This window comes from Pipistrellus hanaki (assembly GCF_964339955.1).
Source record: "Pipistrellus hanaki genome assembly, chromosome: 5".
In the NCBI taxonomy this organism is placed as follows: domain Eukaryota; kingdom Metazoa; phylum Chordata; class Mammalia; order Chiroptera; family Vespertilionidae; genus Pipistrellus; species Pipistrellus hanaki.
Window position 1 is genome coordinate 76,170,013 of NC_140507.1, and position 453,516 is coordinate 76,623,528.

Consider the following 453,516-nt stretch of genomic DNA (forward strand, 5'->3'; position numbering starts at 1 on the left):
ACACACGTTTCTGTGAAAGACTGCCTGGCGATAGGAACCAGACAGCTTCCATAGCCTGCCTCTCAGGCTTTTTAAAAATACATATATTTTCATTGATTTCAGAGAGGAAGGGGAAGGGAGAGAGAGATAGAGAAACATCAATGATGAGAGAGAATCATTTACCGGCTGCCTCCTGCATGCCTCCTCCCCACCTCCCCACCCCTGACCAGGGATGGAGCCCACAACCAGGGCATGTGCCCCTGACTAGAATCAAACCCAGGACCCTTCAGTCCACAGGCCAATGCTCTATCCACTGAGCCTAACTGGCTGGGGCTTCAGGCTTTTATTGTAACAGCAGTTTGAGATAAAGTTTAGATACAATCGGCCAAAACCGGTTTGGCTCAGTGGTAGAGCATCGGTCTGCAGATTGAAAGGTCCCAGGTTCAATTCTGGTCAGAGGCATGTATGTTGGTTGCGGGCACATCCCCGGTGGGGGGTGTGCAAGAGGCAGCTGGTCGATGTTTCTCTCTCATCGACGTTTCTAGCTCTCTAGCTCTCTCCCTTCCTCTCTGTAAAAAATCAATAAAATATATTTTTTAAAAAAAGTTTAGATACAATCGTAAGGTAAGCATTCTTGGGACGATACATGCGTCTGCAGTGTCCTTTCAGCAAAGATGTCTAAAGATTAAGCATCAAGATTCCAGTGAAGCCGAAACCGGTTTGGCTCAGTGGATAGAGCGTCGGCCTGAGGACTGAAGGGTCCCAGGTTCGATTTTAGCCAGGGGCATGTACCTTGGTTGTGGGCACATCCCCAGTAGGGGGTGTGCAAGAGGCAGCTGATCAATGATTCTCTCTCGTCGATGTTTCTAACTCTCTATCCCTCTCTCTTCCGCTCTGTAAAAAAATCAATAAAATATATTTTAAAAAAAAAAGGATTCCAGTGAACATCCAAGGGTCCTGGTCCGCATGTACACAGACTTGTTTGGAAAGGCCAAGGGACAATGAGGGGTGACCACCTCCAGCCAACTCCCCTAGGTCAGAATTTCCTCCTTACAAACTTTCCAACCAAGTCTCTGTGCTCCCCAACACTCAGGAGGAAACAGGCATCACACACACACACAGGCTGGGGCCATAGGTGTGATCCTGGACAGGCCTTCAATCTTGCTGTGTCTCAGTTTACTCCTCTGCAAAATGGGGCGAATCAGAATCCAAAGCTCAGAGGTGATCAGAGTCCCAAACCATGTAAAGAGTTTAGAACAGAGCCTGGAGTGAGCTGAGTGCTATTGCCTTTCTCTTTTTTTGATAAAAAAATATATATATTTTTATTGATTTCAGAGAAGAAGGGAGAGGGAGAATCATTGATCGGCTGCTTCCTGCATGCCCCCACTGCTACCCAGGCATGTGCCCTGACCAAGAATCAAACCGTGACCTCTGGCCAGGCTTGATTTTTTTTTTTTTTTTTTGAGAGGTAAGGTGGGAGAGGGTTGGAGGGAGGAGAGAGAGAGAAAGACAGAGAGAGAGAGAGAGAGAGAGAGAGAGAGAGGGAGGGAGGGAATTTGTTGTTCCACTTATTTTTTTAAATATATTTTTTTTATTTCAGAGAGAAAAGGAGAGGGAGAGAGAGAAACAGCAATGATAGAGAATCATTGATTGGTGCCTCTATGTTTCTAACTCTCTATCCCTCTCCCTCCCTCTCTGTAAAAACTCAATAAAATATATTTAAAAAACAAGACAAAACAAAACAGACTTATTCAATTTCTACTGTGTGCTGTGTCCTACACCCTGGAGATCCGGCCATGAATAAAACAGGAATTCCTGCCTTGGAGGAGCTGACATAAACCACATAAATACTAAGAAGTGGGATGTAGGAAGACTGTAAGTGCTAGGAATGAAAGAAGTTGGGCACATAAGGGGTATTGGGGGCGGAGTGTAACCTGATCTATGCACCCGGGACCATCCAGGCACCCAGCAGGAGTCCCTAATAGTTGTTGCCTAAGAGTAGCTATGGATTGAGGGCTCCCTCTGGTGGCCACAAAATAAGCAAGTTGTGTCCTGATTTCTGTTGGGTCTGCGGGTGGGGAAGCCTGGCCCACCATAGGTGGGAGACAAAGCAACAAGGGGTGTCTGTCATCCCGCCCTCCAACCCCCCAGCCACCTCTTGACTCAGTCACAGTCCAGGCAATGGCTGTGTCTCTCCGTGGCCACACATCCTGCAGGGAGCTCCCCTCCCCAGACTCCTTAGTCCTGGATTTATTTATTTATTTATTTATTTATTTAAATATATTTTATTGATTTTTCACAGAAAGGAGAGGGATAGGGAGCTAGAAACATCAATGAGAGAGAAACATCGATCAGCTGCCTCCTGCACAACCCCCACTGGGGATGTGCCTGCAACCAAGGCACATGCTGTTGACCGGAATCAAACCTGGGACCTCTCAGTCCGCAGGCCAACGCTCTATCCACTGAGCCAAACTGGTTACGGCAGTCTTGGATTTATTAATAGCTCTCTTATGCTGCTAGTTCTGGGGTGCCTCTCTTGGCAGAATAACATACCCCATCCCCAAAGAGCCTGTGAATATGTTATGCTACAGAGCAAGGGAGAATTAAGGTTGCAGATGGCATCAAGGGTGCTAATCAATCAATCAATCAATCAATCAATAAAAGGTAAGAAGGATGCTAATTAGCTGATCTTAAAATAGGGAGATGAGTCTGGGGGGCTCATTGTTGTCACAGGGGTGCTTAAGAGTGGAAGGGAGCCCGGGTGGCGTGGCTGAGTGGTTGAGCATTGACCTATGACCCAAGAGGTCATAGTTCGATTCCTGGTCAGGGCACATGCCCGGTTGTGGACTCCATCCCCAGTGTGGGAGGCATGCAGGAGACAGCTGATAAATGATTCTCTCATTATTGACGTTTCCATCTCTCGCTCCTCACTTCCTCTCTGAAATCAATAAAAATATTTTTAAAATTTATTTTAAAAAGTGGAAGTGAGAGGAAGAAAAAGAGATAGGAGTGATGTGATTTAAGGACTCATGTTTGCCATCTTGGAAGATGGAGGAAGGGGCCATGAGCCCAGGCAAGCAAGCCTTCCCGAGAAGCTGGAAAAGGAAAGGAAGTGATCCCACCCAGAGCAGCCTCCAGAAGGATCAGCCTGGCAATGCCTTCATTTCAGTAAGACTTCTGACCTGCAGAACGAGAAGATAATGCATTTGTAGCTACTGAGTTTGTGGCACTTTGTTACAGCGGCCGTGGAGAACTAATACACTCAACATACGTGTTTGTTTTCCAACCCCCCTCACATCAGTGATACCAGTTCCTCCACTCTTCTGAGTGGAATTCTTAGTGTTTCCCACTAAGCAGTCCTGCTCCTGGGAATTTTTCCCACTGGTGGGCAGCCTGTACTCATGGCAAATGGTATGTATACAAGGGTATTTCTTGAGGCATTGCTTGAAAAAGTGGAGATTAGAAAACACACACACACACACACACACACACACACACGTGTTTGTCAAAAAAGGACTGGTGAACTGAATGCTGAGATGTGCACATATTAATGTTTTCCAGGCTGGGGAGACAGAATGAGGAAGTGCTAATGGATTTTTAAAGAAAGATCTGCAGGTCATATTGTTCATTGAAAAAAGTAAGACGTTTCAGTTGTAGAGTAGGCTACATTTTGTGTAAAAAGAAGGGGAAGTGGCCCGGCCAGCATGGTTCAGTGGTTGAGCATCAACCTATGAACCAGGAGCTCAGGGTTTGATTCCCGGTCAGGGCACATGCCGGGGTCACAGGCTTGATTCCCAGTGTGGGGTGAGCAGGAGGCAGCTGATCAATGATTCTCTCTCATCATTGATGTTTCTATCCCTCTTTCCCTCTCCCTTCCTCTTTGAAACCAATAAAAACAAAAACAACATATATTAAACAAACAAAATCCTCTGTAACTGCCCTAGCCGGCTTGGCTCACATTGGCTTAGAGCAGTGGTCAGCAAACTCATCAGTCAACAGAGCCAAATATCAACAGTACAACGATTGAAATTTCTTTTGAAAGCCAAATTTTTTAAACTTAAACTATATAGGTAGGTACATTGTTATTAACTTAATTAGGGTACTCCTAAGCTGGCCTTTACTAAAAACTCAAGAAGCTAAAGAGCTGACCACTGGCTTAGCACATTGGCCCATGGACTGAAGGTACATGGGTTCGATTCCAGTGAAGGGCACATATCTCAGTTGCAGGCTTGACCCCTGGCCTGGAAGGGTGCATGCAGGAGGCAACCAATCAATGTGTCTCTCTTATACAAATGTTTCTCTCTCTGTTTCTCCCCCTCCTTTTCACTAGCTCTCTTAAAAAAATTTTTTTCAATGGAAAAATATATACTTGAGTGAAGATTAGCAAGAAACAAAACAAAAACTCTGTAACTAATGTAACTAAGACAAATACTTAATACTTTAGTGCAATATTTTCAAACAGTACAATGAATATAAAAAATGTCAATAATAAACAAAATATCAAAATTTTAGGAATTAGAGTGCCTGAGGCCAACGGAAAAATCGAGAATATGGATTGTCTTTGAAAGGTTTCACAGTAAAGAATTAAGTTGCCCTAGCAGGTGTGACTCAGTGGATGGAACCTTGGCCAATGGAGAGCCCCCTTCACTGCCATTCAAGGGCACATGCCTGGCTTTCGGGCTTTTCTCCAGTACGGGGCGTGCAGGAGACAGCCAATCAAAGGTTCTCTCTCATCATGTATGTTTCTCTCTCTCTCCCTCTCCTTCCCTCTTGGAAATTAATTTAAAAATATTTTTAAGAAGGAATTAAGCAAGTGGCAATCCTGGATGAGTGAACTTTATCCAGGACCTTAGGACGCCTTCCCCCACCCTGCCCTCCAGATCCACCTGCCTTTCTCATCTATAGGAAAAGCATTAGGAGATGCAGCTCACTACTGCCCCCTGGTGGTGATCAGCTTGTGCACAACAGCATTCTGGGGCCCTTAGCTTTGGCAGATGTTTGTTTGCTCAGAGCCCCCTGTATGGCAGAACCCCTTGTGGCGCAGTGAATACGGGACCAGGAAAGGCTCCCTTGGTCCCCTGGCGGAGCTCACAGCATAACAGACAATACACAGGCCGGCAAAGCCAGGCACTTGGGCAGCTGAGGCAAGCTGCCTGGGGTCAGGAGGGGCAACTCAGAAGGCTGGTGGAGGGCCTCTGGGCAGTGGCATCTGTGGAGGGGGGTGGTATCCCTCAAGAGGGGCGGGCAGAGGGCTTCACTGGTTTGATATCTCATCTTAGTACCAGGGGTCCTCAAACTTTTTAAAGTGGGGGCCAGATCATGGTCCCTCAGAGAGCCTGAGGGCCGGACTATATGAACTACTAATTCCTACTGTAACACCTCGGCTGCGCTCACTGCCCGAAAAACCTGGTGGGCCGGATCAGACTCCTCTACGGGCCGCATGTGGCCCGCGGGCCGTAGTTTGAAGACCCCTGTGACTTAGGCTAATGTGTCCATGCTCATTGTACTGTTCTTTAAAGCCCTTTCTGGGCCCAAATATTTCACTACTTTTTAAAAAGAGCCCCACTTGAGGACACTATAGGGGTGTTCAGGCAAAGGGACAGGCATGCACCAAAGCCCACATCTTGAGCTTTGCCAGGCACCTGCTTGCCAGCGGCATTATCTCCTTTCACACAGCTGTGGGAGGAAGGCACCACCGTTCTTCTCATTGTTCAGAGGGACCCCGAGACCGAGTTATCCAAACTCACACGATATAAGATTTCAAGTGCTCTCACACCAGCAAGGCACAGAGGGCGTGGACAAAGGGACACAGGCGAGGGCAGGGAGGGCAGGGAGGTGACCGGGCAGTGCTCTGGGCCGGGTGAGCCTAGGGAGGGCTTTGGCCTCTGCTCTGAGGGAGAAGCGTGTGCATGTGCACCCTCTGGCCACTGCCCGCTGGGGTCTGGTGTGGAGCCGGTGTCCAGGCCAGAGGGGGTGGGGACCCGGACCAGGGTGGAGGCCATGTGAATACAAAGATGTTTTGGAGGCAGAGCTGCCCACATGGGAGGTGAGACGTGGTGCAGGCAACTTCGAGGAACAAGACAGGTCCAAGACCGAGAGGTGAGAGGCAGGTGAGAACTTCGACGGAAGAGAATGTAACAGTGGGTCTGGAGTGAGCACAAGAGTTGCCCAGGTAGATGGAGGGCAGAGCGTGGGACTCACAGGCCTAGTCACCAGCACTCACCAGGTCCCCCATTCCCGTTCCCCCACCCCCGAAGAGCTGTGCCGACAGCCCGCGCAATGCTGTACAGAGCATCTGAAATCCTTTATTGGAAGATCACTGCTGTTTACCATATAGGAGACTCAACAGCTGACAGTGGAAACAGAGCCCAGTGACTGGAGCAGGCCCCTCGGCTGGGGACCCTCCCCATCTCCTGTGGATCGGCCTAACCACCTGCTCCTCCCTGGACCCCAGGGCCTTTGGCATAACGCTGCTGGGGGAGCTCAGGCAGTGAAGGCCCTTGACTCAAAGCAAGACTTGGATGAGTGCGGAGGGGGGGGGGGGGGGGGGGGGGGCACGGGGCAGGTCTTCCAGGCTGGAGGGGGGAAGTGAAGGAAGCCAGGAGCTAGGGCAATGGCATCTATTTTCATTTCTGAAAAGGGGGCACGGACGCCTGCAGGCAGGCGGGCAGCAGCTGGGGCGGGTCACGCGCTGACATCCTTCTCGTCTGGCTTGACAGTTTCCAGTAACGGGTCCCCGGGACCTGCCTCCTCTCCCTCCTTGGCCTCACTGGACTTGGAGTTGGGGACCCAGAGGCCTGAGTCGATGCAGCGCTGCATGTGGTACTTTGCATCCTGTGGGGAGAGAGACAGACAGGTGAGGCCAAGCTGCCACCTCCCCGAGGTCCACCTGTCTCCTGCACGTCCTAAAGCTTGCTTACTGCTCATTCAGTGCAGAGCTACCCAAAAGGACTGCCTGCAGTGATGGAAAGGATCCATAATCTGTGCTGTCCATCAGCCACATGTGGCTATCACGTAAGTCAGATGTGGCTAGTGCAGCCAGGCTGGTGTGGCTCAGTGGTTGAGCGTTGACCTATGAAACAGGAGGTGATGATTCGATTCCCAGTCAGGGCACATGCCCAGGTTGTGGGCTTCATCGCCAATACAGGGCATGCAGGAGGCAGCCGATCAATAATTCTCATCATTGATGTTTCTATCCCTCCCTTCCTCTCTGAAGTCAATAAAATAAAAAATAAATAAGAAAGCATGATCTCTGTGTACCAAAGACAGGCAGTGAACCTCAAGCTGGAGTTTGAAGACCTAGAAACCCCAGCACAGATCCTCTGAAGGGACCCAATTTACATATGAGGAAACCAGTATGCCCAACCATAAGCCACTGTCAGGAATGGGGTCAAACCAAGCTCTATTAAGACTCATCTCTCAGCACTGCTACTGCTCCTAACAATAATGACAGCTGAGATTTACCAGCATGTACCATGTGCCCAGCCCTTCCCATGCACTTGGCCAGTTAATATCAAAAGAGAATTTGTGTTCCTAGCTGGTTTGGCTCAGTGGATAGAGCGTTAGCCTAAGGTAGGGGTGTCGAACTCAATCAGAGAAGGGGCCAAAATCTAAAATCCAGCCTAAATCGCGGGCCGAATGGTTTACTGAACAGTCATAAACTGACAATGTCATAAACTGACAGCGGAGTGCAGTGATGACAGCGCGGTGCGGGCCACATTGCAAGGCCTGGTGGGCTGGATTTGGCCCGCGGGCCTTGTGTTTGACACATGTGGCCTAAGGACTGAAGAGTTCCGGGTTCGATTCCGATCATGCCAGGGTTGTGGGCTCAAACTCCAGTGAGGGGTGTGCAGGAGGCAGCCGATCAGTGATTCTCTCTCTTCATTGATGTTTCCGTCTTTCTCTCCCTGACCCTTCCTCTCTGAAATATATTTTAAAAATATTTTTTTTAAAAAAGAGAGAATCTGTGGTTTGATAGGATAACTGGACGCTGGGGAGGAACCTTCTCCTTGGACCACCTTGAATCACTGGTAAGATGGGTCAGTAGGCTGTGCTGGCTGTGCTCACAAACAGCCCACAGTGACAGTGAGACCCGGGCTGGATGCCGGGGACATAGTCTGGATGCCTCATGTGCTGGCCACACAGTGACCCAGCCTCCCTCACTCCTCCCAGAAGCCCAGGAGACCTTCCTTCTATCAGCAACACGGAGAGCTGGGGGCAGGGGAGCTGAGGGACACGCTGCTGGCCTGCCGCTCAGCCTGGCTAGAGGGTGGGCCTGGGGTGCAGTGACTTACATTGGGGTCCATCTTGCTAATGGCGTCTTGGAGCATCTGCACGTCCTTCACGTCAAAGCATTTCTGGAGTTCCTGCGGGGGCAGAGGGGCTGAGGTCAGGGCTTGGTCCCTGGGACTCCCGAGTCCTGCTGGCTACCTGCCTGCTGCCCGCCCGCCTGCCCGCCCGGGGCTGGGGCTGCGGCTGCGCACCTCAGGGAGAGACTCGTAGACTTCCACGGGGTCCAGGCCGCCAGGGCCCAGCCGCTTCTTGCGCTCCTCCTCCTCGTACTCCTTCATGGCCTTCTCGATGCGCAGCTTGGCGCGGCCCCGCACGCGCTCCTTGAACGCCTCCAGCTCGTCGTTGAAGCCCTCCATGTACTGCTGGTCGGCCGTCTGCGGGGAGCAGGAGGCAAGAGGGGTTGCCAGGCCGCACCGAGGGACCCAAGACCCTCCTGCCGCCAGTCCTCAGGGACACCCTGGGGCTTAAGCCTCTTCTCTGTTCCATCTAGCCTCCGCCTCTACGCTCAGACGTTACCACCTACACAGGCATACCTCGAAGGTACTGCGGACCGTTCCAGACCACCGCGATGAAGCAAGCATCGCGATAAAGCAAGTCACACGAATATCTGGTTCCTCGGTGCATATAAAAGTTATGTTTACAATATACCGTAGTCTAAGTATGCAATAGCATTATGTCTAAAAAAATGTACATACCTTAATTAAAAGATACTTTATTGCTAAAAAATGCTAACCATCATCTGAGCCTTCAGCGAGTCGTAATCTTTTTGCTGGTCTTGCCCTAGTAACATCAAAGATCACTTGATCACAGATCACCATAATGAATATAGTAATAACGAAAAAGTCTGAAAAACTGGGGATATTACCAAAACGTGACCCAGAGACATGACAAATGGTGCCGGTAGACTTTAGCGCAGGGTTGTCAAAAGCCTTCAGTTTGTAAAAACACACAACACCTGCGAAGTTCACTAAGGTGACGTGCAATGAAACAAAGTGTGCCTGTATGCTGGTGACCGCCTGCCTGCTGCCCCCTGCACCACTGACCCCCACAGCCATTCCTGGGTGTCCTCCTGTGGGGGTTTTCGCCGACACCCCAAACTCAGCACAGCCACTGGGTCACGCGGCCCCGCCCCCAAACCTGCCTGGCCCTCAGTCTCCCCAGCTCAGCGCACGGAGCTCTGCTCTTCCAGGTGCTCAGGGTAAGAAACCTGGAGGTGTCCTTGACTCTGTCCCTCATCCTCTTTCAAAATCTGTCTGGAAGCCAACAAATTCTCACCTCCTGCGTGGCTCCGCCCTCTCCTGATGTGTAAGGTTCTCATCATCGAGGCCGGGCCCCAGTGGACATGGGTCTGCCTCCCACCAACGACCGCAGGCTGGTTCCCTGAGGACCACCCCCACTCGGCCCAGCTGCTCGGGGGCCCCCACCTTGATCTTCGTGAAGAACTGCCGGAAGCAGGCCCGGGGGTCCACCTTCAGGCTCTTGGCCAGCTCCAGGATGAACTGCATGACGATGGTCTGGTGCGCCACCTGCTCCATGAGGGCACATTTCTGCCAAGGAGGACAGCAGTGTCACCGGGTGGCAGCCTCAGGGGAGAGCCTTCCCCAGCCCAGGGCAGGCTCCACTCACCTCCTCCACCTCCAGGTCAATGCACCAGATGACCAGGTAGTTGGCCGTCTCCTCGCACACCAGGTGGGCGTTGTCTGACAGGTACTTCTGACTGTCATCCCAGCGGTGGAGCATGCCTACGGCAAGGTGTTGACAGGGTGCTGGAAGGACCCAGAGGCAGAGCCAGCCCCCGTCACCCACCACCCCCTCAGGCCCCTGGTGGAGCTCCGCACCCAACTCACCAAAGTGCTTTATCTGTTTCTCATACTTCTCCACAAAGGTCTTGTGTTTCTGTTCTCTCACTTCTTCTGACTCCTCCTCCACCTGCTCGGGCTTGGTATTGACCATGCTCTGTGGTGGGGAGAGAGGGAGCGGGCTGGGGGGAGGCCTCGGAGTGCCTCGAACATGGCCGAGTGGGCCGTGGCCTCAGTTCCCATCCCATCCACAGTGATGGGACCATGAACATCAATGTGGCCTCCGACTAGGCCCTTCGGGCAGATCAGAAGGGGACCAGTGGGGTGCTTCATCCTCTTGGCATCCCTGTTCCCCCCATTGTCCCCATACATCTCTCCCTTAACCTGTGCAGCCCTTACCACCCCCACAACCTTCCAATGGCCACGGAACCCAACCAGGGTGCGAGTACCCCTCAGGCCCCGCACACCTTGCTGAAGCCGTCTTTGCTGAGCGTGTCCACGTTCCAGGGCATGCTCTTCTCCTTCTTGCGCATCTCCTCCAGCTTCTGCTCCCAGCTCCGCTCCTCCTTGCGCAGCTGCTGAGCCTCGGCCTGCAGCCGCTCCAGCTCCGCCTTGCTGCTCTCGTCCTCAGCCACCTCCAGCTCCTTCAGCTTCCGCTGACACTCGAGCACCTTGCGCTTGCACTCGCGGCAGCTCCTGTCCAGCTCCTCCTTCTCCTTCTGGAACTGTTCCATGCGCTCCACCCGGGCCTGTGGGCAGGGATGGCCCATCACTCTGGGGAATAGCCTGCCCCTTGATCCTGACCCCTTAACCCTGGCCCCATCCCGGCCAAGGGCTTCCAGGATGTAGCTGGGATGGTCACAAGGAATGTCTGCACCGACACATGTCCTGGGCGCCCAGCTTCCACCCTCACCCCCAGAGAGACCTACACACACAGAGGTCCCCCCTCTGCTCAGAACTCCTCATGGCTCCCAGCTCACTCACAGCAGAAGCCCAAGTCCTCCCCACAGTCCACAAGGCCCTCACACTGTATTACCTCCGTGCCTTCCCCTCCTCAACTCCCCTGCCCCACAGCCACACTGGCTGCCTCAGCCTTTCCTGAGTGCACTCCAAACCTCAGAGCCTTCGCACTGGCTGTTCCCTCCGCCTGGAGGGCTCTGTGCCCGGAGCCCCTCCCCTCGGGTTACTCTCTCGCATCCTCAGCATCTTGGCTCATGTGTTGCCTTACAGGTGAAGCCTTCCCCGAGCACCTTACTGAAGATCAGACCTCCCCTCACTCGTCCTGCATCATCTTCCTCCTCAGCACACGTCACCTGCTAACACCCAGTGGCAACTATTTGTCATGTTTCGGGCAGAGTCCCTCTCCAAGGACACTGGTTCCCCCGAAGGGGAAATACATCTGTTTACTGGGTCACACACGCACTGGCACACGGCAGAGGCTCAGGAATTGCTCGCTGGATGAATCAAGACACCCCCTACCCTGGCTTGTGTGGCCCAGTGGATAGAGTGCCTGCCCAAAGAACAAAGGGTCTCAGGTTTGATTCCCAGTCAAAGCCATGTACCTGGGTTGCAGGTTCAATCCCTAGCCCTGATCCAGGTGCGTGTAGGAGACAACCAATTGATGTGTCTCTCTCACCTCTCTCTCTCTCCCCCCCTCCTTCTCCCTTCCACTCTCTCTAAAAAAATCAATGGAAAAAATATCCTTGGGTGAGGATTAACAATAAAATGAAATAAAATAAAGACATCCCTCACCAAGGTCATAGGCTCCCCTTCTTCCTCAGAGTCTTGCAACCCATCCTCTGTCCCGCAACCCTCTCAATCCACCTCTGCCTGGTGTCCCGTAGGCATCTCCAACTCCATGTCCAAAACCAAACCCACCATTTTACCCCCCAAAACCCAGACTCCTGCCCTGTCCCCCTCAATGAAGCCACCCCTACCCCACCTCCTGCCGCCTGTTGAGGCCTGCTCACTGATCCTGCCCTGCCTCCTGCTCTGGCACCAAGTCCTGACGGTTTTCACTATTAAATGACTCTCTAATTCACTCCACTGCGAGTCTTTGCGCCTGGATCACTGCCAAGGCCCCCTCAGCTGTCTCCGGACAGCATGCCCTCCTGAGCCCCAGCTTCATGCCCAGTAGCTTCCTGGGTGTTTCACCCCAAATGTCCACTTCCACTGTGCCCTAAGCCTAGTGATGGTGCCCATGTCACCGCCCCCCTCGCTCAGTCCCCCCATTCAGACCCCTATCCGATCACTTGGTCCTGTCTGCTCTCCAGCCCGCTGGGCTCCACCATCATCTTCCCTGGCTCCTGGCTGAGCCCATTCAATCCAGAGCCATTGGCAAAATCCTTCAACTGCTGCTCTCTCAAATTCAGGCTCAGAAGCTGACAGAGGAGTCTCTGGGCCATATACAGCTTTCCCCACTACTCCATCCTAGTGTGTGGGTTTAGATGGAACATTCTGACCCTGCCCCAAGCTGCCAAGGTCCTGCCCTCCTCTCCCGACTCTGGGTCCAGGCAGATGTTGGCCTCGTGGTTCCCCGAATGCACCAGTCTCTCCTGCTGTCAGCTCTGCACACACTGTTCCTTCCACCTGGATTCTCTGGCTTGGGTGGCAGCAGGCACTTACCACCCTCCTGGTCTCTGCTGGGCAGCCACCAAGCTCTGCCCGGTGTCCTTTGGGTGACCGCCAGGGAGGCCACAGCTAAATAAAGGCCTCCCAGAACTGGCAGGGTGGCTGCCTGCCAGGCCCGGCTTCCACCTCCATGAGGGGCTGGGCAGGGCAGAAGCCACGGAGGTGGGCGGGGCTGCCCTCCCGCCTTCCTGAGAGGGAAACCAAGGCTCATGGAACCTCAATGTGGCACAACTCCCTGGAAGGAGCCGCAGGAAACCAGTGGTGACGAGGGAGCCTCACCTGTCCCCTTCTGGAATCATTGGAAGTTTTTTTCTGTTTTTGTTTTTTTATCATGAGAGCGAATTACCTAAATAATAATGATGAAAGTAGTGGCTAAAGTTTAAAAAGAGCTATTACATGCCAGGGGATGTCCCAAAAGCATTACATACATTACAGTAAGTAAATAAAGCAACCCTCATTACAACCCTATGGGGTGGATACTATTAATATTCCCAACTGGGGAAACTGAGGCACCGAGAGATCAAGCACTTTGCTGGAGGCCATGCAGCAAATTAGTGACTCAGGAGCCAAGGTGTGAGCCCAGGCAGGAAGTCTGTGTTCAGAAGCTCACAAGGCCACCATTCTACCAATCCCACCTCTCCTCCAGGGCCTGAGCCGAGTTCTTTTCAGATCTGATCGCATTTCAGCGGACGGGGTAGAACCCAGGCTTGCCTAGTGCAGGGGACGCTGAGGCCCTCTGTCTCCACTGCAGCTCAGGGCTCTTGTGGCAGGACAGGAAAAGGTTCTGTGGGAGGAGGGAGGAGGGAGGGGGGAGGAAGGAGGAGGGAAGGGGGCGGAGGGCGTGGCAGGAGGAAGCCGCTACAGGATAGAGGGTCCTGCCCCCCAACGGGACCAAAGCGGTCTCCATGAAGCAGCATAAATTAACCTCTTTAATTTAATAAACTTGTGTTCCCAAGTTAATTGTCTTCAGAGCTCTGTGGAGGTCTGAAATATTTCAAAACAGTAAGTGTTACACACAACAGGAAATGGACGTGCTGGAACTTTCTTACACTCTAGGACAGGGGTGGGGAACCTTTTTTCTGCCAAGGGCCATTTGGATATTTATAACAACGGTTGAGGGACATTCAAAATTATCAACTCAAAACTTAGCCGGCTATATTTGGTCAAACATTTAATTAACTCACCCTAATGCCTTGGCAGGGCCAGACCAAACGATTCCACAGACCTTACGTGGCCCGCGGGCCCGCGGTTCCCCACCCCTGCTCTCCAGTGGCTGGCCCAGCAGACACACCATAAGAGACAGCCGCTTTAAGGAATGGGCTGAAAATGGGACTTGGGACCAGATGTAGGAACGAATAATGCCTTGGCAAGATGGAAAAGGGCCCTTCTAAGAGTTTCTGAATAAATGATTGGGAGTTGCCATAAGGGAGGGTGGGGTGAGGCATCCCTAACTGGAAGGTTCTGCGAGGTACACACCCTCAGTGTAAGAGTATGACAGGTACAGGCATGTGGATACAGCAGCTCTGATATGGGGGAGCAGGAGGTTAGAACATTAGGTTGTTTGTTTGTTTTTTATATGTTTTCATTGATTTCAGAGAGGAAGGGAGAGGGAGAGAGAGAAACATCAATGATGAGAGAGAATATGTCAGAGAGGAAGGAAGAGGGAGAGAGAGAAGCATCAATGATGAGAGAGAATATGGATCGGCTGCCTAGTGCAAGCTCCCCACTGGGGATCAACCAGGCATGTGCCCTTAACCAGAATCAAATCTGGGACCCTTCAGTCCCAAGGTCTATGCACTGAGCCAAACCAGCTAGAACTAGAACAGTAGGTCTTATGAGAGCCATTCTATTGGTCTGTGAGCACGGTTGGACAGGGAGAGAAGCAGGGGTACTCTCAGACTTTGGATTCTGGGATCTGGGTTTAGAGGAAAACAGATAAAAGGGGCAGTGAATTTGGAATCAGGCTGGGAGAGGGTTCCTGATGAGAGAAGAGACAATCTGGGTGTCTGAGAGCAGCAGGCCAGGCTGGCGCTAGGAGGAAGGCAGAGTAGGTTTGGATGAGATGTTCCAAGGATGGTAGAGGTTCTTCTACAGGAAGCTGGTCTTGGGGTGTGGGTGGTGCCTGGGTCTCCAATACCACGTAAGGAGCAGGGGCTCTGGCTGGGAGGGAAGCTGCTAAGGTAGGGTTTCCTGATGTCATGGGATATGGGGTCTACAGTAGGTGAGACTAAAGGAGAGCAGACAGAATTGGAGTCTCCACCAGGATAGAGATGGTAATTCAGTCTGGAGGGGAACCGGGTTCCAAACCTCCAGTCTTAGATGGGACTGAGGACCCCAGTAGGGCAAAGGACTTAATGATAGGGAAAGGGTTTGGAGTGTGGGTTGGCATCCAGGCCAGGAACAGAAATCCCAGGGGAAGCAGAGTTCCTTGTTCTATTTGGAGGAGAGGGGTCTGTGGATCTGAATGGGAATCATCCTCAAACCCAGGAAATCATATTGCAGAATAGATTCATTCAAGTATTAGGGACTCTAGGAACTGGGGAGGGAAGAGGAGGGGCGAATGGGATATCCAAGCTCAGAAGTGGGTACCCGACTAGGATCAGGGTCCAGTCTCTGTGGCAGAGTTCTGGGTACAAGTCGAAGGTCCCAAACAGGACTAGGGGGCACCCCCAAAGCTTGTCTTGGGAGTCTAGACTCTGAGGAAGATGCCCTAGGGGTCCCAGCAGTTCTGGGGTCACGGAGTTGAGCCCCGGAAGACATTAAAAGCCCAGTCTGTGCGGTGGGATCCCAGGTGTCAATGGCGGGTCCCTGGAGGTAGAAGGGATCAGAACTCTGGAGCGTAGTCCCGGGAGGGGGGAAGGGGCTGGGCACGCGAGCTCTACCTGGTGCCGCCAGCGGAAGAGACTGGCCGTGTCGATGTTGGGGTGCGTCTCATCTTCATCGTCAGACACCTCGATGTGGTCCCACACGCTGTAGTCCACCATCTTGCGCCGTGGCCCAGCCCGCTCCGGTTCCGAAGGGGTACTGGCGGTGGCGGCAGCGACAGCACTGGAACTTGGGCCCGCGGAGCCCCGCCCCTTCCGGTTCCGGTCGGGCGCGTAAGCCCCACCCGCGGGTGACGTCATATCCCTAGTAACTGCGGCGGCGGCGCTAGCGACGGAGCTGGTCTTAAAGGGATTTGAGCGCGTGTTCCGGCCTCTGGAGCCGACGCGGGGTTCCCGCTGGGCACGTCCGGGGGATATACCTGCAGGCGCCCCAACTTCGCGCCCTTCTCTTCTCCCGCTGCCTCACAGTGGGAATTTTACGGCAGCCAAAGGTGGGGGGCAGTTGGTGAGACTGAGCGAGGGAATGATTCTCCCAGCCACGCCACAGTGACAGCCAGAACCCACTGCAGGGGCGGGGCCTCGGCGAGGAGACCTGGCCCCTACCCATTGTGAATCGGGGTGGGGTGTGATCTGAGGGAATTTCCCAAAATGAGGAATGCAGGACCTTGCCCTGGGAGGGTCTAAGTAGAGAGGAGGGATATGACCCTGCCCTGGGCTGGCCACAATGTGGCCCTGCTTTGGGGGCTGGTATTTTCCCGGTTCGGATCAGGGCCCCCTTGTCCCACTCCTGTCTCCTGCCACATAGGAGTGGGGACTCGCGAACACACCCGCTCTAGAATCCCCCGGACCCCTCCCGCCCCCCACCCCACCGCGTGTCTGCCCATCGGGTACGCGGCGGCCTATCCCTGTGCGGCCGCTGGGTGTCGCTAATGTCTGTCCAGCGGCCAGTGCCCCAGGCCCCACGCAGGGTGGTGATGGGGCGGGGGGATTGTGGAGGTGTGGATGGGGCGGTACCCAAGGGCTGCTGCTCTTAGCCTCTCCGCTTTCGCCTGGGGGCCCTCTTCCTCTGCCGAGCTCCGAGGACTCCGTTACTCTGCGCTCGGGCGACCTCGGCCGCACACTCGTAAATCCCAGCCCAAGCTTTGAAACCGGGATGGAAGGTCCTGTTGCAGCCCAAGGCCAGGATTATCTCAGATAAAAGGGCCCTTCGTGGGCACCGGTGGGATGGGAGGAGCGCCAGCCCCCGGATGCAACAGGACCTTCCCCCAGAGCTTTTGGAGCGTGGACGCTGGAGGAAGTGAAGTAAAGGGCTCCAGATTGGGGGATTCCCCCGGCCCGGGCGGGGGTGGGGCCATCCAGACCAAAGCTACCGCCCCTCCACCTCGCGCTCCATTCAGACTCGCGAGTGGGAGGGCGGGCGCGGGAGTCCCCTCTCCTCCCCCTCCCCCCTCTGCTGGGGCGTCCAGCCTCTCAGCGGCCGCCACCGTCTCCTAAATCTCTCTCTCTCTCTCTCTCTCTCTCTCTCTCTCTCTCTCTCTCTCTCTCTCTCTCACACACACACACACACACCAGCAAACAAAGGGTCTGGATATCCCCGTTTTCCTCCCTCCACCCCACCTCCGGGCCGGAGAGGGCGGGCATCCCTACCCCAGACCCCTCTACAAGGTAAGCTTCCTGCTGCGCGCTGCGGCGGAGACGGCTGCTAGGCGCCCATTGGGGCTTCCTTCCCCCGTTCCACGGGAAAGTCAGGGCCGCAGTATGCTGCCCTCTAGGGCTTCAGGCCTGCCTTGGAGCTGGAGGTGTGCGGGGAGGTCCCCTGACGCAGGGGATTCCCTGGTAGATGCGGGGATCTCTCCCTGGCTTCAGAGGCTGACTGAAGGGTCCCAGGAGCCCCTGCTCATAGAATTGGGGAGCCTGCGCTGGAAGCTTCCCCATCAGCGCCAAGCTGTTTCTGCCAACACAACATCCCCAGCTCTGGAGATAGTGTTTTGCACAGTCCTGTCCCCCTTTACCCTTCCTTCCCACCCACCCCCGCCCCCCCCTCCGTCAGCGCTTCCCTGGGGTCTGTGTCTTGTACCTGTGAGGGAAGATGTGGGGGTGGGGGGTGGGGGGTATTGGGAATGTCCCTCCAGGCTATCCAAGTTTCCTTTGCTGCTTCCCACAGCCACACACGCTTAGCTGCATTGAATTCCACCAAATGGCTTGCCTTCCTGAGCCTCATTTTTCCCATCTACACAATGGGTAATGACACATCGAGGCATCCTCACTAGGACATGAATGCAAGCCTGCTCCTGCCCATCACTATCTGCTCATTTCACAGCTATTTTCCAAGTGCTTGCTATGTGCCAGGGCGCTGCAATCAGGCTGCGGGGCCGTAGCCATGAGGCCAGCTGGGTGCCTGCTCTACTGATTCTCAAGACTGGTAAAGGGAGCGAGACCCTGTGTAAACAGGAAAACCCACCGTGGTTTCAGACTGTGAAGCCTAACATTCCATCAGGCAGAGAGAGAGGTTGAGGTGGGGCGGTGCTGGAGACACATGAGATTTCCGGTTTGTATCTTCTTTCCTTTTTCACTTCAGCTCCCCGAATGAGGGCAGGGCCAGCTCCAGATCAGTGCTCAATAAATGTTGAATGAATTAAAGAGGAAATTAGATTAAGACTATTTCCATAGCAATTCAGGTCAGGAAGGAGGGTTATCATGGACCAGTCCTTCCATCCTCCCATTTTACAAAATGAGGTGAATAAAGTCCCAAAGACCCAGAGAAGGAAAAGATATTGTCAAAGGTGATCTAGGGATGTGATGAAGCATCATCGTTCCCATAAAAGCGAGGGTGGCTGAAGGAATGGTTGTCAATAGCTGAGAGTGGAAGAGAGAGATCAGACTTGGGCACAGGGCCCTCTAGGAACCCACGATGCCCGCCAGCATCCATCCCTCTCTCCATACGACACAGACCCAGCCCTGCATCCATCCATTCCACAATTATTCAGCGCCTATTGTATGTCCGGTGCTGGGACACAGTAGTGAGCAGAACAAAACCTCTTGCCTCTAGGGAGCTCAGGTTTAGTGGAAGAAACAGAAATAAATGAGCATGTAACAACACATTGTGATTAGGACAGAACAAAAGAGTCCCCTTTAGGTTGGATACCCATGAAGACCTCCTAGAGTAGAATTACTCTATACAACACACACACACACAGACAAACATGGTTGTACTAAGACCCTCTACTGAGAACCTAAATAATGTGCCTGAGACCGCATAGCTAGTGAGTGGCTGAGCGAAGATTTGAACCCTAATTCTATATTTCAAACCACTGTGAAAAGCTTCCTGTTGTATCCACACACACGTACTCCACACCTCCCCCCCGCCTACATACACACACGCACTCATCACAATCACACAGATATATATCCAACCTCATGCCCACATAGACTGATGTGGTATCACCCTGTCACATACACTCCTGCAGGTATGGTCTGGTCTCAACTACACAAACTCAAACTCATAAAAAACAAAACAAAAAAAACAACCCACCCATCTAGTTGCTCATGTACAAAGTCTCATGCACACTCGTAGGCTTTAAGTTTTTCCCAGCCCCGCTTCAACACCAAGCACAGAGCTTGTCAGGCCTCGATGCTCAGGGCTGAGGTTCGGACAAGGCCTTTATCCTCACCGCCTTCCCTCTTATTGACCACCCAACCCCATATCCTTCTGGGGGAGGGAGGTGGGGGGGCGGGATGTCAGGCTGGGTGAAGCCAGCTCTCCTCCTCCAGGCCCAGCCAGGGGCTCCCGGGCTGGCCTGCTGCTGATTGGCGCTGACCCGTCAGGAAAGGCCTCCCAGCCTGAGCCTGGCGCCAGCTGCCCGGAGCCGCCTGCTCAGCCATCTGGACGCCCCCTCCCACCCCACCCCCCTCTGCCTGCGGCCCAGGGGAGGGGAAAACAGGCTTACGAGGCTGATGCCCTGCCTCCCATGTCCAGCTTTCTGCCAAGACTGATTTCTTCAAATGTGCACTCGATCCCGACAATGGTGGCCGGAGTGTCTTCACCTCTCTTCCCTGGCCTTGGGGGCTCCTCTGGCTGTCCACTCCTCCTTTCCTTCCTTCCTTCCTTCCTTCCTTCCTTCCTTCCTTCCTTCCACAAGTCCTTGAGCACTTCCCATGGGCTGTTCCTTGCGCTGGGGATACTTCCAGGACTGGCTACAAAATGTGCAGAGCCCAGGGAAAAATGAAAATGCAGGGTCCCTGTTCAAATTTATGAAGAATTTCAAGGTGATAGCAGAGCCTTAAACATTCTAACAGTAAAGCCTTGTGGGACTGCACAGTTTACATGTCCATGCATTGGTATTCAGTAAAGCTATAACAAGACAGCCCTAACTGGTTTGGCTCAGTGGATGGAGTATCAGCCTGTAGACTGAAGGGTCCCAGGTTTAATTCCAGCCAAGGGTATGTAACCTTGGTTGAGGCCACATCCCCAATAGGAGGTGTGCAGCTGATCGATGTTTCTAACTCTCTATTTCTTCCCCTTCCTCTGTAAAAAAAGCAATAAAATATATTTTTTAAAATATATATTTTTAATAGATTTTTACAGAGAGGAAGGGAGAGGGAGAGAGAGCTAGAAACATAGATGAGAGAGAAACATCTATCAACTGCCTCCTGCACACCTACTGGAGATGTGCCCACAATCAAAGCACATGCCCCTGACCAGAATCAAACCTGGGACCTTTTAGTCTACAGGCCGATGCTCTAACCATTGAGCCAGACTGGTTAGGGTTAAAAATATATCTATATATTTTTTTAAAAGCTATAACAAGACAGAAAAATTCCCTACCCTCATGAAACTCAGGGGTTGAGGAAAGCAGGAACATAAAGATATGTCAGGGATGATGAGAGCCAAGAAGAAAAGGCTGAGTGAGAAGCAAAGAGCAGTGGTTTTGAGGGAGGCATCTATGTTTTCAGGGAAGGATCTGGAAGAGATGACTTGGAGCAGAGACCCAAAGAAGATGGAGTCAACTGGATTCATTCATTCAAGAGTCATTTTTTGTTAATCCTCATGTGATGGTATTTTTCCATTGATTTTGAGAGAGCGTAGGAGGGAGGGAGGGGGGTGAGAGAGAGAAAAAAATCAATGTCTGTTGGAGAGAGACAATGATTGGTTGTCTCCTGCATGTACGCCGGCTGTGGCCAGGAAGGAAACCTGCAAGGGAGGTACTTGCCCTTGACAGGGTATGGAGCCTGTGATGCTTCGGTGTGTGGGCCTATGCTCTAACCACTTAGAAACACCATCTAGGGCTCAAGAGTTATTTGTTGAGTACCTACTCTATGCTAGTATTGTCCCAGCAGCATCTGACCAACATCTGACCTCATGTACTAATCAAAGGACAGGCAAAAGCTAATAAAAATAGAAGGTAAATTTCAAAATGCATAGGAGGTAAATCCAATGTCTTGTTAGAATGGTATAAGTCTAAAACAAGCAAAATCAGCCCAGCCGGTGTGGCTCCGTGGTTGGGTGGCTACCTATGAACCAGGATGTCACAGTTTGATTCCTTCAGGGCACTTGCTTGTTTTGTGAGTTCAATCCCTGCAGTAGAGGGCGTGCCGGAGACAGCCAATCAATGCTTCTCCTCATTGATAGGTATTTGTTTTTCTCTTTCCTTTTCTCTCTGGAACCAAAATACTTATTTAAAACAAGAGTCAGGGAGACCAAGGGAGGGTAGGAGGAGCACAGGATATCTGAGGCTGGTTTTCCAGATGGAGGCAACAGCAAGCAAAACAGCCCTCAAGTCTGAATATGCTTGGAGTGTTCAAGAAACAGCAAAGAGACTGGTGTGGTGAGGGGAGGAGGGGGTGGAGTGAGGTCTCTGTGAATGTGTTGTTGTCTCCCATGTCTGTCTATAGCTTCATGGGATTCAACCACAGTGCTAGTTGTTATTGTTACTATGTGACACAGTGGCTACTGTTTTCTGAGAACCTACTGTTTACCAGGCACTGTGTTCAGAGCCTCATAAGCCGTTGTTTCACTTCAACCCCCTCAAGTAGGTAAGTGAGACTCAGGTTGGGCAACTTGCCCAAGGGTGTACAGCTAATAATTAGCAGTGCTGGAATTTGAACGCAGGTCTGTCAGTGCAAATCTGGAACCCAAGCACGGCCCTTGCTGCATAGCCCTTTCTCTTCCTGTGTCTCTTATTCATGAAGACTTATGTGTGGGGACCTAGATGATGAAATGGGTAGTATTTCTTGCTCTCACATAGTTTTAAGAGGGAATATAGATAATGACCCCAAAATGATGAGTGCTTTATTAGGGGCAGAATAGGCAGCTATAGGAACCCAGAATGTGGACTGGTTCAGTCTGGCTGAGAAGTGGGGGTGACCTTTAAGTTATCTTTTTTTTTCTTTTTAAATTGATTTTTTACAGAGAGGAAGGGAAAGGGATAGAGATTGATGAGAAACATCAATCAGCTGCCTCCTGCTCACCTCCTACTGGGGATGTGCCCACAACCGAGGTACATGCCCTTGACCAGAATCAAACCTGGGACCTTTCAGTCCACAGGCCAACCCTCTATCCCCTAAGCCAAACCAGTTTCAGCTTAAGTTATCTTTATACATTCGTTTATTTGTTCAACAACTGTCTGTTGCAGGCTTTCCTCGTGCTAAATATTGGGCCGGTGAGATGATGTTTACATTCACTTCTATTAGTTGACATTGAACTGAAATGCTAGCTAATGCAATAAAGTAAGAAAAAAGAAATGAGAGCCAAAATAGGGAGTAAGTAGCTAGTCCTGATAGTCTACTAGGAACTTTATAATTATGCTACTGAGATCTCAAATAACAACCAGACATTGAACAAATACTTACCAAGAGGCTACCATGTTCCAGACTCAATTCTAGGCACTGGGGATACAATAATGAGTAAAATAAAATATAATTTTAAAAAAACACCAACGATTGTTGTTGTTGTTTTTTTTAAATATATATTTTATTGATTTTGTACAGAGAGGAAGGGAGAGAGATAGAGTTAGAAACATCAACGAGAAAGTCATCGATCAGCTGCCTCTTGCACACCCCCTACTGGGGATATGCCCGCAACCAAGGTACATGCCCTTGACCGGAATCGAACCCGGGACCCTTCAGTCCCCAAGCCGACGCTCTATCCATTGAGCCAAACTGGTCTCGGCCAAGGATTGTTTTTATTTTATTATTTTAAAGTATATTTTATTGATTTTTTACAGGGAGGAAGAGAGAGAGATAGAGTTAGAAACATCGATGAGAGAGAAACATCGATCAGCTGCCTCTTGCACACCCCCTACTGGGGATGTGCCTGCAACCAAGGTACATGCCCTTGACCTGAATTGAACCTGGGACCTTTCAGTCCGCAGGCATACGCTCTATCCACTGAGCCAAACCGGTTTTGGCATAAAATATTCTTTAAAAAAACATATCTTTATTGATTTCAGAGAGGAAAGGAGAGGGAGAGATAGAAACATCTATGATGAGAATCATTGGTTGACTGCCTCCTGCAGCCCACCCCCACACTGGGAGTGGAGCTTATAACCCAGGCGTGTGCCCTGACCCGGCATCAACCACGACCTCCTGGTTCACAGGTCGTTGCCTAACCACCGAACCCCACCAGCCAGGCAAAAAAAATATTCTTGCCCTGTTGCAGCTGATATCCTATTTTGGGAAGAGACAGACAATAGATGTAATAAATAAGTTACATAGTATGTTGTGAGGTGACAGTGCAGCAAGATAAGGGGTTAGGAATCCTGAGGGCATAGCAACTTCAAACAGAGGTGCAGTAGAGAAACGCCTGAAAGGATGTGAGGGCCTGTGATTATTCAAGGGCTGAGAGTTCCAGGCAGAGGAAACAGCAAGTGTAAAGGCCCTGAAGCTGGATAGTGTCTGGCGTGTCTAGAAATAGCCAAGATGCCACAGTGTGGACGGATGAGAATGAGCCAGAGGGGGAATGGGAGAAATGTGAGGGCAGGAAGGTGACTGGGTGCATCCTACAGGATTGCGGGGGCCTCCTGTTGAGTGAAGACTTTGACATTTTCCCCTAAGTGAGGTGAAAGCCCTGGGGAGCTCTGAGCAGAGGGACATGATCTGATTTGGGTTCTAACATGCTCCCACAAGTTCAGATGTTACCAGCATTTATTACTGGGTGCAGGCACTGTTTTCTGAGAATTCAATATGGTCTGATCTCATTTCATTCTCACATGGACCCCGTAGAAACGATCATTTCACTTCACGGAGACAGCGAGGCTCCGAGTGTTGAAGTCACTGAGCACAGCCACACACCCAGCAGTAATTTGCAGCCATCGGTTCAGAAGGTGAAGCGAGCCAGCCTTTCCCTCCCCCCAAACTTTTAGACAAGGATCGCTTGCAGCAGAGCTCACTCAGCATCCGGAGCTGCGTCTGTGTCCCTGTCTGTTTCTATTTCCACGCGTCCCTGTCTGTCTCCGAGCGCCTCTGCCCGCGCGTCCCCCATCTGTGCTCAAGCCGACGTCTCTCTGCGCCCGGCCCCCGCACATCGCAGCTATTTCGGGTTTAGGTTTAAAGGCCCAACAGCTCGGAAGAGACGCTTCCGCCTGCCTTCCTCCCCTCCTCCCCCCCTCCCGCCCCCCTGCGGCCGACTCTGGGAACTCCGGATCTTCGCTGCGGGATCCATAAATCGATCCCCTGGCCGGGGTTAGACCCAGCGGGAGGAAGGGGGCGGGGTGCGTGTGCTTAGGCTACACCCGCATTGACGCAGTCGGGAACCTAGAAGTGCGTCAGCTGTCGCTCTGGCAATGGGCAGAACGTCACAGACGGGCAGTGCGTCAGCAGCCTCCTGACGTCACGCCCCGAGAGGCAATTGACGTAGGGCGGGGCGGATTCCCGGGCCCGCCGGCAGGGGGAGCCCCAGGTTGCTGCTAATGGTGGATGCCTTCGTCTTGGTCCTGCAGGAGGCGCTGGCTAGGGCCGACATGGTCCCTGCAGCGGAGCACTAGGCTGGCGGGATGAAGAGGAGTCGCAGTGTCCTATCCGTGGATGAGGTGTGAGGGGCGGGGCGGGGCGAGGCTGGGGGCGGGGTTTGGCCCGCGTGAGTGGGGGGGAACGGGCGCCCTCTAGTGACCACAGCTGTTCACTAAGTGGTCGCGAGGAGACTTGGTGGAGATTCCTCGTGCCTCAGTTTCTTCCTTGTTTCCATTACTCTCCTGCCGCCAGGATTGAGTCCCTCCGCCCAAGGGCAGAAGGCAGGGACTTCCCAGGGGCTCCTGAAATCAAATCAGGGAAGGATTGTGGGTGGAGTTGTGGGTGAGGTCTTGTGGGTCTCAGATGTGAGAAGGGTCACAGACATTAAGACCAAGAGGGGGCTGGGAAGAGATCCTAAAAAGGCGATGTGTGCGAGGCAGCTCATGTGAGGGACAGTGTATAGCCATGAGGGCCCAGAGCCACAGAGCGGAAACATTCAGAGGGACCTCCACAACAATTGTGGCTGAGAAGGGGAACCCCTCAGAAGGCAGGAGTGGGAAAGCATCTTCTGTGGGAGGGATCAGCAAGTGGCTCCGACTGAGTGGAGGACACAAGCAGCCTGTACTCCCCTAACGCTCTCCCATATGGCTAGGGAGGGGCAATATTTTGGGAAGGGGCTCACAGCTAGCTGCCTGGCCAGGCTATGCACCCATCCCCCTTTTGTCCCTCCTCAGAGGCCGGCGGAGACCCCTGAACCCAGCCATAGGAACATGCTGGGGGCCGACCTCCTACGACGCCCTCGCCGTCGCCTCTCCACTGGTCCTGGCCTGGGCTGGGAGGACCCTGAGCTCTGGGACGCTGGGGTCCCTGTGCTCCCACGGCCCACCACGCTGCCACTTCTCATCCCTCCGCGGATTTCCATCACCAGAGCGGACAGGGGACAGGTAGGCAGGAGGGGGGGCAGGCTGGAAGGTAGGGTGGAGGAACAGGGCGAGCTGGGCTAGGTCCAGCCACCAGCCCTCTCTGTGCTCCAGACTCCCCCCCCCCCCCCCCCCCCCCCCCCCCCCCGCCTTTTGCAAAATCAGCTGAACCGTCTCCTGGAGTCTGGTGGGTCAGGCTGTGACTCCCCACCCCCAGGGTGCCTCATTACAGCCTCCAGAAAACCCTTCTTCCATTTTGCAGCTGCCTGAGTCAGCAAGGGTTTCGGGAAAGGGCTTTCAGCCCCTCAGTTCCCAAGGGCGCCCCCGCATTCAGAGCTGGGCCAGGCCGCGGAGCGGCCTGCTGTGCACCTCCATTTACCCTTCTAGGAAGCTTCTGTTTCTTCCAGGACGTCAAAGGAAAGGTGGGACCTGCAGGAGGTCTGGCTTGGCATTTTTGTTTCACTTGGGGAGATGTGAGAGATATCTTGGAACCTTTACATTGCACTCTCTCGCTGTTTCTCATCGGGGGGTATTCCCCCCCCGCCCCCCCACCGTACTCCAACCCCCATTTTCGTCCAAGGATGAGTTCAAAAGCCAAACAGCTGAGCTGGTCCCGGCTGCTTTCCGGGGCCCTGTCCCCACTGCCCTCCCCAGGCCACAGTGTTCTGCAGCCTGGATCGCCCCCCACCCCTTTCATCTGCTCAATTGGAAGGTTTTAGAGACTCTGCTTGGAGAATGGTTCATTGACAAGTGGGAGGAAGAAGTGACTGTCATTCCCACCTCGGGTGGTCTGTTGCACAGCCGCCCCCCACCCCCACCCCCACCCCTCTCACCTCTTCACCTTAGGAGGCTGGTCCACCTCAGCCTCAGGCTACAACTCCAGCTACAGCCTGGCCTATGGGCCTGTGCTCTCCTTTTGCACCCCCCTCCGCCCCCCTATGTCCTGACGCGTCCCCCACTCCCCACTCCCCCACCTCCATTCTACATTGCCTCCAGAGCTCTGGCCCCACTCCCCAAGACCTTGGCCCAGCCCAGGAGCCTCAATGGATCTGGAAAGGGCCTGCAGCCCTTGCAAGCCCCCCAGGGGCCGTCTGAGTGCATACTTGCGGGAGGGTCCCCGAGGAAAGCGGGAGACACACTTCTGACCTTGGTGACACCCCACTGCTGCTGAGGGGGAGCCGGTTCTGGCTCCACCTTCGCCCACGCCTGGAGCCCCCTCTGGTGGGGAGAAAAACGGCTGTGGAGGTTGGAGACGGGCATTTAAAAAAAAAAATTTTTTTTTAATATAAGAACAGTGCGGGGGTCGGGGCGGTGAAACACCGCACAGCCAGCCTGGAGGAGCCCGTGACGGGGGTCACAGGGGTCTGGGATCTGCTTTCGCGGACTCGCACCTATGTCGGTTAATGAGCGAGCGCCTCCGCCAGGCGCCAGGCGGGCGGGGTCCCCCACCCCTACCCCCCCCCCCCCGCCCCAGGGCTGCCACCGGGGCTCAGCAGGCCTGCCAGGGCGGGGTGAGGGAGGGAGCCTGGATCCCGCTGGCTCTCTGCTCCAGCTTGCTCGCTCCGCGCGGCGCCGGGGGAGGCGGGAGCGTGAGTCACGGAGGCTCCGGATTTAGGTGCCGGAAGGGGGGCCCTGCCGGCGGGGGGCCGCGGGGAGGAGCTCGGCTGTTTACTCGCCTGAGAAGAGCACAGGGGTGCGTTCCGCGGGCTTCTGGAGGTCTGCCTCAGTTTACCTCCTGCAGATGCGCTTTAAGAAAAAAAAAAAAAAAAGCAGCGAAACATAGAACAGTGGTGGGCGGGGAGCCGGGGTATTGGCCACGGGATGTCTGTCCTCCTGGAGCCACATGGGGACCAAAGAGGCACATTAGAAACAGCCCAAAGCGGCCCCAAGCCAACCACACACACACACACACACACACACACACACACACGCGGACTCTCTCAGACACGACAGCCAAACAGCGGAGGCTGAATCCCGTGCACAACTCCGCAAGCACAACACACACCCGGGGCGTGGGAACGCAGGCAGAGCCCCAGGCCACGGGAAAGGACCGCTAACAGGCAGCACATGTGTGCGCACAGACACACACACACCACACACACACAGAAATCCAGAGGAGCAGGCAGACCGCGGCAGCCAACCACGTGCGCGCACACACTTCCGAGACACCGAAAACATAAACAACCCTCGGAAGGGGCCACACTGCCTGCCCATCCCGCTCCGGGCACACACAGTCACCGTCTCCGACCCGCCGTCATGAGGTCCCCCGCACCGCGCCGCCGCCCGCCCGCCGCGGGGACCGCGTCTGTGGCACCGGCGCCCCTTCCCGCTCGTTCGGGCCCCCGGCCAGGGGTAGCGGCGAGGACACGCCGGCGCCGGGCTCCGCCCCGCCAAGATGGACGGACGGACTGACGCACCCGCTCCGGCTCGGCCGTCCTCGTCCTCCCGATCGGATTAACCGTTTAACTCCTTCCTGCCGGGGCGCGCCGCTGCGAGGCCGGGCGCTCCGGAGAGAACCGCGCTCCCGCGCCCCCTCCCAGCCCGGAGCTGGGCTCCGCGTGGGCGGGAAGGGCCCCCCTCCTCGGGGGACCGCCCCCCACTGGTCGGGACCGAGGAGGAGGGGGGCGGCGCTGACAACCACGGCGGGCGGGGAGCGGGGAGGGGCGGGACGGGGCGGGGAACCGGAGCTGGCGCCGAACCCGGCGCCCAGCGCGGAGAGCGCTGCCCGGCACGGAACGGAGCGCCGAGCACAGGCTGGCAGCTTTGGCGCCCGGCCCGGGGGCATCGGCCCTTCGCGCCCCCGGGTCTATCCCCGGGGCGCCATGGCCCGGCCGAGGCCGGGCGCACCCTCGGGGCCCTGGGGGCTCCGGCGCTCACGCGGCTGAGTAGGGTGCAGCGTGGAGAAGAGGCCGGGGCCCCCCGGAGTGCAGGTGGGGGGCCGGCGACATGGAGCCCCCGGCCGCCTCCTCGGAGAGGAGCCTGTCTCTGTCTCTGCCCGGGCCCCGGGAGGGTCAGGCCACCCTGAAGCCGCCTCCCCAGCACCTGTGGCGGCAGCCGCGAACCCCGATCCGTATCCAGCAGCGCGGCTACTCGGACAGCGCCGAGCGCGCGGAGCCGGAGCGGCCGCCACACCGACCCATGGAGCGCGCCGACGCCGTGGACACCGGCGACCGGCCCGGCTTGCGCACGTCCCGCATGTCCTGGCCCTCGTCCTTCCACGGCACGGGCGGCGGCGGCGGGGGCGGAGGCGGCTGCCGGCGGTAAGACTCTCCGCGATGGACGCGCGCGGAGCGGATAGGCGCGCGGGAACGCTGCAACGCGCCCCGCTGGCCGCAGGGGGCGCTGTGGTGCGGCCGGGGGTCCGTGTGACTGGCGGGGGTAGGGATAGGAGAGTTCTGCAGCGGGAGTAGCTGGGATCCGGCCCCTGGTGGTGCCCTCTATCCATCCGAGGGTTACTGAAGCCCATCCTCGGGTTGACTCAGGGGGGCCATGCTGCGTGGGGTGATAATCACAGGGTCTGGGTTGAGGGCTGCAGCTTTAGGGGTCTGTATCCCTAACTGGTGGCGGTGCAGGACAGTGGTTAGGCTGGGCACCACTTCAAGGGACTTTCCTGGAAGCGCTGTACTGAAAGCTAGATTAACTGTGTTTGGGGATGTCCTAAGGGCGCTCTTTGGTGGGGGTAGGGGGTACCTGCTAGGACCAATGTTTCTTCCAGGCCAAGGGGCTCTCAGGGTTCTTGGAGGGGGTGGAGGACAATGTGGAAAGGGGGTGTTTGTGGACTCACTCTGCAGCAGATGGAGGAAGAAACCCAGAGAGGGCCTCTTTGGGGAGCACTGTGTTGGGGGCTGTGTGCTAGAGGGAGCCCCCTTCTCAGGGCGGGAGAGAGTCAGGTTCAGCGGCTGTGCAGAGGAGGAAGATGGGCGTAGGGGGTGCTCAGTCTCAGCACAGGGTGAAGGAACCCTTGCCTCCCCCAGTGACAGTGTAGTGAGGGGGGGTGCTGGGCTGTCTCGGCTGTATCCTCTCCCTGGCCTGACGTTGCTCCAGCTGTTGGGGTGTGCCCAGCTGTGGCTGCCTGGGCTGGGTAGGGCTTCTGAGGTCCTATGATTGTAACATGGGGCTGCGTGTCCTCCCAGGACAGTGACTTTGCGACTGTGTGCTTCTGGGGCAGTGATTGTGCTGCCGGAACAGCGTGACCGTGTGGCTGTCTGTGCTCCCAGGGTGTGGCGGTGATTGTGTCACTGACCGTGCTGTTGGGAGGCTGTGAGTGTGCCTGCCCCCCTCGCAGTGGCCATGATGGTGAGTGTGTGTGCTCCTGGGACAGGGATTGTGGCCGTGCATGTTCCTGGGATGCAGTGACGGTGGACGATGTGATTGTGTCAGCAGGACTGTCTGTTCTCCCTGAGACGCCGAGATTGAGATGTCACGACCTGCCCTCTGCTGCCCATGTGCCCTGTGTGGGAGTCAGTGCTCTGCCTCTCGGAGTGCTCCTGAATGCCCGGTGTGCTGTCCTCTCACCGGCCAGTGTTCTGGTGGCGCTTGAGGTCTGACGGTGCGTGCTCTGGTGACATGCGTGACTGACAGCTGGCACCGTGGTTTGCTTGCCCCACCCCCATGAGTACCCCTTTGTTTGGAACATCGCTAAGACATTTTAGCCTCTCTCCAGGAATTCCCGAAGGAGGTCCGTGTAGGCTCTTGCCCTACTGTTCTAGCTCTGGGGACCTCTAGCAGGCACCGCAGCCCCCAGGGCCTCCTCCGCCCACCTCCGTTTGGGACACATCCAGCCATAGAACCTTTTCCCAGGAAGCGATCGTCACAGGCTCCTCACACACAGCCTGCTGCTTCCCAAAGGGAATTGGAGAGGAGCTGGAGGAAAACAAAACTGGAATCAACAGGAAATGCCAAGACCAAAGGCAGCACGCCAGCGGTCACTGTCCTGAGAGATCAGGGAGGGGGTGGGGTGCAGAAGGAGGAACTGGACCCTAACCCCTTTTAAGTCCCCCCAGCCCCCGCTAGGACTCCCGCTAGCCTGGTCACTGGGGTATTGACTCTCGGGGCACGAGGGACCATGGCTAAGTGCTAATCATCATCATCTTAGTGGCATCTGTCTCGGGCGGGCTCCATGGGAGGGAATTTTTCACAAGTCCTCATCCCCGGTGCCTTTTGAGGCATTCCTGTCGGACAGATGGGGAAACTGAGGCGTAGAGTGGCAAAGACCCTGCTTTTTGCCCAAGCTCACACAACCAGGAAATGGTAAAGCTGAGATGCCAATACAGGGCCTGTCTGACGGCCTGTGTGTCCTGGCACAAGGCCTCGCCCTCTCTGCGCCTCCATTTCCCCGTTTGTAAAGTGGGACTGTTGTCATCACTGCCCTTTGGGGGTCGCTTTGAGAGTGCTGTGAGATCGGAGATGCGTGTGAAGGACTTAAGGTAGTGAGTGCTCAGGAGCTAATTACTCAGGGACCTGGATTCTGGAATGGAGGTGGGGCCTGCATAGAACCTGCTTCTCCAGGCTGGGAAGAAAAAACAGGAACCCCAACCACATCCCTCAGAGCCTGGGGTTTCTGTTTCACTGTGGCCTGTGCAGCCTCCAGGGGCTGTGGCAGGAGGGAGGGCACTGGTGCCAGGCAGAGGGAGGAAGGGGGAACTGAGCGGCCTCCAGTGGGAACCTCGCTCTTTTAGAAAGCGCCTCTGCCAGTCCAGTTCTCCAGACGGGGGATTTACCGGTGCACACACGGGGTTCCACCACTTCCCACCTTTTTGGAGTTCATGCAGCCACCAAAAAGGAGGTCCAAAGAGCCTTCCAGACTTCAGTCCTAGGAACCCCCAGAGAGAGGGCCCTGCCCCCGTCCGAGATGGCATCCACACCCCACAGCCCCCTCCGGACCTGGGGATGTAGGAGACTGTGCTCCTGGCGCCCTGCGGGGCTGAGTCACGGCACCGCCACGATCTGTCAAGAGGCGGATGGAGCTGGAGGAAGAGAAGGACTCTGGTGGTTGGGGGCGGGGGGAGGGGGTAGCTTGCCTTCATTGAGAGTGGAGCCGACGGTATCGACTGCCCCATTTTGGGACATTCCCCTCCGAGGGGGTCGCTGCCTGGCCCCAGGAGGGGGTGGAGGCAGCCCGACCGGGGTCTCTCTCTGGCGGGTGGTCTCTGTACCCATCGGGGTCCTCGCCGCCCCTTGCTTCTGGCGCTCCCAGGTCCCTGGATGTGCGCAGGGCGCACATGTCTCCGCGCGCCCCCTGCTGGACGACGGAAGAGGCACAGGCATTGCTAAGAGTGCTCTCAAGAGTCCGGACCTGCCTCTCGGGCTTGTCCCTGAAGGAACAAAGTCGCCACTGCCGCGGCGCCCCCGTATTATTATTTCATGATTATTGAGCTCCTCGGAATGCGGGCGCCATGCCGGCCGACCGCAGGCTACCCATGAGGTCTGCTCCTTCCCGGGGTGGGTTGGGACCGGGCCGCCATCCCCATCCTCTACCCAGCACGCTGGACAGCGCCGCCTGGCGGGGAGAGAGGAACTTGGCGGAAAAGTTGAGAACGCGGAGCTCCGGCCTGGCCTCCGCCTGCTGGTCCACATCCACGTCAGGGCCTCCTAACACCATCTTGGGTTTTAACTCCCAGCATCTTCGTCTTTCCATTCCTGCCGAGGAAACAGAGACGAAGTGGCTCGCCCTAGGTCACACAGCCAGGAGGGGCGGGATTGGGATTAAGAACCAGGTCTCCTGGGCTCCAGACCAGTGGGTGAGATTCAGATTGTGCCCCTGCCCTTTTGCTCTGTGTGACCAGGGGCCAGAGATCAGGCCTCTCTGGGCCTCCGTTTTCTCATCAGCAAACCGGCCGAGTTAGATCTGCTGTGTTAAGGCTGAGATGGCTGACCTCAGGTCTGGGCTACCCAGAGCTGGTGTTTTGAGAACTGCACTTCCTTAAAATGACTTCAGCAAAGAGAAAGGGGGAGTCCCCCACACCACAAGCCCAGGCCCTGTCACAGGGTGACTGCAAGCCCCTCTGAGTTGCAGAAACCAGGGCTTTGGGTCTGCAGGAGCCACAGACTGGCGGGGTGAGGACAGAGTTTGGGGGGCATCTGGACCCACTGTTTTCATTCTCCAGTAAACGTTCCAACCCAGCCTTTGCCCTTGACTTGTTGTGTGACCTTGGGAAAGGACTCAACCATCGAAGCCTCCGTATCCTCATCTGTCACGGGGCTGTTATTGATTGAGGATCTTCAGGCTGTGACATAAGATGTACGAGACAGGTGCAGTCTGTGGCTGCAGTTCTCAGACTAGTGGGTGAGGAAGACACAGCAAACAAAGGGATAATGATCATTCCAGATGGTGACACAGGGGACATGAAGAAAAGAGGGGCCCTGGGGACAGGGAAGGCCTTTCTGAGAAGGTGACATTTGAGCAGAGACCTAAATGAAGTGAGAGGGGGGTGGCATGTGGGTGTCTGAAGGGTGAGGGTGATAAGCAGAGGGAACAGCCAGTACAGAATGAGGTAGGAATGTGTCTGATATGTTGGAAGCAAAACAGGGAGGCAAGTGAGGCCAGGGCAGAGTGAGGCAGGGGTGAGTGAAGGGATATGGGGCAGAGAGGTGATGGGGCAGCTTGTGTCAGGGCCTTGTGAGCCCGGTCAAGGTTGGCTGTTTACATCTGACTTCCTAGGAAGGGACAAAGCTCCCGGGCTGGAAGGGAAGTGAACTGTGAAGGACCTAGTAGCTAAAATTCCAGTTCCTGGAGCCAGACAACTGAATTTACAACCCAGGTCTGTTCCTTCCGAGCCGGGTGACCCTGGCCAAGTCACTTCCCCTCTCTGGGCCTTGGTTTTCCCATCTCTAAAATGGGCCTGTAAGGAATCTATCCCATAAGTCTGATGTGCGGGTTCAGCAAAAACAACTCAGGGGAGTCTAAGGGCAGGTCAACGTGAATGTCTTTCCTAGTTTTGTCTGTATTTGGACCAAGAGCGAGAAGCAGTCTGTCCCCGCAGAGGGCCTGTGGCAATGGCTGGAGACATTTTATTTATTTGATCGGGTGCTTTTGTTATCTAGTAGGTAGAGACCAAGGATTCTGCTTCTACTACCGTATAAGCACACAGGACTGCCCCTCCTCCCCCAGGACAAAAGATTAACAGGCACCAAATGTCAATAGGGCCCATGGGAAACCATGCATTCCCAGTTAGAAACATCGATGAGAGAGAGCACCTCCTACTGGGGATGTGCCCGCAGCCAAGGTACATGCCCTTGACTGGAATCGAACCTGGGACCCTTCAGACCACAGGCGAAGCTCTAACCACTGAACCAAACCAGCTAGGGCCATAAATGTTTTGTCAAATAATAATAATAATTGTAACTAACATTTAGTGAGTATTTACTATGCCTAGAACCTTTTACTTGTCCACCCATGAGATGTGTAGTATTATTCCCATTTTACATCTGGGAAAACTGAGGCTTAGTGAAATGAAGTGACTGTCCCAAGGTCAAATGACTAAGTGCCAGGGGCCAGACTTCAGCCTGGGCCATCCGACTCTAGGCCCCATGACAGTGGGATCAACAGGTAGAAAGGAATTTGCAGAGGTGGTAGCCTAAGATAGAGATTTGCACACTTTTTTTTTTTTTTTTTAATTTAAAACAAGCTTTCCCAACCCCTAAAAGCCACAAACACATTGGAGTAAGCGCCAGGATTGTAACCAGTTGCCTGACCAAGGGTGTTGCCTCTCTGACCCTCAGTTCCCTCGTCTGTGTAAGAGGGTACCGAGCCCCGCAGAGTCGAGTGGCTGGGCATGCAGAGCCACCTGGGGTGGTGGTGGGAGAAAGTCCCTCTGCCTGTGTACTACTGGGCCTGCGCGGGAGTCAGCACTGAGGGGAGGCTGGGTTCTGGGGCCACCTAATGAGCTGTGGGGGCCCCAATCCTAAGGGGTGCCTAGAAATTCTAAGGAGTGTCTTGGGGCTGTGAGCACACTCCGATCTCCTAAGGATGCCATGAATGAAGGGAGGTATTCTGGTGGGTTACCCAGGGTTATGGTGCTGCTTGATGCTGGGAGTATAGCTAGGGTTGTAGAACTGTCTCAGGAGTTGTGGAGGAATCTAGCTGTACCTCTGGGTTTTGGGGGCACCCCAGGATTATTGTGGCATCCATGTTATAGGAGCACCACCCCCTGAATCTAAAGGCGACTCCTGAGATTATGGGGGGGGCAGGGTCTCTGCATTTGGAGCCACTCAGGGGCTGGGGGACCTCTGAGAGACTGTGGAGGCATCCCTGGGGCCTGGAGGGACCTGGGCTTCCAAGGCCCGCATGCCCTGTCTGTGGGGATGGCTAGTGACTAGAGACCCCCAGTGGTATTCTGGGGGTCTCTGCATGATTCAAAGATGGCGGGAGTGTTTAGAGGGTGCGGGGGACATCAGGGGACTGCAGCAGTGGTCCTAGGATCTAGGTGAAGGGGTTTCTCGGGTTCTCAAAGCACCACTGTCATTTGTAGGTGCATCCTGGATTCGTGGGGTGCCCCTGAGGTTTGTGAGGATGTCTCATTAACAATGAGGACACTCCTAGGGGGCCTCTGGGTGGCTTTGGAAGTGTCCTCTGGGGTCTGTGGGGGCCCTCTCGGAACCCAGGGGTTGGGAGGTATTTTTGAGTTGTGTGGGGGCATCTCAGGGATATTGGGGGCACTCTCTGGAATTGTGGAGGTGGCTGAGGAACGCTGGGGACGCCCCTGAAGCCTGTGGGGTCTCTCAATGCCACAGGAGATTGTGAGAGCACCCCAGAGACGTCGGGGGCGTGCCAGGTGTCTGTAGAGATGCTTCGAGATGGTGAGGACAACTGAGAGCCCGCGGGCGCCGGCGGGGGCCCTGAGGTCTGTGGGGTGTCCCCGCTGCAGCCCTGCGGGCGGCCCAGGCCCGCCCCGCCCCGGGGGCGGCCCCAGCGGGAAGCCGGAAGGGCCAAGGCGGCCGGGCGGGGTGGGCCCCGGGGCTGGGCGGCCGGCCTGCGTGGGCCACCCGGCGGGACGGGCGGCGCCGCTCCCCAGCGCCCACCGAGGCCCGGCCGCCCGCGTCCCCGCGGCCATGGCCCGGCCGCGCCGCCTGGGCCGCATCCCGGAGCTGCGGCTGGCGGCCTTCCCGGCGGCGGCGGCCGAGGACGAGGCGTTCCTGCCGGAGCCCCGGGCCCGGCGCGCGCCCCGCTGGCCGCGCTCGCCGCCCTCCTCGCCCGTCTTCTTCGCCGGCGCCTCCCCGACGTCCCGCCGGCGCCTCCGGCTGCTCCGCGGCTCCCAGGACGGCGGCCGCCCGGCGGGGCCCGGGTAAGTGCGCCCGGGCGGGCTCGCGTCCCCGGTCGGTGTCTGAGTTCGCGGCTGCCTCTGCTCAGCCTCATTCTTCCTCTTCCGTCGTCAGAGGCAGCGATCGAAATCGGCTGATAGGAGACGGCTGATAGGGCATGCAGTAGGCGCTCAATAAACGCTACCGTCCTTCCCAGTTCCTGTGCAGACTTGAGTCTGCGGCGGCCAGGCTTTGGGGGGACCGACCTGCCGCCCCGGGTGATCGATCCGGGGACGCTCGGTCCGCTCCGTGGCCTCAGTCTACCGGCCTGTGCAATGGGCCAGCGCGCGCACCGGGCGCGGAGGGCGAACTGAATTCCCGCCCAGGCTGGACCCCGGGGGGGGGGGGGGCTGTAGGGGCGGGCACACTGGCGGCCCCATTCCGTCCGGCTTCCCCGGTGCCCCTGTATCCTGGCAGCCCGAAGGTGGGCACCGGCCGGAGCTGGGCTTTTCCTCTATCCTCACTCGCCTCAGGCGCTTGTTGAGAACCAGAGTCCGGAGACACAGACCGGGAGAGGGCATGGCGGGGGCCGGAGCGGACCCAGCGGGGGAGATGGGGCAGCGCGGGAAGGGGAGGAGGAGGGGGGCCGGGGCCTTTGGGGGCCCCTTGTGGGGCCGGGGCGGGAGTAGGGGCAGGGGATCAGTTCCTCTCTCTGGTTTCTCTCAGCGTCTCTGTCTCCCCTTCTCTCTCTCTCTCTCTCTCTCTCTCTCTCTCTCTCTCTCTCTAATATATTTTATTGATTTTTTACAGAGAGGAAGAGAGAGGGATAGAGAGTTAGAAACACCGATGAGAGAGAATCATCGATCAGCTGCCTCCTGCACACCCCCCACTGGGGACGTGCCTGCAACCAAGGTACATGCCCCTGGCCGGAATCGAACCTGGGACCTTTAGTCCGCAGGCGACGCTCTATCCACTGAGCTAAGCCGGTTTCGGCTCTCTGTCTCTCTGTCTCAGTTCTGACCCCCCAGCTCCAGCTCCCCGGCCTCCGCCACCCCCCACCCCCACCCCCGCTTTGGTCGCCGGCGGGAGGGCGTCTTGTCCCTCCGGGAGCGCCGGGCGCCCGGAGGGAGCCTTCCAGAGGCGCAGCTCGACGTCAGGATGGGGAGGGGGTGAGGGCGGGGCCGGGGGCCGGAGGCCGGGGCGGGGTGGGGGGCGGTGGGCCCGGAGCCTGGTAAACCCGAGCTCCGGGCAACCCGCCCCCTCCCGCCCAGGCCCGGGGGGAGGAGGCCGCGGGAAGGGTGCGCAGAGCTGCGCCGGGCTCAGCGGAGGAGGCAGGCGCCGAGCCCAGCCCCGGGCGCTGCGGACGGAGGACACCCGGACGCCCATGGCCTGGGAGGGCACCCGGAGGGCGGGTGTGAAGGCGGTGCCAGCGGCCCCGGGCCCCGCGGGCCTGGAGAGCAGCATTCGCTGCCCCGCGGCGCGCGCCCCCGGCCCCATGCGCGCCCGGAGCCGGAGGGCGCTGGGCTCCCCGGCGCTGCTCGGCAGCCCGCCGCCCGGCAGGCCCCGGCGCCCTGCCCTGGCGCTGCCCTTGGTGAGCCCCGAGTCCCCGCTCCACTTCTCCTTCAGTGACGAGGACACCTGCTGGCGCTCTCCAGGCAGATCCCTCAGGTGGGTGGCCCGAGGCCGTGCCCTCCTGTCCCACCAGAGGGCTCTGGATGCGAAGGTGGGGTGCCCCGTCTGCCTGGGGGAGTCTCCAGGGCGGTTTTCAGCGTCTGCCTGGAGCTCCCCCCCTTCCTTCCCCCGTTTCTAAACGTCTGGGTGCTTCTGAGGGCTCCCTGCAAGCGGTGGCTCTGAAAATAGGTGCTGGGTCCTGCCCCCTTTCTGCCCACTCCGGATGGGATCCCTCACCCTCTTTGTGCCCCTAACCCTGGACTTTTGGCACTCGCCTGGCAGCAAGTAAAAGTGTCCAGCGTCACCTGGGCTCCACTCCCAGGCCGCCGGCCTCCAGCCAGGTCCCTCAGGCCTTACCCTTCCTCCCTCCTTGCTGGGGCTGCCAGGCGGAAAGCCAGGCTGGGGTGGGTGTGGGCGGGGCTTCCTGCTGGAACTCCCGGAGGGGAGTGAGAATCCAGCGGACAGGGGCAGAGGAGCAGCTTTTAAATCCTCAGAATTCTTGGGGTACTCCAGCAAGGTTCCTGCTCCCCTCCAGCTACCCCTTCAGATAGCTGGACACACTCATGCTCCCCAACAAGGACACATACACTCCACATACACAGCCATACATGACATAAACAGCATGCCCACACACAGGGCAGTCGGGGTTGACCCACGGCCACGGTGACACGCAGACCACAGAAACCCTGGCCTGCGGAGCCATGTATAAGACCACACTGCTTGCAGGAACACACTCTCACTGTAACACATACCCAGGCCCGCTTCCCACCTGCCCGTGGCCACACACAGGAGCACACCGCACACCCCTCAGGAGGCAGGGACAGTCTCTGCACAGGTGCACCCTCCCAAACCCTCAGGTCTCGGAGACACACAGACCCACACAGGCGCCGTCAACACCCAGACCCCACTCACACAGATGTGTAAATCCACACGGACAACCGCATGCACACGGATGCCTCTGACACCCCCTCTGACTCACACACGCACAGACCCTCCTCCTACACTTAACCCCACTAGCAGCTGTGTCTCTAGCACCACGCGCCTGCCTGGCAGATACACACCGGCACCCGCCCTTAACCTCCACGTGACCTTCACAAAGCAAATGCCAGGCCTTTCCATAAAGGCTGCCTGGCACCTCCTGCGACGGAGTCCGTTGGAGTGGGGCAGAGCCTGGGGAGCTGCCAGGCTGCCTGGAGGAGGGGCGGGGGGAGACAGACACCCAGTGATTTAGCGTGCTTTCTAGCTTTGAGCCTGGCTCCCCGGGTGCGCATCCTTGCTCTGTCACTAGCCACATTATTCATCCTCTCTGTGTCTCAGTTTCTCTCTCTCTCTCTCCAGAAAATGGGGATGAGTGCGTGTCCAGGCAAAGCACAATGCTGGAGCATATGGCATTCCAGAGCAGCTGGCTACTTTCATTGTTGTTATGATTTTCACCAACTGGGATATCTCCCCCTCTCATTGCCACATCCGTCCCCTCACCCCAGCGTGTTTATTTCCCAGTGGCTCCTGCAGAACTTTCTGAAGCTTGGATCTGCCCCCCCGGGGCCGGCACAGCCCTCCAGAGGCCCAATTTAATGTTCAAAAGCCCCGGGGGACGGGACTAGAGGCCCCGGAGGGGTGGAAGCAGGTAGCAACTTCGCCCGAGAATGCCGCCACGCGGTCAGCCTGTCCCCGGGGGAGCCTTGGGCAGCTCATTTCCCTTCTGATGGAGCGCCTGGGCATGTGGCTGTGACGTCAGGGCCTGTTGGCTGTCCTTGACAAGAGTGTGGCTTTGGGTCCCATTGGGACATTCCCAGTGCAGCCTCTAGCCTGATTCTTGGGTCATCCTGACTCCCCACAGCCTGGGGGTCCAAGGCTGGGGGGTAGCTGAGACCCCCTCATTCTCAGGCTGCAGTGGAACAGGCCTAATGTTCTCCTGCGTGCCCTTCTGCCGCCTCGGGGACATCGCTCCTGGAAGCACAAACAGTGGGGCCCCCGGGAGCATCTTCCCATCCTGCCTCTGGGCTCCTGCTTGCAGTGAGCTGAGTCCCCTGGGGCCGCGGTATCTACCGGAGATGCTGGTCGGTTGCCCTCTGGGGCTGGGGTCTCACCTTCCCTAAAGAGCGCTTCAGTTCCCGGGGTTAGCGCAGGGGTCCTCTGCATAGATATGCTCCGCCCCTTTCTCAGTGGCGCTCAGCAGAGCCAGAAAATCCAGGCTGGGCCTTGGGAGACAGGACGTGATTCTCAGGTAATGAGGCTACCAATCCCTCGCCCGTCTTTTCATCGAACCAGGATGTACACAGACTCCACATCACGGAGTTGGTAGGAGACATACTGGGTTCATGTCTATAAGGCACTCGATGCCACAGCAAGCACTCAGGGTCTTATTATTTTTACTCTACACCTCAGAGGATTTAACCTGGGACCCAGCACACAGCAGGCGCTCAATAAGTGGGCATTATCCCCAGAGGCTCCAGCTCAAGATTAGGTAATTCCATCTTAAGAAAGAATGTGTGTGTGTGTGTGTGTATTTTTTTAAAGATGAACATATACTAAATTAACCCTTTTTATACACATCTGCATTATGTTGTTTTGCAAATTTTGGGTTTTTTTTATTTATTTACTGGAGGCCCAGTGCACAAATTAGTGCAAGGGTGAGGTCCCTCGGCCTGGCCTATGTGGGGAGGGGCTGGCAGGCAGAGGAGGGAGGGGAGAAGACTGTAGGAGTTTGGCTGTGGGAGCACACTGACCACCAGGGGGCAGCTCCTGCATGGAGTGTCACCCCCTGTTGGTCAGTGAGCATCATAGCACTGGTCAACCGGTTGTTTGGTTGTTTGGTGGTAACAGTTGCTTAGGCTTTTATATATTAGATTTATATTAAAATTTTTTAATGTTAGCATTATCGCGGGTGTCCCCCTTTTTCTCCTCTTTGCCCACCTCCATCACCCCCCTTAGCCTTCACCAACCTATTGTCCATGTCCGTGGGATATGTATATACGTTCTTTAGCTAATCCCTTCACCTTCTTTATCCAGTCAGTCACCCCACACTGCTTCCCGCGGGCACCAGCCAGTCTGCCCCAGGTATCCATGCTTCTGGTTCCTTTTTGTTTGTCAGTTATTTTTGTTCATTAGATTCCACACATAAGTGAGATCATATGGTATTTGTCTTTCTCTGACTGGTTTATTCGCTTAGCAGAATATTCTTCAGGCCCATCCATGCTGTCACAAAGGGTAAGAGATCCTTCTTTTTTTATAGCCGCGTAGTATTCCATTGTGTAAATGTTCCACAGCTTTTGTATTCACTTATCAGCTGATGGGACCTGGGCTGTTTCTGGGTCTTGGCTATTGTAAATAATGCTGCTATAAACATAGGGGTACATATATTCTTTCAGGTTGGTGTGTTGTTGCTGTTTTAAAATATATTTTATTGATTTTTTACAGAGAGGAAGGGAGAGGGATAGAGAGCTAGAAACATCAATGAGAGAGAAACATCAATCAGCTGCCACCTGCACACCCCCTACTGGGGAAGTGCCCACAACCAAGGTACATGCCCTTGACCGGAATCGAACCTGGGACCTTTCAGTCCGCAGGCTGACACACTATCCACTGAGCCAAACCGGTTTCAGCCAGATTGGTGTTTTGGGATTGAAAATTTTTAAATTGTGATAAAATATAAATAACAAAATTTCACATTTTAACCATTTAAAATATATGTTTTTATTGATTTTTAGAGAGTGGAAGGGAGAGTGATAGAGAGATCAAAACATTGATGAGAGAGAAACATCATCGATCAGCTACCTCCTGCACACCCCCCACTAGGGATTGGGCCCACAATCCAGGTGGGAGATTGATCCAGTTACTTTGGTTCCTGGGTCAATGCTCAACCACTGAGCCAACCGTCTGGGCCCATTTTAACAATTTTTGAGTGTGCAATGCAGTATCATTAAGTTCCCTCACATTGTTATGCAGCCATCACCACCATCCAACCCCAGAACTTTTTCATCCCAAACTGAAACCCTGTCCCTATGCAACACTAACTCCCCTTTCCCTCCTCCAGGCCTGGCACTCACTATTCTAACTGCTGTCTCTGTAAATCTGACTCCTTCAGGGCCCTCATCTGGGTAGAATTGCACAATTACACAACAAATTACATCATTTGTTGACTTGTCTTGGCACACTTGTCAAAAATCATTTGACCATATATGTGAGGGTTTATTTCTGGGCTCTCTAAGCAAGTCTATTGGTCTGTTTGTCTTTTTGTATTTGGCTTATTTCATTTAGCATAATGTTTTTAAGGTTCATCCAATTGATGTACTTTATCCATTCACCCATTGATGTACATGAGTTGCTTCCATTTTTTTAGCTCTTGTGAACAATGCTGCTATGAACATTGTTATACAAAAAACTGTTTGAGTCCTTGCTTTCAATTCTTTGGGGTGTACATACTTAGAAGTAGAATTGCTGGATTACATAGTAATTCTATGCTTACATTTTTGAGGAGCGGCCAAACCATTTTCCACCGTGGCTATACCATTTTACATTCCCAGCAGCAATGCACAAGGACTCCAATCTCTCCACGTCATCACCAACACTTACTATTTTTCCTTTCTTAATAATAGCCATCCCAATGAGTGTGCAGTTGTATCTCACTGTGCTTGATTTGCATTTCCCTAATGACGAATGGTGTTGAGTATCTTCTCATGTGCGTATTTGTCCATCTGTATATTTTCTTTGGAGAATTGTTTAGTTAAGTCCTTTATCCACTTTTTAATGGCTTGTTTGTTTTTTATTGTTGTTGAGTTTTAGTTCTTTTATATTCTAGGTATTAACCGCTGATTAGATATGTGATTTGCAAAACTTTTCTCACATTCTGTGGATTCCCTTTTCACTCTCTGAATTGTGTTCTTTGAGGCATAAAAATTTTTAATGTTGATAAAGTTCAATTTATTTTTATTTTGTTGCCTTTGCTTTTAGTGTCATATCCAAGAAATTACTGCCAAATCCAATGTCATGGAGCTTCTAAGAGTTTTATAATTTTAGATCTTATGTTTAAGCCTTTGATATATTTCAAGTTCATTTTTGTATATGGTGTGAGGTAAGGATCCAACTTCGTTCTTTTGTATGGGATAACTAGTTTCCCCAGCATTGTTTCTTAAAAAGACGATCTTTTTCCCAATAAATGGTCTTGGCATGTTTGTCAAAAATAATTTGATTATTGCCAAAACCATTTTGGCTCAGAGGATAGAGCATTGGTCTTCGGACTGAAAGGTCCCAAGTTCGATTCCTGTCAAGGGCATGTGCCTTGGTTGCGAGCACATCCCCAGTAGGGGGTGTGCAGGAGGCAGCTGGTCGATGTTTCTCTCTCGTCGACGTTTCTGGCTCTCTATCCCTTTCCCTTCCTCTCTGTAAAAAATCAATAAAATAATTTTAAAATAAATAAATAAATAAAAAATACATTTTTTAAAATAATAATAATTTGACTATATATGTGAGGGTTTATTTCTGGGCTCTCTAATCCATTCCATTGGTCTATAGGTCACTGGGTTTTTTAAAATGCTTTTATTGATTTTTAGAGAGAGGGAGAGGGAGAGAGAAACATTGACAGGCTGCCTCCTGCACACCCCTGCTGGGAATCAAGCTCAAAGCTTCGTCAGAGGCAGCTGATGTGCCTGACTGGGAATTGAACGGTGACCTCTTAGTTCATGGGTTAACACTCAACCATTGAACTACACTGACCGGGCAGGTTACTGGTTTATTATAAACAGTACAACTCAGGAGCAGCCAGAGAGAAGAGATGTACAGGTATGGGTAGAGGCACATGGAGCTTCCACGCTCTCTCCAGGCATGTTACTCCATTGTGTATTCTTGCCTCCTTTGTCACAGATTAACTCACCGTATAGACAGTTTACTTCTTGGCTATCTGTTCTGTTCCATTGACCTGTGTGTCTGTTTTTATGCCAGTACCATGCTGTTTTAATTACTATAGCCTTGTAGTATAGTTTGATATTAGGTAGAATAATACCTCCAACTTGATTCTTCTTTATTAAGATTGCTGTGGCTATTAAGGGTCTTTTGTATTTCCATATAAATTTTAAGATTATTTGTTCTAGTTCTGTGAAAAATGTTATTGGTATTTTGATAGAAATTGCTTTGAATCTATAGATTGTTTTGGGTAATATGGACATTTTAACTATATTAATTCTTCCTCTCCTAGAGTACACTATATGCTTCCATTTATTTGTATCTTCTTCAATTTCTTTCTTCAGTGTCATAATTTTCTGAGCACAGGTCTTTTACCTCCTTGGTTTAATTTATTCCTAGGTGGCCGGGACCGGTTTGGCTCAATGGATAGAGCATCGGCTTGGGGATTGAAGGGTCCCGGGTTCGATTCCGGTCAAGGGCATGTACCTTGGTTGCGGGCAGATCCCCAGTAGGGGGTGTGCAAGAGGAAGCTGATCGATGACTCTCTCTCATCGATGTTTCTAACACTCTATCTCTCTCCCTTCCTTTCTGTACAAAATCAGTAAAATTAAGAAATTTTTTAAAAAATTTATTCCTAGGTGTTTTTTATATAATTGAAAATAGGATATTTCCCCTTAGTATATCTTTCTGATAGTTTGTTATTGATGCACAAAAATGCAACTGACTTTCAATATTAATTTTTGTGACCTGCTACTTTATTGAATTCATTTATTAGCACTAATAGTTTTCTTCAGTGTAATCTTTTTTTTTTTAAATATATTTTTATTGATTTTATACAGAGAGGAAGGGAGAGAGATAGAGAGTTAGAAACATCAATGAGAGAGAGTCATCGATCAGCTGCCTCTTGCACACCCCCTACTGGGGATATGCCCGCAACCAAGGTACATGCCCTTGACCGGAATCGAACCCGGGACCCCTCAGTCCCCAAGCCGACGCTCTATCCATTGAGCCAAACCGGTCTTGGCTTCAGTGTAATCTTTAGGGTTCTCTCTATCCAGTATTATGTCATTTGCAAATAATGACAGATATACTTCTTCCTTTTCAATTTTTTTTATTTCTTTTTCTTGTCTGATTGCTTTGACTAGGACTTCCAACATTATGTTGAATAAAAGTGGTGATAATGGACATCTGCTCTTGTTCTTGATCTTTTTTTTTTTTAATAAATCTTTATTGTTCATATTATTACAAATGTTCCTCATTCCCCCCCCCCCTATTGTTCCCCTCCACCAGGTTCCCACCCCACCCTCTGTCCTTTCCCCACCCCCATTGTCCTCATCCATAGATGTACAGTTTATGTTCAGTCTCTTCCCACACCCCCCACTCCTCTTTTCCCCAAGAATCATTAGTTCACTCCCCTTCCATAGCTCTGATTCTATTATATTCACCAGTTAATATTGTTCATCAGATTTTTTTTTAAATTTCCTTGGTTTTTAGATTCACTTGTTGATAGTTACGTACTTGTTGTTCATAATTTTTACCTTTATTTTCTTTCTCTTCTGAAAGAACCCCATTCAGCAATTCATATAATTCTGATTTGGTGGTGGTGAACTCCTTTAGCTTTTTTTTTATTAGTGAAGCTCTTTATCTGGCCTTCGATTCTGAGTGATAGCTTTGCTGGGTAGAGTATTTTTGGCTGTAGGTTCTTGTTATTCATCACCTTGAATATTTCTTGCCATTCCCGTCTGGCCTGCATGGTTTCTATTGAGAAGTCAGCTGACAATCGTATAGGTGCTCCTTTATAGGTAACTACCTGCTTTTCTCTTGCTGCTTTAATATTTTCTCTTTGTCTTTTGCTCTTGGGATTTTAATTATGATTTGTCTTGATGTGGTCCTCTTTGGATTCCTTTTGTTTGGGTTTCTGTGCGCTTCCTGGACTTGTAAGTCTAATTCTTTCACCAGGTGGGGGAAGTTTTCTGTCACTATTTCTTTCAGTATGTTTTCGGTATCTTGCTCTCTGTCTTCCACAGACCCACGCTCTATCCACTGAGCCAAACTGGTTAGGGCAATCATATGATTTTTTATCCTTAATTTTGTTTATGTGGTTGTATCATATTAATTTGCATATATTGAATTATCCTTGTATCGAAGAATAAATCCCACTTGATCATGGTGTATGATCTTTTTTTTTTTTTAACATATTTTTATTGATTTTTTACAGAGAGGAAGGGAGAGAGATAGAGAGCTAGAAATGCCTATGAGAGAGAAACATCGACCAGCTGCCTCTTGTACACCCCCTACTGGGGATGTGCCCGCAACCAAGGTACATGCCCTTGACCGGAATCGAACCTGGGACCTTTCAGTCCGCAGACCGACGCTCTACCACTGAGCCAAACCGGTTTCGGGGGTCTTTTTAATGTATTGCTAAATTCGGTTTGCAAATATTTTGTTGAGACTATTTGCATCTATGTTCATCAGGGATATTGGCCTATCCTTTTTCTTTGTTGTAATTCCTCATTTTGGATTCCAGGTAATGCTGACCTTGTACTAGTATAATGAACTTGGGAGCCTTCCTTCCTCTTGAATTTTTTGGGAATAGTTTGAGAAGGATGTTTGAATGTTGGGTAAAATTTACCTGTGAAGCCGTTACTCTTAGGACTTTTATTTGTTGTGATTTTTTTTTTTATTGCTGATCTGATTTTGTTAGTAGTTAGTCTGTTCAGATTTTTTATTTTCTCTTGACTCAGTCTTAGAAGATTGTAAGTTTCTTTTTAAATATATATATATATATATATATATATATATATATATATATATATATTTTTTTTTTAATTGATTTCAGAGGTAGAGAGCCATAGAAACACCAATGATGAGAGAGAATATTGATCAGCTGCCTGCTGCATGGCCCCCACTGGGCACCGAACCCACAAACTGGGCATGTGCCCCGACCAGGAACCCAGCCAGTAACCTCCTAGTTCATAGGTTGATGCTCAACCACTGAGCCACACCTGCCAGGCTGCAGAAATGCCCCCCCCCCATATATTTTATTCATTTTTTTACAGAGAGGAAAGGAGAGGGATAGAGAGTTAGAAACATTGATCAGCTGCTGGAATCGAACCTGGAACCCTTCAGTCCGCAGGCCTACGCTCTATCAACTAAGCCAAACCAGTCAGGGCTAGCCTTTGTTTTAAAGTGTATTTTGTCTGATATACATATTGCTGTCACAGCATCATTTTTGTTTCCATTTTCCTATAGTATCTTTTTCCATCCCTTTACTTTCAGTCTGTGTGTGTCTTTTGATCTGAAGTAGGTCTCTTGTAGACAGTGGGTGTTGTTTTCTTATCCATTCAGTTACTCTATGTCTTTAGACTGGAGCATTTAATCCATTTACATTTAAGTGATTATTGATAGGTATATGGTTATTGCTATTTTATTATTCATAGTTATAATCTTTCCCCCCTTTAAAAATATACATTTTATTGATTTTTTTACAGAAAGGAAGGGAGAGTTAGAAACATTGATGAGAGAGAAACATCGATCAACTGCCTCCTATGCACGCCCTACTGGGGATGTGCCCACAACCAAGGTACATGCCCTTGACTGGAATTGAACCTGGGACCCTTGAGTCCGCAGGCCAACGCTCTATCCACTGAGCCAAACCGGTTAGGACTCTTTCCCCGCTTCTTCTTAAAGAAGTACCTTTAACATTTCTTGTAATACTGATGTGGCAGTGATAACTCCTTTACCTTTATCTTGTATGGGAAGCTCTTTATCTCCTACTTCAATTCTAAAGTACAGCCTTTATGGAGAGAGTAGTCTTGGTTGTAGGTCCTTGCTTTTCATCACTTTGAATATTGTGTGGTCATCCCTTCTTGCCTGCAATGATTCTGTTGAGAAATCAGCTGACAGTCTTTTCTTTTTTTTTTTTTTTACTTTAAAATTTTATTTACTTTAGTGAGAGAGAGAGGCAAAGAAACAGCGATTCATTGTTCCACCTATTTATGCATTCATTTGTTGATTCTTATGTGTGCCCTGACCAGGGATTGAACCTGCAACCTTGGCGTATTTAAGAGAATGTTCTAACCAACTGAGCTACTCAGCCAGGGCTCAGCTGACAGTCTTATGAGAGCTCCCCTGTAGGTAACTAACTGTCGTTCTCTTGCTGCTTTTAAGATTCTCTTTGTCTTTAACCTTTGGCACTTTAATCTTTATGTATCTTGTTGTGGGCCTCTTTGGTTTATCTTATTTAAAACTCTCTGAGCTTCCTATACTTGTTTGTCCATTTGCTTCACAAGGAAAGTTTTAAGCTATTATTTCTTCAAACAGATTTTCAATTCCTTGCTCTCTCTTTTCTCCTTCTGCTACCCCTGTGATGTGAATGTTGAAATGGTTGATGTTGTCCCAGAGGTCTCTTAAACTGTCCTCATTTTTTAAAATTCTCTTTTCTTTTTGCTGTTTCAATTGGGCGTTTTTCTCTACTTTATCTTCCAAATCACTGATCCGATCCTCTTCTTCATGTAATCTGCTATTTGATTCCTAATTAGTCTACTTTTCATTTTTGACTAATTCTTTTTTATGGTGTCTATGACCTTACTTATGCTATTTATACTATCTCTCTCTTTTTTTTTAATATATTTTATTGATTTTGTACAGAGAGGAAGGGAGAGAGATAGAGAGTTAGAAACATCGATGAGAGAAGAGCCATCGATCAGCTGCCTCTTGCACACTCCCTACTGGGAATATGCCCGCAACCAAGGTACATGCCCTTGACCGGAATCGAACCCGGGACCCTTCAGTCCCCAAGCCGACGCTCTATCCATTGAGCCAAACCGGTCTCGGCATTTATACTATCTCTTTGTTGAAGTTCTCACTTAGTCCATCTATTCTTCCTCTAAGTTCACTGAGCATCCTTATAACCAGTGTTTTGAACTCTGCATCTGGTAGCTTGGTGGCCTCCAATTCATTTAGTCCTTTTTCTGGAATTTTCTCCTGTTCTTTCCTTTGAGGCATGGTGCTTTGTCTCCTCATTTTGGCTGTGCTTGTTTCTATGTAGTAGGTAGCTTTTCTTTGTCTCCCAGTCTTGGCAAGGTGGCCTTATGTAATAGGTGTCTCTCTGGTCACCTGAGCTGGGTACTCCAGGAGTGTCCACTGTGTGGGGTGAGAGTGCCCTCCTGTTAGAGGTGAGTAGGCACGTCTGAGTAGGGTTGTCTGAGTAGGGTGGGCCCTCAGGCTGACTGGCCACGACCACAGAGCACAATTCACCCCAAAGGGCTCTGGTGCTTGCTGAGACTACCCTTTGGGTGCGCCTTCTGTGGCGATAATCAAGTGGTGCTCTGTTGTGGTCTGAGTGGTTTGGTTCTGGGGCCTCTTTGAGGGTTTCCAGTGCAACCCCAGGTCAGCTGCTGCCTATGCCTCGCCCCGGGCCGCCTGGTAGAAGCTACAGAGATATCCGAGGTTGGTAGCTGCCTATGTTGGTCTGGGAGGTGCCTGGGAGGGGTCACACTCCAAACTGATGCCAGCGACCAGCAGTGCCCGCCCGGGTGCTCAGCAGGAGGTGCAGGGCAAGCTGAGGCCAGCTGCCACCTCTGAGGCCTCTGGACCTTTGTGTTTTGGGGAAAGTCTGTAGCACAGGCCAAAGCGGGCTGCCTGGAAAAACAGCCCAAGAAAGTGGCTCGGGTCATGTGCTGAAATGTGTTTTCCTCAAAGTTTGAATTTTGTACTTTAATATTTCAGGTTTCTTTCCTAAAAATTGGAATATCTGATTACTCAGAGCTCCATCCCCACTCTGCCTCTTGTGTGGATTGTCTGGCCCTTTTGAACATTTTATTTATTATTATTATTATTTTAAAATATATTTTTATTGATTTCAGAGAGGAAAGGAGAAGGAGAGAGAAAGAGAAACATCAGTGATGAGAGAGAATCATTGATCAGCTGCCTCCTGCACGCCCCCTATTGGGGATCGAGTCTGCAACCGGGCATGTGCCCTTGACCGGAATCAAACCGGGGACCCTTCAGTCCACAGGCCGACACTGTCCACTGAGCCAAACCGGCTAGGGTTGAACATCCTATTTAATGAGAATAATATGCTCTGATAGGGTCAGGTAGGCAGAGGGCAGCAGCTAACATTTTGATCTAAGGAGTCACAAGACTTCTGGTTTCGAATTCTGACCCCATCATGGCCTTGCTGCGTGACTCAGAGCTAACCACTCTCCTCTCTGGACCTTGCTTTCCATCTGTAAGAGGGATTCGGTGAATCCCCTCGCCACTCCCCGCACGGCAGAAGCAGCCTAGAAAAAAGGCTCACCATACGGGTGCTGTTGTCCTGTTCTAAGAGCTTTCAGACTTGTTTCTTAGCAGAGGGACTATGCAAATAATAACCTTACGCTGGCTTGTATAGTAATCTGCCCACTGGCCGGAGCCCCTCGCTTTCACGGAGTAAGTGACAGAGGCCGGGGCCTTCCCAAAGCCACAGCGCACGTCGCAGGCACACAGCTCCCATTCTCATACTCAGTTCTCCATGCCGCCTGCCTCGCTGACGCCACTCCCCAAGTGGTATATGTGGGGCTGATGGGCACATGGATGATCCGAGGGGCGTGGTGGTTGTGTTCCTTGTGGGACAAGGAAACTGACATTCAGTCATTTTCCTCAAGTCAGACAGCTGGGGGGTGGCATGGCCAGCGTCTCGCTGCCCCATCCTGAGCGTCTCCCTCTTGCCAGTGCCCCCAGGCTGGAGTCCCCTTCCCTGCAGCCGTGTCTCTGTCCTGGTCTGCATCTCCATTCCAGCCACACCAGCTTCCTCGCTGGCCTTCCAACAAACACTGGGTCCTGCCCCAGGTCTTTGCGCTTGCTGTTCCCTCACTCTGGAGTGTTTGTTCCTCCTGACCCATGGTCTCCCTTCCTTCCTTCTTGTCTTTCTGGCCCAGCTCAGATGTCCCCTCGTTGGACTGGCCTGCTCCCACCACCACAGCTAAAACCAGCTCTCCAGTAACCTGCAGTCATCCACCTAATGTTCACTCTCTGTGGGCACCGTCCAGGCCATGTACTCACGTGTTCATTCATTAATTTATACATTTTATTATCCATTTAGTCTAAGGTGACCGCTTTTGGCGGGACAGTCCAGATTTTTAACAATTTGTCCCGCGTCCCTTGGTATTTTAAAAAAGTGCCGATTGGCTGAAACTGGTTTGGCTCAGTGGATAAAGCATCAGCCTGTGGACTGAAGGGTCCCAGGTTCGATTCCGGTCAAGGGCATGTACCTTGGTTGCGGGCACATCCCCGGTAGGGGGTGTGCAAGAGGCAACTGGTCGATGTTTCTCTCTCATCAACCTTTCTAGCTCTCTATCTCTCTCCCTTCCTCTCTGTAAAAAATCAATAAAATATATTTTGTTTAAAAAAAATCGGGACTGTCCCATCAAAAGCGGGAAATCTGGTTACCTTAATTTTAGTCAACATTCACTGGGCGTCCATCATGTGCCAGGCCATGTTCTTGGCCCAAGGGGTACAGCAGCAAACAGCGCAGACAAAAACTGCAGTACTTACTTCTAGAAGACAAAGCAAACAGTAAAGAAGCGAAATATAGATTATGTTCAGTAAGTAGTATTTTTAAATTACATTTTTATTGGTTTCAAAGAGGAAAGGTTAGGGAGAGAGAGAGAGAGAGAGAGAGAGAGAGAGAGAGAGAGAGAGAAACATCAATGATGAGAGAGAACCATTGATCGGCTACGGCTGCCTTCTGCACGCCCCACACTGGGGATTGAGCCTGAAACCTGGGCATGTGCCCTGACCCGGAAGTGGACTGTGACCTCTTAGTTCACTAACTTAGTTCGTCACTAACTTAGTTCACAGGTTGACACTCAACCACTGAGCCATGCCAGCCGGGCAGTAGTATGCTTTTCAGAAAGGGAGGTATGAAATCTTATGACAGCGGTTGGTATGGGGAAGCCTTCTTAAGGAGCCTACTTTTGAGCTGAGGCCTGAAGGAGGTGAAGGGGAGCCGTGCAAAGGCTCTGAGGCCGGAATGTGCAGGGAATGCTGAGGGAGCAGCGAGGAGGCCTCTGTGGCTGGAGGGAGGACAGAGAGGGAAACAGACCGAGGGGCAAAGCCAGGAGCCGGGGACCAGGGCAGAGGTGAATGCACTGGTCCAGGCAAATGATAAGTGGGGCTGGCCAAAGACAGGCTGAGAAGTGGGCCAATTTTTTTTTTAAATACATTTTATTAATTTTTATTTTTTTTTTACAGAGAGGAAGGATGAGGGATAGAGAGCTAGAAACATCAATGAGAGAGAGAAACATCAATCAGGTGCCTCCTACACACCCCCAACAGGCGATGTGCCCGCAACCAAGGTACATGACCGGAATCGAACCTGGGACCCTTGAGTCCGCAGGCCGACGCTCTATCCACTGAGCCAAACCGGTTAGGGCCAATTCTGAATAGATCTGAGCAGGGAGGCTGATTTGAGGGGCCGTGGGAAAAGCAGAGTCAATGAGAACCCCACAACTTGGCGTGTGCATCGTTGCTAGGCTAACCTATTGGAAGCCCAGCCCTCCCGTGTCATCTCCATGAAGCACAGGTCATGGACCGTCGCGGTCACTAACGTGTCCCCAGCACCTGCCAGCCCACGGAGCCTGGCTCACGGAGGCTCTCCGTACTGCAGATCCCTACAGTTCTTCGTCTCCCATCTCTTTTGGGGTGTCTCTCTCTTCAGAGTCCTCTATCTGTCCCTCATTTCTGCCAGGAGGTCCCTTGGGCCCCTTGTCCCTCTTCACCTTCCCAATGCCACCCCAGCCCCCCTGACCCGGCTCCTGCCGCCCCTGCAGCTTCGAGGCGGAGAATGGGCCGGCCCCGTCGCCCGGCCGCAGCCCCCTGGACTCGCAGGCGAGCCCGGGCCTCGTGCTGCACGCGGGGGCGGCCGCCAGCCAGCGCCGCGAATCCTTCCTCTACCGCTCCGACAGCGACTACGACATGTCGCCCAAGACCATGTCCCGGAACTCGTCCGTCACCAGCGAGGCGTGAGCACCCCCCAGCCCCACCCGCCAGCTCTGCCAGGCCTGGCCCTTTCACCAGCTGCCCTTCCCAGCAAGGAGGGGGAGCACTGCCCGCCCCCAGAGGAGGGTAAACAGCCCCCTCCCCCATCAGGAGCTCAGTCCCTTTCTAGATGTCCATCCAGTGAGTGCCCACCCTGCCTCTGCCCCCCACCCAGCCACCCCTAGACCCTCCCTCAGCTCAAGCCTCTACCCTTGTTCATATAGTCCCACCTCCCCAACGCACCCATTGGCTGCTGGGGCCAGGCCTCACCTCAGCCTGTGTCTCTAGCAAGGAGGGGAGACCCCCCCCACAGTGGAGCCCCTCCCGGCCACTGCTGCCTCCCAGTGTCCACTTCTGCTGACCATCCTCCCCTCCCCTCCGCCAGCCTTTCCTAAGCCGATTCCCTCATCACTGCCACCTCCAGAGGTGTGAGCACCCCCAGACCTGCTTAGCCCCCTCCCCTCTCATTGGATCCTCCCGCCCTGCCTTACTCAACAAGGTACCCATCTCGAACGCCCCCTCAGGCCCCTTTCTGCCCTACTCCCCTCCCCACCCACTGCTCTCACCTACCCCCACCACCGGAGCCCTTCTCCCCGACCACCATTTCCTTCAGGACCGGCCCCTGCAGCATGCTCACTCTTGGGAGGTGTAAGTGCCCTCGAGCCCCCTCCCTGCCCACCAGGCTCTCTGGGCCCGGCCCCCACAGAGTGTCTGTCCAGGAGAGTTGCTTCTCTGGCTGCCCACCCCCTCTCCTCCCAGGGGCCCCCGCGCGGACCCCTGACGCAGCCCTGTCCTTGGTTGTAGGTATGCAGAGGACCTCATTGTGACGCCGTTCGCCCAGGTGAGGCCTCGCCCCTAAGGAGGGAAGGGACGCCAAGCCTCCCCCACACTTGGGGACGGGCCCGTCCCCTCTCCTCACTGCCGTCCCCGCTCCCAGGTGCTGGCCAGTCTCCGGAGTGTTCGCAGCAACTTCTCCCTCCTGACCAACGTGCCCGTTCCCAGCAACAAGTAAGTTGAGCCGGGCCCCAGCAGCCACGATCGATCGCAAAGCTACGCACACCTGGGTTCCACCCTGGGTCCTGCCTTGTGACCTCAGGCAGGCGCTCGATCTTCCTGCTCAGGTGACAGCTCCCTCTGAGCCAGTAACCTGGGGCCATGCAAATGCCCGAGACACAGAAACTTTTATAAAGAAAGAGCGGGGGTTCCAGATGCCGGCTGGTGAGACCATAGGCGGCCAGCCGCCCCAGCCTCAGGGCCACTCCCGCCCTGACGCTAACTTGCTGGACAGCTAGGATCCTGCGGAGTATCTGTTCCCCTTCATAAAATAAGAACTTAATAGCTCCTCCATTAGACGGCTGCTGGGAGGAGTCCAGAAGATGATACGGGGAAAGTCCTAAAACATTGCCCAGCACATAGTACGTGCTCACTAAATAGAAGTACTTCTTATTTGGGTCAGGGTGTGGCTGAGAGCTGCTGGTCCCTCTGGGAGTGGGGGGTGGGGTGGGGGGGAAGGGACTTGGGGCGAGAGGGGGAATGGAAGGAAGCAGGAACTTTGGAGACACAAGAGCTGACCCTACTGCTGACTGGCCATGTAGTCCAGGAAGCTGGTTCACCTCCTTGAACCTCAGTTCCCGTCTGTAAAATGGGTTCTGTGAGAGGCTGCAGAGGACATGGCAGCGTGCCTGGGACACACTGAGCGCTCAGCAAAAGGAATATTGGCACCACGCACGGAGAGGGGTAGCCGGGACCTGGAGGGGCCCATGCTGGCACTGGAGCCCCATCTCTTTGCAGGCGATCCCCACTGAGTGGCCCAACCCCGGTCTGCAAGGCCACACTGTCAGGTAAGCCCAGGGATAGTGGAAAAGGGCCCCTCTTACTGGTAGTTGATTCACCATCCCCTTTCCCAGTACTCCACTCACCTGGCAGACCCCCATGGCCACGGGCGGGGCCTCCGAGGGCCTCCCTGTGGGTCCTGTCAGTCATCGCCCCCGCCGCCCCTCCTCCAGAGGAGACCTGTCAGCAGCTGGCCCGGGAGACGCTGGAGGAGCTGGACTGGTGTCTGGAGCAGCTGGAGACCATGCAGACATACCGCTCAGTCAGCGAGATGGCGTCCCACAAGGTGTGTGGACCTCCGCCAGTGGGGGAAGGGAGGGGCAGTCCCTGGGTGGGGCTGTGGGTGGGGCTGTTCCTAGGCAGAGCCTGTGGGGTGGGCCCTGGGGCGGGGCTAGCCACAGGGCGGTGCCAGTGGGCAGGGCCAATCTGTGGTTAGGGCTATAGGGTGGGGGCACAGCTTCTATAGATTGTTACTTCTCCCAGGACCTAGGAGGCCTGGTGTGTGTGTGTGTGTGTGTGTGTGTGTGTGTGTGTGTGTGTACATCTGTCCATAGACAATCATGTTTCTTGGGGAGGGGTCGCGTGCTTGTATGGTCTACAGGTATGTACCTGTGGCTGTGAGTCTTTGTGGCTGTCCATTTGTTGGCTACACACTTGCGGGGGGGCGGGGAGGGAGGGGGGAGTTTCCAAGAGACTGTCAGGAACGGAGTACACATGTGTACCTGTGGATGGTGTGTGGGTGTGCACAGGCGATTGTGCAGGGTAGTGTGTGGGTCTGTGCCAGAGGGCTGTGTATGCCTGCATTTGCCCAGGTGAGACCTGGCCCCTAAGATGGTGCCAAATGAGTTGATCCACATTTGTGGTGTGTCTCTCCATGTGTTTGTGGCTCTCTGCGTGTGCTTGCACATGTACGCGTGTGCTTGCACATGTACGCGTGTGCTTGCAGGGCTGCAGGGGCGGGTGCAGGGCCTCCATGGATCCCCATTCAGAAAGTAGGCAGAGTGAACGCTGCTCCCTGGAGTTGTGCGGCGTAGTGGCAGGCCCCGTGGGAGGAGGCATCTCGGGAAATGAATGTACAGGTGGGGGTGTCTGTATTGGGGCGGTGCCTATGCCTGTGGGGGAGATTTGTCTGGGAACAAATAAATCTGAGGGTAATTGTGCCTCCGAGGGTGTGTTGAGTATCTGAGCATGTGACTGCATCTCTGAATGTGAATCTGTGAGTGTGTCTGTGTGTGTGTGTGTGTCTGTGTGTGTGTCTGTGTGTGTACTCCCTTATGGATTTGTCAGGGTATGTTTGTGTCTAAGGGCATATAGGTATTCATGTTTGTTTGAGTGTGTGTGTGTGTGTGTGTGTGTGTGTGTGTGTACTCCCTTATGGATTTGTCACGGTATGTTTGTGTCTAAGGGCATATAGGTATTTATGTTTGTTTGAGTGTGTGTGTGTGTGTGTACTCCCTTATGGATTTGTCAGGGTATGTGTTTATAAGTGTGCCCCCTATCTGAGTGTGTGTCCCTCGGTGTGTGTCTCCATGTCTGGGTGTGGGTCTGTGTTCTTGGAAGGGGTGTGTCTGGAGGCATTTGTATCTCTGTGTATTCAGCTATATACCTACTAAGCTGTGACCCATCAGAGTTGTGACTGTGTGTGTGTGTGCATGTGGTCAGTGTAGTGCCAAAAGCATCCGGATATCTGTGTGTGCTCAGTGTGTCAAGTGCCTGGCTGTGTTCGTGTGGAGGGTATGTCTCAGAGTGTGCGTATGTCTGTGCGTGTGGGGAGCATCTGGGTGTGTGTCTGTGTCTCTGGGTGTGTCCATGGAGGAGGCATGTCCTCGAGGGGGTGTGCACTGCCCTGCCTATCCCTGCAGCCCCACCAGGGCCTGGCCGAGGTCTGTGGGCTCTGATGCCCCTTTAACGCCCCCCCCCACCCCCGGCGCCAGCTGACATCACATGCCGCCTGCCAGTGCTGCAGTGAGCACGCACACACAGGCGCACAAACGGAGCCCTGAGCCTCTGAAGCCGCCTCCCGGGACCCTCGCCCTGCCCCTCCATGGGCAGCGGTCCCTGGCCACCTCCGGCCACTGCTGTGCAGGGGCCCAACGAGGCCGGGGGCCGGCAGACCATGTAACCAGGGCTGCCCCGGGAGCGCGGAGGGGAAGGGAGCCCCCAGCCCTGCTGGGCCGGCCCAGGCCCCTCCGCGGCTCCCCCTTCCGCTGCCCACCTGCCCGGCACCCCACCCCCGCCCCAGACGGTGGCCGTTCACCCCGGGACTCCCCAAGCTCTGCCTCTGTGTGCGGCAGCCCTGAGCAGGGCGAGACTCCAAGATGCCCTTGGTGGATTTCTTCTGCGAGACCTGCTCCAAGCCATGGCTGGTGGGCTGGTGGGACCAGGTAGGGGACCTCCGGGGGGTGGATGGGCAGGAGACCCTCCGACCTCTGACCCCTCAACCTCTGGTCTGAGCCGGTGTGTTCAGCTGTGCACGTGTGTGGCCTGGAAATGAATGCTTACGCCTGTGTCTCTGTGTGCGGCCCGGGGCCGGGGGTAGAGGGTGGGTGGCTGGGGGTGTGGATCTCTCCAGGTGTGGCTGTCAGTACACACGTGTGTGTCTGCGGTGGTAAGGGGCCACCTAACCATATACTTGTTTGCCCGGGTCATGGGGTAGCCCTGTCTGAGATCCTGTGGCTCCGGTTGTTTTGTGTGTTGGACATGTTTGTGAGTCCAGAGCTACATGGCTTTTCGGGGGCATGTGACCTCGAGTGTCAGTGACCACCTTAGCGCACATGCCCCTCGAGGTATGTGTCTGAGGCTGTGTGAACTGGGTAACACAGAAATCTGTGTGCGGTTTGTGACTTTGTGGGTCCATCTTGCTTGCGCGGGTGCGTGTGTCTGAGCGTGTGCCTGTGAGTGCGTGTGCGTGTGTGTGTGTGTGTGTGTGTGTCTTTATGTGTGCCCGGGGTCTCTAGGCAGCACTGGGTGGAGTAAGTGCCCGTCCAGTGTGGGTACTCAGGCTTACCCTTCCTGCCCAGTGTCCTAGCGTCGGCTTCTGCTTTTGGGGTGCTTTGGCAGCTCAGGGGCGGGGTGCGGATGCCCTTTCTCCTCCTTGCACAATGTCACAGCAGATGCTGTGTGAAGTAGCGTGGGGGCACCAGGAGAGGCCCCCAAGCCCAGCGCTGGGCATATTACATTCATGTGTGACCTGTCGCCCCCGGAGGCTAGGGAAGAGGGGGCGATGATGGGGAAACCCCTCTGCCCGGTGACCAAACTAGGGCTTCCGAAGCCCACTATTGTCCCCTGCTCCCGACAAACCTTTTCTCCCCCCAGAACTTGGGAACTGTGGCCCCTCCTTCCCAACTGGGCTGAGTGCGGAGGCCAGGACTCCCAGGGAGTGGGGTCCATGCCAGGGGCCAGGAGTAGCTCTGGGAAGCCAAGGGTTAAAGGGCCTGCAGCCTACCCCGCCTTTCCCCCAAGCTCAGAAGCTGGTTGGAAGGGGAGTTGCTAAGGAGACTCCCATCTCCATGGCAATGGGATTCTCCTGGTACCTCATTGGCTTCCTGTTAGGAGCCCCTCCCTTCCACAGTGCCCCTCTGGCTCCTCCTGGGGGAGGCGGGGAGGGGGGAGTATGGGCAGGGGAGCCCCACTCCTCAGGCACGGAGAGTATGCCCAGTCCTGACTCCCAACCCTGGGGGCTCCCTCCGGGAGCTGGAGGAGAGGAAGGGCCGGCCCCGCCCCTGGGCAGCGTGCTGGGGGCTCTGTTGTCTGAACAGAGAAGTAGGAGGGACTCATGGAGTCCTCAGAAGTTTCTTGGGCGAGGCTGACTTCCCCCCCTTTCCCTCGACTCCCTCTTTCCTCCCTTCTTGCCTCCTTCACCTTAGTTCAAGAGGATGCTAAACCGGGAACTCACACACCTGTCAGAGATGAGCAGGTCAGGAAACCAGGTCTCTGAATACATCTCCACCACATTCCTGGGTGAGTGAGGGGCAGCCCGCGCAGGGGCGCACACCTGCTGGAGGGGTCCCCAGACCTTGGGTCCCCATTGCCCACCTTTGCCCGAGGGACTCTGACTCAACTCTCCAAAGGTCAAAGTCACCGTGTTCAAGAGTTCCCGGACTCACAATGCCCCCAAATCCACTTCTGTAGAACACCACGTTTAAACATCTCTCCCAACCGAAAAGCTCTCCCAAACCCACTGGGACCCCAATGGAACTCTGAAGCTCATGACCCCAAGAAACCCCCAAACTCAAGTAGAAATCCTAAACGTGATGATGCCTCCAGGCTGAGCCCTGGCCGCGTGGCTCAGTTGGTTGCAGGTTGTCCTGTTGCGCCACCCGGGCTGTGAGCTCGATCCCTCCTTGGGCACCTGCTGGAGCCAACTAATGAACGCATGAATGGGGGCTTGGCAAGTCTGTTTCTCTCTCTCTCTCTCTCTCTCTCTCTCTCTCTCTCTCTCTCTCTCTCTCTCTCTTCTCTCTCTTAAACCAATACTTTTAAAAAAGAAAAGAAAATGCCTCCAGGCTGCAAAGCCCCACAAAAGTCAATAGCATCTGCAAGCTTGGAGTCCCCCAAATTAAGAAGAACCCCCCCAAATTCAAGAGTGATGTCTAAACTCAGGAGGGTTCTCAAACATAAGGAAATTTCTGCCCTGAAGAATCCATAAAAGACCTGCAAACTAAATAAAAAACCTTCAAGCTGAAAAGTCTCCCAAATTCAGTAATATCCCCGAACGTTAGCTGTCCAAACTCAACAGCCTTCCAAAGAGATTCCCCAAACTGAGGATCAGTTCCTCTCCGTGGCACCCTAATACAGAATACCCCGCATTCATTGGAACCCTCAAGCTCACCCTACCCTCTGAACTCAAGAGCCCACGCTGAGAATATCCCTCACAAACTCAGGATTTCACCCTCACAGTTCATCACCAAAGATTCCCAAAGTCAGGGCATGTGTACACCCCACCCCAAGTTTAAGAGAAGGTTCTGATTTTCAAATGCTCCCACCAGTGGGGATGTGGCTGTGCCGGGTTCTGAGATCCAGCCAATGGGAGTGTGGCAGGCAAATGACCCAGCAGGGCCCTGTCATTGGCTGGGGAGGCCCAGGTCACAATGGGTGGCCCTGACTGGGTTCTGGAAGCCCTTGAAAGCTGGAAAAAGGCTCCAGGGCCTACTGCCAGGCAGACGGATGTTACGCAGTAGGGGGGTGGGGGGGTCCACCGAGCCAGAGACCCCCCTTTCCTCCCTCCTCCCAGCACTGGCTACCCCCACCAGTACTCTCTGTCACCATGGAGGTGTCTTCCCAGCCACCTCCAATCAGGGCAGGCAGCTTCTCTCTCTAACATCCCCACCCCACTTCCTTCCCATGCTGCTCTCTCCCCCCCGCCCCCCCCCAAACCTTGCGATTGGACTGGGGCCACCCCCCAGGTCCTGGCAGGCTCCAAAGCCCCCACTCCAGCCCTCCAACTTCCCCGAAGACTTCCTCCCTCCCTCTGGTTTCCAGCTCTGGGTAACCAGCAGCAGGACACCCAGAGGGGTCTTCTGTCCTGGGCAGAACTCCCCCCAGCTAATGGGGTGGGGGCTGAGGGCCAGCGGAGGGAATCTCTGAGGGGGACCCATGCTGACGCTCCTCCGTCTTCTACAGACAAGCAGAATGAAGTGGAGATCCCATCACCCACAACGAGGGATGGAGAAAGGGTGCCTCGGCCGCGACTCTCCCACCGGCCCCCGCCCCCAGAGCCACAGTTCCAGCCCATGTCTCACATCACGGGGGTGAGGAAGATGACGCACAGCAGCAGCCTGACGGACGCCAGCATACCCCGCTTCGGGGTGAAGACAGACCAAGAGGAGCTCCTGGCCCAAGTGGGTGGGGGCCCCGCAGGGGCTGGGCTGGCGAGGGGCAGGGGCTCCTGGAGAAGGACTGGGTGGTGGGTCAGCCCAGTGGTCGGCAAACTCATCAGTCAGCAGAGCCAAATATCAACAGCACGACGATGGAAATTTCTTTGGAGAGCCAAATTTTTTAAACTTATATTTCTTCTAACGCCACTTCTTCAAAATAGACTCGCCCAGGCCGTGGTATTTTGTGGAAGAGCCACACTCAAGGGGCCTAAGAGCCGCGGGTGGCTCGCGAGCCGCTGTTTGCCGACCACAGGGTTAGCCTGAAATGAGGGCTGGGGTGGACGAATCCCCAGAGCGTTCCTATGAAGCCTTTCGTAAACCCACTCGGTGTAAAACGAAGCGGTTGCCCTTAACTGACGCGTCTTTATTTGGTTTAGGATCAAAACACTTAATCACATCCAGTTTTACACGAAGTGTAACACCCTTGCAAGCTCTCGTAGGCTTTTCTGATACTTGGGCCACATCTCGCCAATGGTTGCACAAAGTAAACTGAGATAAAGCACAGGTGCCCACAGACACAGTTCACGGCTCCGGGGCCTGGGTGCCCGGGAGCCGGGTGCGGTCCCGGGAAGGAGTTTGGCCGGGCTGCTCTCGCGGCTCGCGGCTCAGCGCTGCCGCCTGTGTAACCGCTGCTGCAAAGCAAACGCTAACCGCGGTTTTCTGTTGTGGCTTTCCACCTCTTTTTGTAAAGGCAAACGTCCTCTTTGGGTTTCCTTCGGTTAGCAGAAACAGGTACTAACGGAGGTCTGCCATAAAAGCGAGGGGCGCCCTAGCTGGTTTGGCTCAGTGGGTAGAGCGTCAGCCTACAGAGTGAGGGGTCCCGGGTTTGATTCCTGCCAAGGGCACATGCCCGGGTTGCAGGCTCGATCCCCAGTAGGGGGCGTGCAGGAGACAGCCAATCAATGATTCTCTCTCATCATTGATGTTGCTATCTCTCTCTCCCCCTCTCCTTTCCTCTCTAAAATCAATAATATATATAAGCAAGTTGCATAACATGAACTTCCTGAGATTCTTGGGAGTAGGAGGGAAAGGAGCTAAGCAAGGAGGTGGTCTCCCTCAGCCTGGCCTCAGCTGGACCTCACGGGAGTTGTGAACAGCACTCAAGTCCACCTTGAGTTGGGGGAGCGCTGGCCTCCGTAGCCCTGTGTCCTCACTGGCTGCCCCAGGGTGGACGGCACACCCCCTCCATGTAGCTCCTGTGGGGACAGAAGCAGTTTTCTGGAGCATGGGGCAGCTGTGAGCCTGAGAAGCAATAGTCCCCGCCGCTAGGAGGTGGGCCAGTGGTCAGTGACGGGGATCTGGGCAGGACCCCAGCAGTGTGCGCGGCAGGCCAGACCCGGGTTTGGCGTCTGACCCTCCCGAGAGACCCCGAGCCAAGGGGCCCTCACACTGGTTTGTACAATAGACGTGCTGCTCTCCCAGTGGCTCACTCAGCTGCCACGTATTGTCGCCGTCTGTGAGCTGACCCTGGCCAGAACTGCCCTTCGGTCCCCCAGTGTTCAGCTGGCTCTGTTCTGGGTCCTGGAGAGACATGGGAAACGAGCCCATGTTTCTTCCCTCCTGGCACCCAGGAGCGGTTTAGCTCGAGGCTCCAGGGTCTGGGGTAAGTCACATCCCTTCCCCGCCCCTGTCAAACCAGACCCAGGGCCTAGTGCAGTACCCGGCAGGTCATAAGCGCTCCACAAACAGTCGCTGTGGTTGCTTTGCTGTTTCTCAGCCCAGTAGGATCTGGGCTGTAAATTCTGTACCACTGAGCATGCCACCCTCCGGGCCAGCAATGATGGCGCTGCCCTCAGACCTAAGCCCTCACAGGCTCCTGACGTCTGGCTGCCTCCTCCTCCAGGAACTGGAGGACCTGAACAAGTGGGGCCTGAACATCTTCCACGTGTCAGATTATGCCCGGGGCCGCTCCCTCAGCTGCGTCATGTACACCATATTCCAGGTAGGGGCAGGGTGCGGGAGGGGGCCAGGGTGGGGAGCTGAGGGCTAGTGGGGTCACCGCCCCTCCCCCACACCTGACCTCAGGAACGGGACCTCCTGAAGAAGTTCCACATCCCGGTGGACACGATGGTGACATACATGCTGACTCTGGAGGACCACTACCACCAGGACGTGGCCTACCACAACAGCCTGCACGCCGCCGATGTGCTGCAGTCCACCCACGTGCTGCTGGCCACGCCTGCGCTGGACGTGAGCACCCCCTCACCCCGTCCCCCTCACCCCAACCCAACCCCGCCCCTCTCTGACTGCCCAGACTGCCCATCTCTGGTCTGTTCATCCCTCTGACTCTGGGTCTCTGACCTCCGCCTCTCTCTGACCCCGGTTCCTCTCTCTGACCCTTCTCTTTTTCTCTCTGACCCCCCATCTTTCTAACCCCGTGTCTCTCTGCCTCCCTCCCTCTGCCCCCAGGCTGTATTCACGGACCTGGAGATCCTCGCAGCCCTGTTCGCGGCTGCCATCCATGACGTGGACCACCCTGGCGTCTCCAACCAGTTCCTCATCAACACCAGTGAGTGGCCCTCCACGGGGGCGCGGCCTGTTGGGCTGGAGGGGGGTGGGCACCCGTGGGCGCTCGCTCCCCCTGACCGTCCGCCCCGCCCGCCCGGGCAGATTCGGAGCTGGCGCTCATGTACAATGACGAGTCGGTGCTGGAGAACCACCACCTGGCCGTGGGCTTCAAGCTGCTGCAGCAGGACAACTGTGACATCTTCCAGAACCTCAGCAAGCGCCAGCGGCAGAGCCTGCGCAAGATGGTCATCGACATGGTGGGCGGGGCGGGGGCAGAGCGGGGAAGGTTGCTCTGAGGGGTGGCGCCTCCGGAAGGTCTGAGTTTGAGACCCTGGGGGGAAAGAGTCTTTTGGCGGGACCTGTGGGGACCGGTTGTTCCCAGTGAACACTTGAGAAGCTCCGGAGTCCCTGGCCCCTGTGACAGCCCCCTTGTCCACAGGTGCTGGCCACCGACATGTCCAAGCATATGACCCTCCTGGCTGACCTGAAGACCATGGTGGAAACCAAGAAAGTGACCAGCTCAGGGGTCCTCCTGCTGGACAACTACTCCGACCGCATCCAGGTGCCCCCTTCACACATCCTATAGGAAGACTGACCCCCTCCCCCCTCCCCCCTGCAGACCTGGGTTGTTGCCCCTGGCTTAGCCTCCAGCTCTCTTCTTGCCCAGCTTCCTGTCTGTTTTTCTCTCTCCCCTCCCATCTCCCCCTTCCAATCCCCACCTCCTTTCCCATCTCCCCCCACTTCCTACCATCTCTCCCAATTCTTCCCTTCCTCAGTCCCTCCCTGGCCCCCCCTGCCCCTCTTCCCCACCATCTTCTCTCCCTCCCCTTCCCCTCCCCTCTCCCCCACTTCCCCTACCTCTCTCCATCTCCCCACACCTCCCTCCCTCCTTTTTCCTCCTTCCCCCTGCCCTTTCCTCCAGTAACCCCTTCTTACCTCCTCCCTCCTCTCCCCCACTCCTCTGCCCCTGTGTTCCTCTGTCTCTCTTCATCCTCCCCTTGCCCACTCTCCCCGCAAGGGGGGAAGGTAAGGCAGCCTGAAGCCTCAGCCTGGGGCGGGAGGAGCATGGCCGCTGAGGGTCCCGTGCCCCGTGCAGGTCCTGAGGAACATGGTGCACTGTGCGGACCTCAGCAACCCCACCAAGCCACTGGACCTGTACCGCCAGTGGACAGACCGCATCATGGCAGAGTTCTTCCAGCAGGGCGACCGCGAGCGGGAGCGTGGCATGGAGATCAGCCCCATGTGCGACAAGCACACGGCCTCGGTGGAGAAGTCGCAGGTACCGCGCAGGGCCCCAGCCTCCCCCCTCCCCCGGCCGCCATCCACGCCCGGAGCGTCTAGCCTCCAGAAGGTCCTGACCTGCTTCAGGTCTTTGCTTTTTCTTTCGATGTTTGTTTATATTTTTAAAATATATATTTGTACTGATTTCAGAGAGGGGGAGAGAGATAGAAACATGGAGGATGAGAGAGAATCACTGATTGACTGCCTCCTGCAAACCTCTCCCTAAGGATCCAGCCAGCAACCTGAGCATGTGCCCTGACGGAGGATTGAACCATGACCTCCTGATTCATAGGTCAACGCTCATCCACGGAGCCATGCTGGCAGGGCATTCTTTTCTTTTTAAATATATTTTATTGATTTTTTTTTTTTTTTTACAGAGAGGGATAGAGAGTTAGAAACATCAATCAGCTGCCTCCTGCATACTCCCTACTGGGGATGTGCCGGCAACCAAGGTACATGCCCTTGACCGGGATCGAACCTGGGACCCTTCAGTCTGCAGGCCGACGCTCTATCCACTGAGCCAAACCTGTTAGGACGAGGGCATTTTCTATCTTGATGGGAAATACACAGCATTTTCTCCTCCACAGAACAACCAAACTGAGCCTCTGGCACACGCATCCTCAGACAGTTCTAACTCGTTTGCAGCAACTGCCATAGTATCCCTTACGCGTAGCTGGCCCTTCGTTACAGGCCTTATGCTGATTCAGCCTGTTTCTGATATCCTAACTTGGCCAGTGAATTGGTCCCTGGTTTTTAGAAGTTTTTGAAATGAGATGCATTGACTTGTCTGCTAGTGCATGTGCTGATTAATTTAACAAGAGCGACAGGAATGCCCTTTCATAACAAACTCAGCCCTTAAGTGTGAATGTAAGAGCTTCTCACCCTCCCCACTTCTAGTCTCCTCCCAGTGAGACCCACCTTTCCCAGTTTGGTGCGTATGCCCTTCTAGACTGGGATTGCCCAGCCTTGGCTGTGTTGGCATTTGGGGCCAGATCCTTCTCAGATGCATCTCATGGTGTTGAGCGGCATCCTTGGCCTTCACCCACTAGATGCCAGGAACACCCTCCCCTTTCTGGGCATAACAATCAAAAATGTCTCCAGACATTTTCAAGTGTCTCCTGGGCCTTGCAAATCATCCCCACCCTTGATGAAAGCCAGTTTCATCCTTTTATTATATAGTCACTAGAGACCCAGTGCACAGATTCGTGCACTGGTGGGGTCCCTCGGCCTGGCCTGCGCCCTCTCGCAATCCAGGACCCCTCGGGGGATGTCAGAGAGCTGGTTTTGTCCTGATCCCACAGGCCAGCTGAAAACTACATTTCCCAGTCTCCCTTTTATTTTATTTTTTTGTTATTTTTTTTAATACATTTTATTGATTTTTCACAAAGAGGAAAGGAAAGGGATAGATAGCTAGAAACATCGATGAGAGAGAATCATCAATCAGCTGCCTCCTGCAATCAATGTACATGCCCTTGACCGGAATCGAACCCGGGACCTTTCAGTCTGCAGACCGACACTCTATCCACTGAGCCAAACCGGTTTCGGCTCCCAGTCTCCCTTTTAAATGTTGTTAGATCCCTCAGCATGGTGGTGCCATCTTCACCACTGCGGCCACAGGGTCATTATCCTCCTTCTCCCTCCCCCAGGTGGGTTTCATCGACTACATTGTGCACCCGCTGTGGGAGACATGGGCTGACTTGGTCCACCCAGATGCCCAGGAGATCCTGGACACGTTGGAAGATAACCGGGACTGGTACTACAGCGCCATTCGGCAGAGCCCGTCGCCACCGCCCGAGGAGGAGCCGGAGGGGCCAGACCACCCCACCCCGCCCGACAAGTTCCAGTTTGAGCTCACGCTGGATGAAGAGGAGGAGGAGGTGGCGGCGTCCTCGGCCCGGGGGGCAGTTGCGGTGCAGGAATTATTCTCGGCTCTGGATGCATCCCCAGCGGAGGAACTGTTGGAAGTCGGTGGCCAAGATGCATCCGCGGAGGTGGAGGCGGAGGAAATGGCCTTGACACAGCGAGCAGACAGTGTGGCCGCGGGCCGGGATGGGTCCACGTCCCCAGATGTATGGGCAGATGCCCTGGGCTGCAGCGGCCCCCACGCCCTGTCTGCGGAGAGCCCCGCTCTGCCTGCCTTGAGGACCCCACCCACCCCGGAGGCTGCCCCGGGCCTCCTGGGCCTCCCCTCCAAGGCAGCCGAGGTGGGGGCCCAGAAAGAGCATCATCAGGCTGCCAAGAGGGCGTGCTGCGCCTGCACGGGGACACTGGGCGAGGACCCGCGCACACTCCCGGCCCCTGGCGGGTGGGGGTCTGCCGGAAGCCCTACCTGAGCCTCGGCCCCTACACCCTCTTACCTTTCCTGCCTCCTCTCACCGCCATCGTCCCCCGACTGCCTCCTTCACTGCCTCAAAGACTCTTCGGCCTCCTGAGAAAAAAGAAAACAGAAAAGTGGGGTTTTTTTCTCTTTTCTTTTTTTCCCCTTTCCCCCCACCCCCCAACCCAACCCCCGGGGCCACGTTTTGGAGGTGGGGCCTGGGGAAGGAGGGGCTGAGGTTCTGGAAGGGGTTTTATTTTTGGAATTTTCATTGTTACATTTTTAGAAAAAAAGAAGAAAAAAACAAACAAACAAACAAACAAACAAAAAACAGGATGAAACACAGCAACTGTAGATGCTCCTGTTCCCGGCTCTCCTGGTCCGTCTCCGACCGCTCCCCGCTCCCAGGCCCCAGGCCCAGTCTTCCAGCCTCAGTGGGCTCTCCACCTGAGCCCAAGCGGGCGTAAGGTCTCCTTCCAGGCTCGTCCTACATGTGGAGGGTTTCTAGACTCCAGCCAGGAAAAGCCATTCTGGGCAGGGGCCCAGCGGGGGGGCAGGTCACTGTGAGCGGCCCCAGCTCCAGCCCCTCTCAGGCTCACTGCCTCCCCGCCAAGTCTTCCACCTCATTTTGCACAAACCTGGCAATATTGACTCGGGGGCAGGCGTGAGGGATGCCGTACAACTTAGGAAGCTGGGCGGGGAAGGTGCGAGGGGGACACTTGCACCACCAGCCTGGGGTCTGAGCTCCGAGGAGGGCCTGGTCCTCCCTCCACTTGCCCCGCACCCCCCACCTTCCCCTTCCACTTTGGGTTCCGTTTGACTTTTCTCCATTTGGGGGGCACAGCTCCAAGCTGCACCCCCTGCTTCCAGCTGCTTCTCCTCTCGTTTCTGCCTTAATGATTCTCATGGCCATAGGAGAGGGTTGCAGTGGCTCCCACCTGCACCTTGGGGGGGGCGGGGCCAGACCCAGAGCCCCATCCCAGGCACCCCCCCAGCATCCTCCTGCCCCCCACTCCCTGGCCCTTCGCCCCAGGAGGAAGCAATAATGGCGTACGCCCACATTCCCTTCTGGGCCTCCCTCCCTGCCCTGCCACCAAAGCCATCTCTCCTCTGTCCCACCTTGCCAAGCCTCCCCCTCCTCCCCTAACCATTCCCCAAGCAATATGACAGACAGATGCAAGGCCGTTTCTCTCCAAGCCACGGGGGACTGTTCAGAGGAAGGACCCCCTCCTCCCCCTCCCCGGGGCCTGGGCCTGCGGTTGGGCGGGGCGGGGCCTCTCTCGTGGCCCCCCTCCCCCCATTCTGAGCTCACGGTACTGTAGCCTCCCCCTCCCTCCAGCCTTCCATCTGTCTGTCTGTCCCCCTGGGGAGTCCCACCCTCTCCCACCCTCATGATGCTGTACAGGGTTCACTTTTTGTAGCGCAAGTAGTTTCTGTCCTGGACCGGCAACCGGAGCGGGCCTTTTTTTGTTTTCTTGTTTTCCTTTCTTTTTGTTTGTACATACTGTAAGGTTGGTTTGTAAATTTATTCTACAGAGGCAAAAAGGGAAAATACAGCTGCCCTTCCCCCGCTGACCCAGTCGGGGAAGGCAGGGTGGGGGTCTCCCAGGCGGGAGAATCCCTATTCCTGTTGTATTATACCAACTGTACCATAGACCCCAAAAGGGTGGGCTCGGCGCTGTTGGACGGGGAGTCGGTTCATCCAGGGGGCGAGGGCTGGGCAGAGCCTGTCCCTCCCCCTGCCCAGGGCTGGGTTCAACTGGCAACAGTTGAGATGGACCATCCCACCCCCGTTCAGGGCTCCTCTCTCCATGGGAGGGAGGGGTGCACAAGACCCTCTCGGGAGGTACTCCAGTTTATCCACTTGGAGGGTCAATGAGTCCATTGATCGATAATCTTTCGATCTTGTCTCCAATTAAACCGAGGCTTTCACTGACCTTCCTGGCTCATGTGGCTTTCTTTCCCCGCTGCTCCTTGAGGTGCGCCTCTCCAGCACTGCCTGCCTGGGCGGGAGGTGAGGGAAGCGGGTTCTGACCCTGTCCCTCCCCAAGAACATGGAGCCTGAGGGGGGTGCAGGGAGCTTGGCGGAAAGCAGCTTCCGGGCGCGGGCTAGGTCCTGGCACAGGGAACTCCGGGTTGTAAAACGGAGGTGGAGACCATGCAGCCTTTGGAGGCCAGCAGGCCCCAGTAACCTCGCTTCTCCCGAACAGAACATGTCTGACACAACTCGGGTTCTTCTGGAATCTCAAAATCACCCCTGGAAGCCTCCGGCAGGCCTGTTGACACTTCTGGCTGCCAGGTCATGATAAAAGGTTTGGGGCAAATTCTGCCGCATAGACGTTAAACTTGATTACCAGGCACAAGAGCATCTACACCTGTACATCCCATGAATTCCCAGCATTCTGTCCATGTTGGTGTTGCAACTTTCATGTTGCATGAAAACAAAACCAAGGAGCAAACCTGAATAATTTAAAGGCAGGATTCTGTGTGGCTTTGGGCCTGGTAGTCTTATGGGTATCAGGCAAGCTGAATCCTCCAAATTAGTGACTGGACAAAGAACAGGCTTGGCTTATAAACTGTTTTCTAGTTTGTTCATATAAGGATAGGGAGTGAGTGAGTTTCATATTTTAACCAATCCACATATTTTAAAACTAATAATTCCACCCGTGGGAGTCCTCCCCCCACTTTTTTAAGACTTCTTTTTAAATATATATATATATATATATATATATATATATATTATTGATTTTACACAGAGAGGAATTAAGAGAGATAGAGAGTTAGAAACATCGATGGATCAGCTGCCTCTTGCACACACCCCCACTGGGGATGTGCCCGCAACCAAGGTACGTGCCCTTGACCGGAATCGAACCCAGGACCTTTCAGTCCGCAGGCCAACGCTCTATCCACTGAGCCAAACCGGTTTTGGCGGGAGCCCCCCTTTTTTTAACCTTTATCAGGCCAATGAGCCCCCAATTACACCTAATCAACGGTGCCGCCCTGGCCAGTGTGGCTCAGTTGGTTGGGCATTGTCTCATGTGCCTAAAGGTTCCCAGTTAGGGTATATGCCCAGGTTGGTTGATGTTTCACTCTCACATCCATATTTCTCTTTCTCTCCCTCCCCCTTCCTCTCTCTCTAAAAAATCTTAAATAATAAGAACACAAATGATGCTGGCATTCATAATGCTGAAGAGCAAAACTTCCCAGGTAGATAGAGGTATGGATAGGGGAAGTGTGTGTGATGTGGGCTTTTGGATTAGAATACTGGCTGCCTCTGGGATATAATAAGCAAACACACACACACACACATAGTATTTGAGTGGTTAAGCACCGTGTATATGTTACAGCTTGTGTGTTTTGAAACAAAATGAGGAGAGCTTCCTTGAATCTAAGGAAAAGTTGACACACCTACTCTGCCATCCATCACTAGCACCAGAGACCAGTTTGGATGTGATCTCTCTGACCTCAGTTGTCTCATCTGTAAAATGGGATAAAAAATCTCAGACTTATGGAGTCAGTGTTTTTTTTTTTAATATTTTTTAAAATATATTTTATTGATTTTTTACAGAGAGGAAGAGAGAGTTGGAAACATCGACCAGCTGCCTCCTGCACACCTTCCACTGGGGATGTGCCCACAACTGAGGTACATGCCCTTGACCGGAATCGAACCTGGGACCTTTCAGTTCGCAGGCCGACGCTCTATCCACTGAGCCAAACTGATTTTGGCTGGAGTCAGTCTTGAGCAATGCTGTCCAGTTGAAACTTTCTGTAATGGGAATGTCCTATGTCTGTGCCACTAGCCCCAGGTGGCTATTAAGCATTGAAATATCGCTAGTGCAACTGAGAAACTGGAGTTTTCATTTTCCTTTACATTAAGTAGCCACATGTGGCCGATGGCTACTGTATCAGACTGCACAGTTCTGGGACTTAAGTCTGAGAGGGATGGAGAGGATTTAGTGCATCTAGGTTTGTGTATGCTTGACTGTGGTTTAAAGATTCACAGTAGAGCCGAAACTGGTTTGGCTCAGTGGATGAACTAAAAGGTCCCAGCTTCGATTCTGGTCAAGGGCATGTACCCTGGTTGCGGGCACATCCCCAGTAGGCGGTGTGCAAGAGGCAGCTGATCGATGTTTCTCTCGCATCTATGTTCCTTTTTATTTTTTTTTTAAAGTATATTTTATTGATTTTGTACAGAGAGGAAGGGAGAGAGATAGAGAGCCAGAAACATCAATGAGAGAGAGTCATCGATCAGCTGCCTCCTGCACACCCCCCACCGGGGATATGCCCGCAACCAAGGTACATGCCCTTGACCAGAATCGAACCCGGGCCCCTTCAGTCCCCAAGCTGATGCTCTATCCACTGAGCCAAACCGGTCTTGGCACATCTATGTTTCTAAGTATCCCTCTCTCTTCCTCTCTTTAAAAAATCAATAAAATATATTATTTAAAAAAAAAAAAAAAGATTCACAGTAGATATCCTGGCCCAGAGGAGTGGAGGCAGCCTGGACCCAGAGAAGAGAAGCAACCCTGGAAAACTATCTAGAAGTTTCCAGAGAGTCTGAACTTTGTGCAAGAGGCAGAGAGGAGAACCAGCTCTTTCCCCAAGGGTGTTTCAAAGGGAGGCAGAGTCGGGGAAAGGGTATCAGGGTGGGGGTCAGGAGGCAACCATACTCCTCCCAGATTGCAGGCGATGGCCAGGTGGGCCCGGGTTAGCCTTCTTACTCCAGGCCTCAGTTTCCCCCAGTGTAAAAGGTCAGGTGTGATGTCCCCAATGTCTTCGGCGTTGGGACAAAGTTGACAGGCTGAGAATGTTGGTCAAAGGGCAGAGGTGGCATGTGACCATCACTGGCTCTGTAAAATCCTCGGGCAAAGATGACCAAGGGCAGGGAGGCCTTGTAATCTGAATAGGGCTGGGTAACCTGGAGAAGGGGTGGGGCCAGTTTATTCTCTGAAGTTGACATCAGCCCCTTGCAGGCTACAGAGTCTTAGGCAAACAGCTCCGCCTCTCCCAGCCTTTCCAGGCTCTGGTCTCATTATCTTGTTCACTCTCCATCGATCCTTGAGGTATGTACTATCATAGGCTCTATTTTGCAGGAGAGGAAACAGAGGCCAAGAAAGGATTTCACCATGTTGGGGAAATTCCGGGAAATAAGGCCAGGATCTCACTTTACCTGGTGCCTCTTCCATAATGATAGCTGCCTGATACTTTTATATTATTACCGCTATTTTATTTCACACACACAAAATCCTGAGATGTGGGTAATATTTTTCCCTCTTTCACAGCATAAAACCACAGGGAAGTAGAAATGAGAAGCACTGTTTTCCTTTTGTATCTATTGGCAAATAATGAATGTATAAACCATTCTGGGGTGGGCAAAGCATTTTTATAGCTCGTTAGTGCTCATGAAAGTTGACACACAGAACTTCCCAGGAGTGATCTGTTGATATTTATCAAAAACGTAATAACTGTGCATGCATTTTGGCCTGGCCATTGCAGTTTTAAAAGTACTTATCCTAAAGAAACAGCTGGATGAAAACTATAAGAAGCAGGTACAAAAGGCCCACTCTGGTGTAGGTCAGAAGATTAAAGAATTATTAAAGACCCAGATGTCCAACCTAGGGAGTCATTAAATTATGCTTTGCTGGCACAATGGAATAATATGCAACCATTAAGAACAATAAAGTGAGTGCTGGCCTGTGTTTCTCAGTAGTTAGCGTGTCGTCAGCCTGTCCCGGAAGGGTCATGGTTAGATTCCCAGTCAAGAGCACATACCTGGGTTGCAGGTTCCATCCCCAATCAGGAGGCAACCAATTGATATGTCTCTCACATCAATGTTTCTTCTCTCTCTCTCTCTCTCTCTCTCTCTCTTCTTCCCTCCCTTCATTCCACTCCCTCTAAAAAGCAATGGAAAAAACAGCCTCGGGTGAGGATTAAACAATAAGGTGAGTCTACAATGAAATGACAAGATGTTTAAGGTAAGAAGGGCAGGTTTCAAAACATTCTGCATTATATATGATCCTATTAAAAAATATGTGCAGCTTGCCCATCAAAATAAACAGTTGGCCAAAACCGGTTTGGCTCAGTGGATAGAGCATTGGCCTGCAGGCTGAAAGGTCCCAGGTTTGATTCCGGTCAAGGGCATGTACCTTGGTTGCAGGCACATCCTCCTCGATGTTTCTAACTCTCTATCCCTCTCTCTTCCTCTCTGTAAAAAAATCAATAAAATATATATATTTAAAAATATTAACAGTTGGACAATGGGAGGATTAAAAGAGATCTGTTTTCTGTTCTGTAATCTTAGCAGTGAGCATATTTTAAGTACTTTTATAATCAAGGGGAAAGTTATTCCATAATCAGAAGAAATAAAAGCTGGTCGTTGATATCTGGGAACCACAAAGGCATGGTAGATAAGCGCACGCAGGCTCTGGATTCAGCTTGCTGGGGTTCTAGTTCCCGCTCTGCCAGTTAATGATTGGGTTAGTCTGAGCAGGTTACTTACCGGCTCTGTACTTCAGTTTCCCTCATTGTAAAATGCGAATAATAACAGCCCAGGTTTTCTAGGCGATTACTACGTGCCGCCGAGCACTGTTTGTTTTATGTATTGCGCTTAATTCTCACAAGAGCCTATAAAGTAGAGGACAGTGTTATAAAATGGGTCAGAGACAGAGCACCCGATCTGCGGGAGCGCGAGCCCCCGAGCGCCCCTAGAGGAGCGCTGAGGGGACTACAGCGGGACGGAAAGTCACGCACGCGCAGACCGGGAAGGAGGCGTGGCGAGGGCAGGCGGGAGATTTTCCCGCGACGCGATTGGCTGGCCCGCGAGGGGCGGGCGCTTCGCCTTCAGAGCCCGAGGGCTCGGCGGGAGGAGGGACGCGGCCCGAAGCAGGTGAGACGGCCCCTGAGGCGGGTGAGGGGACCTGTGTCAGGGGTCACTCCCTCCCGGAAAGTGGCCACACCGTCGGCTCCACTTTCTTAGAGGAACCCCAGCGTCACCCCCTGTCCTGAGAGTATCCTGGCGTCATTCCCCTCCCCTTTCTTGAGGGTGACACCGGACGCCGCCCCTTTTTCCTGAGAGTGATCCCTGAGACGCCCACCTTTCCCAGGAAGGACCCCGGCGTCCTCTCTCCCTGCCGGGGTGAACCCGAGCGTCAGCTCTTTCTCCTGGGAGTGACGTCAGAGTCGTCCCCACTTCCTTCGGTGTGGACAGGACCTGGTCTCAGTCCCCTTCCTGGTGGGGCCCCAGAATCCTTCCTGAGGGAGACTGGGCCCACCCCCTCTTCCTGAGGGGTCCCCTCCCGTGACTTTATCCCTTCCTGCGGGGACCCCAGGTCATACCCGCTTCCTCCAAGGTCCCCGGTATGGCTCCTGCTTCCTGGAAAGTGGCCTGACTCTGTCGCCCTCCCCCTTTCCTGATGGTTTCCTGTCATTGCCATCCTCACTCCCTGAAAGGACCCATTATCCCCCTTTGCTCTGAGGTGTCCCCTTCCTCCCTTCCAATTTGAGGTGCACCCGTGCAAAAAGGCTCAGTGGTTCCCATACATATGAAAAGCCCCTCCTGCGCCCCCCTTCCCCAGTTGGGGAGAAGGGAAGGCGAGACTCAGACCACCCTCTGGCCCGCGGGGGCCTGGGGCGGGAGTGAAACCAGCTTATGAAGGAACTCACTATGTTACAGGAGAAATCATTTAAGGAACTGGGGCTGTTTGTCCTAAAAATGGAAGCTGCAGGAAGGATCTAAAGCTGCCCTAAACTATTTATCAAGTACTTCTCAGTTTTTGACATCAGGTAACTTATTCAACAATTGAAAATGTGTGGAACTGTCACCTGGAACAGGGATTACTTTGTTTCATGAAGTTTCAAGAGATGGTAACAGAAGGAAGTCAAAGGGCTTTCTTGTGTTGAACTGAAATCCAAATGGCTCAGTGTCTTACTCCTGCACAGAACGGGGAATCCACAGCCTCGGAAAAACATCCAGAAGATTTGGCCAATTCCATTCAGGCACGAAAATGTTTCTTGTAAATCATTAACATTCAAATACACGTGAAGCTCTTATCGTGTGCCCATAAATAAAATGGTGAACAAGGCAGAAAAACAGAAGGGTAATGATGAATACAAAGCGGACAAATACATCATGACTTCTCAGGCTTTCTGGCTGCATGTTAATGAACAATCAAGCAAATATCTGTCTCTCTCCCTCGTTGGCTGTAGGCTGCAGGAGGGCAGAAGCCATGTCTTCGCCACCAATTGTCTCTACACTGTGCCTGGAACATGGTAGGCACTGAAGTATCTGTTGTACCTGCCCTACTCTTCACTTGGTGAATCCCTTGAGGAGCTGGGACAGGGAGGGTGAACTATGATAGTAAGTAAGAGGAAAGCACAGCTCAGAGTTGACAGGGACCCCATGTGCAAGAACTGAGATTCACAATGGATTTACCATCTCCTTGGCTAATGCACTTAATATTTCTTGACCCTGAAGCTGAGAGCAAGTGAAGGCAAAGAGGCAGCCGAAGTCAGCATCAGACTGCTGCGTTTCCAATTTACCACCAAAGTTGTTTAGATCAACTTATTAAACCCCAGGGGGTTCTGAGATATGTAGTCTGGGAAGTATTCCTGGATGCCATGCTTAAACTGTGGCACAATAAAATCAAAGTTACAAAGCTGAGGTGTGGATGTTGGTGCTGAAGCTCTCTCAGGAGAAGTCCTTTAAATAGGGAGCTTCTGGGATACATTTGCAGCAGTTGTATTTGATTTATTTAAAAATATATAGTTTTCGCTGAAACCGGTTTGGCTAGTGGTAGAGCATCGGTCTGTGGACTGAAAGGTCCCGGGTTCAATTCCGGTCAAGGGTATGTACCTTGGTTGCCGGCACATCCCCGGTGGGGATTGTGCAAGAGGCAGTTGGTCGATGTTTCTCTCTCATCGATGTTTCTAGCTCTCTATCCCTCTCCCTTCCTCTCTGTAAAAAAATCAATAAAATATATTTTAAAAATATATATATATATAGTTTTCCCAGAAGTTTTGAAGAATGATAATTTAAAAAATAACAAGTCAAGGTCAAGGGCATTCTACACCCTGAGGATCCATTCAATCTTGTTCCTTTTCTAAACTCTCTGGAAATAGTTCCTCTTTTCATACAGAGGCCCACAGAGGGTGCTACACTCCTTTTAAACCTACCTTCTTGTATTAGCCCGAAGGCCACAGGGAGCTACAAAACCATCATAAAAATAAGACAGGAAGTACTAATTTCCCACCAGTGATGACAGGTAAAGGACTCTGAGGACATTAATGTTATCATTTATCATTCTCACTTTAACAATCTTGATAAATCAGATTAATCTCATGTTCTCAGTTCTTACCTCATTCCTAGTCAATAACACTACATTTATTGTGTTTTTACTGTATTTGCCAGGTACTAGCTACTATTATCACCATTTTACAGATGAGGAAAGTGAGGTACAGAGATTTGCACTAAGTGCTAGATATGGATCTCAACCTTTGTCGGTAGACTCTACTGTATTTTTTTTTTCTTAAATTCTATCTTCTGTAATATATATGTCCACTAACATTTATAATTTAAAAACAGAATACACTCTCAAGGGAGAAGATATTCACTGATACAAAGGTTCAATGTATCGTATAAGCAAGGGATTCTATACATCCAGAACTACAGTGCCTTTCACAGAATTGAAAGCTACCTTAGACAACATCCAGTTAATTGAATGTGGGGAGTTACTTGATCAGTGTCACCATGAGTCCATCCTGTCTTTCATCTTCACCTTTATTATCTCTGTATACTGGAACTTCCCCTCAGCTTATAAATATGGTGTCTTCTGTATTCCAACCCCCCCATGAACCCTTTGTTTCGCTCCAGCTATCATCTGATCTTTCTCTGCCTCACACAAATGTCTCAAATGACATGTTCCCTTCCTCAGCTTCTTTCACTGACTTAGTGTTGTCTCCTTGGCAACGCTGCCTTTTTTAAGGAGGCACTCAATATTTATTGAAGGAATCTATTACTTTACTTTCACTATTTTTCCAAAATGATTCTCAGTAAGGTTACTTCCCAATCACCAAATCTATTGGGCATTTGAATATGTCTATTTTTCTGAACCTTTTTTTCACTTAATAATGTTGTTCCTTAAAACATTTTGTGCTCAACATTTTCTCTACTTGGCTTCTCTGACACTACCTTTTTTTAGTTCTCATAATTTTCTGCTGCTGTTATTTTTCTATTGGGGTTTTTCTTACTCCCATCTGCTCTTTAAATGTTTCTCGGAATTTCCTTTTAACCTGTTGTTCTTGTTCTACACTCATATGTCTCGAAGTGTGTTCCCTGAACAAGTGGCATCAGCATCAACTGGAAACTTGTTAGAAATTCAGTTCTTTGGCACTTACCTACTGAATAATAGACCTCTGAAAAATTCAACACCCATTTAAGATTTTTAAAAATTAGGTATAATAAATAAATAAATAAATAAATAAATAAATAAATAAATAAAAATAAATTAGGTATAGAAGGGAGCTTCCTGAACTTGATAAAGTTTTCAGCAAAACTTAAGGCATAGATTACAGAAAATCTTTTTGCAACCATCAGTTTTATTGTTGCCTTATAGTTAGGAATAAAACAACTATAGCCTGGCTGGTGTGGCTCAGTGGTTGAGCATTGACCTATGAACCAGGAGGTCATGGTTCAATTTCTGGTCAGTGTTGTCAGCTATTTCCCCAGTAGGGTACATGCAGGAGGCAGCCAATCAATGATTCTCTCTCATCATTGATGTTTCTATTCCTCTCTCCCTCTCTCCCTCTCCTTTCCTCTCTAAAATCAAAAATATTTTTAAAAGGAATAAGACAACTATACCCACTATTTCCACCATTAATCAACATTACAGTGGGTTTTAGCTACTAGTAAGAAAAGAAAAAAACAGTAAGTGTGTAACTATTGGAAAATGACATTACACTATCATTATTTGCTTGTGATTTTATTATCTACTGAAAAGAATCCAAACTAGAATTAATAAGGGAATTCAGCAATGAGGTCTGTAGAAGAGCAACATATCTATATCAATAACTTTCATATACATGAGAAATACCAATTTAAAAGGATCCAGGAATAAAGAGCCCATGATAATAGCAGCAAAACCTTATAAAATTTCCATGAGCAAACACATTGCAAGCTCTTTGTGGAGATCTTACAAAAGTTTCTTGAGAAGAGCAAAGAAGACTTCACTAGCCGAAGCCTGTTTGGCTCAGTGGTAGAGCGTCAGTCTGCGGTCTGAAAGGTCACAGGTTCGATTCTGGTCAAGGGCATGTACATTGGTTGCGGGCACATCCCCGGTAGGGGGAGTGCAAGAGGCAGCTGGTTGATGTTTCTCTCTCATCGACGTTTCTAGCTCTCTATCTCTCTCTCTTCCTCTCTGTAAAAAATCAATAAAAATATATTAAAAAAAAAAAAAAGACTTCACTAAACAGACAAGTATACTAAATTCATAAATGGAGAGATCTAATATTCTAAAAATATTCTGTCTTCCCAACTCAATCACTTTAATGCAATCCAATATAAACTTTGTTTTCCATGGAACTTCATACTTCATAGAGAGGAATAAATATGCAATAATAGCCCACACTGTTATTTTTTTTTAAAGAAAGAAAAATGGAAGGGAAATACTTGTTCTATCTGATATTAAGACAGGTTATAAAACTAATAACTAAAACAATTAAATTGGTGTTAAAAATGGGTATTTAAGTCAACAAAACAGAATAAAAAGTCAAAGAAACAGAATAAAGAGTCCCATACATATATGGAAATTTAGGAAAAAAAGGAATAGCATCTGAAAACTATAGGTAGAAAATGAATTAGTCAAGAAAGGATTTGAAAATATATGGTTTGGCAGCAATCAGCTATCCTTATAAAATTATCTTCCTACTTCTTTTTTAAATATATTTTTATTGATTTCAGAGAAGAAAGGGGAAGGATAGAGAGATAGAAACATCAGTGATGAGAGAGAATCATTGATTGGCTGCCTCCTGCATGCCCCACACGGGATGGAGCCCACAACCCAGGCATGTGCCTTGACCAGGAATCAAACATGATCTCCTGACTCATAGGTCACCACTCTGGTGAGCCACTCCGGCCAGGTTATCTTCCTACTTCTTATCATACATATCAATAAATTCCAGATGGATTTTTATTTTTATTTTTTAATATATATTTTATTGATTTCTTACAGGGAGAAAGGGAGAGAGAGAGAGAGAAACACCAATGAGAGAGAAGCATAGATCAGCTGCCTCTTGCACACCCCCTACTGGGGATGTGCCTGCAACCAAGGTACATGCCCTTGACCGGAATCGAACCCGGGACCCTTCAGTCCGCAAGCCCACGCTCTATCCACTGAGCCAAACCGGTTTCAGCTCCAGATGGATTTTTAAATAATGCAAAAACAAAACAAACATATTTGAAGAAAAAAATATTTTTTAAAATTTCCTGATGTCTTTATTAGTTGGGATTCTTGGTTCTAACAGAACCAATAAAAACCAATCCTGATTAACTTATGCAGAACAATTAATTTATGAGCAGGATACAGTAACTTAACAAATGGAAATGTCAAGAACCACAAGTCTTTCTTAAAATGGAAGACCCATCAAAGAAAAGTCATAAATTTGTGTACAAATGTGTAAGGAACGTCTAGAATGTATCGGGAATATGATTTGTTACAGCCACTTTGGAGGGCAATCTAGCAGTATCTAGTAAAGTTGTGCCCTCATCTGTTTGTCATTCAGCATGTTTGTAATATTGCTTCAGCATCTGGCTTTCCTTGGGGCTTGTTCACTGTCTGGGAGGGTAAGGATTTTTATTTTAAAGTTGTTTGGTGATTTGGGAAATGGTCCCAGTTTACCTGAGACAGAGAGACAGAGAGATCTCTAGGATGCCAGACTTTCAGTGTCCAAACTGGGAAAATGCAGGCAAGCGGAGATGAATTGGTTACCCTATTCCCCTGCTAAGCTGTTATTACCATGAGGGCTGGGGTCATTTGGGGCTTGTTCACTGTCTGGGAGGGTAAGGATTTTTATTTTAAAGTTGTTTGGTGATTTGGGAAATGAATGTAAATACCTTTGTTGGTCCAGTTGTTCTCATAAATTAGTACACAGTAGGTGTCAAAGTACCATTTTTTGCAGATAAGAAACTTCACCTAACTGCTGATACAAAAATTGCTTTACAAAATCATCTAAACCTGACCTCAAGACCCGGGATCTAATCTCTCTGAAAGGAAACTCAACCCTGGGGTAAGTGGCATGGCTTCTAGCAACTGCATTATATGTAAATCTCTAGATTAGATCACTGTTTTTTGGAACTTTCACTACTATGCACATTGACCCAATGGGAACTCTTTAGTATCCATTCTCACAAGCACAGTGGTAGGGTGTGTTGTGGCTGAGAATGGCTGCTTTGGTGTACTCACAGGTCCAATCTGAACTCCACCACTTAGTGGTCATGTGACCTTGGGCAAGTCACTTCTCTAAACCTGTTTCTCATCTGTAAAGTATATAGGCTATGCTTCCTAGTTCAAAGCATGTACCTGGGTTGCTGGCACATCCCCAGTGAGGAATCAAATCTGGGACCCTTCAATCCACAGGCTGAAGCTCTATCCACGATTCAAACCAGTTAGGGCACAAAGCACTATTTGACAAATGAGTCTAAACACTTTAAAAATACTAAAAGGCTATCCAGGTATTAAGTTTATAATTCCTGGTCCTCCTCTATTCATTCAGTGCAGCCAGCATAGATGTATTTCCTTGTTCCATAAAAACCTTGGACCAGGACTAGAGAACTGAGCACAACTAATGTAGCCTTCAGGTGAATGAAGTGAGTGATGCCACAGATGGGAGGTGTGAGGTTTTCCTTGGAATCAATGTTTCCTCTCTAAGCTTCTTGGAAGAACCCGAGTTCCCCAAAATAGGCAGACCTTGTTTTAATATGCTTCCTTCATTGTGCTTCCCTGGCATTGCATTTTTTTTTTACAAATTGAAGGCAGGGTGCTCCACCAGCACAGCAGTGACTCCCTTTGTGCGGTGGTCTGGAACCAAACCCACGATATCTCAGGCATGCCTATAGTAGAGACCTTACTTCATTTTATTTTCTCCACCCCCACAAAATGAATAGAGTTGATTGACAGAAGATCCAGAACACATACTGCCTTCACACTTATTGTTCAAGAGACCAGGATATTGAGTCCTTTGTCTAAGAAAATTCCCCCAAACCCCTTTTTTTTATTACAGGCACTTCAATAAAATAAAAATTTAAAAAATGGTTGTCTGTGTTAAGTGCACTAAAATGACCAGATAGGTTTTCACCATATTTGGAAAGCATGTTGGGGATGGTTTTCCTTAAAGCAGAAACTGTGTGCACATATGAAATTAACCTCTCAGGGCCCTGGGAGATGTGTCAGGAATTAGGTCATTGTCTTTAAAGCTGCCCAAAGTGATAAGGTGAGCCCTGTGTGTCTTGCCTACGGGAGAAAGATGCCCTACATATCAAAGGCAATGGGCAGAGATAACAAACTGGTTTCAAATCTAGGAACTAAATCAAAGACTCGAGTGAATTTCAGGAAAAGAGTCTTTTCTGTCCTCAGGTTCAGGATCTTGAGCCGAGAGTTCAGGTAGAAGACACTAGTTAGTTTGTTCTTTATTTTCATTGGAAAGTTACAGGGTTATTTATCAACAAAATGACTGTCCAGGACAAAAATATCCAGTGGTTTCTATGTACAGGAGCATCTTGGGGTCCCCACCTCCTGCAGGGACTCATCCCAAAGGCCTTAGGTGGCTCCTTCCCAAAGTCCTCTAGGAGCCAATCACAGAGACACAGGGGACAAAAACCAGCCTGACCTCAGGACTTGCTTTCACCCCAAAGGGAGGTGGCGTCTGCTGGTGTAGGACCCAGGCCTCGTCTTGGGAGAGTGGATGGCAGGTTCTTTCCCAGGAGCCCAGCCTTCTGGGCACCCCATCCCACCACCTGCCCCAGGCACTCTCTTGGACATTCCTGGGACTCTTCTGACAGGCTCATGGGTTCCCACTCTGGTCTTTTCTCTTTCAAGTAGTCATTCTAACACTAGGGCATCCGAGCCTCGCATCCTGGTGGGCAAGCATTTGCTCTGTTGCTTTTTTGTTCCTGTTTTTGTACAAAAATTACAATATTCTTGATGGGACCATTTTTTGCCCAAGAAAACCAAAGTGGTTCAACAGGTACAGTTCTGCTGGTCGATCTGCTTCCGGCAGGGCTCCATGGTGACAGCGACGCCCACACCGCTCCGGCCGGATGTCATGCAGGTAACCTCGCTCCAGGTGTCCGTGTCGGGGTCATAACACTCCACGCTGTCCAGGAATGTGTGGCCGTCGTAGCCCCCTGAGGAAGAGCAGAGGAGACGGTCATTGCTTCCAAGGGCGAGGGGAAAAAAGGAGAAACCACAAGAAGCCTTCCTATGTGACCGGAGCCAGCCCCCCAAAGACGAGGCTCATTCATTTGTCTTCTCTACCCAGATCCCACTCCCTGGGCCTCACCGAGAACATAGATTCTCCCCTGGTGCACAGTGATCCCCAGGGCACTTCGCCGATGCTTCATGGGAGCCACGAAAGTCCACGTTTCTGTCTCCACGTTGTAGCACTCCACACTGTTCAGCTGGTCCTGACCATCGTAGCCCCCAGCAGCATAAATACAGTTGTGCAGGACACAGACTCCTAAACCACAACACGAAGAGAGGGTGACTCCAGGGCCTGGCCTGGGGGGCCCCAGCCACCACCACCTTGGGAGGTCCTTCCCTCCTCCCTCTCCCAAAGGACCCTTCCGAAACTAAGCCAGGAAAGAGGAACTTGGATTCTGTCAGAATCTAGCTCTCCTGTGTGTGCCACAGAGTTATTCAAATGGAAACAACGGGCTTCACTCAGGCCTGGCCAAGTTTCACTCCGGCGGCTGGGAAGGTGATCCTCCATGGTCCCCTCCCCTCAGCTCCCACCCACCTGCCCCACTTCGGATGGTATTCATGGGTGTGATCATTCGCCACTCATCTCTTTCTGGATAGTAACATTCGGCTGAGTTGAGGCGGTTCGTCCCGTCAAAGCCCCCAACGGCATAGAGCAGCCGGTTGAGAACAGCCACTCCCACCCCGATTCTTCGAGACAGCATTGGGGCCACCAAATGCCACTCATCACGCTCCGGCTCATACCTGCAAGGGCACAATAACAAAGACAGCAGCGGTCACAGCTTTCCTCCAAGGAACACTTCCTAAAGCCCAATGTTCTGCTAGGTCTAGCTCTTTAATCCTCACGATTGTTCTCCAAGGTGCAAGTCACCAGTAGCTCCATTTTCCAGATAAGGAAACTGAGATTCATAGCTGTCATGTGCTCATTTACACACACACACACCTACTGGACCCTGGTGGCTTCATCATACCACTTCCAAGCCCTGTGCTGAGTCTTACGTGTGCTGTCTCACCAATGCCCCAGTCTAGTGGGCAAGGGGTCCTCATTATTGTCTCCTCTCTTCAAAGATAAGATGGAGGCACTAAGGGGGTAAGTGGTACCTCAGGGACATAAAAAAAAAAAAAGTGAAGCTGGGGTCTGACTCAGCCCTCTCGGACACCAGAACCCCAATTCTAACAACTAGGCTACCTCTCAGGATGTTTCTTCTTAAAGTGTGATCTCAGAGAGGGGCCTAGGCAACTCCAGTTCATGCCTGTGCTCCTGGAATAACTAATAGTGTCCGGTTTTCCCCCCTCCAAAGAAATAGCCTATTAAGGGTGATGCATCATCCCATCATTCTAGTTGCACACCATAGGCATTAGAAACCTCTGAGGTATTTGTTTAAAATTTCCACTTCCCAGCCTTGCTCCAAACCCACCACTAATGTCAGACCTCCACAGCTCCAACAGCAGGCTGGGAAGTTCAACAAGTTCTCCAGGTGAGAACTATATCCTGGATCACATTTCAGGAAGAAGAGAAGGTGGAGGACTAAACTATGCAAAAGTCAAAAGTCCAGTATGTTTGGCCTCGAAACATAGAGTCACTATGCACAGCAGTGCAGGCTGTGCACTGCACAAGGGCACCACATCTAAGAGGGCACTTCCCACATACCAGACCGCAGACATCTATTACAACAGTTTTGGGCTGACAACAGTGAGGGGTTACATTTTAACAAAATTAGCATATTACATCAATTTCAAACTGATGGAACTTTTCCACATCTGCACAAAGGAGCTGTATGGTTTTTGTGATGGTCCAGACACACCATCCAAGGTCACCACTGTCAAGCTCCCACGAGTTTAGCTTTCATTTGAGGTTTCTACTACCTGAAAGCAGGCTGTAGAGATAAGCACTCAACAATAGGAGGAATCCCCAAATGCCAATGGCTTGGGACCTGTGAGCTGGAGAACCCTCTGAGCCCACCCCTTCTGGCCCTGCTACTCACCTCTCCACGCTGTTGTGGTGGATGCATCCATGGGAGCCACCAACGGCATAGATGTGCCCATCGATGACCCCTACCCCAATTCGGTTGCGTGGGACACTCATGGGGGCACAAGGTGACCACTGGTTGGTCATGGGGTTGTAGCAGTCCAGGGCGTTGGAGTCAGTGTTGCCATCAGGCGAGTTGTTCCGGCCGCCCACGGCATACAGCAGCCCTCCCACCACGCAGCCTGCCAGGCCACTCCGAGGCACCTGCAGGTCTGCCAACCGGAGCCATGTGCCATCGGTGGGGTTGTAGGCCTCCAGGTAGCTGAGTGACTGGCGGAAGTAGCCACCAGCAGTGTAGATGAGCCGGCCCACCTTGGGCGCCCGGCAGGGCATCACCTGTGTGGGCTTGTGCAGGGTGAGCTCCTGGAAGATCTTGACCAGGTAATCCTTGCAGCTGGAGTCTGACTTCAAGATCTCACACTTCTGCAGCTGCATCTGCAGGAAGTGGGGCGTCAGCGAGTGGCAGCGCACGGCCCGCAGCAGCGCCTGCACATAGAAGCGTCGGTGCTCACAGTCGTACTTGACCCAGTTGATACAGGCATGGAAGACCTCCGACTCGCAGCGCACATTCAGATCATCCCGGCTGATGAGGGTCACCAGTTGGCAGTGGGACAGGTTGAAGAACTCCTCTTGCTTGGCCACCTGCAAGGGTGTTAGTGTGACAGGCTGACTCCTGTGTCTCCCCTCAATGCCCAAACTGGAGTGTGACCTCAGACAAGTCACTCAACCTGCCTCTGACAATCTCAGAGTCCTCATCTGTAAAGTGGGAATTTGAATAGTATGAACTCATTGGTTGTGAGGATTAAATGAGTTAATGAGGCATGTAGTACATAAGTACTCAGGTAAACGGGCAAAGACACAATGTACCGTGTATCTTTTTGTATCATTTTTTTGTTTGAACTATAAGAATATTACCTTTTAAAAAAAATTTTTATTGATTGATTTTTAGAGAGAGAGGAAGACATTGATTTGTTGCTTGGCTTATTTATGCATTCATTCACTGATTGATTCTTGTATGTGCCCTGACAGGGATCAAACCCACAATCTTGGCATATGGGGACAATGCTCTAACCAACTGAGCTACCTGGCCAGGGCTACCTTTTATTTTTTTTATTTTTATTTTTTTAAATGATATTACTTTTTCAAAAAGGCATATTTACTAAAAAGGAAAAAATAGCCCTAGCCAGTTTGGCTCAGTGGATAAAGCGGTGGCCTGCAGACTGAAAGGTCCCAGGTTCAATTCCAGTTAAGGACACATGCCCATGTTTGGGGCTCAATCCTCAGTAGGGGGCATGCAGGAAGCAGCCGATCAATGATTCTCTCATCATTGATGTTTCCAGCTCTCTCTCCTCTCCCTTTCGCTTTGAAATCAATAAAAATATTTTTAAAGGAAAAAATAATAGCAATAGGCCGAGACCGGTTTGGCTCAATGGATAGAGCATCGACTTGGGGACTGAAGGGTCCCGGGTTCGATTCCGGTCAAGGGCATGTGCCTTGGTTGCGGGCATATCCCCAGTAGGGGGTGTGCAAGAGGCAGCTGATCGATGACTCTCTCTCATCGATGTTTCTAGCTCTCCATCTCTCTCCCTTCCTCTCTGTACAAAATCAATAAAATATATTAAAAATAATAATAATAATAATAATAATAATAGCAATAGAATATTCTAGAAAAAAAAAAAGTGCAGGCTCTGAAGAAAGCAACCTGAATTGTAATTCTGGCTTCCTACGTTCTAACTGGATGACTTTGGGCAGATATCTGAAACATTCCATGCCTACGTTATCCTCCTCTATAAAGGGGATTATATCAGTAGCTCATAATGGGGCTGCTCCTAGGACATACAGGGCCCTGGGCAAATCCTTCCTGTCAGGCACTGGTCAATAAAAATAGACCCCACATCAGCAGGTTACCACTGTTCAGGTGCTCCTTCAACAAACACTGTGCAGAGCAGGGGAAAGCCTCTCCACAGACTGCCTTTCTGGAAGCTGTGAGTCCTCGGCCTAATGCCAGATCCTTGGGACAACTGGTCAACCCCACAGTGTAGAGGAAAGAAGAGAAATGGTGACCAGAGTAGTGTCTACCCCAGCTGGTCCCAGCCACTGAAGGAGGATTTTGAACACTTTTTAGAAAAGCCCTCCAAAGCATACTTCCTCTTGGGATAGTTAAGAAGAAGATTCAGTGATTCAAAGGATGGAAATCACTTAGAACAGAGGCTGGCCCACAGCAAAGACTCAAGCATTTACTATTTCTGCTTTCACAACTTCCTCCACTTAAAAATGAAAACGAAACCAAGAACATGGGATGACACTACGTGGACCAAAGAAAACACGTCTAAGGGTCACATTTGCAGTCAGCAGCATGTCATGGGTCTTCAATAAATATTTGCTGACTGCCTGAAATGTCACGCCCTGCTCTGCACACACCAGGGTTGAGCTGCTGTCACGTTTGCTGCACCCTATCCCCACTCTGGACCCAAGAAACCAGGGAGCCCAGCTACCCATGAAGGTCTCACTGGCCTCAGCTGTTTCCCAGAGTGGCCCTAGATGTGTAGACTAGAAGCTCAGAGCTCCGCTCTTCTCCAGCTGCTTGCCTTCACCCTTCATATCTCAAGGCAGAGAGTGATTGACCACCCCTGGTCCCTGGTCCCTCTGATACCACCCCAAGCCTTGCTCCATGTCCCGTCCCCTCACTCACCTCCCCGAAGTGCATGTAGATGTACTCTCGGGCACGCTGGTGAAGCTCAGCACAGCCGATCTGCTCAGCGAAGTTGGCGATGCCGATGGCATTGCTGGGGTCCAGCTGCTGCACCAGAAAGTCACTGCAGGCACGGACGACACTGTCGATCTGGTACATGACGGCACCGTTCATGACATGGAGCACACACTTCTCACCCATGGAGATGGAGGCTGTATAGGCAAACTCGATGAGGCGCTCCATGACCTTGGGATGGATGCCCTCGATGGACACCACCTCCATACCCTGCTCCCGCAGCCCGTTGGTGAACATGGCCTTGAAGACAGGGCTGGAGGAGGCCAGAACCACCTTGTGGGCCATGAACTGTGCAGCCGGTGCATCCTGGTACTTGACCTGAAGTGTGACATCGCACAGCTGCTGGCTGAGCCGCAGCTCGTTCATGATTCCGAAGGCCTGCTTGGTGTGGTCCTCCAGTGTGTAGCTGAAAGTGCGGTTGCCATGCTGGGAGGGTGTCACCTCAGCCTTGCACTCGGTGGAGGCGTACATCACTGTGTCCCCTGGACCCTCAGGGCGCTGCGACCTCAGGGGCAGAAATCGGGTGTGGACCCCAGCCCCGCTAGGCCTGGGTTCCGGCTGCATGGGGTTCCAGGTGACAAGGGACAACACCACCACTGACACTCAGGGGCCTGGAGGAGGGAGAGCACAGGGCTGGGGGCAGGGCCTGGGGCCAGGCCTCCTTTTTAAAAACAAAGTGACTCCTAGACCAGTTTTCCTTGACAAGCCCAGGTGTAGCAGCATCCATTTGTTCTTGCTAAATGTCCCATAGCCTCAGCAGCCCACAGGTCCGTCTTAAAACATGTCAGATGATGTCCCTCCCCTGCTCAGAACCCCCCCACAGCTCCCTAGAGCATGAGTAAAACCAAATGGCCTGCAAAGCCCTCCACAGTCAGCCCCTGTCCTCTTCCCTTTGCTCACTCTGTTCCAGCGGGTTACTGGCCCTTCCCTTCCTAGATCATGTCCAGCTCACTGTTTCATTCATTGCACCAACATTTATTGAGCAGCTACTGTGTGTCAGGCACTGTTCTAGGCACCGAGGACATAGCAGTGACAAAGACAGACATAAACTGTGCTGGAGTTGACACACCTGGGGAGGTAATGGCCATAAATACAATAAACAAGACTTGAGTAGAAACTGGAGTCGTGAAGGAAATGAAAACAGCATTGACAGTGTGACCTGGGGGCAGTTACTTTAGATTGGTGGTCCAGGCCTCTGTTAGAGCTGAGACAAAAAGAGTGAATATATGAAAGCGGGTGGGGAAAAAGGGGAGTTAGTTTCTCAGGTGAGGGAACAGCAATGCAAAGGCTCAAAGGCAGAATGAGAGAGACAACCTGGAGAATCAGGGAAGAATGTCATGACAGATAATGACAGATAAAGGAGTGTTTTCTGGACTCTGGAAAGCCAGGGCATGAGTTGTGCTTTGAAAGGTCCTGCTTGGGAGACCTGCAAGAGGCTCCCCGGGGTTCTCCATCTTATCTTTCTGGGGCTCAGCTCAGATTCACCTCCTGTTTTTATTTCCATTACCGCCTTGTCAAGAGCTGAAACGAGCTGCTTGGCTTGCAGAAGGTGGCCCATCGCTCTGACCCTCAGCCCCAGCGCTTCAGAAGGCAGGGAGCCCTGTGTAGGTCAGGGTTACACCACCTTCTCCTGTGCCTCCCCCGCGTCCAGCTGGAACGTGACAATGCGCAGGGGTCAGCAAGCTGAGGCTGGCCGGCTGCCCACTCCACTGTGACTGCGGGGCCACCTCCTCCATGCTTCCGTTCCCACTGGGCCCAGGGCGCCGCCGGGCACTGCTCCCCGGCCAAGCCCCTGGCCTGTCTCTCGGTCCGTGGCCCATCGGTCCACGGCGCCCCCGGGCCCCGGGCCCTCACAAACGCGGGGGGGCCAGGGGGCCGGGACGGAACTGCGCATGCCCCGCAGGAGCCGCCACCGGAGCCCAGAGAAGGGAGGAAGTGACCCCATCGCGGCCTCGCGACTGCCTACCCCCGGGCGCAGATCAAGCCCCCCAACGCCCCGGGGCCCCCGCGCCTCGGTCGGAGCGTCTCTCCCGGGCAACCCCGCGAGCGGCGCCGTCCAACCAAAGGAGAGGACTCGAGCCGCGCCCTCCTGGCCCGCCGCCGGGCCGCGGGGACCCCGAGCGCCCGGGCCAGCGGGGCCGCGCCTCCCGGCCCCCCGCACGGCTGCAGAGGCGCTCCCGGCCCGCCGCGCCCGCCGCCCCGGCGCAGGCCGCTCACTCACCCCGCCATGGCCGCGCTCGGGCTCCGCCTCCGTCGCCCAGGCCCGGGCGCCTCCATCGCAGCGCGGGGGGAGGCGGCGCGCGGTCACCGTGACTAAGCAGAGCGGGCGGCGGCCGTGTCAGAATAAAAGTCCCCGCGGCCGGGCCGGCCCCGGGCCGCCTCCTCCCCTCCCCTCCCCTCCCCTCCCCTCCCCTTTCCTCCCCATCCCACCCCTGCCCGCCGCCGCCGCTGCCGAGCTGCACGTCCCCAGGCGGCGGCCCCGGCGCATGGCCATCCCCGCGGCCGGCGGCGGGCGAGGGGCCGCAGCCCTCGGCGCTCCCCGCCGCGTGGTCAGCGCCGCGGGGACGGTAGTTGCCGGCTCGAGGCCGGGCGAGCCCCGCCGACACCCGGACACCCTCCCCGAGGCCGCTGCGGGCGCCTCACCTCGGCCCCCGCGTGGCCTCTAGCGCTCGCCGCGGGCGGGGATGCCCGGCACGTGGCGGCGGCTCCGGGCGCGGCGATGGCACCCGAGCTCCGAGGGGTGGCGGCTCCCACCCAACCTTCACCGTCGGGGGCCCAGGAACCCGTCCGCTGTCGGGGGACCTCGGCTCCGGGTCTGCCGGGCCGCGGCCGTCGGGTTGGGGCAGGACTGAGGACGCCCGGGAGGGAGGCGGGGAGAGGGCGCGGCAGGGAAGGAGCGGAGATCCCCCGCCCTCCCCTCAGGTGCCTGGGGCGCCGGGACAGGCGCGGGCATCGGCCTGGCGCCGGGACAGGCGTGGGCATCAGCCCGGCGCGGGTCCCCGTTACCCCTTCACACCTCTCCGTCCTCGCCCCGCTTCGTCGTCTGAGCGCGGAGCTGCTTTCCAACACCGGCCCTTCTCCCTGTAACTAGGCCCTGCGGCTGCAGGATCCAGCTACAAACAGCTAGCCAGCGGGGGTTTCCTTGTCTTTGTGTTTTAGTTACCTCCAATCTGGAGGCGCGCGGTCAGCGGCCGCGGGGGTTCGGGGCCTCCCCCGCTCCCCCCACCCCCACCCCGCTCTGCTGCCCCCTGGCTCCGTGCAGCGAGACGGTAACTGACTCCCCATGCTTCCATTTCCTCCCTGTGAAATGATAGGCCCACCTGATGTTAACTACCCTGTTTCCCCGAAAATAAGACAGTGTCTTATATTAATTTTTTCTCCCAAAGTTGCGCTAGGTCTTATTTTCGGAGGATGTCTTATTTTCTGGGAAACACGGTATTGCTATTTTTTCATGCCGTTTATATAAAGTTAAATTTTAAGTAAGTGGATTTAAGGTTTTTAAATTTTTATTTACTTTTTAAAAATATATATATTTTACTGATTTTGTACAGATAGGAAGGGAGAGAGGTAGAGAGTTAGAAACATCGATGAGAGAAAGTCATCGATCAGCTGCCTCTTGCACACCCCCTACTGGGGATATGCCCGCAACCAAGGTACATGCCCCTGACCGGAATCGAACCCGGGACCCTTCAGTCCCCAAGCCGACGCTCTATCCATTGAGCCAAACCGGTTTCGGCTTTGTTTACTTTTTAAAATATTTTTATTGAGTTCAAATAGGACGGGAGAAAGAGAGAGAAATGTCAATGATGAGAATCATTGATGGGCTGGCTGCCTCTAGCACATCGCCCACTGGGGACTGAGCCCGCAACCCGGGCATGTGGCCTGACCGGGAATCTAATGGGTGACGTCCTGGTTCATAGATCGATGATCAACTACTGAGCCACTCCAGCTGAGCGATTTAAGTTTTTTGAAACATAAAACTAAGTGGCTGGTTTGGCTCAGTGGATAGAGCATTGGCCTGACTGCGGACTGAGGGGTCCCAGGTTCAATTCCTGGTCAGGGCACATGCCTAGGTTGTGGGCTAGGTCCCCAGTAGCGGGCATGCAGAAGGCAGCTGATCGCCAAGACCTGTTTGGCTCAGTGGATAGAGCGTCGGCCTACGAATTGAAAGGTCCCGGGTTCAATTCTGGTCAAGGGCATGTACATTGGTTGTGGGCACATCCCCGGTGGGGGTTGTGCAGGAAGCAGCTGGTTGATGATTCTCTCATCAATGTTTCTAACTCTCTGTCCTTCTCTCTTCCTCTCTGTAAAAAAAGTCAATAAAATATATTTTTAAAAAAAGAAGGCAGCTGATCAATGATTCTCTCTCATCACTTTCTATCTCTCTCCCTCTCCCTTCCTTTCTAAAATCAATAAAAATAAAAATATATTTTAAAAAAACCTAAGTGAATAATGAGAACACTAGGCTGAACATCCGTTAGTTAAGAAAGGATTCCTCCAGCCTCTGGAGTGGATTTGGAGGATTTGACGTCCTTGTTTGGGGTCTGGGATTTTAAACCCGCTAGGAGTTTGGGGTGGGTGCCCCCCCGCCCACAATCTCCCAATTGCATGAGTCTCCTAGGATCTCTAGGGTCCTAGTGCAGTAAATAGTGGCACATCTGTGCTGGAAAATACTATTCTCAGCGGAAAGGAGCAAGACATTTGCTGTGTGAATATTTACCTCAATATTTCAAAATGGTGTGTGTGTGTTTAAGGACAAGTGCTGCCCTGACTGGTTTGGCTCAGTGGATAGAGCGTTGGCCTGCAGACTCAAGGGTCCCAGGTTCGATTCCAGTCAAGAGCATGTACCTTGGTTGCAGGCACATCCCCAGTGCAGGAGGCAGCTGGTCAATGTTTCTCTCTCATCGATGTTTCTAACTCTATCCCACTCCCTCTCTCTCTGTAAAAAAATCAATAATATACATATATATATATATATATATATATATATATTTTTTTTTTTTTTTTTTTTTTTTTTTTTAAAGAACAAGTGCTATGAATGGAATTGATTAGGCTTAAATTAGGTCATGGGGAGGGGGCTCCCATGAGGGATTAGTGTAAGGTGACCAGACGTACCACTTTTGGCGGGACAGTCCCGATTTTTAACAATTTGTCCCACGTCCCTCTGTGTTTTAAAAAAAAGTCCCGATTCTTTCCAAACATTTTTAAAACGCCGTGGGACGCAGGACAAATTGTTAAAAATCGGGACGTCTGGTCACCTTAGATTAGTGCCTTATAAGAAGGGACACCGGAAAGCTGGAATTCTCTACACCATGAGAGCACACAGCCAGAGGCAGCTCTCTGCTGGCCCGGAAGAGAGACCTCACCAGCACCCAGCCACACGGGCACCCACCCTTCTCTTGGACTTCCAGCCTCCAACTGTGAGACATAAATGTCTATTGTCTCAAGCCACCCTGGCTGCGGTGTTCGTTACGGCAGCCTGAGTGCACTAAGGCAGCCAGACAGAACAAAATCTGTAGATGGGCGACAATTTCCAAGATCTACTATTAAGTGAACAAAACTAAGACGAGAGCAGTGCTAAAACTGTGTAAAAAGAGAGAAGCTGTATTTACATTTCAGCTCCTTTATTCACAGATAGCTCCGGAAGTTTCCCAGGAACCCCCGCAGCGATCATGGCCAACGAGGTAACTAGTACTTTTTGAATTTTGTAAAATGTGAACAAGCAAATAAGTCTGCATTCACATCATTAAACAACTGGACAATGGGGTGAGCTCCAGGCTCCCCTGGAAAACTGAAGGAGCCTGGAGTGAGGGGTGTTAGGTTGGGTTGGGAATTGGGTCCAGTCCTGAGACCGTGACCCCAGGCTTGAGTGTGTTTGTGTTCCAAGAAATAAGTTCGTTTCCTGTGTCTGTGACCTGTTGGGAGGGCCTGAGCATGGCCGGCAGAGACGCAGGCCCCCTAGGCTGGGTCAGTGCCCCCAAAACACTTTGCAGCTGCCTGCAGTTCCGCTGTCTCCCGACAGGAGGCGTGTGGCAGTCTGAGCCCCAAGTTCCCCCGCCCGTTAGGCCCCACCATACCGGAGTCAGGAATGCGCCTGGGGACAGCCAGGGACCTTGGCCCCAGTCTGGAGCCTTTTATGGGCACAAAAGGGGCTCTGGAATTGCCCTCCATTCCAGAGGAGCCAGAAACTCAGCCTGCACCTCTGCAGGCCTCGGTGCCGGGCAGCTTGGGCGAGTGCAAGGCACTCACTGCGGTGGGGAAAATCACCTTGCAAGGTTGCAGAAAGTGTGTGTGACTAAAAGGTGTGTCCTGGGCCTCCCACTGAGGGGTGACCAGCCAGGCACAATAAGTTGTAACTGGTCTTCTCACTTTATTACGTTTTTATGAAGAGCCTGACACACGCTCACACCTTGTTTCAGTTAAGAATTGGCTGAGTCTCTCAGAGTCAAATGGTAGGGTGCCCTCTTTGGTGCTCTCGCCTCTAAACTGGAGCGCTGTCCTTGACTCCCGTCTCACTCCCACACTCACTTCCTCAGCAATCCCGTCCGCTGTTTCCAAAATCTACCCAGAACCCACACGGCCTGAGTCTCCGTCGTCACCCTCCTTGGCCAGCGCAGCCACCACCTTGTTCTTCCAGCTCCCACCTGTGCCTCGCCCAGAGATCTGTGAACACCGGGACCAAGTCTAGGCCTTCCCTTATCTAGAACCCTCCATGGCTCCCACCTCACTCAGAGCAGAAGGACCGTCCGCCCCTGAGCCCACAGACTCTGAGTGATCTGGCCAGTGGTCTCCCTGCCTTTGTCTTCTCCCCTCTCCCCTCTACCACAGCCCCAGCCACACCTGGGTCCCTGCTTGTCCCAGAACCCAGACACACCGCAGCCTTGGGGCCTCGGCACCTGCTGTTCCCTCGCAGGAAATGCTCTTGCTCCGTGTGTTTCAGGACAGTCATGTCTCGGTTCACATCACGTGTCACCGCCTCTGCAGAGAGGCCCCCTCTGACACCATCACACCACTGTATTGTCACTGGAACCATCTCCATGATTTCTTCACTCCATTGTCTCCTGTGTCCCACCAGAACGGCAATCCCACCAAGACAGTGATTTTTGTCAGTCTTGTTCACTGTTGTGGGGTTTAACACCAGCCAGTAAAATACCTTTCCCTGCGTCTTCTTTCTGCACCATCTTCGGCTGGTTTTCCTATAGAGTCCGTTATTTAAAAAAGAAAAAAATCTGCAGACAGCTCTTGGGAAAGGCAATGGCGGATGAGAGGGGGTCATTCTGCGGCTGGTGCAGGTACCAGGGTCCCCGGGGCTGTGAGTGCGCCGGTGGAGAGGCTTATGTCCAGCCCGTCCCGCTGGGGCAACGAGCGCTCCGAGCGGCTGGAGCTGCCGTCCAGGCTGGGGGGCAGCCAGTGGTGCAGGCCGTCCGAAGCCCCAGCGGCGCTCGCGGAGCGCTGGGAGGCTCCCGAGCTCCGGCCCCGGGGGCGCCGGCCGCAGCAGACGAGGCGCAGGAGCCCGTGGCGCAGGTCGCGGTTGGTGAGCGTGTAGATGATGGGGTTCAGAAGGGAGTTGGCCATGGCCAGGCCCAGGAAGGGGTCGGCCTGCAGGAGCACGGGGCAGGCGCGCGCCGGGCACGCCACGTCCAGCAGGAGCAGCAGGAAGAGGGGGCCCCAGCACGCCACGAAGGCCAGGAGCACGATGCTGAGGGTGCGCAGCAGCGCCAAGGAGCGCGGCGCGCGGCGCGCCCGCCTGGAGGAGCCGCCGGCAGCTCGCAGGCGCCGCGCATTGGCGCTCACTTGGCAGTAGATGCGCGCGTAGAGCGCACAGATGGCAGCCAGGATGCCCAGGAAGGCGAGCACGCAGAAGAGCACGTAGGCTTTGGCGTAGAGTGGCAGGACGGTGGAGCAGGCGTCCAGGCGGCCCAGGCAGTTCCAGCCCATCGCCGGCAGCAGCCCGAGGATCAGCGACAGGCCCCAGGCGGCGGCCGCCAGCGCCAGCGTGCGCCCCCTCCGGGCCGCGGGCGCGGGCCCCCGGCGCGCCATGGTGAGGCTGCGCTCCAGCGCGATGGCCAGGAGGCTGAGCACCGAGGCGGCGAGCGCCACGAAGACGCCGCCCTCCCTGGCGAACCAGAGCGCGGGCGACAGGCGCAGCGTGAGCGGCCCGGACAGCAGGATGTTGGCAGCATAGGCAGCGCCCGACAGCAGGTCAGACAACGTGAGGCTGCCCAGGAGCAGGAACATGGGCGCGTGGAAGCGCGGGTGGCGCCCCAGCACGAACAGCACCGCCAGGTTCTCCAGCACGATGAGTGCGCACACGGCCAGGCACACGGCGGCGTCGGCGCGCAGCCCTGCGCCGGGCTGGTAGCGCGCGCCGCGGAGCTTGCCGGTGTAGTTGTAGTGCAGGACGATGAGCTCGCTCACCGGCGCGGGCCGCAGCAGCCCCGGCTCCATGGGCCACCGCCCGGAGGCTGCGGAGGGAGAGGCGGCGCAGGATCAGGCTGGGCGCGAACCGTCCTCGCTGCCTGTGCCGCCGGGCACGGGCCTCGCAGGACTGGGAAAGGAGCCCTAACTCCCTCCCCTCCACCTCCCAGGTACACTGGGGAGCAGGGGGAGTTCCGGATGGAAGGGGGATGGCCGACACAGAAATAATAATAGGGAACAGGGTGACACAGCCCCACCGTTCCTGAGGATTACAGTCATAACTCACACATCATCGGAGGTAACCAGAGGCACAATCATACACAGAATGGCCCTAACCGGTTTGGCTCAGTGGATAGAGCGGTTTGGCTCAATGGATAGAGCGTAGGTAGGCCTGCGGACTGAGGGGTCCCAAGTTCGATTCCCATCAAGGGCACGTGCCTTGGTTGTGGGCACATCCCCAGTAGGGGGCGTGCAGGAGGCAGCTGATCCATGTTTCTCTCTCATCGGTGTTTCTAACTCTCTATCCCTCTCCCTTTCTCTCTGTAAAAAATCAATACAATATATATTTAAAAAAAAAAAACACAGACAGAATGCACACAAATACAGCCACACATAGAAAGGGACACACAAGCACAGTGACACGCTGACAAGAATATATACACAGGCACAAACTAGGGCAAAAATGGTCAGAGCCCATCAGAAAGACACAAAAATGCCTTCACCCAGCGATAAAGCAGCACAGGCAGAGCACACAGCAACACCGACAGCTGCGTGCAGACAGGGTCTCACGCCCAGTTACACAGGCCACAATTTCACAACTTCCACCCATGCTCAGCCTGGAGCCCTGAGCTCTGCCATGTACACGTCTCGCTGCACCCAGGGCTTTTTCCTGCCCTTCCACCCGCCGCAGGCACCCGTGAGGACGCTGGCCCTATGGGCCCCTTCCCCAGGGACAGACCGGAGGGCAGCCGGCAGGCTCCCGCAGACAGGCCCACGTGTCATTGAAGCACACTAATGATCCCCTGGCCACGGTGCCCTCCCGTCCCCTGGACAGCCCTCACCATCGCCCCGTTTATAGACGAGACACCGAGGCTGAAAGGAAGTGCCTCGCAGAGAAACAGACACACTGGTGTTCATGCTCCCCCCCCCCCCACACACACACACAGCCACGCGGACACAGCGACCCAAGCGCGCAACTCCCATTTAACAGATGAGAAAACTAAGGCCTGGGGAGGGGAACCGACTTATTTGGACCTGGCTGGATCGAATGCCTGTCAGACGGCTTCAGTCAGTCGTGCCCTGGAAGCAGGCACAGACACAGACCCCACGGGGAGTCTGGGGCTCAGTCACGCCGCGGCGCAGGGGCATCCAATACACGCAGACAGGGGATGCCCTCTCTCTGATGGGGACCCTGCAAACAGGCTCCCAGCCCCCGCCCCTCCCGCCTGGCCTCGGTAGGGAAACTTGCAGAGGAGTGGCCAGAGAGGGCAAGGCCTGAGGATTGCAGGCGCCCCCCTCCTCCCCGTCCCGTCCCCCCAGCCCGCGCCAGCATCCACACAACCACACCGGCAACGTCGCTGGCTTTCTCGCCTCCGGGAGAGGCCCGGGAACTCCCAGGAAGGGGGCCCGGGGAGCGGCCAGGGCAGCCTCTCGGGGCCAGACCAACCCCGCGCGCCTCAAGGACCCAGCACCGCGCACTCACCCCGCGCCTGGTCCGCGCGCCCCCCGCAGACGCGCAGCCCGGAGCCCAGAGATGGGTGCCGCTCGTGGGGGCGGGACTGAAGATGGCTGGCGGAAAGGGGTGGGGGTGGGGGTGGGGGGTGGGGGGAGACTGGCCCTCGACGCCGAGCTAGGGCGGTCGCCAGCAATGGCCCCGCCCCTTGGGCTGCCAGCCTGTGCCATCCGCTGCAGCATCAGAGCGCGCCCCGGCGGGCGGCGACTGGCACCGGCGAGCCCTCGGCTGCCCTTTCCGGACCCGGGACGCTCGGGACGCTCCGTCGCGGTGGGAGGACCTGGAGACCCTGGAAGGGGAGGGTTCCCAGCGGGACGGCTGCAGCCTGAGCCTCTTCTCACACACACACACCCTCGTCCCCAGTCACCGCAGCAGAGGGGTCCCGTCTGTGGTTGGGCTCCTGGGCACCGGTCCCGCCCCGTTTCCCGCTTACCTTCCCACTGACCCTCCAGCACTGCACCCAAGAACGCCGGGTTGGGAGAGGGACTCCTGCGGGGCGGCAGTAGCCGGAGTCCCCTTCCCGGCAGACGGGGCCGCAGCTCCCAGTGTCCTCGCCCCACCGCGGGCTTGGGCGACAGAGGGAGGGCGGCGCGGGAAGGATTCTTGTGGGAACATCCGGGCCCTCACCCCTACAGGGAGGATGTGGATCGCGCGCCCCCCTGGCTAGTCCATTGCCTCGCCCTTACTGTTCCTAAGTGTGGGACTTACTCATCTGGGGTTCATCCGGGCTGAGTTCCCACCGAGCTGCCAGCCCCTCGCGGGCAGGGATTTGAGTCTGTGGTGGGCACTGCGGGGATAAAGCCGGTGTCCAATAAGGACCCCGCTTCCCCCCCAGTGAGAGAGAAAATGAATGAATATCTTGCACACTTTCTCTGTGTGTCTTTCTCGCTGCTTCTCTCCCCGTTTCCAACCCTGTGTGTGTGTGTCTGTGTGTGTCTGTGTGTGTGTGTGTGAGTGTGTGTGTCTGTGTGTGTGTGTGTGAGTGTGTGTGTGTGTGTGTGTGTATGTATGTGCGCGCGCGCCGCTTTCCCACGCCTCTTCCAGGCTTCCGCTCCTCCAGCGGCCAGTCCCAGCTGGCCCCGCACCCCCCAACCCCCAGTTCCAAGGAGCTCCCTCACCCTCAGACCAGAGGCCATAGCCCGGAAGGGGGGCTGGGCCTGGCGGCCCCAGGACCCTGCCCTTTGCCTCGGCTGCTGCAGCCTCTGCCGGCCTCAGGGTCGGTGAACAGGAGGCTGAGAATGGGGTGGATCTTAGACACCCCGGGGAAGGGAGGGAGAGGGACACCCAGGCCATGTCGCGACCCCAGGTAGCCACTGGCAGAATCCCCCGGCTCCTGCCTGCGCCGATAGGGGGTGGGGGTAACTCTGTGCACAGCAGTGCCTAGCCCGCCGACCACGCCGGCTCCAAGGGGCCTGGGAGAACCCCAAACGCAGCAGAACCAGCCCCGCAGCGGGCGCTCCGTGCACCCTCTCTGCTGGGCGAAGCGGCAGCCCGGTGGGAGGTGGCTGCTTCACACCTCCCATGGCGCGCCCGCAGGGCAGGGAGGCTCTTCCTGCTGAGGCAGGTCTGTCTGTGGGGGCCCAGCACCTCCCGCCGCCTCCAGGCGCCCCTTTCCCGGGGACCCCAGGGAATCGGGCTCTGAAGTCTGGGCCAGACGTCAGGAACCTCCAGGAGGATTCTGCTTCCATCCCTGCACCCTGTTCCCTACCGGCAGCCAACAGTGCTTAAGACTCCGATCACACCCCTTCCCTGCTCCCCAGCTCCCCAGCTCCCCGTGTCGCTTTGAGGACACACCCAATCCCCCACCAGGGCCCACAAGTCTCTCCTCCTTCCTCCTCCCCCTCCCTCTGCCTTCCTCCCAGCCCCCCTGGCCTCCCCCTGCTCCTCACATTCCCCCAGACCTTGGCACTTGGGAAGAAGTCTGCCCCACGCACCCTCCTCCAGCCCTTCCAGGCTGGTCACCCCCCTCCCAAAGGCCTTCTTTGGTCGGCCCCCTCCTCCCCAATCTCACATGACAGCACCATCTGCAATGACATTGGTTATTTTTTAAATATATATTTATTTTTTTATTGATTTCAGAGAGGAAGGGAGAGGGAGAAAGAGATACAAACATCAACGGTGAGAGAGAATCATTGATCGGCTGCCTCCTGCACGCCCCCTACTATCAAGCCCGCAACCCGGGCCTGTGTCCTTGACCGGAATCAAACCCGGGACCTTTCAGTCTGCAAGCCAAAGCTCTATCCACTGAGCCAAACCGTCGAGGGCTACATTGGTTATTTGCTTATTCTTCTGGCCTCCGGTGGCCCCCAGCTCCAGGGAGGCCCAGCTCTCATGTAGATGTTAAGGGCTGGGGATCTGGAGCCAGACTCAGCTGAATGGATGCCTCCCCCACCCCCCAGCCTCATAGTCTCATCTGTAAAATGGAGAAAACAGCACCTGCTCTGCGGCATGTTGCTGAGGACGAAAGCAGCGACGGGAACAGAACCGGGATGTGCAGGAAGAGCCCACCGTGAGCTTTGGTGTTATTGCCCACCACTGCATCCTCAGAAGCATCAGGAGGGGACTCAACCCAGGTCCTATCAAGGGCCCCGGGCAACACCAGCCACCCAAACCACACCTACCCTGCCAAGCCTGGTCCCTTCTCCGGAAAAGGCAGTGCCTGGCCTCTGAAATCCTGCCGCAACCATTTCGCCTAATGCATGCCTGGGCTGGCACACCCGCCTGGCAGGTTCTGCTGCCAGGGCTCTTGTCTGGAGAGGCCGCCTCACCAGTCTTCGCCCGTTCTCCCTGAGCCGTGTCTGCACCTCTGAAAGGGCACATGCCGCTCAGGGTCCGCTCCCACCCCACCCATCAGGAGGATCGGGGGCTGCAGCTGAGGTCCCCACCCCCTTCTCCACCCTCCACCAACCAGGCCTGAGGCCGGTGAACACGGCTGCACCAGGGTGCGAGCCCACAAGCTGGGCATGGCCAGTGACCAGAGCAGTTGCCCCGGTCTGAGTGGAGGCCAGAGGGCCGACTCCAGCTCACAACCACAGGTTGGTTTGCTCAGCTCAGAGGTGGTCTCCGCATTGTACAGAAACACCGTACTGTCCGACAGTCAGTAAACTTGTTTCTCAGGGGTTAACCGTTCTGGATCTACTTATAGGCTAGCCTTGGACAAATAGTACACATGCTGTAGACACTGATAGCCAGATTTCATGCTATTGGGTAATCAAATTACAAATAAGCGATGTGGTACTAGTCTGGGGTTATCAGCATGACATGTTTATTTCTAATAGACACAAAAATAAATATAGATATGTGTGCGTGCGTGGGTTGGGACACACACACACATACACACACGTATTTCCTAGCTCCGCCTGCCCCCAAAAGCAGGGACATCCTAGTAGCCATGAGTAAACTCAGCACCCAGATCTGGGTTTCTGGAACCAGGGCTCCTTAGAGAAATGGCTGATTCTAGGGTTGGGTCAGAGAAAGTGCAAAATGATCTTGGAGCATCTTCCTAAGCCAGAAAGTGCTTTAAAAAGGAAAAAAATCCAAAGGACATAGGAGCCAGCCTAAAAGAACTCCCACTGGCCACAGCTGGGACAATCTGAACAACAAAATAAATACCAGCAGTCTTGAATTATAACCCAAATAATAAAATAAATGAGCACAGTTCATACTGATTTAAAGACATTATTGAATCAATTTAAAAAAGAGGAAGAAGAGATAAATTATCCTGAGAGAAGAATTACAATTAATAAGTGTAAAATGAATGATGAAAATAGAAAATTAACATTAGGCCCTGCTGGGGTGTCTCAATGATTGAGCATTGACCCATAAACCAGGAAGTCACTGGTTTGACTCCTGGTCAGGGCACATACATGAGTTTTGGGCTCAGTCCCCAGAAGGGGGCCTGCATGAGGCAGCCAATTGATGATTCTCTCTCATGGATGTTTCTATCTACCTCTACCTACCCTCTCTCTAAAATCACTAAAAACATTCGTTTCACAGATTACGTTGGGAGGGGAAAGAACAGCCGGCACAGGTATTGGATCAGCACATGCGAAAGCCCGGAGGCTGGAAAGAACGTGTGTTTAAAAGAAACAGAAATCACACTGTGGAGAACAGTATGGAGCTTCCTCAAAAAACTGAAAATGGAACTCCCATTTGACCCAGTAATCCCGCTCCTAGGATTATATCCCAAGAAACTAGAAACACCAATCAGAAAAGATATATGCACCCCTATGTTCATAGCAGCACAATCTACAATAGCTAGGATTTGGAAACAGCCTACGTGCCCATCAGCAGATGAATGGATCAAAAAACAATGGTACATCTACACAATGGAATACTACGCTGCCATAAAAAAGAAGGAATTCTCATCATTTGCAGCAACCTGGATGGAATTGGAGAACATCATGCTGAGTGAAATAAGCCAGTCAATGAAAGAGAAACACCACATGACCTCACTCATTTATGGATAATAAAGAACATTATAAACTGATGAACCAAAAGATAGATATAGAGACAGAAAAGCAACAAGCAGACTGTCAAATTACAGCGGGGAGGGGAGGGAGATCTGGGGGAGATAATAGATCAACTGAAGGACTTGTATACATGCATATAAGTACAACCAATGGACACAAAATTCTGGGGACGGTGGGTATGAATGGGAGGGGGGGCAATGGTAAAATATGTACACAGATAATAATTTAATTTAAAAAAAAAAAGAAAGAAACAGAAATCAGGTCAATAGGGCAGGAACTGGGCTGAGTGGAAGGAAAGTGTCGGAGGGTGAAACTGGGGGGTGGGGTGTGGGTTAGGTCTGGTGGGGCCCTAAATGTCACACCATGAGCTCACTGTGTTGCTTAACTTCTCTGACCTTGGTATTTCACAGTGATCTTGACAGTGTTAATGCAATCACTGGCCCAGGGCTAACCACTCACTAAAAGTCAGGTTTTATGTGTTAACAGTGTTATTGGGGTATAATTCACATATGATACAATTCTTCCAATTAAAGTACACAATTCTTCCAATTAAAGTACACAGTTCTGCCTGTAGTTCTGTGGTTTAGTGTCCACCCATGAAGCAGGAGGTCACAGGTTCGATTCCCAGTCAGGGCACTATGAGGAGGTACTACCCCTGGCCTCTCCTGTTTGGATGTGTTTTCTGAGTATATTGTTATAAGTTGTTTTCCATGACTTGAAGCAAACAGCCTGCACCTGCGGAAAATAAGATACACTCCCCAGCCAACTCGGGCGCTCCTCTCTGCCTGAGCTGTGCACCCACCAGACCCCCTGCTCTCTTCCAAGGTCACCCGGCTGGCTGGTGCAACCCTGACCCTATAGAAGCAAACATAAGCACTCCCTTGGTGCTGACACCGACACACTGGTCTCCGCCAGCTGTGGGAGAATGTCTTAAGAATTCTTACTCTCGCCGAAACCGGTTTGGCTCAGTGGTAGAGCGTCTGTCTGCGGACTGAAAGGTCCCAGGTTCGATTCCGGTCACCGGCATGTACATTGGTTGCGGGCACATCCCCGGTAGGGGGTGTGTAAGAGGCAGCTGGTCGATGTTTTTCTCTCATCGACATTTCTAGCTCTCTATCCCTCTCTCCTCCTCTCTGTAAAAAATCAATAAAATATATTTAAAAAAACAAACAAAAAAACACAGAATTCTTACTCTCACAACCTCTCTTTGCCTGGCTCCTGTTAGCTTGGACCTAACAGGCACATGCCTGGGTTCCAAGCTCTCTCCCCAGTAGGTGGCATGTAGGAGGCAGTTGATCAATGATTCTCTCTCATCATTGATGTGTTGTTTTATATATATATATATATATATATATATATATATATATATATATCTCCAAAGGAAGGGAGATGGAGAGAGAGAGAGAAACATCAAGGATGAGAGAAAATCATTGATGGGCTGTCTCCTGCACGCCTCCTACTGGTGATTGAGCCCACAACCCCGGCATAAGCCCTTGACCGGAGTCGAACCCAGGACCTTTCAGTCCGTAGGTCGACACTCTATCCGCTGAGCCAAACCAGCTAGGGCTCATCCTTGTTGTTTCTATCTCTCCCTCTCTCTGAAATCAATAAAAACACCTTTAAAGATGGTACAGGTTTTTCTGTGTGGCCATATGTCTTCATACCTATTGGGCAGATACCTAGGAGTGAGACTGCGGGTCCTATGGGCACCGTATGTTTAATCTCGTGCGGAGTTGCCAGGCTGTTTTCCGCAGGATTGCACTCTTGTGCATTTCCTCCAGCAGTGGACAGCGGTTGGGATTTCCCCACATCACTTGTTCGCATTGTTTTCTATTACAATGCAATAGAGTGTGAAGTAGCTTCTCATTGTGGTTTGGAGAGTTTCTACTTTCTGTTACTATTTTTATTGATTCCATCATCCCCACTGCAGGACGCCCTTCCTCTTGTCTTTCCCGTCACTCCTTGGTGCCCTTTGAAGAAAGCTCGAGGAGCTGTGCCATTGGCCTCTGGCTCTTGTGCTCCCTCCCCTTCCCCTCTCCCCACACCATACCTCCTGCTTCGGAATCTCCAAATCTGACAATTACTACTCACAGTCAAAAGGGGCGGATTTTGGGGTCAGAAAGATGTGGGTTGGGCCGAAACCGGTTTGGCTCAATGGATAGAGTGTCGGCTTGGGGACTGAAGGTACCCGGGTTTCGATTCCGGTCAAGGGCATGTACCTTGGTTGCAGGCATATCCCCAGTGGGGGGTGTGCAAGAGGCAGCTGATCGATGACTCTCTCTCATCGATGTTTCTAGCTCTCTATCTCTCTCCCTTCCTCTCTGTACAAAAACAATAAAATATATTTTAAAAAAGAAAAAAAAAAGATGTGGGTTGGGATCCTGGCTCTGATGATCTTGGGCAGATAGATTTACCCCTGTGAGCTCCAGTTGCCTCGTCAGCCAAATAGGAATCTTAACTACTCTCTCTCCCCTAGGGCTCACTGGGACAGTTGTGTCGAGTCTTTAGTGCTATGCCTGGCCTTGAGTGGGGGCTGTCTTTCTCAGGATTTGTTTAGCTGGAAGTTCCAGAAGAAAACAACAACAACTAAGCTCAACTAAAAAACAACTGGCCAGCCAGAACCAGTTTGGCTCAGTGGATAGAGCATCAGCCTGAGGACTGGAAGGTCCCGGGTTCGATTCCAGTCAAGGGCATGTACCTTGGTTGCGGGCACACCCCTGGTGGGGGCTGTGCAGGAGGCAGCTGATAGATGTTTCTCTCTCATCGATGTTTCTAGCTCTCTATCCCTCTCCCTTCCTCACTGTAAAAATTCAATAAAATATATTTTAAAAATAAAAATAAAAAATAAAAAACAACTGGCCATAGCCGGTTTTGCTCAATGGCTAGAGTGTGGGCCCTTGGACTGAAGGGTCAAGGGTTCAATTCTAGTCAAGTGCATATACCTTCGTTGCAGGCTTGATCCTTGGCTGTGGGGTGCGTGTGGGAGGCAACTAATTCTTGTGTCTCTCTCACATCCATGTTTCTCCCCCTCCCTTCCATTCTCTCTAAAAATCAATGGGGGGAGAAGTGCCGGGCTAGCTCAGTCGGTAGAGGATGAGACTCTTAAAAATCCATGGGGGGGAAATACCCTTGGGTGAGGATTAACAAAATAACTCAAACTGGTATGAAAGGAGGAAAAAAGGAATGAATTGGTTCATGTAACTGAAAATCTAGGTTGTCTGGAAGCTGGGTTGACTTCAGGCATAGCTGGACCAAGAAATTCCAATGTCACCAGGAATCTAACTCTCTGTCTCTCTTTTTTTATATAAGTTTTTTTTGTTGTTGATTTCAGAGAGAAAGGGAGAGGGAGAGAGAGAGAAACACCAATGATGAGAATCATTGATCGGCTGCCTTCTGCATGCCCCCTACTGGGGATTGATCCTGAAACCCGGGCATGTGCCCTTGGCTAGAATCAAACACTAAGCCAAACCAGCTAGGGCTAACTCTCCGCCTCTTAACTTGACTAGGCTTTCATCTCATCAAGATGAGATTTGCTTTGCCCTGTGGATGCTTTATCCCCACCCAGCAGCCACTTGGAGAATGACATCCAGCTACTCCAGTGTTTCAACCGGAAGTCCCAGTACTGAATTTCATTGGTCCAGCTCAGATCGAATGTCATAACTGAACCAATCACCTGCCCTAGGGGATGGACTGCGTTGACTGGCCAGGTTGGAGAATGTGGGAGGGAGATTATCCTAAGTTTAGTCAGAGCACCTTCATGGGGCCATCGAGAGTCCCCCAGCCATGACAGGTTGTGTTTCCAGCAACTGGAACTGGAAGGCGCCAGAGCTGCAGGGAGGCAGCTCAGTGCGGGAAGTTCACGTTGGGTTTCAGATGCAGCTCAGCATCACGTGGTGCCCCTGAGTCGTCAACTGGATGAGACACGCGTGCACCTGATGTCTCGGTGGCTCACATTCTTTTCATTGTTTTTATTGAAATGTAAATTTTTTTTTTTGCTTTGAAGGACACAATGGAGAAGTGTAATTATGATGTGTCATTTCTCCAGCTGGAGTTAATGGCCTTTTTTTCTTTTTTTCTTTACTTGTCTTTCTTAGAAGTGCTGACAGTGTATCTCAATTCAACTTTTTGAAAGGTCAAATCTGCCAGGTAATCGATAGGTAGAATTATGTGTTTCTCTTAGCTTCTTTCTGCGGGGATGCCTCCTCTCACCCCCCTTGGAATTCTCTTTGTATCTTACATTGGGACCCATTTCCTCAAGGTTGCGCCTTTGTCTTTTTTTTTTTTTTTAATATATTTTATTAAGTTTTTAAAAATATATATTTTATTGATTTTTTACAGAGAGGAAGGGAGAGAGATAGAGAGTTAGAAACGTCGATGAGAGAGAAACATTGACCAGCTGCCTCTTGCACACCCCCTACCGGGGATGTGCCCACAACCAAGGTACATGCCCTTGACCGGAATCGAACCCGGGACCCTTCAGTCCGCAGATCGACGCTCTACCACGGAGCCAAACCGGTTTCGGCTGTTTTTTTGATTTTTTTACAGAGAGGAAGGAACAGGAATAGAGAGCTAGAAGCATTGATCAGCTGCCTCCTGCACACACCCCCACTGGGATGTGCCTGCAACCAAGGTACATACCCTTGACCAGAATCGAACCTGGGACCCTTGAGTCCGCAGGCTGACGCTCTATCCACTGAGCCAGACCAGTTTCGGCTGCGCCTTTGTCTTTACTTCTTGCTATACCTTGCTACCCCTTGGTGGGGTCCACCCTTTAGTAACTTTCTGAAAATGTAAGAGCATGGGACGTACTATTTTTGAAACCTCCCATGTTTTAAAATGTCTTTATTTGCTCCTTACATTTGATCAGTGTTTTTGGCTGGAAATAGTGGCATGGGTTGGAAGTCCTCTATTGTCTAAATTTTCAGTCCAAAGACCCATTGTCTCTTTGCTTCCACTGTTTTTTAATGTGTTGTTCGTTCTGCCAGGAATGCAATTCCCTCCTCTCTTTTTTTCTGGCTAATTCCTACTCATCCTTTAGGTCCCATGATAGACATTTGTAGGGTAGAACAATACCTAATAAGTGGAAAACTACATGGAAGTAAGTGGCTCTGTTGACTAATTTCAGCCATTTGAATGTGAGTAGAGATGAATATGTCACTCACTTCTCAGCGGAGGCACCAAAAATCACACACATACTTCTCCAATTTCCCTTTTGTCCCTCATTGGCAATGGCGGTGATGATCCCAAATGGTACAGCTACAAGATGATGGGTGCCTCGTCAGCACAGACCACGGCATGACCGTGTGGAGTTGAGTCCCTGTCAACCCATGTAGATGAGTATAATGAGGGGGAAATAAACTTTGGTTATGTTAAACCACTGCTCTTTGGACTTGGTTGTTAGTGCAGCACAACTTAACCTATCCTGACTAATACAGAGCCCATCTTTAATGTAGCTTCCTCAGAGAAGTCCCCCTAGAAAAAAGCCCCCCCCCCTCCCTGGCCGAAACCAGTTTGGCTCAGTGGATAGAGCGTCAGCCTGCGGACTGAAAGGTCCCGGGTTCGATTCCAGTCAAGGGCACGTACCTGGGTTGCGGGCACATCCCCAGTATGGGGTGTGCAAGAGGTAGCTGATCAATGATTCTCTCTCATCAATGTTTCTAACTCTCTATCCCTCTCCTTTCCTCTCTGTAAAAAGTTAATAAAATATATTTTAAAAAGAAAGAAAAGAAAAAAGCCCCCAAACTAGATTACGTCCCCCTATTGTAAGCTTGTATTTTCCTACATGGCCCTTATTAAACCGGTCACTACATAATTATTTTTGTAATGAGTTCTTCACCTATCTCCCACATTCTATCTCCAAGATCCCAAGAAGAAACAATAGTATGATATTTATGCCATCCATTGCTGCAGCCCCAAATCTAGCACAGAACCTGGCACATAGTAGATGCCCAAGATACATTTGTTGAATGAAAAAATTAGCTTTGCAAACTTTCAGCCAAAAAAAAAAAAAAAAAAAAAAAAAAAGGCAGCAATGAGCACAGCTCATTTCTAGAACAGTCTCTCACACAATCTCAGTACAACAGAGGCATGAGAGGCAGAGGACAAGTGGTTCCAAGCAAGCAAGGAAGTTGAGCAAGGAAAGTCTCATTTATCGTGAGAAAGCATCTATCCACATATTTATGTTTTCTTCAAGAGGATGTAATTTATTCTAGCAACTGCTTAGTCTGGGAGGAATTTCTAGGGCTTGATTTATTTCACTAAGGGGCATGGGAATTGGGTAGAGACGCATGGAAACATTCTTAGAATTTCTGAGAGACCCATGATAAAATTCAGGCAATGGTGCCAAAATACAATCACCGGAAGGCAATCCCACCTTATTGAGTTTCACTTCAGGACAATTTTTCTTTGGTGCCCACTACACTGATTTGTTGCTGTTGTTTTTCAATTTTATCGTGGAAAGCGGCTGCAGTATTTGGACAGGTTCAAGCCTCGGAGTGATGAGAGAGCACGGTCCTCTCATGGCCACGCACAAGTCCCAGCCTGGAGGGCAGAGCCCTCCCAGCACAATTATAGCCAACAGCTGTAGTTGTAAGCTTGAACCTATGGTCTGAGCACATGGCCCCACCTGCCTGAGTGATGCGGGCTTGGTAGAGTTCAGGTGCATGTAGTTGAGTAGGTTTGAAACCCACGAGAATGGTGTAAACATCTTGACTACGCCCTTGCTTTGGCTCGTGGAATCTGGCTATAAAATAAAGACACGGCTTTTAGTCCGTGGCGCTTTCTCTCCATCTGGGAGCAGCGTCCACCCAGACCCAGCTTTTATTCTCTTGTCTGTCTTTTCTCAATCCTTCACCACCCCCTCGCAGGGTCACTGAACCTGGCTGAGCTGGCGCGGCACATAAGGCGCCCTGGGGCTGCGTATGCCATGGCCGTGCCGGCTCCCCACATTTTATCACAACATGCGACAAACTGCATGGACTCCAAATGTCCTGGTCCCTCTGTACCCTTGGGAAGGTCAGTCTCCATTCTGGCTGCTCCAGTGGGCTTGGAGATCACTGTACTGTTTTGCATTTCCCTTATGGCTAATGATGTTGAGAATATTTTCATGCGCCGCTTGGCATCCAGTTATCTTCTTTTGTGAAGAGTCTGTTCAAGTCTTTGGCCCGTGTTTTTATTGAGCTGCTTTTCTGAGTTGTAAATGCATGGTGACGATGGAGATTACCACAAGGGAAAAGCAGTAACTCCCCTACTGAATGCGCTCTATATCTGAGCCTCTATTTTCTCGCCTGTAAAATGGGATCTTATTTGTACCTACCCCTTGGGGTTGGGCTGAGGGTTAAATGACTTAAGACAGAGCCACTGAGGCAAGCATCAAGGAAGTTAATCTGGAGCCCTAGAGAAGTCAGTGAAGAGACTCAGAAACAGCTGGGAGGAGGCTCCAAGGACAGCTGTTGTATAATCATTCATTTAGTCATTCAACAAACAGTTATTGTGCGTCTTGTGTGTTTCCACACAAGAGGCACTGGAGAGCAGGTGCAGCTCGTTTTCTCTCAGTGGCATTGCTGAACCTTGCTGTGGGCACGCTGCAAGGGATGATGGGTGTTCTTGAAAGAATACTGGCCATAGGACAGTTGTCATTCATCTTTGTGCGGCTTTCACTCCCACAGGGGACACAGGGTTAGCAAGCAATGGCACAGGTGGTTGGGTGTTATTACGCTTATGGTCAAGAAAAGTCTCAGAACACATAAAGGCCTGGGCCGAGCTGGAGGTCAGGATGGGCGCCCCCAGCAGGTGACGGGCCAGCTGTGGCACAGACGAGAGGAGGGCTCAACAGGCTGCATTGCTTTCTGGGGCTGCTGTAATAAATCACCACCAACCGAGTGGTTAAAACAGAAGTGGATTCCCTCAGTTTGGAAGCTGGGTTCCAAAGTCAGGGTGTCAGTGGGGCCATGCGCTTCCTGAAGGCTCCGGAGGAGCGGGGAGAACCCCTCCCTGCCTCTTCCTGGCTTCTGGTGGTTACTGGATCTCTGGTTTACCCGCAGCTACATAACCCCCGTCTCTGCCTCCATGGCCACACACCTTCTTCCTGTGAGCATATCTCTGTCTTCCCTTCTTACTTGTTGTTGTTGTTGACTTCAGAGAGGAAGGAGAGGGAAAGAGTTAGAAACATCAATGAAAGAGAATCACTGATTGGTTGCCTCCCACATGCCCTCCACTGGGGATAGAGCTGGAAAACCCAGGCATGTGCCCTTGAGTGGAATCAAACCCAGGACCCTTCAATCTGCAGGATGACACTCTATCCACTGCGCCAAAGGGCTGCTGTCTTCCCTTCTTCTTCTTCTTCTTCTTAAAAAAAAAAAAAAATATATATATATATATATATATATATATATATATATATATATATATATATTATTGATTCAGAGAGGAAGGGAGAGGGATAGAGAATTAGAAACATCAATGAGAGAGAAACATTGATCAGCTGCCTCCTGCACAGCCCCTACTGGGGATGTGCCGGCAACCAATGTACATGCCCTTGACAGGAATTGAACCTGGGACCTTTCAGTCCATAGGCCAATGATCTACCCACTAAGCCAAACCGATTTCAGCTGTCTTCCCTTCTTATAAGGGCACCCAGTCATCTTGGATTCAGGGCCAACTCTAACCCAATATGCCCTCATCCCAACTAATTACAGTGACAAAGACCCTATTTCCAAATAAGGTCACAGCCACAGGTACCTGGGGTTAGGACTTCAATATGTCTTTTTGGAGGATCTGAATAGACATTTTTCCAAACAAGACATACAGAAAGCCAACAGGGACATTAAAAAAAAGGGTTGAACATCACTAATTATCAGGGAAATGCAAGTCAAAATCACAATGAGATATCAGCTCACACCTGTCAGAATGGCTGTTGTCAAAAGAGCAGGAAACAATGAGGGTTGGAGAGGATGCAGACAAAAGGGAACTCTTGTGCACTGTTGGTGGGAATGTAAATTGGTGCAGCCACTATGGAAAACAGTGTGGAGCTTCCTCAAAAAAATAAAAATAGAACTACCATATGATCCAGCAGTTCCACTTCTGGAAATATATTTAAAGAAAATAAAAACACTACCTCCATAATCACAGCAGCATTATTTACAATTGCCAATATACGGAAACAACCTAAGTGTTCATGGATGGAAGAATGAGTAAAAAAATATAAACTCCAGCCCTGGCCGGCTTGGCTCAGTGGATGGAGCGTCAGCCTGCGGACTGGACTGAAGGGGTCTCCGGTTCGATTCTGGTCTAGGGCACATGCCTGTATTTCAGGCTTGATCCCCAGTGTGGGGCGTGTAGGAGGCAGCCAGTCAATGATTCGATGTTTCTATTTCTCCTTCTCCCTTCCTCTCTGAAATCAATAAAGAAATATATTTAAAAAAAGAAAAAAAAGAAAAAGAAATATAAATTCCGGCCCAGGCTGGTGGTTCAATTAGTTGGAGTGTCATCCCGTACACCAAAAGATTGAGAGTTCAATACCTGACTGGTATTGAAATTTCTTTTGAGAGCCAAATTTTTTAAACTTAAACTTCTTCTAACACCACTTCTTCAAAATAGACTCGCCCAGGCTGTGGTATTTTGTGGAAGAGCCACACTCAAGGGGCCAAAGAGCCGCGTGTGGCTCTCGAGCCGCAGTTTGCCGACCAAGGTACATAATGGAATATTATCCAGCCATAAAAAAGAAGGAAGTCTTGCCATTTGTGACAGCATAGATGGAACTTCGGGGCTTTATACTAAGTGATAACACTTGTTACTTCTTGTCTTTTTGATGCTAGCCATTCTGACAGGTGTGAGTTGCTAGCTCACTGTGGTTTTGATTTGTATTTCCCTGATGATCAGGATGGTGAGCACATTTTCATGCAGCTATTGGCTATGTTCTTTGTCTTCTTTGGAGAAATGACTTCAGATCTTCTGCCCATTTTTTAATTGGGTTGTTTGTACTTTTTTTAACATAGATACTAGAATATTGAAAATTCTATCTCACACTTTGTTTCTAGTGGACAGAGCTGCTCTAGATGTGTGTGTGTGTGTGTGTGTGTGTGTGGTAAAAATTGTTTATAAAATAATTTTATTTTTTTTTCTTTTCTTAATTTCTGTATTTAAAAAAATATATTTTATTGCCGGGACCGGTTTGGCTCAGTGGACAGAGCGTCGGTCTGCGGACTGAAGGGTCCCGGGTTCGATTCCGGTCAAGGGCATGTACCTTGGTTGCGGGCACATCCCCAGTGGGGGGTGTGCAGGAGGCAGCTGGTCGATGTTTCTCTCTCATCGACATTTCTAGCTCTCTGTCCCTCTCAATTCCTCTCTGTGTAACATCAATAAAAAATATTAAAAAAAAAATATATATATATATATATATATATATATATATATATATATATATTTTATTGATTTTTCACAGAGAGGAAGAGAGAGGGATAGAGAGTTAGAAACATCGATCAGCTGCCTCCTGCACACCTTCTACTGGGGATGTGCCCTCAACCAAGTGTATGCCCTTGACCAGAATTGAACCTGGGACCTTTCAGTCTGCAAGCTGATGCTCTATCTACTGATCGGTTTCGGCTGATTTCAGTATTTTTAAATAATTTTATATTTAGGACAAATATTTTGTTTTTTGTTAACAGATGTCAACCAGACTTATTGAGATGGTCACTTTGCAATATATACAAATACCGAGTTATTATGTTGTACACATAAAACTAACCTTATTTATCAACTAGAGGCCCGGTGCACGAAATATGTGCACTTGGGGAGTCTCTCAGCCCGGCCTGCACCCTCTCACAGTCTGGGATCCCTCGGGATATGTCTGACTGACGGCTTAGGCCAGCTCCCACTGGCCTAAAGTAAATAAAATGAAGTTTATCATTTGAAAAAGAAAACAATAATTTTATAAATAGATGTGTCCTTCCTGCTGTTGAATGGATTTGAGGGGTCAGAGGTGGCAGTCAGGAGACCAGGAACCAGGGAACACTGGTGCTGGGGGCTTGGCCTGGGAGGACAGCGGTGGGAATAAGAGTGAAAACAAGAGCAGCCCAGCCAGGGTGACTCCTGGTTGAGTGTCGACCTATGAACCAGGAGGTCAGGGTTCGATTCCTGGTCTATCAGGTTGTGAGCTGATCCCCAGTAGGGGCATGCAGGAGGTAGCAATCAATGATTCTTTCCCATCATTGATGTTTCTATCTCTCCCTCTCTGAAATCAATAGATAGATAGATAGATAGATAGATAGATATACAATAGCAATGAATGAAGCGATGGCTGCGTGCCAGGCAGTGTTCTAAGTGTTTCTGCATATTCATTTCCTCCCCCCAAACCCTGGGAAGTAGGCACTAGTTGTCCTCAGACCCCATTTGGCAGATGAGGAAATCGAAGCGTAGAGACGGGAGGTCACGTGTCTGAGATAGCTGGCTGCAACATCTCTGCAGATGGCCAGGACTGTTATGTTGCTTTGGGGAACAGGAGGACACCTGGGACACAGGTTAGGAGGTGGTAAGACAGACCCTGGTAAGAAAGGCAATGGAGGCTGGGGGTGGGCAAGGGCTGGGGAGGAAAAGCCAGTGGTGGGGAAATACAGGACCAATTCAGGACCTAGAGGACATTCCAGGGGCAACGCAGGCTGGACCGTGGGCTGGGGACGGAGACCCAGGTGGAGAGCTGATGTGGCTCATGGAGGAGGGGAAGGTTGAGGAATCCCGGCCCTGCAGTAAAACACCCCCTTCCCCAGGGGGTACGGCTGTGGCCACAGTGCAGGTCAGACGCCAGATCACACAGAAGAGGGTTTGTGGCCCCCACCACCCATCGGTCCCCTGCGAGGCAACAAGTTCTCTGTCAATTTCACAGGTTTCCGTGGCACCTACCGTGTGGTTTGTTGAGCACCTGCTGTGGGCCAGGCCACCGGCTATGTGTTGAGGGCCCAGCAGTGACCAGGATGGACAGACACCCCCACCCTCAAGCTGTGGTGGAAACAGAAGTAATAAACATAGAAATGATATGTGCAAAACACATATATATGGTGGGGGAAAGTAAGTTTACAGTTGTGAGTATGAGAAACGGTTTCTTCTTGTATTACTGCTTATGGTATTCATTATTGTATTATTTTCCATATGAACTGAACAGCTGCAAACCTACTTTAAAAAAAAAAAATTTTATTGCCGAAACCAGTTTGGCTCAGTGGTAGAGCGTCGGTCTGCGGACTGAAGGGTCCTGGGTTCGATTTGAGTCAGGGGCATGTACATTGGTTGCAGGCACATCCCCGGTGGGGGGTGTGCAAGAGGCAGCTGGTCGATGTTTCTCTCTCATTGATGTTTCTAGCTCTCTCTCTCCCTTCCTCTCTGTAAAAAATCAATAAAATATATATATTAAAAAATCAATAAAATATATATATTAAAAAATCAATAAAATATATATATATATATATATATATATTTTTTATTGATTTTTTACAGAGAGAAGGAGAGAGAAACATCGACCAGCTGCCTCCTGCCCACCCCCCACCGGGGATGTGCCGGCAACCAATGTACATGCCCCTGACCGGAATCGAACCCAGGGACCTTTCAGTCCGCAAACGGATGCTCTACCACTGAGCCAAACCGGTTTCGGCTGTAAACCTACTTTTGCTCCACCCTCTATATCAGGGGTCTTCAAACTTTTTAAAGTGGGGGCCAGATCACGGTCCCTCAGAGAGCTGGAGGGCCGGACTATATGAACTACTAATTCCTACTGTAACACCTCGGCTGCGCTCACTGCCCGAAAAACCTGGCGGGCAGGATCAGACTCCTCTGCGGGCCGCATGTGGCCCACGGGCCATAGTTTGAAGACCCCTGCATATAGAATCGGTGCTATGGCCCTGGCAAGTGTGGCATAGTTGGTTGAGCATCTTCCTGTGCACCAAAGGGTTGCCAGTTCAATTCCCAGATTTCAGGCTCATCCTCAGTGTGGGGAGGTATGGGGGGGGGCAGTCGATCAATAATATGTTCTCACATCCTCTCTCAATAAAGAAACAAACAAACAAACAAATAAATAAATAAATAAAATCAGTGCTATGGTGTGAATGTTTGTGCCCCAAATTCATATGTTAAAGCCCTAAACCCCAATGCGATAGTGTTTGGAGGTGGTTAGCGTAGGTGAGGCCATGAGGGTGGAGTCCCCATGGTGGGAATGATGCCCTTATAAAAACGGGAAGAGATTCCGGTCTCAGCCTCACTCTCTCTCCCGGGAGAGGCCCTGTGAGGACATGCCAGGAAGAGGCCTCACCAACATCGCAGCTCTACTGGCACCCTGATCTTGAACTTCTACCTTCCAGAATTGTGAGAAATAAATGTCTGTTTTTAAGGCCACCCAGTCTGTGGTATTTGTGACAGCAGCCTGAGCTGAACAAATATAGCAGGGAAGGGAGAAAGGAGCCCAGGGGTGGGCATTTGGAGGAATTCTGAGGGAGGTCACCCTTCAGGGATGACATTAGAATGAAGTCCCCAAGGAGGTTCAGGAGGACTCACACAGATACCTCAGGGAAGAGAGAAAACAGCGTGTGCAAAGGTCCTGTGGTGGGTGGGACCTGTTGAGTCTGAGAAAAAGGCCGGGTGTGCCTGAAGGGGGAGCAGAGGGAAAGTCAGGGGCGGGCCTTTCCTTTTGTGTCTTCTCCTTTGCACTCCACACCCTCGCCCTAATCCTCCCTGACTTTCTTAACCGGCTGAGGGCTGAGCGCGGTGCCGCTGGGCGGGCCGCCCCCTCTGAGGGTCACAGGTCCTCACACTGTCATCTCGCCCTTCAGGTTGAGGCTGGCCTGCGCTGAGCCCTGCCTGCACCTTCGATGCCGCATGAAGAGCTTAACACGGATGAACTCAGCCCCTCCTTCTGACATTCCTCCGAGTGAGAGGCACTGAAAACTTTTGACAGCTTTAGGAAGGTATAATTGGCATACGACACACCGCACCAATGCAAAGTGCACACGCGGACGGGTTTTCCCATCCGGGAAACCGTCACCACAACCCAGATAGCAAACACTTCCCGGCCCTAAAAGTACCCTCTCGCCCTTTACAGATCCCTCCCTCTCCCCATCCTCCCCTCCCCCCCAGGCAACCAGTAATGGTATTAGCAGGCTGCACTTTCTAGGGTTTGATATAAACGGGACCAGAGAGTATTCTCTTCTTTTTTGTCTTGCTTCTTTCCCTTAGCAAAATTATCAAAATATTCGTTTTTGTGGTGACGTGTCTTTGAGCGCCCTTTTGCTTATGGGGAAACTGAGGCACGCAGAGGGGGAAGTGAGCGGTGGGATGGGGTGAGGTGGGGAGGGGAAGGACTTCACACACAGGTCTGCCCCCTGCCCAGGCCCGGAGGGGCACCCGGGTCCCGGGAGCTCCGGCGGGTGGGACCCGCGCCCGGGCCCCCGGCGGGAGGAGGGTCCCCGGCGCCACGGGGGGCGGGCGGGGCGGGGCAGCGCTTCCAGCTCCTGGGCCACCGATAAGGGCCGGCGGGGCTCTGCGCGCCTGGGCGCTGCGATAAGGCGAGGGGTGGGGGCGGGGCCGGCGGGACGGGACCGGAGCTGATTGGGGCGGGGCGGGGCGGGGCGTCGTAGGGGCACGCCCACCTCCTCGTCCTCGGGCAGCGCCGCTAAGATGGCGGCGGCGGCGGGGACAGCGCCCCGCTCCGGGCCCGGGGGCCTGGCCGCCGCGTCGGGGGCGGACTAGAGCCTCCCGGGCGCTCGCGTCCCAGCCGCGGCCCGGACCCGGGGCCCTGGCGCGGCCCCTCGGCGGGCGGCCGACCCCGCGCCCATGCATCCCGTGTCGCCGGCCGCCGCGCAGTACCGCCGCGGGAGCCCGGAGGACGCGCGCCGCCCCGAGGCCCGCCGGGCGCGGGCGCCCCGAGGCCCGGACCCCAACGGCCTGGCGCCCCTCGGAGCCGGCGGCGCCGCGCTGGGCCCGCCCGGAGCCGCCCCTGGGGAGCCGGGCGAAGTGGACAAGTTTAAGGCGAAGTTCCTGACCGCCTGGAACAACGTCAAGTACGGTGAGGAGGGCGGGCCCGGGGGGGGGCCGGGGGGCGGCCGGGTTGGGGGCGTGGAGACGGGGGGGGGGGCGGAGGGGGGCGTCCAGGCCCCAGACCTTGCCCTGCGTCCACCTTTCCACCGTTCGCTCCCCCGAGAGGCACCTGTGGGCCCCGCCCTGCCCCGCCCCGGGCGGATCTGGCAGGTCCTACAGGGAAAGTGTTCTCAAGTCCTGCCCTTCCCCGTGTGACCTTGAGCAAGCTGCTTTACTTCCTTGTGTCCACCTTTCCCTTCTGTGAAATGGGAACGATCCTCAGAACTGCCTTCCTTCGTTCGCCCTGAATGGATGGCCAACACTGGTGCAGCCCCGCTTCCATCTGGGGGAACAGGGCATGGGTTTCCCAGGGCCACCCCTGCGATGGGCAGCAGGATGGTCCCCATCTCACCGATGGGAGCGCGGTTGCTGCCATAACTACTGTGTTAGAATCCGTCATCTGGCTGCTCCACGTCTCCACAGGTTGGACAGTCAAAAGCCGGACCAGCTTCAGCAAGATCTCCAGTGTCCACCTCTGTGGCCGCCGCTACTGCTTTGAGAGCGAGGGTGAGCTGGTGGCCCCAGGCCGGAGCTGGGGGAGCCCCCCGCCCCATGTCTGTGCTGCCGCTGACACACCTGCTCTTACAGGCGACATCCAGCGTTTCCAGCGGGACTTCGGGTCCCGCCTGTGGCTCACCTACCGCCGGGACTTCCCGCCCATCGCCGGGGGCTGCCTGACTTCGGACTGCGGCTGGGGCTGCATGCTGCGAAGTGGGCAGATGATGCTGGCGCAGGGCCTGCTGCTGCATTTCCTGCCCAGAGGTGAGAGGCGCAGTGGGGAGGGCACACCGGGAGTATGAGCCAACCACATAAGTCATCAGTGTTAGAACTGTTTGTAAATAAAGCTTAATCAAGCCAGAATTACGTAGAAAAGCCAAAACCAGTTTGGCTCAATGGATAGAGCATTGGCCTAGGGACTGAAAGGTCCCAGGTTCGATTCCGGTCAAAGGCATGTACCTTGGTTGCAGGCACATCCCCAGTAGGGGGTGTGCAAGAGGCAGCTGATCAATGATTCTCTCTCGTCGATGTTTCTAACTCTCTATCCCTCTCTCTTCCTCTCTGTAAAAAATCAATAAAATATATTAATTTTTTAAAAAAAAAGAATTACGTAGAAAGTAAGTTTTGCCGGTATAAAGTAAGTTTTTGCGGGGGGAGTTAGAGTTGTGTGTGTTTCAGGAATGTGAGAATTGCTAAAGGTGGGTCTCAGGAGCGGTAGAACTGGGTGTGAAGCATGAGTAAATGAGAACTGTGCCCCCCCCCCACTGGCATTGGTTGACTATTGACTCCATCCCACCAGACTGGACATGGACGCAGGGTGCAGGCCTGAGCCCCCCTGAGCCCTCAGGGTTGGCCTCTCCCAACCGGCACCACTGGAAGCCCCCACGCTGGGCCCAGGGCGCCCCTGAGCTGGAGCAGGAACGCCGGCATCGGCAGATTGTGTCCTGGTTCGCCGACAACCCTCAGGCCCCCTTTGGCCTGCACCAGCTGGTGGAGCTCGGACAGAGCTGGGGCAAGAAGGCAGGTGACTGGTACGGGCCATCTCTTGTGGCACATATACTCAGGTGAGGACCACGGTGAGGACCACGGCGGGGACATGGGAGCCACTGGGTATGCCAAGGAACTCAGGCCTTCCTTCTGGCCCCCAGGAAAGCTGTGGAGAGCTGCTCAGAGGTCACCCGCCTGGTGGTGTACGTGTCTCAGGATTGCACGGGTAAGGGGCTGCTAACCAAGGTCATGGGGTTCTCATCCTGGGCCAGTCACTACTTCAGCTGCTCTTAGGACCCTTTCTCAGAGGCTGGGACCCTTGGAAAGGATTCAAGGCCTACTCAGGGAGAGAAGCTCAGGCCCCTCCACTGCCTCCAGGTCCGGGAGAGCAAGCTTCAGGGCTTCTCCCCGAGGATGGAATAAAGCACAATAGGACTTATTTATCTGAGATCCAGTTAACTCTTACTCTGTGAACAGCTCCAACATGTACAAAAGTCTGGTCTTCTATGCCTTGTAGTGTTGTTAAAAGAATTAAGTGAGCCCTGGCCTGTTTGGCTCAGTGGATAGAGCGTCAGCCTTTGGACTGAGGGGTCCCAGGTTCTATTCCTGTCAAGGGCATGTACCTTGGTTGTGGGCACATCCCCAGTGGCTGGTGTGCAGGAGGCAGCTGATCAATGTTTCTAACTCTCTATTCCTCTCTATAAGAAAAAAAAAAAAAAAAAAAAAAAATTAAATGAGCCCTGACCTGTTTGGCTCAGTGGATAGAGCATCAGCCTACAGACTGAAAGATCCTGGGTCCAATTCTGGTTAGGGGCACAATCCCCAGTAGGGGGAGTGCATGAGGCAGCCCATCAATGATTCCCTTTCATCATTGATGTTTCTATCTCTCTCCCTTCCTCTCTGATGTCAATAAAAATATATTAAAAAATAAAAGGATTGGTATCAGGGAATCTACAAAAACTAAATTTTTATGCAAAATTGTAGGGGTTTGGGACAAGGTTCGATTTTCACAGAGAGCTATTGTCTTAGTCTGTTTAGGCTGCTATAACAAAAATAGCACAGACCAGGTAGCTTATAAACGACAGGAATTTATTTTTCATAATTCTCAGGCTGGAAAGTCCAAGATGAAGATGTAGGCAGATTTGGTGTCTGGTGGGAGCCCCTTCCCTGGCTTGCTTTGCTGTGTCCTCACATGTCAGACTGGGCAAGCAAGCTCTCTGGGGTCTCATTTTTGTTGTGTTTTTCCATTCAGGTATAACTGACCTATAACAATATATTAGTTTCAGGTATATAATATCATGATTTGGTATTTGTATACAGGGTGGGGCAAAAGTTTACAGTTGTTTGTATGGAAAATAATACAATTAATAATAGTATAAGAATAAACTCTGTTTCATATACTCATTACTGTATACCTACTTTTGTCGAACCCAGAACATTGTGAAATGATTGCCATACTAAATCTAGTTAACATCTGTCAATATGCATAGTTTTTAAAAATTGGGGGTGGTACCTCTTTTATAAGAGCATTTATCCCATTCTTGAGGAGTCCAGCCTCAATGACCTAATCACCTCTCAAAGGCCCCACTCCCTTATGCTATCACCTTGGGGTTAGGATTTCTACAAACAAATTTTGGGGGGCTCAAGCATTCGGATCATAGCAGCTGTGTCTCCAGAAAGAGTTGAATCCACTTCTGGTACCAGAGGAAGGAGGGGGAATGGACAGCTGCAGAGACTTGAGGAGGGAACACAGGGACTTTGGTTGAGGACTGCTCTGTGCTCCCATTTCCGTATTGGCAAACCCAGACACCGAGTCAGAGGACCAGCGGGCTGGGCCTGGGGATAGGCTCCAGGCTTCAGGGAAGGCTCCACCTCCTCCTGGCAGTTCGTTCTCCATCCATCTCTTAGGTCTTGGTTGCTCTGTAAAATGGGGACCCTGAGATTGTCTGAGGGTGTTTGGGATTCTGGAAATACTTCCTTCTCCACTGACAGTGGGAGTGTCACCCCCCAAGGGGTTGCTTGGATGAGATTGGACCCCTGGGGTTGGAGGGTCACGCTCTGAAGCTGGAAGTTAGCAAGATGACCTTCTGCCCTGTCCTTTCAGTGTACAAAGCAGATGTGGCCCGCCTGGTGGCTAGGCCGGACTGCACAGCTGAGTGGAAGTCTGTGGTCATTCTGGTGCCTGTGCGGCTGGGTGGCGAGACTCTCAATCCCGTGTACGTGCCCTGCGTGAAGGTAGGTTCCGCCAGATTCTCCACGTCTCCCCCAGAAGCCCTCTGGGCTCTTCCTGTTTGGTTAGGTATATGTGCTTTCTTCATCTGTTTACCCAGTAGTCACAGGGCACCTATATTGTGCCAAGCACTCTCCCAGCTGCTGAGGATTCAGAAGTAAATGGGCAAAAATGTATGCCTTTTGGCGGTGAACATTCCAATGACAGGCAGTGAATCTGGAACCAAGTTAACAGACAGCCTGGGAGTTACCATTCGGACTGTGAAGGAAGGAGAACTAGTGAGGAAGGGCAGATGGGGGCGGCTGCACAACCGAGGAAAGCCCCTCTCCTGCCAGGGCACATGAGCAGCCAGAGGAGTGTTCCAGGCGAAGGGACAGCAAGGCTAGAAAGACTCAGAGTAAAGGCCAGAGATCTCCCCACAGCCCACGGGACCCTGTCCCTTCCTTCACCTCATCCGCTCCCACTGTCCGCGCTCACTCTGCAGCATCCACATGGGTCTCCTGCTTCAGGGCCTTTGCACTTGCTGTTTCCCAAGATGCTAAAACATCGCCTCCCATGAGGCCTTCCGATTCCTCTATTTGTAATTTCAAGGCTCCCTTACTTCCTTTATTCTTCCCAGTGCAATCACTTCCCAGCACACAACCCACTCATCTTCTTGTTTGTCTAACATATGTCAGTTCCAGATAGTGCTCCCCAGGGCCCAGCACACGCCTAGGTTTGCACACATTGGGTGTTTGCTAAGTATCTGTTGAAGGACTGTGTGATAGCACCTGCCCCGTTCTCACCTTTGCCCACTCTCCTCCCTGTAGGAGCTCCTGCGTTCAGAGCTGTGCCTGGGCATTATGGGGGGCAAGCCGCGGCACTCGCTGTATTTCATCGGCTACCAGGGTAGGCCTGCTCCATCACATGCCATCCTGCCTCACCTTCCCCTTCCCCACCCCCACTCACACCTCCTCCCCTGCAGATGACTCCCTGCTCTACCTGGACCCCCACTACTGCCAGCCCTCTGTGGATGTCAGCCAGGCTGACTTCCCCCTGGAGGTGAGCTGGTGTCCCGTGGGGCGGGATTAGGGGTATGTGGAGGAAATGGGGGGCCCCCTAAGCTCCCCTTCTTTGTCTGCTTCAGTCCTTCCATTGCACCTCACCCCGCAAGATGGCCTTCTCCAAGATGGACCCCAGCTGTACTGTGGGGTTCTATGCTGGAAACAGGAAGGAGTTTGAGACACTGTGCTCAGAGCTGACCAGGGTGAGCAAGAGGAGTGGTGGAGGGTGTGGGAAGTCAGGGCTGGAGGGGAGAGCGGACAGAGGAGCCAGCAGACCTGGGGAGGCTGCTTCTAGGCCGTTGTCAGGATTGTCATCCTGCCCACACATTACAAAAGCCCAGCTTTGAAAAGACCCAAAAAGGGGAATATGAAAAGTCGGGGGCTTTCTTGGCTCTACTGTCCCATCAGGGTTTACCCTTACTGTGGCAAGGGTTGGCTGTCAGCCACTCTGGGCACCAGGATCCCTCCTCCCAGCACGGAGGGAGATCCCGGGCTGCCTTTCCTTGTCTGCCCTGGGGCACACGCTCATCACCGAGGCCCTCGCTGTCCTGGGGAGAGGTGCTGATTGACTGGCCTGGGTCAGCCTGCAGGGATGGGAGTTCGGGAAGCACCTTTTAAATATACTTGTTAGAATTACCACGCCTTAAAAGAAAACAATGCCTAAGGGGTAACTGGCTACTGCTTTTGGTACTGAGCTTCTTTCTCCCTCCTCCCACCAGGTCCTCAGCTCCTCCTCGGCCACACAGCGGTACCCCATGTTCACCCTGGCCGAGGGCCATGCTCAGGACCACAGCCTAGACCACCCCTGCTCCCAGCCAACTCTGCAGCTCCCTCGCCCTGAGCGGCTCCTCAAGGCCAAGCGCCCCAGCTCGGAGGACTTCGTGTTTTTATAAAGGGATGGGATGGGGGAGAAGATAGGACAAACACTATTTATTTTTTTATTTATGTCACACTGGATGTGGGAGCTTGACCTCTGGTGGTGATGGTACTTCCCACTGCTCACCCCCTGAAGCGCAGCTGAGACCAGCCAGGAAACCTCCAGGCTGGGCCATTAAGCCAGGGACAGAGCCCAAGGCCTGCCTCCTGCCATTCGGGCCCTCACTAGGCAAGGAGGGAGGATGGCAGGTGGACTCCCAGGCACCCACTCAGGGCCTGACTCAAGTACTGTAGTTTGCACTGGACTGCTCGTGCCCTCACTGGCCTCAAAGCTCCCACCCTAAGGGCTGGTGGCGGTGTGGGAACTGGCTGTGGGGGCCAATAAAGCCATCTGACTTGACCTCAGCTATGGCCAGAACATCTGAGAGATGGAACCAGGGTGTACATCAAGATGAGGTGTCCACGTCTCCTGGGGGGCTTGTTAAGCAGACTCAGTTTCCACATCTGTAAGACGGGACTTCTCACCTGCTCACAGGAGACAAGTGGGTCTGTACAGTCGTTAAGAGAGGATGCATTTAGAGGCCTGATTGAAAGGAGAAGAACCTGAGGGCCTTGCCTTCTCCATCAAGCTCAGGGGCAGCTCTTGGGCCCCTGCTGCTTCCTCCTCTTCCGGGCCAGCATGCGGAAGTGCAGCCTCTTTGGGTTGAGGCCAAAGGCTTGTAGCCTCTGGCGGCTGAACTCCTGTCCTCCAAGTGTCACTGTGGGGCCCAGGAGCCGAGCCCTCTTGGCCCTCCTCCGCCCCTGGAGGGGTGGCTTCTCAGTGGGTGACACAGGGGGGGCCTCTTTCTGTGTTAGGGGGCTCTCAGGCTGGGGCCGCTTCCTGCAGGCCCCATCAGATGCCAGCAGCTGCCCCTGTGGCTTCCCTGTGGCTTCCGTGGGCGTCTCTTTCCTGAGGAAGAAAGTCGGCTCAGCCCGGGCCAGCACAATTGGACCCCTTCCCAGTGCACATCCCCCGTTTTACAGACGAGGAAAGGAGAGGCTCAGATAGAGGGCACCGCAGCAATGCGGGTGCCTGCCTGGAATTCACACCGGGGTCTGACACCAAAACTTTTTCTACTGAATCCTGAAGCTGGACTGTGTTGCTGATAATTCTTGTATTTGAGCCTTGTCTTACACTAAGCTATTCACATAAATTAACTCATTTCATCTTTAAGTCAACTCGGAATTCCTGTCACCCCTGCTTCCTGCCTTATAGAACAAGAAATAACATGATAACAATAGCTAAAACTTATCAGCACTCATGTTTTAAGCACTTCACATGAATTCACTTAATCCTCAAAAAGAAAATAAGAAATGAGCCATCATTATTATCCCCATTTTATAAATGAAGAAAATAGGTTCTGAGGGGAAATGACTTACCCAAGGTCATATCGCTGTAGCCCAGTCAGGATTTGAACCCAGGTCTCAGAGAGGGAGAGGGCCCAGTCCCAAAATCATGCAACAAATGGCTGACAGAACGAGACTCAAACCCTGGCCTGGCACCCCACCCTCCCCAGGCAAGCAACACTCACTCCTCTGGGCAGAGCGACTTGAAGATCTGCCTCTTTTTCCATGAGTTCTGGGCCTTCTGGCTGTACGCCTTCTTGTCCTGCAGCTCCTCCTGCTCCGACCTTTGGGTGCCCAGCAGACACGCCTGTCACTGGGTGCTCAGGGAGATGTCCCTGCCTGCCTGCCTGCCCCTCCTCCCGAACACGGGGCCCAGCCCCACCAGTCACCTGTACATGCAGGTCTTCTTCAGGGAGCACCACCGGTTCAGCTCCTTGTCGTCGGCAGCGAGGATCTGCATGGGAAGGGGGAGGGGTCCTGCGTGAGCCTGGGCGGCTCTGACTCGGCCTTAGTCACCTCAGCAAAGCCGGGTAATGCCAGCACCACCCAGCGAGGATGGCACGGTGGGAGAGAACGGACGTCTGCGGAGGCTAATCATGTTTTTGCAGAGGACAACAGATAGGAAAACAGATTCAGAAAGGGGTTCCTTGAAAAGCCATACAGCCAGGGAAGTGGCTGATTTCAGATTCCAGGGCCCTCACCTGGTAGCCCTCACCCATGCACCATGTTCCCAGCAGCCTCAGGGCAAGGGTCTCTATGCCAATCACCAGATTTGCTAATTATAAATAAGGCCCAGGTTCTCAACCTCAAGGCTCCTGCCTCCAGGCTTCAGATTCCTCATTTAGGAGTTAGGCATCCCCTCAGAACCTAGTAGAAGGCTGTTGAGAAGACTGAGTAAATGCAGATGGTATAAGCTCAATAAACATCAGCTTTATTTCAGAGAGGAATGAGGCAGAGAGAAACATCAATGATGAGAGATAATTATTGATTGGCTGCCTCCTGCATGCCCCCTACTGGGGATCCAGCCTGAAACCAGGGCCTGTGCCCTGACCTGGAATTGAACCGGGACCTCCTGATTCATAAGGTCCATACTCAATCACTGAGCCATTCCAGCTGGGCGACATCAGCCATTATAGATAGCTAAGGAAGTGCCATCTAAAGAGCCACACATGGGCCCATATATGCATTAAAGATAAAGAGCCACACATCATTTCAGCCTCAGGGACATGTCATTAGGCCTGCTTTATAGACGGGAAACTGAGGTACAGAGCCCAAATCCAAGGTCACACAGCTGATGAGTGGCTAAGGCAAGATTTGAATCCAGGGCATCTGGTTCCAGAGCCCATCTAGTCTTCAGGGCCACCCTGCTGCACATATAATAGTAACAGAATTAAAGGTATAGTTGACCCCTGAACAACGCGGGTTTGAACTGGATGGGTCCATTTATATGCAGGTTTTTTGTCAATATTTTTTTTTTTACGTTTCCCCCCCAATTTACTTTGTTGTAAGAATATAGTACATAATGTGTATAATATACAAATATGTCAAAAATTTGCATATTTTTGACTGCAGAGGGGCCAGCAGTTGTTTAAGGGTCAACTATAATGTGTATAAGGGGCTGTTTGAAGCCCCTCCCCATCTCATGGGAACCCTGTGAGGTAGGAAATTTCAGTCCTGTCATTAGCACTAGTATTCCTGCCTTTTTTTAACTTATGGAACTGAGAGAGAGAGAGAGAGAGAGAGAGAGAGAGACATCGATTTGTTCTTCCATTTATTCATGCAGTCATTGGTTGGTTCTTGTATGTGCCCTGACCAGGGATTGAACCCGCAACCCTGGCGTATCGACAATGCTCTAACCCAGTGGTCGGCAAACGCATTAGTCAACAGAGCCAAATATCAACAGTACAACGATTGAAATTTCTTTTGAGAGCCAAATTTTTAAACTTAAACTGTATAGGTAGGTACATTGTTATTAATTTAATTAGGATACCCCTAAGCTGGCCTTTGCTAAAAATGTCCTCAACCTAATTGAGGCATGTGGCTCTCAAGCCGGTTTGCCAACCACTGCTCTAACCAACTGAGCCTGGCCAGGGTAGTCCTATCATTTTTGACAGGAGGAAACAGGTCCTGTGGCAGCAACCACTGGCTTCGTGCTCCCTCTTGCCTCCTGGGTGCCTCCCAGTGTCCCGCCCCCGCCTGGGGCCCTACCTCCTCGGTGCTGAGCCCGAAGTCACAGGGCACCACGGTGCGGTACTTGAAGCGACAGGGCAGGTCGTCGATGATGTCCTCATAGTCCAGCCGGTAGTACTCGTCCAGGTACTCCTCAAACGTCTTGTCCCCTGTGTGCGGAGAGAACTGGGCTGCTGTGGTTGTGCGGCCCTGCGGCGCCCCTGCTCGCCCACGGAATGCCCACCGGAGCCTCACTGGGGTTGAACACAGGTTTTTCCTGCCCCACAGCTGCAGCAAAGTGTGACTTGCGCTTCTTCTTGCCCGTTAAGGGGGCCTCACGCTGCTTCTTCTGCGGCTGGCTGGGGTCGTAGTCAGCATCCATCTGCCAAGACATGCAGGTCAGGCCAGCCCTCGCAGCCCTTGGGACTTTCCAAGGCGGCCCACACCCCCTCCCCATGGCACCTACATTGAAGTCCGGGTCCTCGCAGTGCAGCTCCTGCTGGCTCCAATCTCCACCCTGCTCCGGCCCAGTCCATGTGTCCCAGTTCCAGTGATCTGGCTCCAGAGGACGGACAGACAGGGATGAGCCCAGAGGGACCTCAGGCTTTAGACCCCGCACCCCCACCGCCACCCAGTGACCTCACCTTCGAACCCTTCCTCCTCCTCAAAGTGTGGCTTCTCCTCCTCCATTGTGCCGTAGTACTCGTCCCCGAAGCATTTCTGAGAGCCAGGGACCGGAGGATCAGCAGGGCCCACCCTTCCCACAGCTTTATCCCTGCACCTTCCACGGCTCCTCGCACCCTTCAGGACCCAGGTCCTGAGTGGGCCTCACAAAGCTGGTCAGACCCCACCTGCCCCCGCAGGTCCCCATCGCCACTCAGACCCCACAGGTGTGACCACACAGTTCAATGCCTGCCATCAGATGGAGGGCTCTGAGGGGGCAGGACCTCTACGCTGCCCAGGGCTTGGCACACAGGGAATGTGAGGCTGGTTCTCACCACTCCGTCAGCTCTGAGAAGGCTGACCCCGGCTCCAAGAGGGCTGAAACCTGTGCCCAATGCAGGGCCTGGCAAAGGCAGATATTGTTAAGCATGTCCTTTACTGAGTGTCTATTATATCCCCACTATCGGCTACACCTCACATTTTGCACAAACACCAGCAGACAGACAGTATCCCCATTCTGTGGAGAAACTGAAGCTTAGGACTGAAAAGCTTCCTGGAAGTGAAGGTTAAACTCCAACTATATGGCACCACATTCTGGTTTCCACCTGGCCTACCTACATATCCTCAGTCCCCTCCCCTCACTGCCCAGGGGCTTCCTGAGGCTCCTGTGGTCCCCACGGCTCCTCACTTAGCCTTCATCACCTGCTCCTATGCCTGATGTTGTTCCCACAAATACAACAATAAACAGTAAAGGCACAATAAATGAGTTTAAAAGAAACAGAGCAGCCCACTGTTCCTAGAGCACTTACCTACTAAACGTTTACCTCAAGCTCTCCTTCAACAGCTCCGAGGTAGATGCTATGGTTACACCCGCTTTACAGACGAGGACAAAGGCTCAGTGAGCTCAAATCACTCCTCTGAGGCCACACAGCCAAGAAACACGGACCCCAGAGCCGTGCTGCTGAGTGTGTCCTGCACGGCCGGCCGGGGGCCATACCTGCATGAGCTGGTCATGCCGGGTGGGGTCGAAGTCGTCCTCGAGGTCCTGTTCCTCAAAGCCCACCGTCTCATTGCCCGTGACCTGCCGTAGCTTCTCCAGCTTGGCCAGAATCTCCCTCCTCTTCAGGTTCTTCAGCTGCTTGAGTTCCTCCTGCTTTTTCGCTTTCTCCTGTGGGTGGCAGACAAGAGGGCGAGGGAGGGTATGGCTCTCCTCACAGCTAAGGGCTCCCCTGAACCCACCGCCCCTCACACTCACCCTCCTCTTCCGCTCCCTGATCTCCTCCCTTTTCTCCTTCCTTCGCTCGTCCTTGCGGCGCACAGAGGACGCGATGCTCCGAGGGTAGGTCTTGACCTGTGGGCCGGGGAGAATTCTGGGCTCTCCAGGCCTGAGCCCGAGAGCCAGCTCCTCCCAAGCCCTAGCTCTAGCTACCCACCAAGGCCGAGTCGGGCTCCTCAAAGCGGAAATTGTACTTGTGCTCGAAGTCCTCCTGCTTCTTCAGAAACAGCTCCCCCTCGTCAGAGGAGTCATCTATGGAGAGCTGGACCGGGGGCCCTGGCACCCTGGGGGACAAGACAGAGGGAGGCCGGGGTCAGCCAAGCCCCTGCGAACTAGCCCTATTAACACATTCAATCGTCCCAAGGATGTGTTTCCCCAACTGTACAGATGGGGAAACCAAGGCACAGAAGTCTAGCAGGGTCAGGATTTGAACACTTGGCTCCAGAGCCCACACTCCATGGCTCTTCCTCGGATGACTAACTCTGCTGAGATGTGTGTGTAAAAGTGCACACCAGTGCTCTCTGCTTTTCAGCCAGCATTGGCTCTACGCCTCTGATGAGAACATGGCTGCTCACCCTTCCTCCTCTTCCTCCTCATCCTCATCTCCCTCTTCCTCATAACGCTTGTTGAGGATATAATCCCGTAGGAACTGCTCCCCTTCGTCCAGCTCTGGGTTATTCCAATATTCCTTGAGGTGAGTCTAGGAGTGAAGGGGTGACAGGATGCAGTTAGACACTCAGAGGCAGGGAAGGAGGGCAGACATGGGCATCAAGTGGATTCAAGTAACTGAAACTTCACAGCCAGCCTATGAAATAGGTGTGTGGGGGAGTTTTATTCCCATTTCATAGATACAGAAACTGAGGCCCAGAGGGACACACCCACTTTCAGAGTATGTGCTCTTAGCTACCCCTTCCAGGGTAACTTTCTAGAAAAAGGCTGGATGAAGGCGGGACAAGCAGTGCAGTCCTTCAGCGACTGCGTGGACACTCACCAGTTCTCTCAGGGCCTCCGGGTTCTGAATCTCCCTCTGCCCCTTCAGCCATTCAATGTAGTCAGCATCCTCCTGGGCCTGGGGGAAGGCTGGCACTGAGCTTCTGCTGGAGCCCAGCACCTCCTCCCTGCCACCAGCCTTGGCCCAGCGCGGGCCCAGCACCCACCTTCTCCTCCTTGGTTTTAGCGCGTTTCTGCAGCAACCCGGAGCCACCTTCGCCGGCGCTATCCTCATCTTCACTGTCCTCCACGAATGCCCGGAAGCTGCCCCCCAGAGAGCACGTCTCAGAACAGCCAGGCTTGCCCCGAACCCTGCCCCGAGGCGAACCCTGTTCACTAAATCCCGGTTCTTCCTAACAGCTCAGCGAGGTGCTGGGACAGAGTATTACCAACCCCATTTACTGTAGGAAACGGAGGCACGGAGAGAGCAGCACGTGCCTAAGGGCACACAGCCCTCAGTGACAGAGCTGGACTGGGGCCCAGAGCGCCCGCCCAGAGCCTCAACTCCTGTCCATCTGGCCACTCGCTCGCCAGCTCACCTTTCCTTGAGCTGTTTCTGTTCTTCCACGTAACTTTTCGACGAGATCTGCTAAAGAAAGGGAGCGATGGGCCCCAGGCCCAGCCCCGGACCCCTCAGCCCCAACCGGGTCTCCACCCCACCCACCTGGAGTCTCTGATTGGCGGTCTCCCCGTCTGAATTCTCCTCGTCGACATATTTGCTGTGCAAGGAAGAACTGGGGCTTCAAAATGGACTCCCCACGGTCTGCCTGTCCCAGTGGTGGGGGGCAGTCAGGAGAAGCAGGTGGGGGAGCTGACAGGGGTGCAGGCCATCCCAAAGGAGCACGCTCTCTGGCATTCCTGCAATTCTGGTGAGTCCCTGGCTCCTTCCCACCCCTGCCCCTGAGGCCCCAGGCATCCACCTGCTCCGGAAGGCAGGGCAGAGGACGGTATGTGTCCAGCCTTGTCCTCACCCTTCTTTCTCCAAGATAACCTTCCGCTCATAGTCCTTCAGGTACATGGGCCGCGTCTTCTTTTGCTTCTCAGCTGCCAGCTCCTCCTCGCTTTCCGAGGACGTTGCTGAGGAGTCACGGGAAGACACCTGCCATTTTCCACAACCACAACTCCCTTCCTTCCCCAGACAGAGAATGCCACTGGGCTGGGCCAGGGCCAGGGTCAGATGAAGGCCTCAAATCCCCAGGCCACCACTTCCCAGCTGTACAACAGTGACCATACTGGCTACCACCCGGCAGTACCTGGCGGTGACCACTCAGTAACTCCCGCTCTCAATAGAACAAAGCACACGGCTGTTATTAACCTCAACAGGTAATAATCTCAGATACTCTGCTAAGCACTTTTGACCTAAAATGATTCATTAAACAGTCACAACAGACGATAAGGCCAAGAGGAACCTCGGAGAGGAGCAGCCCCAGACCTGTTCTCTGGTAGAAGGTGGCATCTTCCTGGTAAATCCGGGGATCCTTCTTCTTCAACAAGGAGAGAGTCCTGTAAAAGTCTCTCTCCTGCTGGGGGTCAAATTCCTAGGGCAGGAAAAGGATTGGGGACAGACTTCAGAAGGAAGGTGGTGAGAGCGATGGGAGGGTAGTAAGCAAGGAGGGCAGGTGGGCTGAGAGGGTTGTGGGGATTAGGGTGGAGGAGTGAGCATACATTAGGTGGAATGGGCCTACATGACATGGAAGGAAAGGGGATCCCGCTGGGGAAAGGCAGGTGTGTGTGTGGGGGGGTGTCAAATACGGAGAGAAGGGAGGAAGGAAGAGAGCGAGGGAGGTCCATACAGAAGTACAGGATCTGAGACAGAGGAGGGTATCAGGGAAAGGAACCGTGCTTCCTCGGGGACATGGATTGGCCTGGGGCAGGAAGCAGAGAGGACACATGGCCAGCAGTGGGGACTGGCTGCACAGTGAGGTGAGATATGGCTGATGTGGGGAGAAGCTGGTGGCCCATGTGGCGGAGTGGTCACACCAAACACATCAGGATGGGCAGGTGGGCCCATAGCAGGGAGGGGAACGGGGGGGGGGATGGAGGGGAATGGGAGGGATGTGGCCCCGCCCTGGGGACGGGGCGGCCGCTGTCTGCCCCTCGTGGAACCCGGGGTGGGGGTGGACCCGGTGGGGCGCTGTGGAGTTTCGGGACCAGGATGTGGTGGGGGCTTGAATGCCGCCCGCACGCCCGGGCCGGGCTGAGGAAGCTCACCACGCGCTCGTCGCTCGAGTCGGACTCGGAGCTGGAGTCATCGCCGTCTCGGTCCCGGTAGCGATCTTTCACTGCGGGACAGACGGGAGCCCCCGATCAGCCCGGGGGGACCAGCTCAACCACCACTTCCCGACGGCCCGGCAGCGCCGGCGCCCGCGGGCACGCGCCCAGCACTCACGCCGCTGCAGCTCCTCACGTTCCCGGTAGCGGCTGTACCGCGCGGCGAACGCCGCGTTCACCCGCAGAGGAGACGTCCCGCGCGGCTCCGGCATGGCGGCGGCGCGTCCCACTGCGCACGCGCACGCCGGCGCCGGGGAGGCGGGGCTGCTGCCGTTGGCCCCGCCCAACGCGACCTTTAAAGGAGGCGGGGCTTCGAGGGCCGCGCCCTGGCCCCGCCCCCGGCGTTTCCGGAATCTCTTACGCCGCGTGACCTCAGTCCCCACCCACGGCCGCGCCTCTGCAGGGAAGGGTGCAGCCGCCGCCCACCCCACCCCGGGGGCTGCCCGCACCCAGCTGACATCTGGGGGCCCTTTCTCCACTCGCGGTTTCCTGCTTCGCTTCCGTTCCGACAGCGCAAACCGCCGCCCCACCCAGCTCTCTCACCCCTGGTGCCCTGGGAATTACTACTCTCTCCGCTCCCCCGAAGCCTCCATGACCCGCGACCCCCGTGCCCACCCCCACCGACATCCGGGACGCGGGACTATCCATCGCAGATTTAAGAAAGCAGAAGCCACCACCACTGTGATCATACACAAGAATTAATTTAATGGGTAAAAACATTAAATTATCACACAACTTTAATCCATAAAGCTTAATAAATAGAATCTTTTTTTAAAGCTGTACAAGAGACAGGAAAACAAGTTTCCAACAAAATATGAACTCATCTCACCCTTGTATTCATTTGGAACTCCCCCCTCCCCCCCATGCTCAAAAGCAGAGTGCACACTGAGATCTCTCTCTGGGTGCAGTCAGCCGAAGTCGCCAGGTTCCAGGAGCCCTGGAAGCCATGACCTCACGCAGGGCTGAGGCTTTGAACGCTCTGCCCTCGGGACTCTCTGTAGCCCCAGCAGTCTGGGGAGTGGAGAGAACTGAACCGTTTAGGTGGCTGTTGCCTACAGGAGCCCTTCTCACCAAACACACAAAAGGGAAAAACAAATGAGAAATGTCCCTTAAGCACACACACTCCAGAAATCAATACCAACAAGCCACAAACTGGTGCTCCCCCACCTTTGGCAGTGGGACTGGAGGAGCAAAAAGAGAAAGTGTTTCTTTTCTGAGAGAGAACCCAGCTGGGTCCTGTGGCTGCAGTGGGGGGTCCTGGGTCACAGGGGTGCCACCATGTGACCCTGCAGTATGTCCATGAGATCCTGAGCCCCTCTCCCTCGCGCCAGCTCCAGGGGCGTGAGCCCCCTGGTATCCCTGTGATGGAGGTCAGACTCGGCAGCCAGGAAGCTGACCACAGCTGCGTGGCCCTCGCGCACAGCCAGGTGGATGGGGAGCGCCCCTGTGTTATCGGGCGCGTTGACGTCGGCGCCGTGCTCTACCAAAACCTTCAGCGTGTCCAGGAATCCCGTGCGGGCTGCGTCGTGGGCCGGCGTGGTGCCAGAGGCATCCTGGACATTGGGGCTGGCGCCTTGTTTCAACAGCTCCAGGGCGATGGTGGGGCTGCCAAACATCATGACCTGTGCGGGGGCAGAGTTGGGGGGGGGTCTCAAAAGAGGGGTTCCGGGAAAAGGCATCCCTTGGAGAGCGGGGTCATTCAGGAATAGGGAGCACCAGAGAAGAAGTCCTCTGGAGGATGGAAAAAGCCCAGGGAACACAGGCCTCCAGGCAGCTAGCTGTTTGAGACCTCAGAGAACAAGGTCTCCTAGGAACAGGGACCCCCAAGAAACTAAGGAAAACACCACCCCAGGAATAGTCTCATGCAAACTTTCAAAGAACCTAAGACCCTCCACAAGGAGGCAGAGGACCACCGCCCCCTCAGACGTGGGAAATCACCAGGAAATGTAAACCTCCCTCCAGGAAATTGGGTCTCATAAAATGAAAACTGCCCTTCCTCCCTCCCGGCCTTGACAGCCCCCTCAAACGAAAGGAGGTACCCAGGGAATCTGAAACCCATCCTCCAACGAATAGCCCCTCCCATATAATCAGACTGCTCCCCGAGGACACCTGAATCACTCAAGAAATGAGGTTCCTCCCAGGATATAGGGACTACTGTGCAATCTGTAACTGTTCCCCCCGTAGGACTCCCCACGATATACCAAGAATCTAAGAGGAAAAAGAAAAAAAAAAAGAAAAAAAAGGACGAAGATCACCCCCACACACAGGAACTGGAATATCTCCGAGAACCCCACAGACAATGAGAACGCAGTGGAGACCTGAATCCCTTCTTCCAATGATCGGGTCTCCCCATGGAAACCCACAGAAGCAAGGGCCGATCCCGTGAAGCCGGTATCCAAAGAAGCTGAATCCTCACTCATGGAAAAAATCGCCTCCCCAGGAAAACTGAATCCCCAGCACCCAGAGGACAAGGCATCCTCCGGAGATGGAAAGCCTTCCTTCCCTTCCCCCATCCACCAGGGAGTAACGCCAGCCCACACACGGAGGCCCGGACCCCGGCCGGCCACCCCCAGGGCCAGGAGACCTTAGGAGCGGGGGCTGGGTCCCCGCTGTCTCCCGGCTCGGCTAGGAGAGACCGGCCTCACCTGCAGCGCCGTCTTGCCGAAGCGGTTCAGGGCGTCGGGGTGCACCAGCTCGCGGTGCAGAAGGCGGCGCACCTCCCGCACGTCGCCGCGGGCCGCGGCCCCGCTGAGCCGGTCGCCGGCGCGGACCTCCTCCAGCAGCATGTCGGCCCTGGCCTGAGAAGCCCCCCGCCCCACCCCGGCTCGGTCAGGGCGGGGAAGCCTCCGGTGCGGCCCCCAACAGCGGCCCTCCGGCGGAGCTCCCGGCCTGCGCGAGGCTCGCGGCCCAGCTCGCCAGCAGGGGGCTCCGAGCGACCCCCGCCGCCCCCACCCCGGCGGCTCCTCCCCGCTGTCAGCCCACAGGTCGCCAGGGGCTGGGAAGCTGGCCCAACCCTCCGCGGCCCATAGGGGGCCCGGTCTCCGCCCCACTCACCCTCCCTCCTCCTCTGCGGGCGGAGTCTCCTCTGAGCGGACGCCGCCGCCGCGGCTGCGGAACGCCGGGTCCGGACGCAGGCGGCGCGCTCCAGCTCCGCCCCCGAGCGCGGCGGATTGTTTTCTTACGAACTCGCTACTAAGTAGCCCCGCCGCGCCGCCCGGCGCCCGACCCGGCGGCGCCCCGCCCACACGCCCCGTGCAGCCAATGACTGCGCGTTGCGGGGGAGGTTTGAGCGCTGGCGTGGGCGGCGCGGCCCCTGATTGGCCGAGCCGCGGCGATTAGCGGACCGTCGGCCATGGCGGGGTTTTCGGTTTTTCAAATGCGCCTGGCGCGCGGGAGCCGGAGCCGGTTTAACTGCCCAGGGAGAGCAAGGTCAGGGGCAGGGTAACGCGGGCTGCCCCAGGAGTTCAGCGCCGCCGTTGGGGCCGCCTAGTCCAGGGTTCCACCATAAATGCTCTGCGATAAGCATTTATTCGTCCTTAACGGGGAGCGGGACGTTTTGTTTCACTCACCCACCCACCTTGTTGCAGGAACCTTTCCCTTCGCATAGGCAAGCACCTAAATAATTTAAGGTGGGGTTAAGCACCGTGAAAAAAAGAAAACGGGCCAAAACCGGTTTGGCCCGGTGGATAGAGCGTCGGCCTGCGGACTGAAAGGTCCCACGTTCGATTCCGGTCAAGGGCGTGTACCTTGGTTGCGGGCACATCCCCAGTGGGGGGGTGGGGGGTGCAGGAGGCAGCTGATGAATGATTCTCTCATCGATGTTTCTAACTCTCTATCCCTCTCTCTTCCTCTCTGTAAAAAAAAAATCAATAAAATATATTTATTTAAAAAGAAAAAGAAAAAAGACGGGGAAATAAGGGTGAATGAGAAAATCTCATTCTGGCTCAGATTGAGCCACCCCGAGCACAGCAAGTGCAAGGGACAATTAGGAAGGTTCACGCCGCAGCTGCCACGTGGTTGAACCTGGCAGAGACCTTCAATCAAACATTGGGGGGTGAGGGGGCTTTTTACTGAACACCTACTGTGTAGTAGGCGCCCAACTGGAGAGCGAGATACAATTCAGGGCAGGAGGGAACAATAATTAAATATTTTCAGAGTGGTAAACGCCAAGGGAGCTGACAAAAAGGGGTTAAGTAATAGTCTATTGGGAAAGGAAGGCTGTTGAAACAGGTCACCCTGAATTAGTGACATTGATTTGAGATCTGAAGTTATGGTAAGGAGCCGTGTGTGGATAGCAAGGAAAAGCATGCCAGGTCAAGGGCACTACAAATGCAAAAACCCTGAGGTGGGAGGGCGCCTCGTGTGTCCAGGAAGAGCCAGGTATAGAGGGCGAGAAGGTGAGGGAATGGAGGTGGCGGGTTGGGTAGCACAGATGGAGAAGGAAGCATTCGAGGGTTCCGAGCAGAGGAGCCAGGATCTGACTTAGAAGTTAACAGCGCCCTCTGGCGGCTGTGAGGGGAACTGACTGTGGAGGGGGCGGGGAGGAAAGTCCCCAGTCAGGGGATGGAGGTAGAGGCAGCTGGACTGACCCCGAGGAGCTGTGACCAGGGCTGAAGAATGGATATGTGCTACCCACTCCCACCCCAGCAATTCAAAGATGTCCCTGGCACCCCCAGTCCCCAGCAAGAAGCACATACACAGCAGCTAAGTTGACTTTTTAATGTCATCTTCAAAGGAGCAGCTGTGAAGGAGGGGCACCAGCAGCCCCTAAGGCAGGTCACTGCATGAAGGCACTCCGGAACGGGCTTTGAAGCTCCTCCTCTCTTTCTTCATATAAAAGTGGAAGTGGAAGTGGAAGAGGGAAGCTGGGAGGCCACCCCTCCCAGGCTCTGGGTAGAGGACAAGACTCGGAGGGGGCCAGGTGCTGGGAGCAGGAAGTAAGAAACTGCTAGGCCAACAGAGGCCTGCTCACACCTTCCCCACCTATCCTCCCTCCCTCTAAAGTCCGAAACCAGGACTGAGGGAGAGGCAGGCCCGTGGTCGGGCCCTACCTCATCTCCTTTCTAGCTGGTACGAAGCTGGTAATCTGTAAGAAAACAATGAGCAGGGACGTCTCAGGAGGGGACAAATGGCACAGAGGGACAGTCTCCCCAACCCTTCCCCAGCCCCCGTGTTCATGACCAACCCTGCCAGGAAGTTACAAGGCTAAGGACAAACGAACCCACAGTAACCAGCCTGATTCCCGGCAGCAGATGGAACTGACAACTGCCCCCATTTTAAAGGTGGGTCAACCAAGGCCCCAGCTGGCAATGGTGACAAAGACAGGGTAGGCCTGTTGAGTTCTGGAGCCCTCAAAGTGAGAGTGAGAATGTATCAAAACTCTAAGACCATCCCCATCATCTCTCTGACCCCATGGTCCCAGGGCGCCCGGCTGCCTTACCCCCGCTCTGGGTGATGTAGCGGACCCAGGGCAGGGCCTGGTAACCGCTTTTCTCGATGATCTTCATGTATCGGACCTGAAAGGAAAGGAAAGGAAAGGAGGTGGCCCAGATTGAGGGGGGACAGCTTGCTGGGACCACGGGAATGTGTGTGACACAACTTGGGGAAATGAGGGCACAGGCTGGGAGGAATTAAGTGACATGGCTGGGGGAAAGGCAGGTGGTCCAGGAGAGAGGTCCAGACAGAGATGACACAGTGTAAGGAAGGAGGCACCACACAGTTTGGGGGAGCTGAGGTGCCACCGGCCAGGGGAATGGTGACCAGCTTGTGAGTAGGAGAGGGATGGAAGTTACACATCAGTAGGGAACCCTCCTGAAGCCAAAGAGCAGAGCCACCCTGCCGCTTCCCTTACCTGAATCCCGGAGACGGTGAAATAGGGGATCTCAAACTTGACCCCAATGGGGGGCCGGCCCTCCTCCTCCTCCTTCTCCACACTGGGGAGGCCAAAGTGGGCACGCATCAGGTACTCCTTGCCCCCCTACAGGCACATGGGGGCATCAGATACACCGCAGACCATCCTCACAACAGGCCCCGGAGCAGTCTCAGCTCTTGGCCCATTTCACAGACGAGAAAGGCTCCTGACTAAGACTCGCAGCCCAAGCTTCTGATTGCACAGCCTGGCTGGACGGTGGGCTGGGGCCATCTCCCCCTTTTCAGGCCCTGATGAACCCCCCGATTCCAGCGACAGACCAAATCCTCCATGGGACAAGGATGTGGGCAGCACCATCCTGCCTGTTTCCGATGGGCAAACTGAGGCTCCATGTGGGGGACAGGGCTTCCCATGGCCACGCAGCTCAGAGAGGCAAGAGTGGGATGGGAGCCCCATCTGCGTGGCTCAGGATTTGAGCGTCGACCTATGAATCAGGAGGTCACGGTTTGATTCCAGTCAAGGCACATGTCTGGGTTTTAGGCTCAGTTCCCAGTAGGGGGCATGCAGGAGGCAGCCAATCAATGATTCTCTCATCACGGATGTTTCTATTTCTCTCTCTTCCTCTTCTTTCCTCTCTGAAATCAATAAAAATATATATATATATATATATTTAAAAAAAAAAAGTAGATGGGAATCTGAACCCAAGGCTGGTTGCCCCCAGACCTGGTAGGGAAGCTTTACCACCGTGCCAGCCTGATGTCCAGCTTTATTACCCCATCCCCCACCCCCCACCCCCGCAATGACAACCACGTGCAGGCAGATGTGGGCCTCTGACTGGTTATGCACCTGACCCTCAGGCAGTTGGCGTGGGTCCTTGCAGAGCCCCGCCCTCCAGTGCTCACCGGGAAAGACTTAATGCTCCAAATCACGATGTTCTTCTCGGGCACATACTTGGCGCTGCCCACGCTGGTCTTGAAGCGCGGGGAGTCGGCGTCACTCGGCACCGGCACAGATATCTCCACACCGTTGGCCACCGACTGCTTCTTAAACTGTCCCTTGGCCTGTTGGCGGGGAGAGAGAGTGCAGCAGGAAGAATTTGCTCATGGATTCTGCAACTACTCACCAAGCCCTTCCCATGTGCCGTCTCATCGAGAGCCTCCACAACCCTGAAGTGAAAACCGCTGTCCCGCCCACTTTGCGGATGAGGAAAACCGAGGCACAGAGGCATTTGCCTGGAGACACACAGCTAACAAGTGGCAGAGCCAGGGTCCACACCCATGATGAGAGACTTCCATGTGGAAAACGTCGGACACCTTTGCCAGGTCCAAAATGACTGCCGAGAGCCCATCAGATAGAGGCTTTCATTTGGAGATGGCATTTACTGAGCCCCTGCCATGTGCCAGGCCCTGTGCCGAGCACTTAAACCTCTCCCTGACTCTGTAAAGTAGGATCCATTCCTAGTGTCCATTTGTCAGAGACTGAGGTCCTGCTTGAGCACCCACTCGAACTGCTCGAGGGCCTCTGTGGTTTGGCTGAGTGGCTAGAGTGCTGGCCTGCAGACTGAAGGGCCCGGGTTCGATTCAGGTCAAAGGCACATGTCCGGGTTGTGGGCTTGATCCCTACTAGAGGGGCAAGCAGGAGGCAGCCAATCAATGATTCTCTCTCATCGTTGATGTTTCTCTCTCTCTTCTTCTTCCTTCCTCTCTGAAATCAATAAAAATATATTTCTTAAAAATCTATGCTAGCCGAAACCGGTTTGGCTCAGTGGTCTGCGAACTGAAAGGTCCCAGGTTCAATTCCGGTCAAGGGCATGTACCTGGGTTGCGGGCACATCCCCAGTGGGGGGGGGTGCAAGAGGCAGCTGGTCGATGTTTCTCTCTCATCGACGTTTCTCTCTCTCTCTTTTCCTCTCTGTAAAAAAATCAATAAAATATATATTTTAAAAAATCTATGTTACATGGACAAAGTAAGTTATACATAAAATCATACAGCCTGAGTCCATTAATATGAGGGTCAGAAGCTGGCAGGAATGAAATATTTGTGGCTACACATGTGGGGGGCAAAATTATGAAGAAAAGCAAATAAATAATTTACATAAAATTCGAAGATTGTAATTACCTCTGGGCAAAGGGAGAGCAGGAATTGGGGGACGGAAATGTGGATTCAGAGGCTCTGGTCAAATACCTTTTTTTGTTGTTGAATTATATTCTTATTGATTTCAGAGGAGAAGGGAGAGGGAGAGAGAGATAGAAACATCAACGATGAGCGAGCACCATCGATAGGCTGCTTCCCGCACACCCCACACCGGTATCAAGTCCCAACCGGGAGTCAAACCATGACCTCCTGGTTCATAGGTCGAAACTCAACCATGCCGGCAAGGTCAAGTACATTTAAATAAGCTGGATAGTTCATTATTCTTTAAATTACATAAATATACTATCTATCTATCTATATATACATATATATGTTTAAAAAAGTAAATATTGCCGAAACCGGTTTGGCTCAGTGGATAGAGTGTTGGTCTGCAGACTGAAAGGTCCCAGGTTCGATTCCGGTCAAGGGCATGTACATTGGCTGTGGGCACATCCCCAGTAGGGGGTGTGCAAGAGGCAGCTGGTCGATGTTCCTCTCTCATCGATGTTTCTGGCTCTCTATCCCTCTCCCTTCCTCTGTGTAAAAAATAAATAAAAATATATATTTTTTTAAAAAGTAAATATGTAAGTAAAACAGATCCTAGATGGTGACAGGTAATAGAAGAAAAAAAATAGAGCAAAGAAGGGAGGTGGGAAATGCTGGGGGAGGGGTATAATTCTCAATCGGTACTTCAGGGAAGGCCTGTTTGAGATGACATTTTTTTTTTTTTAATATATTTTATTGATTTTGTACAGAGAGGAAGGGAGAGAGATAGAGAGTTAGAAACATCGATGAGAGAGAGTCATCAATCAGCTGCCTCTTGCATACCCCCTACTGGGGATATGCCCGCAACCAAGGTACATGCCCTTGACCGGAATCGAACCCGGGACCCTTCAGTCCCCAAGCCGACGCTCTATCCATTTAGCCAAACCGGTTTCGGCTGAGATGACATTTAAGCATCTAGACCAGTGTTTCCCAACCTTTTCTCATGATGAGAATCACCTGGTGGAGTTGTTAAAACACAGATTCCTGAATCCCAACTAAGAAGTGCTAAACTAGAATTTTGGGGAACATATAGGTAAAATTGTATACTTAACTAGTGCTCTAAGACAGATTTTATATACAGAGCACTAAGTTAGGTATGCAATTTTACCTATATGTTCTCCAAAATTCTAGTTTAGCACTTCTTAGTTGGGATTCAGGAATCTGTGTTTTAACAACTCCACCAGGTGATTCTCATCATGAGAGAAGGTTGGGAAACACTGATCTAGACTATCTCCAATTTAAGAGATTAAGGAGATGAGATAAGGAGTCCCGGGTATTCCTGGTGAGCCAGGGCAGAGTGATCCAGAGAAAGGGAACAGCCAATGCAAAGGCCCTGCAGGGGTAGGGGACCTGAGCCTGGGGGGTTTGGGAACCTGCCAGGGAAGCAGTGTGGCTGGAAGGAAATGAACCAGGAGGGAGGTGGGGAAGGAAGTTGGATTGGTGAGGAGGTGGGAGGGGCAGATCAAGCACTGTAACTGTTCCTCCAACCCACCTTGACCATGATCTCGACCCGGCTGTGGGAGAACTTCTCAATGACAGACTCGATCCAGATCAGCGGCTTGACCTGCACACAAAGGAAGGGGAGCTCTGGGAGGTTCTGGGGTCCCTCTCCTCCCCTGCCATGGCTTGACCCCGCCTCACCTGGGTGCTGAGGCGGTAGGACATGAGCTCGAAGTCACCGTCAGGTGGGATAAAGGAAATGGTGCGGTCATTGTCAAAACGGGAGAGTCGCACACACTGGTGAAATTTCACATCCTCCAGTTCCACAGACTTGTTCTTGTTTCCTGAAACTCAGAGCCAAGCATGCGGGGTGACCCTGGGGGCTGGGGCAGAATCCCTACCCCTAACTTAATAGCCCACTGTTATTATCACCCCCATTTTACAGATGAGGAAACTGAAGCCCAGGAGTGGATGAGTAACTTGCCCAGCCACCCAGCTGCCCAGGGGCAGAGCTAGGATCTGAACCCAGGGAATCTGATTCTCACTGTCAGGCTTTTAACTACAATTCTAGTCTGTCTCCTTGTATAGTCTAGAATGTCAGCTCTGTGAGGGCCAGGATTTGTCGTTTTCTTCACTGCCCTGTCCTTGCACCTACTAGCACTTTATAAAGCAGCGTTTGCTCAAAGAACCAGCAGCTGTAGTGTTTGTCATGACCAGCAGATGGCGCTCGAGTGCTTATTTCAAAACTGCAATTCTCTGGGGCCCGAGGCAGAGGGGTCTCCATCTCCTCCATGAACCCCCTGCTCCAGACACCTACGGCCAGTGAGCTCAAAGAGCACGCGATCGTTGAGGCCGAGTCGCAGCTCTGGCATTCCCGACAGAAACACCTTGAGCTTGATGGTGCCCACGATCTCACTCAGCAGGACACTGCCGTTGGCATTGACCTGGGGATGCACACATGGGCGTGAGGGTCAGCAGGCGGGGGGCCCCCTCTCCTGTCCCCAGATCGTGGCAGGCGAGGGGTGGGGCTGTGGGGGCTCACCAACAGGTTGACAGACTCTATGACGTCGATGAAGACCTCGTTCTTCTTGTACTTGATGCCCTCGGAGCGCCAGGACACGGCATTGGTGACAGTGGGCGGCACCCGGGACTTGCCTGTCTCCAGCTTGTTGCCCTGCTGTGTGATGTACCTGGCAGGACGGCGGGGAGCATGAACAGGGGGACCCAGGGGCACTTCCTGGCCCTCCGCAGTCGTTCCAGCGTGACCTGCCCCGCGGCCGCTCCCGCGGCACACTCACTCCTGCAGAATCTTGCTGTCGGTGGTCTGGGGGAAGCCAAAGTCCATGAGCTCATCCAGCAGCTCGTAGACAATGACAAAGTTGTCCCTGATGCTCTCCTCCTCCAGCTCCTTGAAGTATTCGGAGAATACCTGGGGGTGCAGGAACAGACACCCACAGAGGGGGAGCTGGGGGAGCCATGGTCTCCATTGACCCAGCCAGCCATCCAACAAGCAATTATTGAGTGCCTACTTTATGCCAGTGCTGGGACATTAATGACGGACAAAGCCCACAGGGAAAAGTCCAGTGGGGGAAATGGACTGGTAACAGAACCAATATCACCCACCGTGTTGGGCACAATAATGTGGAAAATTCAAGGAAAGTAGGAACCCAGAGGTAGGAAAGTCCAGGAAGAATTAGAACTGGTTTTGTTTCTTTGTTTTTTCTTGGACCATGGATCCCTGCATATCTGATGTTCATGGGCCCATCTCAGAATGTTTGTAAATACATAAATACACAGAATGGCAAAGGAAACCTGTCACACAGAAACATGGCTAAGGTCATGGACTTGCTGTATTCTGTTCATAGGCCTTGGAAGGCTGGGGTCCCCAAGTTAAAAGCCTCTGGGAATGAGTAGGCATAACCACAGAAGAGAACCCGTTAGCCATCAACATTAGAACTATCCTCCACTCCTCATTCTGCTCCAACCTCCCCGGCCTTCCTATTCCTACCCCAGGGCCTTTGCATACGCTATTCCCTCTGCTTGAAACACTCTTCCTTCAGCTCATCTCACAGAGGGCTGCTTATCATTCAGACCTCAGCCCAAATGTCACCTCCTCAATGAAGCCACTCCCAGTCCCCCCCCTGAGTATCAGGATGCTATGGTGAGATTAGCATCTCAACCAGATTTCATCTCCTTTATGCCCTTTAACCCCTCAGGACAGAGACCTGTCTAATGCATAGGTGTTTTCCCTTTGCCTGGCAGAGAGGAGACAAATCCATGAATATTTCTTGTGTGTTGAATAGTAACGACAGATCACTTTCTCGGTCACTGAGAATGGCAAACAGTAAGAGCTCAACAAATTATCTGATTTTATAACATTTGTGATAATGCGAACAATAATACCAAGCCTTTTTTGAGCACTTAGTGTATAGTGAGCACCACTTTAAGCACTTTAGAGGTAGGAATTTTATTAGTTTGTACCACCTCAAGAAAGGACTTGCTGTAACCCTGTTTAGAGGCACAGAGGGAAGAGACTTGCTCAGGGTCATACAGCCAGGAAGCAGGGAAAGCTAGGATTGGAAACCAGTTCGCTCTGGCTCAGACTTGAGCAGTCATATTCTCTCGAAGACCCCTGGGTCCCCGCCTGTAGCGAGAGGTGATCCCAGAGCAGCCAGTGAGAACAGAGTGATGGGACTTTGTTAAGGGCGCCCCCGGGGAGGTCAGGCAGAGCTTCTTAGGAAAATGGATCACGAGAGAGATGGGCAAGACACACAGGCCAGCTGGCAATGGGAGGCCACCACCTACCTCCACCGTCTTGTAGAGGAAGGAGTACACGAGCGAGGCATTGGCGTTCTTCAGCGTGGTGGCCACCACTGCGGGCAGCGAGGTTAAGGAAAAGGTGCCACTTTGGAAGGGCTCAGATGGGGCCCAGACCCTGAACCCACACCCTGTTCCCCACTAGCACCCCATTTCTGCCCACCCACACAACCCCAAGCCCAAGCCCCACTGATGTGCTGTGCAACTCCTACCCTCAGCCTACCCTCTCTGGGCCTGAGCTGCCACCACCCCAGCCCCCAGGGCCCCCCCCTGTGGCTGGATACAGTAGAGGTTGCTGTATTTGATCCACAGGAAGTGGACCCGGCCGTGGCTCAGCAGCGGGGCCAGAGCGCCCTCTTCCTCCCGCTGCATGAGCAGAGGCATAAAGTGCTCTATCTCGCTCATGGCCACATCGCCCTTGTAGTTTCGGCTGATCAGGGGCTAAGGGCGGGCAGAGAAGGCCCAGTTATCACTGGGCTCCAGAGACCCTCCACCCACAGGCGCTCTCCCCAGAGTGCCTGGTTTGGGCCCTACTTCCTGGCCCAGGGGCCTGAGCACCTGAGCACCTCAGTTTCCTCCTCCGTAAAATGGGCACATGATAATAACAGCTAACATGTCTAGACCCTTTGCTAAGGTCCAGGTCAGAGTTCTACTAGAGACCCCTCTCCCTCCAGGACCTGTCACCAAGGCCCTCTTTTCTCTGACTTTTCAGAGAGCCAATAGCAGTCCTGCCCAGGCTCATTCTTTCCTATGAAGTGCCAAAGTAGGCTCTCTCCTGTTTCTTCTTCTATCCTGAATCCTTCCTTCTTTCATTGTCCCCAACTTTAACAGATACACTCTCAGAAAAAAAGAAAAAGAAAAAGAAAAAAAAAGAGTGGATGTTTACTTGATTTAGTTCGCACCACAACTCTGTGAGGCAGTGACATTGTCATCTCCATTTTACAGATGGGGAAACTGAGGTAGAAACTGTGCTCATAATAAGTGGGAAATCAGGAATTGGACCAAGCACCCTGGTTCCAGAAATCCTGCTCTTGCCCGGGGCTTCCTATGTACCGAATCGGCAAAGTAGGGATGACGAAAGGCAAGAAGGGGAGGATGGGAGGAAGGATAGATTATAGAAAGAAGAGAAAAGAAAGATTTTTGAAGGAGGGAAGAAAAAAAAGATCATGCCAAAAAGTAAAAGCAAAAAAAAGAGAAGGATTATATGTAAAAGAGAAAAAAATAAAAATGGTTATGCCCCTATATCTCTCCTAGCTCTGACTGGCAGGTAGGAAGCAATCAATAATAACAGTACCTAGTTGGTCAGGTTGTTTCGTCCAGTGTTCAGAACTGGAAGCAGGTCCTCAGACACCTTAGCTCTCACTATTATTATCAGAAGTACTATTTCCCCATCACTCTTCATTTTGCCATTGAATGACAAGCCAATAAGAGGGGGGCTCCAGAGAGGGACAGCCCAGCCCCAAAGGGGAAGTAGGGCCCCCAAATACCCATACTGTGGATGAGGATGGTGACAGAAATCACAATTTCAATGGATCGATCGCTAATGGCTGCAGCAGGGCCGCTGTGCTAAGTGGTTTACCTCCGGCTTCGGATTGTGTTCATGGTTTTGGGGGCTGGAGACCCCTGTTATCCCCATGTTTACGGAGAGAGAGACCGAGGCTCTGAGAGGCGAAGCCCCAGCTCCCGGCCCGCGGCTGGCAGGCAGGGGGCCCGGCCCGGGGCTGGGGGACACCGGGGCCCTCGCTGCCCGCGCGGAGCGCCGCCGCACCTGTCCGTCCCCCCACACACACCACGCCCCGCTCACCTTGCCCTTGACGTCGAGGATGAAGACAGCCGAGGCGGACATGGTGGCGCCGGCGGACCGGGAGCCGGAGCCGGGGCCGGGAGTCGGGAGCCGGGAGGGCGGACCGGGAGCCGGGAGCCGGGAGGAGGACAGGGAGGACGCCGGCGCCGCTTCCTCCTTCCTGCGGAAGCGCCGCGCAGGTGAGCGCTCAGGTGCGCGCGTCTTAAAGGGGAGGCGCCAGGTGAGCGGCGCTGTCTGCCGACGAGAAGTCATTGCCGGGAGCGAAAGGGGCCGGACCGCTCCCCCGCCTCACTTTCCCACCGCACCCGGGCGGGCGTGTGGACGGGAGGAGACCCAGGACAGCCGTCCGTCCGTCCGTCCGCCCATCCGTCCGTCTCGTCTCTCCCACACGTTGTCAGACCCAATACAGCAGGGACTTGGTCCTGTTCATGTTTGTATTTCCAGGGCCCAGCTCTGGGTGCTCAGTAATATTTGTCCAAGTCATTAATTCTTTTTTCAAAAATATTTTTATTGATTTTTTTTTTACAGAGAGGAAGGGAGAGGGATAGAGAGCTAGAAACATCGATGAGAGAGAAACATCAACCAGCCGCCTCTTGCACACCCCACACCGGGGATGTGCCAGCAACCAATATACATGCCCTTGACTGGAATCGAACCTGGGACCCTTCAGTCCGCAAACTGATGCTCTATCCCACTGAGCCAAACCGGTTTTGGCTAAGTCATTAATTCTTTTCCTCATTTATGCAATGCATATTTATGTATTATTCTCTCTCTCTCTCTCTCTCTCTCTCTCTCTCTCTCTCTCTCTCTCTTTCATCTTTACACTAACTGAATTAACAGCAGTGGGTTCAGACTGTCTAGGTCCAGGGTTCTGTGGGCCTTGGGCGCAGGCCCAGCTTACAACAAACACAGGGAAATGGGCGAGAGGCAGGGGAAGGAGGGAGGTAACAGACTTGGTCTTAAACTTGGGGGTTGGGCGGAAAAGCGATGATGGGGACCAGCAGAAAGAAAGCTGTTTCGTGGGGGCCTGGGCAGGCCCGATGGATGGGCTGGCACCCTTGGGGCTGAGCTGAGAGGGAAGAATAAGGAGGCCCCTCCCCTGAGGACAAGACACTTGGCTCTGTCTCCTCCTGCCCCGCACCATCCAAGGAAGAGATGGGGCCTTCATCCCCTCGCTCCTCTCACTGGCTCAGAGGCTGTTTCTGGTTGAGCCTCTGAAAGAAGTTTTTGCCCTACTCATGTGCTGATCATGATGGCACAGGAGGGGGCGGCCTCAATGATCAGCCTGCAAAGAGGCTCCTGGTGTCAACTCAGCCCAGATCCCTCCCCGCTTCCACCCCCCTCCTCCTCCTTCTCCTCCCCCTCTTCCTCCTCCTCCTCCTCCTCCTCCTCCTCCTCATCCTTCTCCTCCTCCTCTTCCTCCTCCTCCTCCTTCTCCTCCTCCTCCTCCTCCTCCTCCTCCTCCTCCTCCTCCTCCTCTTCCTCCTCTTCCTCCTCCTCCTCCTTTTCCTCCGCCTCCATAGCAGCAGCCACGTGGAGTCAGCATGCACGTGCACGGGTGACACTCTCACAGCCTCCACCGCTCACAGTGCAACCTGGCATTGAACCTTCACCACATCAAAGGGTAGAGTCAGGATGGCAGCCACCGACCCTGAGATGCCCACCGAAGTCTGGTCCTGTGGCCTGCGCCCACTCAGCCGGCACTTTACCAGCTCATAGTGAACCAGTACAGGGCTGAAGAGGACACATCCAGTGAGGCCGGTGCCCTGAGCTATGGAGGTTCAGACACAGGCACCCAACTCCCAGAATGCCTCAGGCTGAGCCTGCAGCTTAGTCAGTACCAGCTTTAGCAGGCTTATCACATTCAGGGTGCCCACGCGGACCAGTGCACCAGCCACCATGGGTGCAGAGAAGTCAGAGGCCAGGGCTCGACCACATGGGAAGGCCTTGAGTTGGTCATAGGCCGTGAAGTAGACGGCAGTTGCTGGCACAGTCACCAGGTGAAGTGAGTAGGGTCCTGAAACCAGGTGGCGCAGTGGGCACCATTTGGGCACAGGTACAGGGGTTCCAGGACACCACTGCGGTACAGGAGGCACTTCCCTGTGGGGTGGAGGGAGGAGGGCAATTTGGCGTAAGAGGCTGCCGAGTCGAGGGAGGCATCAGCTCACTGGTCACTGAGGGGCATTGAGATTGCAGACAGACCTTCACCACATCCAGGGTAGTCATGGAAACAGAGGTGACCACAGCCCCGGCACCTGTGGCCACCATTTGTTGGAGGGGACTGCTGCCCCCAATGTACTGACCAGCCATCAATTCTAGCTTTAGCAGAAACCGGTTTGGCTCTGGATAGAGTGTCAGTCTGCGGACTGAAAGGTCCCGGGTTCGATTCCGGTCAAGGGCATGTACCTTGGTTGTGGGCACATCCCCAGTAGGGGGTATGCAAGAGGCGGCTGATCGATGATTCTCTCTCATCAATGTTTCTAACTCTCTATCTCTCTCTCTTCCTCTCTGTAAAAATTCAATAAAATATATTTTTTTTTAAATTCTGGCTTTAGGATGGGGTCCGTGTGCATTTGCCTCACCAATGAATTATTCTTTCACTCAAATATTTACTCACTAGTAATTGTTTTTCCCACTCAGTAACAGAAACTGTGGGTTGCACTCTGAGTAAGGCAAATGTAGCTGCTTTTATTATTATACATTTAAAAATATGTTTACTATTTTTTTAAATATATTTTATTAATTTTTTACATAGAGGAAGGGAGAGGGACAGAGAGCCAGAAACGTCGATGAGAGCAAAACATCGACCAGCCACCTCCTGCACACCCTCCACCAGGGATGTGCCCGCAACTAAGGCACATGCCCTTGACCGGAACCTAACTTGGAACCCTTGAGTCCACACGCTGATGTTCTATCCACTGAGCCAAACCGGCCAGGCTGTTTACTATTTTTTATTAATTTCAGAGAAGAAGGGAGAGGGAGAGAGAGATAGAAACATCAGTGATGAGAGAGAACCATAGATCGGCTGCCTTTCAGAGCGGAAGCTCAACCATTGAGCACACAGCTTGATCCATTCAGAAAATATTTATAGTCCTAGCTGGTTTGACTCAGTAAATAGAGCATTGGCCTGCCTATTGAAGAGTCCATGGTTCTATTCTGGTCAAGGGCACATGCTTGAGTTGTGGGCTCGATCCCCAGTATGGGGTGTGCAAGAGGCAGCTAATCAATGATTCTCATTGATGTTTCTCTCTCCCTCTCCCTTCCTCTCTGAAATCAATAAAAATATTTTTAAAGTCCTTACCAGTTTGGCTCAGTAGATAGAGCCTCGACCTTCAGACTGAAGGGTCCCAGGTTCGATTCCAATCAAGGGCATGTACCTTGATTGCAAGCATATCCCCAGTAGGGAGTGTGCAAGAGGCAGCTGATCAATGTTTCTAACTCTCTATCCCTCTCCCTTCCTCTCTGTAAAAAAAAATCAATAAAAATTTATATATATATTTTTTAATTTTTTTAAGCCCTAGCCTGTTTGGCTCAGTGGATAGAACATCAGGCTATGGACTGAAGGATCCCAGGTTCAATAATTCCGATTAGGGCACATGCCCAAGGATATTTTTCCATTGATTTTCAGAGAGAGTAGAAGGGAGAGGGAGAGACAGAGAGAGAGAAAAATTGATGGGAGAGAAACACATTGATTGGTTGCCTTCTGCCCGCACCCTGACCAAGGTTGGGGATCAAACCTGCAACCAAGGTATATGTCCTTGACTGGAATCGAACCTGGGGCACTTCAGTCTGTGGTCCGACACTATCCATTGAGCCAAATGGGGTAGGGCCCAATAACTCCTCCCCCCCTCCTCCTCCTCCTCCTTCTCCTCCTCCTCCTCGTCCTCTTCCTCGTCCTCCTCCTCCTTCTTTCTTCTTCTTTTTTTTCTTCTTCCTGTGTTTGATTCCAGTCTTCCCAATGATGTTTTTTTCTGATAATTCAGGGGAAGACCTTCTTGTCTTCTTACGTTGGAAGAAGCAGAGGTCAAGAGAGAAGCCACTGGTTCAAGGCCACACAGCCTGGAGGCAGTTGAGTCAAAATTAGAATCTGAGTCTCAACAAGCCTGGTCCTGGCTTTCACCCAACTGTTCTGTTGCATTGTGGGATACGAGAATTACTATTACTAACAATGGCTCCTGCCTATATGCCGCTCCCTACACTCAGGTGCTGCCCTAACCGTCTCCCATGCAGGAACCTTCCATGAAACAATGTTTTGAACTAGGGAAGCCTATTATCTCCATTTGACTGATAGGAAAACTGAAGCTCAGAGAATTAGTGACTCTACAAAGTCACCTGCCAGCCTGGCTGGTGTGGCTCAGTGGTTGAGCCTCGACCTATGACCCAAGAGGTCACAGTTCAATTAATGGTCAGGGCACATGCTGGAGTTGTGGGCTCATCCCCAGTGTGGGGCTTGCCAGAGGCAGCTGATCAATGATTCTCTCTCATCATTGATGTTTCTCTCTCTCTCTCTCTCTCTCTCTCTCTCTCTCTCTCCCCCTCTTCCTTCCTCTCTGAAATCAATAAAAATGTATAGGTAAAAAGTCACCTGCCAGGCGTGGCCGAGCTGGAATTCTAGTCCTGCAAACACCAAGGTTTTATGCTGTTGCCTTCTCAAATAAGGGTAATCTCCAGGATCTTACCAGCCCTCTGCTCAGAAGGTGATTGGGGGGGGGGGGGGCCTTGGGAGCTGCCAGCCCCTCACCCCAGCCCAGGCATCACTGAACCTCATCACGGGCCCCAGGGGAAGGGATGTTTGCAGGCAGTAGAACCCAAAAGCCTGGGCCAGCCATCCTGGAATCTGAAACGCAAGTCCTGTTTGGCTGAAAAATTCATGAGCTCCGAAGCTGCAGCGGGTCAGAGAACAGAGCATCTCTGTGTGAACAGCCGCCGCCTCCACTGCAACTTCCCGTCCCCACGACCTGCTGCCGCCTCGCCCCAGTTCCTCCTGGGTGCCTGCGGCCTGCCAGCTTCCCCCGAGGGACCCTGCCCCTGGCACCCCATCCACCCTCTTCTCCACGCACTAACGGGGTCTCTCTAACACTCCCAGCTCCTGCTGCCCTCCCCCATGCTCACGTCCCCCCTGGCTCCCCATCGCCCTGAGCTGCCCTGCCTGGCATCGCAGATCCCGGCTGACCTCTCCCTCCATGCACCTCTTGAACCCATGGCCCCAGACACACCGACTTCCCTAATTTCGGTTCCTCTCTCTCTTTCTCTCTTTCCTCTCTACTCAGTGCATGCCTGTGCCTTTTGCTTTCTCCACCCCGTTCTCATCCAGCTTTCTCTTTCTCCTCTTCAGGAAGCCCTCTCTGACCTGCCAGCCCAGGTCCAGCTCCTATGCGTCCTATGGGCTTTCCCATCACAGCCGTGTGGTACCATATTTTTAAATCTATTTTTAAAAATGTTATTATGGTAAAACATACATAACCTAAAATTCTCCGTTTTATTTATTTTAAGTGTACGCTTCAGGGGCATTAAGTACGTTTACATTGTTGCGTAGCCATCACCACCATCCGTCCCCAAACTTCTCTATTTTCCCCAACTAAAACTCTGTCCCCATTAAACTCCCCAACTCTCCGCCCCCCAGCCCCTGGCACCCACCATTCTTCTTTCCGTCCCTGTGAAGGTGACTCCTCTAGGGACCTCCTATAAGTGAGATCATATAGTGTCTGTCCTTTTGTGACTAGTTTGTTTAAATCTATTTTTTGAAATAGAGTCCTAATTACCTAAGAAACATAAATACTTTCTCCTATTGAGAGAGAGAGAGAGAGAACATATAATAGATCAGGAAAACTTGTCCCCTTTGCCAGCTTCACTCCATCCTGGTCCTATACCTGGTCCTATAATAACCATGGAAGTGTTCAGATCTTTTTCTGTTTAGTTTCATGCTGACATACATATGTATGTATACCTTTGTGTTTAATGTTTTCTCTTTCTCTCTCTCTCTCCCCCTCCCTCCTTCTCTCCCTCCCTCATACCATAAATGACTGAACACTGAACACAACTTGCTATTTTTACTCACCAGTAGGACCTAAAAACTGAGTTGGGCTACACTGTCAGGGTTGTGGCTAACGGGTGTGGAACATGTGTGGGTTTTGAAGTCAGGCTTATGAGTTCAGATTCTTGTACAGCCCCAGGCTCACTCACTGACTGGGAGTAAATTAGCCCCTTTGTGTTAATCTTCTAAACAGACCTTTTTTCCACATGGCTGCATCACTTTCCCCAACTGACAAGTGGTGGCAAGGATTTAATGCAAAGCACTTAGTAAGTTACCGAACCTCTCTGTGTCACTCTCCCCAACCAGAAAACGGTTATAAAGATTTAATATAAAGCACTTACTTCCTCACCTGACGCTGAGTAAGCGCCTATAAACCCTCACTCTTGTTACAACCTGCAGGGCCACCTCTTTCTCTCTTAAACTACATTTGAAAATTCCATTTTAAAAAAACGTAATGTGTATCAAGTAACTGTTGCAAACTGAATCCACCTGTGTAGCCACAGTCCTGTTTTCAGTCCCCCGAAAGTCACACTATGGCCCCACCAGGCACCACCGCCTGTAAAGGCAACCCCTGATCCAAGTTCTTCTATCATCGGTTGATTAGCTATGCCTGTTCTAGAACTTCATACAAAAGTATCTGGCATTTTTCATTTTTTTTTTTTTTTTTTTTAAATCAATCTTTATTGTTCATATTATTACAAAGGTTCCTCATTTCTTCCCCCCTCCACCAGGTTCCCACCCCACCCTCTGCCCCCTCCCCATCCCCCATTGTCCTCATCCATAGGTGCACAGTTTATGTTCAGTCTCTTCCTCCCTCCCTTTCCCCGATAGTAAATCCCTTTTCAGATAGTAAATCTGTTACTTAGCATTTTCTCATATCAATAATACCTCCACATGCCCAATAATACACTTCACACAAAAGACATTTTCAAATAGGTCAACCAGCCTCATCCAGGCCCCACCCAAGGCACTCACAGGTCAACACCCCAGCGCTATACTAACTCAACACATCCAGATCTAAGCCTTCATCACTTGATTCAGCAGACCCTCAAGTTCCCGCAAAAGTTTCCAGCCATGTCTGAGAGGCAGCCGTGGGCAGGTACAGGCGAGGAGCGAGCTGTTTCGGGCCTGGCTGCTCCGGGCCTGGCCTCTGTTGCTCTGGTTCGTTCCACAACCAGCTGCTCCGGGTCTGGTCACTGCCGCTCCCGACCTAGTTGCTCTGGACTTGGCTGTTGCTGCTACAGGCCTGGCCGCACCAGACCCGGCTGCTCTGGGCCCGGTTGCTCCGGTCCCGGCCGCTCCGGGCTTGGCCGCTCCCAGCCTGTCAGCCGCTGCTCTGGGCCTGGCCGCACCTGACCCGGCTGCTCCGGGCATGGCCGCTCCCAGCCCGGCAGCTGCTGCTCCGGGCCTGGCCGCACCCAACCCGGCTGCTCCGGGCCTGGCCGCTCCCAGCCCGGCAGCTGCTGCTCCGGGCCTGGCCGCTCCCAGCCTGGCAGCCACTGCTCCGGGCCTGGCCTCACCAGACCCGGCTGCTCCGGGCCTGGCCGCTCCCAGCCTGGCAGCTGCTGCTCCGGGCCTAGCCGCTCCCAGCCTGGCAGCCGCTGCTCCTGGCCTGGCCGCACCAGACCCGGCTGCTCCGGGCCTGGCCGCTCCCAGCCTGGCAGCCGCTGCTCCGGGCCTGGCCGCACCAGACCCGGCTGCTCCGGGCCTGGCCGCTCCCAGCCTGGCAGCCGCTGCTCCGGGCCTGGCCGCACCAGACCCGGCTGCTCCGGGCCTGGCCGCTCCCAGCCTGGCAGCCGCTGCTCCGGGCCTGGCCGCACAAGACCCGGCTGCTCCGGGCCTGGCCGCTCCCAGCCTGGCAGCTGTTGCTCTGGGCCTGGCCGCTCCCAGCCTGGCAGCCGCTGCTCCGGGCCTGGCCGCACCAGACCCGGCTGCTCCGGGCCTGGCTGCTCCCAGCCTGGCAGCTGCTGCTCCGGGCCTGGCCGCTCCTAGCCTGGCAGCCGCTGCTCCAGGCCTGGCCACACCAGACCCGGCTGCTCCGGGCCTGGCCGCTCCCAGCCTGGCAGCCGCTGCTCCGGGCCTGGCCGCACCTGACCCGGCTGCTCCGAGCCTGGCCGCTCCCAACCTGGATGCTCCGTGCTTGGCTACTGCTGTTCTGGGCCTGGCTGTTCCCAACCCGGCTGCTCTGGGCCCGGCTTCTCCGGGCCCAGCCACTCCGTGTCTGGGTGTTCCTGGACTGGCCACCCTGGGCTTGGCCGCCTCTGCCTCAGGCCTGGCTGCCACTGCCCCAGGTCTGGCTGCTCCAGTGCTGGCCGTTGATGCTCTTGTTGTGGCTGCTGCTGCTCTGGGGCCTGGCCACTGCTGCTCCGGGCCCAGCTGCCACTGCCTTGTGCCTGGCCACTCTAGGCTTGGTCGCCGCTGTTCCAACATTCTGTCCCTTTTTTCTCTTTTTTTTTTCTTTTTTAAAAAAAAACAAAAACACATTTATGTTGTAATGTTGGCTGGTGCGTTGAGTTCTGACTTAGTCTTTGATTTTTCAAGATCTTCTTTGTATTCTTTCTTAAGTAATTTTACTATCATTTGCTCTCACTTGATTTCTTCACATTGAGAACTTCTTTGGTTTCTTCCTCCTTGTCCTGGGAGCTCAGCAGGTTGGCCTGTGGCACCCCTTTGTTCTCCGCGGGCTCCCGCGCTGCTCCAGCCTGTTGCCGGGGTCGGCGCCGCCCAGGAAGCAGCCCCCGTCCTTGGCTCCGTTGCCCGCACTCAGCAGTCGAAGGCTCAGGGGCACCCCCCCCCCCCGGGGGCCCCGTCGCCCGGCTCCTTGCTGGCGCCCGGCTGGCCGGTTTCCGGCAGGGGCTCCTGCTCCACGTCGCGTTCCTCCAGTCTGGAGCTTTCTTTCTCCCTCCCACTAGGGGAGTCCAGGATCAGAGTCAACAGACTGTCCTCTGCGCACAGTGTGCGCGACTCCGGGGGCTCGGCCTTTCGCCGCGCTCCCAGGACTCCACCTCACAGCTCCGTCTCCCCCTGCCCGAGCCTGGGTCCCCAGGGACTGGCCCAGACCTGGAGTTCGGGGCGGTCTGGACTGAGGCTCAGAGCTGCCGCCGGAGGCTTTGTTTCTTCCGGCTAGGGTAATCCAGCATCAGAGTCAACATTCAGTCCTCTGCGCGCCATGTGCCGCGACTCCGGGGGCCCCGCCTTTCGCCGTCCCCCGGGATTGTCTCCCCCTGCCGGAGCCTGGGTCCCCAGGGTCTGGCCCATAACTTGGGGCTCAGCGCTGCCGGTTCGGGGGTTCAGCCCAGGCTGGGGGTTCTATTTCCTTCCTCCTAGGGAACGCCAGGCAGCACCCAGCCCTCTCCTCCTCTCCGGCTGCGACCTCTCCGCGCGCGCGTGCGTGCGAGCGCGCCGCATGTCTCCGTACCTTAGGCTTTTTTTCAGCTCTTCTGATTTTCCTTCTGGTTTTCTCCCTCCTTCCTATTGTAGAGTTTTCAATCAGTCGACTACCTGTAGCTCTGGGCAATGTCCACTCTACATTTCAGTTGTATTCCCTTGAAATTGTTGTGAGCTGCTGCGGCTAGGTGTATACCCGAGCAGCCATCTTGGATCCTCCCTCGCATTTTTCATTTTTTTAAAAAAATATTTTATTGATTTTTTACAGAGAAGAAAGGAATGAGATAGAAACATCGATGAGAGAGAAACATTGACCAGCTGCCTCTTGCACACCTCCTACTGGGGATGTGCCCGCAACCAAGGTACATGCCCTTGACCAGAATCAAACCTGCGACATTTTATTTTATTTTTAAATTTTTATTTATTTATTTTTTTAATATATATTTTATTGATTCTTTACAGAGGGGAAGAGAGAGGGATAGAGAGCCAAAAACATTGATGAGAGAGGAACATCGACCAGCTGCCTCTTGCACACCCCCTACTGGGGATGTGCCTGCAAGCAAAGTACATGCCCTTGACGGGAATCGAACCCGGGACCCTTCAGTCCATAGACCAACGCTCTATCCACTGAGCCAAACCGGTTAGGGCAAGTGTCTAGCATTTTTCACTTGGTATAATGCTTTTTTTTTTTTTTGTATAATGCTTTTTTTTTAATATATTTTTTTATTGATTTTTTACAGAGAGAAAGAGAGAGAGACAGAGAGCTAGAAACATTGATCAGCTGCCTCCTGCACAACCCCCACTGGTGATATGCCCACAACCAAGGTACGGAATTGAACCTGGGACCCTTCAGTCCGCAGGCTGACGCTCTATCCACTGAGCCAAACCGGTTTCGGCGGTATAATGCTTTTTTTAAAAAAATTACTATCAGCCAAAACCGGTTTGGCTCAGTGGATAGAGCGTCGGCCTGTGGACTGAAAGGTCCCAGGTTCGATTCTGGTCAAGGGCATGTACCTTGGTTGCGGGCACATCCCCAGTGGGGGGTGTGCAGGAGGCAGCTGATTGATGTTTCTCTCTCATCCATGTTTCTAACTTTCTGTCTTTCTCTCTTCCTCTCTGTGAAAAATCAATAAAATATATATATAAAAAAAATTGTAGCTTAATTTTTACATTGTAGTTCCTATTATACATAACGAACTACAATGTTCGCTAATGACTGATCACTATAATCGTGTTGCATTCATTTCCCTTACAAGCCTTACACACAGGTGCACCATTTCTCTCCACTAATACTAGCAGTGAATATTTTAGCAGCCGATTGCCACATCATTAATTTTGTACTGACTTGTTTGGTGTGCGCAACAGGAAATATTTCGCTTTCGAAGAACAAGAAAAATAGGTTTATTTGCGTTATGTTTATTAATTTGTGCAGTTATTGAGTGTCTGATAAGTTAATGTTCAAGTAAAAATATTAATTTTTATTAAAATGTTCTATTATTTTATGTTAACGATTACTCATTTATTTCAGCCCATTGTATTCAGCATGTCTCTATTGAAATACACCTACGTTTCTATGAAAATTGAAGCTTTTGTTTCTTTGTGGTCCACATAAACCTTGTTTATTTGGCCCATGTTAGCCTTTGAGTTTGACATACTTGACCTAGATGGTTTGTCTCAGTGGATAGAGCCAGCCTGCAGACTGAAGGGTTCTGGGTTCGATTCCAGTCAAGGATACATGCCAGGTTGCAGGCTCAATCCCTAGTAGAGTACGTGCCATAGGCAGCTGATCAATGATTCCCTCTCATCATTGATGTTTCTCTCCCTCTCCTTTCTTTTCTGAAATTATATATATATATTTAAATTACTATTATTGGATTTTAGAGAGAGGAAGGAAGAGAGAGAAAGAGAAACATCAATTGTTCTTACATCTATTATGCATTCATTGGTTGACACTCCATCCACTGAGCCAAACTGGTCAGGGCTGTGTTATTTATTTTATTTATTTTTTATAATGTTACATGCAATAATCATTAATATTTCAAGAAAAACGATTTTAAATATAATAATATTCCATACAATAAACATTGCTATTTCAAGAAAAACAATTTAAATATATTACCAAAACTGTACTAACATATCACAAAAGTTGTAGAAAATATTAAAAATCTGAAAATAACAGGATTACTTCTATTATATTCCAAAATATTTTTTTCTCAAACAACATAGACTAATGAATAAGAACAGACTCAGGGACAAGGAGGCATGGATCAGACTATCGGACCTCAGGGGGAGGGTGGGGATAAAAAAGGGAGATCAACCCAAGGATTTGTGTGCGTACCTAGAGCCTAACCAGTGGTCAAGGACAACAGGGGGGTGTGAGCATGCGTGGGAAGGGTAAGGGATGGGAATGGGGGGATGAGGACAAATATGTGACACCTTAATCAATAAAGAAATTTAAACACACAAAATATTTTTTTCCTCATTTCCCTGCTGTCTTTCATTCCTTTTATCTGCTCAGGCTGTTCCCTCCTGGGAGCCTGCCATCCTGTGTAGGCAGTCCTCCTTGGTGGACATGTATCTCCCGTTTTTTAACCACTATCAAAGCTGCAGGTAACGGAAAGGATTAAAGATAATAAAACGGGGCAGAGAAGACTTATTGTGCTTAGCAGATATCTTGTAGGAGGCTTGCAGCCTTGAACGCGGCACAGCCTAGATAACTAGACATCAGGCATGGGAGGCACCAAGGACGGACCGATCCTTACGTCAGCAGCCATGTTTACAGCCCACAGAGCCCTGGATCCTGCAGCTGCCCGTGCTGTGCACCCCTGGGGTGCGGCCAGCTATCTCTGATCATCTAAAAGTCTGCCTCCCCGCCTCCGTCACCGCAGAGTCCTTTTTGGGGCTCAGCCCACCTGCACCCAGGTGCTTGGAATAAACATTCTTGTGATACATTATGGCCTCGTGTCACAGTGCGTGAGCCCGGCCCACTCCGGACCTCTCAGCAGCACCCCTCGTTTGGCAGGGACTCCCCAGGCACACACGCCTGCCACGGCAGAGAGGAAATCGTCCGGGGTGAACGCGGTTTGGGTTTATCTGTCTACACAGCATCCGTTCACTCGGCTTGATGTTACCAAACTCAAATTCTTGCCCATCTGAATAATGAAAAATGGCATCATTTTGTCTGAACACTGGCAAGCGCTCAGTATCTGTTTGACGGATGGATGGCTGACTGGCTGGGTGGGTGGGTGGATGGATGGATGGATGGATGGATGGATGGATGGATGGATGGGTGGATGGATGGATGGAGGGATGACGACTGCTCCTTTTGCAGGAAACACCCCAAGACGGTCTCACGGGAGACCAGAAAAGAAACAAAGGTGGAGGTACCACCCCTTCCCGGGCCGGCCCGCCCCGGCCCTGCCCGCCTCCGCCCGCGCAGCGCTCCCATTGGCGGAGGCTCTGGGAGCCGGGCTGGGCGGGGCGCACCGGGGCGGGCGCTGCCGCCGCAGAGCCTCCCGCCCGCTCGGGCTGGGGTCGCGCTGGCTCGGACTCCCCTCCCTGCCCGCCGTGGCCATGGAGGACGAGAAGAAGGACGGAGCCTACGGTAGGAGCCGCCTCTGACCCGTGGCCGCCTTGGCCGAGTCGGGAGGCCCTTGGAGGAGCGGGACGTCTGAGATCCCAGACACCCGCGCTGCGGCGGCGGCCTCGTCCTGCTGCAGGGCCTGCAGCCCTCCCGGCGCCGTGCCCGCGCCCCCTCTCCCCGCCCCGGCGCCCTGCGCGCCCTCCGGGGACCCCCGCTCTCCCTCCGGCGGCCGATGGGCCGGACGCGCGCGCACGCTCCGCGCGGGGAGGTCCCGTTATCTCGGTGGCTCAGATGCCGGGCGGGGGAGGGGAGGCGCGCGCGGCGACCCGGGCTTCGAAGAGGGACAGGGCCCTAACCTTCCCAGACCCCCCTCCTCTCCCAGTCCCCTTTGTCCACTTCTTACTCCTGCCCACATCTCTCCGGAAGTCGCCGGTACTGGCTTTTAGGTCGGTGGGGAAACTGAGGCACGACTGGGCAGACCGAACGCAAGGGTGGGGGCCCGGCGTCTCTCGCCCGCCGCCTGGGAAGGGCGGAAACCAGGGTGCCTCCGGGGAGGGGGCAGGTAGGAAGCCGGAAACCATTGGCCAACGTTCCCCAGCCTGTGCCAAGGGTTGGGGGTGCCCCCCTCCCCGGAACCTCTGAAGTCGGCCTGCGCCTCGGGGCCCAGGGAATGGAGCCAAGATGAGGCCCCTCCCCATCCACGCCCTGCTGTGGCTTCTCTTCCCACGGTGGGGGCTGGGGGGAACGGTCCTCAGTTTCTCTTTTCTCTTCTCCATTCTGGGTCCCTGGGGTGTGTATCTGGTCGCACGCCCCACAAGGCACTGCCTTGGGGCACAGAGGCCCTGCCACCCCTCCTCTTGTGACAAGAACTTCCTGGAAACTGTAAGACTGAATGGCCTTGGGGAAGGGGCCGGAAACCACTCAAAAAATGAAAAACAAATCTACTAGAGCTGTGCCTCTCTCCCACTCCCCCGCCGCGAGTCTCACCCCCACCCCTTAGGGTCTATGGCCTCAGGAGGCTGCAGAGACACATTTGGGGGGGGGGCTGGGGGCCTGGCTACCACCCACCCACTCCTTGCTTGAACTTGTCAGTCTCTTAAGGGTCTCCCTTGTTCTTGGTTTTGGCTCAAGCCCGGGATCCTGCAGCTGCCCGTGTGCTGTGCATCCCTGGGGTGTGGCCAGCGCTCTCTGATCGTCAAATTTTAGCCTGGGCTCCGGGCCTGGCCCTTGCCCGCGCCCGCCTGTGGGCAGCACTTGAGAACTCGCTGGGCTCTGAGGCCAGGCTGGAGTAGGGCTGGGGGACAGAGTGGACAAGGGTGTTATTTACCCGGCCTTGAATCTGCCCAGAGGGAGCTGGCCATGGACGCAAACTCTCCCGGCCCTGCCAGCCTCACAGCTGAGACAAGAGACCTCTGTGCCCAAGCAGACCTTATGCTGGGCACTGGGAGCCCATTCTATGGACACAGATTTATTGAGCATCTTCTAAGGCGGGATCTGGGCATCGAGTACATTAACAACAGTGCACAAAGCAGAGTCCTCCCCCGCAGGGAGCGGACAGGGAATGGAGATGTAATTCTAGGTTGTTGTAAGTGCCGGGAAGCGAAGAACAGGATGTTGGGTGTGTATAAGGAACATCATCTGGGTTTATCTTAGGTGACCAAGGGCTGGAGCTGGAGCCGGTGGCTGTGGGAGAAATGGGAAGAAGTGTGTTTCGGGCAGAGTGAACAGTGAACAAGCCTCACAGTTGCTTCGTTATTTCTCTCTGTGAGGCTCAGAGGTGGAGGCGACAGCTGGCTCTTGCAGCCAGGCCCTCACCTCCTCCAGGGGGGCCACATGGCTTGAGTCCTGCAAGCGGGGAAGGGTCTCACTTAGCTTGTGAAAAGTCTTTTCCCATCAGAACCAGACCCCATCCCCACCCATCTCCTTTCCATGGAAATAGAGAAGCAAAATAAAGGAGAGGAAAAGCCATGCGATTTACTTTTGGTGTTCTGTTAGGTATCATAATTATGCTAGAGGCCCAGTGCAGGAATTCATGCACCAGTGGGTCCCTCTGCAGCGGGACCCCACTGGGGCCCTCTGGCTGCCCTGGGAAGACCTGGCCAGACAAGGGGACCCTGCCTTTGGGAACAGAGAACTAGAGCGGCTCACATACTAGTATCCTGCCCTTGTGCCCCAGGGCTTTCTGTGAATTTATATCCTGCCCTTGTGCCCCAGGGCTTTCTGTGAATTTAGAGAGTGATGTCAGACAGACAAAGGCTCAAATCCGGACTCTTAACACAACCTGAGCAAGTTGGTGACCTCTCTGAAACTGTCCTCCTCTGTAGGGCTGGGCGTATGGGAACTATTCTGCCCAGTTCCCAGCAAGCTCCATGTTCTCAGGATACCTCTGGGGCTGGTGATGGGCCATGGATTTTCCGTCAGCTGAGAGAGAAGCAGCCCACTCTGTCAGGACATGAACTTGGGCTGCCCTGACAGGGCAGGAAGCTCCCTTCTCAGCAGACATGTCTAGAGGAAGGCAGTGGCTCCAAGAAGGAAATGACTCCCGGCCTCCACAGATGTCGGCAATGGGCACAGCCATCCTTACCGGCCACCCTTGGCATGAGCAGCGTGGAATAAGACTCTAGAACCTGATGGGGCGGGGGTGGAAAAAGGAATGGTGCTTGTTAAAAACAAAACAAAACAAAAACAAGAACAAACAGATTCCATGTCCAACTCAACCAGCAGTAGGGTCCTAGTACCGGATCTGGAAACAAAACGAAACACTGTTAAGAGAGGGTATTTGCTTCTTAATGGCAACTTTTTACAAAAGAGACCGTATAGCCGAAAGCGGTTTGGCTCAGTGGATAGAGCGTTGGCCTGCGGACTGAAGGATCCCGGGTTCGATTCCGGTCAAGGGCATGTACCTTAGTTGCGGGCACATCCCCAGTGGGGGGCGTGCAGGAGACAGCTGGTCGATGATTCTCTCTCATCGATGTTTCTGACTCTATCTCTCTCCCTCTCTGCAAAAAATCAATAATGTATATATATATATATATATATATATAGAGAGAGAGAGAGAGAGAGAGAATGTATAGAGTCGTGGGCTTCAAAATACAGATGATACTAAAGATTTTATAGCTTTATGATGAAACATCTCCACATCTCCTTTTTCCTCTCCCAGCCCCATACCGCCGGCTCGGAGGGCATTGGTGTTATAGCAGCTTGTGTTGTCTTCCAAATGGAGTCTAGACCTTAGAACATGGAAAAATGTGCATGTTCTTTATTTCATGGTTTGAGTTCTAGTCGTATGAGGCGGGAATGCGTGTCTGTTTGGTTTGAAGGGGTATGGACAGTGCCTGGCCCTTACTACATGCTGAACAAATATGTGTTGAATGAGAAGTGTTTGTTTTACATGTTGCTTTTTGTTCTTTCCTTGTTTTTTTGTTTGTTTGTGTGTTTTTTTTTCTTAATATTTGTTGGAGATGATCTCTCATGTCAGTGCCTGGAAAGCTTCCTTAATCATTTTTTTTTTAATATGTTTTTATTGATTTCAGAGAGAGGAAGGGGAGAGAGAAAGAGAGAGAGAAATATCAATGGGAGAGAATCATTGATTGGCTGCCTCCTGCCAATCCCCTTACTGGGGATCCAGCCTGCAACTTGGGCATTTCAGGACACAGGAAGACAGCCAACTAACTGAGCCACACCAGACAGGGCTGACTCTCTCTCTCTCTCTCTCTCTCTCTCTCTCTCTCTCTCTCTCTCTATATATATATATATATATATATATATATATATATATATATATATTTTTTTTTTTTTTTTTTTTTTTTTTTTTTTTTACAGAGAGGAAGGGAGAGGGATAGAGAGTTAGAAACATCAATCAGCTGCCTCCTGCACACCCCCCACTGGGGATGTGCCTGCAACCAAGGTGCATGCCCTTGACTGGAATCAAACTATCCTCTGAGCCAAACCGGTCAGGGCTGAACTTTGTATTGAAACAGAAAATTCATACATAAATACATTCAGATCCTATATTTATGAGGCTCCGTGAGCTTTTGCACCCAAGTAACCGGCACCCAGTTCGGGAGAAATATCACCAGCACCCAGCAGCCTCTCTGCCCACGGAGGGCTTATCAGTATTATTATTATATGTTATTTCTTGTGGTTAAAAAGAAAACACCCTTAGCACAAAATTTACTATCGTAACTGTTTTTAAGTGTATGAAAAATAAAAATATTGTACAACAGAGGTGATGTGTGAACCACAAAAGTTAAAACCTTGAGTATCTGGCCCTCAGCAGAAAAAATTGGCAGCCCTCTAGTAAAGCCTTTCTGTCACCCCAGAAAGTTCTCTGACGCTCTTGCCCCATCCATCCTCAAAGGGAGGATTATTTTTAAACAGATGTAAACACTCTTAAACAACATTAACAGATTCTCTGTGGGGGCAGGAAATTAAAATTTAGCCCTCAGCCGCACGCACGGCAGGTTTTAGCCTTCCGCCTGAAAGAGCCCTTCAGAAACGCTCAGCCAGCCGTCCTCATCCGCAGGTAACTCAGCCTAGAAGTCTCCAGAGTTTAGTCTACTAATCCGCCCCACACACACACACTCTGCGGCATTTGTATCTTTTTATAGTTCCTCAGGCTGTTTAATGAAAAATTGTGCTGTTCCCAGAGTAGGATACTGTGTTGCCTTGTAAAAAGATGAAGTAGGTTTAACTTCTCTGATGGGGAACAATGTCTGGTTATGTTAGTGCTAGAGGCTCGATGCACGAAATTCATGCAAGAGGCCTTCCTTCCCCCGGCTGCTGGCACTGGCCTCCCTCTGGCACCCGACCGGGCTTCCCTCACAGCCCCAGAAGGTCCTCCGGAAGGACTTCCGGTCTAATTAGCATATTATGCTTTTATTATTATTGACTAAAGGTCTGGCACAGGAATTCATGCACCAGTGGGGTCCCTCAGCCTGGCCTGTGGGATCGGCTAAAAGCTGCTCTCGGATATCCCCTGAGGGGTCCCGGATTGCGAGAGGGCACAGGCCAGGTCAAGGGGCCCCATGGGTGCACCATCAGGGCTGGGGAGGGATGCAGGAGGTTGGCCAGCCAGGGAGGGACCAGCCTGTCTTGCTCAGTCCCAGATGGGCTGGACCTCAGCAGCAAGCTAACCTACCAGAGTGTCTGCCCCCTGGTGGTTAGTGCATGTCATAGCAAGCTGTCAAGTGGCTTTAGCATATCGTTAGCATATTATGCTTTGATTGGTTGAATGGACGACTGGACACTTAGCATATTAGGCTTTTATTATCTAGGATGGGTGACAAAACTCAGAGCTAAATAACCAGAAACCTGCTTGTGTATGTGAACGGCAGTCCGTGTCTGGAAGGAGGAAAGGGAAATCAGTGAGGGAAATCACTGCTCCCAGGGAGAGGAAGTGAGAGCTCTTGACCTGGGGTGGCAGGGAGAGTGATTTCCCTTGGTCTGAAGTCTTGTTCTGGTATAAGTTTTTATCTTGATGAGCATGCAGGTTGCATAAGCTAAAGTTCATTCACAACTTCCCTCAGCAAACATTTATCGAGCAGGTACCGTGCGCCAGGTTCGGTTCCAGAGGCTTGAGGTGCAGCAAGGGCTGCACTTCTGGAGCTGACATTCTAGAAAGGAAGCCAGACTAGAAATTAGATGAGTGAGGGAAATTCTTAGAATGCCAGAGAAGGGCCTTGGAGAAAAATTAAGCAGGAAATGGGGTGGGAGTGATCTACAGGGCCTGGAGGCAAAGTTTAAACATTTAAATGGAAGGATCAGTGGAAGCCAGCCTGAAGCCAGCCTGAGGTGACCGGTGACCGGTGACCCGAGAGGAACGAGGGAGGGAGCAGTGTTTCAGGCGGAGGGCACTCACTGCCTGTGCAAAGGCCCTGTGGTGGGATTGTCTGCTGTGTCTGAGGATCAGTGAGGGGGCCTGGGTGGCTGCAGTACAGGGGCTAAGGGCTGGAATGGGAGGAGGGGAGGGCCGGAAGGGGATGGGCGCAGGGTTTGGAGTTTTGTTCTGGGAGATGGGAGCCGTTGAGGGTTCTAAGCCGAGGAGGAGCCTGGTCTGACTCGGAGACTGGAACAGAGGCAATAAGACTGGTGGAATACAGTCTGGGCTCTGTTCCAGTCCCGGTTCCATTCTTCCTAGTTCTGTACCATCTCTACCTTTCGTATCATTGGACCTTTCTTATCTATACCTTTCATAGACCTGAGCCTCAGTTTCTCTGTCCATGAAATGGGGTTAACAGCACTGTCAGCTCCCTCTGTCTCCAGGGTTCCGTGAACTGATGGGAGTATACAGCCTGTAGCCCAGAGGTTGGTCCATGGCAAATGCTGAGTTATTCATTTATCATAGAGTTTAAGAATAGGGTGTCAGGAGCGGAGTTCAAGTCCCAGCTGCTGCTGGCTGTGTAATTCCGGGCAAGTAATTGAACATTCCTGTGACTCAGTTTCTATATCGTACCATCTGCCCTCAGAGTCCTGTGAGGCTGACCTGAGTTTCTATAAGTAAATGCCTGGCACACCGCAGGCACTCTGCATTTGTTCTCAGCTTTATGACGAATAGAATCCCTTCCAGCTTTCCCTCCCACACGCTGTCCCCAAACCTCTTGTCAAAGGATATCTCATCAGGCACAGGCTTCTGGGAAGGCGGGGTGAGCCAGACTGGCTGCACGGGCGAGGCCTTGGGCCTCTGTCGGCTTGGGGACTTGGCCAGTGGACGGCAGCCAGCCTAGGGGGCTGGGTGGCACTGGATGTCCTGGCACCGGCACCATAACCAGGCAGCCTGTGTTGGTTCTCTTATCTCCCACGCCCACTGCTCGGGGCGGGCTGGCCATGGTGCCCAGCAAAGCCAGGACTCAAGGGCCGTCTCCACACCCCACTCCCTCCCCTAGCCTGGCCTACTGGCTCAGCTTTCCCACGCCTCCCCCCCTGCCATTGTCACGTATTTAGCTCCGTTGCTCCCAGGGTCTGGGTGGGAGCCAGAGGGGCCTGGGCTTGTTGACAGCTCCATCCCCCGCCGGCTGTGCGGTCTGAGCCAGTGGCCCCGGCTGGGCCGCTCTGCCCAAGGGGCCCCCGTCCCGGGTCGGTGTTTGTGCAGCTTTGTGCCCCGGACCTGGGCTAAGTGCTTGTTGAGTATCAAGCCCGGCAACACCTGGGAAGCAAATGCGGGTGTTAGTCTCCTCCTCCAGCCGGGAGCACAGCAGGCCGGAGAGGAAAAGAACTTGGTTTCCTGGCCTGTGTCGCCGGGGAGCACATGGCATGCCTCACCGCACATGAGACACGCTGGCACAGACCCCCGCTCACTATGTTGCTTCATGGCCCAGAGACCAGGAAGTGGCAAATTCTAGTAAAAGTGGAGAGAAGAGCCCAAACCGGTTTGGCTCAGTGGATAGAGCGTCGGTCTGCGGACTGAAAGGGTCCCAGGTTCCATTCCGGTCAAGGGCATGTACCTTGGTTGCGGGCACATCCCCGGTAGGGAGTGTGCAAGAGGCAGCTGGTCGATGTTTCTCTCTCATCGACGTTTCTAGCTCTCTATCCCTCTCCCTTCCTCTCCGTAAAAAAATCAATAAAATATATTATTAAAAAAAAAAGTGGAGAGAAGAAAGGTTCCCAGCTTCGCAGGCCACATACACAGCCTGTCGCTGCCGCTCCGGACTGCCACCGTGGCGCGAAAGCGGCCAGACTGGAAATGAGTGTGGCTGTGCGCCCCGGGAACTGGACTGATGGCCACTGACATTGGAATGGGCAAGCAGTCTTCCTCTTTTGGTGTTTTCAGCCATTTAAAAACGTAAAGACCCTTTGCGGCTCTGATTTATGTGCAAACAAGCAGTGGGTGGATCTGTCCCACTGCTGACACTTTATCAACTCCTGGCTTCCAGGTACGGCCCCTGTGATAGGCAGGATAATGGTCCCCCCCAAAGACGTCCCCATCCTAATTCCGGGAACCTGTGTCTATATCACTGTAAATGGCAGAAGGGAATTTGCAGAGGGATTAAATTAAGGATTTTGAGCCCCGGCCGGCGTGACTCAGTGGATAGAGTGCCGGCCTGTGGACTGAAGGGTCCCGGGTTCCATTCTGGTCGAGGGCACATACCTCTGTTGCAGGCTTCTCAGGGCCCGGGCCCTGGTTGGACTCGAGTAGGAGGCAACCAATGGCTGTGTCTTTCTCATATCGATGGTTCTCTCTCTCTCCACTGTCCCTCCTTTGCTCTTTCTAAAAAGCAATGGGGCCAAAACCGGTTTGGCTCAGTGGATAGAGCGTCAGCCTGTGGACTGAAAGGTCCCAGGTTCGATTCCGGTCCCAGGTTGCAGGCACATCCCCAGTAGGGGGTGTGCAAGAGGCAACTGATCGATGATTCTCTCTCATTTCTAACTACCCTGTTTCCCGAAAATAAGACAGTATCTTATTTTAATTTTTGCTCCCAAAGATGCGCTAGGTCTTATTTTCAGGAGATGTCTTGTTTTTCCATGAAGAATACGGTACACATTTATTGTTAAATGAAAATAAAGGAAATTTATTACCTGTATATGTACGATAGTATGGTAGTTGTCAACACAAACCAGACAAACTGTGAATCCTACAGTATCAAGAATTGACTCATTTATTCAATGACAATCATGTCATCATCTTCTGGAACATCATCATAACGATCCAATTCCTAAATTTTTTGTGACTCCATTTCTTTCAGAATCAGTGGGCCAAACCTCTCATGTTTAGCAATAGCTTTCTGAGACAGAGGCTAGGGGGGCCTTATTTTCAGGGGGATGCCTTATATTTCACTCAGAAGGAAACCTGTAAGTAGGTCTTATTTCCAAAGGATGTCTTATTTTCGGGAAAACACGGTATCTCTCTCTCTCTTCCTCTCTGTAAAAAATCAATAAAATATATTTTTAAAAACTTAATTAATTAAAACAATTTTTTTTTAATAAATAAAAAGCAATGGGAAACATATCCTCAGGTGGGGACTAATGGAAATAATTAAATAAAACAAATTAAGGATTTTGAGATAGGACATGTATCCCGAATTATCCAGGCAGGCCAGGGACAATGGTTCTAAAGAGGTTGGGAGGAGTCAGAGGAGACAGTGACACTGGAAACAGGTATGTCCTTAATGGGAGTGCTGGCTTTGAAGATGGGAACTTACCGAATCTTTGCAACAATGTTTTGTTTTGTTTTGTGTGTGTGTTTTTTAAATATATTTTATTGATTTTTCACAGAGAGGAAGAGAGAAAGAGAGAGTCAGAAACATCGATGAGAGAGAAACATTAATCAGCTGCCTCCTGCACACCCGCCACTGGGAATATGCCTGCAACCAAGGTACATGCCCTTGACCGGAATCGAACCCGGGACCTTTCAGTCCGCAGGCTGACGCTCTATCCGCTGAGCCAAACCGGTTTCGGCAGTACTTTTCTTATTGTTGCAAAGATTCAGCCAGTTCCCATCCTGTAGGGTTTGGATCAGCTCATTATCAGAAGCCATCAGTATTTGCCTCGCCTTTCCTTCCTTCCTTCCTTCCCCATCCACTAATATTAGTAAGCGCTGGCGGAATCCATGAGGTGACAGAACCGATGCTCCCTCTGTGTTTCCTGAGTGCCCGTCAGGCCAGGCGCCCCTCTCTGCATCTCCAGTTCCCTCTCTCTGCGGTCACTCGGTGGACGGTAGGACCTCCAGAGCGGTGAAGGGCAGAGCCAGGGTCTGAAAGGTCCTCCTTCGTTAGCTCCAGCTGTTGAGTGGCTGCTCCCACTCTGCCCGTCTGGCTGCCGTGTAACGGACACAAGGAACTTGTGGAGTTTCTTTCTCTCTCCTCCACCGTGCTTCCCAGTCTCACCTCCTCTCAGTAAAAATATGCTCCGGTGTTTTCCCTTCATGCTTGTAATCGTTTTGAGTTTTCATGTATGTGCGTGACTAATCCATGTGGAATTGTTTTGCTATGTATAGCGGTGGAGTGAACTTTATTTTTTTCCAAATGCCTTCAAGCCAGTCACTGATTTATCTTTTCTCTGCCAACTGGAAATTCCACATTCGTCATGTATTGAATTCTTTTATGTATAAAATTCACAAATTAGTTTTTAAAACATTTTTAATTGATTCCAGAGAGAGGAAGGAAGAGAGAGAGAGAGCTGAGAAACATCGGATCAGTTGTCTCCCACACTCACCCCGACCAGGGATCAACTGGGAACCAAACCCACCACCCTTTGGTGTAGAGACGATGCTCCAACCAACTGAGCCACACTGGCCAGTGCTCAAATTAAATTATTTTTATTTTTTAAAATATATTTTATTGACTTTTTTATAGAGAGGAAGGGAGAGGGATAGAGAATTAGAAACACTGATGAAAGGAAACATCGATCAGCTGCCTCCTGCACACACCCCACATTGGGGATGTGCCCGCAACCAAGGTACATACCTTTTTCACCGGAATCGAACCTGGGACGCTTCAGTCCAGATTCGGGTATGGTCAAGGGCACATACCTCTATCCACTGAGTCAATCCGGTTGGGACTCAGATTAATTTGTTAAATATGTACACCTGGAAAACTCTAAGCTACATTTTCAGTCTTAAGTATACATTTGACCCTTAAACAGCATGGGTGTTAGGGGTACTGACACCCCACACAGTGGAAAATCCATAACTTCTGACTCCCCCAAAACTTAACTATTAATAGCCTGCTATTGACCAGAAGCTTTACCGATAACAAGCAGTTGATTAACACATATTTTGTATATGTATAATATTATATAGTGTGTTCTTACAATAAAGTAAGGTAGAGAAAAGAAACATTTTTAGGGAAAAAGAGCCTGGGCCTGTGTGGCTCAGTGGGTTGGGCATCATCCCATGCACTAAAAGGTTGCAGGCTTGATCCCCGGTACGGGGTGTGCAGGAGGCAATAGATTGATGTTTCTCACATTTATGTTTCTCTTTCTCTCTCTCCCTTTCCTTTCTCTCTAAAAATCAATTTAGCCAAAACCGGTTTGGCTCAGTGGATAGAGGGTCAGCCTATGGACTGAAGGGTCCCAAGTTCGATTCCAGTCAAGGGCATGTACCTTGGTTGCAGGCACATCCCCAGTGGGGGGTGTGCAAGAGGCAGCTGATCGATGTTTCTAACTTTTTGTCCCTCTCCCTTCCTCTTTGTAAAAAAATCAATAAAATATATTTAATAAATAAAAAATAAAAATCAATTAAAAAAATTTTTAAAAAAGAAAATCATGAGAAGAGAAAATACATTTACATATTTACTTTAAAATATCCACATATAAGTAGATCTGCACAGTTCAAACCCAGTGTCCAGGGGTCCACTGTGTATACACGGATTATAGATTGCCGTTATTCATTCAGTGAACACTTCTTCAGCGTCTGTTCTATGCCAGGTACCATGCTGGGCACCGGGGACACCACCACAGACAAATACAAACCCTAGAGGCATGGGGGCAGACAACAAACAACCAGTGCACAAACGTGTGACATGCCAGGTGGTGGAAAGAAACAAAATAAAATGGGTGATTTTCATGGAGGGGAAAGGGTGCTGTTTTAGAGAAAGCTTCTCAGAGGAGGTGCTGTTTGAGCAGAGGCCTGAAGGAGGTGGAGCCACAGGGACTCAGGGGAGAGCTCGCCAGGTGGCGCGGTCAAGTGCAAAGAGTTGAGACCAGGCCTGGTGAGTTTTCGGTGTAACCGGAAGGCCAGTGAGTCTAGAATGGAATGAGCAAAAGGGAGAGGGAGGAGGTGAGGGCAGTGGGGGGGTAGGGGGGGCAGGGCTTTGTGGGCTATAGATGGGCTTCTCTTCGGAATGAGGTGGGAGCCATGGAGGGTTCTGGACAGAGAAAGGATGTGCTCTGACTCAGATGTTTACAGACCCCGCTGGCTGCGTTGGGAGGAGCACAGTGGGGGTAAGTGGGAGCTGGGAGACCTGGGTGGAGACACCTACTCTGGTCCGGGCAAAAGATGACCACCCTAGCCGAAACCGGTTTGGCTCAGTGGATAGAGCGTCGGCCTGCGAACTGAAAGGTCCCAGGTTCGATTCTGGTCAAGGGCATGTACCTTGGTTGCGGGCACATCCCCGGTAGGGGGTGTGCAAGAGGCAGCTGATCGATGATTTTCTCTCATTGATGTTTCTAACTCTATCTCTCTCCCTCTCTGTAAAAAAATCAATAAAATATATTTAAAATAAAGATGGCCACCCTGTGACTAGGGTTCAGGCCAAGGAGAGGGTGAGACATGTTTGGATACTGGGTAGATTCTGAAGATTGAGCTGATATTAAGCCGAGAGACATCCCCGGTTTCTGGACTGAGAGCTGCCATTTCTGAGTCCAGCGGGTTGGGGGCCGGTCGGGAGGGATCGGCTGTGGCGGTGCTGAGTGTGGGGAGCCCATGAGAACCCCATGTGGGAGATAGGAGTCTCAGGGGCGTGCGGCTTAGGGGCCAGGCCTTCACAGGGACAGACATTTGGGAATCATCAGGACGGAGTTGGTTGAAGTCCTGCGTTGACAGGAGTGACCCCGAGAGGCCGGTGTATCTGGGAGGAGAAGAGGCTGCGGCCGGCCTGGGCACCACTCGGACTGCGTGGGGGTGGGACAGCTGGCAGGGACCGCAGGAACCACAGGGTTTCTTTAGGAGACCTGGCCATCCAAGGGTATGGCTGGTAGCCGTGAGCCTCGCCTGTTTGCTGAAGGCTGTGGGCCAGGGGTCAGGTGGGGCCTCCACGGCTGTGGGCCACTAGGAGGAGACGGCCTTTCCCTGGGAATGCTGGGTTAGTGATCAGAGGGGGGCCGGCGGGGTGGGGCTCTGAAGCAGCAGCTGTAATTAATGAGCACCAACTGTATGCGACCACACTGTCTAACCCCATGTTAGCTGTACACCCCACACTGAATGTATATTCTGCCGGCTGCACCCACATGCCAGCTGTATGTAGGTAACGATGCTGTAAAGCAGTGTTTCCCAAACTCTTGACATATGTGTACCCCTTCTATAATTTCCGTAACGCCGAGTACCCCTGTATTCATGAGAATGTAGAATTAGGCGCAGCTAAGCCCGGTGCGGTGCATATCCCCACCAAACTCCGGGGCAACGCGTACCCCCACCAAACTCTCCCCGGACCCCTGGGGGTGCGCGTGCCACACTTTGGGAAACACTGCACCGTGTTTACTGAATACTTTAGTAACGTATGCAACTGGCCCCAATGACTGTTGGGAGATGCAGTGACTTTGAGGGAGAATACAGTTCACATGGGGGTGGGTGGATGGTGTGGGGAGGACAGCCGGCTGACTGCACCCTCTGCCGATTGTATACCTCCCGCTAGCTGAATGCCTCCACCCTTACTGTGCACCCCACGCTGACTAAACACCCCTGTGGCAGCTGTCTCCCTCCGTGCCACACCGACTGTCAGTGCCTCTGCCTGTGCCCCGTGCAGTATCCCCGTGTCCAGACTGGTCATACGCCCCTCCCCTGACAGCCCAGGACCTCCATTTCTACTGTCAACTAGGCCAGCTGTATACCGCTGGCAGCCCACGCCTGGTCTTTGACTAGTTTTGTTTTCTTGCTTTAGTCCCATTTCACGGTTGAGGAAACTGAGGCTCAGGGAAGGCAAGGCGCTGGCCTAAGTGTTCTCTGGCTCGTGTGTGTGTGTGTGTGTGTGTGTGTGTGTGTGTGGCAGGGGATGGGGGGATATTTGAATCCAGGGCCACCCAGTAGATACTGGCTCCACAAGACACAGGGAAACGTGTCCAGCCCAGAGCCTGCTCCCGCAGGAACTCAAACAAACCCTGTTCCCCAAATCCGTGGCTCCTGGATTCACGATTGTGAGAGTGTGCAGGGGTGATGGCTCAAGGGTGGAGCTTTGGGAGCCATACAGGGGCCCCTGGGGGCTGCGGGGGGGCCCCCAACGCGCGTTTTTAAGAAACTGGCCGTGCGGGTTTTTGTATGGACTCTCCCAATGTTTTTAACTGTTGCCATTTAATTTTTTTTTTTAAGTGCGGCTGAAAATAAAATACGCCCACGTGGTTGGAGAATTTTCAGCTCAAATACTTAACATTCGTAACAGTTGGGTATTTGGGGCCAGCCACCGGCCGGCTTTGTGCCTCAGTTTCCATACCTAGAGAATGGGGGGCTATGGGGGTCCTTTTGGGGCTGAGAAGTTGGTCCTGCGGCGTGGCCCGGAGAAGGGGGGGGGAGAGGGAGGGGAAGGGCGGGGGGCCCGGGGCCAGGGTGAAGCGGGTGCCCGCTGGGGCGGGGCGGGCGGGCTAAATCGGGCGGCGGGTGAGTGGCGGGAGCAGCTGCCCCGCCCCGCCCTCGGCCGGCGCCGGGCGCTCCGCGGGCCGGTCCGACTGGTTCGGGCCCCGCCCGGCTCCGGGCGGGGAGGAGCCGCCAGGCGGCCGGGCCGGCCCTCCCTCGGGACACCCAGCGCCGGACCCAGAGCCGGGGCGGCGGCGCGGGGATGGGGGGCGAGCGGCAGCATTACTACGGCAAGCACGGTAGGCGGCCGGGGGGGTGGATCTCTGCCGGTAGCGCCCCCGCCCCCCGCAATCACCGCCAGCACCCACACCCCAACCTTCCCCCGCCCCCGCAGTCACTGCCAGCACCCGCACCCCAACCTTCCCCCGCACCCCGAAATCACCGCCAGCGCCCGCACCCCAACCTTCCCCGAGAGCCTCTCCAAGTTCCCCCCGAATCCCTTCACCCAAAGGGCCCGTCCTTGCAGCCCTCTCCCCAGTACTCCTGTGGGGTTCCCCTGGGGACCCCCATTCCAGCCCCCTCCCCAGTGGGTGGCCGCCGGCTGGGACACCCAATGGCCGGTCCGCCCCCGCTGGCCGCCCTGCGCGGTGTGTCCTCTCCCCGAGGCTGGGGGCGGGCCCTGCGGGGTCTCTGAGATGTTCCTGCGACCGAGATCCCCCCGGGTGGGCTCCCGGCGCCTTCCTGCGCACCCAGCGCTGCCTTCTGACTTTCAGGAACGCCGCAGAAGTATGACCCCACCTTCAAAGGACCCATTTACAACCGGTAAGGGCTCTGGGCTGCTGGGGGCGGGGGGCGGGGGCCGGGGGCCTGGGGCAAGGGGGTGTCTGCTCAGACTGTCCCCCTCTGCTTCTAAACTCTTCACACTCACGGCTCTGTTCTCCAACAAACTGGTGATAAATGTTTTCCGACTTGACGACGAAAGGATTCATTTCCTTAGTATAAAGAGTCCTTACAAATGAACTAAAAAAAAAAAGAAATTCAGGCAAAAGACTGGAACAAGAAATACTGTAGACGATGAAGTTATGGAAAAATGTCCCAAACTCAGTGGAAAGTAAAGGGTTATAATTTAAAACAATAACCAAATAGAATTTCCTATCACGGATTAGCAAAGATTAAGTAGATTAACACACGTGTTCCGCACGGAAAGTAATTGTTGCAGGTTTTTTTCTTCAAGGGAATACGGAAATGCGAACATTTTAAGTGTGTATGTTTTTGTTCCAAAGATTAAAATTCCAGGGGGGAAAAAGTTTTAATAAACCTTGCACACATGGGCCAAATTGTACGAAATAGCTGTCTTTTTAAAAATGGCAAAATCAGCCGAAACCGGTTTGGCTCAGTGGATAGTGTTGGCCTATGGACTGAAAGGTCCCAGGTTCGATTCCGGTCAAGAGCATGTACATTGGTTGCGGGCATATCCCCAGTAGGGGGTGTGCAAGAGACAGCTGATCGTTGTTTCTCTCTCATCGATGCTTCTAACTCTCTATCCCTCTCTCTTCCTCTCTGTAAAAAAAATCAATAAAATATATTTTAAAAAACATAAAATAAAAATGGCGAAATCTAACCATCTGAATGTCCATCCTTTGCAACTAGTTAGCTAAGTTACAGTGGATTCTTAGGTTAATATTACACAGCTGTTAAAATGTATGAGTCCCGCCTGGGTTAGTGTGCTCTATGGTTAGAGCATCGGCCCTTGCACCATAGGTTCAATTTCACAACAATATTTCCCTCTCCCTCTTCCTCTCCCTCTCCCTCTCCCTCTCCCTCTCCGACTCTATCTCCCCCCTCTCTCCCTTCCACTCTCTATAAAAGATCAGTGGACACGAACACACCCTCCTATGCAGGGACCCACACCTCTACCACTTCTCACCTGGTAATTCCTTTAGGTTTCCATCTGAAAATCACTTTTTCTGAGGTCTCCGGAACTGTCGTGGAAAACCTGAGCATACACAATCACCAAGCACACTGTAGTTATTTATTACTTTCCCCTTCATCCACCTGGTCTGAATAGCTGGGGTTTTTAGTATTTGTCTGACGGTGTTTTAGACACCAGAGTGCCTTCTAATTATGACATCGTCGCTGTTTTTCCATGTCTCCACTTACGTGTTTATATTCCAGCAACCGCCCTGTTCCAGCAAACAGGAACCTATTCACAAGAGTGGATACAAGAAGACTGTTCACTGTCTTGTTAATAGAGGAGCTGAGGCCTACCCTGTTTCCCCGAAAATAAGACAGTGTCTTATATTAATTTTTTCTCCCAAAGTTGCGCTAGGTCTTATTTTCAGGGGATGTCTTATTTTCGGGGAAACACCGTATTAAACATTTTAAGAGTTTATTTTAGCAAAAACAAATTCAAACCCGGCTGCGCCAAATCGGAAGTGGTTAGACATGTTCTACTGAGGGAGCTCAGGAAGGTAGTTTTATAGAGAAGGTGGACACCAACTAAGAAAATTATTGATGGGCTGTGGCTTACAACCTTTGCGTTTTGATTTTGTAAACGTGAGACACACATAGGCTTTGATTTTTTTGGATTGCTGCCTAAATTGCTAAGGTATTAGAGCCAGCTTGGTCTCATGGTTTCCTGGTTTAATTAATGTAATGGTCTTCATAATGCTTTATTCATTCATTCATATATTTCATTCATAAATTCAATTTGAAATTCATATCGATTCTGCCAGGCAAGGTACTAACCGCAATAATTGACGTTGTGGAGTGATGGACATTCATGCCTGAGGTGGTAAAGCTGACTGGCCTTGGTTTTGAAGATATAGTGGGCGTTTCCCAGTGAGTCAAAGTGAGGAATAGTAAAAAATAAAAAATAAATAAATAAATAAATAAATCCTTGATGAGGATTAATATAGCAACAACAACAAAATGTACAAGAGTCCTAAGTGATGATATGGATCCCTCAATATAGTAAGCAAAAATTGCAAGACACAGAACAGGAGGTGTGTCATCACACTTAAGAAGAAAAAATTTAACATGAATACCTAATAAATAACTCAAAGGACTGACTAACAGGTTACTTATGGGCAGGCAGGGGTATGTGTGTGTGGAGGGGCAGACTTATCTCTTCATTGTATACATCCCTATTTTGCGGTTTTGATTTTTACCATGTTCATATATTTTTTTAAATTTTTATTTGTTGGCCGAAACCAGTTTGGCTCAGTGGATAGAGTGTCGGCCTGCGGACTCAAGGGTCCCAGGTTCAATTCCGGTCGGGGGCATGTACCTTGGTTGAGGGCACATCCCCAGTAGGGGGGTGTGCAGGAGGCAGCTAATCGATGTTTCTCTCTCATCGATGTTTCTGACTCTCTAACCCTCTCCCTTCCTCTCTGTAAAAAAATCAATAAAATATATTTAAAGATTTATTTGTTGATTTTTGAGAGAGAGAGAGGGAAAAAAAACATCAGTTTATTGTTCCACCTATTTATACATTCATTGCTTGATTTCATATTTGCCCTGACCCAGGGTCGAACCCGCGCCCTTGGCATATAGGGACGACATCCTAACGAACTGAACTTCCTGGCCAAGGCTCATCTATTTATTTATTTATTTATTTACTGTAACATTGAACCTTATAAAAATAATTTAAAATTAGAAAAAAGTCATCAATATGTAATGCTGGTAAGGATGTGAGGAAATGGGCGCCCTCCATCGAAGGAGAGCTGCACATTGCTGCAACCCGCTCTGAGGACAGGGTACCGTTACGGAGTGAAATTTGAAGCGTCCGTGCCCTTTGGTACAGCATCCGCATAGGTCAGGAGCGTGTGTCCGAATCACACGTGGGCGTGAGTGTGTGTACGGGGTACCGTGGGCCTGCGATCCTCGGGGCTCCGAGGCCCCACCCTGACGCGGCCTCTCGCTCCCAGGGGCTGCACAGACATCATCTGCTGTGTGTTCCTCCTCCTGGCCATCGTGGGCTACGTGGCGGTGGGGATCATCGGTGAGTGGAGGGAACGGGGCGGAGGGTTCGCGGTGAGGGGAAGCCGCCGCCGCCGGGTCAGGAGGGGGCTGATGCTGAGGAGCGGCGGGCAGTGCCTCAGTGTCTCTGCATTCCTCCACAGCGTGGACCCATGGAGACCCCCGAAAGGTGATCTACCCCACTGATAGCCGCGGCCAGTTCTGCGGGCAAAAGGGCACAAAAAATGCGTAAGTCTAGCTCCCTATTGCCTGGTGGGTCCGGGGCGGCGTGGGCCGGAGGCCTCAGGAGCTCTGGGGAGAGGGTTCTAGGCTTCTCCTACCCTGTTTCCCCGGAAATAAGACAGTGTCTTATATTAATTTTTGCTCCCAAAGATGCGCTAGGTCTTATTTTCAGGGGATGTCTTATTTTTCCATGAAGAAGAATACGGTACACATTTATTGTTAAATGAAAATAAAGGGAATTTATTACCTGTATATGGTGCGGTAATACGGTAGTTGTCAACACAAACCAGACAAACTGTGAATCCTACAGTATCAAGAATTGACTCATTTATTCAGTGACAATCATGTCATCATCTTCTGGAACATCATCATAACAATCCAATTCCTGAATTTCCTGGTGAATTTCTTGTGACTCCTAGGGGGAGGCCTTATTTTCCGGGGGAGGCCTTATATTTCACTCAGAAGGAAACCTGTCAGTAGGTCTTATTTTCGGAGGATATCTTATTTTCAGGGAAACACGGTACTTGCAGCCATCCATTAGTCCAGTCAACAAACATTTATAAAACTCCCACCATCCCCAGCCACTGTATTAGGCCTTGGGGACATGGCATTAAATGGGACATTAAGCCGAAACCAGTTTGGCTCAGTGGATAGAGCGTGGGCCTGCGGACTGAAAAGTCCCGGGTTCGATTCCAGTCAAGGGCATGTACATTGGTTGCGGGCACATCCCCAGTAGGGGGTGTGCAAGAGGCAGCTGATCGATGTTTCTTTCTCATCAATGTTTCTAACTCTATCCCTCTCTGTAAAAAAAAAGATCAATAAAATAAAATAAAAAAGAATAAGTGGGACATTAAGAGTCTTGTTTTAGGAGAGAGACGGAGAGGAGATGCTATGGGATCTGAGGTTGGTCATGACAGCTGAGGTAACAGAGGGAGTTCTTTTACTTCACCTGTAACAGTGAGGGTCCCGGCACTCCCGGCTGTGTGACCTAGGGCACGTGTCTCAACCTCTCTGAACCTTATTTTCCTCCTCTCCAAACTGGGGATTCTAACAGTCCCACTCTAATGAAGCTGTGGCGATGGCTGGATGAGCCTATATGTGTTCGGGGCTTAGAAAGTACTTGACATGAAGCTGCTGCCGCCGCAGTTATTGTTGTTGCTGTCATGAAGACATTTTGCCAGTATATAGGGTGGTTGAGAAGTCTTGACAATTTCCATCTCCCTTTCCCAACCCCAGGAACAAACCCTTCCTGTTTTATTTCAACATTGTGAAGTGTGCCAGCCCCCTCGTCCTGCTGGAATTCCAGTGTCCCACCCCCCAGGTAAGGTGTCCGCTCCCCACCCCTCCTCTGTCCCCCATTTCCAGCGCCAGGCCCTTGTTCTCCTGTAGTGGTGACTTCTCGCCCAGCTTTTTCCTTTGCCCCCGTGAATGGGGGGTGGAGCCTCTATTCTGAGTGGGGATCAGGTGTCTGACCCCACCCAACCCTGCCTCCTGCTCCCCCAAGATCTGCGTGGAGAAGTGCCCCAACCGATACCTCACCTATCTGAGTGCTCGCAGCTCCCCGGACTTTGAGTACTACAAGCAGTTCTGCGTGCCCGGCTTCCAGAACAACAAGGTGAGCAGAGCCCGGGCGGGGCCGGGGGAGGGCGCCGGTCTGGGGGATTAACTGTCCCCTCTCTCCACAGGCTGCGGCTGAGGTGCTTCGGGATGGTGACTGCCCGCCTGTCCTCATTCCTAGCACCCCGTGTGAGTCCGGGGTCCTGGGAGCTCTGGTGGGGCGGGGGCAGGTGTCAGGGGCTCGGCTTGACACTGCTGTCCCATCCCCTGCTCCGTGTAGTGGCCCAACGGTGCTTCCCCGCCATCCACGCCCACAAGGGGGTCCTCATGGTGGGCAACGCGACGACCTATGAGGATGGAGACGGCTTCCGGAAAAACATCACTGAGCTGGTCGAGGGCGCCAAGTGAGGACTGCCGGCCTGTCGCGCCGGCGTGGCGCCTTCCTGGGTGGGACAGGGCCTCCCCCGGGGCTGGGCCAGTCAGGGAGGGGTCTGACGCCACCCTCGTATGCCTTACCCCAGGCAGGCCAACGGGGTCCTGGAGGCTCGGCAGCTGGCCATGCGGATCTTTGAGGATTACACCGTCTCCTGGTACTGGATCGTCATGTAAGACGGGAGGGGCGGTGGCCTCTCTGGGGCTGGGCAGTCTGAAGCTGATGAGAGGGTGTGGACCACTCATGCCGCCCATTTCATCCCTCAGAGGCCTGGTCATCGCCATGGTGATGAGCCTCCTGTTCATCGTGCTGCTCCGCTTCCTGGCCGGCATTATGGTCTGGGTGATGATCGTCATGGTGATTCTGGTGCTGGGCTACGGTGTGTCTCCCCCTCCCTGCCTGCTCCCCTCCTCAGAGCCCGCAAAATGCTCGGGCCCTTTGACCTTGGCACTGGCCCATTAAGCATCTTCTAAGCCATCAGATGTCCTCTACCTTGTCCTACACCCGGAGGCTAGATCATAGTCTTCCAGACTGGGCCTGGATCTGTATCTCAGGGCACCAAAAGGCTACAAGCCGACCACTTAGGACAGTGGCTCATGACACATGCTCTGGCACCAGGAAGCTGGGGGTTCAAATGCCGGTTTTGCCAACTTCTCACTCTGTGGCCTCGGGCAAGTGACTCAACCGCCCTGTGCCTCAATTTCTTCTTCTATAAAATGGGGATAATTAATATTTACTAGTTAGGAAGCTTAATGAGAAGAAGGCAGTATGTGGAGGAGATGGAGCTGAGACTTAAGGAACCAGCAGGCCAAACTCAAAACCCAGTGCTTTAGAGCCCGATTATTCTTTTTTATAGAGGCTTTAAGAAACGAAGTTTTTATTGACTTTAGAGAGAGAGAGAGAAACACTGATGTGAGAGAGAAACATGGATTGGTTGCCTCCCTTACATTCTGGGACTGACCCCACAAACTGGGCGTGTGCCCTGACCAGGAACCAACTGGTAACTCTTTGGCATATGGGATGATGCTCAGCCAACTGAGCCACACTGTGCAAGGCCTGATTATTCATTTACACGCTCCATTTGGAGTGATGGCCTTATATGCAACCCAATCTGAGGGCACAGATATTAAAATATTCATGTTAATAGTAGTTTCTATCTGGATACTGGAATTTTAGGCAACTAGACCTTTTTTTTTTTTTTAATATATATATTTTATTGATTTTTTACAGAGAGGAGGGGAGAGATATAGAGAGCTAGAAATGTCGATGAGAGAGAAACATCGACCAGCTGCCTCTTGCACACCCCATACTGGGGATGTGCCCGCAACTCAGGTACATGCCCTTGACCGGAATCGAACCCGGGGCCCTTCAGTCTGCAGACTGATGCTCTACCACTGAGCCAAACTGGTTTCGGCTAGACCTTTTTTTTTTTTTTTTTTTTTTTTTTTTTTTTTTTTTTTTACTTTATCTGTATTTTATAATTTTCTTCTACAAAGAGCTAAGAGGAATGCTAAAAATTCCTAATGCTACCCCATTGGACGTTAACACCCATGTCCTCCCTTACTACCCATGAGTCATTGTTACAGAGTTGCAAGGGGTCAGGAAAGCCTCAGGCATACAGCATCCTGACATCTATTCATTCATTCATTCATTCATTCAACATGTCCTGAGTGTCTTTTGTAGCCTAGGCAGTTTTCTACGTGGTGGGATTATAGCATTGAATAAAACAGGACAAATCTTTGCTCCTGAGGAGCTTATATTCCTGGAGGTATGGAGTAGATGGACGAGAAAAAAACAAAACAAAACAGAAAATCCTCTAGGATATCAAAGCAGAGAAGGGGGATAAGAAGTTGGGAGTGCGAGAGGGTAAGATTCTAAAAAGGGGAAAGGTTTCTGGAAGGTCTCGCGAGAAGGTGACGTGTCGGTACAGGAGGCTGTGAAAGGTCTGTTGGGCAGAGAATGTATCAGAAGCGGGAAGAGCTAGTGCAAGGGCTCTGAGACAGGAGCAAGCGCTGGCAGCCCCCCTCGGCCTCCATTTCTGCTTCTGTGAAACGGGTGCTGGTCCCTGCTTCGCCCCATTGGCGGAGCACTTGATGTGCCTAGCATGGCGCTTCCTCTGCGCAGGGATATTTCACTGCTACATGGAGTACGCCCGCCTGCGTGGTGAGGCCGGCTCGGACATCTCCCTGGTGGACCTCGGCTTCCAGACGGATCTCCGCGTGTACCTGCACTTGAGGCAGACCTGGATGGCTTTCAGTGAGTCCCAACCCCCCATTCCTGCCCCCAGTTAGGCACGGGAGGGAGTGGGAGCCTGGGCAGCTGGCAGACGTGGCCACCCTCTGCCCCCTGCAGTGATAATTCTGAGCATACTTGAGGTTATTATCATCTTGCTGCTCATCTTTCTACGGAAGAGAATTCTCATCGCCATTGCACTCATCAAAGAAGCCAGCAGGTGGGTGTGGCGGTGTCAGGCATGGGGGGTCCGAGGGCTGCTCGGACCCTCATGCCCGTGTCTCTGCTCCCCTCCAGGGCTGTGGGATACGTGATGTGCTCCCTGCTGTACCCGCTGGTCACCTTCTTCCTGCTGTGCCTTTGCATTGCCTACTGGGCCAGCACTGCCGTGTATCCACCGTCAGACCCGATTCCTGATCCTGGCGACGGCTAGAGACCAAACTTGCCTGGAAGTGACCTGCAGCTCGGGGGCAGGCCCAAAGCTTGGTTGGGGGAGGGACCCTTTCTCACAAGCCCCCTGGGGTTCCTAACCTCAGACCTGAGGTTCCTTAACGAGCCTCCCAGCTTCCTGTCCACTTCCAACGAAGCTGTTTATAAAATCTTCGGTGATGCCAACACCTGCCCATTGAATGGGAAAACCTGCAACCCTGAGGTGGGTATCTGGAGGTGGGGGGGGGGGGGGGCTGTTTCCCCAGCAGCCCATGGGGGATCTGAAACCTCTCACCCCAACTTTGGGACCAGTGCTGGGTATGGGGGGAAGGAGGGGAAGAGATCCCCTCCATACCCCCTCTCTTAACCCAGTGATGGCCAGTTCTTGCCTTCCACAAGCCCCTATCCTGACCCCAGCGATCCTTATGCTGGCCTCTGCCACTCTGCCTTATCTTGTCCATGGGGCCACTCCACTGACACATGACCCACCCTGATCCCCCAAATAGCCTATGCTTCCTCCCTGACACCCATTGAGTTTGTTACATGATCCCCCTAGTCTTGCTTCTGGAACCCCTTTTATAAGTCCCAGTCCAGGTCCCCCAACCCCTTAACTCTGACCCCCATGACTCCTGTCCACGCCCTGTGGTATAGCTGACCCAGACCTGATGCCCAGGCCCACCCTCCACCCTGGGTCCCTGGGTTGTGACCGGGCTCTGCGTCTCTCCCACAGAACTTCCCCTCTGCCAACGAGTCCCGCCTGTGCCCCGGAGCCCACTGCCAGTTCGCCTTCTACGGTGGTGAGTCAGCTTACCACCAGGCCCTGCTGGGCCTGCAGATCTTTAATGCCTTCATGTTCTTCTGGCTGGCCAACTTCGTGCTGGCGCTGGGCCAGGTCACGCTTGCCGGGGCCTTCGCCTCCTACTACTGGGCCCTGCACAAGCCAGATGACCTGCCCGCCTTCCCGCTCTTCTCCTCCTTCAGCCGTGCACTCAGGTGGGACCTCCGATGGGCGGGCTGGGGTGGGGGTGAGGTGGGGCGGAGGAGGCCAGGCCCAGCCACTGACCGTGCCCTTGGCCTGCAGGTACCACACAGGCTCCCTGGCCTTCGGTGCCCTCATTCTGGCCATCGTGCAGATCATCCGAGTGATGCTGGAGTACTTGGATCAGCGCCTGAAAGGTGAGGCCGCCTGAAAGGTGAGGCCCAAATGCTGTGGGCTTTGGCCTTAAACTGGGGAGGCAGAACTGGGGGGAATCGGAATGGGTTCTTGCTTGAGGGCCAGGCTTGTGTGGGATAGTGATTGATTTTGGCTATGGGCAGGTAGAGCTGGAAGACTTGGGTGATTGGTTCCTGCCATGGAGCGGGTGTGTGGTACCAAGGATTGGTGTATGGGAGGCGGGGCCAGAGCAGTGGTATGGGCTGCGATTGGCTCCTGTCTTGGAGTCGGGGCTGAAAAGCTTCAGGATGGGGTCCCTCATTGGGGTTTGCCCTCCAAGGATCCTAGATGGGGGTATCTGCTCTCCCTTGTCTCTTTGAGAAGGTGGGCTCGGGAGTTCTGCCCTGTGCTGAGGTGTGTGATGAGGAGGTGTGTGTAGGGGGCACGGGGATGCACGGGGGTGATGGTGGTGGTGTTCCCTCACCTCCACATCCCTCCGTTTCCTCCCAGCTGCCGACAACAAGTTTGCCAAGTTCCTCATGACCTGTCTCAAGTGCTGCTTCTGGTGCCTGGAGAAGTTCATCAGATTCCTCAATAGGAACGCCTACATCATGGTCAGTGGCCTGGGACCCATCACCAGCCCACCAGCTTCTCCTGGGAGGGAGGAGCCGGCCTTCCCTCCAGGGAGCCCTGACCCCTCCCTCCTGCCTCCCTCCAGATCGCCATCTATGGCACCAACTTCTGCACCTCGGCCAAGAACGCCTTCTTCCTGCTGATGAGGAACATCATCAGGTCAGAGGGAACGCCATCTTCTCACCCCCTCCCTCCAGCCCCGGCCCCCGAGCCCGCGTTCACGCCTGCTCCGCACCTCTCCCTTGCAGAGTGGCTGTCCTGGACAAAGTTACTGACTTCCTCTTCCTGTTGGGCAAACTTCTGATTGTGGGTAGTGTGGGTGAGTGCTGCTCGCCCGGCCTGTCTGGCTGTGGGAGCCTCTTGGGCTGTGGGATCCCCGTGTCTTCTTCTGTGGGGGGTTGGGTCTTCTCTGGGCAGCGGGCTACTTCCCGTAGCCAAAACCCTCAACCGTCTCGGTTTTCTCCCCCCATCCAGGGATCCTGGCTTTCTTCTTCTTCACCCACCGTATCAGGATCATACAAGACACAGCACCGCCCCTCAATTATTACTGGGTCCCTATACTGGTACGGAACTCTGGGGGTGGGGGGTGTCGGGGGAGAAGGAGGAGTTGACTGGACAGTAGGGTGGGGGTCAGAAGTAGGGGATTGTTTATGTATTCCCACAAACATGAAGCACCTGCTTTGGACCAGCCACAGAGGGAGGAAGGGCGTCCCTCTAGAGAACTGCAGTTTAGAGGCAAATAGACATTAATCAGTAAGTCAGTCGTGATATGGGTGGATATGAGATTGCAGACTGGTATGTGCCCCAGGGCAGAATTCCAGGGAACTTTTGGAGCCTGTGGTGGAAGCTTTTTTCAGGTCTGGGAGTCCAGGCAGTTTCACTGCTGTGGAAGTGATGTCAGATCTAAAATCTGAAGGACAGCCGAAACTGGCTCAGTGAATAGAGCATTGGCCTGTGGACTGAAAGGTCCCAGGTTCGATTCTAGTCAAGGGCATGTACCTTGGTTGCGGGCACATCCCCAGTAGGGGGTGTGCAAGAGGCAGCTGATCTATGATTCTCTCTCATCGATGTTTCTAACTCTCTATCCCTCTCTCTTCCTCTCTGTAAAAAATCAGTAAAATACAATATATTTAAAAATAAAATAATAAAATAAAATCTGAAGGACAGGCCTAGCTGGTTCTGCCCAGTGGATAGAGCATCAGCTTGCTGACTGAAGGGTCCCAGGTTCGATTCTCTTCAAGGGCACATGCCTGGGTTGCAAGCTCAGTCCCCAGTAGGGGGCGTGTAGGAGGCAGGCCAATTAATGATTCTCATCATTGATGTTTCTATCTCTCCCTTCCTCTCAGAAATCAATAAAAATATATTAAAATAAATAAAATCTGAAGAACACGCAGGCACAGCCAGGCATAGGGAACAAGGACAGAGCCTCTAAGGTGGGACCCTCCCAGAGCAGTGAGGAAACCAGTGTGACTGATGTGGAGGAAGTGAAGAGGGGAGGAGGTGGAGGGAGATAAGGGCAGGGAGGTAACAGGTGCTGGAGGGGTTAGGTCATCAGGAAATCTAAGTGCAGGAGCCCGATGACCTAGATTTTTATTTTAGTCCTCTTTGCTAGTTCTAGGATGTGTTACTTTGGGCAAGTTATTTAATCTCTCTGTAGTCCCCTCATGTCAGTCAATTAATGTGTATCAGGTACCTACCAGGTGACCTGTGAGTCACCAAATTGCCGGGGGTGTGGCAGTAATCGGGTCCGGCACAGTCTAGCTGAGATGTGGCATTAACCCTGGACTGCCCTGCACATGCATAAAATTGCAGCTAGAGGAAGATCTCGGAGGAGGGGTGCCCAGTACCAGGAGAGCATAAGGCAGGGTCTAGATGTCAGCGGCGACTCCTTGGAGGAGGTGTTACCCGAGACTTTGACGTTTGAGCTTCAAGCAGAACAATGAGGAAGGATCATAAACTAGACTAAGTCAGGGCAGTAGCATGTGCCAAGGCCCTGGGGTCAAAGAGAGCAGCCAATAATGTCCTGTGGATGGCAGGGCTCTGCCCACAGGGTTGAGGGGTTAGGTTATTTTTATTCTAAGGCGGGCAGGCTTACAGCGTAGGAATGACCTGATCCCTGCCTGGGAGGGACAGGGGGGGTGGGAGTTGCCCTGGGCAGGAGCTGGGATGGAAACAGCTCCTGTCCCCTCACCCAGACTGTGATCATCGGCTCCTACCTGATCGCCCACGGCTTCTTCAGCGTCTACGGCATGTGTGTGGACACCTTGTTCCTCTGCTTCTGTGAGTGACCCCTCAGCCCGACTCTCACTGGGCCCCGACTCCCTTCTCCCTCTGGGCAAGCACACCTTCCCGTGGGGCCACACACGCACCTGCCACATGCCCCCGGCTTCCCAGGGACTAGCTGCCCCGCACTGGGGCTGGCACGCCCTCTCCGCTTCCTCCCTGCGCACAGAGCCCTGGGCCCTCGGCTTCCGAGTTTTCAGCTTCGTTTGGGGGGGAGCGGGGATCTGTGGCTGCCACTAACTCTGGTCTCTCCATCTGTCTGTTTTTTGTTTTTCTCTTTTCTCTTCCTCTCTTCCATGCCTGCTGGCTTCCCTGTTCTTCCCTGCCTCCCTTTCCCCCTCCCCTTCCTGACCACCCCCTTTTCCCCTGCCGGTTCCTGGGGGGAGCCCAGGTGAGGACCTGGAAAGGAATGACGGCTCTCAGGAGCGACCCTACTTCATGTCGCCTGAGCTGAGAGGCATCCTGTTGAAGGGGAGTGCGGAGGAGGGGAAGCAGGCAGAAGTGGAGGAGTAGAGGAGGCGTAGAGGAGGAGGGGCGGCCAGCCTCCTTGTTCCCGCCCTGTAGACCGGGGGTGCATGCGGGGCTCCCTTGCCTGGGCGTGGGGGACGTGTGAGCCCACCGTAGCTGCCCCTCCTCTCCGGTCCCCGCGTGTCTTGCTTCCTAACCCTCTGAGGCATCTGTGGCCCCTGCCTGCCCCGCCGTCCCCAGAGGCCCCTGCCCAGGAGCGCCCCTCACGCCACCTGCTCTGGGGTCTCTCTCTGCAGTGGAGGACCTCGAGAGGAATGATGGCTCGGCCGAGAGGCCTTACTTCATGTCTTCCAACCTCAAGAAGCTGTTGAACAAGACCAACAAGAAGCTGGCGGAATCTTAACGGCCCCGCCTCCCCCCCACACACACCTCCCTGCAAGGTCTCACGCTGGGTGCTCGGCAGCTGGGTCAGAGCCCCCGGCCCCTTGGGCTGACCGGGAGGCCTGTCACTGCCACCCCGCCATCATCCAGTGACCACCCGTTTCTGGGGACCCGGGAGATTGGTGGCGTCTCCTCCCTATGCCAAGGGGCAGGCGGGCTTCTCGTGACGGCCCCCCAAGACTGCGCACCGAATCGCGCCGGCCCTCGCTGGCCGGGATGGGAAGGAGTCCGATGTGTCTGGCCCGCGAGGGGGCCCAGCCTCTGTGGGCTGCGTCCAGCTTCCCGTTCCCTCTCCTGGGGGTGGGATGGTGTGTGTGTCTGCGGGAGCCACGGCCACAGGAAGCTCTGGCTCCCGAAGGCCCTCGTTCGCACGGGATCTGCTCCAGCCAGGACTGAGCCCCTTCTCCAGAGCCGAGCAATCGGCACTGAGCTGCCACGTGTGTTTCTTTACTATTTTTTTTTTTTTTTTTAAACCTGGCTGTGCATTGAAGGGTCTATTAGTTGTTGTTTTTTTTTTTTTCTGTCTCAACAGCTGAAATGGGGCCACTGAGGAGTGCCTTCTGTTATCTGGTATGGCTGCAGTGGGGTGTGTACCCATGCCCAGGGGGGTGTCTCCTGGCACGGGGGCAGCAGGGCGCCCTGGTTGTTGATGGGAGATGAGGGACGGAGACTGTTCTGGGAGCGGGGGGAGACCCCTCAGAGCCGCCTGATGGAAACCTGCTGGCTGGCTGGCTGGCTGGCTGGCGGGCGGGCGAAGTGGTGCTGAGTTTCTCCCTCCCTCTGCCAGTGATTGACACAGCTCTCTTTGTAAGAGAGAAGAGAAACTGAATCCACCCAAGGGACAATTTCAGGGGGAGGGGTGCAGGGCAAATGCCAGACCTCCCTGCCCAGTCACCTCATCTTGAGGATCCTTTTGCCAAATTGGTTGAACTCAGGACCTGGTCTCCTGGTTTTCTCTCCGCCATATATCCTAAGGCCCCCCCGGCTTCATGTCTCTGTTCATCGGCGCAGTCCCAGGGTCCCGGAGAGAGAGAGATCCCGCCTAGGGTCTCCGCGTCCTGCGCCTGCTGCCGGTCCTCCCTCCTCCCTCCCCGTTCTGTCCACACATCCCTGCGTGTAACTGCATTCCAACCACTAATAAAGTGCCTATTGTAACAGCCCAAGCCTGGCGTGTTTGTGGGGGCAGCGGGAGGCTGGTAACAAGAACCCCAGCCTTTACAGCCCTGGAATTCCCTGAGCTGGGGTGACTGTATCCAGGGAAAGGAGGCCAGGAAGCCCTGTCTGCTGGCCCCTGTCTCCGCCCGGATTCCACCGAGCAAGCAGCTCAGGTTTCTCCTGAACAAATGGCTCTTATTAGGTTCCGGTGCCTAGACTCCAGAAGGCGGCCACTCACCTCCCACCCCCGCCCTGCTATCCACTTCCCGCCTCCCCCGCCTCGGTCACATGGCCTGGACGTGTCCTGAGGCCTGCTTTGTCCCCTGGCCCAGCCACCTCAGGTGTCGCAGTTTAGCTCATTTGGATCTGGAAAGCTGCCCCTGCCAGGCTGCCTGGAAGCTCACTGCTGCCCCCTGCTGCCAGCTGTCACAATCACCTCTATGCCAAGAGCCCCACCATGTTAACTGCCTTTCTTACTCATATGCCCTTGCCTGGAATTTTTTCGTAAGTAGCCACTTTTTTTTTTTTTTTTTTTTTTTTTTTTTAGTACTTCCTATCTGCATACCATACCTTGCTTCTATTGCTCTCCCATTAGTAAGTTTATGAAAGCAAAGAGGCTGCCTAGCCAGCAGGAAAGCGGCCAGGTCTCCTTGACCCTAACTTGTACTAATGTTCTCTGGGTTCCTTGTTCACCTCCAGCTTCAAGTATGTTTTTTTTTTTACTTTACCGCAGCTCCTGTTAGCCTCACCTCCAAAATATTTCCTAAACTTGCCCACATCTTCCCGTATCTTCAGCCCTCAGCCCTCATTATCCCTCCCCTGGTCCCTAGCTCCTGCCATCATGTTCCCTGACAGGTGCAAAAGGGGACCTGTGAACAGCTGAAGGAGTTCACACCTCTCTGCTTGAGAGCCATCCATGGCTCCCACCTTATTCAGAGAAAAGCCAGAGTTCTCACTGCAGCCCATAGGCCCCACCCCATCACCTTCCCCTGGCTGGTTCATCCAGCTACTCTGGCCTCAGGGGTCGTGCCTGAAATGCTCTCCACCTGGTGTTTTGCATGGCTAGCTCCTCATCCTTCCATTTTTAGCTTAGGGATCCCCTCCTCCAGGAAGCCTTCCCTGCTCATCTAAAGTTGGCCTCTCTGGATGACAACCACGTCAACCTGTTTTGCGGAAAGCCATCCACTGCAGATACTATCGCGAGAGAGTGCGCCAAGGAACGAGGAATGCTGTTCTGTTGAGATAGTGGTGGCTCAAAGCGATTTCCTGACCTAATAGCCTCAAAGTAAATGTTTACTGACCCTTACTGATCTTTACTGATCTTTATTGACCTTAGAGACGGTCTGTCAGCTACCTGTTTCCTGTGCTTTACTGAGGACAAAGATGTGTATCTAAAAAGAATAAAAAGCGGACAAGGCCACGTTTCTTGGAGAGGTCTCCACCTGCCCCGCCCCCCCCAAGCCTTCTAAATTCATATTTCTTTTTAAAAAATATATTTTATTGTTTTTTTACAAAGAGGAAGAGAGAGAGATAGAGAGTTAGAAACATCGATGAGAGAGAAACACCGGATCAGCTGCATCCTGCACACCTCCTACTGAGGATGTGCCGCAACCAAGGTACATGCCCTTGACCAGAATTAAATCTGGGACCTTTCAGTCCACAGGCCGATGCTCTATCCACCGAGCCAAATCGGTTTTAGCTAAATTCATATTTCTTGTGTAGTATTTTCATTTCTGCATCGGCCCCTCCTTCAGATCCTCAACCCTAGCCATGCAGGTCGAGGCACCGTTTGTTTTCTTCTTGGCACTGGTCACAATCTGCAATTATTTATTTGTGTTTTTACTTACTACGTATCAGCCTTCCCACCCAGAATGTCAGCTCAAAGGGGACCCAGGTCGCACCTCTGCTTTCCCACCTTATCCCAGGGCGGGAGAGAGTGCCTGGGACACAGCAGGCACTTGGCATGCAGGCGTGGAACACCTGGATGAAGGTGAGGAGCCTACTTAGCATAGCGCCTGCCCCAGGGGAAGGTGCACAGTATGAGTGACTGCTATTACCGTGTTTCCCCGAAAATAAGACCTACTTACAGTTTTCCTTCTGAGTGAAATATAAGGTATCCCCCCGAAAATAAGGCCCCCCTTAGGCTAAACATGAGAGATTTGGTCCACTGATTCTGAAAGAAATGGAGTCACAAGAAATTCACCAAGAAATTCAGGAATTAGCCGAAACCGGTTTGGCTCAGTGGTAGAGCGGCAGTCTGCGGACTGAAAGGTCCCAGGTTCGATTCTGGTCAAGGGCATGTACCTGGGTTGCAGGCATATCCCCAGTAGGGGGTGTGCAAGAGGCAGCTGGTCGATGTTTCTCTCTCATCGACGTTTCTAGTTCTCTATCTCTCTTCCTTCCTCTCTGTGAAAAATCAATAAAATATATTTTAAAAAGAAATTCAGGAATTGGATTGTTATGATGATGTTCCAGGAGATGATGACATGATTGTCATTGAATAAATGAGTAAATTCTTGATACTATAGGATTCACAGTTTGTCTGGTTTGTGTTGACAACTACCGTACCATATACAGGTAATAAATTTCCTTTATTTTCCTTTTTTTTTAAATATATTTTATTGATTTTTTACAGAGAGAAAGGGAGAGAGATAGAGAGTTAGAAACATCGATGAGAGAGAGCCATCGATCAGCTGCCTCTTGCACACCCCCTACTGGGGATATTACATGCTCTTGACCGAAATTGAACCCGGGACCCTTCAGTCCCCAAGCCGACGCTCTATCCATTGAGCCAAACCGGTTTCGGCCCTTTATTTTCATTTAACAATAAATGTGTACCGTATTCTTCTTCATGGAAAAATAAGACATCCCCTGAAAATAAGACCTAGCGCATCTTTGGGAGCAAAAATTAATATAAGACACTGTCTTATTTTCGGGGAAACAGGGTAGCATGTAAGTTCCCTGTCTTTCATGCTGCTCAAAACCCTCTGGCTGCTGTGTGCAGAGACCGTCTGACAGAACACAGAAGCACCGAGACCAATTAGGAGGCCACTGCACTCGTTCAGACACACACTGATAAAGGGCTGGGCTCGGGGAGTCTTGGTGAGGGCGATGAGAAGCATGCCAGTTTGGGATGTCATTTGAGGAGCTGACCTGACTGGTCAAATGTGAAATCTGAAAGAAAAAAGAGGAGTCAAAGAAACAAGAGTAAGCAGAGCTGTTGGGGAGCAAGCTCAGGCAGAATCCTGCAGAGGGCACCCGCTGCCTGATGCTGCAGGGAGCATCGGAGGAATGCTATATTTTCGAATTGTCCTACATTGGTAAGTTCTTGGCCGAAGGTCACCCAAGGGGAACCTTTCAGCTCCCGGTCACGTCTGATCCGGCCCAGAGCCCAGGGTAGTGCTCCGAGAGTTGCAGGTGCAGGCCATCAGACAAAAGCACACAAAACCCTGGCAATGATGGGAAGAAACAATAAAACAGACCCCGAGGGCCCTGGGCAGCACCGTGTTCTGTACAGGGGGGTTGATATTGGACCCGCGGAAAGTAAGATTTCCAAGGGAAGTTGTCACACAGATGGTTGGGTGTGTGTGCCTGACCTTCAGGGGGGAGTTCCGAGGCCCGAGGCATGCAACCGGGAATGCTCAGTGTTCGGATGGTCTTTCAAGTCCTCTGGCTTCCTAGGGTCGCCTGGGAAGTGAGTGTAGACCAAGCATGTCAAACGCAAAGGCTCACAAGGGCCAAATAAACACGGTTTGTTTCTGTGGGCCGCAAAAAGACAAAAGCTTCCATTTTCATAGAAACGGGTTTATTTCGGTAGTGACATGCTGAATACAAAGGCTGAAATGAGTGAGCCATCATTATCATAAAATAATAGAACATTTTTTAAAATATATTTTATTGATTTTTTACAGAGAGGAAGAGAGAGGGATAGAGTTAGAGACATCGATGAGAGAGAAACATCAATCAGCTGCCTTCGACACACCCCCTCCTGGGGGTGTGCCCGCAACCAAGGCACATGCCCTTGACTGGAATCGAACCCGGTACCCTTGAGTCCGCAGGCCGACGCTCTATCCACTGAGCCAAACCTGTCTCAGCAATAATAAAACATTTTAAGGAAAATTAATATTTTTGCTTGAACATTAACTTACCAGACACTGAATAACTGCACAAATTAATAAGCAATACAAGTAAACCTATTTTTCTTGTTCTCTGAAAGGGAAATATTTTCTATTGTGCACACCGAACAAGTCAGTACAAGACGAATGATGTGGCAATTGGCTGCTAAAATATTCCCCGCTATTATTAGTGGAGAGAAATAGTGCACCTGCATGTAAGGTACATAAGGGAAATGAATGCAACACGATCATAGTAATCATTTATTAGCAAACGTTGTAGTTCGTTAATAATAGCTAGTAGCCCTGCACAGGAATCCCTGCGCCTCAGGTCACTGCCGCCTCCTGTAGCACCCCCGCCCCCTCCTCATCTCTTGCTGCCCTGCCCCGTCCTGCCCCTCTCCTCTGCTGCCCGCGTGTAGTTCACTGCCCCACTCCCCTACAGATCCCTGATCCAGTCATTATGTGGTCGGTCATTACGCCTCATGGTGTAATGGATAATTAGCATATTCCTCTCTTATTATATAGGATTATGTATAACAGGATATTGTAAAAATGGGGTTACAAAATTTTTATTAAAATGTTTCTTACATACTGTTATATTGGCTGGGCCGCAAAAATATTTGTTGTGGGTTATATGCAGCCTGCGGGCTCCGAGTTTGACATGATTGGTGTAGACAGAAGTGAAGTCTGTGCCCTGGGGAGAGAAGAAGAAAAAGTGGATGCAGGGGAGAACCAGGGAGGCGCATCTGGGGCCAAGTGAAAGGTAGGAAAGATGGGCACAGGTGCTCCTGGCTATGGCGGCAGAATAATGTGGACACGGGGATGGTTTTGTTGGGAAATAGGAAGGAAGGCCATCAGCTGAGTGTGGAGTGTAGGGAGGTGTTGGGCTGTGAAGATGATGACTATAAGGTGGTTTAGGCCCCACACAGGCCCAACGATAGCATCACCACGTCTGACTCTATGTGTATTTTCCCCCCACAACATCCTGTAGCTCAAATGATGTGGCCGCAACTTAGTTTCACTTTCACTCCATTTTTTTAAATTTTAATTTTTAAAATTGTTATAAAATACACATACAGACACTGTAAAAGACATTTTTTTTTTTTTACAAGACAGATCCTGCTGCAGGTTTATTTGTTCAAACAGCACAGGACGGCACCAGCGCCACAGACAGCAGCCCAGGGGCCCCACCGGTCCCTCCATCCTCACGTGGGCAGACAGAGGCCTCCACTGTGGAGCCTCCGTGGAGAGGAGCCTCCGTGGGGGCCTGAGCCGCTTTGGGAGCCCGAGCTCCAGCTGCACCTGCAGCCTGGGGCTTGGTTTCCGCCTTGGCCTTGGCCTTTGGCCAACAGCCAGCCCCTTGGCAATGCAGGCACGAGCTAGTTTCCCAAGCTTGGGGTGAGTGATGTAGGCAAGTCGACTGAGTTTGCCGCTGCGGCTCTTTGGGATATTGGGCCTGGGCTCCTTGGGCTTGACCAGGGCCTTGATGGCCTCAGTGCAGGCGCCCATGGCCTTGGCGTTGTTCGCCTGCATCTTCTTCAGGCCCTTCTTGTGTGCTTCTTGGCAAAGCGCATGTTCCTTAGGAACTTGGGGTCTACCCCCTTAAGAGATTCGTATCTTTATGACCAGGGTTTCTGTGCCATTTTTGGACTAGGCCATCTCTGCACAGAAGCCTGCGGCTGTCGAAGCACCAGGGACCGGAAGAGAAAAGCCATAACAATTTTTTTCTTTCTTTCTTTTTTCACCTTAACCATTTTTTTTTAATGTTTTCATTGATTTTTTAGAGGCAGAAGGGAGATATAGAAACATTAACGATGAGAATCATTGATAGGCTGCCTCCTGCCCACCCCTCCTGAGGATCAAGCGGGAAAAATAGGGCATGTGCCCTGACCAGGAATAGGACCATGATCTCCTGGTTCATGAGTCTAGATGCAACCACTGAGCTACACTGGCTAGGCTCACCTTAACCGTTTTTGAGTGTACAGGTCAGTGGCATTAAGTACATTCACATTGCTGTGCAATCATCACCACCATCCAGTTCCAGGACTCTTTCAATGTCCCCCAACTAAAACTATGTCCCATTAAACAACTCCTCATTCCCCATCCCCCTGGCGCCCATCATTCTTTTTGTCTCTGTGAATTTGACTCCTCTAGGGACCTCCTATAAATGTAATCACCCAGTAGTTGTCCTTTTGTGACTGGCTTATTTCACTGAGCATATTGCTTTCAAGGTTCATCCATGTTCTAGCATGTATCAGAATTTCCTTCCTTTTTAAAATTTTTATTTTTATTTTTATTTTTTTTAAAAAATATATTTTATTGATATTTCACAGAGAGGAGGAAGGGAGAGAGATAGAGAGCTAGAAACGTCAATGAGAGAGAAACATCGACCAGCTGCCTCTTGCACACCCCCTACCGGGGATGTGCCCGCAACCAATGCACATGCCCCTGACCGGAATCGAACCTGGGACCTTTCAGTCTGCAGTCCGACGCTCTATCACTGAGCCAAACCGGCTTCGGCCCTTTTTAAAATTTAAAAAAAAATATTTATAAGGTTACAACTGTCTTTGGAATTAATCAGTGCATGAAGCAAGTTTTTTTTTTTCATTCACATCCACACTAATTACTACTGTAAATAAGATATTTATAATTTCTCCAGTTTCGATCTAAACATTACATTTGTTATCTCCCATGTCGATGAGTTGTCTGGCATCAGTCATGGCCTCCGGCACTTGAACAGTCATTTTGTCCGTAGACTTTGTCAGGAGGACTTGGCAGCCCCGACGGGATTTGCTGTCATCCCATGGCCCACTGGCTCAGCGGCCGCCCAGCCCGCGCCCCGCTCCCCGGAGGCCGCCAGCTGCCACGCGGCTCCGGCAGCAAGTGCGAGGCGGTGCCCCGTGCAGGAGGGAGCTGCGGGCTGGGGCCGCAGAGGCAGCTCGGGCGCCGGCGCCTCCTTCCGGTGCCCTATAAACCTGTCCTATTTCCTTCCTCTTTAAGGCGACATAATACTCTACTGTATTCATTCATCCACTGGCGGACACTTGGCTATGGTGAATAATACTATGAACATGGGTGTGCAAATATCTCTTCCAGCCCCTGCTCTCAATTGCTAGACCATGTGGTAATTCTAAGGTTTAATTTTTTGAGGAAACACAATACTGTTTTCTAGCTCCATCTTTTGGATCAGTTTTCTTCTGGATTGGTTTTGTTCTCTGCCAAGTTCTTTCATTAAGGTACACACTCCCAATCCTTTAACCACACCTTGGTTTCAACATCAGAGAAATGAAGGCTTCTCTTGCTCCAAAGTCTCAAGACCTGGTGATCACTGGCTCCGGCTGGCCAATCTTGTCACTTACTACCGTGTTTCCCCGAAAATAAGACATCCTCCGAAAATAAGACTGAGCGCATGGAAAGATAAGACATCCTCTGAAAATAAGACCTAGGGCAACTTTGGGAGAAAAAATTAATATAAGACACTGTCTTATTTTTGGGGAAACAAGGTACTAAACTAATTACTGTGGCTAGGTCATAGGCTTAGGCCTTTTTTTTTTTTTTTTTAATGTGTTTGGTTTGTTGTTTTTTTAGTTACTTTTGAGAGAGAGAAAGGGAGAGAGACAGAAATATTGATGAGAGAGAAACATCAATTGGCAGCCTCCTGCACATTGCCTACTGAGGATTGACCCCGCAACTTGGGCATCAAACCAGTGATCTCTTGGTTCCTGGGTTGATGCTCAACCACTGAGTCACACCAGCTGGGCTCAGGGGCCTAATTTTTTTAAAATATATTTTTATTGATTTTTTACAGAGATAAAGAGAGAGTTAGAAACATCGATGAGAGAGAATCATTGATCAGCTGCCTCTTGCACACCCCCTATTGGAGATATGCCCGCAACCAAGGTATATGCCCTTGACTGGAATCGAACTTGGGACTTTTCAGTCCGCAGGCCGATGCTCTATCCACTGAGCTAAACCGGTTTTGGCTCATGGGCCTAATTTTGGAGTCAAGCAATAGGAATTTGACAATGGAACTAGGCAGAGGGGTCCCCATAGCACTGAGGTTAACGCATGTCCACTCTGAGACAGTGGGAAGGCAGCTGGCATGGTTCAAAAGCTTTCAAGGAAAGTTCTTGGGTATAATCAGGGGAGTTGGCAGGTGAAATCTATGAAGATTGTAAGAAATAAGGAGAGCCCTAGCTGGTTTGGCTCAGTGGATAGAGCATCAGCCTGCGGCATGAAAGATCCCAGGTTTGAATCAGCCAAGGGCACATGCCTGGGTTGCAGGCTTGATTCCCAGGGGAGGGGGGAAGGGCGCACGGAGGGCATGTGCAAGAGGCAGCTGATCAATGATTCTTTTTCATCATTGATGTTTCTATCTCTTCTCCTCACTGAAATCAATAAAAATAAATATATCTATAAAAAAAAGGTGAGCCCCCAGATGCAGAGGTCCTAGTAGAACACAAAACACATTTGGGAGCCAGTGAGCAAGGCAAATATCTTTACTTCTATGGAGAAGGGTGCGCACACACATGGCCTGGAAGCACTCACATACCAAGCAGGTGGTCTGCTCGGCTCTATAATCCCTGTTGCCCATGACCTGTCCCTCACTCTTGATAGGAGCTCAGGCGCACCAATTTTTCCTGATTTGCTAATTCAAAGGGAAAGGCTGTTCTTTGCCGTTCCAAGATGGCAGCCCCCAGGGGAGCTGCAAGCCATGCAGCCAATATGGTGGCTGCCGAGTCACATGGTCCAAAATGGCGGCTGTCTAAACTGTTCTTTGACAGAGAAAATGTCTTGTTTATTCTCACAAGATGAGGAAGACAAATGGATGATGTTCATGAGGATATTAAAGTCCTGAGGATGGCCTGACCAATGTGGTTCAATGGTTGAGCTTCGACCTAGGAACCAGGAGGTCATGATTCGATTGCCAATCAGGCCACATGCCCAGGTTGTGGGCTTAATCCCTTGTAGGGGGCATGCAGGAGACAGCCAATCAATGATTCTCTTTCATCATTGATGTTTCTCCCTCTCCCTCTCTGAAATCAATAAAAATATACACTGAGTGGCCAAGATTATTATGATCTCTGAATGCATAATAATCTGGCCACTCTGCATTTTACATATAAGGAAAAGCTTGCAAATCTTGGTATGTCAAGGGACCAGGAGATAGTGGCCCCCAACCTCTGGCTAGTAATCCTCTGCTTCTAACTACCCACGATGCAGTTCTTATACATGAAAAAACCTTATTTTAAAATCACAACTCTGTGGTCAGTTTACACTGAGTGGCCAGAGTATTGTGTGTTCAGAGATCATAATAATCTAGCCACTCAGTGTATTTTTTTAAAAAGCCCCGAGGATTGCAGAACCTGTTTAGAGGAAGTGCAAGAGGATGCACCATAGGTTGGGGACAGACCTAGGTGTGATGGGGAGAATGGGGTGTAGCCAGATGACAGGGGGTGTCAGTTATGGCAAGGAAATAAGAGAATGGTTGTGCATACAGAAATTGTTAACTATGTTGTAATGGAAAGGCAAAGGCAGGTGACTGGGTTGGGGTGGAAATACAGGGGCAAGAGAAGGAAGATGGTTTCTGGGGTTGGTAACCAAGTACCGTGTTTCCCTGAAAATAAGACATCCTCCGAAAATAAGACCTACTTACAGGTTTCCTTCTGAGTGAAATATAAGGCATTCCCCCCCCCCCGAAAATAAGGCCCCCCCTAGGCTCTGTTTCAGAATGCTATTGCTAAACATGAGAGATTTGGCCCACTGATTCTGAAAGAAATGGAGTCACAAGAAATTCACCAGGAAATTCAGGAATTGGATTGTTATGATGATGTTCCAGAAGATGATGACATGATTGTCATTGAATAAATGAGTCAATTCTTGATACTGTAGGATTCACAGTTTGTCTGGTTTGTGTTGACAACTACCGTACTACCGTACCATATACAGGTAATAAATTTTCTTTATTTTCATTTAACAATAAATGTGTACCATATTCTTCTTCATGGAAAAATAAGACATCCCCTGAAAATAAGACCTAATGCATCTTTGGGAGCAAAAATTAATATAAGACACTATCTGATTTTCGGGGAAACAGGGAGAGACCACAAAGGAGCATGATAGATGTAGTATGTCAGAGGTTGGGCTGAAAACCTCTCATGCAGCAGCTCCTGGTGGGTGGGGAAGGCCCAGATAAACTACACTTTTAAGGGCGTTTCAGTTTTCTCTATACTTTCATTGCAGACCAGTGGATCTACTCAATTAAAAATACCAGGTTGGCCAAAGCCAGTTTGGCTTAGAGGATAGAGTGTCGGCCTGCGGATTTAGGAGGTCCCGGGTTCGATTCCCGTCAGGGGCATGTGCCTTGGTTGTGGGCGCATCCCCAGTGGGGGTTGTGTGGGAGGCGGCTGATTGATGTTTCTCTCTCATCGATGGTTCTAGCTCTCTATCCTTCTCCCTTCCTCTCTATAAAAATAAAATATATATTTATTTTTATTTTTATTTTTAAAATATATTTTATTGATTTTTTACAGAGAGGAAGGGAGAAAGATAGAGAGCTAGAAACGTCGATGAGAGAGAAACATCGACCAGTTGCCTCTTGCACACCCCCTACCGGGAATGTGCCCGCAACCAAGGTACATGCCCTTGACCGGAATCAAACCCGGGACCTTTCAGTCCACAGACCGACGCTCTATCACTGAGCCAAACCGGTTTCGGCAAAATAAAATATATATATATATATATTTTTTTTTTTTTTATATATTTTATTGATTTTTCACAGAGAGGAAGAGAGAGGGATAGAGAGTTAGAAACATCGATGAGAGAGAATCATCGATCAGCTGCCTCTTGCACACCTCCCACTGGAGATGCGCCCGCAACCAAGGTACATGCCCTTGACCGGAATCGAACCCGGGACCTTTCAGTCCCCAGGCCGACGCTCTATCCACTGAGCCAAACCGGTCCCGGCTAAAATATATATTTAAAAAAATAAAAATAAAAACGCCAGGTTGGCCTGGCTGCTTTGGCTCAGTGGTTGAGCATCAACGCAGGAACCGAGAGATCATGGTTCCATTCCCAGTCATGGCAAATCCCCAGGTTGTGGGATCGATCCCCTGGAGGAAGTATGCAGGAGGCAGCTAATCCATGATGTTTCTCTCTCACCAAAGTTTCTGTCTCCCTAATCCCTCTCCCTGAAAATCAATAAAAACATTTAAAAATTAAAGGCTCTAGTAAAACAAAACACGACACAACACCAGGTTGAATGGGCACAAATCTAGTAGGTAATCATCACAATCATTAACTGTTCCTTCAGCATCCACTCCGGACTGGCTGCTCCAGCAACCCTTTGAGGTTGAAAAACTCGCCAAAGCTGCCCAGGAATCCTCCATAGAGGTGGCTGTTGGAGATCAGGATCCTACCTGCCCCTTTGCTTGGGGCCCCTTTGACAGGGCTGCTTTAGAGGAATAAGATCCTCAAAAACAAGTTCTTTAGAAAATGTAGTCTTGGACCCATCCCAAGAAAGGTCTACAACAGCGATTTTCAACCTTTTTTTAATCTCATGGCACACATAAATTACCAAAATTCTGCAGCATACCAAAAATACATTTTCTGCCCATCGGTAAAAAAAAAAAAGGTATAATTTTGATTCATTCACACTGGATGGCTATTGTCCTTTTATTTTTTTATGATTTGAGAAACATTGATATGTTGCCTCTTGCATGAACCCCGACCAGGATTGAATTCAAAGCCTGGGTACATGCCCTGACCAGGAATTGAACCCTCTACCCTTCGGTATACTACAGGAAGATTCTCCAACTGAGTCACATCACCCAGGACTGTTGTCATTTTTAAAAATTTGTCAGTCTAACTCTAAGAGAAAAAAGGCAGGTGCCCCTGACTGAACAGTCAGGTATTGCACGTTTTAAAAAATTTTGTGGCATGCCCTTGTTGGTTTGGCTCAGTGGTTGGAGTGTCAGTCTGCAGACTGAAGGGTCCCAGGTTCGGTTCTGGTCAAAGGCACATGCCCAGGTTGTGGGCTCGATCCCCAGTGTGTGTGTGTGTGTGTGTGTGTGTGTGTGCAGGAGGCAGCCAATCGAGGATTATCTCTCATCATTGATGTTCCTCTTTCTCCTTCTCCATTCTTCTCTGAAGTTAATTTAAAAAATTCTTTTTTAAAAAAAATATATTTTATTGATTTTATACAGAGAGGAAGAGAGAGAGAGAGAGAGAGTTAGAAACATCGATGAGAGAGAATCATCAATCAGCTGCCTCTTGCACACCCCCTACTGGGGATGTGCCCGCAACCAAGGTACATGCCCTTGACCGGAATCGAACCCGGGACCTTTCAGTCCCCAAGCCGACACTCTATCCACTGAGCCAAACCGGTTTCAGCTAATTTAAAAAATTCTTGTGGCACACCAGATGAAAAATCAACTGGTCTGCAGACTTGGGAGTCAGGAAACTAGAATCTTCCTTGTTCTACCACTTGGTAGCGCTGTTCGCTTAGCCAAATTGCCCTGCTTCTGAGCCAGTTGTGTCAAGACATTGCTGATCTGATCTCTAAACTTTAGAGTTAAAGCCAGTTAGTATTAAAATCACCTTCATCATGACTTGGAAAATTCTGAACTTAATCATTTGAATACAGGTGCCACCAATTTTACCAAACTTTTCCTTAATCTCAAGCTCTATTTGTTTATGAAAGATCTTCAGCCCTGGCTGGGTAGCTCAGTTGGTTAGCTTGCAGTTCAGAGCACATACAAGAATAAACCAATAAATTTATAAATAAGTAGAACAATAAATTGATGTTTCTCTCTCTCAAAAATAAATTATATATTTTTTTTTTTTTTTTTTTAAAGAAAGGTTTTCAAGTTGGGGAAAGAAAGAATGTCTAGTATTTATTTGAAAAACAGCAACAGAAATACAATTAAGCATCACTGGGAGTAAAATATCTGTGCAGAGAGACACAAAAACAGCTGCTGAGGAGGAGGGTGTCTGCGGGAGGAAGACTCTTTCCTCTCACATCCTCTTGCACATTTAACATTTTATATCATGTGAATAGATTATCAGTTCAAAATTCTGTGTTAATAAGAAGCAGTAAGGCCCTGCCAGTATGGCCCAGTGATTGAGCTTCAACCCATGAACCAAGAGGTCACCAGTTCGATTCCAGGTCAGGGCACATGCCCAGTGGGGGGGGGGGGGTGCAGGAGGAAGCAGATTGATGATTCTCATCATTGACGTTTCTATCTATCCTTCTTCCTTTAAAATCAATAAAAACCCTATTTTTATTTATTTTTATTTTTTAAATTTCTTTATTGATTAAGGTATCACATATTTGTCCTCAACTCCCCATTCCAGTCCCCCACCCCTCCCCACTCATGCCCCCACCCCCCTATTGTTCTTGACCACTGGTTAGGCTCATATGTATGCACACAAGTCCTTTGGTTGATCTCTCCCTTTTATCCCCACCCTCCCTTTGAGGTCCAACAGTCAAAAAACCCATTTTTTAAAAAGTAGGTACAGCATGCACCCATTTCTGTAATCATATCTTTATACCACTAAAACAAACAAACAAATAAACAAAAACCTCAGCCAAGGATATTTTTAATTTTTATTTTCTAAAATAATACTTGAGTTCTGGCTAGGAAAGAATTCAGAGTCAAGGCCCAAACTATAAGGAAACATTTATTTGATAAATCACAGAGATAGAAGAAGTAATTCCTAGAAGAAATTGGCTTATGAAACAAGTTATAAAGATTAAAGAGCCCTTGGAGCTTGGGAGTGAGGAAGCTAATGGTACATGCCTGGGGCAGGGAGGAGAGGGAAGGGAAAAGGAAAGGGAAAGGCAGGGCACGCCCAGAGGGAGAGGCCTGGGAATGTTTGTTTGTTTGTTTGTTTTTAAAGAGAGAAAGGTGGGGGCGGGGTGGGAGGGGAGAAACATGGATATGAGAAACTTTGATGGGTTGCCTCCCAAAGGCACCCAATCATGAATTAAACTATAAACCTGGGTATGTGCCCTGACGAGAACCGAACCTGCTACCTTTTGGTGTACAGGAGGAAGTTTCAAGCAATTGAGTAACCAGGCCAGGGCCACCTGACCTTTTTAATAATAGCTATAATTTTGGGGCATTTGCCCTGCACTAAAATTCGCCAAATGCTTTTTTAATTATTACTATTTTGTATAAAAGGAAATGAGGAATCGATCAGTCCCTGGATTGACCGGGGGGCCTCAAACCTAGCGCAGGCACTGGACATTGCATTATTTACAAATTAACTGAGCCGTCCCTACGTTTTGCAAGGAAGACCCGCTACTAGGCTGTGTCTTTAACTTCTCACCTTTTCAACAACTCATTATTCTGGACCCAGCCTCACCTAACAACGATGCCTGCCGAGCGCCAGGCTGACCCTTACACTGGAGGGGAGGAGAGCTTAGTTTAGACACAGATGGTACATCAGGGACTTTACACGGCGCTCGGGAGGACTCCCGGACAGGCTTGTGAAGAAAAGGTGATCGGTCCCCAGGAACTTTATCTATGAGGCCCAAACTGGTGGCCCAGCGTCTGAGTCGCAGCATCGGTTCTCCCGTGAACGGGCCGTGGAGCCTCAAGTCAGGTCTTTTTTTTGCATCGCCTCAGTGTCTCCATCAGTGAGAGGCGGAAAGATCCGACCAGCTCGCTCGGCACTTGGGCAGCTCGGGACACACGCACCTCGGGTCTTCTTCGCTTCTTGCAGAGATGCGGAGTGGGTTGGAAGCTCGGCGGCCAGGCCTCCTTTCGAGGAAACACCTCCTCCACTGAGACTCAGCTATTACGAGGACTTTAACGGGCCAGATTCCCAGAGGCGTTCCCGCCAACGTACACAAGGCGACGAGTTTAAGATGGTGGCCGCGCATGAGCGTAAACTCGAAGCCTCATCTGCCTCTCGATCTGAACTACGTGAAAAAGCGGCTCAAAACCGTCAATAAAAGAGCGCTGACGTCGTCACACATGATGTAGGCCGACCAATACAACAAAGGGAAAGAGAAAAGCCCTCGTCACGTGGCCAAGGAGGACTCGAATTGTGCCACTGTCACATGACCAAGCAAAGGCGTGGAAAGGGGAGGGGAACGCCCCGACGCCACGTGACCAGCTCGCAACGTCTACGTCCTCGTCACGTGACCAGAACCCGCCCCCTTCTCTTTTCGTCCCTCCCACTCTCTTAAGCTGGGCCTGCGTCGAACGCAACGCGGCGACGAGGGGGCGGGGCCTGGGCGGTCACGTGGCTCCGCACCTCCCTGGCGCGCGCCCGCCCGCCCGCTCGCCCCCGGCTCCTCCTCCTCTTCTCGCCATTGCAGTTGGACTCAGCAGCCTGGTGCGCACCGCGTGGCTTTTGCGGGGGAGATCCCGGCGGGTTGTGGCAGGCGGTCGGCGGCGGTTGCGGTCGGGGAAGCGACGCTGACAAGGTAAGCTCCAATGTGGCGGCGGTCAGGCCCGCTCCCGCCTCTGCCCCTCCCCCCGCCCGTCCTCCCACTTAGCGCGGACCGGGCTGGAGAGTCGCGGTGACAAGGCCAGAGGCGCCCCTGGCTTCCCGCTTCCGCCCGGTCCCCTGTCCCGGCGCCTAGCTCATTCTTCCTGTGCCAGCCGTGCTCCCGCGTTTAGCCGTTACTCTCCCCCATTGTGCCGAGGAAACAAAATGGCGACGTCGGCGGCGAGTGCCCCGTGCGCGCGCACCCGTCCTCCCCCCCTCGCGGCCCCTCGTTTGGCGGCAGCGCCTCGCGTGGGGGGTGCGCGCGCACCGGGCTCCTGGCCTCAGCCTCCCCCGGCCCGGGCTTTTGTCTGTTGCGGCGCTCCGCGTGCGCGCACGTGCTGGAAACACACACCCCCTCCGGCCCAGAGCATCCGGGTCTGCGGGGTAGGAGCGCCTCTTCTCACCCCCATCCTCATCTCCTCCTCTCCTCTTTGTCCCACTCCCGCCTCGAATTCCAGGAGGGTCCTAGGCTCCAGAGGCGGGAAACGTGGTCTTCTTTGTCCTCACATGGCGCGGAGAGGTAGACCCCCTCCCTGGAACCTCTTCCACGCGCGGATTACAGAGGAGGTCTTTGTGGGATCATGGGGTTCCCAAATCCCTGGTCAGCCAGGCCTCCCACAGATCAGCATCCAAACTTGGGGAAGGCTTTAAGATTCCATTTCTTTAGTCCAGGTGTTTCATTGATGTTGAATCCCCCCCCCTCCCCGATTAAGGCTTGCATCCTCCCCCCCAAAAATAGAGATCTGGTGCGATGTTTGGGTGCACTGTAAGCTGCAAGCTTGGGACCCAGGCATGAGTGCTGAAAACTCTTCTCTATCTTATTTCCTCAAGTAGTGAAAGGACTTGAGATTCTTAGGGTTGTTCTTGATGTTCTGCCCGGGTTAATGCTCTGCCTGGATGAATTATTTGGAGTGGATTGTGATCAGCATAGTTTTCACCAGCTCAATGCTTAAACTTGGAAGAGTAAGCCATCTCTTCTAAGTAATTTTAAATTTGGTTGAAAGTTGCTTGGGATTCTGCTTAAGGAACGTGATGGATCAGCAAGGAACCAATAATTTCTGTAATAAGCCTCCCTTTTCTGGATTCAGGTATTTCAGATTGTGAACCTATGTTTCTGCTGCTTGGGATTCTTCCTGTCTTTACAGTGAGTGGTCCACGGGGAAAAACCAGGTGCCATCCGAAGGTAGAGCTCAGATTTGGGGCTTTAGGCTCTCCCCAAGTGTCTGTGACTGGGAGTCTCCATGGACTACTCACAGTGCTGCCGCTCTGGATGTAAGGCTTTGTGTATGGTCGTGTGGGATGTAGTGTCAGCAGCGGCTCATGCTGTGAATGAAATGTGTGAATGGAGGTTTATTCACAGCTGGAAAGTGGTGGGGGGGGGAGCATGTAGGGCACTGACAGGTGTGTTATGTAGTCCTGGGGTCTTTGCCCCTGAGCTATAATTCTTGTTCCTGTGGTTTGCAAAAGGAGGCTGGCAATTGCTGCCAGGTTTGGCCTTGCAGCACTGGACATTTGATATATCAGAGTCTTCCCTACCCTTGGGCAAGCCTTCGAATTGTCTTCTTTCTGAAGTGGAATGGTCCCTAATTGTTGGCAGTTTTGTTTGTTTTTCTTTATTTGAACTTGTTTAATGCCTATAGGCAAACATTTGTTTAGTTACTTTTAGTATACTTGATAATTTTATTCCTTGGAGTGAGGAATCTAATAATAATAAAAAAGCTTGCTATAAAAAATCCACATTGGCAAGAGCAGCGGCTAATATTCTGATGACACATGGATGGTGTTTGTTTTTGTACTCCCCTGGTTAAGGCCTTCAGGTAGGCACAGGTGGAGTCCTTGATGAGGAAAGAGTCTTCTATGAGTCTAAGCCACTTCTCTTTGGGTAAACAGTATCTTGTCTGTCTTTATTATTTTTAAAAAATTTAAATGTTTTTATTGATTTCAGAATGAGGAAGGAGAGAGAGAGAGGAACATCAGTGATGAGAGAATCATTGATTGGCTGCCTCCTGCACGCCCCACACTGGGGATTGAGCCCACAACCCAGGCATGTGCCCTGACTAGGAATCGAACCCATGACCTCCTGGTTCATAGGTTGACGCTCAACCACTGAGCCACACCAGCCAGCTCTTGTCTGTCTTTAGGCTTCAACAAGATGTAGGATTAGAAATGTTCTCTCTTTTGAAAAAGGCATTAGATGTTTTCTTTAGGCTGGACACCTGTCTCTTAACCCCTCTCACCATCTTCTCTATTCTTTCTAATTTCACCTTTTACAGGTCAGAGGTTAGAATGGAAGGAGGGGGAGAAGGAGGAGATAGAATAGCATCAATGTGATGTGAGAGAGACACATTGGTTGGTTGCCTCCTGCACATTCCTTAACCCCATAGTCGGCAAACTGTGGCTCTTTGGCCCCTTGAGTGTGGCTCTTCCACAAAATACCACGGCCTGGGTGTCTTTTTTGAAGAAGTGGCGTTAGAAGAAGTTTAAATTTGGCTCTCAAAAGAAATTTCAATCGTTGCTGTTGATATTTGTCCCTGTTGACAAATGAGTTTGCTGACCGCTGCCCTTACCAATCAAGATCAAGCCTGGAACGTGGTGCCTGCCCTTGACCAGAGTGGAATCTGCAACCTTTCAGTCCTCAAGCTGATGCTCTAACCACTGAGCAACCAGCAAGGTTTTTTAAAAAGGGTTTTTTAAAAGAGTTTTTTAATTGTTTCTGAGAGACAGAGAGAGAAAAAGAGAAACATCAGTGTGTGAGTAAAACATCCATTGACTGCCTCCTGCACAACCACAATTAGGAATTGAAGCCGAAACCTTTCGGTGAATGGTAGGATGCCCAACCAACTGAGCTACTCCAGCCAGGGCAACCTGGTACAGTTTGAAAGATGTGTAATGTCACCATCTGGTATTAACATATATGGCCCCCCAAAAAGGTCACATTTTACTTATTTATATTTTTTATTGATTTCAGAGAGAAAGGGAGAGGAACATCAATATTGAGGGATAATCATTGATTGGCTGCCTCCTGCATGCCCCACATTGGGGATTGAGACCACAACCTGGGCATGTGCCCTGACCGAGAATCAAACCTGTGATCTCTTGGTTCATAGGTTGACACTCAACCAGTGAGCAGCTCCGGCCAGGCAAGTGGACATTTTATCCAAATCACTAGAGGCCCAGTGTGTGTGTGTGTGGGGGGGGGGGGGTCCTCAGCCTCACCTGTGCCCTCTCGCATTCTGGGATCCCTTGATCTTTATGCTCAGCTTGCTGCTCCTTAGCAGCAGGCTACTCACTGCTCCTTAGCCCTGCTGCAGAAGCTGGAGAGGCGCTCGCCAGCCAGCGGTGAGCCTGGCTTCTGACTGAACAGCCGCTCTCCCTGGTGGTCAGTGCACATCATAGTGACGGGTTCCACTGTAACGGCAGCTTAGGCTTTTTTTTTTATACAGATAAAGGTTTTAAACTTTCTCAGGAATTAAGATTTTTCTAGGCTTTCTGAATTGGGTGCTTTTTATTTTAGCAGAGTCCTGGGAAAGGAAGATCTTCCTTTTGTTTCCAGGGGAAGGGTTTGGAATTAGAGGCAGATAGATGGTGGAATGACAGGAGTCTACACCCAGGTTGTCAGTGAAGTGTGTCCGGGCCCTGAAGGGTTGAAGTTAACTTCAGTTTTCTGCTGCAGCATTTGAAAGTTTCACCTGAAACAACTAATAGTTTTCCTCTCTGCTTTGTTAGGGTAAGTTGGTGCTGCCTCTTTGAAGTGTTAGCTGTGTGGGCAGGCATTTGTTAGCGAGCCTTGTCAGTATACTGATTTTTATATCTTGCTTCTCGCCATATTTATGCTCTGTTATACCCCTGTGAGGTTTTCCAAGACAGCACTTTTTAGGTGATAGCAATTGGAAGATGAGACATTTTTTAATGGTTGCTTCCCAAACTCACCCCATAGAACCTGAAACCTAGGTATGTGCTCTGATTGGGAATCAACCCAACCTTTTGATGTATAGAACCTCACTCCAATCTACTGAGCCACCTGGCCACTGCCAGACATATTTTCAATGCCTGCTTTAAAATATATATATATATATATATATATATATATATATATATATATATATATATTATTGATTTTTGTACAGAGAAGAAGGGAGAGAGATAGAGAGTTAGAAACATCAATGAGAGTCATCAATCAGCTGCCTCTTGCACACCCCCTACTGGGGATATGCCCGCAACCAAGGTACATGCCCTTGACAGGAATCGAACCCGGGGCCCTTCAGCCCCCAAGCTGACGCTCTATCCATTGAGCCAAACCGGTTCCAGCAATTCCTGCTTTTTTACAGATGTTTTAAGAAAGCAGTGTCCAGTGCAAATTTTTCCCTTTTCTCATTGAAAGTCCATATAATGAAGAAATTGAAAATGTAGCCATCAGTTTTAACAGGAAAATGAGTTTATTATGGGCCTTTCTTTTGTGGGAGCCATATACTGTCACCAAGGATCGTTTAGTCAAAAGTTGAATGTATTTACTGGCCCGTCTGGCTCAGTTGGCTGGACCTTCTGGTGCACTGAAGAGTCATCAGTTCTATTCCTACTCAGTGCATATACCGAAGTTTCAGGTTTGTTCACCATTTGGGGTGCTAACTGGAGGCAACTGATCCATGTTTCTCTGTTCATCTCTTTCCTTCACTCTCTTCCTCTACCCCCCATCCTCTCCCTCTAAAATCAGTAAAAATATATTCTCACCCAGCCCGTGTGGCTCAGTGATTGAGTGTTCAGTCCATGATCCAGGAGACCAGGGTTCGGTTCCAGATTCTCTCTCATCATTGATGTTTCTATCCCTCTCTTCCTTTCTGAAATCAATACAAAATATATTTTTAAAAGACAACATAAATATGTCCTCGAGTGAGAATTAAAAAAAAGTTTAACGTGCATCCTTTTATTAGGATGTGTAAATTGATTCCATATTATTTTATACTCTTGGGTGATTAGTGAAAAGTGCTATTGGCAGTTTGAGATTCATGATAGTTTTTTAAAAATATATATTTTATTGATTTTTTTACAGAGAGGAAGGGAGAGGATAAAGAGTTAGGAACATCTATGAGAAGGAAACATCAATCAGCTGCCCTCTGCACGCCCCCTACTGGGGATGTACCATGTGATAGCCACGGTACATGTCCTTGACCGGAATTGAACCTGGGACCCTTCAGTCCACAGGCCAACACTCTATCCACTGAGCCAAACCAGTCAGGGTTCCATGGTAGTTTTTTAATTATGTTTTTATTGACTTTAGAGAAAGGAAGAAGAGAGAGAGAGAAACATTAATCGGTTGACTCTATGCACCCCAACTGGGCACGGAGCCCAGTTTCGGCCCTATCGCTGCAGGCCAGGCCAAGGGACCCCACCTGCCTGATGGACCCCACTCATTCCACAGACACCTTTTGAGCCACAGTGCCACCCCAGACGTTAGCAGGCCAAGGGGGGGGACCACGGGAGGTTGGCTCCAAGGCGTGTCTGGCCCGTCTCTCTCACTCCTGCCCTGCTGGCCACCTTCTAATTTAATTTCCTTTCAATATGCATGAGGACACTCGTATGAAAAGAATTGGTCCAGCCCCGTGGCTCATAGTAGCACCTAATAAATATTTGTCCTATGGGTGACATGTGCAGAAGCTGCAGAGAAGGGGAAAATAGTTGCCCGGTAAATACGGGCTGCCCAGTGAGCTCGCCAGTGACCACAGCTTCACAGAGCAGATGTGACGTGTGTAGAAAGATGAGTTGAGTCAATTTTGGTGAAGTTACTTGAATTTGCTTTTTATTTTAAGTATATTTATTGATTTCAGAGAAAGGAAAGGAGAGGAAAAAAAATACAGAAACATCAGTGATGAGAGAGAATCATCAATGGGCTGCCTCCTACACTCCCCTACTGGGAATGGAACCTGCAAACTAGGCATGTGCCCTGACCTCCTGATTTATGGGTCAACATTCAACCATTGAGCCACACTGGCTGTGTTCAAGTTTGTTTTTTAAAGTGTGAGGCTTCAGCTCTGAAAAACACTTAGGCAGTTTTTCATAAAATTGGCAGGCAACTACCGCATAACCCAGCAAATTGACTCTTGTGCATTTACCCCAAAGAAATGAGCATATATGTTCACACAAAAATGAATACACAAATGTTCTTAGCTTTATTTGTGATAGCCAAGAACTGGAAACCCCACAGATGTTAAATGGTTAAACAAACGAAGGTCTATCCAACCAAGGAATACTACTTAGCAATAAAAACGAGCCAACTGTTGATACATACACAACTTGCATGAATCTTGAGGCAGTTGTGCTGCGTGAAACAAGCCAGTCTTGAAAGTTTACAGCTCTATAATTTTGTTTATATAAAACATTCCCAGAATGCCAAAATTAAGAAAAATGGTAAATGAATTAGTTGTTAGGGATTAGGCATGGGGGCAATTGGAAGGTGAATGTGACTGTACAGGGCACCAGAAGGGATCCTTGTGACAGCAATGGTCTATATCTGACTATTTCAGTATGGGTATTGTGGTTATGATATTGTACTATGTAGTTTGCAAAATGTTACAATTGGAGGAAAACTGGATACAGAGTACACTTAATCTCTGTTACTTTTTGATTTCTGAAAAGTTTTCATTAAAAATGAATGTACCCCCTTGCCTACTAAAATAATTGACATTTGGGTGTTCATGTTCTTTGTGAAGCAGTCTTTAATTTTTTTTTAATTTTATTTAAATGTGTTTTTACTGATTTCAGAGAGAGGAAGGGAAAGAGAGAGAAGAGAATCATTGATTGGCTACCTTCCTGTACGTGTCACCGTCACCCCTTCACCCCTACTCCCAAATCAAACCGCAATCTGGGCACGTGCCTTGATCATTTGGAACCAGTGACCTCTTGGCTTCAAGTGTGGACACTCAACCACTGAGCCACACTACCAGGCAGGCACCTTTTTTTTTTTACTAGTGGAAAAAAAACTTATGGGAGAAGAAATTAAAATGTATGCTACATTTTTTAAAAAATCCTTTTATGGGTTCCCCATGGGTTAGGTGGGCAAATTGCATCAAGCCCCCCCCCCCCCCCCACCTGCCTGAAATGTTTTGGAAAGAGGGTTTGATAATTCTCACTTGGTGTCATGTTAAACTTTCTGCTGTGATTTTACATTTCTCTTGGTTCATCCAAGAATAGTTAAACTTCCATAATTCATTGTATTTGTGGCTTTATAGTTGAAAAGGAATTTTCCCATATTGTCACCTTTAATTCCTACTCTGCAACTTTGAGAGAAGTGATTTTCTGGAAGTCCCACAACTGCCAGGTTGGAAAACAGGTGGATACAAACCTAGGGTTTCTGTTTCTAAGGCCTGTGGGCTCTCCTGTGTCATAGGGCCTGGGGTCCTGCTTCTCACAGACCAGTTGGGATTTCTAGAAATATTTTGAGGAACAAATAACTTGATTTGCCCACTTTTTTGTTAATACTCACCTGAGAATACTTTTCCTTTTTTTTTTTTTTTTTTTTTTTAAGACTGGAAGGGAGAGGGAGAGACAAAGAGAAAAGAAACATCAATGTGAGAGAGACACATCAATGGGCTGCCTCCTGCATGTGCCCTGACCAGACTTGGGGATCCAGCCTGTAACTGAGGTACATGCCTTTAACTAGAATCCAACCCAAGAAAGACCCTTCATTCCACCGGCCAAGGCTTTTATCCAAATTGATCCAAATTGACTAGGGCAGGCCAACTTTTTATTTTTCATAGAAAAATGCCCTTTAACACCATCTCCATCTTTTCATAAGAAAAAAGCTATTTTTAGCACTGAAAATATAGGAAGAAAGTTAAGCTTAAAGGATGGCCCTTTACGTTGGAAATCCTAACTTTCTGTGGACCAATAAAAACACTGTTGCAGACAGAACTCTTATCGATTCCACTAGGCTTCAGACTTTTGTTGGATTTAATTTTTCAGATTGGTGTCCATGCCACATTTTTGTGTTTGTTTACTTATTTATTTTAAAAATGTGTTTATTGATTTCTAAGAGAAAGGGAGAGGGAGATAAAAACATCAATGCTGAGAAAATAATTGATCAGCTGCCTCTTGCATGCTTCCTACTGGGAACACCTGAAACCCAGGTGTTCCCTGACCAGGAATTGAACCATGACCACCTAGTTCATAGGTTGATGCTCAACCACTGAGCCACAGTGGTCAGGCACATTTTAGATTGGCATCTTTTGGTTTGCTTTGTTTAAATTATTTATTTACTGGGGTGACATTGGTTAATAAAACCATAGGTTTCAGATGTAACAGTTATATAATACATCATCTATATATTTTATATTGTGTGTTTACCACGCCATGTCTTTGATTTTTTACTAAACGTTTTAAGGAGTTACTAAAGGACAGCACTTCAGTATTATTTATTTAAAAAAATATTTTATTGATTTTTGTACAGAGAGGAAGGGAGAGAGATAGAGTTAGAAACATCAATGAGAAAGTCATCGATCAGCTGCCTCCTGCACACCCCCTACTGGGGATATGCCCGCAACCAAGGTACATGCCCTTGACCAGAATTGAACCCGGGGCCCTTCAGACCCCAAGCCGATGCTCTATCTATCCATTGAGCCAAACCGGTCCCGGCTATTATTTAACTTGACACTCCAGGATAGGATAGCTCCAGAGGTCAGGAAACCAGGAGCTTGCTTGGGTCTTTGTACATTTCAGAATCTAATTCAGTCTCTAGGACCAGCATCTAATTCAGGACAGTTTCCCAGAGTCCTTAGGATACCTGCTAGGCTTTGTGAAATAACTGGGGAGGTGGGGTTCTAGGTGCACTCTGGAAGAATGACGGGGCCATACCTGTTAGGCTGTTACCACCACACCTGCTTATTATACAAACACTAGTGGCCCGCTGGTGCATGAAATTTGTGCACATTAAAAGGGAATTAATTAGAGGAAATATTTTAATACTGCTATTTGTCCTTTCTCTGTAATAGAAGTGTCAAAGATGAAACAGTATTAGTAAAATGTATATGAAAACCTTCCTCCTGTCAGTCTGGGGCACGCCACGGGACCCAGAGTCAAGCCCTGCCCATTTGAATGCACCTCAAAATCACACGAGACCCAGACCCGGCAGCCCCACCGGATGGGGGGCACAGCCTGGGGTTCCCCCCGCCCTGGCCCCACTCATTACAGCTCATTAAGAAAACCCGCCTCCTCCATGGCCGCAGACATTTTGTGTTATAGGAACCCTGCGTCAGCTGTGGGCACAGCCATCTTGTGATGGTGTGACAGTGAGGGTCAGTTTGCATGTTACTTCTTTATTATATAGGATTTGTTTATCTTCCCTGGTCAGTGTGTTCAGTGGTTAAAGCATCAATGCGCACACCTAAGGATGGTAGGTTTGATTCCTGGTTGGGGGTGGGTTTGCCTGGGTTGCAGGTTCTATCCCCATCCCTGTGCTTGTGCTGGAGGTAACCAACTGATAGGTCTTCCTCAAATACAAGTCTTCCCTACCCCCTGCCTTCCATTCTTTCTAGATTTAGATGGAAAAGATATCCTCAGGTAAGGATTAACAACAACAGAAACATTCCTTGATTCACACATGCTACCGTGGGCATGTTTCTTTTCCAGCAGCAAATGCCATGAACATAATAGTGAGAGATCAGAAAGATGATCATCACATTGTAAGCATAATGATTTGTGGTGTAAACTTCTGTAACTGCATGCCATAGGTGGTCGTATCAAGAAAAAAAGAAAGAAGCCTGATTCTATTGTGTTAAAACATCCCAAACTACACAGAGGTCAGGCTTAAAATCCCGATTCTTGGCTCTAGCTGGTCTGGCTCGGTTGGAGCATCGTCCCATACACCTAAAGGTGGCGGGTTCAGTTCCTGATCAGGGCACATACCCAGGTTTCATGTTTGATCCCCAGTTGGGGTGCATGCAGTAATAACCCATTGTTTCTCTCTCTCCCTCCCACCCTCCTTAAAAAATAACAATAAAAAAAAAAAGATCCTGATTCTTCACTCTTCCTTTGGTTTCTTTTTCAGAGAGGCTGGGCTGGTAACAATTAGGCGTCACTTGTGCCCAGGTTTGAATCATAAATGAGGTTACAGGAACAGCTTTGTGCAGCCTTTCACAGCTTTTGTTTAAAGTTGGATTAGTAGGGATCTACAATTTTTTTAAAGGTTTTTGCTCATCCAGAAGACCCCTGTGTCCTTTAATGAGATGAATTACCTGGAATTCTTTTTTTTTTTTTTTTTTAATATATTTTATTGATTTTTCACAGGGAGGAAGAGAGAGGGATAGAGAGTTAGAAACATCGATGAGAGAGAATCATCGATCAGCTGCCTCTTGCACACCCGCCACTGGGGATGTGCCCGCAACCAAGGTACATGCCCTTGCCTGGAATCGAACCCAGGACCTTTCAGTCCGCAGGCCCATGCTCTATCCACTGAGCCAAATCGGTCCCGGCAGTTACCTGGAATTTAAGACCAGAGCAACTGGCTTCTGAGCGGCTAGGTTGAGTGACAGATTTGGGCTCACACTAAAACAAGCAAGGCCAGTTTTGTTTTGTTTTTCCCCCTGCGAAGGAGTGTTGACTCCAGTTTTTATTATTTTTATTATTTTTAAAAATATATTTTTATTGATTTTAGAGAGGAAGGGAGAGGAAGAGAGATAGAAACATCAACGATGAGAGAGAATCACTGATCAGCTACCTCCTGCACACCCCACCCTGGGGATTGAGCCCTCAAACCACGCGTGGGGCCTTGACTGGACTTGAACCTGGGGCTGACCCTTCAGTCTGCAAGCTGACACTATCCACTGAACCAAACCATTCAGGGCTTCCCTTATAATAACCAGAGTCCAGACTTTATGTATTTATGTACTGTTCTTTTTTTCTTTTGAAACATCTATATCTATATCTATAGATAGATAGATAGATAGATAGATAGATAGATAGATAGATAGATAGATGGATGAATGATGCCCACTGCAGCCAGCCAACTGGTCGGATTGGGGGGTGGGCTGGCAAGCCAACCTTCCTCATCCCCCTTCCCTCAGCCGGCCCTGCCCCTTTTGGGCCTCTCCCACCCCGATCAAAGATGAGGTGGCTGGCCAACCCTGCCCCTGATAGCCTCCCCATCCCAATAGGGCGTGGGGCTGGCTGGCCAACTATCTTCGGCCCCTTGCTCCAGCCGGCCCCGCCCCTGAAGGGCCCCCCTCCCCCCAGCCAGCTCTATCCCCATTTGGGAGCAGGACCAGCAGCCCACTGCCTACAGCCCCTCCCCATGGCCAGCCCCAGCTCCCATCAGTCCCCTCCACCCCAATAGGCCCACACCACCTTCCCCCAGCCAGCTCCACCCCTGATCAGCCTCCCGGACATCGATCAGCTGCCTCCTGCACACCTGGGTGTGCCTGAAACCAAGGAACATGCCCTTGACGTGGGACTTTCAGTCTGCAGGCCGATGCTCTTATCCACTGAGCCAACCTGGTTAGGGCTGAACAAATATGCTTTTACACACCAGCGTCCTTTATCAGATTGATGAAGTTACAGCATGGCTAGTAATGGCTAGGAGTGGTGGTTTTTTAACAGGGGTCCTCACCATTAGGTAAGCTGTGATTTCTCATGGTCTGCTTCTTGGTAGTTTAGAATTGGTTTTCTGAGCTTTGGTTTTTCTGTTTAGATTACCTTCCATGGCTGCACTTTTGTAAGACTGCTTATACATTTAAAAAACAAAACAAAAAAGCATGGAAAATTTTAAACATATGTACAAATGAATTCCAATATACTCATCCCCTAGCATCAATAGTTGTCAACATTTTGCAATCTTCTTTTATCCTTCTCTGACTACTGGAGTATTTAAGAGCAAATATCAGGCATGTACTTTCACCCATAAAATTTTCTTAAATGTGTATCTGATAGATAAAGACATTCTTTTCAAACACAACCACATCATTTGTCCCTAACTGAATAATGATAATTCATTATTACTACAGGATGCAATTTTGCATGCATATCACTCGGCACTAGGCTTCCACAGCAGCCTGGTGGTGTAGGTCCAGCTCCATGCTTTCCTTAGGTTGGCATACTCACTTCACAATTCTCCTGCAGAGGGAGAGGGGCTGCTTCCTGTTGGCAGGTATAGAAGAAAACTCCAAAGAAACTTCAAGACCACACTGGTAGTAGCTGAGCAAGCAGGGTTTCAGGCCCAAGTCTGTGTAGAAGCTCCCACTTGCTAATGACTGAGTGGCTCATCAAGGGCCCATCAGAACCAGAAGCTGAGTCCAGGGAATGGTCACTCACTCCTCCCTTTCCTACTTGTGCCTCATCATGAAGCCTGAGAACCCCACCTGTTACCTTGCCTCGCATTTGCTGCAGGGGCATTTGGCCTCCCGTCTCATCCTTAGATTTTCAAGTTATTTGGAACCTTACATATATTTTTTTCTTTAGCCCTAGCTGGTTTGGTTCAGTGGATAGAGTGTCTGTCGGCCCTGGGACTGAAGGGTCCTGGATTCAGTTCCAGACAAGGACATGTACGCTTCGTTGCAGGCTGGATCCTTGGCCCTGGTTGGGCCATGTGCAGGAAGCAACCAATCAGTGTGTCTCTCACATCAATGTTTCTCTCTTTCTCTCTCTCTCTCTCTCTCTCTCTCTCTCTCTCTCCCCCCCCCCCCTTCTGCTATCTCTAATAATCAATGAAAAAATATCTTCAGGTGAGGATTAACAAAACAAACTAAAAAAAACCTACAAATAAATAAATTGAATTTTAAATGATTTGAGATTTTTTTTTCTTTAAATAGTATAAAGTTTGGTTTGTATCTTCCCTTTTTTAAAAATTGATTTTAGAAAAGGAGAGGGAGAAACATCAGTAGGTTGCCTTCCATACCCTGCAACCTAGGTGTGTGTCTTGACCAGGAATTGAACTTGAAACCCAAATCCTTTGGTTTCAACGCTCCAACAACTGAGCCACAATAGCCAAGGCGTGGAATCTTTACATTTTCAACTCTGTTACTAGGTACTCCTAAAACATTGTGGAAATTCTTGTTTTGGCCAATCATGTCTACATTTATCCTAAGAGTGAGTGCCTTTCCAGGATGAGGCTGAGCCTGCTGCCCTGGCTAGTGGCTGGCTTAGATTGATAGAGCTAGCTGTTAGGGTGATTGTATGCGATGGGTATACTTATCGGTTCCCTGTGTGCTGACGGGTTTTTTTGTTGTTTACTCATTTGGGAGATTTCTGTGTGGACCAGAATGTTTACACAGAGTGGGGTTGAGTAGTTTGTAGTCAAAATTATACTTAGGGCTGTGTTTGTCCTGAAGACTTCCATTGTGAGTTTCAGCTGTCTCAGCCTCTCCAAGGATGAACCCATAGGTATGTCTCTGTGGTGTGGTGGTCACATCTGTCTGATGTTTCAGAAGGTTCTTGCCTTTCCAGTTCATAGGATCCTTTTAGAGCCCTCCTTGTCTCTTGCTTCTTCCATCTCCATTACCCTTAAGGACCAGAATTTCACTTTTCCTTTATATTTGTAAAAATTGGCATACTTTATATAAGAAATGATGAAAGAAGATAGAAGTAAAAATCATCAGAGTGTGGGCCTGAAGTAAGATTTTACTTCTAGAAACCAGCTCTTTTAATTTTTAGGGAACTTTGTAATTAATTAGTTATGCGTACCTTAGCTTAGTGTGTTTACTTGGAAATGATGTGTCCTGCTGTGTTAATGGGGCTTCTTAACGAGTCAGCGCTGCTGTCCTGCTCTAAAATTCATTCATCTATGAAATCTGAGACTAAAAAAATTTTCTGATTTTATAGATAGCTGAAGTATTGATAACACCAAGGAAATCTGTCACAATTTGAAAATATAAGCAAAATTTGATTTCCAGACACTACAGAAAAAGAAGCAAAAATGGTAAGAAACTTTTTTTTAATCATAGGTAGTATTTCTTCATACATGTATAGATGTTTGTAGTATTGCCTCAATATATTTGATTCTATTTTTCATTTAACTTGAATTCTACATAGAGTAACAATAATAATAATATAGAAATGTAAGTGACCCCTTTCCCCACCGTCTAGAAAAAGAACAACTGTTTAGTTGTTCTTTTCTGAGTGTTCATATACAGGAATGGGCAAAAATGGGTTTATAGTTTTATGTGAAACACACAAAAGTTGTATTATTATTTAATAATTATTCTATTACAACTATAAACCTACTTTTGTCCACCCCTGTACAGTAATTCCCCCCTATCCGCGGCTTTGTTTTCTGTGGTTTGAGTTTACCCCTTGTCAACCACAGTCCAAATATATTATATGGAAAATTCCAGAAATAATTCAAATTCACCTAACTTCATCTCATCACGTAGGCATTGTGTCATTATCACCTCACAAGAAAATGAGGAAGGGTGAGTACAGTACAATGGAATATTTTCAGGAAGAGAGAAATACCACATTTACATAACCTTTATTGTAATATATTATTTTATTCTATGTTAGTCTCTTACTGTGCCAAATTTATAAATTACACTTTATCATAGGTATGTATGCATAGGGAAAAAACAGCATATGGAGGGTTTAGTAGTATTCGTAGTTTCAGACATCACTGGGGGTCTTGGAATGTATCCTCCGCGGATAAGGGGGGACTACTATGTTCTTACTTTCACACAAATGGTAAAGCATCGTTTTGAGTTGTGCAGCCTGAAAGATAACCAGTGGGTTGCTTGGTCTCTTCAAATTGTTTTTAACTGAATTTTCACATTTCCAGCGTCCATTGCGAATTTTTGTGAATGATGACCGCCATGTGATGGCAAAGCATTCTTCTGTTTATCCGACCCAAGAGGAGCTGGAGGCAGTCCAGAACATGGTGTCCCACACAGAGCGGGCTCTCAAAGCTGTATCTGATTGGATTGATGAGCAGGAGAAAGGCAGCAGTGAACAAGCCGAGTCCGAGAACGTGGACGTGCCCCCGGAGGATGAGAACAAAGAAGGGGCTGGGTAAGTTTGAGGTTTTCTGTTCTTGTTTTTTTTTTTTTCTTTCTAGGGAGACTGACTAGTCTAGAGCTGAGCACTTTCTTTCTGAGGAAACTCCAGCCTTTCTGGTTCTGGCCAGACTGAATCCCTCACATAGCATGTGTTGATCTGTCCTTCAGGGAGCAAAAGACGGAGCATATAACCAGAACCCTGCGGGGTGTAATGCGCGTTGGCCTTGTGGCAAAGGGCCTCCTGCTCAAGGGGGACTTGGACCTGGAGCTGGTGCTGCTATGTAAGGAGAAACCCACAACTGCCCTCCTGGACAAAGTGGCTGACAACCTGGCCATCCAGCTCGCTGTGAGTTTGACTACCTCCACTGGGTGGGCAGAGGAAGAGATGCCCAACTGTGACATGTGCCAAAAGACATACTCTAAACCCACCCTTCTACCCGCATTACTCACACCTCAATCTGTAATGGACAGGGTGCTGCAGAGCCACTTAGGATTTGAGGACAATGGCTGGTGGCTGCAGTGGTGCCCAGACGCTGTGGCTTTGAGGAAGGAACCAGTACCTACCACATACTAGGCTGCACTGTTTTAGGGCTTCAGTCGGCTTGAATGTCACATCCAGACTCCATTGGGTGGGTGGGTGGGTGATGGATAAATAGATATTATAATTAACTTTTCCCCTCTGATTTAAACCTGGACACCATCAAAACCCTTTTAAAAACCAAATCCTATTTTTTCTTAATCCTCACCCCGAGGCATGTTTTTGATTTTTAGAGAGAAGAAGGGAGAGAGACATCAATTGGTTGCCTCCCAAATAGGTCTCTACAGGGGATGGAACCCACACAATCAAGGTAACACTCCAACCAAGCAAGCCACTCCACAAGGGCCAGAAATACATTTTAAATGTATCATTTCATCTTCACAATGCTCCTTGTAGATAGGGCTTTATTAATAAGGTGTTTGGGAAGAATAGCGGACACCAGCACCCCTAGCTGCTGATTTCTGGGGCTTCAGAACTTCCACACATCACTGCAACTGGCTGCCTCCTGGATTTAATAACAGGACTAGCAAAAACAAAAGTAAAACTCATTCCTTAGAAATACCATTCAGGTTTTTTAAGTCCTTACTCGAGGATCTGCTTATTGATTTTAAGGGTGGGGTGCGCATTGATGTGAGAGGGAACATCACTTGGTTGCATTCTGTCCCGTGTCACTGAATTTGGAATTCAGGGCAAAGGGCAGAATTGAAATGTGGAGCGAATGCAGTACAGTAGGTAATTCTGGGGTGCTATTTAAGATGAAACCCTAGCTTTTCTGTATTAGTAGTAATTTTAAGTTAATTTTATCCTTGTCTGTTAAAAGCATATTAATTGAAGAAAATTAAGCTGATGAAAATGTTTCTAAAGGAAGGACTTTTTTTTTAATATATATATATTTTTTTAAAAATATATTTTATTCATATTTTACAGAGAGGAAGGGAGAGAGATAGAGAGCTAGAAATGTCGATGAGAGAGGAACATCAACCAGCTGCCTCTTGCACACCCCCTACCGGGGATGTGCCCGCAACCAATGTACATGCCCCTGACCGGAATCGAACCTGGGACCTTTCAGTCCGCAGACCGACGCTCTACCACTGAGCCAAACCGGCTTCGGCTTTTTTTTTTTTTTTTTTTTCCTTACTGATTTTTTTTAGATGGGGGAGAGACAGAGACAGAGACAAAGACAGATATTAATGTGAAAGGGAAACATTTATGTGAACCAGCATTACCTTCAGTGCATGGGACGATGCTCAACCAGCTGAGCAGAAGAACAATTTTTTATATATATATAAAGAGTGGGTCTTTAGAGAAAGATGCAAATAAACTACATTTTTATCTATTTAGATTGGTGGGTTGTGGCTTTTTTGTTTAAAACAATACAGATTTACTATCAGTTCTGGAAGTCAGAAGTCCTGTATAGGTCTCTGTGGGCCAAAATCAGACTGTAGAGGAGAAACTGTATCCTGCTCATTCAGGTTATTGACATAATTCGGTTCCTTGTGGTGGTAGGACTAAGTTTCCTGCCTTTTTGCTGGCTGTTTCAGCTGAGGGTCATTCCCAGCACATAGAGGCCACTACTGTATTCTATGACTGAGGCTTCCTTCATCTTCAAAGCCAGAAACCTAGGGTGGAATCACTTTCATACTTCACATATGTGCTCCTCCTGCTGTCTCATCTCTAGATGAATGGGTTGTTATTGTTGTTTGCTTTTGACTGGGGCAAATTTGCACGCACACTCCCAGGAGACAGAGCAGTTTCTGGGGACAGTTTTGGTTGTCACAGTGTGAAGAGTAGAGTGCTACTGACATCTGTTGGGTAGAGGGTGGAGGTATGCTGCTCGTCAATGCACAGGACAGCCCCACTCAGAGTGGTCCGGCCTGAGGGCCAGTACTGGGAGGAGCAAAAACCCCAGTTTAGATTTTTGGAAGTACAGTTGTCTTCCCTACATTTGATACTTTAAAAATATATAAAAGCTTTACTTAACTTCATCAAGGCATGTAAAGTGATATTGGGAAAAAACACACAGAAATCAGACCGTTGTGACTATCTTTATAGACACGTGCATTTGCAATGAGTACATGCTTTAATATGTACACATGACAAACTGTTTTACTGCACATTGTTTTCACTCCACATACTGGTGGCTGCTCGTCCTGGTGTGTCGCTGTGTGCTGAGCTTTCCATGCAGTCAGTTTAAGCCTCCTGCAGCCTTATGGTGTAGGTCATGTCATTAAGCCCACTTTACAAGTTAGAAACCACAGTGTTTTGGGAGGGTTTTTTTTTTTTTTAAGACTTTTAAATTATTTTTTTAGAGAAAGAAAAATATAAATGTGCCCTGACCCAGGAATTGACTCATCATCCTTTCAGTGCACAGGACAATGCCCAATCAACAGAACCACACCTGCCAGGGCTCGGAATAAGAGTCATAATTAGATTAAGTGATTTGTCCACAATCATGCAACTAGTAAATGACAAAATGAGGGTTCACATTCTCATCTCCTCCCAGGCCCTAAACTCTTACATGTTGCATTATGAAGCTTCCTATGAAAATCACTTCTTTGTCTATGAAGTAACGGAAAAATGCCATAAACCTTGCCAATTAGAGGGAGATTCTGACCCTCTAGATGAAGGGCATGCTGTTCATCATACCCCAAGATGTTGGCCTGTCTTCTGCAATAACCAATGGGGCTAACTAGAAGTGTTGATTCCCTTGAGGAGAAAGTATTTTGAAAATTGCATTTTCTTTTTTTAGGCTGTTACAGAAGATAAGTACGAAATACTCCAATCTGTCGATGATGCTGCAATAGTGATAAAAAACACAAAAGAGCCTCCATTGTCCCTGACTATCCACCTGACATCCCCCGTTGTCAGAGAAGAAATGGAGAAAGTATTAGCTGGAGGTAGGGAGGCTGAGAAGGCCAGCAGGACTTTGTAAACTTGGTGTTCCCTCATTACTCAAACGTGCTATTCAGTTTTAGACTGCGTTGAATAAAGGTTATTGGTGTAGCTTTTGCCCACTTGTACTCTGAGATCACATCTCCTGTTTGGTAATGGGGAGTTTGATCAAACAGTTGCACTAAAAGTGAGTAGCACTTTTCAGAGGATTGCACCATTTTGGTTTGTCTTAATCCTTGAATGCTGTCACCAGTGTTACAGTTGGTTTTTCTGTTAAGCCATTCTCTTCTATGGCCTTAAAAAGTATGTCCAGGGTCATGTTACTTTTTTTTTTTTTTTTTTTGTGGAAGACAACCAGATGGCTTCTGCATAAACATCACAATGGAGTTGTACTAGGAGCTTGTGGTGCAGCAGAACTGAGGGCTTCTTCCTTTGTCTTCCTTCCACTGGCTGCTTTGATCAGCTCAGTAATTGAAATGCAAAGAGGTGATACAAAGTGAAATGCAGAGAGCCAATACAGAGTTAAACAGTTGTGTGGTTTTTCAAAAAACAAAAGCTCAGACACAAATAATGCTTTCACAACTCAGAGTCCTACCAGGGCTTTCCTCTTTGTGAATGTTGTTTATCACAAATAAAGGGAACAGGCCTTCTCCAGATCCCTGATACACACAGGGCAGAAACTGCAAAAACACCAGTTTTGCTGCAGCATGGGCTCACACTTAGCACCCTTGTTGCTGTCCTTTGATTCCTGTGGTTCTGATACCTGAATCCAACTACCAAAGCCCTTTTAGTCTATCAGTTTAGGGAAGCTGGACCTTTGACCAACAGGACTCTCTCTGTCAAGGGCTGGGGCTAGGGCAGTCCTGCCTGGTGGGCGGAGGTGGTCCCCTTTGCTGTAGATGCCTTGGGATGGCTGTTGTGGGAAGCAGTGAGGGAGTTCATTTTGACTCCCCATACCACTGTTTTTGTTTTTTGTAGGTTTTTCTTTCCTTTTTTTTTCTATTGGAAATTTTAATACAGCTAATTTATTGGGAGATAATGGGGAGGAAGCATGGTAACAGTCTATTAGAAGATAGGATCCACCTATCTATTCCCTCCCCTGTGGGATTATTCCTTGTAGAGTAACTTCCCACTTGTATTTTCATTTTTTGTGGGGGGGTTTTTTTGTGTGTGATTTTTTTTTTTTGAGGGGCCTCCAATTTTTGCATTTTCCTCTCTAGGCAGAGTTGACATACTCTGGCTTCTCCTTCCCTGGTCCAGGGTAGAGATAACTTGACATTCGGGGAACCTCCACTACTCTTTAGGAAGCTGCCACATCCCCTTTCCACCTGACAGAAACCCCTTGGTCAAACTGTGCCTTGTCTTCTTATTCCATCCATGAATAGAAACGCTATCAGTCAACGACCCCCCGGACGTCCTGGATAGGCAGAAATGCCTTGCTGCCTTGGCGTCCCTCCGACACGCCAAGTGGTTCCAGGTTTGCATTTTGTTCTTCTATTTGTCTTTTGGTAGAGAATTCCTAAGTTTTAACGTGGTTAACTTGCACTGTAAAGTTTCAGTAATGCTGACCAAAGCCGTGCAGAGTTTAGCACCTGCAGGCATGCAGTTGCTAATGCAGCACGCATAAACCATTTGACCATTCCCCGAGGAGGCTGTGACTGAGTAGGTGGGTTGCTGCTGCTTTGTGCCAAGAGTAACGTTATTGTCGTCCATACAGTGGCTTCACTGCCAACCACACACTTGATGGTTGTGGATGTTTATCCTTTACCCTGGACAAAGTAGCAACCTGAGACTTGTGTTGTTCATGTTTGCCTTATGTTCTGGGAGGTGCCTTGGTGTAAAGATCCTGTGCTTTGTTCCTCTAGGCCAGAGCCAATGGGCTGAAGTCTTGTGTTATTGTCATCCGGGTCCTGAGGGATCTGTGCAGCCGAGTGCCCACGTGGGGTCCTCTAAGAGGATGGGTAAGGCACCTTCTAGCTATGGCCACCTGGGGATTGTGTACCAGGGACCTTCTTCCATAGCCCAGGAGTGTCTTCTGGTATCTGGGCCAGAGTGGTCCTTTGGGGTGTGGTTGATGTGTCCCCATCCTAGCTGCTTGTTGAGCAACTACAGTATGCCACATCCTGGGTGAAAGGTCAAAGTGAGACCAGGACCCCCATCACTGTTGACTAGGTACACAGCTCAGCCTAGGGAGGGGGCTATCACATACTGTGACATGCTCAACTCCATGGTGAAGCCTTTGTGATTACTCTTGGCCAGCAGTCAGCAAATAGGCCTACAGGCTAATTCTGGCCAGCTGCCTGTGTTATAGCACATACTTAAGGATGTTTTGTAATTTTGAATATAAGTACCTACAAAATAGCTTTAACTTGGCCTCCTGGCCAATGGGGCTGAAAAGATTGAAATGTCTGGCCCTTGAAGGAAAAGTTGCTGAGCCCTGCTCTGTATGTCCCATCTTGGCTTATCCCTGACATGAACTTGAATGGCTATGACTTTCCATGCCAACCCCTCCTCACACATACACAGTGACAGCTCCTCAGCATTGGTCAACCTCCTCCCCCACCCTACGTGAACATAGGCTAACTATCCCTCTTGCCTTTCAGCCCCTTGAGCTTCTCTGTGAAAAGTCCATCGGCACAGCCAACAGACCCATGGGCGCTGGCGAGGCCCTGCGGAGAGTGCTGGAGTGCCTGGCGTCAGGCATCGTGATGCCAGGTTGGGGCCTTGTGCTTTGCAAGTTACAGGAAAAGGACAGGGATCAAGGCCTGAGGCCACTTCCTGGCGGGTCCCCTGACCGGGTTAGGGCAGCAGCAGCTCCACGTCCCCATAGGGCTAAAGCATGTGACTACCCTCTTGCACCATCATATCCAGCCCTGTGCCGGCTCCGCAGCTGTGACTCAGGGCGGATCCGGGGCACTGGTGACCCACTCCCATGTGAGCTCCTTGCTCTGAGACACATGTGGATTATTTCTCTCATGGGCTGGATGCTGAGTGGGTCACCGAGCTCAGCGTGTTTTCCAGAGCTGGGTGTGGATGGGGCGTGGGGGGTAACGCATCTGGTTCCCTCAGCCAGTACAACTCTTCCGAGACACTAAACGATAATCCTCTGCATATCTTCCTTGTTTCCTGCCTTCAGATGGTTCTGGCATTTATGACCCTTGTGAAAAAGAAGCCACTGATGCTATTGGGCATCTAGACAGACAGCAACGGGAAGATATCACACAGAGTGCGCAGGTATAGTCATCGCCATTGCCACCGTGAGCCCTTACCCAGTCTGTAATCACTGGCTTCTAGTTCCATTACTGGGTATTCTCAGGGTCGCCCCTGGACAGTAGGCTCAGGTTGGGACTGAAGGCGAAGGGATTGTGCCTGATACAGGACGCCCCCATCTGGGCTGCTTCTTTCCCCTGGCGCCACGCGTGGTTGTAGCCTGCTCCTCAGCCTGCTCGAGTGCTGTTTTCAGACACTGAGCTCAGTGGGGAGACGTGTTTGCTATTTAGACTCCTCCAGGGGTCCTTCCTTTGCAGGCCCATCACGTGGCTCCGTGTGGCAACCAGTCCCCAGATTGGGGTCTCCTGTATTCCTCTTGAGGCGGGTGGTCACAGGCTGGCCTTCCCCCACAGCAAGGCTGGGTCCTGGCAGTCAGGCCCTCTCCTGGCTGTTGGGGGACCCCTTGCTATTGTAGGGGAGACCATTAGCAACCCCTCAGCTCCTGCCCCTTCCAGAAGGCATTAGCAAGCATACACACCTTGGCCAGGCACACAGAGCGGCTGAGTCAGGATCCTGTTCCACTTCCCCTTTTCCAGCATGCTCTGCGACTTGCTGCATTTGGCCAGCTGCATCAAGTCCTGGGTATGGACCCTCTGCCTTCTAAGATGCCCAAGAAACCAAAGAATGAAAACCCAGTGGACTACACGGGTAAGTCTGCCAAGGGTTCCAGGTTGGGCAGCAACCTTGTGAGCCCCTCACAGAGCACCAGACTAGACTCTTAGCTGCTTCTGTCCTGATCTCTCCTTTCAGTTCAAATCCCGCCCAGTACCACCTACGCCATTACGCCAATGAAACGCCCAATGGAGGAGGATGGAGAAGAAAAGTCTCCCAGCAAAAAGAAGAAGAAGATTCAGAAGAAAGGTACAGGCATTCGTTCCTTGGCCTTTTTTTTAACCTTCTATCTGTCTCCATTTAAGGTTAGCCACAATGTAGGGAGACACCTGAATCTTTTCAGACATATTTAAGTTGTCTTTAAAATGATTAAGTATATCAGATGGGTACAGAATGCTGGGGGGGAGGGGGGGGGGCGGTGCCCCTACTGGTGCCCCTAGACAAGGCCTTGCAGCTGCCCAGTCCATCGTATCCCATTACGAAAGGCCATATGGGAAGTGATTCCCTCCCCAGTTCAGAACTTGCTGATGTTTCAGTGATGTTGGTGGTCTTTCTCTAGAGGAAAAGGCAGAGCCTCCCCAGGCTATGAATGCCCTGATGAGGCTGAACCAGCTGAAGCCCGGGCTGCAGTATAAACTGGTTTCCCAGGCGGGTCCGGTCCACGCCCCCATCTTCACCATGTCTGTGGAAGTAGATGGCAGCTCATTTGAGGCCTCCGGACCATCCAAAAAGACTGCCAAGCTGCATGTGGCTGTTAAGGTATGTTATTTGGTGGCATTATCCAACCCATGCTTTTTCTTCAGATAGCAAAAGCACTTATTCATCTTAGGATTTTTTCAGAGCTGTCATCTCCCATTTAAGTCCTAGCGCAAACACTATGAGGCTTAGGGAGGGTATATAAACAATGAAATGGTTAGATTTTTCTAATGTTTGTAAAGTCACGTGTGGCAAGAATGCCTTTGTCGGCATGGCAGGCAGAAGGTGTCTACACATGGTTGGGCATATGGGGAGCAAAAGGAAACAACACCCTGAAAACTGCTGGGTGCCACCCTAGGAACTCTGACTCAGAGTGCCCCGGTGCTGAGCCCCAGTCCTCACAGGGCCTTGTGGATCTCCCTCCCAGGTGTTACAGGACATGGGCTTGCCTACTGGTGCTGAAGGCAGAGACTCCAGTAAGGGGGAGGACTCGGCTGAGGAAACTGAGGCCAAGCCAGCTGTCATGGCCCCTCCGCCCGTGGTAGAAGCCGCTTCGACCCCCACTGCCACCTTTACTGCGGATCCCACTACTGAGGTGAGCCATGGTGGGCACTGGATAGCCCCACAGGGAGTGCAGGCAGCCTTGTGTCCTGTGAACCTGGACGGTTGCTGGTCCTCATCATTTTCTCCCAAAGGAGTCACCTTCCAGTCTAGGAACCTATAGTGGGAACTGGATGTGAGCCTTTGAACTACTACCCAGAAGGCTTTGCTGATGTTGACTTAGTACTCAGGGTTGTACAGGGGTGACCCTCACTCAGTGATAGGCTATTTCCCAGAAGAAGGGGCAGGTAGATATCCTATGGCTGGGATTGGAATTCATCCTTTTGCTGGGAGGCTCGCAGATGGCTTTCAGAGGCGAGGGCGGTGTGGGACAGCAGGGTACATGGAGTGGGGGGCTGTGATGCGGTAGTGGCTGTCCACCACGTGTTAGGCAGCCCTGGCTGAGTGTGTTGGGTTTGTTTTTGTTTTGTTTCCCCCCTTTTTCTGTTTTCCCTGAGAACATAAAACAGCAGGGGCCGATCCTGACCAAGCATGGCAAGAACCCCGTTATGGAACTTAATGAGAAGAGGCGTGGCCTCAAATATGAGCTCATCTCAGAGACTGGTAGCAGCCATGACAAGCGCTTTATCATGGAGGTGAGTGGTCCTGCACTGGCTCCTGTGGAGGCCTGGAGTCTTTGGAGAGCTCCTTTGCCCCAGTGGGAGCCTTTGGTTCACCCCTGACACATGTCTGTTCTTCCAGGTCGAGGTAGATGGACAGAAGTTTCAAGGTGCTGGCTCAAACAAGAAGGTGGCAAAAGCACATGCTGCTCTTGCTGCGTTAGAAAAGCTGTTCCCTGATGCCCCCCTCTCCCTGGAAGCCAATAAGAAGAGGGCACCTGTGCCTGTCAGAGGCGGACTGAAATTTGCTGCTAAGGTAACTGGCTGCCCTGCAATCATTTAACCTAGGCATGAATTCTTTCTTCTGTTACCTGAAAATGAGGCAAATTTAACTCATCTGTCCTTTCCTGCCCAGCCACATAACCCTGGTTTTGGCATGGGAGGCCCTATGCACAAAGAAGCGCCCCCGCCCCCGAACCTTCGCGGGCGGGGAAGAGGAGGGAGCATCCGTGGTCGAGGTAGAGGAAGAGGATTTGGTGGCGCCAACCATGGAAACTACATGAATGCGGGTGAGGAACCTTGTCCTGTACCCTGGGCCTGTCTTGCTCTCGGGGGGGGGGTGTGGGGCCCCTAGGGTTGAGCTGCGATGCTGGGAGAGGCAGATGCAAAGGAGACCTGCTTCCAGCCCTGATAACCCTGTCGGTTCCTTTCCAGGCGCTGGGTATGGCAGCTATGGGTATGGAGGCAACTCAGCAACAGCTGGCTACAGTAAGTGTGCTCTTTCTCTGGGTCTGAGTTTGGGAAGAAGCTGCAGTGTAGTTCCCAGGCCTGAGTTAGTCAGGGTGGCCCACACCCATCCTCAGTGATTAGATCAGGTGGTCCGCAAGGCCCCCGCCCTCCCCGTCCTGCAAAAGTGAGACTTACTCTGTAAATGTTAACACACTGTGTGACTTGAAAGTACCTTAAAAGTAAAAAAATTTTAAATTTCTCTGCTTTGAGCCATGTGAACGAAGCACCAGTCCTGTGAATATACTTTTCCTGACAATGCACAGCTCTTGTCTTGAGAAGGAGCCTTCATTGGGGGGTTACAGGAGCAGAGAAATCTAAAACATGAATTTCAAATGTGGCGCTCTGTGCCATTTTTCAAAAGAATTCTAATTTTTTTTCTCTGCTCTGTCTCCCCCTTTTGTAGGTGACTTTTTCACAGACTGCTACGGCTATCATGATTTTGGGTCTTCCTAGAACATCTAAAAGTATTGCACACAAAATCAACTTTTTACTCCAATTTTCTCGAACTCCAAAACCTAAAGTGTCCGTGCTGTGCCCCTGTGCTTCACTGGGTTTCTCAACCGTGGCTTGTCACCGCAGCTTGTCTGAAACTCTTAGCCTGCAGAATTTAAGACAATGGCAGTTTTTATCGTGATTTGCCTTTGAACTTGGTCATATTGAAGTTCACAATAAGTGGAAAACAATTTTCAGAGAATGCATTTTTTGTGCAGAATTGCACAGAATTCTAGAGCCAGCGTTGGTCAGCATCAAGGCAAAAGCCCACCTTTGCTTTTTATGGAAAGCATTACTTTATTTAAGAGACAGATAATGATGCATTTTAATCTACCTTTGTCTTAATTTACAGCAGGTTTTGTATGAATTTTTAACCTTTTAACAAATTCCCAAATCTGGTTGATGCCTTTGATAGTGCTGAAAACTATTTCACCACATCTGAATCCAGAGCAACCGCCTTTTTTTCTTTTTCTTTTTTTTTTTTTTTTTTTTTTTTTTTTTTTTTTTTATAAGCATGTAAAACAACGGGAACGGAAACATTGGGGAATTGTATATTGTGCAAAGTTAACCTTTCCTGCCTCTTGTAAATGCTCTGGTGGGTGATTGGGGATGCGACATTCTGTGGCTGGTTTAGCTAGAGGTGAACTCTCAAAGGTATCAAAACTGTGCTTCCATCATTTAGTGCAAGAAATAGACAGGCTTAAGGGATCAATAATGCAAAATTTTGCAAGTCCTGATTACAGTTGCAAATGAATGGAATTCTTGAATTTTCTTAAATTGAGCTTTAAAAAAATAAATCAAGCGGAAAGAGCCTAATATATAGCTCAATTCTCCGGTGAAAATTTTACCTCAGCCTTTACCGCTGGGCGCACGGCTGCGACAGAAGCCCTGGAAGCTTCCACCCTTCTTACCTTCAGGAACAGGCTTGAGGTGGCTTCTCCGTGTGGAGAGGCACACAGAGGCCCCCATTTCCTGGTGGGCGTCCCTGGAAACAACCGGTTTTATCTCTGGTCAGCAGTTCTTTTTGCAGCAAAGCCTGCCTCTCTGTTGACTTGCAAGATTTTGCGTTTATTCAGGCAAAAACTGGTCAAAACGGTTACTGCATAATTTGTTCCCAGAGGTTTGAAACATTCAGTGAAACTTTTTAAAACTTTGCATGATGTAATTTTTTTTTATTTTTTTTTATTTTTTTTTTTTTAGAAAGTTATTGTTTGAGAATAATGTCTTTTTATACCAGGAAATAGTTATCCTGAATGACGTTGAAAACTTCCCCTCTCCTTTATTTTTTTTTAATCAATACATGTTAAAGTAACAAGCCCTAACTATTTGGCGTCTTCATTCATTCCCGTGCTTGTGGAGGGTGAGGAGGCAGCACTCGGTGGAGGCCGATGTGGCAGAGTTCTAAGAGGGGGCTTGAAGAGGCCCTCCTGTCCTGTCCTGTCCTCCTGTGTTTTCTCTCGGGCATTGTGGGACACATCCTTGTCCTTGGCTTTGTGATGGGGATGTTGGTAGAGGGTGGAGACTGCCCCCCTGAAGATAAGAAACCTATGGCAAAGATCAGTTCTATCCAAATTACTGTTCAAACATCCCAAGGCACGCCACTGTGGAGTGCACATCCTCAGCGGGTGGGAGGCTGGTGAGGACTCCCACATTCACCCAAAAGACGAGGGACCCTTACGTGGAACAGGACAGGCGGCGTGGCAGCGCCCCCTACCTACCCTGGGCGCAGCCAGGCTGACCAACACCAGCCTCCACCATCTGTAGACAGAGGCACAGCTAACCAGCAAAGGCATGCCCAGGCCTACCTGCTCTAGGAACCCAGTAGCTCCACTGTCCCTGCAGGAGACTGGACACTGCCCAGCCAGGATGGACAGCAATCCATAGGACCAATCTTCCCCCTGTTGCCCACACCTTAGCTGACCCATCTCCCACCGTCCATTTGAGTGTCTTTTGGGAGCAATATCTGACTGTTCTGGGGGGTCCTTACCTAATGACCAGAAGTGGGGGGGCTCTGTGACATTCTCTGCCCTTGAGCCTGAGAATGTGGCAGCTTGCTGCACGCTTGTCAGTCCTGCTGCTCAGTCCTGCCTGAGCCCAGCAGCTGTGCTGGGAACAGTGAGGTGCCCTCTGGGGGACCACTTGGATCTTCTGATCCCAGCCTAAGTCTTCTCTTCCCAGGAGGCTGTGGAGTTGCTCTTTAAGGCACGTGTTTGCATAAATCCCACCAGACTTGTGTCCATTCCTGGTTCCTCTAGAACCAGGCCAAGACCAGTTGGTCTTCTCAGAATGACACCAATGTCAGGGACCTGGTAAAGAGCATTTCCGAGGGTCACCCAAGCCTGTGACTGCCAAGCCTCTTCCCAGCGCAGCAGGGGAGGGCTGGTTGCTTCTCTGGGCTTTGCTTTTCCTGTCATCGTTTGGGACATCTGGGTAGCAGTCAGCTAGTTGTGAATGTCATCCTGCACTCGGAGCCCATCTCATTGTAACGTTGACATCCGCTGCAAAAGCTGCTCTCAGCGTGCTGCCGTGCCGCTGCTTGGCAAAGATCCATTGTCATCAGCTAATGGGTGAGTGGAGCTGAAGGCTGGGCCAGCCCAGCCCAGGCTGCTTTAGGGACTGGAGCTGCTGCTCCTTGCTCTCCTGCCTCTTACTCTGCCCCCACCTGAGCAGCAGGCTTCTGGGTCAGCCTTCAGGACCCACAGCTTCGACCTTCCCTCCCTATACCTGTCCCCACTCTGTTTACCTGAGCCTCCACCTGACTGGATGCCTTCCTGTTTAGGTCAGTTCTACAGCAATGGAGGGCATTCTGGGAATGCTGGCAGTGGCGGCGGCGGGGGCGGTGGTGGCTCCTCCGGCTACGGCTCCTACTACCAAGGTGACAACTACAGCTCCCCAGTGCCCCCGAAACATGCTGGGAAGAAACAGCCACATGGGGGCCAGCAGAAGCCCTCCTACGGCTCAGGCTACCAGCCCCACCCAGGCCAGCAGCAGTCCTACAACCAGAGCCAGTACAGCAACTATGGCCCCCCGCAGGGCAAGCAGAAAAGCTATAGTCACGGCCAAGGCAACTACTACTCCAACTCCTACAGCTCCCCCGGGGGCGGGGGCGGCTCCGACTACAGCTACGAGAGCAAATTCAGTGAGTTGGCATCCAGTCCCCCAGAAACAGTACTGCCCCCCCTCTGCCTGGGGACTGGAAGAAGTTGGAGGCATTGGCCTCAGGGTGGGCATTGGGACAAACTTGGAGATAGAGGCCCCCAGGCTAAAGCTTCTGAGCTGTGGATTGAGACTGGGGCACAGGGTGGAGTCTGAGTCTGGGCTAGCCACTTCGAGGTGACCTGTGGAGAAAAGTTGCCTCCAGCCCTATAAGAGCGTGAGTTATTCTGTGCTCCATCTCTCCCTCAACCTCATGCACAGAACTGGTGGGCTGCACTGTGTCGGTGGCTCCACGGGGAAGGGTAGGAATACTGTGGTTTGTGATGGGACACCCAGCAGCAGGGCCAGGACTTGGGCTAACTCTGCAATTCCTGAACTGCTGGGAAGCTTAGGTTGGAGGAGCAGGTGGGAAAGTAGGATGGAACTTGGCTTCAGAATGTGGTGATCAGGACAATCCAGGGCATGGATTCCAAGCAGCCCCAAGCAGTTTGTGGTGAGACTAGGTTTTTATGTGCCAAATTTAAGCAGTCAAGACAGGGAAATTTGCAAGGGTCCTGGGTCTTGGCCAAAAGTCTGCCATATCCAGGGCTGCAGCACAAGGCCCTTTAACCACACTGTCTTCTCTTCCCCCAGACTACAGTGGTAGCGGAGGCCGCAGCGGCGGAAACAGCTACGGTTCAGGCGGGTCGTCCTACAACCCGGGGTCACATGGGGGCTACGGAGGAGGTTCTGGGAGCGGCTCCTCGTACCAAGGCAAACAAGGTGGGCTTGGAGCAGCAGATGGTACAGCAAGGGGGGTTGGGGGAGCCGGGGGTCCCCAGAGCCACACTGACAGAGGCTGTGAGGATGGGTGTGGCCTAGTTTGAGCAGATAGTCTGGACAGGGCCACAGTTACAGCTGCCTCTTGGCTTCTGTGTGGGGTAGGAACAGAAAGCGGAGACAGGGTATATGGGGCCCTATGCAAGCACCGACATAGGCATGCATTTGGTTTCTTTTTTTTCTTTTTTAATATATTTTATTGATTTTTTTAAGAGAGAAAGGGAGAGGGATAGAGAGTTAGAAACATCAATGAGAGAGAATCATCAATCAGCTGCCTCTTGCACACCCCCCACTGGGGATGTGCCCGCAACCAAGGTACATGCCCTTGACCAGAATCGAACCTGGGACCTTTCAGTCCGCAGGCTGATGCTCTGTCCACTGAGCCAAACTGGTTTCGGCTGCATTTGGTTTCTTGGCTTTTAGAACCAGGGGTCCAGAAATTGTCATACCCTAAAGTTTGGCACCTACATGAAGAAATGCTGGCAATACTGAGAGCCAAATAAGAGCCTGGTGCTTAGCCCCAGTTAGAGCTTCCACTGCTGGCACCTCTGTGACTGGGCTGATCCCCACCCTTTTTCCCTCAGGAGGCTACTCATCACAATCGAACTACAACTCCCCGGTGTCCAGCCAGAACTACAGCGGCCCTCCCAGCTCTTACCAGTCATCACAGGGAGGCTACGGCAGGAACGCAGACCACAGCATGAACTACCAGTACAGATAAAGCCCTGAGGGTGAAGATTTGTACCTTCTGCACTTACCCCTCCTCGTTGTAAGATTCAGTTTTATGCATCACAGTTAACATGTCTGCGGCCCCTCTGGGCCCTCTTGCCCTACCCTGTCCACGTTGCTGTGTTGTGAGGTGCAGCCGGTCACTCTGTGACCCGTTCTGTGACCCATATTTAGCCGTGTTTGGGACTCCACGTCTTCAGTGGTTTGTTAGTTGCCATTACAACTTTGTCCGAGTAGAGTTTTCTGAGTTCTTACAGTTCAGTATCCCTCTGTCTATTTACAATTGGTGTTAGTGTTAACTCAGTTTGTCTTGAAATAGTTACAGAAGGGATACCTCATCTGTTAATGCTTTTGTGAAGTGAGTTAAACGAGCTTTCTGTATTTTAATGCTTTAGTGTTTCAGTTTTATAAGTGAAGATTTTATTTTAAAAAAACAGTGGGAAAGAGTGGGGTTTTTGTATGTCTGGATCATTCAGGCAGTACATTTGAATTCAGCTGAATGTAGACAAATAAAAAAAAAAAGAAAAGAAAAAAACTGCCGTAGGCCTGGATGTCTGACCCTCCAGGAGTGCAATGGACAGGTTCCTCCACTCTGTTTCCAGCACTGGAAAGTGGGGCACATGTGGCAGGATGGTCCCTGCCCAGTAGGGAGGGTATAGTGGCTATCTCCAGGCTTATAGACATCCTGACTGAATTGGTCAGGGCCAGCAACCAGTTACCTGGAATCTTGTAGCCCCTATGTCCCAGCGAGCTCCACAGCCCCTTGTATCTGCACAGCAGCCTAGTGGCCCATGCTCTCACAATTCAGCATGCTTTGTTTTATGCTCCATTAATTCTAGATGTAGTATAAGTGCAATTTGAAGTCACCGTGAATTAAGTTTGGTACATAGAACCTAATTTGAAAAAGCCTGGTTGAAATCTGCCTGAGGCAGCCCCAGGTGGAATCATCGATGTTGGGGTGGTGCTCTGTGGCACCTCTCCTGAGGATTTCACAGTGCACAGGTGGGCTGCTCTGCAGTGGGTTTCTCTGGAGCACTGTTTCTCAATCCCAGGCAGTTGTGTAGTGCTTGGGAGACATTGTCCCACAGTGGATAGAAGCCAATGCTGCAAAACATCCTACACTTACACGTCAGCGCTGTGGGGGTGGACAGCCCTTCTCAACTTGGGGGGGCGTGGGGGGGACACTGTCTGAAGAGCCCTGTGGGCAGACAAGGCCTGGACTGCCCTCTGCAGGGACTCCTGTCGACTTGCTGCCTCTGCACCCTCTCAGACCCAGGCACAGTTCACGGCCTAAGCTCTTTGTCCTCCTCTGCTTGTTCATCGTGGGTACTGGGACAAGTGCAAACCATTCTTGATACAGGATCACTCAGCCGAGGCAGAAACTCCAGTGTGCCTTCAAAGGATGAAGACTTGTTTTCTTGGAGAGGTGAAAGAAAGATATTCTGCACTAAAGGAAAACATTGGAAGACGTTTGCTCTCTGCTGCAGCAGAGGAGGTCCTAGATACCAATGGTCCAGGTCAGGGAGAGGGGCCTGTGAATCCAGTCAAGAGGTGGCCAACAGTGTGAGCATTGTGATCAGCCTGAAGTGCCTTGGGATCCTTCAAGTATGTATACGAGTGAGGGTGGATATTCACCCCAACTCCTCTCCTGGACATGTGCAGGGGCTGGGGAAAAAGACCCATGTGACATCTTTGGGATCTTGTGTTTGTGATGACAGGATATGGGCTTTGGACAGAGCCTGCATCACTCATAAATCACAGGGAGGAACGCCCTGGCCCCACCTGCCAAATGCCTTCAAACTCTGGACCTTTCTTCTTTTTAAAATATATTTTATTGATTTTTTACAGAGAGGAAGGGAGAGGGATAGAGAGTTATAAACATCGATGAGAGAAACATCGACCAGTTGCCTCCTGCACACTCCCTACTGGGGATGTGCCCACCACCAAGGTACAGCCCCTGACCACAGTCAAACCTAGGATCCTTGAGTCCTCAGGCCAATGCTCTATCCACTGTGCCAGAGTGGTTAGGGCTGGATCTTTCCTGTTGACACAAATTTCCTCACAACAGTGTCCCAAGCAGGGACCACTACCATATTCCAATGTATGAATATGAGTCTGTCTCAAATCTTCCTCTTACAAAGACACAGATCAATGGGATTAGTGCCCACTCTAATCCACGATGAGTTCATTTCAAGATCCTCATTTCTATCTACAGAGACCCTGTAAGTGCAGTCACATTCACAGGCATCAGCGGTTAGGACGTGGACATATCTTTTGGGAGACATTGTTCAGCCCACTATAGGGTTAGGTGAAGGTTTCACCCACTGCACTGCTGGCACAACCCTGGGAGTTTCAGCCACAGCCAGGATCACCATGGTCAGGTCTGGACAACACTGAGGCAGCAGCATCTGTGCAGCACAGTGGGTATCTGTCCTGAGGGGACAGCTCATGAGCCCAGATCCCTTGGCACTTTAATCCTACTTGGGGACCTCATTGGTACTGATGGCCTGGTGATGCATGAGGCCAACTGCAATATCCCAGCCCTCAGGACCTGCTCCTCCAGGAGGCTGGGCTCAGGAAGATGTAACTCACCTTCAGCATGAAGGCCTTGTTGCTGGTGCGTCACCCATTCAAAGCCTGTTGCTCAGGAAACCAGCCAAGAGAAGGGCCTCACTGAGCTGCTTCAATTCATCGGCCAGGGCCATAGTGGGCAACAGCTGGCCTATGGTGGAGATGCTTAGACCATATACTGCTTGAGTGTCATGCATCTTTCAGTCATCAGCAAAGGTCACCAGGAACATGGGCAGGAAGGACCGGCGGCCCATGTGCTTACTCAGCGAGTTGATCAGAGTGTGCTTGGTGAATAGGCCGGGGGCTGGGGGTTGTCAGTGCTCTGGGACTGGACACAACACTCCAGAGGGCTCAGGAAAGGAGACCAAACCACTAATGGGAAAGCTGGACATGGGCATGGTGGGTCAACGTGTCTTCTGAGGGAGGGGCAGGGCCTTTCCAGAAACTTGGACTAATTTGTTGGGGATTGGTGACAGGACTAAGGGGGACCTCTAAGCAGTACTAGGATGCAGATCCAGGATTACCACCTCTAGATTGCCAGTCACTGGGCCTCATGTCCCTATGGACTAGGTTTCAGTCTGACCTGAAAGTTACCACCTACCTGCCCTGCCCCTGAGGCCTGGACCTGCACAGCTGGGCTGAGATTCAGTCTCCGGATGTGAGCCCCATGCTGACTGTGCTCTTTGCTGCAAGCCTTTTTGCCCATATGCTCATTCTAACCCATTTTGGAATAAATGGAAACTTCTGTGTTCCTTGTTTGATTCACTCCACATTATTGGTTGTTGGTTTCTGTATCGCTCCTGCACTGGTTGCTGGAACTTTGGTAGCAGAGTTGGTCCCCGCCCTCATGGTGCTTCTAGGCACCAAGAGGACCCTGTTCCATATGTGCAGGACGGGTCAGGGAAGGCGTTTGTGTTTCAAGTGAGACAGATGCTAGAACTGAGACCAGGGGTGTGTTGGGGAGGGAAAGAGAAAGGTATGCCATGCAGAAGCAACAAAATTTCAGTTGGGGGGTGGGAATAGCATTAAAGTATCTGAACTCGAGAGAGTGAAGCTTTTTGGTTGCAAAAATAAATGTTCCTGAGTCTGAGGGGCACCCAGTGCAATGCCTTGACCACCAACCAGAGGAATTCTGACCTTTATCCTGACAATAATTGGGAGCTATGGAAGGATTCTGACCTGGGAAGACCCCAGATTAAGTCAAGCTTCAAAACGGCCCTTTTGACTTGGGCAGAGAATAGGTGTGTGGGAGAGGTAAGAATGAGGGCAACAGACCAGGAATGAGGCTTGAGTTCTGGAAATTCCAGGCTGTGAGGTTCAGGGGGACTTAGTTGGCAGAATCCACTGGACTTGGGAAAGAAAGCACACAGACCCAAGATAGGTTAAAACAATGTCCCAGACCAGCAGACTGGCCTGGCAAGAGGCATTGTCTTGCCTCAGGATAAAAGGAAGGGAAGAGCCCAGGCTCACAGTTCTTCCCCTCACTGTGTGTGTGTGGTGGTGGTGGTGGGGAGACAAATAGGAATGGCTAGGGAGTGCCCATGAGGTCAATACCAAAGGTTCCAAGTCCTATCCATTGTCTCCCAAGAAACACATCTCAATTCAACCTCTTGGCTGCTGGGCTTGGGGAAGGGGAGGGGCAAAAATAAGTTGTGCCCCACCCTCACCCCCAAATGGATAAACCTGGGACCCTGTTTCAGTGTTAGAGGTATCTGAAAAGCCCCCTTCAGACTTCAGGGATTCCCCATTCTGTACCCAGAAATCTTAACTCCTGCACTATGAGTCCTGGGACATCCAAGTACCTGCTTCTTAAGGCCAACCACCTAGTACCCAATTTGAGGGACTCTGATAAGAAATTGAGGGATCTGCTGAAACTGGTTTGGTTCAATGGATAGAGCGTCAGCTTGGGGACTGAAGGGTTCCGGGTTCGATTCCGGTCAAGGGCATGTACCTTGGTTGTGGGCATATCCCTAGTAGGGGGTATGCAAGAGGCAGCTGATCGATGACTCTCTCTTATCAATGTTTCTAACTCTCTCCCTCTCTGTACAAAATCAATAAAATATATTTAAAAAAAAAAAAGAAATTGAGGGATCTGAGTGCCCATGAATCTGGTTATGCTTCTGTGATGATGTGCAAGCCTCTGCTTGGGCACAGAAATCGGCCATAGCCCCGCTTCTACAAACAGCACTTTCAAAACCACCCCTAGACCCGCCCTGGTACACGCCACCCGCCCCTTTCATGCCCTATCAACAGCCCCAGTCCCAATGGAAGCCTTTCACAGGCCCTGCCCAGGGACGCCCCCTCGCTTTGTGTCATCACAAGCCATTCTAATAGGATCTTTCATAGGCCCCGCCCCTGCCACGTTCCCATAGGGTGCTCACAGGCACCGCTTCTGGGTTTTTTTTGTTTTTGTTTTTTTTAACTGTTTTCCTGAAATGTTGCAAATCAGTTAAGGAACAGAACAGCGACCAAGGAAAACACTCTGGACTCCTTTGACCGCAGCAGCTATACGGACGCAGCTGCAGCTCCGAAAGGGCCATGAGCTCAGCTTCTAATAGGGCGCCTTCGCACTCCACCCTCATGTAGGCCACTTCCCTGGTCTCCAGGCAACGCTCAGGCGCTGTCCAGCGTGCTGAAGCCTTCCCAGCTATTCCTCAAGGGGAAACCTCATGGCGCCCCTAGCCCTCCCTAACTGAATGGCACAGAAACCTCAATGCCACTGAGCCTCGGTTACACCCCACTTCCACACCCCACTTTACCTCTTGGGGCTAGGAAGAGAGCGCCTCGCTCCGTATCCCACCCATCTAGCTCAGATGAAAGCCAAAGTTCTCAACACAATGAAAGGACTTGGGGGACCTCTCTTTTGACCTCCAGCTCCTCATCTTCTGCTCCTTCCCTCATTCCCTTCAGCCACACGGACCTACCCAATGCACCACAAACAATCCAGGCACATTCCCACCTCAGGAACTTTGCTCATTATTTCCACTGCATGAAATGCTTTCAGTTCCCATCATGGATCCTCACTCATGTCCTTCAGGCCTTATCTCAAATGTCACCATTCCAGTGAGTCTGATCCTGACCATCCTATTTTTTATCTTAAGAAATTTTTTAAATTATTTGTATTGCCATATCTGGTTTGCTTACTGGTTAGAGTATCCTGGGTTCGATTCTAGTTAAGGTAAATATATAAAAATATTATCACACTTCTAGGAATATATCCCAAGAAACTAGAAACACGAATCAGAAAGGATAAATGCACCCCTATGTTCATAGCAACATAATTCACCATTGCTAAGATTTGGAAATAGCCTAAGTGCCCATCAGCAGAGGAGTGGATTAAAAAACTGTATGAAAAAAGAAGAAAAAAAACACCTATGGTACATCTACACGATGGAATACTGTGCTGCACTAAAAAATTCTTACCATTTGCAACAACATGGATGGAGAAAGATAAATATCATATGATCTCACTCATTTATGGAAAATAAGGAACAACATAAGCTGATAAATAGATCCAGAGACAGAGAAACATCAATCAGAATGTCAAACCTAAAGGAAGGTAAGAGAGTGTGGGGGTAAGGGGAGAGATCAACCAAAGGACTTATATGCATGCATATAAGCCTAACCAATGGACACAGACAACGGGGGGGGGGGGGTAATAGGGGAATAAAGACACATGTAATACCTTAATAAAGAAATTTAAAAAAATAAAAATTATTTTTTATTGATTTCAGAGAGGGAGGGAGAGAGAGATAGGAACATCAATGATGAGAGAGAACCATTGATTAGCTGCCTCCTGCACACCTTCTACTGGGGATTGAGTTCCAAACTCGGGCATTGCCCTGACCGTGAATTTCTTCATAGGTCGATGTTTAAACACTGAGCCATGCTGGCCAGGCCAACCCTATTTAAATTCACCTTCCAACTCCTTTTTCCTGCTCTCTATTCTTCAGCATTCTTCACCACCTAAGACATGCTAAGACATGATATGCATTAATAATTTTTTTGTTTGTCTCTTCTGGGCATGCAGTATATATATATATATATATATATATATATATATATATATATATATATACACATACACACACACACACACACACACACACACACACACACACACACTAGGGGCCCAGTGCATGAATCAGGAACTGTGGGCTGCAAGGCTGTGGTAAGCACAGAGGTGGGTCTCAGCCCATCCTCTGTGCCCCTGCCTGGCTCCTCCTGCCACAGCCCCCAGTCCCCTGTCTGCCAGTAACCCTGCTCCTGCTGATGGCCTCACTTGCACTCGCTGATGGCGCAGAGTGATTGGGACCGGTGCCATCAGTGGCTGCGAGTGGCAGCTGCTGCCCTGATTGCCCCTCAGGAGCAGGAGTTGGAGAAGTCGTCCAGGGCAATCAGGCCAGCAGCTGCCCCTTGCACCCACTGATGGCACCAGTGATCAGGACCAGCAGTGGTGTGAGCAGGGGCTCCAGCACCAGCTGCAGGTGCAAATGCTGGGTGGACTGGCACAGGAGCAAACAGTTTTTAGTAACTACCAAAGGCTCGCCCTAATGACAGCAATCAGCACCCTGCCGTGGTCTGGAGCCCCCACTCACCTGCTCCACCATCCTGCCATGGCCCACACCCACCATGTTCTGCACACGCCCCCTAGTGGTCAGCACATATCACAGTAGCCAGTTTAGTTGTTTCCATTGTTCCATCTTTCGATCTATTTGCATATTAGCCTTTTATTATATAGGATAATTTTTATTTTTGAACCATGACTTCCTGGTTCATAGGTCGATGCTCAACCATTGAGCAATACCAGCTGGGTCAGAGTGTAGAGGGCCAAATGGAAAGACACCTGGACATTCTATAGATTGTTGTTGACTGGGCCTGGGATATTGGCAGAATCATGTCAGTTGCACTCCCGCCCTGGGAGTGCGGAGATGTTCTTAGTTCCTGACTAATGTGTTTGTTCAGGAGGAAGGAGTGGGTGGAACCTGGGATCTCCCAGGCTCCTTGTTTTCCTGTGAAACCCCTTGTTGGGTTGGAGTATAAATAGATGTGCTGCGTGGCTCAGGAGGTGGTCAGTCTGTCTCTCCAGCCGAGGAGGTCAGCCCTCCCAGCTCTCAGCTTGAAATCTATTTCTGTGTCTTCTCTATTTCTAATATTTCTCAATCCCTGGGCACCTCCACTTAGAACCGGTTTGTTCATCTCTCTTTCCATGAGGGACATGGAAAAGGGAGATCCCCGCAGCTTCAGGCCCCCACATCAGAGCACGAATTTTTGTCTGTTCACTGCTATGCTGCCAGCAGTGAGGACAGTGTCTGACACAGAGTGAGTGCTCCATAATATTAATTGCATATATATTCATGCATATATTTAGGCATTTACTGTGTGCCAAGCCGTACTTACTTCATAATGACCCCTCTACCCTTCCTTTCTTCCTTAAACCTCATCTAAGGATATTTTTAAAAATTAATTTCTTTATTGATTAAGGTATCACATATTTGTCCTCAACCCCTCATTCCAATCCCCCACCCCCACCCCACTCATGCCCCCACCCCCCTATTGTCCTTGACCACTGGTTAGGCTCATATCAAGGATATTTTTCCATTGATTTTTAGAGGGAGTGGAAGGGAGGGGGAAAGACAGAGAGAATCATCAATGAGAGAGACTCATCAATTGGTCACTTCCCACACATTCCCCAACCAGGCCTGCAATCGAGGTACATGATCTTGACTGGAATTGAAATCAAGACCCTTCAGTCTGCAGAGCAACACTCTATCTACCGAGCAAAACTGTCCAGGTCTCTGTCCCCATTTAAAGATTAAGAAACAATCTCGAAGAAAAAGAATGAGGAGGAGGAGAAGGAGGAGGAGGAGGAGGAGGAGGAGGAGGAGGAGGAGAAACAAATTCAAGTGCCAATCACCAGACTAAAGTCTCCCGACTTCTGAGTGTCAGACCCTGAACCCTCCCTCTCAGGTTGTCCTGGCTGTATCCTTTGCACCCCTTCTCTGTTCTATAGTCCCTAATACTACCTTCTTCTACAGAGAAAGAAGTTGTAGAAGAGGGTGACTTCACAGGCTCACACAGGACTGGATTTCAATTCCTATTTCTTGATTATTAGCCATGTGAACAAGCCAGTAAATGACTCTGCCTCATTTTCTTTATTCATAAAATGGGGATGAAAATAATGCCCACCTCACTGTACTGAGGTCAAATGATGAAATGACAGGGTAGAGCTTACCAGACACCTGCACACACTGACACCTGCTCCATTAGTGTTGGAGGTTAATCATCATTGTATTATTTTTTAAAATATATTTTGTTGATTTAAATATATATATATATATATATATATATATATATATATATATATATATATAAAATTTATTGATTGATTAAGGTATCACATATTTGTCTCCAATCCCCCACCCCCCCCTCATGCCCCCACCCCTCTATTGTTCTTGACCACTGGTTAGGCTCTTATGTGTGCACGTAAGTCCTTTGGTTGAACTCTCCCTTTTTTCCCCATCCTCCCTTTGAGGTCCAACAGTCTGACCCATGGTTCCTTATCTCTGGGTCTGTTCTTGTTCATCAGTCTACGTTGTTCACCATTTCCCCTAGATGAGTGAGATCATGTCCTACTGGAAATATAAGAATCAAAAATGAGGCAAGCAATAATTGTTATGCTGAAAGACACATGAATCAGTCTGTAGTGAGCTTCTTTTTGGACCACCAGTTCTTTTGAGACCCAATTTCAATGTCAAACAGTTCCTTATATGTACATGTCAGCAATGATATTTCAGTTCTGGATGGTGGGCAAATGGTGGTTTTTAAAAATATATATATATATTTTATTGATTTTGTACAGAGAGGAAGGGAGAGAGATAGAGAGTTAGAAACATCAATGAGAGAGAGTCATTGATCAGCTGCCTCTTGCACACCCCCTACTGGGGATATGCCCGCAACCAAGGTACATGCCCCTGACCGGAATCGAACCCGGGACCTTTCAGTCCCCAAGCCAACGCTCTATCCATTGAGCCAAACCGGTTTCGGCTAAAATATATTTTTTATTGACTTTTTTACAGAGAAGAAGGGAGAGAGATAGAGAGCTAGAAACATCGATGAGAGAGAAACATTGACCAGCTGCCTCCTGCACACCCCCTACCAGGGATGTACCCGCAACCAATGTACATGCCCTTGACCGGAATCTAACCTGGGACCCCTCAGACTGCAGACCGACACTCTATCCACTGAGCAAAACCGGCTTTGGCTCATCATCGTATTATTATTATTTGTATGAACTAAAAATAACTTTTGAAAATTAGGAGAATGAGACCAAAAACGCATTAGGAAGACAGGCTTTCAAGACGATAGGAGTGGCCCTGGCCAGTGTGGCTCAGGTGGTTGGGCTTTGTCCCATGCACAAAAGATTGTCCGTTTGATGGGTTTCGGGCTCCATCCCTGGTAGGGGGTGTTCAGGAGGCAGCTATCTCATGTCAGTGTTTCTCTCATTCCCTCTCCCTCTCTCTCTCTAAAAATCAAGTTTAAAATATATTTTTTAAAAGGGTGGGAATGAAGAATGGATGCCAAACTTCACCGGGAACCCAAACCTCACTGGGAATAAGAGAAATGCACATTAAGAATTTCATGGAGGGGGGAGGGGCATGCATAGGGAGGGGTTTGGGATGGGAATGGGGGGGGGGATGAGGACAAATATATGATACTTTAATCAATAAAGAAATTTAAAAAAAATTACAGGAAGCCCTGGCTGGCTTGGCTCAGTAGATAGAGCATCAGCCTGCAGACTGAAGGGTTCCGGGTTTGATTCCACCCAAGGGTACATGCCCAGGTTGCGGGCTTGATCCCCAGTGGGGAGCATGCCGGGGGCAGCCAATCAATGATTCTCTCTCATCATTTATATCTATATCTCTCTCCCTCTTCCTTCATCTCTGAAATTAATAAAAAAAATATTAAAAAAAAAAAAGAACAAAGAGACTATGTTCTGACAGGATGGTCTCCAAATTATAGACCAACAGCAAGATGCAACCTGCCAGTGTAATTAGCAAGCCTTTTGTGTGAAAAAGAGGTAAGTATTTAGCTTCCTATTTGCTTCAATTTGCATGAGGAAATTCTGGAAAGACAGGAGTGTAATAAAACATGTTACTAGGAAAGGCAGAGATGGAAAGTGGGTGGGTGTGGGATGAGGTGGGAGGGAGTTTGCCTTTCATACTTTCTGAATTTTTTTTTTCTTCCTTGATTCTTTTTTTTTTTTAAATATATTTTTATTGATTTTTTACAGAGAGGAAGAAAGAGAGATAGAGAGCTAGAAACGTCGATGAGAGAGAAACATCAACCAGCTGCCTCTTGCACACCCTCCACCAGGGATGTGCCCGCAACCAATGTACATGCCCCTGACCGGAATCGAACCTGGGACCCTTCAGTCCACAGACCGACGCTCTACCGCTGAGCCAAACAGGTTTTGGCGATTCTTTTTTTTTATTTAATATATTTTATTAATTTTTTACAGAGAGGAAGAGAGGCGGATAGAGAGCTAAAAACATCGATGAGAGAGGAACATTGACCAGCTGCCTCCTGCACACTCCCCACTGGGGATGTGCCCCCAACCAAGGTACATGCCCTTGACCAGAATCGAACCTGGGACCTTTCAATCCGCAGGCTGGTGCTCTATCCACTGAGCCAAACTGGTTTCGGCAATACTTTCTGAATTTTTAATACAGAAACCTGGGACTCTTCCAGGTTAGGGCTAAAAATAAATTATTTATATGCTCAGCAGCTTGGCCAGGTTGAATTCTGCTGCCAAATCACCTAAGCTGCGTAATGAAAGATGTTGGAAAATGGCACCAACATCTGAAAAGATGTTCAAGCCCTGGCTGGTTTGTCTCAGTGTTAGTGTCAGTCTACAGACTAAAAGATCCCAGGTTCAATTCCAGTAAAGGACACATGCCCGGATTGTGGGCTTGGCCCCCAGTAGGTGGCAGCCAATCAATGATTCTCTCTCATCATTGATGTTTCTATCTCTCTCTCCCTCTCCCTTCCTCTCTAAAATCAATAAAATATATTTGCCTTCACCGGTTTGGCTCAGTGGATAGAGCATTGGCCTGCAGACTCAAAGCTCCCAGGTTCGATTCCCGTCAAGGGCATGTACCTTGGTTGCAGGCACATCCCCAGTAGGAGGTGTGCAGGAGGCAGCTGATTGATGTTTCTCTATCATCAATGTTTCTAACTCTCCCTCTTCCTTCCCCTCTGTAAAAAATTAATAAAATATATATTTTTTACCGAAACCAGTTTGGCTCAGTGGATAGAATGTCGGCCTGGGGACTAAAAGGTCGATTTCAGTCAAGGGCATGTACCTTGGTTGCGGGCACATCCCCAGTAGGAGGTGTGCAGGAGGCAGCTGGTCGATGATTCTCTCTCATCAATGTTTCTAACTCTCTATCCCTTTCAATTCCTCTCTGTGTAAAATCAATAAAATATATATTTTTTTAAAAAAAGACCCTTTAAACCCAGTTAAACAAGATGTAAACAAAGGAAAACTGTTATTTTTAAACTCTGTTCCCTTGTAAAGGATATATCTGCAACGATGGTGCTATCCTTGAGACTCGGGAAGACCCAGGACACAAGGACAAATACTTACTGGCTGTAAGGTAACCATGACCCAATCGACGCCTGTGAAACTGGAAGCAAAGTATGTGCAAGAGGCAAAGAGATCGGGGTGAAAGGTCTGAGCATATTGGCTATGATTGACTAAAGGGAAATTGACTGGAGAGTGAGTGCCATTTTAAAAAATATATTTTGTTGATTTTTTACAGAGAGGAAGGGAAAGGGATAGAGAGTTAGAAACATTGAGGATAGAGAAGCATCGACCAGCTGCCTCCTGCAACACCCCCTACTGGGGATGTGCCCGCAACCGAGCTACATGCCCTATGACCGGAATCGAACCTGGGACCTTTCAGTCCACAGACCGACGCTCTATCCACTGAGCCAAACCAGTTAGGGCGTGATTGCCATTAATGTGGGTGATCCTGATGCAGCAAATTATAATGGTGTTAATGATATCAAGGGGCTGAAACCTGGCTACCTGGAAGCTGCTGTGGACTGGTTCAGAAGGCACAAGATTCCTGATGGAAAACCAGAGGACCGGTTTTCTTTCAATACCGAATTTAAAGATAAGAACTTTGCAACTGATATTGTTAAAAGCACTCATGGCCATTGGAGAGGATAAGTGACAAACAAAATGAGATTAAAAGGAATTAGCTGCATGAACACCAGTGTCTGAGAGCCATGGTGAATGCTTTATGCTTTACCTCCACCATGTGGCAGAGCACCAAACAGATGTGGATAAGTGGTTCCATAACCATCAAACTAAGGACATTTCTTTGGAATACAAGGTGAACTAGGCATTGAAAGGGGCTTTCTTTACTTAATATGCTGCATTTTCAAAAAACATACAGCAGACAACTTACATAATGGTGAATTGTTGAAATCATTTGTTGGAAAATGCCTACAGGTATACAGCATAAGGAGTCAAGGACCGAGTTGGAACAATGAGGAGATGACTGCAGTTATGATGGTGGTGTCTGGACCAGGAGGAGGGGAATGTGAAGCAGTTGATGCTAGCTAGATTTTGAAAACAAGGCAGCCAGCATTTGCTGTAGGGAGCGAGAGACAGTGAGAGCTCAGGGTTCATCCTGAAGTTTTTATTGGAACTCCTGGAAGGTTTGATCTGCTATTACTTGAGAAGGGGAAGATGGAAGGGGCAAGCCTGGATTGGATGACAGTTTGGCTCAGTGGATGGAGCGTCGACCTGTGGACTGAGGGGTCCCGGGTTCGATTCCGGTCGGGGGCATGTACCTTGGTTGCCAGCACATCCCCAGTAGGGGGTGTGCAGGAGGCAGCTGACCGAAGTTTCTCTCTCATCGATGTTTCTAGCTCTTCTCTCTTCCTCTCTGTAAAAAAAAAAAAATAAAAAAAAAAAAATAAAAATCAATAAAAAATATATATATATATATAAAAGAGCCCTGCTTGGTTTGTTTATTTGTTTATCTATTTATTAATTACGAGGGCCCGATGCATGAAATTTGTGCAAGAGTAGGCCTTCCTTTCCCAAACTTCCCTCTGGCACCTGGGACCTGGGTTTCCCTCAGGCTGCCAGCACTCAGGACCCTCTCCCCTTGCCCTTCCCCCCTCCTCCTGCAGCCAGCTGGTTGGTGGCCTGGGCCTCCGTCTGTGGGGCGATCATGGGGCAATGGCTGGGGCCTCCAAGCAATCGCATCGCATCCACCTGGCTGGCCTGGCATCAATGGGTGTCATAGTGTGGTCCTGGATGGTCATTCTGCTGTTTGGCCATTGGGTAAATTTGCATATTGCACTTTTATTATGTAGGATCATGTTTAGGAGCCCTCCTTTGGACAGGTAGTTTGGATGTCTATAGACACTCAGTGGAGATGCGAACTCAGATGATGGGAATAAAAATTGGGGCATCATCAGTGAATAGAGGTTTTCAAAAGCATATGAGCTACAGGTCATGTAACATAGAGTGTTGGGGGTGAAGGGTTCTTAAATTTGGGGAGTTGTTAACAACAGACAGAAAATATGGAAAGTCAGAAGAGTGTTGCAGACAATGGCAAAAGCAAAGTGGGCCTCCTGGGTGGGTGTTACCCGGATGTGCCCTCAGTGAGGACTCTTCACCACCGGAGGGACCAGCATCATTAGCCCAAGGCTGCTGGAGGGTCAGCCCAGTTAGGCCAGTGATCTTTTAGGAGAGATTCTGGTGTAATTGCGCCCTCTGCTGGCCAGGACAGATATCAGCCCCATTTCCAACAACAATAATAGTCATTATTATATACAGTATTTTATTTTAAAAAATATTTTTATTGTTTGTTATGGTTTTTTTTTTCAGAGAGAGGAAGGAAAGGAAGACAGGAATAGAAACATCAGTTGCCTCCTGTACGTTTCCCCGCCCCCCATGGGGATCGAGCTCCAAACCTGGGCATGTGCCCTGATGGGGAGTCGAACCAGTGACCTCTTGGTGCATGGGTTGACACTCAACCACTGAGCACACCAGCTAGGCTACAGTATTTTATATTGCTACTAGAGGCCGATGCACAAAATCATGCACAGGTGGGTCCCTCAGGGTGGCCCTTGGGGATCGGGCCCCAGCTCATGCCCACAGCCTCGCAGCCCCACCTGGCACCCGGCAGTGGCCTGGCGCTGTACACTCATCCTGCTGTGGTCCAGCTCTGTCAGGGCCCATCAGGGCAGCAGTGCCTCCACTGCACCTGCTGCCAGCGACCCAGGATGCCCGCCATGTTCTGCTCTGCCCCCTGGTGGTCAGCACACGTCATAGTGAGTGGTCGAACTCCTGGTTGAACAATTTGTATATTAGCCTTTTATTAATAGGATTATTATTAGAACGCAGCCAGTGCTTAATAAACCCGTGACCCATCCTCTTTTATCCCTGTGCAGAATGGAGGCTGGCACTTGTGGGTATGTATATGTAGGTGTACATTGAATGAATGAATGAATGAGTGAGTGATGCGGCCAGATTCTGCATCTCAGGCTCCCCTTCTGTAAATCTGGGATTCCTTCTTTATTGAAAAAACAAGGTTGATTTTATTGATTGAGAGAGAAACATTGATGATCTATTGCCTCCCCCTGGGATTGAACCCGCAACCTAGGTACCAGCAACCTTTCGGTGGAAGGGAGGATGCTCCAACCAACTGACCACGCGGCCAGGGCACTAGACAGCAAAGCGAACCCCAGGCCCTGAGAGGCCCAGTGGGCGGGGCGTCCGTTGCCATGGTCCCCGTGACGCTCCCCCAGGGCTTCCGCGAACCTTACGCCTCACGTGACGCTGCCCAATATGGCGCGGCCCAGGGTGTCTCGCTGCCCACGTGGTTCTGGCGGGCAAGATGGCGGCGGCGGCCAGCCCTGCTTCCCTGGAGTCCGCCCCGCGGATCTGGCGGCTGGTGGCCGAGTGCGGCCGCTCCAGGGCCCGGGCGGGCGAGCTGCGGCTGCCGCACGGGCCGGTGGCCACGCCGGTGTTCATGCCGGTGGGCACGCAGGCCACCATGAAGGGCATCACGGCGGAGCAGCTGGACGCGCTGGGCTGCCGCATCTGCCTGGGCAACACCTACCATCTGGGTCTGCGGCCGGTGGGTGGGCTGTGCCGGTGCGGGGTGGCGGCGGAGCTTGGGGAGCCCGGGGAGACCCCCTAGGTTTGGGGATGCCTCCAAAAGTCCACCGACAAACGCCCATGGAGCCCCCCCCCCCGGGGCCCAGGCCTGGCGCCGCGATTGAGGGAGCGGCGGGGAGCGGCGGGGACCCAGGGTGGCCATCCCTGTCCCCCCACACGAGCTCCCCGCGTGGCGCTCACCCCGCACAGGACTCTTCGCTCCCCTCACCCCCACCCCAGGGCCCGGAGCTGATCCAGAAAGCCCAAGGCCTGCACGGCTTCATGAACTGGCCCCACAATCTGCTGACGGTGAGGTGGGATCGGGGCGCGGGGCGCGAGGGCGCTCCTTGGAGGGGAGTCTCGCCTGACCCCTCTCCTGACTGCCCCGCGGTGGGTCCCCCCAGGACAGCGGCGGCTTCCAGATGGTGTCCCTGGTGTCCCTGTCCGAGGTGACGGAGGAGGGCGTCCGCTTCCGCTCCCCCTACGACGGCGACGAGACCCTTCTGAGCCCGGAGAGGTCCGTGGAGATCCAGAACGCGCTGGGTGAGCAGATCGCTGGGAGCGGCCCCACCCCTGCCTTTCCAGGGTAGAGGCGAGGCAGGCCGGTCCCTAGAGGTTTGTGTGCCTTTGGGCAAGTCACACTCCCCTTCCTTGAGCTGCAGTTGGGCCAACTCAAATGCAGGTAGTTCACAAGAATCATGATGGAATGTCGGTAAATCTCTGCACAGTGACTGGCCTGTTGTTTCTTTTCTTTTTTAAAAGTATATTTTATTGACTTTTTATAGAGAGGAAGGGAGAGGGATAGAGAGTTAGAAATATTGATGAGAAAGAACCATGGATCAGATGCCTCCTGCACACTCCCTACTGGGGATGTGCCTGCAACCAAGGTACATGCCCTTGACAGGAATCGATCACGGGACCCTTGAGTCTGCAGGCTGATACTATTCACACTGGTTTGGGCCTGTCGTTTTTTGTTGTTGTTTTTTTTATATTCCTTATTGCTGTTATTACTCTTAAGCTGTAAATTAATTGGGCAAAGATATGTTGAAATCATGGCAACCACAGAGGTTGGGGAGGCTTTAGGCCCCTACCACCTACATCAGTATCCCCATTCCGTGATGAGGACAATGAGCATTTTCTCCATCGTGTGAAGTGCTATGGAAACATGGGCTCAAACCTTCGCATCTTCCAACCAAATGGGGCTTCCAAGTCCCTCCATGTATACAGGTCCTTTAGCTCCTACGCACAGTCATAGGGCAGGGTGTTGCCTCATCCATGGCACTTAGTCTACAGGGAGACGGGCACTAGTGAGACTGTCATAATTAGGGGGAAAACTGCAGGTAGAATGTGTGCTATGAAGAAACAAAACCACAGAAAGACATCTTTCCCCTTACAGCCTTCCCTGAGGATATGTTTTTGTTGATTTTTAGAGAAGAAGGTAGAGAGAGAGAGAAACATCTATTAGAGAGAAACATTGAGGTTTTACCCCTCTGAAGTGTCCCCACTGGGGATCAAACCCCCAACCTTTTGGTGTACAGGAGGACATTCCAACTGAGCCACCTGGCCAGGGCTCTGTTTTACTTTTTAAAAAAAATATATTTTATTGATTTTTTACAGAGAGGAAGGGAGAGAGCGAGCTAGAAACATCAATGAGAGAAAAACATCTACCAGTTGCCTCTTGCACACCCTCTACCGGGGATGTGCCCGCAATCTGCTGACGGTACATGCCCTTGACCGGAATCGAACCCGGGACCTTTCAGTCCGCAGACCGATGCTCTACCACTGAGCCAAACCGGTTTCAGTTCTGTTTTACTTTTTAAAATTTTGGGGTACTTTGAACGTTTGGAACCATGTGTATTATTTTTTTTCAAATGAGTTATTAAAATTTTTCTTAAAAGCACATATATATCTATATATCATCTATATCTATATCTCTATATCTATAATCTATATTTACATCTATGTCATCTATATCTATATCTATCAAAGCCCAAGTGACTGTTGCAACTAAAACAACTAAATGGACAACCTAACAGGCTGTGTGAGGTGACCAGGCCAGCAGGGGGGTTAGTGAGGTCTGACCAAATGACTGAGCAGTGGGCTGTGTGGGGTGACCAGGCCGGCAGAGGGGGGCAGTGAGGGGTTAACAAATGACTGAACAGAAGGCTGTGTGTAGTGACCACGCTGGCAGGGGGTGCAGTTGGAGGCAACCAGGCCAGTGAGGGGTGGGGGACAGTTGGGGGTGACCAGGCCAGCTGGGGGAACAGTTGGGGGCAGCCAGGTTAGCGGGGGGAGGGAGGAAGTTAGGGGTGACCAGGCCAGCAGAGGGGGCAGATAGGGGCAATCAGGCAGGCAGGTGAGCAGTTAGGAGTCAGTGGTCCCGAACATTCCCCGACGGGTCCTGATTAGAGAGAGTGCAGGGTGAGCTGATGGGACCCCCCATGCACAAATTTCATACACTGGGCCTCTAGTCTATAAATATAAAAGCCTAAGCTTGACTGTTGCACGGGTAGCTATGACACAAACTGACCATCATGGAGCAGATACTCGCTGCGGAGCGACAGTAACTTTGCAGAGTGCCCTCTTGTATTTCAGGACTTCTCGGGGGATGTAGGACTGCTGGTTCTGGCCTGATCGCTGCAGGCCAGGCCAAGGGGCCCGACCTACTGGAGGGACCCCACTCACTCTGCAGGCGTCCTGGAGCCCAAGTGCAGCCGGCAGGGAGGGACCACGGAGGTTGGCTCCAGGGTGTGTCCTGCCTGTCTGGCCCAGTCCCGTCCCACCAGTCACCTTTTAATGAATTCTCTTTCAATGTGCACGAGTCTGTGCACCAGGCCTCTATTGTAAATAAAAATTTGGGACTGTGACCATGAGGCCAAGTACATGGCCTGTCTCAAGGAGGACGGCCCTAGGCCTAAAACCTGTGGATGAGAAGAAATAAACCAGATGTCCAAAGAATGAAACCAGTGCAGAGGACCTGAGGCAGGACTAAGATTGGCATGGTGGAAGAGAGAAAGCAGATGTGTCTCACTGGAGCCTGGAAGGGGAGAGTGGGACGTGAGGATAGGGAGGTGACTTGAGTGGGTCCTGCAGGGCCTCCTGAGTTTTGATTTGTTCTTTAAAGAAAAAAAAACAAAAACATTGAACAAAAATACATTTTGTATAAATTTCTGTATAAAAATGTGTACAGAAAACAGTGCTTTTCCCATGCCTGTCCTCTCTCTATCTCCTTTACTCCCACAGGCTACCACTGTTTCAATTTTTTGAGTATTCTTCCCAGTTTATATGGATACAAGCAAGTTCAAATCTAATTTTTTCTCATTATGAGAGCATGCTATTCTTTCTGTACCTTGCAATAAAACTTTTTTAGCCTGGCCAGTGTAGCTCAGTGGTTGAACATCGACCCATGAATCGGGAGATTAGGGTTCGATTATGGGGGGGGGGGGAGACACATGCTTGGGTTTTGTGCTTGATCCCCGGAAGTGTGTGTGTTGGAGGCAGCCAGTCAATGATTCTCTCTCATTATTAATGTTTCTCTCTCTCTCTCTCCTTTCCCTTTCTCTCTTTGAAATCCAAAAAACAAACAAACAAAAATATACAGCCCTAACTGGTTTAGCTCAATGGATAGAGCGTCAGCCTGTGGACTGAAGGGTCCCAGGTTCAATTCTGGTCAAGGGTATGTATCTTGGTTGCAGGCTCCTCCCAGCCTGGGCCCCCGATCTGGGCCTGTGCAGGAGGCAACCAATCTATGTGGTTCTATCACATCAATGTTTCCCTCTGTCTTTCCCTCTTTCTTCCACTCTTCCTAAAAATCAATGGGAAAATATCCTAGGGTAAGGATTAACAAAAGAACAAAAAGAAAACATTATCATTTAAAAAAAAAAAGTATTTTATTTTAAAATTTCATTTATTGGTTTGAGAAAGAGAGAGAGAATCATTAATTTGTTGTTCCACTTATTTATGCATTCATTGGTTGAATTGGTTGATTCTTTTTTATTTTTTTAATATATTTTATTGATTTTTTTACAGAGAGGAAGAGAGAGAGATAGAGTTAGAAACATCGATGAGAGAGAATCATCCATCAGTTGCCTCCTGCACACCTCCTACTGGGGATGGGCCCGCCACCAAGGCACATGCCCTGACTGGAATCGAACTGGGACCCCCCGAGTCCACAAACACGCTCTATCCACTGAGCCAAACCGGTTTCGGCTGAACTGGTTGATTCTTGTGTGTACCTTAACCAGGATGGAACCTGCAACCCAGGTGTATCTGGGCAAGGTTCTATCCAACTCAGCTGCCCTACTAGGGCTCTTGCATTTAAAAAGAAATTATGCAAACTTTTAAGTATATGCCAAATCAGATACAACACTATCTACCTGTCATCCAGTTTCAACAATCATCACTAAGTTAAATATTTCATAAAATTCTGCTGTAAAGCCTCCTGAGCGTGGAGGTTTTTACTGTTGTTTTGTTTTGTTATTTTTTGTGGGTTTTGACAATGAATTCAATTTAGCATGTTAATAGGGCTATTCAGATTTTGTGTTTTGTCTTGGATCAGATTTGGTAAGTTGGATTTTTCAAGGAATTTGGCCATTTCTTGAACTTTATTTCAACTTTCCTGGCATAAAGTTAATCATAATCTCTTACCTTTTGAAAAAATATTTTTATTGATTTCAAGAGGAAGGGAGAGAGAGAGAGAGAGAGAGAGAAAAAGAGAGAGAGAGAGAGAGAGAGAGAGAAACATCAATGATGAGAGAGAATCATTGATCTGCTGCCTCCTGCATGGCCCCTACTGGGGATGGAGCTCGAAACCTGTGCATGTGCCCTTGACCAGAATCAAGCCCAGGACCCTTCAGTCCGCAGGCTGATGGTGTCTATCCACTGAGCCAAACCGGCTGCTGTATAAACAGGTTGGGGTATTAAGTGGGAGTCAGCAAGACCCAAGGAAGGACTTTTGGCGTCCAGTTTACCTCCAACAGGTTGGGGCTTTCCTAGTGACAGTATTCCATTTTCCAACCTCTTCTCCTCTCCCCCCCCCAGGCTCAGACATCATCATGCAGCTAGATGACGTGGTCAGCAGCACTGTGACGGGGCCACGTGTGGAGGAGGCCATGTACAGGTGTGTGTGTGAGCACGGATACATTAGGGCAGGGGTTCTGATCCTCCAGCCCTGGTCTCCCTGTCCTTCACCAGGCCCAATGGCCGATTGATCCTGTTGCAGATCAATCCGCTGGCTCGACCGGTGCATTGCAGCCCATCGGAGGCAAGACAAGCAGAATCTGTTTGCTATCATCCAGGGTGGGCTGGACGCGGATCTCCGGGCTGCCTGCCTCGAAGGTAGAGCCATGTTCAGTGGGACGGGTTTGTCACACCGCCGAGGGCCCCACACGGGCTGGCATGCTCAGGCAGTGGCTGTTAGTGGGTGAGAGGGTTCTCCAGGCGGAAGGAACGGCTTAAGCAAAGGCTCAGAAGCAGAATGAAGTAGAATGTTTGTAGAATAGCAATTCCAATAGCCATCCATTTTTGGGTGTTCATCTTCCTTCACTGTGCCAAGTGCTGCCCATGGATTGACCCATTGAGGTTTTTTTGTTGTTAATCACCTGAGGATGTTTTTTCCATTAAGTGAGGGAATCTGGGAGAGAGAGCGATTGATGTGAGACACATCGATTGGTTTGTCTCCTGCATGCCCTGGACCAGGGCTGGGCGCGTGCCCTTGACCGGGAATGGAACCTGCGACCCTTTGGTGTGGGGGCCGGTGCTCTAACCACTTAGTGACACTGACTGGCCAGGTTGACCCATTGAGTTTTTGTGTGTGTTTTTTTTTCATTGAGTTATTATTTATTTATTTTTTAAAAAATATTTTTATTGATTTTGGAGAGCAAGGAAGAGGGAGAGAGAGAGAGAAACATAAGTTATGATTTGAGAATCATTGATCAGCTTCCTCCAGCACACCCCCTGCTGGTGATCAAGCCTGCAACCTGGGCATGTGACCTGATAGGGAATCACACTGTGACCTCCTGGTTTATAGGTTGAGCCTAGGAAACCCATTGAGCTTTCATAACCATCCTGTAAGGTGGGAACTATTGGTTCCTGAGGTTGCAGAAGGGAAAACTAAGGCAAAGAACTCTTAAGTCACTTACCCAAAGCTAGACAGTTTGGATATTATGGAGCTGGGATTTGAACCAGCACCTTGAGCTCTAGGACCTACAGCATTCATTGATACACTGAGAGGCTAGGAAGTCATGGAGGGATGCTGAGTGGGAGACTGACAGGAACCAATGGGGAACCAAGGAAAACTGGTAGGCAGGAAGCAGAGGCCCATGAGGAAGCGTTGCCCAGGGAAAGGGTGACTGAGGCCTAAAGCCGAGGCTGTGGCTAAAGAGATGAAGGGGGAGAAGAAATGGGGCAGAGAGGATGAGGGGGAGGAGGAAGAAGAGGAGGAGCAGCATTCCCTTTTGCCTGGTTGCCCCTCACCTCACCCTGTACCCCCAGAGATGACCAAGAGGGACGTGCCTGGCTTTGCCATCGGGGGACTGAGCGGGGGTGAGAGCAAGGACCAGTTCTGGAAGATGGTGGCACTGAGCACTTCGAGGCTGCCCAAGGACAAGCCCCGCTACCTGATGGGCGTTGGGTATGTCCCAAAGCAGGGAAAACAGTGTACCCGTGGGATTGCGGGTTTCTGACGACCCTGAAGCCCCCTCCCCCGATGTGTGTTAGGGGAAAGGACACAGCCCTGCCTGGGAGGGGACTGAGGACACGGCCCTCTGCTGGGCACTGCCGTGAAGGTCCCAGTCTAGGAGGAGCTGAGGGTCCGGAAGCGGGGCTGGTTGTATGACCAGGGCTTGAGAGATTCTCTGCTCCCCTCCACCCCCCACGGCCCCACCCCCAGCTATGCCACTGATCTGGTGGTCTGCGTGGCTCTTGGATGCGACATGTTTGACTGCGTGTTCCCCACGAGGACAGCGGTGAGGCTTGGGCAGTGGGTAGTCGGGGTGAGCCTGTTGATGGGCCAGGGTTGGGGTGGGGCCAGAAAAGGTGAAGACCTGGCAGTTGACCTGCCTTCCCTACCCCTTTCCTCCCTCAGCGCTTTGGCTCTGCCCTGGTGCCTACGGGGAACCTGCAGCTGAAGAAGAAGCAGTTCCAGAAGGACTTCCGCCCCATAGACCCTAAGTGTGCCTGTCCCACTTGCCAGAAGTAGGGAAGGATGGGGCTGGAGGCTGGGGGAAGGAGTGGAGGGGTGCAGGACCCTACACTGCTCAGCCCTGACTTCCTGTCCCCAGGCACAGCCGTGCCTTCCTGCATGCACTACTTCACAGCGACAACACTGCAGCCCTGCACCACCTCACCGTTCACAACATCGCCTACCAGGTGGGCCCATGGGCTGGGAGGACAGGCCGGGGTGGGAGTGGGGTCTCCTGGGTGCAGGTGCTGACACTGACACTTCCACCCCCTAGCTGCAGCTGATGGGAGCCCTGCGTGCCAGCATCATGGAGAATTGCTTTCCTGAGTTTGTGCGGGACTTCATGGACACCATGTATGGGGACCCCACCCTCTATCCCACCTGGGCCACTGAAGCCCTGGCCTCTGTGGGGATCTCATTGAGTTGACCCAATGAGGGGAGGGTGGGAGATATTGAAGGGTTGGATTTTTTATAATTTAGAGTGTGTCTGTTCTTTCTTGGGGCGGTGGCCTATCTTGGTCCCCCTTCTTTGTCTGAGTGTCCCTGTGGTCAGTGTCCCTCACCGCACATTGATTGTAATAACTATTAACCATAGCAGCAGCAGCTGGTATCTAGAATCCACGTCTCAGCCCAGCATGTAGGAAGTAGTCCAGAGGCGGAGTGCATTCCTTTTCCTGTGGCCCAGGACTGCTGACCCCCGAGGGGTTAGGAGGTCAGCAGTCCTGTCCTCCCCACTTTTTATAAGTCAGTAAACTGGCCCACAGAGAGGAAGTAGCTTACCCAAGGTCACCACCGAGGAAGTAGTAGCCTGGCTCCAGAGCTCATGCCCTTGGCCTTGACTCTTCAAACATGTGGCATAATCTTGCTGACAGTAAACACAATGATAATGATAATAGGTGTGATCTAGCAGATGCTTACACTGTGCCTGGACCTGTTCTAAATGGTTGTAATGTGCATTTAATTCTTACTACTTTATGATGCATGAATAGTGACTATCCCCATTTTACAGATGAGAAAACTGAGTTTCAGGGAAATGAAGTCCCTTGGTCATCCAGCAAATAAACAGGTCCAGGATTTAACCCTGATATGGCCAATTACAGAGCTGGTGTACTTAGACGATAAGGGATTTTAAATTGCAAAAGTAATACATGTGTAGGACCACCATTCAAATGGCATAAAAATTCAACTGATCGGTTTGTGTATTTTTTCAGAAACTTTCCATGTGTACATATTTTTCATGAATGTCCGTGACCTTTACATGCAGTTTTGTACCTTGCTTTTTTCTCAGCATATTTCAAATTGTTTACATGTCAATACATGATACTTCCTTATCTCTTTTACAGCTGCCACATAGCATTTATTTTGCTCCAGGGAAACACCCTAACTGGGTTAACTGGGTGTTTCCAGGTTTCTGCTACTCTGGTCAAGGCAGAAACCTGTTCCTGACTCCTTACTGGGTTGCTTCAGCATTCTTTTAACTCCGCAGTTTCTCTCTGGTGCATCTATGCCCAGAGGAATCAAATTACTTCTTTTCCTAAGATGTCTTTTTATGGGCAGAGGGTCAGTTGAGTTTTATTAGGTACTCAAAAATCATGATATGCTAAATTTGAAGAGTTCATGTAGTTAGCCACATCAAGACAAGACGTGAAGGGAAGGTATTCTGAGGAGAGGGCACAGCATTTGAAAAGGCATAGTGGTGTGACTTTTTATAGGAATATGGGTGGGAAACAATGCCACTTCCTAGGAATCCATAACATCACCGACTCTCACTTTCAAAGCATATTGGAACCCCGCGCCAAGAGCTGGTTTGCAAGCCCGTACCGACATGCATTCTGGGACATGTAGTTTTCGTTAGAGCCCAGAAACTCGTGATGATCGCCACTGGAAGAAGGCTCAATAGACAAAAAATCATTACGAGCAAGAACGAGAGGTTGATTGACAGATACAGTTCTCAATCAGAGTAAAGATTCGGAGATTATGGTATTTATATGAGCCAATGAGAAATTTTTAGGGAACTAGGTTGCGTCAAATGACAAACCAGTGTTAAAATATCGATCTCTAACATCATTGGCTAGTGTTGTTGATTGGAGGGTCTCTCTACCAATAAAAATGGTGCTTTTCCTGCTATCCGGGAACTCCCCTTAGTAGGCGGAGCCAACATGTCTTTTCCGAAACACCACCTACCGGTTTTGACGTGTCGCTACCCGCTGGTATTGGCCCAAGTATAACAGCGACAGTTCTTAACGTCCAATGAGCCCGCGAGGAGGTCCCCAGGAGGAAGGGTCCCTCCCCCTTAAGACCGTGCCTCGTTCTCATTGGCTGGTTTACATGAATGGCAGCGCAGTTGGCCAATCGGGTTGCGCGAGGGCTTTGGGACCGGGCGGGAGGTCGCTCGGGTCGGGTGTCGCCTGAGAACCGGATGAAGTGGCGACCGTGAGGCCGAGCCGGGAGCGGGCGTCGCGCCGAGGCCCGGGCGGGCGGGGAGCAACGGCCGCGGACGCCGCGGGACGGCATCGTTGAGGGACGGGGGCAGCCGGGGAGCGCTGGGCGCTCGGGCCGGGGCCGCCGGCGCCATGGGCAATCGCGGGATGGAAGAGCTGATCCCGCTGGTCAACAAGCTCCAGGACGCCTTCAGCTCCATCGGTCAGAGTTGCCACCTGGACTTGCCTCAGATCGCTGTGGTGGGCGGCCAGAGCGCGGGCAAGAGCTCGGTGCTCGAGAACTTCGTGGGCCGGTGAGCGAGCGCGGTGGCGGCGGCCGGCGGGCGGTGGCCCAGGGCGCGGAGGGCGGACGGGGAATGGCGCGCCCTGCGCCTCCAGCGTAACTGCGGCGCTTGCGTGCCCGCGACGGGGTCAGGGGCAGGGAGGCGGGCCCTGGGGGACACCGAGCCTAGGGCTCCTTGAAGGGGGAGTCTTACAGGCTGGGAGGCGTGGGCCGGGTTGTGCGGTGGATCCCTGATGACTCCCGGGTCCCCAGGTTTAGTGGGTGAATTCTACCATCTGGTTGCTAGTGGGGCTGGGGGAGGTCTCCCATCTATGCCCCAAACGTGCCACCTAGATTATCTGCTGGGCCGACCCCTGCCGTCTGGCTGGCTGTTCATTTATCTGGAGCAGTCACTGCCGTCTGGTTGGCTGATTCTAACCTGGATAGGCCTCCCTGCTACCACCATTTGGCTGTCCATCTGTCCAGTTCTGCAGGGCAGCTCCCTGCTGTCTAGCTAGCTGTCCAGGGTCACCTGTGCGATCTGGCCGCCCATCCGTGCCCCTCACAGACTAACAGCTATCCCGTAGTTGGGTTACCCTAGCTGACCTCTGTGTCTGACTGGTGGTTTGGACCTTAGGGAACCCTGTTGTCTGGCTCTCGGACTGACTCTTCAGCGTGTTCCTTGGAAAACATTAGCTCCTCTTTTCCAAGTTCATTTTTTTGTCTGTCCTCCTAGTCTGCCTAAGTGCCCTAACTGCCGCTGAGTGTCTGGGTCAGCCTCTGTGGCAGGGGTTGATGGGAGCATAGGAAGAGAAGGGTGCTGAAGTATGAGACATAAACTACTCTCTTCTCAGTTGGAAATAGGACACCAGGGGGAACTTTCTACAGAATTCTTTCCTGGACCATGTCAGGATTTCCAGGGCCCTGGAAGACAGGGACCAGCCCCCAAGCTAATGCCTGCCAATTGTGGGCTCTCTTGGAGCCTGGGAAGGGACTTTTTTTTCTTTCTTTTTTTTTTTTTTCCTTTTTATCACTAATCCTTATCAGAGGATATTTTTTCCATTGGTTTTTATTTTTATTTATATATATTTATTTATTTATAGAGATGAAGGGAGAGAGATAGAAACATCAATAAGAGAGAAACATCGACCAGCTGCCTCCTGCACATCCCCCACCGGGGATGTGCCCGAAACCAAGGTACATGCCCCTGACTGGAATCGAACCCGGGACTCTTCAGGTCACAGGCAGATGCTCTATCCACTGAGCCACACCAGTTTCAGCTCTATGGTTTTTAGAGAGAGTGGAAGGGAAGGAAGGAGGAAGAGAGAGAGAGAGAAAAAGAGAGAGAGAGAGACAGACATCGATGTGAGAGAAACATATTGATTGGTTGCCTCCTGAACCCTCTCCTACTGGGCTGAGATTGAACCCACTAGGCAGGTACATGCCCTTGACCGGGAATCGAACCTGTGACCCTTTGGTGCACTGGCTGATGCTCCCACCATTGAGTCATACTGGCCAGGACAAAAGGTACTCCTTCTCTGATCAGGCCCTCATGGAAAGAGCTGAGATAAGGTCTTCCTTGGGTAGCCCTGAGAAGCATCAGTTTGCTCATCTGTCTAGTGGGCAACTTCTACTTTCTGGGCTGTTTCAGGGATTCAGGAAGCTGATGAATGAGAAACGGTCCTGAGGTCATTAAGGGCAGTTGAATCTCCCTTTCTTTCTTCTTTAGCCTCTTGCTTTTCTGCCTCCCAGATGGGCGGCCACATTTCCATTCCAGGAAGGTCTCATTTGTGACTGTGGCTGCCAAGTGATACCATAGTTGTTATTATTGCTGTTATTATTGTTATCAGTGCTAGGAAGTGATGTTCATTCATTCAGCAGGTGCCAGGTTGACTTCTTTCTTGACTCAGGATCTTGATTCCCATGATGAGCAGTAGAGTGGAGGTTCTCTTATCCCCACTTCAGAGAGGAGCAGGGAGGCTCAGAAAGGACTTTCTGTTTGCTCAGGGCCACCAAGCTGGCGGGAACCCAGCTGGGTGCCTGACTGCCCCTGCCTTCTCAGAAGCTTGGGGTTTTGCTCCCAGCATTTCCTCCTCCTTCTTTTTTCTAAGTTTTTATTGATTTTTTTTTTTTTTTTTTTTTTTAAGAGAGAGAATGAAAGGGGGAGGGATAGAGAGATAGAAACATCAATGATAAGAATCATTGATTGGCTGCTTCCTGCACGCCCCACACTGGCGATCGACCCCACAACCCAGGCATGTGCCCTGACTGGAATCAAACCATGACCTCCTGGTTCATAGGTCTATGCTCCACCACTGAGCCAGGCAGTTGGGTGAAAATATTTTTTCCATTGATTTTTTTTTTTTTTTTTTTTTTTTTTTTAGAGAGAGTGGAAAGGAAGGAGTGGGGAGAGAGAAATATGAACATGAGAGAGACATATTGATTGATCGTTTCCCCCACACACCCTGACTAGGGCTGGTGATCAAATCCAGGCAAGGGGCCCATGGCTGGGAATCAAACTCTTGACCCTTTGATGAACGAGCCAGTGCTCCAACCACTGAGCATACTGGCCAAGGGCAGAATTTCCTTTTTTGTCTGGCGCTTTGCTCTCTGTCCCCTGTGGCGGAAAGGTGTTGGTTTTGGATCAGCTAGGCTTGGGCTGTGGGCCCATCTCCCTGATTGCCCAGGCTTCTGGTGGGTATCTACAGAGCTCGATCCATTTCATTTAGCTTTGCCTTTGGACAGGTTTTTAACCTCTTCAACCCTCCGTTTCCCCTACTAGACATGGGGTGATTGTCCCTCAAGACTATTGCAAGGATATAGTGACTTAGTGTGGTGAAAGTGCTTACTTAGCGCAGTGCCTGGCGCACAGTAGGTCCATATGGCCATTATTTATTGATCTAGCTCCTCTCATATAGACAGCAAAAGTTCATCAGAATTAAAGTGCTCTCACATTTCACACTGGACTTCGTTTAAGCCTTCTGAGCGTGGAACTGCTATGAACTCATTTTGCAGAGCGGGAAACAGGCTCTTGTGTGAGGTTGTTACCGTGAGGAATCAGGGGCTCTGCGTTGGCGGAGGCCTGAGTCTCTTTTTCGTCTACCTCTGCCCCTGGCCTTTCCCTGCCGCCCACCCAGGCATTCGGTGATTGCCAAGTGCTACTGAGCTGGCTCCTGTGGCAACCTCCTCCCTGGCCTGCAATGCGATAGCCCGTGTGCAGAGCATGAATTCAGGGCCTGAGAACCAAAGTTGTAAAAAGCCTTTCTTTGGCTAAGCGGTGCTCTCACAGAACTAATTTGTTTTTATTTCTGGAATGCGGAGAAGGCCCCTCAGCTACAAAGCCCTGTTCTAAAGGATAGCAGGCGGGCCTTATTTTGAATTCTGTTCCTTACTTCTCTTTGTGAATTTGGTCAAACTATTTTTTTCCTTGCACCGAGGACTTGTGCAGTGAATATCCCTGTTGGTTTCAAGGAACAAACAGCGTGTGAAGGGCATGTGCCTGGGGTCAGTACAAGCTGCTCTGTTTCATTATCTCCTCCTTGTGGGTTTTCTAAGAATGTGGTCCAAGTGGGAATGACCCAGTGAACTTAGCCCTGTATCGGGGGTTGCTCATTGGTGGCCTCGAGGCCCAAGACCTGCTTGCTTCATTTGCCTGGTGTTTAAAATGTTTTGTTTTTAATTAGCTGTCAATATCTAAGATTAAAATTTAGAGATTAAGACTCCACCATGCTTGGTAATACCCATGTACCCATGGGTGCTGCTGTTAGAATCATCATTTTCTGATCTCCCTGTTCCATCTCGCTTGGTGCCAGCTGCCTGGATCTCAGAATCAGCAGCCACTTGCTGCCTGGTCAAACTAGGACTGGCCACTAGAGCTGTCACAGTCCCCACCACTCCCTAACGCTGCCCAGGCCCATTTCACATTTGCCTTCTGTCTCTGTTAACCTTTGAGTTTGAGTTCCCTGGCTTGCCCTGGCTGATTTGGCTCAGTCCATAGAGCATCAGCCTGTGAACTGAAGGGTCCCGGGTTTGATTCTGGTCCAGGGCACCTTGTGTGGGAGGCAGCCAATTGATGTGTCCACATCTCTCTCTCCTTTTCTCCCTCTCCCTCCCACTCTCTCTCAGAATCAATGGAAAAATATCCTCGGGTGAGGATTAAAAACAACAACAAAAAGACCTCTGGGTCTGCATCAATAGATAGACCTGTGGCCCTAAGGAGAGGGAGGGTATTGGGAAATTTTTTCCTTGGGAAGAGCCGGAGGAGGCCTCCAACCCCAGAGGCGTGGGCTTGATTCTGTGAGCCTTTCCTCACTGAGCTTCTGTTTACCCCACAGGCCTCCAGGTTGGCCGAGTTTCACTCTTAAGTCACCTGGTGCCCCTCAGTGAGAGTGGAGTGATGATTAAATGAGATTGTTTAGACGCAGCGGTCGCCTACCTTTTGGACTTCTCGGACCGCTGGTTGGCAACCTCTGCTCCAAAGGTTTCCTTAAACCTGCGCTCGCCAGCCCATAGGACCTCACGGACCACCAGTTGGCGACCGGTGGTTTAGATGCTTGGGAGCATCTAGCACAGAAAACGTGCTTAACATGCTTTGCATTTTTCATTCCTTCATTGAAACATGTTTGGTCCCTGTTCTAGGCCCTGGGCAAGATACCAAAACCATTGTCTTGCTGGGACCGGTTTGGCTCAATGGATAGAGCGTTGGCTTGGGAACTGAAGGGCCCCTGGTTAGATTTCGGTCAAGGGCATGTACCTTGGTTGCGGGCATATCCCCAGTAGGGGGTGTGCAAGAGGCAGCTGGTCGATGACTCTCTCATTGATGTTTCTAACTCTCTATCTCTCTCCCTTCCTCTCTGTACAAAATCCAATAAAATATATTTTAAAAACCCCCCAAAAAACCCCATTGTCTTGTGGGTGTGTGAGGGGTTGGCTTTCCAGCAGGGGGCAGATAAAGAAGAAGCCAGGTAGAAGGTGGTAACTTATGGAAAAAAGAGCAGGAATAAGGAGAATGAATGGGGGAGGGGTAAATTTATTGTTTTAAATGAGGTGGGGGTCATGGAAGGGGACATTTGATGAAAGACTTAAGGAGCTGAAAGAGGAGCCTCCAGTGGAGGTCTGCTGGAAGAGCATCTCAGGCTGTGGGAACGGCCAGTGCAAAGGCACTGAGGTAGGACTGTGCTCCTGTAAGGGAGGAGGTGAAGGTAGGGAGGTATCTCAGTCTTGGTGGGTGTAGGCCTTGCCCAGGGGCTGAGGAGGGCTCTGAGTAGAGGAAAGCTGCTGCTGGTGCCCTTACTGTCTTCTTGGACCTGGTCCTGGGTAAGCTGAGGCTTTCACCTTTGATTTGTTAACGTAAAGAACCATTGAAGCTGTAAAGAATTTTTGTGAGTTTATTTGAGCCAAACTGTCAACAAATGTTGGGAAGTAGAACCTCGATGGATTGAGATAATGCTCTGGAGAATGGTGGGTTACATTTGTATTTATACATTGCAATCAAAGGAAAGGGATGGAGGTGGGTAACATGAAATCCATTGGTGAAAGATTAAAGAGGCGGGAGAAAGCAAAGTGGGGAAACCCCTGGGATTGGATAAAAAGTATAATGGTAGACACATACTTGGTGGGTGCAGGAACTATTAACATGATAATGAAGGAATTTGTGGTATCTGCGCCCAGCACATTAGGTTGTGCCTCAAGGGGTCCAGGAAAAGGGAAGTTACAAATTACCCAGACTTTTCAAGGGTATGTTATCATAGATGGATAAAGACCAATAGGCTCAGTGAAGGTAAAGGTTGACCTTGTCAGTGAAGATACCGGCCTGGGACATAACTACCCACCATACTGCTTTTAGTTGAAGTTTAATTTCAGACCATCTTTTGCGGTTACTTTAGGTCTCTGAGTTTGTAAGAACGCCATTGAGGCCTTCCCTGAGCTTGTCAGGTTAGCATGTGGCCCCTTTTGTTCACAGATTTTTAGCTTTACTTTGATTTTCTCAGTGCGCAGATCCCTCGAATGCTTGTAAGGGCCTGATGCCATTTTTTTTAATGAGAAACAGCTGCCCATGGGTCTCTACCATCTCCAACTGCATTTCCATTTGGTCTTTGGTGCTGTGTTCCTTCAGGGACACATGGCTGCTGCCTGGCACACAGTGGGTGTCTGACAAATGCAGGATGACTGTTGCCTTATGTCCCTGCCAGACATGGGCATGTGGTCTGCCTCTTGGGCTGGTTTGTCCCTTAATGGATCTTAAGTGGGTGAAGCCACTTGGCAGTGATGGCTGCTCTTCCATTTCCTTCCTTCCTTCCATCCTTCCTTCTTTAAATTAATTTAAATTTATTATTATTATTATTATTATTAAAAAAATATATATATATTTAAAATATATTTTATTAATTTTTTCAGAAAGGAAGGGAGAGGAATAGAGAGTTAGAAACATCGATGAGAGAGAAACATCGATCAGCTGCTTCCTGCACACCCTCCACTGGGGATGTGCCTGCAACCAAGGTACATGCTCTTGACCGGAATTGAACCTGGGACCCTTCAGTCCGCAGGCTGACGCTCTATCCACTGAGCCAAACCAGTTTCGGCTAAAATATATTTTTATTGATTTCAGAGAGGAAGGGAGAGGGAGAATAGAAACATCAATGATAAAGAGAATGATTGATTGGTTGCTTCCTGCATACTCCCTACTGGGGATCGAGCCCACAACCTGGGCTTGTGCCCTTGAGAGAAATCAAACCCAGGACCCTTCTTCAGTCCACAGGCTGATGCTCTGTCCACTGAGCCAAACTGTCTAGAGTTTCTTTATTCATTTTAGAGAGGAAGAGGGGGAGAGAGAAATACCAATTTGAAAAACATTCCTGCACGTGCCCTGACCTGGAATGGAACCTGTCAACTTTTGGTGTATGAGACAATGCTCCAACCATCTGATCTCCACTGCCAGCTCTTCATTATCCTTTCTTTTGGGCAAAACTGAATTGCCTTTGCCTGCGTGGCCTACCATATACGGGCCAGGCATGTTGGAAGAGGTTACAGGTGCCTATGGGAATGTGGCCACCCCCTTCTCTGGGCCTCAGTTTTCTCTGGATAATGGGGATTGCAGTGGTCTTTTTCTCCTGGGAGTGTGTTAGGATCAAATGAAGTGATCCCTGTGAAACATGAGACCCATGCATTTTCCATAGCCCTGGGGCAGGAGTCTGATGATCGCTTGTTAACTTCTTTTTCCTTAAAGAAAAGGAATTCATAATTGCTTTATTAATATAGTAACACCACATTTTAGCACAAACACTAATTGAGTGCCTGGCAGTGCAAGCCAGAACCAGCTGGGGAACCACATGCCTGCCTGTGCCCCAGGTTGTGAAACGCTAGCAGGATCCTGTTCCTGCTTTGTTTCTATGTGGGAACGGTGGCTGCGAACAAACATTTGGCCGTGAAAATAATTTCTGCTCATTTCATTTATGGGAAATTGGGAGCAAAAATGCCCAATAAGCCCTAGGTGGTTTGGCTCAGTGGATGGAGCATTGGCCTGTGTACTCAAGGGTCTTGGGTATGATTCTGGTCAGGGGCACATGCCCTGGTTTTGGGCTCAGTCCCCCAGTGCGGTATGTGCAGGAGGCAGCCAATCAATGATTCTCTCATCATCCTTCCTTTCTGATGTTTCTAACTCTCTCTCCTCTCCCTTTTCTGAAATCAATTAAAAACACACATTATATATTAATATATGTGTGTGTGTATGTGTATATATACATATACATATACATACACATACATATATATACATACACACAAACATATATATACATACATACATACATATATATATATAAATATATAAATATATAAAGCTTAACAGCCCTGGTTGGGTTTTCTAAATGGTTAGAACACTGGCCAGAGGACCGAAGGATCTTGGGTTCGATTCCTTGTCAAGGGCACGTACCTGAGTTGCAGGTTCAATTCCTGGTCCCAGTCAGGGCTCCTGTGGGAGGCAACCAATCAATGTTTGTCTTTATCTCTCATCCTCTTTTTCTCTCTCCTCCCTCCCTCCCACCTTCCCTCCTTCTTCCTTCCATTCCTTCTACTCTCTAAAAATCAATGGAAAAAATATCCTCTGGTGAGGATTACCAAAATAAATAAATAAATAGATAGATAGATAAATAAGTGCCTCACTGTAGGGAATTCGCTAGACAAACCATGTGTCCAGAAATCCTACTGAAATAGCTACGCCAGTGATCTAGAAGAGCATTTAATGACCCAGAAAGTCATGTAAGACCTGCTAAATCCCAAACCGCATGGATGGTATGAATCCTATCTTGTTCAAAATCGTTTTATTTGTATAGTAAAAAGCCTGGAAAAGATGTGTGTTCCCCCAAACCTCACATGTCTCTCCACATGATTCTTATTTTTTTGCTCATTTTGTGATTTATAACCAGAAAGATAAATTTCTCCAAAGCTCAGAATTATTTGTCTAGGGATAATGGCCCTCGTTAGGTACACAGATTGAAATTCCCTGTTAATAAGCCAGGCCAGTTCTGGTAAGGGCAGAGGACTGGCTTATGGAGAATTCTAGAGTGGAGTTTTCTTTTTTTCCTTTTAGAGATTTCAAAGACAGAGGGAAGAAGAGGCTGGTCTTGTAATGGAATCCTCTCCTGGTGTTTGCATTTGGCTCAGAATCACATCTGCCAAGTTTTGGCCTTATTTGAATGAAAATGCCAAAATTATAGGCCCCCTGTACTGCAGAAAAAAGTGGGAACATCAGCTAACCCTTAATTTTCTGGGGTTGCTAAGCGCATGCTGTAATTAAGCCCTTATTGTGTGAACGCTTTGGAAAAATGCAAGCCAATAATGAGATATTTATAGGGTCTTAGCTACAATCTGAGTAAAAGAAAAAAATTGCTCTACCTGTGAAGCAGAATGGCACTGAAGATGAAAGACTCCTGCTTCTGGGTGCATTTGGGTCTCTGTTAATATTGGCAATGAGGCCCCTGCTGGGTACTGAGATGTTTCCTCCTTGGAGTCTCTTCCGGCTTGAACAGGATGCTGGGTGCCCTTTGGTTTCACCTGCTGTTGGGTGTTTATGACATTAACAGTAGGAGCTGAGGTTTGTGTAGAACCACCCTGTGCCATGTCTAAAATCTGACCACAAGGCCCCAGAGCCCTGGGAAACGTGCTGCTCTAGCATCCCTGCTTTAGAGGTGGGGAAACCGAGACCAGACAGACCGGGGACTGGTTTGAAGTTACACAGGAGGAGCACAGGAGCCAAGGCCTGAGCTGGGCCTCACCCAGAGACACACCCAGGCACAGTGGGGGTGGGAAGATGTGGCCATGGCTTTCGTGAGAGGGGTAAACAATGGACCATGGCACTTGTGTCCGAGGATGGGGTTGAGATCACAGGTTGGGCAACTTCTGGCTTTTAGAATAATTTGATTAACTGTGTATACCTTAAATAGCAACCTACCTTGAGCCAGGTGCTGGGGACCCAGCGGGGACTGAGATGGACAGAGATCAGGTGAATGGTTTCATGAGCGAGAACGTTCTGAGGTTCAAGAAATGCAGTGAAGCCGAAACCGGTGTGGCTCAGTGGTAGAGCGTCGGTCTGCGGACTGAAAGGTCCCAGGTTCGATTCCGGTTAAGGGCATGTACATTGGTTGCGGGAACATCCCCAGTAGGGGGTGTGCAAAAGGCAGCTGGTTGATGTTTCTCTCTCATCGACGTTTCTAGCTCTATCTCTCTCCCTTCCTCCTCTTTGTAAAATATCAATAAAATATATTTTAAAAAAAAGAAAAAAGAAATGCAGTGAAAATAGAGGAGCAGGTGAGAGAGCGGCTGGGCATGGGGCTGCAATGGAACCAGTCCCTCAGAAACCCCAGAGAAGAGCATCAGGCAGAGGGAACAATAGGAACAGAGGGCCCTGCGCACCTGGCCTGTCGGGTGCCTGCTGCGTGTGCGGAAAAGGCCTGAGATGGAAGCAAGAGTCAGCAGGCACGTGAGGGTCAGGAAACTGCTCATCAGAGGCTGATTTTTCATAAGTTTTAATTACGCAAGTAGAACACTGCTAACAGTGTTGTTGTAAAAAGGGAAACCATGATACATGAGGAAGAACACATGGCCCACCCTGTCCCTTCCTCCCGGCTCTACATGCCAGTTTAGGGTATATCCTGCCAGGCACCTCTTACGAATTTATGTACATATGTATGTGCTGGTATCTGTAGAAATATACAACACTTTTAGGGGTGCGCTGTTTTTCAATATGTCTTCTTTCCAGAACTGGGGCCAACCCAAGTTTGGCAACTTGTTTTCCATCCACTCAACACATCCTAGAGGTCTTTATGTGTTGTTTGTAACTACTACTTAGAGCTTCATGATGGTCCCAGAGGGGTAAGGAATGGAGGCAGGGGGCTAGCAGAGTCACTGTGGCTGTCCAGCTGGGTGGTGACAGCACCCTCTGTGTGCCATGGTTCATGTTTGAGGCCATTGCTTGATCCCCATTTACTGACCAGGAAACTGAGTAACAGAGGTTTGCTGGGGTTTCAGGTGGTTGTATTTGAATCCAGAGCCGTGGCCAGCCTGGTAGGCCTATGCCACAGTTCTGCTGGCCTACATGTAGAATAGCACCCTCACCACTGGCTTCGTCAAATCTTCCAACTTCCTTTCCCCTTGGTCTAGCTTCATGGGACTGTTTTTCACTCTTCCAGCACTCTGTCTTTGTGCCTCGGCATGGCCTCAGAAGTTTCTGGAACAAGGCAAGGTGTCAAGGAGTAATACAGACCCTGTGGAATCCTTGTGGTGCCCACTGAGTGCCCAATGCTATGCTTCACTTGCTCGATTTGCCTCCTTCGTTGGTGACCAGGGTGTGGCTCTGGTCTTCCACACTGAATGGGCTTTCCAAGTCTTTGAGGCACTTGCTATGTGCCAGGCACTGAGTACTGTCGGTACGTCATCTTGGGTCAGCCCCATTTCCCTGAGGAGACAGCTGAAGGGCAGAAATGGGCAGGCAGGTGGGCCTCTGAGCCCTCATACCCACTTTTCCACTCAACCAGTATGTCCCTGGTGGAGGGAGGCACCTCCATACCAAGTGGCAGAGGATATCTTGGTGAGTGAGGCTAAGAGGGCCTTACCCTCTCAGGTGGCACATTCCAGGGCGAAGTGAGAGGAGGCATGCAGAAGGTGGAGGCTCTGCTGTGGATCCTTGGGGTGGGACTGGTTGTCAGGGAATGCTTCTTGAAGGAGGCATTAGGTCTTTCTGCTGAGGCGAGGTGGACAGGCAGGAGCTGGCTAGAAGCAGACAGATGACTGCTGAACTCGTTGTACCTTTGTACCCATCTTGCCTGGCTGTGGGCCCAGCTCATGGCTCATGCCCTGCTATCCACAGGGCACTTTTTTTTCTTTTTCAAAGCTGTGTAGTACTTCACAATACAAAGACACCTTTATTTATGAGCTCTTGGTAATGGATATCGAAGCTATTTCCAGTCATTCAGTCCCAGGATTTGCACCGGACAGGTTATACCTGTATAGAATGTGGCGGAGGAGGACATTGGGAGGTTGATGGCCAGCACTTAGTATGTGGTCATCACTACCTGGGTGTGATGTCTAGGACACCAACAAATAGCTACTTCACTGGGGTTCAATGAGCAGATTTGGAACTGGTCAACATGTCCTCACCACACTTCACCCCTCCTCTCCTCTTTACGCTCTGGACCAGTGCAGTCACCTCTACCCTGGTCCCCAGCTCCTATCTTCCCTCCCCACAGCATCCACCCGTCTCCTGTGAACACCTGAGTCAGGACACATTCCTCCCCAGCTGTCACATGATGCCTCTTCCCCACGCCCCCGCACAGCTACGTCAGATGCCCCTCCACTCTTGTTTCTGTCTGGGTGCCAGGTGGTCCAGGCAGGAGAGGACACCGCTCTTCCCGGGCACTCCAGCACTCTCACAACAGGACGGGGAGTTTGAAGTCAGCCTCTGCTTTCCCCCCTGCGTGCTCAAGTGCCCACATGGACTAAGAACCAAGGCAAAGAAGCCTTGGGGGTTGTCACTCAGCCCTGGTAGCCTGATGGTTTCCACCGTAGGGAGATGCCGTAAAATACCAGATCCCGGTTCTAGACCCCTCCCCAGACCAACTTTAACGCCTGGGGAAGTGCTTACAGCTCTTTTTGAGTTTGTCCAGGAGGTCTTCCGGCTTTTACTGGAAGGCCCTAGAACAAAATAAAACAAAACAAAGAACCCTGGGGATATTCCAGGCATATGCTACAGCTTGGAGAACCGCTGCTCTCTTTGTCACAGGAGACCCATGGGGCTGTGGACAAGCAGCCAGCAGAGCTGTCCAGGTCCCCAGTGACACTCTAATGCCCAGATGTAGGAGGAGGCGCCCTGGAGACTCTTCCACATGACATTTTCCCAGAGATAAGAGTGCTTTGGGGCTGGCAGGCTGGCAGGCAAGTGGAGCAGGCAGGAACAGTCCCAGCTGCGGTTACACCCGCCTGCTGGGTGATACACCCTGGCACAGCCAGGCCAGCTCCCTTTTGTGGGTCAGGGACACAGCCCTGTCTGTCCCAGGCCATGGGGCCTTTGTCTTCGGTGCTGGTAGGCAGGGTCTTCTTGAGGGTCACAGCTTCTTGGCCCTGCAGCTGGGGAGCTGTGGCTTTGAGGTTGATGTCTTGAGAAATTTTACCTGGCAATGGAATGCCCGGGATCTAGAAATCAAGACAGGGGGCCTGTCACCGGAGGCCAGGAGCCACCCACTCGGCTGGAGGGAGCCTTCCTGTGGTTTGGGTTGGCACGGCTTATCTTGCCACACGGAGTTCCCCTGGTCTGGGCGGAAGCCCTTCTGACGGAAGCTTGGCTTCTTCAGCGTCTGCCCTGGTGGCATCTCCTGTTGCACCATCTGGCACAGGTTGCTGGGGAGCTCAGGGTGGCTGCTTTCTGAGGTGGGGAGGCCCTACCCGGAATATACTCCCAGCACTAAGTGAGAAATAACTCCTAGCTTGATTTTTCAACTCTCTTTTTTTTAATTAAAAGAATTATTCGACTGTTAATTCATTGTGAAATAAAATTCACTCCTTTAGGATGTGTACAGAGTAAGGCAGAGTTTCCCATCACCGTTTGCATGGGAACCACCTCCATCAGTGTATGGCCCTTGCCAGTCCTTTTTCTAGATTCCTGTGTGTAACTGTCCCCGTCCCCTCCCCCCAGTGCCTCCATGAGGTTCATCTCTGACAGCCCAAGTCCTGCCAGAATGTGACCGCCTCATGCCATGGCCCTGCTATTTAGTGCCTTGAGGAGTTCTTGCCCTTGTTTTAATAAACTTTTTCTGTGGGAATAAGTCTAGATTTATGAAAAATAAGTAAGCTTTACATTTACAAAAAATTCCAAAGACACATAGAGCTCCCATATACCCTTCATCCATCTATCCCCAACGTTAACATTTTACCTTAATATGGTACATTTCTCACAACTAAGAAGTTAACTTTAGTGTTATCGTCATTGACAAATGCCAGGTGTTACTCAAATTTCCCCAGTTTCCCTCACTCCGTCCCTTTTCTGTCCCAGGGCCCCATCTAGGATTTCATGTTGCATTTCATTGTCACATCTCCTGAGTCTCGGTGGGTCTGTGACAGCACCTGTCTTCTCTTGTTTTTCACAACCTTGGTATTTTATAGAATGTCCTTCAATTTGGGTTTCTTTTATGTTTTCTCATGATTATACTAGGGCTTTGGGTTTGGGGGAGGAAGACCGCAGAGGTAAGGTGCCCTGCTCTCTGCATCCTGTCATAGGTCCTTGATAACAATGAGGCTTAACACAAGAGATGTTGACCTTGATCTCTTGGTTAAGGTAGTATCTGTCAGCTTTGCCCACTGCAGAGTAGTACTCTTTTTTATACACTATTTTGAAGCATTGAGGGTTCGAATAGGTAATATGTCCAACATAGCCTCAAGTTCAAAACCATCATAAAGGATGGAGAGAGGCCTTCCTGTCCTCCTCCTAGCATAACTAACCACCCTTTTCAGTCTCCTGTGTGTCCTCCCAGTTTCCCAGTGCAAACAGAAGCAAATACGAACGTGTTTTTATTCTCCCTCATACACGGCTTTACACCCTGTTCTGAACAGTAAGATTGTCACTTAACGGTATTTCTTGGTGATTTTAGTGTATTAGCACAGAGAGTACATCTCGTTTGTTTTATTTTTTCTTCTCCCTCGAGGTATAATTTGACCCTAATAAACCGCCACCCATTTTTAGTGTAGAACTCTAAGAATTTTGACAAATGCAAAGAGTTGTGTAACCACCGCAATCAACACATAGAACACTTCTGTCACCCCCAAAACTCCCATGCCCTTTTGTAGTCCTCATATCTGACTCATACTGATTTTGCCTTTTCTAGAATGTCATACAAAAGGGCTTGTGCAGCCCTTTGAATCTGGCTTGTTTTCCTCTACATGATACATTTGAGAGCCATCTAAGTTGTGTGCATCAGTAGTTGGATCCTTTAAAAAAAAAAAAAAAAAAAAAAAAAAATATATATATATATATATATGTTCTATATTATATATATATTGTAGAAACATCGATGAGAGAGAGACATCGACCAGCTGCCTCCTGCACACCCCCTATCGGAGATGTGCCCGCAACCAAGGTACATGCCCTTGACCGGAATTGAACCTGGGACCCTTCAGTCCACAGGCTGATGCTCTATCCACTGAGCCAAACCAGTTTCAGCAAAACCACATTTCTTTATTACTGTAGCTTTATAGTAAGTCTTGAATCAGGCTGGGAGAGTCTTCTTTCTTTATTTTTTCCAAAATTGTTTTGGCCAGTCAAATTCCTTTGCCTTTACATATAAATTTTATAGTCAGGTTGTTGATTTCTTTCTTTTTTTTTTTAATTGATCTTTTTACAGAGAGGAAGGGAGAGAGATAGTTAGAAACATCGATGAGAGAGAAACATCGATCAGCTGCCTCTTGCACAACCCCCCCAGTGGGGATGTGCCCACAACTAAGGTACATGCCCTTGACTGGAATCGAACCCGGGACCCTTCAGTCCTCAGGCTGACGCTCTATCCACTGAGCCAAACCAGTTTTGGCAGGTTGTTGATTTCTTAAAAAAAAAAATCTTTGTATATCAGTACATGGAAAGCTTCACTATTTTTATAATTGTATTATCCCATCCAACATCACTACTCTCTTGTACCTTCTAGCCTGACTTCCCCAAATAGTCATTTAAAATTTTTTTTATTGATTTTAGAAAGGAAGTGGGGGGGGGGGAGAGAGAGAGGGAGAGAGAGAGAGAGAGAGAGAGAGAGAGAGAGAGAGAGAGAGAAAACATCAATGATGAAAGAGAATCATTGATCAGCTGCCTCCTGCAAGCCCCACACTGGGATCGAGCCTGCAACCCAGGTATATGCCCTGACTGGGAATTGAACCATGACTTCCTGGTTCATAGGTCGATGCTCAACCACCGAGCCACACTGGCTGAGCTAGAGATTAAAAAAAAAATCTATCTATCTATCTATCTATCTATCTATCTATCTATCTATCTATCTTATTGATTTTAGAGAAGAAGGAAGAGGGAGATAGATAGAAGCATCAATGATGAGAGAGAATCATCAATCAGCTGCCTCCTGCACGCCTCCTACTGGGGTCTGAGCCCGCAACCCAGGCACGTGTCCTTGGCTGCAATTGAACCTGAGAACCTTCAGTCCACAGGCTGATGCTCTATCCATTGAGCCAAACCAGCTAGGGCTAGAGATGGGTTTTATTGTAGAGATGGATTGATAGACCTGTTCCCTTGTTGTTCCATTGATTTCTCTTTTCCTTTTGGATTATATGTCTTTTTATTGTTGATTTGTAAAAGTTATTTAAATCTGGTGTCAAGACTAGTCCTTTATGAAATGAATGATGTACAAATACAATCATGTGTTGCATAATCACATTGTGGCAATCCTATGTATAGGACGGTGTCCCATAAGATTATAATGGACCTGAAAAACTCCTGTCCTCTAGTGACCTCATAGCTGTTGTAACATTATAGTGCAATACATTGTTCACGTGTTTGTGGTGATACTGGTATAAACAATCCGATTGGGTTGCCAGTCCTTTAAAAATATAAGACAAAATACTATGTAGAATACATTATACTTGATAATAATAATAAACAACCATGTTACAGGTTATGTATTTACTTTACTATACTTTAAAAAAAAATAAATTTTATTGACTTTTTACAGAGAGGAAGGGAGAGGAATAGAGAGTTAGAAACATCAATGAGAAAGAATCATCCATCAGCTGCCTCCTGCACTCCCCCCACTGGGGATGTGTCCGCAATCAAGATACATGCCCTTGACTGGAATCAAACCTGGGATCTTTCAGTTTGCAGGCCGGCGCTCTATTCACTGAGCCAAACCGGTTTCGGCTGTACTATAGTTTTTATCATTATTTTAAAATGTACTCTTTCTACTTATTAAAATAAGTTTTGCTATAAAACAGTATGCCATTGTATACCCACAGCAGCCTCATACATCTCATTTTTACTGCTTCTCTTGATTGCATCATTTCTCTGCACTTGATTTAATCATGTATTGTTTTGTACAGTAGGCTATTTAGGTTCATGGCCTTTGAGAAATAGGCTATATTACATAGCCTAGTTGTGTAGTAAGCTCTACCATCTAGTTTTGTGTCTGTATACTCATGATCTTCACACAACAATGACATTGTGTTTAATGATGCATTTCTCAGTTATTAAGCAGTGCATGACAGTATTTTCTCCCATTATGTGTGAACATATGGCATCCTTTGAAGCAGAAAGTTTGAAATTTTGATGAAGTCTCATTTATCTTTTAAAAAAAATTTTTTTTCTTTTAAAATATATTTTATTGATTTTTTACAGAGAGGAAGGGAGAGAGATAGAGAGCTAGAAACGTTGATGAGAGAGAAACATCGACCAGCTGCCTCTTGCACACCCCCTACTGGGGATGTGCCCCCAACCAATGTACATGCCCTTGACTGGAATCGAACCTGGGACCTTTCAGTCCTCAGACCGACGCTCTACCACTGAGCCAAGCCGGCTTCGGCTTTTTTTTTTTTTTTTTTTGTCATTTATGCTTTTAGTGTCATATGAAGAAACCATTGCCCAATCTGTAAAAGTCATGATGATTTATTCTTATTTTATTTATTTATTTATTTATTAAATGTTTTATAGTTTTAGCTATTGCATTTAGGTCTCTGATCCATTTGAATTCATTTTTATATATAGTGTAAGGTAGGATTCCAGCTTTCTTCTTTTGCTGGAAAAGACTATTTTCCCCCTCATTGAATGGTCATGGCACTCTTGGTTGAAAATCAGTTGGCAATAAATGCGAGAGTATGTTTCTGGATTCTCAAATCTATTCCCTGGATCCTTATGTCTACCCTAATGCCAGTACCACAGAATCTTCATTGCTGTACCTTTATAATAAGTTGTGAAATTGGGAAATGTGATTTCTTCAACTTTGTTCTCCCCACTCCCCACCCCCCAAGCTTGTTTTGGCCATCTTCGTTCCTTGCATTTCCATATGAATTTTAGGATCAACTTATGAATTCTGCACACAAAAAAAATGCTTTTTGGGATTTTGATAGGGGCTGCATTGAATTTATAGATCTATGAATGCAAGCTATCTTTTCATTTATTTAGGTTTTTAATTTATTTAATTAGTTTTTAGTATAAACGTTTGTACTTTTTTTTTGAAGAAAAAATGTATTTATTTAAGGGAAGAGATATACAAGGGAAGGACTGAGCCAAGGGGATATTGAGTTGATGATGGCGGCACCCAGGAGCTGGAGTTTCATCTTTATATGTAGTCAATGGTGGGAAACTCTTATCATTGGGTCTTGGGGCTTAGAACATGAATGGAAAGCGAATGCGCAATCAGATGTTTTTAGGACAATTTTAATTCCTTATGTGATATGATTTCTGGTGCCTAGTAAGTTTTCCTGGTCTTTGTTCTCTTGTGTTGGGAAGCTTATAAATGGCCGTTAAGATTATATTGTCCTATAGTCCTAACAGACAGGCAAACAGATTTAAGGGTACACACCTGAGGTCCAATGCAGATGGCCCAGACTCGAGCACTATTCTCCCTTTGAGCTTCCATATTTTGAGCTATTTAGATGGTTGGTGTAGCTGCTACTGTTGTCAGGGGAAGATGCCAGTGTGGATGGAAAGGGGCCACATGCTAACCTGACTAGCTCAGGGAAGGTCTGCATGGTGGCCTTGCAAACTCAAGAGACCTCTCATCTTTTGATTATCTGCCACATATGTCAAACACAAGGCCCGCGGGCCAAATCCAGCCCGCCAGGCCTTGCAATGTGGCCCGCACCGCGCTGTCATCACTGCACTCCGCTGTCAGTTTATGACATTGTCAGTTTATGACTGTTCAGTAAACCATTCGGCCCGCGATTTAGGCTGGATTTTAGATTTTGGCCCCTTCTCTGATTGAGTTCGACACCCCTAAAAGGGTATAATATGCTAATTAGACCAGATAGACCAACATCTTTTGGATTCCCTTCTGGACAAAGCCATAGTGGCAGGGGCCATGGCAGAGTGCTTAGGGGCGATCAGGCAGGTAGACAGAAGGGGTTAGGGGTGATCAGGCAGGCAGGCAGATGAGTGGTTAGGAACTAGCGGTCCCGGATTGTGAGAGGGATGTCTGACTGATCCCTGCAGTTGGACATCCCCCAAGGGGTCCCAGATTGGAGAGGGTGCAGGCCAGACTGAGGGACCCTCTTAGACCCATGCCCAAATTTCGTGCACTGGGCCTCTAGTCTATATATATAAAAACCTAAGCACTGACCACCAGGGGACAGATGCTCAATGCACAGAATTGGGCTCCCTCTTGCCTGGATTGGGTTTGCGGGGATTGGGCTGAAACCAGCTATCCAGCACCCCCTGAGGGGTCCAGGATTACGAGAGGGTGCAGGCCAGGCCGAGGGACCCCACTGGTGCACAAATTTGTTCACCGGGCCTCTAGTAATGTATAAAAAACAAGGTGCAAAATTGTCATTCTCTGGAGCATTATCTCAGTCCATTGGGATTCTGCTTCCCTGTGTGGTTCATGTACTAGGCAGTGAGTTGAGCTCTGGATGATGACTCTGATCAAGGGTGTGGGGCTGTGTGTTGTGTTGGAGGGTGGGGAGAGGTCAGCAGGGGACTGCTGTTGCTAGAGAAGCTCACCCTTGGAGCTGGCTCTCTCAGCAACTAAGTTTGTATTTCTTTTGTTGAATTTTTCCCAATTATTCTTTTATTTTTTAATCCTCACCTGACGATATTTTCCATTGATTTTTAGAAAGGGTGGAAGAGAGAGGGAAAGACAGAGAAATATCGATGTGACAGAGACACATATATTGGTTGCCTCCTGCACATGCCCTGACCAGGACCTGGGCCGGGAATGAACCTGCCCTTGACTGGAATGGAACCCGGGACACTTCAGTCCGAAGGCAGGCCAGGGCTCTATCCACTGAGCCAAAGGGCCCACGTATTTTTTTTTCTTTTATGCTGTTGTAAATAGAATTGTTTCCTTAGTTTCATTTTCAGATTAACTGCTACTGTACAATAATATAACTAATTTTTGTATATTAATCTTATATTCTGCAACCTTGCTGAACTTACTATCTCTGATAGTTTATTATTATTTTTTTGGGGAGGGGAGGAGGGTAGGTAGGTTTCTAAACATTGTCTATAGACATGATCATGTTATCTGTGAATAGTTTTCCTCCTTCCTTTGTCTTTACCTCTTTTTCTTACCCAATTGCCCTGGCTAGAAACCTCCAGTACAGTGTTGAATAGCACTGTGAGTGGACGTCCTTATTTTATTTCTGATCCTAGAGGGCAAGCTTTCAGTGCTTCACCATGAGGTATTGTTAGCTGTGGGTTTGTGTAGATGTTCATTATCAGGTTGAGGATTTCCCTGATTTCCCTTCTTTTTTTTATTTTTTTATTTTATTTTATTTTATTTTTTTAATTTTTATTGATTTTATACAGAGAAGAAGGGAGAGAGATAGAGAGTTAGAAACATCGATGAGAGAGAGTCATCGATCAGCTGCCTCTTGCACACCCCCTACTGGGGATATGCCCGCAACCAAGGTACATGCCCTTGACCGGAATCGAACCCGGGACCCTTCATTCCCCAAGCCGACGCTCTATCCATTGAGCCAAACCAGTCCCGGCTGATTTCCCTTCTATTCCTAGTTTGTTGAGTGGTTTGTTTTTTTTTGTTTTTTTTTTTATTTTTATTTTTATTTTTTTTTTATCATGGAATGGTGTTGGATTTTGTCTAATGCTTTTTATCTATCTATTGATAATTTTGTGATTTACTCTGTTAATGTGATGTATTGTATTGATTGATTTTGACATTTTTGGATCACTGTTGCATTTCTGGGATAAATCCCACTTGCCTATAGTGCATAATTCTTTTTATATGTTACTATATTTGTGTTAGTAATTTGTTGAGGATTTTGTGTATGTGTCTATATTCATAAGAAATATCAGTCTGTAGTTTTCTGGATGATGTCCGTTTTGTCTTTTAATTGTAGTTTTGAAGTGATTGTGTAAGGCAGCAAGTTCAGGTGTTTACCTGTGCCACCATCTTGGTTTCTCTCTGTAGTTTTCTTATATTTGTTATATTTGTATATTTCTTATATTTCGTATATTTGTTAGAATTCACCAAACTTTTTTTTTTTAAAGCTTTAATGGGTTATAATTGATATACAGAAAATTACAATCTTTCATTTTCTTTGAGATACATGTTTACATTTATACATTTTCCCTGTGCTTGTTGCTTTAGCTGTATCCTATCGGTTTTCCTATGTTGTTTTTTTCATTTTCATTCATCTCAAAGTATTTTCTAATTTCCTTGTGATTTTTTCTCTCTATCTCATTGGTTATTTAGGAACCTGTTGTTTAATTTGCATATAGTAGTGAATTGCCCACGATTTCCTTCTTTTGTTTTCTAACTCCATTCCATTGTGGCCAGATAGCATACTTTGTAAGATTTCAGCCCTTTTATATGCCTTCCTAGAGAATGCTCCATGTGCTATTGGTAACAACGTGTAGACAGTCCTTGGGTTACATCGGACTCGATGTACTTGATGGTTACGTCGCCATCTCCCATTTATTTATAAAAAAAAGTTCCATCATTTCGACGTATGTACATATGCGCTTTATGTTTTTTATTATTTACTGTATTTACTGCAAGTAAAGGTCAGAAATTGTTACCTTTCTTTTAGATTTTTTTTTTTATTGTTTCACTTCATTACTGCTCCATGTGCTCCATGTGAGTGACGAAGGTGCTTATGTAGGTGGGTTCTGACTTACTGCGAAAATCGCATTATATCTGTAACCCGAGGATCTACTGTATTCTGTTGCTGTTTAGTGGATTGTTCTATACATGTCTGTTAGCTCTTGTTGATTTATTGTGGTGTTGACATTTTCTGTTTCTTGGTTGATCTTTTTTTATTTTTTTATTTTTTTTATTTTTTAAATATATTTTATTGATTTTGTACAGAGAGGAAGGGAGAGAGATAGAGAGTTAGAAACATCGATGAGAGAGAGTCATCGATCAGCTGCCTCTTGCACACCCTCTACTGGGGATATGCCCGCAACCAAGGTACATGCCCTTGACCGGAATCGAACCCGAGACCCTTCATTCCCCAAGCCGACGCTCTATCCATTGAGCCAAACCGGTCTTGGCCCTGGTTGATCTTTTTTTTAAAAAAAATATATTTTATTGATTTTGTACAGAGAGGAAGGGAGAGAGATAGTTAGAAACATCGATGAGAGAGTCATTGATCAGCTGCCTCTTGCACACCCCCTACTGGGGATATGCCCGCAACCAAGGTACATGCCCTCGACCAGAATTGAACCCGGGACCTTTCAGTCCCCAAGCCGACGCTCTATCCACTGAGCCACACTGATCTCGGCCCTGGTTGATCTTTTGTTCAGTGTTCTATCCATTTTGGAAGATAGGTATTGATGTTTCCCAACTATTATTATTGCTGTATTTCCCTTGCCCCATGCTATTTTTACAGCTGTGTAGTGTTCCTCAGTCTGGACCAATCCCACTAAGTCCTGTTACTCTCCTACATGAGCTTTTAATTTTCTGGTTTTCTATCAATAGTATCCCCCTCCTGATAGAGCCTTTGGGATCTTCAAGCTTGTGTGTCTGCTGTGCCTAGGGCTGGTTCCTGTAAGGGAGATGCTGTGTTGGAGAGGAAGCGGATTTAGAATCATCTTGCCAGGTCTGCCTGGAAAGGCTGTGCCAATGTCCTCCTGAGGTGCTAAGGAGGAGAGTCGAGTCCCCTGTCACCTTTGTGAAGTGTCCTATGGAATAGAATCTTTTTTTTTAATTAATATATTTTATTGATTTTTCACAGAGAGGAAGGGAGAGAGATAGAGAGCTAGAAACATCGATGAGAGAGATACATCTACCAGCTGCCTCCTGCCCCCCCCCCCCCCCCCACCGGGGATGTGCCCGCAACCAATGTAGATGCCCTTGACCGGAATTGAACCTGGGATCTTTCGGTCCACAGGCCGATGCTCTATCCACTGAGCCAAACTGGTTTCGGATGGAATGGAATCTTAAATTTGCCAGGCACTGGGTTACTGTGACTCATCCTAATTCTGCTGACAACTTGACGGGGTTGGCGCTGTTATTATCCCCATTTTACAGATTGAACATCAAGTTTAGGAAAGTGACAACCCTTGTCCAGGTCACATGGCGAGGCTGCTGTGGCTGAGCTGTTCAGCTTTGGGGCTTCTCAGTACAACTGAAAATTTACAAATTAATATTTGGTTGGTATAAAAGTTATAAAATAGTCTTAAAGTCAGAAACCCAGATCACATTGGAGGCTATAAAACAGAAAGTTTTCCATTTTCACTCCACAGACAACCTCCATCCAGGTTTGGCTATCTTCTCCAAGCTGTTGTCCCTACTTAGGCCAGAAACATACACAAATATTAAAAAAAAAAAAAAAAAAAAAAAAGGCAAAATTGGAGGACACTATCAGTTCTGTCCATCTCATTTGGTTTTCAGCACTGTAGCCTGAATTGCTTCCTGGGCCAGTTCCAAGGCCAAATTAGCCAATTTCCTGCTGATGGATATCAAAGTGGTTAATGGGTTTCACTCTGTAAAGCGCTGCCGCAGGGAGTGGCCATCCTTGCAAACCACTTAGGAGAGCAGACTGGGCAGTAGGGGCAGTCAGAGGAGGTGACATCTGTGTTGAGGAGACATTCCAGGCAGGGAATCAGCATTTTTAAAGGCCCTGAAGCAAGAATAGGTTTTGACTTTCTCTTGACCTCTAGATTTGACTGGAATTAATGAGTAGGTGGAGGTGGGGGCTCAGAGCAGGAAGGTGACAGGGCAATTGCTTAGGGCCTCGGAGGCCATAGGAACGCTTTGGAGCAGAGGAGAGATGTGATCCTGACTCATTGTAAGTTTTCCTTTGATTTTATAGGGCAAACATTCTTTGGGGCACCACAATAAGAACTTTCCAAAGCCTTTTAATTCCCCTCTGAGACATGGCACTATTCCCACTTACCAAATGAAAACTGAGGCACAAAGCGGTGACTTGTGACTTGCCTTGCCCATATTGTCCAGAAAGGAGAGGGCAGTGCCTGGATTCCAGCTGGGCTCTAGCCAGGACAGCAAGTTGCCATGGGCCACTTCCTGCTTTTGCTCCCGGCCTGGCCTGTCAGTTGAGACCATGGATCAGGTGACACTAGGGCTGAGTGCCAAGGGCGGGCCTGGCTCTGGAAGCTGCGGAATTCCTGGGCAGGGTGCAACCTGCTGGGAATTTTGTGAAGGGGTGGTGACTAGAGTGGGATGGTAAAAGCCAATAAGATGTCTTCCCATCCCACTGCCTTCTGAGCAGCATTCTCATTTGTACAATGGCAGGTTTGGTTTTTCACCCCACAAGCATTGCTCATCTGCCTCGTGCCTGGCTCCGTGTTGCAAGCTGGGGAGAGGCTTGAGAATGTGCCAGGCAGAGGGCCCTGCCCCCATGAGGCTACCACTCTACTGAGTGGATGGCTGGGAAGGGGCAGATCACAGTCAGGTAAACAAATCAGTAAACTGGAGGTTGCCAGTTATGACTAGAATTGAGAACTGATCAGGATGGCGTGTGACAGAAGGAAGCTGCTTCATATTAGGGGTGAGCGTAGGGAGGAGACAGTTTGGCCAGGAGTTGCCTGCTGGCCAGTTGAATGCTACAGGGAGAGGGTCCAAGCCCAGGAGCAGACAGTATAAATCTCTTAAGGCCGGAGCTTGTGTGGTGTTTTGGGGGAACATTGAGGAGGCCAGGAGCCAAGCGAGCAAGTAGGAGGCTAGGAGGAGGTGAGGACAGGGAGGTGACTGGGCAGATCATGCAGGACCTTGTAGGCTGTGGGGAGGGAGGCAGAAGCCTGGGAGGGTTCTGAACAGATGGGGCACATACCACAACTTGGCATCCAAAGGTGTCCTATGGCCACTCTGGAGAAAACAGTGTGTGGGGGTGAGGGTGGGCAGCCTGAGGGTGCGATTGCACTGTTCCAGGCAAGCACTGATGGGCCAGACCAATAGCCTTGGATATGGAGAGAATTGGCTGCATTTGAAGGTGGAGCCATCAGGACTTACTGCTGGGTGGAGTGGAGTGAGTTGGGGGTGAGAGGTTGGAGGAGCCCAGGTTTTTTATCTGAGTGAGGAGTGTAACCTTGACCCTTGGGGTGACCACAATGACACAGTGGCACCTGCCTGGAGACACTGAGTCCGGGCCGGGCTCTGGGTGATCATTGGTTACTGTTGGATAGTCACTATTGGGCGCAGATGAGGCAGGGACCATGGCAGGGTATGCACAGGCTGGATGTTGAAGCTTTGGAGACTGAGTGATAAGATCAACTCTGTTCTAGCAAAACCACAAAGGAAGTCCCTTGGAGATAGGGGTGACTGGGGTGACTCCCTCATTGATGTCCCACCTGTATTCCCATCCTGGCTTTGCTTCTTCTGACTGAGTGGCTTGGGCAAGTCCTAGTCTCTCCATTTGTGAAATGGGTGTATTGACCCTGGCCTTATTCCTTCAGTGTTGCTAGAGGGTTTGATGAGATGTTGCCTGTGGTGGCCAGTGGTCCTTGTGGGTGGTCATGACTGAGGCCCCGGAGCGTGGGGACTCTGCTGACATTGTGCTAAGGTCCGGCCACACTGAGGCTTTGAGTGACTCCAGCAGGGTGTGGTGATAAGGAAGGGATCCCAGCCCAGGGCCCTTGCCGGGTGCCTATTACCAGGTTGGTCAGGCAAAGGGTGGCCCGGGCATTCACTGGATCTGGGTTGGGCTTGTTGCTGACTCATCCTCTGCTGGCTTATCTGTTTATTTTCTCTTCCCTGGGAAGGCCTGACCTGCCAGCCTGGCCTCCCTTGTTCCCCCTGCAGGAGCTCCCATGCCCTTGTTGGCTGGAAGTCAAAGGGCTCCTGTTGGGGCCTTGCGCTCTGTTCAGGGGACATTCCCTGAGCCCTCATCACCTTCCAGAGAGAGGTGGCCCATTTTATTTATTTTTTATTTTTTTAAAATATATTTTTATTGTTTTTTTACATAGAGGAAGAGAGAGGGATAGAGAGTTAGAAACATCGATGAGAGAGAAATATTGATCAGCCGCCTCCTGCACACCCCCTACTGGGGATGTGCCCGCAACCAAGGCACATGCCCCCGACCGGAATCGAACCCGGGATCCTCGAGTCTGCAAGCCGACGCTCTATCCACTGAGCCAAACCGGCTTCGGCAAGGTAGCCCATTTTAGAGTTGGCAAACTAAGGCTCCACAGGGGTGAAGTGACTCATGCCAGGTCACACAGCCAGCCGGGCCCTCTTTGGTGGTTGGGCGGCATCCTCCCATTCCACAGGTTCAGGGGGGTGGAGACCTGTCCAGGGCTTGTGGAGGCAAAGCTGACCTTTGAACCCAGGCTGTCTGGCTCCAGAGTCCATGGACTAGACCTGCCCTGGAGCCTGAATTGGTGTGTGGAGGATGTGTATTTGGGAAAAAGGGGTACATTTTACTGCATCTGTCCATAGGTGAATGAGCAGGGCCTGTGGGGAAGGATTTCCTGGCAGAGGGTACAGCCCTGTGCCTATACCTGTTTGCTGGTACCCAGCTGTCCTCTGAGGTGGGTGGAGTTACACACCCCTCCACCCCCTACTGACGAGGCGGCCCTTGTAGCAGTGGGGAAGAAGGAGGAGGGAGGTGGAACCTTCGAGCCACAGTGAGGGATGTGGTGACCCGTGGAACATGGGTGGGGTCACGGAAGAGGAAGCAGATGACTGAAGCTTAAACTCACCCCAGATAAATGGACAGTCAGAGCTGTCCCCAGGAGCTGCTTGGGGGAGGTTTTCTTCACCACGCCGCCGTGAAGGCCCCAAGAGCGCCCCTGCTGCTGTGTGCCAGGACTGCTGTGGGGGGAGGGAGGGCCTTAGGACACAGCTGGACAGGCTCCTCCCCACCGAGCCCCTTGGAAATTTCTGGGGGCTGCTTTTTGGGGGCTGAACAGGCTGAGAGTGGGTATTGCTGCTCCCTTTACTCAGCAGTCCAGGAGCTTCCAGAAATGCAATGAGATGAGTCCCAGGGCTCCTGGCTTGTGAGGGCCTCCCTGTCTGCCCATCCTCTCCTTCAGGCTTCTCCCCAACGGGCTCTGCCTCCTTCACCCAGGCTGTGTCCTCCACTCATACTTCCTGCTCACCATGAAGTCCCAGCCACGGAAAGCCACCTTCCCCTGTGTGTGCCCAGAGCTGTGTGGTTTCTCCTGGGCATCATGCTAGCCCTCGTGTTGTCAGGCTCTCATTGTCCAGTCCATGTCTGTGGTGTCACCATTGCGCTCACGGGCTGACACCATCGCCCTCCTCCCCCAAGACATGCCCAGAACAGTCACAGAGGACAACACGTACCAGCGCCCGTGGCAGGAGGCCTGGCCTGGCTGGGGAGACGCTGGCGGCGTCTGTGTCAGGTGTTTGGGCCCAGAGGCCTGATGGCCTGGTGGTCAGAGGCTCAGACCCCACGGGCTACCGTCATGCTCACCCCACTCCTGATCACTAGGTGACCTTGCAGAGCTGCCTGTCCTCTGGGCCCAGTTGCAGACTCATCTTTGTGGTTCTCGTCATGGTTAAGTAGGTAAAAGTAGGTAAATCCATGGAAGGTTCTCAGTTCCCGGTATACAGTGAGCACTTAACAACAGTTAACTACATTTTTTAAAAAGTAATTTTTCGGAGTCAGAAATTCATAGGGTTGATAATGCACAATTCAAAGATGTTCCAGAACGTGCAGTGACTTTTCCCTGCCAGCAGGCCCCAGCCTCCATGGGCTCCATTTTGTGGTTGTTTTTTCCTTTAGTTGCAGAACACACACACATTTCTGCATCTTTGTTTTCCTCAGTATATCCAGATGGAATTCAGATAAAAAGCTTGTGTGTGTGTGTGTGTGTGTGTAGCTCCACAAGAGTATGAATGGGCCCTAATTTATTTAAACAGACCCCTACCCTCACCCCCATAGGTTTTAAAGTTCTTTAGATCTGAGCTATTTTTACTAGGGAACTAACAGGATTGTAATGATTTTGTGGGAAAATTTTCATGGGTTGTTCTCTCTGTACTTTCCTGAGGATTATTTATTTATTTTTTATTGATTGATTTTTAGAGAAAGGAAGGGGTAGGGAGGGAGGGGAAGGAGGAAGAAGAGGAGGAGAAGGAGAGAGAAACATCGATTTGATGTTCCACTTATTTATTTACTTAGTTTAAAAAAATATATTTTATTGATTTTTTTACAGAGAGGAAGAGAGAGGGATAGAGAGTTAGAAACATCGACGAGAGAGAAACATCGATCAGCTGCCTTTTGCACACTCCCTACTGGGGAAGTGCCCGCAACCAAGGTACATGCCCTTGACCGGAATCGAACCTGGGACCTTTCAATCCGCAGGCCAATGCCCTATCCACTGAGCCAAACCGGTTTTGGCTGTTCTACTTATTTATGCATTCATTTTTTTTTCTTGTATGTGCCCTGACTGGGGCTTGAATCCTCAATCTTGGTGTATCAGATGATGCTCAAACCAACTGAGCTCCCTGGCCCGGCCCTCTACTTTCCTGAGTCATGAGCATGTCCTCTTGGACTTATTTATATGTGTGATCTTTTATTGAGATTTAACTTAGATACAGGAGCTTGCCCCATCTTAAGTGTATACTTTGATTTTTAAAATGAATGCATGCCCACCAGTAATCACTGGACAGATCATGACAGAGGGTGCTGTCATCATCCCAGAAAGTTCCCTCATGCGCCTACCGGTCGGTTACCCCAGAGGGAAGGAAACAGCTGCTCCGATTTCTGTCAGCAGAGACTAGTTTTGCCTGTTCAACTTCAAGTCTACTCTGTGCCTCAGCAGGTGAAACAAGGGCGTATGTCAACAGAAGGCATGAGTGAGAATGTTCATAGCAGCTTTATTGTGGACCTGAACTTGGAAAAAACCCCAGATATCCCATCACCTAGTGAATGATGAACAAACTGTGGTCCATTCATGCAATGGAAGATGGGTCAGCAGGGAAAAGGAACTGTCTCCTCTGGCACTCTCTAGGGTCTCAATAGGGCTCCCCAACACAAATAGGGTGCCCCTGAGACACTGTAATTGTCTCATTATTGGGGAGCAAGGTGGCACCAGTGGCACTAGGCTGCAGACTCAGGGCCACTGTTATCTTGCCATGTGAGGCACACCTGTACACCTGTCCAGCCCCACTTGCCCTATGTCCTGCACAATTTCAGATAATCCCAATGTTTATCTTGGTACAAACCTTGTTTGAAATTCCCTGAGTCTAGATAGAACCTTTGCAGGCTTTAAAAGTCTCAAAATGCCACTTCTACTTCAGTGCCTGCTTGGCCTTCTGCTCCTTTGCTTTCCTTCCTTAATGGTCCAGGGTGGCTTCCATTCTTCCCGCTCTGCATGAATCCAAGTTTAATAGTGTGAGTCTGGCCGGGACCGGTTTGGCTCAGTGGATAGAGCGTCGGCCTGCGGAATGAAAGGTCCCGGGTTCGATTCTGGGCAAGGGCATGTACCTTGGTTGCGGGCACATCCCCAGTAGGGGGTGTGCAAGAGGCAGCTGATCGATGATTCTCTCTCATCGATGTTTCTAACTTTCGATCCCTCTCTCTTCATCTCTGTGAAAAATCAATAAAATACATTAAAAAAAAATAGTGTGAGTCGGTGTAGGTAGTGCCTGTGTATTTCTGTATTTAAATACATGGCATATATATTTTTTATTAAACAGCTGTGCTGAGGAATCATTTACATTCTGGGAAAGTCATCCATTGCAAACGCAGTGATTTTTTGGTAAATTTACTGTAAATATTAGCAAACGTCCCCACAGTCCAATTTTACAACATTTTCATCCCTGAAAGCTCCCTCCTCTCCATTTCCCACCCCTGGGCAATCACTGATCCACTTCCTGCCTCTATCTGTTTGTCCTTTTGGGACAAACATCATATCATATTTAGTCACCAGCTACTTTCCTTTTAGCCTTTATATCATACATATGGCATTATATTATTTTAAAACATGAATGTAGGAAATGTACTGATCTCTTTGGGTCTGGGAGAGATGATTCAAATATTTAAGGAAAGCGCCTTTTGGCATGCTGGGCTGGAGCAGCCAGCCAGAGGGAAGTGGTTCCATTTGTTACCAGCCTTCTGTCATATGCCTCCCTCCTGCCTCAGGATCCTCCAAGGCCAGAGCCCCGCTGGGGTTGGTGTCTTTGCTGAGGTCGGGGATTGCGCCACCATGTGTGGTCACACTTCCTGTCCTGTAAACTGGCCTCATGAGTAATTTCTGTTCCTTTCTCCTCCCACAGGGACTTCCTTCCTCGAGGTTCGGGAATTGTCACCCGGCGGCCTCTCATTCTGCAGCTCATCTTCTCAAAAACAGGTATGGTGGGATGAGTCAAAGCTTCATCAGGAAGTGAGGGGGGTGGGGGGTGTCATTGTGTCCTGCAGGAGCCAGGAGTCTTATGCTGGATTCTCTGATGCTTGGGTTTGAGTTCATGTTTTTCATGTGTGCAGGGAAGTTGAAGCACAGTTCACTGAACACATACACCCACTCCAGCGTCCTCAGCCATTACCAGGCTGCCGGGTACCATATGTGCTTGCTGTATTGTAGATAACATGCTTTTGCTGAATGCTTTCAAAATCAGTAGCAGACGTTGTGACACTTAACCCCAAATGCTTCAGTGCCCCATCCCTTGCAATTGGGCCATTTTGCAGTCAGAACACTCCGAGAAAAGTAATCAGTCCTGCATGTTATTTAATGTCCAGTCCATACAGGTTGCCAGTTGTCCCCAAATATCCTCCCTGGCTGATTTACAGCTGCTCTGATCAAGCCCATGCTACACTCCATTGTTATGGTTCCTGTTTATATTACAGCAGCATCTCTGCCATTTCTTTCTTTTTTTTTTTAATATATTTTATTAATTTTTTACAGAGAGGAAGGGAGAGGGAGAGAGAGTTAGAAACATCAATGAAAGAGAAACATCTATCAGCTGCCTCCTGCACACCCCTCACTGGGGATGTGCCCGCAACCAGGGTACATGCCCCTGACCGGAACCCTTCAGTCCGCAGGTGGATGCTCTATCCATTGAGCCAAACCGGTTTCGGCTCTGCATTTCTTTTTTAATCACAACATTGACTTTTGGGAGAGACCTGCAAAAGGAATTCCTTTTTTTCCTTTCTTTTGAGCTCAAGGCAGCTGATCAGTTGCTTGAATTGAATAAAGAATCTTCCACATGTAGATTTTCCCCCCCTATATTTTCCATGGTGACCTCAAGTTTATTTCTGTTCTTCTTGTCAAGTCTGACATGACATGGGCATGTCTCGCAGCTTGAAACCCACTCAGGCCTCTCTCGAAAGCATCAGAAGGTGGACTGGGTGAGGGGAATATCTGGGTGGGTCCCCCTTTCTCTCCAGAGCCCCTATGGGTCTCAGCGCAGAGTCTCTATGTTGCTTCCCCACTGACCTGGAGTGGCAGCCCTGGCCAGTTCAGCACTGGAAAGGCAACAACAACATCCATTTTACAGGCGGAAACTGAGACCTAGCCAAATTACTTACCGTCCTAGTGGGCTCCAGATCTGAAATTTTAGGTTAGAGCTCAGACCAGGCTCTCAGCTGTGCCCTAATCTCATCTACCCATTTGCCATGGGAGGGCGTGACTCTGATGAGAGGCTGCATTAGATTGGCCCAGCCCCTCTTTCTGAGGGTTAGCCAATGGGCTGCCTCCTCTGGGTTCAGCTGGCCAATCAGCTGTGCCAGACGGGCAGCTGCCGAGCAGAGTGTTTCAGAGTTCACATGGATTAGTCACAGAGGACTTGGCCTACTGGGTTTCTGCTTCCCATTTTGCAGGTTGTTGAGATAGAAGGGTGATAATCTGCTTTTTAATGAGTTTCCGGGGTAGTTTCCTGGCCATACTGGGAAATTCTCTGACCCTGTAGACGGGAGCTGGAAGCTAAGACTGCCCAGGTTCAGATCGTGGCCCTGCAGCTTACTGGCTGTCTGTCCCTGGGGAGGGACTGCTGCTCACAGCCATGTTTCCTGCCTGAACTGTGGAGATAATAATAGCACCGCTTTGTTGTGGGTGGCGAAGACCATGTTATTCAGTCTAAGTACATCTTAGAGCACCACTGAGTAGTGCTGACCCAACAGCTGCAGTTTTGTGCTTGCTGCCAGCCGGTGTGGGGACAGCTTGCTGGGAGAACAGGTGGGCGGGCTCCCTGCACCGGAAGGTCAGGGTCATGTCATGGTGGAAGAGCTGTCATCCAGTGGAGGTCCACTGACCATGTACCATGTACCACAGGCTGGTCCAGGGCTGGGGCAGCCAGGTAAGCAGGATCAGGACCTACCACCTGCCCTCCTGGTACTCCCATTAGAGGTGGGGGGCAGATGAGGAAGACTCGTGTGAAGGGACAAAGGGTGAGACACAGGCCTGGCCTTCATCAGATGGGAACAAGTGTGGTGGGGGGAGGGTGGGGACATCATGGGACTATCATGAACTTTTTCAAAGAATAGTGTGTGAGTTGAGGCTGACAAGTGCGGTAGGTATGTCGGGGAAAGGGGAGCTCTCCTTCCCAGCAGAGAGTATGTGTGAGGATCATGAGGTCCCAGTGCCCAGAGTGGCCTGTTGGAGGAACTGAAGTTCCTTCTGTGGGGAAGGAGAAGCACATGAGGAGCAGTGCCCCAGTGGGAGCACCAACTTGACCCAGATGATCTGCCTGATGCAGATTAACATTGAAATCTTCATTCCTGCCATCCCCACTTCACAGAGGTCTGAACTGAGGCCTCAGAGCTGAAACCACTTTCCTGAGGGTACGATGGAGGGTTATCTTGAAAGCCCCATCTTAAATTCACTCTTGGGAAGTGTGGCCATAGACCAAGGTGTGACTTGACCAGATCCTGAAGTTGCTTGTGGGGAAGGGACCACAGGGACCTGCTCAGGGGCAGGGGATGCAAGAGGAGGTGGGAGCAGGTGCTCTGGGACAGTAGGGACAGGGTGGCAGCCATGAAGATGGAGATGCACTTGGATCCTGTTGGGTTGGGGTGTGAGAGAGGAGTCCTGGTGTCCCACATGGGAGTGGCCTTTGCTGTATCCCAGTTCCCATACTCCCCTACCCCACCTGATCAAGGCATTCTAGGTATCTTAATGACCCAAGTAGATGTGTGGCTATTTTGTGCTGGGCCTGGTTCAGACACCGGTGAGGCACTGTGAGTTGTGAGTCCTCTGAGAGTCCTGGTGCTCCCTGAGCCCAACCAGGCTGAGAGGGGAAAGCAAGAGCATTGGGGATAGTATACTGGGCACGGGTTCTACTTTGGCCCAGAAGCTCAGAGGAAACCCTCTAGGCAGGGCCAACAATGTGTGTGAAGCCGTGAGATGGGTCTGGGGAGGGACCAGGAAGCAGGTGGCACAGCCTGTCAGGGGCGGAGAAGGATTCAGGCAGTGGGAGCCTGAATGGCACTCAGGGTGGGGAGAGCAGCTCAGCCCACTGGCTTTGTGGAGGACGGATAGGCAGGAACAAGAGTATGCGCTGGGTCCTAGCCGGTTTGGCTCAGTGGATAGAGCATCGGCCTGCAGACTGAAGGGTCCCAGGTTCGATTCTGGCTGGGGGCATATGCTGGAGTTGCAGGCTCAAGGCAGTTAATCAATGATTCTCTCTCATCATTGATGTTTCTCTCTCTCTGACTCTCCCTTCCTCTGAAATTAATTAAAAAAAAAAAAAAATATATATATATATATATATATATATATATATATTTTTTTTTTTTTTTTTCCTTCATTTTTTTTTTCAAGTGTATGGGCTGGGAGGCCAGGGAGAGGTTAGCCTGGCAAGAAGTGATGGGGCCTGGCCTGAGGTGGTGCCTCGGGTGTGAAGGACAGTCTAGAGTGACCTTAAGGTGGGAGGCCACCAAGATACCAAACAGCAGAGGCCCTGGGATTGGGGTAGGCAGGTGCGAGGTGGGATACCCCACTAATATGAGGGAGGAAGTTCAGTGCAGTGTGGGACAAAGTGATGGCTAGGGCTTGTGGGGTTACGGGCCGAGGGGCTGTGTTGTTCCTAGAGATTGAACTTGGTCTGGCTGGATCTCTGGGACACGACTTTAGAGCCAGGCTCCTACCCTGTACTAATGGGGTGAGAGTGCACCCCATGAGGCTGTGGTGTGGCCGTGAGACTGGGCCTCATTCCTCCCCTCTGACTCCTGTGACACCCAGGAAGGGTGCCCAGCTTCTTCTTGTCCAGACTGGTCTCAGTGAGCCATTACTTTTAATCAGCTCAGGTTGAAAATTACCTCAGACTGCAGCTCCCCAGGTTTGGTGGCTCCTGAGTGAACCCTGCTCCTCCTCAGGCTCCACCCCTGGGCCTTGTAAACATTAAGTGCTGGGACTGTTCTTGTGTGGAATGTGGATGACTAGGGCCTCCTGAGCCTCCCTTCCTGTCCTTGACCTTGGCTGGGCACACTGGAACCAGAGAGGGGATGTCAGGACTTGGTTCCTAGCCTCCCTCTCATGGCTTTGAGGTCCTGACAGGGTCCTGTTGGCTTCTGGGACTTTACCTCCTCTTGGTTACCAGCGGCAGCTACAATCTCCTCACCCTCAAGCTCAGCTCATTTGTTTCTGTCTCAGGCTCACCGTGCACCATCCTCCCCTCCTGCTCCCCTAGGAGAGCCCTACCCCACTCCACCTTCCAGTCAGTGCTGCATCCCATGTTATGTGACATCATCCTGTTCTTTGGTTTTCTTTAAAAAAAAATATTTTATTGATTTTTTACAGAGAGGAAGAGAAAGGGATAGAGAGTTAGAAACATCGACCAGCTGCCTCCTGCACACCCCCCCCCCCCACACTAGGGATGTGCCCACAACCAAGGTACATGCCCTTGACCGGAATCGAACCCGGGACCCCTCAGTCTGCAGGCCCGATGCTCTATCCACTGAGCCAAACCGGTTTCGGCTTGATTTTCTTAATGGTCTCTGGCTTTGCCCCAGCACCAGTGGCACAAGAGCAGGGATGCTGGTCTGTATTGTCCATTGCTTCCCGCGCCCCCGTGCCCAGCACAGGGCCTGGCACCCAGTAGGTGCTCCATCCTACACATGCTTTAAAGGCTGCTGCTGTGCCCCTTATCTTCCGTGAGCAGTTATCAACGACCATGCTGTACCTTCTCCCATGAGCCCGGCTCTGTCAGGGCTCTTTCTGTAAAGCCTATAGACTCTGCAACAGTTGGGTGTGCACCTTGTGTCTCCATGAGGAAACTAAGCTGGGAGCTGGTGAGGGTTTGCCTAGGGGCTGGCTGGGATGCCAGCCAGGGCTGTCACTTTCTCCAATGTGTGTTCCTCTCACCTATCACCAAGCAGTTCTCCCGATTTTAGTGGACACTCTCAGGTATCCTGCAACTTAGCTCAGTCTGATACTACCCACCTTCAGATCCAACGGGTTAAAGGCTCAGTCCCACAAGACTGTACCTCTCCCAACCCCCCTGGACACTAATTATAAGTCCAGATTGTCATCTGAGCTTTTGACTGATTGGCTATAGAGCAGAGGTTCCCAGCCCCTCCTTAAGTTTCTAGAGTGGCTCACAGAACTCAGAGAAACATCTTACTCACTAGATTTCCAGTTTATTAGAAGAATAGATGAATCAGGAGTAGCCAGATGGAAGAGATGCAAATGCAAGGGCAAGGTACGGGGAAGTGGCGTGGAACACCCAGGCGCTCTATCAATGCCTCCGTGTGTTCTCTAACCCAGAAGCTCCAAGTCTGTTCTTCTGGGTTTTGTGGGAGCTCCATGTAGATGTGAATGATGAGATCACTCCTGATTGGTGGTTGATTCAACCTCTAGCCTGTACCCTTCTAGAGGTCACAGGGTGGGACTGAAAGTTCCAATTCTCTAATCACGAGGTTGGTTCTCTTTGACAGAAACCCAGGTGTGCTTGAAAGGGGCTTGTTATGAATAGAGACTCCTTTATGGCTCTTAGCACTTAGAACTTTCTAAGGATTTTAAGAGCTCTGTGCCAGGAATGGAGAGAAGAACAAATATATTTCTTACTATGAATCACAGTCTCGAAGCTTCCCAGTGGCAATATGTCCTAGACTGGGAGATGGTCTCAGCTTGTCTCAAGTCAGAGGGAGCTTTAGGACCAGACGAACTTGGGAGATACCACGCGCTTGTCCCTTCTTGGTCAGCTGAAGGCTCTGAAAAGTCCCTGGAGATCAGACCCAAGTCCCTGGAAATTGGATGTTAGATCCTGTGGTACTCAGGGTCTCTCAAGTATGTTTGCGCCCCATGTCATTCCTCCTGGGCCATGCCAACAGGACCAGCATGCCTCTTGGTGCCTGGTATGGAGAAGGCAGACCCCATCTGCTGCTGCCGGAAAGTCAGCCTCGTGGTTCTGCTCTTTGCTGGGTTCAGAATGGACAAGAGATGGGATCCGGGCACGAAAATGATGGCAGAGCCCCTCCGCAGAGAGCACTGAGATTCCCAACAACTTTGCAGGCCCTGAATCCAGCAACTGAGCTGTTTGTGTGTTCCCGTGGCCCAGCACTTTCTTTCGTTGTTCAAGCACTGGGTTTTCTGTTGTTTCTTTTCATTGTTTGGAAACTGAGGTTTTGTTAGATGGGTGAGGCTAGGTAGTCCTACCTCCATATCTTCCTCCTGATCATGTGATACCTGACTCACCTTTTCCAGCCCTGAGAAGCAGGTTCTTCTAGCACGATATTTCACAGTTCTTTAGAAATACAAAAAACAAACAAACAAACAAACAAGAAGAAGAGAGAGAGAGAGAAAGAGAGAAAAGAAAAAAAATGAGAAAGAGCCCTGGTCAGTGTCCTCAATGGTTAGAGCAACAGCCCACGCAGTGAAGGATCTTGGGTTCAATTCTGGGTAAAGGACACATACCGGGCTTGTGAGTTTGATCCCCAGGCCCTGGTTGGGGCGTGTGCAGGAGGCAACCAATCCATACGTCTGTCTCATATCCATGTTGTTTATCTCTCTCTCTCTCTCCCCCCCATCCCCTTTTCTTCCCTCCCTTCCATTTTCTCTAAAAGACAATGGAAAAATTATCCTGGGGTGAGGATTAACAAATAACAAACAAACAAACAAAAAGAAATGCCAGTAGTGACCTGCCCTGCCTTTGGGGTAGGGAAGATGATATTTAAAAATATATATATTTCTTTATTGATCTCAGAGAGGAAGAGAGAATGAGAGAGAGATAGAAACATCTATGATGAGAGAGAATCACTGATTGGCTGATTCCTCCAAGCCCTCCACTGGAGATTGAGCCCGCAACCCAGGCACGTGCCCTTGGCCGGAATTGAACCTGGGACTTTTCAATTCACAGGCTAATGCTCTAGCCACTGAGCCAAGCCAGCGAGGGCAGGAATGTGATCTTATGACCCTGCTTTCATGGGCGGATGTCCTCCCAGGCTATAGTACCTAATGCTTTGTAATAGGCTTCTCAGTAAGGTTTGATTAAGCAGCTATTCTGTACCAGGCACCAGGGAGAGTGTGGCCAAAATTAAGTCCTTCACAGTCCCTCTCTTGAAACTCCAGCTCTAGGAGGGGACATGCGAGCATATGGTGTGCAGTGTGAGGAGTGCCGTGCAGGAGAGAACAGAGGGACAGACGGGTGCTGCTGGCATCGGATGGTCAGGATGGGTCTCCCTGTGTAGGGTGTTTAGAGCTGAGACCTGGAGGAGGCAGGGACCAAGTGCTGGGAGGTGGGGGGGAGTGGGGCGGGGGCGGGGAAGGGGAAGGGAGGAGTTTGAGCAGAACCTCTTTCTAGAAAAGTACTGCAAGTGCATTCATTGACCCCAGAGTTAGGACGGGGCGGGAAGCCCTGTGTGGACGATGGTGGCTGGCTCCTCTGTGTTGGCAGCTCCTCTGCTGGACCAGGGCCCACTTTATTCCTTTATTCCTGCTCTGCTCCGCTCTGGACTGGGTCCCGTGGAGCCCCAAGGCCTGATTACACATGCTGACCCTCCTCCCAGGGAAGCACACTTGGCTAAGAGTGTAGGAGTGCTTGTGTGGCTGTTGAAATGCTGTGGCAGGGGCTGGGAACCGGAGGGACTGGCTTTGTTATCTGCGCATGAGGAAGAGAAGGTTTGAAAACGCAGCAGCTGGGCTGGGGACGGACGAAGCTCTGCAGCGGGGACTGCGGCGGGCAGACCGGGCAGGAGCTCAGCCTTGGCTGCTGGGAACGAGCGGGGAGGGAGCTCTTCAGGAATCACAGGTGATGAGCTCAACCGTAAATTGAGACCATGGATAGTTAAATCATCTCCAGCATTTGAACACGTACAGGGTTGTGGAGGGCTTGGCTAATAACCCTTCTTGTCTGTTTCTTTGTTTATATTTTTCTCACGGGGAAACTAAGGTACAGAGAGTAAGCCTGGACAGTAGGCAGGCCCCTCCCCCCCTTGTAGTCTCCTCCGGTACAGAGCATGCTCAGGACATGGGGAAACGTCACTTCAGAGAGATGATGCAGGCACGGGCTCTCTGCCTACCCCTACCCTTGCCTGCCTCCATCACATGGCCTGGGGTTGGAGTCAGGCAGGCCATCCCTGCCAGTTCCTAGTATGTTGGGCCTCCGTCAGACCTGCTGTGACATGCTTATGCAGTGTCCATCTTCCCCGTCAGACCCGGAGCCTGGCTCGAGGCTGGACCTATGTCGCTCCATGTCGTTAAGCAGTGCTTTGGGAAGGAGGGAGGGAGGGGAAGACAACAGATGGCCCTGCCCGACCCTCCCCTGTCTAGACTCCCATATACCCAGCTTGGTGCCTTTGGGGGTACTGGGCCACTCCCAAGAAGCTGAATCAGGAGCCAAATTCTAGCAGAGTGATTTGGTCATGCATAAAATTATTGAGTACCTACTGCGTGCCCAGAAGGAGCCCCGAGGACACAGTGTACAACAAGAATCAGTTCCCTGCCCTGTGGGGTGGACCTTCCAGCTGGGAACCAGAGAAAATACACAGGATGAGAAGGTACCTGGAATTGGAGTGATTGGAGGATGATAAGGATAAGGCACTGAAGGGGGAAAGAGATGGGGGGGTCTGTCATCTCAGGTGGGGGCCAGGGCAGGCCTCCTGAGGGAGGGACCCCTGAGTGTGCCTGCAGACAGAGAGAAGAGCCTGAGATGGGAGCAGGCCTGGAGTTGTGAACAGGGAAGCTAGCATGACTGGAGAAGGAGTGAGTTGAGGTCAAAAATTGGGGGGAAGGAAAATTTGTAGGGCCTTGTAGGTCGTGGTAAAGACTGGCTTTTACTCAGATGAGTGGGAGACATAGAGGGTTCCCAGGAGAGGAGGGCTGAGGTTTGGCTTTAAAAGAGTCAGTGCCAAGGGGAGAAAGCAGGCTTGGTAAACGCTTTTTCATGTTGGTATGACCCTGGAATCTAGGACACGGTTCCAGTGTGGCAAGGAGCCCAGTGAAGAAGGCAGGTGGTGAGGCCCAGCTGCTGGCTCAGTTAGTTGGAGCGGCGTTCCTCACCCCAAAAGATTGCAGGTTTGACTCCCAGTCAGGGCACGTGCCTAGGTTGCAGATTAGACCCAGGGTGCGTGTGGGTGACGGCAGCTGGTGAGGGAACCTTCCTGCTGCCCGCTGACAGGCTGGGGAAGAAGCGGGGGCTTTCAGCACAGTCTCCTGCATATCCTTGACCCACACAGACTGGAGACTGCCAGCACATGCAGGGCCCTGGGGGACCACAGCTGACAGGTCCTGGTCCCATAAACACTACCCACAGTGACCTGGCCCTGCTGGGGGAAGAGACCCAAGATGCAGGATGGAATGCCTGGTGACATGGAGTCAGGAAAAGCTCCCTAAAAAGTGACAGGCAGGTAGACCCTGGAAGAGGAGGGGGTGGGGCCAGGCCTTCTAGGTACTAGGCTTGGCTGGGCAGAGGTTCCATTTCACCAACACTTGCAGGGGACTTTTCTCATCCCACTGCCCCTGTACTCATCCTTGAAGGGAGATTGTCTCTAGCAGGTGCTGAGCCGGGAAAGAAATGGGGTTTGCTGTGGGGGTGGGAGAACTGTTCCGTTCTTGGGTGGCTGCTGCAGCAAGAGCAGCCGAGTGTTTCCTCTCGTCCTTGTAGAGAGCTGGAGCGTGTCTGTCCTTGGGAACTGGGTCAGCCGATGGGGGTGGGGTGGGTGATCCTGAATCCTCCAGCTGGTGTCCTCATTGCCCCTGCGCTGAGTGGCCAGCGCCCATGCTGGACAAGGTCCTCAGTGATCTGAGCTCAGGGTGTCCCCCTGACCCTTCAGAGCTTCAGAGAAGAATTGCCCGTAGGTGGCTTCACGGCGGCCATGTGACTTGAGAGCCACTGCCTGAAGACAGATTATCTGAACTCCAAATCTTAGCTCCACTGCTGAACTTGGGTCAAGTCACTTCACCTCTCTGGGCCTCAGTTTTCTTATCTGTAGTACAGGCATTACAGAGATGACTACCTGCCGAGGTGTGTGCTTGTGAGGAGCAGGCTATGGCCAACACAAAACAAGGGCTGAATGTTGGTCATAGTTTGTTAGGTTACTTTGATGGGAAGGCGAAATGAGTTCCTTGAACTCATTTTTTTTCTCTCTCTTGTGACCTGTGGGTAGAAATTCTAGACCTTCCTTCCTTCCTTCCTCCCTTCCTTCCTTCCTTCCTTCCTTCCTTCCTTCCTTCCTTCCTTCCTTCCTTCCTTCCTCCTCCCCTCCCTCACTCCCTCCCTCCCTCCCTTCTTCCATCCCTTCCTCCCTCCCTCTCATTTTGGTTAATCCTCACCTGAGGATATTTTCCCCATTGATTTTTTTTTTTTTTTTTTAAGAAAGAGAGAGAGATTGAGAGAGAGAGAGAGAGAATGGAAGGGAAGGAGGAAGTGGGGAGTGGGGGGGGGGGAAGAGAGAGAAACATTGATGTGAAAGAGACATCAATTGGTTGCCTCCCACATGAGCCCCAACTGGGGCTGGAGATGTAACCTGGTACGTGCGTGCCCTTGACTGGGAATTGAACCCGAGATCCTTCGGTGCCTGTGCTGACACTAACCACTGTGCCCACTGGCCTCCATCCTTTCTTTTGAGGCAGCTACTAGTAATGATATGTCTGTGCTGCAGTTTATGTAGGCATGTCTCTTCCTGGTGGACATGGAAGTGCTTTCTAGTTTTTTACTTTGTGAAAGACTGTAGAAAACATTTTGGCATCTCTGTAGTGGTCCAGTTCTTTAGACTTTGCTGTGTGACTTATTTCCCTCTTTTTAGCATCTCTTTTTGGCAGGAGCCGTGATCTCTTAGCCTTATTCCCAACATTTACTCTGAAAATTCAAACATAAGGAAAAATTGAGGGATTATTTGGTAAATACTTGTAAACTTAGTAAATTCCTATGTCCTACAATGAATATATTTTTATTCTTTATCCCATATCTGGATTTGGATTTCTCTAGCTTGATGACAGGGCCAGCACTGCCTTGTTAGTTCCTTCTTTTCCTTCCCTCCCTCTCAGTGCCAATATGGCTTTCAGACACCCTGGGCTCAGAAGGCAGGCAGTGGCCTCGTACATCCACTTGAGGCTCCACCCAGAAAGCATTTCTTCTGAAGGGTTCGTGTCTAGGGATCCCTTGACTAGCCAGGAGGGGAGGAGGGACATTGAGACAAGCTTTGGTGAGGCAAACAGTACTGCTCTATTCCTCATACCATGTGGGTGTCTTGAGGAAAGACAAATGGATCCCAGGGACATGTGCCAGCTGGCAAGTGTTGCTGGCATGGGAACACAATGGGACAACAGATTTGCACCTCTTTTGACTATGACCCATGGTGAGGGAGGTTTGCATCCTGACCCAGGACTCAGTGTCGTGTATGACACCATAGAGGAAGTTTCATCAACTTCTGATTGCTCAGTGGTTGAATATCAGCCTGTGAACCAGGAGGTCACTATTTGATTCCTGGTCAGGGCACATATCTGGGTTGTGGGTTTGATCCCTAGTAGGGGACTTGCAGAAGGCAGCCAATCAACGATTCTCTCTCATTAATGTTTCTATCTTTCTCCCTCTCCCTTCTTCTCTGAAATAATTAAAAAACATTTTTAAAAATGATATAACCCATGATCTGAGTGATGTCATAGTTCCTCTTTTATTCTGTCCATCCAAACAGAATAAATGTGGTCACATCCATCTGTTGATTTTTTTAAAATTCATAATATGTCACTATGTGTTTTGCAAAATGCTTCATGAAAATATCAATTCCATGGGGATGAAATTTTTGCCAGTTTTGCTCCTTGAAGATCCCTGAGTTCTGGAAAGGGGCTGGGTCTATAGGAGTCCCCCTTTCCCCATTAAATACTTGTCACAGGATGAATCTATTGCTCTCTGGATTCCTGAAATGATTGTGACTGATTCTTCACTTTTTCTGCTTGCAAAGTACCTGTTTCACAAGGCCGCCTGCTTCCCACCCACTATAAGACTGCTTTCTTTCTCATTTTGAACATCTTTCTTCCCTTTGCAGAATATGCTGAATTTTTGCACTGCAAGTCCAAGAAGTTTACAGACTTTGATGAAGTCCGACAGGAGATTGAGGCGGAGACCGACAGGGTCACGGGGACCAACAAGGGCATCTCCCCCGTGCCCATCAACCTGCGGGTCTACTCGCCGCATGGTAGGCAGCGTGAGCGTGTGACTGTCACAGAGAACGTGTCCCCTCCCGTTCTTCTCACATACACCCAGCCCTCTTCATCTGTAGCTTCCCACTCTTGATAGAAAGGTGATACTGAGAAACTGATCTCAGCTCTAAGAAAAACAGCTGCCAGGAAGTCTTGGGTGTGGTGGGGACTGGGGCAATTGGTAGCTAGATGCTCCTTTTACTTCTTTATGTATTTATTTTTAATTGAAAGAAAATTTTAATTAAAGCCGACATTCAGTATTTTATTAGCTTCAGTATTTTATTAGTAACAGCATAGAGGTTAGACATTTATATAACTTAGATGATACCCCCCGAAAGTTTAGTATCCACCTGAGACCATACATAGTTATGACAATATTATCGACTATATTTCCTATGCTGTGCTTTATATCCCCGTGACTACTTTGTAATTGCCATTTTTGTATGCTTTTAAAAGGGCAGATTCCGCTTGGCTCCCAGGTGATGGTGGCCCCATAGTGACAAGTGTTTCAGTTTCTCCAGAGGATCCAGAAAGACTTCTCTGTAAAAGTCCTGACTTGAACACTCTGTGTCATAAAGAGAGCAGCCTATGGTCACACACAGCCTCTGGCCCAGAGCACAGATTGCTAACTTAGATAGCATTTGGGAAATATTCCAGCAGACTCTTAACTCCTCATTATGAGATCCTTGAGATGAGTTTTAAAATTTATTTTTGAACAAATTATGCCTAGTGGCGGCTCATATTTAAAAATTACAGAAGAAAATACAGTAAATACCCACCCTGGCCCCCAATATTACAAATATATTTCATGTTCTTCAAATGATAATGCATATTTAAGCATTTATGAATATATGCATGTGTGTATTTACTCAAATTATAGCATTATTTAAAAATCATTTATGCTTCTTTTTGTGTGAATGTATCTCGGAGTGTGTTTCTTCTTATTAGAGTATCATCATTTTGTTTTTAATGTTTCCTTAGTATTGGCTGAATCTTTGGGTTGAAATTTATTTAGCCATTTAAAGCCATTTTAGTATGCAAAACAGATGTTCTCATTTAAAACTATATCACCGAAATAGAGTAGATACAGGGTGTCTGTAGGATAAGATCCTAGAAGAGGAGTTACTGGATCGAAAGGTGTGACCCAATTGAGGCCTGACGCCTGGTATTTGGAGAAATGAGCCGAGTGGCTAAAGTGGCTGTGTGTGCTGCCCCTCCCTCAGCTTATGACTTTTCCTTTTGGTTTCTCTTCCAGTGTTGAACTTGACCCTCATAGACCTCCCAGGCATCACCAAGGTACCTGTCGGGGACCAACCCCCAGACATCGAGTACCAAATCAAGGAAATGATCCTGCAATTCATCAGCCGGGAGAGCAGCCTCATTCTAGCTGTGACCCCTGCCAACATGGACCTGGCCAACTCCGATGCCCTCAAGCTGGCCAAGGAGGTCGACCCACAAGGTAACCACCAAATCCTACTTTCAGGTTCCCCTGAGCATTGCAGCTTGCCCAGCATCCTTGATTCCAATCAAGTCACTAATGTTCTCTTTGATGGTGGCCAGTGTTTTGTTTGTTTTTAATTGATTTCAGAGAGGAAGGGAGAGGAAGAGAGAGAGAGAAATATCAATGATGAGAAAGGATCGTTGATAGGTTGCTTCTCACAGGCCCCTCAGTGTCGGTTGAGTCTGCAACCCAGGCATATGCCCCGACTGAGAATCAAACTGTGACCTCCTGGTTTATAGGCCGATACTCAACCACTGAGCCGTGCTGACCGGGTGGCCAGTGCTTATTGATTGAACATTTGCCACGCACAAGGTTTATTCTTATGGCCAACTACCTGGGATTGGTGCTGTGGCTGTGTTAATTTCACAGGAGGGAAGCTAGAGTCTGGGTAGGTGACACTGTGGCTTGTCCCAGGTTGCACTGCATAAGTGGGGAGGGGTGGAAGGGAGGAGGCTGTTGCACCTGTGGGCCTGGGGCTTCTTCCTAACGGTGCCCTTCACCTCTGGGCTCTTTCAGGCCTGCGGACCATTGGCGTCATCACCAAGCTGGACCTGATGGACGAGGGCACCGACGCCAGGGATATCCTAGAGAACAAGCTGCTCCCCTTGAGAAGAGGTGAGGCTGTGTGGGAGGCTGGGGGCCCTGGCGTGGGGCAGCGGAGGCCATAGGGCCGGGGAGGAAGACCTGGAGGGCCAAGGGCCAGGGGAGGGCAGGAAAAATAGGTAGGGTGGAGCTGGAGAGCAGGTGCACCTCTGCTTTTTTAAAACAAAGCTTGTTTTTGTTCTCATTCCTGAAACCTCAGCAGATGCTCCCAGATACAGTTTTCCATCACCCATTTCCCCACTGCCTAGAAGTCACTGCTTTTCTGTACATTGCAAACCCTTTAACTTCTTTTTTCTCTTATGTGTCTTTTTCTTTGTATACATTCATTTCTTAATTATGCATTTAACACCCATTCATTTGGGGAACAAGAGGAAACAAATATTCTTGAACAATACAGTTTTGAACTATGTGGGTCAGTGTAAAAACCCATGTACAGTATACTGGATTTGCACAGTTCAAATCCGTGTTTTTCAAGGGTCCACTCCCATTGGGAACCCGAATATGTGGAGAGCTGGGTATAGTTAATATGTGGATTTTCAATTGCACTGGACGTATGCTCCCCTAACCCCTGCATCGTTCAAGAGTCAACTGTATGAAGAAAGAAGAAGCTAAAATCATCCACATCCTAATTCCCCTAGATAGCCACTAGTCAACACTTGGTGGTATTCTTCCAAAATTTTCACAAGAATTTGTAACTTCTATTAATTTTGATGTTTCCTGTTATGAGAATTTTCAAATATTCTTGAAAGTAGAATGGACCCAGCCCCTGTGGTCATCAGCATACAACTAATCTTGAATCTTCCGCATGTTCTTGCCTCCTGTTGTCATTTTCTTCCTGTGAGTTTATAAAGCAAATCCCAGACATAATATCATTTTAACATTCTGCTGAACAGCTCCCCCCTGCACCCCTGCCACAACCCCCCCCCCTTTTTTTTTTTTTCTGTAACATTCATTTGTGGAAGAAGTCAGACCACATCCCACACTCGGGATTTGGCCAATGGTGGTTCCCTATAAACTGGTAATTAAATCTAGACAGAAGCCTGATTAGGCTCAGTTTTAGGTTCAGATCTTCTGAGAGGAGTAACCTAAGTATATATATATGTGTGTATGTATGTATTTTGAGAGAGTGGAAGGGAGAGGGGGAGAGAAATATGGATAAGAGAGAAGCATCATCAATTGACTGCCTCCTGCACGCCCCCTACTGGGTATCAAGCCTGCAACCCAGGCATGGGCCTTGACCTGGAATCAAATTCGTGACCTCGTGGTTCATGGTTTGATGCTCAACCACTGAGCCATACCAGCCGGTCTTAAGTATTTCTATTTCCAAAAAATGAGTAGCAAACATTTATTAAGTGTCTGATATGTACCAGGCATTGTTCTAAGCTCGATATGTAGGAGCCCACTTAATTCTGATAACAACCTACATGGTAGCTCTATTCTCATCCCCACTTTATGGATGAAGAAACTGAGGCATAGTCTAAATCCCTTGCCCCAGCTCACACAGCTAGTAAGTTGTGGAGCAGTTTTTTGTTTCTTTTTGTTGTTTTTAATCCTCACCTGAGGATATTTTTTCCATTTCTTTTAGAGAAAGTGAGAGCGAGGGAGGAAGGGAGGGGAGAAAGAAAGAGAAACATCGATGTGTGTCATGAACTGGTTGCCTCCCACTGGGGGTGGGGAGTGAACCTGCAACCCAGGCATGTGTTCTTGACTGGGACTCGAACCTGAGACCCTTCAGTACACAGGCTGACACTCTAACGGTTAGAGCACATGTGTCAAACACAAGGCCCGCGGGCCAAATCCAGCCCGCCAGGCCTTGCAATGTGGCCCGCACCGCGCTGTCATCACTGCACTTCGCTGTCAGTTTATGACATTGTCAGTTTATGACTGTTCAGTAAACCATTCGGCCCGCGATTTAGGCTGGATTTTAGATTTTGGCCCCTTCTCTGATTGAGTTCGACACCCCTAGGTTAGAGTCTAACCACTGAGCACACTGGCCAGGGCAGTGGAGCTGATTTTGAATTCCAGCCCTCCAGTGCCATGCTGCTTTGTAACCTGGTTTTCCATTTCACGTAGCAAAATAGCGAAACATTTCCCCACAACAGGCAAATATTCTTCAAGATTGCTTCAAAACATCCTATGGAGTTCCTTATATGGGAGTGTGTGGGCTGTTTGTTACTCATTCCCCATTTGTTGAACACTGACATTGCTTCTGGTTTTTCGACCTATTTGTTGAACACCTGTGCTTCTAGGAATTTATCCCTGTGGCCCAGTGCTGACTATCCATCGAGGGTTTTTTTTGTTTTGTTTTGTTTTTTCATTCTTTAAGGCCATTTCTTCCCTAATTATTTTGCTGCCTTTTCCATTCTTCCCCTCTGGCTCTTGTACCCTGCCCGTACCATTTCGATCTTGTGTTTTGCTCCTGGGGTTTCTCTCCTTGATATTTGGGACAGCCATTGGGAGGAAACATTCCGACCTTGATTTCCACCTTGCCCCAGCACTGCTGAGGCATTGGTGAGAGGTGGCCCCAGATCAGGACAGAACGTGGTCAGGAGCACAAAACCCTGTTTCGCTGTGAGGATCAGAGGCTGAAGAAAAATCCATGTCAGAGGTTTAGGAAGGAAGAGTCAGTACTGCAACGGGAAGCAGACCCCATTGTCCCCGTGCTCTCCGCCAGCAGCTCAGCCCTGCACATGTCTGACCACCATCTTACACTCCGAGAAACACTAGCTGTGCTCAGCAATGCCGCCTGGTGGCCGGCTGCCACGCACTCCTCACCTTCCTTCTTCCCCACTCACTGTTTATCTGTCTCCCCTCCCCTGCCTTCCTGTCTGTTTCCAAGAAAGGAACTCTTCCTGTCTCCACTCACACACTTGCTTCCGACGTAAGACCTCAGGCGCTCAATTTTCTCCTCTTGCTCCGTGGCTTTTAGAATCCTTCCAATTGGATCCTTTTTCTCGGCCTGTGAAAGACTCAGAAGCACGGCACACTTAGAGGAACCCAAACCTAAGCCAGACTCCTCTCTCTGCCCCCTACTGTATCCTTCTCTCATGATGATAGGGAGGACAGGGACTGCGGGCTTCCCAGGGGCCTGGGCTCAGCTCTGGGTTCTCCTTGTGATCCTTTCTGAGTCCTTTGCAAGTGATCTCACTTTGGCTTGCCTTCGTAAATGGACATAATGACAGACATGGAGAGGACAAAAAGCAAGTCTCCCTAAGACTCAGCAGGTGCCACTCCCCTTCTCCCCAAGAGAAAGTTGAAAGACCCCCACCGTCAAGGGAATGGGGATGTCACTTCAGGTCTTTGGTCACCTATCTGCATTCCACTTTTCCAACTTTAATTATATCAATAGCAATGAATAACTGCCTCTGTTTATTGAGCATTTACCATTTGATGGCAATAAGCTAAGTTCTTTTATTTTTTAATATGTTTTTATTGATTTTAGATAGAAGAGGAGAGTTAAGGGGGAGAGAGAGATTGATGAGAGAAACATCAATTGGCTGCCTCCTGCACACTTCCTACTGGGGTCAAGCCCACAACCAGGCTTGTGCCTTGACTGGTAATTGAACTGGCAACCTCTCAGTGATGCTCAACCAGCTGAGACACACTGGCCAGGCCTACTAAGTTCTTTTTTATTTTTATAAAGGTTTTGTTTTTTGTTTTTGTTTTTTAAATATATTTTATTGATTTTTTACAGAGAGGAAAGGAGAGAGATAGAGAGTTAGAAATGTCGATGAGAGAGAAACATCGACCAGCTGCCTCTTGCACACCCCCTACTGGGGATGTGCCTGCAACCAACGTACATGCCCTTGACCAGAATTGAACCTGGGACCTTTTAGTCCGCAGACTGACGCTCTACCGCTGAGCCAAACCGGTTTCGGCTACTAAGTTCTTTATATCTCACAATGCCATTCATATCCATGTATTGCTTGGTGCCTTGTGTCCATGCTCAAGGGCTCCTGAATGTTTTATCTTTTTTTAAAAAAATACATTTTTATTGACCTCAGAGAGGAAAGGAGAGGAAGAAAGAGATAGAAACATCACTGGTGAGAGAGAGTCATTGATTGGCTGCCTCTTGCACACTCCACATTGGGGATCAAGCCTGAAACATGGGCATGTACCTGACTGGGAATCGAACTGAGACTTTGTGGATGCTCAGCCACTGAGCCACACCAACCGGCTGTTTTGACTTTTTGACTACCATCCCCTTTCCCTTCTCTATTTTGTCCTCTTCTTAATGTTTTTATTTATCTACTCTTTATTTCTAAATATTGCAAATCTTTTCTTCACACTAGCATTTTTATTCTAAAAAATGGTTTTAAGTACTTCTGTAGTTTCGTATTCTATGTGTATATTAGTGATCCCTCAAGAATTAATTTTGGTAGGTATCCAACTTGACCAACAGCAACCATTGAATATCTCAGCTTTCTTCCCACTGAATTTGAAGAGTTAGCTGTTAGTTTCCACCTGCTACTTGGTATGATTTAGGGCTTTCTATTGCACTCATCTCTCTGGACATACATGCCCCAATATACCCAACCTTTTCCAAATAACAGCTTTAAAATATGTTTTAATTTCTGGCAAGATTAGCTGTCTCTGAATTGTCCTCCTTTTTGAGATTTTTTTCTTACCTGTCTTCAAAGCTCAGCTTCTGGATTTCACCTTTATTAAAGCTTGTTTCCAAACACTTGTGTTGCTTTTCAAAACTTCACTCTATTTGCATTCTTCGTGTTTTTAAGGAATGTGTACAGCTTGTAACCCAGTCACTCAGTGACTCATAGGACAGAATCCAGGTATTCACCTTCACCTTGCTTAGCTCCGTGCCTGGCTGCAATGGCACCTGGGCACTTTGGTTCGCCTGCTCTAACCCTCTTTCCCCGCAGGCTACATTGGTGTGGTGAACCGAAGCCAGAAGGACATCGAGGGCAAGAAAGACATTCGTGCGGCACTGGCAGCCGAGAGGAAGTTCTTTCTCTCTCACCCGGCCTACCGGCACATGGCTGATCGCATGGGCACCCCACACCTGCAGAAGACTCTGAATCAGGTGTGCCAGTGGTTTTGTATGGTTGCACTTGCGCAATCAAGTGTTAGGTAGTAATGAGGGCCAGGAAGAGACTGGGAGGCAGAGACAGCTCACGGGAGCAAAGAGGGAAGGAAGTGCCCAAAGGAAGGGGCCCTCCAAGAAAGGAAATGAGTCTGCCTGGGCAGAGGCTGGAAGATCCGGAAGGGAAGTAAAACTACCCTGCAAGCTGCTAGGGCCTCCTGAGAGCCAGCAGCCCAGCTGGCCTCCTGAGGGCTTGGCTGCACAGCAGATGCTTCCTGGGGCGGTGGTCCACTGCCCCTCTACTTCCCCAAGGGTTACATGGAGCCGCCCTGGTGCTTCAGGATGCTTTCTGAGACTGGAGGGATCTGCAGAGCACGAAGTCCACCTTCAGAAATCTGTAGCTCCCAAGAGGGCCCCTGGTCACAGAGGACTTTGGGGGGGCCCAGTTCATGCCCCAGAGTGTGATGCTCCTTGACGCCTTGTGTTTACCTGATGGGCATCTTTTTTTTCTTCTTCTTTTTTTAATATATATTTTATTGATTTTTTACAGAGAGGAAGGGAGAGAAATAGTTAGAAGCATCAATGAGAGAGAAACATTGATCAGCCGCCTCTTGCATATCCCCTACCGGGGACATGCCTGCAACCAATGTACATGCCCTTGACCGGAATCGAACCTGGGACCTTTCTTTCAGTCCACAGACCGATGCTCTATCCACTGAGCCAAACCAATTTCGGCATTGATGGGCATCTTTTAACTTCTTTTCTACGGCAGGAGAGATGGAACAAAACACCACTTTGCAGTTTTGGGGTGTTAGCTGATTTTATGGCTTTGTTTTGCCCTTCCGCCCAACCAGCCTCCCCACGTCTCTTCCTTCCTTCCCTTCTCCCCTCTCCTGCCCTTCCTTTCTCTCTTTTATCTCTCTGTTCTCCTCCCTCCCTCATAATAGTAAACAAAACAAAGCAAAAAGTCCTATAGACCAAATATAGTGAACGTCCCATTTCCTCCCATCCCATGAGGAGGTGGCCAGGGTCATCTTTCCTGGCTTTCCTTCTAGAGACACGCGGGGCCTAAAGGGCCAATATGTCTACTCACCCCCCACCCCTCTCCCTCCCCCCTGCCTCTCTTTACCATTCCTTCCCCTTTTTCTCTCCCCTCTCCTCCCCCACCCCCCTTAAACAGTAAGATATTTACCCACTACTTCATCTGGCTTTTTTTCTAACAATACATCTATCTGCACTGCTGCCTCCTTTTAAAATTTATGAATAATGAACAAATCCACATGATGCAAAAGCAGAACAGTAGCGGGAAAGGGGGGCTTCGGTGAAAGGTCTCCTTCCTGCCCACCTGCCCCATTCTGCCCATTTCTTTCACATTTGTTTCTTGTTGAGTATTCCTTTTCTCAGTTCCTGCAAATAAAAACACGTTCTTACTTTCTCCCTGTCTTTCACAGAAGGGAGCACTTAATGCATATATTTTGTGCCTTTCTTTCGTAGGGTACATTCCCCATTGTCTGTTTATCTGCCCAGCGTCACCCATCCATCCGTCATTCAGTCCATGGTCCTGTGATGGCCTCTTGGGCTTTTCACTGAGCAGCACTTGTGGGCGGTTGTTCTGGGTCAGCACACATGCCCTTGCATATAATTGTGTGTAATCCATGGTAAACAATTGATCTGTCCTACAAAGCCCCGTGGGCTTTTCTCAGCCTCTCTTTGCTCAGTGCACAAGTGTGACTCTAGCTGATATTTCGTTGCTTTCTCTTGAGGTTGGAGGGTGTGGCGGGCCCAGGCGCCATCCTACATGGCTCTTTCTCGTGCCTGCACTGATCTGTCATTTCTGGCTTCTCTTTGCAGCAACTGACCAACCACATCCGGGAGTCCCTCCCGACCTTGCGCAGCAAGCTGCAGAGCCAGTTGCTGTCCCTGGAGAAGGAGGTGGAGGAATACAAGAACTTCCGGCCCGACGACCCCACACGTAAAACCAAAGCCCTGTTGCAGTACGTTTGTCCTCTCCCAACCTAGCTCAGTGGGGCCTCCACCCAGCTGCAGGGTTCCAGGGCTAGGCTGGGCACCAATCCTCAGTCCTCCGTCTGTTCATTCAACAAACATCTCTCAAGCGCCACCTGTGTGCCAGGCCCTGTCCTGAGCACTGAGGTCATCTCAGTGAATGGGGCAGACACTCATTCCTGCCCCACGTGATCAGAAAGGGGACATGGGGAAGGATGAGACAAAATAAGGAAATAAAATGTGTAGTGTGTGAAATGTCAAAAATATTAAAATGGGTAAAGGGCTAGTGAGTACCAGTGTGGGCATAGGGTGCCATAAAAATAGAGTGGTCGGGCCCGGCTGGCATGGTTCAGTGGTTGAGCATTGACCTATGAACCAGGAGGTCACAGTTCTTTTTTTCTTTTTTAATATATTTTATTGATTTTTTTACAGAGATGAAGGGAGAAAGATAGAGAGTTAGAAACATCGATGAGAGAAAGTCATCGATCAGCTGCCTCTTGCACGTTCCCTACTGGGGATGTGCCCACAACCAAGGTACATGCCCTTGACCGGAATCGAACCCGGGACCCTTCAGTCCGTAGGCTGATGCTCTATCCACTGAGCCAAACCAGTTTCGGCAGGAGGTCACAGTTCATTTCTCAGTCAGGGCACATGCCTGGGTTGTGGGCTCGATCCCCAGTGGGGAGCGTGCAGGAGGCTGCCAATCAACGATTCCCTGTCATCATTGATGTTTCTATCTCTCCCTCTCTCCTCCTCTTCGAAATCAATTAAAACATATTGGGAAAAAAATAAACTAGGCTGGTCAAGAATGCCTCTCTGAGTCCATGGGAGTCAGGCAAAAACCTGAAGAGGTGAGGGAGGGAGCCACATAGAGCCCTGGATGGGCCCAGCCAGTGCAAAAGTCTTGAGGCAGGACTGTGTCCAGCATGTGGAGGTCCATGTGGCTGGAGCAGAGTGAGCGAGAGTGGGAAGAGGGGAGGGCAGGGTGTGCAGGGCCTTGCTGAACATGGGGAGGACTGTGGCTCTTGCTCTAGGGGTGGGGGGAGCCATGCTTGGTTTTGAGCAGAGAATGGGGATGATCTGACTCAGGTGCTCACAGGCGCCCTCTGGCTGCTGCAGGGAGGACAGATCTGGAGGGGGTTGGGACCAGACCCTGTGTTAGCTAGCTGCTTCTGCTTGATAGCTTTGAATCCTCACCCTGACTATTGAGTCCAGCTACAGGAGACTCCCTGCAGCTGTGCAGCTGAGAGGCAGGGGAGTGGGTGTCCCCACCATCCCAGGTTCTTCCTTGGTGTTCTTCCTGCCCCTGTATTCTCAGTTCCCTCCCTGCCAGGGACATAAGTGCTGCAAGGACTTGGTTAGCATGAGTTCCAGAAACTCCCTGGCAGCTCATGAGGCAGATGGTAGCGTGCACAAGACTCTTCCTACAGGCACACCTCTCAGCTGTTGGGCAGTGCCTGGTGGTGGAATCGGGATGAGAATGCTTTTATGCTCAGTCAAGCTCAACTGCATTCTGCAGAGCTTTTTTTTTTTTTTTTTTTTAATATATTTTTATTTACTTCAAAGAGGAAGAGGGAGAGAGAGATAGAAACATCAGTGATGAGAGAGAATCATTGATTGGTTGTCCTCTGCACACCCCACATTGAGCCAAACTGGCTAGGGCAGCAAAGCTTTCTACAGAGCAAATGCTGATCCTTTGTAGACTTGAAGAGGAGATTTAGTCTAGCATGTGCTGCAGCCTGGGGGTAAGCCTGGCTTTGCTGGGCTTTCCCTGGCTGGTGAAGTGCCTCTCTGAACCTTGTATGCCTTACCCCTAAATGAAGGTATGAAAGGGAAACATCAAACAGTTGCCTCCTGTATATGCTCCACCGGGGGATTGAACCCACAACCTAGCTATGTGTTCTGACTAGGAATTGAACCAGCCACCTTTTGGTGTACAGGATGATGCTCCAACCAACTGAGCCACCCAGCCGGGGCAAAAGTTTTTTAATTGAGGCATGTACGTGTGTTTTTTTTTGTGTGTGTGTTTTTTAAATATATTTTATTGATTTTTCACAGAGAGGAAGAGAGAGGGATAGAGAGTTAGAAACATCGATGAAAGAGAATCATCGATCAGCTGCCTCTTGTACACCCCCACTGGGGATATGCCCGCAACCAAGGTACATGCCCTTGCCCGGAATCGAACCTGGGACCTTTCAGTCCGCAGGCCGATGCTCTATCTACTGAGCCAAACCCGTCCCAGCTGTACGTGTGTTTTTTAAACACAATGTTATTGGAACTCTTAGTAGACTGCAGTATAGTGTAAGAGTAACATATATAGTGTAAAAGTAACATAGTGTAAAAGTGGATTTCATATCACTGGCTTTATTTGCTTTATTGCAGTTATCTGGAACTAAACCTGCAATATCTGATGCTGTCAATGTTTGAGTAGACCTAAAATTTGGGAGGCAGAGATGAGGAAATGACTGAGGCAGACAGTGTAAGGGACTGGGGGGAGCAATTAGAAATGCCAAGGAAAATCAAGACACTAGTAAATACCTTAGGCCTTTACTGCTCACATGGTCACAGCGCTAATTAGCAACACTTATACACTTTGTAAGGGCTAGGCTGGCTTGTAAGAGGCCAATTGTGGTATTAGCACATTTTGTCGATTATGTGACATTTTGACTTCTCTGAATTCAGAAGTTTTAGGTGAATTACCGTGATTTGACAGCATTTTTTCTTTTTTTGTGGGAATCTAGACTAGGATTGCATTAGGATTAGTGACTTCTTGGGAGTTGATGAAATCTAGAAACTTTTTGAATCCTCACAGTGACCTTGTGTGAAGGTGCTGCTATGATCAACCCACTTTCCAGATGAAGGAACTGAGGCTCAGAGGGACAAAGGCCTCAGCCTATAGTGGTGGAGTGCCGACCCACGTGCTGGGAGGTGGCGGAAGCCACCTGAACTATGTGAAGGATCTACCATTTCACTCTATGATCCTATTGGATTTTCCAAACCTCAGGGCAGAGGTGAGGTTGCTAAGTTGTGACCCCCACACCTCACTCTTGTCATCTGCAAAATGGAGTGTTAACTGCACCTCCTTCAGTTCAGTGAATGATCGGAACAAGCATATAGAATGGGCCTGGCATGTAGCCAGTGCTTGCCACCTGCAGCTCCTGAATTTTGTTTGTTTTCATATACACATAGATTTTGTTCCTAAAAACGAAAAGAGGGAACTGAACCATGGCTTGACTCAGGACATAACACCAGAGCTTTGTTGAAACCTCTGCTTACTGTTCTTGTTTTCTTTTTCCTCATAGGATGGTCCAGCAATTTGGGGTGGACTTTGAGAAGCGGATAGAGGGCTCTGGAGACCAAGTGGACACACTGGAGCTCTCCGGGGGCGCCCGAATCAATCGCATCTTCCATGAGCGGTTTCCCTTCGAGCTGGTGAAGGTAGTGCGGCAAGGGCTGGGCCCTCCTGTCCTGTCAGGCACCCATCTGCTTGGCCTTGAGCCCATCCCCCTCCCAGAGCATTTAGTCTTGAACCCTGGCCTTCATTCCTGAGTGTGGCCCGGGGAGGCGTCTCTTAGAGTTTCCTTCCCTGAGCAGGCAGCTTACAACTTTCCAACAGAGATGTACAAAAGATTTCTTTTTTTTCCTCTTAACAAAAGCCAATACAATGTATTTCATTTGCAAAATACATAGAAAAATAGGGGAAATTCACATGTCCTTGAAAAAAGAAAAAGCAGGATATGGACCCAATATGTGCAGTGCAACACAGACAATATCTGTATGAAATTATACCTGTGTGTTTTGATGTATATATTTGCATAGATCTGTAAGGATATTCTTACAGTTCTCGGACCTGGAATTTGAGATTTTTTAAACTATTTGCTTGAGCTTTTTTAAAAAAATATTTTATGGATTTTAGGGAAGGAAGAGAGAGAAACATCTGTCATCGATTGGTTGCCTTCCACATACACCCGGACAGGGAATCGAACTTGCAACATGGTTTTGACGAGAAATTGAAACCATCACCTTTTGGTTTGTGAGACGATGCTCTGATCACATTGGCCATTTGCTTAAACTTTTTTTTTTTTTTTTAAATATATTTTTATTGTTTTCAGAGAGGAAGGGAGAGGGAGAAAGAGATAGAAACATCAATGATGAAAGAGAATCATTGATTGGATGCCTCCTGCACACCCTCTATTAGGGATTGAGCCAGCAACCTGAGCATGTGCCCTTGACCAGAATCGAACCTGGGACCCTATCCACTGAGCCAACCCAGCTAGGGCACTAATTCTTGAACTTTTACTTTTTACTGTGATCACTTATTTTTATGAAAATCAGTGAAGTGTTTTTTTGGGGTTTTTTTCCCAATTAAAGAGTAAGTTAAAAGCAGGAACACTCCCATAGTGTTCACCTAACACCCACAGACAACTCCTGTTAGCACCTGGATATGTGTCCTTTAAGAATTATTTCTAGCCGAAACCGGTTTGGCTCAGTGGATAGAGCGTCGGCCTGCGGACTGAAAGGTTCGATTCCGGTCAAGGGCATGTACCTTGGTTGCGGGCACATTCCCAGTACGGGGTGTGCAAGAGGCAGCTGGTCGATGACTCTCTCTCATCGATGTTTCTAACTCTCTATCCCTCTCTCTTGCTCTCTGTGAAAAACCAATAAAATATATATTAAAAAAAAAAAAAGAATTATTTCTATGCAAGTATTATAGAAAGCCTTCTTTATGCTCGCTTTGGCAGCACAGACTCTAAAATTGGACCATCACAGAGAAGATTGGCATGGCTCTTGCTCAAGGATGACACGCAAATTCATGAACCATTCCCTATAAAAAAAGCCACCCTTGAATACACAAACATAGCACATATATCCATCCATACTTATGTGTACATTTATACTTTTAAAAATTTATGTCTTTATATCATGCTTTTTTCATGTGGTGACCATCTTTCAAAACTAATCATAAACATTTTGTGCATCATCAATAACAAAGCAATTTATTATTTTATGTATATCCCATCATGCATTTAGCAGTCTTTCTTTGTGGACATTTAGTTGTCTGTCTGTCTGTCCCCCCGCCCCCCTCCACACTTTTTTCACTTTTTTTTAGTGTTATGAATAGTTTTGTAAATGTAGTTAGTTTTTTTTGTTTGTTTTTGTTTTAATATATTTTATTGATTTTCCACAAAGAGGAAGGGAGAGGAATGCTAGAAACATCGATGAGAGAGAAACATCAACCAGCTGCCTCCTGCACCTAACAGGGAAGCGCCTGCAACCAAGGTACATGCCCTTGACCGGAATCGAACCTGGGACCCTTCAGTCCGCAGACCGATGCTCTATCCACTAAGCCAAACTGGTTTCAGCTTTTTTTTTTTTTTTTTTAATGTATTTTTATTGATTTCAGAGGGGGAGGAAGAGAGAGCATTAGAAACATCAGTGACAAGAGAGAATTATTGATCAGATATCTCCTGCATGCTCCCTCCTAGGGATTGAGCCCAAAACCCAGGAATCGAACAGTGACCTTTTGGTTCATAGGTCAACGCTCAACCATTGAGCCACACTGGCTGGGAATATAGCCAATTCTTTTTTTTTTTTTTTAAATATGTATTTATTGATTTCAGAGAGGAAGGGAAAGGGTGAGAGAGATAGAAACATCACTGATGCGAGAGAATCATTGATCGGCTGCTTCCTGCATGCCCCCTACTGGGGACCAAGCCCGCAACCTGGGCATGTGCCCTTGACAGGAATCGAACCCGGGACCCCTCAGTCCGTAGGCCAATGCTCTATCCAGAGCCAATCCACTAGGGTGCTAATTCTTTATTAATTCCTCATGATAAATTTCTAGAGCTTTAAAAATTACCAGGTGACATTATAGATATATACTTTTTATTTTTAGGTATCTTTTTGGAGGTTTTTAATTTGTAGTGCAAGTGGCCTCAAAAGTGTTTTTATATGAATTCATGTTTCCTCTAAGAGAGCAAGAGTGTTAGTTTCACGGCCTCCTTACTGATACTAGGTTTTAATATTTTTAAAATTTTTGACCAATTTAATATTCTGCCATGTGAATACAGATGCACAGGAAACAACGTTCTGCAAAGAAACACCTGTTCTGAAGGAGCCCCAGGTACATCCTTGCTAGTGTTTGGTTTCTCTGTTCTCAGATGGAGTTTGATGAGAAAGACTTAAGACGGGAGATCAGCTACGCCATTAAGAACATTCATGGTGTCAGGCAAGTTCCACAGGGAGCCTTGCCATTGTTCCTTTTACCTTTGCGGTGCCTTTCTCTAGTCAGTTTGTCCCCCCAAACCTGGGTGCCCTGTTTGTGAGGTCTTAGCAGGGTTCCTGGGTGGTTCTCAGTAGCTATAACTCTCCAAGGGCACTTGAGGGGGGATGGGCTCAGTCCTGTGTAAGTATGTCATGGGTCACAGGACTGTCTGCCGCCCTTGGTTTAAACATTTAGTTAAACCCCTCCAGTCAGTTGGCATGAGTCCTAGTTACTGTAGTCATCCAGAAAGGCTCGCTGCATATTTGCCCGGGGGTGGGGGTGGGGGTGGGGGTGGGGAGCCAGATCTGAGTCATGATTACAGGAATCCAGTGTTTGAACCCATCCTGGGTTCCCTGTGAGCCTCCTGGGTCCCCTCTGTATTCCAACAAGAATAGTCATTCCAGTCATACAGTCTCACATCACCATGGGGGCCTGAGGTTGCCCTGGGGTTTCCAGGTGGTAGACACAGGCGTCTGACCCCTAGACTTGCCATGACCTTGGTTCTTTCGTGGGAACTGGCCCTGCCTGTGATTGCTGACCGTGCTTTGTTTTTTTCTGACTCACCTCCCTGCCCCTGGGTTTGGATGGATTTAGGACCGGGCTCTTCACCCCGGACCTGGCATTCGAGGCCATTGTGAAAAAGCAGGTCGTCAAGCTGAAAGAGCCCTGTCTGAAATGTGTCGACCTGGTTATCCAGGAGCTAATCAATACAGTTAGGCAGTGTACCAGTAAGGTATTGGCCCCTCGGCAGGGGACTCCTGGCTGCGTGGAAACGGGGGTTCAGGGCTTTGGTATCAGGCTCCCAGTGCTGCTTCAGCCGTTGCCCCATGGTGCCTTCCCACTGCCTACAGATTGCCTTGGTTTCCAAGAATGTGGCATCTTCCCCGAGGCTGGGGCAGGGGCTTGTCTACCTAGGTGCAGCTGGTGGGGGGGAGACGGGGGAGGTATCAGGCCTCCAGAGCTGGCCATACTGGTGAGCAGGGCTCCCTGGGACCCTGATACCAAGCCTAGCATGTGTCTGATGGAATTGGGCTGTCGCTTTGCTGCCTTCTGAGAATCAGAGAAGGATCCCATGTCAGCTGCTGGAGGCATGGCTTCCTGAACCTCCCTGGCTGTCACTCCTCCTTGAGTGACACCCTTGGGCTTCCCTGGAGCCAGTCATGTTTCTGTCCCCCGGGTGCCAAGAAAGGCCCAAACGCTCATGTATAATGAGTGCTCGGTCCCAAAGTCGGCTCGGCTCCTCACTGCCTCCTCCAGTTCCTTGCCTTCCCCAGGAGCAGTGCTGTCCCCAGGTAGCCAGTCCTCAGATCCACCAGGTCACAAGTGCCTGTGTGCTTGGGCCACTGCCTCCCCCCAGCAAGACATGCTGGTTCCCCCGTGGGCCTGGCTCCCAGGGCAGCATGCTTTGGCCAAGCAGCTGAAGCGCTTCTCGAGGGGCAGTTTGTGCTTGCACGTCCACGGTGGCCCTAGAGCTCTGGGTCTGCCTTACTAGGCAGGGGATTTCTGCTTGAGCCTTCTGTTCTCAGTCTGGAAAAGCCCACATTTGCTTCTTAAGCTTCTTCAGTTGGAAAAGGAAGGGGAAAGAAACCCAGGTGGGTTGGAGATTGTCATTCCTGGAGCCCGTTACCGCAGATAATGAAAACTCAAAGCGTCCCCACACCCGTAGCCATCTGCACGAAGACACTGACCCTTAGCACTTCCGTAATTGAACCCCTGGGACCCAGGATGCCTCTTTGATCCGAAGCAGCTTCCGGGGCAAATGCGGGCACAGACTCCTCCATGCATGTCACTAACCAACTGACTCTCGTTTCTCTCTCTCCCTCTCTCTTTCTTCCTCCCTCCCTCCCTCCCTCCCTCCTTCCCTCTCTCCCTCTCTCTCTCCCCTCCTCCCCCCGCATCCCGGGTGTGTGGCCTGCACTGTCCCTGGGTGTCTTTCTTCTGGTCCCACCCTTCGCATGACCCAGGACGGGGCTCTTCACCCCTGATATGGCCTTTGAAGCCATTGTGAAAAAACAGATTGTAAAACTCAAAGAGCCGAGTTTGAAGTGTGTTGATCTCGTGGTCTCAGAACTGGCCACGGTCATTAAAAAGTGTGCCGAGAAGGTAATAGGTTTGTTATTATCACCTACCCATCTGTCCCCCATCTTCTCCCTCTGTTGTTAGTCTTAACCCGTGCATCTGGGAGATTCTGCCTCGGATGGACCCCCGCCTCCATAGGCCAGTTGTCACTTCACGACATCTCAGTTTGCATTGGCAGACAAAATTGGGCGATCTGCGTCGCACACATGTGCCACCTTTGCAGTTTGGGCTCCTGAAGGGGCTGGGAGGCCTTTGATGTTGCCAAAAGCATTTACTCCGCAGGGTGGGGAGGGGAGTCGGGGTCTGTTCCTGAGACCTGAGAGAAAGGGGGTTTCCAAACTGTCAGCAAAGCAGTAAAACGTTGCCATGTGCAGACCTTCGTGTTCTTATGTCACGGGACATTTAGTGAGTTTTCATCAGGTGATTTTGACTGTCCGACTCAATTTTCTTCAAAATTGAGCTTAACCCAAACTGCAGAAGGTGGCTCTTCATGTGCTTGGCTGGAGCTCTGGGGGTGTTGGAGGAGTGGGTTCCAGAGATGAGATGATGAGGAACATTTCTCTACAAGGGGATCCCTCTGAGGTAGATGACCCAGATGCCAACCCACCATCTTAGAACAGTCGCTACGCGCTCACAAGCTGGGCAAGGGCACTCATCCCTGGTGTCTTTCATTGTAATCAGTGTCCGGCTCCCACCTAGCGCTGGGCGGGAGGGGATGGCTGTCACCCACATTCTCTGCCACTTTCCAACTCTAAGTTGCATTCTCAAAAAGCATCTCTGCTTGTGCATGGGAACCCTGTCACTCTCTCTGGCCCACCGTCCCCCCACTGTCCCCTTGTCTACCAGCTGGGGAAGCTATGAGACAGGAGTGGAGTGGGGATGCGGTGGGCCCACCTCATGTCACCCACCTCCCCCCGTGTTTTGTGTGTGGTTCACTTTGCTTCCCATGCCGTGAGGACCCCGCCAACTCAGCCACTCTGCTTTCCCCTCAGCTCAGCTCCTACCCCCGGTTGAGAGAGGAAACAGAGCGAATTGTCACCACTTACATCCGAGAACGGGAAGGGAGAACCAAGGACCAGGTATTGGCTTTTGGTTTTAAGTTTCAGGTATAATTTACTTGCAATAAATCTTGAGTGTACAGTATTTTGAGTTTTGACAAATGCATGCAGTAACCCCCACCTCAATCACAATATAAAACGGTTCTATCACCCCTCCAAAACTCACCCTTTGCCCTTTTGCCGTCAACCCCTCACTGACCCCCAGGGCCTGGCTATCACTTGGCTGCTTCCTGTTCCTATGGTTTTGCCCTTTTTTTCCAGAATGTTCTGTGAATGGCCTCCTGTACTACATAGCCTTTTGATTCTGACTTCCTTCTCTCAGCATAATATATTTGGGATTCATCCCTGTTGTTTGTGGTATACCTGAAGTTTTTTTTATCCTCACCCGGGGATTTTTAAAAAAATTTTATTTTTATTTTTTTTTATTTTAGAGAGAGAGGAACGGGGTGGGGGGTGGGGGGAGAGAAACATCAGTTTGAAAGAGAAACTTCATTCGGTTGCTTCTCATACCCCCACAACCTAGGTATGTGCCCTGATCAGGAATCGAACCCGTAGCCCTTTGGTGTACAGGATAACACCCCAACCATCTGAGCCACCTGCCAGGGCTGAAGTTTGTTACTTCTGATTGCTGAATGTGTGGTTATCTATTTGCCTGCCAGAGAACGTTAGGGTGCTTTTTGTGGTTTAGTTTTCCTGTGGAGACCATCCAAGCACACATAAAGGCAGAGCGGGTTCCTCCCAGCAGTCACAGTGGGAGTCTCACCCGTTCCCTGCCATGTGAGCCTTCATTCCTCCTTCATAGGCCCCAACACCTGTCTCAGTCACTTGCCCTCAGTTGTCTGCTGTGGTCTCTTGGCAGCTGTTTGTTTAAGCCAGAACCAAAACAAGCCAATGTGTTGTGTTTGGTTGTGATGCCACCTGTATAGAATGGTTCTTCTCCCCTTGACCTTGATGGAGAAAACTGGCTCATTTGTCCGTCAGAGGATTCCCCAGTCACCCTGTGTCCGTTTCCTCAGAGCTTCTGTAGCCTAGAAGCTGTATCAGAAGCTTGAGAGATTCCAGTTTGTTTTGTTGTCCTTGCTGTCAAGGATGCTGCTGTCCCTTCCATGCACACCTCAGCCCCTGGTTGCCTTCCTGTCGACACTGCTAGGCTTGATGCACTGCTCCGGGATAGTGGGATTCAGGCTTTATAAAACTGGCAACAGCGGAGCACCCCAGAATCTTCCAGCAACCCCATAATGTCTGACCGATTGCCTGGCCTGTTTTATGCTTGGGGGCTTAGAGCCACAGTGAGGTGATAGGAAGGGACAGGGTACTGTGTAAGGGCCTATCCCTTATCTTTGATGACATCCCCACTGGTTGTATGTGTGTGTGTATGTGTGTGTGTGTGTGTGTGTCTTTTATTTTAATGTCCTCACCTGGCCAGATTATCTTTGCTGTTTAAATGTAGCACTTAGGAAATGCTAAGTGCTAGCTAAAGACTTTACATATTGTGAATGGTTTAACTCTTTGAAGTGGACCTCTTGTGCCCCTATTCCACAACTTGGTAACATGGGGCCCAGGGTCACACAGCCTGACAGTGGCTGAGCCAAGCCTGCAGCCCAGGTAGTTAGCCCCAGAGGCTCTGCCTATGACCACGACTGCCTCTCTCTGTTAGGTTGGCTCTGACTTACTTAGTTTTAAGTCCCCGGTGTCTGGAAGCACCTGTGTTCCCTTCCCCCTACAGATGTATGCCAGGTGTGTTTTGGGGGGGAGATTGCCCCTGTTCTTGTGCCCGAGAAGCAGCATGGTTCTGCACCCGCACCCTACCCCTTTGTGAGAAGTGCTTTGTCCGCTGCCCCTGCCTGCCATGCTGGGCTCTTTACAGATGCTCCTCAGATTACAATGAGTTTATCAGGATGTAACAATGAGGTTACATCCTGATAACCTCATGGTGAGTTGAAAATAAAGTAAGCTGCAAATGCATTTAATTCACCTAACCTTTTGAACATTATATAGCTTGGCCTAATCTATCATAAACGTGTTCAGAACACTTAAATGAGCCTACAGTTGGGCAAAATAATCTAATACAGTGAATGCACTGTAGAACAAGCATGTCAAACATGTGGCCTGTGGGCCACATGCCTCGTTTATTTGGCCCGTGTTAGCCTTTGAGTTTGACATGCTTGCTGTAGAGTATCAATTGTTGACCCTCATGATCGTTTGGCTGACTGGGAATTAGGTCTTGCTGCTCAGCATCATGAGAGAGTATCGTGTTACATATCACTAGCCCTGGAAAAAGATGAAAATCCAAATCCAAAGTATGGTTTCTACTGAATGCTTATACTTTCGCACTGTTATAAAGTCAGAAAGTCATATCGGGGTCCATGTGTACTCACAGAGGCTTCTGCTTTCCCTCAGATTCTTCTTCTCATTGACATTGAGCAGTCCTACATCAACACAAACCACGAGGACTTCATTGGATTTGCCAAGTATGTACTGTTGGGTACGGCGGCTGATGGGCTGGCACCAGGCCACCCTCAGTTAGGATTCCCTCTGAGAGCTGGAGCGTGAGGGTCTCTGTGTCAGGACTCCCGGGGTGAGAGTGTCTGGGAGGTTGCCTAGACCATCCCCATTGTCCCCGCTGCATCTCCTATGAGGGCACCAGAGGTTTAAGGAAGGAAGTGCAGGCCTGGGGTCAAATTCACGAGGAAAGGACAGGCTGGCTGGCATCCAGTGCTTCCTTGCCTGAGGCCCTTCTCAGAGCCTGTCATAGGCGCCTGCGCAGCTTTCCCAGACTCTGTGCACCTGGCCCTTTCATAGAGCCCCATGGGTCAGGGCTGCCCTGCATCGCCACAGCTTCCATTTACTTTTTATTTTTTATTTATATTTAATCCTGACCTGAGGATATTTTTCCATTGCTTTTTAGAGAGAGTGGAAAAGAGAGGGAAAGACAGAGAGAAAGACCGATGTGAGGGAAAAACGTTGATTGGTTGCCTCCTGCAAAGCCTGACCAGGGCCCAGGGCTGGAGGAGCCTGCAACTGAGGTACGTGCTCTTGACTGGAATCGAACCTGGGACCCTTCCATCTGCAGGTCTGGCCTTTACCCACTGAGCTAAACCGGTTAGGACTCCATTTATACACTAGATTTAAAATCAGCACCTTCCATGGAACCTAGATAAGGGGCTAGACCAGAGAGCTCTGATTTCAGCAAGATGTAGATATAAATGCTGGTGGTCTCAGGCATCTCCCACTGACTCCTTCAGCCCTTGTACCCCTCTCAGTAAGCTTGGGTGTTGTATGGATTGTTCTGGTGGCTCACAAAGGTTTTGTCGCCTGAGCCAAATAGCATAGCAGACCATTGGTAGCCAACTCCCTTGTATCATTTAGCAAATATTGTCTCTCTGTGCCAGGCCCTATGACACAGCATTGAGCAAGCATAGGCCCAGGTCCCCACCCTCAAAAGAAGGTCCCATGCCAGGGACAGACGTGCACCTGGACAGTTTAGATACAGTGTGGTCAGTGCTGGGGCGGGGACTGTATAGGGCCCATGGGAGTTCAGTGGGCGACCTTCTGGCCTGACCTTGGGGAGGGGTGCAGGGAGGCATCTTTGAGGAGGGGCCTGCTAGAGCCTAATCTTAGGCTAGAAGGCGGCCGAAAGAGGGTCTTTCTGTCGGGGGATTCTCTGTTGTGCTAAGTAGTTACCTGGAACATTTACCAATGCACTCAACACAGTTAATTGAGCAGCGGTTCTGTGCTGGGCACATGGTAGGTGAGTAGAATGAATGAATAAGGGCATGATCATAAACTTCAGGCCCCAGCTGAGTAGTCCCTGCTGGGAGTGGGCTGGGGGGCACAGGCCATGGCCACCCCTCAGGTGTTTCTCGGAGCCTGGGGAGCAGACCCTCCTGCTCCTATCCCCAGCAGCCAGTTGTATGTAGGCTGAAAACACTGGTCCTCCCTGTTCGGTTTGCTGCTGTTTTTCTCACCTTGATGTCTCTGCTTCTCACACTTCATCCACAGTTCCTTCTCACAATTTTTCCTGTTTTTCCTTTGACCACTCCACTCTTTCCTCTGGATTCCTGCGCCTTCCCACCTCCCCCAGCTGTTACTATACTGAGCAGCTGGTGACCTGGTGGGTATTGCCTGCTGTGTGCTTTTTCCCTGGTGTGTGAACAGCTGGGGGCGGGGCCCAGGGTGCCAGGCTCCGCCCAGCCTAGGTATAAACCAGGGCCCCAGTGCCAGGTGGGATATCCCAGGGTCCCACTGAACAACCATGGAGCACTGTTTCCCGGCCTTTGGACTAGGACAGTGAATAAGCCAGACTCGGCACTTGCCCGTTCAGAGCCCACGGGCTGGGGACACATTGTCACAGAGAAAATGAAAGTCGGAAAGGAAGGTGAGGGGTTGTGGGAAAGGGGACCAAGGGATGCGTCCTGGAGAGACCTTCCCAAGGGAGTCCTGACAGCCAGGTGACAGGCTGGGTACGCCAGAGAGCTTAGAGACGGAAGGCCGAGAAGCCAGGAGAATGGGAGACCAGTGCAAAGTGAAGGAGAGAGGCCAGGCCCCATCACCAGGAGGGCCCTGCAGGCTGCGGGGGTGGGGGTGGGGTGTCTCTTATTGGGGGCAGGCAAGGAAAAGGTGCAGTCGTGTTGGCTGCCAGGGAAGGCAGGGAGCCAGGAAGCCCATAGGAAGTAGCATATCTGGGACCTCTAGCACCCAGGCCCTGCCGTGAGTGGCTTAGCTCAGTCCTGTCTTCTTCAGACGCTTTTGGTCAAACTTCTTTGCGTGGATGTTCTGGGCTGCTTTCCCATGGCCCTCTCCACTAAAACCCAAAGCAAACACCCTGTAATAAACTCATTGAACATTAGGAAAATTATTGGGGAAAATGCCACCTCCATTCTTAATATTTTAATTTTTTCTTATCAGGGAACAGAAACTTATTCCCTTTTTGTGTACACACACACACACACACACACACACACACACACTCAATTTATCCAACAGCCAACTTGAACTTTAATGTAAAACCCCAGAGGCAGTGAGTAAAAGAATGAAACAGGATGGTTTGCCTTTTCATACTGTTCTGAAAATTCCAGCTAAAGCAATACGATAAGATATGACATTAGGACAAACAAGTGAGCTAAGTAGGTGCGAGATATGTGACCTTCAGCTGCACTCCTCATTTCCTAGCATGCACTAGCCAGGAAACAGGGTAGATTAAGAAAAGCTATCTGGGACTGTAGATAAATAAGGGACCTTGACTGTCCTCTGGTTTGGGGCAGGAGCCATCCAAGATGAGTGATGTTCATTGATAAGCAGCTGCCCCATGGTCTGATCTCCCAGGTCTGATAACACTGTGGTCAGAGCTACTTAGGACTTACTGCTAGGGGTAGGGGTAAGAATTGAGAGCGGGAGCAAGCCTCCGATTTTTGACCCCTAAGCATTCAGATTACTCTGAAGCCATCATGGCTGACTTTGAGCCACATGGGAATTCAGCCTCCTCATGCTCATTCTTGGAGGCTCCAGTACCCAGTCACTTTGGAAACAGCTGGTGCTCTTAGGAGTGACAGAGATCAGGCCCTAGAAGCCTCAGTTTAACTCCATACATTTCCTCCTTCCGCGGACCTGAGCCCTTTCCCTTAGGCAGCCCTGTGTGTGCAGGGCAGTTCCTCTCTGACTCTGCCTTTAACTGGTCACTGGCCCCCTCATGTGGTAAAGAACCCCACCTGGGCCATGAGGCCTCTTGCACCCTGTCCCTCCCAGCTTCTCACCTGCATGAGCCTCTCTGTGCTTTGGTTTCAGTGCCCAGCAGAGGAGCACACAGCTGAACAAGAAGAGAGCCATTCCCAATCAGGTAACCACCCTTCTAGGGCCCACAGCTCCACCCTCAGGGGAGGGGGCGGGAGCGGGAGGGCACTGGGGGACCACTGAGCCTTGCAGTGGCACCTGGTGTGTGCATGCCCCACCAGATCCTCACCCTGCAGCCTCTTACGTCCACTTAGGTTTTGATGCTTCGGGAAACTGGTCTGAGAGCCAGAGCTCTGGCAGGGCCAAGGCAGATTTTATACATCCATGAGTCCCTGTCTGAACATCCAAGGCCATGGTTAGAACTTGACCCTCAGGGCAGCACAACCACCAATGGTGTCTGTGGCCACATTGGGTTCTCGGCCCCAAGGACTAGGAGCCTATGGGAGGCTGCATTGTGAAAATGAATTCCCCACCCGTGGAAAAACTAAGTCACACGCAGGGTTTTCTACCTTGATGATGTACCCCAGCCAGACGCCATGAAATAAGAACAGCTTTATATTTACCACTATTCGTTTTTTGGGTTTTTTGAGAAAATCGTCATCTTTCTGCCCGTGTCCCCTGCTTCTCCATATCACTCAGGGATGAGGGTGGGGACTCTGCTGTTTATCTTGCACGATGATCGAACCCTCTGGAAAAGGGTGTAACCACTGCATGATTTTTTTTTGTGCTTGTTGATACGTATGTTGTTGCTTTTTTGTTTCAGGAGATGATAATGAATTAAATATTAACACCATGAATATAATTAATAGCATGTAATTTTTTTTCTTTTGCTGTTTTTTTTTTTCCTCTGCTCTTCTCTCTTCCCATTTGTGTGCCTTTCCTGCTTTTTCTCTGTCCCCTCATGTCCCTTGCGTCTCTTTTTCTCTGCCTGCTCTTCTTTGATTTACCTAACTTTGCATTTTCAAAGGGGGAGATCTTGGTAAGTACCCACTTAGTGTGGTAGCAAACATTAGAGAATGTCGTGGTGGTGGACACCCCCCACTGCTTAACATTCCCTTCCCCTCAAAATAAAAAAAAACTACTAACAATGAAGCTAACCTACTCACAGCCTATGTCTAATGTCGTGTTGCCCTGGGCATAAGCGGACTTACACAGACTAACCTGACCACTGCCTGGTGGAAGGCCCCCTTCCAGCCCATTCCTAACATGTGGACCTGGTTTCCTGTAGGTCAGAGATGGCAAATACTTGACTAATTCCCCTCCCTCCCTTCCCTCTATCACATCCTTCTCAGAAGGTTTTGCTCAAGCTCTGCTGGAACTTGCCACTGCCGCCATTTTGTCCCCAGTACAGACATCATTGAGGGGAAAATTTCCCCTTCCTGTGCTCATGGCAGGCATTACTAATTGATCTAGCATCCTTTCCCCCATGCCTCTCCCCTGTCATGTGCCCATGGAAGACCCTGCTAACCATTCCTGGCACTCTTTCCTAAGCATGCCACCACTCCCCATTCTATGGCAGATATGACTAATTGGCTGGGGAATTTATTTCCCAGATGATAGCTTTGTATGTGACACAGTTCATGACAGGCATGACTAATGGACCAGGGAACTCACTCTTGAATGCTGCCACTATCCTGCCTCCATGGCAGATACACAATAGATTAAGCTCTTATCCTTTGCCTGTGGCAGGCATCACTTGTCAATCCTAGCATTCTTTCCCATGGCACCTAGAATTCTTACCACAGCACTTCAGGCAGCTCCTACTCGTTGATGGGTGTGGCCCCCCATAAGTGGTATTTGCCATCCCTGTTGTTACACTTCCTCTCCTTGTGTGGCCCAGCCCACCAGGTAGCAGGTGCTGCTTAAGTCTGAGAGTTGAGCTTTTTTCAAGGTGCCTGCCTCTGGGCAACTGGCTCAGCCCCAGCTCTCCACCTTGGAGAGCAAGGCCTGGGCCCCCAGCCCTAACAACAGCCTCCTTCTCCGGTATGGTTTCCCACCACCAGCCACTGAGGTACTGGGTCCCACTGCCCTCTAGCATGGGTCTTCGACCCCAAGGTCTTTCCAGTAGCTGAGCTGATCCTGTGCCAGGGCCTCACTGTGCCCAGGGCCTTGAATTCTCTCAGAAGATACAGAAAGAGCCAGAGCTTGGGGGCGGAGGGAGCAAGAAAAATGGAGTTTCTTTGGCTCCTGATTCCCACATCACCTCCAACCCCTTTGGAACTTGAATGATTTCTTGCCTCTAAACAGTCCAGGGGCCTGCTTCTTTCCACACCCTGAGAGGTTTAGTCATTCTTTTCCTGCTGGATTCCAGACCCCTATTCACAAAGCCAGCCCTGCTGTGTGCATGGCTGGTCCCCAGGTCTCCCAGCTGTGGATGCTGTCCCTACCTGGGCAACTGAGGCTGGGTCCCTCAACTGGGAGGAGGCTGGCCGACCCTGCTGGTGGGCACCAGCTGTGTCGCTTCTTGCCTGCTGCCCATGCTATCCCTGTGGTCCTTTCTTCCACCCTGGCATGCCTATTGCTGTGTACCCTGGAGCCCCACCTGCCTCTTCTGTCTGTCCTGCCCGGCCTGCTCCCATCCCCCATTGTTTTAAGCCCAGTCCCCCTGGGCACAAATCTGGCTTTTGGATGAGGGGGCCCAGGTACTCCTTTTTCTTTTGGCTCAGCGCCTGTGTCTGCCACCCACAGCTTGCATCTTTCCATGGTGGGGTTCTGTTTCTAACCCCAGTTGGATTCACATGAAGGCAGCTCTCTGGATGGCTTGAGGGAGAAGGGACCTCGGGGGCTTCTACAGGTCTGATTAGCAGCCTCCTGCCCTGAGACTCATGTACCATTCTTGGGGGGACCCCCATCTCATGCCACATGGCCTGTAGGCAAGTGAGGCCACCAAAGGGTGGTTGATGCACAGGCTGGGCCCATGAGTGCAAAGGCCTCATGAGAGGATTTATCTGGGGAACACTGACAGCCTGTCTTTCCATCCCCCTCTTTCTCCCTCAGCTGTCAATCATTGACTGAAACATTCACTCTGTGGGCCTGGACTAACCCAGGGCAGGCCCTACTCACCCCTGGGGAGCAGAGGACCAGGCATGAGCAGAGCCCCCAAGCTTGGGAGCTGGGTGTGGTGGCCAGATACAGGGGCTGCTTCCCGGGTCCCAAAGCAGGAAGGCCTTGGGCATGAGTCTAGAGACCAGCCTTGCCCTCAGTGTGACCTACTTTCCTGCTTTACCTGGGACTCGAGACTTTTAGTGCTAAACTGGGGTGAGTTGGTCATCCTGCTGCGAAGGAGGATACCATGACCTTGTTGGAGCTGATGGCCTCTGCCCCTTTACCAGCCAGGCAGCCTGTGGCTGGGCAGGTGTTAGAGGTCACTGCCTGCTTCCTGATGGCCAAAAGATTCCAAAATGCTGTCTTGTCATCCAAGGGAGGGAGAATTCTGTGCCCTTGGTCTTAACAAAGGCTTCCGGCCATCATGCCATCTCCAGCCTGGGCAGGGGCTTCTGCATGATGCAGGGGTCTCTTGAGTGCTCTGTGGCCACCTCTGAGTGCTCTGTGGCCACCTCCATCTTTAAGTTCCGAGGCTCAGAGCCTAAGTCTAGCCCCAAGAGGAGTAGGGGTTGGGGGTTGGTCTCCCTGATAAGATTCTGTAAGCCTGGGGTCAGGTCAGGATAGGCAGAATGCAGCCCATCCTGATACACACCCACTAGGAAGTTACATGGGCCCCAGAAGCACTCCCAAGTCCCATGTAGGGTTCTCCTGCCCCAGCCCAATCTGGAGTCCCACCACCGGCTCTTCTCAGCTATTTGTGGCCGCTTGCAGCCTACTCTCTGCAGGTAGGCATAGTCTGTTGCTGCCTTGGCCCCAGGCAGCCCTGCCTGTGCCTCCACATGCTTCCCGCTGCCCTGGGGTCCCCATTCTAGGTTGGTGGGGGGCTCTGGCCCACACATGCCTCCATGGCCCAGGGAACATGAGAGCATTGCCCCCCAGGCTGCCTGACAGGTGAGTCCCCTGCACCAGCCTGGGTTCTGCCTCTCACTCAAATGACAGCCACTGCCTGATGACCCCCATCCAGGAGGTCTCTCAGCCCGATGTGTCAGACAGAGAAAAGTGGGATGGCGGGCATATTCCCTGCAGGCCCCCTGGGCTCAGACCAATGCGCCCAGGGCTCTGGATGAAGGCATCCCTTCACCCTCGTGCCCTGAAACGGAGCCCCAGGATGGGGGCTGTCAAAGCAGGTACCTGTGCCCGCTGAGCACCTGTCCTGGTTTGCTGTCAGATGAGCCAACAAAGCAGACAGCAGTCAAGGCTGAGTTGAGCCTCTGGCTCCTGAAAGGAAAAATACAACTTTCATTGTGGGGATGACTCCTCCAGTCCTCCATTGACCTTCCTGAGGGGATGGGGGGCATCCCTCATGCTCATGTCTCATTAAGATAATTACGATTCACCCACTGTCACATTCTGTGTGGCTGCACACACAAGCCTGGATCCCTCCTCTGGGCCCCTTTCAGCAGGCGTACCTTTTGCCACCTGTACTAACTCATCCTAACCCCCGGCATGTGAATGAATCAGTGACTGTCCACACATGCCCCAATGGGTTTCCAGTGGAAAGTGCTTGGGGCAAGATGAAGTTGGGTTGGCTGTTTTATATATATACATATATATATATAAATTTTTATTTATTAATTAATTTTAAAGAGGAAGGGAGAGATATCAGTTTTTGTTCCACTTATTTATGTATTGACTGATTGGTTTTTTAAAATATGTATTTATTGAGTTCAGAGAGAGGAAATGGGCGGGAGAGCTAGAAACATCTATGAGAGAATCATGGATCAGCTTCCTCCTGAATGTCCCCTACTGGGGATCATACCTTGACTAGAAATCAAACCATGACCTCCTGGTTCATGGTTGGACACTCAACCACTGAGCCACACCAGCTGGGCTATTTGATTTTTTAATATTTTTTTAAAAATCGATTTGAAAGAGAGGGAGAGAGAAATATTATTGATTTATTGTTCCACTTATTTATGCATTAATTGGTTGATTCTTGTATGTGCCATGGGCAGGGATCGAACCCACAACCTTGGCATATTGAGATATTACTCTAGCCAACTGAGCTACCCAGACAGGGCCTCACTGGTAGATTTATTTTTTTTAAATATATTTTTATTGATTTCAGACAGGAAAGGAGAGGGAGGGAGAGAAGGAGAGAGAGAGAGAGAAACATCAGTGATGAGAGAGAATCATTGATTGGCTGCCCCCTACACACCCCCTACTGGGGATCAGGCTCGGGCATGTGCCCTTGACTGGAATCAAACTGGGACCCTGAGTCCAATGGCCGATGCTCTACCCACTGAGCTGAGCCGGCTAGGGCAGTAGATTCTTTCATGTGTCCTGACTGGGGATCGAATCCACAGCCTTGGTGTATTGGGCTGATGCTCTAACCACCTGAGCTACCCAGTCAGGGCAGGTTGGCTGTCTTTGGGTTGGAGACATCTCTGTCTTGGTCCCTGGCTTCCTGTCTTGCTGGGGGCAAGGGCTCTGGCTGTTGTGCTGGGGGTGGGCTGGGCTGGGCGGTGGGTCCTCCACTGAGCTGTGTCCTTCTCTCCAGGTGATTCGCAAGGGCTGGCTGACCATCAACAACATCAGCCTCATGAAGGGCGGCTCCAAGGAGTATTGGTTTGTGCTGACGGCCGAATCTCTGTCCTGGTACAAGGATGAGGAGGTGAGTGACTGGCAGAGCTGGAGCCAAAGGGCAAGAATGGTGGCCCCTCACTTGTCACTCACTTATTCATTCATTTGTTTACTCATTCACTGACTTGTTCATTCAAGAAATGTTTCCTGAGTACCATTGTGCCTCAGAGGTCACCATTAGGATGGTAACAGCCAAGGCTGGAGGGTGTCCCAGGCTTCACACGTTGTATCCCAGCCCCCATTGTCCCTGTGGAGGAAAGGAAGATGGGGGAGGGAGCCCCTGGTGGGCTGGAAACAGACCCCAGCCTCCAAAGGCATAGCAAGGGGAAGTTCTGGCTCGCAGGGGGAACACAGCTGGGACCAGGGACTCAGGCTTACAGCCAGGCTGCTAGGTATTGGGATTCCATGGGATACAACCTATATGGGCTCAACCAAGCCCTTCGCCTCTCTAGGCCTCAGTTTCCTCATCTGTGAAGTGGAAAGGATGGTCCTTACCTGCTGAGCCATAGTGTCGTCTTTAGAACATTACACACATTCTTGTCCTGATCAGGACAGAGGGAGGCCTCATGGAATAGCACCAGGAACTGTTGGGAGCACTTCAGGGAGCAGTATTGTATGCTGTTTGAGCTGCTGTCTCCATGAACAGGGGAGCAGGGGCTGGCGAGCGGAGGGGAGAAGGGGGGCGAGAGGGAGGCACTGCTGTTCAGGACCATCCTCTGTCTGTGCTTCAGCCCATTTTCCCATCCTGAGTGGCCCATTTCTTTACTTATTATCCTAATGGAACAACATAACTGGCTTAGTGGCCTGGGAGTGAAGCCACTCCTATGGGTCCTGTTGCCACTGTCCAGGGCCAAGGGGTCTCCAGCCAGGAGCGCTGTGTCTGTCATTTTTCTGGGTTGCCTTCTGAGAGACCCACAGGCTCTCCCTGTTGGCCAGGGCAGTGTTGTGTATCTGTGGCAGGCCCCAAATGAAGGCACTTACCGAAACAGAAGTCTGCTTCTCGTACGTGTCCCTGGTGAATTCGGTGGCTCTGTGCTGCAGGCTGACCGGGACTAGGCTTCTCTTTTCTAGTTGCTGCTTTAACACAGGACTCCCCTCACTGTCCAAGATGGGGAAATGCAAAAGCGACCCCACCCCTCACCCAGCCATTTTAAAGAGCTGATGTGGCCACCAGGGTCCCCCGCCCCCGCCCATCACCACATGGCCTCCAGCAGCCCCAGCAAGGGAAATAAGGGCCTAACGGAGAATGTGCACGCATCACACTGCTCACGTACATGTTCCTGACCAGATTCTAGTTATATAGCCACTGTGTGTCCTGCTTATCTGGATGGCATAGCCCCCAGCCCAGCCCAGGTGCCCTCAGAGGAGAAGTTAGCCCTGGAGCCTGCCCTTTAGAAACGGCCCCATTGGCAGACGACCCCATTCCCAGACAGCCAGGCCTGGGCCAAACTGCATGTTTCCACCCAGGTCCAGAGAAGAGGCAGGTAGAGCTCGGTTGGGGCTCCTGGGTGAGTGGCTCTTATTTATGTCGCCCACTGAGGCCACACGCGGAGAGGATCCTCCTCAGGGAGTCCTCACACTTTGTCAGTGAGGAGGCAGCCTCCAGCTGTGTGACTGGCCCCGTCACAGAGCAGAGAAGGGGCCCCACGGGTGGGTAAAGGGCACAAGTTCCTGACCTGAGAGACACCTCAGCCCCGGCCTGGACCACTGCCCCACAGCCCCGGCCGGATGTGGATTCCTCCAAGGGGGCGTGTTTGGGGTGAAATCATCCTACTCCACAGTCCAGACACTCACCCTGGAATGTTCTGGAAACCTCAGGAGCTCTGGGTCTCCTGGAGGGAGGGACCCTGTCTGGGTGGCTGTTTTTAAACAAAGGTGGGGGGTTGTTCCGGACCCCACAGCTTCATAGGGTTTGGATGTGGGAGGAGGGTGAGACCAGGCATTCCTCAAGGAACCCTGGTGGCCACATCAGCTCTTTAAAACGGCTGGGTGAGGGGTGGGGTGTCGCTTTCACATTTTTCCCCTCTCCGCCCCCATAGTCTGAAGCTCAGCCTGCTCTGTGGTTCGGCAGCTGTCAGGCAAGCTCAGGGCTGGTCCCCGCCTTTGGGTTGGGGGTGCCAGGGCCTGATGCCGGCCTAAGGCAGTTATAAAGGGGCTTCTGAGCCCAACCCCTAACCCGGTTCACCGCTCGGCACCATTGCAAGTCCAATTTTCAGAGATTCTCTTCTTGAACTTCGTTTGCGTGGGGGTTGAAAGCAGGAGCCCCAGACTCTCCCTGGGGCCCCAGACCAGAGGCAGGGGAAGTGTTGGGAGGAGGGTCAAATGCCCGCCGGTGGTAATGAGAACCAGCAGGCCTGTGAAAGGGGCCTTGTGTTTGCCCCAGACACAAAGCCGCTCCGATCGGGAGGGGCGGGAGTGAAATCCTGTGCCTCCGCCGGGGTTAGGATTCCAGCCGGGACCCTCAGAGTCACACACGGTGGCCACCCCCAGCGCCGGGCTCCTTAGGGAAGCCTCAGAGAGGGGCAGGACATTTGTATTTCTTTATTTTAAAAAATAAACAAGGGGTGGTTACTGCCAGAGGTGGGTGTAGGGGGATGATTCAGCCAGGGCCCCCCAATCTTATGACCGGCATCGGACTCCCTCTGCCTTTCCCTGGAACCTTCTCTCCCACCCAAACCCTATTTCTGGACTCCAGAACCTTCCATCTTGGTCTCCACCCCAGTGGGGAACAGCGTGGTGGGCAGTAATACTCACCTCCAGGTCTGTCTCTTGGTGGGGGTGGCGGGAAGTTTGGGGGGCCCCTGTCCCGACGTGCTGCTGGCCCAAGCCCAGCCTAACCAATGTGCAGACTACTGTACACATTCGGAGCCCCCTGAACAGGTAGTCTGAACACTGGGTTGGCGGGGCTGGTGTCCATCCTGGGCCCCCCGGCGGCGGCAGGGCCACCGCGCTGCGGCACCTCTGAGCGGCGCGGACGCCCCTCTCCGCCCGGACAGTCCGCTCTAGCTTCTCTGACGTGGCAAGGCTGGGCTGGCTGCATCTGGAGAAAGTTGTGGGTTTTCAGGAAATCCTAAGGAGGGGGTGGGTGGGAAGGAGGGTTTGGGTCCGTGGCCTCTGCGTGCGGGAGACGCTTTCGTTGGGGGTCAGGATGGGGGCGGGCGCACACACTCTCACACATGTACACCACACACACACACACGCACTCACATACACACAGGCTCTGTGTGTGAGTGTGAGTGTGTGTGTGTATGTGTGTACGTGTGTACGTGCGCCGGCAGCACCGGGAAGGCAGCTGCTGCTCTGGGTGGAATCACACTATAAACAGTTCCAGATGTGGCGTCTCGCTCGGGGTCCAAAAGGACTGTGACTCAGTTATTTGGCCTGGCTAGCTGACTAGAAGCTTCCTGCCTCATGACACAGCAGGGCGGGGGCAGTGAAGGCCTTTCCACAAACTTCCAGTCAGGGAACTCCTGCCCTGTTCTCTTCTAAAGCCCCCCAAACTGCCTGGGACAACGGGTATACCCTCACTTTACCTCACTCTCCCCCTTGGGCTCCAAGTCTGGAGCCTGAAGCCTGTGTGTGTGTGTGTGTGTCCCATCTTCCTGGGCACTGGGCCTCTCTCACTGCAGCTCGACCTGGAGAAGCGCTATGTCTGCTTCCTCCCTGCCCAGACCCTACGTAGGCTGACCCTGGAGCATGAGAGTCACAGACAAAAGAGAACCCTGGTGTCTTGTAAGCACTGGCTATGGGTTGGCACATAATCCGTACTTTCTCACAAAGTATCAATTCTCACCTCAGACAAGGAGGGCAAGTCTCCTGTCTGCCTTTGATGGAGGGGCAGTGGCTTGTTCAGGGACGCACAGGGGTCTGAGCTCCTAGTATCCAAGGACAGCCCATGCTTGGCACCAAGCTGACCACCAGCTCCTGCCTCCCTGTCTGTAGTCTTGAAACTCTAACCAGCCCTGGCCCCCTTCCCCTCCGTCACTGGTTGCTCTTGGATTTGGAAACGGCAGCCATGTCGGGCTTTGTTCTGGGGTCTCTGGCAGACAGGGACAAGAGAGGTGGAAAGCAGTGAATTGCTGGGTGAGGAGACAGGTCTCCTCCAAAGTCGCCAGGAGGTGAATGGCCAGCAGGTGAAGAGAGCGTAGTCTGGGGGCACACGTCCCTAAGTGGCCCTGGGCAGCCAGCCTCCCTCCGAGCATGCTTCCCTGGCAGGGATGGTGGGAGGTGTCATGAGGTGAGAGAGGAGCACTTCCCATTGGTCCTTGAGAGTTAATATGGGTCACGTGGGCATGGGAGCCGGGGAACCCTAACACCATGCTCTGGTTTCCTGGTGTGGAAACCCAGTTAATGTGTGCCCGTGCATGCGCACACATGGCTGCTGTGAAAACTAACGATGCGCTGGTCCTGTAGGTGCTTTGCCGACAATGGTGGGGAGCATTGGGCTCTAGGCTGTTCTCCAAAGGCACTTCCTAAATGGGGCCCTTGGGAACCCAGGGACACTTCTGTGGCTTTGGAGCTCAGCCATCAGTCAGTTCAGTGAAGCCTTGCTTTCCAGCTCCTGGGTCACCTGAAATCCCAGCCCTGCCCCTGCCTCCCTGCCTGCTCTTCTCAGTGCCTCTGTTTCCTTCCCCTCTGTAGAAGGGAGCACAGTGGTAGCTCACTTCCAGGCTCATTGTGAGGCTGTAGCTGAGTTAACAGTTCATCCCCTCAGCCTGAAGGGGAGAAGTGGATTCTGGGTGGAGTCAGAGCTGGCCAGCTTTGAGCATCCACTGTATGTCAGCAGTGACCAAATAGACAGGAGTCCCTGCCCTCCAGGAACTGAGGAGTCAGCCCGGTGACAGACAGCAGCCCACGTCAATAGCAAGATATAAAGTTGTGTTGTGAGGGGAAGCATCAAGGGGAAAGAAGTTGGGATCTGAGGGAGGTTGGGTTGGGGTTAGGGCAGGTGTTGCCAAGGTCTCCTCTGCACAAAGACCCAAAGCGGGCAGGGAGGGAGCCGCAGACACGGAGTGTTCCTGGCAGAGGTCCCAGATGTGCAGAGGGTCCTGGGTGGGCGCTTGCCCGGGATGTTCGGGGAGTGTGGAGGAGGCCAGCATGGCTGGGGCAGTGAACAGGGGGCAGCGGTAGTGGACGAGTTAACCTGAGTGATGTGGCCAAAAAGAGGAGCATCGAGTGTTGGCAGTGGTCCTGGCAGTAGAGCCCAGCCCTGGGCATCCTCAGGTCTTCGGTTAAACAGCATAGGCTGACCCTGCCCTTCCTCCCTCAGGAAAAAGAGAAGAAATACATGCTGCCTTTGGACAACCTCAAAATCCGTGACGTGGAGAAGGGCTTCATGTCCAACAAGCACGTCTTTGCCATCTTCAACACGGAGCAGAGGTGGGTGCCCACGGGGTCCCAGGGTGGAGACCTTCAGTCATTCAGCAGCACCCACTGAGGACTGATGAATATAGTCCCTACCCTGGCATATCACATTCTAGAAAGAAAGCCCATTGAAAAAAATGCCATGGGTAGTCAGGGAGGACCCTCTGGGCGGAGACAGATGAAATGATGCAGGAGCCTTGGAGGGTTCTAAATAGGAATGGGACCTGACTCAGGTGCTCGCAGGCGCCCTCCCGTGGCCGTGGGAGACAGACATGGGAGTGTGGCGGGGGCCCAGGGCACCTGGACCAAGAGACTGTGCTGGTCCAGGTGGGAGAAGATGGGGCTGGACCTGGTTGGCGCTTAGGGACGGAGAGGAGGAGCTGCCAGACTTCTGGTGGATATGGAGAGAAAGGCAGTGCTGGTGACCCTGAGCTCCTGCAGGGAGGGAGCTGCCAGCAACCGTGATGGGGAGGTGGAGGCAAGGTAAGCTGGAGACAGGAGCCACGACGCTTGTGGGGTTTTAGGAGGTGACTGGGTAGATATAAGAGTGTGGCGTTTAGGCCGAAACCGGTTTGGCTCAGTGGATTGGGCATCGGTCTGCAGACGGAAAGGTCCCAGGTTCGATTCCGGTCAAGGGCATGAACCTTGGTTGCGGGCACATCCCCAGTGGGGGGTGTGCAAGAGGCAGCTGATGGATGTTTCTAGCTCTCCGTCCCTCTCCCTTCCTCTCTGTGAAAAATCAATAAAATATATTTTTTTAGAAAAAAGAGTGTGGCGTTTAGGAACAAGCCTCAGGAGGGGATGTGAATTGGGAAATTGCGCTTGCATGGTGGTATTTGTTGATTTATTTTTATCAAATATATTTTTATTGATTTTTTTTACCGAGAGGAAGGGAGAGGAATAGAGAGCTAGAAATGTCCATGAGAAACATCGACCAGCTGCCTCTTGCACACCCCCTACTGGGGATGTGCCCTCAACCAAGGTACATGCCCTTGACTGGAATCGAACCTGGGACCTCTCAGTCTGCAGGCCAACGCTCTATCCACTGAGCCAGACCGGACAGGGCCATGATGGTATTTAAAGTCAGACAGTATGGGATCCCTGAGTGAGTGCAGATGGAGAAGGGACCAGGAGGCCCTCAGTAAATCTGTCCCATAGTGTGTTGGGAGGCATTAGCATAAGAAAAGGCACTTTTCTCGACTCAGGAAGGGCGGGGGAGGGCCCTCCCTGAGACACACACATCCTCATCCAGGAACTAGGGGCCACCTGAGCCGGCTGGCAGGTGATTGACATCCTCCCAGCCACCACCACATTGCTTGTCTGCACACCAATTCCAGCTGTAAGAAAAACTCTATCCTTTTTTCTGGACTGCCCTTAAGACCTACTTTGGCCATCCGCTGGCTCCAAAAACCTTTATAGCCGTGTGAGGCTCCCCTACCTCCCCTGCCCAAGAATCCCTAGGCGGGGCACATGGAGAATCTGGGCTCTGCGAGGGGACCTGTTGGGGAGCTTTTCCTGGCTGAGTGACACTGGCAACTGTCCCACCACCCTGACCCTGTGTCCCCCTGCGCAGGGGTTGAAGATATTACCTGATATATTGTTTAGGAGTTTAGAAAACCCAGAATAATAGTAACAAAAATAAGATAGATGTTCCACTTTTTATATAAATCAAGTTAAGACTTTACCATCCAGAGCAAGTGGGGCAGCTCCACAGGTATCTGGGCGCAGGTCCTCCTTAGCCCTCAGCCTTCCTCATTGTCCAAGGCTGCTGCCCAGCTGCAGCCAGCCCAATAATGACACAGGCATCAGGGAAGAGGAGGAGGAGCCATCCAGGCATGCTCCTCCCTTCACAACTCCTCCCATAAATCTCACCAGGCCGCCGCCACTCACTAACCACCAGTTGGCCAGAGCTCCATCCCAGTACAATGCCCCACCCCAAACCCAAATCTCACGCAGAGACTTCGGGCAGCCTGGCCATCCCAGCCATGCCTGCCTTGTGGTACAGGATAGGGTACAGAAGCTGCTCTCATCCTGGGGTCTCTGGTCGTGAGTGCCTGGGTCACGTTTGAACCCCAGTCACTCAGACCCTAGAGCTCATTACACCCAATCTGGGCCCATAGTCAAGGTCAGTCATGTGCCTCTCTCTCTTCCCACCACAGGAATGTGTATAAGGACCTGCGGCAGATCGAGCTGGCCTGTGAGTCCCAGGAGGAAGTGGACAGCTGGAAGGCCTCCTTCCTCCGAGCTGGTGTCTACCCTGAGAAGGACCAGGTGAGGAGCTCCGTGCCCTGCCTGGCCAGCACACTTCCGGCTGAGCTGACCCCGCCTGGGGAGAAAGGGGCTAGGATCTCAATAGGATGAGTCATCTCCAGGCTGCATTTACCTACAGAGCCCACACCCTTGAGCAAAGAAGCAGAGAAGTAGAAGGAAGATTTTGTCCTCGGGGCCCAGAAGGTTCTCCAACTGAAGCCAAGGATAGGGATGAATAGGGACTAGGACCCCATCTGCTTTGTTCTCTCTTCACATTGGTTTCAATCCCCAAGTAGGATCTAACCCGCTTTGGGCCGTGGTCACCTCAGGTCTGGACAGCTCAGTCCAGGAGCAGGCAGGGCCACATGCCGACATGGCCATCAAGGGCCAGCCCTGGAGGGTTGGTTGGTTGTGGGTGGGACAGGGTAAGCAATTTTCAAAGAAAGGGGCTCCCTCTGCTCTCCTTACACCTCAGTCACCCTTCACCACCTCTCTCCCACCTGCAGGCAGAAAACGAGGATGGTGGAGTGCAGGAGAACACCTTCTCCATGGACCCACAGCTGGAGCGCCAGGTGGAGACCATTCGCAACCTGGTAGACTCCTACGTGGCCATCATCAACAAGTCCATCCGCGACCTCATGCCAAAGACCATCATGCACCTCATGATCAACAATGTAAGTGTCTGACCCTGCAGGGCTCATTCACAGGGATGGGCCAGTGGTGGCCACAACCAGATTTGGCCTAAACACTATATAAAAGAAAGAATTTAGTTACTACCTTTTAAATATCAAATTCAGCCCTGTCCAGTTTGGCTCAGTAGATAGAGTGTCTGCCTGCGGACTCAAGGGTCCCAGGTTTGGTTCTGGTCAAGGGTATATACCTTGGTTGTGGGCACATACCCAGTAGGGAGTATGCAGGAGGCAATTGATTGATGTTTCTCTCTCATCGATATTTCTAACTCTATCCCTCTCCCTTCCTCTCGGTAAAAAATAAATATAATATATTTTAAATAAATAAATATCAAAGTCAGGATTCCCAGCGTCTTCTGGGAAATTGAAAGGTACAGGCCACACAGGGTTCATTACATTTAGCAGGTAATTTAAGCTAACACGACATGTGTGCACTTAATCTTTTTAGTCTTACAATAACTATAGGAGAGGGACTCCTACCATCCCCATTTTATAGACAGGAAAATGGAGGCCCACAGAAGTCAAGAAACCTGCCCCAACACTCAGAAAAGTGGAAGTTGGGATTCAGAGTCAGACTGAGTCTATCCCCAACTTTAGCCTCATGTTGGCAGCCTTGGCCTCCTGATGGCTTGCAGCCCAGCCTGCCTTTGCTTTCAGCGTTACTGCCTGACCTGGGCTCACAAGCCAGTCATTTAGGCTTGTCTTTGATAAAATGCAGCCGCACTAATATCTCCGTGACAGGCCTTTGGCTCTGCAGCAGGTACGCAGAAAGCTACATAATCAGGTTTGATTTGTGTTGTGACCATAACAATTGAAACTATGACAGGATCTAAAGCAAAAATCCCAAATTCCTTCCCTTTTGTTCCATTCTTCCTGGTCTCCTCAGTGATGATCAGTGTGAAGTTTTCTGGGTACCCTGGTATCTTCATCACATATATATTGATGAAATTTACGATATCAATGGTTCTGCAGCCTGAAACTTAAAATTCATATATGGGCCCTAGCTGGTTTGGCTCAGTGGATAGAGCATCGGCCTGTGGACCAAAGAGTCCCAGGTTCGATTCCAGTCAAGGGCACATGCCCGGGATGCAGGCTCGATCCCCAGTGGGAGCCACACAGGAGACAGCAAGTCAGTGATTCTCATCATTAATGTTTCTCTCTCCCTCTCCCCTCCTCTCTGAAATCAATATATATTTTTAAAGTATATATGGGCCCAACCAGTATGTCTCAGTGGTTGAGCATCTAACCTATGAACCAGAAGGTCATGTTTAGGGCTTAGGGCTTGATCCCCAGTGGGGAGCATGCAGGAGACAGCCAGTGATTCTTTCTCATTGTTGATGTTTCTCTTTCCCCCTCCCTTCCTCTTTGAAATCAGTAAAAATTTCTTTTTTAAATCTTTATTGTTGTAAGTATTGTACATGTTCCCTTTTCCCCCTTTGACCTCTTCTAGTTCTCCCCTGCCTTCACCATCCAATTGTCTGTCTGCCCTCGTACCAATCTCAATGTGCTTTCTTTTTACTTCTCTAGTTTTAGGACTTCCATTCAGCCAGATTGCAGGCGGTTCTGAATGAGGGTTGGTTGTTCTGCATTTTAGTTGTAATTTGGATGTGGTTGTGGGAGGCTGTTAGTACCGACCGGCGTTAATTACACCGCCATCTTGGTTCTCTCCTTCTTGGTTCCCTTTGAACCTCTCAGCTGTTATAAATATTGTACATGTTTTACGATAAAGACAAAGAAAGCGCTTCCTATTGTGGTGAATGCTTTTGTAGCCAGCCTCAGTGGTCAGCCGAGTGCATGGTCGGCTGGTGGGAAGTTCTGACCACTCTGATCCTTGTCCCCAGACGAAGGCCTTCATCCACCACGAACTGCTGGCCTACCTGTACTCATCGGCAGATCAGAACAGCCTCATGGAGGAGTCAGCTGAGCAGGCCCAGCGGCGAGACGACATGCTGCGCATGTATCACGCACTGAAGGAAGCGCTCCACATAATAGGGGACATCAGCACCAGCACTGTGTCCACACCCGTGCCTCCACCCGTTGATGACACCTGGCTCCAGAACGCCAGCAACCACAGGTCTGTAAGGCCTGGTCACCCGCTGGCTGCAGAGGCGTCTGCCTGCAGGTTCCTAGCTCCTCCGAGCCCGAGTGGGCAGGGTAAAGGGGCCCAATCCGGGTGGTATAGCACCCAGTGGGAGCTGCTAGCCCACCTCCGCCGGGACTGGGAGAGAGAGGGTTAAAGACTAGACTGTCTCTTGATGCCTTCCATTGCTTCAGCCTAAATGGAAGCCAGAGAGGGGAAGAGACCTGAGTGACACTGGCCAAGGGGGTCAGCCTCCTCAGGCACAGAGCACGGCCAAGAATGGTGGTGGAACAGGATCTGGAGGAACAGAGAGGCATAACCAGCAAATCTCTCCTCTGAGCACCCCTGAGCTGTGGGTGAAAATGAGACTCTGGTGTGGGTGGGTAATTCAGAGCATCAGGCAGGGGAACCTAATCAGTAAAAAGTCAGGCAAGTGGTGGGAGGAGAGAGGGTAGGTCAGGGAAATTTCATAGGAAGTGTCAGCTCTATGGAGACCTCAGGGAACCAGTTACTTAGGGAGAGGACACAGCATCCAGCAGGGGAGCAGCTGGTGCTCCGGCCCTGTGCTAGCCTGTGGGGCAAGGACTTGTGGCCTCTGGAAGCATCTGATCTTGACTTACAGGGCAGAGCTAAGCTCTGCTAGGATTTGCAACTATGGAGGGTGGATTGGGGGAAGCACAGAGGTGGAGAGGGAAAGTCTGTGGCAGTGCCGGCAGGGAAATAGGAACCCTTAGCCAAGGACAGGTGGGTTTGGGGTGGCCATTTCTAGCAGGTTTGGGGGGCGAGCAGAGAATCCCAGTGGACCTGCACTGTCCCTTGTCCAGGACCAGACAGACATTTAGTCATATGTCCTCTCCCTGAGTCGTAGGTTGTCCCAGCCCATTACAGAGGAGGCACTGTGGTCAGCAGCCCCAGCCCACCTCTGGCTTCTGTGGCTACATGGGCATGGCTGGTGTTCCTGCCCACTGTTTCCAGCTCACACCCTCTTTCTTCCACAGCCCCACTCCGCAGCGGCGACCTGTGTCCAGCGTGCACCCCCCAGGGAGGCCCCCAGCAGTGAGGGGCCCCACCCCAGGGCCTCCCCTGATGCCTGTGCCGGTGGGGCCAGCAGCCTCCTTCTCAGCGCCTCCCATCCCGTCCCGGCCCATACCCCAGAGCGTGTTTGCCAATAATGACCCCTTCTTGGCCCCACCTCAGATCCCGTCTCGGCCCGCTCGGATTCCACCCGGCATCCCCCCTGGAGTGCCCAGGTAAGGCTGGCCCCCTAGTTGCCTACTTCTAGAGCCACTGGCCCAAACCCTGCAGGGAGTAGAGGGGTCACTGGCATCTTCATTTGACTGGTGGGGAAACTGAGGCCCTTAGAGGCCAAGTCAACTGCCCAAAGTTGTGACTCCAAGGCTCCAGGCCTGTCCTCTGCCACACGGCCTGGAACCCTCCCACGGGGCCTCTTCCCCTGGTCTTTCTTCTTTACTGAGGACACACGTCAGTCAGGGCTTAACCCTGCCCTGCCTCTCCCCACCTTGAGGCCAAGCTCTCTTCCCCCCACTTGTTCTGTGAGGAGCATGAGGTCCAGGGCGGGTGGGGGACGTGCCCAGGGTCACACAGCAAGTGATTGCAGGCTACCAATGCCCTTCAGAGCACCTAGTAAAGGGCAGCAACCTGGGAGGGGGTGGTGGGGCCTGGGTCCTCATGGTCACCCTGCTTCCAGCCTCACTGCCATCTCCCCCTCCCTGTCTCTATTCTCTTTGCAGCAGAAGACCCCCGGCTGCGCCCAGCCGGCCCACCATTATCCGCCCAGCCGAGCCATCCCTGCTCGACTAGGCTGCAGGGGCATTTTCTCGAGGGTTCCTTGTGCACCCTCATTGCAGGAGCTTTGTTGATCTGGGCCCTCTGCCGCCCTGGCCCTCTCGTCCCCATGCCCGGCCCAGGCTCCCTGAGTCCCCTAACCCTGGCCTGGTCAGGGGCAGGCCTGGCCCTTATCCCCAGCTGGACATAGCACTGAACGAAGGGGCCCTGGATCCTCAGTCTGGGGGAACTTGGGTGTTGCACTTTGGGGGATGAGGCCTGAGGCAGCAGAGGAGGAAAACTGGACCCTGAGCCCATCTTGAATGAGGGATCCTGGCTGAAATAATAGGGACTCACCCAGGGGGTTCTCAGGCCTAGAAAGCCCGAGTAGACCAGGCCTCCTGGAATCTGAGCACCAAAGGTGCCTGTACCCTTAGTCCTTGCTGGGGTGCAAGGAGTGTGTCCACTTCTCAGCAGTGGGAGCTCCTAGTGGCAAGCCAGGAGCCGGTCCAGTGCTGCCCACCCTGCCCACGTTGTACATATTCCTTTCTTGGCCGTATTAACTGCACGGCCCAGCCTTGGCTGCCAGAGGTGCCTTTGCCAGGTCTGGAACCCTCAGCTCCGCTGGCCTCGCTCTCGCCTCCTCCCTGCCACCCCTCCTCTTCCCGGGTCCCCAGAGTGGCCTGGGTTGAGGGCTAAGTGGGTTGGGGGGCTTTGGGGCCCCTTGGCTCCTACCCAGGCTTCCTACATGGGGCAGGCCCCAGGTGGCCACTCTCTGAGCAGACCGCGCTCACTGTCCTCTCGGGTTGACCACTGTAAGTGCCTGCACTCTGTATCCTATTAATAAACTAAAATAAAGGGAAGAAGCTTCTGGTGGCTGCTGTGTGGGCCTTTCGTGTTGGCGTTCAGGCTGAGGATGTGGACTGCTTGCCTTCCCCCAAGAAGGTCTCCAATGAGGACCCGGCCCCTTCCACCACAGCCTCCCCCACACCTTACTCAGGGGGGTGCTGCTCTTGGGAGGATTCATTCCAGAGGAATTCATGCTCCAGAGGGGAGAGCTTTTACTACCCATAGCACCTCAGGAGTGGAGGCAAATGTCCCCCACCCCCACCCCCCACTACAGCCACGCAGGCCTGGGGCGGGCATCCGGATCCCTGATGGGAGAGGGAATCCTGGTCCTCCACCCCCTCTTTGCCCTGAAGTCCTGAGCACTTCCCCCCACGCCCCCTCTTCCCCCTCTTGGGGCCCCAGGCCTTCTGGCCCAGCCGGGGACACAGTTAAACTTTGCTTTCTGATTTTTCTCTTATGCCCAGGCGACCACCTCCATCGGCTCCCGCCAGACCCTTCTTCTGAGCTTCGTGAGAGACCCCTCCCGCCTGCCTGGCTGCCCTCTTGGGGGCAGGTCTGTCCTGGCTGGTGTCCCTGAGCCCCAGTCACCAGGCTCTGATTTTCTGATCATAATTTATTGGCTCCAGTCCCCAGGCCAAACCACCCTTTGTTCTGTGAGGCTCCTGTATGGGCTTCGGCCAGGCTACCCCTCAGCCCTGCCTAGGGCCCCTGCAGGGAGAGCAGGAGGGGCAGGAGGACTTGGCAAACCCCACTCCTGGAATTCTGTTACCAGACCTCACACCTAGCCCCTGCTGGGCCAAGGGGTCGGCTTCTTCCTGTCAATAAAGCGACTGTCCTGGCAAGAACACTGCAGCTGAGTCTCCTTCCCAGCTCCGGCATGAGCGGTCTGCTCTCAGCAGCAGCAGCAACAGGCCCCAGATGGAGCAACAAGAAGGGGAAGGAAGGCATGGGGTTCCATGAGCAGCAAGCTTCCTCCCTCCATGTCTTGGCTCATAGGGCCAGTGGGGAAAGGAAGAAAAAGTTTGCTTCCTGGACCCCATCCTGCACCAGGCAGTAGTGGTGCAACTGGAAGGCTCAGGCTAAGGCACATTTAGGGGACAGGTGGGGCGAGAAAATCCCAGGGTTGCATTCAAATGCTGCAGTGCCCCCCATGCACAATTTCCAGGGAAGCAGATGCAGTCCCTGAGCTACCCCTTCTGGATGGCCCAGTCCTGCAGGACAGTCAGTATTCTGGCCTGGAAGGGAAGACACAGGGGCCACACCTCAGGCCCATGGAAAACTACGTTGATGAAGGGACCCCCTAAGTCACACACACATGCACCCTGCTGCCACTCCTTTTCCCCGTTCTTCAGAGAAGGGCTACGTGGGCACAGGGCGCTTGTCCTGGAAGAAGCGCTTGAGCGTGCAGACCTGCAGCACAGCCACCAGCAGCAGCACGGCCACGTTCACAGCCGACCAGAAGTTGACCCGTTCCAGGTTGCCCTCCTGCAGGTTGCGGTCACGTGCTTCAAAGGCTCGCAGCAGCGTCAGCATCTGGATGCTGCGCTCCAGACGTGTCCTCATGGTCTCGATAGACTCCTGTGGGCCAAGGGAGGAGCAGGGTCAGGCCTCTGTCCTTTGGGGAGCAGAGACTGATAAAATGGGGAAATGGGTGAGAGTCTGTTGGTGAAGGAGAGAGCTGGGAGCGGACTGACCAGGCTGCCTGCTTGAATCTAAACCCTCATTCTGCCATTCACTGGCTGGGAGTTAATTAACTCTCTAGACCTCAAGTGCCTCAAAACTGTTGGAGAACTGAATGCTTACATAAGTGTAAAGAATGTATTTTTTAAAAATGAACATATTTACTAGTGGGTAACAGCACAGTTTGCTGAAGCCAGCTTCAAATATTGGTTCTGCCAGTTGCTAGCTGTGTGACCTTATAACAGTTACTTAGCCATTCTGTGCCTCGATAAAATTGGGGATGATTTGAGCACGCTGCCTAATTCATAGGGTGGTTATGGAGATTTAATGAGTTATTTAAGCCCTTAAAATCAGGGTTTACAGCTAGAAGTGTGCTATTTTTAGCTGTTAGCTGCTACTGTTAAGTTGGGGGTGTCACTGGTAGGAAAGGCTGGGCCAGGCCAAGGACCCCAGCTAAGGTGGGAGGGCAGAGGCACACAGCCCAATGCCAGAGATCTGGGAGGAGTGACCCTAGCTTAACCAGGGCACACCTTGATGTCCTCCATTTTGACATCCAGCATCTCCTCAGGCTCCACGACCTCTGCCCAGCCTTCGACCTCCTCATCATCCTGCAGGCTGTCAAAGATGAGTTCGAAGAACACCAGCTTCTCGGAGATTGTGCTGAAGGAGTTGTCAAAGCACAGCTTGTAGTCCCCAGCTTCTGTGGGCTCTACCCTGGGCAGATAGGCAGACACACAGACATGACCCTGAATGGCCGCCAGCCGGACTTTGAGAAACAGGCAGGGTGGTAACCGGAGGCCAATGGGGAGGGGCAGGGCTGTAACCGAACCCCAGCAGGCAGCAGGACTTAACTCACGTGTGCACCCCATCTGCCTTGCGGGACTCACTGACCAGCAGCACACCCTGAGGGCTCTCCAACGTGAAATCCACATCCAGCCCAGCACCTGCGATCACCTGGGGGGCAGGTAAGAGCAGGTGGAGGGCTAGGAGTAGGCCAAGAACACCTGCCAGAGAAGGCCAGGGCTGGACCACCGAGCAGACCCATACAGACCACTAAGAGCCTACCTGAGCGATGGCACCTACACCTGCAACCAGGTCCTGCCCGGACCAGTCCTTCAGGCCACGCCTATTGCCTTGGCTCTGCCCCCCTGGATATGACAGCTTTGGGATCGGCTCTTTTCTCTGGCAACGCCCCCGCCCCCGCCCCCGTGGGAAGTACTTCATCGGCCAAGTCTGGCTATGCTCCTGACTTGATCATGCCCCAAATGAGACCACCCCGTTCAGCCTTTGCCCAAACCCCCCAAAAATGTAGGTCACGCCCTTTCTCATAGCGCATCCTAGTCACGCCCACCAACCTCTTCCATCCGCCACAATTTGGTCACGCCCACGGGGATCTGACTCTGAAGGGCGCTATTCTTCCCGACTGCCCGCCTCCAGGCTGTCGTCCTCTAGCCCCGCCTTCGTCCATTACTCCCACCCCTTCCGCTCCCACGCGCTGGGCCCGTCCCCTTCCCAAGATCCCGCCCCCACGCTCTCACGCACAGGCTCCCGCCCCTTTCCCCTTTAAGGCCAGCCTTGCCGTAGCCGCTTGGCCACGCCCTCTCCCCTTGGCTCCGCTTGCTCTCCGGCCCAGGTCCTTCTACCTGGTACTCGGTCTCGAGGCTCGCGTTGGCCGGCGCGGACTGGTAGAAACATTGCTTTCTCCCCGCCGGCAGCAGGAATGTGAACTCGCCGTCCTGTATCGGTGGGGGCCCGGCCCCTCTCACCCCCACTGATGGCAGTAAGAGCCCCAGGGCCAAGGCTAGGGCCGCGCTGGCCGCCATCATCTGGATCATCCTATGGTCTCCTAACGGGTCGTGGCTCCTTTAAGAGTTAGGTCCTGCCCCTTCTGCTACTCAGCGGAGCTCATTGGCGGCCGCTTCTGTCTGTTAACCGAAACCAGCGGCGGTGGGAGTGAAGGACTCCCTGAAGGTGTAGCTGTCCAAATGAATGCCTGGTGTGCCCGAAAACATTCAACCTTGTAGAGACTTTTTTTCTAGAAGGCCCCCATTTTTCGTTTCAGTTGCTGGTGAGCGAAAATAACGAAAAATAAGTAACATAATATTGTGTTCTCAGGCAGACATTAAGACAACTAAGATGGAGGCGGCCGGGTCCTTCTAGGCTGCCTTGTAGTTTTCCCAGAGTAGGCCGCGCGTGGAGACGGTGGGGCCGTCTTGTCTGGCTAGAACGGGGCCGAAGTAGGGGGCGGGCGTGGCCCTGCCAGGGACCCGTAGGCTGGCATATAAAAAGGCTCGGCTGGGGCGGGGGGCTGGGGCCGCAGAGAATCTTTCGTATTCACGGAGGTATCATATTATCCCTGGTCTCTGAACAAAGCCTCAGCTTCGAAGCCCGACTCCTCATTCCTTTTGTGCCTTAGAAACGTCACTCTTATCAGTTTCCTCATCTGTAAGTTGCGGGTCTTGAGAACTGAGTGAGGTGAAGCCCTGGTCCGTAGTGAGCGAGCGCTCGGTTTTCCTTGAATAGAGTTAATAGTGAGACTTGGCCCCAGCGGGCACCCCAAGGGTCTCACACTTAGGGCCCTGCGGGTAATCAGAGGGATTCAGGTGGACAGTTTTAAGAAAAAAGCAGCGACGGTGGTTAGAGCCCACAGAGGAGAGGGGGTGAAAAGAGTGAGGGCCTGGGAGCCTGTTTGCCTAGTTCAAGCCACGCCCCACCCTTTGCTTGAGGCAGTCACCCTACTGGTCCTCAGTTTCCTCAACTGTAAAGCCCTACCTCATTGGGCTCTTGTGAAGATGAAGTGAAATAACGCTTGTTTAGTGCTTGGTATATCACAGGTCCACACAAATATCTGTTATATTCTAGGTTTATCATCCAACCATTTAATCTCTTCTTCAGCATGGCTTAGAGGTTTTGGGAGATGACCTCCTTCTGGGAAGCAGACAGATAAGCAAAGAAGTCATTGGAGAATTGGATTCTGCTTGGTGATTCCATCTAAACATTAGAAAAATTATTTAGACGGAAAATTTGACTTTATTGATTTTTAAAGAGGGAGAGAGAGAGAGAGAGAGAGAGAGAGAGAGAGAGAGAGAGAGAAAAACGTTGATTTGTTGTCTCACTCATTTATGCATTCATTGGTTGGTTCTTGTATGTGCCCTGACTGGGCATTGAATCCACACACACACCCAGCCCCCTCTTCTTGGTATATGGGGATGATGCTCTAACCAACTGAGCTATCGAGCCAAGGCTGACATTTTGAATATAAATATAGAGCTGGGAGAGGTTGGCAGTGACAATTACTCTTTTTTTTTTTTTTTTGATATATTTTATTGATTTTTTACAGAGAGGAAGTAAGAGAGAGAGCTAGAAATGTCGATGAGAGAGAAACATCGACCAGCTGCCTCTTGCACACCCCCTACCGGGGATGTGCCCCCAACCAATGTACATGCCCTTGACCGGAATCAAAACCTGGGACCTTTCAGTCCGCAGACCAATGCTCTACCACTGAGCCAAACCGGTTTCGGCATGACAATTACTCTTTAAATACAGCTACTGGCTGTCAGCGCCTTCCTGCACTTGAACTTAGGGAAGTAATACCACTATGTAATGTCAGTTTATGAACAGTTGTTTGTTTCGCTAGTTTTTCTATCATTCAGACTCTGCTTGAACATTTTGAAGTAATTGTGGAGAAGGGATGATTCCTTTTCCTTTTTTTATATTGAGAGTACCTTTATAAAGCTGGACACTGAAACAAAGGAAGGACTTAGAAGAAGCAACAGGAGAGAGCCCAGGCAGTGCTGTTTGGGCCCTCAGGAAATGTCACAGGAAAGAAGCCTGAGAAGTAAAAGTCACGGAGACAAGTGGGCCAATGTGGGACTGCTTTTAGCTCACTGAAAAGTCAGAGAAAAGGTGGCTTTAGGGACAGGTTCAGTGGGGTGAGCCTAGGACAGTGGTCAGCAAACTCATTCGTCAACAGAGCCAAATATCAACAGTTCAAAGATTGAAGTTTCTTTTGAGAGTCCAATTTTTTAAACTTAAACTTCTTCTAATGCCACTTCTTCAAAACAGACTTGCCCAGGCCATGGTATTTTGTGGAAGAGCTACACTCAAGGGGCCAAAGAGCCACATTGCTGACCACTGGCCTAAGATGAGCTGCAGCTGCCCATTGCTCCCCTGGTTGCAAGTCTCATGGGGGCTTCTAGAGTTTAGGAGAAAGAGAGCAAAAGTGCAGGCCCAAGAAAAGGAGGGGTGCAGGTGTGCGCCCAGGAGAGCATGCTGGTTCCTTTTTTAATGGATTTGGTAATGAGGTGGGATTCACATTACATAAAACGAATCATTTTACAGGGAATAACTCAGGGACCTTTAGTGCATCCATTATGTTGTGCAACCTCCACTTGTACCTACTTCTAAAATATCAGCCCAAAGGAAACCCTGTATCCATTAAGCAGTTACTCCTCATTCCCCCATTCACCCCAGCTCCTGGCAATTGTCCATCTGCCTATATGAATTTACAGATTCTGGATTTTTCATGTAAGAGGAATATGTGACCATTTGGCTAATTTCACCTAGCATAAGGTTTTCAAGGTTCATCCTCATAGCATGTATGTATTGGGTCGGCAACTAAGTAATTGCGGATTTTTTAAAGAACATCAAAGACAATTTTTTCATGGAACTAAATAACTTTATTCTGTAATGTATTGCCCATTTTGATCAATGACCTTTTGCCATCTTTCAGGCAGCATCATAATCCCACATTCAAAAAACTTCTGGTTTTTATTAGCAAAAAACTGAATCAGGTACGATTTGACATCATCATCATTATTGAAATTTTTACCATTCAAGGAGTTTTGTAAAGATCGAAACAAAAAGTAATCAGATGGTGCAAGGTCAGGACTATATGGTGGATGTGGCAAAACATCCCAACCAAGCTCCATTAATTTTTGCCGAGTGACCAAAGATGTGTGTGGCCTTGCATTGTCATGATGGAATACAACACCTTTTCGATTTGTCAATTCGGGCCGCTTTTCTTCAACTGCATTGTTTAATTTCGTTAGTTGTTCAATGTAGACATCAGAATTGATCGTTCGGTTGGGTGGTAAGAGTTCAAAGTAGACAATTCCTTTGTAATCCCACCAAACTGATAACAAAACCTTCTTTTGATGAATATCAGCTTTTGATCTTGTTTGAGTTGGTTCACCTGGCCTGCTCCACGATCTTTTCCGCTTGATATTGTTGTAAACAACCCATTTTTCATCGCCAGTTATCAGTCGTTTTAAAAATGGATCATTTTCATTACGTTTCTTTAGCAAATCGCAGCTGCTAATGCGTTGCGTTAACTGTGATTCTTTCAGTTCGTGAGGAACCCATGTATCGAGTTTTTGAACATAGCCAAGTTGTTTTAAGTGATTTTCAATGCATGTATGTGATACATGAAGCTTCTCTGCAATCTCACGTGTTGTACTGTGACAGTCTGAATTGATTATTGCTTTGATTAGGGCGTCATCAACTTCAACTGGACGACCAGAGCGTTTTTCATCTTTGAGTGAAAAATCACCAGAACGAAATTTGGCAAACCAATTTTGACACTGCCGTTCTTTTAAGGCTTCGTCACCATAAACAGCACATAACTTTTTATGAGCTTGCTATGCGTTTTCCCTTTGCGGAAATAAAAAAGCAAAATATGACGAAAATGTTCCTTTTGATTTTCCATTTTTCAACGAACGCCAAACGAAAACTACAAAACAGATCAAAAAACTTTTTTTACTGATTAACAGCTGAATAGCCGACTATCAAATAACAAAATGTGTTTTACATTTGTACTACGTCTGCAAACCTAAAAATTCAACTGAAGCCATATATGTGTGAAACCCGCAATTACTTAGCTGCCGACCCAATAATTCCTTCTATGACTGAATAGTAACCCATTACATGGATTACTACAATTGGTTAACCATTCATCTGCTGAAGGACGTTTTAGCTATTATGATAATGCTGCTGTGAATGTGTGTGTGTGTGTGTGTGTGTGTGTGTGTATATATATATATATATATATATATATATATATATATTTGTTTAAGTATCTGCCCTCAATTCTTTGGGTTATACACCTAGGAGTGGAATTGCTGGGTCATATGGTAATTTCACATTTAACTTTTTTTGTGGAACTGCCAAACTCCTGCACAGTGTCTGCACCATTTTCATTCCCACCAACCATGTATGAGGGTTCCAGTTTCTCCACACCCTCTACACGTTATTTTCTATTTTAGTTTTATTATAGCCATCCTAATGGGTGTGAAGATGTGTCTCTATGTTGTTTTGATTTACATTCCCCTAGCGATGTTGAGCATCTTTTTATGTGCTTGTTGGCCATTTGTATATCTTTAGTGAAATGTGTATTTAAGTTTTTGCCCGTTTTTAAATTGAGTTTTTTGTCTTTTTGTTGTTGAATTGTGAATTTTTTATATATTTTGGAGAAAATAGACGAAGAAAAAAGAATGAAAAACCTCTCTTCTTCTACAGATCTATGGAGTTTTAATGCTTCACCAGAATATTTCCAGCTCTGCCTTAGCCATCACTTCCTGTTTGTGCTGAACCTAGCGATCAGCCAGAAGTGAAAGCTTGTCTTTTCAGGTCTCTTCTGAGCATTTTCCTGCCTTGGGAATGCACAGTGCTTCCTAAATTCCCCAGTAAAATGGATGCTTTTGAATGCTCTAATTACCCAAAGAAACTTTCGCCCCAGCTTTTCCTCACAGCTGTTAGCATGTCCATCATGGTTCTCAGTTGTAATCTTTGGCCTTAGGACCTAAGTGACTGTGGGTGTTCCTTTGTCTTACACCAGTGATTTGCACCTTTCCCACCTTTTGCTGTTGTTTTATTTTATTTTATTTTAGATTCTTTACTGTAGAAAGTATTACATATGTCTCCCCCATTGGCCTCTCCCTGGCCACTCCCAGCCCCCAGCACATGCCCACATAATCTTTTTTATCTTATGTCACACATAAACTAATTATTAAATTTCTTTAGCACACCAAAATATTGTTTGCAAATCCAACAAAAAAGTAGGTGTAATTTGTATTCATTCACACAGGTGGCTATTATTATTTTTTTTTAGACCTAATTGTCTTTATTAAGTGATTCACAAATCAGGCAGCAACCCATCCATAACCAGAAGGGTACTTCCAGATGGCTATTTTTGTGTTGGCTGTTGTTATTTATTTATTTACTTACTTATTTATTTATTTGTTTACTTATTTATTTATTTTGACACTCTAAGGTAGGGGTGTCGAACTCAATCAGAGAAGGGGCCAAAATCTAAAATCCAGCCTAAATCGCGGGCCGAATGGTTTACTGAACAGTCATAAACTGACAATGTCATAAACTGACAGCGGAGTGCAGTGATGACAGCGCTGTGCGGGCCACATTGCAAGGCCTGGCGGGCTGGATTTGGCCCGCGGGCCTTGTGTTTGACACATGTGCTCTAAGGGAAAAGAGGTCAGTGCCCCTAACTAGTCAGGCTTTGCGTATTTTAAAAATTCTTGCAGCACACCGGTTGAAAATGGCTGCCTTACACTGTTTTCTGGGAGTACATTCTGAATTAAACACACAAGTGTCTGGAGTTAGTCTTCAGGAAGCCCCCAGACTCGTCAGAACAGACAAACGCAGAACTGGGAGAAGGGGGGGCTGCTCTGCCGCCCCCGGGGCTGGGGCCCCAGGTCTTCAGGCCCCGCCGTGCTGGGGAAGGGCAGGGAACACAAGGCTTTCCTGCCACATTCACATCCCTTTTCCCGGCTGAGCATTGGCTTGGTTGGCATAAATCTTTAGCTCTTTTACAGAGGTTGGATGAAGTTGATTCTGACTATCTTTGTTCAATTTGTCCATTTTTCTGGAGGGACCGCCCCTTAGAGCTACTGATTCCTCTATTTTCCCTGGCATCTGGAGTCTGAATGGGTGATTCTTATTTTCCTCGATTAAACAAAAACAAAAACTTCCTCCTCCCCTATTATTCTACAAGTAGTTACTGAGAGTCTGTGGCTGTGAATAAAACAGAAACTGTCAAGAGCATACAATGGAGTCAAGACAGTCTCTTCAATCAACGATGCTGGGAAATTTGGTCAGATACACGCAAAACAGTGAAACTAGATCACCAACTTACACCATACACAAAAACAAACTCAAAATGGCTAAAGGACTTAAATGTAAGACGGGAAACCATAAAAATCTTACATGACTACATAGGTTGCAAAATAGCAGACATATGTTGTAGCAATATCTTTACAGACAGCTCCTAGGGCAATGGAAACGAGAAAATAAATAGGACTATATCAATACAAAAAGCTTCTACACAGTAAAAGAAACCATCAACAAAACAAGAAAGCCCACTGCACGGGAGAACATATTTGCCAATGTTATTTCAGATAAGGGTTTAATCTCCAAAATTTACAGAGAATTCATACATCTTAACAAAAGGAAGATAAACGATCCAATCAAAAAATGGACAAAGGACCTAAATAGACACTTTTCAAAAGAGGACGTACAGCTGAAACTGGTTTGGCTCAGTTTTGGATAGAGTGTCAGCCTGTGGATTGTAAGGTCCCAGGTTTGATTCCCCTCAAGGGCATGTATCTTGGTTGTGGGCACATCCCCAGTGAGGGGTGTGCAGGAGGCAGCTGATCGTTATTTCTCTCTCATTGATGTTTCTAACTCTCTAGCCCTCTCTCTTCCTCTCTAAAAAGTCAATAGAGCCAAAACCAGTTTGGCTCAGTGGTAGAGCATCAGTCTGCGGACTGAAAGGTCCCAGGTTCGATTCTGGTCAAGGGGATGTACCTTGGTTGCAGACACATCCCCAATAGGGGGTGTCCAAGAGGCAGCTGGTCGATGTTTCTCTCTCATCGACGTTTCTAACTCTCTCCCTCTCCCTTTTTCTCTGTAAAAAAATCATATATATATATATTTAAAAGTCAATAGAATATATTTAAAAAAAAAAAAAAGAGGACATACAGAAGGCTGAGAGACGTGAAAACATGCTCAAAGTCACTAATCATCCGAGGGATGCAAATCAAAACAACAATACCATCTCACACCTGTCAAAATGGCTGGCATCAACAAATCAAGTGCTGGCAAGAATGGAGAAAAAGGAACCCTCATGCACTGCTGGTGGGAATGCAGACTGGTGCAGCCACAGTGGAGAACAGTATGGATTTTCCTCAAAAAGTTTAAAATACAACTCACATTTGACCCAGTAATCCCACTTCTAGGTTTATATCCCAAGAAACCAGAAACACCAATCAGAAAGGATATATACACCCCTATGTTTATAGCAGCACAATTTACAGTAGCTAAGATTTGGAAGCAACCTAAGTGCCCATCAACAGATGAGTGGAAAACTGTGGTGCATCTACACAATGGAATACTATGCCGCTATAAAAAAGAAGGAACTTTTACCATTTGCGACAGCATGGATGGAACTGGAGAGCATTATGCCAATTGAAATAAGCCAGATGGAGAAAGATAAATACCACATGATCTCACTCTTATGTGGAATATGATCAACATAATTTGATGAACAAGACTAGATCCAGAGACAAATGGCAGGGGAGGGAGGGGGTTAGAGAGCAACCAAAGGACTTGTATGCATGCATATTAGCATAACCAATGGACACAGACACTGGGGTGGTGGGGGATTGATTGGGTGGGAGTGGCTGGGGGAGGGGGTCAAGCGGGGAAAAAGGAGACATACCTAAAACTTTAGACAATAAATAAATTTTTAAAAAGCCCTTATTAGAGATACCGTTGGCAAAAATAAACAACAAAAGCAAACTGTCCATGTCCTTGTGGAGTTGTCGTCCTACTGTCGCTCCACTAAGATGATTTTAGGTAGTCATAGGTGCTAAGAAGTAAATGCTAGGCTGTAGGTGGTATGGCCCATTTAGCCTGGGTGGAGTCAGGGAGGGCTTCTCTGAGGAGCTGGCATTGAACCCCAGATGGGAAGTAGAAGGGACAGGAGGAGACAAACAGAACAGTGCCCCACGTCAGGGGGAAAGCACTCAGGGTTCAAGAGGCAGAAAGGAGGTGATGGGATGAGAGGAGTAACCAGAGAAGAGATGGAAGCAGTCAGAGCAAGCCACATCATGTAGGGGCCTCTTCCCTTTGTAGTGCTGGCCTAGAATCTTAGCCTGAGGTCCTTACAACCATGGGGAGTTGGCAGACTGGTTTCTGGAGACCAGGGATCCCCTGAAATTATAACCAAAAGATTCTAAGAATGTGCTGGGCAATCTTTGTGCCCCGCCCCACCTCTCCCTACACCGCTCTGTACCCTGGAAGGCTGATCTCTATCCACTGATCAACCTGGCTACTTGAGTTTGGCCCTGGCAGGAGATCTGAAGCCTGGGGCAGAGGAAAGCCTACATATATATCTCCTGGCTCCCACCTTGTTGGTCTGTATTTCTCTACCAAAGCCTGCAAGTCCAGCTCTCTCCAAATTTCAGGATCACTTCCTCCCAGCAACTTCAGATCTGAGCTGGTAACAGCTCCTGACCTCAGGAGTCGCCATTCTTTGTTGATTTCTCTTCATCCTGTCTGTGACTCCCCAGTGGTGCCTCTTAAGTACAACAGCTGTGTGACAGGTGACCAGTACAGGCATGTGTTGCTGTTTTTCTGAACTCAATCCCAGGTTGTAGATTTTTGCACCATGTTAAATGCTCCCAGGATGAAGTCCTTACATTCAAGCTCCTTCCCATGTGTTATTTCCTCCACCTAGCATGCCCTCCCCCCTTCTCAAGACCTTTGGAGTCAGGTATCTGGGAGAAATCTCAATTCTGTCTCCTATACGTCCAAGCCAAGAATCTCTTACCTCTTCTGTACACACAGGATAGAGCCACAAAAACAGACCGAATGAATATGTTTTGGCTTTCAGGCCATACAGTCAAATATTTATGGGTCACTGTATGCTAAGCACTGTGGTAGGCTTAGCAGACAACAAGCACTCTCTCCCTGCACCTCTGGAGGAAGAGAACTGGATGAATTCAGTAATTTCAAGCATGTTCTGTGAACCACCTTGACCTTCAGGATATATCAAACAACTGCAGAGTATTGTTTATATATTTTAAGGGCCAATAGAATGTGGAGCAAGATATGCTGGACCATTAAAAATTAATAAATTTCTGCCCTAGCTGGTTTGACTCAGCTATTAAGTGTCAGCCTGGGGACCTAAGGGTCCCAGGGTAGATCCAGCCAAGGGCATATGCCTGGGTTGTGGGCTTGATCCCCAGTAGAGGGTTTGCAGGAGGCAGCCGATCAATGATTCTCTCTCATCATTGATGTTTCTATCTCTCCCTCTCTCTTCCTCTCTGAAATCAATAAAAATGTATTTTTAAAAATTAATAAATTTCAGAGGATTGAAATTATATGGAGTATATTATCTGACCAAAAAGGAATTAAATTAAAGATCACAATAGTAAGTTATTTTTTAAACATTTTTAAAAATATTTTTTATTGATTTTTTACAGAGATAGAGAGTTAGAAACATCAATGAGAGAGAAACATCGATCAGCTGCCTCTTGCACACCCCCTATTGGGGATGTGCCCGCAAGCAAGGTACATGCCCTTGACCGGAATCGAACCTGGGACTTTTCAGTCCACAGGCTGATGCTATATCCACTGAGCCAAACCAGTTTCGACAATAGTAAGTTATTTTAAAAGCCAAATACTTATAAATTAAGGAACACCTAAATAAACTATGGTTCATAGAAAAACTTCACAGGGAAAAAAGATATTATTTCTAACAATGATAATAAATCACAATATATTAAAATGTGTGAGATGTAGCAAAGCAGTGCATAGAGAGAAATGTATAGCTTTAAATGCTTATATTAGAAGATAAAGGTTTTAAATCAATGATCTGCCCTGGTCAGGCTGCTCAGTTGATTGGAATGTCATTCTGTACACCAAAAGGTTGGGGGTTAGATTCCTGGTCAGGGCACAAACCTAGGTTTTCGGTTCAGTCCCCGGTCTGGGCGTATATGGGAGGCAACTGATCAATGTTTGTCTCTCACATCAATGTTTCCCTCTCTCTTTCAAATCGATAAAAACATATCTTTGGGTGAAGGTTAATATAAATGCTGAAAAAATAAATGATCTAAGTTTCCATCTTAAGAAGCTAATAAAGCAGAGATGATTAGACACAAGGTAAATAGAAGAAAGAAAAGGTAAAGATAAGACTAAAAATCAAAGAAATAGAAAATAGAAATTAGAGAAAAGTAACAATGTAAAAAGTACTTTGAAAAGATTAATAAAACGTTAATTTCTAGCAAGACTAATCAAGGAAAAAAACCCACACAAATTATGTTGACAATGGGACATCACCACAGACCCTACAGACATTAAAAGGATAATGAGAGCCGAAACCGGTTTGGCTCAGTGGATAGAGCATCGGCCTGCAGACTGAAAGGTCCCAGGTTTGATTCTGGTCAAGGGCATGTACCTTGGTTGCGGGCACATTCCCAGTGGGGGGGGTGCAAGAGGCAGCTGATCGATGATTCTCTCTCATCGATGTTTCTAACTTTCTGTCCCTCTCCCTTCTTCTCTGTAAAAAAATCAATAAAATATATATATTTTTTTAAAAAGGATAATGAGAAAACTAACAGTTTATACTACTAAATTCTACAACTCAGATGAAATGGGCAGATTCCTTGGAAGCAGCAAGCAACATACTAATTGCAATAAAAGGAAATTACAAGGCACTCTGGGAGAATTCAGCAAAGGGGTTTTTCTAAGTCCAGAGGGCCCTGGATGGGTTTCACAGAAGTGATCTTTAAGCTGAGACCCGAAGAAGTGGGATTTGACCAGAGTGATAGAATTATGCCCAAAGGTCCTGATGTTGGAATGAGGGTTGTGTGTCCAAAGAAAAGTCTAGTGGTCCTTTTTGGTGTTTGGTGTCCACATGTTTATGTCCTTCCTGGGTGTAAGCCTCCAGGTGGACCCACTTAATGTGAACAGAAATGTTTAGAGAGCAAAGCAAAGCTACTTGTCAAACAAATCTTTGCAAGTTTCTGAGCTGGAGCCGGAAGGCAGTTTCTTCTGCAAAGCAGATCATTGCCTCAGTTCCGGAGCCCGTGTTTCACCGGGCTTGGGAAGCTCCTAAAGCTTTTCTTGTCTGTGGCTTCACTTTGCTTCGTATCATGAGTTCTTTGGATCTTTGTCTGCTCCTCGGAGCCGAATCCTACAGAGCAACAAGATGAAGCTTCAAAGAAGAACCAGGCCTTGTCTGAGGTCACAGAGGCCAAGCCCTACCCACCTTCCATCTGACACGTACATCACCTCTGGCGCTGGCTGGGCTGTGGTGTTTGTCTTGGGCATGGATTTTCCTAACAGTCCACAGTCCTTACCCTTCCTCATGCCCAGGAGTCCTCTCAGGGGCAGAAAAAAGAAATACATCCTGACCATCTCAGGTGTCTGTCCCTCCCATCTGCAGAACGATGGCCCCCGAGGCTCCGAGAGGTGCCAGGTCCGATGTGCATCCATGGAAGGGGTGGGGAGAGGAGAAAGCCTCTTTGAGTAACTCAAGTATATATGCAACTTCCTGCCAGTGAGGAAATAACTCGGCTAGAAGCAGCCCCGCTTCTTCTTTCCCGGCTCCGGCCGCGCTGAAGAAGCTGTGGTGAGCCCTGGGTCACCCTGGCCTCAGCCGGAGTGCCTGGCCGGTCGCTGGAGGAGCAATGCCCTGGATTGTCCTGCTCTTGGCAGCTGGTGAGCCTGACACCCCTGCACTCGCCCCCCCCCCCCAGCCCCTCCCCATGCCTGCCCGCCTGACCTCTGCTCCGGGAGCAGGAACCTGTACCTGGGGCTGCCCTCCCCAGGTGCTGGAGGAGGCTGAGCCCTCCTGACAGATTTGTCCCAGAGCCTGGGACATGGCCCAGGAGCCTGGCTTGCTTTCCCTGGGCTCCTCGTGATCCCCAGATCGCGGTTATCAGAAATGCCACCCCGCTGAGGAGATGGTGCCCACGCCCCATGACTCAGCCCCGTTGGCCTCTGAGGCTCCCACCGCCCGGGCCCCAGCAGCAGGTCTGCGGGGGGACCACGGAAGGAAGGCTGTGTAGCCCTCACCTAAGCCAGAGCCACAGCGTGCGCAGGAGCCTGGGGGCAGCTGGGGAGACACTGGTCCCTCCTGTAGGAAACTGAACCCCGAAATCTTTATTCCTCCCCACAGCCTGGGAAGCAAGCTAGGACCTTTCAGCCCTCCCTCCTCCGCTCTCCCTGCCCCTCATGCCTCCAGCCAGCCTCCTTGGATAGCCCACCCCCTCCCAGCCTCCCAGGCTCTGCCCATGCTGTTCCTCTGCCTGAATGCTTTCTCTCAGCTCAGGGGTCGGCGAATTCATTAGTCCACAGAGCCAAATATCAACAGTACAATGACTGAAGTTTCTTTTGAGAGCCAAATTTTTTAAACTCAAACTTCTTCTAATGCCACTTCTTCAAAATAGACTGGCCCAGGCCGTGGTATTTTGTGGAAGGGCCACACTCAAGGGGCCAAAGAGCCACATGTGGCTCTCGAGCCGTGGTTTGCCAACCACGGTCTCAGCTCTTCCTGTGCCGCTTCTTCAGGGAAGCCCTCCGTGGCCACCCCAGCAGCTGCAGCCTTCTCGTCACTCTCGTGTGCTGCGCAGCATTTCTCATCCCCTTGAGAACCTCAGCTCCCTGAGGCAGGCATGTCTGTCTGTCTGTCTGTCTATCATTCACTGCTCTGTTCTCAGTACCTAAAGCAGGTCCTGGTGCATAGTCAGTATTGTTGATCAAAGTAATGAGAATGTAAATTGCATTGCTGTGTAATAACTACTGCTATCATTTTAAAAAATGACTCAAACGCAGTGACCCCAGACCATGTACAAGGTACTGGATTCCCCAAGTAGATTGGGGATGACCAGCCTCCAGTTGTATTGTACGTAAGAATCAAGGCCCACAGACATTTTATTTATTTATTTTTTTATTGATATCAGAGAGGAAGAGAGAGGGAGACAGAGAGATAGAAACATCAACAATGCCAAAACCAGTTTGGTTCAGTGGATAGAGCGTCAGCCTGCGGGCTGAAAGATCCCTGGTTCGATTCCGGTCAAGGGCATGTACCTTGGTTGCGGGCACATCCCCAGTAGGGGGTGTGCAAGAGGCAGCTGATATATGATTCTCTCTCATCGATGTTTCTAACTCTATCCCTCTCTCTTCCTCTCTAAAAAATCAATAAGATATATTTTTTTAAAAAAAGAAACATCAATGATGAGAGAGAATCATTGATTGGCTGCCTCCTGTACACCCCCTTACTGGGGATCAAGCTCACAACCTGGGCATGTGCCCTTGGCCGGAATTGAACCTGGGACCCTTCAGTCCACAGGCCAATGCTCTATCCCCTGAGCCAAACCGGCTAGGGCAAGGGCTACAGACATTTATCAAACTGTTTGAATCTATCTTGATTTGAATGTCTTCTAGAATGTGCAAAAGTAAAGATGTATCTTCCGTGCTACATGTATAATAAGAACTTCTGTTAATTGTATTTCCCCTTTCAAATTATCAGCTGTGTACTAGTGTTTGACAAGTGAACCATAAATCTGTGATCAGGTGGGGGAGGGAGGAACAAGTCCAGAGAGCGTGAGCCACTCGCCCTGAGCCGCACAGCCAGGCTGGCCCCTGCTCCGATCACCCGTTCCCCCAGCCTCCCTTTTCTGCATTGTAGGCTCCATGGCGATCCCAGCGCCGTCCATCCTGCTGGTGCCCCCACACCCCAGCAGTCAGGAGGACCCCCTCTACATCGAATGCTCGGCCCCCTGGGGCTTCCCAGGGGCCAACTTCACGCTGTATCAAGGGGAGAAGGTGGTCCAGCTCCTGCAGGCCCCTGCGGACCAGCTCAGGGTCACCTTCAACCTGAGCGGCGGCTGGGAGGCGGCAGGGGGCGTGTTTCAATGCCAGTTCGGCGTGGTGGGCGAGCACCGGCAGCCGCAGCTGTCCGACCTCAGCGAACCTGTGCACGTGTCCTTCCCAGGTGAGGCCCTTCGCCAGCCCTCACTGCCGGGCTCCACTTTCCCACCACCAAGCCTTTCCGAGTGCTGTTCGCTCTGCGGGGAAGTTGTCATAGGACGAGCCAGGCTTCCAACTTGCCAGGATTTACTCCCTTTTCCTTGCTTAAGCCTCACAGCCCGTGCCGTGGGTATAGCGATTGACCCCATTTTGCAGATAAGGAAACCAAGGCACAAGAGATGCAGGGACTTGCCCAAGGCACATAGCGAGCAGGCAGCAGAGCTGGGACACCCCTGGTCTCCGAAGCCCAGGCATTACATGTGCATGCTCTGCTGCGCCCGCCCCTGCTGGCCAGGGAACATCTTAGAGCACCTGCCCCGCACCCTGAACGCATAGTCTAAGAAGTATTCCATCTGCCAGTGGGGGCAAGTAAAATGCAAGAGTGAAATACAGCCTGGTGAAGGGCGTCATTTTATTTTTCTAAATACGTTTGTCTTGATTTCAGAGAGGAAGGGAGAGGGAGCGATAGAAACATCCATGATGAGAGAGAATCGGCTGCCTCCTGCACGCCCCCTACTGGAGACTGAGCCCACAGCCCCGGGCATGTGCCCTTAACTGGACTCAAACCGAGGACCCTTCAGTCCGCAGGCGGACACTCTATCCACTGAGCCAAACCAGCCAGAGCTAAAGGATGTCATTTTAAATACAGAGGACAGTGGTCAGGGAACACTTCTCTGAGGAGGGAGTGTTTGAGAGCAGACATGAATGATAGGGAGCCAGCCACAGGAATGTCTCGGGCAAGAAGGTTCCAGGTAGAAGGAGCAGGATGTGCAAAGGTCCTGAGGCCGGAGTGTACCTGGTGTGTTTGAGCAACATGGAGGCACCCTTGACTGAAGCCTCATGAGCAAGGAGGAAAGTGGGGAGAGGCGAGTGAGGGCAGGAAGGTAGCAGAAAGGATCTTGTAGGGTAGGGGTGTCGAACTCAATCAGAGAAGGGGCCAAAATCTAAAATCCAGCCTAAATCGCGGGCCGAATGGTTTACTGAACAGTCATAAACTGACAATGTCATAAACTGACAGTGGAGTGCAGTGATGACAGCGCGGTGCGGGCCACATTGCAAGGCCTGGCGGGCTGGATTTGGCCCGCGGGCCTTGTGTTTGACACATGTGTTGTAGGGCCTTGTGGCTGCAGGAAGGACTGGCTTTCTGGGTGAGTGGGACAGAAGTTTGGGAGGGCTGCTGATCTTTTCAAGGGTGTGGGTGTGGACTCTGGATCAAGGAGCAGGGGAGGGAGGAGGGAAGGGAGGAGCCTCAGGCGGAGCCTCTGTGTCAGCATCCATCAGAACTTTCCAGCTGCAAATAGAACTTGGTTGCTAGCAGAGGCTCACACACAGTGATGACAGAACAGCCTCTATGTCCTTCCCGGCCTCAAGCTCTACTATCAAAGGGCCCCTTCTCCTACCTTGGTCCTGTGGTCTCAGAGTGGGGAGGTGACAAACCTCACCGTCCCCCACCCCGCAAACCCCTGGGTGAATGAATGAACAAGGCTAACACTGTGAGAATGCCACGTGCGCATTTCTCCTTCACCCTCCTGGCTTAGCTCCTCCCCTCCCCTGGGGTCAGGGCGTCTGCTCCAGGCTCCCCTGACAGACCCCCGCTGTCTCCAGGGAGGGGCAGCCAAATCCTTTTGCGGACAAAACCCTGGAGCGGGGGTTTCAGCGCCTGTGGCTGACCTCTGCATAGGCCTGGTGGTGTACACCTGGCCGGGGCAGGGATTTGTCCCTTGATCCCCTGGTCCCCATGCTGAAATCAGGCTGCAAGTAACTGAGTCTTCAGGCTGCAAGTAACTGAAAACTTGTCTCAAACTGGCTTCGACAACAAAGAGGGATGTATTGATTCGCTGAACTGAAGCCAGATCACAGGGCTGACTTCAGGCGTGGCTGAATCCAGGTGCCCACAGGTGTCAGGAATCAGCTGCCACCTCTCAGTTCAGCTTTCTCCTGTGTCTTATTCTCAGGCAGCAAAATTATACCCAGCAGCTCCAAGTGCATAGCTCCCAGTTCTGTCATATTGGGTAGAGGAGTAAACCTCTCTTCCCAGCAGAGACCTATCCAGTCTCAGAATCCATTCTCATTGGCTGGGTGTAAGGTTTGCTGGGTCCCTAGTGTCCAGTTACACTCAAGCCACATAGTTGTGGGGTCAGAGGGAAGCACTAGCTCTCCCAAGATGACAGCTGTCCTCCTTCCTCCCTGTGCCTCCCCAACTCCATGACCTGCCCACTCTCTCTTTTCCCATTTCCCTCTAGTGCCCACTTGGATCCTGGCACTCTCCCTGAGCCTGGCTGGAGCCCTCCTCCTCGCTGGGTTGGTGACGGCTGCTGTGGTGATCAGGAAAGGTAACAGCAGGCAGAGAAAGCTCACCAGAGGATATGTTCATTGATTTGGAGAGAGAAAGGGAGAGAGAGAGAGAAAAAAAAAAAAAAAAAAGAAAGAAACATCCATGTGGAAGAGAAACATGGATGGGTCAATCTGTCACCTCCCCCCATACATTTGATCCCGCATGCAACCCAGGTATGTGTCCTGACTGGGAATTGAACCCGCAACCTTTTGGTGCACAGGAAGAGGCTCTAACTGAGCCAGCTGGCCTGGGCTCCAGGATTCTTTCATCTTCTCAAACTGAAACTTGGTCCCTATTAAGCATTAATTCCCCATCCCCCTCCATCCAACCCCTGGCATCTACTGAAATTAATTTTTTAAAAAAATTCTCGCCTGAAGATATGTTTTTTAAAAATACACTGAGTGGCCAGATTATTATGATCTCTGAATGCATAATAATCTTGCCACCCAGTGTATATATATATTTTAGAGGCCCGGTACATGAATTTGTGCACGGGTGGGGTCCGGCCAGCCTGGCCAGGGGGAGGGGACATTGGTGGTTGGCCGCCCTGCCTGCTGGTCGAACTCCTGGTCAAGGGGACAATTTGCATATTACCTTTTATTATATAGGATATACACTGAGTGGCCAGATTATTTATGCATTCAGAAATCATAGTCTGGCCACTCAATGTATGTTGCTATTGATTTTTTTTTTTTTTTAAGAGAGAGGACAGGAGAGGGATAGAGACATAGAAACCATCCACAAGAGAGAAATATCATTGATTGGCTTCCTCCTGCACACCCCCAACAGGGGTTGCACCTGTGGCATGTGTCCTGAACAGGAATCAAACCAATGACTTCTTGGTTCCTGAGTTGAAGTTCAACTGTTGAGCTACACCAGCCGGGCTGAAGGAAATGTTTTTATTGACTTTAGGTAGAGAGGGAAGGACAAGAGAAAGAGGAAGAAACATCAGTAGGTCAATCAGCCACCTCCCATATGTGCCTTACCTGGGGATCAAACCCAAAACTTAGGTATGTGCCCTAATGGGGAGTTGAACCCACAACCTTTTGGTGTATGGGACAACGCTCCAACCAACTAAGCCACCAGGCCAGGGCCAGACAACCTTTTTTTTTTTTTTTTTTTTTTTTTTAATTATAAGGCATTTATTTATTTATTTATTTATTTATTTATTTATTTATTTATTTTAATCCTCACCTGAGAATATTTTCCCATTGATTTTTAGAGAGAGTGGAAGAGAGAGGGAAAAACAGCAAAATATTGATGTGAGAGAATCACATCAATTGGTTGCCTCCTGCACCAATTGGGAGGAGGGCTCTGGTCAGGGGAGGAGGCAGCAACCAAGGTACGTGCCCTTGACCGGAATCAAACTCTGGACCCTTCAGTCCACAGGCTGATGCTCTATCCACTGAGCCAAACCGGCTAGGGCCAGACAGACTTTTAATACCTGCTGTTTTTCAGATGTCTTGAGACAGTGATGTCCAATTGAAATTGTTTCCTCCTCTCATTTAATGTCTATATAATGAAGAAATTGAGGATGTAGCCACCCATTTTAGGGCCATCTTTTGTGTGGGCCATATGTGATCACCAGGGGTTATTTAGTCAAAAGCTGAATGTCTGCTGTGGGGTGGCTCAGTTGGTCGGAGCGTTGTCCCGCGAACCAGAGGAGTGAGTTCCGTTCCGGTCAGGGCACATGCCTAGGTTGTGGGTTTGATCCCCGGTTGGGTGTGTGTGGGAGGCAGCCACTCTCGCTTGCTCTCTCTCCTTTCTAAAACAAAACAAAACAAAACAAAACAAGTAATTTAGCATGCTTGTACTTCGTTTGAAGTTTTTACCAACACACATTGCTCACGTACTTGGGGAAAATAAATGTTTGCAGTAGTTCTCCTGTGGAGTGGCAAATTTGCCAGGGGAAAAGAAGGCGCATGTCTGAGGGGGGCTTTGGGCTTTTTAGCTTTCAGAAACTTGCAACCAGAATGCACCCAGGACCCAAATCTAACAAATGCTTGTTTATTTTTTGTTCCCCAGTTAAAGTAAAAAAAATGCAGAAGAAAAGGTGAGACCATCCCTGGAGACCCTTGGAGGGATTGGGGGTTGGGAGAAAGAAATATTCAGTCCCAGGGCATGAGCTGCAGGTGGGTGTTAGGGACTCTAACCACTGACCAGGTTCTGGGAACAGAAGGGCACTCCCTGGCTGAGTGGCTCCATGCAAACGGCATCGAATGATGGGAGGGCTGTGTCACAGGAACAGGTGTGCAGGGCACTGGGCTAGGAGCTAGGAGACTGAAGCTGGAGCTCCTGTCAGCCTCATGGCGGGCCTGGAAGCAGGCACTATAAATAGCCCCATTTTACAGACCAGGAGACTGAGGCACAGGGAGCCAGTGGCTGAGCCTTCCTCGCACCTTTTGCCTGCCAGCTGCCAAAAATGTTCTAATCACCCTAGAAACCCACAGTGGGAGCAGCGAGTGGCATCCCCCTGGGGCTGTGCAGTGCCCAACTCGATGCCCTGGTCCCTGGGCATCAGGATGTTCCATCTAGTCCGGGCCTTCATCTCTCCCTTCTGCGACGGGCGGCAGAGAGCTAGCAGAGCCCTGGGATGGAATCCTGACTTCATCCGGCCTGTGGAGCTCCTACAGGAGAATTTCCACAAGCGGGGATTCAGGATGGGCGGGGAACTGAGGTCAAGTCTGGGGCCTGGAAATGAGCCTCCGGCCGCAGATGGCATCACTGTCTTCCCAATCCCTTTGCAGAGAGCGGGACTCCTGCTGGGCCCAGGGTAACTTCACCACCACAGGTTTGTGCTTCCTCCTTGATCCTGTCCCGACCCCCTCTCCCAGGCAAGGCTCACTGCCTCAAAACTCTATGGGCCTCACTACTCACTACTGAGCCTCTTTGGGTGCTGACCACTTCCCTTGGGGCAAGAATACACTCTCTCCCCTTTCCTACTCCCCTCCACCCCGTGTTTCACCTCTCCCCTTCTCTCCTTGCCCTATGCTTGGGCCTTTCATGCACAGTGCCCTCTGCCTAGAGTACTCTTCTTCCCTCTGATCTCAGTCTGAAGGTCACCTCCTCCAGGAAGCCTTCCTTGATTTTTCTAGACAGGTTCTGTGCTTTCTACTTGCATGATCCCAACAGGCACCCTGTCATTCTTCTTGCCCCTTAGTAGAAACACGTTCAAGTAATCTTGCCTGTTGGGTATGTAATATCTGCCTCCACCGCTGCACTGTCAGCTCCACGAGGGACGCACTGCGTCTGTCTTTCCACTGGAGCACGCTGGTGCTTTCATGGCATCTGTCACCGTCCTCAAATGGAGCTCCCACTGTGGTCCAGACGTGTCGTTCTGCCGGCTCCCACCAGGGGGCGAGGGGTAGCCAGTCTGTGTGCGTGATGCTCAGGAAGGGGCCCCCAAAGGGAGACACTCCATTCTTGCACTTTTTTTCAACGTCTCATGCATTTGTTGAGCACCTACTGTGTACTGAGGTCTATAGGGCTCTCTCAATGGCCAAGACAGAGGCGGTCTCTGGCCCCAAGCTCACATTCCAGAGCGGGCAACAGCTGATGTTGGCCCAGATCTGTGGGGGCTAGGAGGGCTGCCCCCCAAAGAAGCGCTATTTGAGCAGAGACCTGAAGCAGGCGCTTCCGGGAGGACCTGGGGCAGTGGAGGAGCTGAGAGGACCCTCCCCCCCAAAGCGGGAGCTGAAACCAGGAACCCATTTGTCCGAGGGTAGCGAGAGGCTGCTGAAGGAGGCTTGGAGAAGAAGAGGGCCGTGATACAATTTGCGACTGCGAATGGCTCACCCCGTGGGATGGGCTGGAAGGGAGCAAAAAAGGATGCCCTGAGACGGATCGCACCCTCTCCAAAGGCTCTACGTTGGGTGTGTGGCCTTGGGGGAAGTGGGTGACTAAGGAATTGAAACTGGCCCCAGTTTTGGTTTCCCTCTCGCTTTCTTTTTCAGACATGTCCTTCGATAATTCCCTGTTTGCTATCTCAACGGTAAGTCGTCTCATGTCTTGGTCCCTGGCTTACTGTCCCAATGCCAGGAAGGCAGGGGCCACCACCAGGCTGGGTTGACCTGTGGTTTCGGAGCTTGGGGGAAAGCCCAGAATCACTGAGCAGGGGTTTGTTCGTGAGCTGAGAGCTGGCTCTGAGACTTCCGGGGGTTGGATGTGGCCACAGCCAGGCCGTTGTGTGGCAAGGGCAGGCCTGGGGGTGCTGCTTGCTCTTGGGTCAGCACGGTTTTTGCATTCAGTTGGGTCGACCCCTTAGAATGGTGCCAGAGGGGACTCAGGGGGACCTGGTGGCTTTTGGGGGATCATGGAGCCTTGTAACAATTTGATGCACACTGTAGCCCCCTCCTGATATACAGAACAGCCTACTTTGTGCTTAGTTTCTGGAACTTCAGCTTAAATGTTCCTGTTGTACATGTTCCCTCTTAGGAGGGTCTCACTACACACAGCCCTCCTCATCAAAGGGTGTGGCTCCCCTAGATCATACATGTCCGAGCTGGGATTTGAACCCCTCTGCACAACTCCGTCTTGGGGTGGCTTTGGTGTTTATACTTTACTAGAGGCCCGGTACACAAAATTTGTGCACGGGGGTGGGGTGAGGGGGGGGGGGAGGTTGTCCCTCAGCCCAGCTTTCACCCTCTCCAATCTGGGACTTCTTGAGAGATGTCCAACTGCCCACTTAGGCACAATCCTACCAAGATAGGGCCTAAACGGGCAGTTGGACATCCCTCTCACAATCCAGGACTGCTGGCTCCCAACTGCTCACCTGCCTGCCAGCTTGATCACTCCCTAACCACTCCCCTGCCAGCCCGATTGATGCCTAACTGCTCCCCTGACAGTCTGTTTGCCCCTAACTGCTCTCTCCTGCAGGCCCGTTCACCCCCAACTTCCCTCCTCTGCCAGCCTGGTCACCCCCCACTGCCCTCCCTTGCTGGCCATCTTGTGGCGTCCATCATGTGTCCACATGGGGGCAGGATCTTTGACCACATGAGGCAGCTATCTTGTGTGTTGGAGTGATGGTCAATTTGCATATTACTCTTGTATTAGATAGGATTCCTTTTTTTCCCCTTTAAGTTCGAGAAGGCTGAGCCATGGACACCATAGATAAAGAAAATGTTCAGCTGCTCCTCTTTGTACAGAGAGGATACAGGTCTGAGGTGAAGGTGGTCCCACTTGAGGTGGCCTCCGATGTCCCATTTGGACAAGTAGACACTGTGGGACTGCTGTCAGGGCACCTGGGGCAGACTCCTCTGCTTGAAGCACCCAGATGGGGAATGGGGTGGGAAGGGGTGAGAGTATTGGATTGGTCACCACACCCTTCCTGGGCATCTGGATAAGGACAGAATGAGGCCCTCCCTCCATCAGAGCTTCTTGTGTGTGTGTTTGTGTTTGTTTTTTGTTTTTATGGAAGGTTTATGAGTGTGTGGTGTGTGTGTGTGTGTGTGTGTGTGTGTGTATGTGTGTGTGTATTTTCCCAAGAGAAAGGGAGAGGGAGAGAGAGAGAGATAGAAATATTAATGATGAGAAAGAACCGTTGATCAGCTGCCTCCTGCACACCCCCTACCAGTGATGGAGCCCACAACCCAGGCATGTCCCCGGACCGCGAATCAAAGCATGACCTCCTGGTTCATAGGTCAACGCTCAACCACTGAGCCACACCAGCCGGCTCCCTCAGAGTTTTTTAATTCTATGGGGGGAGATAAACGATGCCACGTGGGGGAGTGACCAGGAAACTCCCTTCTCACTTACAGAGGGAATCCAAGGCTTCTCAGAGATGAGCAGGACGTAGCTGCGGGAGGTTGATCCAGGCTCAGGACGCCTTCTTGGCCCAGCACAGTAGCTGGGAAGAGGAGAGAGAGGAGCTGACGGGCCATGTGGAGAACTTAGACTTTTACCCCAAGTGGGATGGGAGCCATGAAGGTTTGAGAGCAGAGAAGGGACGTAACCAGATTCAGGTGCTCATAGGCTGTGGGGATGACAGACTCGGAGGTGTGAATGGACTGGGACTCACAGTGGTCTGGTCTGGCGTGTGGGCAGCAAAGGTGGAAGAAGCAAACAGATGCAGGTCAGGTAGATTCAGCAGATGGGAAACATGGCACTGTTTTTTTGTTTGTTTGTTTGTTTTTTGTTTTTAATCCTGGGGTCCAAGGATATGTTTATGGATTTTAGAGAGAGAGGAAGGAAGAAAGAAAAAAACATTGATATAAGAAAGTTGCCCTTCCTATCTGCCTGACTGGGAATCAAACCCACAACCTTTTAAAATATATATATATATTTTATTGATTTTTTTTACAGAGAGGAAGAAGGAGGGATAGAGAGTTAGAAACATCGATGAGATAGAATCATCGACTAGCCGCCTCTTGCACACCCCTCCCACTGGGGATGGGCCCGCAACCATGGTACATGCCCTTGACCAGAATCGAACCTGGGACCCCTCAGTCCGCAGGCCGATGCTCCACCCACTGAGCCAAACTGGCCTCGGCAACCCGCAACTTTTTGATGCTTGGGACTATGCTCCAACCAACTGAGCCACTTGGCCGGGGCATGGCGCTGATTCTGTATTAGATGAAGGCTGAAGGAGGAGGAGGCGTGGGGGTGTCTTGGGGAGGGACGGCTTGGAGGGAAAAGGGACAGACCACCTCATTCTGTTATGCCCAAGAGCAGACGGAGACATGAGTCTGGAATTCCAGAGAGAGGAGCAGGGAAGTTTGAACCGGTCCCCAGTCCCTGGTATACAGATAGTGGCAAGGAAGGGGCTTGGCGCCAGGCTGTTCGGCCCTCTGAGGTCTTAGCTCTGGAAACAAATCCCGAGTTGTTAAGAAATGCCAGCAGGCAGGGCAAATTCAAAAACTTTCCGTGAGAAGCCACAGGCTCAAGGCACAAGCCTGGTGATTTTTCCTTTTATTTTTTATTTTGTTATTATTTAAAAAAAATATATTTTATTGATTTTATACAGAGAGGAAGGGAGAGAGATAGAGAGTTAGAAACATCGATGAGAGTCATCAATCAGCTGCCTCTTGCACACCCCCTACTGGGGATATGCCCGCAACTTGGCCTTGACCGGAACCGAACCCGGGACCCTTCAGTCCCCAAGCCGACGCTCTACCATTGAGCCAAACCAGTCTTGGCTGATTTTTCCATTTAGAAAGACATTCAGCCCTATCGGTTTGGCTCAGCAGATAGAGCATCAGCCCTGGGACTGAAGGGTCCTGGGATGGATTCCGGTCAAGGGCACATACCTCAGACCTCAGTTTCAGGCTGGATCCTCAGCCCTGCCCTGGTCAGGATGTGTGAGGAACGCAACCAATCAGTGTGTCTCACATCGATGTTTCTCTCTGTGTGTCTTTCCCCCTCCCTTCCACTCTAATAGTCAAAGAAAAAAAATCCTTGGGTGTGGATTAATAACAACAACAAAAATGACATTTAAAATGAAACTATGGGAAACAGAGAAACAACTTATTTCTCAATATCTCAGCCATGGTGACTATATACTTATTCATTGCTATATTTTTAATTAAAAGTTTTGAATATAAAACACACCCATATGTCAAAATTATACATATAGTAGTGTTTTTTTTCCCATCACTTAACCCTTCTCAACTCATTGGTCTCTCTCTCTCTACAGACATAGAAGTAACTACTGTTAGGAGCTTCTTGCAAAATGCAATCAAAGGTTACAATAGCAAATCTATATCCTTACCCTTTTATTTTATTGTAAAGATTTTTTATTGATTTATTTTATTTTTTTTTTTTTATTTTTTAGAGAAAGAGGAAGGGAAAGGGAGAGAGTGAGAGAGAGCAAAACATGGATCAGCTGCCTCCTGCAACCCAGGCGTGTGCTCTGACCAGAGCTGAACAGGCAGACTTTTGGTGTATGGGATGACGCCCAGCCAACCCATACTGGCAGAATTATCCTCACTCCTTTAAACAGAAATGATAGCATGACATCTACATTGTTATGTACAGTGCTTCTTTTCCTTAATAGTAAATTCTAGTGATCTTTCCTAGTTTATTTTTTTTTCAAATTGTAGTAAAATATACGTAATAAAATGTACCTTTTAACCGTTTTTAAAAATTTTATTGATTTTAAAGAGAGAGAAACATTGAGTTGTTTCACTTATTTATGGCATTGGTTGTTTAATTTTTTTATGTGCCCTGACTGGGGTAAACTCACAACCTTGGTGTATCAGGTTGATACTTTAACCAACTGAGCTATCCAGCTGGGATCCCATTGTAACCATTTAAAATATATATATTGATTTTTTACAGAGAGGAAGGGAGAGGGACAGAGAGAAACATCGATGAGCGAGAAACATGGATCAGCTGCCTCCTGCACGCCCCCCACTGGGGATGTGCCCGCAACCAAGGTACATGCCCTTGACTGGAATCGAACCTGGGACCCCTCAGTCTGCAGGGCGACGCTCTATCCACTGAGCAAAATCGATCAGGGTGCACTGTAACCATTTTTAAGCAGTGCAGTCCTGTGGCATTAAGTACATGTACATTGTTGTGCAAACATCACCATGTTTCATTTATAAGACTTCTCCTGGAAAACTGAAACTCTGTTCCCACTATACAGTAACTCCTCTGTATTGGCAACCACCCAGCCCTGTGCCACCACCATTCTACTTTCTGTTTCTGTAGACTTGCCTTTGTTTGTTTTAGAGAGAGAGGAAGGGAGAGGGAGAGAGGGGGGGTGGGAATGTGAGAGAGAAACAGCAACCGGCTGCCTCCTTCATGCCCCCTATCGAGCCTGTCCTGGCATGTGCCCTGCCTGACCAGGATTTGAACCACCATCAGTCTTGTGGTGCATGGAACAACATTCAAGCCACGGAGCTACACCGGCCAGGGCATGTAGATTTGCCCTTTTTTTGGACATTTTATGTAGAAGTGCGTCTCTACAAAGTTCATCCCTTTGTGTCTGGCTTATTTCCCTTAGCATAATGTTTTCAAGGCTCACTCATGTTGTAGCATGTCAGGATTTCCCTCCATTGTGTGTGTGTGTACCACAGTTTGTTTACCCAGTCTCCCACTGACAGACACTTGAGTTGCTTCCCCCTTTTGGCTGTTGTGAATAATGCTACCATGAGCACATGCACATGGGTGTGCAAGTGTCTGTGTCCCTGCTTTCAATTCCACATTCTTTTTGAAGCGTTAGAAAGCCATGCTGTTGGCTGAAATGAAAATGAAGCAGCTGACAGGTCTCTTAGCTTGCTTGTACTGTGTTACTACATGGAGAATCTTGATATTTACTTTGTAACACCCTATAAAGTGCAATTTACTTTTTTTTTCTTTCTTTCTTTCTTTTTTTTTTTTTTAATAAACAAAGAGACTGAAGCTGGTTGTGTGCTTTATTGGGGTCACCCAGCTAGGGAGGACCTCGCTGTGCTCCCCTGCCAGGCTTCAGGTTCATCTCTTCTTCTTCTTCTTTTTCTAAATATATATTTTATTGATTTTTTAAAAATATATATTTTATTGATTTTGTACAGAGAGGAAGGGAGAGAGATAGAGAGTTAGAAACATCGATGGGCCGAAACTGGTTTGGCTTAGTGGTAGAGCATCGGTCTGTGGACTGAAAGGTCCCAGGTTTGATTCCGGTCAAGGGCATGTATCTTGGTTGCGGGCACATCCCCGGTGGGGGGTGTGCAAGAGGCACCTGGTCGATGTTTCTCTCTCATCGACGTTTCTGGCTCTCTATCTCTCTCCCTTCCTCTCTGTGGAAAATCAATAAAATATATTTTTTAAAAAAATAGAAACATCGCTGGGAGAGAGTCATCAATCAGCTGCCTCTTGTACACCCCCTACTGGGGATATGCCTGCAACCAAGGTACATGCCCTTAACCGGAATCGAACCTGGGACCCTTCAATCCCCAAGCAGACGCTCTATCCATTGAGCCAAACCGGTTTTGGCTATTTAATTGATTTTTTACAGAGAGGAAGAGAGGGATAGAGAGTTAGAAACATCGATGGGAGAGAAACATCCATCAGCTGCCTCCTGCACAAGCCCCACTGGGGATACGCAACCTTTGACAGGAATTGAACCTGGGACCTTTCAGTCTATCCACTGAGCCAAAACTGTTTCGGCTGGTTCATATCCGCTTGGCTGGCATTTGGAGCAGGAGCCTGCAGGGCAGAGGAGAGGGTAGACGGTTGAGGAAGCCCAGAATGGCAAGAGAGGAATAATAGCAATAGCTTTGTCCACTTACTACTTAGTACTTACAGTGTGATGTGCCAGGTGCTTTAATTCCTTTATGCTTCTTCATGGCAACCCTTGGAGGGGGTATTAGTAACTCTCCCTGTTGTACAAAAGGGGAAACTGAGCTCAGAGGACTTAGGTCCTCCACTGAGGTCACACCTCTAGGAAGTACGGGAGCTGGGATCTGGCCCCAGGATGCTTGTTCCCTACTCAGCAGAGAGGATGGCAGGAGGACAGCAGGCAGATCAGGGCCCTGAAGCCGTGGAGCATGTGGGTGTGTGTGGGTGAGATGAGACCTGGTGGACGTGTGGAGTCTCAGACTCAGAACATGGGGAAACCCTGAACCCCCAAATCACCCCGTTCTATTTCTCTTCCACGGACAAAGAAAATGACTTCCGAAGGAGACGCAGCCAGCCTGGATGCTTGCTCAGGTTCTGCCGCAACCTATGAGAACTCCAGGCCCCGGAAGAGGCCCACCTCCACGTCATCCTCACCGGAACCCCCTGAATTCAGCACCTTCCGGGCCTGCCCGTGAGGCTGAGAACCGGGACCCTCGTCTCTCTGTCCATACACTCGACCCTCCGCTCAGTATTCTCACTGGAGCTGGTGGGGCTGGGTGGGGCCCGAGGTCCCTCCAGCTACTTTGGGGGCTCTCGCTGCTGCTCTCTCAGGGAATTGAACAGAGACAAGAGGGATGCCTGGCCTTGGGACCCTCCTCACAGAGGAGCAGGAGGAGAAGAGGGGGAGCAGGCACCGGCTGGGAGGCTGGACGGAAAGCAGGAAGTCTGTCTTTGGAATCTCAGCTTCTCAGACCACCGGAGAAGTGGTTACGATCCCGTCTGGTCCCCAGCTGGGCCTACGAGGCCGGAGCTCTCCGCACGCCCCTCCTGTTTCCTCTTCCCTCGCCACACCCGACGTGGACAACCCAACTGGGCTTTGGGGGCACAGGGCACCTGGGGGTGTGTTTTGAGTGTCTGCCTTGCTCGTATGCCTAAGTTATTCATTATAGCACACATGGAGCTGTGCCCAAGACCTCTGTGGAGTGTCATTCTTCAAGCCTGGACTTCTGGGACCGATCACTGGACGCCTGGTGTGTGGGGGGAGTACCCCTCAACTGCATGCAGACAAGGGTGTTTGTGGGGAGGCCCAGGACGGTTCGGGGGGGGGGGAGACACTGCCTCAGAGAATCTCTGTAAGGTCGTGGTGTTGGTGGGTACAGGAGGTGGAATGATGCGGGGACGGGGCAGAGGAATATTGAGGAGAATGAATGGTACATGACAAGGTCCAGGGAAGGGTGGGAGCTGGGGAAGATGATAAGTGGCCACAAAACTCTTTGGGTCCCCCTGAAAGCAGCCCTGGAACAGTGTGAGGGAGGGACTTGAAAGGAAGATGTGTGTGTGTGTGGTGTGTGTGTATGTGGTATGTGTGTGTGTGTGTATGTGGTGTGGTGTGTGTGTGTGTGTGTGTGTGAAAAGGCACACTTCGCCATGTTCAGCTAGACCAGTGTTTCTCAAACTTCTCTCATGATGAGAATCACCTGGTGGAGTTGTTAAACCACAGATTCCTGAATCCCAACTAAGAAGTGCTAAACTAGAATTTTTGAGAACATATAGGTAAAATTGCATACCTAACTTAGTGCTCTGTATATAACATCTGTCTTAGAGCACTAGTTAAGTATACAATTTTACCTATATGTTCCCAAAAATTCTAGTTTAGCACTTCTTAGTTGGGATTCAGGAATCTGTGTTTTAACAACTCCACCAGGTGATTCTCATCATGAGAGAAGTTTGGGAAACACTGAGCTAGACTCACCAGCCAGCCGTCACTGAGGGAAGTCAAAGTAGGGGCTAATGGAAGGGTCCAGAGGGAGAGGTCCAAGAATTTTTTGTGGGGGAGGAGACAGTGAAGCTCTGAGCACGGAGGAGGGGGCGCCGTGGGACTGGAATGGAGATGACGGGGAAGAGAGAAGGAACGCTTGAATGCTGCAGGAGAGGGGTATAGGTTGGGTGTCAAACTCCAAGGCTAACATGGGCCTGAACAAGTTTTTCAGTTTCTGTGGGCCACAAAAAAGCAAAAGCTTCCATTTTCACAGAAATGTAGGTTTATTTCGATAGAGACATGCTGAATACAAAGGGCTGAAACAAATGAGTCATCGTTAACATAAAATAATATTTTAATACAAAAATACTTTTCTTGAGCCTTAACTTACCAGACACTGAATAACTGCACAAATTAATAAGCGTAACACAAATAAACCTATTTTTCTTGTTCTCTGAAAGTGAAACATTTCCTGTTGCGCACACCAAACAAGTCAGTACAAGGCTAATGACGTGGCAATCGGCTGCTAAAATATTCGCTGCTAGTATTAGTGGAGAGAAATGGTGCACCTGCGCGTAAGGCGTGTAAGGGAAATGAATGCAAAATGATTATAGTGATCACCATTAGCGAACGTTGTGGTTCGTTATTAATAATGACGTGTAACAGGATATTGTAAAAGTTAAGTTGCAAAATTTTTATGAAAACATTTTTTGCATACCATTTTGTTGGTGGGGCCACAAAAATATTCCTTGTGGGCTGCATGTGGCCTGCAGGCCACCAGTTTGACATGCTTGTAGAGGGTGACTCCCACTTAAAGCTGCTTTTGCAGACCAGGGGACTGAGGGAATGGGGCCACAACCCGGGGTGTGCCACAAGTGCCACATGCCTCAAAAAGTGAGGCCCAGCCCTAGCCAGTTTGGCTCAGTGGAGAAAGCACTGGCCTGCGGACTAAAGGGTCCTGGGTTCAATTCCAGTCAAGGGCACATGCCAGGGCTGCAGGCTCTATCCCCAATAGGGGACTTGCAGGAGGCAGCACATCAATGATTCTCTCTCATCTTTTTTTTTGTGGGTGCCAGGACCAACGATTACCAGCTGCCCACATGCCAAATTATGCTTCTGAAATCTCTCTCTCTCTTTTTTTAAAGTCACTTTATAGGCAACTCATTCTTTCTTAAAATATATTTTATTGATTTTTCACAGAGAGGAAGAGAGAGGGATAGAGAGTTAGAAACATCGATGAGAGAGAATCATCAATCAGAGGCCTCTTGCACACCCCCTACTGGGGATGTGCCCGCAACCAAGGTACATGCCCTTGACCGGAATGGAACCTGGGACCCTTCAATCTCAGGCTGACGCTCTATCCACTGAGCCAAACCGGTTTCGGCTGCTTCTGAAATCTCTTGATGTTGATTCCGCACGTAGAGCATTAAGGCTGCTCTATGTGTACCACTCACTACAGAAGCCCTTTTTTTTTTCTCTCTCATCATTGATGTTTCTCTCTCTCTCTCTCTCTCTCTCTCTCTCTCTCTCTCTCTCTCCAAAAAAAAAAAGAAGAAAAGGGAGGACCCGTGGAGGGAGCAGAGCCAGCACGGAGGCGGGCCCATGGCAACTGAACTCTGCCCCTCCTCACGCCGCCTCACACAGCCTGGCAGGGAGGGGGCGGGGCCAGCCTCGGGGGAGTGTCCAAGCCGCCGGCGTCAGCCACGCCCCCTCCGCTTCCCGGACCCGGGCGCCGCCTCATAAAGCGCTGGGCGGGCCCGGGGCCAGTGTGCACGACCCGGCACTGCCCCTGACGCTCTCCTTCCCGCCCTCCCGTGGCTCCGCACTCGCACTGCTCATTAGCGGGGCCCCTCCTTTGCGGGCTGGGGGCGGGGCTCTGTTAGGGGCGTGGCCTATCCCGCCCCCGCCCCCTGACGCACGGTCCCGCCGCCGCCGCGCCGGGGCCACCGACCACCTCACAAAGCGGCGACCGTTCGCGCGAGGCAGAGTGGGGCGGGGCGGGGCCGACCCCTTCCCGCGGCGAGGGTGGTCCTCCGCGTGCTCCCTCCCCGCGCCCTGGGCCGCCGGCAGGGGGCGCTGCGCCACGGGGCCGGGCCGTCGGCGGTGGCAGCGAGGCGGCGCGTGGCCCGCAGGCGGCGCTGCCCGGCTCGGCCTCGGCCTCGGCCTGCGCGGCGGCGGCGGCAGCGGCGGCAGGAGCGGCGGCGGCGGCCTGGGCCCGGGAGCGGCGGCAGCAGCGGGGCCTGGAGCCGGATCTAAGATGGCAGCAGCGGCGGCGACGGCGGGGCCGGGCGCGGGCATTATGGTGACGGCGGGCGCCGGCGTCGTGGGGCCCTGCGCGACGGTGTCGGTGTTCTCCGGCACCCGCCTCCTCACCATTGGCGACGCGAACGGCGAGATCCAGCGGCACGCGGAGCATCAGGCGCTGCGCCTCGAGGTGCGCGCCGGCCCGGAGTCGGCGGGCATCGCCCTCTTCAGCCGTGAGTGCGGGGTCCCGGGTCCGGGCGGGCGGCCGGGCGGCGCGTGGCGACTGCGCACGAGGCGGGCCGGGCGGGGGCCCGGGCGGGAGGGACGCGGCGGCGGCGGCGGCGGTGGGTGAGGGGCTTGGCGGCCGGAGGGCGAGGGGCCCCGGGCCGCGGGGGCCTGGAGTGGGGTGCGGGGGGCCGAGCCGCGGGGGCGCGCTGTGTGGGGCCCCGGCGGAGGGGTGTCCAGGAGCAGAGGCAGAAAAGAGGGCGTGCGTGGCGGCCAGAGGTGAGGCGCCCCGTGGACGCAGGGAAGCGGGAAACGGGAGTGAGGGTCCTGAGATTGGGAGGGGGTGGGCAGGAAGTGGGGGGGGGGCGCCGGGAGTGGAAGGTGGATTCAGATGACGCCGGGGGTGTGGGGGCTGGGTGGGAGAGAAGGGGGCTCGGGGTGGGGAGTCCCGCGGTCGGGTGTGGCCGCCTTGCAGGGGGAGAGGTGTGTGGGCAGCTCCTGGCGTCTCGGGGACCCCCTCCCCCCTGGACTGCTAAGGACAGTTGGGAAGTGGTGCCCAGTCTGGGGCGGCTTAGGGGACCGGGTCCACCACCTGGAGGGCGTGGTATTGGGGACCCTCTCGCCCTCCCCACAGTGGGAAACTTGTCGATCGGGGCCGGAGGAGAGGGTGGTGCTCGGTGAGAACGAATGGATAGGGCCCCCGTCCTGATGCCCGGGGCCGAAGAGGTAGCAGTTTCCTCCTGTGCCATGGTCCTCGGGTCTTCCTTTCGGGGGACGTGAGAAGCTGGGTGCTTTTTCAGAAGCTAGTTTCAAAACTGACATTTTAAGGGGTAAGGGGAAATCACAAATGGGTTTGCCAAGGCCCCCTCGTCTTTGTAGTTCATCCCTTTTCTTTTGTTACTCTTTCTTCTCTGTTCTCGCCCATTCTTGATTCCTCCTTCAAATTTTGCTATTATGTTTCATTCAGCTTTGTCTCTCAGGGTTTCTTCCACAGATGCTCTGGGGGAGCCACTCAGGAGTCTCCTGCTGGCTTTAGCGTGTGTGGGTTTTTTGCCACTTTGGGTGTAGGGTGTGAAGAGCAGTTGGTTCTCACACAGATTTCTCCCTGTGCGTTGACTTAGAAAACTCAAACTCAGGGAGCTGTGCCTATTTCCCCCAAGTGTCCACCCCTCTTTGCTGGGGCAGAGCTCGATCTTGGACCAGATGAGAAGGAAGAGAGGTGTCCCAGGTGGACATTGGAACTCAAGTCTATCCTAAGCTGAGTAGGATCCCCCAGATCATAAATAAGGGGATTTGTTCTGCAAGTATTATTGGGGAACAGAGTGAGGTAGGGTAGAGTTTTTCAAACTAAGGTCCCAAGGCTGATCCACAAGGGAATTAGGTCCAGGAGAGTTGGTTTTTTTCTTTGCAAATAAACTTCTTTTGATTTTAAAACAAATTGAGGTTGATAGGATTATTAGAAAGATAGTAAAGAAAGTTCCTATATGCTTCATACCCAGTTTCCCCTATTAGCATCTTTGTTCAGGAGAGTTTTTACTTTGGTGTTTTTGCTGGTAATCTTGAATTGTATGAGCTATGAAGATAGCACTTCTCTTTTTGAGGTAACTCATAACTGAAGTATTATTTGTAAAGAGGAGAAGGTTCATGTTTTTCTAACTGAGATCCTTAGTCTGGGATGATACAGTCTCAGGAGTCTGAAAGATTCCCTGGCCTCCACCCCCATTTATGTTCACGTAACATAGTGTGGAGTTGAGAGCAGGGGTTCTGGAGTCAGCTGAACCTGCTTGCATTAGCTGCCATAACAAACGTGGTGATTCAAAACAACAGGAATGTATTATTTTCATACAGTTCCTAGCCCAGAGTCTGAAATCAGAGTGTTGGCAGCCACATTCCCTCCAGAGGCTCCTTTCTTGCCTCTTCTAGCTTCCATGGCTCCAGGTATTGCTTGCATACAGCAACACAACTCTGATCTGTGCTTCCATATTCCCAGTCTCTTCCCTTCACTTATCTTTGGATTGAGGACCCACCCTAAATCCAGGATGCTCTTATCTCAAGATCCCTAATTACATCTGCACAGATCCTTTTTACAAATGGTGAAGTCATCTTCATGGGCTCTGGGGGTTAGGGCTTGGACATAGTTTTTCTTTCTTTTGTCCACTGTGTGGGCTAGACTGATGCCTTACCATAGCTGTACGTCTGTGCCTCAGTTTCTTCATTGGTAGAATGGGGGTGATGCTAGGACTGTGGCACAGCATGTTTCCTTATAAATGGACACTTGGAGGTGCTACCTAAAGCTCCTCCAATAACTGGCTGGCCACGGCCTCTTAGTCTGAGTGAGGCAGCTGGTTCCTGAGCAGGCCTGGAGAGTGGGTGCACAGGGAAGGATTGCTGTGAAGGGTACTGGGGAGTGCAGAGTACCAGGAATGGGGTGTGGCCTACACACTGCTCCTGGATCTGAGAGCAGGCCTGCTGGGTATGGCGTGCTGACTGACAGTCCCCTGGAAAAAGTCAGAGATGGTCTAGCCACTGAGGAAATGTGCAGGCATATGGCAGCTGGGTGGGCGATAGGGAGTGTGGGGTTGGGACTTGGGGGAACCAGGCTGCTGGATGCTTTCTAGGCATTCTCTTGGGATGAATTTCCTTCTCTGGCCTCAGTATTTTCCCACCCGGGTCCCTTTGGGATTTAAATGCTTCTTTGGCCAGGTGAGAAAGCATCAGGAGCCCAGTTTTGCTCACTTGTCCCTCATGAGGTGGAGTCTTTCGAGCTGCTTCTGTTTCTAGATCACCCCTAGGATTTGAATTTGTGTTTGGGCTGATACAGGGTTGGCCTGGATACCTGCATGAATTTCCCAGTTCCTCCATGTGGGACTGGGCCAGGGGATCTTTGGATGTAGATGAGGGTTCTGAATGTGGAGTCTGACTAGGATGGTCTTATACTAGCCATTTCACTTCCCTGAGCCTGTTTCTTTAGCTGTAGCAATACTCACCTGCACACAGCCTCAGTTTCCTCATCCGCATTGGGATGCTGCTGCTTAGAACCCGGGGATGTGTGTGAAGTGGGCCATGGGGGGGTGGGGCAGGGAGTCTGGCATTAAATAGTCACTATTTCTATAGATATTAGTGACTGTGATGTTATTTGTGTAGAACAGTAAAGGACTGGCTTTTCTGGGAGAGATCCCCTCATGTTGGAGGCTGCCCAGCTATCTTGCATTTTCTGCAGATGGAAGAGGGACTCCTAGGCTGCGACCTCTGCCTGAGGTGGCAGGTCTGGGAGCTGTGTAAGGATAGCAGGACATATAGCCCTATTGCTTTCTTTCTTTCTTTTTTTCTTTTTAAATTTGATTTTAGAGAGAGAGAGGAAGAGAGAAAGAGAGAAACATCGACTTGTTCCACCCACCGATGCATTCATTAGTTGACTATTGTATTTGTCCTGACTGGAGATTGAACCCACAATCTTGGTGTATTGGGACAACACTCTAACAACTGAGCTACCAGCTAAGGCCAGCCCTGTTATTTTGTGTTTTTTTTTTTTTTTAATATATTTTATTGATTTTTTACAGAGAGGAAGAGAGAGAGAGAGAGAGCTAGAAACGTCGATGAGAGAAATATCGACCAGCTGCCTCTTGCACACCCCCTACCGGGGATGTGCCCACAACCAATGTACATGCCCCTCACCGGAATCGAACCCGGGACCTTTCAGTCCGCAGACTGACGCTCTACCACTGAGCCAAACCGGTTTCGGCTGTGTTTTTTTTTTTAATCCTCACCTGTGGATATGTTTTTTCCTTGATTCTAGAGACAGAGAGAGGAAAGGAGAGAGAGAGAGGGAGGGAGGAAACCATCAATATGAGAGAAACATGGATTGGTTGTGTTACCCACATGCCCCGATCGGGATCGAACCTGTGACCCTTCAGTGCATGGGATGACACTAACCACAGAGCTACACAGGCCAATACCCTCTGTGTGGGAACTGCGAAAGGCCTTATCCCCGTCACCCTTCCTTTTTGCCAATTGAAGTAGCTTTTCCCCACCCCATCTTGCCACTTGAAGTCACCCTGTATCCATAGCATTGACTAAATAGCAGCTACCAAAATCCAGACCATTTCCCTGGGTAGAGGTACAGCTTCCTGGACTAGAGGAAGCTTTGGCACAGCACCTGGAGCACTTGGAGCAAGCTGCCCTCTCCTTGGAAGGATGCAGCTCCTTGAGGAAGACCATCGCGGGGTGGCCAGGGCAGAGAGCAGAACAGACTTAGTTCCTCAGTCCCGTGGCAGACTTTCTGGAGATGACTGTGTCGCTTTTTTTTTCTTGGTCAGCACAAGTTACTTTGGTTGGTTCTCTGGATTGTCCCCAACCCTTTGGCTAGGAAGAAATACATAGCAGGACTGGCTCACACAGGGCTAAGTTTCAGTTTGTGGGGCATGCCAGGATATGGAAACCCCAGAGAAAAACCCTCTGTGCAAGCAGGTGAAGAATGGCCTGCTGCCACAGAATCTGAAACCCTTGTGATTTCCTTCAGCCATTCTCCTGGTAACCCCCCCTGACATCTGTGGGAGGGGGTGAGGGCACAGAAGAGTTTATCATACGTGCTTAGCCTTTAGAATATTCAGTGACATGTTGGGATGACAATCAAGAAAGTAATACTGGAAGGGCATTCATATTTCACTGGTGCCTGCATGCTCCTGTTGGCTGCTGCTCTTCATTGAGCATTTATTGTGTACCAACACTGCATAAACCTGTGTGGACATACCCAATTGTTGATCTTGGGAGTACCTGGGGAAAGGATAATGATATAAATTAGGGCCTGTGGGCAAACTGTTGCCTATGGGCCAGCAGCCTATTTTTTATTTTTTATTTTATTTTATTGATTTCAGAGTAGAAGGGAGAGGGAGATAAAGATATAGAAACATCAATGACAAGAGAGAATCATTGATTGGCTGCCTCTTGCCTGGCCCCTACTGGGATTGAGCAGGCCACCCGGGCATGTGCTCAATTGACCGGAATTGAACTCAGGACCCTTCAGTCCGTAGTCGACACTCTACCCACTGAGCCAAACCAACTAGGGCTAGCCTATTTTTATATAGTCAAAGCTAAGGGAGGTTTATACATTTTTGAAAGTTTGGATTTTTAAAGACAATCCAAAGAAGAGTATTCAACCAAGACCATCATGTGATGCAAAACCTAAAATACTTATTTTGCTAGCTTTTGACAGTAAAAGCTTGTGGACCCCTGGGATACATTAATGAAGCAGGAAGGAGGACGGGGCACTGGGGGAACGTGGCCTCAGCCATGGACGCCAGATCTGCCATAGTTTTAAAAGAAAGGGAAAAGCCTTTCATTGTGCTTTTGTTATTGTTGTTTTGCTTTGTTTTTCATTGTGTTTGTTTTGATTATGAAGTGTAGTGATTGCCCAGGCCAGATAGAGTACACTTTCTGGACTGTGTGGGCCAGTTGACCTGACAAGTGTGACTCTTGCTTTGTGTTACCATTGGTCCTTAAGACAGTTTTGTGCGGTCAAGGATACCATTCCCATTGTGTTGGTGGAAAGGCTTGATTGACCAGGTGGCATGGCTGGCAGGCAGCAGAGCTGGGTTTAGAGTTCAGGGCTATTGGGCCTGCTGTCTTAATGCCAAGTGGTTCAGTGAAAAATGGTGATCAGGATTCATTTTGTCTGTTCATAACACATACCCAAAGTACTAGTGGCTTAAATGAGATGACATTTTATTTCTCATGCTTTTAAAAAATATATATTTTATGATTTTTTTCAGAGAGGAAGAGAGAGGGATAGAGAGTTAGAAACATCGATGAGAGAGAAACATCGATCAGCTGTCTCCTGCACACCCGTAACCAAGGTACATGCCCTTGACCGGAATCGAACCCTGGACCCCTCAGTTAATAGGCTGATGCTCTATCCACTGAGCCAAATCGGTGGCTTTTTATGCTAAAGTCTGGAGATTGGCAGACCAGGGCTGGTGTGAAGCCTCTACTTGAGGAACTCTTCAGGCCCAGGTCCTTTCTGGAGTGAGGTCTTGTCATTGTGATCAACTTGGTGGCTGAAGTTCAGCCATTACAACATGGTTTCCAAGCAGCAGGACAAAGAAGACACAAAGGATGCCAAGGGTCCATCCAGGTGTCTGTTAAGGGAGGTTCCCAAAAGCTGGTTGAGGGGGTTTCTGCTTTCATCTCATTGGCTAGAATATAGTCACATGGCCACCATTAGCTCAAGGGAGGCTGGGAAATGTAGTCTTTAGTACAAATAATCATGCGCTTTGCTAATTTCAGGGTTTCTTTTTCTGTAGGGGAAAGGGAAAACAGACACTGAGAGACAGACGCCTTGGCCACGGTGCGAATGTAGGATGTGGATATAGCCAGATTGCTGGGAAGGACATGGAGAGGTGCTCAAGTGGATGGGGGGTGGGGACAGCAGCCTGTCGTGGAGCAAAGGGGTCTCTGAGAAAGTGGGAGCTAAAGGAGAGGTAACAAAGTTGGGTCCAAATCATGTTTTACAAGTGATGTTCTTTTCCTGTATGTGGTCAGGAGCTGTCCACCATTTTCCCAGAGGATTAACATGACACAAATGGTATTTCTGAAGATTACTCTGTAACAGGTTATGGTGTAGATGGAGTAGGAAGAGAGAAACCTGTGGAAACTTCCAGACCAGAGAATGTAACAGGAATGTAACTGAATAATTTCACCTTAGCCCATCCCAGAAGCATTCAAAGGTTTAGGAGTTGTGATAATGAACAAAAGGCGAATTTGAATTCTGTTCTGGGCACTGGGGACAAGATAGCAAAGGTCATGACCCTTGGTCAGGGGTTGTGAGTGACCTGCCTGAAGGGTTTGCTTGGCCACAAGGTTAAAATAAAGGGAGATATCCAATATTTTTAAAATTGGGTGATTTCACATCAAAATCTGAGTTAGTACTTCTAAAAAATCAGAAAGCCTGGCAATCCCAGGCCTACATGCCCTGAGACCAGGTAGAGAACAGTGCCACCTTCAGAAGGGGCTATGCCATCCGTTAGCCAGAGACATCTTTCTGCCCGCTGCCACTCTAACACAGGCCTGGCGCCAGTAGTCATCTGTCCTTTCACTTGCAGTGGTTTGTTTCTTAAAATAGAGAAACATTTGTCTGAACCCAGGTCTCCATCTGGTGTGAGATAACATCTCTTTCCCTTACTTAGCCTGCAATCTCCTTTGGCCCCCAGACCCTTCCTTTAGGTGGCTGAGTTGAGTCCCTGTGCAGGTAAGGGCTGTTACACCCAGTCCTAACCTGGCCTGGCTTTTAGTCCCAGGCCCCTCCCACTGCCCATTCCTCAGCCTCCCCCCTTCCCCACCTCCACCTGCAACCTGTTTAGTCCACAGCCTTCCCTGGCAATTTGGAAATCCAGAACTTCTGGAAACCTAACCTGCCATTCATTTGACAGCAAAATTTCATCAGACCTGAACTCTGCCACCTGGGTTCTTTATTATCTCCACATATCCAATTTAGTGTGACTAATCCTAGGTTTCCCGGTAAAATATGCCTGGTTACACTGCTTGGGACAATCTACATTATCTGTACCTGCTACCTTTATAAAACTGAAGAGTTTGTACAGGTGTACCTCATTTTATTGCACGTTGCTTTATTGTGTTTTACAGGTCCTGCGTTTGTTTGTTTTTTGTGTGTTTTTTTTGTGTGTTTTTTTTTGTGTGTGTGTGTTTTTTTTTGTTTTGTTTTTTTTACAAATTGAAGGCAAGACCTTCCACCAGAAAAAAGATTAGGACTTGCTTTATTGTGATACTCACTTTATTACGGTGGTCTGGAACCAAACCTGCAATATCTCCGAAGTCTGCCTACGTGGGCGTACGTGTTTCAGGCAAGGGTCTGAGGGCCCAGCATCGTACCCTCTTTGGGGTTGTTGGGTCTGTATGTGAGATCACAGGAGACAAGGGGGCTGCAGTGTGCCTTACCCGGCAAGCAAGCAAGCATGCATTACATTTAGGGGTCTGGACGTGGTAGTCATGCAGGGCCTTTTAACAGGAGGAATGTGGCAAGAATTCATGTTGATTCTCAGGTGCCAGACTTTGGACCAGGTCAGATTTAGCAGAATGGGGGAGGACCAGGTACCCTTGTTGGTGCTAGTGTGTTTTCTTTCCCTGGGAGTCTGCTCTGTGTCTGGCGTCTGCCTGCTGCCCAGGGAGGTGCTGGGTTGAAGTTTGTCAGGACATCTGTCAGGATCCCTATCCCAGAGAGGGCGGGAGGGAGGGTCATACCAGGTGGAGAGTGGAGGCCACTCAGAGCTAGGGCTCTTAACCTGACGTCTGTGGATGGCTTGTGTGGTCCCATGATTCCCTGAAATTTTTGCATAAGGGTACAAGGACAAGAGTCAGTTCAGTGGCTGTGACTCAGATGAGCCTCTCTGATTGTAGAAAAGGTGTGACAGTGGCATCTCTCTGGAGGGAACATGTGTAAAATGCTTCATTTTGTGTGCATCTGATAAACCATGGCCTTGGTGTTACTATTGGTTTTAGGTGCATTTGGTCAGGGGGAGGGTCTCCCCTCATTATTATCTCCCTCAGAGGGACCTGTGATTAGAGAAAGGCTGACATCAACTGGAGGACAGTACCCGAGTGGGGGTGAAGTGGATGCTCCTGGCTTGTAAGCGATGGTGGTAGTCAATGGGAGAGGTGGGGGGCAGGACGCCCTGTGTCCGTTGGGTCTGGGGGCGTGGGGAGCAGCTTTGAACAGGCAGGATGGAGAGTTTAGCAGTATTGGCTGCTGCCCAGGGTTAGTTAGAGCCTTGGGGAGGTCACCAGATTTCTGACCTGGAGGACAGCTCCCTTGGAGGGCTGGGGTGGGGGAGGGGACCCAGCTAGTTGGCCAGTTTGGGCGGTGGGGCTGAAGGAAAAGTGGGAATGTTGAACCTCACCCAGGATGGCAGGGCCCACCCACAGTTTTTTGAAAATTGGGAGACTCCTTCAACCAGAAACGTGTATGGAGAGTAGACTTACTGTCTTTTTATTGCAGTAGTTACCATTCATCTAACTTTATTTTATTATTTATTTATTTTAAAAATATATATTTTATTGATTTTTTACAGAGAGGAAGGCAGAGGGATAGAGAGTTAGAAACATTGATGAGAGAAACATTGATCAGCTGCCTCCTGCACACCCCCCACTGGATGTGCCTGCAGCCAAGGTACATGCCCTTGATCGGAATCGAACTTGGGACCCTTGAGTCCGCAGGCCGATGCTCTATCCACTGAGCCAAACTGGTTAGGGCACCATTCATCTAACTTTAAACAGCCAATTTTTACTGAGCATGCTGGGGATACAGTGACACCTACAATTAAGCACATGGCCCTGGGTCTGGGGTGTTGTGTGACAGGCACTAAGTCAGCAATCACCTCCAGTGTGCTAGTGCTCCTAATGGGCTGTTCCTGGGAGAAAATAACTGGAGCTGAAGCTCAACAACATTGGAGGACGGGGTGGGGGGTTGGTCAAGGATGGGGTGGAGAGCTAGGGGGACCTGCTCAGGCTGGAACATTGAAGCCTTAAGGCAGGTGGAGGCTGGGCTAAGTCTTGACCCACACTCGACCATCTTACCCATGCTGCCCTCTCTGTACCTCAGTTTCCTCTGCTGTAAAATGGATCTTGATAGCATCCACCTTGAAGGGTTGTTGTGAGTTGTGAGCTAACAGAAGTAAAATAGTGCCTGCTTCCTTTTACCTAAATGTCTACTGATGTCTCTTGGCTGTTTTTATCTCAAAGTATTAATCTATGTTTCTTTGAGAAAAGAAATTCATGAAGATGCATCAGTAAATTCTCAGCAGCTCAACGATTGCAAAGGGAAAAAAATCATGCCTGTTCCCCTGTAGTGGGAAGACCTCTAAGATTGAGCTTGTGGACCTAGCTGGTTTGGCTCAGTGGATAGAGCGTCGGCCTGCAGACTGAAGGTCCCAGGTTCAATTCCAGTCAAAGGCACATGCCCGGGTTGTGGGCTTGATCCCCAGTGGGGGGCTTGCTGGAGGCAGCCAATCAATGATTCTCTCTCATCATCGAAGTTTCTTTCTCTCTCCCTTCGTCTTTGAAATCAATTTAAAAAAAATTTAAAACAAATAAGAGTGAGCTTGTGGGTCCTGCATGGCTAAGAGCAGCCAGCAGCCAGTGTGGTTGGAGCAGGGTATTCATGGAGAAGGGTGGGCCCCAGCAAAGGGGCATGTTTATTTCAAACGGGTTGGGGAGAGAAGTGACCTCTGTGGCTATGTCTAGGTTAGCCCAGTTCTGTTCGCTGCCCTTTCCAAGTAGGGCGATCCTGAGTGAGGCTCAGCCTCCCAAATCTCAGCTTCCTTATTGGAAGGGAGGTCTCACTGAGGGGTTGAGCTGGTGGTAGGTGGCCGTGCGAGGGTGGTGTCTGTGCCTGGGCTGCAGACACAGCCCTGCTGCACAGTCAGACATCCCCACTCCAGCATACTCCTAGTCTTGGGAAGCAGAGAGAAGGCAGAGGAGGAACCCCAGCTCCCACTGTAGAGAAAGTGGTCAAGGGCCCAGTGTGAAGAGAATGGTACTACGGAGCTATTTGTGGGGGTTAGAGGCCACAGGCTAGAGAGAATTGAGGTGGGAAGGAGAGAATCCAGGGACGGGGGGCAGTAGCTCTGCTGGGGTATCAGCCTGCTCTGAGGGCAGCTGGGGTGTGCAGTGTCTGGATCAGTCTTGCTGCTGCTCTCCTGGGCCCTGTCTTGCCCCTGCTTTGCATTTCCTGGGTGGAATATTCTTCCTTCCCCTCCTGGACTGCAGCAGCCTTCTCTGGGTCAGAAGCTGCTGAAAGTTGTGATTAGCATAGGGAACCTAACCTTGATGTGATCTTGTGACCCTTGTCATCACTGCAGTTTCCTTTCTGGAAATCGGTAGTTTCAAAGGTTGGTGTCAACTCAGCACATAGCAGATGAATAACAGTATAACCCTATATAATAAAAGGGTAATATGTAAATAGACCTAACGGCTGAGCTACTGGTTGGTGGGAGGTGGGCCAGCCAAGGCGGGTGCCAGTGAGCAGAGGGAGGGGACGGTGGCGGGGCAATGGAGGGTGGGGCCAGCTGCTTGCTGGCTGTGGCTGTCCTCTGATTTGCCAAGTTCCCCAATCTGCTCACTTATCATTTCCCTCAGAGAGAGGTCAGACTGCGGCTTAGGCCCACTCCTAGTATATATATTATATATACTAGGAGCCCAGTGCACGAATATGTGCACCTTGAAAGGAACTGTGGGCCGTGAGACTGCGGTGGGCACCGGGGCAGGTCTTGCCCATCCTCTGCACCCCGGCCCAGCCCCTCCTGCTGTGGCTCCGTTCCCCTGTCTGCCCCCGCTCCTGCCACCACCGGTCCCATGCGATGACTGCATGGGCTCCGCTTGCACCTCCTGTTGGTGCGGAGCGATTGGAGCTGGGCTGGTGCCCAAGTGGTGGCTGCTGCTCCAATTGCCCCTCAGGAGCAGGGGGAGGTGGAGAAGCCCTTAGGGGCGATCGGGGCTGGCAGCCACCTCTTGCACCTGCTGACCTGACAGCACCAAGCTATCAGGGCTAGTGTCGAGTGCAGGCAGCAGTGCAAGTAGCAGCTCTGGCACCAGCAGTGGGTGCGAGCAGGACTGAAGCATGGGAGCAAAGAATTTTCAGAAACCACCAGAGGCTCACCCCAATGACAGCAACTGGTGCCCCCCTTTGGTCTGGTGCCCACGCTCACCTGCTCCACCATTCCACTGCTGCCAACACCCGCCATGTTCTCCGCACACCCCCCGGTGGTCAGTGCACATCATAGCGATTGGTTGTTTTGTCCTTAGGTCTGTTTCATATTACGGTTTTATAGATAGATATAGATATAGATATAGATATAGATATATAGATATAGATATAGATATAGATATAGATATAGATATAGATATAGATATATCTCTTCAGCCTGCTCTGTGGGGGGAAGTGATGATGTGTCACAGGTGTGGGGGTGATCATGAAACCTCTGACAGAGCTGGGTGGGACAGAGGTGGCCTTGGAGATCCTATCTGAGGCCCCTGTTAGGGTTGACTCAGGAGAGAGCTCCTTCCTTTGTGTGATCACCTCCCATTGTCTCACTTTGAAGACTTGTTTGGGAAGCTTCAGGATTCAGGCCTCTTCACATCTGCCCAGGAAAACCATGGCACCTGCCCTGACTCTTGCTTTGCTGCCCAGATCTGACTTTCTGGTTAGGAGTCTGGAGTCCCTGACTTCCCCCATCCCCACGCCCTTTGTTCCCTGAAAAAAAGTTATATGAAGGAAATTGAGACCAGGTTCCATCCAGGCCTGCAGGAGTTGGATATGGAGACTCCATGGCCCTTGTGGGTCTCATCTAGTGGTTATTCTGTTGATTACTTATTTAAAAATTGTTTAATCAACACACAGATGCCCAGGCATTAGGTGTTCAGGGCATTCAACAATTGTGTACACCCACATAACTGCCCCTCAAAACCAGACCTAGAATTTATCCCTCAGCCTCTGGGTAGTTTTTGTTTGGTCAGGTGGGTCTATCCCCTGCTGCCAGGCAGAACACTTGAAAACTAGTCCAGACTGGTTGAAGGGAGAGGGGCTCTGTCTCCTCCCCACTCCCACTCCTTACCAGGGTGGAGAGAACCTCCTTTTATTCCCTGTTTTTTGTTTGTCTCTCAAGCAATTCATCACCCACAACTTTGGCAAAAGTGGATCTGGGCTGTTTTTCTTTTAGATTGTTGGTGGATTTGCTCCCCACTAATTGTGTTCTTGTGGCCGGGTTTGTTTTTTGCTGTAATTGTTACACATGTCAGAGGAGGATGGTTTTATGGATAGAAACCTGCCTGACAACCAGGACGATGGGATTCTGAGCAAGGAAAGGACCCTGGCAGTTCAGCTTCTTCATGAAAAAGGGATACTATTGTGACCCCCTGCAGGGGGCCTGGGAATCAATAATCAAAGATGGATTGGGGGGCTTCTTGCAGACACAAGAGGCACCTTCCAAAGAACTTGCCATGTTCTTCCTTGAGCTGGAGTTAAGGCAAAGGCAGCCTAGAGTTTCCAGACTTCTCTTGTGTGCCCTGGGGGCCCCTCTGCAGAGCCTGGCTCTGACTGCCTTCATGCCCCACCCCCTGGCCCTGCTTATGGACACTTCCAGGCTCTATCATGGCTAATGTTTACTGAGTCCAAGCATGTGCCAGCTTGGACTCAGTAAACACCTCATGTAAGCTAGGCACTTTATGTTCATTGACTTGTCTAACCATGGAACAACCAAAGGATGCTGTCTGGTGTGCGCTGTTGGCACAAGGGTGCTTGGCAGAGGCGTGAGTTGGGTGAGACCAGCTCATTCTCTTCCCGACACCAGGCATGCCCCCCCTGGGGAGCCACAATAGCCACAGCTCTTATCCCTGTTTTGTAAACAGGAAGCTGAGGCACTGTGTGGTGGATGGTAGAGTCTGGATGCCAACCCAGGTGGACTCCGTGACCTCCATCAGCCCTGCTGCTTCTTGGGCGCTGATGAGGAATCCAGACTGTACCAGGAGATTCAACTAGCACCTGGCATGGAGGAGACACCACCTGCTTCTTCTTGTCATTGTCTTTTGTTAGGGCAGTGGCACCTTGAACTCTTCTGGAGTTCAAAGCCAATTTTTCCTCATTCCTGCCTAGGTTTTTTTGTTTTGTTTGTTTGTTTTGTTAATTCCCACCCGAGGTTATTTTTCCCATTGCTTTTCAGAGGGGAAGGGAGAGAAACATTGATGTGAGAGAGACATAGCGAATGGTTGACTATTGGTTGCCTCCTGTACACAACCTGAACGGGGATGGGGAGTAAATCTGCAACCCATGTATGTGCCCTGAGACTAGACTCTTGTACAGACCGATGTTCTACCTACTGCTCAGCACTAGCCAGGGACATTCCTGGCTAGTTGCTGAATCTCTTATGGTGTCAGCCTGCAACACATATGGAGTTACATCTGGTGAAGCGGGCGGTGGGTGGTGGCCCTCCTAATGCAAACATCCTGTGCAGTGGGGCCAGTTGGACCTCTGGAGCCCCAGGGGCCTGACAGAGGCCTTTCCACCAGCAATGTAGCCCCAGGACATCCTAATTCACCTCTGGGGCAATGTCAAACCTTTCTTTCTTTCTTTTTTTTTTTTTTTTGCATTTTTAAAAATATATTTTATTGATTTTTGTACAGAGAGAAACGGAGAGAGATAGAGAGTTAGAAACATCAATGAGAGAGAGTCATCGATCAGCTGCTTCTTGCACACCCCCTGCTGAGGATATGCCCGCAACCAAGGTACATGCCCTTGACCGGAATCGAACCCCGGGGCCCTTCAGTCCCCAAGCCGACGCTCTATCCATTGAGCCAAACCGGTCCCGGCTCAAACCTTTCTTTCAAAATGGGTCTTGGTGAGGGACTCCAGACAGTCAGCCCTGGGCTGCAGTTTCCTCCAACATGTAGTCCCTGCCCGTCCACTAGCCTCTCCAGAGCCACACTGGCCTGCATGTTGAGGCCCCTTAGCTGGCCAAGGACAGCCCTCTTTCCTAGGAGCCACATTCATGATCCTCAGACCTGTCACTGGCTCCACTTCCTGCACGGTCCTAGACAGCAGCCAGTACCAACGCCCCAGAGGGCCAGTCTCCCTGCACAGCACCAGGGATCGTGACACACCTCATGTAAACCTGGCTTTCCAGGCTTCCCTAAGGGTCTCCTCTGCTAAGGGCTTGTTTGCCTTGGTCCTTAGAGAGCACTGCCTGCTCAGTTCCTGCTGTGTGTTACAGATGGTGGGGTCCCTCGCTGATCCCTCACAGACATAGGAGAAAGACTCTACTGCCTCCCTTTAGTCATGGTTCAGGGGGATGGCCCCTGCCCGCCATGGTCAACTAGCCAGGCCTGGGCCCAGAGCACATGTCCTTCCCAGTAGTACCCTGAGCCTGGCCCTGTATAGCTTCCTGAGCCCAAATCTCCTAGGGATATGGTTTGGCTATCTCTCACAATCTACTGATCCCCAGGCTGAGCTGACCCCAGCATGTCATCTCTCTGTGTCTCAGTTTCCTCACTTAAAGATGAGCTAAATGTGCCCTGGAAGGTGGTTGGGAGCACTAACTGATGCACTGTCTGGTACTAGGTGTGTGCCTGGTATTGCATAAGTCACAGTTTCAAAGTCATGGTTGAAGAAAAGAGGCAAGTGAAGGAGGCAAGAGGGGCTGGGGTTGCCAGTTTGGTTCCTTGCTCACCCCCCTCCCTTTCCTTCATAATTATCTGCTAAGCCCCTGTGCTTTCAGGGCCCTGCCTAGGAACTGGCGCACATCTGCTGTCCCTTTTGTAGCTCACAAAGCCTGTCTGGGGCTGATTAGCATGGATGGGGAGATATTTGCATGTAATAGCTCCTGCCCAATCGGTGCCCTAGGATTCTTTTCAGAAAAGCCAGGCCTTTTCTTTGTCTGGTACTCCTTTGCTTGGGGTTGCCCTTCTGCACATCTAGCAATTAGACTCCTCTTGGGGCCTGTTCAGACCAGGCCTGCCGAGCCCAAAGCCTTCAACCCCTGAAAGTAGAGCTGGCCTCCCCAGGAGAGGAGCTCCTGCTGAGTGTCCCCTTGGAGTTCTGACCTCTCCCAGCCATCACTGATTTAAGAGGTTTGGATGTCTCTAGTGCAGGGGCCCTTCTCAAGCCCGTGGTCAGCCCTGGGGTCCCGAGGGACTGCCCTGCCCGGCATTTCTCAGGGTGTCACCCCCCACGGGCAGCTCCAGCGGTCTCGCAAATACAGCAGAGAAGCCTGTGGCCTGAGGAGTACTGGGCTGCAGGGGCATTACCTAACCCAGATGCCAGCAGGAAATTGAGGGGGGAGTTACTGCCCCCCAGATAGCTGCCTGTCTGACCAGGAGACTGTTCCATCCTCAGCTCTGTTCATGCACTGCTCCACAGTCCTGTGACCCTGTCACTCACTGATGACTTTGGAAGTGATTAGCCTTCGTGGGAAATCTGTATTCTCACAGCCGCTCTTGGAGTAGATTTAACTGTTTGACTTTTCCAGCTGCCTGTAAATTGCCAACACTGGACTCAGCGTTGTGCCAGCAAAGGTGGCTGTGTTGAGTTACTGTGAAATATTTTGAAAGGAATGAAGGATAACATGGTAAACATTATGTGCTTCCACCCTTACCTTAAATAAAATGACCGGTTTGGCTCAGTGGATAGAGCGTTGGCCTGCAGACTGAAGGATCCCGGGTTAGATTCCAGTCAGGGGCATGTACCTTGGTTGCGGGCATATCCCCAGTAAGGGGTGTGCAGGAGGCAGCTGATCGATGTTTCTCTCTCATCAATGTTTCTAACTCTCTAGCCCTCTCCCTTCCTATCTGTAAAAAATCAATAAATTTAAAAAGAAGAAAGAAAGAAAGGAAGAAAGGAAGAAAATGCAGATAGAATGAAGAACCTTCCCATCTTGTCTCCTCCCAGGGAGGTAACCTCATGTTCCCCCAATTTGGGGGAGGGTTAGTTACCCTTCACCAGGGCCCATTTTGACGTGGCCTAAAAACCCAAACTAAATGAAGATGTGCCCAAGCACGGTGTGAAGTGGTGCCTCTCAGCTGAGGCCAGTTGTCCCTGAGGAGCACACCTAGTCTGGTCTGGGCCTAGCATGGCTTTGTGTCCAGAATTCCCTCTGGATCTCCTTCTCTCTACTGTTTACCTCTGGCCTTAGGGACATGGGGACCAACAACACTTGCTGTGTGCCCCTGGATCTTGAGCTGGGCAAGGGTTTGTTAGTGCTATGACAACACTGAACAATGAAATATTATTTTTCTAGAAATGAAAGCTGAGGATTTGGTGAGGGTCCCTTTGCTTGCAGGTGGCAGAGCCAGTATTCAAACACAGGGCTGACTCCAGAATCAGAGTTCTGACAACTACCTTGCCATGCGGCTTCCCCTGCTGGGGGAGAAGGGCTTTCCCAGGTGACAGCTGTCTGGAATGCAGCCCTGCTGCCCAGGCCTAAAGAAACCTGAGTCTCCAGTGGCTCTGGGCACCCTGACCTGGCCTGCCACTGCCCCTCCTCCATCACACCCACTAAGAGGGGGTGGTGTGGGTGCAGGCCTGCTCTGGGGGAGCCAGTGACTGCAGGCTGAGATACTGGTGTGCTCCATCCTCTAGCTCTAGTAGGACTTAGGCCATAGGGCCTGAGCTCTCACCATCTGCAGCCTGTTCCCACCCCCCTTCCTCATCCAGCAGGCTTAGGGGGGCGGTGCACCTAGTCAGACCTGCTCACTGGGAGGAGGGCCCAGGAGATGTATTGATTGCCTTTGTCTGGTTATCTTTTGTGTCTGTGGTAAAAATCCCAACCCCTTAGGGGATAACATGAAAAGTCCCTCTTTTCCTCCCTCCGGATCCTGGCCTGTCCCCATACTAGTCTTCTGGTGTAGCCTTCCTGCAATAGTTTTCAGGCCCATACAGGAATGCGTGCATAAATCTCTCCTCCTGTCTCCACTGTGCTTAAAGTCCCTAAATTTCAACAATGGGAAGGCAGGTGGTGGGATTGGCTACCAGGCCCTCCACATGGATTGCCATCTCATTCTAAGGGCTGTCTTATGGTCATTGTTTGACAGATGAGGAGATTGAAGCCCTGGATCACACAGCTGGAGAACACAAGTTCAGCCCTAAACCGTGGTCTGCCTTGATGTCCATCATCTTAACCACTGCTGTCCTTGGCCTTCCTTACTGGATGGTCAGAGAATGACTTCTTCTCTCTCCTGGCCATGTGGTGCCTCACCACACAGGGACAGAGGGAAGTTTTCAGTGCCCACAGTTTGGAAACTTGTCGCTGCCTTCAGGGCAGTGGGGCTTGTGCTTCTGGTAGATGGGATGTTCTTCGAGGATTCGAACCCTACATCAGTGTGGTTCCTGACTTGGTGTGATTGTCGTCACCTCCCCGAGGCAGTCTGTAATCTTGATTCTACCCCCACATCTATGTGATCAGACCCCTGAGTTCCTTCCAGCCCCTCATATTCTATCTTCTTACTGGTATACCATGTGCCATCAACATTCCATTAATATTTGAGTGTGGAAAGGCAGGGTCTGGCATCCTGTTCACAGTTGGAGTCCCTGATGCCTGCACTTGGCACATGATTGCTATGGGCAGGAGCTGCCCATGGGCCCTGAACAGAGGGAAACTGCTGGGTGGGGGGCTGGGAAGAGCACATCTTGAACTTTCATGCCTCGTGTTTGCACCTAATTCCCCCTTTACTTAGAATGTTTTTCCTCTAGAAGGTGAACAGTCCATATTTTATTTGGCAATAGAAGTCGATTTAATAAAAGACCTCACATTTGGACAAGTGTCTCTATTCCCCCCAACCCTCAAGTCTGCCAAGATAAATAGCTTTAATTATTCCTCATTTGGTGGCTGTAACAGTTTTCCTACTAGAGAGACAAGGACTTGAAATTTGGCCTTTTTGTTATTTTTCATCAGAGCTGGTGGCTGCTTTCTTGTCTTCCCTTCTACCTCCTTGTTCTCCACGAGGGAAAGAACTTCCCTCATTCTATTTATTTATTTATTTAAAATTGATTTTTATTTTTTTAAATTGATTTTTACATTTTGAGAGGGAGAAACATTGAAGTGAGAGCGAAACATCGATCAACTGCCTTCTGCACACCTCCTACCACAGATCGAGCCTGCAACCTGGGCATGTGTCCTGACCAGTCATCACACTGGCAAAATTATTGGTGCACTGGACAGTGCCCAACCAACTGAGCCACACTGGTGGGGGCAGAAATTCCCTCATTTTGCATGAGGATGGAAGGTTCTCTTGAAGGAGAGTTTAACTCCAGGTATTTGTTCTTGTTCCACTGCGTCCCTCTGATCCAGGTCTGTCCAGCCTGAAGGGCTTGAAGCCCCTCTGCTTGCTCCATTACTCTCCAGAAGCAAGGGGGAAGGCAAGGAGGACAGTAGGAACAGAAAGTTACTGTGCAGGGCCAATATCCAGTGTTTTTTGAGCAGAGAAGTGACTTTCCTTAGGTCAGTGGTTGGCAAACTCATTAGTCAACAGAGCCAAATATCAACAGTACAACTATTGAAATTTCTTTTGAGAGCCAAATTTTTTAAACTTAAACTTCTTCTAATGCCACTTCTTCAAATTAAACTCTCCCAGGCTGTGGTATTTTGTGGAAGAGCCACACTCAAGGGGCCAAAGAGCCGCATGTGGCTCGAGAGCCTCAGTTCGCCAACCCCTGCCCTAGACTATGTACATGGTCAGGAGGAGCTGGGTGCCTGGTCTTCTATACCAGCTACTTCCTGCACTTAGTGAAGGGGCCCCGCCTCCCTGGCTGCATGCCCTGGGACTCTATGCAGTGCCTTTCACATGCAGAGTCTTGGGTCTATGCAAGGAGGGTGTTAAATATGGAGTCACCCTATAATTGGTGCTTGTCTAGGAAGTTCTGGAAGACCTCTAAGAGAAGGTGACAGGGATACTGGGGGAGAGAGGAAGGGTGCTCTGGGTCCCAGGAGCCATGAAGGCAGAGAAAAGTCCTTTCTGCCCATGGTCTGGGGGATGGCAAAGGTCAGCATGGCATGGCTGGGATAATGGAGAGGTGTGACAAGACTGTAGACATTGGCAGGGGCTCGTGGGCCCTCTAAGAACTTATTCCAGAAGGTTCTGGGAAACCATGAAAGAGTGTAAGCAGGCCAGAGACCACAGCAAATCAGTTGTATTGAAAACCATGACTCAGCCCGACCGGCATGGCTCAGTGGTTGAGCATTGACCTATGAACCTGGAGGTCATGCTTCGATTCCTGGTCAGGGCACTTGCGTGGATTGCGTGCTCGATCCCCTGTGTAGGACGTGCAGGAGGCAGCCAATCAGTGATTTTCTCTCATCATTGATGTTCCTATCTCTCCCTCTCTCTTCCTCTCTGAAATAAATAAAAACATATTTTAAAAAATAAAAAATAAAAACCATGACTCAGAGGTGAATGGAGGAGGCTCCTCCTGTCCCGCAGGACCACTGGTAAGTACCCCTGAGACAAGTGTTTTTGTATCTGCCTTTTCCTGAGGCCACCAGCTCTTTTGAGCATTCCTGGGTGCTGTGCATGGGGTAAGGAATGGGTAAGGAGCAGGGCATTTCCTTGAAGCCAGAACCAGGAAACTCCCTGTCTCAGGCTCCCTGAGATTCTGCTGCCTGGATCCAAGGGTCCTGTCCAGGGAGCCAACAAAGAGGTTGGCCCTGTGGTGAGCAAGGAGCAGACTGTCTGTGGCCCCTAGTGCTGCCCCTCTTCCAGTCTGCCTCATCTCCTGGCCGCCGCAGCTCTCTTCCAGTCCTGTCTCTCTCTCAGCACGTGGTCCTGCAGCTGTCAGTGGCTGTGAAAGCAGCCAGACTTCTGAGCCACACATACTCTGGGGCCTCTTGCACCCCCTCAACAACCGTCCTGCAAATCACCTGCCTTGCTCACGAGTCTGTCTTGGCAACCTCCTTGGGTCACAGCCACACTGTTTTGATCACTTTCATTCTCCCTGCTGTATCCTTCCAAAGAAAATCATTCCTCCTCTGAATCTCATGGAATATTTCTGATTACCAAGTATGTGTGTGTGGGTTGCTTCTCACACACCAAAATGTGTGTCCTATAACAACTCAGTTGTGACACTACCTCCCTGGAGATAGGGTCAGATCCCACAGGGTAAGGGTTGAGTCCCACAAGATTGACTCTCATGCTCTGCACACAAATAGTAGGTCTAGGTCAGTGTTCACCAACCTTTCAGACCTCTCGGACCACCAGTGATCCACGGACCACTGGTCGACGACCACTGGTCTAGGTTGTCACCTGTGCTTCTGAGCAACCAGCTTATAGGTCGGGTTTTCCCATGATTCCGTCCTCAGGTTTGACAGATCTGCTAGAGCAGCTTACAGAACTCAGAAAACATTATACTTACTAGATTCAGGTTAATATAAAAGGATATATAACTCAGGAACAGCAGATGGAAGAGATGCGTAGGACCAAGTGTGTGTAAGGGGCACAAAGCTTCTATGCTCTCTGCCCAGGTGTTCCACTTGCCCCAAATTTCCAGGTGTTCAGCAACCTGAAAGCTCTCAGAACCTAATCCCTTTTGAGTTTTTATGGAGGCTTTATTATGGAGATAGTATTGATCTTTTGCTGTTGACAGCTTGGGTTGGGAAAGACTCAAAGTTCTATCCCTTTAATTACTTGGTCCCTCTAACAACCAGCCTTCATCCATAGGGGCTTTCCAAAAATCTTACTTAACTCACTCTGCAGTGATTGAAAGGGGCTTGTTATGAACCACAAAAGACACCTTTATTGTTGTTATCACTTAGAAAATTCCAAGAGTTTTAGGAACTCTGTGCCAAGAACAAGGATCAAATCTCTATATATACTAGAGGCCGAGTGCACAAAATTCCAGCACAGGTAGGGTCCTTAGGCCTGGTCAGCGATCAGAGCCAATCAGGTTCCCTGCCTTTCTGCCCCCTCCTTCCCTCACCACCTACAGCCACTACCGTGCAGTTCCCCCCACTTCCCTTGCCACCTGCAGCCCCGGCCTCCGCACCTCCTCCTTCCCTCACTCCCTCAGTGTCCCCTCCATCGCTGCTGCTGGTCATCCGCCATGTTCCATGCTGCCTCCTGGTGGTCAGCACATATCCTAGAGAGTGATTGAACTTCTGGTTGAACTCCTGAGGGGACACTTCGCATGTTAGCCTTTTATGCCCTATATAATAAAAGGCTAATGTGCAAATTATCCCCTTGACTGGGAGTTCAGCCAGGGGGTGGGGTTGGCCCGCCAACCACCCTCAGCCCCTCCCCTGATTGGCTCCCCCATCCCGATTGGGGTGGGACTGGCCAGCCAACCAACTGCTGATGACTCCTCCCCATGGCCTGCCCAGCCTGATGGGCCCTGGTTGGGGTGGGCTGGCTGGACCCCACCCATGCTTGAATTTGGGCACCAGGCCTCTAGTATATAGATACTAGGTGTATCTGGTAATAATGGTAGATTTTGTAATAAAAGAAAACATAATTTCAAGGAAACATCAGAAGTGCTTTTATTCAAAGTAATGACCATCACTAGCTACACATTTCCTCATTTTTCAGGTAATTTGTGGATACCGTCCCAATAGAACTTTTCTGTTTTGAGGCAAACCATTCAAAGACCCAATTTTCCACTTCTCAGTATGTTTTGAAATGCTCCTCAGAAAGTGCATGTGTCATCGATCAGAGAGGTAATCTGAAGGAACAAGGTCTGATGAATATGGCGTGTGGGTTAGTTAATACTTCCTAGGCAAGATCTTTTAACGTGTCTTTAATTGGTTTTGAAGGGTGTGATGGTGCATCATTATGAAGCAAAATTACTTTGCCTTGTCTTCTGGCCCATTCTGGTTTTGGCCCGGTCCCATAGGCCAGGCTGAGGGACTCCACTGGTGCACGAATTCATGCACCGGGCCTCTAGTCCAATATAATAAAAGGGTAATATGCAAATTGACTTTAATAGTGGATGACTGGTCGCTGTGATGTGCACTGATCACCAGGAGGTAGACGCTCAATGCAGGAGGTGCCCCCTGGTGGTCATTGCGCTTCCACAGGGGGAGGGCCACTCAGCCAGAAGCCGGATCATGGTTGGCCAGTGCAGCGGTGGTGGCGGGAACCTTTTCTGCCTCCGAGGCAGTGCTAAGGATGTCTGACTAACAGCTTAGGCCCTAAGCCTGTGGGCCTAAGCTGTTAATTGGACATCCCCCGAGGGCTCCTGGGCTGCCAGAGAGGTGTCTAACTGCCAGCTTAGGCCCGATTCACCAGGGAATGGGCATCCTCTGGGGGGTCCTGGACTATGAGAAGGCGAGGGCCAGGCTGAGGGGACCTCCCCCTGCCCCTAGTGCACAAATTTTTTTGCACCGGGCCTCTAGTATATTATAAAATCCCAGGCCCAGCCATTGTGGTTAAACATCAACCCAGGAACCAACAGATCACTAGTTCCTGGGCTGGTTTCAGGGCTCGATCCCTAGAATGAGGCCTGCAGGAGGCAGCCGATCAATGATTCTCTCTCATTATTCTCTCCCTTCCTCTCTAAAAATCAATAAAAACATTTTTTAAAAATCTCAGTATCACAGCCTCCTTTTCTCTCTCTCTTCCACGTGCTTTTTCCTCTTATTGGAGAATTTGTTCTTAATCTTTTTCCTAGGCTGGGTTAAGGACCACCTCTCTACCATGGCCCTGTTCCCCAAACCTCAGCACCCTCCACCTGGGGATCCTCATGACTGCCACCTGGCTAACCCACCTCTGGGATGGGGATGTTTCTCTACTGCTCAATGTCTGGGGAGCAAAGTGAGAAAGTAGGTGGAGAAGGGATAGGGGAGGGGAACTGCATGTACAAGACCCAGAGCTGAGGAATTGAGGGGCTGATGAATGAGGGGTACAGGCCTCGACTACCAGTTCCGAAAGCTTTTACTGCTGAAACGTTTGAAAGCGCGTAGGAATGCGGGTCAGCTTAGGCTTTTTTCTCTGGTCAGGTATTTACTGAGCACCTCCTATGTACCAGGGACTGGCCTGTGGGGTGGCATAGCTGTGACTCTCACAAAAGGCTGGCTTCACAAGCTTTGGGTGCCACTGAGGTCAGGTTGCCCTCAGCCCAAGCCATCCTCTCTGGGTGTCGCCAAGCTTTACTCAGCCACAGGTCCTTGTGGTTGCCTGCTCTGGGTTGCAGGGGATTCCTAGGGCAACTGGTCAGGTTGCCAGGCTGGTTTGCAAACAGAGGCCCTCACTGGGTTGTTCTGGCACAGCCAAAGGATTGGCTTATCTACTGCCCCAGGAGGGGTGTGGGCAAGGGCACCATGCCAAGGTTTGGGGTTCCTTCTTGGGACCTGCTTAAAGGGATGTACTTTGGTTTCAGGCACATCCCAGGACAGGGTCAGCAGGAGGCAGCTGATCGATATTTCTCTTTCTATCCTCTCCCTTCTCCTTTCATTGGACTTAGGGGTACCTTGTGAGTTCCCTGTGGGTGGGGCATGTCTGCAAGCCTGCAGCAGTGCCCTGCCAATATGCTCTTTCCTCCCGCCCCTGGTTAGGAGGCTGGCCATGCCCTAACCCCACCAGGAGGGTGGGACCTGGCTCCTGAGGTGTGAGGCAGTTGGGCAGAACCTGCCCTATGGCTTGGGGAGCTGTCCTGCAGGGCCTGGCCCTGGCCCAGTGCTCAGACTATACAAGAAAATAGCAGGGGGCCCAGTGAACACCCGCAGGCCCTTTATACCTATTCCCCTGGAACATTCTTTTTCTGTTGAGATAAAATTCACATAACTTAAACCATTTTAAAGTGTATAGTCTAGCCCTCACTGGTTTGGCTCAGTGGATAGAGCGTTGGCCTGTGGACTGAAGGGTCCCAGGTTTGATTCCGGTTCAGGGGATGTACTTTGGTTTCAGGCACATCCCAGGACAGGGTCAGCAGGAGGCAGCTGATCGATATTTCTCTTTCTATCCTCTCCCTTCCTCTCTGTAAAAAATCAGTTAAAAATATTCTTTAAAAAAGTGTACAGTCTAGTGGCATTTAGTACATTCCCATTATCATGTAACCATCACCTCTATTTAACACCAGAATATTTTCATCAACCCAAAGAAAACCTTGTATCCATTAAGTACATTCCCATTATCATGTAACCATCACCTCTATTTAACACCAGAATATTTTCATCAACCCAAAGAAAACCTTGTATCCATTAAGTACATTCCCATTATCATGTAACCATCACCTCTATTTAACACCAGAATATTTTCATCAACCCAAAGAAAACCTTGTATCCATTTAGTACATTCCCATTATCATGTAACCATCACCTCTATTTAACACCAGAATATTTTCATCAACCCAAAGAAAACCTTGTATCCATTAAGTACATTCCCATTATCATGTAACCATCACCTCTATTTAACACCAGAATATTTTCATCAACCTAAAGAAAACCTTGTATCCATTAAGTACTCATTCCCCATCCTCCCCCTCCCAGCCCTTGGCAACCACCAGTTTGCTTTTTGTCTCTATGGATTTGTCAATTCTAGATGTTTCATAGAAATAGAGTCATATAATGTGTGTGACCTTTTGTGTCGGGCATAATGTTTCTGAGGTTCATACATCTTTTTGATGTGTCAAGGCTTCATTCCTTTTTATGACTGAATGATACTTTGTTGTATCGATGGATTACATTTTGTTTATCCAGTGATGAACATTTAAGTTGTTTCTTCTTTTTGGCTACTTTGAATAGTACTACTTTGAGAGTTTGCATACAAGTGTTTGAATACCTTCTTTCAGTTCTTTTGGGTCTATAACTAGGAGTGGGGTTGCTGAGTCAAATGGTAACTCTATTTTTAACTTTTTGAGGAATCACTGAACTGTTTTCCACCATTTTCTGTTGCTGCCAAGCAAGTTGTGAGGGTTCTAATTTTTCCATATTCTTGCCAATACTTATTTTCACCCCCACTCCTTTTTTAAAAAATATATATTATAGCCATCCAGTGGGTGTGAAATGGGATCTCATAGTGTTCCTAAATTTTTTGTTGTTACCCTAGGTGGTTTGGTTCAGTGGATAGAGCTTAGGCCTGCAGAATGAAGGGTCTCGGGTTTGATTCTGCTTAAGGGCAAAGGCCCAAGTTGTTTGATCCTCAGTAGGGTATGCGAGGCATTCATTCTCTCCCTCCCTCTCTCTCTCTCTCTCTCTCTCTCTCTCTCTCTCTCTCTCTCTCTCTCTTCCTCTCCGAAATCAATAAATATATATATTTTAAAAATTTGTTTATTGATTTTATTATTTATTTATTTTTTGTTAATCTTCACCTGAGGATAATTTTTCCAATAGATTTTTAGGGAGAGTGGAAGAGAGATAGAAAGACAGAGAGAAACATTGATGTGAGAGAAACACATTGATTGGTTGCCTCTGACTAGGGCCAGGGCCTGAGTAGCCTGCAACCAAGGTACGTGCCCTTGACCGAGATTGAACCCAGGACCTTTTGGTCCACAGGCCGACTCTATTCACTGAGCCAAACTGGCTAGAACTGTTTTTTATTGATTTCAGAGAGAAAGGCGCGCACGTGCGCTTGAGAGAGAGAGAGAGAGAGAGAGAGAGAGAGAGAGCGAGTGAGCGAAACTGTGATGTAAGAAACATCAGTTTAGAGAGAGGGAGAGAAACATCAATATGAGAAAGAAACATCGATTGGTTGCCTTTCATAAATGCTAAACTGGCAATCCAGGAATGTGCTCTGACCGGGAATCCAACTGGCAATTTTCGGTGTACAGGATCAAAGGCAACCAACTGAGCCACTTTTGCCTGACCCTTGGCACATTTTTTAATTGGGTTATCTTTTTGTTAAGAGTTCTTTATAGCCCTGACTGGTGTGCTCAATGGAGAGAACATGCACGCACGCACACGTGCACACACACACACACACACACACACTCACACACACTTCTTCCCTCCCTCCACTCCCAAAAAAAATCAATGGAAAAAATATCCTTGAGTGAGGATTAACAACAACAACAAAAAAAAAACTTTCAAAGTTTTTACACAAAGTTCAATTTATGTAGTTTTTCTTTTGATGCTCTTGTTTTTGGTGCCACCTCTCGAAATCTTTTACCAAATTCTTTGCCAAATTATGAAAATTTACTCTGATGTTTTCTTTTAGAAGTTTTATAGTTTTCACTCTTATAGTTAGGTCATTAATCCACTTGAGTTAGATTTTGGGGATGGTATGAGGTAGGGCTTCAACTTCATTCTTTTGAATGTGGAGATCCAGTATCCCAGCACCATTCATTACGATACTATTTTCTCCCCACTTAATGTTCTTGGCAATCTTGTTAAAAATCAATTGACTATAAACATAAGGGTTCATTTCTGGGCTCTAATTCTATTCCAATGATTTATATGTCTGTCCTTTTGCCAGGACTATTCCGTGTTGTTGTTTTTTATTTTTTTTTTATTTTTTAAAAAATATATATTTTATTGATTTTTAACAGAGAAGAAGAGAGAGAGATAGAGAGCTAGAAACGTCAACCAGCTGCCTTTTGCACACCCCCTACTGGGGATGTGCCCGCAACCAACGTACATGCTCCTGACCGGAATCGAACCTGGGACCCTTCAGTCCCCAGACCGAAGCTCTACCACTGAGCCAAACCGGTTTCGGCTGTTTTTTAAATTTCTTTATTGATTAAGGTATTACATATGTGTCCTCATCCCCCTTATTACCTCCCCAACCCCCCACTCTTGCCCTCACTCTCCTGTTGTCGGTGTCCATTGGTTAGGCTTATATGCATGCATACAAGTCCTTTGGTTGATCTCTCCCAGGGCCAGTATGTTTTGATTACTGTACCTTTATAGTAAGTTTTGAAATCAGGATGAGTCTTCTAACTTTGTTCTTTTTCAAGGCTGTTTTGGTGATTCTGGGTGATGGGGGACATTTTGCCACGTTGTACTTGTACTTGTTACAATGTTTTGTTGTTGATTTGATGAGCCACTCCAAGCAAGTTGTAGACATCACAAGAATCCACTTAAAGTTCTCCGATGTGTGTGTCTCTTTTTTAAAATATATAGTTTTATTGATTTCAGAAAGGAAGGGAGAGGGAAAGAAAGAGAGAAACATCAATGATGAGAGTGAATTATTGATTGGCTGTCTCCTGCAGGCTGCCTATTGGGGATCGAGCCTGCAATCCGGGCATGTGCCCTCGACCAGAATCAAGCCCAGGGTCCTCCAGTCCACAGGCTGATTGCTCTATCCACTGAGTCAAACTGGCCAGGGCCCATGTTTGTCTTCTAAGAATAAGGGTATTCCACAGAACCACATTACTATCGTCACATTCACATCATTTAAAATAATCACATCTATAGTTTACACTTATGTTTCCCCAGTGTCCTTTATAGCTCCTGAAATTTTTTTCCTTAGTTCCAGTCAGGGTTATACTTGGCATATGATGGTCACATCTCTTTAGTCTCCCTCCTTCTGGAATAGTTCCCAGGAATTTTGATGTTTCCTGACATTGGTCATTTTGAGACAGGCAGGCTTTTTTGCAGACTGTCTCGTGATCTGGCACTGTTTATTGTCCCCTCGAAATGGGTCTAGGGTAAAATTTTTGCTAAGAGGCATGGCAGGTGCCTTGCCCGGCCTGCTGTATTATATGAAGACCACAGCGTTATATGGATTTGTCTTGTTCCTGTGATGCCATTTCACCTGTGAGCTGAAGTGGATACACTTGTGTGTGCCTGTTGAATGTCGTGGTAATAATGTTGGGCATGTGGATGCAGTGCTTCCTATTATGCCTGTCCCACCATTACCCCCATTTGACAAATGAGCAAACCAAGGTTTAGAGGGGCTAAGTGACCTGCCTGTGTGCCACCCTAAGCATCATAGGTAGGACATGAACCCATGCTGTCCAGCTCCAGTGGCAACACTCATAATCACTATGCTATATAATTGCAAGGAGAGTTTAGCTGAAGGAAGCAGAGGTGCTACCAAGAATTCATTCTTTACCTCCATCCCAGCCCCACTCAACTCTGAAGGCCAACACCCCTCACACCCGTTGTGCGGCACAAATGAATGCCGACTCCCTCGGCTGGGCATGGGCACCCCCAGGGTCTTGGGACCCTCTGACCTTGCCAACATTGCCCTTTTGTCGCTGTTTTTCTACCTAAGTGTCCACTGTATGAATGTGCTCTATGAAGGAATCTACTTGAAATATCTGCTTCTATAGCTCCTGGCACCCCCATCTCAGCCCTTGGTTGCCCTGTGAACAGCAGTCCTCTCTCTGGACAGGCTGTGTCCCTGCGTCCCTACTGCCTGGCCAGCCATCGCCTACTGCGTCCCTACTGCCTGATCTGCCCTATTGTTTCCTCAGCGTGGGCTGGGCACATGGCAGCACTCTCAGGGAGGGATTAGTGACACCCTGGGAGAATTGGAAACAAGGGAAGCCAGAGGGTGGTGAGGACAAGACTCTAAGGCAATTGACAGGGAGCCTTGCTCACTGGCTCTGGGGCCTGCTTGCTCACACCCGCTTCTCCTCATAGACGAAGATATATGTGTATTCAAGTGCTCGGTGTCCCGTGAGACGGAGTGCAGCCGCGTGGGCAAGCAGTCTTTCATCATCACCCTGGGCTGCAACAGCGTCCTCATCCAGTTCGCTACACCCAATGGTACGTGACCCGTCTGTCCCCATGGCACCCAGAACACCCAAAGCCAGAAGGTCTTGGGCTCTGGGCCGTGGCTGGTGGGGGCCCATCCATCTGTCCCAGCAAAGGCTCCACTGCTGTTCAAAATCATATTCCCATGTAGAGATCTGTCCCCAGTCAGCACATCTTAGTTTCTGGAATGCTCTGCACCAGACTCTTCCTCACTGACTCCTTTAGGTCCTTCTGGGCTTGGCTCATATGCCTTCTCCTCCAAGAGGCTTATTCTAACCACCTGGCTGGGTTGCACCCCAGGCCTCTAGGAGAAGCCTGTCGGGTGGGGTCTGAGACCTGGTACTACCAACAGCGAAGGAGGAGGTGGAGACAAAGTCCTGAGGCAGGCAGAGCTCTGTTCTGAGCTCAGAGAGAAGTCATTGGAAGGTTCTAAGCAGATCTGTCTGAGAGGACACAAGCAGGCAGGTGAGGTTGCTGTGGAGACTTTGTCTCCACTCTCTCCTTTGCTGTTGGTAATGCCAGGTGGACTTGCTGGGTGAATCCCAGAAATCTGTCACCCGGCTTGGCAGGCTGTGCTTACAAAGGCTCCAGCCACACTGTCCTTTGGTGAGCCAGTGCTGGACTCACTGCTACCAGTCATGTGGAGCACACTCACCCAGAGTACGAGACAGTTCCCTTGTGCAGCCACCAAGTGGCGGGCTTAGCTACCCTTCTTTTCCTTAAGTTTCATTATTGCCTTTTTAAAAAAGAAATCACCAAGTCACGCATGCTCAGAGCAGGAAAGTCAGGGTGTGCAGGTAGACAGAGGGCCACTGGCTCATATGAACCTTCACATCCCCAACACTGTCATGCGTGACCTAGCTTCCCCCTTCCAGATTTCTGTTCCTTCTACAACATCCTGAAGTCCTGCCGGGGCCATACCCTGGAACGGTCAGTGTTCAGCGAGCGGACGGAAGAGTCCTCCGCCGTGCAGTATTTTCAGGTGGGTACATGTGGTCCCCGGGCAGGCCACTGTCACCTGATGGCCCCGGGAGGCTGCGCAGCACAGGGCAGGCCCACGTGGGTTCACGTCCTGGCTCTGCCCCTTACTAGCTGTGTAACCTTGGGCAGGTTCCCTCCACATACTGGGCCTCAGTTTTCTCATCTGTGAAACGAAGATGCCAGGGCTTGTCTAGGAGGGTTGTTGTTGGAAGGACTCAAGAGCAGATGAAGTTTAGGTCCGCGGGTGTTTTGAATAATGAAAGCACAGAAAGAATGTACCAACCATGTAGGGCATGCCAGGCGCTGGTCCAAGCGCTTTCACACATATGGAAGTGCTTGTGCCCTCCCAACAACTCTAAGAGGTAAGTACTATTATTGTCCCCATTTTGCAGATGAGAAAACTGAGGCTCAGAGTGGTTAAGTGACTTGCTCCAAGTCACACAGCTATTATGCAACAGAGCCAAGATGGGAAGCCAGGCCTGCCTGATGCCAAAGCCTGTGCCCCTGCCCAGGTGCCACGCTGCCTCCCGATCGCCTGTTGTCTTACCGAGAGACCCCGCAGCACCTCACCCGCCTGGCGCTCTTGAGTCCTAGGGTTCTGTTTGATCTACTCTGCTTCTTTGAATTCCCTAAGATGTGTCAGGCGGCCCCAACCCCAGAACTCTGCCTGTGGTAAATCTTGAGTTCTGCTGGTGGATTCCAGGTCCTGATGGCATCCAGCTGTGTCTTTTGGTCACATGACATGACGTGGAGATGTCTGTCTTCGGGGCTGCCTCTGGCTCTCACTCCCTCTCCAGAAGTAGACAGCAGCTGCAAGAGGGGTTGGGGCCAGCAGAGAGGGTACAGCCTCCTGCTGGAGGTCTGTGCCCAAGGTGGCCCTTCTTCGGTCTTGGGCCAGCCAGGGACTTGGCCATTTGTGCCGTCACGTGCCCTGTGCCATTAGGGTGTCTCTGTTCCAGTTTTATGGCTACCTGTCCCAGCAGCAGAACATGATGCAGGACTATGTGCGGACAGGCACCTACCAGCGTGCGATACTGCAGAACCACACAGACTTCAAGGACAAGGTAGGCAGGACCTGCTCTGACTCTTCTCCTGCACACCCCTTCTCTCAGGCTCAGTGCCCGTCTCTCTATGGCAGTTGCCCCTCTCTCTCACTTTTTTTTTTGCTTGCGGATTTTATCTTAAATTTTTTTGGATTACAAAAGCAAAATCTACTTTTTGTAAAAACTATAAGAATCCAGTGTGTATAATATAGACATGAAAGACTTCTGTCATTTCCTTCTAAAACAACCATTGCCCTAATTTTTCCCATCATGTACTAGCATATATACTTCAGAGTCACTTAATCTTTTACACACACACACACACACACACACACATATACTGAGTAGCCAGATTATTATGCATTCAGAGATCATAAGAATCTGGCCACTCAGTGTACATGTCATTATCAGGAACTTTTATCCTTATTGTGGAAGCAGTCAGACAAATCTGAAATGAAGGATGATCTACCACACGCTAGCCTGTACTCTTCCAAAAGCTGAAGGCATGGCAACCAGCAGCCCTTGAGAGGGTGCCCAGCTGGCCTCGGGGCTGGGCAGCTCACTTGCCCCAGCCCAGCCACTCGCTAGGGTCGGTACACAACCAGAACACACTGGCATCAACACCCCTAACACCTCTTGGACCCCTTTCCCTGCTGTGAGGGCTGTAGAATTCCCAAAAGGACACCTTTCTCTCAGTTGTGGAACCATTTTCTGGGGAGGACCACAGTACTCAGCCCAGCTGATTCAGAGGCCATCGGGCCCATGGGGTTGGGGCCGCGTAAACTTTCCCTGGGGACTTCTAGTACTCAGGGATGCCCTGTAGGTCTGGGACTAGAGGCTGCCCAGCTCCTGTCCTCTGTGTGGGCCTCAGTGGTCATGCTGCAGGGCGCAGAGCTGTCCTCTATCTAGTGAGCACTCATTCCGAGAAACTGCAGGCTCACTCATGACAGCCAGGTGTCCACCATGCTACACAGATAGTCACAACCCAATCAGTTCTTCTTGAATCAGGTCTGAGAGCACGTGATGGTTTTAACAGCCTAGCTGTCTTCAAAAATCCTGTTCTACCATCTTCAGATCCAGAACTGCGGGCTCCCATGTGCTCTAGGTGGCTCAGAAACCAACCTATGGGCAGCTGGCCCATGCCAAGGGGAGGCAGGCTGCAGGACTCTCAACTGCATGAGTCTGCAGAGAGCCAGAGCCTGGTGATGTGATCACTCAGTGTCTCCTTCTCTCCGCTCCATCCTCAGATTGTTCTTGATGTTGGCTGTGGCTCTGGAATCCTGTCATTTTTTGCCGCCCAAGCTGGAGCAAGGAAGATCTACGCAGTGGAGGCCAGCACCATGGCCCAGCACGCCGAGGTCAGCGGCCCACTGGAACCCCTGCCTCTCCTTGTCCTTTAGCTATATGCCTGCTCTAACCTGGGAAGCTGGCCCTGCTGGGCGCCCCCAGATACCTAACCCCTGGATTTAGGGGATTGTGGGGACATCATTTCTCTTTGGTCTTTTATCCCCTAAACCTGAGCTGGGGTGGTGTCCCCTCCATGACTGGTAGTCAACTACTGGGTCCAAGGTTCAGGGGTGATTTGGGGTCTTGATGGCTTGGTGGCTTTGTGCTTCAGGAGACTGCAGTCACACAGGCCAGGCTGAGATCTCAGACCTGGCCAGTGCCTGCCTCTCTGAACCCCACTTCCCACATCTGTGAAATGTGGGTAACAACAGGGTTTCATTTCATTAGTTTAATTCACAAGGTTCACAACTAAAAGCCACAAAAGGGTAAACATTGACATTGCTCCCTTTCCCATTCCTTGCTCCCAGCCTCCTCCTCAGGGGGAGAGGGACACATATGGAAGTTCTGCAGAGCTATTAGGTGGCTGCATCGGCAACATGTACCCTTCTTCACCTGCCGAGGTCTTATACAGATGGTAGCACCTGCTCTAGTCCCTTAACAGTTTGTCTGCTACTGTGTCATCACATGAAGAGCTTCTTTACTCTTTCTAATGGCCACAGAGCATCCTTTTGCCCGGACGGACCACTGTGTTAGACACAGATTATTATCATAACTTAGGCTGTTTTTCCATCATTGTAGCACAAACATATGCCTCCTCATACATGTGTCACCTCTTCTGTGTGCAGTTATGTTCATAGGACAGATTTCCAGCTCTGGGATCGCTGGGGTGGAGAGTATATCCCAGTTTAGCTTTGGTGGCTGTAGCAGAGCCTGTCGTTCCCATCTTAACTCCCATTAGCAGTTGCCCTCTCAGGATTGATGGTGACTGAGTGGTCTGGTAAAGCCCTGAGGGAGGACTGAGGCTGTGACTAATTATGGCTCTGGTTAGGGTGCCGATGAAGGAGGCAGGGGGAATTGGGTAACCACATGGGGATAGAAGCCTCCCCTCCCCTGAGGATGCGTGGTGGATGAGTGGGTGCAGGGACCCCCGTGACCCCTCTGGCCCACCCACCCACAGGTCTTGGTGAAGAGTAACAACCTCACCGACCGCATCGTGGTCATCCCCGGGAAGGTAGAAGAGGTCTCGCTCCCTGAGCAGGTGGATATCATTGTCTCGGAGCCCATGGGCTACATGCTCTTCAATGAGCGCATGCTCGAGAGCTACCTCCACGCCAAGAAGTACCTGAGGCCTGGTGGTGAGTGTCCCTGCTGGCACGGGGCCTGGCACCAGGGGCGCACCCACCGGGGCCCCTTTGGGGCGTCCCTGGCTGCTACTCAGTGGGCACAGTTGTGGTCAGCTCTCTGCTGGCCTGTTTTGATGGTCTGCAGTTAAGGGCATCTGGGGTCTCGTGCCTGCCTCCCACCTTCCTCCCCTTCCCTGTTCCCTATGCCCATCTTGCCCGAGACAAGGCCACACAGCCCGCCTGGCCAGGGGACTGAAGGGCTCCCCTCAGGTCCCCTGAGAGCCTCCGGATTCCTGCCATCTCATGCCCTGGTGTCTTGGGGATAGTGTCTGCTGGGAATGTGGCAGGTGTGGAAGGTGTTCTGTGGTGGGCACAGAGGAGCTGACCTATCCTCACCTGGTAACTGGCCTCAGCCAGGGAGAGGGGGCAAGGGTCCGTGTTGCAGGGGCAATTAGCTGTCTAGCATGCCCATCAGTGGCCTCTTGTTCGTGGCACTGTGCCCGCTTGTCCATGCTCCTAGGTCATTGGGTCACTGTTTACACTACCCATCTGAATCCCTGTGGATTTGTGCCCAGCTCTGGAGGGGGGATCTGTGCTTGGCCCTAAACATCTGCTGATGTGTCCATTTCTTAATTCAGGTTGCGTGACTGAGTATTTCTGTAAAAGCAGGGATTGTGTGTATGCGTCTGTACATGTGGCACGGGAGGACCTGGCCAGGACAGGTGTGGGAAGCTAGCGGACTGGGGGCCCCATGTGGGCAGGTGGGGAAGCACCTGTTTGATGCTCTGGCCTTCCTGGATCCAGGCTGCAGGGATCTGCCTTGGGCTTTGCTCCTGGCGGGGAGGTGAATACCATTTCTCACAACGGTGAGTGGGAAGCTAGGCTTCCCTAGAGGGGTGTCCGGGCCCACTGTCCTCCCATTCTGCCTTTAGGTAGCCAGGCCTGCTGGAGTGGACTCCTCCTTATGGGTGGGACATGAGGACAGACAGGAGTCAGGCTCTGGTGGGCAGCTGAACATCCTGCCCCACTGCTCACACAGCCTTCTCAGAGCGAGGCCTGGAGCCAGTGATGCCCCCACTGCCCTGCCTACATGAGTGTGTCTTCGTTCCATCTCAGGAAGTTCTTTGGGGGGATTGAAAGGAACCCTCTTCCCAGATGTACACATTTAGGTGCCTTTAGGACTGGGGCACTTTCCCATGATGCTCCAGCAAGTGGTCTCTTAGCCCCCTCCCCCACCCGAGCCTGAATCCTGCTAATGCCAGTAGGAAAAGAGAGGCTCACACCTGGAGGCCAGGTGCCTCTGCCCTAGACTCACTGAGGAGCCACTGGCTCTGACTTATCTGTTCCTGAGTCACACAGATGGAGAACCCTGTAGCCCCTCCCATTTCAAGTCATGTGCCAGACCAGGGTGGCTAAAAGGCCCACCATGGCTGCCAGAGCCTGGGCAGGCTCAGCTGTGAGGATTCAGCTGACCCTTCACCCAGCCTTTGGCCTCAGCTGATGCTACGCCATAGCCTGGGGTTTATCCTTGCTTTGTCCAGAGAACTTTCCTTTGCTTTCCCTGGCTGCATGTCCATGGATGACAGCGCCTAAGCAACACTGCATGGCTTATGGAGCAGGCCCCAGGCATCACTTGCTTACCCTGATGCCCTGGCGGGTTCCTTCCTGTCACTCAGCCCTAGTAATGCAACATAAGGACAGGCCCTCCTTTCTCCCTGGCTGGCTTCCAGGTTTGGAGAGACAGTGCATGTCAGGTGCTCATTGGCCGCTGGCGCAGTAGGTGCCCAGTACCTCTATTATACGGATGCATGAATGAATGGATGAGTGAATGAGAGGCTGGGAAGGCCCAGGGTTGGAGGTCCTGGGGCCCTTTGGAGGCTCTGCCAGGCCCTGCAGAATGTCCCACCATGACGCCAGCACCCTCCGTGCCTCCCAGGAAACATGTTCCCTACCATTGGTGATGTCCACCTCGCGCCCTTCACGGATGAACAGCTCTACATGGAGCAGTTCACTAAGGCCAACTTCTGGTGAGTGTCCCGCCTTCTCAGGGATGGCCCTGCCTCTTTTTTTCCTTATTCTCAGTAGGACCTGAAAGACTTGGGCTGGACGAGGGCCAGCTGGGAGAGAAGACAGGCTACCCACCTGCCTTTCTGCTGCTGGTGACCTTACTGTGGGGGTTGGGGGCTTTCTGCAGGTACCAGCCTTCCTTCCATGGAGTAGACCTGTCAGCCCTCCGAGGTGCCGCTGTGGATGAGTATTTCCGGCAGCCTGTAGTGGTGAGTGGAGCACCCAAGGTGCTATCACAGTTAGCACTGGGCATGGCACTCCTCTGGGGGTCGGAGGGGGTGGGTCCTGTCAGGCCGTGTGCAAGCTGCAGCTGTAGGGATGCCACTCTCTCTGAGCTCTCCCTTCTGCCCCTGAACAGAGTTCTCTCACAGATGTGTTGGGAATAAAGTGGCAATGCATATAGAGCACTTAGCACACAGTAAGCATGCAGTACACGTGAACTGTTATTTAGATGAATTGATCCTTGGTGAATAGATTTTATTTGATTTTAATTATTGAGATTTTTGAACTGATTATATAGACCCAGGGTACACAAATCAAGAAAGTATAAAAGTGAAAATCCTCCCTGGTCCTGTTCCCAGACACACAGTTCTCTTTCCAGTAGGCAAACAATATATCGGATATCTTTTGAGAAGTTTTATACCTAAATGTACATATACAAATGTGTATATATACCTTTTTTCTCAAATTACATATAACATATTCAACATACCATTCTTTCTCTGTGGTCAGAGAACATACCCTGTATGATTTTAGCCCTTTGAAATTGAGAGTTGCTTTATGCCCATTATGAAGTTTCTTTTGGCTTATGTTCTGTGTGTACTTGCTGAATACAGAGGTAAGTTACTCTGGGGTCCCATTTGTTAATCATGTTGGTCAAATCACTATCTCTATTGTATATAAAATTTCCATTTAGTTCTGATACTTTTTGCTTTGTATTTTTGGATACTGCATTATTTTGTACGTACAGGTTTAGGATTATTATATCTTCCCGTTGGATTGGTCCTTTTATCATTATAAAAAGTGTCTCTACCTCAAGTGGTATTTTTTTTCTGATGGCAGTTTAACTACTTTGGTTTTATATTGGTTAATCTTGTACAATATATATTTCCCCATCCTACTTTCAACTTTTTTGTGTCCTTATCACTTAAGGTTTGCCTCATGTAAGTAGCATGTATTTGGGTTTTTGTTTTTTAACAAAGTTAATGTTTTCTGTCTTAAGTGAATAGACCATTTACATCAAATGTAATTGCTGCTTTTTATGGATATAAATCTTTCATTTTATTATTTTTCTATTTGTTATTTTTTTTAACTCTTTTCTCGCTTTCTTTTAATACATAATTGTTTTTCCTTCTTGATGTCTTTCACTAGTTTTGAGAGACTCCTGAGTAGTATCTCTTTAAATACTACCTTCGCATCATTTTATTTCTCCTGGTATTCTGATTGCATGTACATTAAACCTTTTGCCATGTCTCAGATGGTTCTTATATTCTTTTCTGTATTTCCATGTTTCTTTTCCTCAATTGCCTCATTTTCATATTTTCTTATGATTTATTTTCCAGTTCCAATTCTTTATCTAATCTGATTTTAAAATTCTTTTTATTTTTTATCTTTTTTTTATTGATTTCAGAGAGGAAGAGAGAATTTCAGTTCTCTGTGAAATTCTCCATATTTTCATCTTCCTTCTTGAACATATTAACTATAAGTCTTTGGTCACTTTAGTATTTGGATAAATGGTGTATTTTTAGTGTCTATCCTCTTGCTGTTTGGTTCTTATCCATTGGTCCTGTGTCTTGGTGCCTGGTCTACAAATGCCAAAATGCAAAATTGTAGAGACTCTGAATGATGTTTTTCTTTCAAGGATTTGTTTTTTTCAGACAAGATCAACTTGATCCTGGCATACATTTGAGTAAGATACTTCATGGCTACTTTTCAGACTCAGTTGGTCTATTTCCTGGGCATTAATTCTCAAACATTTTAATATTAGATTCTTAAATTCTTAAAAATGAGAACTCCAAATAACTTTTTTTTTTTTAAATATATTTTATTGATATTTCACAGAGAGGAGGAAGGGAGAGAGATAGAGAGCTAGAAACATCGATGAGAGAGAAACATCGACCAGCTGCCTCTTGCACACCCCCTACCGGGGATGTGCCCGCAACCAATGTACATGCCCTTGACCGGAATCGAACCTGGGACCTTTCAGTCCGCAGACCGACGCTCTACCACTGAGCCAAACCGTCTTCGGCCAAATAACTTTTGTTAATGTGTGTTATATCTATTGATATAGTCTGTGTCTGTTGATATTAAAAACTAAGCCCGGCCAGTGTGACTTAGTGGTTAGTGTCTACCTATGAACTAGGACAGTGGTCACTATTGATTGTCCATAAGGTCCAAAAGGTTGGCAACCGCTGGTTTAAGGAAATCTCTGGAGCAGCAGTCACCAACTGGTCGTCCATGAGGTCCAAAAGGTTGGCGACTGCTGAACTAGGAGATCTTGTTTAATTCCTGATCAGGGCACATCCCCAAGTTGTGGTCTTGATTGCTGGTGGGAGGCGTCCAGGGGAGGCCGATCAATGATTCGCTCATCAATGTTTCTATTTTTCTCTCTCCTTCCCTCTCTGAAATCAATAAAAAAAACAAAACAAAACAAAAAACCAGGAAAACAAAACCTAAGCCCAAGAAATTTAAAAATATTTATTAACTCTTTAAAAAAAACAACAGTAGTGAAACCATTGTCTATTAGCATAAATAGCATTTTTAAGAACAGAAACTGTTCTCCAAAATTTTTTAGGATACTGGCATTTTAAATTTGGATTTTGCTTCTGCATTCCTCTGTTGTGATATCACAGGTGAGTTATATGAATTTGGGCAGAAAACATCTGAGTCTTATTGTGAAATTAGTTTTGACTTTGGGTGTTTTGGAAGGACTTTGAGAACTGCTGCTTTAGGGTGTAGCCTTCAGTGGTTTTCGTGGGCCCTGCTTCAGCCTCCCAGCACTGATATGGTGCTGAACCTTTCGTTAACTTTTTAGTGTTTTAGAAGTGACCTTCTGCTTGGTCTCTTGTCCTCTAACCCCCACCCTACACACAGCTCAGGAATTGGCAAATGCCATAAAGTGAAATCACATGCAGCACATCCACCTTGTATTTCTATATTGCCTTTAGCATCTTGGCTCCTTGTGTCCCGACTGCCTTGCTAACCCTGAGCCCCCATTTTGCTTTTCTGGCCCAGGGGAGCCGCTGAAAGGTCCCATACCAAGGGGGAAAGGCACAGGAAGCACCTCCCTTCTTTCTAGGATCTTGGCCCCCAAAGCCTTGGCTGCTGCTATTGCTCTCCAGTGCTTTCAAACAACTGTTTTTTTTCCTTTGTATTTTATTTGGCTTGTATAATTCTTGGCAAGAAAATCTGCATTGTAGCTGTGATTGGACATCAGCACACAGTTCTCTAACTTGCTTATCTCAGAGATCTTTCCCCGTATGTTCATAAAAAGCCTCTTCGTTCTTTTTCACATACAGCCTTTATGGATGGGCCACCAGCTTAATTAGATGTTTCCCAGTGTGTCAATTCTATAGACAGTCTGTAATTAGATGTGCAAATTTGTACATGTGCACATCTATCTGAGGTTGAACTCCTGGGAGTGGAAGTCTTTAGTGCATATGAACGCTTGTTATTTTGAGAGCTGTCATCTAATTGTCCTCCATTGCGTGGTACCAGTTCATCCTTCCCCGGCATGTCTGACAAGGGCTAACTGGTTCTACCTGAATGGCCTGGAGGCCAAGACTCAGGGAGAAGGGCAGGGCTCTCCCCTGCCTTGCTGGCCCCTGAACTCAAAGCCGGGTCACCCATGTGGTCTCTCCCAGGACACATTTGACATCCGGATCCTGATGGCCAAGTCTGTCAAGTACACGGTGAACTTCTTAGAAGCCAAAGAAGGGGATTTGCACAGGTACCAGCCCTCACGTCCCTCGTCCTGGGCCACTGCTGGCTCTTGCAGGCATTCTACTGCCCCAGGGCAGGCAAGTGGGCCAAGGTCTGGGACTCTGCACCTGGCCATCCCTCTTCTCTCCTACCAGCCCCCATTCAGCTTCCCTAGTAATCACTGCCCTTTGCTTTCCAGGATAGAAATCCCATTCAAATTTCACATGCTGCATTCTGGGTTGGTTCACGGTCTGGCTTTCTGGTTTGACGTCGCATTCATTGGCTCCATGTGAGTTCAACGGAGCAGAGCATGCTGTCCCAGCCCCTGGGACTTCTCTGCAGTTGTGAACCCAGCCTGGCTGGTTTGGATATTTACTGGTGGCTGGGAGGGCAGGACAACCCCTCCATGTTCCCCCATTCTTCCCAAAAAGACAGTGAGAGCGTGCCCTGAGCCAGAGACTGTTGTGGAAAGGGAGAGTGTCCACCTGTTCTGAGTGATTGTCCTTCCCAGGCCTGGCCAGTCTTTGGCATGTATGTCAGGGTGAACGAGCACCCCGTGACTGTGGTCTCCTTGTGTATGTGCGTGAGCATGTGACTGGGACTACCTGGATGGCCATCCTATCTTAGCTCCAGGGCCCCGGAAGACCTATCAGAACGCCTGGTGCACAGGGTGGTGGCTCCAGCCTAAATTCATGCCTAATCCTTTGCAGAATGACTGTGTGGTTGTCCACGGCCCCGACGGAGCCCCTGACCCACTGGTACCAGGTCCGATGCCTGTTCCAGTCACCACTGTTTGCCAAGGCTGGGGACACGCTCTCAGGGACATGTCTGCTTATTGCCAACAAAAGGTACAGGCTGCCACCCTGGGCTGGGGGAGGAAGGGGCTCATCCACCCAGCCAGCTCATGGCCCCCGACCCCTCCCCTCTCTTACAGACAGAGCTATGACATCAGTATTGTGGCCCAGGTAGACCAGACGGGCTCCAAATCCAGTAACCTCCTGGATCTGAAAAACCCCTTCTTCAGGTACGAGGGGCCCTTGGCCTGCATCGGGGAGGGGGCTCCTTCTGGCCTGCAGCCCCTTGGCCCTGCCCATGCGTCCCTCTCTGCTGCAGATACACAGGCACGACACCCTCACCCCCTCCTGGCTCCCACTACACATCCCCCTCAGAGAACATGTGGAGCACAGGCAACACCTACAACCTCAGCAGTGGGATGACTGTGACTGGTGAGCAGGTCCCTGTTTGGGGGTATGTGTTAGGGGCACTTCCTGGTCACACCTACCAGCACTCCCTGGTGAAGCTGGTGGTTCTGGCCCCTTGACCCTCGAACAGGACCCTGGCCCCACCCCTGACATCTCCCTCTGCACACAGGGATGCCAGCTGCCTACGACCTGAGCAGCGTGATCTCCGGCGGCGGCTCCAGCGTGGGCCACAACAACCTGATTCCTTTGGGTGAGCGGCCCGGGAGGGGGGAAGGGTCTGCTGCCCAGGATGCCCATGTGCTTGGGCCTCTGCGTCACCTTTCCTCTTCCTGGGCTCCTGGCTGAGGTCCTCATTCCTTTCTGCCTCGCTCTGCCACTGCTGCACTCACCCTCCCGCACCCGGTGTGACAGTGTGAGTGGGAGTGCCTACCTCAGGCAGAGCAGCGGCCTGAGCTGGCTGGGGGCGGTGACGCCGTCTCCCTTCCTTCCTCCCTCTGCTGCGCAGCCAACACAGGGATTGTCAATCACACCCACTCCCGGATGGGCTCCATAATGAGCACAGGGATTGTCCAAGGTAACGGAGGGGGCGGGCCACCTGGGTGTGAGCATGCTGACTGCTGGGCCACCCACCGGCCCTCTCGCCTGCTCTCTCTCTCCCTGTGACTCTGCTGTGGGGCTGGGCAGGCGAGGGGGCAGAGCTGGCCCTCAGTGCCTTGTCCTACTCCACAGGCTCCTCCGGCACCCAAGGCGGCAGTATCGGAGGCTCCGGCGCCCACTATGCAGTCAACAGCCAGTTCACCATGGGCGGCCCTGCCATCTCGATGGCCTCACCCATGTCCATCCCAACCAACACCATGCACTACGGGAGCTAGGCCCCTCCAGTGGGGAATGGACTGACAGCACCAGGAAACCAAATGAAGACCCTGCCCACCCATCCCTCTGCCCGGGCGGCTTTCACCCTGAACTGGAGAAGCCCCAACACCAGTCACAGTCCTCTTTGCTACGGGAACTTGGACACTTTTTTACACAACATTGCTGCCGCCGCCGCTCCCACCCCACCGTCCACCGCATCTTGGCTCTGAGCGCGTGTCGCCGCCATATTTTACACAAGATCATGTTGTGGGAGCCCTGTTCCCACCTCCTGCCCTCTCCATCCTGACCTGGACTTAACATCTAACGAAACAGGCTCTGCGGGCAGGTGGCAGGGAGCAACTAGCCCCGCCCAGTTCCCAGCACCTGCCCTCCCTTGCCTATCTCCGGTGGGAAGGCAGTCCTAACTAGATGGGGCCTCCCCTTCAACTACCAGGCGTTGGTCACAATGGGCGTGACATGCTGCTTTTTTTAATTTTATTTTTTTACAAAAAGAACCAGTGTCAATCCACAGACCTTCTGAAAAAACCAGGCCGGCCGGGCCGAGCCAGCAGCCCCTGTCCCCAACTCAGAGGCTTGGTGGTGAGGGGTGGCCCAGCCAGGTCTTCAGGACAAGGTGGGGCCGGGCCTGTGTAGCCTCAGAGCCCCTCCCACAAAAGGGTTCACCTCACACTTGAATGTACAACCCACCCAGCTGTTGGGAAGACCCTCTGTCCAGCCCCTGCCTCTTGCTGCTGTCCTGTCCCTGAGCCTGTCTGGGTCCCCCTGCCCACCCCTGCCAAGAGCTAGACTAGGAGGCCTGTGGGCCTAGAGGGGAGGAGGTCCTGTCAGCCACTGGGGCAGACACAGAAACCTCAAGGATATGTCATGGAAGGCGTCCTTTCTCCTTGTAGCTGACATTAGGCCTGTGTATTTCCCTCAGTATTTGTAGATGCTCCAGTCCCTACTATGATGATGGCATTTGGTCCCTTCTTGGTCTGGGAAGGGGCCTTACAGGGATCTTTCCCTCAAAAGAAAAAACAAAATAAACAAGGAAATGTGTTTCAGCACAGGTAATTTTCTTCTACTTCTGCTCCCCCCCGTTTCTAACACCCCCAAACTTGGATGTGGTGGAGCCAAGGCTAGGCCCAGGGCCCCCTCACTGGGCACTCTGGGAAGGGTGGGCACAGCGAGGCTGGAGTGACCCTCTGCCTTCCTGCTGGACCCTCGGGGGAAGAAGAAGGCCCAGCAGTGGCCCATGGGGCAGCGGCTGCACTGGAAGCTCCTAGCTCAGCCACCCTCCCACCTTTATATAAATTCTCCGAATCACCTTTGCATAGAAAATAAACGTGTTTGCTTTGTAAGAAAAGTCTGGAAAGTAGCAGAGTGGTCTTGAAATGTCAAAGAAACCTTCATTCATCATCTTGGGGGCAGGGCAGGCAGTGCCCCCTCATGTTAGACCTGAAAGAGAAACGGACCACAGGCTCCTGCGGGGAAGAGGCTGGGAGCCCTTTAGCCGCAGCTGGGAACAATTCCTCACCTGGAGCCGCAGGCCTCAGGCTGTCGTCGGCCTTGGTGGGGTGGGTGTTAGGACTCCGTGTGGGTGCGGAGGTGTGTTCTGGTGTGTAGGTGCCAGGTGCTCCAGAGGCAGTGGCTGGAAAAAGTAAAACTGAACCCAGACCCCTGAGGTTAGCATCAGGACAAGCAAGCTGCCTCCCAACCCAGAGGCCCCACTTTGACCGCCCCAGACCCATACCTTACAGCCCATGGCCAGCAGGGCGTGGAGCAGGACGACAGCAGAGAGCAGCACGGAGGCCACCAGTCTGGTGTCCTCTCGGACAATGGGCCAGAGGGTGAACACCAGGCCGGCAGCCGACAGGGCCAGAGCCAGGGCCCCAAAGAGCCACTGGAGCCACGGGACAGGGATCAGCCACAGGACCTGGGGACAACATGGGCAGGTAGCTACGAGGTTTCTCCAGGGCACAGGCCATCCCCCCGGAGCCGCACTCACCACAGTGGGGATGAAGATGAAGAGGGAGTAGCCATAGAAGCACACAGTCTCCAAGAATGTGTAAGGCCCCATGCGCTCCCGGACGCCCTTGCGCCACTGCAAGAAGGCCCACAGCGCCAGGGGCACCAGCCAGGCGTAGCAGTAGATGGTGATGCCAGCCACTGTCACTGGGGGGCAAGGCAGGCAGTCACCTCTGGGGCCCCATGGCACCCCTAGCCCCACCAGGCGCTGGGCCTTGCCTACTTTGCTTACCCTTGTGGAACTGGGGGCTGTAGTGGATGGAGGGGTCTGTCCTCTGGGCCAGCACCACTGTCAGGTTTCCAGTGATGGCCAGCACAAAGGCCAGTGTGGCGCAGATCCAGAAGGGGCCTGCAGGTGGAGTGCAGTCAGGGTCCCAGTCACAGGTGACTTGTTCCGTTTTGTCCCAGTCTTTCCAAGCTCTGGGCTGCCTCCATACCGGCCACTCCACTGACCTGACTTACACCCACCCATGTGACAACCTGGTGGTTGAATCCAGTGCTGGCTCAGTCCTCATCTTTTTGGCCTTTCATCAGCCTTTGATGTAGCTGATCCCCCTCCCTCTGGAAAGAGTCCACACACTGACTTCAGAGTCTCATGTCACCGGCAATTCCTTAACTTATTTCACTCCCAGACCTCCAATGATGGGGGGCTGGCTGGGCCCAGTCCTTCCCGCCCCCCGCCCCCACCCCTTGTTCACTCTCTGCATGATCTTGTCCAACCTCAGGGTTTTGTGACACCAACAACTCCCAAATGCCTCAAGTGCGGGCCTCTGCCCTTAACCTCCGGCTTCTAGTCAATGTTTTCACGTGTGCACCTCCCTTTCCACCCCACCACACTCACTTTTCCCTCAAACCTGCCCAGCATTTCCTATTGATAAATAGCAACTTCGTGCTTGCCATGCTCCAGGCAAAAACCTTGGCACCTCTCTTCCCACCCTATATCTAGTGGGTCAACAAATTCTGTCAGCCCTATCCTTCAAGACACAGGCCAGAATCCAACCACTCCGCTCTCCCTGGGAACAATCCCCCCCTCCCCACCAAGCTGCTCCTCCTCTCCCCCGCAGGATCTGGATCACAGTAACTGTCTCTTCCCTGGCTTCCCAGCCTCCACCCTCTCACCCCACAGTGATCAGAGGGCACCTGGAACACAGCTCCCTTACTGACACGTAGGAGGTTGTGCGGTCTACCACCAGGCGGTGGCCTGGCAGTCTCTTCTCCAATGACAACGTGGCCCTGCAGTTCAGGTGTTTTTCCACTACAGGGCTTATGCCCCTTCTGGAATGTTTTTCCTCTAGTTCTCCGTAGCTCAACCCTGACACCAACAAGGCTCATTCTCATCCTCCTCAGAGGGTCCTTCCCTGACCAAACCATACAAAATAGCAACTGTCATCCTCTGAACTGACTGCTTCTCTGCAACCTCTGATGTCTCATCTCCCTGAATAGTGTCAGGCTCATCCTCTCCGTGAGGGACTCTGCTGTCTTCTGAGCTGTACTATAGGGTCAGGCACACAGTTCACATTTGCTGAATGAATCAAATGAGCTAAAAGCATAACCTCGCTCACCGTACAGGTCTGGGCGATTCCGCAGATGGTGCCGCACAAAGCTGTGGCCAGGCCGGGGAAGCAGCGATCCTTTAATCCGGTCCAGAACCTGGGGGCGAGGCCGGGCACAGGATGGAAGCCTGCGGGGGCTCCCCAGCCACAGAGGAAAGGAGCCAAGCTCCTCCCTGACCTGAGAGGCCCCCCTGCTGCCCTCCCACCTCCTCCCACACTGCTGAAGAGGAATATGCACTTTCCTCTGGGATTCTGATGAGCTGTTCATGGCCTGGAGCCCCTTCCCCTGACCAGCCCAACCACCATTCTGAAAGACTAAGGGCCTTCGCCTTCCTCTTTGCAAGGCTGCCCTGGACTGCCGCCCTTCTGCCTCCCCCTAGGGATAGACAACAGGTCCTGGGCATGCTCCCTCCCGCATCTCTCTCCAATAGGTCCTCAGACTCGTAGCCCTGGTTTACTATCATCTCTCATCCTGGCATGGGACCTCCATGTTGCGTATCTGCTCATTCTACTTCATCCTCTCCTGCTCTAGACCCTTCACGACTCCCCAGCACCCTTAGGATAAAACCCAAAGTCCTTAACATCCCTCACAAGTCCCTTTGTGTGTGTGTGTGTTTTTTTTTTTGTGTGTGTGTGTGTGTGTGTGTGTGTGTGTTTTTTACATGATTTTAAAAAATATATATATATATTATTGAATTTTTTACAGAGAGGAAGAGAGGGGGATAGAGAGTTAGAAACATCAATGAGAGAGAATCATCGATCAGCTGCCTCTTGCACACCCCCTACTGGGGATGTGCCTGCAACCAAGGTACATGCCCTTGACTGGAATCGAACCCACGACCTTTCAGTCCGCAGGCCGACGCTCTATCCACTGAGCCAAACCGGTTTTGGCCGCAAGTCCCTTTGTGATCTGGCTATCCCCCACCTCTCATGCTCCAACCAGGATTAGGTGACAGGTAGCGTCTGTGATAGTTCCTGCCTTCTCTCGTTTCTGGTCTGTAAATGATGTTCTCCGTGCCTGGCACATACTTAGGCATCCTTCCACCCTGCCGGGCCAAGCTATCCATCTTTAAGCCTCAGCAGACCCCTTGCCACCCCAGGAGGCCTTTCTCTAACCCACCTTATCAAGTGGCTTCCTGTGTTCCCCAAAGCCCAGCACAGCACATCAGAACATTACAGCCACCAGTTACTTCCGCTAGCCAGGGTGGAAGCTCGTTTTCCCACGTGTGTATCTCCAACCTGCCCAGAGCCCGCTGCACAGGACGGGCTCCGTGCAAAGTAGCTGAACCCCAAGCATGACAGCCCCCTCCCGCCAGCTTCCCAGACCTGACCTGCGAGGTGTCCACATCGAAGAAGCTCTGATAGTAGCTAAAGGTCCAGAACCCCGGCTGCTGCTGCTCCTCCTGTAAAAGCTGCACAGGGTGGGCTTTCAGTGCCTGCCCCCCCTGCCGGGGCCGAGCAGGGGCTGGAGGATAAGGGCACAGGGACATAGGGGACTCACCGCGGTCTTGTCGCTCTCCACCTCGTCCTCAGCTCCATAGCTACCACCTGGGTCCACAGCCACAGCCACGTGCCCCTCGGGGGGCCGCTGATCACTTCTGCTGACAGTGGTCACATTTGGGGTCTCCGCCAGAAGATTAGTGGCTTCCTCAAACTCTATCGGGAATAAATATGGGACACAGGCCTGTTTGGGGGTGGGAGTGGGGGAGTTACGACAATTTGGTTTGGCCCAAACTGTCTGGGTACAAAGACTTTAACTGTAGCCACCTCAGTGCTCTCCCCGGCGCGGGGCCAGGCCTCCTCCATTTTCGGGAGAGGGAAGGAGTGTGTTCCCTCACTTCTAACAAGGGATGGTAACTGAGGGCTGGTTCTGGGATGGGGTCAGGTCTGGGGTAGCGACTCCGCTTTGAGGTCGGAGCTCGGGACTGGAGCAGAGTTCGAGTTAGAGCTGGGTTTCCTGCCTGAGGTCAGGACTGACAGCTCACTGCAGCTCAGGTCCGAGAGGAGTTAGGACTTGGATTCGAGGTTCCGGCTAGAGCGGGGAAGAGGTCGGGCCACATCACAGTCGCACTCACCATGGAAGGCCAGCTCGTCGGCCGCAGCCATGGTTGCTCAGGAGCGTCGCCGCATCCCGCTCTGAAGACAGAGGCCAATCATGTCTGCACGCAATCCCACACGGCGCCCGCCCGGAGTTTATCCCTCCGCACCCAGCCGGACCTGGCGGTAAACGGTACCGGCTTGGGCGTGAACGCGCCGACCCTACCCACAGGTGCAGCCCGCCCTCCTCACCTGACGCCGTCTCCGTTGGCGTGGCCAGGGGCTTGTGCGCCTGCGCGGCCGGCCTACCTGCCAATCAATCCCACGCGTCTCAGAGAGCAACATCCGGCGCCGGTCCGTTTTCTATCCTCTTCCGATGGGAAGCCACTTCCGGCGATATTGGCGCCTGCGCAGAGGAGACTACCGGGCCTTTTACTTCGCGTAGCTGTTGTTTCTCGTCGGAAAACGGACGTCAAGCCGGAAGGGAATGGCCGCGGCAGCTCTGAAGCGACTTTGGTTGCGACGCCGCGGAGAGTCAGGGGGCGCGGCAGCCGCAAAGCCAGGCGTGTGGACGAGGTTGGGTGAGTACGGCGGTGGGTGGCTGCTGCGGCGAGACGCGGCGGGGTGGGCGGCCGCAGCCCCGGAACCTTCTCACCGCGCCTTCTTCCCCGTAGGCACCTGGGCCCGCGCGCTGCTCCGGGACTACGCGGACGCCTGCAGGGACGCGGCGGCGGCGGCGAGGGCTCGGCCAGGCCGGGCGGCCGTTTACTTGGGGTTGCTGGGCGGTGCGGCGGCCTGCTGCTCCCTGACACCGAGCGAGGCGGCCTTCGAGGAGGCCCTGCTCGACGCGTCGGGGACCCTCCTCCTGCTGGCGCCGGCCACGCGGAACCGCGCCTCGGAGGCGTACGTCCAGCAGCTGCTCTGGCTGCGGGGCCGCGGACGCCTGCGCCACGTGAGCCTGGGCCTCTGCTCGCTGGTGTATGAGGCGCCCCACGACGCCCAGGCCAGCCTTTACCAGGTCCGCTGCCGCCACCTGCAGCCCCGTTGGGTCGAGTTCCCGGGCCGGGTTCTGGACGTGGGCTTCGTGGGCCGCTGGTGGGTGCTGGGTGCTCGGATGCGCGACTGCGACATCAACGACGACGAGTTCCTCCACCTGCCGGCTCATCTGCGCGTCGTCGAGCCCCACCAGCTGCACTCGGAGATCAACGAGCGGCTCTTCGATGAGAAGTACCAGCCGGTCGTGCTCACGGACGACCAGGTGGACCAGGCGCTCTGGGAGGAGCAGGTCTTGCAGAAGCAGAAGAAGGACAGGTTGGCCCTGAGCCAGGCCGACTCGCTGGTGGGGAGGGTCCGAGATGAAACCCAGTGAGGCCTGGGTCTCGACCCAGTCCCGGACCTTGGCAGACTGTGTGCCCGGGATTGTGCAATTGGTGTGAGTGAGCCTCAAGTGAAATAAATTATATGTAAAGTATTCTCGCTGGGTTTCCACAAAATTAGGAGGCCTTTCTCACACTGGTCTTAATGCTGGAGCTAATTCAGAGCCGCCTTGGGCTAGGAGTTGGGGAGAGCAGATGTGACAAAATTATATAATGTTTACTGCTACCAGAGAGTAATGAGCATTGGACATAAATTGGCCTTTTTCATTGGGCCCCACCGCCCCCTTGACTGAAGCATCATATGTCAGATGACTCCCACGATCTCAAGCCATTCAGATTTTCGTTCTAAATTTTGAGCTACAATGTTTATACTCCCATTTTAATGAGTAAATTGAAAGCACTGTAAACGCATTAAAATAATTATAGTTTCTGAGAAAACGAAAAGTAACACAGGACATCCTTTGTACCCTGTCCCCAGCTTCCTCCAAATGGTAGCATTTTTTAAGCATTACCAAACTAGAGATTGACATTGGTGTGAGTATTTGGATTTTTACAGGGAAACTTTTGTAAAATAGCCAGTTTTTATCATTTGTGTATTAATAGTGATGTTCAAGTGGGTTGGGAGGATGAAACATTCTCCGATCAGGAAATCTGTGTGAGATCATAGATGGTTGTGTTATGCCTCAGTAACCTTTAAAACACAGAATTGTAGGGCAAGGAACATGTTAGCTGGTACTTAGCTAGGTTATGGTAATCATACTTTAAAAACCTAAACTTACAGCATGCTTGCCAGGCCTGGAGGCAGCCATGGGGGCTACGCATCCCAGAGAGGTGGAGTCTCAGTAAAAAAATGTTCTCTGAACTGAATCCTGAACTTGTCTTGTTGGTCAAAAGATTAAGATATCAAATTTCCTTTTCATTTGATAGTATTACCATTAACATTGTTAACATTGTTAAGCCCCAAAACCTTAATGTTCCACAGTAAAGTGATTATAATCAGTAAAAAAAAACAACTAAGTTTACAGGAATGATAGTTTCTCACCCAGGTGGCCTGTGGGTAGTTAATAAAACCAGGAGATGAAACAACCAGCTTTTTGATGACTTTGTGTTTTTGTGCTTTGCTATTAAGTTTTGGTATTTAGACCTTTCATTTGTATTATGGGTATCGTATGTTGGACACATGGTAATTTTTAAATACCTTATTTTAGGGACAGGAGAGCACCTTCTCAGCATTTCCATTTTCCAAAGGAAAAAAGTGAGGTTCAAAAAGTTCATTTCTCCAAGACTGTAGCAGAGCCATGATTCAAACTGACTTCCAACCCTGTCACTTAATTATCAAACTCATGGCAGTATCTTTGATCTTAACCACATAATGTCAGAAATTATTAAATAGTGTTATCACTAACCAGACATGAAAGTTGAGTACAGAAATGAATATTTAAAAATGCAATGGAAGAAAAAGAAAGCCTAAGAAAAATAGTGCTAAATCCTAATTGTATACTGTTACTTGCCAAAGGCTCTGAACCTAAATCCTGATGTTTTTGTTCAAGAGGGAGACTAGCCAACTTCAATGAAGGATCTAAGACATATTGGCATCCTCATGAGACTTGTTCCTCACTGTGAGCAGAAGTATTGGAAGAGGACTGCACATCTTGCTTGAGTGAGTTACTAAGAGCCACTTCTGATTTGCTGCCAGGGTGTGTTCCGTGCAGACCTTCTGAGCTGGGAAGCTCAGCAGTGGCTGTCAACAAACTAAACAACTTCTGTGTGTTCATAACAATTGAGGGCTTGGTAACAGGGCTGCCATTGTGTGGCTTTGTCTTGGGAGGATGGCTGGCCTTACCCAGAGGAGGCCCCTTATTTTTGCTCCCCTCTCGCAGCTCAGTTTGATGTAAGGTGTGCAGACTGGAGCTGTTAGGTGGACAGGAGCGGATATTCCTCATGGCCTGCATCTGGTACAGACTCCCACAGGACTGGTCCACGTCTCCTGGCTCATTGCTGAGGAGAGTGTGAGCCCCAGGAGATGCTGAAAGGTTTAAATGACACCTGAAACTTACATACAGTAGAACCTCGGTTCATGAACTTAATTTGTTTCTGGAGGTTGTTTGAAAACCAAAGCATTTTCCCCATTAGAAATAATGTAAATTGAATAAATCTGTTCCAGAACCCCAAAATATGCCATTTTAACCTTATATACAGTGCATGTCTAATGTAGAGGAGGCAGCCGATTTATGATTCTCATCATTGGTGTTTCTATTTCTCTCTCTCTCTGAAATCAATAAAAAAAAATTTTGAAAAAAGAAAAATATGTAGGAATAAATTTAACCAAGGAGGTGAAAGGCCTGTACATTAAAAACTACAAGAAACTAATGAAATAATTTGAAGAGGACACAAATAAATGGAAAGATATCTATGCTCTTGGATAGGAAGAATTAATATTGTTAAAATGTCCATACTGCTCAAAACAATCTACAGATCCAATGCAACCCCTATTAAAATTCCAATGACATTTTCCCCTTAAATAAAACAATCATAACATTTGCATGGAAGCACCAAAGACCTAGGATAGCCAAAGTAATCTTGAAAGAACAAAGCTGGAGGCACCACATGCCCTGATTTCAAGCTATGTTACAAGGCTATAGTAATCAAAATAGTATGATATTGGCACAGAAACAGACACGTAGATCAATGGCACAGAAGACCAGAAATAGCCCCACACGTCAATCAATTTACAACAAAGGAGCCAAAAATAATAGAGCAGATAAAAGACAGTAAATGGTGTTGGGGAAACTGAACAGCCACACACACAAGGGTTAGACTGGTGCTGGCTGGTGTGGCTCGGCTGGCCTCGTCCCATGCATTGAGAGTGGCAGGTTCAATTCCCAGATGGGACACATGCTTGGGTTTAATCCCTGGGTAAACGGTGTGCTAGACGCAACCCGTATTTTCCGGCGTATAAGACGACCCCCTAATTTTACAGTTGAAACATAGGTTTAGGCCTATATTCGCTGAATAAGACTACCCCCCACTTCAAAGAAAAGACTTATGTTGCTATCAAGATCTGCAGTTAATTTTTGTGCAGTTTTGGTCTTTTGCCCGCGATTTTCGGTTGGCCTTTTTTCCGTTTCAAAAGTTGTCTTATATGCCAGAAAATACGGTAATTGATGTATCACTTTCACATTGATGTTTCTCTTCCTCTCCCTTTCTCTAAAATCAATTTTAAAAGTCTTTTTTTTTAAAGGATGAAACTGAATCACTATCTTACACCAAACACAAAAATCAACTCAAAATGGATTAAAGACTTAAATGTAAGACCTGAATTCAGAAAACTCCTAGAATAGGCAGTAAGCACTTAACATCAGTCATGCTGATGATTTTTTGGATTTGACTTGGAAAGCAAGGGCAACAAAAGAAATACAAACAAGTGAGGTTACAGGAAAATAAAGCTTCTGCAAAGCAAACGAAGCCATTGACAAAAATGAAAAGGCAACCTGATGAATGGGATAAAATATTTGCAATTATACATCTCATAAGGAGTTAGTGTTAAAGATATAGAGAGAACTCATACAATCAATGGCAAAAAAAACAAGAAATGGGTAGAGCATCTGGAGCGACTTTTTCCAAATAAGACATACAGATGGCCAACAGGTACATAAAAATGTGCTCACCATCGCTAATCATCAGGGGAATGCAAATCACAATGAGATGACAACTCACCCCTGTCGGGATGGCTATTGTCAAAAAGACAAGAAGTAACACATGGTGGTGGGAATGTAAATTGGTGCAACTGTAGAAAACAGTATGGATTTTCCTTCAAATAATTAAAAATAGAACTACCATATGATCCAGCAATTCCACTTCCGGGTATTTATCTGAAGTAAACACTGACTTGGTAAGATATTTGCATCCTCGTGCTCATTGCAGCCTTATGTACAATAGCCAAGACACGGAAACAACCTAGCTAGCTACCGACCGATAAATGAGTGGATGAAGAAAATGTATATACATGCAATGGCCTGTTTGGCCATAAAAAGAAGGAAATCTTTCTTCTGTGGGTGGTGGCGAAAGGTAAGGGGATGCTGCGAGGGCCTTGGGCACTCTGCTGGAGCACAAGGTGGGGGGTGCTGCCTGCCCCCCACCAAGTGCCGCACACGGCCCTCTACCACACGTATATCTTGGTGCCTAATCATGTCATTGCCAAGTCTTGCTTCTGGTACTTTGTGTGTCAACTGAAGAAAGTGAAGAAATCCTCAGGGGAAATCGTCTGCTGTGGGCAGGTGTTCGAAAAATGCCCCCTTCGGGCAAAAAAACTTTGTCATCTGGCTACGCTGCCATATCACAGTGGCACCCACAACATGTACTGGGAGTACGGGGACCTGACCACTGCGGTGCCATCACCCAGTGCCACGGAGACACCCCCTCACCCGCACGTCCCCGAGGCCTACTCAACCCAGGTCACGAAGGTGGAGGAGGTCGCAGCCAGCAAGTGTCACCCCCGGCAGTCAACCAATTCCACGAGTCCAAGGTCAAGTCCCCGCTGCCTCACCTGGTCCTTCCCCAGCACAAGCCAGGCCTCACCCCCAAGAAGCCCAGCATCTCTCAGGTGCCAGGCCTCCCTGTGTCTTGGTCTGCCCAGACCCACTCCTTGGGAAAACTGGTGTGGGGGGTAGGGGAGAAAAGCTTGCCATTTGCAACAACATGGATGGACCGGGACGGTATTAGGCCAAGCGACATAAGTCTGACGAAGACAAGTACCACATGAACTCTCATATGTGGAATCTAAAATAGGAAGAAAGGAGCTCACAGGACAAATTGGTTGCTGCGGGGGTTGGGGGGGGAGTGTGGTGGGGTTGGTGAAATGGGTCAAGGGAGTCAAAAGCTACAAACTTCAGGTTGTAATAAGTCCTGGGGGTATGAGGTGGGTATAGTTAATGATGCTGTATCGAATGCTTTTTAAAATGTAGGGTTGAACCCCAGCTTTCACACTAGATTTGTGACTGACCGGCATGACATCTCCATGCCTCAACCTCCTCATCTGTAAATGGGAACGATGCTGCTCAGGACGGTTAGGAAAAAATCAAACCTCCCGGAAGCATTCCCAGTCCCCGGTGTGGCTGGGTGGGGACGAGCAAGGCTCTGAGGCCGGATGGGGTGGAGCTGGCCCAGGACCCACGGAGCCTGGTGCCTGGGGTGCGCATCTCAGAGCCAAAAGGCACTTGAATCCAATGTGAACATTGTCCAGTTGTCCCTTCCTCTTAAAGTTTAGTCTGATCATTGCCACTTTCCGGCCAGGCCAGCGTGGCCTCTGATCAGAGAGGCCAGCAGAGGGCGCCCGAGGTTCGGTTCAGAGACCGGCCTTACCCAAACTGCTGGCCAGTTTGCTTTTGTTCTGAGAAGCAGCAGGGGAGGTGGTGCAGTCTGAACACTTACGTGTTTGCTGCTCGTTAGAGATGGTAGGTAGGCTGAGGTCAGGGCTGTAGGGCCCTTGGAGTTCCACCCCTTGCACCTGCCTCGTTAGCAATAGAAAGCCGAAGCCTACCCGTTGAGGCTTCCCGGCTCCCTCCCTCGGTGCGGGAGGGGCAGGATGGCCTGTCCAGTTCCCTAGTCTTCTGGAAGTTGACTTGAGCACTCAATGCTAGGCCCTGGACCAGGGTAAGGCAAGTGAGGTCCCTCAGGCACAGGTTTTAAGGAGACACTCCTTCTTGGGCTCCAGCAAGCACAGGGTCAGTCTCAGAGATGGAGAGCCTCCTTAAATGCTGTTCCTGTGGCCCCTCAAGCACTGCCCTTAGCCCTGGCCTTGGAGCACCTTCAGCCGTGATCATCCACAGGTGCCCAGTAGGCTTTTCCAGATTTGCTTGACCCTGACACCACGAGCCCTTCTTTTTAAAAAATATATTTTTATTGATTTTTACAGAGAGGAAGGAAGAGGGATAGAGAGCTAGAAACGTTGATGAGAGAAACATCGACCAGCTGCCTCTTGCACACCCCCTACTGGGGATGTGCCCGCAGCCAAGGTACATGCCCTTGACCGGAATCGAACCCGGGACCCTTCAGTCCGCAGGCCGACGCTCTATCCACTGAGCCAAACCGGTTTCGGCCAGCCTTTCTTTTTAAAAAATATATTTTTATTGATTTCAGAGAGGAAGGGAGAGGGAGAGATAGGAACATCAGTGATGAGAGCCATTGATTGGCTGCCTCCTGCACGTCCCCCACTGGGGATGGAGCCCACAACCAGGGCATGTGCCCTTGACCACAATCAAACTATGGTCCTTTCAGTTTGCAGGCCAACACTCTATCCACGGAGTCAAACCGGCGAGGGCTTTTTAAAAAAAATCCTCGTGGCCGAAACCGCTTTGGCTCCGTGGATAGAGTGTTGGCCTTCGGACTGAAAGGTCCGGGGTTCAATTCCGATCTTTGGTTGCGGGCACATCCCCAGTAAGGGGTGTGCAGGAGGCAGCTGGTTGATGTTTCTCTCTCATCGATGTTTCTAGCTCTCTATCCCTTTCCTTTCCTCTCTGTAAAAAATCAACAAAATATATATTTTTAAAAATCCTCACCGAGGGCATTTTTTTTTGTTTTTAATTGATTAAACATCCATGTGACAGTGGAACATGATCAACTACTTCCTGCACTCCCCCTACTGGGAATCGAACCAGCAACCTTTAGTGCATGGGCCGACGCCCAACCTACTGAGCACACTGGCCAGGGCAACAAGCCCTTCTAAACTGATGTTCGAGCCACAGATGGGAAGGCAGTGATCAAGCATCTGACTTTTTTTTTTAACTTCTCAGCCAACCACCCTCTTCAGGTTTGGTCACATGACAGTTTGGTCACATGACAGATGTTGTGGCTTGGGTTCCAGACCACTGCAATAAAGCGCGTACCTCAATTAAGCTGGTCGCAATCTTTCCACAGGTGTAGGGTCTTGCCTTCAATTTGTAAAAACTGTAACATCTGTGAAGCACAATAAAACGAGGCAAGCCTGTACTTATTTAGGCGGCAGTGGAGAGAGGAGAGGCAGAGCCAGCAGGACTTTTAAGATTTGGGAATTCCAACAACACTCTAAAACTGTTTTGTATAAAAGAATTCCAAACACACAAGAATGTCTGAGCCCCACACACTCATCACCCAATTTGACAGCTAAGGTTTTGCCACATTGGCATCAGCTGATTTTTCTTTGCTGAGGTATTTTAAAGTCAATCCCAGACTTCACATCGGTTCACCCCTATAATTTTAGTGTGTATTTTACACAATGATCATGACATTATCACACCTAACGAAATTCGCCATAATCCTTTGGTTCCATCTGACACCAGCCCATGATCACGTTTCCCTGATAGTTTAAAATGTCTATTTCCATTTTGGTTTGTTTGACTCAAAACCCAAAGTCCACACATTATATTCAGTGGTTGTGTCCTTTTTTGGGGGGAGGGGATTGTTGAGTCTTTTAAGTCCCCCCTTTTTTTTTTTAAATATATTTTATTGATTTTTAACAGAAAGGGAGAGAGAGAACTAGAAACTTCGATGAGAGAGAATCATCTATCAGCTGCCTCTTGTACACCCCCTACAGGGGATGTGCCCGCAACCAAGGTACATGCCCTTGACCGGAATCGAACCTGGGACCTTTCAGTCCGCAGACCGACGCTCTATCCACTGAGCCAAACCGGCTTCAGCCCTTTTATTTTTTTTAAATAGATTTTTATTGATTTCAGAGAGAGGAAGGGAAACAGAGAGAGAGAGAAACATCCATGATGAGAGAGAATCATGGATCGGCTGCCTCCTGCATGCTCCCTATTGGGGATGGAGCCCACAACCCGGGCATATGCCCTTGACTGGGAATCGAACCCAGGACCCTTCAGTACCTAGGCCAACACTCTATCCACTTAGCCAAACCGGCAGCCAGGGCTTAAGTCCCTTTTAATCTGGAGAAGTACACACACACACTCACACACACATACACACACACACATCCCTGACTTGTTGCAGAAATGGTCCGGGCATCTGAGAAGTGCTCCGCGCCCTGGCTTTGTCAGCTGGCGTCACAGGACTTGTCCCTCGTCCTCCACAGCTCCTGTAAGTCAGCGCTCAGCTCAGTGCGTGCTGGGCGCACCGGTTTTATTGCAGGACACTGTTTTCTTTACTTGCACGTCACAGGTGTTGCGTCTTTTACAAACTGAAGGCAAGACCCTGAGCAGCAGAGATGATGACTTGCTTTACTGGGATCTAGAACTGAGCCTGCAACATCTCCAAGGCTGCCTGTATCTAGGCCCTAATCGAGGCCACTCGATTCGATGCCCAGGGTGGGGCCCAGGTCACCCGTTTTAAATCTCTCCAGGCGATGCCAGTAAACAACCGTGTCTGAGAGCCACTGCTAAGAGGTTCCGTGTTCCAGGGCTAGACTCTAGGTGAGTGGTCAGCAAACCGCGGCTCTTGAGCCACATGTGGCTCTTGGGCCCCCGGAGTGTGGCTCAGCATTAGAACCACTTCAAAATAGACTCGCCCAGGCCGAAAACCGACTTCTGCGCATGGGCCACAAAGTTTCAGTCGCACTGAACCTGCACACCTGCATGTGGTATTTTGTGGAAGAGCCACACTCCAGGGGCCCAAGAGCCGCATGTGGCTCTCGAGCCTCGGTTTGCCGACCACTCGTCTAGGCCCTAGGGGGCGCTGCGTCTTCATGGCTCGTTGCGGGGAGAGGCATCCCATGCCCGGCTGGTCCCTCTCATCAGCTTCCTGTCAGCCTTCCTCCTAACAGCGGCATCATTTTCCATCAGTGGGTGAGTCAGTCCTGTCACAGGGGCCGTGTGCTTGCAGTCGCATCTGGAGCCCAGGAATGCAGGCACCCACAGATGCTGCCGCAGATCCACCGTGGCCTGCAGTGGAGGGATCGTTGCCATCCTGTGACAGTCCCAGGCTCGCCTTTGAGAAGCCCCGGGGCGGGCGGCTGCAGGTGCCGTGTCCCTTCCTCCACCTGGAGGCAGGCCTTTGGCTGTTACAAACAGTCATTTACTGTTACCAGGAGGCCTGTGGGGAGGGCCGCTCAGGGCAGGTGAGGCCAGCAGCCAGGAGCGCTCCTAGAGCCAGCGGAGCCGGGAGCTCTCTGGGAGACTCTTGGCATCGTGGGCAGCCAAGGAGGCCCCCAAATTTCCCAGGATCCTCTGCGGTCCTCAGAGATGTTCCGGGGATTCCCCTGTCCCCTTTGTTCTTTTTATGCTATTCCCTTTAAATTTAAAAAAAGGGACTAGGGTAGCTAGCATTGGTAAGGCGATAAGTTTTTTATTTTGCTTATTTTAATTTTTATGGAGGTGAGACATAACATCAAATTAACCATTTAAAGTTACACAAGCGAGAATCGCAGGGACCTGGGCCAAGCATAAAAGATGACAACAGCAGCTTGGCTAAGGTGACCAGACATCCCGCTTTTGGCCGGACAGTCCCGATTTTTAACAATTTGTCCCGAGTCCCGCTGCATTTTTATTTTACTTTTTATTTATTTATTTTTTTTAATTGATTTTTCACCGAGAGGAAGAGAGAGATAGAGAGTTAGAAACATCAATGAGAGAGAATCATCAATCAGCTGCCTCTTGCACACCCCCCACTGGGGACGCGCCCGCAACCAAGGCACATGCCCTTGCCCGGAATCGAACCCGGGACCTTTCAGTCCGCAGGCCGACGCTCTATCCACTGAGCCAAACCGGTCCCGGCTCCCGCTGCATTTTTAAAAAGTCCAAATTTTTGGAAAGATGCGGGACGCGAGACAAATTGTTAAAAATCGGGACTGTCCCACCAAAAGCAGGACATCTGCTCACCTTAAGCTTGGCCCATTTTCGAACCTGCGAGAGGCGGGAGAGGAAAAGGAGAAGGTGGTTTGAGCCAACCCCCAAAGCAGTATTCTAGTACAGACCTACCCTCTCACCCAAAGATGAAATAGAGACAGACACTCAGGATGCCCCTGAAGAGGTTTGGAACCGGGGCTTCAACAGAGAAGCAGGAGAGAAAGAGTGGTATAAGAGGAAAGAACAGAGGTCGTCCAGCCCGAGAACCTGCAGCCTCCTATTCAGGGTCAAAGCAGCCTCGGCGAGGCCAGACTCCTGCTGCCAACCTCGAGGCAGATGATCCGCTGCCAGATGAGGAAGATGAAGACGAAGACTGTGAAGAGGAGAGGGCTGCTGCTGCTGCTGCAGTGCTTCTTGCAGAACTAGAAAAAATTAAAAAAGAAAGAGCTGAAGGGCAAGTCAGGAAGGAACAAGAACAAAAACCTGAAGAAGAAAGGATTTGTATGGAAAACATTCCCAGTGGAAACTCTCTCCTTAATCTCACTGGCCCATCCCAGCCTCAGGTGTCTTCAGAGTTAAGAGAAGGTGGGATGATGACGTTTTCAAGGCCTGTGCAAAAGGTGTGCATGGCCAGAAGACAGACAAAAGATTTGCCAATGATGCACTGCCGTCTGAACTTCACAAAACGTTCATGGAGAAAATATTAAACTAGAGGCCTGGTGCACGACATTCGTGCATGAGGGGTTGAGGGGTCCCCTCAGCCCAGCCTGCACCCTCTCAGTCTGGGACCCCTCGGGGTATGGCCACCTGCCGGCTTAGGCCCGCACCCCCATGGGGAGAGGGCCTACGCTGGAAGGCGGACACTCCCCGAGGGGTCCTGAGCTCTGCCTTGGAGGCGGGAGAGGCTCCTGCCACCACCGCTGGGCTCGCCAGCCATGAGCCTGGCTTCTGGCTGACCGGTGCTCCCGCTGTGGGAGCGCACTGACCACCAGGGGGCAGCTCCTGCATTGAGCGTCTGCCCCTTGGTGGTCAGTGCGCATCATAGCGACCAGTTGTTCCATTGTTCAATCAATTTGCATATCAGCTTTTTATATTATAGGATAGTACAGCTGTATATGCTTAATTAAAGACTGTATAAAGACTGTATAAAATGTAAAATAAAAAATAAAAATAAAGTTGCACCATGCACGTGTCCTGACAGGTGTGCTCAGTGGTTAGACCACCAGCCTGTGCACCAATGGGTTCTGGATTTGATTCCTGGTCAAAAGCACATACCCGAGTTGCAAGTTCAATCCAAGGCCCACGTCAGGCATATTCCAGAGGCAATCAATCGATGTGTCTCTCCCACCATCTCTTTTGTGCTCCTTCTCTCCCTCTCTTCCTCTTGCTCCCCTCCGCCCCCCACTCCCTGCCCCACCATATTGTTCTTGGATTCCAAAGAAATACCTGAAGTACTGGCTGTGAAAGACATAGGTTTATTGGGACTTACGTGTGTTCCCGTGGCAGCGGACCGGTGAACTTGGCCGCTAAGTCCCATCCAATCTGCAGTGGGGCCGCACAGCTGTGGCCAGCCGGTGTGATTGTTTCTCTGTCCCCCAGGCTTTCCCAGCACAAGTTTGCACAGAGTATGGAAAACGTGTCATGAGATCAAAACACAAGCTGTTTACAATCCAGCCTCACATCCAGAAGCAGTTTCTCTTTGGCCTTCCTTGCTGGCCAGGTTCCCAAGGCCTCACAGGCCCCTTACAGATGGCTTTCACTGTTATTCCCACAGGGTGGGGAGGGGGTGTTGGCGCATGGGAAGGGGCCCATGTTCCCATTCGTCATACACTTGGATACATGGAACAGACTGGCAAATGTCAGAGGAAAGGGCTGTAAGAGGACTTAGTGGTAAACTTGGGATGATGCTCAACCAACTGAGCCACATTGGCAAAGTCTCATAAAGTTGAAAAAAAAAATTTTTTTAAGTTGATTTCAAAGAAGGGAGAGGGAGAACGAGATGGAAACATCAATGATAAGAGAGAATCATTGCTGGCTGCCTTTTGCAGGCCCCCTACTGGGGATGGAGCCTGCAACCTGGGCATGTGCCCCACCCAGGAATCGAACCATGAGCTCCTGGTTTGTAGGTAGACACTCAACCACCAAGCTGCACTGGCTGGGCCAGGATATACTTTTGATCGTACCAACTCCTCTTGGGGGCACATGTCTCAGGTGGAGAAAGACAAAAGCTCACTGGTACGGCTGCTCTGCTGGGCAGAGGGCCCTGGGCTTGGAGTCAGACATTCCTGTGTCTGCTCCATGGGCCAAGCCACCTTACTCTCTGTTTCCCCCTATAAAATGAGGCTAATATATCCCACTTGTGTTCTGATGGTAAAATGAGGCACATATGATACAAAATGTGTAAAAATACCTTGTGAATTTTAAGTGCAAGTCAAAACATTCCCATATGCCCCTCAAATATTTGCCCTGCTAGCTCCTTAGCATTTTCCGTGTATCTACAACAAAGCACCGTGCACTGCTTACACGGGTATAAATTAAGCCCAGTGCTCTGAAGGCAGAAGAGCACTATCATATATCTCAGCTCTCTGTACTTGGCACAAACGAAATGCTCAGTAAACCATTGAACAAAAGGTTTATGAATTTAAAAGCTGTGGGCAGTTGTTTTAACAGAAACACAACCTTTGAGGAAAGAGTGAAGAAATAAAATGAGTCAGTATAGTCAAGCTGCTAAATTCCTAAAACCAAGTAGGCTGAGGCAGGAGGAAACAGTTCTATTCTTGCTTTAACTACCCTGTTTCCCCGAAAATAAGACAGTGTCTTATATTAATTTTTTCTCCCAAAGTTGGGCTAGGTCATATTTTCAGGGGATGTCTTATCTTTCCATGCGCTAGGTCTTATTTTCAGAGGATGTCTTATTTTCAGGGAAACACGGTAGGTGAGGGCTTACACCTGAAAAATGTTTTTATTGATTTTAGAGAGAGAAAGGAAGGGAGAGAGGGAAATTGGTGTGAGATAAAAATATCAATAAGCTCTTTCCTCCTCCGCCCTCCTCCCCCTGAGGATCCAGCCCACAACCTGGACATGTGCCCTGATGGGAATCAAACCGTGACCTCTGGTTCATGTGTCATCGCTCAGCCCGAGCCACACCAGCAGGGGCCCCAACGCAAATGCCACAGTGTCCCCCTGAGCACCCACACGGCCCTGAGGCATCAGATTGGCAGAAATGGAAAAGCCTGACAGTACCAAGTGTGGGGGATTTTGTGAAGAAACAGGGCTTCTTACACCTGGTGGCGATGGAGATGTGCGGATGCCTGGGAGAACTGTGTGTGTCGTCAGCGGCTGTGAGCACACGTACGATCCTCCTGGAGAGGTCTGAGTGTGCCTGGAGACCTGAGGCTGTCCTCAGCAATGCGTGCCTCTGTCGGTGTATGTAGAGCTAACGGTGGTATTGGCAGACGCCTTAGCCCGTGCGGGCGCCGTGACAAAATACCACAGACCAGGTGGTTGATAAACAACAGACATTTCTTTCTCCCCGTTCCAGAGGCTGGAAGTCTGAGATCGAGCCCCAGCGTAGTGAATGGAGAACACTGGGTCCAGGCACCAAAGCTCTATTACTTTGGAGAAGTTTTCAGAGACCAAATGACTGGAATGGCTCTCTGTCGCTGTGTTTTGAGAGGCCACAAACTCCCGTCTTTTAGTGGCGCTTAGCAAATGAAGAGTGAAAGCTGAATTTTTGGAAGGAGGTTTTGATACTGTTTATATCTTGGAGTGTCCCTATAAAAGGCACATTTCTCTAAAAATTGAAATCCATATAAATGTCCATGAGGAAATGCTGTCGGGCTGCCTGTCACAGTGTCCAATAACAAAGGCAGGTGAATCCTGTAAGGCATTACTGAGAAGGCCAGCTCACCCAGAAGACGGAGCTTACAAGCACCCAAAACCTGTTCTGTGGCAAGGCGCAGGGGGCAGGATTAAAAGGAGGATGGATGGGCTCGGCCAGAGGTCAGCAAACTCATTAGTCCACGGAGCCAAATATCAACAGTACAATAATTGAAATTTCTTTTGAGAGCCAAATGTTTTAAACTTAAACTTCTTCTAATGCCACTTCTTCAAAATAGACTCGCCCAGGCCGTGGTATTTTGTGGAAGAGCCACACTCCAGGGGCCAAAGAGCTTCATGTGGCTCCTGAGCTGCAGTTTGCTGACCACGGGTGAGGGTGAGGCTGGGAATGGAATGCAGCTACAAGCAGCCCTGGAGGTCCGCAGAATTCAGCTATTGTTCTTGGTCATCAAGCGATAAGAGGATGTCTGGACTCCTGGTGGGGTCAGCCTGACCATGCTTAATGGTTCTGCTTGCTTGCTGGGGACATTGCACATCGTCCACAGCTGAGTCACATCTTTTAAAAAATATATATTTTATTGATTTTTTTTACAGAGAGGAAGGGGGAAGGATAGTTAAAAACATCGATGCGAGAGAAACATCGATCAGCCGCCTCCTGCACACCTCCCACCGGGATGTGCCTGCAAACAAGGCACACGCCCTTGACTGGAATCGAACCCAGGACCTTCCAGTCCGCAGACCGACGTTCTATCCACCGAGTCAAACTGGCCAGGGCCTGAGTCACCTCTTCAATCCCTTTGCCCGGGACCAAAGGGAGTATGCAGGTGCACTGTTCTAAGAAATGGAGCTAAGAAAAGCTTAACTCTGTTTCCAATGTATATGTATTCTAGGATTTAAAATTAATATGCTCTGTCTGGCTTGGTTCAGTGGATAGAGCCTGCAGATTGAAGGATCCTGGGTGTGATTCTAGTCAGGGGCACATGTCAAGGTTTTAGGCTCCATCCCCAGTAGGGAGTATGCAGGAGGCATCCAATCAGTGGTTCTCTCATCATTGATGCTTCTCTCTCCCTCTCCCTCTCCCTTACTCTCTGAAATCAATAAAAATATATGAAAAATAAATAAAATAATATGATTATTTTTCAGATTAATTCAGGTGCTCTATCCATCAAATTATAATTGCCCTCTGTCAGAGGGTGACCCCAGGCCCACCCTCCTATGGAATACTACAGAAATTAAGAGGACGAGATCACATGTGCCAACATGGAAGGCGGCCAGGATATGGAATGAACGACCGAAAGCAAGTTTCAGCAGAGGCAGAAAGTAAGTTCCCCAAAGTGGGATTGCTGGGTTAAAAGATGAGAGCACAGTCATGGCTGGGTGTCGACCTATAAACCAGGAGGTCTCAGTTTGATTGCTGGTCAGGGCACATGCCCAGGTTGCTGGCTGGATCCCCAGTGGGAGCCATGCAGGAGGCTGCCAATCAATGATTCTCCCTCATCATTGATGTTTCTATCTCTCTCTCCCTTCATTTCTGAAATCAATAAAAAAATATATTTTAATAAAAGATGGGAGCACATACACCCATTAGGGGGTCTATCATCTCGGCAAGGATGGGGAGAATCCAAAACCCTTGTACACTGTTGGCGGGAATGCACAATGGTGCAGCTGCTGCGGAAAATGGTCTGGTGGTTCCTCAAAATGTTAAGCATGCAATTACCACAAGACACAGCAATTCCACTCCTGGGGATATAACCAAAGAACTGAAAGCAGGGATATGAACAGATATGTTCATAGGAGCGTTGTTCACAATAGCCAAGAGGTGGAAACAACCCTAGTAGCCCTCGATCAATGAACAGATAAACAAAATATGAGTATATCCATACAATAGAATAGTATTCAGCCTTAAAAAGGAAGGAAGTTCTGACACCTGCTACAACATGGGTATGCTGCGTGAAATAAAGCAGACAGAAGGACAAACACTGTATGACTCCACTTATAGGAGGGACTGAGAGGAGTCAAACCCATAAAGACGGGAAGTAGATGGTAGGTGCCAAGGGCTGAGGGAGGGGAACTGGGAGTTAGTGTTTAATAAGGGGGCGGGGTTTCAGATTTGTAAGATGAAAAAGTTCTGGAGATGGGTGTTGGTGATAGCTGCACAGCAAGGTGAATATACCTCATGCCACAGAACTGGACAGTTAAAAATGGTTAAAGTAGTCAATTTCATGTTAAATAGGAGCATTTGAGATCTTGCTCCCCAGCATATGTTGTCAGCTTGGCTCAAATACAGTAAACTCTAATAAAGCTTCAAAATATTTTTCCATATATTATGTGTATTCCCCAAAGCCTAGCGCACACACATACACACACACACAGTGTGCAATTGTCATTTTAGTATGCCATTTCCCCAGAGGAGTCAGCCTGTTCATCCCTTCCACCAGCAGTGCAGTATATGTGACTGCCAGTTGTCCCAGAGCCCTTACCGCTGACACTGTTATCAAGCTTTTGGATTTCGCCAACGTGATAGTTGAAAAATGGTGGCTCACTCTAGTGTTGTTGCTTTTTAGAGAGAGGAAGAGAGGGGGGAGAGAGAGAGAGAGAGAGAGAGAGAGAGAGAGAGAGAGAGAGAGAGAGGGAGAGAGAGAGAGATTTGTTGTTATACTTATTTATGCATCCAGTGGTTGTTTCCCATATGTGCCCTGACCGGGGATCGAACCCACAACCTTGGCGTACCCAGATGATGCTCTAACCATCTGAACTACAGGCCAGGGCTGCTCACTGTAGTTTCAATTTGCATTTTTCTTATGAGTGAGGTTGAGCATCTTCTCAGAGGTTTAAAAGCCATTCGTATTTTGGGGTCTGGTTTCATTTTGCTTTCTGTGAAGTGATCATATCCTTTGTTCTTTTCCTCTTTGGTTGCTAATAGTTATTTACTGCTGTGAATTCTTCATATTAGCATGTTAGGCTTTTCCCTGTGGCCTGAGTTGTAAATATTTCCCCCAGTTAGTTATTGATTTTGGCCACGAAAAGTTTATTTCTATGTTGTTGCATTTATCAATAATTTATCTTTCAGATTTAGAGCCATAGTTAGAAAAGTTTAGGAAGAGATTTTCCCAGTGTTTCTTCAAAGAATTGTATGATTTCCCAAACCCCCTCTAAGCTTTTTAAAAAATTGTGTTAAAATACATGTAAAATTTACCCTTTTAACCACTTCTAAGTGTCTAGTTCAGTGGCTTTAAGCAAGTCACATTGTTGAGGAACTGTCTCCACCAGCATCTACAGAATCCTTCATCTTGCAAAACTGAAACTCTGTCTCCATTAAATATGAGCTTCCCCCTGCTCCTGGCACCCACCACTCAGCTTTCCATCTCAATGAAGTTGACTCCTCCAGGTACCTCTGAGTGGTCTCCTATAGGGTTTGTCCTTTTGTGTCAGTTTTTATGGCAGTTATCCTCAATAAAGCTCTCTTTCTTTTTTCCCCAGCAAAGCAAGCAAAGATCTACCGACTGAAGCAAAAACACACTTAAGGACAGTGAAACAAGGAAGGGCATAGACCAGCGGTCAGCAAACTCATTAGTCAACAGAGCCAAATATCAACAGTACAACGATTGAAATTTCTTTTGAGCCACATTTTTTAAACTTCTTCTAATGGCACTTCTTCAAAATAGGCTCGCCCAGGCCATGGTATTTTGTGGAAGAGACACACTTAAGGGGCCAAGAGCCGCATGTGGCTCTCGAGCCGCAGTCTGCCGACCACTGGCAGAGAAGAAACAACAGGAGAGCCTAGGCTGGGCTGCTCTGGCTCACTGGGAAGTCAGAGGAAAGGGGGCCTCGGAGACAGGGGCAGGGGGTGAGCCCAGGCTGAGCTGCCGCTGCCCATTGCTCCCCTGGTTGCAAGTCTCCTGGGTCCGTTGGAGTTTAGGAGACACGTGCCTGCCCCCGCCGGTTCAGCTCAGTGGACAAAGTGTCAGCCTGTAGACTGAAGTGTTCACTTCTGGTCAAGGGCATGTACCTAGGTTGCAAGCTTGATCCCAGACGCCGGGTTGGGGTGTATGCAGGAGGCAACCAATCTATGTGTCTCTTTCATCACTGATCTTTCTATCTCTCTTCCTTTCTGTCTGAAATCAATTAAAAAAAATTTTTTTTAAAGGAGATGCGTGCCTGTGGGGGAAAGGGAGGGAGAAAGGAATGGGACAGGTGTGCTGTTTTTAAAAAAATCAGTATTAGGTTTACATGGAAAAAAATGAGCACATGTACAGAAGGTCCCCATAGACCCCCCCTCCCCCATTCCCTAGTTCCCCCTATTATTAACATCTTAGTTCAGTGGGGAACATCTGTTACAATTGATGAACCAATATTGAGACATGATTATTACCTAAATCCCACAGTTTACATAGGGTTTACTTTTTGTGTAAAGAGAGTGGGTTTGGACAGTTGTATAATGACATGTATGCACCATTATGGTCCTGTACAGAATCGTTTTACTGGTCTAAAAATCCCACGCTTCACCTACTCATCCTTCCCCATCCACAACCTCTGGCAATCACTGATCTGACTGTCTCCATAGTTTTTCCTTTTCTAAAATGTCTTTTTTAAAAATATATATTTTATTAATTTTTTACAGAGAGGAAGAGAGAGGGATGGAGAGTTAGAAACATCAATGAGAGAGAATCATCGATCAGCTGTCTCTTGCACACCCCCTACTGGGGATGTGCCCGCAACCAAGGTACGTGCCCTTGACCAGAATCGAACCTGGGACCTTTCAGTCCGCAGTCCAACGCTCTATCCATTGAGCCAATCTGGTTTCGGCCTAAAATGTCTTATAGTTAGAATCAAACAGTATGCAGCCTTTTCAGACTGGCTTCTTTTACCTAGCAACATGCATACCTTTTCATGGCTTGAGAGTTTTTAAAACCACTAAGCCCTGTTGGGTGGCTCAGATGGTTGGAGTGTTGTCCTGTACATAAAAAGGTTTCGGGTTCAATTCCCAGGCAGGGCACATACCTAGGTTGTGGGTTTGATCCCCAGTTGGGGTGCATATGGAAGGCAACTGATCAATGTTTGTCTCTCTCTAAAAATCAATAAAAACATGTCCTCGGGTGAGGATTAAAAGTAAATCAGTTTAAAAAATAAAATCACTAGGTATATTCCATTAGTTGGATTACACAATTTGTTTCTCTACTCACCTACTGAAGGACAGCTTGGTGACATCAGTTGAGTTGGTGGGTTATGGGTGGCCATGGAGCCTCACAGCCTGGGTGTGTAGCACGTGGTGACCACCGGAGGGTGCCAGATCTCCCCTTTCCTCTCAAATCCGGTTAGAACCCATCTGTTCTTTTTTTTTTTAATCTTTAAATATATATATATATACACATACATACACACACACACACATTTTATTGATTTTTCACAGAGAGGAAGAGAGAGGGATAGAGAGTTAGAAACATCGATGAGAGAGAATCATCAATCAGCTGCCTCCTGCACACCTGCACACCCCCCACCGGGGATGTGCCCACAACCAAGGTACATGCCCTTGTCCGGAATCGAACCCGGGACCCTTCAGTCCGCAGATCGACGCTCTACCACTGAGCCAAACCGGTCCCGGCTGGAACTCATCTGTTCTAACACACTGTTCCCTGCAGTAGGGTTGATCTGGTCTTTGTCTGGGACTAGGGTTGATATGGACACAACTGTGGGAAAAGTTAAGATGGATTTGCTTCCTCTGGAATAAAATCCAGGGATTCATGACTAGATGTTTTCCTTGGGCTTGATGGGTGTGTGTGTGGGAGGGAAGTTCTTGCTTCAGCATTTATGAAGCTTGTCCAGAATCTTGCCCCCAAAGAATTAACTAAAGCGCCAGCTGGGTCTTCCATCTGTAGAGATGAGCAGGGAGGAAAAGCAGACCTAAGTCCTGACTTCCCATGAGTGTGATGCCACCAAGCTGTTGTGTTGGATATTTGCATCTGGTTGGTGTGATGGCCCGTGTCCACTCAGTGTTGTCAGGCTCTGTAGAAAAGGCATTGCCTGTTCCCCAATTACTGATCAATTTTTAAGAATGTTTATTAAGACACTTAGATGATAAGGGGTATGGATTTCTACCCACAGATAGGTTTTTAATTATTAATTCATGATGAATTATTACACACTGAATCCAATTCAGGGGAAATAGAGCATTAAACCACTTAAGAATTCTCATGGAAACTTGAGTGAAACTAAAACTCTTTTAACTCTTGTCATTCCTCATTTCCTGATCTCTCTCCCTCATCCTTTAAAAGAGAAATGAGCCCTAGCTGGTTTGGCTCAGTGGATAGAGCATGTGGACCGAAGAGTTCCAGGTTCGATTCAATTCAGGGACAAGTGCCTGGGTTGCAGGCTCAGTCCCCAGTGGGGGGTGGGGTGTGTGTGCAGGAGACAGCTGATCAATGATTCTCTCTCATCATTGATGTTTCTATCTCTCTCTCCCTCTCCCTTCCTCTCTGAAATAATAAAAATATATTAAAAATAAACATAAGGAAAATTACAATTCATTTTGGTGAGAGCAACCTGGACAAAGGTAAATTGACCCCAAAGGGGACTTTATAAAAATCCACACCCAAGGCACTTGGGTTTCTCAGATCCTCACACAACATCTCTCCTAGATCACCACCCGTCTCCAGAAGCCACAGGGACAGGGATTGCGAGGGGAGGCTGTTGGAGAACCCAGCCTGGGAGTCCAGGAAGTCTCCAGCATAAGAAGGGGCATCCAGGCAGAGGCAACAGTGTGCACTAACACCACCAGGTCATGTGACTTTGGTTATGGTACAGAGATGGACTTGGTCCTAGGCAGTTGGGATGGGTCATGTATTTTGTAAAAATTAATAGCCTTTATTTTTTTGGGGGGGGACAGTTTTAGGTTTAAAGAAAAATTGAGCAGTAAGTATAGAGTTTCCATACTTCTTCCCATCAAAATTTCTCCACTATTAACATGCACTGGTGTGGTGAATTTGTGAAACAAAATTGATACATTACTATTAACTGAAGCCCATAATTTATATTAAGGTTCACTCTTAGTGCTATACAGTTCTGTGAGTTTTGACAAATGTTTAGTAACAAGCATCCACCATCACAGCATCACACAGAACAGTTCCATTGCCCTAGATCTTCTGTGTTCTACCCATTTCTCCCTCATACCCAAACTCCTAGAAAACACTGATTTAAAAAATATATTTTTAAATTGATTTCAGAGAGGAAGGGAGAGGGAGAGATAGCAACATCAATGATGAGAGAGAATCATAAATTAGCTGCCTCCTGCACTTCCCCCATTGGGGATGGAGCCCACAACCCAGCATGTGCCCTGACTAGGAATCAAACCATGACCTCCTGATTCATAGATCAACACTCAACCACTGAGCCATACCAGTTGAGCAATACTGATCTTTTATAGTCTTCATAGTTTTGCCTTTTTCCAGGAGGTCCTAAGGTTGAAATCATATTGTATGCAGTGTTTTCAGGCTGCTTCTTTTGTTTCTTAATCCTCACCCAAGGATATTTTTTTCCATTGAGTTTTATAGTGGAAGGGAGAGACAAGGAGGGAGGGAGTAAGGGGGAGAGAGAAAGAGAGAGAGAAAGAAGAGAGAGAGAGGAGAGAGAGAGATTGGTTGCCACTCTCAGGCACCCCAACTGAGGCCGGGGATCAAACTTGCCACCCAGGTACATGCTCTTGACTGGGAATCTAACCTGAAACCCTTGTGTGCACAGGCTGACACTCTAATCACTGGTAACCTGGGCCAGGGCCAGGCTGCTTCTTTCAATAAGCAATATGCATTTAAGGTTCCTCTATGACTTCTCACGGTTTGGCAATCTTATTTTTTCTATTTCTCACATACATTTTTGTTAATTATGGTGAGATACACATAACATAACAATTTACAATCATAATCATTTTTAAGTGTCCAGGTCAATGGTATTAAGTGCATTCACATTGTGAGCAACCATCAACATCATCCATCTCCAGAAGTTTTTTCATTTTCCCCAACTCAAACTCTGTCCCCATTAAAGATCTCTCTTCCCTTTTTTTTCCAATCTTAAAAAAAAAAATGTGATAGAATACACATATCATAAAATTTGCCATCTTAACCTTTCTGGAGTGGCATTAAGCACATTCACATAGTTGTATTATACAACCATTACCACCTACAGAATGTTGTCATCTTTTCTAATGAAATTCTGTTTCCATTAAACACTAAGTCCCCATTCCTCCACCCCCTAGAGACCTCATTTAAGTGGAATCACAATAGCATGTGTCCTTCTGTGACTGGCTTATTTCACTAAGCATAATGTCCTCAAGGTTCATGCATGTTATTACACCTGTCAGAATTTTCTCCCTTCTTAAAGCTGAATGACAAGTTGAGATTTAGTCTTTTATATATTGCTATTTGTTTTCTATATACCTTTCTGCTTTTTTTTATTTTTTATTTTTTATTCCTCATTCCCTGCATTACTGTTTTCTTTTGGGGTTACTTTATTATAGTAAAACATTTAAATTCCTTTCTCATTTCCTTTTGTGCATATTCTATAGCTATTTCCTTTGTGGTTACCATGGGGATTACATTTAACATCCTAAAGATACAACATTGTAATTTGAATTTATGCCAGCTTCATGTCAATAACATATAAAAACTGTGTTTCTGTGCATCTCTACCTCCACTCCTTTCAGTTTTGGGTTTAAAACATTTACATCTTTATACATTGTATGTTCAAAACAAGAAACAATTACCTTTTTTCTTCATTGCTCCAGTCAATGACAGGGAAATTTTGAGCTCCCAGGGCTGGGGTTTAGGCAGGAAGCTGCCCTGCAGGCGGAGGAGTGGTGGAGACGCCCTATTTGACCCTCTTCTTGAGGCACAGGTTGTTGGTGTGATTGCACTTCTTGGAGCATCAGATGGGCATAACACCTGCATTATCTCATCTTGTTGCAGTTTTACTTCTGGGGGAGGTGGTGGAAGGAGGACTCAATGATGCCTCTCCACAGAGGAAGCACCAGGTGTAGGGTGGACTCTTTCTGAATATTGTAGTCTGAGAGACCATGGACACCCTCCAGCTATTTGTCTGCAAAAATCAGATGCTGCTGGTCCGGCGGGATGCCCTCCCTGTCCTGGATTTTAGCTTTGACACTCTCAGTGGTGCCATTGGGCTCAACCTCAAGGGGATGGTCTTGCTCATCAGTTTTGACAAAGATCTGCATCTCTGTATCTGGGGATCCTGTATGGTACCTCACTGAAGAGCAAGAAACAATTTTTAAAATGTATTAGTCCCTTAAATTATGTATAAAATCATGAAGTTAAAACCAATATTACAATAACACTGGCTTTTAGACTAAGAAATCAATTTTTTAAAAATGTATTAATCTCTTAAATCAGGTAGAAAACTTACAGTGGAGTGGCAAACTGTTGTTACAATAATGATAGCTTTTACAAAGGCCCATGTATTTACCTTTATTGAGCCCTTTATTTCTCCATGTGGCTTTAAGTTACTGACTTCTGTCCGTCCCTTCACTTCCCCTCCAGGATGCCCTTGAGCACATCTTGCAGACCTAGTGGTAACAAACATTCTCAGCTTTTGTTTATCTGCGAATGTCTTAATTTCTCTCTCACTTTTGAAGGACAGTTTTGCAAGATATAGGATTCCTGGTTGACAGTTTTCTTCATTTTGTACTATGAAAATATCAAACCACTGCTTCTGGTCTCTACAGTTTCTTTCTTTTAAAAAAAAAATATATATATATTTTATTGATTTTTCACAGAGAGGAAGAGAGAGATAGAGAGTTAGAAACATCGATGAGAGAGAATCATCGATCAGCTGCCTCTTGCACACCCCCTACTGGGGATATGCCCGCAACCAAGGTACATGCCCTTGCCTGGAATCGAACCCGGGACCTTTCAGTCCGCAGGCCGACACTCTATCCACTGAGCCAAACCGGTCCCGGTGGTCTCTACAGTTTCTGATGAGAAATCTGCTGGTGATCTTGAGAATCCTTTGTATGTGACGTGTTGCTTCTCATTTGCTGCCTTCAAGATTTTCTTTGTCTCTAGCTTTTGACAACTTGATTATAATACGTCTTAGTGTAAGTTTCTTTGAATTCATTCTACTTGAAGTTCATTGAGCTTCTTGGATGTTTATATTCATGTCTTCAATCAAATGTGAAAGTTTTCATCCATTATTTCTTCAAATACACTCTGCCCCTTTCTCTCTTTTCTTTCTGGAAAATCCTACAATGAGTATGTTAGTTCACTGATGGTTTCCCATAAGTTCCTCAGGCTCTGTTCATTTTTCTTCATTCTTTTTTTTCTTCTTTTCTTTTTCTGTTCCTCAGACACAATAATTACTATCATCCTATCTTTATTTTTTGCTGATTTTTTTCTTCTACCAGCTCTTTTTAGAATTTCTATCTCTTTATTGATATTTCCAACTTATTCATACAGGTAGTCTTGCTGTCCTGCTGTCCCCATCTTACAGGCAAGCGGCAGGATCTAAATTCAGACTCAGGTAATTAGGTTCAAGCCCAAGGTCTTAAACTTTGCTCCTCCTTGATTTTACATGAGTTCAACTCTGTGGTGCATCTCATCCTGGAACTTCCTGGTTAGTTAGTTACCTGAGGAGATATAAGGCCCAAGGGGCAAGAGATCCCCCATAAAGTGAGACCAGGCATCTTAACCAATCTAAAACAAAACAAAAACCTCTCTCTACTTTGTTCAGAAAGCAATTTAAGGGAAGTAAATTTCAGCACATACCACATTGAGGGATAAAAACAAGATGGTCTCCTCTTATTCAGCCCTTAGCACTTGCTAAATGCTTTCTAGGTACCTGTGAGGGTAGCACAGATGATCTAGTAACCATTAAAGTCTTCACAGTAGCCTTTAACCCCCTCCTGGTTCATCCTGAATTTCTCTTCCCTTGTCCATGCAGTTTCTTGCTCTTTTCAAACACAAGTACACAAAACATGGTCACACCTCAGTGCTTTTGCATTTACTGTTTCTTCTACCCAAAAGCTGGTCTTCCCAGATACCTGTGTGGTTTCTTCCCTTCATTCTGAGCTCTCCTCAGAATCACGTTATTGAAAAGGTATTCTTTGACCACCCTGAGATCACTCTCTAGCCTCTTGACCTGCTTTGCTTATACTCATTAATGTCTTCTCTGTCCACCTCCCACACTGGATGAAGGTCTGAAGAAGCAAGGATCTGCCTGTCTTCTTCACTACCACCTCTCCAGTGCCCAGCATGCAGTACACACTCAAGGTTATGGACTGAATGTTTGTATCCTCCCCAAATGTGTATGTTGAAATCCTAACCCGCAAGGTGATGATATTAGGAAGTGAGGATTTTTGGATATGATTATGTCATGGGAGTGGAACTCTCATGAATGGGATTAGATTTATTTTATTATAAAGAAATCCCAGCTCAAACCAGTTTGGCTCAGTGGATAGAATGTCGGTTTGCTGACTTGGGGGGTCCCGGGTTTGATTCTGGTCAAGGGCATGTGCCTTGGTTGCAGGCACATCCTCAGTTGGGGGTGTGGAGGAGGCAGCTGAATTGATGTTTCTCTTTCATCGATGTTTCTAACTCTCTATCCATTTCCCTTCCTCTCTGTAAAAAAAAATCAATAAAATATATTTTTAAAAAAGAAAGAAATCCCAGAGAGCTCTCTTGCCTTCCCTTCCCATCACATGAGGACACAGTGAGATGTCCTTCTATAAACCAAGAATTGAGCCCTCACCAGACACTAAATCTACTGATACCCTGATCTTGTCCTCCCAAGCCTCCAGAGCTGAAATAACTTTCTGTGGTTGATAAGCCACTCAGTTGATGGTATTCTGCTGAAGACTGAACAGATTAAGGTAGTCATTATTTGGAGTTAAATGCATGAATTGACATCCTGCACATTATGGTTTGCAGAGAGGGCATTGAAATGACCTCAAATAACAGTCTGATTTTCTGCTAATGGAAAATCCTGTCCAATCTTGAGCAATGAATGACACTTACTGGATCCTAGGCAGTAGATCCTGGTGGGCACAGATTATATTTAGGCTTCCTGGCATCTTATTGCTTTTTTTTTTTTTTTTTTTTTTCAAAGAGTAAGCTTTATATTTGTCTCTGCCTTTGAAACCATAGCTAGGAGGCTGTTCCATTTAAGCATGTGGTCAAGGAAAGGTCCCTTCACCTGTTCAATTTCAGGCCATTGCTCCATGAAACTCACCTCTGGAATGCTACTTTGCAAAAATAGTTGAGGCCCACTATGAGCTTTTCTGCTCTTAAAGCATTGTAACGTGACTTACAGAGATGGAATTTGTTTTGTTGGAGATTTAAAAAATGCACCAGGTTCTGGCCAGTGTAGCCCAATTGGTTGGAGTGTCATCCCATATACCAAAATGTGGTGGGTTCGATTCCCGGTCAGGGCACATAACTAGGTTGCAGGTTTGGTCCTCTATCATGGCACATGGGGGAGGCAACAAATAGATGTGATATATCTCTCTCTCTCTCCCTTCCTCTATCTAAAAAGAAATCAATTAAAAAATGCACCAGTATCTTTTGCCTTCCTGGCTCTAACTTGGGCTCTGTGAGACCATGTTCTTGGAGGAATGAAGGTGACATTGAGAGAGCATATGTCACCATGGAGACAAGTGTGTCTGGTCCTGTGTAACCATGTTGTTGGAGAGTTTAAGGTGACATTGATAAGGTACAATGTTACTACAGAGATGATTGAGACTTGTTCTATGAACCATGTTCTTGAAGAGATGCAAATGATATTGATATAGTACAGTGTTACCATAGAAACAGCTGGGCCTGATTCTATTAGCTGCAATCATGGCAAAAAGATTGTGAAGAAATTAATATGCCAGCAGCTCCTAGGATATATGAATGCCAAAAAGTCTGTGATAATTTGTGTTCCTACTGACAAATCAGTGAATGTCACTTGAAACCATTGTGAAGATGAAATATAAAAAACTGCATGAAAGGAAATCAGAAAGACCTTCTAGTCTACCCCCTTGTTGGAGATTTGACCTACATTAATAGCTGTATAAAGCAGAACTGTTTGCACTATTTGTTGTAAGTATATATGCAAAAGAAAACAAGTAAGGCAAAGAACAAAATAAGCCCACCTTGAAATTCATAGTTGGCCTACAAATCAAACTGCAAGAGTCAGAGCAGCTGGAGGTATGTCTCTATGCCTAGATTTTTTAGTAGAATTTTAGTTTTGTTTCAGTGGGTTTACCAATTCACCTACTGAATTTTTTAAAAGGAAAATTTCAATTGTTATTCATGGCAGCCAACATCACTTGTTCTAATTAGAATATAACAGTGAAAACAGATGTG

The 453,516-nt window shown here is 50.3% G+C and overlaps 17 protein-coding genes, 3 long non-coding RNA genes and 3 pseudogenes across 57 annotated transcripts; 12 read left to right on the forward strand and 11 right to left on the reverse strand.

Annotated features, from left to right (window-relative positions):
- Positions 1-6,264: 6,264 nt before the first annotated feature.
- On the reverse strand, positions 6,265-15,788 carry CDC37 (cell division cycle 37, HSP90 cochaperone). The gene is made up of 8 exons (XM_084885710.1): positions 15,584-15,788; positions 10,538-10,819; positions 10,119-10,227; positions 9,898-10,013; positions 9,696-9,818; positions 8,463-8,645; positions 8,274-8,345; positions 6,265-6,813 (listed from the first exon to the last, which is right to left on the reverse strand). Exons 1-8 carry the CDS (start codon positions 15,683-15,685, stop codon positions 6,664-6,666), a joined length of 1,137 nt encoding a protein of 378 aa, XP_084741836.1. The 5' UTR covers positions 15,686-15,788; the 3' UTR covers positions 6,265-6,663.
- A 12,339-nt stretch (positions 15,789-28,127) lies between these two features.
- PDE4A (phosphodiesterase 4A) lies at positions 28,128-67,975 on the forward strand. Of its 5 annotated transcripts, none has more exons than XM_084885666.1 (15): positions 28,128-28,652; positions 52,017-52,208; positions 53,029-53,065; positions 53,162-53,232; positions 54,016-54,065; positions 54,231-54,343; positions 57,924-58,017; positions 59,680-59,897; positions 61,777-61,875; positions 61,959-62,123; positions 62,343-62,442; positions 62,544-62,698; positions 62,881-63,003; positions 63,538-63,720; positions 65,369-67,975. In XM_084885666.1, exons 1-15 carry the CDS (start codon positions 28,339-28,341, stop codon positions 66,053-66,055), a joined length of 2,601 nt encoding a protein of 866 aa, XP_084741792.1. In that variant the 5' UTR covers positions 28,128-28,338; the 3' UTR covers positions 66,056-67,975. The 5 variants fall into 5 exon arrangements, with proteins under 5 accessions (XP_084741792.1, XP_084741794.1, XP_084741793.1 ...); XM_084885668.1 differs by having other exon boundaries at positions 28,518-28,652; positions 52,017-52,311; XM_084885667.1 differs by lacking the exon at positions 28,128-28,652 and adding an exon at positions 35,312-35,675 and having other exon boundaries at positions 52,017-52,311.
- A 4,904-nt stretch (positions 67,976-72,879) lies between these two features.
- On the forward strand, positions 72,880-93,517 carry LOC311623566. The gene is made up of 4 exons (XR_014795163.1): positions 72,880-72,925; positions 79,210-79,317; positions 91,937-91,986; positions 92,872-93,517. It is a non-coding gene; the product is annotated as an uncharacterized lncRNA (long non-coding RNA).
- KEAP1 (kelch like ECH associated protein 1) lies at positions 80,692-89,165 on the reverse strand. 2 transcript variants are annotated; one of them, XM_084885700.1, is made up of 6 exons: positions 88,946-89,165; positions 86,228-86,913; positions 83,492-84,177; positions 82,045-82,250; positions 81,589-81,765; positions 80,692-81,433 (listed from the first exon to the last, which is right to left on the reverse strand). In XM_084885700.1, exons 2-6 carry the CDS (start codon positions 86,864-86,866, stop codon positions 81,267-81,269), a joined length of 1,875 nt encoding a protein of 624 aa, XP_084741826.1. In that variant the 5' UTR covers positions 86,867-86,913; positions 88,946-89,165; the 3' UTR covers positions 80,692-81,266. The 2 variants fall into 2 exon arrangements, with proteins under 2 accessions (XP_084741826.1, XP_084741825.1); XM_084885699.1 differs by lacking the exon at positions 88,946-89,165 and adding an exon at positions 88,524-88,621.
- A 55-nt stretch (positions 93,518-93,572) lies between the features above and the next one.
- Positions 93,573-97,238, reverse strand: S1PR5 (sphingosine-1-phosphate receptor 5). Of its 3 annotated transcripts, none has more exons than XM_084885712.1 (2): positions 97,161-97,238; positions 93,573-94,767 (listed from the first exon to the last, which is right to left on the reverse strand). In XM_084885712.1, exons 1-2 carry the CDS (start codon positions 97,162-97,164, stop codon positions 93,575-93,577), a joined length of 1,197 nt encoding a protein of 398 aa, XP_084741838.1. In that variant the 5' UTR covers positions 97,165-97,238; the 3' UTR covers positions 93,573-93,574. The 3 variants fall into 3 exon arrangements, with proteins under 3 accessions (XP_084741838.1, XP_084741840.1, XP_084741839.1); XM_084885714.1 differs by lacking the exon at positions 97,161-97,238 and adding an exon at positions 96,886-97,041; XM_084885713.1 differs by lacking the exon at positions 97,161-97,238 and adding an exon at positions 96,423-96,503.
- Positions 97,239-115,595: 18,357 nt separating this feature from the next.
- ATG4D (autophagy related 4D cysteine peptidase) lies at positions 115,596-122,069 on the forward strand. 2 transcript variants are annotated; one of them, XM_084883982.1, is made up of 10 exons: positions 115,596-115,964; positions 116,459-116,542; positions 116,624-116,797; positions 117,333-117,597; positions 117,682-117,746; positions 119,625-119,755; positions 120,560-120,638; positions 120,715-120,791; positions 120,877-120,996; positions 121,513-122,069. In XM_084883982.1, exons 1-10 carry the CDS (start codon positions 115,733-115,735, stop codon positions 121,684-121,686), a joined length of 1,401 nt encoding a protein of 466 aa, XP_084740108.1. In that variant the 5' UTR covers positions 115,596-115,732; the 3' UTR covers positions 121,687-122,069. The 2 variants fall into 2 exon arrangements, with proteins under 2 accessions (XP_084740108.1, XP_084740109.1); XM_084883983.1 differs by lacking the exon at positions 120,560-120,638.
- On the reverse strand, positions 121,709-130,703 carry KRI1 (KRI1 homolog). 2 transcript variants are annotated; one of them, XM_084883980.1, is made up of 19 exons: positions 130,543-130,703; positions 130,365-130,435; positions 129,586-129,691; positions 129,125-129,230; positions 128,818-128,872; positions 128,693-128,742; positions 128,321-128,417; positions 128,155-128,232; positions 127,739-127,863; positions 127,321-127,447; positions 127,143-127,238; positions 126,885-127,055; positions 125,869-125,944; positions 125,691-125,779; positions 125,480-125,606; positions 125,264-125,394; positions 123,445-123,509; positions 123,241-123,339; positions 121,709-122,618 (listed from the first exon to the last, which is right to left on the reverse strand). In XM_084883980.1, exons 1-19 carry the CDS (start codon positions 130,634-130,636, stop codon positions 122,300-122,302), a joined length of 2,082 nt encoding a protein of 693 aa, XP_084740106.1. In that variant the 5' UTR covers positions 130,637-130,703; the 3' UTR covers positions 121,709-122,299. The 2 variants fall into 2 exon arrangements, with proteins under 2 accessions (XP_084740106.1, XP_084740107.1); XM_084883981.1 differs by having other exon boundaries at positions 128,693-128,739; positions 130,543-130,678.
- A 406-nt stretch (positions 130,704-131,109) lies between these two features.
- Positions 131,110-133,604, reverse strand: CDKN2D (cyclin dependent kinase inhibitor 2D). 2 transcript variants are annotated; one of them, XM_084884087.1, is made up of 3 exons: positions 133,479-133,604; positions 133,070-133,222; positions 131,110-132,046 (listed from the first exon to the last, which is right to left on the reverse strand). In XM_084884087.1, exons 2-3 carry the CDS (start codon positions 133,208-133,210, stop codon positions 131,687-131,689), a joined length of 501 nt encoding a protein of 166 aa, XP_084740213.1. In that variant the 5' UTR covers positions 133,211-133,222; positions 133,479-133,604; the 3' UTR covers positions 131,110-131,686. The 2 variants fall into 2 exon arrangements, with proteins under 2 accessions (XP_084740213.1, XP_084740212.1); XM_084884086.1 differs by lacking the exon at positions 133,479-133,604 and having other exon boundaries at positions 133,070-133,346.
- Positions 133,605-135,128: 1,524 nt separating this feature from the next.
- AP1M2 (adaptor related protein complex 1 subunit mu 2) lies at positions 135,129-144,690 on the reverse strand. 3 transcript variants are annotated; one of them, XR_014795013.1, is made up of 12 exons: positions 144,533-144,682; positions 143,013-143,169; positions 142,717-142,784; positions 141,210-141,340; positions 140,954-141,101; positions 140,729-140,855; positions 140,113-140,255; positions 139,964-140,035; positions 137,196-137,354; positions 136,276-136,357; positions 135,865-135,940; positions 135,129-135,510 (listed from the first exon to the last, which is right to left on the reverse strand). XR_014795013.1 is itself a non-coding variant. In XM_084883910.1 (12 exons), the coding sequence occupies exons 1-12, from the start codon at positions 144,572-144,574 to the stop codon at positions 135,488-135,490; spliced, it is 1,272 nt and encodes a 423-aa protein (XP_084740036.1). In that variant the 5' UTR covers positions 144,575-144,690; the 3' UTR covers positions 135,129-135,487. The 3 variants fall into 3 exon arrangements, 2 of the variants coding, with proteins under 2 accessions (XP_084740036.1, XP_084740035.1); XM_084883910.1 differs by having other exon boundaries at positions 136,276-136,401; positions 144,533-144,690; XM_084883909.1 differs by having other exon boundaries at positions 136,276-136,401; positions 140,113-140,261; positions 144,533-144,680.
- Positions 144,691-146,087: 1,397 nt separating this feature from the next.
- Positions 146,088-146,842, reverse strand: LOC311622290 (mitochondrial glutathione transporter SLC25A39-like; annotated as a pseudogene). Its single transcript has one exon. The product of its transcript is annotated as a mitochondrial glutathione transporter SLC25A39-like (transcript).
- Positions 146,843-157,401: 10,559 nt separating this feature from the next.
- On the forward strand, positions 157,402-186,689 carry SLC44A2 (solute carrier family 44 member 2 (CTL2 blood group)). 4 transcript variants are annotated; one of them, XM_084885685.1, is made up of 22 exons: positions 157,402-157,557; positions 172,468-172,516; positions 175,624-175,697; positions 175,819-175,903; positions 177,134-177,218; positions 177,402-177,512; positions 177,583-177,643; positions 177,735-177,858; positions 177,976-178,059; positions 178,154-178,266; positions 180,012-180,143; positions 180,240-180,339; positions 180,417-180,509; positions 180,684-180,771; positions 181,279-181,541; positions 181,630-181,724; positions 182,212-182,315; positions 182,420-182,493; positions 182,583-182,653; positions 182,809-182,897; positions 184,530-184,614; positions 185,009-186,689. In XM_084885685.1, exons 1-22 carry the CDS (start codon positions 157,527-157,529, stop codon positions 185,128-185,130), a joined length of 2,133 nt encoding a protein of 710 aa, XP_084741811.1. In that variant the 5' UTR covers positions 157,402-157,526; the 3' UTR covers positions 185,131-186,689. The 4 variants fall into 4 exon arrangements, with proteins under 4 accessions (XP_084741811.1, XP_084741812.1, XP_084741813.1 ...); XM_084885686.1 differs by having other exon boundaries at positions 185,382-186,689; XM_084885687.1 differs by lacking the exon at positions 157,402-157,557 and adding an exon at positions 171,837-171,993.
- A 15,333-nt stretch (positions 186,690-202,022) lies between these two features.
- On the forward strand, positions 202,023-232,952 carry ILF3 (interleukin enhancer binding factor 3). 4 transcript variants are annotated; one of them, XM_084885670.1, is made up of 20 exons: positions 202,023-202,233; positions 216,099-216,195; positions 217,048-217,277; positions 217,433-217,610; positions 220,552-220,699; positions 222,080-222,171; positions 222,560-222,655; positions 223,298-223,409; positions 223,831-223,928; positions 224,501-224,612; positions 224,715-224,825; positions 225,136-225,335; positions 225,700-225,867; positions 226,343-226,468; positions 226,575-226,748; positions 226,848-227,001; positions 227,147-227,200; positions 230,493-230,852; positions 231,503-231,631; positions 232,273-232,952. In XM_084885670.1, the coding sequence occupies exons 2-20, from the start codon at positions 216,193-216,195 to the stop codon at positions 232,407-232,409; spliced, it is 2,682 nt and encodes an 893-aa protein (XP_084741796.1). In that variant the 5' UTR covers positions 202,023-202,233; positions 216,099-216,192; the 3' UTR covers positions 232,410-232,952. The 4 variants fall into 4 exon arrangements, with proteins under 4 accessions (XP_084741796.1, XP_084741797.1, XP_084741799.1 ...); XM_084885671.1 differs by having other exon boundaries at positions 230,493-230,588; XM_084885673.1 differs by lacking the exons at positions 231,503-231,631; positions 232,273-232,952 and adding an exon at positions 227,625-227,685 and having other exon boundaries at positions 230,493-230,631.
- Positions 232,953-243,160: 10,208 nt separating this feature from the next.
- Positions 243,161-245,400, forward strand: LOC311622588 (inorganic pyrophosphatase-like; annotated as a pseudogene). The gene is made up of 3 exons: positions 243,161-243,167; positions 244,496-244,769; positions 245,001-245,400. The product of its transcript is annotated as an inorganic pyrophosphatase-like (transcript).
- A 2,472-nt stretch (positions 245,401-247,872) lies between these two features.
- Positions 247,873-256,238, forward strand: QTRT1 (queuine tRNA-ribosyltransferase catalytic subunit 1). Its single transcript, XM_084885711.1, has 10 exons — positions 247,873-248,157; positions 248,418-248,486; positions 248,582-248,720; positions 253,218-253,296; positions 253,399-253,514; positions 254,670-254,808; positions 255,067-255,142; positions 255,262-255,371; positions 255,458-255,545; positions 255,632-256,238. The coding sequence occupies exons 1-10, from the start codon at positions 247,915-247,917 to the stop codon at positions 255,782-255,784; spliced, it is 1,212 nt and encodes a 403-aa protein (XP_084741837.1). The 5' UTR covers positions 247,873-247,914; the 3' UTR covers positions 255,785-256,238.
- Positions 256,239-257,739: 1,501 nt separating this feature from the next.
- Positions 257,740-344,038, forward strand: DNM2 (dynamin 2). 11 transcript variants are annotated; one of them, XM_084885679.1, is made up of 21 exons: positions 257,740-258,091; positions 287,913-287,986; positions 300,052-300,201; positions 301,461-301,664; positions 302,223-302,321; positions 307,190-307,350; positions 309,202-309,344; positions 312,657-312,792; positions 315,516-315,583; positions 317,584-317,722; positions 318,691-318,777; positions 321,157-321,227; positions 324,541-324,592; positions 325,454-325,465; positions 330,092-330,205; positions 335,444-335,553; positions 337,698-337,809; positions 338,295-338,462; positions 340,319-340,551; positions 341,556-341,807; positions 342,312-343,218. In XM_084885679.1, the coding sequence occupies exons 1-21, from the start codon at positions 257,931-257,933 to the stop codon at positions 342,376-342,378; spliced, it is 2,613 nt and encodes an 870-aa protein (XP_084741805.1). In that variant the 5' UTR covers positions 257,740-257,930; the 3' UTR covers positions 342,379-343,218. The 11 variants fall into 11 exon arrangements, with proteins under 11 accessions (XP_084741805.1, XP_084741810.1, XP_084741803.1 ...); XM_084885684.1 differs by lacking the exon at positions 342,312-343,218 and adding an exon at positions 343,656-344,038 and having other exon boundaries at positions 257,741-258,091; XM_084885677.1 differs by having other exon boundaries at positions 257,741-258,091; positions 342,309-343,218.
- On the reverse strand, positions 330,063-330,930 carry LOC311623565. The gene is made up of 3 exons (XR_014795162.1): positions 330,772-330,930; positions 330,670-330,737; positions 330,063-330,186 (listed from the first exon to the last, which is right to left on the reverse strand). It is a non-coding gene; the product is annotated as an uncharacterized lncRNA (long non-coding RNA).
- On the reverse strand, positions 343,787-346,773 carry TMED1 (transmembrane p24 trafficking protein 1). Its single transcript, XM_084885749.1, has 4 exons — positions 346,515-346,773; positions 345,728-345,825; positions 345,402-345,585; positions 343,787-344,769 (listed from the first exon to the last, which is right to left on the reverse strand). Exons 1-4 carry the CDS (start codon positions 346,704-346,706, stop codon positions 344,551-344,553), a joined length of 693 nt encoding a protein of 230 aa, XP_084741875.1. The 5' UTR covers positions 346,707-346,773; the 3' UTR covers positions 343,787-344,550.
- Positions 346,774-358,496: 11,723 nt separating this feature from the next.
- Positions 358,497-374,485, forward strand: LOC311623553 (protein HIDE1). 3 transcript variants are annotated; one of them, XM_084885750.1, is made up of 7 exons: positions 358,497-358,611; positions 360,584-360,889; positions 363,168-363,257; positions 365,285-365,312; positions 366,007-366,050; positions 367,213-367,250; positions 373,846-374,485. In XM_084885750.1, the coding sequence occupies exons 1-7, from the start codon at positions 358,581-358,583 to the stop codon at positions 373,993-373,995; spliced, it is 687 nt and encodes a 228-aa protein (XP_084741876.1). In that variant the 5' UTR covers positions 358,497-358,580; the 3' UTR covers positions 373,996-374,485. The 3 variants fall into 3 exon arrangements, with proteins under 3 accessions (XP_084741876.1, XP_084741878.1, XP_084741877.1); XM_084885752.1 differs by lacking the exon at positions 363,168-363,257; XM_084885751.1 differs by lacking the exons at positions 365,285-365,312; positions 366,007-366,050.
- A 2,586-nt stretch (positions 374,486-377,071) lies between these two features.
- On the forward strand, positions 377,072-420,603 carry CARM1 (coactivator associated arginine methyltransferase 1). Of its 2 annotated transcripts, XM_084885697.1 has the most exons (16): positions 377,072-377,755; positions 406,751-406,876; positions 407,740-407,846; positions 408,805-408,909; positions 410,136-410,246; positions 411,353-411,530; positions 413,455-413,545; positions 413,713-413,794; positions 417,449-417,534; positions 417,706-417,795; positions 418,217-418,354; positions 418,441-418,530; positions 418,620-418,732; positions 418,878-418,958; positions 419,214-419,282; positions 419,438-420,603. In XM_084885697.1, exons 1-16 carry the CDS (start codon positions 377,536-377,538, stop codon positions 419,578-419,580), a joined length of 1,830 nt encoding a protein of 609 aa, XP_084741823.1. In that variant the 5' UTR covers positions 377,072-377,535; the 3' UTR covers positions 419,581-420,603. The 2 variants fall into 2 exon arrangements, with proteins under 2 accessions (XP_084741823.1, XP_084741824.1); XM_084885698.1 differs by lacking the exon at positions 419,214-419,282 and having other exon boundaries at positions 377,075-377,755.
- YIPF2 (Yip1 domain family member 2) lies at positions 420,022-425,542 on the reverse strand. 4 transcript variants are annotated; one of them, XM_084885739.1, is made up of 10 exons: positions 425,431-425,542; positions 425,217-425,277; positions 424,643-424,797; positions 424,473-424,553; positions 423,151-423,238; positions 421,821-421,937; positions 421,569-421,735; positions 421,314-421,496; positions 421,098-421,226; positions 420,022-421,018 (listed from the first exon to the last, which is right to left on the reverse strand). In XM_084885739.1, exons 2-9 carry the CDS (start codon positions 425,245-425,247, stop codon positions 421,113-421,115), a joined length of 936 nt encoding a protein of 311 aa, XP_084741865.1. In that variant the 5' UTR covers positions 425,248-425,277; positions 425,431-425,542; the 3' UTR covers positions 420,022-421,018; positions 421,098-421,112. The 4 variants fall into 4 exon arrangements, with proteins under 4 accessions (XP_084741865.1, XP_084741864.1, XP_084741863.1 ...); XM_084885738.1 differs by having other exon boundaries at positions 425,217-425,358; positions 425,488-425,530; XM_084885737.1 differs by having other exon boundaries at positions 425,217-425,358; positions 425,431-425,519.
- On the forward strand, positions 425,539-427,640 carry TIMM29 (translocase of inner mitochondrial membrane 29). Its single transcript, XM_084885748.1, has 2 exons — positions 425,539-425,759; positions 425,853-427,640. The coding sequence occupies exons 1-2, from the start codon at positions 425,666-425,668 to the stop codon at positions 426,545-426,547; spliced, it is 789 nt and encodes a 262-aa protein (XP_084741874.1). The 5' UTR covers positions 425,539-425,665; the 3' UTR covers positions 426,548-427,640.
- Positions 427,641-430,909: 3,269 nt separating this feature from the next.
- On the forward strand, positions 430,910-437,042 carry LOC311623355 (spliceosome-associated protein CWC15 homolog; annotated as a pseudogene). Its single transcript has 2 exons — positions 430,910-431,036; positions 436,370-437,042. The product of its transcript is annotated as a spliceosome-associated protein CWC15 homolog (transcript).
- A 13,471-nt stretch (positions 437,043-450,513) lies between these two features.
- On the reverse strand, positions 450,514-453,241 carry LOC311623569. Its single transcript, XR_014795166.1, has 2 exons — positions 450,937-453,241; positions 450,514-450,797 (listed from the first exon to the last, which is right to left on the reverse strand). It is a non-coding gene; the product is annotated as an uncharacterized lncRNA (long non-coding RNA).
- Between the last annotated feature and the right edge of the window lie 275 nt (positions 453,242-453,516).

Coding starts and splice junctions, on each gene's coding strand:
- KEAP1 (XM_084885700.1), bottom strand. CDS start 86,866: ATGCAGCCGGAACCCAGGCCTAGCGGGGCTGGGGTCCACACCCGATTT. Junction 81,766..82,044: donor TACCATCCGAAGTGGGGCAG/GTGGGTGGGAGC, acceptor GTTGTGGTTTAG/GAGTCTGTGTCCTGCACAAC. Junction 81,434..81,588: donor GGGGAGAATCTATGTTCTCG/GTGAGGCCCAGG, acceptor GCTCTTCCTCAG/GGGGCTACGACGGCCACACA.
- DNM2 (XM_084885677.1), top strand. CDS start 257,931: ATGGGCAATCGCGGGATGGAAGAGCTGATCCCGCTGGTCAACAAGCTC. Junction 287,987..300,051: donor GCTCATCTTCTCAAAAACAG/GTATGGTGGGAT, acceptor TTCCCTTTGCAG/AATATGCTGAATTTTTGCAC. Junction 341,808..342,308: donor ATCCCCCCTGGAGTGCCCAG/GTAAGGCTGGCC, acceptor TTCTCTTTGCAG/CAGAAGACCCCCGGCTGCGC.
- CARM1 (XM_084885697.1), top strand. CDS start 377,536: ATGGCAGCAGCGGCGGCGACGGCGGGGCCGGGCGCGGGCATTATGGTG. Junction 377,756..406,750: donor GGGCATCGCCCTCTTCAGCC/GTGAGTGCGGGG, acceptor TTCTCCTCATAG/ACGAAGATATATGTGTATTC. Junction 413,795..417,448: donor ATTTCCGGCAGCCTGTAGTG/GTGAGTGGAGCA, acceptor GGTCTCTCCCAG/GACACATTTGACATCCGGAT.
- ATG4D (XM_084883982.1), top strand. CDS start 115,733: ATGCATCCCGTGTCGCCGGCCGCCGCGCAGTACCGCCGCGGGAGCCCG. Junction 116,543..116,623: donor CTACTGCTTTGAGAGCGAGG/GTGAGCTGGTGG, acceptor CTGCTCTTACAG/GCGACATCCAGCGTTTCCAG. Junction 116,798..117,332: donor GCTGCATTTCCTGCCCAGAG/GTGAGAGGCGCA, acceptor CCATCCCACCAG/ACTGGACATGGACGCAGGGT.
- ILF3 (XM_084885670.1), top strand. Junction 224,613..224,714: donor AAACCCAGTGGACTACACGG/GTAAGTCTGCCA, acceptor CTCTCCTTTCAG/TTCAAATCCCGCCCAGTACC. Junction 230,853..231,502: donor CAGCTACGAGAGCAAATTCA/GTGAGTTGGCAT, acceptor CTCTTCCCCCAG/ACTACAGTGGTAGCGGAGGC.
- CDKN2D (XM_084884087.1), bottom strand. CDS start 133,210: ATGCTGCTGGAGGAGGTCCGCGCCGGCGACCGGCTCAGCGGGGCCGCG. Junction 132,047..133,069: donor TCGGCAAGACGGCGCTGCAG/GTGAGGCCGGTC, acceptor GCCCCCGCACAG/GTCATGATGTTTGGCAGCCC.
- KRI1 (XM_084883980.1), bottom strand. CDS start 130,636: ATGCCGGAGCCGCGCGGGACGTCTCCTCTGCGGGTGAACGCGGCGTTC. Junction 130,436..130,542: donor ACGTGAGGAGCTGCAGCGGC/GTGAGTGCTGGG, acceptor TCTGTCCCGCAG/TGAAAGATCGCTACCGGGAC. Junction 127,448..127,738: donor GAGGAGGAAGAGGAGGAAGG/GTGAGCAGCCAT, acceptor CTTGTCCCCCAG/GGTGCCAGGGCCCCCGGTCC.
- YIPF2 (XM_084885739.1), bottom strand. CDS start 425,247: ATGGCTGCGGCCGACGAGCTGGCCTTCCATG. Junction 423,239..424,472: donor TCGATGTGGACACCTCGCAG/GTCAGGTCTGGG, acceptor CCTCGCCCCCAG/GTTCTGGACCGGATTAAAGG. Junction 421,938..423,150: donor GAATCGCCCAGACCTGTACG/GTGAGCGAGGTT, acceptor CTCCACCTGCAG/GCCCCTTCTGGATCTGCGCC.
- AP1M2 (XM_084883909.1), bottom strand. CDS start 144,574: ATGTCCGCCTCGGCTGTCTTCATCCTCGACGTCAAGGGCAAG. Junction 140,856..140,953: donor TAGAGTCTGTCAACCTGTTG/GTGAGCCCCCAC, acceptor GTGCATCCCCAG/GTCAATGCCAACGGCAGTGT. Junction 135,511..135,864: donor CTACATCACCCAGAGCGGGG/GTAAGGCAGCCG, acceptor GTTTTCTTACAG/ATTACCAGCTTCGTACCAGC.
- CDC37 (XM_084885710.1), bottom strand. CDS start 15,685: ATGGTGGACTACAGCGTGTGGGACCACATCGAGGTGTCTGACGATGAA. Junction 8,646..9,695: donor AGTTCTTCACGAAGATCAAG/GTGGGGGCCCCC, acceptor TGCTCCCCGCAG/ACGGCCGACCAGCAGTACAT. Junction 8,346..8,462: donor TCTACGAGTCTCTCCCTGAG/GTGCGCAGCCGC, acceptor CTGCCCCCGCAG/GAACTCCAGAAATGCTTTGA.
- SLC44A2 (XM_084885687.1), top strand. CDS start 171,957: ATGGGGGGCGAGCGGCAGCATTACTACGGCAAGCACG. Junction 177,219..177,401: donor TCCAGTGTCCCACCCCCCAG/GTAAGGTGTCCG, acceptor TGCTCCCCCAAG/ATCTGCGTGGAGAAGTGCCC. Junction 182,654..182,808: donor TCTGATTGTGGGTAGTGTGG/GTGAGTGCTGCT, acceptor CCCCCCATCCAG/GGATCCTGGCTTTCTTCTTC.
- TMED1 (XM_084885749.1), bottom strand. CDS start 346,706: ATGATCCAGATGATGGCGGCCAGCGCGGCCCTAGCCTTGGCCCTGGGG. Junction 345,826..346,514: donor GCCTCGAGACCGAGTACCAG/GTAGAAGGACCT, acceptor CCTGCCCCCCAG/GTGATCGCAGGTGCTGGGCT. Junction 345,586..345,727: donor AAGGCAGATGGGGTGCACAC/GTGAGTTAAGTC, acceptor CTATCTGCCCAG/GGTAGAGCCCACAGAAGCTG.
- PDE4A (XM_084885666.1), top strand. CDS start 28,339: ATGGAGCCCCCGGCCGCCTCCTCGGAGAGGAGCCTGTCTCTGTCTCTG. Junction 54,344..57,923: donor GCGAGATGGCGTCCCACAAG/GTGTGTGGACCT, acceptor CCTTCACCTTAG/TTCAAGAGGATGCTAAACCG. Junction 62,124..62,342: donor TGGCCACGCCTGCGCTGGAC/GTGAGCACCCCC, acceptor CTCTGCCCCCAG/GCTGTATTCACGGACCTGGA.
- LOC311623553 (XM_084885750.1), top strand. CDS start 358,581: ATGCCCTGGATTGTCCTGCTCTTGGCAGCTG. Junction 358,612..360,583: donor TGTCCTGCTCTTGGCAGCTG/GTGAGCCTGACA, acceptor TCTGCATTGTAG/GCTCCATGGCGATCCCAGCG. Junction 365,313..366,006: donor AAAAAAATGCAGAAGAAAAG/GTGAGACCATCC, acceptor ATCCCTTTGCAG/AGAGCGGGACTCCTGCTGGG.
- QTRT1 (XM_084885711.1), top strand. CDS start 247,915: ATGGCGGCGGCGGCCAGCCCTGCTTCCCTGGAGTCCGCCCCGCGGATC. Junction 248,721..253,217: donor GGAGATCCAGAACGCGCTGG/GTGAGCAGATCG, acceptor TCCCCCCCCCAG/GCTCAGACATCATCATGCAG. Junction 255,546..255,631: donor TTCACAACATCGCCTACCAG/GTGGGCCCATGG, acceptor TCCACCCCCTAG/CTGCAGCTGATGGGAGCCCT.
- TIMM29 (XM_084885748.1), top strand. CDS start 425,666: ATGGCCGCGGCAGCTCTGAAGCGACTTTGGTTGCGACGCCGCGGAGAG. Junction 425,760..425,852: donor AGGCGTGTGGACGAGGTTGG/GTGAGTACGGCG, acceptor TCTTCCCCGTAG/GCACCTGGGCCCGCGCGCTG.